This window comes from Callithrix jacchus, chromosome 8 (assembly GCF_049354715.1).
Source record: "Callithrix jacchus isolate 240 chromosome 8, calJac240_pri, whole genome shotgun sequence".
NCBI classification, from domain to species: Eukaryota; Metazoa; Chordata; class Mammalia; order Primates; family Cebidae; genus Callithrix; species Callithrix jacchus.
In genome coordinates this window covers 55,699,448-56,243,184 of record NC_133509.1, presented here as the reverse complement: position 1 = coordinate 56,243,184, position 543,737 = coordinate 55,699,448, and the positions used below count along the sequence as shown (strand labels likewise).

At 41.1% G+C, this 543,737-nt stretch overlaps 13 protein-coding genes, 1 long non-coding RNA gene, 2 other non-coding genes, 4 pseudogenes and 1 gene segment (V, D, J or C); 13 read left to right on the top strand and 8 right to left on the bottom strand.

Moving 5' to 3' along the window:
• Positions 1–36,648: 36,648 nt before the first annotated feature.
• On the bottom strand, positions 36,649–37,617 carry LOC100407226 (large ribosomal subunit protein uL4 pseudogene; annotated as a pseudogene).
• Positions 37,618–38,097: 480 nt separating this feature from the next.
• Positions 38,098–39,040, bottom strand: LOC128928944 (T cell receptor alpha variable 5-like). The segment is given in 2 exon segments: positions 38,098–38,475; positions 38,653–39,040. Coding segments are annotated over 2 exon segments (588 nt in total).
• Positions 39,041–113,585: 74,545 nt separating this feature from the next.
• OR4E1 (olfactory receptor family 4 subfamily E member 1) lies at positions 113,586–116,765 on the top strand. Its single transcript, XM_017976984.4, has one exon. The coding sequence runs from the start codon at positions 113,586–113,588 to the stop codon at positions 114,531–114,533; it is 948 nt and encodes a 315-aa protein (XP_017832473.3). The 3' UTR covers positions 114,534–116,765.
• Positions 116,766–122,504: 5,739 nt separating this feature from the next.
• OR4E2 (olfactory receptor family 4 subfamily E member 2) lies at positions 122,505–125,874 on the bottom strand. The gene is made up of 2 exons (XM_009005724.5): positions 125,544–125,874; positions 122,505–124,070 (listed from the first exon to the last, which is right to left on the bottom strand). Exon 2 carries the CDS (start codon positions 124,060–124,062, stop codon positions 123,136–123,138), a length of 927 nt encoding a protein of 308 aa, XP_009003972.3. The 5' UTR covers positions 124,063–124,070; positions 125,544–125,874; the 3' UTR covers positions 122,505–123,135.
• Positions 125,875–133,497: 7,623 nt separating this feature from the next.
• On the bottom strand, positions 133,498–141,498 carry LOC108593429 (uncharacterized). The gene is made up of 3 exons (XR_001913886.4): positions 141,411–141,498; positions 138,624–138,708; positions 133,498–135,031 (listed from the first exon to the last, which is right to left on the bottom strand). It is a non-coding gene; the product is annotated as an uncharacterized LOC108593429 (long non-coding RNA).
• Positions 141,499–158,591: 17,093 nt separating this feature from the next.
• OR10G2 (olfactory receptor family 10 subfamily G member 2) lies at positions 158,592–159,695 on the top strand. The gene has a single exon (XM_017977469.5). It carries the CDS (start codon positions 158,687–158,689, stop codon positions 159,641–159,643), a length of 957 nt encoding a protein of 318 aa, XP_017832958.5. The 5' UTR covers positions 158,592–158,686; the 3' UTR covers positions 159,644–159,695.
• Positions 159,696–169,207: 9,512 nt separating this feature from the next.
• LOC100410123 (large ribosomal subunit protein eL8 pseudogene) lies at positions 169,208–170,087 on the bottom strand (annotated as a pseudogene).
• Positions 170,088–171,449: 1,362 nt separating this feature from the next.
• On the top strand, positions 171,450–172,934 carry OR10G3 (olfactory receptor family 10 subfamily G member 3). Its single transcript, XM_002753780.6, has one exon. It carries the CDS (start codon positions 171,493–171,495, stop codon positions 172,432–172,434), a length of 942 nt encoding a protein of 313 aa, XP_002753826.3. The 5' UTR covers positions 171,450–171,492; the 3' UTR covers positions 172,435–172,934.
• A 26,177-nt stretch (positions 172,935–199,111) lies between these two features.
• SALL2 (spalt like transcription factor 2) lies at positions 199,112–216,187 on the top strand. Of its 4 annotated transcripts, none has more exons than XM_035260065.3 (4): positions 199,112–199,544; positions 211,614–211,931; positions 212,052–214,441; positions 215,029–216,187. In XM_035260065.3, exons 1-4 carry the CDS (start codon positions 199,472–199,474, stop codon positions 215,263–215,265), a joined length of 3,018 nt encoding a protein of 1,005 aa, XP_035115956.1. In that variant the 5' UTR covers positions 199,112–199,471; the 3' UTR covers positions 215,266–216,187. The 4 variants fall into 4 exon arrangements, with proteins under 4 accessions (XP_035115956.1, XP_035115954.1, XP_078190647.1 ...); XM_078334521.1 differs by lacking the exon at positions 199,112–199,544 and adding an exon at positions 211,039–211,227; XM_035260063.3 differs by having other exon boundaries at positions 211,614–214,441.
• Positions 216,188–229,775: 13,588 nt separating this feature from the next.
• On the top strand, positions 229,776–243,216 carry METTL3 (methyltransferase 3, N6-adenosine-methyltransferase complex catalytic subunit). 2 transcript variants are annotated; one of them, XM_002753777.7, is made up of 11 exons: positions 229,776–229,984; positions 237,116–237,333; positions 237,419–237,823; positions 239,410–239,585; positions 240,185–240,401; positions 240,639–240,826; positions 241,217–241,255; positions 241,418–241,526; positions 241,644–241,709; positions 241,878–241,990; positions 242,987–243,216. In XM_002753777.7, the coding sequence occupies exons 1-11, from the start codon at positions 229,885–229,887 to the stop codon at positions 243,096–243,098; spliced, it is 1,743 nt and encodes a 580-aa protein (XP_002753823.3). In that variant the 5' UTR covers positions 229,776–229,884; the 3' UTR covers positions 243,099–243,216. The 2 variants fall into 2 exon arrangements, with proteins under 2 accessions (XP_002753823.3, XP_009003967.3); XM_009005719.4 differs by having other exon boundaries at positions 241,641–241,709.
• Positions 243,165–262,852, bottom strand: TOX4 (TOX high mobility group box family member 4). The gene is made up of 9 exons (XM_009005720.5): positions 262,774–262,852; positions 262,494–262,562; positions 251,667–251,909; positions 250,484–250,744; positions 249,932–250,162; positions 247,883–247,963; positions 247,013–247,762; positions 245,529–245,692; positions 243,165–244,452 (listed from the first exon to the last, which is right to left on the bottom strand). The coding sequence occupies exons 1-9, from the start codon at positions 262,777–262,779 to the stop codon at positions 244,392–244,394; spliced, it is 1,866 nt and encodes a 621-aa protein (XP_009003968.1). The 5' UTR covers positions 262,780–262,852; the 3' UTR covers positions 243,165–244,391.
• Positions 262,853–263,112: 260 nt separating this feature from the next.
• Positions 263,113–284,113, top strand: RAB2B (RAB2B, member RAS oncogene family). Its single transcript, XM_002753774.7, has 8 exons — positions 263,113–263,230; positions 263,460–263,531; positions 265,783–265,850; positions 273,197–273,279; positions 273,500–273,592; positions 279,816–279,927; positions 281,009–281,077; positions 282,438–284,113. Exons 1-8 carry the CDS (start codon positions 263,185–263,187, stop codon positions 282,543–282,545), a joined length of 651 nt encoding a protein of 216 aa, XP_002753820.1. The 5' UTR covers positions 263,113–263,184; the 3' UTR covers positions 282,546–284,113.
• LOC103795666 (dolichol-phosphate mannosyltransferase subunit 3) lies at positions 275,296–275,714 on the bottom strand. The gene has a single exon (XM_009005721.5). It carries the CDS (start codon positions 275,671–275,673, stop codon positions 275,395–275,397), a length of 279 nt encoding a protein of 92 aa, XP_009003969.5. The 5' UTR covers positions 275,674–275,714; the 3' UTR covers positions 275,296–275,394.
• Positions 284,114–287,071: 2,958 nt separating the features above from the next.
• On the top strand, positions 287,072–356,534 carry CHD8 (chromodomain helicase DNA binding protein 8). Of its 27 annotated transcripts, none has more exons than XM_035260056.3 (39): positions 304,252–304,339; positions 304,568–304,632; positions 309,651–309,698; positions 312,184–312,555; positions 313,261–313,646; positions 314,982–315,096; positions 322,301–322,483; positions 322,565–322,633; positions 323,166–323,221; positions 323,745–323,862; positions 325,172–325,255; positions 328,730–328,867; positions 330,409–330,530; positions 330,684–330,927; positions 333,241–333,417; positions 334,408–334,551; positions 334,798–335,053; positions 336,761–336,971; positions 337,210–337,405; positions 337,905–338,072; positions 338,567–338,746; positions 339,197–339,307; positions 339,645–339,841; positions 340,406–340,605; positions 340,710–340,866; positions 340,945–341,034; positions 341,307–341,410; positions 343,035–343,164; positions 345,331–345,406; positions 345,884–345,938; positions 346,116–346,323; positions 346,742–346,950; positions 347,035–347,754; positions 347,975–348,126; positions 348,402–348,704; positions 349,271–349,384; positions 349,576–349,755; positions 350,154–350,270; positions 355,557–356,534. In XM_035260056.3, the coding sequence occupies exons 3-39, from the start codon at positions 309,693–309,695 to the stop codon at positions 356,124–356,126; spliced, it is 6,918 nt and encodes a 2,305-aa protein (XP_035115947.3). In that variant the 5' UTR covers positions 304,252–304,339; positions 304,568–304,632; positions 309,651–309,692; the 3' UTR covers positions 356,127–356,534. The 27 variants fall into 27 exon arrangements, with proteins under 27 accessions (XP_035115948.3, XP_078190645.1, XP_017832471.3 ...); XM_009005715.5 differs by having other exon boundaries at positions 340,686–340,866; XM_078334513.1 differs by having other exon boundaries at positions 309,651–310,708; positions 347,978–348,126.
• Positions 343,591–343,700, top strand: LOC118145377 (small nucleolar RNA U6-53/MBII-28). Its single transcript, XR_004730493.1, has one exon. It is a non-coding gene; the product is annotated as a small nucleolar RNA U6-53/MBII-28 (small nucleolar RNA).
• On the top strand, positions 348,968–349,070 carry LOC118145378 (small nucleolar RNA U6-53/MBII-28). Its single transcript, XR_004730494.1, has one exon. It is a non-coding gene; the product is annotated as a small nucleolar RNA U6-53/MBII-28 (small nucleolar RNA).
• A 1,148-nt stretch (positions 356,535–357,682) lies between the features above and the next one.
• Positions 357,683–393,376, top strand: SUPT16H (SPT16 homolog, facilitates chromatin remodeling subunit). Its single transcript, XM_002753769.7, has 26 exons — positions 357,683–357,840; positions 370,057–370,149; positions 372,089–372,259; positions 373,613–373,765; positions 374,291–374,437; positions 375,130–375,281; positions 376,028–376,200; positions 377,670–377,760; positions 378,976–379,049; positions 379,180–379,292; positions 380,618–380,683; positions 381,099–381,194; positions 381,280–381,395; positions 381,483–381,636; positions 382,113–382,240; positions 383,844–383,979; positions 384,085–384,211; positions 384,524–384,642; positions 385,142–385,267; positions 386,658–386,770; positions 387,089–387,164; positions 387,985–388,154; positions 390,038–390,167; positions 390,722–390,851; positions 390,987–391,064; positions 392,046–393,376. Exons 1-26 carry the CDS (start codon positions 357,775–357,777, stop codon positions 392,189–392,191), a joined length of 3,144 nt encoding a protein of 1,047 aa, XP_002753815.1. The 5' UTR covers positions 357,683–357,774; the 3' UTR covers positions 392,192–393,376.
• On the bottom strand, positions 392,862–483,766 carry RPGRIP1 (RPGR interacting protein 1). 4 transcript variants are annotated; one of them, XM_035260062.3, is made up of 25 exons: positions 483,697–483,766; positions 477,983–478,105; positions 468,694–468,826; positions 462,974–463,245; positions 460,949–461,048; positions 459,361–459,540; positions 454,283–454,388; positions 441,929–441,952; positions 440,625–440,771; positions 439,480–439,553; positions 433,940–434,085; positions 432,021–432,181; positions 430,149–430,292; positions 429,564–429,714; positions 427,080–427,532; positions 426,767–426,918; positions 425,990–426,332; positions 424,295–424,479; positions 423,767–423,970; positions 421,929–422,067; positions 412,357–412,457; positions 409,198–409,390; positions 405,581–405,665; positions 398,631–398,761; positions 393,512–393,740 (listed from the first exon to the last, which is right to left on the bottom strand). In XM_035260062.3, exons 2-25 carry the CDS (start codon positions 478,065–478,067, stop codon positions 393,628–393,630), a joined length of 3,822 nt encoding a protein of 1,273 aa, XP_035115953.2. In that variant the 5' UTR covers positions 478,068–478,105; positions 483,697–483,766; the 3' UTR covers positions 393,512–393,627. The 4 variants fall into 4 exon arrangements, with proteins under 4 accessions (XP_035115951.1, XP_035115953.2, XP_035115950.1 ...); XM_035260060.2 differs by lacking the exons at positions 425,990–426,332; positions 426,767–426,918; positions 427,080–427,532; ... (8 more) ...; positions 477,983–478,105; positions 483,697–483,766 and having other exon boundaries at positions 392,862–393,740; positions 433,940–434,205; XM_035260059.2 differs by lacking the exons at positions 425,990–426,332; positions 426,767–426,918; positions 427,080–427,532; ... (8 more) ...; positions 477,983–478,105; positions 483,697–483,766 and having other exon boundaries at positions 393,534–393,740; positions 412,357–412,460; positions 433,940–434,205.
• Positions 447,201–447,502, top strand: LOC118144881 (zinc finger protein 738 pseudogene; annotated as a pseudogene).
• LOC108593598 (small ribosomal subunit protein eS26 pseudogene) lies at positions 482,212–482,559 on the top strand (annotated as a pseudogene).
• An 11,282-nt stretch (positions 483,767–495,048) lies between the features above and the next one.
• HNRNPC (heterogeneous nuclear ribonucleoprotein C) lies at positions 495,049–538,896 on the top strand. 50 transcript variants are annotated; one of them, XM_078334492.1, is made up of 11 exons: positions 495,049–495,177; positions 495,805–495,850; positions 501,415–501,440; positions 519,809–520,085; positions 523,133–523,208; positions 523,844–523,891; positions 525,874–525,921; positions 536,460–536,617; positions 537,528–537,641; positions 537,886–538,043; positions 538,143–538,896. In XM_078334492.1, exons 4-11 carry the CDS (start codon positions 519,845–519,847, stop codon positions 538,224–538,226), a joined length of 927 nt encoding a protein of 308 aa, XP_078190618.1. In that variant the 5' UTR covers positions 495,049–495,177; positions 495,805–495,850; positions 501,415–501,440; positions 519,809–519,844; the 3' UTR covers positions 538,227–538,896. The 50 variants fall into 50 exon arrangements, with proteins under 50 accessions (XP_078190618.1, XP_035115922.1, XP_078190632.1 ...); XM_035260031.3 differs by having other exon boundaries at positions 537,883–538,043; XM_078334506.1 differs by lacking the exon at positions 525,874–525,921 and adding an exon at positions 500,920–501,132 and having other exon boundaries at positions 537,883–538,043.
• The last annotated feature ends 4,841 nt before the right edge of the window (positions 538,897–543,737 follow it).

The following is a 543,737-nucleotide window of genomic DNA, read 5'->3' as shown; positions in this document are numbered from 1 at the left end:
TATTCATATCTTCTCATTTATCTAGGCTGAACATACACAATTAAATTAAAATTTTAATTTAACTTAAATTTAAAACATACAACTCTTTCCTTCACACTCTAGATTCTGCTTTGCATCCTTGGTGGAAGAAGCAATGTACAAGGGATCAAAAAGCCTAGATTCTCCTCCTAGCTTTCATTTTACTGTAAGTCATTCTTGAGTAAAAGACGCCATACCTGTGGATCCTAATTCTTTCATTTACAAAATGAAGGGTATTGGCTGGGTCAGTATTTCGTAAAGTGTGATTGCTACAAGAGGTCCTATTAGGCAGTATACAGACAACCTTTCCAATTGTTACATATATGGTGCTATTTCAATTTGTATTCAGAAGAATATAACCAGCACTTTAAATATGATTTATATCATATATATGATTTCACAGATGGCATCTTGTAAAATGAAAATAATTTTTACGTAGTTATTTTTAAAGTCTATTTAACATAAACATCAACTTAATATTAAATTAAGTAAATAATGGTATATATGGTACATAGATACCAAAAACATCATGAATATATGATCAAATGGGTAAAATATTGTTGACGAGGGTACAGCCTGTAGAAAACTTGCTTCATGGACTCAGAGCCTGCACACAAAGGGGTCTGCCCTCTTAAAGAGTAAAGCAATGGAAAGAATCTGTGGGCAAACAATCTGCATTCAGGAATGAAATTTCAATAATAACAAAAAGAAATTTAATTTAATATAAATTCAGATTCATTACATAAGAAAGATGCATTATTATCCTTCACTTCTGTTTGGAGACAGAGGTTATAAAGTAAATTCCTTCTACACATTAAAAAAAAAAAAAACCTTCACTCCCACCTGCAAGACTAGGTCTGCGTCAAGGGTCCCAGCTGCAGGTTGTGGTACCGGCTGCAGGTGCTGGGGAGACACTGTGCTGCAAAGCACAGAAGAGGTGGCTGAATCTCCAGGATGAGAGGCTGGGATATTCCAAACACTGTAAAACTTCTCTTTTCCAAGCAGTTATTTAAAATGTTTGTCTCCCTGCTCTTTCTGGCTTGACTGAATTAAAGCCAAAGACACAAGTCCTTTCCCAGGATCCTGCCAGAACCAGTGGAAGTTGAAGAGTGTTCTCTCCTGAGAAGCACAATTAAGAATGGCATGTGTTCCCTCCTGGATAGTCAGGATTAAAGGTCTCTGCTCTGGCATATGTAGGCTGTTCACCCTGTTTAAACAGAAGCACAGATAGAGGACATTCATTCAGGAACATTCATTCATTTGGAAGATGTACTCTCTTTTCACAGCCGCCACAGGTGAGCATTGAGGCCCTAACCACCCTTCTATAACTTCCAGACTTTTAAAGAAGATACTACAATCTACTCTTTTTAATGATATTTCCAGAGCCCCAAAACTCACGGCACAGCTGCCAGGAGAAAATCAAAAATGAAACTCCCAAGGCCTTCTCCACTTTTATCCCTCAGACTCAAGTGAGGTCTCTGGTTAGGGTCTTGGAGCCCTCAAACACTACCAAGCCAAATCTCTTGTTTCTCTGAGTGACTATTCATAGTTCTTTGTTGCAGGAAGCTGAGAGTCTCCCCATCCAGCCAGGAACAAGATTTACTCCCCCACGCACAGGTTACACGGCTCTTCCTGATCTCTGAAGATGTAACTTGGAAAAGGACCCTGGCAAGACCTGGTGCCGATTGTAAGTCAGCTGCAGCTAGTATTTGTCCCCTAGAGGTTTCTCTTTCCTTTCTTCTTCTATAATACTTCCTGGGCATCTACCATGTATGTACAAGTTATAAATTGAATAATTAAAAAGGATTTCTCCCCCAAGGAAAACCTAGAAAGGTTATTTCTCTCCTTTCCAATGCAGAGCTCTGTTAAATGAGTTCCCAGGTATAGATCTAGTTATTGGCACTGTAGGTCAGTAAAATGGTGTTATATCTGAGTCCTGCTCCATAAAGCTCATGTGGATTCATCATAGAATTTACACTAAGTTATACCAGAGCAAGAAGGCTTTATTTTCTGTACAGAAAACCTATGAGATAAAAAAAGACACAAACAAAAGAGAAAGCCAATTCTGTCAATTCAAATAATTGGATGGAATAAGGCCAATGTGAAATATAGGGTGACTCTTGGCCATAACCATAGTAAAATAACATAATCAACAGAAAGAGAGTTGAAAAGTAAACCTTAATCTATACTTAAATTTTCTTATTGTCTTGTTTTAAATTACCTTTGTTGTATCATTTATGTCCAAGAATAACTACCATCAGCTGAAAAATTATTTTCTACCAATACAATTCAATCATTTAATTAAATTCATTAACTTAATTCAATTCTTATGACCATGTGATGTACGTGTAATTATCATTGATGATATATATGTGCTCTGAGGTTATGTAATTTTGTCCAGAGTAATGTAATTTAGTAAGTGATAGATACAGTGTTTCAATACCTATGCCTTTTAATCACCATATGAAACCTTTGCAAACTAAACTAAAGCAAGCAAGGAAAATGCCTTTATTGAACTACAAACTTCCTAAGATATTCCTGTAAAAGAAAGTGAACACTATACACAAATACAGACTCGAGCAACATGAGGGAAGGTTTTTTGTGTCTGCATTTATCTATTTTATTACCCTACTCCTTCTACCTATGAAAACACCTGTCACTTATTATTTGTTTTTTGTTTTGTTTTGCTTGAGATGGACTCTCATTCTGTCACCCAGGCTAGAATGCAGTTGTGCAGCCTCGGCTCACTGCAACCTCCACTTCCCAGTTTCAAGCTGTTCTCCTGCCTCAGCCTCCCTAGTAGCTGGGATTACAGGCACACACTGCCATGCCTGGATAATTTTTGTGCTTTTTAGTAGAGACAGGGTATCCTCATGTTGGCCAGGCTGGTCTCGAATGCCTGACTTCAAGTGATTCACCCACCTTGTCCTCCAAAAGTACTGGGATTCCAAGTGTGAGCCACCACACCTGGCCCTATTATTTGCTTAATCAACAAATTCAATGTGTGTCTGTCCTTCAAGACCTAACTAAATTTGCTACTCCCCATGATAATTTCTATTATCTTTTCTGTGCCACAGTGATCTCCTCCGAGAATACCTTTAAAACTTAACTTGTCCACATACTTGGAATTTTACCTATTGATTCCTTTTCATGCATTTTATCTTTTTCCTCAATTAATTTATAATTACTTACACCAGTCTGCTGTAGCAGCTATCTGAACTTTAATTTCTTCACTCTAAAGACTTAAAGGAGGTACAGGACAGGAAAAAACATCCGATTACTAAATATAGCTAGGTTTACTTTTTGCTCTAGAATTCAAGGTATTTTGAAGTCTTGACACCTGAGCAATCTTCAGACTAGTTACAAAGAACAGTCCAGGTCCTGGCTTCATTTATTCACAAATTATCAATTCACTAAGCTTGGAAATGAACTTACTTGTAGGGCTTATAAAGATAACAAATTAATCTTATTCAACAATATCCTGGAATGTGTGATCATCTCTAAATATAAATTCCTGTGAGTTGATAATGACAGATCAGGTGCATTCCTTTAAATTTTAAGACATTTGTTATTTTTAATAACCTTTATTTTGATAGAAGAAAAATCCAAGAGCTATAGAAAATTAAAAGTACAGAAGACAAGGAAAGATAAAAAATAAAAATATTATATTCCCACCACCAAGAGATTATCATTTTTAATATCTTGGTATATATTCTTCCATTTTTTACAGTTGATATCTGCCTTTTAAATAAATACTTTTCTCATCTAATTCTCAAATTATGTATACATTTCTCTAATTGTCCCAAAAAGAACGTCACAGCTAAGTTGTACACACCAGAATTCACAATGGCAAGTAGGCATTCTGTCCCTAAATCTCTTTTCTGGAACACTGACAGCTGAAAAGTCTGGCACAGTTGTCGCTGCTTGAGAGTGACTGTGCCTGTCAGGGTCCCCGGGCCTTCCAGTGGCCTCTAAAGGAGCAGTGGTGGAAGGTGATAAAGAGTTGGTGCAGCACCTGGGCAGGTGCCTTGATCTGGAGCACGGCTAAATGGCAGAGCAGATTTCTTCTCACAGGATGCTTTCCGAGAACTTGAATAGCCATGAAATGACAACTGAATGTCTTTCAGGAGAAGGAAACTTCTCAAGATACTGCCATCAGCCACATCACCTTGCTCTTTCATTTAGTCAACATTCTGCTGATAGGTCTGCAGACCACAAACCAAGCTAGTCTCTCCCTTCAAACCAACACTGTCAATAACAGTTACACAGCAGGAGTAACACAGCATGACTGACTGTTTTGACCTTGAGAACAGCAGATATAGCAGTTAGCTTCGTGTGTTGAGTGAGAATGTATTTATCATCACTTGAGGATATATGTATCCTACTTGAGTCTACGCAGAACTTTAGGCTCAAGCTCAACTCAAATCATGTCTAAGAGATAACTATTTGCTCGCTTGTGAAATTATATTCTGCATCAAAAATAATGTTCTACTCCAACTCCTATAACCACCAAGTACAGGTTTGGGTACTGGCTTCAAGTGCCAGGGGAGCACAGTGTTCTCACCACACAGATGTAGGAGGCTGAATCGCTGAGCTGGGAGGCTGTGATGTGCAGAGAGCTTTGCTTGGTGTTTGCATCCAGAGTTGCTGCGTACCTTCCATTTGATTTTGTGTTCTCACTGAAAGTCATGATCATCAGGGTAATAGGACCTTTCCCATTATCTTGCTTATACCACCTTAAGTTGTTGAAGGGGGTCACTGTATAATTGCATTGAAGAGTGCAGTTCTTTCCCTCCAGGATGACCAGGGACTGAGGACTCTGCTCCACTTGGTTTTTGCCACTCCCTCCTATTCAGAAAGCAAAGTGAGATTCAAGATATCCATCATCCAGTATTAATACTGTCTAATTTGCATCCCTTCCTTACTCCTCACAGCGAATCCCAAGTGAAATAGAAAATGATCCTGTTTTCTCCCTTCCTCCTATCCCAGTGGACTATACCTTTACCCCAAATCCTAAGAAAATATTCCCTTGACTTACTATGTTAACCTTGGTAAAACTGTCCACTAACTTACTATAAAAATAAAGCCACAAAATCACCAAGCAGGTCCTCAGATACTTCATTTTTATTCTGCAGAGATCTGCTCCCAGAAGTTGATTTGTGTATTCAAAATCTTCTCTTTTTTTTTAACACTAAACAAAGGATTCCTCAGAGAGTACGCCTAGCCAGTTAGAGACCAGGCTTCGCTATCTTACACATACTACACATTCAGAACTGCAGGTGGGGCGAATGCAAATACTGCCATCTTGGGGTCAGAGCTACAATTGCTCAGAAACTTTGATTCAGCTTTTTTCCTCCTCAACCGTTTGCAACATGATATAGATGATAAGCCCCTTCATGTTTATGTCAGCACAATAGATTAGTAATTAGGACATATGTTTGAAACTCTGCATTCTGGCTCTATGTGATATTACATAGGAGAGTTAAGCCTTAGCTTTCTCATCTGAAACTAGGTATGGTAACACCTAACAATTTTTGAAAGATTGAAAAGAGATGATTCATGTAAAGGCTTATTGTAATGGCGAAAATGAACTTAACCTTCAACTAAAATATAAGGGATTTTTAATCTGTTCTATTCTCTGCTATATTGTCAGTTTCTAGAATATGGCCTGTCAATAAATAGGCATACACTGAATTTTTATTGAGTGAATGAATAAATGGGAGTTTCGTTCTGGTAATGACAGAGGTATTTTTATTATTCATTTTAATTCAACAATTATTTTTTAAATGCCTGACTTTTTAAGTACGATGGTAAGTGCTGAGAATAAGTAAAGTACCTGCACTCGTGGGATTTCATTCTAATGAGAGGAAAGACAGAGTATTTGAGCAGATGGTAAGTGTTGAAGCTTTTGAAAATTCTCTTCTGATTGTTTCTATTTTCTCAGTGAAATAAGAAGCTTATGAACAGTTGAGAGTGTAGATACATGAGGATTTATTTTAAGTTTGAGATTTAAAGCACAGAGAAGTTGAAAAATGGAAACAGATATACCAGAAACAATAAAAAGAAAGTTGGTATATTATACTTGTATAAGGCAAAGTAGGCTTTCAGAAGAGAATTGCTCGAGGTAAAGACAGTGTGATGGTTAATTGCATGCATCCACTGGGATAAGCCCAGTCCCCAGGTATTTGGTCCAACACCAGTCTAGATGTCACTGGGAAGATATTTTTAGACAAGATTAATGTTTGAATCAGTAGACTTTGAGTAAAGCAGTTTCTCTGCATAATGTGGATGGACCTCATTCAATCAGTTGAAGATCTTAAGGGAAAAATACTTAAGTTCTCTCCAAAGAAGAAGAAATTATGCCACCAGACTTGTCTTCAAACTAAAACTGCAAAATCAATGATTCCCAGGTTGTCCAGCCTGACAACCTGCCCTGCAGAAGTTGGACTTCCTAGCCCCTAAAATTATGTGAAACAATTCCTTAAAACAAATCTCTCTAGATAGATATATATCTAATATAGATATATACATATCTATATTAATACAGATAGATATATACAGAGAGTTAGATACAGACACCACATTCTTAAATCTGTGTGAACCTAAATAATATAGATCCACTGTTTGTTTTATATGCTTTTGTGAACAGCTGCTTTATTTTATAATGAGATTACTTTTTTTTTTACTCTAAGATCTGGGAAACGTGTAGAACTTGCAAGTGTGTTACATAGGTATACATGTGCCATGATGGTTTGCTGCACCTATCAACCCATCATCTAGGTTTTAAGTCCCAAATGCATTAGGTATTTGTCCTAATGCTCTCCCTCCCTTTGTCCCTCAACCCCTGACAGGCTCTGGTGTGTAATGTTTCCCTCCCTGTGTACATGTGTTCTCATTGTTCAACTCCCACTTATGAATGAGAACATGTGGTGTTCAGTTTTCTTTTTCTTTCCTTTCTTTCTTTTCTTTTTTTTTTTTTTTTTTTTGAAATGAAGTTTTGCTCTTGTTGCCCAGGCTTCAATGCAATGGCATGATCTCAGCTCACTGCAACCTCTGCCTCCCCACTTCAAATGACTCTCCTGCCTCAGCTTCCCAGGTAGCCGAGATTATAGGCCCCTGCCACCAAGCCTGGCTAATTTTTTGTATTTTTGGTAGAGACGAGATTTCACCATGTTGGCCAGGCTGGTCTCAAACTCCTGACCTCATATTATCCACCCACCTTGGCCTCCCAAAGTGCTGAGATTACAGGAGTGGGCCACTGCAACCAGCCGGTGTTTGGTTTTCTGTTCCTGTGTCAGTTTGCTAATAATGATGGCTTCCAGCTTCATCCATGTCCCTGCAAAGAACATGAACTCATCCTTTTTTACAGCTGCATAGTATTCCATAGTGTATATGTGCCACATATTCTTTTTTTTTTTTTCTTTTTTTTAGGGAGGGAAGGAGGGAGGAAGGCAGGAAGGGAGGGAGGAAGGAAGGGATGAAGGAAGGGAGGCAGGGAGGGAAGGGAAGGAAGGAATTCAAGCAATGAGAGAGACATTGCCGACCTGGATCTAGAGGTTTACAAGTTGATTTCTTTTTTTGAGAGAAGGAAAGAAAAAAAAATGAGTAAAGGAGAGAAAGAAAGAGGGAGAGAGAGAAGGAGGGTGAATGGAAATATTGCTTTATTCTGAAAAAAAGGGTATTAATAATGGCCAATCAATGTTTCATTTAAACCTATGAGTAGGTGTGATGTGGTATTGACAAGAATGTATATTTTATGTATTTGAAGTGGAGAGCTCTATAAATATTTATTAAGTTTACTTGTTCCGGATCTGAGTTCCAGTCCTTTATATCCTTAATTTTCTGTCTCATTGAATCTAAGTCTCTATGTATCTGGGTGTTAGGATCATTAGCTCTTGTTGTTGTATTGATCCTTTTACCACTATATCTTTGTTGCTTTAAAATCTATTTTATCTGCTACGAGAATTGCAACTCCTGCTTTTTATTTATTTATTTATTTATTTATTTATTTATTTTTGCTCTCCATTTGGTTGGTAAATCTTTCTCCATCCCTTTGTTTTGAGTCTTTGTGTATCCTTGCATGTGAAACAGGTCTGGATGTAACATGCCGTTGGGTTTTGGCTGTGTCTTTTGATTGGGGGATTTAGTCGATTTAAATTTAGGGTTACTGCCATTTGATGTTAACTGGCTGTTTGATCCATTCGTTGATGAAAATTCTTCTTTATGTTGGTGCTCTTTACTTTTTGGGATATTTTTAGTAAGGCTAATACTGGTTGTTTCTTTCTATGTGTAATGCCTCTTTCAGAAGCTCTTGTAAAGCAGGCCTGGTGGTAATAAAATCTCTGAGTACTTGCTTGTTCATAAAAGATTTTATTTTTCTTTCAGTTGTGAAGCTTAGTTTGGCTGGATATGAAATTCTGGGCTGAAGGTTCTGTTCTTTGAGGATGTTGAATATTGGCCCCCACTCTCTTCTGGCTTGTAGAGTTTCTGCTGAGAGATCTGTTGTAAGTCTGATAGGCTTGCCTTTGTGGGTAACCTGACCTTTCTCTCTGGCTGCCCTTAGTATTTTCTCCTTTGTTTCAACCCTGGTGAATCTAATGATTATGTGCCTTGGGGTTGCTCTTCTTGAGGAATATCTTTGTATCTTTGTGGTGTTCTCTGTATTACCTGGGGTTGAATATTGACCTGCTTTGCTAGTTCAGGAAAATTTTCCTGCATAATATCCTGAAGAATATTTTCCAGCTTGGATTCATTCTCTCCGTCGCATTCAGGTACACCTATCAAACGTAAATTTGGTCTTTTCACATAGTCCCACATCTCTTGGAGACTTTGCTCATTCCTTTTTATCCTTTTTTCTCTAATCTTTTCTTCACATTTTATTTCATTAAGTTCGACTTTGGCCTCTGATATCCCTTCTTCTGCTTGAACAATTCGAGTGTTTAAACCTGTGCATACTTCTCGGAGTTCCTGTATTGTATTCTTCAGTTCCATTAATTCACTTATAATCCTAAGTTGTCTATTCTCAATAGGATTTCATCAAACCTTTTTTCAAAGTTCCTAGTTTATTTACGTTGGGCTACAACAAGTTCTTTTAACTCACAGAAGTTTCTTATTATCCATTCCTTGAAGAGTGATTCTGTCATCAGGATGCACTCGTTCTCCGTCAAGCCTTGTTCCATTGTTGATGTGGAACTGTGATCATCTTTAGAGGGAGAGGCGTTCTGATTTTGAGTATTCTCAGCCTTTTTACGCTGGTTTCTTCCCATCATTGTAAATTCATCCTCCTGTCGTCTTTGAATTTACCAACTTTCAGATTAGGTCTCTTGATTGGATGTCCAAGTTGTTAGTTCCCAGGGCCAGAACGGAGGCGTTAAGACTGATGGTGCTTTTCTGCCCAGGATTCTCCTGTCTGGCTTCCTTCTTGTGTCCGTAATGGGCGACTGTGCCTTCCTGGGGCTCCAAACCTCGGTCAGAAGGGGAACCAGTCTCGTTTACTGTGCACCAAGAGCTGCCGCGCTGAGGTGCCATCACAGCCGCTGCGCCAGCCTCAGGAGTCATGCTGGGGACCCGTGTGTGTCCTCCAAACCTCAGTCAGAAGGGGAGCGGGCCCTGTTTGCTCTGCTCCAAGAGCTGCCACACCCAGATGCCGGCGAAACCGCTGCGCTGGCCACAAGAGTTGCACTGGCGACCCCTGTGATTCCTCCACTGGGGATCTTCTGCTCCGTGAGGGACAAGAATTTGTCTGAAAGTGTGGCGTCCTCTAGTTCTCTGCGCTTTGACTGAGAGCTGCAATCCCGAGCTGTTATCGATCAGCCATCTTGGATCATTCCATCTGTGCCACATGTTCTTTATCCAGTCAATCATTGATGGGCATTTGGGTTGGTTCCAAGTCTTTTCTATTGTAAATAATGCTCCAATAAACATATGTGTGCATGTGTCTTTATAGTAGAATGATTTCTAATCCTTTGCGTATATACTCCATAATGGGATTGCTGGGTCCCAGTGGTATTTCTGGTTCTAGAACTTTGAGGAATCACCACAGTGTCTTCCACAATGGTTGAACTAATTTACACTCCCACCTACAGTGTAAAAGCCATCTTATTTCTCCACATCCTCGCCAGCATCTGTTGTTTCCTGACTTTTTAATAATTGCCATTCTATGCCGGGCACAGTGGCTCACGCCTGTAATCCCAGCACTTTGGGAGACTGAGGCGGGTGGATCACAAGGTTAGGAGATGCAGACAATCGTGGTCAGCATGATGAAACCCTGTCTCTACCAAAAATACAAAATATTAGCTGGGCATGGTGGCACATGCCTGTAATCCCAGCTACTCAGAAGGCTGAGGTAGGAGAATTGCCTGAACCCAGGAGGCGGAGGTTGCCGTGAGCCGAGATTGCGCCATTGCACTCCAGTCTGGGTAATAAGAGCAAAACTCCGTCTCAAAAAAAAAAAAATTGCCATTCTAATTGGCGTGAAATAATATCTTATAATTAGATTATTTTTAAGTATTGATTGCAATGGCATTGTTGCCCAAATAAGGGTTAATTCCCCCCAGAGATGCTTACTTCAAGAAAGAATCACAGAATCAGTCTATCAAAGTCAAGGAAGAGAAAGAAATAAGGACAGGGGACAGAGAGGAGGAAGAGAGTTAAAGAGAAGCAGAAGTAGGAAGAAAAAACCTCAGCAAAAAAGATTTGCCCATACTCATTCTGCTTAAATTAGGGGTACTATATTTTAAATATAGTCAATTTCAACAGTGTTTTCAGAGAGCTATGATTGTTTCTACAGTGGCTATAACCAAATATCATCAAGGAGCATATGTGGTAACAGAAAAAATTCAAAAATCTTCTTCCAGAACAATGACAGCATCCCAAACTTGAAGTAGCAGCAAATTTCAAGGCATTTCAACTAGCCGAACTTGTCAGAACCCTAAAACCAAGTGTTAACTATTTCATTCCTCCTCTTCAAGAAGAAAAAAGAAGATACCAAGTTGTCATTTTCCAAAGGTGGTTGTCTACTTTTCACTCAGTGAACAATTTATGAGCCCGATTGTCTACTGCTTCATCTGACTCCTCTCAACTCAAAACAACTGACAGATTTGGGATTACAGGCATTTAGTTTACATTGCCTTAGATGACACCTCACTACACACTCTTGTAGTTTATCTCTTTCTCTAGTAGCATCCCTTCCATTCATATCATATCCCCATGCTTATTTTCTAGCATGAGCTCAGTGATGACTGCCTACATATTGCTCTCATATTCAGTAAGCTATTGGTATTATGCATCATTAACAATAAACAATACATTATGGATTTTTTAAATACCTAAGTTGAAAACCTTAGTAGTGAAAAATAAGAAACATGAAAAAATGGACAAATATAACATTTTAAATCAATGAAGAAAAATTAGTCATTCAGAAAAGGATGTTGAGCATGAACGGCAGCCTCAAAATAAACCAAAAAAATTAAGAAAATAAACAGCCTTGGACAGCAACCTCATTTTTGATACACATACTCTTATTAAAATTTAAATATAAAAAATGTGAAAAACTAAAGAAAATATATAAAATCTTACCATATGAAGTAGTGTGGATTTTTAAGCAGGGCTTATAACTCACAATCCAGGAAAAAGGGTTTTCATAAATTTGACTATACAGTATTTTTTTAATTCTGCTAGACAAACAAGATTATAAATAAAACCAAAAGGGTATTTCCCTTCCACCAGGTCAGTTCACCTCTAATAAAAATTCCAACAGGTTAGGTTTTGGTTAACTGGTTTCTTCTGATAGTAGAACTTTGTTAAGAATATATATTCTATATATATTCTATATATCTTTTTTTAAAAGATATATATATACATCAATGGTTATATGACAAGTTTTCTTAATATAGAGAATGTTTTTTTAAATTTATATTAAAAAGATGATAGCAGATGATTTCTAGTTTCTGGTTCTGCATGTAAGGAGCTTTAAAGTTGCCACTCACTCCTAATGAGTAAAAAGCTGAACAGACTGAAAATTAAACAATTCCTCTTGGATCTATAATAAAAGCGAGGACACCAGGCATATCACTGCCCCTGGATTGCACAAACGGGTAAATGCTCGGGGATATGGCTAGTGGAGTGAAGACTCAGAAGCAGAAGCATTTATTGGAACCACTGCTGAGGTAGGAAAACCTGAACTGTATTTGAAAAACTGTTGTGGGCTCAGAAAGGACAAATCTGAGAGTCAAAAACTCCAGGAAGGCTGAGTCATGGGGTGGGGAGGCTGGGCCACACTTTTATAAATTTTATCTTTAGCAACTTGACCGGGTTTCCACAGTAAATATCACAGAAAAATCCCCTTGTGCTTCCAGCAGGGATAGAGGAAAAGGAATAATTCTGAAATGCACTACAGCACTCTGTCCTTAACAAAGTTCTTCCCTCAGAAGAAACCAGTTAACCAAAGAAGACCTGTTGGGATTTTATCAGAGGTTAATTGACCTGGTGGAAGGGAGATACCCAACGTCAGCCCACTCTACAATTCCTTCCCAGCTAAAGGGTGTGTGAGGAGTGAGGGAGACTAAGAAACACTAGAGAAGTTTACAGCCCAGAGGCACAGGCTCACTAAAAGACTGAGAATTAATTGTAGGCCTATAGAACGCTTCCTCTCCCCATACACCTTACCACCACAGCACTAACAGCCTATTTACGGCAGCTCCCTTTACCCAGTACATCGTGTCTGGCTACCAAGAAAAAATTACAGGGCATATTAAAAGGCAACAACAATCTGAAGAGACAGAGCAAGCATCACAGAAACACAGCAGGGGTGTTGGAATTATCAGACCAGGAATAAATATGCTAAGAGCTCTAATAATAAAGTAGACAGTATGCCAGAATAGATGGGCAGTGTAATAGAGATGGAAATCCTAAGAAAGAACAAAAAATTTCTAGAGATCAAAACACTATTTATTAGTAGGCTGGTCACAGCCAAGAAAAGCATTTCTGAGATTAAGGACAGATCAGTAGAAAAATCTAAAACTGAAAAGCAAAGAAAACAAAGACAAAAAAAATGAAAAAAAAAATCCAAAAACTGTGGTTCAACTGCAAAAAGTATAACAAATACATAAGGGTAATATCAGATAGAGAAGAAAGAGAAAAATTAACCAAAAAAAATTTTTTTTTAAACAATGACTGAGAATTCCCCCCAAAATAATGTTAGCCACCCAACCAGAGATCCAGGAAGCTCAGAGAACACACAGCAGGATATATACCAAAACAAAACAAAACAAAACACCTAAATATTTCCTTTTCAATTTGTAGAAAATCTTAGATAGGCTGGGCACAGTGGTTCATGCCTATAACTCTGGCACTTTGGGAGGCCAGGGTGAGTGGATCACTTGAGCTCAGAATTTGGAGACCAGCCTGGGCAACATGGCAATACCTCATCTCTACAAAAAAATACAAAATTAATTGGGCATGGTGATACATGCCTGTGGTCCCAGCTACTCTGGAGGCTGAGGCAGGAGGATCACTTGAGCCCAGGAAGTTGAGGCTGTAGTGAGTCAAGATCACATCACTATACTCCAGCCTGGGCACAGAGTGAGACCCTACCCTTCCCCAAAAAAGAGAAAGAAAAGATGAAAGAAAACATAGATTAAAAGAAAGAATCCTAAAAGAAACCAGAGAAGGAATTATTTTTAAAATGAAAGACAAAAATAAGGACAAGGGCAACAAACAGCAAGGCTGGTACAGATTTGAAACTCATTTAATGTAATTCACCACATAAACAGGCTAAAGAGGAAAAATCACATGATCTTATCAATGATGCAGAAAAAGCATTTAAGAAAATTCAACACCTAATCATAAAAAATAAAACAGGAATAGAGAAGAACTTTTTCAATACAATAAACAGTATCTACAAAAACGTACAACTAACACCATACCTGATCATGGAAAAACTCAAGATTTCCCATTATGATCAGGAAAAAGGCAAGGATGTCCCTTCCCTCCCGTCCTTGTCAGCATCATACCAGAAGTCCTAGCTACTGCAATAAGACAAGACAAGAAAGAAAAGAAAAGAAAAATGAAAAGCTATATAGATTGGGCAGGAAAGAATAAAACATTGTTCCCACATGGCATGATCATCTACATTAAAAAATCCAAAAAAATTGACAAAAAGAAAACTCCTGGAACTAATAAGCAATAGTAGCAAGGTTGCAGGATGCAAGGTTAACATACAAAATATGATATATTTTATATATGCAATTTTTATTATTATATACATCATATACATATTCATTTTCCTATATGCCAGCAACAAACAAGTGGAATTTGAGCTAAAAATGTAAGACAATTATGTTGGCACACAAAAGGTAAAATATATAGGCATAAATCTAGCAAAATATGTACAATATCTACATGAAAAAAACTATAAAACTCTGATGAAAGAAATCAAAGGAAAACTACAGAAATAAAGAATTTCATGTTCCTGAATAAGAAGACCTCAATATTGTCAAAATGTTTATCCTTCCCCAGCTTGATCTACAGGTTCAGTGCAATAACAATCAAAAGCCCAGCAAGATTTTTGGAGGGACATTGATGAACTCTTTTTACAACTCATATGGAAAGGCCAGAATAACCAACACAATTCTGAAAGACATGAACAAATCAAAGGATTGACATAAGCTACATTAATCAAGAAAGTGTGGCATTTATGAAAAAGGGACAAATAGATCAATGGAACAGAACAGAGAGCCTATAAAAATACCTGCACACACAAAGGCAACTTATTTTTGACAAAGGAGCAAAGGAAATACAATGGAGCAAAGATAGTCTTTTTAACAAATGATGCAGGAACAACTGGATATTCACAGGCAAAAAAATACATACATACGAAAATGAATCTAGACACAGACATTACACTCCAAAAATTAACTCAAAATGGATTATAAACCTAAAATGCGAAACTATAAAACTCCAAAGGTAATATAGGAGAAAACTTAGATGACTTTGGGCATGGGAATGAGTCATTAAATGCAACACCAAATTCATGGTACATGAAAGATATCAATAATAAACTGAGCTTAAAATAATCAATAACAAATTTAAATTTTCTACTCTGTAAAATAACAATGTCAAGAAAATGAGAAGCAAAACCAGAGTGGGAGAAAATATTCGAAAAGAAAAGGATTGTTATCCAAAATATACAAAGAAGCCTTAAAATTCAATAATAAGAAACAAACGACCTGATTAAAAAATGGGTCAAAGTCCTTAACAGACACTTCACCAAAGAAGATACACAAATGGCAAATGAACATATGAAAAGATGCTTTATATCATATGCCATTGGGGAAATATAAATTAAAACAATGAGATATCCTGAAATATCTATTCCAATAGCCAAGTTCCAGACCTCTGACAACACCAAATGCTGGTGAGCATACGGAACAACAGGAAATCTCATTTATTCCTGGTGAGAATGCAAAATGGTACAGCCACTTTAAGACAGAGTTTGGCAACTTCTTATAAAACTAAACATACTCTTGCCATACGGTCCAGCAGTTGTGCTCTTTGGTAATTACCCAAAGAAGTTAAGATTTATGTCTACGCCAATACCTGTAAAGAGATATTTATACCAGCTATATTTATCATTGCCAAAACTTGGAAGCAACTAAGATGCCCTTCAGAAAGTAAATGGTTAAATAAAATGTGGTATATTCAGACAACATAATGTTATTCACTACTAAAAAGAAATGAGCTATGAAGACATGAAAAACATTTAGAAACCTTAAATTCATATTAGTAAGTAAAGAAGTTGATACGATAGTCTCACGAGATCTTATGGTTATTATAAGGGGGAGTTTTTCTGCACAAGCTCTCTTTGCCTGCTGTCATCCATGTAAGATATAGCTTGCTCTTCCTTGCCTTCTGCCATGATGGTGAGACTTTCCCAGCTTCATGGAACTGTAAGTCCAATGAAACCTCTTTCCTTTGTAAATTGCCCAGTCTTGGGCATGTCTTTATTAGCAGTGTGAAAACAGACTAATACAGTAAATTGGCACCAGGAGTGGAGTGATGCTTAAAAGATAAACAGAAATGTTTTTTGAGGAAACTAAAACTATCCTCCATAGTAATTGTACTAATTTACATTCTGATCAATAGTGTACGAGGTTTCCCTTCTCCTCACAACATTTGTTATTGCTATGAGGAAAAAGGAACCCTTGTACAGCTGGCATTTGTTATTGCCTGTCTTTTGGATATAAGCCATTTTCACTGGGATGAGATGCTATCTCATTTTAGTTTTGATTTGCATTTCTCTGATGGTCAATGATATCAAGAACCTTTTCATATGCCTGTTTACCATTTGTACATGTTCTTTTGAGAAATATCTATGCAAATCTTTTGCCTATTTTTAATCAGATTATTCCATTTCTTCCTATGGCATTGTTTGAGCTCCTCATATACTCTGGTTATTAATCCTGTCAGATGGGTAGCTTGCAAATATGTTTCACCAGTCTGTGTACTGTCTTTTCACTTTGTTGATTGTATCTTTTTCTGTGTGGAAGTGTTTTAACTTGATGTAATCCCATTTGTCCCTTTTTACTTTGGTTGCCTGTGCTTGTGGGCTATTGCTCAAGAAATTTTTGCCCAGTCCAATGTCCTGGAGATTTTCCCCAGTGTTTTCTTGTAATAGTTTCAGAGTTTGTGATGTTAAATTTAGGTCTTTGATCCATTTTGATTTTATTTTTGTATACGGTGAGAGATAGGGGTCTAGTTTTATCCTTCTGCACATGGATATCCAGCTTTCTCAGCACCATTTATAGAAGAGACTGTCTTTTCCCCAGTGTATGTTCTTGGCACCTTTGTCAAAAACGAGTTCATTTTTAGATGTGTGAATTTGTTTCTAGGTTCTCTATTCTGTTCCATTGGTCTATGTGTCTAATTTTATGCCAGTCCCATCCTGTTTTGGTTACTATAGCTCTGTAGTATAATTTAAAGTCAGGTAATGTAATTCTTCCAGTTTTATTCTTTTTGTTTAGAATAGTTCTGGCTATTCTGGGTCTTTTGTGGTTCCATATATATTTTAGGAATTTTTTTCTATTCCTGTGAAGAATGTCATTGGTATTTTGACAGAGATTGCACTGAATCTGTAGGTTGCTTTGGGTAGTATGGATATTTTATCAATATTGTTTCTTACAATCCATGAACATGGAGTTGTTTTTCTTTTCTTTTCTTTTTTTTTGGTGTCCTCTTCAATTTCTTTCATCAGCATTTTATACTTTTCATTATAGAGATCTTCCACTTCTTTGGTTAAACTAACCCCCAGGTATTAAATTTTATTCATGGCTATTATAAATGGAATTACTTTTTTATTTATTTTTCAGATTGTTTATTGTTGACATATGGAAATGTTACTGGTTTCTGTATGTTGATTTTGTATTCTGCAACTTTACTGAAGTTATAGTCCTAAGGTTTTTTTTGTGGAGTCTTTAGGATTTTCCAAATATAAAATCATATCATCTGCAAAAAAATAAGTAAAATTTGACTTCTTCATATTATAATTTTTTTTTCTTTTCTTTTTTTTTTTTTTAAGATGGAGTCTTACTCTGTCACCCAGGTTGGAGTGCAGTGGCATGATCTTGGCTCACTGCAATCTCCGCCTCCTGGCTTCAAGCAATCTCCTGCCTCAGCCTTCCAAGTAGCAGGGATTACAGATGCCCCCCACCACGCCCAACTAATTTTGGTATTTTTGGTAGAGACAGGATTTCACCATGTTGGCCAGAATGGTCTCTATCTCTTGACCTCATGGTTCACTGTCCTTGGCCTCCCAAAGTGCTGGGATTACAGGCATGTGCCACCACACCCGCCCTATAATTCCTGTTTCCTTTAAGAACCTATCATTTCTTGGGCAGAAGCGTTCCTAAGAAATCATCCCATCTTGCCCCAGCTCATCAGGTATATTGTAAGCATTTGCAACCTCATCTGTCATAACGGTGTCTGTAAACGTACAATTTCCATGGATGACCTGAGACAAAGCCAGGAGGCTAGATTTTTATACAGGAATGAATAGCTAGACCATTTCATTTATCTCAAGGTTTTATACTTTTAAAATCACAAATGTCAAGCAAGGTTGAGGAACTATGGTGACATTCTGTTTTCATTCTTACTGTTAAAGCGTCTGGTGTAAGGCATGTTCTTCTATCATGTTTTAGAGTTTATTTGGATGGCTTTCACACTCAAAGTGCCTCGGGTGAGTGATGAACAACAACAGTAGAGTAGTTCCTGGTCCCTCACCAGAGTGGATCACAGCAGCTGACACTCAGCAGCCAGGCTCCTTGTGCTGCTTAGAGTTTGTGCTCAGCTCCCCCTGCAGTCCCTGTCACTGTGTCACTCAGAGCACAGAAGTACACAGCTGAGTCTGATTCTTGAACTGAGCCTTTCTCCAAGTGGAAAGAAGTGGTTTCTGTACGGTATATGGCTTCAAAATCTTTGTTGCTTCTTCCCTTGTCATTGCCCTTCATGGCTTTCAGGAGGAGCTCTGGACCTTTTCCAGGATATTGGACATACCAGAAAAGGGAAGGGTACCCTGTGGATTCATAGGAGCAGTTCACAGTCAGGGAATCCCCTTCAGAGAGGAGCACTTCACCTTCTGTCTGGACCACTGAATTTCCATTGATTCCCCCTGAAAAAAAAAAAATAAGTTATACCAAGTTACCTTAGACATGATCTGAGCTCTACCCCTCAGAGAAAACTGTGGTTAAAGGTTAAATCAACACAATGGAACAAAAGATTCTAAGTTGTAAGCGCCATTTTACTCACCAAACATTAAGAACAGTGCAAGCGCTGGTCCTGGAAAAGAGTTCATTTTCAGACCCTCTCGTGTCCTTGGGTGTTGACTTCTTAGTGTGAGGAAAGGTTAAGCTCACACTGAAGGGATGAGTGTGAGCAGGAAATGTCAATGTGTTAGGACGATGCACCCCCTTGTGGGCAAGATACTAAATTCAGAGGACTGTTGATCTGTTCTCCCAAAAGTCAATCCTGTATTTTCACTTCTGGCTTTTTTTTTCCTAAGGCACCTATTAGTTGTCTAATGGTTTCTTGTATATCTAAAGAATAGTTGGTCTTTTTTATAACCCTATTTTTTTTACAGCATACTGTCTTACTTGAAACCTCTTTTCATGCCATGACATTTCTGAGAATAATTCATTTTACTTTTTCTTATTTATCTATCTTTGCCCATCCCATGATTCACTAAAATATCGTATAAGGAAGTTTTTAGGATAAAACTAAAGGAATGTCAGTAACACATGTTTAATCATTAGTAGATTAGTTAAGATAGCAGAGCTTTAAGCTTTTTTCACTGCTGTATTCCCATACATAGTACAATATCAGACACTCAGCAGGTGGTTAGAAAACACTTCTTAAACACACAAATGCATAAATAAATGAATGGTCTTTGGTTGAGGAATTGCTACTACTTGAAATATCATATTGCTTCACATTTAAGACATCAATAACAGAAATGCAATCAATAAATTTTTTTCAAAGAAAAAGGGAAACTTTATCATATATATTGATTAAAAAGTAAAGAATATGTGACTCTTAGCAATGAAAAAATGTAGTAATTAAAGTCGTTGAATCCCTATAAAATTATCTGGCATCACTTTCTTCTCCTGTAAGAGAAGAAATGATTCCCAGATAATGTGAGTAGTCTATGTGCATCAGGCAAAATGTTGTGATATTAAACTTTTAATGGAAATTTAGCCTTCATTATATACCCTCTACATAAGTTCATCCACCAATACTATTGACCTATAGTTATTTTTACCACAGGATAAGATACTTAAGTAGTTTGGGTTTGCCCCAAAAGACCAGAGAATAAGCTCAATCTCAGCTTCTAGGATTGGTACAGACACATCTGCTGATGTATAAAATCATAGCAAGAATGTCACTTTTCTGCATGTAAGAGTTAGTCGGTGATCATCTTTAAAATATAGATTTGGAGGTCTCTCCACTTATCGAAATCAAAATGTTCAGAATCAAGGTCCTGGAAGTTAAAAATCTCCTCAGATGTTTGTGATGCAGCCAGTGTTATTAAATTTACAAAATAATCTTTGGGAATACTGACCTAAGCAGACAGACAAGGTATCAGGGAAGCGCTTCTGGGATCCACATGAGAAAAACCTCCAGTCCTCACAGATTCTCCTTTCGTGGTAGTACTGAAGTCACAGTAGCTAAAACAAATGCTGTTTACTCTCATTATTCTTGTTCATTCCATTTGTAATAAAAATCTCTCGATGTTCTTAGGACAAACTTGGTGAGAAGGATGCTGTTTTTCTGTCAGCCCCACTAACACTTATCTTTGGCTGTGGAAGCCTTCCAGTGTGCTTCCTAAAACATTCACTCTCCATGAATTCAGAAACAGCAGCTACATGTCCTGCAGCAAGGTATAAATACTAACAAACTCTAAATTTGGGAAGAAAATTCTGATCTGGACATTATTTGGGTCTATATTAAGGCTCTCCTCCTTTTCCTTCTTACCCTGTGTCAAATCTCTGGGATCAAGCTGTGTCTTCCTCCTTTTCCTGGTTCTTTTGACCCATTCATCTAAATGACTCTACCTGAAGTCTAAGAAGAATTATAGAGTGAGCAGTTTCACTGTTTCTAACTTTCTTTACTTTTTCCAAAGAAGCCTTGTCCTTCGTATTATAACAACCCTCCACTCTTTTGAGGAAATCTATTTTCCACACCATGTGTATTAGTTCATTCTTGTATTGCTCTAAAGAGATACCTGAAACTGGGTAACTTATAAAGAAAAGAGGTTTAATTGGCTCACTGTTCTGCAGGCTATATAGGAAGCATAGAGACTTCTGCTTCTGGGAGCCTCAGGAAGCTTCCAATCATGGTGCAAGGCAAAGCTGAAGCACAGCATCTTACATGGCAGAAGCAGGAGCAATAGAGAGAGGGTGGGAAAGTGCCACATACTTTTAACCTACCAGATCTCACAAGAACTCACTATTTCAAGAACAGTAGCAAGAGAATGATGCTAAACCATTCATGAAAGATCCACCTCAGTGAACCAAGCACCTCCCACCAGGCCCCACCTCCATCACTGGGGATTACAATTGAACATGAGGTTTGGCTGGGGACATGGGCCCAAGTCATATCACCATGATTTCATGAGGAGATGAATGTCATAGAGGAACTGTAGCAGATTTCAGTGAAATACAGTAGAACTGTGTAATCAGTGAAAAAGAAAATGCTTAAGCTATTCCCAACTAATAATAGATTTATTTGAATGGTCTGACTTCAAGCCTCAAAAGCTCTGCCTCAGGTACTTGAATTTATACAGATGTGTTGTCAGTCAAGAGTCAGTCTGGGCGAGGCAGCAACAGCCACAGCAACAGGAAGTGATTGGCTCAAAGCAATAGGAAGAATTTGTCCACAACAGTCTGGGTTTGAAAAGGGAAGTTTTATTCGAAACAATGCTGCAGAGGAGTGCAGTAGGGAGCTTTGGCAAGAGCAGACTGAGCAAGCCAGGGTGGATTTTTCCTTAGGACCGTTTATGAACCTCAAAGCAGGAGTTTAAGCCTAATTTGGACCATATTAGCCACCAGGGTCATGATAAATGGTTACATTTGTAGACATTTTGGTGCCTTGATGTCAGCAAGGGCTGCACAGTAAGTTTCAACATACATGCATTCTAAAGATGTACAGAAATTCTGGTTACTTATACATTTTTGGGAAAGAAACCTGATAGCATATGCCTGCATTGATAATAGGGATGTTGATTAATAATTACTTCTGAGGCTGGGTGTGGTGGCTCACGCCTGTAATCCAAGCACTTTGGAGGCCAAGGCTGGCGGATCACCTGAGGTTGGGAGTTCAAGACCAGCCTGACTAACACGGTGAAACCCCGTCTTAAAAAAATAATAATAATTACTTCTGAATTTGTCAGTTAAGGAGTTTTGCCTCTGGATGGTCTGCTTGATGGCCACCGGGTGATCTTTGCTTTCCTCATAAAACAAATCCAAAAATTTTCAGTAGAAAGATATTTAGAGTTCAGGCAGACAATGTGGTGAGAAGCAGCGCACTGCAGGGCTGGTAAGCTGGGGCCTTGGGAACCTCTTTCCCTCCCCACCTCAGTGATCTGATGGGCAGCAGCCTCTCTGGGCTATGAAGCACTTTAGAATATCTAGATATCCTGCTGACCTCTGCAAAGCCCTCACTGAGCTGTGAAGGACATGTGCCTTTGGGAGGAAATGGACGTTGAAGGGGGAGAAAAATGGCAGCTGCCAGAAGGCGCTGAGGGCTGCAATAGTTTGGAGAACCCAAGAAGGTGAGTCTAGAGAAACAAGCTCAGGAACTTCATTATGCCATGGGGTTGCACAGATGCAGGTCCCAGGCTGACCACTTTCAGTCACTTTGTCCCAGTTAGACAAGACCTTACCTCCTCCCAAAAACACCAGAAATGATGGACAAAGGCCTTAACAGACCTGAATGGTGAGCAGAGCCCCTACAGGGACAGGCGAAGTGGTTAGCAGGCCATTGGGTGGTTGCTCTTTGTTCTACCGACCTTGATATCCAAAGAGAGAAATTGCATGCCACATTTGGTGGATTGGAAATGCCTACCACCCTTTGGGAAGATTTACCAACCTTTATAGAACACCCATGTAAATAATATGACAAAGCTATTCTTGACTTTTCCCTCAATCTTTTAAAAGAAAATTTTTGCTCCACCTAGCCCTTCTAGATTTAAAGAGGTTGCTGATGTGTATTGCAGTTGGAAAATCGCATGTCTTGTAAATGCCAATTAGTTGTTTCAAAAAAATCGTAGAAAAGAAACGCCTTCTTTCTTTTATACTTTCCCAATATTATTCCCAAATGCCTCTCATTTGTAGAATTAAAACTAAATGAATGAAAGGGATTGTGTGAATTGTTGTTTGAGTTTCTTCCCTAGCAAAACAAGGGAGTATTTTAAAGGGCACAAGAAAGGAGCCCAGTTGACAATGTACAACACAGCACTCCGGTGAACTAAGCAGCACACCAGTGACCTTGGCTTTTGGTTTTCTATGCTGGATTACTATATTGCTGATGTGTCTGCATTAGAAAATACAGTGCCCAGAATCCTCTATTTGTGTGTAATTCTGAATACAAAAGTGCATCTGCACAAGATTTGAAAGGCAGATGGGAAGCAGCAGCCATTATCTTCCGAAGATCACCATTGATTAGAGATGGTGAAAGACACAGTGGTCTTGGCTGATTCCATTTTGTTATTGTTCTTCCCTGATGGCACCTGACAATAAATAACCAGCTCCACAGCACATAAAATTACCTTTATCACAGTAGTTCTCAAATGCTAAGTATATTGCATAAGCTACTGCAACAACTTACATAGGAACCCCCTGCCAATTCACCACAAGTAATTAATAATTTTGATGCTATGATCTTTCTGCACTTACCACTACCACATCTACTTGTAATAATGGGATCCTTGTTCCCTTATGGCCATGAATAACTTAATTCCAAAATCTCATTCTATGTATTTGCTCTCTATGTCCACTTCTGTAACAAATCTCTTACACTGGGTTCTTCCAGAAACAAATCTTGAAAAAATGATTATAAGTAGTTTATTTCGGAAATGAGGGAAACGCAGGTAGAGAATGTGGGATATTATATAAGAAATGCAAGTGTTTACAAGGGTGTGAAGAAACAGGAGTTCCTCTACCTCGTTAATGAGAGCAAAAAATGGTAAGAATATTTCAAGAGCAATTTGACAATTGCAAGTAAATTTTTTAAGATGTGAATCACTTCCAGGTGTATAACATAAAACATTCTATATCTATATATAAGGAAACATAATTGTATTCCGTATAGAATTTTATAAGAAAAAATTAGAAACATTCATTGAATAAAGGATTAACAAAATTCTTTCTCTTTCTACATGAAAAAAAGATTAACTTTTTAATCTCTGTTTCTCTGGAAATCCAATAAAAGTAGAATGTCAGCTATATTACCAAGTAAGACTGTTATGGTAAAAATGCTTTTGATTGATAAACTGCATCTGGACTGTGAATGGACTGTGAATACTTTTTAAGATGTCATAGTTTTGGAGCAGTGACTTTTATAATTGTTACAGGAGATACTGGTTTCCATTTGGGATATGGGGTTTCTCAGTCTGGATGGCCTGCTCAGTCTTATTCCCTCACACCTTAGCTCTTGATGTGGGATGAGGGGAGGGAGGCATTGCAAAAAGAATAATCTGTGAACTGTGTAGAGAGCTGAAAGGACTCCTCTTGAAAACACTTAGGGTGTGAAGGAAACCAATACTTATGTGGCCTGTTGAGCTTTGTAAACTTGATTGTCTAACTGAGCCTAAGTCTATCACAACTGATGGCATTGCACAATCCAATATGCATGAAAAGGGACATATAATATATTCATAAATTGGAGTACTGTACATCAGCTAAAAGCAATGAAATACATCTACATGTATAAATTTTTCTATATCTCAAAAATATCTTAGATAAGAAATCAAGTTTCACCATTACACATACAATTGGATTGCATTCATATAATTTTAAAAACACAAAACATGGCACCACACATTGTTTAAAAATATCTATGTATTAGAAATAAAAAAAAATGGACTTGAGAAAATAGTTCACAATGGGTTTGAGAGAGGGATGAAGGTATGAAAACTGAGAAGAAAAATAAGAGCGATGGCAATTTTATTTGTAATGTTTTATTTATTTTTTAAAATTTGAAATTTTACATTTATGTGTAACTGTATTTATATCAAGAGATAGAAATAATATAATATTCTTTTAAAATGTTACAATCTGCTTATATGGCAAATATAATTGCATTAGAAATTAAGTATTTCTGGTTTCTACTTTACATATATATATGTATTATATAAAGTTCTCTACATTTATAAAATCATATAAATAAAACTACTCTGACATCTCAGGCAGGGTTGTTGGTGTGAGAATGGAAAATGCATTTCCAGGTGCTTGAGGTTTTTGGTGCCAGCAGTTACATTTCCTCGGTACCAAGCTTCAGTTTGGAATTGAAAGACATTGCCATTTCTCGCTCTCATATGTAGTGTATAAAGTACCCACTGCAATCATTCTGGAACACAGGACTGCGTTGTGTTTTTAAGTCTTAAAAAGATCATCAGCCTCTCAGAGACAGTAGAGAATATAACCTGAAGAACAAGACATTAAATAAGTATATATTTCTTATAAAGAATTTTATATATCTTACTTCATTTCCAGAAATCCTTCAAATGTATATACCACAAATGGCCATATCGATATAACTTGAAAAAATAATGTTGATCCCTAATGGTATCCCCTTTGGCTTAGGTAAATCATTGGAAATAATCCACTATTATTATCTATATCTTCAAATTCCTATTCCTCTTACTCATGCCAGCATCAGGATGTACACAACAAAAAAGCCCAACCCTGCTCCTCCTCCTCCTTCTCTTTACCTTTCTTCAAGTCATTATTAACCTTGAAGGCTTCAATTAAGAAAATTAAAAAGTGTTTGTATATTTTTTTCTTCCTAGCCAGGGGAAGTCATACATCTATCACATGCCCTTCACCTTTTTATTCCCATTACAATACTTAATTAGAATATCTTCAGGGGCCAGACATTGATAAATTTTGCACATAATTATTGCAATGTTAAACAGGTAAAAATTCATTTCTAATATTCCAGCTGTTAAACCAAAAACTGGAATAAGAGTTAAAAATAAATAAAGTAACAACATCATTTGGCAGAATTGGCAAAAGTTAATATTTCACCAGTTTTGAAGATTTATAATGTGGATTTGCACATTATAAAGAATTTAAGATATCAAAAGAATAAGAACTGGTTTTAAAGTAGAAAAAAAAAAGGGATTTTGGAAAGTAGACCTAGCATTTTCTTCCTCCTTAATAGTCCTTTACAAACTACTGAAGAATTTCAGTTATTCACTCTCCTTTCTTCAGTATTCCTGACAAAGTTACTGGATGCTACGTGAGCACACCATTGTTCTAAGCCATTCAGCATCCTAATAAATCTCCTCCCTCCTAAATGAAGCACTTAAAAGGAAAGAAAATACTCAGCATAGTGTAGAATCAGGAAAAAGTTTCCAGGAAAACTACCTTAAAATTATCAAGTTGAGAGGGTAGTTAAGTATGCAAGAAGATATGCTTACAAAAGGAAGTCCACCTTTTGTTCCAAATATTGAAAGACAAAATGGTGAATGAAAAGCAAAACTCTGTGCCATGTTACAATTTTCATATTCAAAAATTTTAAGTATAACAGCTTCACACTCACCCAGCAAATCCCTGAGCACCTCCATACTGTGGAATAAGAACATCATGGCTTCACAAAAAGAATGCGATTCTATCATTTGTAATATAAAGCAAAAACAAAATTATCAGGTCCCCAACCATCTGAATGGACGTCTCTCAGCCAAGGGCATGCCAATGTTAACCTGAAAAACTAGTTTGGGCCACGATGGGAAGGGGGGACATGCCTCATATACCCTCCTCCCTTTTGGATTTCCCTTTGGGAATTCAAGAAAAGCTAACTGTCATTAACATCAACATGCACTTTAAGTCTGATAAGAAACATTTACTATCTATTCTCTCTGAAGCCTGCTACCTGGAGCTTCATCTGCATGATAAAACTTTGGTCTCCACAACCTCCGATCATAGCCCAGACATTGCTTTCTACTGATAATAAACAACTGCCAATCAGAAAATTTTTAAGTCTACCTATGATCTGAAAGCTCGTCTTCAAGTTATACCGCCCTTCCACATCAAACCACTGTATATCTTACTTGTATTGATTGATGTATTATGTTTCCCTAAACTGTATAAAAGCAAGTTATACCCCAACCACCTTGGGCACATGTTGTAAGGACCTCCTGAGGCTGTGTCATGGGTGCATCTTTAACTTTGGCAAATAAACCTTCTGAATTGATTGAGACTTGTCTCAGATACTCTTAGGGTCACAGCAGCAACTTGAATGGAACTGGAGGTCATGATGCTAAGTGAAATAAGCCAGGCTCAGAAAGACAAACATAACATGTTCATACACTTACTTATCCATGGGATTTAAAAATCAAAGCAATCAAACTCATGGAGATAGAGAATAGAAGATAAGGATAGTTTCTAGAGGCTGGGAACAGTATTGGGAGGGTGGGGGAGAAGAGGGATGTTTAATGGGTACAAAAAATTAGAAAGAATGAATAAGACCTGGTATTTGATAGCACAACAGGGTAACTATAGTCAATAACAATTTAACTGTACATTTTTAAATAACTAAAATAGTATAATTGGATTGTTTGTAACACAAAGGATAAATGCTTCAGGGGATGTGTACCCCATTTTATGTGATATAATTGTTGTGCGTTGCATGCCTGTATCAAAATATCTCATGTACCCCATAAATATATATATCTACTATGTAGCCATAAAAATTAAAAATAATTTTTTTAAAAAAGCAAAATCATTTCTACTGTGTCAGAATCTAAAATCTTTCAGAGGCAGTTATTCCCCCTAGCACCTTACAAAGTTTGTGTTCAGCTCCCTTTGCAGTCCCAGACACTGTGGCTTTCACAGCACAGAAGTACTCAGCCGTGTCACTCCACTGCACAGAGGGTTTCCTCAGGTTAAAGGAAGATCTACTCTTCATAAATTCAGCCTCAAAGCCTTTGATGCCTTTAACCAGTGTGTCCCCTGAATAGTACTTGAGGAGAAGCTGAAGGTCTTGACCAGGGTTCTGGACATACCAGAAGAGAGTAACAGTTCCACCATAGGAATAGTTGCATCTCAACTCCAGTGAGGCCCCTTCAGAAAGAATTACATGGTAGTCAGGCTGGCTCACAGACTGGGCTCTGGCATCTCCTGAAAAAATCAATATTATATCAATGAAAACAGTGCAGACTTGTCTATGAAATGTTTTTCTACTAAGATTTGAATCAGAAAACAGTTACTTCTGTGGAACTAGAGACCATAATAGAAGGTTACTCACTCAGGGCAAAAATTATCCCCAGAACTGGTATGAGCAACAGGAGCATGGCTGAGCTATGGAAACACTGCAGGCATCTCATTGGAAATTCTCCTTGGAGCAAGGAAGAAAGTGGCTGGAACCCAGGTCTTGGGAATAGCGAGTATGAGGAAGGTTGGGCTAGGCAAGTCTCTTGTTTTGGTAAAAATACAAAAAGTGCTGAGATAATCCTGATTGGTTTTCGATCTTTGATTCTCTCCGCTTGCCCCATCTTCAAAGAACTCCAGTGAGGTGCTTCAGTAAGCCAGCTGCAGGAAGAAGGGGTTGATCATCAAGGGAAATAGGCGTCTGTCCCTTGTGCAACATCACCCTCTGGAGGCCAGATGCAGGACGGAGGATACAGAAGCGAACCTGTGCTTTCCTTGTTTGGAAACATGTCGAAAACTTCCAGTGAATGTTTCTTTTTCCCTGATCAGTGCTAAGTTGCCCGCTGTGGTATATTGCATTAATCCCAGCCTCAATGAAAAGTGAGGACTGTAAAAGAGAGGAGGAATTTACAGAGAAAAAGATCACACATTAAATCTAGCAAATTTTGGAGTCCCTCAGTACTTTTGTGTAAAAGCAGTGGAGACATTCTTTAAGCAAACACAGTCTGATCAACCCTTCTGGCTGAGCTTTAAATGGCCTTGTTGCAGTGAGCACCAGATTGAGAGGAGGATGTGGTAGGATATGGAGATATCTGCTTCGGTAAAATTAAAAATAAGATCAGATGTGCAAACTAAAAGCCTAGAACATAAGCCCTCATCTAGGAAAAGAAAGTAGGATTATCTTTGTCTTCTTCAAGCAGAATTACAAAGATACTGTGGCTTTAGATCAACAAAAATTATAGTATGATATTCAGATAAGAAAGTAAAATAACAATGCCAGCTCGGAACATAACCAGAGTATTACACCCAATTCTGGGTACTACATTATCAAGACAATATTCATAGACTTTATTATCTACAGACAAAACTGAGAGGATTGACGAAAGCATTGCAAAATAAAACATAAATAATTCCTGAAGGAACTAAGGACAGAGTAAAACTACATTTGCATTTACCCTGGAATCCAAGAAGGAGTACCACCAACACACCAGAGCTAAGAAAAACATCTAAAAGGAAAACAGACATGAGCTGTTTGATCATGAAATCTGACATAGATAGGCAACCAACAGTTTCACGTAAATGAGTCAGATCTTGTAAAATAAGGTAGTGTTGATTGTGGCAACAGCAAGGCTGTTCTCCTGAAAGAAGCCTTTTCTTCCCACCCACTTCAGCTTGTAGACCCTGGGGCTAAAAGGGTAACTATCATACCAGGAGATCAATTTCAGGGAAAATGAGAAGAGAGAAACAAGCTGCCTTTCCTCAGGGTGATAGGGCCCTTTTTCTACAGTTAGAAAGCCATTTTTCTGGGACTCTGATTTTTTCTAGCAACAGGAAATCAAATCTGTTTTCGGGATCCTCGTTGTCTTGCTTCTTTTTGCCTGTAGATTGTCTCTCACTTATAAGAAGTGCATGAATAATGCTTCTAATTCAGATGGCTATACCTGCTCATTGCCGATCTTTCCAAAATTCTCACTGATAAAAGGATAGAAATGTAAAGGGGATGATGATTTAACTAGAGAAGTGAAAATCACAGAAAACAACACAACTATGAGAGACTATAATGTAAATTGTAATGAGTAACCCTTCAATCTGGCATTGGTGCACTGGTGGAGAGTGGCAAGGAGGTTGAAAACAGCATCAAACCCTTAATCACATATTCTAAATAAACAGTCACAAATTAACATATGGTTGCTAAAACAAATTATCACGAACTTGATGTCTTAACAACACAAAGTTAGCCTGCAGTTCTGCAGGCTAGAAGTTCAACATGAGTCTCATTGGGTTATCAAGAATTCAGCAATATACCTTTCTAATGGCTCTAGGAGTGAATCTGTTTCCAACTTGCAGAGGCTGCGCACACTCCTTAGTTCGCAGCCCCTCCCTGCATCTTCAAAGCCAGCAATGTTTCATCTCTGATCATTCAACTATAGTCACATCTCCCTCTGACCACAGCAGGGAGTGGTTCTCCAATTTTAAAAACCTGTGTGGTTAGATTGAGTCCACCTGGATGGATGATGATCTAGGTTAATATTTCTATCTCAAAGTCCTTAACTAAATCACATCTTCAAGGAAGCCTGTTAGAAAACAGACCCACATAAACAATGACACAGGAAATACCTGTAGCTGTATAGTCCTTTCTTCTTAGAATATAAAGGGAAGATTAGTCCTCAGTATAAAGCAAGAAATATAATCAAGAAAAGAATCAGAAAGCCTGATGCAAAGGAAACAAAATTCTAAGAATAAAAGAGAATGTTCAATAATATCTACTTTAATATATCCTTAAAAAATCAACAACAAAAATTCAACAACCAGAAAGCACTCTTTAAAAACTAAAATGTTGTTGCCAAAACTTTATAAAAATTAGCAGATGGTCTGAAAATCAAAACAGAAAATCTCTCAGGACACAGAAGAAAAAGACAGAGTCAAAAATGCACTGAAATATATTACTACGTAGAAAATCAATCTTGGAGATAAAACAAGCAAATAATATTTATCCTAGAAAAAAAAAACAGAAGAGAGAGATTTACTGAAGAAGTGATAGAACAAATTTTCCCACAACTGAAGGACATCATATATTTAGATGAAAATAGCCCACAAAGTGTGACTGTCACTGAATTTAAAAGACTTACACTCAAACGTATTCTAGCAAAACTCTAATACCAAGGATAAGGGGGAAAATCCTAGATGAGTATGGAGAGAAAAGTAACAGAATCACTAATTGAGGTAAAAAGAGTCACACTGGAATTAGATTTCTAATCAGCATCGACAACTGTTAGAAGATTCTGATGAAAAATTATTTGGAAAACTAGAATTTTAAACTGAATTGAACACGGGAGCTGATGGACTTAACACTAGGAATATAGAATTTCGCTTATTCCCCCCGTTTTCTCTATGGCACCTCACTTCATCCTCAGATGTCTCTAGTATTCTCTAATCCAGAAACTGTCTAGTTCAAAATAACCAGATTCAACCTTTAATCTTCTACCAGATGTGAGGTAACTTGCAGCCTGTAGTTCAGGGTGGCAAAGGACATAGGAGGGTTACACTGGGTTCCATCTGCTCCTTCTTGAGGCTAGTCTTTCAATTAATTCTTATTTCTTTCCCATCTACCCTCTACACCTGATACTTTTTTCCCCATCAAAATTGATGCTTCTAATTCATGAGCATTTCCAGAATGCTGCAGAGCACAAAGGACTGCTTCCTCTCAGCTTTCCCCTCTATAGGCACAGCTTTTCTCTCTCGGTTAAACTAGTTTGTCACATTTCCATTTGATTTCAACACATTCAACATCATCTTGTTCTCTCTTGTGCTGTCACCATCTTTTCAGTTCACTTTGTGCTTGTGTGTTTATACAGGTTTTGAACTTCTTTATTAGCATTTCAGTAGGGCCTCAGGAGGGAGTAGAGAATAAACATGAATATTTAATCAACCATGTTCTACCAAAAATCTGAACTTTTTAAAATTGTACACTGTTTTTCTCTCTTTCAAGTTTTGCATTTACCATGTACATGTGATTTTTTATTACATTTTAGGTTTGGGGGTACATGTGAAGAACATGCAAGATTATTGCATAGGTACATACATGGCAGTGTGGTTTGCTGCCTTCCTCTCCATCACCTATATCTGGCATATCTCCCCATGTTATCCCTCCCCAACTCCCCACCCCCCGCTGTCCCTCCTCTATTTCCCCCTCCAACAGACCCCAGTGTGTGATGCTCCCCTCCCTGTGTTCATATGTTCTCATTGTTCAACACCCGCCTATGAGTGAGAACATGCGGTTTTTCCAAATTATCTCCCTTTCAAATTTGCTGTTCCTATAATTTCCTAATAGGTTTTTAAAAGTTATTTACTTTCACTTTTGTGAATACCAGTACGTTTAAACTTTTCCCATAAGTTTGTGAACCGTGTTGCTTTTCCTTGAATACGTTGTCTCACTGTATCTTCTGTATATTATCTATTTATTACTGTTTTACTTTTTTTTTTTTCTGAGACAGGGTCTGGCTCTATTTCCTAGGCTGGAGTGCAGTGGCCCCATCTTGGCTCACTGCAACCTCCACCTCCTAGGCTCAAGGCATCCTCCCACCTCAGCCTCATGAGTAGCTAAGACTACAGGTACAGCCACCACACCTGGCTAATTTTTGTATTTTTTATAGAAATGGAGTCTTTTTTTTTTTTTAGATGGAGTCTTACTATGTTGCCCAAGCTGGTCTCGAATTCCTGAGCTAAAGCGACGCACCCACCTAGGCCTCCCAAAGTGCTGAGAGTAAAGGTGTGAGCCATTGCACTCTGCCCTGTTTTACTTTTTATGCATATAAATTATTTAGAAAAAGTATTAATCTGTTGTCATATTAGCAGCAAATTTACAACAAGCTGCAGTTTGAATGTAATTTTGGTCATTCTTTTCACAGAATAAATTAGATTTTAATATTTATGCAAACAAACCTTCTAGCCTTTCTCTTGATTTCTTCCATTACTCTAAAGTTTAGAAAGTCTTTCAGTTATTTGTTTAATATACAGTTATATTTTACATTAACTTTGTGATTTCATTAATTTCTTTGAAATTTACTCCATCGTGTGACATATTTCATTTGTTCTTTCAAGCAATATTTATTGATTCCCAGTGATTTTGCAACACTTGTTTTCAAATATTTAACTTTGTACTCCTCAAATTAGAGGACCTGCCCTCAAGACAAAACATGAGATAAATATGATGTATCATCTGGGAACACCATTGTTACTGAAAAATTAGAGGTAAATTATTTAAAAGATTATGTTGGCCAAGTGCAGCGGCTCACACCTGTCATCCCAGCATTTTGGGAGGCCAAGGCAGGCAGATTACCCAAGGTCAGGAGTTCAAGACCAGCCTGGCCAACGTGGTGAAACCTCATCTCTACTAAAAGTACAAAAATTAGGTGGGCATGATGGTGAATACCTGTAATCCCAGCTATTCAGGCAGCTGCGGCAGGAGAATTGCTTGAACCAGGGAGGCAGAGGTTGCAGTCAGCCAAGATCATGCCATTGCACTCCAGCCTGGGCATCACAGTGAGACTCTGTTAAAAAAAAATTTAAAAAAAGATTATGTTGCACTATAATTAATATGAATATATTTTGTAGTAAAATAAAAATTATCAATCAAGTGTTTTTAGAACAAACACAGGATTGTTTGTATTTCCAGCAGACCACAACCACCTGGGACCACCGTGCACCCATCATCCAGATTTCAGGGAGGAAAGGAAAGGGGTCCTGTTCATTCTTCTTGCTCTGTAGGAATGCATCTGCAGAAAGTCTGAGAATCTCTGATTAATTAATACAATTGATACAACACAATTTAAGAAATAATACCATTCTCCATTGATTTAGAAATTCTTTTTTGCCCTATTCAAAATTATTCTTTATTTAAGTCTATTTCTTACTTTTTTCACTCTTTTTACTTGCTGTCATTATTGGTATTGTTTTGGGGTTTTTTTGTTTTTTTTGAGACGGAGTTTCGCTCTTGTTACCCAGGCTGGAGTGCAATGGCGCAATCTCAGCTCACCGCAACCTCCGCCTCCCGGGTTCAGGCAATTCTCCTGCCTCAGCCTCCTTAGTAGCTGGGATTACAGGCACGTGCCACCATGCCCGGCTAATTTTTTGTATTTTTAGTAGAGACGGGGTTTCACCATGTTGACCAGGATGGTCTCGATCTCTTGACCTCATGATCCACCCGCCTCGGCCTCCCAAAGTGCTGGGATTACAGGCTTGAGCCACCGCGCCCAGCCCATTATTGGTATTGTTATTGGCTATCTATACTAGCCCAGTAATATTCTTACAGCAGTAACAAATAAGTTGCCATCCATTGTGACAGCTATCCTTTTCATTGTTCCTCTTTGTCAAAAAAATAATCATCATCATTCATGTATTCAACATTATTCAGTGTCTGGGATGTGGCAGGCACTGTTCAGCATTGGAGATATAACAGTGAAAATAAAACTCACTGGTTTCATGAGGTTTGCATCCTAGAGGAGAGAAAAGATGATTATCATTTAAATAAGATGTCCAGAAAAAGCCTTTGAAGGTAACCTTTTGATACTTTGAAAAGTTATGAGAAAACATGAAAATAATATATGTGAGGCCAAAGGTGCCAATGTACTGTTTTTGGAAATGTACTCAACATTTCAGTCTGACTAAAAGAAATAGCTAAATGAGAAATAAAAACTTATTTTTAAAAAAGACAGATATTGGCCAGGTGCAGTGGCTCACACCTGTAATCCCAACACTTTGGGAAGCGGAGGCAGGTGGATCACTTGAGGTCAGGAGTTTGAGACCAGCCTAGCCAACATGGCAAAACCCCATCTCTACCAAAAACACAAAATTAGCCAGGCATAGTGGCAGGCACCTGTAATGCCAGCTACTCAGGAGGCTGAGGCAGGAGAATCACTTAAACCCAGAAGGTGGAGGTTACAGTGAGCCAAGATCATGCCACTGCACTGCAACCTGGGCAACAGAGTAAAACTCCATCTCAAAATAAATAAGTAAATTAATTAATTAAAATTGAAAAAGACATATTTTAGTTTTGGACATGTTCAATTGAGTGTACCTCATGATACCAGAAAAAGTGGGACACATAACCAGAAATAAGAGGGAGCTACATTCTGTTTGTTTTTATCTAGCTACATTATAGTGAGGATGAACACTACTAATATGTCAGCACCCATTCAGTATTAAATAATGATGAGAACATGCCAGGAATCAGGCTAGGTGCTTCACATCCATTATTTCAAACATATTGATGGATCTGTGTATTCAGTGCATTTTACCTAGCCCCTTTCCTTAAATGCCCATTGACAAAACATTAAAAACGATGAAATATACATAAGTGCTGGATGCAAGGAGCAGCACAAGTCATAGCTCTAAAAACTGAGCAACTTTTTCAAGATATTATAAAGAAGATAGGCTTGAAGGATAATCCAATCAACCCATGTGTTACTGCCTACATGATAAAAGCCCACCTGAGACAGCTCAAAGGACAAATGCGCCATTAGACTTACACTTATAAAGCAGTGGCAGGGGTCCTGGGGAGTAGAAAGAGGTCAAAGAGTAAAATAATGAAGGGTAATTCTGATCATGAATTATTTGAGGAAGAATGGGCTTCCATTTTGATGGTGATTCTGATGATATCGATGATAATGAGCACAAAGTGAAAAAATAAACACCAACTGTCTCTGCAAGGCATCTCAGAGAGTAAACAACTGTTTTTAAACAAAATTTTTAATCTTAGAAACAAAGTATGGTTTGTTCGCATGCCATTAGAAGAATACCAAATAGCTTCATTGTCATTTTTAAGGAAGTAAACCACTGATCTTAGGTCACCAAACTACTCTCCCTGTTAGAATGGTACAATTACACAAAGAGATGGTAATATAGAAGCAATTCAGGCACAGAAGTGGATATGACTATGGAACTCTCCAGCTAGTGCTCCAGCTGGGGTCTCAATCTGGACGATGTACCATTCTTACTAGCAAAAGATATCCTGGCTTCTGGCTTGGCAAAAAATTCCAAATCAACCCTGACCTCCTTATCTGCTCCTGGAAGATTTAATAATTCCAATATCATCAGTGCCAAAAGAGACCTTAACATACAATGTTAGAAACATATAACTTTCCCTTTAAAGTGCTGTGAAAAATAGAAAAAATATGGGACAAATGAAAAGATTCAGCACTTCAAGAAGGAAGAAAAGAAGGAAAAGAATATGATGAGTGATTGAACAAATTATTTCTAGAACAGAAGAAAAAAATAGATTTCTAGAAAACTTAAAACTTTCTACACATAAGAAACTATTTAAAGGGTAATACCTGAGTTCGGAAAAATATTGTCTTTCACCACAATATTTGGGAGGAAATAGGAGAAATAAAATGCTCTGCTGGCTACTTTTCAGCTGCTGGTTCTTGGTAGCTGCTGCCTTTTTTCCCACCAGAGGATTCTTCTGCTTCTTAACATCAACAACAGCCTTCTTTTCCATTTTTTGTTTGTTTGTTTGTTTTTGTTTTGTTTTTTTGAGACAGAGTCTCACTATGTCACCCAGGCTGTAGTGCAGTGGCACGTAATCTCTGCTCACTGAACCTCTGCCTTCCCGGTTCAAGCTATTCTCCTGCCTCAGCCTCCTGAGTAACTGGGATTACAGGCACATAGCACCACACGCAGCTAATTTTTGCATTTTTAGTAGAGACACAGTTTCACCATGTAGGCCAGAGTGGTCTCGATCTCCTAACCTCTTGATCTGCCCATCTCGGCCTCCCAAAGTGCTAGGATTACAGGCGTGAGCCACTGTGCCCAGCCCCTTCTTTTTTTTCTTACCTACCACAGGCTTCTTGCCTGCAACCCCCTTCTCATCTGATTTGGCTTCTAGTGCTGCTGCTGCCACTGCTGCCTTATCCACCTGGAGCTTGTGACTCCTGGCCTAGAAAAGAACGGTGTTCTGGCATGGTCTGTGCATAATACGGGTTTAGCTTCAACATGATTCTCAGATTTTTCAGTGGATTCTTCTTTAGGACTCTGCAATGAATTTTCATGGTGCTCAAAGGGCTCTCTGAATCTCTGGGCTTTTTAAGATTTTGCTAAGTCTGTATTGATCATCTTGTGCATGGGAAGATATAGTGAGTTACCCTTGAGGGAAGCAGCTTTACACCAAGTGCCATCCAATTCATCTAACTTCCTGAAAGCACTTTCAGTCCAAATGCAGAAACGTCTCACATGCCCACCAGGAGCAAGTTTCAAAATGTTCGGTTTGCTTACATTAAGCAGAGTAATTCCAGGGATGTTTCTGAAGGCCTTGACAATACCACTATCCTCATTATTGATGATGCAGAGGCCCTGGCCCTGGATATGCAGCCGTTTCTCGTTTTGCCCTCCCTAGCTCTCATTCACTGGGAGGCATAGACCTTTTCAATATCTTTCCAGGCTTTAAGTTTCTTAAGAAACAGAACCGTTTCCTCAGTCTTCTTGTAGCCTTCAACTTTATCTTCGACTACCACAGGAAGTTCAGGAACTTCCTCAATACGATGACCCTTAGACCTGGCCAGTGCTGGTAAGGCCGCCGCAGCCAGGGAAGAACAGATGGCATATCGTTTGGGGTTGTGTTCACTTTATGATGCCAACGGCTCTGCGTTTTGGTTGGTGCCAACATTTGGCCTCCACGACACATTTCCAAAAGCACCCTGACCAGAAAGGTGAGTCCCACCACCTCGAACTCTGGGAATTCAAGCCACAGCTCTACCAGTAACCCGAGACTCACCACCGGTCGGATGACCTGCTAATTCACTGACACCATAGGGCTGTCTGTTGTCTTTGTGAAAGTTAATGTGAGCAAAATTCACAGTATCTAGTCAAATAGGAGCCTTGAATACAGCAGACAAGTGGCATTTTTGCCAGATGACTCCCGCTTTTTGGAGTAGACTGGTAACAGGGGGCAACCACACACCATGGCAGAGAGAGGAGAGAGCCATGCTCCTCTCATTCCAGCTGCTGCCACAGGAAAAGTAATTCTAATTTTTTTAATGAAGAAGAAATCCTAAATGTTAACTATAAATTATCCGTATGATAGGATTATAAGACATTTTTATTTTCTATTTTATAATTTTCTATTTTTTCCTATACCATGCAGTTAATATATTTATAATTAGAAAAAGTTAATAAATACTAATATTAAAAGATAAGAGACTCCATCAAGAAGAAAATTCTCTGACATTGGCACCAAGATGTCCTTGGTAGGGGAGAAATCATTCAGATGACTTTATGGCACCCATAAAGTCAACCCTAAGACCAGGATATCAACTAAGAAATCGTTAATTCCCAAAAAGTTTAATCAAAATGTTCTGAAACTTCTTAGGTCATCTTGAAACTGACCTTTTAGGATGTTTTATAATGTCCATACATTAAAAATACAATACAGCAAAATCCCTGACTTAAAGGTTAGTGCCAAAGGAAACAGAGTGTGGCTTCGGCCCCAGGCACAGGTTTGGGTACAAGATACAGGTGCCTGAGAAGCAATGTGTACTCTCTGCACAGGAGTAGATAGCTGAGTCCCCAGTCTGTGTTTCTGCAATTTGCAGAGAGAGATGTTTATTCTTCTTATCCAATTGAACAGTGAGTCTTTGGTCTTGTTTCGTGTCCGTATTTGAAAGAATATATGCCAGCAGCTGGAGACTTGCTCCAGGATCTTGCTTATACCAATATAAGTAGCTGGAGGAACTGTCTGTGTAAGTGCAGTTTATAACAACGCTGTCTCCCTCTCGGACACTCAGGAAAAGACTCTGTTTCATGTCCTCTCCGCTACTCATACCTGTGCCAAAGGAAAAGTCAGAGAAGATCATCAGGTCATCGTTCTCTAGAATTTGCTTTTTTATTTTCTTCACTGTAGTAACTTCAGGGATTCTGGAAAAGACCAGATGAGCCTCCTCCTCAGACTTCCAATGAATTACTTACTAAACACTCTGTTCCCCAAAAGCTCTCAACTCACAGTCTAGCTGCAGCCACAGAAACAGAAACGAAGATCCAGTAAGTGTCTTCATTGTTCTCCCCGCTGGGACCTGCAAGCCAAGAAAACGACTTCTATTATCGAGTATCTCTTCCTTTCCTCCAAAGCACTGTGGTTTCTTAAACTGTCCACAGATGCCATCTGCTTCTATCGTTAGCCTACTCACAGAAGTCAACTGAAAGGATCCTTTCATACGGTCTACATGAGCAGAGAAGCTCTGCCATCTTGTGGTCAGATCCCCAAATGCTAAACCAGTTATTCTGTATCCGCGGAAGATTCTGGCACATAAAACAGCAGAAGGCCAAATAAAGTAAATTCGAAGTGTACCTCAGTCAGAAATTATGTGGATTAGCAGAGGGCAAAATGCAAACGTAGGTTTCAGAATCCCTTCTTATCTTCTCGGCACACTACTAAGTCATTTTAAATATATTTGAAGAAGTTAGAGTTTTTTCATGTTTATTAACGACAGTCTATTTGAAATCAAGAAAATGCCATAATTTAGTCTACAAAGCTACTGAGGAGTAAAACCTTTCCTTCTTATCCCTGTACTACTTTTTGAATTGGCCAGAAAATCAATCAGCGAAATTGACCATCCTGGTTCAGCCATCACAGAGGAAACACTTTGTAAAGATAACATTTAAGCACAAAAATCGGAGTAAAACAGGTTCACTGAATATATCAGATACATGCTATTTGAAGCTCTGCTTCTCCAAGCCTGGCATTGCTCCTGTTCTTGCCATTCCCAGGAAATCGACAGTTCCATAGGTCAAAACATGAGTGTTTTCTTCTTTAAAATGACTAAATTATACAGTAAAAGATAAAAGGAGGGAGAAAGTTTTCATGGGTTAATAATATCGGTCTAATGAAAGGGAAGAGTTTAGTCTATAGACTGATGAAAAATCTGACATGCGTTCTGAAACTTTTCCTCTGGAAGAACAGATCATCTGAAATTATAGATATGTGCCTTACTTATTGCAAAGTATTGGCATAAAAGGAAACATTTCAGAAAACAACCGACTACTGATTGAGATAATGTAAACAAGTATACATCTTTTCCAAGTGTATTCTTATTCCTATTGTCAGAATGAGTAGCTTGTCCTCAAATGTGATCACTGAATAATGATCCATAGCAGAATTTCCCGTCCTGTTACCTTGGACACTGCTAACTTAGATTTCAGACGCAAAAACGTTTCCCTTGATTTTATTGCCTATTGCTAAAAATCATTGTTAAGATGTCATCCTGTGATAAAGTCCTTCAGTAATTTAAATTCTCTATCCAAACCATACATCATCTATTTTAATTTCTTCAGTCTTTCTGATTCATTCCTGTAAGAATAAATATAAGTAAGCATAAAACCAATGCCAGTTAGTAGCATAATATATGTAGGAAACTGCCAATGGCAAGTTTACTCTCTGTCCAGGGATTCTTATTCTGACTGGTTTTCACAAGTTGAAGTCCATTCCCTGTGCTTGACTTAGCATATCTCCAAGCAATGTAGAAAATTAATCTAATCTACATGACATAACCGATGTATCTCAAGTGAGATTATGCAGAATCACATTCCTGAAATACAAAAATATGTACATATTACCAAGTGTATGTAGATTTATATACATTAAATGTATTTAAATTTTTCATTTAATTGTTTTATTCTTTCACTCATTCATCATAAAATATAATCCCCAGATCCTTTATCATATTTTTTGGTTGCATTTTTCTTGAACTTTTCTTAACACTTGAGGTCAATATCTGTCCTTCAGGTATACAGCATCCAGAGTTGAAAATACTAGTCTTTAGGTGGTCTGCTTCTGTTCCACATATTAACTATAACACTACTCACAATTATGACCTGGAAAAATTTCTACCTTTATGATTTTTTCATAAAATATTGCCTTATTGTCAAGCACAATGGCATGGAATAGCTTTATTTTCTAATCCTGTCATGGATTTCAACATGCATAAGCAATGCTCATTTTGCTCCCAATGTATCCACTTTTTCTTTTCCCTTGATCATTTTCTTTCAGTCTATATGTGATGCACATTATATTTATAAATACAGGATGATGAGTATAATTTGTTACTAATAATATGAAGTACAAAGTACGCCTGAATGATGAGGCTGGTTATAAACAGTTCTTAGCTTACTCTTACTTATGTTAGAGAGCGAATTACTGATTTCCTTGTAGTATCAGAGTGGCCGACCCTAGGTCTTCTATTCTTTTCAAAATTCTGAACACGTATTGCCTGGTTGGCATAGATCAAGTGGTCATACACATAGTGAGGGGCCACATAGTGTATGTCCATGCTGTGGGACAGTGTCTCCCTGCTGGCACACCAATGTAAGACCATAGTAACTTGGCACACAGTATTCAGTGAATGTCTCTTCAGTTAAATTGAATCTCAGCATTTCAGAGCTATTAGAACCCTTAGGATTCTCTAGTCCATGGTTTTTCAACATTGGCACTATTAACATTTGTACAAAATAATTCTTGTTTGGAAGCTATCCTGTCCATTACAAGATGTTTAGAACATCTCTGACCTCTCTCCACTGAAAGCCAATTTCAACTCTGTACGACAATAAAAAATATCTGCAGATATTCCAAAATATCCCCTGAAGGACAAAATTCATCCCTGATGAGAACCACTGTTCTAGCCCAATCTCACTAACAAATAAAAACATGAATCTAAGGTAAGTTTAGAGTCTCAACAAAATAAAACAATTAGCTAGTTAAAAAAAAAAAAACCTAGAACTTGAACAATCTATTTTCCCCACCTCCCTTCATCATTCTGTTTACTTCAGCACTCCAGGACCACATTGCTAATCAAAAAGGTACAAATTCAGGAACTGTGCTAAAATGCAAATCCTGAATCACCAAGACTGGAGTTTGGCCTAAGACTCTCCATTTCTAACAAATTCCAGAGTAATACTGATGCTGATGATTCAATGTGGATGACTTACAGATGGGACCAGGCTGCTCTCCTTCGATTTTCTGGTTTGTGTTGGGTTAGAATTAATTCTTCATTAACTGTTCTATTCAACTCACCTTTGAAGCTTTCTGAGCCTAGAATTTTTCTGTTAAATTTTATCATTTTTTAGTTTAAAATATCTTCTAACTTTCCTTATAAATTCTTCTTTTATCAGTGAATGACACAGAAGTATATTGCTTAATCTGCAAATATTTGGGGATTTTCTACTGCATACCTTGTTATTGACTTCTAAATTAATTCTGTTGTGGTCAGAAAACTGTGATTCTAATCTTTTCAAATCTATTGAGACTGTTTTACATCTAAAAATATGGTCTATTTGACGAATGTGTGCTTGGAAAGAATATATACGGTGCACTTGGTAGACACAGTTCTCTATAAATGTCAATGATGTCTAGCTGGTTGTTCCAGCCTTGTATAGCTTTACTGACTTTCTGTCTACTTGTTCTATTAATTACTTAGAGAAGAGCATTACATTCTCCAACTCTGATTATAGATTTGCCTGTTTCTCCTTTAATTCTGTTAATTTTGTTTCATATATTTTATAACTCTGCTATCAGTACATAAACGTTTAGAGAATATTATCTCTTCTTGATCAAGTAACCCTCTGTTCATTATTAAATAATCCCTTGATCTCATAACACCCCTCATCCCAAAATATTCTTTAATATTAATAGAGACCCATAGCTTTCTTATGGTTACTAACTGCATGGCATATGGTTGCTATTCAGGTGGCATAGGTTGCCTCTTACTTTCAACTTCTCTTTGTCTTTGAAGTACATTTTTTGTGAATGACATATAATTGCGTCTTTTTATCTAGTTTGACAATATCTCCCTTTTATTTGGAATGTTTATGCTATTTATATTTAATGTAATTATTTTTATTTGGTTTGAATCCACAATCATAATCCATATTCTATGTTTTTCCTTTAGTCTTTGTTAATATGCCCTTTATTCTTCCTTCTTTTATTTGAGAGGTTTCTTTTTTTTTTTTTTTTTTTTGCTTTGTGAAGATTATTCTACCTTTTATTTATTTTATTTTATTTTATTTTTTTGTAGGAAGGGAGGAAGGCAGGAAGGGAGGAAAGGAGGGAGGGAGGGAGGGACAGAGGGAGGAAGAGAAGGGGAGGAAGGAAATCAGGCAATAAGAAAGACATTGCCGACCTGGATCTAGAGGTCTACAACTTGATTTCTTTTTTTTTAATTTATTTATTTTTTTTTTTTTGAGAGAAGGAAAGAAAAAAAGGAGTGAAGAAGAGGAAGAAACAGGAAGAAAAAGAGAGAGAGAGAATGGAAATGTTGCTTTATTCTAAAAAAAAATGGGTATTAATAATAATGGCCAATCAATATTTCATTAAACCTATGAGTAGGTGTGATGTGGTATTGACAAGAATGTATATTTTGTGTATTTAAAGTGGAGAGAGCTCTGTAAATATTTATTAAGTTTACTTGTTCCGGGTCTGAGTTCGAGTCCTTGATATCCTTATTAATTTTCTGTCTCATTGAGTCTAAGTCTCTATGTATCTGGGTGTTAGGATCGTTAGCTCTTATTGTTGCATTGATCCTTTTACCACTATATCTTTGTTGCTTTAAAATCTATTTTATCTGCTACGAGAATTGCATCTCCTGCTTTTTCTTTATTTATTTATTTATTTTTGCTCTCCATTTGGTTGGTAAATCTTCCTCCATCCCTTTGTTTTGAGTCTTTGTGTATCCTTGCATGTGAAATGGGTCTGGATGTAACATGCCGTTGGGTTTTGGCTGTGTCTTTTGATTGGGGGATTTAGTCGATTTAAATTTAGGGTTACTGCCATTTGATGTTACCTGGCTGTTTTATCCATTCGTTGATGAAAATTCTTCTTTATGTTGGTGCTCTTTACTTTTTGGTATATTTTTAGAAAGGCTAATACTGGTTGTTTCTTTCTATGTGTAATGCTTCTTTCAGAAGCTCTTGTAAAGCAGGCCTGGTGGTAATAAAATCTCTGAGTGCCATTCGTCTACACCAATAACAGACTTAAAGAAAGCCAAATCAAGAGCGAACTGCCATTCGCAATTGCTACAAAAAGAATAAAATACCCTGGAATACAACTCACAAGGAACGTAAGGGACCTCTTCAAGGAGAACTACAAACCACTGCTCAACGAAATCAGAGAGGACACAAACAGATGGAGAAACATTCCATGTTCATGGTTAGGAAGAATTAACATCGTGAAAATGGCTATACTGCCCAAAGTAATTTACAGAATCAATGCTATCCCCATCAAGCTACCATTGACTTTCTTCACAGAACTGGAAAAAACCACCATGAACTTCATATGGAACAAAAAAAGAGAGCCCGCATAGCCAAGTCAATTCTAAGCAAAAAGAACACAGCGGGGGGCATCACACTACCAGATTTCAAACTATACTACAAGGCTACAGTAATCAAAACAGCATGGTACTGGTACCAAAACAGAGATATAGACCAATGGAACAAAACAGAGGCACCGGAGGCAACACAACATACATACAACTATACAATCTTTGATAAACCCAACAAAAACAAGCAATGGGGAAAGGATTCCATGTTTAACAAATGGTGTTGGGAAAACTGGCTAGCCATGTGCAGAAAGCAGACACTGGACCCCTTCCTGACACCTTACACTAAAATTAACTCCAGATGGATTAAAGACTTCAACATAAGACCTGGCACCATAAAAACCCTAGAAGGAAATCTAGGCAAAACCATCCAGGACATAGGAGTAGGCAAGGACTTCATGAACAAAACACCAAAAGCATTGGCAACAAAAGCCAAAATAGACAAATGGGACCTAATGAAACTCCACAGCTTCTGCACGGCAAAAGAAACAGTCACTAGAGTGGATCGGCAACCAACAGAATGGGAAAAAATTTTCGCAGTCTACCCATCTGACAAAGGGCTGATATCCAGAATTTACAAAGAACTCAAGCAGATTTACAGGAAAAAAACAAACAAGCCCATTCAAAAGTGGGCAAAGGATATGAACAGATACTTTACGAAAGAAGACATATATGAGGCCAACAATCATATGAAAAAATGCTCATCGTCACTGGTCATCAGAGAGATGCAAATCAAAACCACATTGAGATACCATCTCATGCCAGTTAGAATGGCGATCATTAAAAAATCTGGAGACAACAGATGCTGGAGAGGATGTGGAGAAAAAGGAACACTTTTACACTGTTGGTGGGAGTGTAAATTAGTTCAACCATTGTGGAAGACAGTGTGGCGATTCCTCAAGGCCTTAGAAATAGAAATTCCATTTGACCCAGCAATCCCATTACTGGGTATATATCCAAAAGACTATAAATCGTTCTACTATAAGGACACATGTACACGAATGTTCATTGCAGCACTGTTTACAATAGCAAAGACCTGGAATCAACCCAAATGCCCATTGATAATAGACTGGATTGGAAAAATGTGGCACATATACACCATGGAATATTATGCAGCAATCAGAAATGATGAGTTAGTGTCGTTTGTAGGGACATGGATGAATCTGGAAAACATCATCCTCAGCAAACTGACACAAGAACAGAAAATGAAACACCGCATATTCTCACTCATAGGTGGGTGATGAAAAATGAGAACACATGGACACAGAAAGGGGAGTACTAAACAGTGGGGTCTATTGGGGGGAAAAGGGGAGGGCCAGTGGGAGAGGGAGGTGGGGAGGGATAGCCTGGGGAGAAATGCCAAATGTGGGTGAAGGGGAGAAGAAAAGCAAAGCACACTGCCATGTGTGTACCTACGCAACTGTCTTGCATGCTCTGCTCATGTACCCCAAAACCTATAATCCAATAAAAAATTAAAAAAAAAAATCTCTGAGTGCTTGCTTGTTCATAAAAGATTTTATTTTTCCTACAGTTGTGAAGCTTAGTTTGGCTGGATATGAAATTCTGGGCTGAAAGTTCTGTTCTTTAAGGATGTTCAATATCGGCCCCCACTCTCTTCTGGCTTGTAGAGTTCTGCTGAGAGATCTGTTGTAAGTCTGATAGGCTTGCCTTTGTGGGTAACCTGACCTTTCTTTCTGGCTGCCCTTAGTATTTTCTCCTTCATTTCAACCCTGGTGAATCTAATGATTATGTGCCTTGGGGTTGCTCTTCTTGAGGAATATCTTTGTGGTGTTCTCTGTATTACCTGGGGTTGAATATTGACCTGCTTTGCTAGTTTTGGAAAATTTTCCTAAATAATATCCTGAAGAATATTTTCCAGCTTGGATTCATTCTCTCCGTCGTATTCAGGTACACCTATCAAACGTAAATTTGGTCTTTTCACATAGTACCACATTTCTTGGAGACTTTGGTCATTCCTTTTTATCCTTTTTTCTCTAATCTTGTCTTCTCATTTTATTTCATTAAGTTAGACTTTGACCTCTGATATCCTTTCTTCTGCTTGAACAATTCGAGTGTTTAAACCTGTTCATACTTCTTGGAGTTCCCATATTGTATTCTTCAGTTCCATTAATTCACTTATATTCCTCTCTAAGTTGTCTATTCTCATTAGGATTTCGTCAAACCATTTTTCAAAGTTCTTAGTTTCTTTACATTGGGCTACAACATGTTCTTTTAACTCACAGAAGTTTCTTATTATCCAACTTCTGAAGCCTGATTCTGTTAATGGGATGCGCTCATTCTCCATCAAGCCTTGTTCCCTTGTTGATGAGGAACTGTGATGCTCTTTAGAGGGAGAGACGTTCTGATTTTGAGTATTCTCAGCCTTTTTAAGCTGGTTTCTTCCCATCATTGTAAATTTATCCACCTGTTGTCTTTGTAATTACCAACTTTCAAATTAGGTCTCTGAGTGGGCGTCCAAGTTGTTAATTCCCAAGGCCGAAATATGAGCAACCCACTGCACCAGCCAAAACAGCGGCATTAAGACTGATGGTGCTTTTCTGCCCGGGAATCTCCAGTCTGGCTTCCTTCTTGAGTCCATAATAGGCGACTCTGCCTTCCCAGAGCTCCAAACCTTGGTCAGAAAGGGAATCAGTTTCATTTACTCTGCACCAAGAGCTGCCACACCGAGGTGCCAGCAAAACCGTTGCGCCGGCCACAGGAGTTGTGCTGGCAACCCGTGCGGCTCCTCCACTGGGAATCTTCTGCTCCGTGAGTGACCAAAATTTGTCTGAAAGTGTGGCATCCTCTCGTTCTCTGCACTTTCACTGGGAGCTTGAGGTGGAAAGGATCAATCTTGTATTTAGCACAGGATGCAAGGGCTACTGGCAGATGCTTCCCTGAGACTGGATTGACTCTGCTGTGCGTTTGCTGCTGCCAATGTAGATTTTCAGCTCATTTCTTTCTGCTGCTGCTTCGCGCTTCTCTGGCATGCCTAAATCTATCTCGTCACTGCCAAAGATGCCGGAATCAAGGTGACTTCCACGAGATTCACCAGCGGTTTTGCTCCCGTCCAAGGTAAGTACAATATGCAAAAAAAAAAAAAATCTATTTGAGAGGTTTCTATACTTATTCATTCTATTTCCCCCATTGGCTATAGCTAAACTTTTTTGCTTGGTTTTTTGATTATCTATAGATCATCATATGCATTCTTAGCTTATCAGATTCTCTCTTGAATTAATATTATACTATTTCGAACATAATAGAAGAGTCTTACAGCAGTTTAATCCTATTGCCCCTTCAGGTTTTTTGTTATTGGTGTTGATTTTATTTATATATGTTATTGATTGTATAATATATTGTTATTATTTTTTGCATTTGTCAACTGTATTTTGAAAATTTAGAAAAATTAATCTTTTTTAATGTATCCACAGTTACTATTTTTAAATGTTCTTTATTACTTCCTTGGGTCAGAAATTCCATCTGATATCATTTCCCTTCAGTCAACAAACCACCTAACGAAAATACTTGATGATTTTTGAAGTATGTTTCTGCTGATAAAACACTCTCAGCATTAATTTATTGTTAAATATCTTTGTTCTGGGGTTTAGCCCTAGTTGTAGGGTATACCCTTTAGTCCCAGAGTATTGTCCTTATTTCTAGGATATGGTCCTTCTGAGTTTTCACTAGAAAGCCTAAGATATTTGCCACACCTCTTTCATTTGGCAGCACCTGCATTCCCAATTCCATTTCCCTAGTGCAGGGTAACTGCTAACATCTTTTCCCTCAGCCATCCAACTATTACTGTCTACTTCCTTTCTTAGAGCCTTGTCTTATGCATGCGCAACTCAGGAATCTACCAATGGGTAGCTTTTTTTTTTTTAACTTGTATAAATTCAGGGGATACAAGTGCATTTTTATACATGAATATAAAGTCTAGGCTTTTAGTGTAGCCATCACCTGAATATTGTACATTGTACCTAAAGTAATTTCTCATCTCTCACCCCCTCCCACCCTCTCACTCTTCTTACTCTCCAGTGTCTATTATCCACTCTCTGTGTCCATGTGTACACATTGTTTTGTTTCCACTTATAAGTGAGAACATACAATATTTTCTGTTTCTGAGTTGTTTCGCTTAAGACAATGGCTTCCAGTTCTATCTATGTTGCTGCAAAAGACAGGATTTCATTCTTTTTATGGCTAAATAGTATTCCATTGTGTCTGTATAACAGGTTTATCCCAGTCATCGGTTGATGGACAATTACGTTGATTCCATATCTTTGCTATTGTGAATACTTCTGTGATAAACATATGAGTGTAGGTATCTTTTTGATATGATTTTTTTTCTTTGGGTAACACTCAGTAGTGAGACTGCTGGATCAAATAGTAGTTATATTTTAGTTCTTTGAGATAGCTCAAAGAACTCTTTGAGATATCTGGAAAATAGTATTATGATCCTCATTTTATAGACAAAGTACTAAAGCTCAAACGCCAAAAGTATTTGAGTAACTCGGGTCAAACTCTTACAGCAGGAGATCTCAGATTCAAATCCAGGAATGCCTAGCTTTAGAGCTGATTATTTTTCCAGTATGTTTTGCTGTTCAGAGCATGTAGCAAAAATAAAGTACAACTAGAATTAGAGTTCCCATTCTACCATCCCTCAGTGGCCATTAAACTCTTTCTTCCAAAGTGGCTAACATGCAGATGCCTGTTCATAAAAATATATCTTGAAACAAAAGCTAGTTGTGTGGTTTTCTCATAGTCAGTGCCTCCTTGAAAGAACCTGGACCATTCCCTGGTTCTCCATCTCCAAAGCACAGATCTTTTTCTCTGGGCTACCTCAAAGGCATTATCCAACCAAGATCCCAGGAGCAGGCATGGAATGAACTCTCAGTGGTTAGAAAACATTTTGAAATTTCCCAATCCAATATTCCACCTTTAATTTTTTTGCAGATCAATTATCTACAAAATAGCATGTTATCTTCTTTAGATAATCCCACACAGCCTCTCAGATATGGGTATTGATTTTCATAACTAGGCAGGAACATGACAGAGATGTCCCTCTACTCCACCCTCTCAACTCTCATGACAGGAGTGCAGCTTTGGACAGAGGCTGTCCAGGGACTTTAGAATCACTCTGAGCTTCTCACAAAGATGTAGGTGTCAGAGTCTCCAGCCTTTGGGTCTGTTTTGTGCAAAGAGGTGTATTTATTGTCTTTATTCAAATGAGCTGTAAATATCTCTTCCTCATTTTCTCCATTGAGAATGTGAAAATCAGAAACACTAGGCTTTTTTGAGGATATTTTCTGTACCACATGAATACTGGAAATAGCGGTGTTCTTCAGAGGAGAATTGGTTGCATCTTGGACATTTGGCGACCAGGACTCCACTTTCCACAGGCTCCTCATCCCTGTGTAGAGAAGTCAGCCAAAGGAGATAAGTATATAAGCTGTAATACCCTACAAATGTTTGTTTTCTTTCCACAATACTACTCTCAACAAAACCCTCAGATGGACTAGATGGAAACTGCCTCCCACCACATAACCTGATCCTCTCATTCTCAATAGAAAATATTATCAAATACTGCTTTCCCTATGATCAAAATCAGGGACAACTTCCAACCAAAAATAAACAAAAACATACTCCATGATCCTAATGAAGCCACAGGAACACAAGCAGAACTCAGGAAATTTTCTGTTATTCTTATCTCTTTGGGGCCTTTTTTGAGGCCAACTTTAAAAACTAATAATGACCCGGAACCTCTTTGTTTCTGATTAAGATGTTGCAAAAATAGTCTACAATGCAAATCAGAAACAAATTCTCTCCCCATCCCTCCTCTACCATCATCTCCATCTTCCATTACATACCATGCACGACAGAGAAGTGGGATGAAAGAAAAGAGAAAGACAGGCAACAGAGAGTGAGAGATCTAAACTCGGGACGCATGGAAACCTGCTTGTAGATACTTGGAAAAGGCCACAGAAATGTTCAAATGTGTGCAGCAATAAATAATAACCTGACTTAGGCTAAACGTTTCAAAAGCTAAGAAGCATATTACCCATGTTGAGTGTGTGGTGTGCATATAAAGTATGTGTAGTGTGTGTCTATCTATACACACAAACTAAGGAATACCAGTGAACTTAGCAACAATAGTATAAATACCACAGACACCTCACTTTGGTAACTGAGTACTGAGGGACCATGATGGAAGGAGGACATCATGCTGTATGCTCTTTTATACTTTTTGAATTTTAGATCATGTAAATGAAATACCTATTTAAAAAATAAATAAGATCAATTTTGTAAATAGTAGAAGACTATATACATTTGCTAATATCTTTTGAAAATAAAAATCTCACAAAGCATTTTTTTGGACTTCTTTCTAGGCTGTGACTCCCACTCCACAGAGGAAAACTGTACAGGTGCAGGCCCATCTGTCTCACTGTGTGTCACCCACAACACAGTAGTACACAGCAGTGTCGCTCAGGGCAACCCGGGGCAGGCTCAGAGTGCTGGACTTTCTCTCAGCAGGGATAAACAGCGAGGCCACTTCATTTGCAACGTTTGTCTTATATCCTTGAATAATAAGTCGTGGTCCCTGGTTGGGAAACTGTTGGTACCAGAAGATGTAATCACTTGTGGCAATGTTGTCATGGCTACAGGATATGTTCACTTCTTGTCCTTCATATGAGTCCATGGAGATGGGCTGGGTGGTCTTAGCAAGGCTCCAAGTACCTATGGGAGTAAAACACAATCCTAACTCCTGTCCTGAAACCAAGGTGAGTTAGACGGTCCCACTCGGCACCCCCACGGTTCCCTCTCACAGTCAAATCCACCCCCACACTCTATTTCCCTGCTATGTACGTACACATGCAATTTACTTCTCATTTATGCTTTAATACAAAAATATTATTTTTATTTATCCCAGGGAGGCCCATGAAAACATACACAGAAATGTTAGGTCTACTTTCTCCCTCCAATGGACAGACCTTAGGGATTAGAAACTGAGAAAATCTTTGCTGCCCTGAGACATGTCTCACATAAATGCTCAGGAGCTGCCTGGAGAAAAAATGGGACCCTGAAGCGATCCCTCTATGTCTTGGATAAAGAGCAACTGCTAGCAGGCAGAGTTACAGATTCCTTTCCAGCATCAACAGCCCAGATCCCATTCCTCTCCATCCCAAAATAACTCACTCAGGGTCAGGAACACGATCACTCTCGCCACTTGCCTCATATTCTAGGTGCAAACCAGGACCCAGGTTCTAGGCTCTTCTGCTGCATCTGAGCGGCAGTAAGCCCAGCAGCAACTGCCAGGGCCCACACCAGCAGCTGTCACTCAGGGCTGTCCTAGGAGAGCAGCCAATAGCAGGGCAGCAGCTCCCCAGAGTGGGGCTCCCCTCAAAGTTCAAAAAAACCCCCAAGAAGAGTAGGGAGTAAAAACTGCTGGTACTGAAGCACAACAGCCTGAATTTCGTTTTAGATCTTTGCAGAGGGCTAATCCCTTAAAGATTTGGTCTGAATGAGGCAATGCTATAAGAGGGTAGATTCCACTGGACTCCTATTCCCCCTTACATTACTGTCCACAGCCCCAGCGGGTGGTCATCTACTGTGTTGGTCTGACACTCATGGACTCATTGTCACTCATGTCCTAAGTGTAACCTTCCTGACTTGGTACTTTATGCCCTGCAATGCTCCACTGACCCCTATTTAGCCAAGAAGAAACAGGGACTCCTAATCCGATTCCAAGAAAGAGCACATAAGGCAGTCTGGACTGAACCTACCATCTCCTGATACCCTGGGATCCTTTATAATACCAAGTCCACAACTAATACCTGTTCTCAGACCCTGTGTGACAGGCACTAAACAGGAATAATCCCCTCATTGGTCCCTAATGACCAACTAGGATAGGCCATTTGATGTGGAATCACTCACCTAACCACAGAGGAGGTGAGGTGACTAAGAAGAAAAGGCACAGGCCAACTCAGACAGACCTAAATCTAGATCTAACTCTGCCACCTTGTGACCTGGGGCAGCTCACTCCTCTGAGCCTTGGTTTCTTCATTTGTAAAGTGGGAACAGTAATATGTATTTCAGGGTCAACCTGTAGCATGTAGTCAACAGCAAACTGTAGTGCCTTTCCCTTTCTTCTCATCTGATTCAGAATGCAGAGTACCATGGCTAGTAGAAGGCAGTTGTGTTGGATGATATGTCTAATTTTTTGTAGTTAGCATACACACTTTCTTCAAGAAATACTTAGCATAAATTCTATATCGGAAGCACAAAAACTGAAAAGAAAAAACAGTCATTCAGGAAAAGAGTCATTTGCAAAAAAGACAGTAGTATTCACTGAATTAACCAAATGCTACAAACAAAACATGTTAGATACTCACATTAATATGAAAAAGATAGTGTTGTGTTGTTGAGTTCTTTTCTCCTATAACGTGCGGGGGGGGAATCACACTGGAAAATATTTGGGAGGTGCCTCCTCTAGGTCTAGAATTGCCGAAAGCTGAATCAGCAATTTTTCTATTTTCCCAGGCCAAAAAAAATTAGTGAGTGTTGATGACTTCCAGTAACATTTTGACAGAGGAGCTATCACAAGTCATGAAATAAAAACCAGATTTTCCTCAGTAACAAGTGAAGGAGAAAATGGTTTTTAAGAGGGACCTGAAAACACTAGAACACCTTGTACAGAAATGAAAATAAATGGGTCGTGCTTTACAATGCAACTTGTTGCAACAGCGACCTCTTGTGGTACCTATACTTAGAAAAAATGTTTCACACAAGTCAGTAGGTCTCAGATCGGCAGCTAGCTTGGTTTGTACTATGGAGTTTATTTTCTGTTATGGAAGAAAACATCGAATGAGAAATTAGACACACTGAATTGAAACAATCCTTTGGATTTGATAGCTGTGCTATTTGTTCAAATCATCATTTGAGAGACAAAATGTCTTCATCTCAGCAAGAGAGATTATAAGGATTAATTAAATGAGCATAAGTAAGTTATTTCAAACTAGAGCATTCTGTAAAAATACAAATTATTTTTAATGCAGGAAATATCACCAAGCCAAAATGATCTTCCTTTTTCAGGCCAAAACATGGAACTTGATGTTTCTGTGCTGCCACCTGTTACCTCCCTTAGGAGAATATTACTGGAAACCAGGCACCTAGAGGAAGAAACACTAGAAGATTCTCTATGCCTCAGCCTATGGAATGAAAGTAATTATTGATGATAGTGGTGTGTTGTGGGTTGAATTGTGTCTTCCTCCCACCCATAAAATATATATGCATATTGAAGTCGAAATCCCTAGTACCTCAGAAGGTGACCTTATTTGGAGATAGTTTTTACAGAGATAAGTTAAAATGAGGTGTTTGGGTGGGTTCAAATCCAAATTGCTGAATGACGACTGGTGTTCGTATAAAAAGGGGAACATGGACACAGAGACAGACAAAAATAGAAGGAAATTTTGAAAAGGTACAGGGAGGAGATGGCCATCTACAAGAAAAGAATGGAGGCCTAGGACAGATCCTTCCCTCATAGCTCTCAGAAGGAACCAACCCTGCCAACACCTTGACTTTGAACTTTTGTCCTCCAGAACTGTGAAATGATGCATTTCTCTTGTTTAAGTCACCCAGTTTGTGGCCTCTTGTTACCACAGCCCTAGCAAACTAACATATTGTGCTAATCATTATATTATATATTATGTATGTTGCAATGGTTGACTTTATGTGTCAACCTGGCTAGGCTAAAGGATACTCAGGTAGCTTGTAAAATGTTATTGTGGGGTGTGTCTGTGAGGCTGTTTTCAGAAAAGATATGCATTTCAATTGGTTAACTGAGTAAAGACCACCCTAAATGCAGGTGGGCATCATCCAATTCACTGAGGGCCTGATTAGAACAAAAAGGCAGGGGAAGGACAAATTTTCTCTCTCTGCTTGAGCTGGGACATCCATCTTCTCCTGCCCTCCAACATCAACGCTTCTGATTCTTGGGCCTTTAGACTTGGACTAAGACTTATATATAACCAATGATTACATATATATATATACACACACACACATATATATACATATATATACACATATATATATTCTAATAAGTATTTGTGTATACAAACACACACACACACACACACACACACACACACATATATATATATATATATATCCTATTGGTTTTGTTTCTCTGGAGAACTTTAACTGATATATATATATACTCCTTTGCAAAACATTGTTTGCGCACACACAAATTTGTACATGCTGGAGTTTCTTTCAACTTAGTATTATTTTCCAAACATTTTTTCTTGTCAATACATACACATAAAATTCCAATTTTAATAGCCTCAACATACTTCATGGTAGAAATGTTCTATAATTTATGTACCAATTCCTCTAGTATTAAACATTTGGATTTTAGAAAGAATACCGTGATAAACAGCTTTGTACATAAATCTTTGTCAAAACTTCCAATTGTTTTTTTAGACTAGCTTCTGCAAAGGGGATTTCCTGGATTCAAGTAAGAGCATTTTAAGACTCTTAGAAACTATCCATTTATTCAGCAAAAAATATTTGTGGAGCCCCTATTAGAGTCAGGCACTGGGGTAGACACCAGCCATTCAATGACGAGAAGGACCCAGGGGTCCAGTGAGAAGGAAGAGAATTCTAAAAGCAGTAATAGTCCTCATGATAACTGTCGTGATAGGGAACCCGTAGAGTACTATAGGAGCACACAGAAAGTGAAACTGTTTTGGTTGTAGGGCTACAGGAAGGCTTCCCAGCAGGAGTGACACCCACCTAAACTAAAACCTAAAAGAAGAGGAAGAATGAGCCTGAGGAAGGCTGGGCTGAGTAGAAACAGGCAGTAGGCACAGCATCTGGACAGACTTGGAGCAAGAGAGTGGATGGCACTTGGGTACATGATGGTCCTGTTGTTTGATAAGAAAAACACAAAGGAGCAAATGTATCTTGTTTTGTTTTGTTTCATTTGGTGGAGGTGGGGGAGAAGGAAGAGAAATAAAGAGCTAAGCTTTGCACCATTTGATTTGAGCTGCTTCTGGAAAATTCACATTCACCAAAAACCCAGTTTGATATATTTAACTGAAGCTCAGAACAAATATATGAGCTGAAAATAATCAGAAAATAATAGTTGAAGCATAAGCACAGATAATATTACCCAAAAAGAATTTGTTGACTGAGAAAATAAATAGGGTAAGGGAACCTAATGAACACCAACTGGCAGATCATCTGAGGTCAGGAGTTCAAGACCAGCCTGGCCACCATGGCAAAACCCCGTCTCTACTAAAAGTACAAAACTTACCCTGGCATGGTGTCAGCTGCTTGTAATCCCAGCTACTCAGGAGGCTGAGGCAGGAAAATCACTTGAACCCAGGAGGTGGAAGTTGCAGTGAGCTGAGATGATGCACACCACTGCACTCCAGCCTGGGCGACAAGAGCTAGACTCCATCTCAATAAAAAGAAAAATAGAACACCAACTTTAAAGAATAGGCAGAAGAAAAGCCCACAAAAAAAGGATAGAGCAGGTTCAGTCAAAGACATAAGAACAATAAAAAGAGAGAGGTGGGCTGCTGTTTCGTACATAGCATAGCAGCTCCCTCACTGCAATCTATTGAAAGTCAACTCTCAACTTTTAAAAAAAGAGAGAGTGGTATCCCAGAAACCAAGAGAGGACCAGGTTTCAAAAAGGGAATAATTAGTCATTCTTTGGATATAACCCAAGAAAGTTGTTGCCAACCTTGGCAAGAATAGTTTGGGGTGGAAGTTAAAACCACACTTCAGTGGGTGGAAGAGTGAGTAAAAGGTGAGAAAAGACAGACAGTGAAGATTGCCAGATTGCCTCCCAAAAGCATCATATGAGTTTATGCCATCAATAGTATACTTCAGTACCCACTTACTCTTTGTCCATACTGCTTATACAGTTTACAATAGTTAATTTAATATCTAAATTAAATATCATTTTACTTAATACTTGTTCATTACTGATATTGTGGAAGGAGGCATTTTGCAGGATCTGTGTCATCAGCACCTGGAGTGCTGATGACAGCAAGTGACCACAACTTACCTATGGCCTCTCCTGGAATCCATGTTCTTACACTACAGTGAACCTTCCCCCAACTCTAGCATATCACAGAAGCACAACTTTTGAGAATTAGAAAGGAATTCAATGATTCTTTCAGAGAACCCAGTGAAACTCACTACACAACCAGGGAAAGCTGAGAGGAGGGAGGAGTGAATGTAGCACGAGAAGCCTGTGGGCAGAAGTGTCCTCTTGGATACAGGCAGGGACAGATTCTCACATGGATGAGAAAATGGCTGTCTACATCATGTTCTCAGGAAATCACGACAACTTTTCTTCCCCAAATCGTGTTTCTCTACCTTTACCTTCTCTAAAATGCTTTAAATTATGTATCAAGGACAAAAACTGTGATTCCACAAATAACTTTTTTGAACGTTGGTGCCTAAACACAACTTAACCACATGTACATGTAGCTCCTTTCCTGAAAGCAGATTTTCAGGTATAGAAGATTAAATTAGAATACAGGTCCAACTGATGTAACAAAGATACCATGGTTTCTTGAACGCAAATGTATTTGGGACAATAATGGTACAGAACACTGCCACTCTTGGACCTGAGTAAGTGATGTTCCTGCTCTGAGTTCTGTGCCTCCACCCCAGCCATCATTCAGCTGTTCCTATCCCTTTCCCTATGAGAAAATCACAGAACAAAGGAGACATGGCCCTTTGAAGTCTAAATACTTCTTGACCACACTCTGGGTACCCAGGATTTCAGAATTCCCTGCACAAACATCCCCAAACCCACTTTTAAGATCTGCATAAGCCTCTTTCAAGGTTTATCTTCCCAGAAACAGTTATCCCACCAGTGTGCACAACTCTAGGCCCAGTGGGTGGCCAAAAGATCACTGTTTGCCTGGATTGTAGACATGTGGGCTAAGGTGTCCACATCATTGTGTGTAAGGCTCCTCAAGGTATATGATGGGGTGAGGGATAGGAAAAGAAGCAGGTAAATTATAAGATACACACCAAAAGCTGCAGGGCAAATCTCCCTAAAGAAGCACATTTTAGCACAAAAGTACAAAAATCAAGAGTTCAAAAGCGGATCTGGGTTTATGTAGGAATTTAATGTACTATAAACATGGTATTTCAAATCTATAGGGCAAAAGTGAATTTTTCAGGAGGTGGCATAAGAATTACTGGTTATCCATGCAGGGGAAAAAAAATAAACAAATGTAGATCCCTGTGTAAAAATTAACTTATTTTGGGACACACTCCTCTTAATCATGCAGTTCAAAATGGAGCTGCTAACCTGCAGAATCCTCACTCCTACCACCAGCCACCAAAGTTTGAAGCCAAGCTGGGCTAATCCTAGCAGCCTGCACCCATGGCAACCACTGATTAGTCCAAGGAAGAGCCACCTTACTCACCAGGTCAAACAGAGCCCTTCCCAGGCACTCTAACTTGGGAAAGGATAAAGAGAGAAAAGTGCATCAAGTCCAGTCCCTCTCAAGAGCATACGTGAGATGCGAGCATAGGAACTGTAAGCAGCCATCCTAGTAAGAATTTTGCTTTTACACCATTCCTTGATTCAAAAATCTCCTCCCATTATAGACTGCTTCTATCTTCTTTCATAGCCAAGCTATTCCTATATCTTCATCTCATAGAGCATTTGATGAATCCTCCATCTTGGCACATACCAAACTGTTTAGAGTTGTCAGTTTATTGTTCACTCATACAACCAACACTTTTTTGACAGCACCCCTTTCTGGAGTTCGAGCTACACCATCACAAAAAATCAGTCTCCTGCCTCAAGAAGCCTATAGACTGGCAGAGGGTGGAGTGGTTGGACCATGTGCCCTAGAGACAGACTGCCTGGGTTGCAATTTGCAAGTTATTACTTTTGTGACCTGAGCAAGACACTTAAATTCTCTGTGCCTTTGCTTTTTCATCTATAAAGTGAAGCTGATGATGATACTTGTGAGAATTAATGTGTTCATTAATGTTTGGAATCACACCTGGCACATAGAGATCAAGGATAGCTTCTTTCAATTCTTTTTTAAATTGGCAAATAAAATTGTATGTATATATGGTATACAACATTATGTTTTGAAATATGTGTACATTGTGGAATGGCTAAATCAAGCTAATTAACATATGCATTACCTCCCATACTTACCATTTTTGTGGTAAGAACAGTTAAATCTACTTTCAGCAATTTTCAGAAATTTCTGTTGCAAATACATTGTTATTAGCTATCATCACCATTACAATAGATCTCGAACTTATTCTTCCTATTTAATTTAAACTTTATATCCTTGACCAACATCTCCCCAATCCCCCTTACTTACCCCCACAAGCCTCTGGTAATCACAATTCTGTTTCTATAAATTCAACTTTTTCTATAAATTCAACTTTTTTATATTTCTATAAATTCAACTGTTTCTATAAATTCAACTTTTTTATATTCCACAAATAAGTGAGATTATGTGGGACATGTCTTTCTGTGCCTGGCTTATTTCACTTGACATAATGTCCTTCAGGTTCAACTGTGTTGTCATAAACGGCAGGACTTCCTCCTTTTTTAAGGCTGAATAGTATTCCATTGTGTATGTATGCCACGTTTTCTTTATCCATTCATCTATTGATGGATACTTAAATTGATTCCATATCTTAGTTATTGTGAATAGTGCTGCAATAAACGTGGGAGTGCAGACATCTCTTTGACATACTGATTTCATGTCCTTTGGATATATGCCCAGTGATGAGACTGCTGGATCATATAGCAGTTCTATTTTTGGTGTTTTGAGAAACCTTCCTACTGTTTTCCATAATGGCTGCACATTATGGAATTTACGGTCTCACCAACAGTGAGGAAGAGTTCCCTTCTCTTTACTTTCTCACCAACAGTTGTTATATTTTGCCATTTTGATGATAGCCAACCTAACAGTTTGTAAGGTGATATCTCACTGTGGTCTTAATTTGCATGTTCCTAATGATTAATGATGTTGAGCATTTTTTTATATACCTCTTGGCCATTCATATGTCTTCATTCGAGAAATGTCTATTCAGGTCCTTGGCCTATTTTTTAATCAGGTTATTTGGGTGTTTTTGGCATGTAAGCTTCTTAAACATTTTGAATGTTAACTCCTTAGCAGACGTAGAACTTGCAAATATTTTCTCCCATTCCATAGGTTTTCTCTTCACTCCGTTTATTGTTTCTTTTTGCTGTGCAGAAGCCTTTTAGTTTAATATCATCCCATTTGTCTATTTTTGCTTTTGTTGCCTGTGCTTTTGGGGTCATATTCAAAAATTCCTTGCTCACAGGGGATGAAAAGCTTTCTCCTGGGTACCATGTTCACTCTTTGGGTGGCAGGATCAATAGATGCCCAAATCACAGCATCACACAATACACTTTTGTAACAAATCTGGAATTGTACCCCATGAGTCTAATTTTTTTAATGGTAGCAATAGGGTATGTAATATTGCAAAATTATTATGATGATGATATTCCATGGCATAAAAAGAAATGTCTGTTGAAAATAAAACTGTGCAAGAAAGAAAGAAAGGAAGGAAGGAATGAGGGAGGGAGGGAGGGAGAAAAAGAAGAAAAGGAAAGAAAGAAAGTAGGGAGGGAGGGAGGGAGAGAGTGAAAGAAAGAAAGAGGGAGGGAGGGATGGGGAGAGAAAGAGAGAGAGAAAAAGAGAAAGAAAGAAAGAAAGAAAAGAAAAGGAAGGAAGGAAGGAAGGAAGGAAGGAAGGAAGGAAGGAAGGAAGGAAGGAAGGAAGGAAGGAATCCTAGCCTAGACTAGGGTCATGGTAATTTTTCCCCATGTTTTTTTCTGTTTGTTTTACATTTCTTTCTCCTTTTATGACCGGTGCTTAGCCCAGTACCTGGCACATCAGGCCTCACTAAACATTTGTTGAATGAGAAATTCTATGGTTTTAAATTGTAGTTTAATTATAATAAGTGACACATCCTGGAACCACACCACTCTCATGTAAAGGAACAAAGACTTCAAGAAATGGGTTATACAAGACTCAAGAGTTTGTGCTCTGCTCCCCCTGCAGCCCCCATCACTGTGTCTCTCACAGCACAGAAGTACAAAGCGGAGTCGCTCACCAGGGCAGATGGTTTCTTCAGGTGGAAAGAGGTTTGGCTCTTATTAAAGTCCGCCTCAAAGCCGTAGCTGCCTTTAACCAAGTTGTCCCCTGTGATGTGTTTCAGAAGGAACTGGAGGCCTTGGTTGGGATATTGAACATACCAAAAAAGATAAGGGGTTCCAGAGACTGAATAGGTGCATTTCACAGTCAGAGGATTCCCTTCAGCGACCGTGACCCGATCCTCCGGCTGAGCCACCGACTGAGCTCTCAGTCCACCTGTAAATTAATCCATGCTGCATCAGTGAAGCTGCTGGAGAGCATGTAACTGGATCGCGTGAGTGGAAAACGGGAAGGGGACATTACTCACTCAATGTGAAGAGCATCACAAGCGTCGAGATGCGTGCAGAGGCCATGGCTCTGTTCAGTACACCTCTGCTGCAGATACGGCCCCAGCCCAGAGAGTGGGCTCTTGAAGAGGGACCAGCACCCCTGAAGGCACAGCGCTTTTAGAAATGGCCCTGCCTCAAGGCACTGGTGCGTCCCGGCACCAGTATCTTCTTTCTGTTCAGCACGCTTTTGGTCCAGCTCCTCAAAGCTCTGTGGGGAGCAAGACAGCTTGCTGCTCCTCCCTGTACCCAGGACAGACCTTACGCTGCATCGCCCCCTAGAGCCCACACATAGGAACAGCGACTTACCTGTCTAGCAGCTGGTGCTTCCTGGTCTTATCCCTGGGCCGACCTTCGGAAGGTTACAGGCTCCATAAGGGACATATGGAGCAAACTGGGGATTCAAAGGAGAAGAAACAGAAGTTTGTGAATCAAAGTGGGTAAGATTCAGGCCGAGTGGATCAAGTTGTAAATGATTTCTGCTCTCTTAAGATAATGCAGAGACAGAAACGAGGGAAATAGGATGGGAAAATGCACAGAAAAAGAAAGAAAAATATAGCTTTGCATCAAGAGGGGAGAAAAATAAAAAGAGAGAGATAAGAAAAAGCAAATAGAAGAAAAGAGTAAGGCATGAGAAGATAAATGACAGGAAAAAAAGAGGAGACTTGCTTTTCTCGTTAGAAGTAATTTAGAGCTGGCTTCTGTATAAACCTCTGACCAAACGATAACTCAGACTGATTTTTCTCTAGGTCGGGCCTGTTAGGAGCCCATCCCATAATGATCTTTAGTGTCAAAAGAAACTTGAACTTTCTCTTTAAACATTTTTAGAGAGAGAGAAGAAAAAGGTGTTGTAAATATTTTTTAAACGTTTGTCATGTAAATATTTTTTAAACGTTTGTCCTATTAAACAGTAGATATAACAGAAAACAAAACAATGAGGAGGGTTGCAAAACAGGTACTTCCACACTCAGAGACTACTTAAAACAGATTTCGCATGATGTTCATATTCAGTAAAAAATGTATGCTTAATTAAACCTGAGGCATTATGATGGTGAAAAAGGGCGCTTTGGAAGGGGAGGACAGGCTACAGTTTTGTACTAAAAAAGGCCACAATAGCAGCAGAGTGATTCTTTGATAGATTTTAATTTTAATGTAAAAAGTATGTATCAATATAAGGAAGTTGTTCCTCTGATTTGCCTTCTGTTTCTTTTGAATACTGTCCAAATAATGTTCACTATATATTCTGAGGAAAGGATGAAAAATCTCTGTGCTTTAAGGAGAAAAAAAGTGAAACATAATTCTTTCTGAATGCTTTGCTAAAGATCTCCTACTTTAATAATTGAAACCTTAGCCATGTAATGTCTTTCTTTGAAATTGGTAAGATGTCTTTAAACAATGATCTTCAAGTTCCAGAGAGAGCTGTCATAAATGGAAACAGATAGTGAATTTCTCCTCTTCTCTCTCTTCCTCAAGCCTAAAATGAGTGTTAGTGTTGCCTTTTTGAGGGTCCTGGCAATCAACACAAGAAAATCATTTTTTAAAAAAGCTTAACAAAGAAAATATTTTTAAATGTATATGCAAAATTTAGGGAAGACTACAAGGGAAGGTGAAGCACCTGGGGCTAAATAACAGCTAGAAGATTTCACCACTCCTAGGCCCAAAGGGACAGGAGAAGATGAAATTACCCTAATCTCAGGACACCTGTAACTGAGGGAGCGTACACCCAACAGAAGCTGTGAACTTCAGTAAAGAAAGGATCCGGCCGGGCGCGGTGGCTCACGCCTGTAATCCCAGCACTTTGGGAGGCCGAGGCGCGTGGAACACAAGGTCCAGAGATCGAGACCATTCTGGTCAACACGGTGAAACCCCGTCTCTACTAAAAAAATTAAAAAATGAGCTGGGCATGGTGGCGCGTGCCTGTAATCCCAGCTACTCAGGAGGCTGAGGCAAGAGAATTGCCTGAACCCAGGAGGCGGAGGTTGCGGTGAGCCGAGATCGCGCCATTGCACTCCAGCCTGGGTAACAAGAGCGAAACTCCGTCTCAAAAAAAAAAAAAAAAAAAAGAAAGGATCCTAGAATACAAGTTTCTTGACCACTCTCTCCTGCTAATACCTCCCACTGGGGTAAACCCAACCAGAAGCAAAGGGACATGGGAGACCGGTCCACACAACCTATAGAAGTCAGCCTCCTGGGGTACAGAGCAGGACAGAATAGACCTGAAGAGGAAAACAGAGAATGTCCAGCCCTCTGACGCTGGAGTTTATTGCTGCCCTATGAATGCATGTATGAGCATGGCTATACTGCATTTGACCACCATAAAAAGGCAAAGCAAGTTTAACTAAAGCAATAGTCTGGTATAGACTTTAATGCCTTGATTCCTTTTCTAATCCCTACTTTCTCTGTCCTCTATAGATACAGCACACAAGATTATGCCTAGATCATGCAAGTGGCTCATATTGTTGACTTCATTTTTTTAACGATTAATGTCAAGAGGCACAAGTGAACTAAATCTTTAGGAGAATCATCTTTTTAATTTTTTTCTAGAAATTGTTGACTGTTTAGTGGTTCCTAACCATGTTTATTAATTAAGCATGTTCAGCTATATAAAGAGGAAAGTTTTCCTCTGAATTTGTATCATGGTTACAACTTATGGGCAGCCGTTTTCAATGATAGAAATGTTTCAGAACCTTAATATTATTATTATTATCATTACTCAAAACTAGGAAAGTTATTCTTCCTGTTTGCTTCCATTTAAAGAACTGACTCTTAACTGCTGAGCAGGTAGGGAAGGATTCAGGGACATCCACAGAATGAACTGCACATAGTTACCAGCAGCACCCAAAGAATTCCTAGGGCATAGACTGAAATTTCAAAACTGAACAACATAGCCTCAGTAGCTATTCAGCTTATCTCCTTTGATTTATGAGATTAATGAAGAAATTATTCATCAAATGCCACTGTGAGCATAATATTAAACCCTTTACATTTCTTGTCACATTTATTCTTCTTAAGATGCCCCATTTTAGAGATGAGGACACCGCAGTTCAGGAAAATTGAATAATTTGCTTATCACCCTAAAGGAAAACAAACAAAGATTTTTAACCCATTTTTACTGACTTCAAAGGCATTTTCCGCTAAATCACACAGTGAGAATATCAATTTTGGTCATTTACTTTCTATTAAAGACAATATAATATTGGAAAGTAGCTTCCTTATCATAAAAAAGTTATGCAATCCATCTTGACTAGGTTAAATAGAACTTTAGAGGTCATACTGTCAATTGAATGCATTATACCCAATGCTGATCCCACATGTCTGTGCCACTGGATAGTCAATTCTAAATCACCAGCACTCAAAGACCATCCACCTTCTCCTGCACCTCTTGCTCACTGTTATGCTGGTACAGGTTTATGTACAGAAAGTTTGACCAAAATTTGACTCTATCTTATCAATTTGTTATATGTGCCCCATCTGTACCACATTTTGGCTATTCTGTCCAACTCTTCGATTTCTGTTGAAAGAACCATGACATTCACAGAAAGTTGACATGAACTGTTTCTCCCAACCATAGTAAACTGGATGTAGTGCTGTCCATTTAGAGGTTGGTCAAATGTGAGATGGGTGGGCCAATGGGGAATGTGCCCAAAATGCTGCAGGTAGATGTCTGTGCTCCCCTCAGGATAACTTCCTTTACTCCTTAACTGGACTACCACTGAGACATGCACATCACAACGCAAGGACAATGAGAGTAGCACAGAGCAATGTCACAGAGTATCAATCTGAGACTCCAGGTGCTTCACCAAGGCTGCCTACTGCCTTTCCCAAGAAACTACTTGCAAACATCAGAACTCTAGCGTGGCACCGTGGCACATGCCTATAGTCACAGCTACTTGGGAGGCTTAGATGGGGCGGGGGTGGGGGGTGGGACCCCTTGAGACCAGGAGTTCAAGGTAAGCCTTAGCAACGTAACAAGTACTGTTTCTTTAAAAGAAAAAATCAGAATTCTGTAAATCTCACTGATTACCCAAGACAAGAAATGACTCATGTAACTAATGACAAAGCCCTTTGCAAATATTGGACTCTGAAATGTAGATCGTATTTATTTTAGAAGTATCAAAGAAAAATCAACACAAAATAAAGTTGTTAGAACAGATAGAAATCAGTGCTTTTTTCATGAAGCTGACAAAAAATACAGTTCAACTAAGCCAATCATACTTCACATAAGTTAAGGAACTCTCAAAAGAAAGATGTAGGCAAATCTACAGTTTGAACTTCTGCCCTCCTGCCTCCAAACAAAAGAGATCAAGAATCAGTGGCCATCCATGTCTCAGTGGACTGAAAAGATTTGTGTAGTGTCTCTGGGTTTAATATATTTACCTTGCCTCACCTTGACCCAGTTTCCTCATTCTTTTCTTGTAGTTTAAAATATATCAAGCCACATCTGAAGTGTTTTGTTAAGTTCTAAGAATTCTATATTAAGAGAAATACAAGCCAATTGGAAACTGTTCAAAATGTACAACAAACAAAGAAATCAAAATTGTAGCACATATATATGTATATATTTATCATATATATATATATCATGGTTGGTATAACTTACAAATATTTAATATGGAAAAAACTACTCAGTGGAAATGTTGTATCTGGCTCGAAATACGTAAAGGAGAAATGTGAACTGTTTCAGATTCCCAAAGGTGTAGAAGCCACACAGATGTTTCCTCAACATAAAGAATAATTGCTTTTCAATTCACAGCTGCCAGGTGTTTGAATGGACAGTATGGGAGCAACAAGAACCCTGCTGCAAGAAGCTTTTGTGAAAATACTGGCAATTCCTTTGATGTGATACTGCCAAGAAAATCAAGCATCCCATGGGAAGATGGTCTAGACTGTCTTTTAGAACCTCTGAGAGTCATGCTGTTTTCTTTTTAGTTTGGTGTCTTTCTGTTGGAGAGAAGCTCTGAGGATGAGTGTTTTGTTTTGTTTTAGAGATAGGAATAAAGAAAAAACCATATGATTGGCAAATTATAGTCACCCAATAAATAATTGTCAGATGATTGAAACTTTAAATAAGTACACAGAACTAGCAGAAGTCCACGTAGTAAGAGGTTATCTCATATGCTGGACCCCAAGCAAATGAGTAAGAGCTCTGTTTCCCTTCATTCATCACAAATGGTTGTCCTTTGCAGAGAAAATTTCTCATCCAGGGATTTACTTAAGAACAGCCTTGACATCCTGACAATTCCAGGAGAAAGCCCTATGAGTCAGCTGATCCTCACAAATCACTTTTCAGTACCTGTTAAATGTAAGATACCATTTGCATTGAGAAATAAACAGAGGAACAAGACATAATCCTTGCCCTCAAGAAACTTATCATCCATTTTGGTAAATGAACACTTACTCAGGGGACAGACTATTAAAAATATGAAGTAAAATGTGCAAGAATTTTATCAATGGAAAAATCATTGCAGATATTTCTTGCAAATCAGAAAAGAAAGAGTCTCATGAAGTTTAAGACATTTAGTCAACTAGTTAAAGACCAAGTTAGTCTAGTTAGTTCATCCTGTAGAAGGGACAGGGATGTGCTACACAAGGTGATCCCCCTGCCTGCAAGAAAAAAATCATAAGATTTAGTATTATATTTATCTCAAACTTTCCAAATGTCTGTTTTTGTTTGTTACACACACTATCATAATCTATGAGCATATAAATGCGCATATGTTGGAGGAGTAACATATATTTTACTGATCATAGTTCACAGTCAAACACTTTGGGGATCAGTGTACTACAGTAGCACAGACAAGGGAGAGGGTCCTCAGTTATAGGGGTTGGGCTAGAATCTGAATAAAGGGAGAAAGAGGCCATTTCAAGCAGAGAAAATAATCTGATACAACTCATACAGGAGACAATGCCAATAGGTCTTGAAGGACAGAGAGTAAACTTATTTGGTGACCCAAAGAGATAGAGGATGTGGTAGCAGAGAGTAAAGCAGAAAACTTTCGTTGGGGTCATAATATGGCAGCTTTACTAAGCAGAGGCTACCTCTATTTAGATTTGCTGTTTTTCCTGTTTCTTATGTATAAAATTAAAAAGCATGAAGCATTTTATTTAGGAAATAATAAAATCAGAGATACATTTTGAGATAATCTGGTAAAAGAATGTAGAACAGGAGAGAAAATGGCTGTAGAAGATTATGGAAAAATTAAGTTAAATACTAGAACAATGATTATGCAAAAGATGTTACAGATGAATTTGTGGATGTTGATGTGTATTTTTGAAATCTTCTGTTTTATTGTTCAGATGTTCAAAAATGAGTCCAAAGGGAATACTATTCATCCACGAGAGTTCTATTGAGAGTGTCTTACCCTCATGTGGTTTAAGGCAGTATGATCCCTATCATCATTTCATACATGTCCAAGAATGCAAAGTGTTTATGTAAGGGATATAATTTCAATACACAAAAATAGATGCTCAAGAAGGGTGAAAAAAATAAAAAGCCTTCATTTTTCATAACTATGTTTAACTTCTATTTAAAGCTGTATTCTACCAGCTATCAGAAACCAAATCTCAGTCAAATCCGTTTTCCTACCTTTTCCTGAGATTACATCTAATTTCTACGCGATTTATGTAGTTCCAAGGTATCGCTGGGAAAATAAATGCAAACTGGACCTTGAGATCATTATGTGTCTACACAAGCATCTGCCACGTTTTAATTCACATCTGAATTACAATCTGCCTACACAGTTTATTGCCCGTGTTCTTGTCCTAACTATATCCATGCTCTCTCAAGCTTCTAAAAAACACTATATTTGTTATACTTTAAGTACTGGGGTATATGTGCATATTATTTTTGGTGGACTATGTACGACATTGTTCCATATCACAATTGTTTTTATGTAATGGATTTTTTAAAAATAAGATCACTATGTTAAATTTTTTTTAAATACTACATTTGTTATATTTTCTCCCTGTGCCTCTTCACATTGTCTTCCCTCTATACATGCCTGTCTCTGTGTTCAAATCTCCACTGTTTGTAAGGATGCCAGTCATTACTGGCTTAGGGCCCATCCTAATGACTTCATTTTAATTGTATCACCACTATAAAGATTCTATTTCCAAATAAGTTTACATTCTGAGGTACTCAGGGCTAGGACTTACCCATGTCCCCTACCCCAAAAAACATCCTTTTGGGGGGCGGGTAAAGGGCATGGAATGTAATTCAATTGATAACACTAATCCTTGGAAGAAAATGAAAGTAACACAGTTTTTTTATTGCATTTTAGGTTTTGGGGTACATGTGAAGAACAGGCAAGATAGTTGTATAGGTACACACGTGGCAGTGTGATTTGCTGCCTTCCTCCCCTTCACCTATATCTGGCATTTCTCCCCAGGCTATCTATCCCCAACTCCCCACCCCCCACTGTCCCTCCCCTATTCCCCCCAACAGACACCAATGTGTAGTGCTCCCCTCCCTGTGTCCATGTGTTCTCATTGTTCAACACTCGCCTATGAGTGAGAACATGCGGTGTTTCATTTTCTGTTCTTGTGTCAGTTTGCTGAGAATGATGTTCTCCAGGTTCATCCATGTCCCTACAAACGACACAAACTCATCGTTTTTGATTGCTGCATAATATTCCATGGTGTATATGTGCCACATTTTCCCTGTGCAGTCTATCATCGATGGGCATTTGGGTTGACTCCAGGTCTTTGCTATTGTAAACAGTGCTGCAGTGAACATTTGTGTGCATGTGTCCCTATGTAGAACGGTTTATAATCCTTTGTATATATACCCAGTAATGGGATTGCTGGGTCAAATGGAATTTCTATTTCTAAGGCCTTGAGGAATTGCCACACTGTCTTCCACAATGGTTGAACTAATTTACACTCCCACCAACAGTGTAAAAGTGTTCCTATTTCTCCACATCCTCTCCAGCATCTGTTGTCTCCAGATTTTTTAATGATTGCCATTCTAACTGACGTGAGATGGTATCTCAATGTACTTTTGATTTGCATTTCTCTAATGACCAGTGATAATGAGCATTTTTTCATATGTTTGTTGGCCTCATGTATGTCTTCTTTTGTAAAGTGTCTGTTCATATCCTTTGCCCACTTTTGAATGGGCTTGTTTGTTTTTTTCTTGTAAATCTGTTTTAGTTCTTTGTAGATTCTGGATATCAGCCCTTTGTCAGATGGGTAAACTGCAAAGACTTTTTCCCATTCTGTTGGTTTCCGATTCACTCTAATGACTGTTTCTTTTGCTGTGTAGAAGCTGTGGAGTTTGATTAGGTCCCATTTGTCTATTTTGGCTTTTGTTGCCAGTGCTTTTGGTGTTTTGGTCATGAAGTCCTTGCCAGTAACACAGTCTTACAAATACCACCCATTTTCTGTGGCTCCCTGATTTTTCAGAAGGTACAGGAGGTTACCGTAGGTGGTTTTCATGGCCCCATCAAAGAAAAAAAGTAGCAGTGAAGTCAGAGGACATAGGACACAGTAGCAAGTCATGGCAAGCCCTTCAAATTTCATGGAGCCAGTGGCAGACACAGATACCCTTCGGAGGAGGTCCTCAGACAGTTGAAGAGTTCAGGTAAGCCTAGAAACTGCCCCCAAGAAAACTTACCATCAGTGCAGACAAAGCCAGCAGCTGACAGAACAGACTAATTCAGAGACCTCAGACAGCTCCCCAGCACTCACGTGGGCCTGTTTGGTGGGCTCTCCAGCTCTGCTCTCCATCTACAGTCTCAGGATCCCTACAATAGCTTTTCACCTAGAAATTAGTACTTCCACTTGCATTTGTTTTTAGTTTAAATGTTATGAAGGAGATTCCACTTTACTAATATTTCATATACTCACTGACTGGTACCCTCAATGAGACTGTGTGCTAGATTATAAGCAAAGTATCCTGAGCCAAGGATTGAGGTTCCAAATGCAGGGCTGTTGGGAGCAGCAACTCACTCATTCATTCCCTTTTCACTTCTTATTACATTACTGAGTGTTAACTAAACCATTCTTTACAAAATAGATACATGTTTTGAAAATATCACTGCAAAGAGACTGAAGCTAGCAGATAATATTTAAAAGGTAAGCATAGAGAGCAATAAGAAAATGAAAGAGTCGAATGGGCCTGGTGGCTCACACCTATAATCCCAGTGCTTTGGGAGGTCAAGGCAGAGGATCACTGGAGGCCAGGAGTTAAAGGCCGCAGTGAGCTATGATCACGCCACTGCACTCCAGCCTGTCTGAATTTTTAAAAAAGAAAAGAAGATGGAAGAGTTGACATGCCTCTTACTACTATCACAAGGTCATCATCAGCTATTTTATGAGGGAAAAACAAAAATAATGTAATCAGATCTCATAAAAGTGAGTCAAAAGTGTTTCAAGTATCAAAATGACTATTTGAAATAATCACTCTTTTAAACCATATTTTCTGGGCCAGGTATGTTGGTTCACACCTGTAATCCTGAGGCAGGAGGCTGAGGCAGGAGGATCACTTGAAGCCAAGAGCTTGAAACCAGTCTGGACAACAGAGAGAGAACTCATGACTACAAAAAGGGGGAAATTCACTGGGCATGGTGGCATGTGCCTATAGTCCCAGCTACTCAGGAGGCTGAGTTCCAGCTACCCTTGAATCCAGGAGTTCAAAGCTAAAATGAGCTATGATCATGCCACTGCACTCCAGCTTGGGTAACAGAGCAAAACCCTCTCTCAAGAGAAAATTAATAAAAAATTTGAAAGCATATTTTTATAGACATTCACTGATATACAGTGTGTCTGGACTCAATTTTTTTTCTAATAGCAATACCAAATGAAAAATCTTGGATAACACTGAATTCAGAAGGAAAAAGTTATTGCTCGTCTCTGTTTTGCCTCCTGCAAAAGCCATGATCTCTGTTTCTGTTCAGCTCTTCATGGGTTCCCTGCCTCTGTGTCCTCCACAGCACAGTAGTAAACAGCAGCATCTGCCTCCTGCACCTGGAGGATGAGCAGTGATGAAGAGAACCGTTCATAGGTCATGTTGTATCGTCCCTGCTGAGAAGGCCTTGAGCCCTTAACAAGGAGTCTTGGTTCATGTCCCGGGAAGTGAAGGTACCAGAAGAAATTGTAAGCATTGGACACAGAGTGATTACAGAAGATTTCCACCACAGCTCCCTCCGAAGATGCCACTGTGGAAGGCTGAGACACTTGGTCCCTGCTTTCTGCAACTGCATTAAACAAAGAGGACTGTCACTTGAATGCTGCTATTTGACTTGTTGATTGACCCTTAGGTACAGTGACTAATAGACCTGACTTTTCTGTTTTTCAATTAAAAATAAGTCCAAATTTTAAAACAATTTTATACACTTTTACAAAACCAAATGGTGATGACGCCTACTCACCCTTCCAGAGAGGGTTGAGAAGAAGCCCCAGCCACACTGCCCCCAGAGTGCTCTGCAAAGCCATGGCCATATGCAGCTGGTCTCACCAGAAAGCTTATTTAAGACTACCTGTTTTGCATTTTTATTCTGTGTCAGTGACATCATCATCCAGAATCTACAACCTTTAGAAGGATTGCTAAGCAGTTGTGAGGCTGCTTAGCAATGACTTCACTGTGCTTTGTTCTGAGAAATTAATCTTAAAAGGAATGCACTCTTTATAAGGTCACTGTGGTTGTAAAAATTTAGTATTCAAGGAGCTTCCTTTCTTCTCTAAGGGTATTAGGAGTCACATAATTAATCGGGCACTGCTTTATCATTCAAATTAAAGTGATATATTCACACAAAAAGTAGGCTAAATCCCATCACATATGACATGATGACCTGCTAATGTGTTTAAACAATGAGCATGAAATATTAGTAACCGCAGTAGATAAGAAATGAACTTTTTAAGGTACAAAAGTTACTGTGTAAAAATACTAATCAAAATTTGACTCATTCAAGGTGATCTTTGGAACAAACATGGGGAAAAAATGTCAGTTGTACTTTTCTGTAAACAAAAGAAACAAAAACACATTTGGAGACAATCTCTTTTGGTGTGGTACCCATCCTCATTTTGCAGCCTGACACTGCTACTGTTATTACTATAGGGCTTACTACAGAGTTCTCCCTTCAGCTTTTATTATATTGTATAGGTTCCCTTGGGCTTTTACTTGAAAAAGAAGAGGAAACACAGTTTGTAGCAATTCAGTGTTTACACAGTAGTTTTTATGTAACCTCCACCACCTAGTGGACTACATGGGAACTGATGAAAAATAATTTTCCCCATGCACCCTCTAAGAAAAGTATTCACAGCTTCTCGTATCTTTAAGAGATTTCATGTCCTTTGCTTTTGTTAAAGTTCCTCATCCTTACCCAATGTCCTTAGGTATATGAAGGCTATCCAGAGGAAATAACTGCCTTTTGGGAAAGCCTTCTGATTACTAAAAGATGTTCTTCATTCAGGTGAGTGGCTATTCATCACATGCTTCCATGGAGCAACATACTGTCTCTTCCCATCTTCAGATGGTTGCTTTATGCATCCCCTTTCCTTTCTTTAATAGTCTCCTAGGTCAGAGATTTCCTCTTTTCTTTTATTAATGAGACAGTCCTTAATAATGATAAGATGGGCTGGGAGCAATGGCTCATGCCTGTAATCCCAACACTTTGGGAGGCCAAGATGGGTGGATCACCTGAGGTCAGGAGTTTGAGACCAGCCTGGCCAACATTGCGAAATCCTGTCTCTACTAAAAACATAAAAATTAGCCAGGCATGGTGGCAGGTGCCTGTAATTCCAGCTACTCAGGAGGCTGAGGCAAGAGAACTGCTTGAACCCGGTGGGGGTGGAGGTTGCAGTGAGACAAGATCAAGCCACTTCACTCCAGCCTGGGCAACAGAACAAGACTCTGTCAAAAATAAAATAAAATAGTAAGATGATTGTTTAGGTCAAACAGAAACCTTTTATTTCTATTTATAATCTCAAAATCTTCCAATTAAAATACAGAATTCCAATATGGCTCTAAAATGAGGATAGAACAATCCAAGGGAAGTGGTCACAAAGACATTTAGTGGAAGGACTAAAATAGCTACTATGATTAATTTGAGCTCTGAAATTTCTGACAACCAAAACACAGAGGGGAACACAAAAATGATACAATTTTACAAGTAAGCTGACTAAGCCTTCAAGCAGCTTCTTACTGAAGCCAAGTAATATGGAGCTATAGATAACTTAAAATTCTTTTTAGATACTGGTTATATACTTTTGGTTCAAAGTAACAGCGGCACAGTATTTCAGCATGCACCACACTTACTTAGGCAATCCCCTAGTGATGGAATTATAGGCTACCTCTAACTCCTGCAAACACAGCAATTAACATATTATTTACATTTCACCTATTTACTATGTGAGAATTTCTTTGGCATACGTACACAGCAAGTATTGTTCAGTCATAGTACATACACATACTCGATTTCACTAAGGTCATGACTGAAAGTAGCTATAGCCACTTACACTTCTACCACCAGTGCATGAGCATTCTAGTCTTTCAATAACCTCAACAGCTCTTAGTATTATAAATCTATCTACTTTTATCAATCTACTGAGTATGGAATCTCAACTTGCATTACTCTAATTATTAGTCAAATTGGGCCATTTGTATTTCCCTTTCCCATGTTGTCTATACAAATGATTTTCCACTTTGAAATTAAACCTCTAGTTTTTCTCAGTAAATCATAAGAGTTTCTCATATATTAATTTTTTGATGTATCCCAAATCACAAGTACCTTTTTCTAATATGGTCCTAGTTTATAAGCTTTTTCTGTGGTGTCTTTTTTTAACGGAAATCCTTAATTTTGAAGGAATCAACATTACCATTTCTTTTTACCTTATTGAGTTTTAGGGATCTTGATTTAGAAATCATTCTTTACCCCAAAGCCACAAATACATTTTCTTACAGTGTATTTATTATCTCTGTAGATGTGTCTTTTACATTTAGGTTTTAATTCATCCAAAATTTACATCTGTAGAAGACCCAGCTACTTTATTTTTCTCCATAGAGAAGGACAGTTGTAACAGCACAACATACTAAATAATCCACAATTCCCCACAGATTTGTGACATCATCGCCATATAGATGTTAGAGTTACCTATGAATTTGATTCACAAAGTTACCTACTGAACTTCCTGAGTTTTATGTTTATCTTATTGTTCCATTCAGCCACACTACTATATACTATTTTTACTATCTTGGCTTTAGCAAGATCCCCTTTCTATCAGTCAAATATTCAGATGTAATTTAATAAAATCGACTCACCTGATTTAAGCAAAAAAGGAAGATATTAAGATATATTAAGTAGATCACAGACTCTCCAGCAGAGCTAGGCAATGAGAATTCAATGCTATACAACCAAAAACAATGTTTATGCACAGTACAAGAATTATCTAATCAATCAAATCTCATACTACTCAGCACAACACTACAAATTCACTCAGCCAACAACAAGAACACTCAGTACTGCATATACGAAGTCCTTCTATTGCTGCCCAAAAAGTGCTAGGCATGATCCCTACTATATTAGCCTTTTCTTTTATTGCCATAAAGAAGTACCTGACAGTGGGTAACTTACAAAGAAAAGAGGTTTGATTGACTCACCGTTCTGCAGGCTTTACAGGAAGTATGATGTCATCTGCTCAGCTTCTAGGGAGGCCTCAGGAAACTTACAGTCATGGTAGAAGGCAAAGGAGCAGCAGGTGCATCACATGGCAAAAGCAGGAGCAAATTGGGAATGCGGGGCCACACACTTTTAAATGACCAGACCTCACAAGAACTTATTATCACAAAGAAAACACTAAGCCATTAGGGATCACCCCACTACCCAAGATCCAAACACATCCAAACAGGCCCAACTCCAGCACTGGGGATTACATTTCGACATTTGAGTGGGGACGAATTCCAAATGGTATCATCTAATGTATACACTAAAGGATACATCTGTAAACGTACCACTGGAGGAAAATGAAGAGTAGCACTGATAATGGCTATCCCTGTCTTCCTTCTGACCAAAAGGAAATGCAGCTACAATGTCTCCATTATTGAGGCTTCCTTTATAACCTAATTCAAGCCCAATTTTTTAGAATACCCCATTAGTGCTGGAATAGAGTGTGTATTTTCTGTACACCACACAAGTTCCTTTTGAACATATTTCAATCCACTTCTATCTCTAAACTTCTGCCTCTACAGGGGGCTCAAAATCAGTATAAGGAAAACAGATGGTATGCCTTCCTCCTCGACTATTTTCTTATCTTCACCTTAGCCTCTTTACTCACCCAAATTTTCTCTCCTCTCTACAAGTTACAAAAATATAGGTCTCATTTATGAAAGGAGAAAAACTAATTCAGATGTGGAGAGACGAAGAAATAAAAAGGATGAAGATGTTGGTGATTTCACAAACAGCAGCCAGCCAAAATGTTGTTGTATAGCTTAAAAACACATTGAAATGATCTATAGCCAACTTACCTAGGACTTAAATATAATATATATAACAAAACATAATTCTAATTCATTTGAATTCCTCCAAAGTTCTAAGAGAATTTCATTGGTTTAAGACAGTGATTAGAGAAGAAAATAATACCAAGTAGGATTCAAAGAAAAAAGAATAGGCTTATTAGTACAGGGAGAGGCATCTGGAGATGGGGTAGGAGATAAGTAATGGGAAAAAATGGTAAAACCCCCAAGATGGCAAAAAGTAACATACAAAAAAAAAATGGAACTTTATCTGTCAATTATTCAAATAGACTCAGATAAAGTCTATTAAAATTAATTACTTGCTGTAATTGGATTTTGTGGGAAATGATGAAGAGGCTGTGCTCTAAGATGCAGGTTGACTGAGGCATGACAGAATAGAATGAATGAGGTCAGTGAGAATAGCAGCATAACAATCAAAAACCACCTCTTCGTAAAGGCAAGGACAACACTGGCCAGAAAAATTGTCAAAATAACTTCTTGCCCACAACAGTGGCTCATGCCTATAATCCCTGCATGCACTTTGGGAGGCTGAGGCAGGCAGATCACTTGAAGTCAGGAGTTTGAGACCAGCCTGGCCAATATGGTGAAACTCTGTCTCTACTAAAAATACAAAAATTAGCTGGGTGTGGTGGTGCATGCCTGTAATTCCAGCTACTCAGGAGGCTGAGGCATGAGAATCACTTGAACCTGGAGACAGAGGTTGCAGTGAGCCGAGATTGTGCCACTGCACTCCAGCCTGGGTGACAGAGTAAGACTCTATCTCAAATAAATAAATAACTTTTTCTGAACTCTGGAAATTAACAAAAGACTTCAATAATTCAAGAAGCATTTACTCAAGAAAATTGGCTATATCTAGATAAAAAGAGTGAGCAGCAACTTTGTGGTGTTTTAACTTGCCCTGTTCTCTTCTTCCTCTCCCCAGCTCTCCAATAGTCTTGAAAACCAACAACACTGCCATAATGGTGAGAAACAGCAGCCTTGAAGCCACTAGAATGGGAAAAGCTGGTTTGGAGCTCCCAAAAAACACTATTCTCAGAGAATTGTCATTATTTGACCTATCTGGCACATTCCTGTAACCTCCATTGGCAAGACTTGCCTATCTTTGATCTTATTCAGAACTTGCACATTGTAAACAACATTTCTGGAGAGTAGGGGGTGGCAAACAATAAGCACCAATTATTTAACATTGCCACTGCTCGAGGAGATGACAACAGTGGAACGAACAAGAAACTGACCAAAATACTTAAAAGAAAAGCTGAATAACAAAATGTCCATAGTGGGGCTCTGAAAATCTCCAACATATTCCTGAAACTACAGAAAGCCATGCACAAGCACACAGAAGTCTGTACACAGGCCAAAGCCCATTTGAAGACCTAGGAAAGATCTAAGAAGTACCTAATATCTCACCTAAGACTGACCTTGAAGCTCTGTGAGAGCAAGAAGTGAAGGCTAAGGCAGAGTTGCAAACTGCCCAGCTAAATATTGAAGGACTGATGAAATACACACACAAAGCCCATCTGTGAAGGATAAGAGACTTACTGGTTCCAGACATTTAAGGAAATCTCTGTTTAATCATTAACTGACCATTAAGCTAAACAAGCAGAGACTTTAATGGCCACACATGAAAAAGAACATGGACTTTACAAATGTGTTCAGGAAAGTCAGTAAACAAATTGATAGCAAACACAATAACAAGCAGCAGCAACAAATGCCAAGGGGGTGAGTGAAATTTCCAGACTTGCCACATTATATGACTTAAAATATTACTATTTCCCAAAGGAAGATAAAATTTTAAAGATAAATAAATAAAATGTTTCAATGCAAAAGTAAAATAAAATATCCATATCCAGTTTTCAACAAAGAAAAATAAAACATGCAAAGAACCAAGAAGATATGGTCTACTGAAAAGTCAAACAAAAAAAGGAAAGTTTGAGGAAGTTAGATATTGAAATCACGAGGCAAAGACTTTAAATCAGCTACTGTAAACATGTTCAAAGAACTAAAAGAAATCACAAATAAGAAACTAAGAGAAGTATAAGAATTACATCCCATAACCATGGTATATCAATGAAGAGATAGAAATTATAATAAAAGAACCAAAGAAAAGAATCAATAAATTTAAAAGGATTAAAACCATATAATTTTCTCCTACCATAATGAAATTAAAATAAAAATTAAAAAGGAAATTTGGGGAATTTACAATTATGTGAAAATTAAACAACACATTCCTAAATAATGAATCATGAGGGAAACATGAAAATAATTTGAGATTAAAGGAAACAAAAACACACTCAAAAAATCCATAACAAAACTTATAGGATGCAGCTAAAGCAGTGCTTAAAGGGAAATTTATAAACACCAAATTATAAAAAGAAAAAGATATTAAATTAATAATCTAACTGTTTATCTTAAACTAGAAATAAATGAATAAACAAACTAAACCTAAAGCAAGAAGAAAGAAGAAAATAGTAAAGACTAGAGTGGAAATAAATGAAATAGAGAATATAAAAGCAATAGAGAAAAACAAAATAAACCAAAAACTTATTTGAAAAGATCAAGAAAATTGACAAACTTTTTGCTATGCTAAACTGACCAAGAAATAAAAGGGAAAACACTGAAATGACTAAAATCAGGAATACAAACGTTACTACCAAATTTACAGAAATAGAAATGATTATAAGGGAATGCTATGAACAACAATATATGCCAACAAATTAGATAACCTAGATGAGAAAGACAAATGCCTAGAAAGATGCAAAGTATCAAAACTGACTCAAGAAGAAATAGAAATCTAAACACATCTATAACAAGAGATCAAATAAGTAAACAAAAAATATTCCACAAAGTCAAGTCCAGATCCAGCAGGGTTCACTAGTGAATTGTATCAAATGTTTAAAGAATTAGCCCCAATCCTTCACAAACTCTTCCAAAAAATGAAAGCAGAGACAATACTTCCCATTTTGCAATTATGAGGAAACAATGTTTAAAATTTTCATAATATTGCTTAAGCTTAATTTGCCTAATACTTCCAAGATTACATCTTTTTATACTTTCTTGAATTTTCTCTTTCTTTATAAGAATCCCCTAGGGTTCCATTTTCAGACCTTTACTTTCTGCCCTTTCTCAATCAGTCCTACCTGTATCTTTGGTAGTCATTTTAAAGACAAACTTTAGAAAAGTAGGTGATCCGTTTATTTTTAAATAAATATCTAATCTGACATGGTTTTGCCTATAGTCATGCAGGTGTGCACTGTCCAACCCTAGGAGAACTATTCACATTACAAACTCATAGATTTTAATTTCCATTACAATTTGTAGGCAAATGGCAGTAAAGCAACTTTATCTTATAAAAATCAGTAAATGCAAATGTGCTACAACTAACTGTAATTAACATAAAATGCTATAATGACCCTAACCCTGACATCCCTAGTGAGTTAGGCTGCAAAGGAAACTGACGAACTCCTAAGATAAATTTAGTTTTCTTTACTCTAGAGATCTTATTATTAAGTCAAAATTTAACTTTTCACAAAAACCTGCCTTTCTTTCTGACTTTCACTTTCAGTATTTGTTTCTAACATTCACCTAGAGTTTAAATCAGCTAGCTCACTCCACCCTCTAATATATTCTACACAGTGGAGTAAGATTAATCGGTCTCTGAGCTAACAAGTGTCACATATAAGGGAGTTGGTGATGTTTGCTGACTGCCAATAAGATGTAGTGCCACCAGGTGTGCAAAGGTAGCTTAGTATAGCCTCTTGAGCTAATTCGCTTGCTCTAATGGTAAGGCATTTCTACTTTTGCTCCAGGAATCTATTCTAAAGCAACATGTACAAACTCTACCAAGATCTTCTAATCTTCTGTCATTTCACGTTTAGTAATTCTGAATTCTTTTTTCATCTTCTTCCAGAATTCACCTCTAAATGTTAAACCATTTCCTCCTGAGTATGACTAGACTGTATCAGCCTCTGCCTCCAGATATTCTCTGTGTGCATAGCTTGGATCATTGACCACATTAATTCATTTACATGTTAATCACTTCAAAACCACAACGGTTTTAATAAGGTCCTCTGGGGATCCCAACTCCCTTTGTTAACTACTCTTTTTACCACAGAGAAGCATTTAGAGACCAAAGAGTAATCAGGGAGCATAAGAGTTCTAATGAATCACCAGAGGCATCCCTTGGTCTTATCTATTATAATGGCATGAGCCAGAGAAACACAGGAGATTAATTAAAAAGTTGAATTTTCCTCTAGGTCTTCTTAAGAGGCAGCCTCTATTGACCTGTAACTTCTCAAAAGTAACCAAACACTAGTCTTCTTGTGTCCCAGAACTTGTGTGTGTTTGATTACACTCAACCTCTTGAGTGCCATTTGACCCAGCAGAGCAGAAGCAAATTAGTACCCTGTAATCTTATTCCTCTCTGCACAGCTTCCTTCATCATCAAGAGAAAACACAGTGTGCAAAGAAGACTTTTAACCTGGATTATAGTCACCTTCTTCACCAGGGCCCTGAGTGTGGTAGTTAGTCCATACAATTCACTTATTATTTTCATTTCCAAATGAACTGGTCTGTTGTCTTAGGGCCTACTGGAGATGCAGTTCAAGATAATAAATTATTATCCAAGAAATCTGAAGTCGCAAGAAGTCCTAGAGTTGACCTTTACTGGAGAGGAAGCAAACAGTCCAGAAGGTTACACAACTTATCTAAAATCATGAAGTTTGTGATTAAACAAGATTTACAGCTTGTTTAATCCTAGTCTCCTAGTAAAATATTCTTCCAAGAGAAATTACAAGTCTCCGTCACCTGAAAACAAGCCTGGAAAAAAGTTAAGGGGCTGCTTCAATTAAATTGCAGTTAGAAAAATATGATACCCGATTACTTTTTCCTCTGAAATTTTGAAATCTGTCTGATAGTTTCCCTTTCCTCTCCATTCTCATTGCCCTGTTTGTATTAACTCATGCTCCTAATGCTACCATACCCTCCTTGCTTTAGCATCCATAATTCACTGATTACTATTTCTAGTTCATCCTTCACATCACAGCTAAATAATCTTTCAAAAAGGAGATCATGTCACAATCAATTTAATAAATGTAAACTATATAATCTTAACAATGATTTTTTATTGCATTTTATGTTTTGGGGTACATGTGCAGAACATGCAAGATAGTTGCATAGGTACACACGTGGCAGTGTGTTTTGCTGCCTTCCTCCCCTTCACCCACATTTGGCATTTCTCCCCATGCTATCCCTCCCCAGCTCCCCCACCACTGTCCCTCTCCTATTCCCCTCAATAGATCCCAGTGTGTAGTGCTGCCTTCCCTGTGTCCATGTGTTCTCATTGTTCATCACCCGCCTATGAGTGAGAATATGCAGTATTTCATTTTCTGTCCTTGTGTCAGTTTTGCTGAGAATGATGTTCTCCAGATTCATCCATATCCCTACAAAGGACACTACCTCATCATTTTTTATTGCTGCATAATATTCCATGGTGTATATGTGCCACATTTTCCCAATCCACTCTATCATCAATGGGCATTTGGGTTGGTTCCTGGTCTTTGCTATTGTAAACAGTGCTGCAATGAACATTCATGTGCATGTGTCCTTATAGTAGAATGATTTATAGTCCTTTGGATATATACCCAGTAATGGGACTGCTGGGTCAAATGGAATTTCTATTTCTAAGGCCTTGAGGAATCGCCACACTGTCTTCCACAATGGTTGAACTAATTTACACTCCCACCAACAGTGTAAAAGTGTTCCTTTTTCTCCACATCCTCTCCAGCATCTGTTGTCTCCAGATTTTTTAATGATCGCCATTCTAACTGGCGTGAGATGGTATCTCAATGTGGTTTTGATTTTCATCTCTCTGATGACCAGTGATGATGAGCATTTTTTCATATGCCTGTTGGCCTCATGTATGTCTTCTTTTGTAAAGTGTCTGTTCATATCCTTTGCCCATTTTTGAATGGGCTTGTTTGTTTTTTTCTTGTAAATCTCTTTGAGTTCTCTGCAAATTCTGGATATCAGCCCTTTGTCAGATGGGTAAACTGCAAACATTTTTTCCCATTCTGTTGGTTGCCGATTCACTCTAGTGACTGTTTCTTTTGCCGTGCAGAAGCTGTGGAGTTTGATTAGGTCCCATTTGTCTATTTTGGCTATTGTTCCCAATGCTTTTGGTGTTTTGGTCATGAAATCCTTGCCTACTCCTATGTCCTGAATGGTTTTGCCTAGATTTTCTTCTAGGGTTTTAATGGTGCCGGGTCTTATGTTTAAGTCTTTAATCCATCTGGAGTTAATTTTAGTGTAAGGTGTCAGGAAGGGGGCCAGTTTCTGCTTTCTGCACATGGCTAGCCATTTTTCCCAACACCATTTATTAAATAGGGAGTCCTTTGCCCATTGCTTGTTTTTGTCAGGCTTATCAAAGATTGTATGATTGTAGATACGTTGTGTTGCCTCCGATGCCTCTGTTCTGTTCCATTGGTCTATATCTCTGTTTTGGTACCAGTACCATGCTGTTTTGATTACTGTAGCCTTGTAGTATAGTTCGAAGTCCGGTAGTGTGATGCCTCCTGCTGTGTTCTTTTTGCTTAGAATTGACTTGGCTATGCGGGCTCTCTTTTGGTTCCATATGAAGTTCATGGTGGTTTTTTCCAGTTCTGTGAAGAAAGTCAATGGTAGCTTGATGGGGATAGCATTGATTATGTAAAATACTTTGGGCAGTATGGCCATTTTCACAATATTGATTCTTCCTAACCATGAACATGGAATGTTTCTCCATCTGTTTGTGTCCTCTCTGATTTCGTTGAGCATTGGTTTGTAGTTTTCCTTGAAGAGGTCCCTTACGTTCCTTGTGAGTTGTATTCCAAGGTATTTTATTCTTTTTGTAGCAATTGTGAATGGCAGTTCGTTCTTGATTTGGCTCTCTTTAAGTCTGTTATTCATGTATAGGAATGCTTGTGATTTTTGCACATTGCTTTTATATCCTGAGACTTTGCTGAAGTTGCTTATCAGTTTCAGGAGTTTTGGGGCTGAGACGATGGGGTCTTCTAGATATACCATTATGTCGTCTGCAAATAGAGACAATTTGGCTTCCTCCTTTCCTTTTGAATACCCTTTATTTCTTTTTCTTGCCTGATTGCTCTGGCTAGAATTTCCAGTACTATATTGAATAGGAGTGGTGAGAGAGGGCATCCTTGTCTAGTGCCAGATTTCAAATGGAGTGCTTCCAGTTTTTGCCCATTCAGTATGATATTGGCTGTTGGTTTGTCATAAATAGCTTTTATTATCTTGAGATATATTCCATCAATACCAAGTTTATTGGGGGTTTTTAGCATAAAGGGCTGTTGAATTTTGTCAAAGGCCTTCTCTGCATCAATTGAGATAATCATGTGGTGTGTTTTTTTTTGGTTTTGTTTATGAGGTGAATTACGTTTATAGACTGTTGTATGTTGAAGCAGACTTGCATTCCCAGGATGAATCCTACTTGATCGCGATGGATAAGCTTTTTGATGTGTTGTTGCAATCGGCTTGCCGGTATTTTATTGAAGATTTTTGCATCTATGTTCATCATGGATATTGGCCTGAAGTTTTCTTTTCTTGTTGAGTCTCTGCCGGGTTTTGGTATCAGGATGATGTTGGTCTCATAAAATGATTTGGAAGAATTTCCTCTTTTGGGGTTATTTGGAATAGTTTCAGAAGGAATGGTACCAGCTCCTCTTTATGTGTCTGGTAGAATTCGGCTGTCAACCTATCTGGACCTGGGCTTTTTTTGTGTGGTAGGCTCTTAATTGCTGCCTCAACTTCAGACCTTATTGGTCTGTTCTTAGTTTCTGCTTCCTCCTGGTTTAGGCTTGGGAGGACACAAGTGTCCAGGAATTTATCCATTTCTTCCAGGTTTACTAGTTTATGTGCATAGAGTTGTTTGTAATAGTCTCTAATGATGGTTTGAATTTCTGTGGAATCTGTGGTGATTTCCCCTTTATCGTTTTTTATTGCATCTATTTAGTTATTCTCTCTTTTCATCAGTCTGTCTAGTGGTCTATTTTGTTGATCTTTTCAAAAAACCAGCTCTTGGATTTCTTGATTTTTTTGAAGGGTTTTTCCTCCCTCTGTCTCTTCAGTTCTGCTCTGATCTTAGTTATTTCTTGTCTTCTGCTAGGTTTTGAGTTTTTTGATCTTGCTCCTCTAGCTTTTTCAAATTTGCTGATAGGGTGTCAATTTTGGATCTCTCCACTCTTCTCATGTGGGCACTTATTGCTATACATTTTCCTCTACAGACTACTTTAAATGTGTCCCAGAGATTCTGGTATGTTATGTCTTCATTCGCATTGGTTTCGAAGAACTTCTGTATTTCTACATTCATTTCGTTGTTTATCCAGTCAACATTCAAAAGCCAGTTGTTCAGTTTCCAGGAAGCTGTGTGGTTCTGGGTTAGTTTCTGAATTCTGAGTTCTAACTTCATTGCACTATGTTCTGAGAGACTGTTTGTTATTATGTCAGTTGTTTTGCATTTGCTGAGGAGTGCTTTACTTCCAATTATGTGGTCAATTTTAGAGTAGGTGTGATGTGGTGCTGAGAAGAATGTATATTCTGTGGATTTGGGGTGTAGAGTTCTGTAAATGTATATCAGGTTTGCTTGTTCCAGGTCTGAGTTCAAGTCCTGGATATCCTTGTTAATTTTCTGTCTGGTTGATATGTCTAATATTGACAGTGGAGTGTTAAAATCTCCCACTATTATAGTGTGGGAGTCTAAGTCTCTTTGTAAGTCATTAAGAACTTGCCTTATATATCTGGGTGCTCCTGTATTGGGTCCATATATTTAGGATCGTTAGCTCTTCTTGTTGTATCGATCCTTTTACCGTTATATAATGGCTTTCTTTGTCTCTTTTGATCTTTGTTGCTTTAAAGTCTATATTATCAGAGACAAGAATTGCAATTCCTGCTTTTTTTTGCTCTCCATTTGCTTGGTAAATCTTCCTCCATCCCTTTATTTTGAGCCTTTGTGTATCCTTGCCTGTGAGATGGGTTTCCTGGATACAGCACACCGATGGGTTTTGCTTTTTATCCAATTTGCCAGTCTGTGTCTTTTGGTTGGTGTGTTTAGCCCATTTACATTTAGGGTTAATATTGTTATGTGTGAATTTGATACTGCCATTTTGATGCTAGCTGGCTGTTTTGCCCGTTAGTTGATGCAGATTCTTCATTTCACTGATGCTCTTTAGCATTTGGTATGTGTTTGTAATGGCTCGTACTGGTTGTTCCTTTCTATGTGTAGTGCCTCTTTCAGGAGCTCTTGTAAAGCAGGCCTGGTGGTGACAAAATCTCTGAGTACTTGCTTGTTCACAAAGGATTTTATTTTCCCTTCACTTCTGAAGCTCAGTTTGGCTGGATATGAAATTCTGGGTTGAAAGTTCTTTTCTTTAAGAATGTTGAATATTGGCCCCCACTCTCTTCTGGCTTGTAGTGTTTCTGCCGAGAGATCTGCTGTGAGTCTGATGGGCTTCCCTTTGTGTGTGACCCGACCTTTCTCTCTGGCTGCCCTTAGTATTTTATCCTTCATCTCAACCCTGGTCGGAATATCTTTGTGGTGTTCTCTGTATTTCCTGGACTTGAATATTGGCCTGACTTGCTAGGTTGGGAGAATTTTCCTGGGTAATATCCTGAAGAGTATTTTCCAGCTTGGATTCATTCTCTTTGTCACATTCAGGTACACCTATCAAACGTAGATTAGGTCTCTTCACATAGTCCCACATTTCTTGGAGACTTTGTTCATTCCTTTTTGCGCTTTTTTTTCCTAATCTTGGCTTCTCATTTTATTTCATTAAGTTGATCTTCAACTTCTGATATTCTTTCTTCTGCTTGGTCAATTCAGTTGTTGAAACTTGTGCATGCTTCATGAAGTTCTCGTGTTGTGTTTTTCAGCTCCCTCAATTCACTCATATTCCTCTCTAAGTTGTCCATTCTTGTTGTCATTTCCTCAAATATTTTTTCAAATCTTTTTTTAGGGTTCTTAGTTTCTTTGCATTGATTTAGAACATGTTCTTTCAGTTCATGGAAGTTTCTCATTACCCACCTTCTGAAGTCTGATTCTGTCATTTCATCACACTCATTCTCCATCCAGCTTTGTTCCCTTGCTGATGAGGAGTTTTGGTCCTTTGTAGGAGGTGAGGTGTTCTGGTTTTGGGTGTTTTCCTCATTTTTGCGCTGGTTTCTTCCAATCTTTGTGGATTTATCCACCTGTCGTCTGAGTGGTTGTTGATTTTCTGATTGGGTCACTGAGTGGACGTCCAGATTGTTGATGATAAAGTATTTCTGTTTCTTAGTTTACCTTCTAACAGTCTGGCCCCACTGCTGTAGGACTGCTGAGGTCCACTCCAGGCCTTGCTTGCCTGGGGAACTCCTGTAGCAGCTGTGGAACCATGAGGGTTGCTACCATATTCTTCTTCTGCTATCATTGTCCCTGAATGATGCCCGCCAAATGTCAGTCTGATCAGTCCTTTGTGAGGTGACTCTTTGGAAATATGGGGGTCAGGGAGCTACTTAAGGAGACTGTCTGTACTTTATAGGAGCTCAAGTGCTGAGCTGTGAGCTCCATTGTTCATTCAGGGCTGCTAGGCATGAATGTTTAAGTCTGTTGCAGCAGAACTCATAAAGCCCCTTTTTTTTCCTCAGGTGCTGTGTCCTGGGGAGTTAGGGCTCCATTTATGAGTATCTGTTGCACTGTCCTGCCCAGCAAGGGGGCAGTCTAATCACTGCTATGCTGAGTTGCCGTGGGCTCTGCCCTGTTGCCGTGGGCTCCTCCTTGCTGTCGTGGGCTTCACCCTGTTGCTGTGGGCCCTGCCCTGCTGCCATGTGTAATTCCCTGTAGTCCTGTTTATATGCGTGTGCTTGCCTCTGTAGTGCTGGACTCTCTCTGTTATTGCGGGTTGCCCCGGCAACGGCAGGTTGCCTCGGCAATGGCAGGCTGCATCAGCAATGGCAGTGTAGCTCCATGGGGGTTGAGTGCCTTGGTAATGGCGGATGCCCCTTCCCCTCTGAGCTGCACTGTCCTGGGTTCCACTGTGCTTGCCATGAAACTCTCAACCCCGAGCGTTTCCAATTGCTGTTTTATTTGTTTTTGTGGGGGTGGGACCCACCGAGGCTGATCACCTGGTTCCCTGCCTGAGGGCGCTTTTTTTTTTTTTTAAGTTGAGTGGTTGACTCTCTCCCAGGTGTTCTAGTCACCTGCTCCAAGGGCGCCGGGATCTATATGATTTCCCATGAAGTGACCCACTGCACCGGCTCAAACCACGTTGCTGCCCGGGAATCTCCTGGGCTGGCTTTCTGTTTAAGTCTCGTTTAATCAGATGAATGTGCTAATCTGCCTTCCAAAATCTCCAACTGCCGGTTTAATGGGGCAACCAAACCAGCGTATTTTGTATAGAGTGTCACTGCGCTGCAACCTTGGCCCAAACAGCCGCGCCGGCCCAAACAGCCACGCTGGCCCAAACTGCCGTGTGGCTCATTGGGCTCTTACACCTGGGAATCTCCTAGTCTGTGGACAATAAAGATCCATATGGAAATGCGGCGTCCACTCACCCTCTGCGGATTGACTGGGAGCTGTAATCCTGAGTTGGTCCTACAGCACCATCTTCCTGCAAATGCTCAACAATGATTTTTTGCCTTATTTATCCATTTAATAACTCCAAAATATTTGGTTTAAATTTCCTACTTTATTGATTTATACTCTCCTTTTTAACACCTATTAGATTATTAGGCATAGTGGCTTTTATTTCTGTGCTGTTGTCATTGTTATTCCATGCATCTTTTAGTTAGTTGCCTATGCTTTACTTTGTTTTGACAACCATGTGTTTATAAATTGGAAAAACAAATTGTGATATAGCCATGCAAGGGAATACTACTCAGGAATGAAGATGAGTGAACCATTGATTAAAGAAATTACATAAAAGAATCTCAAAATGATTATACTGATGGGAAAAAAAGACCAAAAAGAGTATATATTGTCCATTTACATAAAATTCTGGAAATTCTGGAAAATTTAAACTAATTTATAGTTACTCAAAGTGCATTCATGGTTGTTGGGAAAAGAAGATGGGGGCAAAAAGGAAAAAGTGGGATCACAAGAGGGCACAGGAAAACTTTTATGATTGATGGTTTTGTTAATGAATATGATTGTGGTGATGGTTGTCATGCACATTGCTCACATAAAGAGACCACCAGACAGGCTTTACATGGGCAAAAAGGCTGTTTATTTCACACTTGGGTGCAAGCGGGCCAAGTCTGAGAAAGGAGTTAGACAAAGGGGGTAGGAGAGGGGATTGGTTATATAGGTGGGAGCAAATAGTCAGGTAAAGATGATTGTCTATCTTGTGGGAGGGGAGGGCATCACAGGATGCATGATCACAAGGAGAGAGGAAAACAGGCATGATCATAAGGGTGGGGAATACCGGGTGCAGTCAGAAAGGAGGGTGTGATAGATTCCATAATTACAGGGGTGGGGGTCTTGAGAAATGCAATGTCCAGGGGAAATTTTTGCAAGGCTGAAAAGAAACAATGGGTACAAGTCTGCAGAGCAATTAGTCGTGGCAGGAATAAGTTGTTTCACTTCTTTCTGTGGCCACCTGGTCATTAGTGATTACTTTAGACTTTCTGGCTCCTGGGGACTCTCTGAAGGTGTACATGTGGGTCACCAAGGCTAAAATGGCCAGGCCTGGACTTGGAGGCCTAACAATGGTGTCATGGGTATATACATATGTAAGTATTTATCAAACTGTGTACTTAAAATATATTCAATTTATTTCGTGACAGCTATACCCTAAAAAGGCTATTATGGGCGGAGAAAAAGGTTTTCTGACATAACCATTATAAGGTCACTGGTGACCTTCAAGGGAACAGGTTCCATAAGATAGTAAGTGTGAAAACCCAATTGCAAGACATAAAATTATGTAATTATTACATAAAATGTTTTTATATAATTGCAATTTTCTTAAATTTATTGACCTGTTTTATGGCCTACCATACAGTCTGTCTTGGAGAATATTCCAAGTGCTGATGAATAGAATGTATATTCTGCAGTTGTTGGGTAGAATATTCTGTAAATTCCTGTCAAGCTCATTTGTTCTAAGATATAGTTTAAATTCATTGTTTCTTTGTTGACTTTCTGTCTTGATGACCTGTCTAGTGCTGTCAGTGAAAGATTAAAGTCCCCTGCTATTACTGTATTGTCTGTCTCATCTCTTAGGTCTTGTAGTAGTTGTTTTATAAATTTGGGACCTCTAGCATTAGGAGCATATATATGTAGGATTGTGATATTTTCCTGCTGGACAATACTTTCATTATAATATATTGTCCCTCTTTGTCTTTTTTAACTGTGGTTAAAGTTTGTTTTGTCTGATATAAGAACAGCTACTCCTGCTTGCTTTTGGCATCCATTTGCATGGAATGTCTTTTTCCACCCCTTTCCCTTAAGTTTATGTGAGTCCTTTGGTATCAAATGAGTCTCTGGAAGATAGCAGATACTTGGTTGGTGAATTTTTTTTTTTAATTTTTTATTGCATTTTAGGTTTTGGAGTACATGTGCAGAACATGCAAGACAGTTGCATAGGTACACACATGGCAGTGTGTTTTGCTTCCTTTCTCCCCTTTACCCACATTTGGCATTTCTCCCCAGGCTATCCCTCCCCAGCTCCCCCCACCCACTGGCCCTCCCCTTTTCCCCCCAGTAGACCCCAGTGTTTAGTACTCCCCTCCCTGTGTCCATGTGTTCTCATTTTTCATCACCCACCTATGAGTGAGAATATGCGAGATTTCATTTTTTGTTCTTGTGTCAGTTTGCTGAGAATGATGTTCTCCAGATTCATCCATGTCCCTACAAACGACACGAACTCATCATTTCTAATTGCTGCATAATATTCCATGGTGTATATATGCCACATTTTCCCAATCCAGTCTATCATCTATGGGCATTTGGGTTGGTTCCAGGTCTTTGCTATTGTAAACAGTGCTGCAATGAACATTCGTGTGCATGTGTCCTTATAGTAGAATGATTTATAGTCCTTTGGATATATACCCAGTAATGGGATTGCTGGGTCAAATGGAATTTCTATTTCTAAGGCCTTGAGGAATTGCCACACTGTCTTCCACAATGGTTGAACTAATTTACACTCCCACCAACAGTGTAAAAGTGTTCCTTTTTCTCCACATCCTCTCCAGCATCTGTTGTCTCCAGATTTTTTAATGATCGCCATTCTAACTGGCATGAGATGGTATCTCAATGTGGTTTTGATTTGCATCTCTCTGATGACCAGTGACGATGAGCATTTTTTCATATGACTGTTGGCCTCATATATGTCTTCTTTTGTAAAGTGTCTGTTCATATCGTTTGCCCATTTTTGAATGGGCTTGTTTGTTTTTTTCCTATAAATCTGTTTGAGTTCTTTGTAAATTCTGGATATCAGCCCTTTGTCAGATGGGTAGACTGCAAAGATTTTTTCCCATTCTGTTGGTTGCCGATTCACTCTAGTGACTATTTCTTTTGCCGTGCAGAAGCTGTGGAGTTTGATTAGGTCCCCTTTGTCTATTTTGGCTTTTGTTGCCAATGCTTTGGTGTTTTGTTCATGAAGTCCTTGCCTACTCCTATGTCCTGGATGGTTTTGCCTAGATTTTCTTCTAGGGTTTTTATGGTGCCAGGTCTTATGTTTAAGTCTTTAATCCATCTGGAGTTAATTTTAGTGTAAGGTGTCAGGAACGGGTCCAGTTTCTGCTTTCTGCACGTGGCTAGCCAGTTTTCCCAACACCATTTATTAAACAGGGAATCCTTTCCCCATTGCTTGTTTTTGTCAGGTTTATCAAAGACTGTATGGTTGTAGATATGTTGTGTTGCCTCCGGTGCCTCTGTTTTGTTCCATTGGTCTATATCTCTGTTTTGGTACCAGTACCATGCTGTTTTGATTACTGTAGCCTTGTAGTATAGTTTGAAATCCGTTTGGTGTGATGCCCCCCACTGTGTTCTTTTTGCTTAGAATAGACTTGGCTATGCGAGTTCTCTTTTGGTTCCATATGAAGTTCATGGTGGTTTTTTCCAGTTCTGTGAAGAAAGTCAATGGTAGCTTGATTCTGTAAATTACTTTGGGCAGTATAGCCATTTACACGATATTAATTCTTTCTAACCATGAACATGGAATATTTCTCCATCTGTTTGTGTCCTCTCTGATTTCGTTGAGCAGTGGTTTGTAGTTCTCCTTGAAGAGGTCCCTTACGTTCCTTGTGAGTTTTATTCCTAGGTATTTTATTCTTTTTGTAGCAATTGTGAACGGCAGTTTGTTCTTGATTTGGCTTTCTTTAAGTCTTTTATTGGTGTAGACGAATGCTTGTGATTTTTGCACATTGATGTTATATCCTGAGACTTTACTGAAGTTGCTTATCAGTTTCAGAAGCTTTTGGGCTGAGGCGATGGGGTCTTCTAGGTATACTATCATGTCGTCCGCAAATAGACAATTTGGCTTCCACCTTTCCTATTTGAATACCCTTTATTTCTTTTTCTTGCCTGATTGCTCTGGCTAGAACTTCCAGTACTATATTGAATAGAAGTGGTGAAAGAGGGCATCCTTGTCTAGTGCCAGATTTCAAAGGGAATGCTTCCAGTTTTTGCCCATTCAGTATGATATTGGCTGTTGGTTTGTCGTAAATAGCTTTTATTACTTTGAGATACGTTCCATCGATACCGAGTTTATTGAGGGTTTTTAGCATAAAGGGCTGTTGAATTTTGTCGAATGCCTTCTCTGCGTCAATTAATTATGTGGTTTTTGTTTTTGGTTCTGTTTATGTTGGGAATTACGTTTATAGACTTGTGTATGTTGAACCAGCCTTGCATCCCCGGGATGAATCCTACTTGATCATGATGGATAAGTTTTTTGATTTGCTATTGCAATCGGCTTGCCAATATTTTATTGAAGATTTTTGCATCTATGTTTATCATGGATATTGGCCTGAAATTTTCATTTCTTGTTGGGGTTGGTGAATTTTTATCCATTCTACCATTCTGCATATTTTAAGTGGAGCACTTAGGTCATTTACATTCAACGTTAGTGTTGAGATATAAGGTGCTATTCTATTCACTGTGCTGTTTGTTGCATGAATACCTTGGTTTTTAATTGTGTTTTTGTTTTATATGTCCTGTGAAATTTATGTTTTAAGGAGATTCTATTTTGGTGTATTTTGAGGATTTGTTTCAAGATTTAGAGGTCCTTTTAGCAGTTCTTGCAGTGCTGGCTTGGTAGTGGTGAATTCTCTCAGCATTTATTGGTCTAAAAATAGACTATATTTGTGAAGCTCAGTTTCACTGGATACAAAATCCTTCACCAATACTTGTTTTGTTTAAGGACCCTGAAGATAGGGCCCCAATCCTTTCTAACTTGTAGGGTTTCTGCTGAGAAATCTGTTATTAATCTGATAGGCTTTTCTTTATAGGTTACCCAGTACTTTTGCCTCACAACTCTTAAGATTCTTTACTTCATCTTGACTTTACATAATTTGATGACTATGTATCTGGGTGATAATCTTTTTGCAATTAATTTCCCAGGTGTCCTTTGAGCTTCTTGTATTTGGATGTCTAGATCTCTAGCAAGGCTGAAGAAGTTTTTCTCAATTATTCATTCAAATATGTTTTCCAAACTTTTGATTCTTCTTCTTCCTCATGAACACCAATTACTCTTAGGTTTGGTCATTTAACATAATCCCAGACTTCTTAGAGGCTTTGTTAATGTTTTTATTCTTTTTTCTTTATCTTTGTTGGATTGTGTTAATTTGAAAGCCTTGTCTTTGAGCTCCAAAGCTTTTTCCTCTGCCTGTTCAACTCTATTGCTGAGACTTTTCAGTGCATTTTGCATTTCTCTAAGTGTGCCATTTCACTTCCAGAAGTTGTGATTGTTCTTTAATTATGCTATTTCACTGAATATTTTTTCTTTCATATCTTTTATCTTTTTTTTTTAATTTCATTATGTTGGGCTTCACCTTTCTCTGGTGCCTCCTTGATTAGCTTAATAATCAACCTTCTGAATTATTTTTCTGACAATTCAGTGATTTCTTCTAGTTTTGGATCCACTGCTAATGATCCAGTGTGATCTTTTGGGGGTGTTAAAGAACTTTGTTTTGTCGTATTACCAGAATTGTTTCTCTGGTTCCTTCTTATTTGGGTAGACTATGTCGAGGGAAGATCTGGGGCTCGAGGGCTGATGTCCTGATTTACTGGTCCCATGGTGTGCTTCCTTGATGTGGTACTCTCTCCATTCCCCTGGGGATGTAGCTTCCTGAGAACCAAACTGCAGTGATCATTATTTCTCTTCTGGATCTAGCCACCCAGTGGAGCTACTGTGTTCTGGGCTGGTACTGGGGGGTGTCTGCAGAGTCTGGTGATGTGAACCATCTTCAGGCATCTCAGCTGTGGATAGCAGCACCTGCTCCAGTGGAGGTAGCCGGGGTTGAAATGGACTCTGTGAGGGTCCTTAGTTATAGTTTTGCTCATTGCACTAGTCTTATATTGGTTGGCCTCCAGCCAGGAGGTGGTGTTTTCAAGAGAGCATCAGCTGTGGTAGTAAAGGGAGGACCAGGCAGTGGGCAGGGTCCTAGATCTTTTAAGAGAATATGTTCTTTGTCTTCAGTTACCAGGACATGTAGAGAAAGAACATCAGGTGGGGACAGAGTTAGGCATGTCTGAACTGACTGTCCTTGGTTGGGGCTTGCTGAGGCTACTGAGATGAGAGCGTGGTTCTGAGGCCAATGAAGTTATGTTCCCAGGGGGATTATGACTGCCTCTGCTAAGTCATACAGGTCACCAGAGAAGTGGGGGAAAGCCAGCAATTACTGGCCTCACCCAGCTCTCACAAAGCCCAAAAGGCTGGTCTCACTCCCAGCCTTTTGGTGTCTGCCCCCCTCAAACAGCACTAAGTGCTTTTGGTGCCCCCATAGCAGCACCAAATTTATTTAGGCAGTGGGTGAGCAGAGCTGAGAACTTACCCCAAGTTACCAGCCTCCTGGTTGAGAAAGCAAACAGGGTTTTCAGGTTTTGCAACTCCCCAACTGCTTCTGCTTCTGTGCTGTATCTGCACTCTCAGTTTTCCCCTCCTCTGAGTTCTGTCCAGGAAACTTTGAGTTCAGTCAAAATTATTGCAAAGTTCAGATGGATGTTTCCTCCTGGCTGTGGTCTTTTCCCAGTTCCTCTGGCAGCCCTCCCCAAGGACCTCTGTGGAACAAAGTTAAAAATGGCTTCCCTAGGGACTGAGATTACCCACAAGGCTCTTCCCGCTGCTTCTTCTACCCCTGTATTTTGGTTGACTCTGTAAATTTGTCTCAGCTCTAGGTAAGGTTAAACATACTATCCTTGCAACAACACTAACTATGAGAAAATCCAATACCTATTCAAATGTCTTTCTCCACTTCTCCTCCTCATCCCTGGTAAACACTAGTCTACTTTCTAACTCTACGAATTTACCTATTCTGGATGTTCAATATAAATACAATCATACAACAGGTGGTATTTTATGTCTGCTTTCTTTAACTTAGCATAAAGCTTTTGAAGGTCAATCAGTATTTGATTTGTTTTATGGATGAATAATATTCTTTTTGTAGCTCTATCACATTTTGTTTATTAATTCACCAACAGACATTGGGGTTGTTTCCATCTTTTAGCTGTTGTGAATAATGCTACTATAAACATTCATATGTAAGAATTTATTAGAATACCTTTTCTCAATTCTTTTGGGTATGTATTTGGGATTGGAATTGTTAGATCATATTATAATTCTATATTTAAATTTTGCAAAACAGCCAAACTGTTTTCCACAATGGCTACACTGTTCTACGTTCCCACCAGCAGTGTATGAGCATTCCAGTCTCTCCACATTCTCACCAACACTTATTTTTCTTTTTTCTAAATTATAGCCATCCTAGTTGAGTGTGAAGTAGAATAATTTGCAATTTCCTGACTAAAAACATTGAGTGTATTTTTATATACTTGTTGGCCATTTGTACATCTTCTTTGCAAAAATGTCTATTTAAGTCTTTTGCCAATTTTTAATCAGGTTGTCTATTTGTGGTTGAGTTGTAAGAGTACTTTCTTCTGGATACTAGACCCTTATCAGATAAATTATTCATATTTTCTCCTATCCTTTAGAGTTTCTACTTACTTTCTTGATATGTCCTTTTACACACAAATGTTACTAATCTTGAAGAAGCGCAATGTATCTACTTTACCTTATATTGCTTGTGGTTTTGGTGTCCTTTCTAAGAATCTAGTGCCAAATCCAAGGTCATAAAGATTTACTCCTATGTTTTCTTCTAAGAGTTTTGTAGTTTAGCTTTTAATTTAGATATTTGATCTACTTTGAGTTAATTTTTTCACATAGTATGAGATAGAGGTCTAACTTCATTCTTTTGCATATGAATATCCACTTGTCCTAGGACAATTTATCAAGTAGATCATTCTTTCCTCCATTGAAATGTCTTGGCACCTTTTTTGAAAATCAATTCACCGTAGGTGTATGGCTTATATCTTAACACTCAATCTATTCTATTGAGTTTATTTCTTGGGCTTATGATTATTGGGCTTATTTCTGGACTCTCAATCTATTTTATTGATCTATATGTCTATCCTTATGCCATTAGCATAACGCCTTTGTTACTATAGCTTTGTAGTAAGTTTTGAAATACAAAAGTATGAGTCTTCCTACCTTATTTTTCTTTTTCAAGATTATTTTAGCCATTCTGGGTCCCTTGCAATTCCATATAAATTTTAAGATCAACTTTTCTATTTCTGTGGGGAAAAAAAAAGATCATTAGGATTTTGATAGAAATTGCACTGAGTCTGTCAACCATTTGGGGTAGTATTACTATTTTAATAACATTAAGTCTTCCAATCCATGAACACAGAATGTCTTTACAGTTACTGAGGTCTTCTTTAATTTCTTTCAGCAATGTTTTATAGTTTGTACTGTACAAGTCTTATATCTCCTGAATTAAATATACTTCTAAGTATTTTATATGCAATGTAAATCAAACTGTTTTCTTATTTCATTTTCAGATGGTAGTGTTTTATACAAATCCTCTGTTGCTTTTTAAGTAATATTTCTTTTTAAATTAAGTAATTTTTTTATGGTTATTTTTAGGAAGATAGTGTGGGTTAGGCTTCAGAAGAATATTCTAGGCCAGTAAGGATACTCCCTGGCTCACAGTGAAGCCCTATATAGTACATCTTTTGTGTCTGTCAGATTGCAAGGTGATTTGACCTTCTCTCCTCATTGGTTAACAAAGGTAAATAGCTGTAGAGTTTCTTTTCATGCACAGATTTGCCTTCATAATTAGTAGTGTTGCTCTAAAGATAACTTAAAGATAGTATGTTTAAAGTTCCCTCATTCAACCTTGCCTCTTCTATTACACTGTAATACCAAGTAGGTTACAGAGACTTACAGCCTTCCATGATTATGTTCCAAAGTACAGCTAACCATTGGCCCCTGTGGAGAAATCTATGCTGTGATGACTCTGTCCAAACTCTATAACCTAGTCATCCTCTCCTGGCATCTTCCTTTACCCTGATCTAATTTCAAATGCACTCATTAGCTGTTCTTTGTGTATTTTCACACTTAAAGTGTTGCTTTTTAATTTAAAAAGATGATGTTTCTCTCTTTCTAATTCATTTGCCTTATTGTCTTCAGTTTATTTTAGAGAGAGGGCAATGGGCAGTTGAGTCTTTATTCTGCATCTTCCATTTCTAGTTTTTCAAACCTAATCCTTGTTGAATGCTTAATATGTGCCATGGCATATTTTATGTGCATTATCTATTTATTATCTATTAATCGTAATTGCCACTCCAATGATATTGGCATTATTATTACATCCAATTTATAGATGAAGAGACTAAAGCTGAAAGGCATTAAGTGATTTGCTTAAAGGGACACTGATAGTAAATGCTGGAATCAGGGCTTAGACCCAAATACATTTGATTCCAAAGCTACTTTCAATTACTATGCTAATTTTTTTTTTAATTTAACGTTAGGTTATAGTGTTCCTCCCAGGTCTGCCTTCTGGAGTTAACATTGGGGAAGTCTAACCCCAAGATAGCAAGCTTTAGGGTCAAGGACCAAATTGAGACTGCAGATATATATTGTCTTCCCCACACAATGAATTTCAAGTGTTTTCAATCAACAATATTTAAAACCTGGGTGCTTTTTTAAGCAACTCAGGATTTCCACCATCTTTCAAAAAAGCAGATTTCGTAGCACTGGGCTAGACAGTTTGCACACAATAGTACTTGGTGTGCCCTAGGTAGTAGCCTTTTATTGGAGAAGATGCATTTACTTGCTGAGTAGCAATAGTCCCTACCCAGTTCTCTTGATTCATTTATATTACCTGCCTGACCCCCGACATATCTGAGTTTGTGACCCTTTATCTAATCCCTCTTTTACAGGAGAAACCTCAAAATGTTTTTGTGCCACTAATTATTTTATTTTTATAGGAAGTATGTCTTCCTGTAATTATTTTCACATTGCCTCATTTCCAGACATTTCATTATCATGGTTTCCCTCTCTAGAATTTCAGAATTTCTGAATGTGGGAGAAGTGAACTGATGGGGATACAGAAGCAGAATTTATGTCTCTCTTTGGACTATGAGACTTTACCTTATGACTATACAAATTGGCTAGGACCATATACATTTTTCACTAGAATTAAGGCAAATGACACCAGAACAGTCTCCAAGAAAAGATTTCCAAAAGCAATGGGAAAATTGATATTCTAATTCTACATTCTAACATTGTTCTAATCCATTGGTTCTTAAAGTGCGGTCCCTAAAACAGCATGAGCTCGGAACTTGTTATAAATACACATTGTCAGGCTCATATTAAACGTACTGAATCAGAACTTTGTGTTTTAACAGGTCCTCCACATGATTCCAATGCATGCTAAAGTCTGAGAACTACTGTCATAGACTATCTTTATTTTCAAAAAGCTGCGACTAACAATCCACAAGATTTAAACCCAGCTCTAGCATGAACCCTGCCTGACTCCAAATATATATCCTCCTTTCCAATGTTTTCTTATTTCCTTGCCAGCAGTCACTGCTTTCTTGGCTAACTATTCACAAACCTTTATCCAATGTATCCATTCTAGAAATACAGGAATGGCTGATGTCAACCTAATTATTTGTGACTTACTGGTTATAACTTCTAACTTTTTTGAATTTTGAGATATTCTTCCAACCCTACTCTTCTCACATCTCTCTTGTTCTGTAGGACTTTTCAAAGATAACCAAAAAACTGTCTCTCTGCAAACAAGTCTACTACTCTGGGGTCCCTTTCATCTGGTCCTGATGACAGAGCCATTTTAAATTGATAGACATGACTAGATTTTTCCTTTAATTTACAACTCTATTAATCATGTTTATTTTGCTATTTTCAGTTTTAGAATGATTATACCTGATTTGGAGCAATGCTTTTCAAACTTTATGTATCATGACACATGTAGAAAATAATAACATTTTAACAGCCCACTGTTGTGAAACAAACAGAATACAACCAGGGACAACTGGTGTAAGGACTTCAGCCACCCTAGACCTGATGAAGGGTCCAGTATCTCTGAATCCTTATAATACAGCAAGATACACTAATGTTGCAGGGCACATCAGGAACCAAGCTTTGATTTAGAAGTGGAAGCTTAGCCAACATTAAGAAAGTATGCCAAAGTCCATCTCCTCTTATTTGTAACAAGTTTTACTTTGGCTCATTCTGTGCTTTAAACTTCTTTATTCCCACAGCTTCAAGAAATAACCCTATTTATACATTATTGATTACCAGTGATAGCCTTCAAGTACACATACACATACTTTTGCCTTTTAAGATTTACTCTTAACTGAGAATCATTTATACAAACATATGATATCTTTAGGTACCTTTGCCTTTTCTTCCTTTACAAGATTGTCAAATTGTCATAATTTCACTTAAAAAGTCCTAGGGGACTGGGCATGGAGGCTCACACCTGTAATCCCATCACTTTGGAAGCAAGGCAGGAGGGTTGATTGAGGCCAGGAGTTCAAGATCAACCTGGGCAATATAGTGAGATCCCCTCTTGGTAAATCTAAAATTTTAAACATTAGCTAGACATGGTGGTGTGCTCATACAGTCCCATCTACTCAGGAGGCTGACGCAGGGCAGTTGCTTAAGCCCGAGAATTTGAGGCTTCAGTGAGATACAACAGGGCCACTGCAGTCCAACCTAGGTGACAGAGACCCTGTTATAAAAAAATAAAATCTATGATAATCTTTATTTATTTTTTAGTGTTTCAGGTCATGAAACTATATCTTTTTTTTTTAGTTTTTTTAGATTAACTTTCCTAATATCCAGGAAACATCTAGCTATGCCCAGCAGTTCCTCCCCCATTTTTGCAAACTCCAAAATTATATTGACACATGTTCTCTCCAAGCTTCTGAGACTTCCAAAATACATTATTTTCCTATTGCTTCCATACAAATTATCACCAATTTAGGTGGTTAAAACAGCACGTAACTATTATCTTATATCTCTGCAGGTCAGAAATCCAAAATGGGTCTCACAAGGCTAAAATCAAAGTGTCAACAGGGCTGCATTTCCTTGACGGCACTAGGGGAGAATCTGTTTTCTTAAATTTCCCAGCTTCTAGATGCTCCTTATATCTCTTGGCTTGTGGCCCCCAGTCAACAACCTCATTTCCCCTACTTCTTCACTCTGCTTCTATTGCCTTCCTCTTTCACTTTTAAGGATACTTGTGATTACACTGGGCCTACCTGGATATTCCAGGATAATCCGGAATATGACAACCTCAACGTCATACCCTAATCATATCTGCAAAGTCCCTTTTGCCATGTAAGGCAGCTATTCAAAGGTTTCCCATATTAGGATATGAACATCTTCGGGGGAGCCTCATTTAACCTACCAGACATGTCATTAAAAAGATCTTTTCCATCAAATAGGATTAAATCCAGAGTAACAGTGTTCTTCATTGTCTCCATTACATTCTTTTCTACAAAATTGTCAGTGAGTCCAAATTTATTAAATGTTTTATCAATCAAGATTGTTTCAATTGTAAGAAACAAACCTTTCAACCAAAGCTGAAGGAGATTTATTGGCTCATGAAACTAGAATACACAGACAGAAAGTAGGGCTTCAGGCAAGGCTTATTTAGGCCCAGAATATTTTTATTTAGGCCCCATATAATGCAATATATCTCACTGACTCTATTGAGATATGGGCTAGAGTTAATCATGTCTATTACTGGAGCTGGGGAATGGGACCAATCAATCAATCCATTCCTCTCAAGCTTCATGATGCAACACAGAGAGAGGAGTGACTGGAAGCTGGGGAGGCAGCCAGTGTTGCCCATGCATATCCATGGGTAGCAGAATAAGACTCTTACTGGATAATTTCATTGTTGCCAAACAAACACTTCATAGTGTCTTATGCCTTACAAAGGCTTTTCACATACATTTTATTACTTTGAATAATTGAAATAAATATGGTTAATTCTCATGTTATGAATAATGAAATAGATAAAATGAAAATACTAGAACTCAAGCACAAGTATTCTAAGACTGGAGTCCATGCCTCCAAAGCAACAAATAGCTTTATGAAATTAATACCACGGCATCATGACCTCCTTCCTCTTTACCAGTTTTGTCATTCTGATTAAGCAATCTGTAGTATTTATTAAGAAAAATATTTATTTTGCTCTAAAGAAATCTCATCCAAATTCACTTCCATACACTTCAACTCTTAGGTTTAGAGTAGTATAAGGTTTATACACTTATATACTTCTTAACATGCAGTTCTAGCCCTCTCCTCCCACACCTTCATTTAGATGTATTTTATGAAGGAGGTAAACTTTCTGTTCTAATCCTGAATCTCATCCTGCCAGGACTTGGTAGAAAATAATGCAGGTTTAATAATAACCATTACTTTTTCAAATTATCTTTCTTTTCTCTTGGTAAACTGTATACTGCTATATAAAAATCGGGAATTAAAAAACATTCTAGCATCTCCCTTTTATTTTACTGGCACCTAGTAAACATGCAATAAATATTAGTTTCCTCTTTTTCTCTTAACCCTAATAAAAAGCTACCAGCCACTTTTGTTCATCTCTTTCTCTTGAGTTTATAACAAAATCATAAATATACATGATTGTCTTTTGAAGCACAGAAAGTGCCCTTCGTTTCAGAATATTCACCTGCACCTTACAACTGGAGCCTTTTGTGCACTCATCTAATGTTCGGGTTTAAATAGCCTGAATAATGTATTCTAGCTGTCCAAATGATATTTAAATTCTTACTGAAGTATTTTAAACAAACGAGAGTCCAGGCTTTGATTTAAATTTTTACTATTCTTCCTTATTTCTAATGAAGAAATGATTCCATCCTTGAATATTTCTAACTAGTAAAAAAAATTATATTATGTTAAAACTTTAGCTTCCAGTCCCATTCTCTTTTCTTATTAGAGATTATCACAGTCTTATTCCTGTTTCACATCAGAGCCTTCTCATAGGAGGCAGCTAATTGGTTCTTCTCCAACTAAAACTGTTCTTTTCTAGTTAAAGGCAGAATATTTTTATTTAGGCCCAAACAGTGGTATTACAACTATCTGCAAAAAAACTTCCTTCCAGTTATCAAAATTCACAAACCCTTTTTTCCCTTCGTTCATGAATGATCTGGATAAGCCTAGGAATACTGATTCAAATACAGGGGAATCCTCAGAAGTCTATTGCTAATTTCAGTCTTTTTTATGGTATAATAGTCAAGACACATCACCTTGCCTAAAACCTGTATCAGCAAAGAAAAGCTTCAGTTAATTTAGTTCTAGAATTTACACTGAACTTAATGATTCCTCACACTTTACAGGCCCTTCAAATGACAAAAATCCCTCAAGCTTCTCAGCTATTAGCCAAACTTATTAGGGATTGTTGTTTCTTTACTTTTACATGTCACTGTCCATTACTTTAACATTTACACATCACTGTCTATTAGTTTAATGTTCTAACCCCGGTCACCTCCTTACCTCACCAAAAGGAGAAGCCCATCACTGCTTACTGAAATTAGAGAACAACTCATACCTTTCACAGACCTAGAGACTGCCTTGTACATTCTTGATTCAATATTACTTAATAGTTCATTATTTTTTAAAAGCTGAAAATTGCAAAGCAGATCATGCTATCTCAAAAGCTTTAATTCAAGAGCTTGAATTTACTCTTGAAATATAAGCTTCTCTCAGAAATTAAATCAGCTTTGATGGTTAAATTCATTGCCCTTGCGTGGACCAGCCAGATGAAAAACAGTAAAGAAACAAATATTTATAATGGTATTAGATATAATTTGAGTTAGTCTATTACTTTAAAATGCTTTGAAAACAAGGAAATTTCCTCTATAAAATGAACAGAGAATTAAGAAACTTTTAGACAGCTTGCTATTACCTAAGAATATAGCCATAATAAAAGCGCATTTAACAAAAATGCTTCACAATATTATCCAAAATAATAAAGATGCAGTGACAAAAATATTTAACCAGCATGGTGGAATAATTTTAGGAATATCGCCAAAGACGTTTCTCACGCGTGTCCTGCCTTCTATGAGATCATCCTGGGAGGATTGCAAAAGTGGAATATTGACAGGAACCAATGGCTCAAGGCCACTTCAACCACCTCCAAACGGATTTTATATAAACACCCCACCAATAGGCTATAAATATGTTCTCGTTATCATTTACTCTCGAGATGAGTTGATGCTTGTCCTTGACAAAGAGCTATGGCCCAGGTGTGACCAAAATGTTTAATTTCTATTTCTCTAATATGGGAAATTTCAACTTATCTTTCTAGAAATAGGGGCATATATTTCACTTACACTGTTACCAAATAACTCTGTAAATTTGTATCTTTTACTTAAGACTTCACTAACTTTACCATCTATAAACATCAAGAAAAGTAAAAAGAACTAATGAAATTCTAAAACTAAAATTAGCATAGCTCTCAAAAATACTAGACTTCTATTAGCCTTGATGACAGTGAGATCTACTTTCTCTGGGACCCACAGGGGATCTCCTTATGAGCTAATAATAGGTTACCCAGTTCATTTGAAAATTTTACTTCTAAACCTGGATTTTGACCTACTACAGGTTAATGTGACTAAATATCATGAGACATATATGATGATTCCAGATTTAACATAAACACGTTCAAGCTACATTTTCTTTTTTTTTCTAGTTCTGCTAGCTTTATTTATTTAACATTGCTGTTAAGTATTTCCTCAGTTGCTACATCTCTTTATAATTAACCCTGCTGTTGGCTGTAAACTATTCCATGGAGTAAAACATATTGTGATGAAAATCCTAATTTTCTTACTGTTGGACATCAAGATTTAGTTTAATAAATAATTCCATAACAAATGCTTTGCATACTTAGTCTTTTTCTCCCCTCATGAATTAGATAGAAAAGTGCTTATAGTTTTTCTTCTAAAAGTTGGCAACATTTTCTAAATTTCCTGCAGGCTGAATACTTATCACCCTTTCTTGGTCCCTCTTTTCTTTACCCTGCCTTATTACTTTACATTTTCAAAAATATCCACTGTCTGATCTGAAATTGGGAGATACAGTCTTCTAGAAAAGACATCAGAGAAAAACTACCCTTGAGCCCCAGTGAAAAGAACCTTGGCAGGTATTATTAACAACTAACACAACAGTAAAACTTCAAGGTGTTGATCCTTGGAGTCATGCTTTCTTTTTCTATTTTTTATTTTCATTTTAGATTCAGGGGTACATGTGCAGGTTTATTACTAGGGTATATTGCATGATCCCGGGGTTTGGCCTTCTATTGACAATCACCATTCAGATAGTAAACATAGTATCCAAGAGGAAGTTTTTTTCAGCCCTTTCCCCCGTTCCTCCCTCCCGACTTTTGGATTCCCCAGTGTTTGCTGTTCTCATCTTTGTGTCGGTGTATACTCAAGGTTTAGCTCCCACTTATAAGTGAGAATGTGCAGTATTTGGTTTTTTGTTTCTGTGTAAATTTGTTTAAAATAATGATTTCAGCGACATGTCCATCTGCATCCTTTGTTGCTGCAAAGGACATGGTTTTATTATTGTTTATGGTTATGTAGTATCCCATGGTATATATGTACCACATTTTCTCTATCAAGTCCACCACTGTTGGACACCTAGGTCAATTCCATGTCTTTGCTATTTTGAATATGCTGTGATAAATATGCAACTGCAGGTGTCCTTTGGTAGAATTATTCCTTTTTCTTTGGGTATGAATATGTCCAGTAATGCAAGTTATGCTTTCTAACTAAAAAGCTACATCCATTTCTTACAAAGCCTGGAAATCCATTCAATTGGAAGACCCTGAATTGAGGATTCTTAAAAATTCTCCAGAAGTTGATGACTGCAGAAGTGGATAGCTTTCACCCAAGACTGCAAAACAAGATTCATTTTCAGACTTCTCAGTCCTTTTTTTCCCCTTTTGATCTGCCGCTAATCTAACCTCCTTTGTTACATAAGTAAAAGACGCATCAAGATAATCTCTCCTATCTGCATCCTGCTGGTTTTGATATCCATTGGTCCTCTACCACTTAGGAAAAAAAAATTCAGGTGTGTTTTTCTTAAACCGTAGCTACTATTCTGTTTCAACTGACTGCCAGATTTGTAATGCCCTCCCTAACCTGCTGATGAAAATGTAATTGTTTTTCCTTTAAATATTCCAGAAAGAAATAAAGGGTATTCAAATAGGAAAGGTGGAAGCCAAATTGTCTCTATTTGCAGATGACATGATAGTATACCTAGAAGACCCCATCGCCTCAGCCCAAAAACTCCTGAAACTGATAAGCAACTTCAGCAAAGTCTCAGGATATAAAATCAATGTGCAAAAATCACAAGCCTTCCTCTACACCAATAACAGACTTAAAGAAAGCCAAATCAAGAACGAACTGCCATTCACAATTGCTACAAAAAGAATAAAATACCTAGGAATACAACTCACAAGGAACGTAAGGGACCTCTTCAAGGAGAACTACAAACCACTGCTCAACGAAATCAGAGAGGACACAAACAGCTGGAGAAATATTCCATGTTCATGGTTAGGAATAATTAATATCGTGAAAATGGCTATACTGCCCAAAGTAATTTACAGAATCAATGCTATCCTCATCAAGCTACCATTGACTTTCTTCACAGAACTGGAAAAAACCACCATGAACTTCATATGGAACCAAAAGAGAGCCCGCATAGCCAAGTCTATTCTAAGCAAAAAGAACACAGCGGGGGGCATCACACTACTGGATTTCAAACTATACTACAAGGCTACAGTAATCACAACAGCATGATACTGGTACCAAAACAGAGATATAGACCAATGGAACAAAACAGAGGCACCGGAGGCAACACAACATATCTACAACTATACAATCTTTGATAAACCTGACAAAAACAAGCAATGGGGAAAGGATTCCCTGTTTAACAAATGGTGTTGGGAAAACTGGCTAGCCATGTGCAGAAAGCAGAAACTGGACCCCTTCCTGACACCTTACACTAAAATTAACTCCAGATGGATTAAAGACTTAAACATAAGACCTGGCACCATAAAAACCCTAGAAGGAAATCTAGGCAAAACTATCCAGGACATAGGAGTAGGCAAGGACCTCATGAACAAAACACCAAAAGCATTGGCAACAAAAGCCAAAATAGACAAATGGGACCTAATCAAACTCTACAGCTTCTGCACGGCAAAAGAAACAGTCACTAGAGTGAATCGGCAACCAACAGAATGGGAAAAAAATTTTGCAGTTTACCCATCTGACAAAGGGCTGATATCCAGAATTTACAAAGAACTCAAACAGATTTACAGGAACAAAACAAACAAGCCCATTCAAAAGTGGGCAAAGAATATGAACAGACACTTTACAAAAGAAGACATATATGAGGCCAACAGTCATATGAAAAAATGCTCATCGTCACTGGTCATCAGAGAGATGCAAATCAAAACCACATTGAGATACCATCTCATGCCAGTTAGAATGGCGATCTTTAAAAAATCTGGAGACAACAGATGCTGGAGAGGATGTGGAGAAAAAGGAACACTTTTACACTGTTGGTGGGAGTGTAAATTAGTTCAACCATTGTGGAAGACAGTGTGGCGATTCCTCAAGGCCTTAGAAATAGAAATTCCATTTGACCCAGCAATCCCATTACTGGGTATATATCCAAAGGACTATAAATTGTTCTACTATAAGGACACATGTACACGAATGTTCATTGCAGCACTGTTTACAATAGCAAAGACCTGTAATCAACCCAAATGCCCATTGATAATAGACTGGATTAGAAAAATGTGGCACATATACACCATGGAATATTATGCAGCAATCAGAAATGATGAGTTTGTGTCGTTTGTAGGGACATGGATGAATCTGGAGAACATCATCCTCAGCAAACTGACACAAGAACAGAAAATGAAACACCGCATATTCTCACTCATAGGCGGGTGATGAAAAATGAGAACACATGGACACAGGGAGGGGAGTACTAAACACTGGGGTCTACTGGGGGGAAAAGGGGAGGGCCAGTGGGAGGGGGAGGTGGGGAGGGATAGCCTGGGGAGAAATGTCAAATGTGGGTAAAGGGGAGAAAGGAAGCAAAACACACTGCCATGTGTGTACCTACGCAACTGTCTTGCATGTTCTGCTCATGTACCCCATAACCTAAAATGCAATTAAAAAATTTAAAAAAAAAGTATCTATATTGAAATAAATAACTGGAAATCAGAAAAAAATATATATATATATTCCAGAAAGTAGATTTCCTTATACATATCTGTTCTGGTACTTACTTTTCTTGCATAATTAATCCAAAATTTCAGTTTTTGAAAAAATTGGATTTTGACACCATATCAACAAAATGCTGCCTCTGAGGTCATAATAATCCTAACAACAAAACCCAACCTGTGAGAAATAGAAACTAATATTGGGGCTATCTTTGCTTCAATTCTCATTCAAGGTAGGTAAATTGGACAATTTTCAAAAGTCAAAACAGTTCATGACCTTAAAGCATTTAGTAACCCTAAAATATCTGACTTGCTTAATTTAGACCAAATGCCTTTATTTTACCAATAATCTTTAAAACTGTTTTTATTTCCCAAAGATTTCTAAAGTTACAAGAACTAAAATACATTAAGGTTTTTATTTTTCTTTCAAGAAGTTTAATAGCTTATTTTTAAGCCAATTAGAGCTCTTTTATATAAACATTACACACATACAACACATACATAATTACACAGACAGATGGAAGAAGATTCAGCAGTTGTTAGATTTTTTATTTGCCAGTTTCTTAATTCTGTCCTCAGTTTGGAGCCCTTCAAGAAACAGGGCTGGGAAAACATGCAGTTTTTACAAAATCTAGAGTCTTCGAAGATAGCTTGAAGAAAGGAAAATTCAAGAAGAGAAGCCAGAAGTTGTTCATGGAGAGGAAGAGAATTAGCAAATGGTAAAGATCACAGAGATATCAACCAGAAAGTATTCATTTCCTAAGCCAGGACTGAATCCAAGCACCACTGAGAACAAACCTTAGCTGCTGAGCTACAGCACTGGGAAGTCTCCATTGCCCTTCCCAGAAGGAGTCTAGAGTAGTTAATTTTGAGCTTGCAAAGGCTTTTAACTACTCAAGGTAATTTTTAGAGCTAACTATGACATGAACCATAAAATTTCTGTTCCCTGGAAGGCAGAGACCAAGAGAAAGTACCACCACATACATGGTCACAAGGTCGAGCTCCCAAGGACATAAAACAAGATTGAGACCTTTATCCCGTTTTTCAGTTTGTTTCAGGATCCTGCAGCAAAGTTTATTATTGACCAGCTTGCTGGGCCATCTTGAGCAGTTGGCTTATGGGGTTTTAAACCCATGTTCTATCTTAAGGTACCCCTTCCTCTTTATGACAGAATGGTACAGGAAGACACATAAAGCATACCAGATTGGCTACAGCTTAAGACTAGCCTCATAAATCCTTTTTTCCATTATCTCCTTTACAGGAGATGACCAGTGATTTTTACCATTCATTTAACCAGTTTGCATAGGGAAAGAGAGGCCAGAAGTCTGACTAGTAAGAAATTCTTACCCTTTTGCCAGCATGTTATGTTCCTGGATTCCCCTTCCCTGAGCCACACTATAGTCCCAGGGGGCCAAGTTGCAACACACAGGAAACGTTATGGAACCACAAGCAAAATTCTTCTCAGTGTTGCAGGATGCCACCCAAGGGGCTGCATGGGATAACCAAATTAACATTTTGCATTCTGGCCAGAGCAAAATACATGTGACAAAACAAAGACATTAGCCACTCTGCATAGCATGCAATATTGAACTGGCAAGTCTCAAACTTGCCCCTGGTTGAGCCCTGTTATCTTTTTTAACCAAGAGGGACTTTACTGAGGGGAGGGCCATCAATCCAATCCCATCCTTTACTAAGGTAAAATGTACCCCATTATTTAACCGAAGTCAGCCGATTGGCGCTCTATTTCCTTTGGATCAGGATAGTAACTAAATTAAAAGGTTAGCATACTTAATTTTGGGGAGCTCTCATTTTTAAATGTACTTCAATGTGTTGCTGTTTATCCAGAATGTTTCACTGTAAGTTATCTTTAGTAAGATTTCACCATTTCTGTAATACTTTGCTGCTTCCCAGGCCTCATGTATAAGCTAGAAAGAACTCAGTTTTTCAGAAATTGAGGATCCCATTTTTACCTAAAATATTAGCTTTGCTCTAAGTTTCATTGATTAACTTAGCCAATAATCTTTCCTACCTAAGTGTGCAAGAAAAATGAAGCAAAGGGGTAGAACACAAAAATCTCCATGAACTTTTTAAAGCAAAATTTTATAACCCCTGCAATATTACCACTTACTACCAGTTTTTTCTGACCCAGTTAGATGTCAGAAACCTCTATCTGAATCCAAGCTAGTTAATTATCAGATCTAATTTGATTCTCAACCCAGTCCAGTTTCTGTCATGACTTTCAAACCCAGTTTGGATCAGAAATTTGCTCATAGAAACTTGGAAAGCTCAAATCATAAATCTATGGAGCTCCAAAATCTGAGAGAGAACTTACCACAATCCCCAGTTACTCTGAGACATCAAAGGATGCAAGTGAATTAATCAGGTACCTTGCTTGTTCACTCATTGATCCTGCAGGTCATCAGAAGGTCTATTTCGGATCCCACTCCTGACACAATTTGTTAAAAGAAAAGCTTCAGCCAAATTAAATTTAAAGAAGTTTAATTGAGTAATGAATGATTCACAAATCAGGTAGCTCCCAGAATCACAGCAGATTCAGAGAGACTCTAGAACAGCCACATGGTGGAAGAATATTTACAGACAAAAAAAAAGCGGGGGAAACAAAGTACAGAAATGAGAAGCGAGGTATATAAACAGCTGGATTGGTGTACCAGGTTGACATTTGCCTTATTTGAACACAGTTTGAACACTTAGTAGTCTATGAGTGGTTGAATTATAGCCACTGGGGTTGGCCAAATCTCAGCTATTGTTACAGGTACATACTCCTAAGTTAGGTTTTCAATCTTGTCTGCCTGTTAAGCTAGGTTACAGGTCATCCACAAGGACTCAAATATAGAAGTACAGAGTTATTCTCAGGCTGTATTTAGTTTGTTTTAACAGAGAATTAGTATGGCCAGCATATCCCTCTTTTTTCTTTTTTTTTTTTTTTTTTTGAGACAGAGTCTCACTTTGTCACCAGGCCAGGCTGGAGTGCAGTGGCATGATCTAGGCTCACTGCAACCTCCACCTCCTGGGTTCAAGCAATTCTCCTGTCTCAGCCTCCTGGGTAGCTGGGACTACAGGCACATGCCACAATGCCCAGTTAATTTTTTTTGTATTTTTAGTAGAGACAGGGTTTCACCATGTTGGCCAGGATGGTCTCAATCTCTTGACCTCGTGATCCGCCCACCTCAGCCTCCCAAAGTGCTGGGATTACAGGCTTGAGCCACCGTGCCCAGCCATCCCCCTTCTTAATGTGTCCCCTGATTTCCAAGGCTATTACAGTGACAACACAAGTCTAACAGTGACCAAGTGGCAATATTTTGTAAAGTTCTCAAAGTTTCACGTTCTTCATTGCAGCCAAGTCTGGCCTCTAATCAATGATAATGAATCAAACAAGAAAACTAGGGAAAAGATGCTCAAGCCGCAAGGCCTTAGGAGTAAGCATTTTCTGTAACTTCTGATATGTTCACTCTTATTACCATCTTCTTTTCTACACACTGTCCCTTGGAGAGTTGGCTATAAGCCTTATTTTATGCTCCATATCCTTTATTTAAGATATTCTAACCATCCCACAAAACTATTCAATCTTAAAATTCAAGCTGAAAGTATAATCTTTCTACCTCTCCTTTGGAGTCTTCTTTCATCAATTTAAACCACCAAGCTCATGTATCTAAAGAGAGAAAGAAAAGGAGAATTGGAACAAGAGGTTCTAAATTTTTACTGTTATCTAAAATAATGAAAAACTGAAGCCAAAAATGTTGGCTGGTAGTTGGTGGTAAGCTGCTTTTTTTCCCCTTGATTTGCATTTAATATAATTATATTCATATAGGTAGCATGCTAAGAGCTACATGCTTTACAAAGATTTCAAGAGTTCTAAAAAGTTTTACTATTATTATTCATGCTTTATGGATGGAAAAACAGAGGACCAGAAAAGCTAAGTAACTTTCTCCAATTAATATATCTAGGACATTGGAATTTGCACCCAATCTCTTCTAGAGTCAAAGCACTTAATCTCTCTGTCATAGAGCTGACTAAACTCTCAACTTCATTACCCTTCTCTCATCTCTGTATTTTTATATGAATCAAATAAGAAAACATGAAAGCCCATCACCTAATACTTAGCACATAGTAGGCAATCACTAAATTGTAGTTAATTTAATCATATATAAATACATCCTAAAGATTTAGATATTTAAGTACTGCTTTCTCATTAAATTATCTCGGTGATGATTGCAAAGTCTGTAACTTCATTTCCCACAGAATTCGCTTTTCCTAATTAGTGAGTAGGGCAAGCTAATGTCATTGCTTAGAAGTCCCCAAGAACATAAAGCCTATATAACACAGGTAGAACAACAGCAACACTACAGCTGCCAGTGGCAGCTGCTTCTTTCTCTACAGATTTTTCTTTAGTACTTGAAGGTAGAATAATCTACCTGAAACTAACAATACAAAACTTGCACCTAAACAGTGTGCTGCAAAGGAAATAGGATGCTTCAGCCACACTGGTTTTCTGAATAATTAGGTCAAGTTTTGTGTTAGGAGTGTCTTAATAAACGTGCAGAGCCGCAAAAGTGGCTGATTGTGATTGTGGCTTCTTTAGTTTTTTTTCTTTTTAGGACAGGGTTATTCTGTTACTCAGGATGGAGTACAGTGGCAAAATCGTGGCTCACTGCAGCCTTGACATCCTGGATTCAAGAAATCCTCCTGCGTCAGCCTCCTGAGCAGCTGGAACCACAAGTGTAAGCCAACATGCCCAGCTAATTTTTTGTATTTTTTGCAGAGATGGGGTTTTGCCATGTTGCCCAGGCTTGATTGCGGCTTTTAATCCACTCTACTCACAACTACAATCTGGAAAAGTGAAAAAAAATTATTTCTATACTACATCTTCTGTTAACTAGAAACCAATCCTAGAAAATCTTGCTGCAGAGTTTCATACTTTGAAATACTGAAAGATATGATAATAATATAGGTACAATGGTGTGATTTTTATAGACCGCCAGTAATAGTACCTTTTACCGGAAAATATTACCAAATACGTCTATTGTGACTTATCACCAAAATTGTGAACAAGACCTAAGGAAGGAACTTCAGGGGCTCTCACCTTATGGAAAAAGCAAGGTAAATGGGGTTATCTGACTTGTCCAACTTCAAATAAGTTGTTATTTCTACTGGAAGATAAAACTCTTGATATTGAAAGTACAGGACTGACACTTCTGTTACTTCTGGAGGTACTAAAAGCATCAGAAACAACCCAGATGACTTTCACAGATATTTTAGTTGGATTTGGATTTTATTTTTCTTCTTAATCATCTTTCCCCATTTCCCTTAAATGCATGCAGTAAACATTAGGTTTTCTTCTTGGGCACCATAATCTTTCTACTGCAGTTGAACACAGCCCCATTTTTCAAAGCATTTTTTCCTGTGGCTCCACAGAAATAGAAAAAAAATGGTAATGATGGAAAAGTTTAGTTTAAAATGCATATTCGTATTCTATGGGAAGAGAATAGACGTCTTCATTTCAAACCTAGTTATTGATCTGCACACCCTTTTCAGTCTGTGCAGGTAAAATTTCCATACTGAATAAAATCCTAGCCCCATTCTTGGCCAGTTCTTCAACTTTGAATTTTGCAACCATGAAAACAGGTGTAAATCAGTAACACTTAAAATCACTTCTTGGAGCAAAAGCTTTAAATAAAAAAAAACTGCTAAGAAAAATTTTCTAAGCAGTAAATTAATCTATAGCTACATTTAGATGCTGCTGTAAATATTAATCCAACAGTGGACACAGTGAGTTTAATTTTTAAGTGTTAACTGAAAGACTTCTCTGCCCCAAATATATCTGCTTTACCACAGAACTGCTTTTCCAGTTCCTTGATTTGACACTACTATTAGTCATTCCTCTGACTTGGACAACAGAAAAGGCTGTTATCTCAGAAGGCCAGCATGATAAGGTATAGGAGATATCTGAGGAGAAAGAGAGAGCTAGGAGCAGATGAAGAGCCTTCTCTAGCCTATTTTCACAAGCAGTGTGGTGTTGATTAATTAGTCTGCCAGGGAGCCTGATCTTGAGGGATGATATAAATCACGGGTACTCACTGGTGATGGGAAGGAAATAACAAGGATCATGGGGACCAAGCAACCAAGAGACACAGCTTCCTTCAGTGGGCAACCTTTGGAAGATTGTGTGCTTCAGTCAGGGCAGCAGCATGAAGGAGGAAAGCTAGAAAAGAGAGGCACCTCATAGTCCTCCCCACAATCTGGCCCACAATCTGGCTCAGGACATCAAAGAGAGGAAGAGAGTCCACTAAGACATATTCTGCTTCACTCCCTGATTCTACCAACCACCACAAAAATTCAGATAAGAGTGGTGGTAGAGCAGAGAAAGCCTGGACCAAGAGTCGGGAGACCTGAGCTCTAGACCTAGTTGTGACTCCAGTTCCATGTAAGCTTGAACCAGTTGATTTGCCTCACTGTGCCTCATTTTCTCTATTTGTAAAATGAAAAAAAAAATACGTCAACTCTCAAGTCCCTTTAAGAGCTAAAATCCCATGACATATACTTGTTATTTTAAAAAAACAGTGGTGCTTAAGTCATAGGCTAATTTAAAAGAAAATAAAACAACTATTTTCGTTTCACTTGTGGGGCGGTAAGTCAGACAACAGAATGGGACTTTGAAAAGAGCCAGAGTAATCTAATCAAGATGGTATAGGCTTGGATCTTGATCTCCAGTTTAAGAATAAGTCTGTCATCAGCTGAGAGGTGGAGGAGAGGTGAACTTCCACATTTTCCAAGGTTTCCAGGGTTTTTATCCTGCCTTCTCTAAATAATTGTTCAAGAATATCACAGCCACATGCCAATTGTCCAGGAGCTTGATGCAAAGCTTCTGCCCTCTAAAAGTTATATTGTGGAAATTACAGTCTCAGAGTCCCATGGTAAAGCCAACAATAGAGCAAGTAGTTTGGGTTAATGAAAAGTGCAGTCTACAGGACGATTAAAAAAAAAAAAAAAAAAAACTATGTTCAGGGGCCAGATTTGTGTAGCCTCAAACAAATTATGTATTTAGGTTAAAGAGAATCTTAACTTCTCATCCTGAAAAAAATCCATAACCTAAATCTAAGCATTGATATCAGGGAGAAATAACATGTTTTCTCTCTCTCTCTCTCTCTCTCTCTCTCTCTCTCTCTCTCTCTCTCTCTCTCTCTCTCTGCAAGATTGTTTTATATCTCTTAATGAATGAAAATTCTCTATTATTCCAAAAGTGTATCTTAAGCACCTACCATGAGTGTATCATGATATAAGATGTTAATGAGGATTTTCAAAAGAAATGTAAGATGGCTGGGCACGGTGGCTCACACCTATAATCCCAGCACTTTGGGAGGCCAAGGTGGCCAGATCACCTGAGGTTGGGAGTTTGAGACCATCCTGACCAAAATGGAGAAACCTGTTCTCTACTAAAAATACAAAATTATCCAGGCACAGTGGCACATGCCTGTAATCCCAGCTACTCAGGAGGCTGAGATAGGAGAATCCCTTGAACCCAGGAGGCGGAGGTTGCAGTGAGCCGAGATCACACCAATGCACTTCAACCTGGGCAACAAGAGTGAAACTCCGTCTCAAAAAAAAAAAAGAAAGAAATCAAGGTATTTTACCATAAATTCTAGAGAGAAAAGACATAAATACACAAGAAATTAAACGACCAAATGATTGATACAGATATTAAATGTTACATTGAATTATTTTTCTAATTCTTTACAGGTTGTCTAACAAACAGAATGGAAGAGGTTGTCTTACTCAATCAAACTTCTTTAGTGACGTATTTTCAGCTTAGAGGTTTATCTGTAAATCAGAAGGCACAGATAGCTGTGTTTTCCATGTTTCTCATTTTCTATGTCTTGACCCTGATTGGGAACATTCTCATTGTCATAACTATTATCTATGACCACCGGCTCCATACCCCCATGTATTTCTTCCTCAGCAACCTGTCTTTTATTGATGTCTGCCACTCCACTGTCACTGTCCCAAAGATGCTGACAGACACCTGGTCAGAGGAAAAGCTCATCTCTTTTGATGCCTGTGTGACCCAGATGTTCTTCCTGCACCTCTTTGCCTGCACAGAGATCTTCCTCCTCACTGTCATGGCCTATGATCGGTATGTGGCTATTTGTAAGCCCCTGCAGTACATGATAGTGATGAACTGGAAGGTATGCGTGCTGCTGACTGTGGCCCTCTGGACTGGAGGAACCATCCATTCCATAGCCCTCACCTCCCTCACCATCAGGCTGCCTTACTGTGGTCCCAATGAGATTGACAACTTCTTCTGTGATGTACCTCAGGTGATCAAGCTGGCCTGCACTGACACTCACATAATTGAGATCCTCATTGTCTCCAACAGTGGACTGATCTCCATGGTCTGTTTTGTGGTCCTGGTGGTGTCCTATACAGTCATCCTGGTGAGTCTGAGGCAGCGGATCTCCAAGGGCAGGCGGAAGCCCCTGTCCACCTGTGCAGCCCACCTCACCGTAGTTACACTATTCCTGGGACACTGCATCTTCATCTATTCCCGTCCATCCACCAGCCTCCCAGAGGACAAGGTGGTATCTGTGTTTTTCACTGTAGTCACCCCCCTACTGAACCCCATTATCTATACCCTTAGGAATGAAGAAATGAAGAATGCCTTGAACAACTTAGTGGGTAGAAAGGAGAAAAAAGAAGAAAAATGAAAATGTTTACATCCTTAGGATGGTTGGTGCTGCAAATCAAAGAAATGCCTTACAAAGAATAAGCTATATACCATATTTATCAGACTATGTGACTTATAAAATTACCCTTGGTCTAATATCTGACAGTCACAGTAATCACTATGGTTATTAATATCTTCTCTGTGCTGGAAACTGTTCTAGTCACTTTGCAGTTACTTACTTCTCACAACTTTGAAAGGTAGGTCTTATTGTGCTTGTTTGCACATGAAGAAATTAAAGCTTGAAGAGAGCAAATAACATGCCCAAAGTCACTCAGCTAGACAACAATGATGGCAGCGTGTAAACCCAAGTGTGTCAAGCTGTTTTCACTACATCATGCTGTGTCTTTCTGCTTTTCTGTTGGAGTGATAACCAAGGTCTAAACAAACCTTCAGATTTCTGAGCAGCCCTTGCCTACATCATTCACTCAGGTGCTTATCAAAACAGCTAAGCAAACACTAGTGAAGCAGATGAAGTGAGTTTCCACAAACTTTGGTGACAGAGAAGGAAGACTGAACAGGTGAAGTTATTGACACTCTCAAGTATCCAGGCAAAATCTGCCATCAGAGCAATGAAATGGGGATATCTTACTATTCATTCATTTGACAAATATTTACTGAGCACCTATTATGTACCAGATACTAGGTTTATACCCATAAAAAAGACATACACACAGTCCTGCTTTCATGGAATTTAAGATCTAGTGAAAATAGAAAACAAAAATATGAACAAATAAATTTTAACTATAGATTTTGATAAATGCTGTAAAACAGCAGGGTGCTATTGGAGAGAAAGGAAGAGACTTGCTTTAGTGGTCAAAGATGGCCTCTCTGAGGAAGTTATATTTCAGCTAAGATGAGAACGATGAAAAGGAGCCAACCATGAGAAAAGAAAGGTGATGAACATTCTAGGCAGGAAAAATGGCCAGTGCAAAGATCTATGCTGGGAAAGACCTTGGCTTGTTCAAGGAAGTAAATGATCAGTGTGATTACAGCTTAGACTATAAGGCAGAGAACGGCAACAGAGTGATATCAGAGAGCTAAAAAGAATCTTTCCATGTTCTCTCAAGAAGTTTGGAGTCTTTTCCAATACAATAAGAAGCCACCAGAATAATTTAAGCACAGGTGTGGCATTAAATAATTTATGTCTCAATAAAATTATTTTAGTTAATATGTAGAGAATTCACTCAACTAAGCAATAGCATCCAATATTGTTCTTAGAGCAATAAAGGATGACTATTAAGTATTTAGTAATAAATACTTAGAAAACAACTTGATAGAAAACACCAAGTTGGGTAAACCATGGTCTATAAACCAATATCTTAAATCTCATTATGGTGGCACAAAGTGTCCCAGAATGGAATGCGGTGAGTGAACTGGAATATGAAGAGGATATCCCAGATAATGGTATCTCATATTCATGCATACAAAAGAGCATGGCACACTAAGGATCATCAGTTCATTCTGACTTCATCACTGAGAAAGGCATACTTAAATGCAGCTTGGATTTCCTAGGCACTAGTGAATATATGATCAATAAGTTTGTGAGCCAAAAGACCTTTATCATGATTTTTAGGAGGAAAATTTTTATTTGCCAGAAAATGTGTTCAGAAGGATATTCAAGTGATACAAGCCATTTCAGTTATAGAGAGGCATTATTATAAAGGTATTCTGTAGGGCTTTCTGGGTATCATAAGTTAACTTCCAACAGACAAATCTAATAATTAATAGAGTAGTTTATTCCACAAAGATAACTCCCTGGAGGGTATAAAATGATATTTATTTGAACATGTTGGTGAAATAATTGAGCTGAATTTAAGAATTACAAAATTTACATAAAATAAATGCCCTTTTATTATTGGCAATGGCAGACAATAAAGAGAAATATATAAATATCTTTCCAATGAGCCCAAATAGAACGACTTATGCAGGAGTCAGTCATACAAAGGAAAACGTGCAAAATTGTCATATTGTCTGTCAACAAGACAATGCTTCAAGGTAGTCGTTAAGATTGTAGCTGGTAAAACTATAACAGAACAATGATGTGATGTTTGCGTACTTTTTTCATAGTAGCAAAATTTCTGACACTACCCATTTTCAATCACACTAATCTTTACAACTCTCTGAGAAGGTAAAAATAAAACATTTAGACTCCATTTTACAGAAAAAAATGTTTTCAGAGTGAGAGACAAGATAAAAATATATTTAATTACTCACTAAAGAGTCTTAAAGAATGAAAATAAAAGATCTTGACTCTTGGCTCTGTGGTTTACTTTAGCAAGGAGAGAATAATCTTTATTTATTTATTTATTTATTTATTTATTTATGTTTTTTGAGACGGAGTTTCGCTCTCGTTACCCAGGCTGGAGTGCAATGGCGTGATCTCGGCTCACCGCAACCTCCGCCTCCTGGGTTCAGGCAATTCTCCTGCCTCAGCCTCCCAAGTAGCTGGGATTACGCTCACGCGCCACCATGCCCAGTTAATTTTCTGTATTTTTATTAGAGATAGGGTTTCACCATGTTGACCACGATGGTCTCGATCTGTTGACCTCGTGATCCACCTGCCTCGGCCTCCCACAGTGCTGGGATTACAGGCTTGTGCAACCACGCCCGGCCCTTTATTTATTAATATACGAACTTGTTCAGCAACTTTGTATTCAACAACTGAATTCTTCATGTTACAACCATGTTCTACACAGTAAAGTGATGAATAGTGCCATAATATAAATAAACAAATAAGACAGTGGGGATTTATTTCTGCATAACAGACACTCACACCTGTAATCTCAGCACTTTGGGAGGCTAAGGCAGGTAGAACACCTGAGGTCAGGAGTTCAAGACCAGTCTGACCAACGTGAAGAAACCCCATCTCTACTAAAAATACAAAAAATTAGCCAAGTGTGGTGGCACATGCCTGTAATCCCAGCTACTTGGGAGGCTGAGACAGGAGAATCACTTGAACCCGGGAGGCAGAGGTTGTGGTGAGCCAAGATTGCGCTACTGCACTCCAGCCTGGGCAACAAGAGCGAAACTCCGTCTCAAAAAAAAAAAAAGATACTGAGTATGAATACCCATGCACATAAAGGTCCAGAAACTAGGGGCATAATTAGAACATTTTTCCAAGTTTTTAATATGTACATAGTAGTAATATCTGGACTTAATTCATCATAGATATATAAAATACCTATTATGACTCAAGTTTTATATGAGAACTGCAGGGGGCTGACAATATTCTACCCTTGTTTGTCAACTTGAAGTAATGATATTTAGATATTTTCATGAACACCTCCCAGTTTAATTAATGGACTGCTTCTGATGCTTTGTCCTTGATTGCTAAAAAGTAATCATGTATTACCCTTTAGTTAGAGTTAGTGGATCACTCACTCTGTTCTGTGTATGTCTGTTGTGTGTGGCTGGCCATGTTGTCTGCTCTCCAGTCCTCCAGAATACTCAAGCATTATTTCTATAAGCTGACAGATCATCCGGAAAAATAGTGACAAAGACCCCAACCAATTCTAAATTATTTTCAGAATAAGCAAAGAAAGCTATTTATACTTAACATTTTTATTACTAACCATATTTCACTTCATTCCATTAGCTCTATTAAAGTTGATATTGTATGGTAGCTCTCTGATCATCTATAAGATCTTCATTTACAGGTAATCCTACTCATGTCAGCCACAGAATATCATCATCATTACCTGAGAAATTTGTCATGGATCCCTCTTCATATGGACATTCCACAATAAACCAATATACTTCAGCCCAATGAGTGATATTAGTTAACTCAGGAAATCAACAGCTATGAAATTACATAAGTTTAGGTACTCCTCTTAACTATTTTCATCTGCTTATTTTTTCAAACTAAATTTTGGAATACTATTGGTAATTTGGCCGGGCATGGTGGTTCATGCCTGTAATCCTAGCACTTTGGGAGGCAGAGGCAGGTGGATCATGAGGTCAGGAGTTCAAGACCAGCCTACCCAACGTAGTGAAACCCCGTGTCTACTTAAAAAAAAAAAAAAAAATTAGCCAGGTGTGGTGGCAGGTGCCTATAATCCCAGCTACTTGGGAGGCTGAGGCAAGGAGAATCACCTGAACCTGGGAGGCATGGTTGCAGTGAGCGAAGATCACGCCACTGTACTCCAGCCCGGACGACAGTATGAGACTCCATCTCAAAATGTGTGTGTGTGTGTGTGTGTGTGTGTGTGTGTGTGTGTGTAGAAAATAATCTTGTGGGATTGTTATGATAAGTACACTAAATATACAAATCAATTAAGAAGGCTAATTTTATTCCTATGCAGGAAAATGTATACATCTCCATCTCCTCAAGTTTTCTCGGCATAGCTTTGTAGTTTTTTTCAGAGGCAATTTTTTCAACTGGGCTTTATTTCAAAAAAAAATTGCATGTAAACAAATCTGTATTAAGTCTCAATTACTACTGTAAAAAATTACCCACAAATGTAGCCGCTTAAAACAACATAAATCTGCTCTTACATTTCTGAATGTTAGAAGTTCAACGTGAATCTCACCGGGCTAAAATCAAGGTGTCAGCAGCAGGGCGGCATTTCTTCTGAAGGTTGTAGGGGAGGATCCATTTCCTTTCTTTTTCCAGCTTCTAGTGGCCCACTTTCTTCATCTTCAAAGCCTGCAACGTTGAATCTCTCTGGCTTCTTCTGTGACCACATCTTCCTCTGATTCTCTTTTTCTGCTTTCCTCTCTTTCTTTAAGAGTCCTTGTGATCACATTGGATCCACCTGGATAATCCAGGCTACTAGCTCTATCTCAAAGTCAGCTGATTAGCAAACTTAATTCCATCTGCAACCTTAATTCCTCTTTGCTGTGCAACCTAACATATTGACAAGTACTGGAGATTAGGATATAGACATTTTCCCAGGACCATTACTCTGCCTACCACACCATCTGCATCTAAGTTTAGTTTTTAATTGCAATAACTAGCTCATCACTATTTATTGATACATGTATTGCTCCAATTCTTTTTTTTTTTTTGGTGTTCAATAACTTTTATTTTAGAAAATTGTAGTCACTCTCATATATTTTAAATTTTTGTTGTTGTTATTGATACATAAGTAGCTGTACATATTTTGGGGGTGCGTGTGGTAATTTAATACAATCATATAATTTGTAAAAATCAAATCAGTGTAATTGAGACATTAATCACCTGGAATATTGGTCTTCCCTTTATGCTAGAAACATCTGAATTATCTTCTTCCAGTGATTTTGAAATGTACAGTCGATTACTGTAAACTATAATCTACTGATCTATCAAACACAAGGTGTTATTTCTTCTATCAAACTATATATTTACATCCATTAATCAACCTCTCTTCATCCCTCCTCCTCCTACCCTTCCTAGCCTCTGATAATCACCAATCCAATTCCCATAAATTCTGATTTCTATTTTATTTAACACTACTATTTTTCTTAAGTTTTGATATGACACAAATCACGTTTTTATAAAATGTCAGGGAATAGTGTATTTTTACTCCCAGTTATTTCATTGACCTTACTAATAGTAAAAACCATCTAGAAACCTCAAAAGCATTATGTACAAGCTTCAGGTATGGGATGATAGGGAGAAGCTGGATGATTATTTCCTAGAAACTTGTACTCCAACTGTGATCTTTGGACCAGCAGCATGAACATCATCTTCTGGAATCCTGTCAGAAATGCAAAATCTCAGGCCTCAATCCAGACCTACTCTATGGAAACTTGTGTTTTAAAAATGCATCACTGTTATTCAACATAGTACTAGAAGTCTAAGCTAGAGCCATCAGACAAGAGGAAGAAATAAAGGACATCCAAATTGGAATGGAAGTTAAATTATCCTTTTTTGCAGATGATATAATCTTATATTTGGAAAAACCTAAAGGCTCTGCAAAAAAACCTGTTAGAACTAGTAAACAAATTCATTAAAATGGCAGGATAAAAAATTGAACCTACAAAAATCACTAGAATTTCTATGTGCCAACAGTGAATAATCTGAAAAAGAAATCAAAAAAGTAACCCCATTTACTCACAATAGCTACAAATAAACTAAGATACATGGCCAAGTACAGTGGCTCACACCTGTAATCCCAGCGCTTTTGGAGGCCAACACCGGTGGATCACCTAAGGTCAGGAGTTCAAGCCCAGCCTGGCCAATATGGTGAAACCTTGTCTCTACTGAAAATACAAAAATTAGCCAGGTGTAGTTGTTGGTGCCTGTAATCCCAGCTACTCAGGAAGCTGAGGCAGGAAAATTGCTTGAACCCAGGAGGTGGAGATTGTAGTGAGCCGAGATTACGCCACTGCACTCCAGCCTGGCGCCTGATGACAGAGCAAGACTCTGTCTCAAAAAAAAAAAATTAATGGGGAAAGAATCATATCAATGGTCCTGGATCAACTAGATAGATTTAAAAAATAGATAAATAAATCTTAACCTTTATCTCACACCATATGTAAAAAGTAAACTCAAAATGGATTATAGATCTAGAATTTAAACTTAAAACTATAAAATTTCTATAGAAAACATGAGAAAATCTTTGAGACTTTGGGACAGACAAAGATTTCTTAGGACACAAAAAGCATCAACCATAAAAATTTAAAATTTAGTTTAATCAAAATTTAAAATTTCTGCTCTTCAAAATATACCTTTAAGAAAATGAAATGGAAGATATGAAGTGAAAATATTAGTAAGACATATCCAGCAAAGGGTTTGTATGCAAAATATATAATGCAGTGACAACAAACCAAATAAATTAATTAATTAACAAAATAGTTGGACAGACACATCACAAGACAAGATATATGAAGATATAATAAGCAAAAAAGATGTTCGACATTATCAGTCATTAGGGAAATGAAAATTAAAACCATATACTCACTAGAATGCCTCAGATTAAAGACTGATAATACCAATTGTTGGATGTGAAACTCTCATACTTCTGATGAGAATATGAACTCATACAACCCATTTGAAAAACTGTCTTGCAGTTTTTTGCAAAGTCAAACATACATTTACCATGTGATCCAATTCTACATAGGTATTTACTCAAGAAAAGTGAAAGTGTGCCCAAAATAACCTGTATATATACATTTATAGCTAATTTATTGATGGCCATCAAGAACTGGAAACACCCAAATATTCATCAATACATGAAAGAATAAACAAATTCTGTTGTGCCAATGCAATGAAATATTGCTCAACAATAAAAAGGAACAAACTACTGATACTCACAAAAACATGGATTAATCTCAAAAACAGCACATAGAGCAAAAAGTAGCCAGACACAGAAAAGTACATGCTATGTCATTCAGTTTATATGAAACTCTAGGAACAATAAATCTTACCTATAGTGACAAAAATCAGATTTTTGGATGCTTGGGTGGAAAAACAGAGATTAGCTGGGAGGGAACCAAGGAAAACTTTTTGGGGTGGTGAAAATGTTTTTATCTTGATTGGAGAAGTGGTTCCATGAGTATATGTGTTCCATGAGTATATGTATACCTTTGTCAACACTTATCAAACTGTACAATTAAAATGAGTACACTCTATGTAAGGTAACTTTGCCTTAAGAAGGTGTATTTTTATATGAATTTATATATCTTTGTCTTGATTTCATCAAAATAAAGTATTACAAGAAGTACAAAATAGGCCAGGCACAGTGGCTCACACCTGTAACCCCAGCACTTTTGGGAGGCTGAGAGGGGCAGGCGGCTTGAGGTCAGGAGTTTGAGACCAGTCTGACCAACGTGGGGAAACCCCTTCTCTGCTCAAAATACGAAAATTAGCCAGGCATGGTAGCATGTGTCTATAGTCCCAGCTATTCAGGAGGCTGAGGCAGGAGAATTGCTTAAAAGGAGATGGAGATTGCAATAAGTTGAGATCGCGCCACTGCACTCCAGCCTGGGCAACAGAGTGATACTTGTCTCAAAAACAAACAAACAAAAATTGGCATTTTCTAACTTTTTAATTTTTACCATTCTGGTGGGTGTATAGCTTTATTTTGTTTTAACTTTTTATTTTGACAATGATTTCAGACTTACAGGAAGTTGCAGGAATAGTACAAAAAAATTTCTGTCTCAAAAAAAGTACAAAATAGATCTAGACATGAGAGAATTACATTCGAACGCAATAAAAGTTTAATTCGATATAAATAAGTAAAGGTTTATTTATACACTTGAAAATATATTGGAAAGCAAGGTTGAAACCACTATAATGTATAAATCACAGGAGTGATGTATAGCTTCCCAGAGGCAATAGCCCACAAAACAGTATAAATCAAGAGAGTCGCTTCTCACTCTACCTGCTCCTGAAACTGAGACTGAACTGAGTTCCCCAAATTGTATTCTTTTACCGGTGTCTTTTTATTTTTCCTTACATCATCCACTATGATTTTTTGTTTTATTTAAATAACAGTTAATAAGTTCTTATCTTCAAAGCAGAAATCTGACCTGCTCCATGCCATTTTACCTGATTTACCAAGTTATAGAAGTTGATTTTGACTCTTTACTTTTGCTCTTTTGTTAAGGATGTGGCTGCATTTATGTTTGCAATCTCAATGCCCATCATGTATATGATTTCATGAAAAAACTTGTCTCTGCCTGAGCTGCTTCATGGCACTTTTTACCTCCTCATTCCTCAAGGTGTAAATGAAAGGATTCAGCAAAGGCGTGACGACTGTGTAGAAGACAGACACCACCTTGTCAATGGCGAAGCTGGTGTCTGGCCGAGTATAGATGAAGATGCATGGCCCAAAGAAGAGGGCAACCACCATGAAATGGGCTGAGCAGGTAGACAGGGCTTTCTGGCGCCCTTCAGCTGAGTATTTTCGAAGAGAAACCAGGATGACTATATAGGAGATGACCACGGCCAAGAAACAGGTGAGGGAGATGGTTCCACTGTTGGACGCAATCAGTATTCCTGTGAGGTATGTATCTGTGCAGGCCAGCTTGATGACAAGAGGCACATCACAAAAGTAGCTATCAATAATGTTGGGGCCACAGTAAGGTAGACGAATAGTCAAGAAGGTCTGCCCTAGAGAGTGAACAGTACCCCCCAACCAGAGAGCAAAGACAAGCTGTACACAAACTCTCATATTCATCACATTGGAGTAGTGGAGTGGAGTACAGATAGCTACATAACGATCATACGCCATAATGATCAGCAGAAAGATCTCAGCACAGGCAAAGAGATGGAGGAAGAAGAGCTGTGTGATGCAATTGTCAAAGGAAATGGTCTTTCTTTCCAAAAGCAAACCTTCCAGCATCTTAGGCACAGTGACAGATGAGTGACAGATGTCAATAAAGGACAGATTGCTCAGGAAGAAATACATGGGGGTATGGAGACGTGGAGTAAAGACTGTGGCAATGATGATGAGAATGTTCCCCACAAGTGTTAGCACATAAATGGCTGAGAATGCCATGAAAAGCAGTATCTCCAGCACCCAGTTATCAGTGAGTCCCAAGAAGACAAATTCAGTCACTCTTGTTTGGTTTAGAGTGTCCATTCAATGAGCTTGGGGGAAGAAAAATGAAAGCTAATTTGGTTTTATTGTTATAGGAATAGAACTAATTGAAATGACTTGTATTCCTATCTGAAGTGCTGATCTATCATCAGAGCACATAGCTTACAAAATCAATTTAACAATAGTTGTTACAATATATCCACCACTTACCAGAAGCCATGCCAGGCACTTCTATTTAAACACAACCACACCATGGCACAGGAATCAATTGTTTCCGCCTTGCAGATGACATCAGTGAGTCTTTACAAGAATAAATAAATTGCCCAAAACCTTTATCCATTAGTTATTTGGCTCTTTTCACTTCAAACTGATGCACTGATACCATTAAGCTAATATTCCAATACAAATCCCAACTAAATAATTTGACCCTTCCTATCAAATTAAATATACATTTAAAGCCTGCAACAGTCTGCTCCCCATTTTCTTTTTTTTTAATGTAAGTGTCCTCTTATGATCCCTATTAATTCTTCTCTCCAGCCAAGCAAGTCACTGTCCTCCACGTATCCTACCTCTGCTTACTTACTTTCCAAAATCTTTGTCTTTACTTATTCTTTTCCCTCTGCTCAGAAAACATACACTCTATTCAAGTGTACTCTCCTCACCTCGTTGCTGACTATTAAAATACAAACAACCCCATTAAAAAGTGGGCAAAGAACAGACACTTCTCAAAAGAAGACATTCATGCAGCCAACAAACATGAAAAAAAAGCTCAACATCACTGATTATTAGAGAAATGCAAATCAAAACTACAACGAGGTACCATTGGCTATTATGAAAAAGTCAAAACACAACAGAACAGGTGCTGGTAAGGCTGTGAGAAAAAAGGGACGCTTTTACACTGTTGGTGGGACTGTAAATTAGTTCAACCATTGTGAAAGACAGTGTGGCAATTTCTCAAAGATTTAGAACCAAAAATACCATTTGACCCATTAATCCCATTACCAGGAATATACTCAAAGGAATATAAATCATTCATTTATAATGATACATGCACATGTATGTTCATTGCAGCACTGTTTACAATAGCAAAGTTATGAAATCAACCTAAATGTCCATCAATTAAAGAAAATGTGGTACATAACACCATAGAATATTATGCAGTCATAAAAAGGAACAAGATCATGTCTTTGCAGGGACATGGATGGACTTAGAAACCATTATCCTCAGCAAACTAATGCAGGAACAGAAAAGCAAACACCACCTGTTCCCACTTATAAAGAAATGAATAATGAGAACATATGGACACACTCTACACCTGTGGAGTTCTGGGCTTAATACCTGAGGATCTGTGCAGTAAACCACCATGCCATACATTTACCTATAAAACAAAACTGCACATCCTGCACACATAACCATGAACTTAAAAGTTGAAGAAAACAATATTATTTATTTTTCATTTCATCTTTGACTATTTCAAAGAGTGCTACCTTTAAGAAAACTTTCCTGATCCAATCAAAGCTTACCTATTCCCTTTCAGGCTTCTTTCATGGTCCTTGACTGTAAAATAAAGTAAAATAAGATTTAATTTTTGCTCTCCATTAAATTAAAAATTTTTAAGAGTAATAACCACACAGGACTTATCCTTTGCAGGACTTAGCAGGTGCCCTGAACATAACGGGTATACAAAAAATTTTTTACTTAAACTGAACCAAACTTCTTAGGCAGCCTGAAAAAGAACTCAAGTTTTCCATCACAGTGGAGCTAAGAAAATACTTTAAAAACTTACTTCTGAGGAGATCCAAGACTGCCAATTAGGAGCAGCTCAGGATTGCAGCTCCCAGCGAAAGTGCAGAGGGTGACTGGATGCTGCATTTCCAGACAGATTTTTATTGCCCACAGACCAGGAGATTCCCAGGTGGAGGAGCCCCATGGGTCACCAGTGCTGCTGTTTTCGCCTGCATGGCTTTTTGGCCAGTGCGGCTATGTTGCTGGCGCCCAGGCATGGTGGTTCTCCATAAAAAATACATGGGTCCAGGCACCATTTTAGCTGGCAATTGGAGCTCCAGGAAGGCAGAGTCACCCATTCATCTGATTAAAAAGGGGACTGAAACAGGGAGCCAGGCCAGGAGATTCCCAGGCAAAAAAGCACCACAAATCTCAGCACCGCTGTTTCAGCTGGTGCAGTGGGTGGCCACACGGAAAATCACACAGATCCCGGCGACCTTTCAACAGGCAACTGGAACACCTGGAGAGAGTCAACCATTCAACTTAAAAAAAAAAAAAAAAAAAAAAAGGGCTCTGAGGCAAGGAACCAGGTGATCAGGCTCAGCTGGTCCCAACTCCACAAAAGAACAGCAATCAGCAATGCTCTGGATTGAGAGTTTCACAGCAAGCACAGCTGAACCCAGGACAATCCAGCTCTGTGGGGGAGGAGCGTCCACCATTACCAAAGCAGTCCACCACTACTGAGGTAGTTTGTCATTGCTGAGAAAGCCTGCCCTTGCCGAGGCAGCCCACCATTACAGAGAGAGTCCGCCATTATAGAGGTGGGCTGCCATTGCCGAGGCAGTCCTAACTACAACCGTATAAACAGGACTGCAGGGAAGTTCACACGGCAGCTGGGTGGAGCCCACAGCAGAAACTCATAAATAAAGCCCTAACTCCCTAGGACAGAGCACCTGGGAAAAAAAAAAAGGCAGGGTGGGGGGGTTTATGAGTTCAGCTGCAGCAGACTTAAATGTACCTGCCCAGCAGCTCTGAATGAATAACGGAGCTCATAATTCAGCACTTGAGCTCCTATAAAGGACAGACTGTCTCCTCAAGCAGCTCCCTAACCCCTGTATATCCAAAGAGTCACCTCATAAAGGAGAGCTCAGACTGACATCTCGCAGATATCCTTCTGGGACAAAGATCACAGAAGAAGAAACTGGCAGCAACCCTTATTGTTCTGCAGCCGCTGCAGGTGATCCCCAGGCAAGCAGTGTCTGTAGTGGACCTCAGTAGTCCTACAGCAGAGGGGCCAGACTGTTAGAAGGAAAACTAAGAAACAGAAAGGAATAACTTCATCATCAACAAACTGGACATCCACTCAGAGACCCAATCTGAAAGTCAACAACTACAAAGACAACAGGTGGATAAATCAACAAAGATGCGAAGAAACCAGTGCAAAAAGGATGAAAACACTTGAAACCAGAATGCATCTCCTACAAGGGATCACAACTCCTCCCCAGCAAGGGAACAAGGCTGGATGGAGAATGTGTGTGATGAATTGACAGAATCAATCTTCAGAAGATGGGTAATAAGAAACTTCTGTGAGCTAAAAGAACATGTTCTAACCCAATGCAAAGAAACTAAGAACCGGCCGGGCACAGTGACTCACGCCTATAATCCCAGCACTCTGGGAGGCCGAGGCGGGTGGATCGCAATGTCAAGAGATCGAGACAATCCTGGTCAACGAGCTGAAACCCCGTCTCTACTAAAAATACAAAAATTAGCTGGGCATGGTGGTGCATGCCTATAATCCCAGCTACTCAGGAGGGTGAAGCAGGAGAATTGCCTGAACCCAGAAGGTGGAGGTTGCGGTGAGCCGAGATCATGCCATTGCACTCCAGTCTGGGTAACAACAGCAAAACTCCATCTCAAAAAAAAAAAAAAAAGAAACTAAGAACCTTGAAAAAAGATTTGACAAAATGCTAACAAGAATAAACAACTTAGAGAGGAATATAAGTGAATTGATGGAGCTGAAAAACACAACACAAGAACTTCGTGAAGCATACACAGGTTTCAACAGCCAAATTGACCAAGCAGAAGAAAGAATATCAGAGGTCAAAGATCAACTCAATGAAATGAAATGAAAAGGCAAGATTAGAGAAAAACAGGTAAAAAGGAATGAACAAAGTCTCCAAGAAATATGGGACTATGTGAAAAGACCTAATCTACGTTTGATAGGTGTACCTGAATGTGATGGAGAGAATGAATCCAAGCTGGGAAATACTCTTCAGGATATTATCCAGGAGAACTTCCCCAACCTTGCAAGCCAGGCCAATATTCAAGACCAGGAAATACAGAGAACACCACAAAGATATTCCACAAGAAAAGCAACCCCAAGGCACATAATCGTCAGATTCACCAGGGTTGAAATGAAGGAGAAAATGCTAAGGGCAGCCAGAGAGAAAGGTCGGGTTACCCACAAAGGGAAGCCCATCAGACTCACAGCAGATCTCTCAGCAGAAACCCTACAAGCCAGAAGAGAGTAGGGGCCAACATTCAACATCCTTAAAGAAAAGAACTTTCAACTCAGAATTTCATATCCAGAAAAACTAAGTTTCATACATGAAGAAAAAATAAAATTCTTTGTGAAAAAGCAAGTACTCAGAGATTTCATCACCACCAGGCTTGCTTTACAAGAGCTCCTGAAAGAAGAACTAAACATAGAAAGGAACAACTGGTACCAGCCACTCCAAAAACATACCAAATAGTAAAGAGCATCAACAAAATGAAGAATCTGCATCAGCTAATGGGCAAAACAGCCAGCTAGCATCAAAATGGCAGGATCAAATTCACACATAGCAATATTAACCCTAAATGTAAATGGGCTAAATGCCCCAATCAAAAGACACAGAATGGCAAATTGGATAAAAAGCCAAAACCCATCGATGTGCTGTATCCAAGAAACCCATCTCACATGCAAGGATACACAAAGGCTCAAAATAAAGTGATGGAGGAAGATTTACCAAGCAAATGCGGAGCAAAAAAAAGCAGGAGTTGCAACTCCCATCTCTGATAAAATAGACTTTAAACCAACAAAGATCAGAAGAGACAAAGAAGGACATTACATAATGGTAAAAGGATCAGTGCAACAAAAAGAACTAATGATCCTAAATATATACGCACCCAATACAGGAGCAGCCAGATACATAAGGCAAGTTCTTAATGACTTACAAAGAGACTTAGACTCCCACACAATAATAGACATTTACAGAACTCTCCACCCCAAATCCACAAAATATACATTCTTCTCAGCGCCACATCACACCTACTCTAAAATTGACCACATGATTGGAAGTAAATCACTCCAGCAAATGCAAAAGAACAGAAATCATAACAAACAGTCTCTCAGACCATGGTGCAATCAAGTTAAAACTCAGAATTCAGAAACTAACCCAGAACCGCACAGCTTCATGGAAACTGAACAACTGGCTCTTGAATGTTGACTGGATAAACAATGAAATGAAGGCAGAAATAAAGATGTCTTTGAAACCAATGAGAACGAAGACACAACATACCAGAATCTCTAGAACACATTTAAATCACTGTCTAGAGGAAAATATATAGCAATAAATGCCCACATGAGAAGCAAGGAGAGATCTAAAATTGACACCCTATCATCAAAATTGAAAGAGTTAAAGGAGTAAGATGAAAAAAAATTAAAACATAGCAGAAGACAAGAAATAACTAAGATAAGAGCAGACCTGAAGGAGATAGAGACACAAAAAAAACCCTTCAAAAAATCAATAAATCCAGGAGTTGACTTTTTGAAAAGATCAACGAAATAGACAGACCACTAGCCATATTAATAAAAAAGAAAAGAGAGAATAATCAAATAGATGTAATAAAAAACGATGAAGAGGATATCACCACAAATTCCACAGAAATACAAACCATCATCAGAGATTATTACAAACAACTCTATGCACATAAACTAGTAAACCTGGAAGAAATGGATAAGTTCCTGGACACTTGCATCCTCTCAAGCCTAAACTAGGAAGAAGTCGAAACCCTGAATAGACCAAAAACAAGGTCTGAAGTGGAGGCAGCAATTAAGAGCCTACCACACAAAAAAAGCCCAGGTCCAGATGGGTACACAGCAGAATTCTAACAGACATACAAAGAGAAGCTGGTACTATTCCTTCTGAAACTATTCCAAACAATCCAAAAAGAGAGAATCCTTCCCAAATCATTTTACAAGACCAACATCATCCTGATACCAAAACCTGGCAGAGACTCAGCAAGAGAAGAAAACTTCAGGACAATATCCATGATGAGCATAGGTGCAAAAATCTTCAATAAAATACAGGCAAATCGATTGCAACCACACATCAAAAAGCTTATCTACCATGATCAAGTAGGATTCATCCCGGGGATGCAAGGCTGGTTCAACATACGCAAATCCATAAACATAATTCACCACATAAACAGAACCAAAAACAAAAACCACATGATTATCTCAATTGATGCAGGGAAGGCCTTTGACAAAATTCAGCAGCCCTTTATGCTAAAAACCCTCAGTAAACTAGGTATTTACAGAACATATCTCAAAATAATAAAAGCTATTTATGACAAACCAACAGCCAATATCATACTGAATGGGCAAAAACTGAAAGCATTCCCTTTGAAATCTGGCATTAGATAAGGATGCCCTCTCTCACCACTCCTATTCAATATAGTACTGGAAGTTCTAGCCAGAGCAATCAGGCAAGAAAAAGAAATAAAGGGTATTCAAATAGGAAAGGAAGAAGCCAAATTGTCTCTATTTGCAGACAACATGATAGTATATCTAGAAGACCCCATCATCTCAGCCCAAAAACTCCTGAAACTGATAAGCAACTTCAGCAAAGTCTCAGGATACAAAATCGATGTGCAAAAATCACAAGCATTCCTATACACCAATAACAGACTTAAAGAGAGCCAAATCAAGAACAAACTGCCATTCACAATTGCTACAAAGAGAATAAAATACCTAGGAATACAACTAACAAGGAACGTAAAGGACCTCTTCAAGGAGAACTACAAAGCACTGCTCAACAAAATAAGAGAGGACACAAACAGATGGAGAAACATTCCATGTTCATGGTTAGGAAGATTCAATGTCGTGAAAATGGCCATACTGCCCAAAGTAATTTACAGATTCAGTGCTGTCCCTATAAAGCTACCCATTGGTAGCTTCTTAACAGAACTGGAAAAAAACACCTTAAACTTCATATGGAACCAAAAGAGAGCCCGCATAGCCAAGTCAATTCTAAGCAAAAAGAACAAAGCTGGAGGCATCACACTACAGGACTTCAAACTATACTACAAGTCTACAGTAATCAAAACAGCATGGTACTGGTACCAAAACAGAGATATAGACCAATGGAACAGAACAGAGGCATCAGAGGCAACACAACATATCTACAACCATACAGTATTTGATAAACCTGACGAAAACAAGCAATGGGGAAAGGATTCCCTGTTTAATAAATGGTGTTGGGAAAACTGGCTAGCCACATGCAGAAAGCAGAAACTGCACCTCTTCCTGACACCTTACACTAAAATTAACTCCAGATGGATTAAAGACTTAAACATAAGACCTAACAACCTAAGAACCCTAGAAGAAAATCTAGGCAAAACCATTCAGGACATAGGCGTAGGCAAGGACTTCATGAACAAAACACCAAAAGCATTGGCAACAAAAGCTAAAATAGACAAATGGGACCTAATCAAACTCCACAGCTTCTTCACAGCAAAAGAAACAGTCATTAGAGTGAATTGGCAACCAACATAATGGGAAACATTTTTGCAATCTACCCATCTGACAAAGGGCTGATATCCAGAATCTACAAAGAACTAAAACAGATTTACAAGAAAAAAACGAACAAGCCCATTCAAAAGTGGGCAAAGGATATGAACAGACACTTTACAAAAGAAGACATACATGAGGCCAACAAACATATGAAAAAATGCTCATCATCACTGGTCATTAGAGAGATGCAAATCAAAACTACATTGAGATACCATCTCACGCCAGTTAGAATGGCGATCATTAAAAAATCTGGAGACAACAGATGCTGGAGAGGATGTGGAGAAATAGGAACACTTTTACACTGTTGGTGGTAGTGTAAATTAGTTCAACCATTGTGGAAGACAGTGTGGCGATTCCTCAAGGCCTTAGAAATAGAAATTCCATTTGACCCAGCAATCTCATTACTGGGTATATATCCAAAGGACTATAAATCGTTCTACTATAAGGACACATGCACATGAATGTTCATTGCAGCACTGTTTACAATAGCAAAGACCTGGAACCAACCCAAATGCCCATAGATGATAGACTGGATTGGGAAATTGTGGCACATATACACCATGGAATATTATGCAGCAATCAAAAATGATGAGTTTTTGTCATTTGTAGGGACATGGATGAATCTGGAGAACATCATTCTCAGCAAACTGACACAAGAACAGAAAATGAAATACTGCATATTCTCACTCATAGGCAGGTGATGAAAAATGAGAACACATGGACACAGGGAAGGGAGTACTAAACACTGGGGTCTATTGGGGGGAATAGGGGAGGGACAGCGGGGCCAGGGAGCTGGGGAGGGATAGCCTGGGGAGAAATGCCAAATGTGGGTGAAGGGGAGGAAGGCAGCAAAACACACTGCCATGTGTGTACCTATGCAACTGTCTTGCATGTTCTGCACATGTACCCCAAAACCTAAAATGCAATTAAAAAAAAAAGAAAAAATACTCATCATCACTGGTCATTAGAGAAATGCAAATCAAAACTACATTGACATACTATCTCACACCCATTAGATTGGCGATCATTAAAAAATCTGGAGACGACAGATGCTGGAGAGGATGTGGAGAAATAGAAACACTTTTACACTGCTGGTGGGAGTGTAAATTCGTTCAACCATTGTGGAAGACAGTGTGGCGATTCCTCAAGGACCTAGAAATAGAAATTTCATTTGACCCAGCAATCCCATTACTGGGTATATATCCAAAGGACTATAAATCATTCTATTATAAGGACACATGCACACAAATGTTCATTGCAGCACTGTTTACAATACCAAAGACCTGGAATCAACCCAAATGCCCATCGATGATAGACTGCACAGGGAAAATGTGGCACATATACACCATGGAATATTATGCAGCCATCAAAAACAATCAGTTCGTGTCCTTTGTAGGGACATGGATAAACCTGGAAACCATCATTCTCAGCAAATTGACACAAGAACAGAAAATCAAACACCGCATGTTCTCACTCATAGGTGGGTGATGAACAGTGAGAACACATGGACACAGGGAGGGGAGCATCACACACTGGGGTCTGTCAGGGGGAAATAGGGAAGGGACAGCAGGGGGTGGGGAGTTGGGGAGAGATAGCATGGGGAGAAATGCCAGATATAGGTGATTGGGAGGAAGGCAGTACACTGCCATGTGTGTACCTAGGCAAAACCTTGCATGTTCTTCACATGTACCCCAAAACCTAAATTGCAATAAAATAAAAAATAAAAATTCTTTAAATTCTGTAATATGATATTATTATATAAATTCCAAAGTTATATTACCCTAACTTTTGATGCTGAGAGCTGGCCAAAAACTGTAACAGTTGGGAGATAATTATTACAAACCACAAAAACAAATTATATTCTTGATCCAAATATTTCACTTGTAGGCATTCAAACTATCAAAAAAGCTAAATCCAAGGAAATGTTAACTATAGTGTTATTTAAAATAACATGAGGCTTACATTAGGGATTTACATTAGGAAAAATAGTTCATAAGGGTTACACTAGAAACAATGTCATGGGGCTTACATTAGAAACAATAGTGACAAAGGATTACCAATATGAAAAAAATACTAAAACATAATGAATAAAAATGAGATAGCATGTTAAACATGTTAAACATTCTCAATAATTTAAACTATATAGTGCAATATAAATTATCAAAAAAAATAGTAAACTTGAAGAAAATATTGTAACATAGATGACCAAAAAAAGAGAATACTCCTGTTATTCAAAGATCTCTTAAAACTTGATAAGAAAAGACAAATGACTCAATTAAAAATGAGCAAAGAATATACTTAAATCACAGAGAAAGAAGTGCAAATAACGAATAAGTATGAATAAAAATATGCTCAATTAGTAACACATTAAAAAGAATGCTTTTAGCCATTCATCAGATTAACAAAGCTATAAGGAATGGAGTACTCTTAACACCGCTACTAGAAGTATGTATTATTATTGAGATCTTTTGAGAAAATAATCTAGCAGTGCCAATTAAAATTTTAAATGCTCATACCTCTAAACCCAGGAACTTCACTTATCAGACCGTATTCTTTAGAAATAAAGGAACCAGTAACTAAAGAACTAAAGCTACATGTTTAAAGACTTTTTAGTAGAGTAGCATACTGGAAACAAACTACATGTTTATCAGTAGAGGACTAGATAAATAACTTTTGGTACAGCCACAATATGGAATACTTTGAGTTATTAATAGTAATAATGATGAGTTGGATCTATATGTATAACCTAAGGCAGTGGTACTGAATGTAGCTGCACATTTGAACCACTTAAGGAAGTTTTACAAATTTTGATACCCAAGCCTCATGGCAAACAATTCAGAATCTCTGAGAATTAGACCTATCAGCACTATTAATGCTCCTTGAAGATTCCAATGTGCAGCCAAGATTACAAACTACTAATTTCACGGAATGTCGATAATATATTGTTAAGCAAAAGAACCCATTATGAGTATATTATGAATCTTGAAGGAAAGAAGGAAGAAAAACAGTAAGGAAGGAAGGGACAAAGGAATAAATGAACTACAGAAGAAAGGAATTGAAAAAGATTTGTGTGTGTATGCATATATATTTATGCATATATGTGTGTGCATATGCTTCAACATATTAATGTTTATACATATTCAAATATATACATATTCATGAATTGTGTCTGTATATATTCATTCCTAGAAGGACACAAGATAGATGTTGAAGAGCACACATCAATTTTAACATTAGTTACCTCTAGAAGTATGGAATTGAAGGAAAAAATAGGATTTTATTAATTTTTTACATGGTAATTCAGAATTGTTTAAGTTTGTATAATAAGCATGGGTTACTTTGTTTAAAAACTGTAGTCCCAAATACTTAGGAGGCTGAGGTGTAGGGAGGATCTATCGCTTAAGTCCAGGAGTTCAAGGCCAGCCTAGGCAGCACAGCGAGATTCTGTCTCTAAAAAACATAAAAGTAGATCAGATCAAATTATTCTACTGATCAAAGACTTTCAATGGCTCCCTGTTCACACATTATAAGTGAAGTCTTTACATTAGCCTGCAAAGCCCTCAATGGCACAGCTTCCCATTTCCTCTCTGACCATGTCTCCTACCACTTTTCCTTTCAGCTCCAATCGTATCGTCCTCCTTGATATTCCTGAAATACTCAAATTTCTCAAATACATAGTTCCACTCTAGGGTCACTGCACTGGCTGCTTCCTCTGTTTGGAAGATATTCCCCAGATATCTCATAATTCTGGGGTTCCCAACCCATGGACCACAGACAGGTACCAGGCTGCACAGCAGAAAGTGAGTGCCTCAGCATTACTGCCTGAGCTCTGCTCCTGTCAGATCAACCTTAGCATGAAATTCTCATGGAAGTGCAGACCCTATTGTGAACTGCGCATGCAAGGGATCTAGGTTGTGCGCTCCTTGTGAGAATCTAACCAAGGTCTGTTGATGTAGGTGAAACAGTTTTATCCTGAAACCAATCCCCAGTCTGTGGAAAAATTTATCTTCCATGAAACTGGTTCCTGGTGCCAAAAAGCTTGGGGACCACTGGCATAATTAACTCCCTCACTCCCTTGATGTCTTTGCTCAAACATCACCTTCTCGACAAGGCTTATGCTGATGAACATATATAAAACTGAAACTCACCCAGAATTCCAGCACTCCTGATTGCCTTTATTGTGATCTACTTTCTTTATTTCTTGAAAGCACTGATCACCTTCTAACATACTATATAATTCACCTATTTAGTTAGTCTATTGTTTATTATTTTCTGTTCCCTGCTACTATAATATAAATTCCAAAAGGACAGGGATCTTTGTTTTGTTCAATGAGTCATCCAAATTATCTAGGAAAGTATATAGAACATAGTAGTGGCTCAATAAATATTTTTAAATGATTATGAATTCTCTAACATATTATTCTGTTAGGAATAAATTACTAGAAATGAGTTTACTAGCTTAAAGATTGTTAATGTTATCAAAATATATTGTTATCAAATTGCTTCCCAAAATGTTTGCAAGATTTTTTTTTTGCAAGATTAAGTAATTCACCCAGGGGCACTCAGCAACTGGCTGAAATGAATTTGAATTTTTCAGAGCCCACATTCTTAACCATGTGCCATTCTGCTTTGGTTCAATAGATTGAACTAAAAGAAAAAAGCATAAAGTGGGCTTTAAATAACAGTAAGATCCAACTATGCACTCCCTGAAGGAAGGGAAATATCTCATTCATTTTTCTATCCATGGAGCAAAGTAACTGGCATAAAGGAAGAACTCACTGCATACTTACAGAATTAATTTTTTTAAGATTTTTAAAGTAGGACAAAGCAATCTTCCTGTCACAGCCTCCCAGCACTTTGGGAGGCTGAGGCAGGAGGATTGCTTGAGGCCAGTTTATGACGAGCCTTGACAACATAGTGACACTGCATCTCTACAAAAATTTTTAAATTAGCTGAGTGTAGTGGCACATGTCTATAGTCCTAGCTATTCTAGAGGCTGAGGCAAGAGAATTGTTTAAGCCTAGGAATTTGAGGCTGCAGTGAGCTATGATCATGGCACTGCACGCCAGCCTGGACAATAGATCAAGTCCCTGTCTAAAAATAAATAATAAATAAAAATTTTAAAGATATTTTTCAAGTAACACTACAAGTAAGAATTATGAAAAATCCCAAAATTTGAGGGGAAGTTGATCTGTGCATCAAAACAATTACCCATTTTTTAAGGCAATCAGCAGAAATCTTACCTACAAAGGGGCAATTGAACTAAAAGCACCAGAATCCCTACTAGACATCAGCATTGTGTATTGTATACTGTGTATATTAGAATTCTTCATTAAAATAAAACTGAAGGTCAATGAAATCTGTCTCCTTCTGCCCTTTGTCTATCTTTTTTGCCTTTCTTCCAAGAGCTCTAGAGTTCCCACAGCAGCTCCACAATGTAGACAGCAACAACTTTCCCCTTTTTGAAATCACTCCTGCGAAGAGTATATCACTGCAGACATCAGTGACCTCTACCCCCGACCCCAGTTTCAGCCTATTCATCTTTGCTTTAGATCAATGATATCTCCTACCCTATCATTCTCTGCCTCACCTCTCTGTTTCTACCTGATCCCTCTTTCGGCACTAAAGGCTCAATCCTTGGCAAGGACACACTCAGAAAAGTGTGACTTTAGAGAAGGCTCCTTTTGCCAAGAGAAACATAATTTTCCATCACAGTAGACCATTGTCGTGTTAGCCTCAAATGGATTTGTAAAATCCAGAGCTTCCAAGGTCTTGCTTAGATAGATCTGATATAAGAGTACTGCCTATATTGATTGTACGCCAGGGCTTAAACCCCAAAGAAGAGACAATGTACAAGTTCAGAGGAGCATGCTCTAACCTTTGACAGCCTCATCTCCCTGATAAAATGGGATGTAGGTAAGCTTCAGAGGTGTTTTGGGCTTTCCCAGCTTTTGCATGGCAAAAGTATAGCCATGTAAATTGGAACTCTGTCCCAATTCTCCTGTTCCTAGGCCTTTCTGTTACTCAATAGCTGGCTGCAGAGAGCTGAGTTAGATTAACTCCTAAATCTCTTTCAGTATACTAAATTTGGTTTCTTTTTTAAAGATTCAATTTTTCGCCATATATGAGGAGACCATCTACTAAGTTACTAAATAAAACTGGGAAAGAAATCTCTGAGAGAAAAAAAAAAAACTGCTGTGAAGTTTTAGAGCTGAAAGTTGTTTAGGATAAGAACAAAATGACGTCCTTGCTTACATACATAGAAATCATTCAACATCACAACTCCATACATTACAATGATGTAGTCATGGTGAGTTATGTCCCAAAGAGTGATCCTGGGTAGGAAATCCCAGAGGGGCAGAGCTACCATGGCTCAAGTGTAGCCCTCCAAATCTGCAGAACAGCCCAAAACTAATCTGTATTCTGACTTTTAGAGCACAGGCTTTTGCTGCATAAGGACGTCTGTGCTCTTACGAAGACTGGATGGCCATCTGCCACTAAAAAGACTCCATCTTTTCAACATTCAACATTCATCTCATAGATGTGTGTGAGTGTCTGCTATATTCCAGGCACTGTGCTAGGTATTCAAATCTAAAAATGCAGAGAGAAGTGATGGTCTTGATCACTTCCAAACTCAAGACTCTGTAACATGGAGGGTTCAATAAATAGGAAAAAGAAACAGGTGTTGTGGCAAAATCTAAAGGTGACAAGTCATACCCCAGGCATCTTGATGAATCCTGGAGGATGTGCATATTTTTGTTTTGTCTGTGTGTGTCTGGGTGTATAGGTGCCTTCATAGACAGCAACATATTTTAAAATGTATTGATTCCTTACACAGAAAAGAGGAATTCTCATAAATTAAATTCTCATAAAAAACTCTCATAAATTAAAAGGCCTTCTATTAATCTTCTAAACACACACTTATGAGACATATCAGACAAGTGACTGAGACAGAGTCTTGTTCAGTACCATGCACGAATGAGCAATCACGTGAAGACCCACAAAAAGCATGAGAAGCAATGCAAGTAGTGGTAAAACTTACCAATTTTCTCCAGTGGTGCAGGTATGCTTTAGCTAATTGTTGTAATGTTACTATAACGTTCTTCCTTTCACTTTTTTAATTGTTTCTAGAAATGAAACAGAAAAAACGAAATACTAAAAAACATGAAATAAAATACACTCTAATTTGGATATTAGTAACAGGCTTTCTGTTTGAACAGTTTTGCCTTTTTAAATTGTATATGAGAGAGAGAGAGTGCATGTATGTGTGTGTGACAGAGAAAGAGAGAGTGTGTGTCTCACTCTGTCCCCTAGGCTGGAGTGCAGTGGCGTGATCACAGCTCATTGCAGCCTCAACTTCCTGGGCTTACACTGATCTGCCATCTCAACCTTCCGAGTAGCTGGACTACAGGCACACACCGACCATGCCTAGCTAATTTTTTGGTTTCTTAGTTTTTTGTTTGTTGGATTTTTGTTGTTGTTGTTGTTGTTTTAGAGAGATGGGGTTTCACCATGTTGCTCTGATTGGTCTCAAATTCCTAGGCTCAAGTGATTCTCTTGCCTCGCCTCCCAAAGTGCTGGGTTTACAGGCATGAACCATCACACCCAGCAGTTTCACCTTTTTAATATTGATCCTTGGATTTTTTTTTAACCCGTTTTCTTTGCTGCAAATTTGCATTTTTCCTTTTCAATACTTTTACTTCTTTCTGGCCAACTAAGTCAGAACTAAGTCTGCTTGCCATTACCACTTTAATCAGTAACTGCCATGGGCACCATTAGAACTGCATTTTAAGACATCCAGAAATCTGTTACCCAAACATCATTCATTCATTCAACAAATTTTTTTATAGAAAGAAAGTATTCATTTTTAGTTAATATGAATAGAAAGCATACACTTCAGGGGATATAACTTGATACTAACATTAAGCTTAAAGTTTTGCATTAAGAAAAATGTTTTTTAAATTTTCTTTGTTGTCAGAAGAAATCACAAATTTATTATCTCTTAAATATATCAATCAGTCATTTACCATCATGGCAAGAAATATATACAGTGTCCCATGGTAAAATGCAATGTTTCAAAATGATAGAAGATAATAAAAGTATAATTCAATTGTGGTGGAGAGAACAAATCACAATTTCCTCACATCTTAGTGAGTAAACTTGATCTACAGTAATCCTTCAACACCGCATGCTAAGTTAAAAGAGTAAAAAAAAACACTCTACACCTATTTTTTTTTTTTTAGGAACAGAGTCTTGTTCTGTCACCCAGGCTTGCAATGCAGTGGTGTAATCCTAATTCCCTGTAGCTTCAAACTCCTGGGCTCAAGCAATCCTCTCGTTTCAGCATTTCCAGTGGCAGGGACTACAAGCACGTGCCACCATACCTGGCTAGTTTTTTGGGTTTTTTCATTTTTTGAGATCTCACTCTGTTTCCCATGTTGGTCTCAAACTCTTGGTGTCAAGCTATCCTACCACCTCAGCCTCCTGGGTAGCCAGGATTATAGGCTCAAGCCACTGTGCCCAGTAAGAAAATATAAAAATTTTTAAGGAGTCTGTATCAAATCAAAGCCAGTTAGTCTTAGGTTCTATTGTTGTGCATCAGAACTAATAAATATGGTCAAATGAAAGCAGATTTTGTGAGTCATTGTATGTAAAAATTTGGATTCTGCTTCTTTTTGCTCTTTAACCAACTCATATATCTCTGAGTATGGGCAAGTCTTTTAACTTTATTTTCATTATGGAATACAGGTCCTAATGTTATCCCTTTAATTTCTATAATAGTTAATTTTATGCATCAACTTGGCTAGGCCATAGTTCTTTGGTCAAACAATGATCTAGCTGTTGCTTTGAAGGTATATTTCAGATGTGATTAATAGTTAAATCAGTAGACTTCAAGTAAAGCAAATTGCCCTCCATAATGTGGGGAGGCTTCATCTAATTAGTAGAAGGCCTTAAGAAAAATGACTGAGGTCTCAAGAAGAAGAAAGAATTGTATCTCCAGACTGCCTTTAGATGTGAGACTGCAACAGTAACTCCTGCTGGACTTTCCAGCCTGCAGACTTGCCATGCAGACTTTAAACTTTCCAAACCCCCACAGTCCACAGTCTCATAATAAATCTCTCTCCCTCTGTCTGTCTGTGTCTGTCTGTCTGTCTGTCTCTCTCTCTCTCTATTATATGTATAATGTATATACACACAGATGACTCTTGAACAACACGAACTGTTTTTTTTTTTTCAACCAAACGCACATTCAAAATACAGCACTCACAGGATGCAAAACCCATGTATGTGGAGGGCCAACTTTTAGTATATGCCAGTTCTGCAGGGATGTCTGCAGGTTGGGCTATTGGTGGGGGCATCTCGGAAACCAATCCCCCTGTGTGTACCAAAGGACTAATTTGTGTGTGTGTGTGTGTGTGTGTGTGTGTGTGTGTGTGTGTGTGTAAATCTTTGGTTCCACTTCCCTGGAGAACTCTAATGTAATTACCTTCTTTGCAGTGATCTTCAAGACGGGATTGTGGTGAATTTAGAAATACATAGAAAGACCACTGAACATTTATCACTCTCGGGAGATAAACTTTTCTTGAAGAGCCTATTATCTCCTCTCTCCCTCCTTCAGCACCCACTTTAAATAAGTAACAATAATCATGATCACATTATAAAGGTAAGCAAAACTCAGTGTCATGAAATCAAATCAATCAAACTTAGGCTCTCTTCTAAAGTCTAAAGCAATATTCTTCAATGTACAATCAGTAACATTTGTTTATAGATAAAAACTACATATCTTATTTGTTTCAAATAAATTTCTTAATATATATCACACACTTACCATCTACTCTGCTTCTCCTTTAATGATTTCATTCTCCTCTGATAGCCTATTATAGAAGCCTAGGATGTAAAATCATGAAACTCAAAATTCTGCACTTTAGGGTAAACTTTAGGCTTGAGAGCTTTGGAATTTTTATCTATCTGACAAAGGACTTCGAAATCACATGACATAATCATCACATGACATAACTGAATTTGCCATCAATGAATACTCAGAGGTGTTATTAAAAGTTTTCCATCCCAATGCATATTTGTTATTAGTCTCACTCACTTAGCCATTTAATAAGTGGACAACAAATCCAGCAGACTTCGAATATGGAAGAGTTCCAAACCTTTGCAATTAGCATGACATCAGTTTATATAGCCACTGTAATACCCACTGCCATACACACCAGGGATGCAAAGTCCATAAACAAGTGAAACCTCACCCATGAACACTAAGTAAATTGGTACCAATCAATGGGTACCCAGGATGCCTGATATACAGCTTAGAACTAACTTAGCTTCCAGAAGTATCTTGCCAAACACTTCTTAATTTGCCTCTTTTGCTGCTTGGGGATATGTTCAAAGCAAATATATATAAATCTATATTCTCCACACTTTACAGATTGTCTGGTAAAGGGTAATCTCTGTAAGTAAGAAAAGAATTTCAAGCTGTTTTATAATCAGTTTTTAAATCCCTTTTTAAATATTTTGACTATGTAAAGCAAAAATATATTGTGAAATTTATAACATGTATAAGTAAAATATATTAAATTAATAACAAAAAGCCCAGGAGGAGAAAAACAGAAGTCTGAAAGTTTCTCATATCATATAGGAAATGATATTACTTGAAGTTATACTGTATTAAAATATATAATTAAATTCTAGAGCAACAGCTACCATAAAGCAGTATAACTAATAAGATTATAGTGAAAATGAAATATAATTAAAATACTAAAATAAAACCCCAAAACAAACAAACAAAAAAACTCAATCTAGACCAAAAAGGAAAGAAAATGAACACAGAACAAATGGAGAGAATAGAAAAAAAAAAAAATCACAAAATGGTAGATTTAAACCCAACCATATCAATAACTACATTAGAATTTTTAAAAAAGGAAAAATAATATACCACCCTAACATTTATCAAAATAAATTCTGGACAGGATATTGCAGAAACCTCCAACCCAGAGCCACCAATGGGCATAAATAACAAAAGCTCCAGGGAAAGTGCTTTCCTTCTAGCCAAAGGACAAGGGAAAAGGTGGTGGCCTAACAACAGAAAATCTTTCTGGCAGTACCCTTGCTGCTCCAGCTAAGCGCCAACAAATAAACCACACCCCCAGGTCTCAGTCAGTGAGCAGGGAAGTTGATCTTCCACCCCACCTTCCTTCCCAATAGAAGCCAACTGTGGGCTCTGGTTTCCTGCTTGGTAGTGTCAGCAGGCCAAACAGGGAGCTGGTCTCCCATTCCCCAGTTGGCAGAAGCAGGGGGTGCTCCAATCTCCCAGCAAGAGAGTGTCAGCAGGGTCCAACAACAAGCTGAGCCTCCATCTCTACCTGGCAACAACGAGGTAGAATTAGGTGCTGTGAGGTGAGGCAGTCAACACTCAGCTTCCCCCACCCCAATGTCGGCAATGCCCAGTGAGGAGCTGAACCTCCACACCCACCCAGCGGCCATGTAACTGAACAAGGCAATGGAAAGCAGGGCTAATTGAAGTTCCTGTTTCCACCCCATTGTCAGCAAGGCCCAGTGATGAGCTAAGCCTCCACTCCTTTCATACCAATCAGGCAAGAAGTCTAGCTGACCCTTTCCTTTCCCCGCTTACAGCTGGCCCAGCAGAAGGCTGAATCTCCATTCAGATGCAACAAGGCAACGTGATTTAGTGGCTCCCTTTTTGCTGGGGTGGTGCCAGTGGCACCCAGCAGGAAACTGAACATATATACCTCCACCAAACTTTACACTACACCTCTACAGGAAAACTACCTTCTAAAAAAAAAATGATTAAACAGGATCCAGAGTTTCATAATTTTAAAAAATAATAATAATGTCCAGGCTACATTCAAAAATTACTTTTCATTCCAAGAATTAGGAAATCAGAACATTAATGAGAAAAGACAATCAACTGATATCAACACCAAGATGAATCAGATGCTCAAATTATTGGAAAAGGACTTTAAAACAACTCTCACAAAAATGCTTCAGTGAGGCTGGGTGTAGTGGCTCACGCCTATAATCCCATCACTTTGAGAGGCTGAGGTGGGAGGATCACTTGAGCCCAGGAGTTTGAGACCAGCCTGGGCAACATGGTAAGATCTCATCTCTACAAAAAAAAAAATTAGGGGATGTTGGTGAGTGCCTTTAGTTCTGGCTACTCAGGAGGCTGAGGCAGGAAGATCTCTTATACCCAGGAATTTGAGGCAGCAGTGAGTCCAGAGAACTGAAAACTACAGTAACTAAAATTTAAAAGCTCTCTGGATAGATTCAATATAAAAGGGAGATACCAGAAGAACAGAACCTGTAAACTTTAAACAGATCAATAGAATTTACCCCATTTGAAAAACAGTTAAAAAATAGACTGAAAAAAAAATGAGCAGTTTCAGAGACCTATAGGATAATAACAAGAGATCTAAATTCATATCATTAGAGTTTTCGAATAAGAGGAAAGCCATGGGACTGAATAACTATTCAAAGAAATAATGCCTGAAAACTCTCCAAATTTGGCAAAACTATAGGGCAGATGTAATTGACTATAATCATGAGGATATAGAGTTGCTACTATATAATGGGGATAGAGAGAAGTATGAATAGAACTCAGAGATTTATTGGAACATGTCTTGTTGTTTCCATGCTTGGTGATAGCACTGAAGAAGTAATTGCATCAACCAAGGTCTGAAAAAGGTACAGTAACCAGGGACTTAGGCCGTTCAGGGATGAAGGTCTGAGTCACCAAAGAGCAAGAAACTGAGACCACCAGAAATGCTGAATGAGGGAGCCTAGAACAAGTGAGAGAAGAGGGAGACAATAGATAACAATAATGGTCTTGGGACCAACTGCAGCACAATGACTATGCTTATCTGACTAACTCTTCTGTTGTAGGTTTTTTTTGTTTTGTGTTGTGTTTTAAGAAACCATAATCAGCCACCACACTGAGGAATAAATGACAGGACAAAGCAAATATAATGTTGGGTAAGAGTGTATCGGAGCAGTGGAAGAGCTGACCAACACTATCAATACCCTCCCCTGCATAACCCAATAACATTTTTCATGTGTTAGCACACTGGCCCAACTTTCAACTGTCAGCACTGACTGGTAGCCAGTCAACAAGGTGACCTCGATGATCTCCAACATCTCTTGTATTCATGCCATGGACAGTCCCCTTATACACTGTATAAGGATGGGTCTGTGTGACCAAGAGAATACAGCAGAAGTGGCTGGAGTCGCCCTGTGGGTCTCAGAAGGAAGGTTGAGTTGGACGGCGGTTGGTGCTTGCTGAGACAGCACCTCAAGGGTGATGGCAGAGGGAGGTAATCACAATTTGCAGGCTGCAGAGACTGCATGTTTAGAGAATAGCTGCAAGAATGGGGAAAAGTGATGTTGATAGTGGATAAGGTCCTATTATGGGAAACAACTTTAAAACCTATTATGGGTTTCACTTGCCATCTTGTACTTGGTTTCTGTGGTGTTTCAATTATCTACTATCTAGATCCATCTATTCTGTCCGCTATTTCCTCTTTTGTTATATTTTGGTGCTTGGCTGAATACCTTGCTCCCATTCTAGCATCTAACATTTTTGGTTCCAATAAATGCACCAGTGACCAACAGCAAAGATTCCATGAAATTTGCAGCAATCTACCAAAAACTCAATGCAAAGCTATGGACTGGTGGAAACATATCTTTACACTGAAGGAAGGAAAGCCTGAAATGCATTTCGTGGCCATGATCGTTTATCTCGCTGCAGTTGCTTGGGTGGGACAGCAAGCCCACAATCTGCTTCTCATCTACCTGATAGTGACTTTCTCACTGTTGCTTCCTCAACTAAACCAATACAGACTCATTTCAAACCACACTGGAAAGGCCAAAGGGAGACAAGCAAGCTTCTTGAACAAAAAGACAATAAAAATGAATAAATCATCTGCTTTATTCAATGTGATTAATGGCATATACATCGTCCCTAGAACAGTTTCTACTATACTATCTGGATACTAAAATGTTAAAGAAGTAGCTCTTTTTTCTCTCTCATTCTGCCTTAATTATTCAATAGTCGAAATCCAATAAAGGTTAAAAAAAAAAAGAAATTCAAACTTGCCAACTAAGTGTCTTAGAGTCAAATATAGTTAAATGCATTCTCATTGGTGGTCTTGCATGGACAACTCATTAGTGAGTATGATTTGTTTTGATTTTTCTCACCCAGGGTTAATGGAATTCTTACATTTAGACAACTTGCTTTAAAATAATATAGTGGTGAACTGTATACTTTAGTACAGTTAAAGTGACTTTGGATAATTGTTTAAGTTGATCCTTGCTTTAGTTTGATATCAGGTAGTTGTCTGTGGCTACAGGTCTGTTCTACTGTCTGCTTCCACTTCCTGCTTAAAAAACTGTCTGGCTTCATGAATATAGAGACCAAGTTTACCACTTCTGATGAAGACACCAATTACGATTCATTCCTCATTCTGTTTTTTTTTATCATGGAAAAAGGATCCTGATGTAACAAAATTAAATTAATTATATGCCCTAGTATATGTAGATTTCTCCCTTGTACAAAACATCGTTTTGTGTGGAACATCGATCCTTTCTCCCAAATGAGGAAGATCTAACAGCATTAGAGCTCTTGTGCCCTTGCACTTGAACTTCAAGTTAGTATATCCTTCAAGGCTTTTTAATAGCAGACTTCCAAAAGATTGTACTTAGGAGTTTTGGCATAGTTTTAATTTTGGATTTTCAGCTGACTTTAGCTATAACAGAGAGTATGTTAAGACTCACATGTATGACCTTTACTCCAAGACCAGCTAGTAAATGACAAGTCTCTTATGTTAATCAAAATTCATTTCAATAGAAAATAATCTTATCTGACTAATTTTTGAGACCATAATAAGCCTTTAAAGATAAACCTCAAGGTTCTCATTTATGATAAAACTGGCTGTTTCAGTCCCAATAGCTTTGGCATAGGAGATAGTAACCACACTGGTGTCTGCCTTTTTCTTTTAGATATTTCTCTGAAAAAGGCAAGGCTATTGGTGAGAGCAGATATGAGTTGATGATAGTTGGCCTCTGGTCTCCACAGATTTTGTAACTCCTTGGTGAGTTTTCAGTGTGTGTGTGTTTCTATATAATCATTATAGTCATGATAATAATCATTCTCTACCTCTCAGTAGCTAGAAATTTAGAGTAGTTGAAATCTGTAGGAATGTACCTCTGAGGGCCAAAACTATGACATATTTGGAACAATTCTTAAATGGATTAACAAGCTGTAATATAGTTTTGTGAATGTATTGCACTGATGCTGTACCTTGTGGTACATCTATCCCTATTAAATGAGTGTTATTTTCTCCCCTTTAATATTGCTGTAAACAGTGGCAGCCATTGTAGCATATGTTTTATTTTTCAAATGTTTTATATGAGAACTATCTTAAATTTACATGTGTTTCTTCATTGTAAATAAGCCTGTGTTCTTACTTCTTATCGGGACTTTTGTGTATGTGTATACATGTTCTATTGATTACTTTTGCAGTTTGAATCCTATATTATATCTTCTACTTTGTTATGTGTAAAAGGAGAAAAATGTTAGAAGCTTGTGGTAAAAAAAAAAGGCAGAAGTGTTGGTATAACACTTCTGAGTCTGGTTATAAAAGACAGTTTCTCTTTCTCTCTCTCTCTCTCTCTCTCTCTCTCTCTCCATATACTATAAAGAAAGCCATGTGATAAAAATCTGGGGCCTCTTGCCAACAGCTATGTGAGCAAGCCATCTTAGAAGTACACCCTCCAATCCTAGTCAAAAGTCTAAAGAGGGAGAGAGAAAAGAAAATCCACCCATACTAAGACTCTAAGTAAGGGAAATGCAGGAAAGGGAGTATTGTAATTCCTTTCCGTGTTTTTTGTATGCCTAAATGTTTTTTTGTTTATTTGTTTGTTTTTGTTTTGTTTTGTTTTGTTTGAGACTGGAGTTTCGCTCTTGTTACCCAGGCTGGAGTGCAATGGCACGATCTTGGCTCACCACAACCTCCGCCTCCTGGGTTCAAGTAATTCTTCTGCCTCAACCTCCTGAGTAGCTGGGATTACAGGCACGCGCCACCATGCCCAGCTAATTTTTTGTATTTTTAGAAGAGACAGGGTTTCACCGTATTAACCAGGATGGTCTCGATCTCTTGACCTCATGATCCACCTGCCTCGGCCTCCCAAAGTGCTGGGATTACAGGTGTGAGCCACCACGCCTGGCTGATTCATTATTGTATCATAAGCAGTTCAGCATTTTTATACAGTCTTAATGAACATCCTTTATTTGCTATGTGGTAGATAAAATTTAAATGAATAGAGCCAAGATTCTCTGCCCTAATCCCCAGAATCTTGAATGTGATGCAATATTACTCTAGTGATTTTGTTGAATTCCATGGCACAGTTGACATTTTGTATTTTAATTTATTTTATTTTATTTTATTTTTTGAGATAGAGTCTTGCTCCCTTGCCCAGGCTGGAGTGCAGTGGCACGGTCTCGGCTTACTACAACCTCAGCCTCCTGGGTTCAAGCAATTCTCCTGCCTCAGCCTCTCTAGTGGCTTGGATTACAGGCACCCATCACCACATCTGGCTAAATTTTTTTGCAGTTTTAATAGAGACAGTGTTTCACTATGTTGGCCAGGCTGGTTTTGAACTCTGACCTTAAGTGATCCACCCAACTCTGCCTCCCAAACAGCTAGGATTACAGGTGTGAATCACAGTGCTCAACCAACAGTTGACTTTTTTAAAGGGAGATATCTATGTGCCTGATGACATGAGACCTTAAAAACACATGAACTTTGTCTGGAAGATGAAGGCAGAAAGATTCCAAGCATGAGAAGAACTTGACATGCGACTGCTGGTTTGAGGATGGTGGGAATCACATAAGAAGGAATGCAGATTGCCTTAAGGAGCTCAGAAATGCCCCCAGCCCAAAAACATTAAGAATATGGAAACTTCAGTCCCACATCTGCATGGACTAGAATTCTGACAATAATAAGAACTGGCTGGGCATGGTGGCTCACACCAGTAATCCCAGTACTGTGGAAGGCCAAGGCTAGCGGATCACTTGAGGTCAGGAGTTTGAGACCAGCCTGGTCAACAAGATGAACCTCGTCTCTACTAAAAATAGAAAAATTAGCCAGGCATGATGGCAGGCACCTGTGATCCCAGCTACTCAGGAGGCTGAGGCACAAGAATTGCTTGAACCCACGAGGCAGAGGTTGCAGTGAGCCAAGATCGTACTACTGCACTCCAGCCTCAGCAACAGAGCAAGACTCCATCTCTCAGAAATAAATAAATAAATAAACCCCTGTAATCCCAACTCAGGGAGCTGAGATCAGAGGATTGCTTGAGCTCAAGAGTTCAAAACCAGCCTGGGCAACATAGCAGAACCCTGTCTCTACAAAAAAAAAGTAGTAATAATTAGTCAGGTATGGTGGTGTGTGCCTATAGCCCTAGCTACTTGGTAGACTGAGGTGAGAGAATTGCCTGAGCCCAGGAGTTTGATCCCACAGTGACCTATGATCATGTCACTTCCCTCTAGCCTGGGCAACAGAGAAACACCTTGTCTCTAAATTTTAAAAAATTTATTAAAAATTTTAATAAATCTAATGAATTAACTTGGAAGAGGACTCTGAACTCCACTTGAGTACGCACCTAGCCAATGCCTTGACTTTACTGCGGTTATGACCTAAGCTTAGAACTTGCTTGGACTTATGACCTACAGAACCGTAAACTAATATATCAGTATTGTGGTGATTTGTTATGCAGCAATAGAAACTAAGACAACTTTAAAATATTCCATTGATCATAGCATTCATAATATCATTTGCATAATATTGTTTTCCCTAATTAATAATGCCACTATGTGAACAATTCATACTCACCAAGTCCAAAGCCCTTAAATCTCATTTCTATGGTTTCTTTGGTTTCCTTCTAAACTGGAAAAAAAACAAAACCTGATTTCTAGTCTATATTTATTTAAATGAGAGTTCAAAAAAAGTGAATCATCAGACAAAAGGAACATGAACATTTTAGAGGCCTGGATTCATATTGTCAAGATTGCTTTCAAACATGACTATGTCTGTTCAAATTCCATCTCAAATGTTCATTTTATAACTTAGAATGAAAAAGCACTCCTACCTCACCTGAAGAGAATTTTGTTTAATCCTTGACTTAAAAATATATGTATATATATGTAACATATGACTGATCATAAACCTATGTTAACTTGGAGCAGCCCTCACTTTTGATGTCCCAATAACCTACCATCTGAGCTTCTGCTCTCTGGTCAACTTTTTCTCACATGGAGGCAGCCGCACAACAATCATGTACTCCCTAAACCCAGCTGACAGCAGGCTGTAGCATTTAACGGATTTCATTAAAAAATTGGAAGAGAACATAAGGAAATTATAAAGTGAGAAAGGAAAATCTTAACATTTACTGTAGATCTGTATTGTGATTAATGCCTATTGACTACCTCTTGCCATAAAAACCCCCTCCTGGCCCTCCTGCCTCACCCAGATTCGCCACCAAATTGCTATGTTCACTCTTCTTTGCCATCTTCTATTGACTCCCCTGATTATGTTCATGCTCCCCAAGTCTAAAGCCCCTAAACTTCACTTCTAACCTGAGTTATAAACCTCCAAAATATGTTAAGATCATATTTATGTATTGAGGATGCACATAATGAAGATAGCCTTACATAATTAATCAAAATACTTAACATCTCTCTCTGAAGCATTTGCATTTGGATTTCCAAAGTTTAGAGTCTCCTTAAAGAAAATGAGTATCACAGGCCGAGCGCGGTGGCTCAAGCCTATAATCCCAGCACTTTGGGAGGCCGAGGCAGGTGGATCACGAGGTCAACAGATCGAGACCAACCTGGTCAACATGGTGAAACCCTATCTCTAATAAAATACAAAAAAATTAGCTGGGCATGGTGGCACGTGCCTGTAGTCCCAGCTACTCAGGAGGCTGAGGCAGGAGAATTGCCTGAACCCAGGAGGCGGAGGTTGCAGTGAGCCAAGATCGTGCCATTGCACTCCAGCCTGGGTAACAAGAGCGAAACCCCATCTCAAAAAAAAAAAAAAGAAAGAAAGAAAATTAGTATCACCGCAGTGATCCCTCCAGGGCAACAATCCACTCCAACGACAAACCCCATCTTACAGCTTTAGATCCACAAGATACAAATAGTGGTCAAGATTTCACCTTCAAAACAAGGGGAGAGAAATTCTGAATTCCAATACCAGAGGCCCTACCACACAAAGCTTAGTGAAAATTCAAGACTAGAGTTGAAATAACTAAACTTGAATAGAGCTTACTATGTGCCACTACTGCTCTCAGTAACACTAGATATAGCTCTAGATATAGATATAGCTAATATAAATAGAGAATCATAACTCACAACGGCCTTGTGACGTAGATACTCTTATTATTCTCACTTTATAGATAAGGAAATAAACAAAAATATAGTGACTAGCTGAAGACCATCCAACTAGAAACTAGCAAACTCAAATCCAGGCAGTCTGGTTCCAAAGTCCCCAGTCTTAACTTACAGCAGGCACACAGGAAATATGAATTTTGGTGCAGCTAAAAGAGCCCTCATAGTCACCGTGTCCCTCACAGCACAGAGGTAAGAGGCAGAGTCTTTCATCTGGAGCTTCTTCACAAGGAGGTAACTGTATCCTTTAGAGCGATTAAGGAATGAAGAAAAATGACCTCTCTCCTCCAAACCATTCAGAACATTGTAAGAAAGAAACGTGGGTGCTTTGCCGTCACGTTGCTGGTACCAGGACAGCCCGTTGAACCCAGTTGTCTGGTATGTGCAATTGATCTGGACAATGGCTCCCTCCATAGCTGTCACCTCCGTGGGCTGGCCAATGTTTTGTCCTGCAGTGCCTATGACAAGACGCATGACTGTTACTAGGGCGGCGCTCCTGGAAGCCCCATCATTATTAAAAATGTTGCCTCCATGTGGTCACAAAAGAACTGCCATTAAGGGGAGTTTCTTAGAAAGAAATGACAGCAAAGTAGCAGCAGCAATAGATATTACTTGATATCCAATAACAATTAGCATCACATAAAGAAAATATCTATCAAGAAAGACTCTTTTGTTACAAATGTCAAAAGTGGCAATCATTTAGCTGAAAGAAAATTGTTTTGAAAACTCCCAGCAGCATTTGCTATTAGAATGAGACTTACTTCCCATCTTCATGGAAACATAAAGAAGGAAACCTCCCCACATCTGCTGCAGAATACCACGAGCCTGGCACTGCATCCCCGGTTCCTGAGCCACTGGAGTCTGCAGAAGGTAAACACTTCATGTGGGTGAGGGAAGGAAGCTCAGTCTGGATGTAAAACCCAGTAGCATCTCAAGGGGAGGGCCCCTTTCTTGAAGGGATGACTTTCAATTTCCTTCTACAGGAGCAGATATAGGTTCTGTTACTACAGAAGTGTCTTCACATGAACATTTCCTACCAAGAAATTCACAGGTTTTAATCTGAGTGATTCTGGTGAAGATTGAAAAAGGATAATGTATAAAGAACAGAGAAGGCAAATAGGAATAACATAAGGTAAAGTATTCAATTTCCCATCATAAGTGTTTCTCTTCTCAAGACAGAAAAAACTGGAAACAAGGGTGTAATTAGAGGTGGGGTGTGTGTGTGTGTGTGTGTGTGTGTGTGTGTGTGTGTTGGTGGTGATAATAGTGGTGGTGTTTGTGACAATAAGTAAGAGACAGAGTTTCAACCATCTAAATTTATCTACCAACAGATGATCAGATATTAAAGTTCAAAAGAAACATGTAGGTCTGTATGTGTATGTATATGTATGAATATACAGGAAGAAATGAGAAAAAAGAAGCTATTAACAGTTACTGCTGGGCGTGGTGGCTCACACCTGTAATCCCAGCACTTTGGGAAGCCAAGGTTGGTGGATCACCTGAGGTCCAGAGTTCAAGATCAGCCTGACCAACATTGTAAAACCTCATCTCTATTAAAAATACAAAGTTAGCTGGCTGTGGTGGTGCATGCCTGTAATCCCAGCTACTTGGGAGGCTGGGGCAGGAGAATCACTTGAACCTGGGCAGCAGAAGTTGCAGTGAGCCAAGATCACACCATTGCACTCCAGCCTGGGTGACAAGAGCAAAACTCCATCTAAAAAAAAAAAAAAAAATTAGTCGCTTCAGAGGATTGAAATTAAAAGAAAATAGCGGAAATGTTAACCTTTTCTGGTATATCTCTGTTTTGTTTGACTTGAAATTTGTTACATAATAAACTGAGAATGTGGAAGAAAGAAAAAGAAGGAACAAAAAAGGAAGGAGGAAGACTAGGTGTAAAACAGAAAGGAAAACAGAAAGGAGGAAGAAACCTATGTTTCAAACTATTTCCCATTTGTTACAAAAGAAAGTTAATTCTTTTTGACACATAATTTTCCCAAACTAATGAATGTCTCACATATATCTTTACCAGAGTAATTTGTAACCCTCATGAACTCTCTGGATTTATTTCTATTTACTCCATACAGCAATTGAACTTTGTTTCAATAAAGATGATACTGACATCTTGTGGTGAAATGTAGCAGTGCAGCCTCACACACGCACAGGCACATGCACGCGCGCACACACACACACACACACACACACACACCCCTAACATTTTCTTACTTTAGAATTAAAAAGAAACTTAAAAATCATCCAGTCTTTGTCCAGCTCCATCATTTTACAGGGGAAGTTCTTGATACTCTTGAAGATTTTATTACACTGCAGGCTTTATATCTTCATTTATAGTCAATTTCCCAATGTTATTTAGATTAACATTAATTTTTTTTGAGAGAGACAGAGAGGGTTTCTCTCAGTTGCCCATGCTGGAGTGCAGTGGCAGGATCATGGCTCACTACAACCTCAACCTGCTGGGCTCAAGCGATCTTTCTGCCTCAGCCTCTCAGAGAGCTAGGATTACAGGCATGCAGCTAAATTTTTGTATTTTATTGTTGAGATGGGGTCTTGCTGTGTTGTACAGGCTGGTCTTGAACTCCTGGCCTCAAGTGATCCTCCGGTCTCAGCCTCCCAAATTGTTGGGATTACAGGCATGAGTCATTATGCCTGGCCCAATATTAAATTTGTGAAATGAATAAATGGATCTCTGAAGCTACTTGCCCCAGTATATGCAGGTCAATAGAGGACCAATTTGATGTCAGATCTACTCCGGGTAATTTTAAATGTTATATTTAAAATTATTTGATTAAAAAGTATTTGAAACTATAGCTTTTTCTTCTGCTCATAGTATTTAATATGTGTGGCACTTTTGACTATTAATATATTCAGAAGTACATATTGAGAATGTATTACATGCCAGGTACTATGCTAGTAGTGCTGGGGATTCTAAGCTAAGCGAAGCCCATATTCTAGTGAAGGGAGACAAACAGTAAACAAACAAGTAAATACAGTGTTTCAGATGGTGCCAAGTGCTAAGAGAAAAATAAAATAGGGAAGGGGAAGGAGAGGGTCAACAGAAACCTCACTGATTAGGTGATGCCTGAACAGAAACCTGAAGATGATTGGAATCCTGATGAATATTTAGGAAGGGAAGGGGATCAGTTGATATCTCATAAAACCTCTAAGAAATTAAAGATCATTTAAATAACATACAAATGAGGTCGTCCCCCCCACCACCACCACGCCACCCACCAGTTTCCTTTCCAGGGATCCTACTAGAAACATTTCCAGCTCTCTCTCAAAACAAAATAATGAGGATTTGGGGAGGAACGACTTCATTAGTGAAATACTTCAGAGCAGGGTTTCCCTCGAGGTTAGAATTTTTCTTCAAATCTCTTGGCAGTGTCTTTTTTTCTTCTAATCCAGAAAAAGCAACAGCTGATGGAAACTGACATAAAATATGACTGAATATATACAGAAGTCACACACGTCTAAGAGCCCCAAAAGCCAGGTGCTCTCCCAGGTTCTGAACACTTATTTGTCGGGCCAAACTCCTAAAGAAACAAAATGCTAAAGCCTTTCCAAAACAGATGTGGGAGCCTTTTATAGTAGGCGAGACTAATCTCTGAAGACCATTTCTCTATCCGCTGGACCGCTGCACTCAAGGACAGCCAGCCTCCTCCACAATTGTGCAGCTCTGTACATGTGAGTCTAAACTAATAGAAAAAGCAGCCCTGACACCAGTTCGGTTCAAAATAGGCTGCAGACTAATTTTGGAACTTTAAGACTTTCTGTTATTTTGTCCAAGTGTTAATTTAATCCATCTCTTTTCTTCGTCTTTTTCCTCAACTCTTTCCCAAACTGCTAGAATTAAGTTCCTTCTTTTCAAACTTGGGAATTTCTTTTTGCGTTGAGAAAACGACTCAAAAAAACCTCACAACACTATTTTCTTTCCATGTTCTCATTTTATTAGGGTGGTGATAAAGGGCAGAGTTGGGCAGTGATGCAGTCATAGGGATCATGGAGAACATGCTTCAGTGGTTGTGCAAACACAAAGAAAGGCTGGATTCATCATCTTTTCCTTCTCAGTGAAGAGCGTACTAAGTACTTTTTCTAAGCAAGGTCGTTTTTGTTTAACCTTTGGTAAAAGGAAAGAATGTGCTCTTGTTAATTCAATAAAATATGTCTAGGCCACCTCAAATTCTATCCATTTCCTCTACTCTGCCCTAGCTCTACCAGGATGTCTAACTCTGAATGAAGGATGACAGAAGGTGAAACTTCTTTTTGAAAGCAGTTGTGGGTTGGGTCTTGTCACAAAGGTAAACAGGAGTCCTTTGATCCTAATATATCCAATACAATGCTGGACCAGCCTTCACTCCTCATCTTCAGGATTTCATGACTGTTGAGTAGTAGTCCAGATCCCAAAGGTCACTTGTAGAAATCTAAACTTTCAAATTGCTGGATAGAGGCTTGCCCTTCTCAGCACCTCTCTAAATGGAAATACATTGCAAGAAATGTGCTCACATCAAACTAGCTTGATTTTGGCCAGGGTACAGGCATAGAAAGCAGCTTATCCTGTGATCCCATAATGCCACAGAGGTCCCTTGAAAGTGTTCTTGCCCCTCCCTTTCCTTATCTTCTCAATGCCACTCTTTCACCCCATTCCCAGAGTCTCTTCCTAGAGTTTCCGGGCTAATTGCTTTGTAAAAATATATTGTTTATTCTCTGATGTCACTGGGCTCTTATTTTCAGATGCTTTCTACATTGGACTTTAACTTTTTGTCATTTTCATGTGCTTTGATTTTTTTAAATTCTGATCTATCCAATTGGAGAATATCCAGTACAGTCTAAAACTTGGGAAATTTTAGAATATTTTGCTTATCTAATTAGCCCGGATAGATGTACTAAAGTTGCATTTAACTTTCTTTATCTTAAATATCCTAAGTTTCAAAAGCTAAAAAAGAGGAACAAACCTAAAATAAAATGACACAAAGCTAGAAGATAAGGGAGGGGGATAGGACGATCCACAAATGTGGCCTCTACATTCGTCATTTTTTTGGGGGGGGAGTGGGACAAGGTCTCAGCCTGCCACCCAGGAAGGAGTACAATGGTACCATCATGGCTCACTGCAGCCTTGACTTTCCAGGCTCCAGTGATCCTCCTGAGTATCTAGGACTGCAGGCGTGCACCACTATACCTGGCTAATTTTTAAAATTTTTTGAACTGACAGGGTCCCAATATGTTGCCCAGGCTGGTCTCAAAACTCCTGTGCTCAAGCGATTCTCCTGCCTCAACCTTCCAAAGTGATGGGATTACAGGCATTAGCCACCATGCTCAGCCTTTTGTCTCCTCTAAGCTGGTCCAAGACTGTTTGCCTCTCTTGCCAAGAAAGCCAATCCATCTGTAAACACAATGTTGCTCCAAAAATCTACCTTCTGGAAGTCTAAGCTATCTTCTTCTGAAGCCTCTGAACACCAAACCCCAAGTTAAAACCATCATTCTTGACCAAGTCTGCCTGGAAAGATAACCTGTCCTCAGACCCACCAGCTATAACACACTTTAGTTTCCTGCCTTCTCCCAGACAGGCACCCAGAACCTAGAAGGGTAAAAAGAGCTTTCTTTCAACAGGGAACCTGGGAGAAATGAAATCAAACTTATGCACAACAAAAGAGGGAAAATCAGACTGACAAAGTAGATAAATTAGGGAGAAACTTTTCACTACACATAAGTATGCATCATGGAAGTCCTTCAAATAATTGCCCCAGTGGTACAGTTCTATCTGATTTGAAATATAAAAATTTGATTTTCATAAAACATTTTATGAATATATAATTTGCCTAAGTAGAAGCACACTAGTTTATATGTCTGAATTGACAAAGAAAATTACTTTAACTCAAAATTAGTACTTTTTTGAACAATTTTAATCTCAATGCTTTCTATCTTTTCTCTATATTCTAACCACAGAAATAAGATTTAGTTTTCCCATCCGTTTTCAAATATATTGAAGTGTCCTCCTGAAACTCAGGCAATAAAAGCCTGATATTTCTTCATTCTTGGTGGGCAAAGGACAAATTTAACATTTTCCACAGATGTCAAAAAGTCAGATATATCCAGTATTATTATTATTACTACTAATAACTCTTGAATGTTAGCATATGAATTGTTACTTCGGAGAATACTTAAGATAAAATCTCTTTGGGGAATTTCTGATAGAGATTAAACAGTTAAACTTATTAATATTCACATGTTATTTATCAATAATCTATTGCCATTTTAATTGATTTCTGAAAATAGTCATTTGCATTACAAAGATACTTTGTGGTTAAATGAAAGATAAAAGCATCTGAAACCATACATAGAGTGAAAGTCTTTATCAAGCAACCTATTCAACAAAGAGTGAAACAAACACATTCCATCCGTCCATCTGATTCAGATACTTGAAAATCAGTAAAGGTCTTTAGAGAGAGTTGTTGTGTAATAGACTGCAATACACAGATATTACACACAAGCACACTAAAGTTCAAGTCCTGCATTAATCAATGATTTTATAACAAACAATAAAATTCCTCTGACTTCATCCCAAAAAATATCCAATCCCAGACCAATAAACCATATAAATCACCAAATAAATCTAAATGATAACAGGCATGAATGTTTCTTGGAGGTTTTTTTTATCATGAACTACACGTATATTACATTATGAATGAGATGGTCCCTTGACCTTAAAGTCCCAGCCAGGTGGGCACAAGGTTCAGACAAACAAGATCAAGCAGAGAAACAATGTATTCAGTCAGGGGGATTTGGCAACATCCATTCAATCTGCCTCAGTCATTCAGAAAACAATTACGTATTTGACACTTTTACCTGCTAGACAGATGACTACTAAGGGAGAAAAAAATAAGTTAGACAATGCAACATAGTGTATGTGCTCTGAAAAGTACATAAACTATTGTCCTCAGGAAGCAGGAAAGCCTTCTTAAAGAGAAGACACCCAAACTCAATCCTGAAAGAAAAGTGGGCACTACCTATGTAAAGGGAGCAGAAGAGGTAATGTGTGCATAAGCCCCAACTGAGAGCACGCTACTGTGAGAACCTTGGGGAGTGTCATGCATCCCAACAGTAAGAAGGAATTACGAGTGGTACAACAGGGACAAGAATACGGGCCAGACAAGGAATATTTTTGCATGCTATGGTGAGGAGATGAGATTTTAGCTGAGAAAAAGGGGACAATGATAGTAGGTGAAGAAAAAGTAGATGCAGTAATGTACGGTGTTTGTTCCACACTGTTCTGAGTCTACCTTAGCCCCTCTTTGGCAAACTCTTTGGAGTTTTCAGTACTTCTCTATCACTCACATGCGTCCTTCTTTCTTCATCTGGCAAATCCTACCTCTCAGTATCTCTCAATGGACAAGAGTTTCCACCCATCAAGAAACTAACCAGCCTCTGGAGGGCTTCTCCTATTAGGCAAACCTAAATAATTAATGGTGACACCACTTCCTCTTCTAAAAAACAATTTAACACTATCTTTTTATCTCATAACTCCTAGGCATCAATCATCCTACAAAAGCATTTCCTTACATCATTGTGCTGTGTTTCTCTTGTCAAACGTCACCATTCATCTTAGCAGACTACAAAAAGACATGGGAAAGACCAAAAACACATCACTGGATGCTGTGGTGACAGATTTCATTCTCCTGGGCTTGTCTCACCCCCCAAATCTAAGAAGCCTTCTCTTCCTGGTCTTCCTCCTCGTTTACATCCTGACTCAGCTGGGGAACCTGCTCATTCTGCTCACCGTGTGGGCTGACCCAAAGCTCCATGCTCGCCCCATGTACATTCTTCTGGGAGTGCTCTCATTCCTGGACATGTGGCTCTCCTCAGTCATTGTTCCTCGGCTTATGTTGGATTTCACTCCTGCCAATAAGACTGTCCCATTTGGCGGCTGTGTGGCTCAGCTGTATTTCTTTCACTTCCTGGGCAGCACCCAGTGCTTTCTCTACACCTTGATGGCCTATGACAGATACCTGGCAATATGTCAGCCCCTGCGCTACCCAGTGCTCATGAATGGGAGGTTATGCACAGTCCTTGTGGCTGGAGCTTGGGTTGCCGGCTCCATCCATGGGTCTATCCAGGCCACCCTGACCTTCCGCCTGCCCTACTGTGGGCCCAATAAGGTGGATTACTTTATCTGTGACATCCCTGCTGTATTGAGACTGGCCTGTGCTGACACAACTGTCAACGAGCTTGTGACCTTTGTGGACATCGGGGTAGTGGCCACCAGTTGCTTCATGTTAATTCTGCTCTCCTACGCCAACATAGTCCATGCCATCCTGAAGATACGCACTGCTGATGGGAGGCACCGGGCCTTCTCCACCTGTGGCTCCCACCTAACCGTGGTCACAGTCTACTATGTCCCCTGTATTTTCATCTACCTTAGGGCTGGCTCCAAGAGTCCCCTGGATGGGGTAGTGGCTGTGTTTTACACTGTTGTCACTCCATTACTGAACCCCCTCATCTACACACTGAGGAACCAGGAAGTGAAGTCTGCTCTGAAGAGGATAGCAGCAAGTCGAGGGACTGTGAATGAAAATAAGTAACTACATCTGCATCATCATCACTGCTACTGTCTTCAGCTACTGCTGCATGTGACAAATGTTCAATAAATAGATGTTAGTTTCAGCTGAAATGAATATAATTCTTTTTTTTTTTGAGACGGAGTCTAGGTCTGTCACCTAGGCTGGAGTGCAGTAGTGTGATCTCCGCTCACTACAACCTCCACCTCCCAGGTTCAAGCAGTTCTCCTGCCTCAGCCTCCTCAGTAGCTGGGATTATAAGCACCCACCACCACACCCAGCTATTTTTTTTTTTTTTTTTTTTTTTTTGGATTTTTCGTAGAGATGCGGTTTCACTGTGTTGGCCAGAGTGGTCTCGAACTCCTGACCTTGTAATCTACCCACATCAGCCTCCCAAAGTGCTGAGATTACAGGCATGAGCCACTGTGCCCAGCCTGAAATGAATACAATTCTACTAGGAAGAAACTTCTGGTACTATATTTAACCCCAAGAAATTATCCATAGCTGTTTTGTTTTACCCTTTTCTGACTCAGCTCTCAAGAGAAAGCACATGTTGACTCTGAGAAATTTATGCTTTCTTCTAAAAGGAGGGGAAATTATTCCAAGCAAATCTGGGGAAAACCAACATAATATGGTCCTACATTTATTTGCTTTGCTCCTAATTTCCCAAGCCTCTAGGCATTCAGAATTGCTTTGCTCACATCAAGGCAAATCCATCCTTCCAAGTACTTAGAATCTCTATGCAGTTCATCTGTGTTTCCTTTCAGCCCCTCACTTTCCTCCATATAGTAAATCACCAAATCCTGTTCACTCTGCCTCAGAAATGTCTCTCTGGCTTCTTAAGGGGTCTCCTTATCACCTCCACTTTCCTCCATACAACTACCAGAGTTTTCTTTCCAAAATGTTCAACTAAATATTTTATTTCCTGTGCTTATAAATATTTACTGGCTATCCACTGCATATAAATAAAGCCATACCTCTTAGCTTATATGGTCCTCAAGGCCAAAAACATTTATTATCTGCCGCTTTAGAGAGAAAATTTGCTTACCTCTTCTCTCGCCACTTTAACACAAATGTGGCTTGGAAGCTATAGAGACCTCCACAAAAGTTTGGTGATAAAAATAACAAAACTATACCACATTCAATGTGTTCTCTTACAACATGGACCATCTCTGGACATTTCAAGAAAGTTTGGGAAAAGATGTGACAACACAAGATGTAAGTCTAGAAGAAAATAAGTTAGACCAAACTCAAAGTATTCAAAGAAACAAGACCAAGAAACACTAAGAAAAATAACAGGCCAGGCATGGTGGCTTGCACCTGTAGTCCCAGCATTTTGGTAGGCAGATGCAGGAGGATCACCTGAGCCCAGGAGTTCAAGACTAGCCTGAGCAATCTAATGAGACCTCACCTCTATAAAAAATTTAAAAATTAGTCAGGTGTGGTAGTGTGTGCTTATAGACCCAACCTCTTGGGAGGCTGTGGTGGGAGAATTGCTTGAGCCTAGGAGGATGAGGCTGCAGTGAGCCGTGATCATGTCACTGCACTCCATCCGGAGCAACAGAGCAAGACCCTGTCTCAAAAAATAAATAAATAAAATTGTAAAATTAAAAAAGAAAAATCAGGCCAGGCATGGTGGCTCACACCTGTAATCCCAGCACTTTGGGAAGCCGAGGCAGGCAGATCGCCTTAGGTCAGGAGTTCAAGACCAGCCTGACCAACATGAAGAAACCCTTTCTCTACTAAAACTACAAAATTAACCAAGTGTAGTGGCACATGCCTGTAATCCCAGCTACTCGGGAGGCTGAGGCAAGAGAATCACTTGAACCCAAGAGGTGGAGGTTATGGTAAGCCAAAATCGTGCCATTGTACTCCAGCCTGGGCAACAAGAGTGAAACTCTGTCTCTAAATAAATAAATGAAAAATTACTGCTCAGGGACCTTGACTTAAAACATTAGAGATGACAGTTGGATCAGATGACCTCTAATGTCTCTCCAACTCTGAAATTCTATGTTTCTTCTAGTCTATGAAGATCTATGTTAGCACCTGGTAATTCAAAGAGTGAATTTCATAAAATGTGAATGCACCAATTAAAAAAAATCTCTTGACAAGTAACAACCATGTTAGCTTTTCTTTTTCTCTTTTTTTCCAAATTTATTTTGGAACAGAAAGAGAACCACAGATCTGAAGATTTCAACAAGATCTGTTAAGCCCCATGGACTTTGTCCCACCTGCTGTTACAAAATTGGAAAAAGCTAGAAACCCAGGGAGTCTCCTAGGAAACAAACTATGGATATTCGTCTTGTCTATCACAGGAGTGCTATTACAATATTCCCCAAGCTAAAAGTCTCACACATAGAAACTGACTCTGAGGGAAATAAAAAGAAGTAGTAGAACACAGGAGAGACCAACCTTAGCAGTTACCTTCAGAAAGAGCCACAGCTCTTTCCCCATTCATAAGGAAGCTGAAAGTGGATATCTACAAATAAGCAAGCAAATAATAAATTAAGTTTCCATAGTTTGACCCTTTTCTTTGATCCAGCCAAAAGTAATTAGTTGGGTCTTCCGCCACAAGCTCTTCACAATAATCTCTGCTGACCTTATGAGATATTCAAGTTTCTTTAGGAATAGATTTTTATCCTTTCTCTCAGATTGCAAGAGGAATTGTTGATGGATGCTGACACCTCCAGGTAAGAGTACTCTCCTCCTCTCCAAATACACCTGTCATTATTCTAATCCCATTTTTCAGAGATAAATGTGAAATCCAAACATTGTTTAAGGGGTTTCTCTATTCTGAGTCACTTCATCTCTCAACGTTCTTCCTTGTTTAGTTACTCAGTATAGTTCTCTTTCTGCTGTCACAAAAATTTTATTTACTGTTCTGCTCATCATATGACTCTGCAACTATCATTTAGCCTTTTTATAAATAGTGGCTAATAGGCCGGGTATGATGGCTCACATCTGTAATCCCACCACTTTGGGACGCCGAGACCGGCAGATTGCCTGAGGTTAGGAGTTCAAGACCAGCCTAATTAATATGGTGAAACCCCGTCTCTACTAAAAATACAAAAATTATCTGGGTGTGGTGCTGCATGCCTGTAATCTCAGCTACTCAGGAGGCTGAGGCAGGAGAATCGCTTGAATCTGAGAGACAGAGGTTGCACTGAGCCGAGATGGCGCCACCGTATTCCAGCCTGAGCAACAGAGCCAGACTCCATCTCAAAAAAAAAAAAAAAACTGGCGAATAGTAGGATAACACTATTTCCCCCAGGCCTTCAATTGGCTACATTTTTCTTCAAAGCTATTCTCCATTAAAGGTTCATTTACTGCCTGGTTCTAATACCAACCAGACTAGGAAGAACATCTTGGAGTTCTGCGGTGGTGCCACCCTTGCTCTGTTCTTTTGGTCCTCTCCAGATTCCTTCTACCACCTATAAGACAAGTTCTCTGCCAAAATTTGAAAAATGAATGTGAGTAAAGCTATAATATGATTTCTTTGTTGGCAAATATTTTAAACAGACAATTCAAACTTGTTGCTAAGAAGAGTTTTACATTTTAATGGAAACTCTTTCTCATGTCTCACAATTTAATAACTCAAACTTTTCTTATATATATATTTGTTCCAATATTATTCATCTTTAGATTTTTTTTTTTTTTAATATAAAGACGGGGTTTCACCATGTTGGTCAGGCTGGTCTTGAACTCCCGACCTCAGGTGATCCACCCGCCTAGACCTCCAAAGTGTTTGGATTACAGGCATGAGCCACTACGCCCAGCCTTATTGTTTATTTTATATGTGTTACTGTGAAATTCATAAAAAAGGCAATCAATTATATTAGCTTTCTACATATTTGAAATGCTTTCTATAAATAAAAAAGTGTGCTTTGAGTTGGCTTTTAGAAAATAATAAAATTTTTAAAGTTTTCTTCATGGCCATTTGAAAGATGAGTTAGGGATACAGTTTGGGACCAGAATTAAGTAATGGGGTTAAGCATGTGCCCTTTGCCTCATTAGAAAAGGTGCCTAATCTTTTTGGTTGATCAAAATTATACAATTATATTTAGTTGTGGTCTCTTAATATTTCTCATATATTTTTCAAACATTCTTGTACCAAATGATCTTTATTTTATTTATTTATTTACTTTTTCTTTTTTTTTTTTTTGAGATGGAGTCTTGCTCTGTTACCCAAGCTGTAGTGCTGTGGCAGAATCTCGGCTCACTGCCTTCTCCGCCTCCCAGGTTCAAGTGATTCTCCTGCCTCAGTCTCCTGAGTAGCTGGGATTACAGGTCCATGCCACTATGCCTAGCTGATTTTTGTGTTTTAGTAGAGAGATGGAGTTTCACCACATTGGTTGGTCTCAAACTCCTGACCTCAGGTGATCCACCCACCTCAGCCTCCCAAAGTGCTCGGATTACAGGTGTGAGCCACTGCGCTTGGCCTTTAGATGGCCTTTAATATTTGATATCAGATGAAAGAGAATTCAAAAACACGTTTCATCAGTACCTTCAAAGACTAAGTATCTGTGAAACAGAAACACTACTAAGCCCTGGGGCTTTTTTTTTTTTTTTTTTTTTTTTTTTTTTCTGAGACAGAGTTTTGTTCTTGTTGCCCAGGCTGGAGTACAATGGTGCTATCTCAGCTCACTGCAACCTCACCTCCCAGCTTCAAGTGATTCTTCTGCGTCAGCTTCCGGAGTAGCCGGGATTACAGGCATGTGCCACCGTGCCTGTCTAATTTTGTATTTTCAATACAGACAGGAGTTTCTCCATATTGGTTAGGCTGGTCTTGAACTCCCAACCTCAGGTGATCCACCAGCCTCGGCCTCCCAAAGTGCTAGGATTACAGGGTAAGCCACCACGCTAGCCTCCGTCAGGCTTTTTTAAGAAACACTCAGTGTGATAGACTGTCAGACATTGAAAGAAGTTGGGCAATTTCATGAATTCATGGTAACAAAATTTCAGTCTAGTTTGATTTTAGAACTTGCTCTTAGTGCTACTGCGTCTCAATTCTGAAGTAGGGTAGTAACACCAGTTTAGAGTCCTTGACAGAATGAGCCGTAAGAGTCTTTAAATTGTTATTCAGTTCACATGATTTACTACATTATTTTGATTTGGTTACTTCTGGGAAGAAATTTTCAGTAAAATGTAGAAAGACTGCTGGACTAGAAACAGTAAGATCTGCTTGGAGTCCTTACGCCAGCATTATACAGCTGTGAGACTCCTCTGTCATTTAACCTTTAAGGATTATAAGAACCCTACATAGGTGCAAAATGCCATCATTATTCTATGACTTTTTGTCACTCTGGTCCACTGAGGTTTCATCGATGCCATGTTTCCTTCTCCTTGGGCTCTCGTTCTCTCTCTCTCTCTCTCTCTCTCTCTCTCTCTCTCTCTCTCTCTCTCTCTCTCTCTCTCTCTCTCTCCTCTCCTCTCCTCTCCTCTCCTTCTCTTTCTCTCTTTCTCTTTTTATTTTTGAAAGCATTTAAGTAAAGTGTCTCGGAGCCACATATGGGATTTTAATGAACCAGAGAGAACACAGAAGGGTGGTTACCTAGCAAATACCAAGCTTTCTCCTTGGAGGTTGATGATAATGGCAGTGACACAGAGAGAAAGGTCATAACAGATTAGAGGTAAAGGGAAGTTTCCTGTTAATATTTCTAATTTAATGAGGAGAAGAAAGTGAAACTAGAGAAACAAAAAGAGGTAACTCGGATGAAATCACACCCAATAAAGATACTCGGTATTACAAATAAAATTGCATTCCTTCCTCTCATTCCTCCCATTAAGATGGTTCTAAAATCTAAGGACAAAGTTGGAAAATACTGTTTTCTCTGGTTGAATAAAACAAGAATTATCATGCTATGGGTGGACTGTCATTCCCTATCAATGGAAAATTTTCGAAAAGAAATAACACCTTTTAGAGAGTAAATCATAGAATATTCTCCAAAGCAAACAAGAAAACAATATGAAAAATAAATTAGGGAAAAATAATTAAGGAACTCCTAAAAGTCAGGAAAGTGTTGAAAAGAGAAAATGGAAACAACTAAGGCAATCTACAAAAGATAGAAAATCAGGAAGAAAATAATAATTAGAATAAAACTTTGTTAATGTATCTTCGTTACTGCCCAAGGGAAAAAGATAACTGTATTTGAAGGGAAAATTGAAGTACTCCCTTAGATAAAGATGCTGTGTGATTTACTAGGTGTAATTCATTGCAACCTAAATTAAGCGTGCTTCATGAAATTCCCTGTGCTGTAATTCAAAACTCAGAAATACACATTCGATTCCTAATTTGATTTCCAGGGACCTTGATAGTATTAATAAGTGGGTGCCCTGGATAGTAGACACACCATTTCAGTCATGGGAGCAAGATCTCCCACTGTAAAGTAATAAATTATTTGTTTGGGTTTTTTTGTTTGTTTGTTTTTGTTTGTTTTTGAGACGGAGTTTCGCTCCTGTTACCCAGGCTGGAGTGCAATGGCGCGATCTTTGCTCACCACAACCTCCGCCTCCTGGGTTCAGGCAATTCTCCTCCCTCGGCCTCCTGAGTAGTTGGGATTACAGGCACACACCACCATGCCCAGCTAATTTTTTGTATTTTTAGTAGAGACGGGGTTTCACCATGTTGACCAGGATGGTCTCGATCTCTTGACCCCATGATCCACCCGCCTCGGCCTCCCAAAGTGCTGGGATTATTGTTTGGTTTTTAAGTCATTCTCTCAGGTACTTGAATAGTGTCAACTGATTTCCCACAGCCTGATTCCCCCGGACAGACCTAACCAAATCAGGCTTCTAAATGGGAACACTTTAACATCAGACCTCACTGACCCCAGAAAACTGTAGCATCCCATGATACCCAGACCAGAGCAGCCTCCTGAACTCCTTCAGCCTAGGACTACCATTGTGAACTGCCATGAATTTCACAAGGATCCTATGTGGGAACTTGAGCCTCTGTACTTTCTGAAATCAAGGAATGTGGGGAGGAGGCCAACATCTGTAGCTCTTGCATCTGGAAGAGGATTGTGGTCAGCTTTTAGAAGTTCAACCATCACTGTGTTCCCGTGACTATAATGTTTAAAACTAAAGAATTTATAAATTGCATTTTATTTGCTTGAAAGAGGATGAAAGGGCATGGGGTGTCAGTATTTACTGCTTCTTTTTTTAAGTTTCATAACAGAGATGGTTAAATGATGGGAGCTAAGCTCTGAAAAGGCTTGGGTACAGCAGTTTTAAAGCTAAGTGTTTAATATAAAGCCTATTGAATATAACTATCCCTGTTTTTTTGTCTTGTTTTGTTTTGTTTTGTTTTTGTTTGTTTGTTTTTGTTTGGCTCTGCCCCCCTCACCTCTATCCCTTGTTTTTCACTATTTGCCAAAATTGGGTCCACAGTCTCATTCCACAACCTCATAGCCCCAGTGAAGAAACTGAAACCCAGAAGAGTTGGCTTTTTTGTGTGTTATATGTGTTTTTATTTTGAGACAGGGTCTCTCACTCTGTCACCCAGGCTAGAGTGCAGTGATGCAATCAGCTCACCTTGACTTTCTGGGCTCAAGTAATCCTTCCTTCCACCTCAGTCTTACAAAATACTAGGATTATAGGTATGAGCCACTGCACCCAGTCCCAGAGGAGCTTTGAGACTCGCTCAGAACCAAGAAGTGAGCTAATGACTACATCCACTATGACGGCAAGCAGACGATGGAGATCCATTATAATGTTTACATCTGTGGCTCTCAGCCAGCAACAGGACCATCTCTCTATGATGACTTACTTCTTCATGAGGGTTGCCAGTTCCCTGCTCTCCACAGTCCCCTGACCCAAGGCAGAATGCTGCCCTGCTCAGGAGTGAAGGTAGAGGGAATCATTAATCAGAAAGCTCCTGACATTCACCATTAATCTTACTCTCCTCCTTCTGAGTGGGTGGAAATCAGTCCAGGGAAAAAAAATCAACCAACCAATTCCATTTCTTTGACATCTCACATCAAGTCATGAGTATTTTTCAGTAAAAATTTTCATTGAGCCTATTTTATTTAAACTTTTATTTTCATAAATAATAACTATACATATTTGTGGTGCACAATGTGATGTTCTAATAGATGTATATACACTGTAGAATGATTATATCAAACTAACATATTCATCACCTCACATACTTGTCATTTTTTGTAGTAAGAACATTTAAAATCTACTTTTAGCAATTTGAGGTATATATTATTGTTAACTATAGTCACTGTGCTGTTCAACAGATCCTGAAAACTTATACTGGAACTTTGTACTTATTTTTTTTTTTTTTTTTTTTTTTTGAGACAGAGTCTCACTCTGTCACTCAGGCTGGAGTGCAGTGCTACAATCTTGGCTCACTGCAACCTCTGCCTCCTGAGCTCAAGCAACTCTCCCACCTTAGCCTCCTGAGCAGCTCGGATTACAGGTGCATGCCACCAGACTGGTCTAATTTTTGTATTTTTAGTAAAGACAGGGTTTTACCATGTTGGCCAGGCTGGTCTCAAACTCATGACCTCAAGTGATCTGCTTGCCTTGGCCTCCCAAAGCACTGGAATTACAGGCATGAACCACTGCAGTCAGCTGAAACTTTGTACCTTTTGATCAACATCTCTGTATTCCCCAACCCCATTCCCATCCCTGGCTTTTAGTAACGAGCACTCTCTTTTCTACTTTTGTAAGTTCAATTTTTTTAGATTCCACATATAACAGAGATCATGCAATATTGTCTTTCCATGCCTGGCTTATTTTGCTTAATATAATCTCCTCCAAGTTCATTTATGTTGTCATAAATGACAGAATTTCCTTCTTTTCTAGGACTGAATAGTATTCTGTTGAATATATATGACATTTTTCAGACAAATGTAGAACTTTCCCCATTTTGTTCTAGTAGTATGTTAATTTCAGGTCTTATGTTTAAGTCTTTAATTCATTTTGAGTTGATTTTTGCTAATGGTATGAGATAAAGGTTCAATTTCATTTTCTGTATATGAATATCCAGTTTGCCCAACAGCATTTATTGAAGAGACTGTCCTTTCCCCATTGTGGAACAAATAACCAAAGCAATCTTGCACACACACACACAAAAAGCTGCAGGCATAATATCATCTTACCTTAAAATATATTATAAAGTTATAGTTATCAAAACAGCATGGCACTGACATAAAAACAAACACAACACATCAACCAATGATAGAATCCAGAGCCCAGAAGTCAGTCTACCCATTTAAGGTCAATTCATTTTCAAAAAAGGTGCCAAGCCATGAGTTTGGATATCTAAAAATTATAGGACTAGAAGGAATTTTAAAAGGTCATTATTCCAACTTTTTGTTTGTTTGTTTTAACTTTTTTTTTTTTGAGACGGAGTTTCACCCTTGTTACCCAGGCTGAAGTGCAATGGCGCGATCTTGGCTCACCACAACCTCCGCCTCCTGGGTTCAGGCAATTCTCCTGCCTCAGTCTCCTAAGTAGCTGGGATTACAGGCACGCACCACCATGCCCAGCTAATTTTTTGTATTTTTAGTAGAGATGGGGTTTCACCATGTTGACCAGGATGGTCTCGATCTCTTGACCTCGTGATCCACCCACCTCAGTCTCCCAAAGTGCTGGGATTACAGGCGTGAGCCACCGTGCCCAGCCCAACTATTTTTATTTACAGAAAACAGTATACATTTAACCCAGTTTTGTGGCAAGTTCTTTAGCCTTTGCCTTTTTGAGCTTGGCGATGTGAACCACAGACTTGGGACCCAGGACATTGCCTCTCCAGTGACGGTGGATCTCATTGTATCTGTCATTGTAATTGGTGCAGATAGCTTCCACCAGCTTAGCCAAAGCACCTTTGTCTTCTGAACTAATGTGTGTGAAGGTGACAGTGGTGCAGGTCTTCCTGTGGACTAGATGTCCCAGTCTTGCCTTCCCCTTGATAATGCAGTAAGGGACTCCCATTTTATGACACAAGGCAGGCAAGAAGACAACGAGCTCAATGGGATTCACATCATGAGCAATCAGCACCAGCTGAGCTTTCTTGTTCTCCACCAAGGTGGTGACGGTTTTGACTCCTGCTTGAAGGACAGGTGGTCTCAATGGGGACGTCCCCTTTGCCAGACGCTTTCTTCTTGGCCCAGGCCAACAACCTCTGCTTTTTGTCTTGCTTCATCACCAGTCTGTACTTGTGGGCCAGCTTAAGCTGCTGAGTAGCTGTTTGGCAGTCCAGGGCCTGGGTGAACTGGTTAATTGCGGGAGGCACTTTAAGCCGCTTACAGAGGATGGCTCTCTGCCGCTGCGACCTGATGTAGTGGGGCCACTTCACAAAGCGGGTGAGGTGTCTTTTGGGCTGGATGTCCTGTCCAATGCCAAAATTTTTAGGCCTTTCCTCGCATAGTGGATTCACCACTTTCTTGGCCTCCTGCTTCTTCACGACAGCAGGGGCCAGAGCCACCTTCTTCCCCTTGGCCTTCTTTCCTTTAGGCATCTTGAGCAGTGGGAAGAGAGAGCCCAACTTTTTTTTTTGACAGAGTCTCACTCTTTTGCCCAGATTGTGATCTCAGCTCAATGAAACCTCCACCCACTGGATTCAAGTGATTCTCCTTACTTAGTCTCTTGAGTAGCTGGGATTATAGGTACCCACCACCACATCTGGCTAATTTTTGTATTTTTAGTAGAAACAGGGTTTCTCCATGTTGACCAGGCTAATCTCGAACTCTTGACCTTAGGTGATCCACCTGCCTCGATCTCCAGAGTGCTAAGAGTACAGGCATGAGCTACCACGCCCGGCCTCCAACCCTTTTCTTTAGGTTAAGATATGCCAATCAAGCCGAATGTGGTGGCTCTTGCCGGTAATCCCAACACTTTGGGAAACCAAGGCAGGTGGAGCACTTGAGGCCAGGAGTTCAAGACCAGACTGGACAACATGAACTTCTGAGAACTTGGAAAATAGATCTGCACAGCATCAAGCATTGTCACACATAAAAATTTTGATTAGCCATTTAATCAAAATTCTATTTCATTCTTTATACAGAAATGGGTTTCTGCATTTCCTTTCTGCATATTCCCCCCCATCCTATATGTTTATGTCCTGGCAGAGATAAGAGTGAGCCATTGGCCTCTGGAAGATTCTGAGCTGGCAGAGAACCTAATGAAACAAATACCTTTTCTCACATAGGCCATGTTTCCAGGAAATCATGGCCTGTACTAATACAACAGTCATTGATTATTTTCCAAAGGTTGTTGGAAAAAGTGCTCTGGGTACGGATCCCTAGATGCAAACTTTTTCATAAATGTTCAGGGAGTAAATCGTTGATGTTTTCCATTCATCTCTGTCACAGTAGCTCCAAAACAGTTGCAGACAGTATGTAGGTAAATGAGCAAGGCTGTGTTCCAATAGCATCTTGTTTACAAAACACCTGTCAGAGAACATTGTTTCTCCCTACTTGTCATCTTTCCACATAAGAAAGAAACTTCTGCTGGGTGCAGTGGCTCACACCTGTAATCCCAGCACTTTGGGAGGCCAAGGTGGGTGGATCGCCTGAGGTCAGGAGTTTGAGACCAGTCTGACCAACATGGAGACACCCCACCTCTACTAAAAATACAAAATTAGCCAGGCATGGTGGCACATGCCTATTCTCCCAGCTACTTAGGAGGCTAAGGCAGGAGAATCACTTGAACCTGGGAGGCAGAGGTTGCAGTGAGCCAAGATTGTGCCATTGCACTCCGGCCTGGGCAACAAGAGCGAAACTTCATCTCAAAAAAGAAAGAAAGAAATCTCTCTGTCCTTTCTCCTAGTTTTTACAGTCTCTTTTTCTAGTTCTCCCTCACTTGCTTCCCACCTCTTTGTTAATTCTTGTTTTGTCCATTCTCCAGGTAAAAGTGTCTGGGAGATGGAAAAGGTCAACAACACACTGTTGACTGCATTTATCCTGACAGGAATTCCTTATCCACTCAGGCTAAGGACATTCTTTTTTGTGTTCTTTTTGCTAATCTACATCCTGACTCAGCTGGGAAACATGCTTATTTTAATCACTATCTGGGCAGACCCAAGGCTCCATGCCCGCCCCATGTACATCTTTCTTGGTGTTCTCTCAGTCATTGATATGGGCATCTCCTCCGTCATCGTCCCTCGCCTCATAATGAACTTCACTTTAGGCATCAAACCCATCCCATTTGGCGGCTGTGTTGCTCAACTCTATTTCTATCACTTCCTGGGCAGCACTCAGTGCTTCCTCTACACGCTGATGGCCTATGACAGGTACCTGGCAATATGTCAGCCTCTGCACTACCTTGTGCTCATGACTGCTAAGCTGAGTGCCTTGCTTGCAGCCGGAGCCTGGGTGGCAGGATCCATCCATGGGGCTCTCCAGGCCATCCTAACCTTCCACCTGCCCTACTGTGGGCCCAATCACGTGGATTACTTCTTCTGTGACATTCCTGCAGTGTTGAGACTGGCCTGTGCTGACACGACAGTCAACGAGCTGGTGACCCTTGTGGACATTGGGGTGGTAGTTGCCAGTTGCTTCTCCCTGATCCTCCTCTCCTACATACAAATCATTCAGGCCATCTTGAGAATCCATACAGCTGAAGGGCGGCGCCGGGCTTTTTCAACCTGTGGAGCCCATGTAACTGTGGTCACTGTGTACTATGTACCCTGTGCCTTCATCTACCTGAGGCCTGAAACCAACAGCCCCCTGGATGGGGCAGCTGCCCTATTCCCCACAGCCATTACTCCTTTCCTCAACCCTCTTATCTACACCCTACGGAACCAAGAGGTGAAGCTGGCCCTGAAAAGAATGCTCAGAGGCCCAAGAACTAAGAGTGAGGTTTGAAAGTGTCTTTCTCCCACTAGGAAAGCTGCCACATTTAGAATTTATTATAATGTTTAGACTTCGGTGACATTTTTTTCTTCTTGCTTTTTCTCTTTTATAGAGCCATATCATATCAATGCAAAATCAAACACAGTTTAAGGTAAAATATTAACTTTCTAACAGTGCCTTAGTATCCTCTCAAGATAGCCCAAGATATGGCTACAAGAGTAGAGAATGAGACCAAATTCTCACAAACTAAACCCCATTAAACAATCCAGAAGAAATACTGCAATATTGTGTTTTCAAATGTCTGGATGATAAATTCCCCCACACCAAAACATAAGTTCAATATGATATTTCCCACTGAAAGAAAAGAGGGCCATTGATCAGGGCACTGGGATAATTTGTTCAAGACAGTATTTCATAGCAATTTAGATTTGTGAGGTTGACAACGTTTCACTGAGTTGGCCAAGGCCTAATAAATATGAACAACTTTGGTGCAAATATCTCTGGTTTCAACTCCTTCACACCTCCAATCTCATTGTTATGCTTCTGCTTTCTAAATTGGATGGTTGCTTTGTCCATGTGATGAAATCATGTGATCTATATGCAAAGTCTCTTGGAGATGGTAGATAGTCAAGTCTGATCACATGAATGTTCAAACTTGGGGCTTAACCTGAAGAACTCACACATTTTCCTAATTTATGTAGGAGACAGAAAATTAACCATTCTCCCTTGGATAAAACCTGATCCACACGATTTCTTGATACTTTGTCCAGAGAACAGACAATACTCTAAGTATCAACTTCCTCAAACTAGAATATTATTTTTTAAATATCTTTTTTTTTTACAGTGAATATGTATTTTATTTAGTCATTTTGCTTACAATTGGAGCTCTGGGAATTCAAAATTAACATCCTTGCCCATGAGCTTCTTATAGACGCCAGAAAAAGTTTCAACCTTGTGTTCCACATTGTTCTGCTGTACTTTGTCCAAATGAACCTTTATGAGCCAGCTGCCATCCAGATTCACACGGATTCTCCTGCCCACAATTTCCCTTGGGAAAACCAAGTCCTCAAGGATTGCATCATGCACATCTGTCAGAGTATGGCTCTTGGGATGCTTTTGCTTTTTTTTTTTTTTTTTACCTGTAAGAAATTCACTTTATTTATTTTTTGTTTTGTTTTTTTGGAGACAGAGTCTCACTCTATCCCCCAGACTAAAGTGCAGTGGTGTAATCTCAGCTCACTGCAACCTTCGCCTCTTGGGTTCAAGCAATTCTCCTGCCTCATCCTCCCAAGTAGCTGAGATTATAGGCATGTACCACCACACCCACCTAATTTTTGTATTTTTAGTAGAGATGGGGTTTCACCATGTTGCCAGGCTGGTCTTGAACTCTGGGATTATAACTGTGAGCCACCGTGCCCAGCTAAAAATTTACTTTAAGTATAACAATACAGGCAGGTTGAAAGTAAAAGGATATCCAGACATGGTAGCTCACACCTATAATCCTAGCACTTTGGGAGGCCAAAGTGGGCAGATCGTGAGCCCAGGAATTTGAGACCAGCCTGGGCAACATAACCAAACCCTCTCTCTACAAAAAAACACAAAAGAATTAGCCATGTGTGGTGGCACAAGCCTGTGAGCCCAGCCGGCTACTTGGAAGGATCACCTGAACCTGGGAGGCAGAAGTTGTAGTGAGCCAAGATTGCACCACTGCACTCCAGCCTGGGCAACAGTGAAACCCAGTTAAAAAAAAAAAAATAGGCCGGACGTGGTAGCTCATGCCTGTAATCCTAGCACTTTGGGAGGCCAAGGTGGGCGGATCACCTGAGGTCAGGAGTTCAAAACCAGCCTGCCCATCTTGGTGAAACCCCATTTTTAAAAAAAAAAAAGAGAGAGAAAGGCAGAAGGAAGGAAGGAAAGAAAAGAAAAGAGGGAGGGAAGGAGGGAAGGAAGGAAGGAGGGAAAGAAAGAAAAGAGGCCGGGCACCGTGGCTCATGCCTATAATCCAAGCACTTTGGGAGGCCGAGGCAGGTGGATCACGAGGTCAAGAGATGGAGACCATCCTGATCAACAAGGTGGAACCCCACCTCTACTAAAAATACAAAAATTAGCTGGGCATGGTGGTGCGCGCCTGTAGTCCCAGCTACTCGGGAGGCTGAGGCAGGAGAATTGCTTGAACGCAGGAGGCAGAGGTGCGGTGAGCTGAGATTGTGCCATTGCACTCCAGTCTGGGTAACAACAGCGAAACTCCGTCTCAAAAAAAAAGAAAAAGAAAAGAAAAGAAGCAGGCAGAAAAATGGGAAACGAAAGACTGGCCTAGCCTCCCAGCCCACATCTTTCTCCTGCACTGGATGCTTCCTGCCATCAAACATAAGACTTCAAGTTCTTCAGTTTTGGAACTCAGACTGGCTCTCCTTGCTCCTCAACCTTCAGGTGACCTTTTGCGGGACCTTGTGATCATGTGAACAGAGAGAGACTCCATCTCAAAAAATAAAATAAAAATAAAAAAGACTTTTTCAAAGCCATAGCCATAAGAATCTCAGGAAAAATTTTCCAAATAGAGGGAAAGCTAACACAAGGCTCTAGAATGGAAAAGAAAAAAATAAAAATTGACATTTTTGAACGGAAAGCTGGTGTTGTTGAAATGTAATATATCAGGGAGAAGTTACGTGACCACGCTACACATGAAGGGTAGATCCTGTAAAGCCGGAGAAACTATGTAGGAAGTTTGGATTTAATCTAAATAATAGGTAATGTGTTAGCAGCACAAATTTAGCACCTTAAACAACATGAGCTTAACATCTGTGAGCTTATTTATTAGGACGCAGATTTATAGGTCAAGAGTCCATGCACAGGGTCTCACGAAGTTAAAATCAATGTGTCCCTGTGTCCCTGAGGTGCATTCTCTTTTATTGTTTTTATATAGACAGGGCTGAGGCAGGAGGGTCGCTTGAGCTTGGGAGGCCAAGGCGCCAATGAGCTGTGACCAGTCTTGGCAACAGAGCCAGACCATGTCAGAAAGAGAGAGAAAGAGAGAAAGAGGGAGAAAGAAAGGAAGAAAAGGAAGGAAGGAAAGGAAAAAAAGAGGGAGGGAGGGAGAAAAAAATTCTAAGAAGCATTTCTTCCTTTTTTTCTTTTTTCTTTTCTTTTCTTTCTTTTTTTTTTTTTTTGAGATGGAATCTCATTCTATTGCCCAGGCTGGAGTGCAGTGGTACAATTCATGCTCCTAATTCATACACCCAACAACCAAATATGTGTGTGTTTGTGTGTGTGTCTATATGAATGCCTATTCCCACACTCTCACCCACACTGAATTTCATCAACTAACTTTTGTCAGTCTAATGGACAGTTCATTTTTGTTTTAATTTCTCCTAATGAATAGAGAGACTAGGTAGCTTTTTTTTTTTTTTTTAAGATGGAGTTTTGTTCCTGTTCTCCAGGCTGGAGTGCAATGGCATGATCTCGGCTCACCGCAAGCTCCACCTCCCTCATTCAAGCGATTCTCCACCTCCCTAGTTCAAGCGATTCTCCTACCTCAGCCTCCCAATTACACGCACAGTAGTTACAGGCACAGGCCACCAAGCCCAGCTAAATTTTCATATTTTTTTAGAGACAGGGTTTTACTATGTTGGCCAGGCTGGTCTCAAACTCCTGACCTGAGGTGAACCACCTGCCTCAGCCTCCCAAAGTGCTGGATTACAGGCTTGAGCCACCATGCTCAGTTGAGACTGGGTAGCTTTTATTCAAGTTATTTACCATTCAGAATTGCTTGCCTGCCTTTTGTCTGTTTATATCATTTACATATTTTTTTCTATTGAGTTGTTGACTTTTTCCTCCAATTCTAGGTTTTTGTATTTTAGAAAATTCATCCATTGATGGTACAGGTATAAATATTTTCTACCAACTGTCTTATGTGTGTTTATGCTGCCTTTTTTCATCCCAAAGATTTTATTTTTATGCAATAATCTTTTCTTATTAGATTCTGGGCTACTATCTCACTTAAGAAGTGCATCCCAGCCAGGCACAGTGGCTCAAACCTGTAATCCCAAAGGCAGGTGGATTACCTGAGGTCAGGAGTTTGAGACCACCCTGGCCATCATGAAACCCTGTCTCTACTAAAAAAAAATTAGGCGGACATGATGGCAGGTGCTTGTAATCCCAGCTACTCAGGAGGCTGAGGCAGGAGACTTGCTTGAACCTGGGAAGCAGAGGTTGCAGTGGAGTGGAGATCACGCCATTGCACTTCAGCCTGGGCAACAAGAGCTCAAAAAAAAAAAAAAAGAAGAAGTGCACCCCATCCCAAGATTTTATAGAGTCCTAAATTTTCTTCTAACTTTTTTTTTTTTTTGAGGCGGAGTTTCGCTCTTGTTACCCAGGCTGGAGTGCAATGGCGCAATCTCGGCTCACCGCAACCTCCGCCTCCTGGGCTCAGGCAATTCTCCTGCCTCAGCCTCCTGAGCAGCTGGGATTACAGGCACCCGCCACCATGCGCAGCTAATTTTTTTTTTTTTTTTTTTTTTTTTTTTTTTTTGTATTTTTAGTAGAGACGGGGTTTCACCATGTTGACCAGGATGGTCTCGATCTTTTGACCTCGTGATCCACCCTAGTGCTGGGATTACAGGCTTGAGCCACTGCGCCCGGCCAACATTTTTATAGTTTAGTTTTGCTCATTTATATCTTCATTCCATCTGAAATTTATTTTCACATGGTATGTAATAAGAATCTAGGTTTATTTATCTTTCCTTTTTTGTTGTTTGTTTGCTTTTGTTGTTTTTTTTGGGGGGGGTGGGGGAGGAAGGCAGGAAGGGAGGGAAGAAGGACGGTAGGGAGGAAGGAAGGAAGAAAGGGAGGAATCGGGGAGGGAGGGAGGGAGGGAGGGAAGGGAAGGAAGGAAATCAAGCAATGGGAGAGCCATTGCCGACCCGGATCTAGAGGTTTACAAGTTGATTTCTTTTTTTTTTTTTTTGAGAGAAGGAAAGAAAAAAGAAATAAGTAAAGGAGAGGAAGAAAGAGGAAGAGAAACAGGGAGAGTAAATGGAAATATTGCTTTATTTTGAAAAAAAATTGGATATTAATAATGGCCAATCAATGTTTCATTTAAACTTATGGGTAGGTGTGATGTGGTATTGACAAGAATGTATATTTTGTGTATTTGAAGTGGAGAGCTCTATAAATATTTATTAAGTTTACTTGTTCTGGATCTGTGTTCAAGTCCTTGATATCCTTATTAATTTTCTGTCTCATTGAATCTAAGTCTCCTATCTGGGTGTTAGGATCGTTAGCTCTTGTTGTTGCATTGATCCTTTTACCACTATATCTTTGTTGCTTTAAAATCTATTTTATCCGATACAAGAATTGCAACTCCTGCTTTTTATTTATTTATTATTTATTTTTGCTCTCCATTTGGTTGGTAAATCTTTCTCCATCCCTTTGTTTTGAGTCTTTGTGTATCCTTGCATGTGAAACAGGTCTGGATGTAACATGCCGTTGAGTTTTGGCTGTGTCTTTTGATTGGGGGATCTAGTCAATTTAAATTTAGGGTTACTGCCATTTGATGTTGACTGGCTGTTTTATCCATTCGTTGGTGTAAATTCTTCTTTATGTTGGTGCTCTTTACTTTTTGGTGTATTTTTAGAAAGGCTAATACTGGTTGTTTCTTTCTGTGTGTAATGCTTCTTTCAGAAGCTCTTGTAAAGCAGGCCTGGTGGTAATAAAATCTCTGAGTGCTTGCTTGTTCATAAAAGATTTTATTTTTCCTTCAGTTGTGAAGCTTAGTTTGGCTGGATATGAAATTCTGGGCTGAAGGTTCTGTTCTTTGAGGATGTTGAATATTGGCCCCCACTCTCTTCTGGCCTGTAGAGTTTCTGCTGAGAGATCTGCTGTAAGTCTGATAGGCTTGCCTTTGTGGGTAACCTGACCTCTCTCTCTGGCTGCCCTTAGTATTTTCTCCTTCATTACAACCCTGGTGAATCTAACAATTATGTGCCTTGGGGTTGCTCTTCTTGAGGAATATCTTTGTGGTGTTCTCTGTATTACCTGGGGTTGAATGTTGACCTGCTTTGCTAGTTTAGGAAAATTTTCCTGAATAATATCCTGAAGGGTATTTTCCAGCTTGGATTCATTCATTCAGGTACACCTATCAAATGTAAATTTGGTCTTTTCACATAGTTCCACATTTCTTGGAGACTTTGCTCATTCCTTTTTATCCTTTTTTCTCTAATCTTTTCTTCACGTTTTATTTCATTAAGTTGGACTTTGACCTCTGATATCCCTTCTTCTGCTTGAACAATTCGAGTGTTTAAACCTGTGCATACTTCTCGGAGTTCCTGTATTGTATTCTTCAGTTCCATTAATTCACTCATACTCCTCTCTAAGTTGTCTATTCTCAATAGGATTTCATCAAACTTTTTTTCAAAGTTCCTAGTTTCTTTACATTGGGCTACAACATGTTCTTTTAACTCACCGAAGTTTGTTATTATCCATTCCTTGAAGAGTGATTCTGTCATCAGGATGCGCTCATTCTCCATCAAGCCTTGTTCCATTGTTGATGTGGAACTGTGATCATCTTTAGAGGGAGAGGCGTTCTGACTTTGAGTATTCTCAGCTTTTTTACGCTGGTTTCTTCCCGTCATTGTAAATTTATCCTCCTGTCGTCTTTGAAATTACCAACTTTCAGATTAGGTCTCTTGAGTGGACGTCCAGGTTGTTAGTTCCCAGGGCCAGAGCAGCAGCATTAAAACTGATGGTGCTTTTCTGCCCAGGATTCTCCTGTCTGGCTTCCTTCTTGTGTCAGTAGTAGGCGACTCTGCCTTCCTGGGGCTCCAAACCTCGGTCAGAAGGGGAACGGGTCCCGTTTACTCTGGGCCGAGCGCTGCTGCGCCGAGGTGCCGTCGCAGCCGCTGCACCGGGCTCTGGTGTCCTGCTGGGGACCCGTGCGGGTCCTCTGAACCTGTTTACTCTGCTCCTAGAGCTGCCGCGCCAAGGTGCCAGCGGAACCGCTGCGCCGGCCACGGGAGTCGCGCTGGCCACCCGTGTGTTTCCTCTACTGGGGGATCTTCTGCTCCATGAGCGACCAGAATTTGTCTGAAAGTGTGGCGTCCTCTAGTTCTCCGCTCCTTCCCTGAGAGCTGCGATCCCGGGATGTTAGCGATCGGCCATCTTAGATCGTTCTCCTGTTGTTTTTGAGACAGGGTCTCGCTTTGTCACCCAGGCTGGAGTGCAGAGGCACAATCACATCTCAGTACAGCCTCAACTTCACTGGCTCAGGTGATTCTCCCACCTCAGCGTCCCAAGTTGCTGGGACTAAACACAAATCTTAGCTAAACAAAATCTCAAAACCTCTGGGGCCAAGAAAAATTCTGCTCTGGTCCAATTTAGAGTAATCATCCTATCCTTTATATTATTTATACATTTCTTCTATTGGAAATCTACTTCATATTGGCACAAGAGAAAAGCCTCACTAGCTTCCCCCTTTTTCTCACATTCATTCCACCCTACTTGTAAGAACTTCACTTATTTCACTTGGCCCCTCCTTCACCCTTATCCTCCCACTCTTCTCCCCAGGGCCACAGTAGGGACATCACAACTATCTCTGTCCCTCCAGTGAAAGAAACACTTCCTGGCCATTGGTGGCTCACACCTGTAATCCCAGCACTTTGAAAGGCCGAGGCAAGCAGATCACCTGAGGTCAGGAGTTCAAGACCAGCATGGCCAGAATGGTGAAACCTCATCTCTCCTAAATATATAAAAAATTAGCCAGGTGTGGTGGCTTGTACCTGTAGTCCCCCTACTCGGGGGCTGAGACAGAAGAATTGCTTAAACCCAGGAGACAGAGGTTGCAGTGAGCTGAGATTGCCCCATTGCACTTCAGCCTAGGTGACAGGGTGAGATGAGAGAGAGAGAGAGAGACTGACTGACTTCCCATACCTACTACCTATCCTGTGTGTGCTCCTTTACTTGACCTGAGGCTGAGGCTCTTGAAGAATTAGGTCCTAAAGATTCTTATGCTAAAGAAGTCTCTGAGCCTGTTTTCTCTTAGGATTGTTGTTATAGTACCCAGCTGTAGGTGGGTACTATATGGGGTGTTCCCACCTACAGACTGTATGGGGTGAGACTGAGTAACTTGGGTACAGATCCCTTATTTTCTGACATGGTGAGATGCTGAAATTTTCTGGCTTGACACCCAAATCAGATCTCATTCCATTCTCCATTTAATGAATCCAAACAGTGACAGCTGAATTTTTCTGGGGATAGACTTCACACAGCCTGAAGTGTGAAATGAGGCAAAGGCAAGGCAGCCTGGACTCCTGGGTCTCCAGGACAGCTTTGTCTCCACTCTCTGGGCCTCTCTTTGCTGCAAATTATATAGGGAAAGGAGCTTATGGTATGGAAGCCCAGGTATTAGTCTGCTAGGGCTGCTGTAACAAAACCTCATAGACAGGGTGACTTAAACAACAGAAACTTATTTTCTCACAGTTCTGCAGGCTGGAAGGCTAAGATCAAAGTTCTGGCAGGGTTGAAAACCAACCTGAGGCCTTTCTTTTTGATTTACAGGTAGCAGCTTCTAATTGTGCCCTCATATGACTTTTCCTTTATGCCCACATATTCTGGCATTTCTTCTCTTCTTATAAAAACACTAATCAGGCCCGGCATGGTGGCTCATGCCAGTAATCCCAGCACTTTGGAAGGCCGTGGCAGGCAGACTACCAGAGGTCAGGAGTTCGGGACCAGCCTGGCCTACATGGAGAAATCCCGTCTCTACTAAAAATATAAAAATTAGGCCAGGCGTGGTGGCTCACGCCTATAATTCCAGCACTTTGGGAGGCCGAGGCGGGTGGATCACGAGGTCAAGAGATGGACACCATCCTGGTCAACGAGGTGAAACCCCATCTCTACTAAAAATACAAAAATTAGCTGGGCATGGTGGTGCGCGCCTGCAGTCCCAGCTGCTTAGGAGGCTGAAGCAGGAGGATTGCTCAAGTCCAATAATCAGATGCTGCAGTAAGCCATCGCTTCGTTACTCCAGCCTGGGTGAGAGTGAGACTGTAAGAAAAAAGAAGAGAAAAGAAAAGAAAGACAAGACAGTGGAGCGAAGCTTCTGCTTTTCCTTTGTAAGCCAGCAAATGCTACCCTATGGAAAGAAAAGGACATAAAGAGAAAAACACTACCCAACTGTGGTATTACACCAAATCTGTAGCAACAGCATGACATTCAGGTAAAAAATATCTAGTATGGAGTTAGGACAGAGAAGATTAAACCTCATGTTCCCTTATTTAGGTTGGATGCAAAAACAAAATTCATCACCATAAAGATATTTAAATGTTGAAAAATATGTATAGGTAAGAAGGAACAAATACTAACCTCATCACAATTAAACACTTCCCTGGGAGTGCTCCTGAATGTTACTTCTTTGTATCTTATTTTTGTATCTGAATGTTACTTCTTTGTATACTTATTGGCCTATATTGCAGGCTCTCACTTGTTAATTTTCTTTCTTCTTAGGTAATTTGGCATTTCTACCACCAGGTGGAGATGTTCCACTGTCTTTCATTTACTCATTGCCGAAAGAGAGGCTCTTAAAGAATTTGGGGTTGGGGGGAGGGGTCAGGTTATTTCCTTCTGCTAGTTATACAAATAAGCACTTGCCTTCAAGCTGAAAAGCGAAAAGAATTTGGAGGGGGAGGGTAAGAGGTCAGGCAGTGGCTGCCTCTTCCTCCTTATTTGTTTTCTTAGTCGTTTGGTTTCCATGGGAATCCATGTTTGAGCAGCAACTCTGAATCCATTTACTGCCCCTCCAGGCTTGGGGCTGAGCCCAGAGACAAGCTGTGAAGAACAGCAGATGGGTAGAAAAAGGGGGAAGATTTATATGGTAAATTTGGATAGCAAAAGAAGCCAACAGGTGCCAGGGGAGGAATAGTGAGGTGGAGTGCATAAAGGAATGTGAAAGACAGACAATGTTTTTTAGTTCAAATAAAATTTGGGAACATTAAAATCGTTTCCAAAACACTTCAGTCAGGGTTACTCTATTCTCTCCCCATAGATCATCTTAGGACACACTCTGCGCCTTGTATATTACCAGGTCCTCTCTGTCTCTTATCCAAAAGAACATCACTAGGCTAGGCACTGTGGCTCACACATGTAATCCCGACACGTTGGGAGGACAAGGCAGGAGGGTCACTTGAACCTAGGAACTCAAAACCAGCTGGGCCAACAGAGGGAGATCCCACCTCTACCAAAAATAATAATAATTAATAAATTAGCTGGGCATGGTGGTTCACACCTATAGTCCCAGCTACTCTGAAGGCTGCAGTGGGAGGACTGCCTTAGCCCAGGACAACAGTCAGCTACTATCTTGTTGCCAGCCTGGACAACAGAGCAAGACCCTGTCTCAACAAAACAAAACAAAAACAAAAATGTCAGTAAACAAATGTCAGAACCTGCCCAAGGTTCTCCTCATGCATACTCCTGTGCCAAAACGCTTTGGAATAAGAGAAGAACTCCAAGGAAAGAACCTCCACTGCTTTCTCCAGGCAAGGCATAGTGCCGCATACGGCAAGCTCTCAGTAAAATACTGAATTTGTGAATGAATGAATGAATGAATGAATGAATGAGCAATAAGAATCAGATGGCCCTGACTAGCCTTACTTAGTTCCAGCTTGAGATAACAGACTCAGCACAAAGAAAAATCATCTATTCTGTCATCAAAATCATGAGGATGTGAATGTTTTCATTCACAGATTGAGTCATTCAAAGATTGATTAGGGTGTTTTGTTGTTGCTCTGCTTAAATCAGATGTTTTTCGTATTTGCATTACTAATACCCCTGTTTCTAAGAGTATTTGCATTTCAGTTTGTTTGTGACAATATTCCAGTATCCATTCACAGATGGCAGTTAATCTACATATGAACAGCTTTTTACCTTGAGGTGCAATCCAGTCTTCCCTCTAATTCCTTACCCACCAACCCCACTCTTCCTTCTCACTTTCTGACCCACTACCCTGTTTATCATTCTGTAGTTATTTATTGGCTTACATTTTTATTGCTTGTCACTCCTACAAATGATAGGTGACAAGCTTCTTTCTTCCTCACTAAGCCTTCTCTAAGTTTCATAGTCTAAATGGTCATCTTATATATGTTTGTGTTTTCAGATGGAGTCTCACTCTGTGGCCAGGCTGGAATGCAGTGGCATGATCTCAGATCTCGGCTCATGCATCCTCCGCCTCCCGGGTTCAAGTGATTCTCCTGCCTCAGCCTCCCGAGTAGCTGGGATTACAGGCATGCACCGCCATACCCAGCTAATTGTTGTATTTTTTGTAGAGATGAGGTTTTACCATGTTCGCCAGGATGGTTTCGATCTTCTGACCTTGTGATCCACCCACCTCAACCTCTCAAAGTGCTGGGATTACAGGTGTGAGCCACAGAGCCCGGCCCTTACCTTCTTTTGAAATCCCCAATTTAAGTGACTTCTTCATGATTCTCATTTAATCTGTCACTCTCCTGCCCTCCAACTGGAAATGGCCTTTCCTTCCTCTGAACTTGTGCACATTTGATCCACATTGCTTATAGCACTCACCTCTGGGCAAAAATTAGCTGGGCATGGTGGCAGGCACCTGTAATGCCAGTTACTCAGGAGGCTGAGGCAAGAGAATTGCTTGAATCCAGGAGGCAGAAGTTGTGGTGGGCTGAGATCATGCCACTGCACTCTAGCCTGGGTGACAGAGTGAGACTCCATCTAAAAAAAACAAAAAAAAAACACTGTTGTAAAATAAATGTGTTAGAACCTTGGTTCCATAATTCAAGGCTGCATAATCTTCAGCAAGTTATTAGCCTCTTTAAGCCTCAATTTCCTAACTGATAAAATGAGAATAATAATATAACTAAGATTACTGTAAAAGAAAATATTACTAAAGAGCCTGAGGTGGGGCTTGTCAAGGAAAAGCAATCCATAAACAGTGGCTCTTAGCATTACCTGCTTACTTATTTTATCTCCTATACCAGATTAGTGCTCCTTCAAGAGTCTGGTCTGCTTTTATTCTCTGCATTTATGACATCCTCCACAGTGCTTTCTATTTAGTAACTAACCATAGATATTTGATAGAGGACAGGATGGATGGATACTTTACTGATGATGGACATGATTCCTCCCCATCCAGATAATCTCTGAAACATTTTCCCTCAAATCCATTACTTCTAGGCCGGGCACGGTGGCTCAAGCCTGTAATTCCAGCACTTTGGGAGGCCGAGGCGGGTGGATCACGAGGTCAAGAGATCGAGACCATCCTGGTCAATATGGTGAAACCCCGTCTCTACTAAAAAAAAAAATACAAAAAAAATTAGCTGGGCATGGTGGCGCGTGCCTGTAATCCCAGCTACTCAAGAGGCTGAGGCGGGAGAATTGCTTGAACCCAGGAGGCAGAGGTTGCGGTGAGCCGAGATCGAGCCATTGCACTCTAGCCTGGGCAACAAGAGGGAAACTCCGTCTCAAAAAAAAAAAAAAAAAAAAAAGTACAAATCCATTTCTTCTTCAGTCAGGCACTCTTCATCTCTTGCCTGGATTTCTGGTGTCTCTTTTGTCCATTCCGTCTCTTTCCAATTTTAAACCATCTTCCACGCCTTCAAAGTAGAAGATGACCTTCTAAAATATAGCTCTAGGCCAGGCGCAGTGACTCATGCCTGTAATCCCAACACCTTGGGAGGCTGAGGTTGGTAAATCACTTGAGCCAGGAGTTTGAGACCAGCCTGGCCAACATGGCAAACTCTGCCTCTACTAAAAATATAAAAATTAGTCAGGCTTGGTGGTGGGCACCTGTAATCCCAGCTATGTGGGAGGCTAAGGCAGTTGAATCACTTGAACTTTGGAGGCAGAGGTTGCAGTGAGCAGAGTCTGCACCACTGTACTCAGCCTGGGTGATGGAGTGAGACACAGTCTCAAAAAATAAAAATAAAATTTTTTAAAATAATAATAAAGTACAGCTCTATTATTTGTTTTAAAACTTCCAGTGTCTTCTCATTGCCTTCAAATTTGTTAATGTAGCATAAATGGTCTTTTACACTTGCCCCAACTTTCTTTTCAAACTTTCCCTATACACGCATTTCTACTCTTTTTTCTTTTCGTTTTCTTTTTCTTTTCTTTTCTTTTTCTTTTTTGAGACAGTCTTGCTCTGTCTCCCAGACTAAAATGCAATGGCCTGATTATAGCTCACTGCAGCCTCAATCACTTGGACTCCAGGAATTCTCCCACCTTAGCCTCCTGAACAGCTGGGACTATAGGCATGTACCATCACATCTAGCTAAGTTTTGTATTTCTTGTAGAGACAGTATCTTGCTATGTTGCCCAGGCTAGTTGCAAACCCATGGGTTCAAGTGATCCTCCCACCTCGGCCTCCCAAAGTGCTAGGATTACAGGTGTGAGCCACTGCACCTGGACTCATTTCTTTATTCATCTAAACCATTTTGTGCAAAACATCCATCTTACATGTGCCCTCCTCTCTGAAAATCTCTTCAGTTCATGCAGGTACTAGTATTGAAGTCTCCCTTCTTCCCAGGGAACTTTATGCATCCCTATACAACAGTTTCTTATACTGTATCATCTTTATCTGTTCAAAATTGCCCCCTTCTCAGGGAGAAGCAGGGCCCATGTCTTATTTGCCTTTGTAACCCCACCATCCCAGTTCTCTCATCTCTCTTCATATGAGCATGAATATGATTCTACGTGAAAAATGTCTACTCTTTTATTCTACTTTCCCCCTAAATGCGGGCAGAGTAAGTGAAATCTCAAATGCATTTGCTAAATGTTTGTTGAAAATGTAACAAATTGGAAGATTTACCTTGGAGCTTATGTCCCAAAAGAAGGAAAGGATTTCTCTGGCCTGGGCTAAATCCTGAGGTGATTCTGCCATCTGGAGATACAGAATCATGAACATTTAAGCTGCTTTGGTTTTTGATTGGACTTTCTTCTGGAGGTCACAGAGGTCAGTAGGCCTGAGGTTTGCTGATGGACTTTCATATTTTAAGTTAAATTTGAATATGCAAGTAAACTATAATTAGGATCCCTAACAACAATGTAAAGAATGCAATGGAATCCCACTCTGGCATTCCATGCAGTGAGCCCAGATTGAGTCTCTCTATTCTCTTGTCCCTCTCTATATAAGCATGAGTGTGATTCTATATTGAGAAGTGCATATTTTAATTCTACCTACCTCATAAATAAAGGCTGGCCACCTATACCTCCAATATTCAGCCTAATAAATGACAAGAACTTGTTCCAATACCAGAGTAAAACCAGTCTCTGTGGCATTCCTTCCTTAGAAATTTTTCAACTTTGACTCTAGACTTTGTCTTTTTTCTTTTTTTTTTTTTTTTCTGTCTTTTGGGTTTTTTTTTTTTTTTTTCCTTTTTGTGGAGAACGGATATTGCCCAGGCAGGTCTCAAACTATTGGGCTCAAGCTATCCTCCCACCTCTGCCTCCCTAAGAGCTGGGATTATAGGCATGAGCCACAGTGCCTGGCTAGACCTTGTCTTAAGTGATGCTTTAGAAATGATCATCAGGGGCCATCTGAGGTGGCTCACATCTGTAATCACATTTTGGGAGGTTGAGGTGGGCAGATCACTTAAGTCCAAGAGTTCAAAACCAGCCTGGCCAATATGGCAAAATGCTGTCCCTATTTAAAAAAAAAAAAAATATATATATATATATATATATATATATATATATATATATATGTATATATATATATATATATATTCACACACAAAAATTATGGTCAGGGATGGTGGTTCACATCTGTAATCCCAGCACTGTGAGAGGCCTAGGCAAGTGGATCACAAGGTCAGGGCTTCAAGACCAGCCTGATCAATATGGTAAAACCCTGTATCTACTAAAAATACAAAACCTAGCCAGGCGTGGTGGTGCACACTTGTAATCCTAGCTACTCAGGAGGCTGAGGCAGGAGAATTGCTTTAACTCAGGAAGCAGAGGTTGCAGTGAGCCGAGATCACACCACTGCACTCCAGCCCAGGCAAGAGTAAGAATCTGTCTCAAAAGAAAAAAAAAAAAACAAAAACAGGTGCCTCAGTTTCACATAAAGAGATATTAAAATAATGCTTGCTGATATAATTTAGCTCTGTGTCTCAATTCAAATCTCATCCTGTAGCTCCCATAATTCCCGTGTGTTGTGGGGAGGGACCCGATGCATTGAGAACAGACCAATACAGTAAATTGGCACCAGGAGTGGGTGCTACTGAAAAGATACCCAAAAATGTGGAAGCAACTTTGGAACTGGGTAACAACAGAGGTTGGAACAGCTTGGAAGGCTCAGAAGAAGATAGGAAAATGTGGGAGTGTTTGGAACTCCCTAGAGGCTTGTTGAATGGCTTTGACAAAAATGCTGATAATGATATGGACAATGAAATCCAAGCTGAGGTGGTCTCAGATGGAGATAAAGAACTTGTTGGGAACTGGAGTAAAGGTGACACTTGCTATGTTTTAGCAAAGAGACTGGTGGCATTTTGCCCCTGCCCTAGAGGTTTATGGAACTTTGACCCTGCAAGAGATGATTTAAGGTATCTGGTGTAAAAAATTTCTAAGCAGCAAAGCATTCATGAGGTGACTTGGGTGCTGTTAAAGGCATTTGGTTTTTTGTTTTTTTTTTTTTTTGAGACAGAGTCTTACTCTGTCGCCAGGCGCCAGGCTGGAGTACAGCAGCACAATCTCAGCTCACTACAACCTCGGCCTCCTGGGTTCAAGCAATTCTCCTCCTGAGTAGCTGGGACTACAGGCGCGCATCACCACGCGCAGCTAATTTTTTGTATTTTTAGTAGAAACAGGGTTTCACCATGTTGGTCGAGATGGTCTTGACCTCTTGACCTCATGATCTACCCACCTCCGCCTCCCAAAGTGCTGAGATTACAGGTTTTGAGCCACTGCGCCCGGCCAAAGGCATTTGGTTTCAAAAGGGAAACAGAGTATAAAAATTTAGATAATTTGCAGCCTGACAATGCAAAAGTAAAGAAAATCCCATTTTCTTTTTTTTTTTTTTAATGGATTGGAGGTTTCAGTGGGACGGGAGAATCACAAGGAATCAGGTGTTCAGAGGAATGTATTGAGGAGAGGTGAGGAACTAGGATGTTGAAAAGTAAAAAAAGGAGAGAAGGAGAGGAAGAAAGAGGAAGAAAAAGAGGGAGAGAGAACAGGAACATTGCTTCATTCTAAAAATGGGTATTAATAATGGCCGATCAATATTTTGTGTATTTAAAATGGAGAACTCTATAAATATTTATTGAGTTTACTTGTTCCGGATCTGAGTTGAAGTCCTGGATATCCTTATTAATTTTCTTTCTCGTTGAGTCTAAATCTTGTTATGGGTCTTATGTATCTGGGTATTAAGATCTCTTATTGTTGCATTGATCCTTTTACCACTGTATCTTTGTTGCTTTGAAATCTATTTTATCAAATGTGAGAATTGCAACTCCTGCTTTTTGTTTATTTATTTATTTTTGCTCTCCATTTGGTTGATAAATTTTTCTCCAACCCTTTGTTTTGAGTCTTTGTGTATCTTTGGATATACTGTTAGGTTTTGGCTGTATCTTTTGATTGGGGGATTTAGTCGATTTAAATTTAGAGTTACTGCCATTTGATGTTAACTGGCTATTTTATCCATTCGTTGATGTAAATTCTTCTTTATGTTGATGCTCTTTACTTTTTGGTATATTTTTAGAAAGGCTCATACTGGTTGTTCCTTTCTATGTATAATGCTTCTTTCAGAAGTTCTTGTCAAGCAGGCCTCGTGGTAATCAAATCTCTGAGTACTTGCTTGTTCATAAAAGATTTTATTTTTCCTTCAGTTGTGAAGTTTAGTTTGGCAGGATATGAGATTCTAGGCTGAAAGTTCTGTTCTTTAAGTATGTTGAATATTGGCCCCCACTCTCTTCTGGCTTGTAGGGTTTCCGCTGAGAGATGTGCTGTAAGTCTAATAGGCTTCCCTTTATGGATAACCTGGCCTTTTTCTCTGGCTGCCCTTAGTATTTTCTCCTTCATTTCAACCCTGGTGAATCTGACAATTATGTGTCTTGGGGTTGCTCTTCTTGAGGAATATCTTTGTGGTGTTCTCTGTATTACCTGGGGTTGAATAGTGTCCTGCTTTGCTAGATTGGGAAAATTTTCCTGGATAATATCCTGAAAAGTATTTTCCAGCTTGGATTCATTCTCTCCATCACATTCAGGTATACCAATCAAACGTAGATTGGGTCTTTTCACATTGTCCCATATTTCTTGGAGAATTTGCTCATTCCTTTTCATCCTTTTTTCTCTATTCTTGTCTTGTCGTTTTATTAAGTTGGTCTTCGACCTCTGATATCCTTTCTTCTGCTTGATTCATTCTGCTATTTAAACTTGTACATATTTTACTAAGTTCTCGTGTTGTGTTTTTCACCTTCGTTAGTTCATTTATATTCCTCTCTATATTGTCTATTCTTTTCAGCATTTCGTCAAACCTTTTTTCAAAGTTCTTAGTTTCTTTACGTTGGGTTAGAACAAGTTCTTTTAATTCCCAGAAGTTTCTTATCATCCACCTTCTGAAGCCTACTTCAGATAATGGAACACAGTCCTTTTCCATCAGGGCTTGTTCCGTTGCTGATGAGGAACTGCAATCCCCTGTAGAGGGAGAGGGGTTCTGATTTTGGGTATGCTCGGCCTTCTTAGGCTGGTTTTTTCCTTTATTATAAATTTATCCATCTGTCGTCTTTACAATTACCGCCTTTCTAATTAGGTTTCTGAGTGGATGTCCAATTTATTGATTCCCAGTGCTGGGATTCAAGCAACCCACTGTGCCAGCCAAAATGGCAGCGATAAGACTGATGGTGCTCTTCTGCCCGGAAATCTCTGGTCTGGCTTCCTTCTTGAGTCCGCAACAAGCGGCTCTGCCTTCCCAGAGCTCCAAACACTGGTCAGTAAGGGAACCAGTCCCGTTTGCTCTGCATGAAGAGCTGCCGCACAAAGGCGCCCGCAAAACCGCTGTGCCGGCCACAAGAGTCGCGCTGGCGACCCCGGGGGCTCCTCCACTAGAAATCTGCTGGTCTGTGAGCGACGAAAATTCATCTGAAAGTGTGGCGTCCTCTCGTTCTCTGAGCTTTCACTGGGAGCTACAATCCTGAGCTGTTAGTGATCAGCCATCTTGGATCTCTCTCGAAAATCCCATTTTCTAAGGAGAAAGTCAAGCCAGCTGTAGAAATTTGCATAAAAATGAGGAGCCAAATTTTTTTTATTTTTTGAGACGGAGTTTTGCTCTTGTTACCCAGGCTGTAGGGCAATGCCGTGATCGGCTCACCGCAACCTCCACCTCCTGGGTTCAGGCAATTTTCCCGCCTCAGCCTCCCGACTACAGGCGCACGCCACCATGCCCAGCTAATTTTTGTATTTTTAGTAGAGACGGGGTTTCACCATGTTGACCATTAATTTTTGTATTTTTAGTAGACACGGGGTTTCACTATGGTGGCCAGGCTGGTCTCAAACTCCTGACCTTAGGCAATCCACCCACCTCATCCTCCCATAGTGCTGGGATTACAGGCCTGAGCCATCACACCCAGCCAAGAATATTTTTTTCTAACCTTAGGATCCCCAGAACTTTAACAAATTATCCTTATAGGTTATCCCTTGAAAGCACTCTCTCTCCCCGCTCTACTCCCTGCCCCTACCCTATCCTTATCCCACTGGTAGGCTCTTGGCACTTCCCCCACCACCTCCCTTTCCTGTCCGACTACCTTGTCCTCTTTACAAACTTCCAATTCCCTTGGATTTAACATGAGGAATAAGAAGTGGAAAAGTGAAGAAAAGCAAAAAGAATAAAGTCTATCCTTCCTCCTCTGAATGTTTAAATTCCTTCCACCTTTTGCAGAATGAACTCTGAAAAGAAACACCAGACAACACTCAGTCTGAATGACACTCCTTGATCTTCACTCCCTCCCTCTTCCCCTAAACACCATGGCCACTGCCACCTGAAGGAGGTTAGGTGGAAATCATCTAATAAGACCAGAGGAAGTTTGCCACAGCTTTCTCATTCAGGAAAGTTTTGTGAAGAGCGCTTTACCCTAACTCTTTATTCCCTCACTTCCTTAATGCTAGCAAGACAGTATATGTAATTATAAGATCCAGAATTTTAGTAAATGTTGACTTTGTAGGTTTCAAATTTTCTTTGGAATTTGTAAATTTAAGTTATACTTCAGGTCTGCAGCCAGAAGGCAAGGCCCATAACAGGCAGATATCAGCAAGATGGCAATAAATTATTAAATTGTGATTAAAAAAAAAATAGGCTGTCCCATCGGGCACTGCTTGCACAAATTTTTTTTTAATGATCAAATATTTATTCAATGGAATACCATGCAATTTTTTAGCAAATGAACTACCAACAAACACAACATTGAAGGGCCGGGCGCGGTGGCTCACGCCTGTAATCCCAGCACTTGGGAGGCCAAGGCGGGTGGATCAGGAGGTCAAGAGATTGAGACCATCCTGGTCAACATGGTGAAACCCCATCTCTACTAACAATACAAAAAATTACCTGGGCACGGTGGTGCATGCTTGTAATCCCAGCTACTCGGGAGGCTGAGGCAGAAGAATTGCCTGAATCCAGGAGGCGGAGGTTGCGGTGAGTCGAGATCGCGCCATTGCACTCCAGCCTGGGTAACAAGAGCGAAACTCTGTCTCAAAAAAGGAAAAAAAAAAAAAAAACATTGAAAACTCTCAAAACATAGGTATGAAAGAGTAGATACTGCATCCATCAATTTTTATGGCCCAAGAAAAAGTAAACATCTATGGTAAGGCTTGCACAAATTTCTTTTTTTTTTTTTCTTTTTTTTTTTTTTGAGACGGAGTTTCGCTCTTGTTACCCAGGCTGGAGTGCAATGGCGTGATCTCAGCTCACCACAACCTCCGCCTCCTGTGTTTAAGCAATTCTCCTGCCTCAGCCTCCCGAGTAGCTGGGACTACAGGCGCGCGCCACCATGCCCAGCTAATTTTTTGTATTTTTAGTAGAGACGGGGTTTCACCATGTTGACCAGAATGGTCTCGATCTCTTGACCTCGTGATCCACCCACCTCGGCCTCCCAAAGTGCTGGGATTATAGGCCTGAGCCACCGTGCCCAGACCTTTTTTTTTTTTTTTTTTCCACAAATTTCTTTTCTTTTTTAAGACAGAGTTTCGCTCTTGTTGCCCAGGCTGGAATGCAATGGCTCAATCTCAGCTCACCGCAACCTTTGCCTCCTGAGTTCAAGTGATTCTCCTGCCTCAGGCTCCTAAGTAACCATGCACTACCACGCCTGGTTAGTTTTGTATTTTTTAGTAGAGATGGGGTTTCTTCATGTTGGTCAGGCTTGTCCTGAACTCCCAACCTCAGGAGATCACATCTTCACCACCACCACCCAAAGTGCTGGGATTACATGCCACCCCCGGCTTGATTGCACAAATTTCAACCCTGCACTTTATTAGCTACAGGACCTTGAGCAACAACACTATTTTGCCTTTCTAAGCCTCAGTTTCTTTATTTGTAAATTGGGGTGTTCTCCATGTGTGAGATAAGGACTATATAATGCTCCCTTTGCAAAATTATTTTAAACATTTAATGAGATTATGTGTTCAAAGGGCAGGGTGCACAGAATGCACCACAGCTATGATTTCTGTTATCAACAGAAACAGTACATGTGTTTCTAGGTTCCTAGTTCAGTTCTCTTGCAATAAAATCAAGGCACAAGATCATAGGATTCTAATGCTTTGGAAGGTAGAGAAAATGCCTCCACAGTACCTGCATTTCTGAAAACAAACAAGAAAAAGAATAAGAGCAGAGTGTTGTCCTGAGAGAAGAAATGGAATGAAATGCCAAAAAGTTTTCTGGACTTCTTGACTGTCATTTCACTTTTAGGGAAAAAACTCCTATAAGCTTAGAAGCTTTTTTTTTTAGAGACAGAGTCTCGCTCTGTTGCCCAGGCTGGATTGCAATGGCAGGATCTCAGCTCACTGCAATCTCTACCTCCTAAGTTTGAGGGATTCCCCTGTCTTGGCCTCCCGAGTAGCTGGGATTACAGGCATGCACCACCACGCCCAGCTAATTTTTGTATTTTTAGTAGAAATGGGGTTTCATCATGTTGGCCAGGCTGGTCTCGAACTCCTCACCTCAGGTGATCCCCACACCTCAGCCTCCCAAAGTGCTAGAATTATAGGAGTGAGCCACCACACCCAGCCAGAAGCTTGCTTGCTTGCTTATTTATTTATTTAGAGGCAGAGTTTTGTTGTTGCCCAGCCTGGAGTGCAATGTCACAATCTCTGCTCACTGCAAACTCCATCTCCCAGATTCAAGCGATTCTCCTGCCTCAGCTTCCTGAGTAGCTGGGATTACAGGCACCCGCCACCATGCCTGGCTAATTTTTAGTATTTTTGGTAGAGATGGAGTTTGGTTACATTGGCCAGACTGGTCTTAAACACCTGACCTCAGGTGATCCACCTGCCTCGACTTCCCAAAGTGCTGGGATTACAGTTGTGAGCCACTGTGCCCAGCCCCGTCTGGCTAGGTTTTTTTTGTTTATTTTGTTTTTGTTTTTGTTTTTTTTTTTAGACAGAGTTTCACTCGTTTTCCCAGGCTGGAGTACAGTGGTGTGATCTCCACTCACTGAACCTCTGCCTCCCAGGTTCAAGCAATTCTGCCTCAGCCTCCCAGGTAGCTGGGATTATAGACATGTGCCACCACGCCTGGCTAATTTTTTGTACTTTGAGTAAAGATGGGGTTTCTCCATGCTGGTCAGGCTGGTCTCAAACTCTCAACCTCAGATTATCTGCCCACCTATGTCTTCCAAAGTGCTGAGATTACAGGCGTGAGCCACCCCACCTGGCCTATATTTTTAGTAGAGACAAGGTTTCTCCATGCTGGTCAGGCTGGTCTGGAACTCCTGACCTCGTCATCTTCCCACCTCAGCCTCCCAAAATGCTGGGATTACAGGCCTGGCAAACGTAATTGTTTCAAATTTAACTCTGCAAAGGAATCATTTAGGTTTAAATATCTTAGGTTCCACCTCCAGAGATTCTGATTAAGTAAATCTGGGGTGGAGACCAGGAATGTGAATTCTCCCTAAATTCCCCATGTGATTATGGTGTTTGGGAGTCATTAGACCAAAAGAGAGTAGAGAGCTCTGGGAATTAGCATTCTTGATTGGCTCCTCACCTTTCTCTTCCTGAGATGTCACTCCAATCACCTTCTCTTTGCTCCTCACAGTTCCTGGCTTCTTTAATAACTGGGGTGTCGTGCTGATATCACAAAACAGCATGTAGGAAACTCAATGGCTTTTTTTTTTTTAACGATTTTATTTTATTTTACTTTCTAAGACAGTCCTCACTCAACCCCAGGCTGGAGTGTACTGGCCTGATTACCGATTATGGCTTATTGCAGCCTTGATCTCCTGGGCTCAGGTAATTCTCCCACCTCAACCATTCAAGTAGCTGGTACTACAGGTATGCATCATTGCCCTCCAGCCTGGGCTACAGAGTGAGACTCTGTCTCAAAAAAAAAAAAAAGAGAGTAAAAAAATAAAAATAAAGCAACAACATATCTTTTATTTTGAAGAATTTAATTTTGGGCTGGGCGCGGTAGCTCACGCCTGTAATCCCAGCACTTTGAGAGGCCGAGGTGGGTGGATCACGAGGTCAAGAGATCGAGACCATCCTGGTCAACAAGGTGAAACCCCGCCTCTACTAAAAATACAAAAATTAGCTGGGCATGGTGGTGCGCGCCTGTAGTCCCAGCTACTAGGGAGGCTGAGGCAGGAGAATTGCTTGAATCCAGGAGGAGGAGGTTGTGGTGAGCCGAGATCGCGCCATTGCACTCCAGCCTGGGTAACAAGAGTGAAACTCCATCTCAAAAAAAAAAAATTTAATTTGGACACCCAAATACCTTAACATTCATTTTAACTAATCCAGAGGCAACCTGTGCACACAAATGAAGGAAACAGATTATGCTCAAGTGGCCTGGCTTGAAAATTGACTCCTTGATGTGTAAACATATCAACAGTGCTGTAAACTATTCCTGAAGATAGATAAATTATTAGACCAACACCCAATAGGAAGCCAAAATAAGAAATGTTGATAAAATTAGAAAGTATCATCAGAATGAACCACAAATCCAGAAGAAAGAGCTCATCTTCACCACCAGTGCCCCCAATCCAGAATATTCCACACCCCTCCCAACTGCCCTAGAGCCTCTCTAGCTCTGGTCCCTGTGTAAGGGAAGGAACTGGGGTAGGATGCCATAATAAGTCCCTTTTTCCTATCTTTTACTATCTCCAATGTTCTCGAGTTCCTCTTCAGTTTCCTGGGAATGTAAGCCCCACATTTACAAGGTCAAAAGACCAAGGAACATTTACCGAAAATTAGATTACAAATCGAAGAAAGAAAAGTGTGATTATTTTTAATATTCTCTTCTAATATTCCGTTTGAGTCTCTCTTTTCCATTTCTCCCTCTCCTTCTTTCATTCTCTTGCTTTTTCTCTCCCTTCCTTCTTTTCCCTCTATCCCTCTCCTTCCCCTCCCCTCTCCACTTCACCACACACAGAAACCCCTTTTCAAAGGGGCTTTTTTCCAACTCAGTGAAGTAAAGTCTTTGCCCCTTTGTGGGGAAGGCTCATTAACATTCCCACAGCAGCATCTCTTCAAGGATTTTACTTTTGTAACTCTGTGGGGAGGTCAAGAGGCCACAGTGGAGAGGTAAAAGGAAAAAAAATGGTAAACTGGGGAGGGCGGAAGAAAGAAGAGGAGGGTAAAGAGTTCTTCCTTTCACAATAAGACCCACAAGAAGGAGGGGGAAAATAGGAAAAGATGAAGACAGCCAAGATTCAGGAAAAAAGACAAATGTGGACCCTGAAATCTGCTCCCTTGGAGATTTCAGAATCCTGAGAAAAGCAGAAAGCTATTTTCCTTCTCCCCTTTCCTTTCCTGGAAGGAAATAAATGATGGAAACAGTGAGGGGAGAGAATGACAGGACCCAGACTATTCCATGAAGGAATTAGAAGCTTTCCTAGGCTCAGTGCCCCCATTTCTCCTACAATGGTCTGGTAATAAATAATGGCACCTGTCTACCCCAGGGAAATTAACAGGATGAATTAGACAATGTCACCAACAAGAGTTCCAAGGGTAGTCTTGAGAAAGCCACCCAGGGCCCTGACACCAAAGGACTGGAAAAATAATGGAGATGCAGTGAATTCCAAAGCAAAGATCACAGCATTTTCCAAAACTCTTCAGATGTAATGTGAATAACTGAGGATACCTGTCTCAGTTATCACCAGCAACCCCCTTGCCATCTACTATCTCCATTTTCCTTTCTTAGTATTGCCAAACTAGCCTGGAATTGTGTAAGGGAAGAAATGCATAAACCTTCAAATTTGTGCCCAAACCTGAGTGAGCTTTATTTTGCTTTTCTCTGAAGATACAGCTATCAGAGATTTATATCAGTAACCTTAAAAGGGGAAAATACTTCCCACTTTTCCAGCTGTTGGTGTTTCAGATGCTATATCAACCAGAAGAGTAAAAAAGAAATAACACTAAAAGAAAGATGCCCAGGCATTATAACCAGAAGATAAGGTATATCCAGAATATTCTATGCCCAGTAGCTCAGTAGTACTCAATTTAGGTAGGAACATCACAGCCAGAAGTTAAAGAAAAATAAATGAATCACCTTCAGTGTGCAGGTCGAGCAGGAGATACCTGGTTGTTTGCCAAACGATGTATTGTGGAGATGGAGGGTTTTTTTATTTTTTAGACAGAATCTCTGTCATCCAGGCTGGAGTGCAGTGGTGCAATATTGGCTCACTGTGAAACCTCTACCTCCTGGGTTCAAGCGATTCTTCTGTTTCAGCCTCCAGAGTAGTTGGAGTTAGGATTACAGGCTCCCACCACACCTAGCTAATTTTTGTATTTTTAGTAAAAATGAGTTTTGCCATGTTGGTCAGGCTGATCGCAAACTCCTGACCTCAGGTGGTCTGCCCACCTGGGCCTCCCAAAGTGCTGGGATTACAGTCGTGAGCCCTTGCACCTGGCCCAAGATGGAGGAATTCTTAAAGGTCCGACCTCATCTCTACAAGGCAATTCTTTACACAAAATTCTTAACAATTATCTTCAGCGTCTGTGTGAGCACATTACAGAGAGCTCAAAAATTCACTAGGAGTCCATCACACTATTAGAAAGCTCCATTATAGTGAGCTGAAAATTCCTCCTTTTAGCATGCAGCCTGAGGTACTACAGGACTCATCTAAGTCATATTCGCAGAGGCATCCCTTCAACCCTGAGAACTGCAGAGGATTGGGAGAGAGAGAAAGGCCCTGGCCTTCTGGGTATTTTATTTTATTTATTTATTTTTGAGACGGAGTCTCATTCTGTTGCCCAGGCTGGAGTGCAGTGGCTCCATCTTGGCTCACTGCAACCTCCACCTCCTGGGTTCAAGTAATCCTCCTTCCTCAGCCTCCCGAAGCAGCTGGGATTATAGGAGCTCACCACCATGCCCAGGTTGTTTTTTTTTTTTTTTTTTTTTTTAGTTGAGACGGGGTTTTATACAATGTTAGCCAGGCTGGTCTTGAACTCCTGACCTCAGGTGATCCACCCGCCTCGGCCTCCCAAAGTCCCGGGATTACAGGTGGGAGCCACCATGCCCAGTCTAATTTTTCTATTTTTAGCAAAGACAGACTTTGACCATGTTGGCCAGAATGGTCTCCATCTCTTGACCTTATGATTTGCCTGCCTTGGCCTCCCAAAGTGCTGGGATTGCATGCATGAGCCATTGAGCCTGGTCCTGGCTTTTTTTTTTTTTTTAAGACGAAGTTTCACTCTTGTTACCAAGGCTGGAGTGCAATGGCATGATCTAGGCTCACCGCAACCTCTGCCTCCTGGGTTTGAGCAATTCTCCTGCCTCAGCCTCCCTAGTAGCTGGGACTACAGGCACATACCACCATGCCCAGCTAATTATTTGTATTTTTAGTAGAGACGGGGTTTCACCCTGTTGACCAGGATGGTCTCGATCTCTTGACATCATGATCCACCTGCCTCGGCCTCCCAAAGTTCTGGGATTACAGGCGTGAGCCACCGCACCCAGCCCAGTCCTAGCTATTTTAAATGAGATTCCTTGAGATCAATCACTTTTTTTCATGATAGCAGTTGGGGAGCATATTGTGTCTTTTCTGCTATAGAGGAAACAATGTTAGACTACTGTCAGATGCATCTGGATTCCAGGCCTGTGTCTGATACATCATAGCTGTGCACCTTTGGAGAGGTTACTTAACTTCACTGGGCTTTTTGATTCATCTTAAAGGGGATCAGCTATAAATAGTAGTAAAGCCTACTGTGCTTATCTCAGAGTTGTAATATTCAAAACACATCACAAATGAAAATATTCTATAAATTATAAAGAGCTATACATATATTACTCATAATTGGGATACATCAGAAAGTTATTTCAGTTTATACCCCAGAAGCAGCCACATTATCAAACAGAAGGGCATAGAAATATGACAGAACCAAAAAGCACGGTGCAGATCTTGGAGAAGAGTTAGAAAAACAAGCCAAGGACAGTCTCTGAACAGACAACATAGGGAGAGGCCCAGGGCCCTTGCAGGGAGGAGAGGGTTAAATCCTTTCCTCTGCAGTACAAAAGAAAAGAGTGTGCGGAAAGATTAGGATTTTTGCTTTTACAATGGGAGCTGCAGAAGCGTAGGGAAGAAGCTGAAGAAAAAAAGGGGGCGTCTCCCCTTTAAAGACTTGCAAAGATTGAGAGAGAAAGAGAGAGAGTCAAGAACAGAGAATCAGAGGAGAGAGAGAGAGAGAGAGAGAGAGAGAGAGAGAGAGAGAGAGAGAGAGAGAGAGTGTGTGTGTGTCTGTCTGTCTCTGGGAAAGGAGAACATCTCTGCTTCACAGTGATTTGCACTGGGGGAGAGGCATCAATTGGCTTCGGACCCAAAGGGGAGACGAGACCAGGTCGCCCCGGTTAAGACTAAGTGAGCGTGCCCCTCCCTCTCCCAACTCTCTCTACCCGGGAATGTCTCGGCGAAAGCAGCGGAAACCCCAACAGTTAATCTCGGACTGCGAAGGTCCCAGCGCGTCTGAGAACGGTGGGTGCCTGGGAAGGGGTGGGGGGCCCCTGAGTCCAAGCCTGTGTAGGTCAGGCCAGGGCAAGGGGAGGGCACTCGGGCCATGGGCGAAACCAGGCGGGGGCGGACTTGGTCTCTGGGGGTTTGAAGGAGTTGAGATGCAGGGAGTAAAAAGATGACCTGCGCTGGGGAGAAGCCCCGCTTGTTACTCGGGATTGATTCTGTTTGTGTTTTCCTTGTTTTTCTCTGGATGAAATGGAGTTTTCAAACTGGCTCTGTCTCCCCACCCAAGAGTTTTCTCCTCAGGTCTCCCTTTGCACACTGGTCTTTGTGCCGTTGCTAAGTAACGTCCTCAGACCTGAAGACCGTCTCTTAGGGGTGGGATTTTCCCCCCTTTTCTTTCTGGAGAGTTGGGTTGCAAGAGAATGAATTGGACAAACGTGAAGGCTCCCCTGAGGGAGACGAAAGAAAAGTTTCTCATTGTTGGGCTGAACTGAGAGCCGATCGGAGCTCCCAGAGGGAGAGAGCTAATGTCGGTCAGAATGCAGCCTGGTTTGGGGTGTGTATGGTGTCACCTGGAGGAGAGCTGAAGGATGGGTCTGGATGAGGGTCTTAGTTTGTGCTTAAAGGAAGGCAAAGCAAAAAAAAAAAAAAAGTGCAAGGGAACACACCTGTTACTACATGCATATCATTTTATGAGAATATCATGTTTTTGAAGCAACAGGTGTCCCTTAGGGGGAAAAAAATTGCCTGGGTGATTTTTTTTTTTTTTTTTTTTTTTAAGACAGAGTTTCACTCTTGTTTCCCAGGCTGGAATGCAATGGCATGATCTCGGCTCACTGCAACCTCCACCTCCCAGGCTCAAGTGATTCTCCTCCTGAGTAGCTGGGATTACAGGCACCCACCACCATTCCCGGCTAATTTTTGTATTTTTAGTAGATGTGGGGTTTCACCATGTTGGCCAGACTGGTCTCGAACTCCTGACCTCAGGTGATCTGCCCACCTCAGCCTCTGAAAGTGCTGAGATTACAGGCATGAGCCATCACGCCCGGCCCCTGAATGTATTCTTATAACATTCCATTAAGTGACAGGCAGACAGTAGAGCAGGCAGGGAATTGAAGAGTAAAATTGTCCAGAGTGTGAGAGACAGAGGCAAAATCAGGGCGAAAACTTAAATTTCGTAATGCTCAAGGCTGGTGGTGCTCACTCCACTAAACCAGGGTTTGAAAAACTTGCTTGACTGAGTATATCTGAGCTAGGATGTGGGAATCTCTATATTTTGCAAGTGTCCAAGTAATTTTTAGGATCAAAGAAGTTTTGGACATACTTGTCAGTCGTATGGCTCCATATGTGCACACTGAAAGTCCTGGCTCGAGAGGCAACTCTTTAGCATACAGTTGATACACCCAACAATATAGGATAGAATTAAGCACAAGCATTCTGAAACCAGACTTTCAGACAAATCCCAGCTCCACCACTTGGTTAGCTGTGTGACCATGGCTAGCTTATTTTGCCTCTCTATGCTTCAGTTTCCTTATCTGAAGTAAAGCAGAGATGTGTATACTAGCTACCTCATTAGGTTGTTGTGAAAATCTAAATGAGTTAATATGTGTAAAACTCTTGGAAAAATACCTAGCATAAAAAGGTGCTTAATATGTGTAGTAAAGCACCTAGCATGCATGGTGTTTAATATGTGTAAATATTGTTATCATTTGTGAATGCAGTGGTACTTCCTGCAAGTGCTGTAATATGACCGAAACTCAGGAACCTCTTGGCAAATGTCAGCATTTCTTTATGAGAAATGTGCCATGAAAAGCTCTAAGGTAGTGTATTGGTGGTAGTTAAAATTAATTCTAGATTAAACTTGCCTTTCCACATGTTAGCAAAAAAAACAAAAGCCTGAGGTCAAATCAGTGCTCCAGGTGCTATGAAATAACCTTAACAGACATACTATGTTTTGGGCAGAACACATCCTCCCCAAATCACTGCTTTTCTGGGATCCTACTGTGCCCATATTTAGAGGTTCTGTGGTGATGGCATCCTTCCCTCCTGAGACACATTAACCCTTCTTAATGCTGCTATAGGCCGGATGTTTCTTACTTGTGCTCTACAGGAGACTTCCCCTAGAGCCTCAACTCTTTTCCAGAGCTGCCTCACAGTTCTGCTCCCCTGCTGGTTTGACTGTGGAAGTTTGCTGAACACCCCTCCAAGCCCCCAAGAAGCACCCTCTCCTCTTCTTCCTACTTCTCCCATCTGCTCACCCATTCCCCATACCAGAGCTGAGGAAAAATATTCTGTTAGGGAGTCAGAAGCTATTTTTAACAGCTGTCCTGAATGGATTTTCAAGCCCTTTAAGATACAGCTCCCACTTGGGGGCATGGTAATGCTGCGACAAAGCCATCCCCATAGAAACAGGAAAGGGCATCAACACATTTTTGATGAAAATTTGCCTTTGAGCGATGAAAGGCAGAAACAAATGTAAGGAGCAGAAAGCAGTAGTACCCTCTGTTAAGATCTACCTTAAGAAAGCCTAAGGGGTGGGGGGAAGAAAGCCTAAGGGTTCTCTCATCAGAATTCCCCTGGAGTGAAAGATCCAAGGCTACTTACGATTAATTTGGATGTCCTGGATGTCATTAGGCCTCGTCTGCAAGATGAGGTGGCTCTATTTGATCATATCTAAAATTCTTTCTTGATCTTACAAGCTTACAATATATAAGTTTCACATTTCCTGCTTTTTTGTTTGTTTGTGTGTTTGTTTGTTTGAGATGGAGTCTCGCTCTATTAGGCTGGAATGCAGTGGCAGGATCTTGGCTCGCTGCAACCTCCACCTCCAAGGTTCAAGCAATTCTCCTGCCTCAGCCTGCTGAGTAGCTGGGAATACAGGTGCCTGCCACCATGCCTGTCTGATTTTTTTGTATTTTTAGTAGAGACGGGGTTTCACTGTGTTAACCAGGATGGTCTCGATCTCCTGACCTTGTGATCTGCCTGGCCTGGCCTCCCAAAGTACTGAGATTACAGGCATGAGCCCCGCACTGGGTGCTTTTTTTCTTTTAAACTAATAAATTTTCTTCTTCATGAATGGAGCAGCATCCATTCTGCAAAATAGAACCAGAGCTCTCCTTTCCCCTAATCTTTTGTAGACAGGGTTTCTATTCACTTATGTGATCTTCAGGCATCAAACTTCCTTCTATCCCAGGGCATGCCCCACAGTTAGGTAGGAAGGGCTCTTATTTAGGAGCACACTCTGTCCTTTGGTGCACCTGTGAAATTATGGATATCATCATGAGTATCAGCAGACATTTATTTAGTAGTCTAGGGTGCCAGTAATGTTTTCAGGAGTCTTTTGCCTTCTTTTAAGCAGTATGTACCATATACAACAAGCAAATGCTGAGCCTTTTTACACATTTTAAAAGCCTCAATTCTGCAGTGACCTAAGACATCGCCAAGAAACAGTCTGAGAAATCAGTTTTCTAGCTGTTTTTGCTCAGATTCCCTGACCAGAACATCAAAACCTAACAGAATAGTTATTGCATGTAAGTGATCGGCAGGAAATACTCTATTTACTTAAAAACTCTGGAGAGGAAAAAAAATTATCTCTCCCCTACAGAGTCTAGAAATCTGGATTACAAAACATAAGGGATGTGACTGGGGAAAATGCAAACCAGTACATCTGGGAAATGAAGGAAACGATCAGAAACCCAGATATTTAGTGAGAAGGAGAAACCAGGACAGCAGCCAAACAGATCTAGAGGGAGAGAGGGGAGTACGTTAGATGGAAGTTGGCAGACAGCAAGAACAGCAAGAGAGGAAAGAAGGCAAAGGTAGAGTTTGGGGGCTCTTTTACTTTTGGAAGTAGAGAGCCTCATCTCTCAGATTATTGACCCCTGGGCCACTCAACCCTAGGTATCCCCAGATCAGAAAAACACATTTTGGAAGAGAGAGTTATCTCAGGCCTGGTGTAACAGAGCACTAGATAAGAAAACAGAAAACTTGGTTTTCAATCCAGTGTGGACCTTGAAGCTATACGACCTTTGGCACATGTGACCTTCCTTTTCCCAGGGCTTCATTCAGCTTTTGACATTCCAGTAATAACTAGCACTCATCGCCAATATTTTTGGAGTAATCAGGTACTAGGCCCTTTTTACATTTCCCCTTTTTCCTCCCAACTCCCTTATTACTACATTAATAATTAAAACAAAAATTTTGGGTTGGGTACAGTGGCTCATGCCTGTAATCCCAGCACTTTGGGAGGCCAAGGTGGGCAGATCACTTGAGGTTAGGAGTTCGAGAACAGCCTGGCCAATATGGTGAACCCCCCGTCTCTACTAAAGATTAAAAAAAAAAAAATTAGCCAGATGTGGTGGCACACCCCTGTAGTCCCAGCTACTTGGGAGGCTGAGGCAGTAGAATCTCTTGAACCTGGAAAGTGGAGGTTGCAGTGAGCCACGATCACACCATTGCACTCCAGCCTGGGTGACAGAGCAAGACTCCATCTTAAAAAATTTTTTTTGTTTTTTGTTAATTTTTTTAATTGTAGTAAAATATATGTAATAAAATTTACCATTTTAAGCTTTTTTTTTGAGACAGAGTCAGCCAGGCTGGAGTGCAGTGGCATGATCTCAGCTCACTGCAACCTCCCCCTCCCAGGTTCAAACAATTCTCCTGCCTCAGTCTCCTGCCTCAGTCTCCCACCACATCCAGCTAATTTTTTATATTTTTAGTAGAACAGGGTTTCACCATGTTAGCTAGGGTGGTCTCCATCTGCTGACCTCGTGATCTGACCACCTGGGCCTGCCAAAGTGCTGGAATTACAGGCATGAGCCACCACGCCGGGCCCATTTTAACCATTTTTAAGTATACAATTCAGTGGCATTAAGTACATTCACTATAACCGTTAACACTATCTGTTTCAAGAAATTTTTCATCATCAAACAGAAACTCTGTAACTGTTTAATAATAAATCCCCATTCTCCCATTCCCTCAGCCCTGTTAGCCTCTATTCTGCTTTCTGTCTCTAGGAACTTACCAATATTCCTTTTTTGGCCGGAAGAGGGGGGGCGGGCAGAGTCTTATTCTGTTACCAGGCCAGAGTGAGTGCCGTGGCGCAACCTTGGCTCACTGCAACCTCCGCCTCTTGGGTTCAAATGATTCTCCTGCCTCAGCCTCCTGAATAGCCGGGACTGCAAAGGTGCACCACCACACCCAGCTAATTTTATGTATTTTTAGTAGAAACAGGGTTTCACCATGTCTCCATCTCTTGGCCTTGTGGTCCACCCACCTCAACTTTCCAAAGTGCTGGGATTACAGGTGTGCACCACCGTGCCCAGCCTAAACTTACTAATTTTCTTATTAATGGATTCATATAATATTTGGGTACCTCATACTAATGGAATCATACAATATTTGCCCTTTTGTGTTTGATTTCTTGCACTTAGTATGTTTTCTTTTTCCCTCTCTCAATTAAAATCAAATTTGTCTGAAAGCATAACATTTTCAAAGTTAATTCATGTTGGAACATGTATCAGAATTTCCTTCCTTTTTATGGCAGTACCTTCATTTTAAATAAATCAGCCCAGTGCAGTAGCTCACACCTGTAATCCCAGCACTTTGGGAGGCTGAGGTGGGCAGATCACTTGAAGTCAGGAGTTCAGGATCAGTCTGGACAACAAGGTAAAACCCCGTCTCTACTAAAAATACAAAAATTAGCTGGGCGTGGTGGTGCATGCCTATAATCCTAGCTACTTGGGAGGCTGAGGCAGGAGAATCACTTGAACCCAGGAGGCACAGGTTGCAGTGAGCTGAGATTGTGCTACTGCACTCCAGCCTGGGCAACAGAGCAAGATTCCAACTCAAAAAACAAAAGAGAGAGAGAGAGAGAGAGAGAGAGAAATGAAACTCTTGGAGAGATTAATGAATTTTCCCCAAATCACAAAGATTAGAATGTTCTAGAGCTGGGACTTTAACTCAGGTATGAATCACTGTGCACAGTGACAATGAGAGGGTCAGATCTCTAAAGTCTCAGCTCCAGAATGATATGAATTCTATGTTAGGTGTTGAGTCCTTTGATGTAAAAGAAATTTTCATTAAAAGAGTTTTCTGGCTGGGCGTGGTGGCTCACGCCTATAATCCCAGAACTTTGGGAGGCCGAGACGGGTGGATCACAAGGTAAAGAGATCGAGAGACCATCCTGGTCAATGAGGTGAAACCCCGTCTCTACTAAAAATAGAAAAATTAGCTGGGCATGGTGGTGTGCGCCTATAGTCCCAGCTACTCAGGAGGCTGAGGCAGGAGAATTGCTTGAACCCAGAAGGCGGAGGTTGTGGTGAGCCTAGATCATGCCATTGCACTCCAGTCTGGGTAACAACAGCGAAACTTGGTCTCAAAAAAAACAAAAAACAAAAGAGTTTTCTTATGTTTGATCTAAGATATTCTGTTCTGGAAACAAATATATTTTTCTCAGCACTAGGTGTACACATTATTATACCTGTTAGTCTACTATGTTACACTGGCCATAGATACATTAGCAGCTTTGGGTGGCAAAGGATTGTTATGTGTCTACATTTAGGAGAAGGAGTAAGGAGGAGAAGATGAGATATTTCTCTAAGAAGTAGTCAGTAGGAATAGTTACAGAATCAATTCATAATTATGGAAGCTACCAATACGCATTGTTCAGTGTTAATAATAAGTAAGTGGGCTAGGTGCAGTGGCTTACATCTGTAATCCCAGCACTTTGTGGGGATAAGGTAGGAGGATCCTTTCAACCCAAGTATTCCAGACAGCCTGGGCAACATGGTGAGACCCTGTCTCTAAAAAAAAATTTTTTTTAATTAGCTGGGCATGATGGTGCATGCCTGTAGTTCCAGCTACTCAAGAGGCTGAGGTGGGAGGATCACCTAAACCTGGGATATCAGGTCTGCAGTGAGCTATGATTGTGCAGTCCAGCCTGAGCAACACAGTGAGACTATCTCCAAAAAAACAAAAAGAGTAAGTTAGTTTAGGCAGGTGCTTACATAGTGTGCTTTGTTTCCTTAATGGGTGGATGATGCTTGAACTCTGTAGAACAAAACCTTTCACCTTACAATTAAAAATATGTTTCAAATATCAATTAAAAAAGAAAAAATATATGCTTCAAGATACCCATATCTGGGAAAGAAATGCAGTCACTTAAAGTAAGGTACTGAGCCCAGTGGCTCATGCCTATAATCCCAGCACTTTGGGAGGCCAAGGCGGGTGCAGAGCACTTGAGGTCAGGAGTTCAAGACCACTCTGGCCAATATGATGAAACCCTGTCTCTACAAAAAAATACAAAAAAAAAAAATCTGGGTGTGGTGGCTCATGCCTGTAGTCCCAGCTACCTGGGAGGCTGAGGCAGGAGAATCACTTTAGCCTGGGAGGTGGAGGTTGCAGTGAGCTGAGATCATGCCACTTCACTCCAGCCTGAGTGACAGAGCAAGACTCTGTCTCAAAAAAAAAATAAAAAACAAACAAACAAAAAAAAACCTTACAGTATGGTATAAATTATATCAAATTCTATTAATGGAAGATTTTTCACTGGAAAGGATACAAGGAAGCTAATGTGTGGTTGTGGGCACTGTAGGGAGGGAAACTGATGGGAGGATTTAGCTTTGAAAGTTCATTTTGTCTGTGTCCCAGTTGTGGCCAAGTTTAGCTCAGGTAAGATTTGTGAGGAGCAGGGTGGAAAGTGTGATGGAAAGGGCCGTCCAGTCCACTGATACTGTGGGTCTCATCATTGTGTCACCATCTTTGTGTTTTTGATGGAATCACCTGAGGAGCTTTATAAAACTAATGTCTTGATCCTGTCCTCAGGGATTTAAGTTTGGTTGGTTTGTTTATTTTGTAGAGATGGGGGTCTCACTATGTTATGCAGGCTGGTCAAACTCCTGGCCTCAAGTGATCCTCCTGCCTTGGCCTCCAGAAATGCTAGGATTACAGGCACAAGCTACCCACTGTGCCTAAATGTTATTTTCTCTCTCTCCTTTTTTTTTTTTTTTTTTTTTTTTTTTTTTTTTTTTTTTTGGTTTTTGAGATGGGGTCTCAAACGCTTGAATTCAAGTGATCCTCCAACCTCAGCCTCCAGAGTAGCTGGGACTACAAGGCACAGGCCACTGCACCTAAACATAAAAATGTAAAACTCTCTCCCAGTAATCCTAATGGGCAGCAAAATTTGAGAAACACTGTTCAAATGTATCACCCTGCTACATACAACCACCTGTTTTTCTCTTTGTTCTCCTCAACAGTTGTCTCTCAAGCCTAAAGCAGCAATTTGATGGGACACTAGGTTTACAGAGGAAACCACCTGGTTTCCTTTTTCTTTGTCATTTCAGCTCTCTGTAAGTTTAAACAAGCTTGTCCAGGTCTTAGTTCCATATCCACCCTGGACTTTGCATGTGCCCGGGGATAGCTTACCTCACCTTATCTGCTATCTAGGGACACCATTACCAGTTTAGTTTATTCCAGCATTTGTGACTTCATTCATGTTTATGTAAGAATCCTGCTCCCCTTTTCAGGATAGGCAGTGACTGCAGAGTGCTGAGAAATGGAGGGTTCCTCTTACAGGTGGCTGTTGATCCAGTCACCTTTCACCAGGGACTAAATTTACCTTAAAGAAGAGTGTAGATCAAATTACGCATCAGAAAGCACATTTCATTAAAGAGCAAGAAAGGGGACAGTGTTTCCCAGGAGAAGATGAAAAGAAAAGGATTTCTTTTCTTGTCAGAAGACTTGACAAAACAGCAACTGGATATCAAATGTTCAATGCTAATTAACAAATGCTCAGTAGAAAGCCTCCATCTGATTCCCTCTTCCTGACTAAGGCCAGGGAGCAAATGGCAGGTAGAAGCCACACAGGGCCCTTTCTTTAGCATTAGGGAAACCATACATTGTTGATGTGCTTGAGAAAGCATTGGACAGGAGTCAAAATTCTGAATGCTTGCTTCACTGAATTACTGTGTGAACTTGGAAAAGTCACTTAACCTCTCCAAGCTTCAATTTCCTTATCTGTAAAAATAAACCGCATTGCACAAAATTGTGACTTGCCATAAACTGAAATAGAACCCCCCTCCCTCATTTGTAAGGTCAGGCCTGGAAGCACAGAACCCATCCATTTCACAGTCATGACTCACAATGCTAAGACCCTTATTATCTGAAGTTTCAAAACACAATTCAGTAAAATGTTTTAAATTTAAAAACACAGACAAAATTTTTGTTGAAAAGTAGAAGTTACTAATATTTTAAATAGGTTGTTTCAGCTCCCACCTCCCACGAAAAGACCTCCTATCTTTGAAATATGCCACTGATATTAACCAATATGTTACCTCAGAAATTAATAAGATTAACAAGCAACATGGAAAACAGATCTAATTTTAGTATATGTGTATTTAAGGTTACCTTGATTATTTTATGACCGACAATGTAAATTGTCTAATTGATAAAATTCAGGACTCCTCAAACTTTTTATTTATTTATTTATTTTATTGCATTTTAGGTTTTGGGGTACATGTGAAGAACATGCAAGCTTGTTGCATAGGTACACATGTGGCAGTGTGATTTGCTGCTTTCCTCCCCTTCACCTATATCTGGCATTTCCCCCCTTGCTATCTCTCCCCAACTTCCCACCCCCAAACTCCCCAAACTTTAAAAGTCTCACATGTGGCTGGGTGCAGTGGCTCACACTTGTAATCCCCACACTTTGGGAGGCTGAGGCAGGCTGATCAGTAGGCAAGCGCCTCAGGAGGCTGAGGCAGGAGAATCGCTTGAACCCAGAAGGTGGAGGTAGCAGTGAGCAGAGACTATGCCATTGCACTCCAGTCTGGGTGACAGAGTGAGACTTTGTCTCAAAAAAAAAAGTCTCACATGTACATTAATTTTTTTAGACTTGTTTTTTAAGAGATGAGGTCCCACTGCATTGCTGAAGCTGGAGGGCAATGGTTATTTACAGGTGTGATCATAGCTCATGCAGCCTCAAACTCCTGGACTGAAGCAATTCTCTTGCCTCAGCCTCCCAAGTAGCTGGACTACAGGTGTGCACCACCATACCTGGTTTACACATTAATATTGTCAAATTTTTCAATCTTTTGTCTCCACAATATTTTTCTGAGTAAGATAGTGCAGCTACAATATTACCACTTTATGAAGAGGGAAATGGTGGTATATCATGGTGTGACTGACCACCGTGTCTCAATTTATCAGCGAGGCAAGAATAGAACTGGGATTAGAACAATTTAGGTTTACTGATGCCCAGGGAAACTACAAAACCAAGGACTTGTGGTCACTTCCTGCATGTAAGAGAAAAAGTATTTTCGGAAGTGGGAAGCACTTTAAGACTCATTTCAAGGTAAAAAGAGAATGCAGAATACCTGGTCCAGGAAGCATTTTATCTTTACTTATCCTCTCTGAATGGGAGGCTGCTTCTGTGATGGTGAGCAGGTGTTAGCTATTTCTAAGCATTCAAACCAGGCTGGAGCTGAAAGGGCTTTAGACACTGAGGGCTGCCTGGAAGCTCCTACCGCATTGTTTCAAGAGGGCTCCCCTCCCCCCAGGTTAGAGCTGGGAGGGCCTCCGTAGGCCTGGGCTTGCTAGCGTCTCCCCAAAACCACTGTCTTTAATAGTGACAGTGTGAGGAATGTTGCAAGAGAATAGAGGAGGAAGAGGGTGGGAAGGAGGGTACCAAATAGGAGATGGTTTATTAAATAAGCATGGACTCTATAAATTAGGTGTTGTGTAGGCCGAGCGATCTGCAGAGTGGCCTGCATTCAGCTATTATTCTGGGGGAGGAGGGGCGGGGAGTGAAGGGGCTTAGTGTTCCGCAGAGTCCTGAAATGACTTCCTTGGAAATTCTACCTTGCAGCCGCCCACCCTGAGAAACTTCTTTTGTGGAGAGGAGTGGGGGTAGGTTGGGAATAGAAGTGAGAAAGACGATAAAACTTGGAGTATTTGGGGGTGTGTGTGTTGGTAAAGAGTGGATGTTCTGAGTTCCCCCTTTTCCTCTGGCCCTCAGACCTCTGAGGAGATCAGACAACCCTCTCTGGAATCCACGTTTTCCAAGCTCAGCGGATCCTTTATCCAAAGAAAAATAAAAGAAGCCTATCGCCTTGCTCTATTGAGCAGGGCTACGTTTCCCACTGTGCCCCTAGAGCTTAGGAGGGGAGGGCGGGGGGAGGAGGGTAGGCCTGGGCAAAGGCATCTGCAGATGGGGGGAGCTGGCCAGGGACGGGGAAAGGTGGACCCCGCAGTGCTTCACCGCACCTGTCTCTGCGCCTCCGGAAACTCTCCCGAGCTCTGGGCTCCCGCCCCTATGCCCCCGCTTGGGCTCCTGTCTCCCGCCTCCTCTAGCTCCCGCCTCCCTCCCCAGCAGCTCCTCCCCATAAACTCGCCTCCTCATCAGCTCCTCCCAGATCTCCCCTCTCCCCGCTTTCTTGCTCCATCTCCTCCCCACCTCCTCGTTCCCCTCCCCCTCCGCCGCTGCTCACTGCCCCCGCCGTCGCCGCGGATCTCCGTCTCCGCAGTCTGGGCCGCTGGGTGCAGACGCTGCCGCAAACCCAGCGGCCACCGCCGCCTCCCTCAATCCCAATATCCATTGTCTCCCACCCCACCTGGCCCTCCACTTCCCCCACAACCATGGCGCACGAATCCGGGAGGAGCTCTCGTCTTGGGGTGCCCTGCGGGGAGCCGGCAGAGCTCGGAGGTGCGGTAGGGCCGGGCTGGGCAGGGGTGGGGGCGGAGGGGATGCACAAGGCGGTGCGGTGAGTGGGCGGGAGAAAATGCATGATTCTTTGCATAGGCCCCTGACCTCACACCTATTCCTTGAACTCGCTGGTGCCCAGGGGAAGGGAGGGTGACTGAGGAGGGGAGTAGCATGTGCGTGCCTCCCTCCTCTGCACCCCCAACCCTGCCCCAGGCCGGGTTGTCTCCTGTCCACACTGATCAGGCCTGAGCTCTAGCCTTCATGGCCTGATGGTGAGCTCATCTCCCCACCCCCAACTAGCAGTTACTAGGCTCCTTGTTAATTAGAGCTCGGCAAAACCAACCCAACTGCGCCACCCACGCTCTCTCTCCTTGTCTTCTCCCCAGGTGATGCTAGCGAGGAGGATCACCCCCAAGTCTGTGCCAAGTGCTGCGCACAATTCACTGACCCAACTGAATTCCTCGCCCACCAGAACGCATGTTCTACTGACCCTCCTGTAATGGTGATAATTGGGGGCCAGGAGAACCCCAACAGCTCTTCGGCCTCCTCTGAACCCCGGCCTGAGGGTCACAATAATCCTCAGGTCATGGACACAGAGCATAGCAACCCCCCCGATTCTGGGTCCTCCGTACCCACGGATCCCACCTGGGGCCCAGAGAGGAGAGGAGAGGAGTCTTCGGGGCATTTCCTGGTCGCTGCCACAGGTACAGCGGCTGGGGGAGGCGGGGGCCTGATCTTGGCCAGTCCAAAGCTGGGAGCAACCCCATTACCTCCAGAATCGACCCCTGCACCCCCTCCTCCTCCACCACCCCCTCCGCCCCCAGGTGTAGGCAGCGGCCACCTGAACATCCCCCTGATTCTGGAAGAGCTACGGGTGCTACAGCAGCGGCAGATCCATCAGATGCAGATGACCGAGCAAATCTGCAGGCAGGTGCTGTTGCTTGGCTCCTTAGGTCAGACGGTGGGTGCCCCTGCCAGTCCCTCAGAGCTACCTGGGACAGGGACTGCCTCTTCCACCAAGCCCCTACTACCCCTCTTCAGCCCCATCAAGCCTGTCCAAACCAGCAAGACACTGGCATCTTCCTCCACCTCCTCCTCCTCCTCTTCCTCTTCGGGAGCAGAAACACCTAAGCAGGCCTTCTTCCACCTTTACCACCCACTGGGGTCACAGCATCCTTTTTCTGCTGGAGGGGTTGGGCGAAGCCACAAACCCACCCCTGCCCCCTCCCCAGCCTTGCCAGGCAGCACAGATCAGTTGATTGCCTCACCTCATCTGGCATTCCCAAGTACCACGGGACTACTGGCAGCACAGTGTCTTGGGGCAGCCCGAGGCCTTGAGGCCACTGCCTCCCCAGGGCTCCTGAAGCCAAAGAATGGAAGTGGTGAGCTGGGCTATGGAGAAGTGATGGGTCCCTTGGAGAAGCCTGGTGGAAGGCACAAATGCCGCTTCTGCGCCAAAGTATTTGGCAGTGACAGTGCCCTGCAGATCCACCTTCGTTCCCACACAGGTGAGAGACCCTATAAGTGCAATGTCTGTGGAAACCGCTTTACCACCCGTGGCAACCTCAAAGTGCATTTCCACCGGCATCGTGAGAAGTACCCACATGTGCAGATGAACCCACACCCAGTACCAGAGCACCTAGACTACGTCATCACCAGCAGTGGCTTGCCTTATGGTATGTCTGTGCCACCAGAGAAGGCTGAGGAGGAGGCAGCCACTCCAGGTGGAGGTGTTGAGCGCAAGCCTCTGGTGGCCTCCACCACAGCACTCAGTGCCACAGAGAGCCTAACTCTGCTCTCCACCAGTGCAGGCACAGCCACTGCCCCAGGACTCCCTGCTTTCAATAAGTTTGTGCTCATGAAAGCAGTGGAACCCAAGAATAAAGCTGATGAAAACACCCCCCCAGGGAGTGAGGGCTCAGCCATCAGTGGCGTGGCAGAAAGTAGCACAGCCACTCGCATGCAGCTAAGTAAGTTGGTGACTTCACTACCAAGCTGGGCACTGCTTACCAACCACTTCAAGTCCACTGGCAGCTTCCCCTTCCCCTATGTGCTAGAGCCCTTAGGGGCCTCACCCTCTGAGACATCAAAGCTGCAGCAACTGGTAGAAAAGATTGACCGACAAGGAGCCGTGGCAGTGACCTCAACTGCCTCAGGAGCCCCTGCCACCTCTGCCCCTGCACCTTCATCCTCAGCCTCTTCTGGACCTAACCAGTGTGTCATCTGTCTCCGGGTGCTTAGCTGTCCTCGGGCCCTACGCCTTCATTATGGCCAACATGGAGGTGAGAGGCCCTTCAAATGCAAAGTGTGTGGCCGAGCCTTCTCCACCAGGGGTAATCTGCGTGCACATTTCGTGGGCCACAAGGCCAGTCCAGCTGCCCGGGCACAGAACTCCTGCCCCATCTGCCAGAAGAAGTTCACCAATGCTGTCACTCTGCAGCAACATGTTCGGATGCACCTGGGAGGCCAGATCCCCAACGGTGGTACTGTACTCCCTGAAGGTGGAGGAGCTGCCCAGGAGAATGGCTCCGAGCAATCTACAGTCTCTGGGGCAGGGAGCTTCCCCCAGCAGCAGTCCCAGCAGCCATCACTGGAAGAGGAGTTGTCTGAGGAGGAGGAAGAGGAGGATGAGGAAGAAGAGGAAGATGTGACTGATGAAGACTCCCTAGCAGGGAGAGGCTCAGAGAGTGGAGGTGAGAAGGCAATATCAGTGAGAGGTGATTCAGAAGAGGCATCTGGGCCAGAGGAGGAGGTGGGGACAGTGTCAGCAGCAGCCACAGCTGGGAAGGAGATGGACAGTAATGAGAAAGCTACTCAACAGTCTTCTCTGCCACCACCACCAGCACCTGACAGCCTGGATCAGCCTCAGCCAATGGAGCAGGGAAGCCGTGATGTTTCAGGAGGCAAGGAAGAGGGGGGCAAACCAGAGAGAAGCTCAAGCCCAGCATCAGCACTCACCCCAGAAGGGGAAGGCACCAGGGTGACCTTGGTGGAGGAGCTAAGTCCGCAGGAGGCAATGAGAAAGGAGCCAGGAGAGAGTAGTGGCAGAAAGGCCTGCGAAGTATGTGGCCAGGCCTTTCCCTCCCAGACAGCTCTGGAGGAGCATCAGAAGACCCACCCCAAGGAGGGGCCGCTCTTCACTTGTGTTTTCTGCAGGCAGGGCTTTCTTGAGCGGGCTACCCTCAAGAAGCATATGCTACTGACACACCACCAGGTACAGCCCTTTGCCCCTCATGGCCCTCAGAATATTGCTGCTCTGTCTTTAGTCCCTGGCTGTTCACCTTCCATCACCTCCCCAGGGCTCTCCCCCTTTTCCCGAAAAGATGACCCCACGATTCCATGAGCCTGTTTTTCTGTACATGCTCCTCTTTGTCCCACAGAGCAGAAACAGCTTCACAGAAGGACCTCCCAAATTTAAGCCCTGATTTTGTCTTTTTCTTTAAGTTCTTAACATGATATGTCCCTAGTGGCTTTTCTCTAGTCCCTGAGCTTGGAAATTGCTGTGCTTACAAGGGGATGTCCCCGCTAAGGAATTTTTCTTCCCTCCTCTTTCTTTGTACCTGAGGAAAATAGATTCCCTGCAGCTTTCTCAAGGGGAACTCTCTTCAGCTTCCCTGGTATGACCCTCTTCCCCCTCCTCTTTCCCTCTCCCTTTCCCTTTGGCAGGTGCACCTGAGCACCTACAGTTGGAATTGCAGCCTTGCCCAACAGGGCTGGCAGCTGTCTCTGGAGGGCCCAGTGCCACTCCTCTGGGGTGACCTTTCTGCTCAGCTGGTGGGTGTGGGTCCCCTATCTTTCTAGAACCAGTACGTGGCACTCCTGTTAAGTGGCCTGCCCATGAAGCCCTGGAATTCCAGCTCCACCTCCACTACCACTCCAAGCCGGGCCCCACCAGTGCTGTTTGGCCTAGGAACTGTGGCTGGGAAGGTGCCTCCAACAATGGGATCCAGGGAGGCCAAGGAGAAGACAGCCCCCCTCCTATTTCAGCCTCCTGCACGCAAGGCAGTGCCTGAGAAGCCCATCGTAGACAAGAAGTAGCAAACTGTACATCCCTTCTCCCTCCCCCTGCTCCAGAAGGTGCCGGTACTGAAGATGCTCCAGTAATTCGTGACATAACCTTAGCAAGTAGGGAGAAATGGAGGGCACAGGACAATTTTCCCAGTAAATCCCTTGATGGTCACATGAAGGCAAAGGTGTTGGGTGTGCCAAGACCTCTCCAGCTTCTCATTCATCATGGCCTTTCAAGGCTGGGGAAAAAAAAAACAATTTTTTGCCAAGAGGTCTTCCAAAAGATATTTGGGAAATGTGAAGTTAATTCATATCTTTAAGGAGCATTGTTGGTCAGCATGGTTGATGAAGTAATGATGAGAGAGTTAAGGAATGTTGCTAAAACAGGGCTTGCTGGCACCTATGTGACTAAGAAAGGTACATGATGGAAAGGGCCTCAAATTCTTGTGAATGTGGGCATTCTGGGTAATATTCTTTTGGGCTAATAGTGGACATAGTGTGCAGAGGTGTACCAGGGATCATGGGGGATTTCCTAGCACTAGTATGCTTCTAGTTTTAGATACCTCCCTCCTTTATTCCCTGGCCCCTTGTATTTTCCTTATCTTCCTCTTTCAAGACCCCTATCCTCCCCATTTTGCCTATCCATAGGCTAGGGCTTGTGTCTTTGCCATTGTCTGGTTCTTAGAGTCCCAGACTTTGGGCGACCAGCTCCAGGTGGTGTTCTCCCTGCCTCTCTGTCTTGTAATGAGATGTAGTATTTACTCTTAACATAGGATCATTTGGAACAGGAGTTCTGAGGAGGAGAGAGCGAGGGTTTTGCAACTGACTGACTTGAACGATGGCTTCTCCTCAAGCTGTAGGCTCCAGAGCTTCCTAACATAGTAAAATGTCAAGAACAGACAGGGGAGATATTAGTGTCTTTCCCTCTATCATTAAAGGTGTTTTAACCAGATATTGATGTGTTTCTCCTTATTTCCTGATTACGCAGCCAGCTGGGGTGTGATATGGGCATTCTCTAACGTTGAGATTCCCTTCCCTCCGATGTCTCCTGCCAACGCTGAACATATGGTGTTGAAATCTTTGCTTTATTCAGCCTTGTCCTAAGACAGCCTTCAGTTAATGTAACTTCCCTGTGGAAATCGTTCCCTGTGGAGTTGCTGTTCCCAAAAGGTAGACATTTGCCCACTGTGTCCAGTCATTGTCTGGATTTTCTCTACTGAGAACCTTCCATCACTAGGCTTTTGTGTGGGTTTTGTTTGGAGGTTGGAAACTTTCTCTTCAGTCTTTCTCAAACCGCAGATCAGCCTTCTGACATCAGTGAATCTGTAGAACCAAGGTGAATTAAACTTTATGATCTTTGAGTTCTGATGTCATAATCAGAAAGAAAAAAAATGTGATTCAACCTTAAAAATTTCTACCAACAAGACAAAGGAGGATTCTTAGCATTAAGAATGCAGAGGAAGCACATAGGGGTGGGGATAAATAAAACATGTATTAATTTGTGTGTGTGTGTGTGTGTGCCAGTCACAGTGGCTCATGCCTGTAATCTCAACATTTTGGGAGGTCTAGGCAGGTAGATGTTTGAGACCAGCCTGGGCAACATGGTAAAACACTGCCTCTACAAAAACAAAAATTAGCTGGGTATGGTGGTGTACACCTATGGTCTCTACTAAATAGGAGTCTGAGGTGGGAGGATCACCTGAGTCCGAGGAGCTTGGTTTGTAAGATTATAATATCATTAACTCTTAGTGCCAAAAGGATGGAACTGGTAAAATGATTTGCCCAAAGTCACTCAGTGGCAAAGTTGGATTAAGAGCCCAAGTATGGCCAGGCACAGTAGTTCACACCTATAATCCTAGCACTTTGGGAAGCCAATCCGGGTGGGATCACTGGAGCCCAAGAGGTCTAGACATGCCTGGACAACAAAGTGAGAGCCTGTCTGTGCAAAAAATAATTAGCTGGGTGGGTGAGGTGGCTAACGCTTGTAATCCCTGCACTTTGGGAGGCCAAGGCAAGCAGAATCACCTGAGGTCAGGAGTTCAAGACCAGCCTGGCCAATGTGATGAAATCCCATCTCTACTAAAAATACAAAAAATTAGCTGGGTGTGGTGGTATGTGCCTGTAATCCGAGTTATTCAGGAGGCTGAGGCAGGAGAATCGCTTGAGCCTGGGAGGTGAAGGTTGCAGTAAGCCAAGATTGTGCCACTGCACTCCAGACTGGGCAAAAAGAATAAAACTGTCTCAAAATAATAATAATAATTAGCTGAGCATGGTGGCAAGCACTTGTAGTCCCAGCTAGTCCACTGTAGTTTCAGCTACTCGAGGGGCTGAGGTGGGAGATGGAGGCTGCAATGACCTATAATAGCATCACTGCACTCCAGCCTGGGTGACAGAGTGAGACCCTGTCTTAAAACAAAACAACAACAACAAAAAAACCCCAGTTAGGCAGAATTCCAGTCATTGCTCTACTTTCACTGATCAGAGATGGCACTTGCTTTCTGCCACATCATTTGAGACTCAAGGCTAGGCACAGTGGCTCATGCCTGTAATCCCAGCACTTTGGGAGGCCAATGCAGGTGGATCACAAGGTCAGGAAATTGAGACCATCCTGGCTAACATGGTGAAACCCCATCTCTACTAAAAATATAAAAAATTAGCCAGGTGTGGTGGCGGGTACCTGTGGTTCCAGCTACTCAAGAGGCTAACACAGGAGAATTGCTTGAACCCAGAAGGCGGAGGTTGCAGTGAGCCAAGATTGTTACACCCCAGCCTGGGTGACAGAGTGAGACTCCACCTCACAAAAAAAAAAAGACTGGATGTGAGGCTGCCAGAAGAGATGAGTAAACCTATTTCTTTTTGGGGACAGGGGGTGGGGGAGGGACAGAGTCTTAGAGTCTTAACTGTCACCAAGGCTGGGGGTACAATGGTGCAATCACAGTTCACTGCAGCTTCAACTTCCCAGGCTCCCATCTCAGCCTTCCAGGGAGCTGGGACTACAGGTGTACCCCACCATGCCCAGCTAATGTTTTGGTATTTTCTGTAGACACAAGGTTTCACCATGTTGGCCAGGCTGGTCTCAAACTCCTGGGCTCAGGTGATCTGCCTGCCTCAGCTTCTCAAAGTTCTGGGATTATAGTCATGAGCCACTGCACCGGCGTAAACCTATTCTTAATTTAAGATAAAGAACCAATGTTTAATTCTAGCTGCCCCCACCAGAGCAGTACAAGCCCCCTTTAAAATGTAACTGGTGAATAGGAGGAACACATGGGAATCTTTAATTTCTGGCAAAGCTTTGTAGATCTGCTTTTTCTCTCAGCCTGTGGAAGGAGGTGGGTCACCAATCCTTCCATCCCCTTAACCTCTCCCACCCCCACTGGACACAGATAATGCCATTTAACTAATTAAACCAGACTTGCCCTCTCTTTAGGTGCCAGTTCCCATTATGGTAACAGCTGTCAGTGAGGCTTCTATTGATGGATACTTCCTCCGGCAGGCCAGCACTAAGCCTGCATCTCCACCCTCCTTTTCACAGCTCTATTTTCTCTCTGCCTTCTTTTCATTCCTTTTCCTCTCCTCTCCTGCTTTTTCTCCTTTCATTGACCTCCTCTTATTTGATAGCTTTGATTTCTATTTCTTTTCTTCCTTCATCCCTAATTTATTCTTTCTCTTCTTAGAGCCCTTAATTTCTTCCTTCTTACAACTGACCGTATCTCTGCATTCAGCCCCATTTCCTACTCTCAGTAACTTTTTGCTGGACAATTTTTTTGGAAGTTGAATTAAGTCTAACCTGCAGGAATGAATATGTAAATAAATACACCTTGTAAAACACTTATTTTACATGACACAGAGGATATAGTTCAAACTGGGTAAGTCATCGCTATTATAAGAAGCAAGAGACAGCTTCTTTGCTCATTCATTTAGTTGACATTTGAGGATTTACTTTGTTTCAGAGACCAAGTGTTTTCAATTCCTAGTCAAAATAATTTTTAGGCCAGGTACAGTGGCTGAGGCCTGTAATCCCAGCACTTTGGGAGGCCGAAGCAGGCAGGAGTTCGAGACAGGAGTCTGAACTGAACCTGAGGTCAGGAGTACGAGACAAGCCTGGCCAACATCTCTACTAAAAATACAAAAATTACGGGTGGTAGTGGCCTGTAATCCCAGCTACTCGGGAAGCTGAGGTAGGAGAATTGCATGAATCCCTTGAACCTGGGAGGCAGAGGTTGCAGTTAGCCAAGATTACGCCACTGCACTCCAGCCTGGGTGATGGAGACTCCGTCTCAAGAAAAAAAATTTTTTTTTTAAAGAGACCAAGTGTTGGTTAGGTATAAAGATAAATATGGGCCGGGCACCGTGGCTCAAGCCTGTAATCCCAGCACTTTGGGAGGACAAGGCGGGTGGATCACGAGGTCAACAGACCGAGACCATCCTGGTCAACATGGTGAAACCCTGTCTTTGCTAAAGATAAAAAAAATTAGCTGGGCATGGTGGCGTGTGCCTGTAATCCCAGCTACTCGGGAGGCGGAGGCAGGAGAATTGCCTGAGCCCAGGAGGTGGAGGTTGAGGTGAGCTGAGATCACGCCATTGCACTCCAGCCTGGGTAACAAGAGCAAAACTTCGTCTCAAAAAAAAAAAAAGATACATATGGCCGGGCGCGGTGGCTCACGCCTATAATCCCAGGGATTACAGGCACGCGCCACCATACCCAGCTTATTTTTTTGTATTTTCAATAGAGATGGGGTTTCACCACGTTGACCAGGAGGGGTTCGATCTCTTGATCTCGTGATCCACCCGCCTCGGCCTCCCAAAGTGCTGGAATTACAGGCATGAGCCACCATGCCCGGCCCCAGATACTTTTTTTCTTTTTTAAGACACAGGGTCTCAGTATTGTATATGCTGGACTCCAACTCCTTGGTTCAACTGATCGTCCCATCTCAGCCTCCTGGAACTACAGGCACACACTATGGTGCTTAGCTTTAAACAAATACTTTTATTTGGGGTTAACAGGCACTATGACAGAAATGTACAATGTTCTGTGGAATCCGAGAGAGGGAATTCAAACTTGTAATTCAAAAATGAAGAAGGGAAAGGGAACATACAATTCTCTTGAATTCTGCTTTCACAATAACCACTCTCAAGTATATTAACTCAGTCTATACAACTTAGGAACCAATGCAGTTGCCATTTAAGAACCTACGTAAGGGCAGGTGCAGTGGCTCATGCCTGTAATCCCAGCACTTTGGGAGGTAGAAGTGGGCGGATCACCTGAGGCTAGGAGTTCCAGACTAGCCTGGCCAACATGGTGAAACCCCGTCTCTACTGAAAAAAAAGAATACAAAAATTAGCCAGGTGTGGTGGCAGGTGCCTGTAATCCCAGCTACTCCAGAGGGTGAGGCAGGAGAATCACTTGAACCCAGGAGGCAGAGGTTGCAGTTAGCGGAGATCGCATCATTGCACTCCAGCCAAGGGGAAAAGAACGAGACTTTGTCTCAAAAATAAATAAATAAACAAATAAAAATACACAAATTAGCTGGGCACAGTGGCAGGTGCCTGTAATCCCAGCGACTCGGGAGGCTGAGGCAAGAGAATTGCTTAAATCCAGAGGCAGAGGTTGCAGTGAGTTGAGATTGTGCCATTGTACTCCAGCCTGGGAAACAGAGCAAGACTCACTCTCAAAAAAAAAAAAAAAAAAAAACCTATATAAGATCCATCATATGCCGGGCACGGTGGCTCAAGCCTGTAATCCCAGCACTTTGGGAGCCCGAGGCGGGTGGATCACGAGGTCAAGAGATCGAGACCATCCTGGTCAACATGGTGAAACCCCGTCTCTACTAAAAAAAAATACAAAAAATTAGCTGGGCATAGTGGCGCGTGCCTGTAATCCCAGCTACTCAGGAGGCTGAGGCAGGAGAATTGCCTGAACCCAGGAGGCGGAGGTTGTGGTGAGCCAAGATCGCGCCATTGCACTCCAGCCTTGATAACAAGAGTGAAACTCCGTCTCAAAAAAAAAGATCCATCATACTTATTTGGCAGACACAGAGATGGACTTCTTTTGAGATATTCCTTCAAGAAAGAACTGACTATCTAGCTATAAGGAGCCTGGTTAGCTGACAACCTCCAGCTGTACTGCTTTTCTCCAATCCTTGGCCCAAAACTGAGCAAGGTACAAGGGCTTAGCCATTGGAACACAGGACTCTAATGAACAATCTTTGCTCTGTTACTTCCCATTGGACTGATAGAGACTTTATCAAGTCTGCATTGCGATTTGACAGCTCTCCCTAATCAATTCCACTTCCCCCTTCCCTCACTGCCTTTCCTTATACCAGTGTTACTCTCCAGTAAAATTTTGTACTCCTAATTGTGTCCCAGCAGCTGTTTCTCAGAGAATTCAACCTGTGTCACCCCTAAACAAGGCCCAGAATTTATTGACACATTTTCATTTCTCAGAAACTCCTGTACCTGTAACTTTGGTTATCATCCCTGCAACTTCTTAGTCAATCAACAAACACCTGTCTGCTGATCCCCAAAACAGATTTCACTAGTCTTATTCTCAATTAGATCCAACTTTGATGACTTTCCTTATCTTTTTTTTTGAGATGGAGTTTCACTCTTTTTGCCCAGGAGTGCAACGGCACAATCTCGGCTCACTGCAACCTCTGCCTCCCGGGTTCAAGTGATTCTCCTGCCTCAGCCTCCTGAGTAGCTGGGATTACAAGTGTGCGCCACCCCACCTAGCTATTCAGTAGAGATGGGGTTTCTCCATGTTGGTCACACTGGTCTCGAACTCCCGACTTCAGGCGATCCGCCCACCTTGGCCTCCCAAAGTGCTGGGATTACAGGCGTGAGCCACTGTGCCCAATTTCCTTATCTATCCTAGCATTTAATAACAGTAGGTTGACTCATCCTAGTAGACATTGCGTTTTTAGTCAGATATGAACAAGACTTGAGGAAAAACCGTTCATCCAAAGAATCAAGTACAAAGTGAAGGACTGGGCACAGTGGCTTTCACCTGTAATCCCAGCACTCTGGGAGGCTGAGGTGGGTGGATTACGAGGTCAGGAGTTCGAGACCAGCCTGGCCAACACAATGAAACGCCATCCTTGGTGGTATGTGCCTGTAATCCCAGCTGCTCAGGAGGCTGAGGCAGGAGAATTGCCTGAACCCAGGAGGCGGAGATTGTGGTGAGCCGAGATCGCGCCATTGCACTCCAGCCTGGGTAACGAGAGCAAAACTCCATCTCAAAAAAAAAAAAGAAAGAAAGAACCCCCATCTTTACTAAAAATACAAAAACTAGCCAGGCATGGTGGCAGGCACCTGTAGTTCCAGCTATTTGAAAGGCTGAGGTAGAAGAATCTCTCGAACCTGGGAAGCAGAGGTTGTAGTGAGCCGAGATCGTGCAACTGCACTCTAGCCTGGGCAACAGAGTGAGACTCCCTCTCAAAACAAACAGACAAAAAACCAGTGAAGTATTAGGTTAGTACTGTGTTTTAGATGGGGTCTCAGTATGTTGTCCAGGTTGGTCTTGAATTCCTAAGTTCAAAGGATTCTCCCACCTCATCCTCCAAAGCATTTGGGATTACAGGCACACACCACAGCACAGAGCCAATTACTGTCTTAATACTTACCTATTTGCTTATGATTCCATGGAGTGCCTGGTAGGATGGCTTGTCTATGTTCCATTTGGTGAGGACTGGGCTCACTCAGGCAGCTTTGATTTGGACTGGAGGAGTCAAGATGGCCTCACTCACTTCTGGCTACTTGGATGGCTGGCTGGAATGCTGAACCCTCACTCCTTACCATCCTTCATCCTCTAGGGTCTCTCTTTGCAAGTGATCTATCAGGGTAACTGGACTTCTGTGAAGTCCCAGGGTTCCAAGAGGGCAGAAACAGAAGCTGTGGCAGCACATCTGGAGGTCCCTCAGATCTGTCTCTTGCTTCAACAGTGTTTAGATGGAACAGACCCAGGGACTCCCTCTCAAAAATAAGAAACAAAACAAAACAACACCCCGGAAGCTGTAATGCCTCTTAAGGTTAGGCTTTGGAACTCAGGGAATATCACTTCTGCCACATTCTTTTGGTGAAAGCTAGTCAGAAGCCTAGCTCAGATTCAAGAGGAGGTGAAATGAGCTTTATCTATTGATTGAAAGAGGGGCAAAATCACAGTGCCTAAAGGCATGAGGATGGGAGGCATTGTTGTAGCCAACTCTGGAAGCAATCTACCATAGCAGATATGAGGAGAAGTTGAGAAGTGTAATGCATGCAGCACCCATCTGCTCAAAATTAGGCTTACACTCTGTTTTGACTAGAAGTCTGCATTTTTCCCTCCTCCTCCTCCTCCTTTGTGTACTGCTGAGGGCTGTGGGATGACAAAAAAGCAATGTCTTTCTTTCGAAGAGCAAACTGGTCAAAAGGAGTCTAAACAGAATCGCTCTGTAAGAAGATCATGCTAAGAGGCCTTCCTCTACTTCTAAAATTTGCCCAATATACCACTGTAGTAATTTACCCAGAGTTAATGTGAAGGCAAAGACTTCTGGGAGCTGCCCTTGATTTGATTGACTTTCAGGAGTACTTGTGCTACTTCTTTGTATTCTGTATGTGAGAGGTGGCAATCCAAATCTTAGGTATCACAAATTCTTTTTTTTTGTTTGTTTTTCTTTTTATGAGATGGAGTCTTGTTCCTGTCGCCCAGGCTGGAGTGCAATGGCGTGATCTCAGCTCACTGCAACCTCCACCTCCCAGGTTGAAGTGATTCTTCTGCCTCAGTCTCCCCAGTAGCTGGGGATTACAGGCATGCAACACAACACCCAGCAAATTTTTTTGTATTTTTAGTAGAGATGGGGTTTCATCACATTAACCAGGCTGGTCTCAAACTCCCAGCCTCAAGTGATCCACTCACCTTGGCCCCCAAAACTGCTTGGATTACAGGTGTAAGCCACCGGGCCCGGCCTGGCAGGTATCACAAATTCTATCAGAGATTGAATCTCTTCCACTAGAAAATCCTTGCTTTCCTAAACAAAAATGCCTACATTTAGAGGCTTGACCTTTGAAATCCTGTCTTTAATATGAATCAATTTCCATCTTCTGTGAGGCCATGTCCACTGCTCTTTCCCCCACCAAGATTATTTAACCTTATTGCTATATAACCTATACATTTCATTTCTGGGTGTTAAGGACTTTTAAAGAATATTTATTTCATTAAGGAAAGAACCACATTTGTGAAAAATTAACTCTAACAGTGCTATACTACTTCAATAAAAGGATTATCTCATTTCAGTAATAATACATATGTCTAAACATAGGGTCACACAGGATACAGCCCAAATGAAAGAAAAAAAGCAAAAAGAGCCTATTGACAACCTTCCTGAGGGCAACTGTGAGACCCAGGTTATTAAAGGAAGCAAAAATCCTTGGGTAGAGCAATACACTTGAGTAATGTTCCATGACTTCACATCAGCCAACTCTCCTAAGTATTTCAGTAGAGGAATTTTTTTTTTTTTTTTTTTTTGAGACAGGATCTCACTCTGTCACCCATGTTGAAATGCAGCGACATGATCATAGCTCACGGCAGCCTCAAACTCTTGGCTCAAGCAATCCTCCCACCTCACCTTCCAAGTACTATAAGTGTGTGCAACCACACTTGGGTAAATTTTTTTTATTTTTGGATTCTTGCTATGTTGCCCAGGAGGGTCTTGAATTCCAGAGCTCAAATGATCCTCCTGTCTTGGCCTCCAAAGGGCTGAGATTACAGGTTTAAGTCACCACATCCAGCTGGAAAATAGTTTTTTGTTTTTTTTTTTTTGAGACAGAGTTTCCCTCTTGTTGCCCAGGCTGGAGGGCAATGGTGCAATCTTGGCTCACTGCAACCTCTGCCTCCCAGGTTCAAGCGATTCTCCTACCTCAGCCTCCTGAGTAGCTGAGATTACAGGCATGCACCACCACACACAGCTAGTTTTTTGTATTTTTAGTAGAGATGGGGTTTCTCCATGTTGGTCCGGCTGGTCTCAAACTCCTGACCTCAGATGATTCACCCACCTCAGCCTCCCAAAGTGCTGGGATTACAGGTGTAAGCACTGCGCCTAGCTGTCTATATCTATTTTGGTGTCCTCTACTTCAGTGCTCATATACAAAGTTACACATCTCAGAGTGGGCATGGTGGCTCACACCTGTAAATCAACACATTGGGAGGCCAAGGTAGGAGAATTGCTTGAGGCCAGGAGTTCAAGACTACCTGGGCAACATCTAGAGACCTGGTCTCTACAAAAGTAAAAATTATATATAATTACATATATTGTATATATAATTTAATAATATATAATATAGTATAATATATAATAAAAATTATATATAAAATATATATTATGGCCGAGACGGGTGAATCACAAGGTCAAGAGATCGAGACCATCCTGGTCAACATGGTGAGACCCTGTCTTTACTAAAAATACAAAAATTAGCTGGGCATGGTGGCACATGCCTGTAGTCCCAGCTATTCAGGAGGCTGAGGCAGGAGAATTGCTTGAAACCAGGAGACGGAGGTTGCGGTGAGCTGAGATCGTGCCATTGCACTCCTGCCTGGGTAACAAGAGTGAAACTCGGTCTCAAAAAAAAAAATATATATATATAATATAAAAATATAAATATATAATATACATTTTACAATGTATATTATATAAATATATATTTATATATAATTTATATATTATATATATATATATATATATATATATATACTGAACTACTTGGCTGATGTGAAGTCATGGAAGATTACTCAAGTGTATTGCTCTACCCAAGGATTTTTGCTTCCTTTAATAACCTGGGTCTCATAGCTGCCCTCAGGAAGGTTGTTAACAGGCTCTTTTTGCTTTTTTTCTTTCATTTGGGCTGCATGTATAATACGGGAAGGATGGTGTGCATCTGTATTCCTAGCAACTCAAGAGGCTAACGTAGGAGGATGGCTTGAGCCCAGGTATTGGAGGTTAGTGAGCCATGATTGTACCACTGCCCTCCAGCAGTGAAACAGTGAGGACTGTCTTAACACAACAAAAACAAAAAAACAAAGTTACACATCCCAAAAGATAGCGTAAATTCCTTAAAAGTAAATTAAGTTCAGAAAATGAGATGGAAATTAGTATTTTGATCACTACTAAATCTCCATAGTATCTAGCACATAGTAGTCACTCAATATCTGTTTACTGAATAAACAGATAAAGTTATATTATAATAGGACTCCATGTTTGGATTCCCTTCCATGAACACTCTCATGGAAGCCATTTTTCTCTATCCTGGATTTTCCCTCTAGAGTCCCCTTCCACACTCTCATGGAAGCCCGTCTTCCCCTCCTAAACTCCATCTCTCTCGCTATTCCTTTCCACTCAGCGTAGAAGCTGCTTTCCTCTACTGGATTCCATCTTTCTGGATTCTCTCACTCAGTTAGAGATGGGGTTTCACCATGTTGGTCAAGCTGGTTTCGAACTCCCAACCTCAGGTGATCCGCCTGCTTCGACCTTCCAAAGTTCTGGGATTACAGGCACGAGCCACCGCGCCCGGCCTAGAGTTAACTGTTTCTTTCTCTCTCCTTCTCCTGTTTCTCTCTAAATAAATCACTTTCTACAAAAAAAGAAGTTATAATATACATACATCTTTCAATAGCTCCCTTCATATTCACCCCTTTCTTTTCATTACTGTTTATAACCAGCTTTTAGTTAAAGTTCTTCTCATCAATTAGTTACAATGGACTATTAACCATCTTCCTCCTCTCCAAAATCTCCTTCCATCTCATCTCAATTTATCTAGAACAGCAGAACAAATCTGAAACGCTATTATCTACAAACTCAAAGTGTTTCCTATGGTATTCTGAATAAATTGCCAAGTCATTATTCAGGAAACATGTACCTTCTGCAATCTGACCTCAAATTTGGAAACCTAGAATTTCTCCCAATATTCCCAAATATAAATTTTTATGTTCTGGTGAACTAATCTGGATTGGCATAACACACATCATGCTTTCCTACCTCTAGTCTAGCTCTTTGCCTTTATCATATTCTAGATCTGGAATCCCCTCCTATATCTTCACCTACTGAAACCTTGTCAGTCACTTCATTCAAGCCTGAACCTTGATGCCAGCTTCTTTCCATTGCCTTCCTGGGTCACTGGACTTGGAGTCCTCCTCTTTTTTGAAATCACGTTTTTTTGTTTTTGTTTTTCTTTTAAGAGTCTATGCTCATGCTATCTCATGTTGTAAAGATGGTTTGATATTAACAAATTGGGTCCTTTACCAGATTATAGACTGTTTGAACACTGCAGCCATGCCAGTCAAATTATTTTTTGGACACAGTGAATGGCATCAGGCAGACATTGGATAAATCAGTGATTCCTGAAATGTTTCCGTTCAGGGAGCTCCAAGAAAGGAAAGAAAGAAAGAAAAGAAAGAAAGAGAGAGAGAGAGAGAGAGAGAGAGAGAGAAAGAAAGGAAGGAAGGAAGGAAGGAAGGAAGGAAGGAAGGAAGGAAGGAAGAAAGAAAGAAAGAAAGAAAGAAAGAAAGAAAGAAAGAAAGAAAGAAAGAAGGCAGGCTGGGATTAGTGGCTGTAATCCCAGCACTTTGGGAGGCTGTAATCCCAGCACTTTGGGAGGCTGAGTCGGGTGGATCATGAAGTCAGGAGTTCCAGACCAGCCTGGCCGAGATATTGAAAACCTGTCTCTACTAAAAATACAAAAATTAGCCAGGCATGGTGGCACGCACCTGTAGTCCCAGTTACTCGGGAGGCTGAGGCCGAAGGGTGGGAGGTTGCAGTGACCTGAGATCAGGCCACTGCACTCCAGCCTGGGCGACAGAGTGAGACTCCGTCTCAAAATAAAAATAAACGGCCACGCACAGTAGCTCACACCTGTAATCCCAGCACTTTGGGGGGTTGAGGCAGGTGGATCATGAAGTCGGGAGTCTGAGACCAGCCTGGCCAATATGGTGAATAAAATCCCATCTCTACTAAAAACACAAAATTAACTGGGTATAGTGGTGGGAGACTGTAATACCTGCCACCGGGCAGGGGGAGGCAGAATAGCTTGCACTTGGGAGGCGGAGGTTGCAGTCAGCTGAAATCACACCACTGCACGCCCGCCTGGGCTACACGAATGAAACTCTGTGTCAAAAAAGAAAAAAAAAAAAAAGGATTGTAGGAAAAAAAAAACAACCCTTGTATTTAAGTTTACTACACATAAAGTGCACATACCAAAATGTTCAGCTCAATTACATTTCACAAACTGAACACACTCATGCAAGTAGCTCTCGTAACAAAAAACACAACGCAACCAGGACCTCAAAGCCCTCTTAGTGTCGGAACTCTATTTTATTTGTTTATTTATTTTGAGACGGAGTTTCGCTGTTGTTACCCAGGCTGGAGTGCAATGGCACGATCTCGGCTCACCGCAACCTCCGCCTTCTGGGTTCAAGCAATTCTCCTGCCTCATCCTCCCGAGTAGCTGGGACTACAGGCGCACAACACCGTGCCCAACTAATTTTTGTATTTTTAGTAGAGACAGGGTTTCACCTTGTTGACCAGGATGGTCTCGATCTCTTGACCTCGTGATCCACCCGCCTCGGCCTCCCAAAGTGCTGGGATTATAGGCGTGAGCCACCGCGCCCGGCCCGGAACTCTATTTTAATCGATTATACGTACTTTGTAAATTCAGCCTAAGAGAGAGATCACGTATTTGAACTCTCGTATTTTTCCTTCAGCCCTCCTCACTTCCCCACGCCTCTCCCGCACACAAAGAAAAATGCGCACACCCTCTACGGCCTCCCACCTCAGATTGGGGACCACCGTTGTTTTTTTGTAAATGAAGCAATAGACACAAACCACGTCTTCAGTGGAAAAGGTATGTTAGCATCCAACTGTCAAAAGGAACAAGTGATCCTTCATCTTAAACTTCTGTACGTCAGAGCGCTTATAGCTCACGCCCGTAATCCCAGCACTTTGGGAGGCCGAGGCGGGCGGATCACCTAAGGTCGGAGTTCGAGACCAGCCTGACCAACACGGAGAAACCCCGGCTCTACTAAAAATACAAAAAAATTAGCCGGGCGTGGTGGTATATGCCTGTAATCCCAACTACTCGGGAGGCTGAGACAGAAGAATCGCTTGAATCCGGGAGGCGGAGGTTGCGGAGAGCCGAGATCGCGCCATTGCACTTCAGTCTGGGCAACAAGAGCAAAACTCCGTCTCAAAAAAAAAAAAAAAAAAAAAAAAAAAAAAAAAAAATCCGTACTACATGGTGATGCTCTCTACGAGTGCTATTTTAACATGGGTCAACTCTCAGAAGTCCTCTCCGAATATTCAACATGGCCGCATGCGCATCTGTAAGCAATATGGCCGCTCTGCCAGTCACCAACATGGCAACCACAGCCTCACTGTGCCCGGAAGCATGAGAGAGCGGGTATAAGGACTATACCGGCCGCTCTGCCAACACCTAACGTGGCTCTCTTTATAGCTTCCAAGAAAGCGCGACACCGGAAATTACTTTTCGGTCTTGCTCATCTCTAGGGGTCATTTTCCGGTTAGCCTTTGGGTGCCCGCGTGAGAATTGGTTATATCCTGGAGCGAGTGCTGGGAGGTGCTAGTCCGGCGCGCCTTATTCGAGAGGCGTCAGGGCTGGGAGACTAGGATGTCGGACACGTGGAGCTCTATCCAGGCCCACAAGAAGCAGCTGGACTCTCTGCGGGAAAGGCTGCAGCGGAGGCGGAAGCAGGACTCGGGGCACTTGGGTGAGGCACGGGGCTGTTGGGGTCGAAGCTCAACCGGGGAGTATGGGAGGGATCCCTAGAGAAAAAGCTCCAGAGTCAATGTCCTTTACCAAGCGGCTATTTCTATAAAGCCGCGTACATGGGGTTACTCCCTCTACCATTCAGCAGCACAGACCCTCGCCCTTCTGCAAGTAGTTCGCGGTTCCTCCTCACCCTGGGCCTCGGTTCTTCCAGCTCACTTTTACCGGACCGACGCTTGAGCCCCACCCTCGTCCGCCTTGCCCACTCCCTCTTCAGACTGCGAGGACGTTGCCTCTTTGAGGCCTCCCAGCCCCCTATCTTGCGAAACAGCAAGACCCCTTTTTTGTTGCCGCTATGGCGCTTTGTTCCCTCAATTAATAACGACTGCTTTGTAGTGGTCATTTCTTTGCAGCTGTGGGCACAGTGAGCAAAGAATGAACCTTCATATCCACAGTGACCAGTTTAGTGGCCTGTACAAAGTGGCACTCCGTGTTTCTGAATGAGTACCCCTACCGACATTGACTTAGCCATTTACATACCTAGCAAAAATCTGAAAACATTTGTGTTTGGTTTCTAAACTTTTTCTCCCCTCCTTTTGCCCCATGTCACGATCATAAAACTTTGAAGGAAATTTAAAAGCTGGTTAAGTTAACTCTTATCCACTCCCTACCCCCACGACAAACTCTGAATTATTTAAGGCAAACTAGTAACAAAGCTCTGCAAAAATAGTGACTCAATATCACCTTTGTGGCAGATTGTTCCAGTATCTTGAACTCCATCTCTCAATCTTGTCTCAATTATGTTAGGTTCATGTGCTCATATTCTGACCCCTAGAACTAGAAAGTGCGCTGCCGGGATCCTCCCATAATTAAGTATCCTTTCTTGAGTACCTACAGTATACATGGGTCTAATTAGACAAAAATAAGTAAGAAATTGCCCCTGTCCTTTAGTTTAAAAGGCATAGGTTTCAAGGGTAGATGCTTTAAAAAGTCAGGAATATGATAGGATATATGTTATATGTGTGTCTATGTATATATATATATATATATATATGTATGAAATTGAATGAATCTACAGTCTTCACAGTGAAAGAGAAGTAACTGAGCTCTGGTGTAGGTAGTGAAACCATCAAAGCCATCATAGTGGAGCTGGCATTTGAATTTGGCCTTTATGGATATGTCGGACATAGATAATTTTTTTTTTTGAGACGGAGTTTCGCTCTTGTTACCCAGGCTGGAGTGCAATGACCCGATCTCGGCTCACCGCAACCTCCGCCTCCTGGGTTCAGGCAATTCTCCTGCCTCAGCCTCCCGAGTAGCCGGGATTACAGGCACGCGCCACCATGCCCAGCTAATTTTTTGTGTTTTTAGTAGAGACGGGGTTTCACCGTGTTGACCAGGATGGTCTCGATCTGTTGACCTCGTGATCCACCCGCCTCAGCCTCCCCAAGTGCTGGGATTACAGGCTTGAGCCACCGTGCCCGGCTGACCTAGATAATTACAGAGGTAAGAGGGAAGGGTAGTAGAGTAGACAGTGCAAGTCATATCATCAGCCAATAATTAGTAGTCAAGCTTTGGCGTAGTTCTTGAATTACCCTAAGAGGGGTAATTTTTTCTTCTTGCTTTATAAACTTCACTGATTTGTTCTATTTTGTTTTTGCCATGGAGTTTTGCTTTTGTTGCCCAGGCTGGAGTTCAGTGGCATGATTTCAGCTCACTGCAGTCTGTCTCCCGGGTTCTAGCAATTTTCCTGCCTTAGCCTCCTGAGTAGCTAGCATACTACTACCACGACACCTGGCTAATTTTATATTTTTAGTAGAGATGGGGTTACTCCATGTTGGTCAGGCTGGACTTGAACTCTTGACTTCAGGTGATCCGCCCAAAGTGCTGGGATTACAGGCGTGAGCCACTGTGCCTGGCCTGATTTCTTTATAGATACAATTTTTTGTTTTGTTTTGTTTTTTCCCTATTCTTTGGTTTCCCGTTTCTAAACTTTTTAAAAATGTGCATAAATTATGCCAGTGACTTTTTTTGTTTTTGAGACAAGGTTTCTCACGGTTGCCCAGGCTGGAGTGTGATGGTAGGAGCCCCTCACTGCAGCCTTTGACTTCTGGGCTCAAGCAGTCTTCCTGCCTCATCCTAAGTAGCTAGGACTATAGGTGCATGCCACCATGCCTGGCTAATTTTTAAATTTTTAATAGAGATGAGGTCTCACTATGTTGCCCAAGCTTGTCTTGAACTCCTGGGCTCAAGCTGTCCTCTTGCCTCAGCGTCCCAAAGTGTTTGAGTTACAAGTGAGAGCCACCATATCCAGCCTATTTAATTTTCCTATGGAATCTTTCCCCTTTGGCAATGGCAATTGGAAAAGGAGATCTGAGGATTCAGTAGTTGTTTGTTTCAGCAAAAGTTATCTGCAAAATTAACTTAGTTATGTATTTAGTTAGAGACGGGGTCTCCCTCTGTCACCCAGGCTGGAGTGCTGTGGCATGATCATGGCCTACTGCAGCCTGGACTTCCCGGGCTCCAGTGATCCTCCCACCTCAGCCTCCCAAGGGGCTGGGACCACAGGTATGTGCTACCATGCCCAGCTAATTTTTGTATTTTTGGTAGAGAGGGTATTTCACCATGTTGCCCAGGCTGGTCTCTTAACTCCTGAGCTCAAGCAATCCACTTGCCTCAGCTTCCCAAAGTCCTGGGATTACAGGCGTGAGCCATCATGCCTGGCCTATAAAATTAACTTTTGAAAAGCCACTATATCAGTGTACTATATCATTGACTACTTTGTGTTCATCTTTCTGTCATTTTGGTGACAGGCTATCCTCTATCCGTGGTGGTATTTGTTGCTTTTTGGTTTTAATTGTTCTTCATTGTACTTTATACTTTTCCATTTCTAAATTCATACTCTTTCAATGGGTGATTCTAATTGCTGTTGGTCATTTTAAGTTTCATTGCATTTTTCCCTAATTCTAACTACATTTTTGTGTTAAGCAAACTTTGTGCTGTATGCAGACCTAATTACTAGAGCCTTGGTACTTTCATCAAGGTCCTTGCTAAACATGTTTAATGTATTTGACCATAAGTCTGTATTCTCCCTGCTTGTATAACTATCTAATATAATATAGCTAAGATACCTTTTTTTTTTTTTGAGACAGTCTCTCACTGGGTTGCCAAGGCTGGAGTGCACTAATGTAATCTTGGCTCACTGCAGCCTCTGCCTCCTGGGTTCAAGCTACTCTCTGCCTCAGCTTCCTGAATAGCTGGGATTACAGGCACCCACCACCACACCTGGCTAATTTTTGTATTTTTAGTAGAGACTGGGTTTCACTGTCTTGGCCAGACTGGTCTTGAACCCCTGATCTCATGATCCACCCACGTTGGCCTTCCAAAGTGCTGGAATTACAGGCGTAAGCAACCACTCTTGATTGTGTGGTGTGTGTGTGTGTGTGTGTGTGTGTGTGTGTGTGTGTAGAATCTTGCTCTGTTACCCAGGCTGGAATTCAGTGGCATGAACACAGCTCACTGCAGTTTTGACCTCAGGGCTCAAGCGATCCTTTGGCCTCAGCCTCCTCCTGAGTAGCTAGCACCACAGGTGTGTGCCACAATGCCCACCTAATTTTTAATTTTTTTTTTTTTTTTTGTAGAAACAAGGTCTTGCCCTGTTGCCCAGGCTGGTCTTGAACTCTTGGGCTCAATCTGTCCTCCCACCTTGGCCTCCCAAAGTACAGGGATTATAGGCGTAATCCAAGCCTAGTTAAGATGCTTATAAAAGTATTTTTGGGGTTGTAATTAAATGTATCTTATCTTCTGACCCAGAGCTTGATCTGACTCATCATTTGGTTCTGTGGTAATAGGTAAAGATGGAAGACACAAATTAAATCAGAATGTCAGTCTTCTTTCTGTGTTACTTTGATTATTTCAAAGAATGTATTTTGTTGAGCTTTAGGATTCTTAGGAAACCCTTGTGAAACATACTGTATTGTAAATTTATTAATCTTGTTGTCATGTAAGATATAACCCAAGGCTTGATAAAAGTTTAAATTATTCCATTTGTTTCTCACCTACCACATCTTATTTTTTATAGCATTACTGAAATCTGGTAATTATTGACTACTGAACTCAATGTCAAAAGACAAGGATATAAAATGAACTAAAAGGTATCCATATCGTTAATAGTGGAAAATACTATGGGCAAAATATTGGGAGACCTCTGTTAGATTGGCATTTTTATTTTTTATATATATTTTGGTTTATTTATTTTTTGAGATGGAGTTTTGCTCTTGTTGCCCAGGCTGGAGTACAGTGGCACGATTTTGGATCACTACAACCTCTACCTCCTGGTTCAAGCGATTCTCTTGCCTCAGCCTCCCAAGTAGCTAGGATTACAGGCATGCACCACCATGCCTGGCTAATTTTTTGTATTTTTAGTAGAGGTGGGGTTTCTCCATGTTGGTCAGTCTGGTCTCGAACTCCCCACCTCAGGTGATTCGTCTGCCTCAGCCTCCCAAAGTGCTGGGATTAAAGGTGTGAGCCCCTGCGCCAGGCTGCAAGGGACTTTAATAATCACCATCTCATGCCTCTAATCCAAGCACTTTGGGAGGCTGAGGTGGGCAGATCACAAGGTCAGGAGTTCAAGACCAGCCTGGCCAACATGGTGAAACCCTGTCTCTACTAAAAACACAAAAATTAGCTGGGCATAGTGGCGGGCACCTGTAATACCAGCTACTCGGGAGGCTGAGGCAGGAGAATCGCTTGAACCCAAGAGGTGGAGGTTGCAGTGAGCTGATATCATCCCACGGCACTCTAACCTGGGCAACAGAGTGAGATTCTCTGTCTCAAAAAAAAAAATAGTCACCATCAGTTCTATCCTGTTCAATGCAGGAATTTTGTTTATAGTCTTATAAGTCAGCTAAATAGTAATCGTCACTTAAAGTTCTTACATATTTTTAGCTTAGTTCAATTACTCTTAAACTTTTTCTCATACAGACCAAAGTGCTTCCATGACCCTTTCATGTGTACAATACCTCTTTGACAAAACAATTATATTCAGCAGGCAAAAGTTAAAATCCAGGATTCAGCCAAACATGATTGTAAGAAGTAAGCAAGGTGAAGAAAGTTCTAACAATGATCTAACATTTCTAGCTAGTATGGAATTATGGAGTTCATTTTCCACAATAACTTACTTTAATAAAATATAACTATTACAAGGTATTTGGTGTAGTTCAGCTCTGTTTTCTTTGGAAACTCTGCGTCTTTTTTTTTTTTTTTTTTTTTTTTGAGACAGAGTCTCACTCTTGCCCAGGCTGGAGTGTAGTGATATGATCTCGAGGCTCACTGCAACCTCCGCCTCCTTAGTTCAAGCGATTCTCCTGCTTCAGCCTTCTGAGTAGCTGGGACTACAGGTGCACGCCACCACGCCCGCCTAATTTTTGTATTTTTAGTAGAGACAGGATTTCACTGTGTTGGCCAGGATAGTCTCAATATGACCTTGTGATCCACCCACCTGGGCCTCCTAAAGTGTTGGGATTACAGGCGTGAGCACTGGGCCTTTTTTTTTTTTTTAAATGGGTCTCACTCTGTCATTCAGGCTGGAGTGCAGTGGCACAATCACAGTTTACTTCAGCCTTGGCCTCCTGGGCTCAGGGAATCCTCTTACCTCAGCCTTCCCAGTAGCTGGGACTACAGGCACAGGCCCTCATGTGAGGATAATTTTTAAAAACTTTACAGTAGAGACACTGAGTTTTGCTATGTTGCCCTGGCTAGTCTGGAACTCCTGGGCTCAAGTGATCCTCCCACCTTGGCCTCCCAGAGTATAAGGCACCAAACCCAGCCCTGAATCAGATTTTAATAAATTCAGTTTCCATTAGAGTGGAAATTTTTCAAATTTATATATATATATAAAATTTTTTTTTTTTTTTTTTTTTTTTTTTTGAGGCAGAGTCTTGCTCTGTTGCTAAGTCTGGAATACAGTGTCATGATCTTGGCTCACTGCAACCTCCACCTCCCGAGTTCAAGCAATTCTCCTGCCTCAGCCTCCCAAGTAGCTGTGGTGGCTTGTGCTACCACACCCAGCTAATTTCTTTTTTTGTATGTTAGTAGAGATGGGGTTTCACCATATTGGTCAGGCTGGTCTCAAACTCCTCACCTCAAGTGCTCCAACCGCCTCAGCCTCCCAAAGTGCTAGAATTACAGGTGTGAGCCACCATGCCTGGCCAGAGTGGAAATATTTAAGTAAACAGAATATTTCTAAATATAAACTAATAGCCTACTTATTTTACTTAGTAATTTCAGTTCAGGTCCTAGAAGCTTAATATTTCATCTATATTTTAGTTAAATAACCACAGATATTAGGCTTTCTCAAAGGTAACATTTTGTCCTAATTTTAGTTTCTCAAATCTTATTAAGGTTATGATGGCTGCCAAGCTTGTGAAATAATAGTTAATAATATAGTCTGGAAACATCATTTGGTAACCAAGTCTTCAGCAAAGTATTAAGAGTTTTGTGTTTGTGAGTGTTATAGGTAACACTTGGCCCCCAACATTGTCATTTTGTATACTTTGTTCATCAATGGGTTGGATTCATTAAAATTCACACAACAGTCTCAAAAAGAATAGTGGATCCCAGCCTAGGTTGTTGAGTGTATTTCTGGCTTTTACTAAAATGTAGGTTGATAGAAAGGTGATAGGGATTATTTAAATCTATCTTGCTGCTAATTTACTTCCTTTGTAGCACACCAAGGATAGGAAATTAGGAAATCATTACCCACCCAATAGAGAAAAGGTAGATAGAAAATCTAGTATTATCGCTGGGCACAGTGGCTCACGCCTGTAATCCTAGCACTTTGGGAGGCCAAGGTGGGTGGATCACCTGAGGTCAGGAGTTCAAGACCAGCCTGGCCAACATGGTGAAACCCCATCTTTAAAAAAAAAAAAGAAAGAAAGAAAATCTAGTATTATCTTGGCAAAGTAGTGAATGCTTAAATACGGTTGAGGATAATCTAGTGCTAAAGTTGGTCAGAGAATTTCTTGCACAAAATAAAAGGTCTGTGTATGGGAATGCTAGAGATTTGACTTCTCAGAAATATACAGACCAGCAGTGGTTGCCTTTTTTCATTTTCACTTCTCTTCATTCTTAGATCTACGGAATCCAGAAGCAGCATTGTCTCCAACCTTCCGTAGTGACAGCCCAGTGCCGACTGCACCCACCTCTGGTGGCCCTAAGCCCAGCACGGCTTCAGCAGTTCCTGAATTAGCTACAGATCCCGAGTTAGAGAAGAGGTTGCTACACCACCTCTCTGATCTGACCTTAACATTGCCTACTGATGCTGTGTCCATCTGTCTAGCCATCTCCACGGTAATGACCTGATAGAGTTAGGATTTACCACTTATTTTCAGTTCATGGTCAGTGTCTTACTGCCCTACTTCCCCTCCTTCTCTAGCCAGATGCTCCTGCAACTCAAGATGGGGTAGAAAGCCTCCTACAAAAGTTTGCAGCTCAGGAGTTGATTGAGGTAAAGCGAGGTCTCCTACAAGATGATGCACATCCTACTCTTGTGACCTATGCTGACCATTCCAAGCTCTCTGCCATGATGGGTGCTGTGGCAGAAAAGAAGGGCCCTGGGGAGGTAGCAGGGACTGTCACAGGGCAGAAGCGGCGTGCAGAACAGGATTCAACTGCAGTAGCTGCCTTTGCCAGTTCATTAGCCTCTGGTCTGAACTCTTCAGCATCAGAACCAGCAAAGGAGCCAGCCAAGAAATCAAGGAAACATGCTGCCTCAGATGTTGATCTGGAGATAGAGAGCCTTCTGAACCAACAGTCCACTAAGGAACAACAGAGCAAGAAGGTAGGGATCATGTGAAAAGACTTTCACAATATGCTCTTAATTCTAGCTTTGTTTGACAGGGATTTACCCTTAGGGTAAGGAACCATTTTTAGAATTGAGTGTTTATAGCAGTTGTTCTCAGCTGGGGAAGATTCCCTACTGCCCAACTCCCAGGGCATCTGGTAATGTCTGGAGACATTTTTATTGTCACACATGGAGAAGTGCTGTTGGCATCTAGTGGATAGAAGCCACAGATATTGTTAAACACCCTACAGTGAATAGTAGGACAAACCCCTACAACAAACAGTTGTCTGCCCAAAGTGTCAATATTGCTAATATTGACAAATTCTGATTTAGATAATCTGTTATTGAATGTTTGAAAGAATCAGATCAAGAGAAGAGGAATCCATGGCCTGGCATGGTGGCTCATGCCTGTAATCCCAGCACTTTGGGAGGCTGAGGCGGGGGGATCACAAGATCAGGAGTTCAAGGCCAGCCTGACCAACTTGGAGAAACCCCATCTCTACTGAAAATACAAAATTAGCCGGGCGTGGTGGCGCATGCCTGTAATCCCAGCTACTCGGGTGCCTGAGGCAGGAGAATCGCTTGAACCTGGCAGGTGGAGGTTGTGGTGAGCCAACATCACACCATTGTACTCTAGCCTGGGCAACAGAGTGAAACTCCATCTCAAAGAAAAAAAAGAGTGAGAAGAAGAATCCAAATATATAGAAATGTAGGGAGATGAATGGAGAGGAATATTAGACCAATTATGGAAACTGACTAAATAATGTGATTTGGTTCTGAGTATAAGTACTGGCCTGACATGAGTTCTCATCTGCTTGGTACTTCTAGCGTGTTAGTTTGAACAAGGTAATTAACTTCTCTTGGGCCTTAGTCTTCTCATCTGTAACATGAAGATAATACCGGCGTATCCTGCCTTACAGAATTGTTGAATAGACTCTGAGCTAAACAGTAAAGTGTTCAGGGCTATAACTTAGTTCAGTACCCAGTAAATATGTTTTTTTGTAGAAGGAATACCTTCCGGGGGAGGGGACACATTTAGCATAATGCTTAGCAGTAGGAACCAGGCCTCTTCCATTTTAATTTCATCCCAAATGCATATTTGTGAGGAAGGACTGAACCCCTAACACATCTCTTATCTGACGACTCCCAATTTTCCAATATTATGTTAGCTAATTTAGGGCTAGGCACAATGGCTCATTCCTGTTATCTCATCACTTTGGGAGGCTGAAGTGGGAGGATCATTTGAAACCAGAAGTTTGAGACCAGCCTGGGCAACATAGTGAGACCATACCTCTACAAAAAGTAATTAAACCATTAGCTGGTATGGTGTCATGAGCCTGTATTCTTATGCTGTGTTGGAGGCTGAGCTGGGAAGATCACTTGAGCCTGGGAGTTCCAAGCTGCAGTGAGCTATGATTACACCACTGTACACTGGCCTGGGTGACAGCAAGAGTCCATCTCTGAAAAAAAAAATGTTAGCTGATTTATCCCTTATAAAACATTAATGTAAGAATTTGCAGAGTTGGTCTAAGAGCCAGTTTGATCTACAAGACGTTTTAAGTCCAAGGCTACTTCTGTCACAGGTCAGTCAGGAGATCCTAGAGCTATTAAATACTACAACAGCCAAGGAACAATCCATTGTTGAAAAATTTCGCTCTCGAGGTCGGGCCCAAGTGCAAGAATTCTGTGACTATGGAACCAAGGAGGAGTGCATGAAAGCCAGTGATGCTGATCGACCCTGTCGCAAGCTGCACTTCAGGTCTTTTGGAAGGGATTGAGGTGGGATGGGTTTGTCAGAAGCAGCCATTCCTTTTCAGCATATCCCTTCCAGTCATTGGGGTTCTGTCTGTAATCTTATTTAGTTTATGGTTTGTGTAAGTCCTCCAGACCCTGAAGGTATACTTTCAGAAGTGCATTGTGTGGGAAGAATACAGGCTGTACTCCCAAATAATTGTTTTTTTTTTTTAAACCTCCCTCCTTCTTACAATAGCAAAGTAATATAGGTATGTCTGCCTCTGAGAGAGTTCTCTGAAAGGAGCATAATCTTAGGAGAAACAAGAACCTGAACTCTTAGGTCAATGTTTTATTCTGTTCTAATCAACTAAGTCTCCTGCATTGCTTGCCTTCTGGTGGTAAAAGAGGAAACCAAGTCTTTACTCAGAGAGGAATTACAATTATTCTGTAATGTGAATTATTTCCATGCTACCTGCCTCCCTTAAAACTCTTGGAGGAAGCTCTAATGATAGAATTAGGAGAGGGTAATAAGATAGGAGATATTTTGGAACCATTTGGAATTTGAACTGTTTGATCTACATCTGGAGCACCGTACTGATTGATTCTCCCTTTTTATTTTCCCAGACGAATTATCAACAAGCACACTGATGAGTCTTTAGGTGACTGCTCTTTCCTTAATACATGTTTCCACATGGATACCTGCAAGTATGTTCACTACGAAATTGATGCTTGCATGGATTCTGAAGCCCCTGGCAGCAAAGACCACACACCAAGTCAGGAGCTTGCTCTTACACAAAGTGTCGGAGGTGATTCTAGTGCAGACCGACTCTTCCCACCTCAGGTACTTCTCTGCTCAGAAAACTTGTCTCAACTTATGGACTTATGTTTGATTAGGGCAGCCATACACGTAGGAAAGCAGGGCATACATAATTCAGCAATTATGTCTGGCCTATTGGGAATGGCGGGGGATACATAAGCTTCTAAGGGAATAGGAAAAATCAAATGGAAAAGGGACTCGGGCTATGTATATGAGAGTTAAAGTAGAGAAGATGACCAAATACCACTCCACTTTACGCAGTGGATCTGTTGTGATATCCGCTACCTGGACGTCAGTATCTTGGGCAAGTTTGCAGTTGTGATGGCTGACCCACCCTGGGATATTCACATGGAGCTGCCCTATGGGACCCTGACAGATGATGAGATGCGCAGGCTCAACATACCCGTACTACAGGATGATGGCTTTCTCTTTCTCTGGGTCACGGGCAGGTAATGCAATTCAAAGTTACATAGGTATGGACAGTACAGTACAGAGTGAATATCGAGTGGGAGATAAAATCCTGGGCTCTCCTCGCCCAGTCTACACTTTTTCAGTAGATAGTCAGTGAACATTGACATGCACAATACCATTAAAGCAGCAAGGTGGATCTAAGAATGAAAAGATAAAACAGTATCCTCAACAACCTTACCTTTCTCAAAGAACAAATGTAGAATTAAATATATGTTCAGGGTATAATTTGCATTATACACAGGCATTAGGACTCAGTAGGAAAAAAAATACTTTTTCTGTTATATACGTTAAAAGTGTTTTAACATATCACATTTTGAAGGGTAAAAAATAAGGGCATACAAGTAGTTGTTTAACTCATTTCTTTCTAGGGCCATGGAGTTGGGCAGAGAATGTCTAAACCTCTGGGGGTAAGTAATGGTTTTGTTGCTTTCTTTTGAGGGTAATACTGTTACAGTGAGATACACGTTCTCTCCCATAGTATTCCATGATTCCTTGCTTTATGGTATTACCCCTTTTAACCGCACTGTAAAAGTTTGGTTAAAACTCTAGTTTTTTCTTATTCCCCACAGGTATGAACGGGTAGATGAAATTATTTGGGTGAAGACAAATCAACTGCAACGCATCATTCGGACAGGCCGTACAGGTCACTGGTTGAACCATGGGAAGGAACACTGCTTGGTGAGCAGCAGTGGGGCCCGATTCAATAGATGGAGCATAAACAATCATTTGATTTCTTATTGAGAAAAAGTTCAAAAGGTGTGGTTTCATAAGGTAATCTGTTATCTGTGGTAGCAGGTTGGTGTCAAAGGAAATCCCCAAGGCTTCAACCAGGGTCTGGATTGTGATGTGATCGTAGCTGAGGTATGTGCTTCCCCAGGCCTCCAAAGCTTCCACATTGTTGTTGGTATCAGTTATTCATGTCAGGTGTATTCTCATCCAGATTTTTTCCATTTAGATCATAAACGTAATTGAAAGGGCTAGGATTGCAATCTTATGTAACTTAAAAAGCAGCTAGTTTTTATCTCCTAGGTTCGTTCCACCAGTCATAAACCAGATGAAATCTATGGCATGATTGAAAGACTATCTCCTGGCACTCGCAAGATTGAGTTATTTGGACGACCACATAATGTGCAACCCAACTGGTAATGTGACCAGAGACCAGACTAGTCTTCAAGGGGCTATTTATGATTAAATTCAGAAATGTGACCAGAGAACAAACTAGTCTTCAAGGGGCTATTTATGATTAAATACAGAACTTAGTAGAACTTCACATTATATTCCATGAGTCTATAAATGAGCATCAGAGGATTCATAAGCCACTTAAGCTTGTATTTAAATTGTTTTATGAGATTTTACAAATATTCATTAAAACTCAACAGGTTCTAGGATCCAAAGCACGGCTCCCTAGGGTTTCTACTCTGATAACCTAAGGATCTTCCTCAGCCATTCTATGTGATGTATTGAATCTGCCCCCTGGTGGTTATGAAGTTATCTATGTAATCAATTATTTTATCTTTCACCCCGTTAATAGAGCTTAAAACACATGCTGCTAGCATTTTGCTTATCCAAAGAATACTCCCTGGTGCAGCAACTCTGTCCTGACTAAGCATTAGTTACTAACCATCCAATAATACAGATCCAGTCTTTTTTTTTTTTGAGAGATGGAGTCTTGCTTTGTTGGCCCAGGCTGGAGTGCAGTGATGAGATCTTGGCTAACTGCAACCTCTTCCTCTGGGTTCAAGTGATTCTCCTGCCTCAGCCACCTGAGTAGCTGGGATTATAGGTGTGCACTACTGTGCCCAGCTAATGTTTTGTATTTTTAGTAGAGACGGGGTTTCACCATGTTGGCCAGGCTGGTCTTGAACTCCTGACTTCAAGTGATAGGCCCACCTCAGCATCCCAGAGTGCTGGGATTATAGGCATGAGCCACCATGCCCAGCTCAGATCCAGTCTATTTTAACACCAGAATCGATGTCAATTCTGAACTACTCATTCTACCATATACTATTGTAATGTTAAGCTCTTTATAGAAGAATTGGTATATTTGATATGATAGGCAGTCTTCATTTGGTATGCATCTTTTAACAATATTAACTAATTCCAGGATTTCTGGTTTGCCCCTCCTTTTCCCATTTCAGGATCACCCTTGGAAACCAACTGGATGGGATCCACCTACTAGACCCAGATGTGGTTGCACGGTTCAAGCAAAGGTACCCAGATGGTATCATCTCTAAACCTAAGAATTTATAGAAGCACTTCCTTATACAGCTAAGAATCCATAGTGATGGCTGTGTAAACCAAACCTCAAGAGTGGTATTTGTACAATAGCTTTCTTCTTTATTTAAATAAACATTTGTATTGTAGATGAGATTTTGAAGTCCATTCTGGCTCTGCCACTCATCAGTGTGTACTCTTGTGCAACTCATCTCTCAGTAGTATTTCTTATATTTAAAATGGGAGTATTACCTCACTGGGTTGCTGTGAGTGTTCAAACAAAACAAGTGCATGGGAAACATTAAAATGATCATAGGCTAGGCGCAGTGGCTCACACGTGTAATCCCAGCACTTTGGGAAGCTGAAGTGGAGGGTCCCTGGAGCCCAGGAGTTCTAAGACCAGCCTGGGCAACATAGTGAGACCCCATCTCTACTCCCAGCCTCTAAAACCATTAAAAACACAGGAATGCACAGGATCAAACTAATTAGTAATAAATATATACATGGTTCGTTGAGGAGGAGGTTCTCTAGGACAGCATTTCTCAAAAGTAAAAATTTGAGTTCCATTTAAGGTTATCACTTACTCTCTCACAAGTAGGTGGCTTCTCTAGTCTGTTTTTCTTTAGATTGTTTCCAATAAATAATGGTAGATCTATGGTTTCTTAAAGATATTTCTTAAGGATGTAGAGTTCTACCTCTTAGATTCATAAACTGTGATAACTCAGGTAAGGATGGTAACTACAGAAATAACATTTGTAAAGAGTAGTAAGAACCTCCTGGGTGATATCATTTTCCATGTAGCCCAATATGCCTGTATTAAAGTTTTGTTCTCAAAGCAGTGTACTGATGTGATAATGGGGAATAACAATTTTTTTTAAGAGGAAACCTTTACTGTAATTTCTTACCCCTTTTAAAATGGATGAACACAGTGGCGTTTTCTCCTAGGCTCAAAGCTGAGTACTCTCCCATCATTTTAATAATATTTTAGGCAAGTCCTATGACAATTATACCAACAAGTTTCTTCAACCCCACCACCACCCCTTACCATCTCTATGTTTTGCTTGCCCATACTCCCTTCACCCATTCCTCTGCTATTACCACTAGTATTTTTGCTTCTAGTTGAAAGCAAAAAGCATCTCCAGATTACAGCAAATTCAGTGGCCCTGCTCCATAGCGTGGCCTCTGCTGAAGGGAGAAAAGTGGAGAAACATGAACAGCCATCATGGGTTGCGATCAGGCACTACTAGAAGCCCAGCTTGTGTTTCAAAAACAGGCTCTTGGACATGTTCCCAGCAGGTAACTCTTCACTGGCTTGGAGAACAGGAAGGACTATTTCACAAACACCACTGTGTTTGAATTCCTAGAGGCTACCCAGGCCAAGAATACATCCCTAAGAGAGAAAAAGACATACACAAACAGAATTATACACAAACAGAATTATAGCCTAGATATATTCTTTTTATCTGTCTTAAACAATTAGGTTCCCAAATAATTTTCTGCAGCATCATAGTGACATAGTGTCACATCAGAAATATAAGAATTGTCAGTAGAGGGAATGCTGATTTACTGTAGAGTTTTTGAAATAGGAAATAGAAATGCCTTGTCCTATAGCTATAGGTAATTCCCAGGAGAATCTGGGGAGAGGGGTAAAATCTTATGAACTTCTCCAATTTCCCTCACAAATAGCAAATTACTGTGTGCTACTATTCCACTTACCATTTCCCCAAATTCTAATTCCCTAAATAGTCTGATTTGCACTAAGGATTCAAAAGCTAGTATTTGTATACACTAACAGATTAATGTATTATCATATTTTGTTTTGTAAAACGGGGTCACCATGTTGGTCAGGCTGGTCTTGAACTCCCAACCTCAGGTGATCCACTTGCCTTGGCCTCCAAAGTGCTTGGATTACAGACGTGAGCCACCACAGCTGGCCTATTATAATGTTTTTTTTTTTTTGAGACGGAGTTTCGCTGTTGTTACCCAGACTGGAGTGCAATGGCACGATCTCAGCTCACAGCAACCTCCGCCTTCTGGGTTCCAGCAATTCTCCTGCCTCAGCCTTCCGAGTAGCTGGGACTACAGGCACGCACCACCATGCCCAGCTAATTTTTGTATTTTTAGCAGAGACAGGGTTTCACCTCGTTGACCAGGATGGTCTCGATCTCTTTACCTCGTGATCCACCCGCCTCGGCCTCCCATAGTGCTGGGATTATAGGCGTGAGCCACCGTGCCCGGCCTATCCTGTTTTTAAAGGGCATACATAGGTATGTGGTAACTGAAAAATGTGAACTGCTGATCATGTCACCTTTGCCTATGTGGCAAATGTAAGGTCTTAAGCAGGGGAGCTTTTCTAGTAGACCAGATAAACAGCAACCTACTCTATTTTATGCTCAAGATTACCATGTTTCCCAATAAAATTAATTTAGCAGTTCTGAATTACAAGAAGGGGAAGGGTAAGCTCACCTGCAGTGCTTCACCACACACTCATTGCTGCAGTATTCATTGTCCCAGTCCTTACTCACAATTGGAGGGTTCTCACAACCAGACCTCACACATCGAGGCTGTGGTGAGAGTGCCACAGGAGACCCACTCACCAATTCAACATCCATCTGAGAAGGAGACTCAACCTACGAGAGGAAGAGAGCATCAAGGTGGATTAGATTGCTCCCTGCCTAGCTAGCTAGTTAAATTATCTGTAGAAACCAATGAAACAACAGGTATTACAAGTCCTCACAGTGGGGGTAAAACTGCAGAAGGTGAGTTTTTGGTCTCCCCCTCAATAGTCCCACTTCAGAACTTTGCCAAGCTGAATGACATGAAGATTCTTCCCATCAGGAGAAAGCTGGGCATATGCTAATGCTTTTTTCTCCCCTTAAGCCTGGCTAATCAAGTGAAGTAGCGGGAGTGGAAAGGTAGTGGTCTTTTAATTTTAATCTAACCTGTCAATGGCTTTATGCCACACATTAATATTCCTGACAGTATCAAATCAAAATTAGAGTGTGAGTAGAGGCTAAGTCACCTCAAGTAAGTTAGATGAAGGCTATGAGAAGTCAAAATGTGGTGCTGTTAGAAACAGGAAAAAGAGGGAGATTCATAAAGTTTCCTGCTGAAAGGTTTTTTTTGTGTGTGTGTTTTTTACTCTGTCACCAGGCTGGAGTGCAGTATTATCTTGGCTCACTGCAACCTCTACCTCCCCAGGTTCAAGTGATTCTCCTGCCTCAGCCTCCCAAGTAGCTGGGACTACAGGTGCATGCCACCACACCCAGCTAATTTTCACATTTTTAGTAGAGTTGGGGTTTCACCATGTTGGCCAGGGTGGTCTCGATCTCTTGACCTCATGGTTTGCCCACCTCTGCCTCCCAAAGTGCTGGGATTACAGATGTGAGCCACCATGCCTGGCCATATTTATGTTTCTCTTAAAAACCAATGGTATGAACCAGTTAAAATTTTTTTGCTATATCCCCTGCCCCACACATTTAAAACATCAAGCTAAGAAGGAACTTAAGATCTAGGAGAAATGAAAAGCTTCGTATTTTTAAAGTTTAGGATCCTTGGGTAAACAACTCTGAAAAGTAACTTGTTTAGGCTATATCCTGTCTAGTTGAACTAGTTTCCTCTGCTTAGTTAAGGAGTGGTCTGGGACAGAAGACTGTCTTAATGTGTCTCACTGAAAACACTATGGGTACCGTGGTAGAGACAAGTCACTGTTGTAAGGAACTCCCATCTGCAGGATGTTTTGTGCTGCTGGTTGCTGGGCATTAAATGCTAGTAGCAACCCCCATTTATCTATTTTTCTTTTCTTTCTCTTTCTTCTCCTCCTTCCCTTCCTCCCTTCCTTCCTCACACCAAGTTTTTGCTGAAGCAACCCCCATTTTGATTGGGTCAACCAAAAATGTTCTTACACATTTTTACTAGACTAGAAGACAGACTTAAAAATAGAGGCTCACCTCAGGAACTACATCTGTGATCATCTCACAGATAGTCTCAGGAGAAGTTGCCTCCACTGTATGGGCCTCAGGGCTGTTGTTCATAGGCCGCTCAGGACTACTTTCCACAGTTGGTGGGACTAAGGTAGTCTGCATTTTCAAAGTGGGTAGAGGTACACTCTTGATCTGCAGAGGAGGTGGCTGTTGCTGTAAATTGATTCGAACTTTCTGAGGTGGAGGCTGTTGCATGGCCTGGAGTGGAGGAGGCTGCTGTAGAATGGTAACTTGCTGCTGAGTCGGGGGCTGTGGCATCTGTTGTAATGGAGGGGGCTGTAGTCGGGGTGGAGGCAGTTGCATAGAAGCAGCAGCAGCAGCTGCTGCTGCTGCCTGCAACACTGATCGAGTGACAATCTGGGCTTGTTGACTGGGCTGGATAGTAGCTGTACTGGTTTGGCCTAGTTGGAGCCCCCGGGAGGTCACCACTGTGGCTGGGATAACAGTAACCATCCCTCCTTGAGACATAGTAATGGAAGAGGGCAACATCTGTTTGGTAATAATCAACTTGGTGATATTGGGCTGACCCCCAGCTCCAGAAGATGCCTGGTTTGCCACATAGGATGAAAGGGTGGAGTTAACAACAATGGATGGGGACAGGGCAGGGGGCTCTATTGTAGCTGGTGCTGGAGATGCTGGGTCAACAGTAGCCATAGGAGGTGGAGAAGGAGTTTGTGATGGTGGTGCTGGATCCAATTCCACTGTTTCCACAGTGGCCTAAAAGAAGACAAAAACAAAACAAAACAAACACCTGGTGGTATGTGGTATTTACTGCTAACAAACAGTTCCCAAAAATGTCTTACTGGTTTAAATATTCACCTACCGTATCCCTCTTACCTGACACTCCTGGTTGTCTTTGTAAGCAGCTAGAGCCTTCAGATACTCTTTCTTGGCAGCCTCAGTTTTCCGCTTATACACCTGCAAGAAACAGACTTTAAAAAAAAAAGACTCCCCATACTCCTAGGAAAGATTGATAGTTCTGTATTATTTATCAATGAATGACAATTCATCTTAGTCTAATCACTGAGCCCCTTTCAGTGAATATAATTCTGAAAGCTAACAACCTCCACAGCAGACTCACTCCATTGAGCATACCTCTGAAAGCCAACCAATCAACAGGAGTCTTGCAAGAAGAGCTACATTTTAAAGCAAACATCAACCCATGGTCACTTCTGTAACAAAAATACAGCCTAACCCCAAAACTGTATATGATCAGTAGTTTGGCTTAGCCTGGGACTCTGTCTAACCAGTTTATTTTCCCATAAGGAATGTGGTAAATTGTTTGCAAAGATGGCCACAAGACTTCCTCCCATCTTGTATGCCCCTTCTCCCATCAACAGCTGAAGCCTATTTCCCCTTCCTTTGAATCTGGGCTAGCTCTAAAAAGTTCTTACACTCTAAATCCAAAAAAAGAAAATGAAAGAAAAAAAAATAGGCCAGTGTAGTGGCTCATGTCTGTATTCCCAGCACCTTGGGAGGCCAAGGTGGGTGGAACACCCAAGGTCAGGAGTTCAACACCAGCCTGATCACCATGGTAAAACCCATCTCTACTAAAAATACAAAATTAGTCGGGTGTTGTGGCACATGCCAATCCCAGCTACTTGGGAGGCTGAGAAAGGACAATCACTTGAACCTGGGAGGCAGAGGTTGCAGTGAACCAAGATTGCATCATTACACTCCAGCCTGGGCAACCAGAGTAAAACTCCATCTCAAAAAATAAAATTAAAAATATGTAAATAAATAATTCTAAATCCAAACTTGGTAGTGGATTTGAGAGTTAGCCACAGCATCAAGCCTATCAAGTAATAGCCTAATTTTGTAAATGGGGAAAAAAAAGAGACTTAGAAAAGTTAAATATCTAAAGTTGAACAGTGTAAGGATGCTAAATATCTAAAAATGGAACAGTAGAAGGATGCTACATGAGGAATTCTAGGACACATTATTACTTGAAAGCACATGGAATTTAAAGAACCTGGATTGTGTCTCAGCTTTACCAATTCAAAGTTATATGACCTTTACTCGGCATTGGGCTCCAGCTTCCACCTTAAAAGCAAGAAATGGTAGCTATTGTACAGAATTATTGTAAAGATTCAGTGCTTTTGTAATAATTATTAATTATTTATTTGAGACAGGGTTGGGTCTTGCTCTGTCACCCAGGCTGGAGTGCAGTGGCACAATCATGGCTCAGTGCAGCCTTTATATCCCGGACTCAAGCAATCCTCCCATCTCAGCCTCCATAGCTGGGACCATAGGCACCTGCCACCATGCACAGATAAGTTTTTGTAGAGACAGGGGTCTCCCTATGTTGCCCAGGTTGGTCTCGAACTCATAGGCTCAAGCAATCCTCCTGCCCTGGCCTCTCAAAATGCTAGGATTAAAGGCATGAGCAACCACACATAGTCTATTAATAATTTTTAAATAGGTTTTCTGGAGTCAGTATATAGCTGCAACTTCTAAGACAAAGGATGATATGTGTCATTAACAAACAGCTGGTACTAGGTAAGAACATGTAAGAAAAAGGAAAACCTCAGTTTTTATCTCTTTAAAAACTTCTGGAACAGGCTGGGCACGGTGGCTCAGTTTGGGAGGCCAAGATGGGCAGATCACGCGGTCAGGAGTTTGAGAACAAGCCTGGCCAACATGGTGAAACCTCGTCGATACTGAAAATACAAAAATTAGCTGGGCGTGATGGCACGTACCTGTAATCCCAGCTACTCGGGAGGCTGAGGGAGAATCGCCTGAACCTGGGAGGTGGAGGTTGCAGTGATCCAAGATCATGCTACTGCACTCCACTCTGGGTGACAGATCGAGACTACATCTCAAAAATAACAAAAAACAACAAAAAATTCTGGAACATTCACTACTAGTTTCTCAATATTTGCTCACCTGTTTTTGTTCCTCTCCAAGACTATCCCACATGGAGGCTACAATTTTTGAAACCTCGCCAAAAGTGGCATTAGGATTCTGTCCCTTGATGGCAGCCTGTGTATCACGAAAGAATAAAGCATACGCTGAAACTGGTTTCTGAGGTTCATTAGGATCTTTCTTTTTTCTCTTCTTTGGGGCCTTCTGCTTTTTCCCTGTCTCCACCACCACTGTCTTCTGGGTGGGAAGTTGCTGTAGGGGAGAAAAGAGAGAGAATTACATAATGGACAATGAGAAGTATTATGTCTGGAAACTAGCTAACGTACAGCATTTTCAGAAATGCTAAAAATTGTGGTAATAGCATTAAAAGACATTAGTCAAGTATGGTGAACCAATAAGAATAGGAATTGAGAGGAGAATTATAAACTGGGAATTGGGAGGTGGAACCCCATACCCAGAAAAGAGCAGAGGAGATGCCAGGGCAGGGGTAAAGAATACTCATTAGGCTCTGTATGTCAAGAGTTTTATCCTAGACTATCACGGCAGAGTTGATTTTGACAGGGAATGCCTCACCCTCCGGAAATCCTCAACACCATCCTCCTGAAGTGAACTAGTAGGTGAAGGGGTGGTTGAAAGACGATCTTCAGGTGACTGGGCAGGTGGCAGGATGGTGCCACCCCCTAAGCTCAAACCCAGTTGGGAACTCAGTTCTGACTGATCAATGGTGGTCAACTGGCTATGCCCCATCAAGCCAGATGTCATGTCTGTCATTGGTACATCAATTGTAACAGGTGGGTTGGCACTATACTGAGTTCCTATAGAATGGTCCAAATCCTGAGAGAAGCAGAAGGACTAATTAAACATTAAATATAAAAAAAACCACTTTCCCCCCTGAATATAGGACATCTTATAAATTTCCTGCCTACCTAGACTGTATCATTTAAACTACAAAACATCAAATAACTTGTCTTCATATAAAACAAATTAAGCAAAAACAAAAATATTTTTAAAAACTAAGCTTTTTTAAAAAGTACAGAAATTAATGAATTTATTTCTCTGCACTCAAAAGAAGAAATAAAAATAATCAGAAGTCATACCGTTGGATAAGTTAAAGAGCAATCAACTTATTCAGTAATCTATAGGTAGTGACAACACACTGAGTAAAGAAAACCTTCCTGTCTGTACCCTCCCAAAAGCTTTTAAAATTGCAATATACAGGCAATCAGCATAAATAAGCCCATTATTACAGAAATTTGGCATCAAATACAGAGTATGAAGATGTTCTACTGCTGAGATGTGCTGGAAGCCCAGCATACTGATTTATATCACATACTAATCCACAATTAATACTCTATTTGGCTCAGACCTTTAAAAAAAAAAAGCACTATTCTTTCTGCTAGCTTCTCAACATGGTTCAGACCATTTCTGAATAAATCCCTCCATGTGTCAGCTATCACACTCAAATTTGAATCCTAGGATTTAAAGGCCATAATAAAAGCAGAAAACATTTTTTTCAAAAACCACAATAATTTTCAAACCAGACATTGTACAATTTTAAATTATTTTTCAAGTAAAATCTACCTACATGGTAAATTTCATTTACTCAAGTGAAATTAAATCTTAGTTGGTGAGCCTTTAGCCACAAGAATGAGAAACAAGTAATACCCAAGTGGAGTACGGAATAAAGAGTAACTTTTGTCTCCTCTAATGCCATGCCCATTAGCTGGGGTAAGCCTGACAATGTCTTGCCCCTTACCATGGTCAAGCCCCCACTCAGGAGCCCCCCGCCCTGCTCCATCAAGCCATGGGTCATGCCCACAGGCATGTCCAATGTCTGGACCCCATACTGGGCTGAAAAACTGCCATCCTGTGAAGAGGAAGGGTCTGCCAGGTCATCAAAGTGGCCAACCACATCTGAGACAGCCAATGAGGGATCAGAGTCCAAGGAGATAGGTGGGATTTCAAATTCTTCATCACCCAAGCTTGGTGTATGGAATGTCTGTAGAAGAAAAAAGGGGGAAGAGAATTCGTGAAAAGAGGAGAAATGGCATACAGCAAGTGAACGTATTAGGGTATTTGAGATTCTCAGGGTACATTTTTTCTGCTTAGGATCCTATTTTGTAATCGATTTCTTAGAACCTATTTAATTTTACAAATCTCTCTTCTTTCTAATACTCTTGGTCATATGATACATTCAAGGCAGCTAACAGCCACAATTTTCAATTCTGTTTTTTTTTTTTTTGAGACGGAATCTCGCTCTATCACCCAGTGGCATGATCTCAACTCATTGCAACCTCCACCTCCCAGGTTCAAGTGATTCTCCTGCCTCAGCCTCCTGAGTAGCTGGGATTATAGGCACGTGCCACCACGCCAGGCTAATTTTTGTATTTTGAGTAGAGATGGGGTTTCACCATGTTGACCAGGCTGGTCTTGAACTCCTGACCTCAAGTGATCCACCTGCCTTGGCCTCCCAAAGTGCTGGGATTATAGGCATGAGCCATTGCGCCTGGCAATTTTCAATTCTTGTATCTCTTTTCTACCATTACCATCTCTGTTGCCCTAAATTATGCCTATTGTTCTAATGAATAATTCTTTCAGTACCATTACTTAGATATAGCCTTTATAACTTGTTTATCTATGATCCTTGACATCTCTCTAAAGATTCTCATAGAGAACAGTTAGTTTCACAATTATTACACCTAAACTGTTAGGCCACAGAAATTCATCGTTAGCCAGCCAATTATACTTTGTTGTTTTAGGTTCCTTTCAAATGGATGCTAAAATGTACTGTCATGGGAACTTTATCCCCCTCTAACGTATTTGCACTTAGAGTTTCCTACCTCTTCTCCACTTTAGAAATTATAATGTTAACAACAGAAATTATAATGTTAACAACAAATAGATTCCCATTTGTATAGGATTTTCAGAAGACCTCAACAATGCCAACAATGCTAGTCTTTCTCTGACCCAGCTTCTCTCTAAGAGAGGAAGAAAAGGATTACTCCAGCTGGCTAAAGACTCAATCCCTTCCTCTGAGTCCAACTAGGTCAATAATACATTTTTCCTCTTCTGAATGAGGCCACCCACCATTCATGGAGGTAACAGACCAATGTCTGATCTAAGATATGTTAACTGCTATGGTTCTGTTTTGACACTAAAATCTAAATGGAGGCATTTATAGCAATAAATAATTATAAATAGTAGCAAGAAACTGCTGTCAGAGAGACCTGGGTACAGGACCTGGAACAAGTTTTCTTCATCTGTAAAATGGGAATTATAATGGTAATCCCCTTATATGGTTATTATGAGGATAAGTGAGATTTAGTGCATAAAAGCTTAGCATACTGCTTAATACATATAATGGCTTAATAACCATGATTAACCATTGTTATGAATGATAATATCCTAATAACAATTACTCCACCTGCCCCAACCAATTATCACAGATAATTTGAATTTTAGAAACTTTAAATTCTATCAATCTAACACTAGCATAGTAAATATAAACTGATTCAGATAACTTTCAATAGGTACCCACATTTTTTTTCCTAACTGAAAATGCATTCTTTTCATAACTGAACAATGCATTCTTTAAATAGAGTTCCTAAAGTTTCTTTTTTTTGAGATGGGGGTCTTGCTCTGTCACCCAGCTCCTGGCTCAAGCAAGCCCCCAGTCCCAGCCTCCCAAGTAGCTGGGACTACAGGCATGTGCTCTACCACACTCAGATAATTTTAAAAACTTTTTGTAGAGATGAGCTCTCTCTGTGTTACCCAGGCTGGTCTTGAACTCCTGGGCTCAAGTGATCCTATGGCCTTGGCCTCCAAAGTGCTAGGCTTACAGACCTCAAGGTTCCTCTAGATCCTGAAAGGTTCTTCTCACATTATGACCATTTCTGTTTTTTGTTTGTTTGAGATAGATTCTCCTTTGTCATCCATGATAAAGTGCAGTGGCACAATCTTACCGCACCCTCTGCCTCCTGGGTTCAAGTGATTCTCCCACCTCAGCATCCCAAGTGGCTGGTATTATAGGTGCATGCCACCACATTAGGCTAATTTCTCAATTTTTTTGTAGAGATTGGGTCTGGCCATATTGCCCAGACTGGTCTTGAACTCCTGGCCTCAAGCCATCACCCTGCCTTGGCCTCCCAAACTGCTGAGATTACAGGCATGAGCCACAGAGCTCGGCCTCCAATTCTGGTTTGATGAAGACATTAGGCTAGGAGCAGTGGCTCATGCCTATAATCCCAGCACTCTGGAATGCCCAGCTGGGCGGATCACATGAGGCCAGGAGCTTGAGACCAGCCTGGCCAACACAGTGAAACCCATCTCTACTAAAAGAACAAAGTTAGTTGGGCATGGTGGAACACACCTATAATCCCAGCTACTCAAGAGGCTGAAGCACAAGGATCACTTTAACTCAGGAGTTGCAGGTTGCAATGAGCCAAGATTGTGCCACTGCACTCCAGCCTGGGTGACAGATTAAAACCATGCCTAAAAAAAAAAAAAAAGAAAAAAGAAGGCTGGATGCAGTGGCTCATGCCTGTAATTCTCAGCCCTTTGGGAGGCTGAGGCGGATAGATCACCTGAGGTCAAGAGTTTGAGACCAGCCTAGCCTACCCATTTATACTAAAAATATAAAAATTAGCCAGGCATGGTGGCGAGTGCCTGTAATGCCAGCTATCTTGGGAGGCTGAGGCAGGAGAATCACTTGAACCTGGGGGGTAGAGGTTGCAGTTGCAGCAAGCCGAGATCGTGCCACTGCACTCCAGCCTGGGCAACAGAGCGAGACTGTCTCCAAAAAATAAAAATAAAATAAAAGACATTGCTAGAGAGAAAATTTCCAGCTAGCAGAAACCAGGGAGAAGAAAGTATGCCTGTGAAATGCCCAATCTCTCTGAATCACATTTGTAAAAGTTTCCTAAGAGACAAAAAGATACGTATACAGTTTCATTTCTGTATTTTCCTTCTCCTTACTATTTTGCTTGGTATGGTAAAAATTTGGTCATTGTCTGAGATATAAGCAGCACATGGAGCATAAGAACAGGCAGTTCTCAGCCAGGCACAATGACTCATACCTGTAATCCCAGCACTTTGGGAAGCCGAGGAGGGCAGATCACTTGAAGTCACGACTTTGGGACCAGCCTGGTCAATATGAAAAACCCCATCTCTACTAATAATATAAAAATTAGCTGGGTGTGGTAGCATGTGCCTGTAATCCCAGCTACTCAAGTGGCTGAGGCATGAGAATTGCTTGAACTCTGGGAGTTGGAGGTTGCAATCAGCCAAGATCATGCCACTGCACTCCAGTCTGGATAACAAGAGTAAGACTATTTCTCTCTCTCTCACACACATACCCCAATACCAACACCAGCACCAAAAATACCAGGACACAAAAACAACAATATTTTTTTTATTATTGTGTGGAAGTTTTAACTTCCAGTCCATGATTCTTCACGATACTTCAGTTTAGGTTTACATGAGCATTTTTTTAGGTAGAGGGTACGAAGATTTTTGCCAAATTTTCGTACAAAGAAAAAAGTTATAGGAACAGAAAGAAGGATCAAAGGAAACATTTACTGTACTAGATTAACAGTAAAATAGTAGTGTCCAAGTTTTTTAAGATACAGATTGCTTAGGCAAAGTAAAGATGCCTATCCTTTTCTGCTTACAAAACAGCAACTTTGTCAGGATATTAAAAAATGATAGTACTTGTTAATGAGGACCCCAAAATGATAAAAATTCATATCCAAAACAAGGGACCAGTGTTCTACAAGTGACTACCCCTCATAAACTATCTGAATACTCTCCTTGTACACTAAAACATTAGACATGGCTACATAAAACGAACAGAACAATGATAAAAAAAATTAGACATGGAGAGATTTCATTATGTATGATCAACAAGGTATTCTTTCTATACACAACCCCTTGGGATGTGGAAAAGCTTTGTTATTTAGTACCTATGGCTTTCATGGTGGTTTTCTAGGTTCTGTTTTATTTCTTCCTTTAATGACTAGTTAGATAACTGCAATTATCAAGAATACAGAGGATTAAAAAAAAATAAGGGTAAACCATATGCTGTCGTAAAAGCAGAGATTCACTAAAAACTTTTGCTACAAATGATCTATAAAATTATGGGTAAAATCCAATAATGAATATCTAAAGTTATTTCATTTTACTGAATCTACTACATAACCAGATCACACTATTCACACTCTAGACTGTTAAATATAAAACAAAGCTAAAGCGGTAGCAAGTATTAGAAAGAAGTGGTTTGGACACAGAAGGAAAACAGGAACATGATATGCAGTTACCTTCTAACTTAGCTTTCCTTTCTTTTCTCTGTCCAATTCCTAGGCCATTTTGAGGGAGGGGCTGGTTTGGGAATTACAGTTTATAAGCAAAGATGCTTAGATATCTAGAGACCCAAAAAATCAAAAATACCATTTCCCTCCCTTTTTTCATTCTCTGATACCAAAACACACAATCTATTATTTCTTTAGCTTATTGTATAGATTATTTATTTTAGATAAATTTATTTTAATCCAACACCTATTTATTCAACAACACGCTGGCCAATATGAAAACACTGGTACTATGGGTCAATGAAATAACTATTCTTAAAAACTGATGTACTGAAAATTTTACCTATTTACCATGAAATAATGAACTAGTTATATGTTATAGGTACTACTTTTCCTAATGAAAGATAGGTACCTTTATGCCTAATTATTTCCCCAGTGTGCTCTAAGCATAACACCACTATATAAGAGCCAGCCTGAAAAAGAGAAACAGAAAGATTAAATTGCCTTCAGATGATATAGAACTTTCCTGTCTCAGGCAATACTATCTCTAGACAGCTACTCTTTTGAAATTATTACTATTTCTTATTTTATTGATATACAACTTATGTAAGGTACAAAAATTTTAAGTATATAGGTCAATGGATTTTTTACGTATGCAAACATCCAAGTAATCACTATCCAGATCAAAGATGCAGAATACTTCCTTGTGCCCCTTTCCAGTGAATAATTCCTTCCCTTCACAACAGGTATCACTATTTTGACAGTTCAGTTCAGTTCAGTTTTGCCTATTACTGACCCTCGTTTAAAAATAGGAATTAATAATAAAAAAAATTAAAAAAATATGAATTAATGCCGGGCACGGTGGCTAGTAATCTCAGCACTTTGGGAGGCGGAGGCAGGTGGATCATGAGGTAAGATGTTCGAGACCAGTCTGACCAACAAGGTGAAACCCCATCTCTACTAAAAATACAAAAATTAGCTGGGCATGCTGGTATGTGCCTGTAATCCCAGCTACTCAGGAAGCTGAGCAGGATAATCACTTGAACCTGGGAGGCGGAGTCTGCAGTGAGATTGCGCACCTGCGATTCCTGCCTGGGGACAGAGTGAGACTCCGTCTCAAAAAAAAAAAAGAGAGAACTAATATAGTGTCTACTCTTTTATGTCTGTCTTCTTTTACTGAATATTTTTTAGATCATCCAATTCCATTTATCATTTCCTTTTTTATTGCTGTGTAGTATTCCTTTTCACAAATACACCTTTCTTTCTGTTGATAGACATTTGGGATATTTTCACGGTTTTGCTATTAAGAATAAAGTTGCTGTGAACATTTTTGGTGAACATATGCAATCATTTCTGTTGTATACATATCATGGAGTGGAATTTACCTGGTCACAGGTTAGGCATGTGTTTACCTTCAGTAGGTACTACTAAAGAACCTGCCAGTACTGCTAGTTTTCCAGTGGCTGAATTAATTTACACTCACTAGCAATAATTAAGTTATCCACATCCACTGGGAGCAATGGCTCACAGCTAAAAATCCCAGCACTTTGGGAGGCAGAGACAGATGGATCACTCGAGGTCAGGAGTTCAAGACCAGCCTGGCGAACATGGTGAAAACCCATCTCTACCAAAAATATAAAAATTAGCTGGATGTGGTGGCGCATGCCTGTAATCTCAGCTACTCAGGAGGCTGAGGCACAAGAGCTGCTTGAACCTGGGAGGTGGAGGTTGCAGTCAGTCAAGATCAGGCCACTGCACTCCCACCTGGGCAACAAAGCGAGACTGCATCTCAAAAAAAAAAAAAAAAGTTATCCACATCTTTGCCACTTTGCCAGCTCTTGAAATGGTCAGTCTTTTTAATTTTAACCATTCTGGTGATTGTGCAATGGTATCTTATAATAATTTTAACTGGCATTTATTTCCCTGATGAGTGATAATGACACTTTTTCATATATTTACTGGCAATTTGGAAATTTTTTTTGTGAAGTAACTGTTCAAATATTTTACCTCCTTTTAAATTGAATTATTTTACTTCGAAGAAGTACTTGATATATTCTGAATATGAGATAGATATATGTATTGTAACTATCTTCTCCCAGTCTGTGGAATGCCTATTTGTTAATCATGTTTTTTGATGAAAATAAGTTCCTAATTTCAGTGAAGCCCAACTATTCAATTTTTTAATGGTTAGTAGTTTTTATGGGTAACTACTTTCTTGGGGGCAGGTTCAACAAAGTCTAAAAATTTCCCCTCTTGTAAAAAAATTTTTTAAAAATATTACCTTTACCTACTTCTAAGATAAAATAAAAGTTATAAAACAACCATTACCACCACTACCAAGGGAAAGAGAAGGCATAGAAGCTGTAATAAGAACGTGGAGGGCCTGGCTCGGTGGCTCAAGCCTGTAAATCCCAGCACTTTGGGAGTCGAGGAGGGCAGATCACGAGGTCAAGTGATCAAGACCATCCTAGCCAACATGGTAAAACCCCATCTCTACTAAAAATACAAAAAATAGCTGGGCATGGTGGCACGCACGTGTAGTCCCAGCTACTCAGGAGGCTGAGGCAGGAGAATTGCTTGAACCCAGGAGGCAGAGGTTGCAGTGAGCCGAGATTGTGCCACTGCACTCCAGCCTGGCGCCTGGTGACAGAGTAAGAGACTGTCTCAAAAAAAAAAAGAACGTGGAGAACTGTTAACAATGACAGGAGCCTTAGGCAAAAGGAAGCTACTGAAATTGAGCCTAAAACTTAGCTATCAGCTTCTTGGCAAATAAAATAAAATGAGATTTCTTAGCCAGACATGGTGGCTCACGCCTATAATCCCAGCACTTTGGGAGGCCAAGGCGGGTGGATCACAAGGTCAAGAGATCGAGACCATCCTGGTCAACACAATGAAACCCCTTCTCTACTAAAAATACAAAAAAATTAGCTGGGTATGGTGGCGCATGCCTGTAGTCCCAGCTACTCGAGAGGCTGAGGCAGGAGAATTGCCTGAACCCAGGAGTGGGAGGTTGCGGTGAGCCGAGATCATGCCATTGCACTCCAGCCTGGGTAACAAGAGCAAAACTCTGTCTCAAAAAAAAAAAAAAAAGATTTCTTAAGTCACAAAAACAAAAACAAAGGACAGATTCAAACCTGGAAGGTCTCTTTCTTTTTTTATTATAATATTACCTATTAACACTTTAAATTTGCTTTTCTTCACTACACACCATGATTCAATAAGTTCCTTTTTTCTTTTTTTTGAGACGGAGTTTCGCTGTTGTTACCCAGACTGGAGTGCAATGGCATGATCTCGGCTCACCACAACCTCCGCCTTCTGGGTTCAAGCAATTCTCCTGCCTCAGCTTCCCAAGTAGCTGGGACTACAGGCATGCACCACCATGTCCAGCTAATTTTTGTACTTTTAGTAGAGACAGGGTTTGTTGACCAGGATGGTCTCAATCTCTTGACCTTGTGATCCACCCGCCTTGGCCTCCCAAAGTGCTGGGATTATAGGCATGAGCCACTGCGCCCGGCCTCAATAAGTTTCTTGATGTAAAAGGGAACCACTTCTGGCCAGGCATGGTAGCTCACAACTATAATTCTAGCATTTTGGGAGGCTGAGGAGGTTGGATCGCTTGAGCCTAGGAATTTGAGACCAGCCTGGCAGCATGGTGAGATCCTGTCTCTATTAAAAATAAGAAGGCCAGGTGTGGTGGCTGACACCTATAATCCCAGCACTTTGGGAGGCTAAGGCAGGTGGATTATGAGGTCAGGAGTTCAAGACCAGCCTGGCCAACATGGTGAAACCCCCGCCTCTACTAAGAATACAAAAAAATTAGCCAGTCCTGGTGGCACAGGCCTGTAATCCTAGCTATTTAGGAGGCTGAGGCAGGAGAATTGCTTGAACATGGGAAGTGGAGGTTGCAGTGAGCTGAGATCGTGTCACTGCACTCCAGCCTGGGTGATAGAGCAAGACTCTGTCTCAGGAAAAAAAAAAAGAAAAGCAAAAAGGAATCACTTTTTATGTGGTTACCTCTTCATAAAAGGGATAGAGAATTAAAAACAGTGGGTAAACTTGAAAGCTACTTGTATAATTTTAAAATGGACTTTCGCATGAATGAGGCCAATGTAAAATTTATGATACCACTCTAAATAACAAAATTTAAACTGTGGAGACCTGATTGAGGAGAAATTGGCATTTTCATGCAGATAAGTCCAATGTGAGATTTCCAACACTCAGATAATGAAATTTAAAAACGGAGATCTCACTCACAAGAAACTGGCAACCGGGAGTGCAAAGCACCAAGCAGATTTTAGCTGTTATTTTAATACTTTAATTAAAATAAGTGTCTGTAACAGCACTTTGGGAAGCTGAGGCAGGTGGATCACTTGAGGCCAGTAGTTCAAGACCAGCCTTGGCAACATGGCGAAACCCCCATCTCTACTAAAATACAATAACAATAATAATAATAATAATAATTAGCTGGGCCTGGTCTCAAACGCCTGCAGTCCCAGCTACTTTGGGAGGTTGAGGCAGGAGAATCACTTAAGCCTGGGAGGCAGAGGCTGTAGTGAGCCAAGACTGTGCCACTGTACTCCAGCCTGGGCTACAGGGAGACTCTGTCTTAAAAAAAAAAAAAAAAAAAAAAAAATTAAACTAGAAACTGCTCCTTATCAACCCAGTTTTCATCCATGAAAATATTAGGATTATAGGATAAGCCCATGAGACAGCCATGACAATTCTTGGTACAAAAAAACTGATGCAAATGGTCCACACCAGTTTTGAAAATATAAAAATCCTCAAAAAATGGCAGATGGTTCAAAGCTTCATTTTCTCAAAGACAGAAATTTTTGTCTGTTCTACCTTTCTCTTTTGTCTCCCCTAAACAAGTGATACATATCTATATTATGACAATATTTCTTTCCTTTTTCTTTTTTTTTTTTGAGATGGAGTCTCGCTCAGCTGCCCAGCCTGGAGTACAATGGTGCAATCTTGGCTCATTGCAACCACCGTCTCCTGGGTTTAAACAATTCTCCCATCTCAGCCTCCCAAGTAGCTGGGATTATAGGCACCCGCCATCATACCCAGCTAATTTTTGTATTTTAGCAGAGACGGGGTTTCACCATGTTGGCCAGGCTGGTCTTGAACTCCTGACCTCATGTGACCCACCTGCCTCGGCCTACCAAAATGCTATACAGGCGTTGAGCCACCAGGCCCGGCTCTATGATAGTATTTCACCAAAATTTTTTCACTAATACTTTAGGGCTTCATCATAACCTTTAATTCTATTTAAAACATCCTAAGAGACTATTATTACAGCTGTTTGACACCTGGGGAAACTGTCACATACAAAGATGAAGTATTCTGCCCAAAGTTAAGTCACTGGCAAACTGAAACACGTGTCGTACTCAACTCGTTTTATGTTCTCTAGCAGCTATTTCCTTTCCTCCTGGCATTAGCAAAACAAGCTGACCTGTGTACGTAAAGGTGTCCATAAAATTTTTATCAAAGTGGAAATTTAGGCCGGGCGCAGTGGCACAGGCCTGTAATCCCATCACTTTTAGGAGACTGAGGCGGGGGAATTACCTGGGGTCAGGAGTTTGAGACCAGTCTGCCAATATGGTGAAACCACATCTCTACTAAATATACAAAAATTAGCCGGTGCGGTGGCACATGCCTGTAATCCCAGCTACTAGGGAGGCTGAGGCAGGAGAATTGCTTGAACCCGGGAGGCGGAAGTTGCAGTGAGCCGAGATCGCGGCACTGCACTCCAGCCTGGCAACAGAGCGAGACTCCCGTCTCAAAAAAAAAAAAAAAAAAAAAGAATAAAGTAGGAAACTTAAATGAAATAAAATTTAAAAGACCCCTTTAACAGAGTTCGTTTCAAGAATGAACACATGTTGTCCACGGTTAACCCTCTGCTAGGTAAGCTCTTCCCCTTACCCCAATGTCTTCAGCTGAAAAATTTTCTTCCTACTGGGACCCCTCAAGATTGTTGTGGCTATTTCCTCCCCAAAGAAAGGAGACAATTCCACTGTCTTCTAATCCAGAATAACTTTCCTCTTAAAGTAAGTTATCTCTTTCCAACACCCTGCTTTTCTGATGACAGCAACTTCCAAGAACTTCCCCAGATAGTCCCCACAGGCGCTAGAAGCAGCTGCCACTTTTCTCTAAACACCAAATGCGGCCCTTGGTTCCCAGCCCATGTCTCTGGAGTCCGTGCTCTCCTCCCCTCCACCCTACCCCACCGCTGCCTCAGGCCCTCTCCCCACGCGGCGTCGGCAGCTCTTGCTCACCTCGGCCCCTGACAGAAAGGGGTGCGAAGGCCCTGTGATCGTCAGGTAATTGTCATTTCCTCCGGGAAACTGGAAACCAAAAGAAAGCCGCGGGGATAAGTTAGGGGGAGCAGGGAGTTAGCCAGGAGTGATAGGTTTCGACCCCGACATTCTGACAACACTCCCCAAACCCCGCTCTCTCTCCTCTCCCGTCAGTCGTCTCTCCGCCCGGCTTCCCATCTCTGCTTCAACCCGGTCGACCGCGTTCTCTCGCTAGCCTTCTAAGCGATCAGGTTCCTACCTCCATCTTCACACAACCGCTACCACCGACTCAGACCCTCATCGCTCCCACTGCCCCCACTGGACACGGAACTGCCGTCACTTCCGCAAGGACGTGCGTTACTCTCTGCTAATTGGAAGGAGCGCCATGGGGCTGCAGCGAGTCAGGCGCTGGGCTGTCGCCCCCTGGAGCTTGGTGGGATAATGGCACGTAGAAGTGCTAGAGGCGTCCCTGGAGGTGGCTTTGGGTACTCCTGAGCTAAGAAGGATTTCTGGAGAGAGCAATAGAGACGTGATCTGGGCTAGAGGAGCCGGAGAGTGGGGGAGGGGAAAAAAAAAAAAAAAAGAAGATCGGTAGATTGAGTAGCTAGAGAGGTCGGAGATAAGTGGCTGTAGATTTCGGACGGACCCGGAACCCATAGGAATCGAGACCATGACTTATGCTTATCTCTTCAAGTACATCATCATCGGAGACACAGGTAACCCGCAGGTGGTCTGCCTTCAAGGCTGGGGCGGGAATCTGAAGCTCTCTAATTGGGTGGCGGGGGCGGGGCTCACTTAGTGGGCTGGGCAATTCGAGACAGGCGGGCGGTTCAGGGCGGCCAGGGGCGGGGCTCAGGGAGCCCCCTTCCCTAGTCTGGGAAGTCCAGACTCTGGAAGGTGTTGCAGGGTTGCGTGACTCCCGGGGCGTGCTTCTTTCACTTTCAGGTGTTGGGAAGTCATGTCTCCTCCTGCAGTTTACAGATAAGCGGTTCCAGCCTGTTCACGACCTCACAATAGGTAAGTGCATCCACTTGTTACAGAACATAAATTGCTAAAGTGGAAAGTTAGGAGCCTTCAATGTTCGAAAAAGTTACCCCTCACTACTTCAGTCCAAAGTTATGTTAATGAAGTGACTAATCAAACGATACGTGGGGAGTAGTGCAAGGGAGAGTGTATAGTTGAAAGGTAACTTTTTAAAGTGTGAGGAATAGACCCATTATCATATAATTTTTTTCAAATACAATTTGTATGTTTATGGAAAGTCCCACGGAAGAGTAACTGCTGTTCATAAATTTATCTGTGCTTTGCAGTAAATTAATACCAACCTTACTTTTAAAAAGTAAACACCAATACATGAACATTTTTCATATTGGTGAAGAAGCAAACTGAATGTTGCGGTCTGGCACGTCTGCCGGGGGGGCTACCGACCTGCGGGAGTCCCCGAGACCGCCAACGTAGATGTCTCGTTCAACCTGAGGGAGAGAGTGCGCGGAAGTGAAAGAATAAAGGAAAGTGGAGTCTGGAGGGCTAGCTTAGGCTATGTCCAAGCAGCCATTTTATTTTTGCAATACGTTTCATTATATATTTTTCTGAAGTCAAAGTTGTTTACGCCAGATCAAGGTACTTAAGTTACAGTAAGCAAGTTACGCCCACTAAGTTACGCCCAGTAAGTAAGTTAAGTCCAGTAAGTAGGTTACCCCCAGTAAGTAAGTAGGTTACTTCCAGTAAGTAGGTTACGCCCAATAGGTCAAGGTAAGTAAGTTACAGTCACGCCCAGTAAGTTATGGTAAGTTACAGTTACACCCAGTAAGTTATGATGTTACCAAGTGTAAATACTTAAGTTAATATTTTACAATGAAGGTGACGAGGGTCCAAAATTAACACAATCAAGCAATAAACCATAAGGAGCCGAAAGTGGACACAATGCCTCCCAAGTCCTCATATCCATAAAGTAATGTCTGTTAATTATTTAGAATAACATAGTCCCTCTCTCAGTTCCTGCTTTCCCTCAGCTCGACTCCCCCAACCAGGGATCTGTGTCTGGCTCAAGCTCACCTATGGTGAGGCCCATTTCCTAGGGGCCTCACACGGGAACGATCCCCACAATTGAAGAGTCATCCTGCTTTAGAATTAAAAGGCAAATAAAACTAAAACCTCTCCTTTTAAGTAGAAGACTGTGTTAGAGTTCCTCAAACGCACTGGTAATCCTGGAAAATACTAACATTTCCCACACATTTGTGATAAGGCTCTCTGTTATCTCCATAACCCCATCCAAATAAACAAAATAGGTAAAACTAGCTGTCTTGCCATGCAAATAATGGCGTTTCTAAATAAAACCCCTACATCCCCACACTTACCATATTGCGACTTCCAAGTCCCACCTGTATGGAAATCTGAAGCTACCACTGTTCCTAACGAATTTATCTAGAGTCAAATAATTGATGGGTCCATAAAAGGATTTAGAGGGCAGTATCAACCAAAAAGTATTTTAAAGAAAGTATGAGTGAATTCTCACTTTGTGATAGGGCGAAGGATACATGTTTAACAAGGCAACAATGCTTAATTATGCCTCTGGCAATTATTAGAGATATAAAATATATTGTTAAAAAAATTAGCTGGGCATTGTGGTGCATGCCTGTAATCCTAGCCATTTGGGAGGCTAAGGCAGGAGAATCACTTGATCCTGGGAGGCAGAGGCTGCAGTGAGCTGAAATTGTGTTACTGCACTCCAGCATGGGTGACAGAGCAAGACTCCATCTCAAAAAAAAAAAAGTATTGTTTTTGAAAACATATTTCGTAGGCTTTCTTTAAAAAACCTGGAATTGCAAAAAAATACATATTGTTTTAAACAGAGACTAGAGAGTGACTGAGAAATTGTCAGGAAATATTTCCAGAATTTTTAGGAGTTCTTTGGAAAAGTCACAAAACTAAATGTTACCTAATCAAATTTAAGCAGTAACTAACCTTGCTAAAAAATTATTCACCGTTTAAAATTTGACTTGACTTCTTAATTCATTTTATTTGCCCATATCTGCTTTTTGGGGTATTCCTGAGGCCATTAGAGTACCATTTTTTAAGTTCTAGAAGGGAAATGAAGAACCTTAAGAAACACAAAATTCTTTGGAGCAAATAGGCAGCAATAATGGGATTAGTGGCACTGAGTTCAGACAAAGGATGGGTTATAACACATTGAGGAAAGGCAGGAACCTCACAATCCACATGACTGCTGTTCATGAGAATCAGATTCTTTCTCTGTCTTTACTAACAGGTGTGGAGTTTGGAGCTCGTATGGTCAACATTGATGGAAAACAAATCAAACTGCAAATCTGGGATACGGTGAGAGTACAAAATAATTTAGTCTCTGACCAACATCCAAGTATAACAAGAAAAGCTGATGCAAAGGAAAGGGCTGTTAAGGGTGGGACTAATGGTGGGGATGAAGTAGGGGAAAGGTGAAATCAAAGAGAAGCTTTTGATTCTATCTGTAACAGTTACAAATTCTGAATGCCGTATCCTTGTGTTGTAAACTATCCAAGTAATATATTAATTTATTCTAGTAAAAATAAAATCAAACCATATAAGTATATAGAATAGAAAGTAAATGTCCCCTTTTTATACATAAACCCTTTCTCCCTCCCAATCTTGGTTGCTACTTTTGCAGGGGAATCATTACTGATGATTCCATGTGTATGCTTTCGGACTTTTTGTATGCATTTAGATACATAAATATAAACACATCGAAATATATGGTAATAGTTTTGTTTTTATTAGTGTTTACATGTATAGAATTATGACAGAGTAAACCTAGTTGTGAGGCTTAGAGGGTATATTAAACAATCTCTATGTTGTGGAGACCTTGCCATATCAATACACATCGATCTACTTCATTCCTTTTAACCACTGCATAGTCATGGAATGTCAGTAGCATAATTTACTTAATCATCCTCCCATTGATGGAAATTTGGGTTGTTACCCAATTTTTCATTATTGTAAAATTTTTATTTTTATTTTTTTGAGATGGAGTCTTGCTCTGCCCTCAGGCTGGAGTACAGTGGCACGATCTAGGCTCACTGCAACCTCCACCTCCCAGGTTCAAACGATTCTCCTGCCTCAGTCTCTCAAGTAGCTGGGATTACAGGCATGTACCATCATGCCCAGCTAATTTTTGTGTCTTTAGTAGGGACGGGGTTTCACCATGTTGGCCAGGGTGGTCTCAATCTCTAGACCTCATGATCTGCCTGCCTCGGCCTCCCAAAGTGCTGGGATTACAGGCGTGAGCCACTGTGCCCAGCTGTAAAATTTCATTGAATATTCTTTTTTTTAAGACAAAATTTTCCTCTTGTCATCCAGGCTGGAACACCATGGCGTGATCTTGGCTCACTGCAACCTCTACCTCCTGGCTTCAAGTGATTCTAGTTTCCTGAGTAGCTGGGATTACAGGCACCCACCACCACACCTGCCTAATTTCTTTTTTATTTTTATTAAAGACGGGGTTTTCTGCCCAGGCGCAGTGGCTCACGCCTGTAATCCCAGCACTTTGGGAGGCCAAGGCAGGTGGATCACGAGGTCAAGAGATCAAGACCATCCTGGTCAACATGGTGAAACCCCGTCTCTACTAAAAATACAAAAAAAATTAGCTGGGTATGGTGGCGCATGCCTGTAATCGCAGCTACTCAGGAGGCTGAGGCAGGAGAATTGCTTAAACCCAGGAGGTGGAGGTTGTGGTGAGCCGAGATCGTGCAATTGCACTCCAGGCTGGGTAACGAGTGAAACTCTGTCTCAAAAAAAAAAAGATGGGGTTTTGACATGTTAGCCAGGCTAGTATCAAACTCCTGACCTCAGGTGATCCACCTACTTCAGTCTCTCAAAGTGCTGTGATTACAGGTGTAAGCCACTGAGCCTGGCCTGAACATTCTTATTTCCTAAAATCTTTATGCAAATGTTTGAGAATGTTTGTGGAATATCTTCCCAGAAGTGAAAATTCTGTCAAAAGCTTGTACATATTTTCAAATTTGATACATGTGGTAATGCCAAAATTTAGCTTGACTTACTGTAATTTTGCCCTATCCAGATAAATTGCTTTCATGTGTATTATCTCACTTGATTTGTACCTTTTCCCCGCTAAGTAAAATAATACCTTAGTCTCCATCCTAAAGGGAGCTAGCAAATAGTTTGTAATATTCAACTAAAATCTCTTAATTTTTTTGCTTACTTCTTACTATGTGATTCTGTTTCTTCTCTGAACTGAGAGTTAAAGCCATTATATCTACCATCAGTGCACAAATTATTTTTTCATTTTCTCTTTCCCCTCTTTCTTCTCTCCCCAACACTCCTCACCACACCCAAGTGTTTGTCTTAAAAGTAGTTGAAGCTTAAGTCTGTCTGTCTGTCTATCTGGCTAGCTAGCTATATCTATAGATATATTCACTCTCCCTACCCCAACTGGGGAATTTTTGTAGCGATGGGGGTTTCAGCATGTTTTCCAGGCTGGTCTTGAACTCCTGGACTCAAGCAATCTACCCTCCTCAGCCTCCCAAAGTGTTGGGATTACAGGAGTGAGCCTTGGCGCCTGGCCAAAATGGAATGTTTTGATGCCAGGAAAAAACCCAGTAAGTGCCATTTCGTAGTATGGTCATGGCAATGGGTTTTTTTCTTTCTTTCTTTTTTAATTGCTCATATGAGACATGGATGGAAAATGAAAGTAAGAAAGTTGAGAGCTTGATTCTGCTGAGAGAGCATGAAAAGAAAAATAAACAATAAAAGAAAGTTCGGAGCCACTACTTTGGACAGAATCCTTAAGTACTACATGGTCATCCAACTGGCCTAGTTTTTTTCTCTTTCCTCTTAAAATTGTTTTGAGATTAATATTTTCTAAATCATAAAAAGGAACCAGTTTTAGAATACTGTGGTTTTCTATTTGTTTTGAAAATTTTAAAAGATTTATACCTACAACGTAATGTCCATCTAGTCTGCCGCCTTTTGGGTAAGCTTGATCATGTCTCCCTTGTCAACCCTGATCTCCTGCCCATTGTTTACCCATATTAGCTTGCCACCGTATTGACCCATTCTCTCACTTATTTCCAAAGCCATCCTATATGAAAATGTTTAGGGATTACCATTTTAGGTATTTTATTTATTTTTTATTTTATTATTATTATTATTTTTTGAGATGGAGTCTTGCTCTGTCACCAGTCTGGAGTGCAGTGGCGCAATCTTGGCTCACTACGACCTCCGCCTCCTGGGTTCAAACGATTCTTCTGCCTCGGCCTCCTGAGTAGCTGGGACCACAGGCGCATGCCACCATGCCTGGCTAATTTTTTTGTATTTTTAACAGAGACGGGGTTTCACCGTGTTGGCCAGAATGGCCTCGATCTCTAGACCTTGTGATCCGCCCGCCTGGGCCTCCCAAAGTGCTGGGATTACAGGCATGAGCCACCGCGCCCGGCCAACATTTCTTTTCTTTTTTTTTTTTTTGAGACGGAGTTTCGCTCTTGTTACCCAGGCTGGAGTGCAATGGCGCAATCTTGGCTCACCGCAACCTCCGCCCCCTGGGTTCAGGCAATTCTCCTGCCTCAGCCTCCTGACAGGCACGCACCACCGTGCCCAGCTAATTTTTTGTAATTTTTAGTAGAGACGGGGTTTCACCATGTTGACCAGGATGGTCTCGATCTGTTGACCTCGTGATCCACCCGCCTCGGCCTCTTTTTTTTTTGAGACGGAGTTTCGCTCTTGTTACCCAGGCTGGAGTGCAATGGCGCAATCTCGGCTCACCGCAACCTCCGCCCCCTGGGTTCAGGCAATTCTCCTGCCTCAGCCTCCTGAGTAGCAGGGATTATAGGCACGCGCCACCGTGCCCAGCTAATTTTTTGTAATTTTTAGTAGAGACGGGGTTTCACCATGTTGACCAGGATGGTCTCGATCTGTTGACCTCGTGATCCACCCGCCTCGGCCTCCCAAAGTGCTGGGATTACAGGCTTGAGCCACCGCGCCCGGCCCCCCTTTTTTTTTTTTTTTTTTTTTTTTTTTTTTTTTTTGAGACGGAGTTTCGCTCTTGTTACCCAGGCTGGAGTGCAATGGCTCGATCTTGGCTCACCGCAACCTCTGCCTCCTGGGTTCAAGCCATTCTCCTGCCTCAGCCTCCCGAGTGGCTGGGACTACAGGCGCACGCCACCATGGCCAGCTAATTTTTGTATTTTTAGTAGAGACGGGGTTTTACCTTGTTGACCAGGATGGTCTCGATTTCTTGACCTCGTGATCCACCCGCCTCGGCCTCCCATAGTGCTGGGATTATAGGCGTGAGCCACCGCGCCCAGCCACTATTTTATTATTTATTTATTTATAAAGACGGGGTTTCACCATGTTGGTCAGGCTGGTCTTGAACTCCCTACCTCAGGTGATCCGCCTGCCTTGGCCTCCAAAGTGCTTGGATTACAGGCATGAGCCACCACGCCCCACCTCATTATAGGTATTTAAAAGAGATCAGGTTGTCCAAAGTTTTTTTTTTGTCTTTATTCTGACATTTATATGGATTTAGAGGAGGATATTTAAAAAAATATTTTATATATGTATGTGTGCATGTATACATATTCCTAAATAATGCTAAAGAAGAGGTAGATATTGTACTGTAATTAGTATAAAATACTGATCAAATCAAATTAATTTTACTTTGGAATGCATTAAAAAAATTTTTTTTCCCCCTGAACAAATCCTTCATTGGAAGGAATGCATTAGGAAAACAATGTATCTGACTTTCTGGGAGTTGATACTTCAGACTGTATGTCTTAAGCAGTATAGTATGATGCTTCCACTTGGGAGAGATTAGAAAGCTATTAATTCTCTCATCAAACCTTCATCTTCCTTCTTTGCTGCTGCATTTTTTTTATTTTTGAGACAGGGTCTCACTCTCCAACCAAGCTGGAATGCAGTGGCACAATCTCCACTCACTGCACGCTCAACCTCCCCAGCTCAAGCAGTCTTCCCACCTCAGCCCCCCGAAGTGACTGGGACTATAGGTATACACCAATCACACCTAGCTAATTTTTTGTATTTTTTGTAGAGACAGGGTTTCACAATATTGCCTAGGCCGGTCTCGAACTCCTGAACTCAAGTGATCTGCCCACCTTGGCCTCCTAGAGTGCTGGGATTGTAGTCATGAGCCACAGTGCCCGGCCGGCTGCTTCAGAGTATTTTACTGGGGATGGACAAGGATACCTGGGACTGATGCAGAGAAGCCCAATTTGAACTGCTCACTCTTTCTAGCTTACTAGTTCAGAAACTTTGGTTCATGAACTAGATTGAGATGAAGTAGAGTGATCTGATTTTAAAAGGTTTTCTCATGACCCACTGATAGCATTTTCAGCTGCTAAAGTTAAATGCTGCCATGTGGTTGAAACATCATGTGGGCCTCCCTCAAACTTTTCCTTTTAGTTCTTGGTAAGCTGTGAGGGAAGTAGAGGGAGGCTTTCAACCATAGCAGGAGAGGAGAAAAAGCGCTAAAAGGAAAACAAGGCCAAATGTAAGACATTAGGGAGTAACACAAAACTTTTAAGTATTTTTTTAATCTTAAAATGTTATTGGTATTATGACAAAGGACTTTAGAATTAATTTTTAGTTTTGGTTCTGATCCTCTAACAGCTATGCAACTCACTGAAATGTTTCTATGATTTTTATTTTATTATTATTATTATTATTTTTTTTGAGATGGAGTTTCACTCTTGTTACCCAGGCTGGAGTGCAATGGCGTGATATCGGCTCACCGTAACCTCCGCCTCCTGGGTTCAGGCAATTCTCCTGCCTCAACCTCCTGAGTAGCTGGGACTACAGGCGCAAGCCACCATGCCCAGCTAATTTTTTGTATTTTTTTAGTAGAGAACATGTATTTTTTTAGTTTTACCATGTTGACCAGGATGGTCTCGATCTCTTGACCTCATGATCCACCCGCCTCAGCCTCCCGAAGTGCTGGGATTACAGGCTTGAGCCACCGCGCCCGGCCTCTATGATTTTTATAGAACGAGATTCTTTTGTTGTTAAAAAAGTAACTTTAGAGTTTGTATACTGAAATTCTCTTCTCACCTACAAACCCCAATTTAGGTTATATGATATAGTGACTAAGAGGACAAGCTTTTGTCCTAGGAAGTACTAAGGATCCTAAGTTTAAATTATGGCTCTAGCACTTAATAAGCTTTATGATTTTGGGCCACTTATTAAACTTGTGTGAGACTCATTTTTCCCATTTTTAAAAGGGAAAAATAGTCTGGGCATGGTGGTTCACCTGTAATTCCAGCACTTTGGGAGGCCAAGGCGAGCAGATCACAAGGTCCAGGAGTTTGAGACCAGCCTGACCAACATAGTGAAACCCCATCTCTACTAAAAATTAGCCAGGCATGGTAGTGGGCACCTATAATTTCAGCATCTTCGGAGGCTGAGGCAAGGAGAATTGCTTGAACCTGGGAGGCAGAGGTTGCAGTGAGCCAAGATTGCACCACTACACTCCAGCCTAGGCAATAGTGCTAGACTCCATCTCAAAAAAAAAATTAAAAAACAAAAAAGGGAGGAATAGTAATATCTGCCCCAGGGTTGCTAAGAGAAGTGAATGAAATAATATATTAATCTAATCATCTCTTGTATTTCTTAACACATTGTATATGCCAAAAAACAATTTATAGTACTATTGCAGTGTTATAATTAGTATTACCACTATTAGTGGTATTATACTATGAGAAAGCTGTTTCTCTTCCCATGTCCTCAATCATGATTCTCCCACTTGTAAGATATAAATCATAGTCTTACCTACTTTTATGTAGGGATATAAGGATAAATTATTTCAAGAATGTGAAAACTTTCTTAATAGGATAGAGTCAATGTCAATGTAAAGGGTATTCACATTATTTAAAAGATGTTTTTGTTTTCCCTAAAGGAAATAAAAGAACTATTCCATCAAGAAATCAAAAGTACCCAGTATTATGGGGTCATAAATCACTCAATTTTAAATAGAACTTAATATCTTTGTCCAACTGGAAATGAGATTAGAGTGTGAACATTTGGATTTTTCTAGGAAAGCTCTGTTCTGGGCCCTGGGCTTCTTCTCTGTTCCTTATTCCTGTTTCCTATGACAGGAGCCCAGAAAGAGACATCTAGGTAGTCTTGCATTGTCAGTGGAACACTAAAGGTCAGTTAGAAGATACTCAGTTTAAGTGCTTTTAATCTAATTTTTACACTGATTCATTGGAATGAAACTTCTATTAGACCAAATACGATGTGTTCAACATCATATTTGGGATTGAAAAAACGACATACACTCAGTTTCCAGTCCTATTTCCAGTTGTTCTTTCATGAGGATACTGGAAAACATACTCAAATATCTTTATCATGCTGACTGTGGGGTGCCACGGGTATTTAGTGATGGCGATCCCGGGATGCTAAACATCCAGTAATCTGATGGACAGTCTCTCAGGAAGAGTAAGTGACTTGCCCAAAATATCAATGCATTCCCACAGAAAAATACTGATTTTCCACCTGGGCTTCTTCTCAGGCAGGCATGTTTTCTTTCCCTAATTCTCTTTTCTTAATAGAAGTTCCTTTTTTAGTTAAGTCCTTTGTATTAGGGTAGCATGTGATCAAGTCAGTTCTGCAGAAATAACCTAGTTTTGTTGGGATTTTTTGTTGCCATGTTGGTGGGAAAGGCTGGGCAAGAATCCTTCCGTTCTATCACACGTTCCTACTACAGGGGAGCAGCTGGAGCACTGCTGGTGTACGACATTACAAGGTGAGCCAGACCTGGTGCATGGGAGGGAGATTCTTCCCTATGTTCTCTAAAGTTTTTTTTTTTTCTCTATCTACTGATTCTGTCAAGGATGTTAACTAGGAATGGCCTCTCTAATATTTTTCTTTACACATATGGCTTCTCCTCTTTTCCTATACACTTGGAGTTGTTTTGGCCTTTTGAAATGTGTGTCTGACCCACATTCTAAATTTTTCTGCTGTAGGCGTGAAACCTTCAACCACCTGACCTCATGGTTAGAGGATGCCCGGCAGCACTCTAGTTCCAACATGGTTATCATGCTCATTGGGAATAAGAGGTAAAATTGTATACATGTGAATAATAGTTAACAGGAATCATCTCGGTACTCTATGGATGTTGATATCCTAGGTCCCAAACTTTCTCAGTTTATGGTGGTCGTAGTGTTTCATTAAAAAATCGTTGGCCGGGCACGGTGGCTCACACCTGTAGTCCCAGCACTTTGGGAGATCAGCCTGACCAACATGGTGAAACCCTGCCTCTGCTAAAAATACAAAAATTAGCTGGACATGGTGGCGGGTGCCTGTAATCCCAGCTACTCAGGAGACTGAGGCAGGAGAATTGCTTGAACCCAGAGGTGGAGGTTGCAGTGAGCCAAGATCATGCCACTGCATTCCGGCCTGGGCAACAGAGCGAGACTCCATCTCAAAAAAAAAAAAAAGTTTTATTGTGATAAAATATATATGACATAAAATTTACCATTTTAACTATTTTTAAGTGTACAGTTCTGTGGTATTAAGAATATTCGTTGTTCTGCAACAATCGCTATCCATCACCAGAACGTTTTCATCTTCTCAAACTCTATACCCATTCAATACTAACCTCCGCATCTTTCCTCTCTCATCCCCCTCATCCCCTAGTCCCTGACAACCATCATTCTACTTTCTTTCTTTCTTTTGAGACAGAAGTTTCACTCTTGTTGCCCACGCTGGAGTGCAATGGCATGATCTGGGCTCACCACAACCTCTGCCTTCCAGGTTCAAGTGATTCTCCTGCCTCAGCCTCCCAAGTAGCTGGGATTACAGACATGCACCACCACACCCAGCTAATTTTGTATTTTTAGTAGAGATGGGGTTTCTCCATGTTGGTTAGGCTGGTCTTGAGCTCCCGACCTCAGGTGATCCACCCACCTCGGCCTCCCAAAATGCTAGGATTAGAGGTGTGAGCCACTGCACCCAGCCTCTTTATCTCTATGAATTTGACTGCTATTGATACCTCATATAAGTGGACTCGTAATATTTGTGCTTTTGTGACTGGCTTATTTCACTTAGCATAATGTCTTTAAGGTTTATCCATATTGTGGCATGTGTCAGAATTTCCTTCATTTTTAAGGATGAGTAATATTCATTGTATGCATATACCATATTTTGTTTATCCATCTGTCTGTCCATGGACACTTGGGTTGCTGACATCCTTTGGCTATCGTGAATAATGCTGCTTTGAAAAGAATTCAGAGAATTCTTTTGGGTATATGCCCAGAAGTGGGATTTCTGGATCATATGGTAATTCTGTCTTTTATTTTTTGAGGAACTGCCATTTTCCATAGCAGCTATTTCATTTTACATTCTTACCAGCAGGGCGCAAGGATTGCAGTTTCTCCCCATCCTTAACAACACTTGTTATTCTCGGTAAATTGTTCTTGACACCCACAGGCCAAAAGAAATACCTAATAGTTTTATTAAATAGTTATACCCAAGCAACATGAGTATTTTTTATAACTACTTAGTAACTATTTGAAAATAAAAAAGGCCAGGTGCAGTGGTGTGTGCCTGTAATCCCAGCACTGGGCGGATTGCTTGAGCCCAGAAGTTCAAGACCAGCCTGGGCAACATAGTGAGACCTTGTTTCTACAAAAAAATTTAAAAGTGAGTTGGGAGGATCACTTGGGCCTGTGAGGTTGAGGCTGCAATGAAGCCATAATTGTATATTTCACTCCTGCCTCAGCAACTGGAGTGAGACCCTGTATAAAAAAAAGAAAAAATATTTGTATTTCATTCTTTTTTTTTTTTTTTTAGAAAATAAACTGGCTCTTTAATGGGGAATGGGAGGAAGGGCTGTCCGGGCAAGAATGGGGTTAGACTGTCAGAAGCGCAGCCCCCGGCGGGCTAAGTCAGCTCGGGCCTCCTGTATCTGGCTCTGCAGCTCGCGTGCGGCATCTTCACAGTCATGAAACGTGGCCACACGATAGCCCACAGTGCCCAGGGCATAGCAGCCGGCGGACACCAGCAAGTAGGCGGGCAGTGGCCACAGGACTTCCTGGAAGGACAAGGACAGCTCCAGGCCCAAGGCTCCCGTGGTCAGGGCCGCCCAGGTGGAGCCCAGGATCGCCAGTCCCCAAAGCCACTGCGCTAATTTCATCATGGTCACTTTTGGCCCAGCGTCTCCCCTTCCCCGGCGGCCCGGCCTGTATTTCATTCTTAAATAGCAACAGTTACCTACTAAAGACCTGTGTGTGTCTGTTGGGCACTGTGTGGCTTCTCAAACCATGGAATCACAATTGCACACTGCTACTCTCATTTCCCATTCCATATTGATTTTTGTGTACTGCTTACTTTTTTATAACAGCAACTGCCAAAAACAGCTTCTCAGAGATATAAAGATATTGAACAGATTTTATCATAATCTGATGTTGACTCTGCAAACTATCTTAAGTTTGTAATTCATGTAGTATCCTTGTGTTGAGTGTTGCTGTGTTTTCCTCAGAAGTTTAAAGTATCCCATGGCACCTTTGTGAGTTTGTAGTAATGCACAGACTACACTATTTGAGAACTGTGGCCACAGGCTAATTTTTGTTTATTTGTTTTTGTTTTCAGATGTAGTCTCGCTCTGTTGCCCAGGCTGGAGTGCAGTGGCACAATCTCGGCTCACTGCAACCTCCACTTCTCCTGGGTTCAAGTGATTCTCCTGCCTCAGCCTCCTGGGTAGCTGGGATTACTGGTGCACACCACCACACCCTAGCTAATTTTTAGTATTTTTAGTAGAGTTAGGATTTCAGCATGTTAGCCAGGATGGTCTCGATCTCCTGACCTTGTGATCTGCCCGCCTTGGCCTCTAAAGTGTTGGGATTATAGGCATAAGTCACCATGCCCAGCCTAGGCTAATTATTTTTATTGGATCAATCAATTTATTGAAAACTACTGTGCCAGACTCTGAGTTTACAAGGTGGGAAAAAGTCATGCCCTTGCTCTCATGGAGCTTACAGTATAATGGGGGCATAGATGTTAAATATAAAATTATTTGTATCAAATTTTAAATTGTGATAAATGCAATGGAGGAAAAGGGGGTGCTATGAAAGAGTAACAGGATCTACTTTTGATTAGGAGTGATATTAAGCTGGGATCTGAAGGATGGGCCAGAACTTGCTGGGCAAAGATTTTTTTAAAGGATATTACTTAGGGGGAACAAACATATGAATGCCTTGAACTTGGAAGAAACTTGACACCGTTATAGAAAGAAACCGAGTAGGGTTGGACTTGATCAAGAGGGAATAGTGCCAGATGAGGTTGGAAAAGTAGGGACCAGACTTCATCATCTTATAGGCTTGAGCAAGCATTTTGGATTTTATTCTAAATACATGGAAATTGAAGTTTGGGAGATGAGGGATTAAAAAATAATAATAAATAAATACACTAGAAGCATTTTAAAGTTGTAAGTAGAGAAGTGGCTTGATCAGATTTTAAAAGATCACTCTGGAGGGGAACAAGGGCTGAAGTAGGATCATAGTTGCAATAGTCCAGGTGAGAAAGAATGGTGGCTTGCTCTAGGAAGTAACCCTGGAAAGATAGTGAAAAGGATGATTTTAAGGTACATTTTGGAAGCACTTCACTTTGGGATGGATTAGATATTTGGAGTAGGGAGGAAAGGGTATCAATAATAACACTTTGGTTTTTGGCTTATGCCATTTACTGAGATACAGAAACCTGGAGCAAACACAGGTTGGGGGAAAAGAAGTTCCATTTTGATGTGCTAAGTTTGAAGTGCATTTTATGTATTTGTGTGGAAATGAAGAATTCACAAATGTATAAATCTGGTGCTTAGTAGAGCATCTGGGCTAGAGGTACAAATTTGGAAGGGTTGGCATTTAGATAGTTCTTCCCTGGTGTTCACACAGCTGATGTATAATAAATTAAAATATTGTTGATATGTTGTTCTTTAATAGTCTTACACTTTTTTTTCAAGGAGTTGGAAAAACTGGAAACTTTCCAAATGAAAATTTTCAAATTGAAAAATAAAAATCACAAACAGCCCAACCTTGCCTTATTCTTCAGGGTTTTTTGTTTGTTTGTTTTTTATTTGTTGTTGTTTTTGAGACAAGGTCTCATGCTGTTGCCCAGGCTGGAGTACAATGACATGCTCAGCTCGCTGCAACCTATGTTTGCAGGGCTCAAGAGATCCTCTCACCTCACCGTCTTAAGTAGCTGGGACTACAGGAATCTGTCACCATGCTCTGCTGATTTTTAAATTTTTTGTAAAGACAGGGTCTCACTGTATTGCGCAGGCTGGTCTTAAACTCCTGGTCTCAAGTGATCCTCCTGCCTCAGCCTCTGACAGTGCTGGGATTATAGGCATGAGCCACCACACCTGACTCTTTAGCCTTTTATCGTGTTTTTCATAAGGTCTTTTGATGCTGTTTTTATTCCCTTTCTCAGTCCTTAGCTCTATCTTTTTCCCCCCATATCACCTAATTTTTTTTTTTTTTTTTTTTTTTTTTTTTTTTTTTTTTGAGATGGAGTCTTACTCTGTTGCCCAGGCTGGAGTGCAGTGGCGTGGTCTTAGATCACTTCAACCTCCACCTCCTGGATTCAAGCGATTCTCCTGCCTCAGCCTCCCAAGTAGCTGGGATTACAGGTGCAGATCACCATGCCTGGCTAATTTTTGTATTTTTAGTAGAGAGCAGATTTCACCATGTTGGCCATGCTGGTCTCAAACTCCTGACCTCCTGATCCGCCTGCCTTGGCCTCCCAAAGTGCTGCGATTACAGGCGTGAGCCACCACACCTGGCCATATCACCTGATTTTATAATGTCACTTTCTCTGAATTCCCTGGTGGCAAGCTTCTTTAATATGCACTAGTAATAAAAACTAGTGAGAATTAAGACAACTGCATTTTCCTTATTCCTGCTTCATTCTTTTCTTGTGGATTGATTCCAGTAAAAAGAAAGATGGGACTGGGCACAGTGGCCCACTGCTACTCTGGAGGCTGAGACAGGAGAATCGCTTGAACCTGGGAGGCAGAGGTGGGAGTGAGCCAAGATCACGCCACTGCACTCTAGCCTGGGCAATAGGAGCGAAACTCTGTCTCAAAAAAAAGGAAGATGCTTATCACTGCTGGATGAGACATCTTATGACTTTTCTACTTTCTAGTACTAGAGTTTTTCTTTTTTTGTTTTTTTTTTGGTTTTTTTTGAGACAGAGTCTTGTTCTGTTACCCAGGCTGGAGTGCGGTGGCATGCTCTCGGGTCACTGCAAACTTTGCCTCCTGGGTTCAAGCAGTTCTCCTGCCTCAGCCTCCCGAGTAGCTGGGATTACAGATGTATGCCACCACACCTGGCTCATGTTTGTATCTTTAGTAGAGACGGGTTTTCACCAAGTTGGTCAGGCTGGTCTTGAACTCCTGATCTTGTGATCTGTCCTGCTTGGCCTCCCAAAACTCTGGGATTTTAATTTTTTTATTTTTTTAAAGTCGGGGTTTCATCATGTTGGCCAGGCTGGTCTTGAACTCCTGACCTCAGGTGAGCCGCCCACCTCGGCCTCCCAAAGTGCTGAGATTACAGGCGTGAGCCACTGCGCTCAGCCCAAAAATCTGGGATTACAGGCTAGAGCTACCGCAACTGGCCGAGTTTTCCTTTCTTTCTTTTTTTTTTTTTTGAGACAGAATCTAGCTCTGTCACCTAGGCTGGAGTGCAGTGGCACAATCTTGGCTCACTGCAACCTTGGGTTCAAGGAATCTCTTGGGTTCAAGACATTCTCCTGCCTCAGCCTCCTGAGTAGCTGGGATTACAGGCATCTGCCATCATACCTGGCTAATGTTTGTGTTTTTAGTAGAGACACGGTTTCACTGTGTTGGCCAGGCTGGTCTCAAACTCCTGACCTCATAATCTTCCCACCTCGGCCTCCCAAAGTGCTTGGATTACAAGCGTGAGCCACTGCGCCTTGCCAAGTTTTCCTTTCATCATCTATACTTTGCTTTCCTTGATCTCAGAAAAACAAACAGTAGGGCATAAGCTTTGTGTAACTATGGGGGCTTGCCTAACCCTTGATAAGCCTTTTTCTCTGTAATAGAGTGAGGTATTATCTTTTAACTATGCAGCAGCTGCCCTAAATACGAAGAATATTTTCCAAGGGCCTACAGAAATCAGTAACTCTATATGAGAGTATCTTGTAGGATCTACATTCTTTATGGAATAACTGGCCATTGAAACCATGATGGGATTCTTTTAGAAACAGAGTTTCCTCTTTCACTTGATCCTTTTTTTAGTTTTCTCCTTAATTAATCTCTTGCAGTGACTTAGAGTCCCGCAGGGATGTGAAGAGAGAAGAAGGAGAGGCCTTTGCTAGGGAGCATGGACTTATATTCATGGAAACTTCAGCCAAAACAGCCTGCAATGTTGAAGAGGTACTATTTGGAAAACAGTGGGGAAAACTCTTTAGAGATTACACAATTATCTTTGTCATTTTATTCAGAATTCTTTTCTCCTATAAGAAATGGGTAAAGAGGGGGAGGTGGGGAGGGATAGCCTGGGGAGAAATGCCAAATGTGGGTGAAGGGGAGAAAGGAAGCAAAACACACTGCCATGTGTGTACCTATGCAACTGTCTTGCATGTTCTGCACAATGTACCCCCAAACCTAAAATGCAATAAAAAGTTAAAAAAAAAAAAAAAAGAAAGAAATGGGTAAAGAAGGGAAGTCTTGTGGTCATAGTGGCCACATCTGTCATTCCTTATAAAGGAATCATCCCATTTTCTTTTACCTTGATTTCCAAGGTTTTACTTTTGCTTTGGGTAATATTATTTGGCAAGATTAGACACCACGTTTGTTACTAGTAAATCGGTCTGGTTGGAATGTCTAATGGATTCTACTGTAGTCATTCCTAGGCCTGGTGTTGATGGTGTCTTCGGTAACTAGTGGAGAATAGAGCATGCTTGTTTTATTTGTAGAAGGTACCAGCCTAGGAACATCTTGGGTCAGAACCAGAATATCACATAATCCCCTCGTTTTTTTTTTTTCTTAACTACTCTTAATGGCTTTTGGGAGACCTTTTTGTTTTTTTGTTTTCTTGAGACTGAGTCTTATTCTGTCACCCAGGCTGGAATATAGTGGCATGACCTCTGCTCACTGCAACCTGCCCCTCCTGGGTTCAAGTGATTTTTGTGCCTCAGCCTCCCAAGTAACTGGGATTACAGGCATGTGCCACCCCGCCTAGCTAATTTTTATATTTTTAATAGAGACAGTGTTTCACCATGTTGGCCAGTCTGGTCTTGAACTCCTGACCTCAAATGGTCTGCCCACCTCGGTTTTCCAAAGTGCTGGGATTATAAGTGTAAGCCACCATGCCCAGCTGACCTGTATTTTTTACTGCTTTCTACTGGTTCCTAATTCACCTTAGAAATTCAAATATGAATAATAATTAATATCCTGTTTCCTTAATTTCTCTACCTGACCTTGAAACTGAAGTTATGATTTATGTCTCTTTCAGGCCTTCATTAACACAGCCAAAGAAATATATAGGAAGATCCAGCAGGGTTTATTTGATGTCCACAATGAGGTAAGAAAGAGTAGAAGTGCTGGCAGTTAACTTTGGTTTGTTCTGAATAGGACTGGAGGTTCCCTAGAATGGAGTGATTATGTTCCCTATCCATCATTATACTATTTAAAAGCTCTGCCAATTCTTTTTTTTTCCTTTTAATTTTTAATCTAGGTACACAGAGACCAGTCATCATTTTATGTTTTCCTCGTCTGACACCCAGGATGCTTAAAGAGACTATTCATGATCTAAAAGACTTAAATAATATGGGAAATTTTCTTCTCAACCTTAGTTTTTTACTATTCCAGAGCATAAGGGAGGTATAATTCATAATTGCTTAGGAGAGTCATTTCTCTAAAGCAACTTCTAGAACAAAATGAAAAGAATCATATTCTTCTTCTGCTTTTTGCCTCCTCCACTCTTACCTAATCACACCCTAATTCTGCACATAGCTATGACATCAAAGTATAATAGTGTACCTTAAAAATGAGCACAGGGGCCAGGCGTGGTGGCTCATGCTTATAATCCCAGCAGTTTGAGAGGCTGAGCTGGGAAGATTGCCCCGAGCTGGGAGTTTTAGACCAGTCTGGGCAACAAAGAGAGACCCCTGTCTCTATAAAAAATTTAAAAAATTAGCCAAGCATGGTGGCTCACACCTGTAATCCCAGCACTTTGGGAGGCTGAAGCAGGCAGATCACAAGGTCAGTAGTTCAAGACCAGCCTGACCAACATGATAAAACCCTGTCTCTACTAAAAATATGAAAATTAGTCAAGCGTGATGGCATGTGCCTGTAATCCCAGCTACTCAAGAGGTTGAGGCAGGAAAGCTGCTTGAACCCATAAGGCAGAGGTTGCAGTGAGCCGAGATCACACCACTGCACTCCAGCCTGGGCAAAAGAGTGAGACTCCATCTCAAAAAATAAAAAATAAAAAATGAGCACGGGGTGCAGTGGCATACCTGTAGTCTCAGCTACTTGGGAGGCTGAGGCAGGATCATTTGAGGCCAGAAGTTTGAGGCAATAGTGCACGACAATCATACCTATGAATAGCCACTGCACTGCAGCCTGGGCCACATAAGGAGACCTCATTTCTTCAAGGAAAAAAAAAGTACAGAAAAGCCACTTCTAGTCAACTACGGTATTTAGACCACAGGTAGTCATCTTATTCTTACTGTTATAGATTATTGTTCCACAGTAGTCTGGCTAGGGCACATGGTTACTTGTCGAGGTCAAACCTGGTTTTAGAAGATATAATTAATGATTTCTCCTTTCTCCCCTTTCTTTTTTCTTTTCTACCCTGGGATACAAGCAGAAATAGCCCCCTCCTCTCTCTCATTTACTTTAACGCTGAGGTGGGAACTATTGCCTCTTTTCTTTTACAGGCCAATGGCATCAAGATTGGGCCCCAACAGTCAATTTCAACATCAGTGGGACCCAGTGCCTCCCAGCGGAACTCTCGTGACATAGGGTCCAACTCTGGCTGCTGCTGAACATCTGGCTTGATCTCTTTTTTTCCTTTCTGGAATAGCTTCAGAATAATAGGCTTAATGAAAGAGATCTTTCTTGCTTTGGCTGAGAGGAACCTCTTTTAAGGTGTGATGTTTTGCCTTTCCTCCTAAAGACCAGGGGAGTATTTGGGCCCTTACTGACCTGTCCTCCTTCTGGGACAGGAGCATTCCCTATAGATTAGGGCTCTTCTTATCCTCCTATACTAATTACTAAAATGTTAGGATCAAAGCTGGTTATAACAGTAGTTAAAAAATAAATACTTTCATAAGCATATACAATCCACTCCCCACTAAGAATTAGGGTCAAGGACATTCTGCTTGAACACTTACAGTTACCAGGATCGGCTGGCCTTTGGATGATAGATCCTCTGCCTAGGAATTTCATTGAGTTTTTTTCTTCCTTGCCTTTGGAGGTCTACTTGCCACTTCCTAAGAATTCTTGTAGAAAGCAGTTCCTTCTACTTGGACAAGAACACTGAGTACTTCTCTGCTATCCTATTGTTAGCTTCTATCTCTTAGTGTAACTTCAAAACTTTTGAAAGCAGTGGAGTTGGTCAGGGACATGTGACCACTTATTACCTAAAGAAAACATTTGTTCCCTGTTCATTTTATTTTAGGGACCAGATCTAACATAATAGTGTCTTTTACAAGACAGACTTCTATTGTTTCATCAAACTCACTTCTTAACTAGACCTAGACTTTCTATTCCAATCAAGCTAATCTACTTACTGAACGTGACATATTTATTCCTAGTTTCATACCTTTGCGCATGCCCTACTCTCCACTAACTATATACTTAAAAGTTCAAAAATTTTTTCTTTTGTAACAGACTTAGGGACTTCTAAGCAATTATTAACACAGTATCCCTTAGTTTTCATATGTTGGTTATTCATATGTATATTTATATGTATATTTATTTTTATGTATGTTACTATGTAAATATGCTTTGCAATTGTTTTTGTATGGAATCCTGTCTTTCCATATAAGTTGTAAACTCCTTCAGAGCAGGATCTGTGTCATTCCTTTATTTTTATAACTCACTCCCTCTGCCATTCCTGTACCTAGTGCTACTCATTATGTGTTCATTGAATTTGACTGACATACTTAAAAATTTAAGGTTTATTTTACACTTTAAAGGAAACAAAAGACTTTAGAGTCATCTCTTTGTAATTCTGACCCTCTTATTTGTTTACCCTGGGGTTCTATACTCTTCTTTTCCCTCTCCTCTCCCACCTCTCCCACCTTCCCTTGTCTCTTTGCCTCCATGCCATGCAGCATACAGTAAGGCTGCCTGCTACAAAGCAGTAAGATAAGTGTGTACTTATCCAGCCATTCTCTTTTCAGAGCACTTAATACTATCTTAGCCAAATTTGCCTTTGCTTCACTTACCATGCAGCCTTCTGGGTCAGTTGCTATATATATCTTTTTTGCTTGATGTCCCATTCTGTTCCACAGGTCTGAGGTCTCATGAATTTTTCTACTTTCTTTTTGCTGTTGATGAATTGTTTCATTATTAAATATATGCATGTATTAAAGCTGTTCATACTCCATGTGTCATTGCTGATTGTATCCCAAACATTAGTAGATACTCTCCTCTTAGGCAGTTGTATCAAAGATAATGAAGAAACCTCCTCTTTGGGATTAATTTTATACTGGATTCTGACCCCAGTAGTAGTAGTAATAGTTAACAGGGCACCACAGGAAGTTGGAAGACATTTGGGGTATTGCTTTCTTTTTTTTTTTTTTTTTTGAGATAGAGTCACTCTGTCAACCAGGCTGCAGTGCAGTGGCACAATCTTGGCTCACTGTAACCTCTGCCTCCCAGGTTCAAGTGATTCTCCTGTCTCAGCCTCCCCAGTAGCTGTGATTACAGGCGCAGGCCACCATGCCCAGCTAATTTTTGTGTTTTAGTAGAGACAGGGTTTCACCATGTTGGCCAGGCTGGTCTTGAACTCCTTACCTCAGATGATTTTCACCCACCTCGGCCTCCCAAAGTGCTGGGATTACAGGCGTGAGCCACTGTGCCCAGCTGTTTTGTTTTTTAAAATCCTACCCGATTCCAGAAAGGATTTGAAGCTGTTGAATTTGGAGTTCGACTGCTCCCTTACATCTGAGACAAAACTAAACTAATAAAAACTGTAGTTTCTGTATGGAATGTTTTCTTTTTTCCACCCAAAAAAAGTCTTTAGCAATTGAGAAGCATGAGAGGATTGATGAAAGACAGCATTCTGCGGGCCGGCGCAGTGGCTCACGCCTGTACTCCCAGCACTTTGGGAGGCCGAGGCAGGTGGATCACAAGGTCAAGAGATGGATAGCATCCTGGCCAACATGGTGAAACCCCATCTCTACTAAAAATACAAAAATTAGCCAGGCGTTTGGCAAGCACCTGTAGTCCCAGCTACTTGGGAAGCTGAGGTGGAAGAATCGCTTGAACCTGGGAGGTGGAAGTTGCAGTGAGCCAAGACTGTGCCACTGTGCTCCAGCCTGGCAACAGAGCAAGACTCCATCTCAAAAAAAAAAAAAAAAGAAAAGAAAGCATTTTGCCTATAGCTACTGCTTTCAGAGACAATAAAGGATATCATCTTGATATTTTGAGCAAATTTTTTGTTTTTTGGTTTTTTTTGAGACAGTCTCACTCCGTCACCAGGCGCCCAGGCTGGAGTGCAGTGGCGCGACCTCTGCTTACTGCAGCCTCCACCTCCCAGGTTCAAGCAGTTCTCCTGCCTCAGCCTCCCGAGTAGCTGGGACTACAGGTGCGCGCCACCACGCCCAGCTAATTTTTTTGTATTTTTAGTAGAGACGGGGTTTCACCATTTTGGTCACGATGGTCTATCTCTTGACCTCGTGATCCGCCCGCCTCGGCCTCCCAAAGTGCTGGAATTACAGGCCTGAGCCACCGTGCCCGGCCGGATAAATCTCAATACTAAAATCCAAATTGATGTAATGGCAGCAGTAGCCAAGTGAGAATTCTGCTGATAGATTTGATACGGAAGGAAACGTATTTGGCCAAGACTTATCACTCATATGATTCCTTAATGTGTCTGAGCTCCCACCATGTAAGACCATGCAATTGTTACTCTTTGAGAAATTCCTTTGATGATCTGGAAGGATTTCCTCACTCATAACTTTAAAAAAAGATTTCTTGGCTGGGAGTGGTGGCTCACGTCTGTAATTGTAGCCCTTTGGGAGGCCAGGATGGGCGGATCACTTGAGGTCGGGAGTTTGAAACTAGGCTGACCAACATGGCAAAACTCCGTCTCTACTAAAAATACAAAAATTAGCCGGGTGTGGTGGCGGATGCCTGTAGTCTAAGCTACTTGGGAGGCTGAGGCACGAGACTCGCTTGAACCTGGGAGGCAGAGATTGCAGTGAGCTGGGATCGCCCCACTGCACTCCAGCCTGGGTGACTGAGGGAGACTATGTCACACACACACAAAAAATTCTTGTAGTAAGTTGTAATAGTAGAGATTTAGACTATGAAGTACAGGAAAACCTTTCTCGTTGAGTGCAAGAGAATTTCACTTACAATGAAATTATTTCCTTTCCAATTTAAATGCGGAAGAAAATTACTCATCCCTAGGGCTGCCCCTAATGGCCTTCCTTCTCCTTAAATATAATTTCTCCTCTAAGGCCTCTATTATTTGCATAGATATATCTGTAGTTTTGATATGTTGATGAAATTTAGGCCTTAAAAAAAAAAAAAAAAAGGAATTCCTCCCTAAGTCCTGTTTTTTATTTCCAACTGATTCAGAGTGCTCCTGCTAGAAAATCTGCAAGTGAATCGTAAAGATTAGAAGCACCTAGAATAGATACATATCCCGATATTTTGAGTAAGGTGTCCATAAAGGATTACCCTAGGAACGTGTAACTTTAACTCTCATTCGAAGAATTAATTTTTGCTTATTCGATTTGTTAAAATTGCTTTACTCCTACAGTTAAGTGAGAGGGTGGTGGTGGTTACCCGTAACCACATACGGCATTATTCCAGGGTTTCACATCGTGACTGAGGAGCACCCTGAGTGCATACAGGAGAGTATGTTCGGGCTGGACCTAGATAGCCGCCGGACCGAACGCCGACAAGGACTTCAGATTCTTTAAGCAGCCTCACCCGTTCCCCGCCTCCAAGGCACCAGTCCGAGCCAAGATGGCTTCCCAGAAGTAGGTAACTAAGTGTTGTTTTAGTTCAGAGCGCCCCCAATGGTGGGGGTTAAAAAAAAGATGTCGAAGGGCCTGGCCGCCTGTGAACTGAGCCGTCAGAGGCGAGCTGCCGCCAGATTTTATTTTCAATCAGGCATATTTGTGGTCGCCTACGTTCCCTTCTCATCCTGCTAGGACCCTCCACCCTCAAGAGACTTCCTGGATGGCGCTCACACTAGCTCGCTGGAAGAGGCCGGGCTTCGGTGCTGCCATTGGCGCATCGGAGTGCAGGGGGCGGAGCCTAGGGAGAATGGACTACTAGCAAGCTAGACTGAGGCGAGGGCTGGCCATGCTCCGCCGGAAGGCGCCTTGTTCTCGGAGAGGGTGAGTTGAAACGCTGCCTGGAAAGGAAGCACCAGGACTTGAACAGGTAGGCTTCCCGCTCACACCCGCTCCTCAGTGCTGGGCCAGGAGTCAGCAAAAGCTGAGGCTCTCAGAGATTTGATTTCAGTAACTCCTTCTCCTTCTCCTCTCTCTTCCACCCTCTGCTCGCCCCCCAGTTGTGAGGGATCAGGTGCGGGGTGATGCTCCGGACTGAACCAGTCTCCTTTGTGAGAGGCCGGGGGAGAGGGCGGCTGTCGGGCCGCGGGATCCTAGCCGGGCCGAGCCGCAAGGGACTGCCTGGGACGCTGTGGAGTTTTTAGGGCTTGTCATTGCATTACTGGGCGTCGTGTAGATTGGAGGCGGCGCCTTGTTCTCCTCTCTTAACAGAAGGGAAAACTCCCCGGCCCCTTTTGGTTATTCCATACTTTGGACTCAGAAATAAGAGATTAGGGTTTTCTACTTCTTTTTATTTTTCTTTTTTCTTCTGTATTTCAATAATAAAGGGGGTAGGAAAGCAAGGGGTAAGCGTATGCCGTTTGTTACTCATTCTCAGGTGTAAGTTCTGTGGGTCTCCTGGGAGTGAAGAGCAGGCCGTTGGAGAATGTTTAGAGATGGTGGGAAGAGAGAGGCTCAAGCCTTGCATCTCCCTTGACAGGTCTGCAGAGCTCACTGGTTTTCTGTTGTATTATGTAAACTCTTCACTGATAGAAGACCCCTCCCCCTGCCTTGGAGCAAATGCAGTTTCTTTATTTACCTGTCTCTAGTGTCGCAGGGAATTTCCCTGCAGCAGCTGTGCAAATGCAGCCGTCTCTTACCTTTTAAGGGACAGTCTTGAAGCGATTAGGGTCTTCACAGAAAAGGTATATAGTGGATCAGTCTCTTTTGTATGGACTGAGCAAAGTGAGCCAGAAGTCAGAGATTTAGAACTCTTTTTCTATTAAAGAATAGACATAGTGGAGCCTCCCAAACACAAGCCAAGGGAGCTGCCTCATCAGTACCTGCAGCATCCCACCATCACACCCATCCACAGATCGTTTCATCTCCATGCCTTTCTGAGTTTGTTGACTCAGTCAAGGATTCTCAGCCTAGGTTATCTTTAGCATCTGCTGAAGTCATCTGGTGTGGGGCACATTGCACATCGAAAGTGAGTTTTTGATTTGGATAGTGTCCTCTGTTAGTTAATTAGATCAGGTCTTGTGCTTAGGAGTTTCTTTTTTATTGGTCACCCAATAGTTTCAGAACAAATCCTAGTCAACTTCGTAGAGTGAGATGTGAGAAACTTATTTCAAGTACTTTGGAATTATCCCAACCCTTAAAAAAAGAGTTATGATTAAAAACATTTTCCATTTAAGAAGGCCTTCTGTTGCAAGAAAGGCGTGCCAGTGGATCTAAAGGCAAGGGAAAGACATTGGCCGAAGAGAGGGTAGGGAAATGTGAAGAGACAGGCTTGGAGGTTTAAAACTGAAGTGGGCCAGTCGTGGTGGCTCACGCTGGTAAGCCCAGCACTTTGGGAGGTGGAGGCAGGCGGATCACTTGAGGTCAGGAGTTTGAGACCAACCTGGCCAACATGGTGAAACCCCATCTCTAAATGATTTACAGTTATGTGTAATTATTAAAAATACAATACAAAAAAAATTAGCCAGGCATGATGGCAGGCACCTGTAATCCCAGCTACTCAGGAGGCAGAGGCAGGAGAATCCCTTTAATCTGGGAGGTGGAAGTTGCTGTGAGCTGAGATCCAGCCATTGCACTCCAGCCTGGTGACAGAGCGAGACTCCGATTCAAAAACAAACGAACAAACAAAAAAACACAACATCGTACATATCTCCTTTGAAAAGGGTGAGGCCTTTCTAAAGCAAAACTACCACTTAAGATTAATTTGTGGGTATCAAAACTGTGTTTACTTACTGAAGAAATGAGATTTGATATTCTCATCTGCACAAGAACTGTAACATTCAGATGAATGTGAAATGCTTTAGTGAACTGTCTACAGCTCTGGAAGAGTTAAGCTATCTTCTGAGCTTACATTGAGCCTAATACTTGGGAGGAAAACAGAAGGCAAACATTTTATTCGAGTCTCCACTTTCACCTCTAGAAGTCACTCCACTTCTGGAGTTGCATTTGAGCAAGTCCTTGATCTGCAGGTCTTTGCATGACCTGCCCTTACATTACTGTGACCATTGTGGTATAATATTTACTACTTTACCTTTAGCATTTGATTCATAGATAGACTATCATTTTTTAAATTTTATTTAACTTTGTATATCCTCTCTTTCATGCTCTTTTATTCTTTTGCCTCACCAAGTTGGTGATCTTTTCATCTTCCTGTTACGATTTTGTGCACTTTGTGTTTTTTTTGTTTTTTTTTTTTTTTTTTTTGCTTAATTCACTGACATTGTACCTTTTTGCTTCTGTTTAGCTGAAACCTTTTAGGGAATGCAAAAGGACCCTAACTTTCAAGATATAGTCTTTCTTTGGTACCTAGTATCCAAGTGAGAGTTATATTTCTCTCTCTCTCTCTCTTTCTTTCTTTTTTAAATTTTAAAAGAGATGGGGGTCTTGCTGTCTGGCCCAGGGTGGTCTGGAACTCCCCACCTTGGCCTCCCAAAGTGCTGGGATTACAGGTGTGAGCCATCACACCCAGCCTGACAGTTGTATTTCTATGTAATAAAGTTGTTATAAGAAGTTTTTCTTTTTTTCTTTTCTTTTTTTTTTTTGAGATGAGTCTCTCTGTCACCCAGGATGGAGTGCAGTGGCATGATCTCGGCTAACTGCAACTTCTGCCTCCTGGGTTCAAGTGATTCTCCTGCCTCAGCCTCCCAAGTAACTGGAATTATAGGTGCACGCCACCATGCCTGGCTAATTTTTGTATTTTTGGTAGAGCTGGGGTTTCACCGTATTAGCCAGGCTGGTCTCAAACTCCAGATTTTAGGTGATGTGGGCACCTTGGCCTCCCAAAATTCTAGGATTACAAGCATGAGACACCACACCCAGCCTGAAGTTTTCTTTTACCTGAAAGTTTATTTAACATTTACTGCATTCTGGCCGGGCGTGGTCGCGCATGCCTGTAATCCCAGCACTTTGGGCAGATTGTGAGGTCAAGAGATCGAGACCATCTGGCCAACATGGTGAAACCCCGCCTCTACTAAAAAAAAAATACAAAAATTAGCTGGGTGTGGTGGCTTGTACCTGTAGTCCCAGCTACTCTGGAGGCTGGGCAGGAGAATCACTTGAATCCAGGAGGCAGAGGTTGCAGTGAACCGAGATGGTACACTGTACTCCAACAGAGTGAGACTCCCTCTTAAAAAAAAAAAAAATTTGCTGCGTTCTAGATAATTTTGTCCCGGATAACTTTTTTCCTTTAACCTCTCAGTTTTGTTTTGTGAGTAAACTTCAAATGAAACTTTAAAGTTTTCATTGTATTTGTATTGTAAAATAAGTCCACCTCTTTTAGTTACTTAATGTTTTACTTTTAAACTACAAAGTATCTTAATCTCTAAGGTTTCTCATTAAGCTGGTCTGTAGGTAACATTTCTTCTGTTATTTTGTTATCAGTTATGTAGTTTCCATCCTTCACTAGGCCCTTCGTTTGTTAATGTCACCTGAAGCAAAATGGTCAACTTCCAAAATACTTATTTGTTGCCTTCAGGTTGCAGCAGGAGACATAAAACACTTAATCTCTACCGATTAATTGTAGGTGTACTGTAATAAAAATTCCAGCAGGCATAGATAGAAATTAGCCTGGCAGAGATACTTTTTTTTTTTTTTGAGACAGCCTCATGTTGTTGCCCAGGTTGTAGTGCAGTGGTGCGATCTCAGCTCACCACAACCTACACCTCCCGGATTCAAGCAGTTCTCCTGCCTCAGCTTCCTGAGTAGCTGGGACTACAGGCACTTAGCACCATGCCAGCTAATTTTTGTATTTTTAGTGGAGACAGGGTTTCACTATGTTGGCCAAGCTGGTCTTGAACTCGTGACCTCATGATCCGCCCACCTCAGCCTCCCAAAGTGCTGCTGGGATTACAGATTACTGGCATGAGCCTCCACACCCGGCCAATAATTAGTTTTACATTAGTCTTTGGGAAGGAAGGATCCAGGAATATATTTCAAGCAGTGGAGCAGTGTAGGGAACTTAAGACAACATTCTAATCTCTTCAAATTCAGATTCTTCTGTAGTTTATTCTCACTAGTTTGTTTGGAAAGAGTTTCTAGAACAATGATTTACAGTTATGTGTAATTATTAAGAAAGGGCTGACCTTGTCGTTTAAAGAGTGAAATAGCCCTGATTTTATTTTCTTTGTATATTAACATTTCCATAGATATTTAACTTATATGACTTCATTTTATTTGTAGTTTATTTCATTTTAAAAAGATAATTAAATGGCATGCTACTGAAATTACCAGATAATTTCCAGGACTGTGCTTCATTGCTCCTTTGTATGTTAGCACCTTAAATGAGATAGTGCCAATCCGTTGGGTAGTGTCTCAATATTCCAGTGGTTGGTAATTTCCTAATAGCACCTTTTTGGTTTTAGAGTCTGTAATTCTTCTAAGACTATGTCAGTAGCTTTCCAATGAAAAATATATAGTAACTGAATTCTTAAGTTTATTTGAGAAGGATACTCAACAGCTGTAAGGTCTTATACTTTTTTTTCCTTTTCTTTTCTTTCTTTTTTTTTTTTTTTTTTTCTGAGACAGGATGTTACTCTGTTACCCAGGGGTGGCGCACAGTGGTGCTATATTCACTGCAACCTCAAACTCCTTGGCGCAAGTAGTCCTCCCATCTCAGCCTCCCAAATAGCTGGAATTATAGGCTGGCCCATATCACAGTGCTCAGCTGAGAGTTTCAAAATCTATAAGGTGTGTCAGATTTTCTCTTGTGTCATTATAGAAATCTTTGAAACTTCCTGTTTTCTTTTTTCTTCCACTACGTACTTTGGGGATGCACTGTATTTTGGGGGATTATTTCTTTGGAACATGGTTATTCAAAAGTACATTGTCATATTAGTTATATGGGAATTTCTTTTTGGTTAGTTCTAGAAGAAACTAATGATTTCTGTAGTTTGGCTGCCTGTTTAGATAGACCCAAATCATAACGGAATTTCGTGTATGGAGCATGATTTTATCAGATATACAACTACCAGAGTAAACAGCATTAATGATAAGATGTTTCTGGATTTTTGAATTTTTTTTTTTTGAGACGGAGTTTCGCTCTTGCTACCCAGGCTGGAGTGCAATGGCGCGATCTCGGCTCACAGCAATCTCCGCCTCCTGGGTTCAGGCAATTCTCCTTCCTCAGCCTCCTGAGTAGCTGGGATTACAGGCACGTGCCACCATGCCCAGCTAATTTTTTGTATCTTTAGTAGAGACGGGGTTTCACCATGTTGACCAGGATGGTCTCTATATCTTGACCTCGTGATCCACCCGCCTCAGCCTCCCAAAGTGCTGGGATTACAGGCTTGAGCCACCGCGCCCAGCCTGAATTTTTTTAATCTTTTTTTTTTTTTTTTCATGTTGTATTGCTGCTGCACAAATTAATGGATTTTTGAATAGGTGCTAGCAAGTTGCATAAACATTGAATTTTTTACTCAGTATTTTATTTTTTATTTCTTCTACTCAGTACCTAGTCATTCTTGTTTTCCCCCCTTTCCTGGGTGTGGGGCACTTTAGTCAGTTCGTCCTCAATTTACATATCAATTCTCCTATAAAATGTAGTGCTTCTGCCTGTTTTTCAAATATACCTCCTGTTGGGACCTTTTTTAAATGAAGTTTTAAATATATAGTATAGGAAATGATTACTTCTTTCACTGGGCTCCGAAAGTCATGGGAGTCACAAGCTAAGTAAGCTGGATCCAGTCATGTGAACTACCAAGGAACAGTCTAGTCAGTTGGAAATTAAAAGTTACCACAAGCAGGTATTGTGAAGTAAATGGAATACATATGAAGTAGACACTGGCATATTCCTACAAACATAAAAATGATTAGTTGAATTACCTGGGATGTTACTCTACATCATAAGTGCTGGTTGAAATCTTTTCCATGGTTATGATGTTAAAGACTTGTACTGCTTTCTCAGCACAGTAGTACTGGAGTCCTTTCATCCTGCCCAGCAGTCCTGCTATTCTAATTGTGAAACTTTTACATCTATTTCGGTATCCCTCCATTCTGCCTAACAGATCAGCTCTGCCAAGTCTCTGAGGAGTAATTTTGCTTTGAGAGAAGCCTTTAGTGGTACTGTTTTAAAATACTGGATGGGGAATAATAAATTCCTTTTTATTTGCCTACTATGTGCTAAGCATTGTATGTTATCTTTTAATATTTGGAATAACCCTGAAATGTATGTGGTGCTAGTTTCATTTTACAAGGAAAATTTAAAAAGACTGTGAGGTTAGGTAATGCAACCAAGAGTAGGAGGAGCTCTGGTCTGACTTCAAAGGCCCAGTTATTATCCAGCCTCCCTCCTTTTAAACGTTCAATGCTGGGCTGGACGCTGTGGCCTACACCTTTAGTCTTAGCACTTTGGGAAGCCAAGTCAGGTGGATCACAAGGTCAGGAGTTTGAGACCAGCCTGACCAATACAGGTTTAGTCTCTACTAAAAAAATAAAAATAACCGGGTGGGGTGGCACATGCTTGTAGTCTAAGCTACTAGGGAGGCTGAGGCAGGAGAACTGCTTGAACCCAGGAAGTGGAGGTTGTAGTGAGTCGAGATTGCACCACTGCACTCCACCCTGGGTGACAGAATGAGACTCTTATCTCAAAAGATATTTTCAGTGCTGACTCCTGTGTGTGAACTGTCTTTGACCACAGCACTAGACAGGTAGGCATTCAGTAGCCTGTTAAAACTGTGCCTTTAACAATTGTAGAACCTTGAGAATGTAACATTTCTTTTTGTCTTTTTATCTCTGTTAAAAGGAAAAAGAATAAATAATTTGTTTCTTTTAACTTAGTTATTTTGAAGATAAGATTATGTGAAATACTTTAAGCTATGCAGGAGAAAATCACTTGGTCAGTCTTGCATGTAACTCACTTTTTTAGCTAATGCAAGTCAATTTAGTTCATTAAAATTTAATGAATCCCATGGGGTCACTGGGGTCAGTTTTTAGGCACAAGTCTGATAATAACACTGCTTTATGATGTTTCTCCTCCCACACATACTTTTTTAGCATAATTGTTGCAATGAAAACAATCCCTTATAGCCTCTAGTTGAATTAAGTAAACATTTGTATTTTTCTATTAGGCTGAATACATTTACATATACTTGGCTCAGTTAAAAGAGGGCATGCAGGAATGTATGTGGGGGAGCATGAAGAGGACAGGAATCTGCTACCTAAGTTAATATATATTGTTACTTATGTTGGATCCCTAAAAGTGGTAGTGTAAGATGAACATTGGCCCAGTTAGAGATTTCTCATCTAGAACACAAGAGTATTATTTTCACCATAGTGACCATGAGCCAGTGAAGAGCAGTTTCTCCAGATGCAGTCCAAACTTGACCTAAGTCTAATGTTTCCTAAAGATTAGGCTCTTATTTTCTGTCTTCAGACTTAGGCCAAAAAAAAAACAACGTGAGGGTTTTACTGGAACAAAAAAATCTACAATGAGGTTGACTTAAAACAAACAAAAATAAACCGTGCTCTGTTTTTGAGTCATAAGGATATAGTGTCATCCGTACAGGCACGGTGGCTCACGCCTGCAATCCTAACACTTTGAAAGGTTGAAGCGAGCAGATCACCTGAGGTTGGGAGTTTGAGACCAGCCTGACCAATATGGTAAAACCCCATCTTTACTAAAAATACAAAAATTAGCCAAGTGTGGTGGCACGGACCTGTAGTCCTAGCTACTCAGGAAGCTGAGGCAGGAGAATCGCTTGAACCCAGGAGAATTGCTTGAAGCTGGGAGGCGAGGTTGCAGTGAGTTGAGATTGTGCTCACTGCAACCAACTGCATTCCAACCTGGGCAACAGAGGGAGAACATGTCCCCGAAAAAAAAGTAAAGGATATACTATCATCCATTCACTTCTTGCCACAGGTTGAATTGGTCACCACTGAGGCATTATCGTCCTAAACTTAAAGGGGTAGCTAACATTTCATTACTGTCAATAGTGATTACGTCACTCTAGAAAACAGTCTTTTATGTATAGTTCCTTACAACTCTTTTTGCTATATGTAAAAGCTGTGACTGCTACAGCTACTAAAAGGTAAAGGTGCTTGTGATTTTATGATACTTTTTCTGAATGTTTCTGGTAGGAAACTCTGCTACTGCCCATTTGCTGTCATGCTGTCTGAATGAGGGAAGCCGTTGCTTTGGCTCAGAAACCTCTCTCCCACACACCTTCAGCTGGAAGTTCAGTGCATTCCTTCAGCAAAAGTACACTGAATGCCCATTACCACCTGAGAAGCAAAAGGAATACTTTAATGTCATTTACAAGCCCTTACCCTTGTGGAACTCGCATTCTAATGGGGGAGAGGACGTAGACATCAAACAATTAATTATATAATCAGTTATTCAATCTCTACAACAAAGGGGAAGTATTGGATGTTATATAAGAGAATTTATAATGGGGCATGTAACCTAGAGCATGGTATAGTAAGGTGGTTAAGAATGTATCTTCTGGAGCTACGTTGCCTAAATTTTAATCTGGTACCACTTTTCACTAGCTGTAGGATGTTGGGCAAGGTATTATCCCTTTGTGCCTCAGTTTCCACATCTGTGAAATAGAGATAGTTATTTTAGTCTTGTTAAGAAAAATAAGAGGCCAGGCACAGTGGTTCACGCCTGTAATCCCAGCACTTTTGGGAGGCTGAGGCAGGCTGGTCACTTGAGGCCAGGAGTTCCAGACCAGCTGGGCAACATGGCAAAACCTCGTCTCCACCAAAAATGCACCAAAAAAAAAAAAAAAAATTAGCCGAGGGCAGTGGAGTGTGCCTGTAATCCCAGCTGCTTGGGAGGCTAAAGCTTGAGCATGGGAGGCAGAGGTTGCAGTGAGCCAAGATCATGCCACTGCACTCCAACTTGGGTGACAGAATGAGACCCTGTCTCAAAAAAAGAAAGAAAAAAGAAAAGAAAGAAAATTAAATATGTTCATACATTTTCATTGCTTAGAAGAGTGCTTGGCATGTAATGTACATTCAGCAATTTTAGTTGTTACTAGTCTGGGAGATCAAGGAAAACTTTTTGTTGAAATGAGCCTTGAAGGATAAGTAAGAATTAAATTGGCAGAATAGAAGAGAACCAGTTAGAAGGTAATTGCAATAGCCCAGGGATATGAAGATGGTAAATTGAGCCATATCTTGAGCCAAAGGATAATAAAGGCAGAAGTAGATGGATTTAAGGGATATTTCGGAGGTAAAGATGGGAATTTAAAATACTGGATGTGGGTAGTAAAGTAGGTTTCTGGTCTGTGTAACCATGACTGGATAGGAGATGCTGGAGAATGATTACCAGTTTGTGTATGTGCACATGTGCTGGTGTGATGAGGATGGGGGAACTGAAGAGTCTACCAAGAAAAGCTATGGAGTAAGCAGAGAGATATACAGATCTAGAGTTCAGAGATGACATCTTGCCCTGAGATGTAAATGAGAGACATAAGCATATAATTTATTGAAGAAAAGAATGAATAATAATTGAAGTGATGTATTGGAGTTAGGCATCCTTGGAAAGAAGGTATAGAATGAAAAGAAAAGAAGGCCTAGGACCAAAGTGAACTTCAATTAAAGCGGTGGTATAGGAAAATAGTAGCAAAGAAGTAGTGAAAAAAAAAGTAGTTATATAGTTGAAGGAAAACTTGAAAAGTGTGGTATCTTGTAAGCCATGGGAATAAAATATGTTTGAGGGTGGTAGTAGTGATTTTGCTATTTTTATGACCCTTCCTTGGATCCTTGTGAGTCTGAAGTCTCACCACACAAAATTGAATACTAGTGACATAGAACATCCAGAGCAGGCTTAGGTTGAGCAAAGCCATTTAGTTGAACATGATCTTCAGACTCTAGAATCTAGAATGTTCTAGATTGGGTGCACATTCTGACTCTAACAGGAATGCTATTCCTGTTCACCTTAAATTACATTTAATATAAAGGGAGAAAGAGTTAGAATGTGCACCCAAGCACATTCTAGTAGATATTATAGATAATATAATAGATATTAGCCAACTAAAACTATTTTGGAGGCCATTAATCTGGGTAGTGATCCTCTCTCAGGCTGATTACTATCCTGATATTGGAAAAAAACCAGTTTTTTCCCCAATCTGTCCAAAAACATTTGTCGAGTACCTGCAAGGACTTAGCCATTATATGTCAAGTATTGTGCCAGTTGTTTCGTGAATCCTCATAAATGTCCCTGAAACTTATTAGTGTTTCAGTTTCCCTTTCTATAGAGGAATGAGCTAGACTCAGAAAGTTTAATTTTCTTGATGGGACAGAAATTTGAACTCAGGTCTCTTGGACTTCAAAACTCATTATATTTCCAGGTTCAAATATAAGTAAAATATAAAGTGAAAGATAATTATCCTAACAGAGGTCTACACAAAACATGGACAGATTACTTCTGGTTTGACAGTGGAAAGTAGGTATCAGAAAGGCTTTCAATTATTACATCCAGTGGACCTCTGGGCATGGTGGTACACGCCTGTAATCCCGGCACTTTGGGAGGCTGAGGCAGGCGGATCACCCGAAGTCAGGAGTTTGATCAGATCACCAGCCTGATCAATATGATGAAACACAGTCATCATTTTGTATTTTGTAAAAATACAAAAAGTTAGCTGGGCATGGTGGTGCACACTTGTAATCCCATTTACTCAGGATGCCGAGGCAGAGAATGGCTTGAACGCGGGAGGTAGAGGTTGCAGTGAGCCGAGATCACGCCATTGCACTCCAGCCTGGGCAACAAAAGCAAAACTCTGTCTCAAAAAATCAAAGTTCTTATGTTGTTGGACATTTTTACTTTGTTTGATATAATTGATCACTCTTTTCCCCTGCAAATCTCTACTCTCTCTCCCTTTGTGACACTGCACTGTCTTGCTTCTCTGTTTCTTCTCTACCTGCTTACAAAGGCATTATTCTGATTCTTAAATTCTGAAGTTCTCCTGGGTTCCTCTTTAGCTTTTCTCACCTCACTAAAAATCTCAGTTGGGTCTCCAGCTAAGTGTTTTCTTTATTTGGCCAGGTGTGGTGGCTCATGCCTATAATCTCAGCACCTTGGGAGGCCGAGGCGGGCAGATTGGATCATGAGGTCAAGAGATAGAGACCATCCTGGCCAACATGGTGAAACCCCATCTCTACTAAAAATACAAAAATTTTCTGGGCGTGGTGGCATGCGCCTGTAGTCCCAGCTACTTGGGAGGCTGAGGCAGGAGAATCACTTGAGCCAGGGAGGCAGAGATTGCAGTGAGCCGAGATCATGCCAGTGCACTTCAGCCTGGTGACAGAGTGAGACTCTGTCTTGGGAAAAAAAAAAAATCTAAAATATTTTTACATAAAACTCTGCATTTCCATCTTTTGAAAAATCTGAAGTTTTTTTTCAACCTTGGGTGTATGTTTCCATTTGACAGCAATTAATTGGAGGTGAATCGCAGCTACATTCTTTGGAATGGATATGGGTTCTCCAGTTCTTCACAGACATTAACATTCTCTTGCCTTTCCCAACAGTATTTATGCAGTTTTTCTCTTTCTTCCATTCTTTCTTTTGTTCCTTTCTTTTCCCTCCCTTCCCCTCCCCTCTCCTTTTTTCCCCTCCCCTCCCCTTCCCTTCCCTCTCCTCTTTCTTTCCCTCCTTCCCTCCCTCCCTCCCTTCCTCCCTTCCTCCTTTCTCCTCCTCCTCCTCCTCCCCTTCTTCCTCTTCCTCCTCCTCTTCTTCTTCTTCTTCTTGTTCTACCTCTTCTTCCTCTTCCTTCTCTTCTCTTTTCTCTTCTCTTCTCTTTCTTGTTTTCTTTTCTGACAGGGTCTCTGTCACCCAGGCTGTAGTGCAGTGGCATGAACAAGGCTCGCTGCAACCTTAAGCAATCCTCCTGCCTTAGCCTCCCAAGTAGCTGAGACCACAGGCCTGCACCCATGCCTGGCTAATTTTTTATTTTATTTTATTTTGAGGCAGGGTCAAACTCTGTTGCCCAGGCTAAAGTGCAGGGGCACAGTCTTGGCTTGTAGCAACCTCAACTTCCTGGGCTCAGAGAATCCTCCTGCCCCTCAGCGCTCAAAGCAGCTGGGTCTAGGCATGTGCCACATGCCTGGCTAATTTTTGTATTTTTGTAGCGACAGGGTTTTGCCATGTTGCATAGGCTAGTCTTGAACTCTTAGGCTCAAGCAATCCGTCTGCCTCTGCCTCCCAGCGCTGGAATTGCAGCCATGAGCCACTGCACCAGCCTAATTTTTAGATTTTTTGTAGAGACAGTTTCCCTTTGTTACCCAGGCTGATCTCAAACTCCTAGGCTCAAGCAGTTCTCCAGCCTTAGCCTCCCAGTCTTGCAGTTTTTCTTATCCTTCGTCTGCTTTTCACATTCCCTGGGTAATCTCCACTTATACTGCTACCACTTAGTTGCTAATAACTCAAAAATCTATCTCCAAGCCAAACTTTTAGACTCATACAGCCAACCTCCTATTGAATGTCACTACTTAATATACTATAGGCAGCTCATTTTCAATATAGCTAAGCTATTCATCTTTCCCTCTGAACTCCAGGTTTTACTGATTTTTATCCCCTAAGTGTGTCTGGCTCTGTCCTTTCCTTCCTGTTACGGTTTTTTAAACTTAGTCTTAGCCAAAAGGCCAAGTAACAATTCCATCACTATCCTTTGAATCATATTGCCCTATTCATTGTGTTAGGATTCTTGGTTGCAGACAACAGGAATCATCCTTTGGCTAACTTAAGCAGAAAGAAAATTTATTGGAAGGATACTGAGTGGCTCAAAAAAGTAATGGAAATGTTAGAGAAACTGGTTTAGAGAATGGTATAAAATCAAAAGGAGGTAAGACCAAAGAGAAGGTCAAGTTCACACCACTGATCAGTCTATAGAGGATGCTACAGTTGGACTCTAGTGTCTGCCATTGCCAGATATTGTCTAACTGTTCGGTCCTGGGTCTTTGCATTACCCCTGCAAAGTCTTGACCTACCCAGCAGGAGTATCCACTTAAACTAGCCTAGGTCATGTGCATACTTCTCTTTGCTAGGAAGGGGAGGAGGTGATTGAGTCCTAATCTCCCCAGGATCCATATGGGGAGATAAGATCTAGCTTTCCATGGAAAATATAGAAAGGGACCTTTTGGTTGCTGAGCAGAAAAAAAAAAAAATCAGCAAATATTCACTATGCAACTCTTTTCTGGTCTTTCACAGCAGCCTCCTAACTGCTTCTGTGTCCTCTGTCCTCTTACGCTCTAAAGCCAGAGTTAGCTAACCAAAATGTACTTCTGATTATGTTATTCCATGTTTCAATGGCTCCTCATCCACCTGTAAGACAATGTCTTAATATGTTATTCAAGGCTCTCCCTGCTCTGGCCCTTACCAGTCCCTTCAGCTTCTTCCCCATCCAATTCCTTCTTTGCAATTTACACTTTAGCAAGGCTAAAATACAGAACTACTTAGAGTTTCCTCTACATGTTTCATGCTGTTTTTCATTGCTATGCTTTGTTTTGCCTTTCCTCTTACTGTCCCTGCTGCCTGAATATCAGTTTCTTACAGCCTTCCCACGTGGTTTCCTTCCCACCTGGTAACTCTTCCTCATTGTTTAAGAAAAGACTTTTGGGTGGGCATGGTGGCTCATACCTATAATCCCAGCACTTTGGGAAGCCAAGGCAGGCGGATCAGGAGGTCAGGAGTTTGAGACCAGCCTGGCCAATACAGTGAAACCCTGTCTGTACTAAAAATACAAAAATTTAGAGCCTGATGTGGTGGCATGCATCTGTAATCCCAGCTACTCAGGAGGCTGAGGCAGGAGAATCTCTTGAACCTGGGAGGCAGAGGTTGCAGTGAGCTGAGACCACACCATTGCACTCCAGCCAGGGTGAGAAAAGGAGACTCCATCTCAAAAAAGAAACTACTTTCTTGGCTGGGCGTGGTGGCTCACACCTGTAATCCCAGCACTTTGGGAGGCCAAGGCAGGCAGATCATTTGAGGTCAGGAATTTGAGACCAGCCTGGCCAACACAGTGATAGCTCATCTCTACTAAAATTACAAAAATTAGCCAGGCATGGTGACTTGAACCTGGTAGGCGGAGGTTGTGGTGAGCTGAGATTGTGCCACTGCACTCCAGCCTGGGCAACAGAGCAAGACTCTGTCTCAAAAAAAAAAAAAGGGGGGGGGGAAACTACTTTCTTGATGTTTTTTCCTCCTAAGCCCCTGCTGGTCTTACTGAATGTATCACCTTGTATTGTAATTGTTTACATTTGTTACTGTTGTCATACTGCCTACTCTACCCTCTTCCCACATATATACACAAATGCGCTCTTACTGTGAGTTGAGGGTAGGGATTATGTCTTATTTGTTTTGGGATCCCTCATACTAGCAAATTACTTGCTATATTATATACTCAATACATATTGAAGTAATAAATTAGGAGGCATTTGATGTTGATCTTAGAGGATAATAAGATTTGGTAATGCAAAGAAAGAAATTAAAGATGTGTATAATTTGAAGGCAGCAATATTAGGCTCAGATTAGAAAAAATATGACAGTCATATTTTTTGGCTAGCAAGTATATGTAGACAAATAGTAGAAACTAAGACTGGAAAGATAAGATGTTGTCTTAAGATTTATGTCTTAAGTAATTGTGAACCTTTGAAAGTTGTCAAGCACAAATCTGATTTGGCCATACTGTATTTCAGGATATTAATCTGGTAGCAGAATGGATTAGTAGGATGAATAGAGAGATCATTTATGAGGCTTCTTTCTCTTACACAAGCAACTACATAAGTAAGGGAGATGGGAGCAGAAATAGGAGTCAGATATATGAATCCTAATTTGCCACTTAGTTTCATAGTCAAACATTCAACTCTTTAAGCCTCAGTTTTCTCATCTGTACAAGAAGGTGGACAGAGTCTTTGGTAGCTCCAAAGTCTTTGTTATATGTTGCAAGAGAATCAATGACACTTGGCAAAAGATTGGATGGTGGCTACAGGAGGAGGTTTTGAGCCACAGTGAATGGGAAAACAGTATTGCTGTTTACAAGAGTAGTAATTAGGTATTTTTAGTGACAGTGGTATTGCTAGGATCTTTAAAAATAGAAGATCTAGGCCAGGCGCGGTGGTTCACACCTGTAATCCCAGCACTTTGGGAGGCCAAGGCGGGTGGATCAAGAGGTCAAGAGGTCAAGACCATCCTGGTCAACAAGGTGAAAACCCGTCTCTACTAAAAGTACAAAAATTAGCCGGGCATGCTGGTGTGCGCCTGTAGTCCCAGCTACTCGGGAGGCTGAGGCAGGAGAATTGCTTGAACCCAGAAGGCAGAGGTTGCGGTGAGCCAAGATCGTGCCATTGCACTCCAGCCTGGGTAACAACAGCGAAACTCCCTCTCAAAAAAAAAAAAAATATATAGAAGATCTAAAGCCAAGTTGATTTTCCTGATTTGTGTCCTTAGAGTATAAGAAAATAGGATTTCAATGTTGAGGATACTTTCAGAGGAAACTAATGGTAAGGAGATAAGCTCTTTTTTTTTTTTTTTTTTTTGGTTTTTGGTTTTTGGTAAAAGTTTCTCACTCTGTTGCCCAGGCTGGAGTTCAGTGGCATGATCTTGGCTCACTGCAAGCTCCACCTGCTGAGTTCAAGTGATTCTCATTCCTCACCCTCCCCAGTAGCTGGGACTACAGGCCACCACTCCTGGCTAGTTTTTGTGTTTTTAGTAGAGATAGGATTTCACCATGTTGGCCAGGCTGTTCTCAAACTCCTGACCTCAAGTGATCCGCCTGCCTTGGACTCCCAAAATGCTGGGATTATAGGGGTGAGCCACTGTGCCTGGCTTTTTTCTTTTCTTTTTTTTCTTTTAAGAGACTAGGTACAAGCAAGCTGCCCACCTTGACCTCCCAAAGTGCTGGCATTGCAGGCATGAGCCACCACCATACCCAGTCTAAACTGCTGTTTTTAATAACAGTGGGCCAGGCGTTCATGCCTGCAATCCCAGCATTTTGGGATGCCAAGGTGGGCAGATCACTTGAGGTCAGGAGTTTGAGACCAGCCTAACCAATATAGTGAAATCCCATCTCTACTTAAAATACAAAAATTAGCTGGGCGTGGTGGTGAGTGCTTGTAATCCCACTACTAGGGAGGCTGAGGCAGGAGAACAGCTTGAACCGGGGAGGCAGATGTTGGAGTGAGCCAAGATTGCACCACTACACTACATCCTGGGTGACAAAGCAAGACTCTGTCTCAGAAAAAAGAAAAAAAAAAGGAAAAAAAAATCTGGTTGATATTTGGTAGATTTCAGCTTGCACACCATCATTCTGGAGTTGACTAGTCTCGCTGGGAATAAGAGTGATCTCAAGTGACACTGCAAAGTGGACAGTGATTAAAAAGTCAAATGGGCTGAGTTTCAAGAGATGGGAGAACAGGAAACTGAGTTTAGAGGGTGAGGAGTGTTTGTTTTGGGCAGATTAAGGGTGGGGAATTGTTAGAGGGCCCCAGGAGTTAGTGTCTAAAAGAGCCATATTCGTATCGAAGGGTCGGAGTGTCAAAAATGCGCGGCAGTCTTATATGTTGTGGCAGAAAGGGTGCTTTAAAAGGCCCCATATTCCAACTGGGCTGACTCCCACGATGGAGGGAAGACTTGGCCCCTTTTATTGGGTAGTGGGATATGGTGTAGTACACTAGAGAGGGGTTGACAGGGCTGCTGGAAGGCCGGGGATCCAGAGGGAGGCGGAGCTGGCCTAATGCGGAACCCTCCCTCCCAAGTTCATACTCTTTAGGGTGGAGAATACAGTGTAGACGGTAGGGAATTTAATCCCCAGTACTGGTTTCGCCCACTATGAGACTGTTCCTCTGGCCAGCCCTCTTTCTTCAAGCAAGCTGCAGGCTTCGCTTCGGCCCTAGAAACCGGATAGGCCTCTCCGTGCGCTCTCAACCTAACCTGCAAGGGGGGGCTGGGGAGGGAGGTCCTTCTAGTCCCACCTTTTGCGCTGTTTTGCGTCTTTTCGTGTCTTGTGAGTGGCAGTATGCTTTAGCCAATGAGGGTGTGGGGCGGGCGGGAGCATTAGGTTAGGTTGCGCAGGAGGAGGGGGAACTGGTGCTGGAGAGACAGGGAGGGGGCGAACCGGCCCTCCCCCCCTCCACAGCCGCTGCAGGTAAAGCCACCTCTCTCCTCCACTGGGGTGAGGTATAGCTCCTTTTCTCCTTCAGGGATCGTCGGGCCTCTCAGCCTACAGCTTCCGCCCTAACATTGCTCCTACCCCGGGCATCCACACCCCCCACCCCCCGCATCTTCCCGTCTTGGCCATCCCCACCCTGGAGGGCACCCCCGCTAGCTCCTTCCCTCAAGTGCATGTACCTCATTTCCATTTTGGGGTCTCCAGTTGCCAGAAATCTCCCGCCTCTGCTGTATGGACCTTACTGGCACCAACCCCGGCAGTATGAGCAGGTAATGTACCCGGGTCCCCCCCCACCTCCAGTCGCGTTTTCCTCTCCATCAACCCCTCACTTCCTCACCTCGCCCTTTCCCTTTTTTTCATATGAGTACAGAATCTCTGTAGTTTCTTCTTTACCCCATGAGAATATATATCTTTAGCTTTCGTAGTTGCCTATTTTGCTTTTCAGATTTATTCATAAGGTCTTACTTTACCAGCCTTATTTTCCCCCAAATGTCCATACCCTTGATTGAGGTGTGAGTGCTTTCTCTTTCAGTAATTGGAAAACAGAAACAGAGTAGCCACACATTTGGCAATGAGAATGGTGAAGATAAAGAAAATGGCCTAGGATCTTGATCTACTTAGGAAATCTGAGTGGCTCCAATTTGATCCTATGTTGTTCCATCCTGATCCTTTGCTGACCCTAAATTGTGATTGCATTCACTTTGGATGTTTATTTTTCATTTCTGATAAGATTTGAGACCCTTTGTGTCTCACAAATGTCTCTATGGTACAGTTTTAAAATAATTCCCTTTTAAAATTATGTTAGTGATTTTCATTTTAGCCCTTTGGATTATTTTATTTTCAAGAGATTTCTCCTTTAAATGAAGCTGCTTCTACCCATCTTGTGTTTCAATAACGTGTTTATGTCTATCTGCAACTGATCTTCTTGAAAGGATGCAGTTTCCAACAACAAGATTTATACTTTGAAGTAAATAAAATAGTTCTTTTCTTTTCTGAACCTCTGAGCAGCTAGAGGTTAAGTGGTCATGAGTGGTACTTTCTAAAAGTACATATTACAGAAAGAGGTCAGCATTGCTCAATATGGCATTCGTTCATTGTCTTCTAAGAGGATGTCACTACAGAGAAATCTGTAAGTGGGCAATAGAAATCTGTAGCTCATTTTACGTAATTTTCTCTGTTAGACAACTGAACTAATCTCTTGCAGTGTTTCTCATCCATCATAAACAGTAAATTATGATAAACTCCTTTTGAGAGACTACAGGAAATCTTATCCCATCCCAAAGATATTGGTAACTCTGCCAAGCCAGGAGTGTTTCTTTCTCTGCCCCTTATTCTTCACATGTGTCTTTTACAGATCTTCACTGGCCAAGAATGTTTTGTCCAGTGTTAATAAATACAAATAATCTAAACAATGAGATGCGTTTTTTTTTTCACTTGATAAATATAAAATTATAATATTGAACATACCTTTAAGAACTACACATTTATGTCCACCCTCAGTTCCCAGAAACCCTTCTTAAGGGCCCTAGTCTCCATACCCTGGTTAAGAATCATGGCTTTCTTGAAAGGTATGGAGAGATTGAGATGGAGAAATATAGGGTAGAATTAAAACAAAATTCTTTATCATAGGACAGGCAGTTTATTATAGAAATGGGCAAGGGTGAGGAATAATGTAAAATAAGAACAAGAGAGTTGGGACTCTAGGTTTCCATAAAAAATCAAGAACTATATTAAAGGTGGTAAAGCTGCAGAAGAACATGAGTTTGTACGTGCCTCAAGGGGAAGCAGTAGTTTCACCTTTAAGAAGTAGATGAAGTGAGGGGCTATACTGACATTTATAATAAAGTATTTTTCTACAGGTAACTGGATTGTTATCTGGAGATTATAGATAGGTGGCCTTTGATTTTAACCTTAACTGACTAGTTTACTACTTTTCCCTTCCACTGCCATCCCCCACCCCACACATGTCCTCCAAGATTCTGTCACTATTCAGGACATTAGTTTGTAATTATGGAAAGTAACTAAGTACAGCCACTAAATTTCGTCTTTTCTTTTGAGCATATACATGTTTCTCTTTTGGGGAATGGTGGGCCAAGACTGGGTTTTCATTCTTACTGTAATAAAAGTTGGTATGACTTCTTTGTCTAGGCAGTTGCTTTGCCTTAAAACCCACTTCTGTTTATTTTTGCTACTAGAGTTTGAATCAAGAAAAGAGAATTCATGAGATGGATGAGCTTGGTAGAATAAATAGGCCATATGTCGATATAGCTGTGATCCACAAGTAGTAGTAGAAAGTGGGTTTAAAAAAAAAGTTAGATGTATGTTGTGAGAAGGTTTAATCTTATAAGAATCAAGGACAGTTTAAAGATGGGAGCTAGAAAAGCAGTAGGAGACTAGGATAAAAATATGAGATAAATTGGGTCAGTATAGGTGAGATGATGAGACTGAGAAGTAATGATACTTGGTGGCAAGGTTTTTGAATTATTAGGCATAGACTGATCCAGGCGAAGCAGAAATTTGGTTCAAAATTTTGGAAGGGAGCAAGAAATGATAATGCATTGACCTTTAAAAGCTTATACTTAAGTTATATAAGGGTAAGGAGATTCATCAGAAACCATTAGCTTTGTTTCTCCTATTTAAAAAAAATATACTATGCCTAATATTGGATCATTATGGGAGGAAAGAAGAGCATTAGAATCAACAAATAGCAAGTAATCATGGAAGGGACAAAATACTCCATGGAAGAAGAGGCAGGCTATAAACTATTTGCAACATAACCTGCTATTTAGTAGAAACTTTGACTGTTGTTTATATATTACTCCTAGCTGTAGATACTTTAACTTCTGATGGTGACTAAAGGATGAAAGATAATTGGTGTCAAAGTAGGTATACTGGAAAAAAATGGATGATAATGGAGAAGGAAATTTATTAATATCAAGTTATTGAGTAGGTTTTCATTAAATCAGGGAACATAACTTTTCTTATTGCCATTTTGAGTAATTTGGAGGCAAATATTTAGATACAAGAGGCTGGAATTAGCTGGTGGAATAGGCTAGCCAGGAATGGGAAATGGTATGGATCTTGGGTTGAGATATGAAAAGTATACAGTTACTAAAACAAGGAAGATCTTGTTTAACATTGTTGGAGATACTATGTATACTTTGTAATTTCGACTCCACGTTTGTTCTGTTTGTGTTGGAGTATCTGAGATATTTACCCATATTACATTGTTTTATAAGGATAAGAGTGAGATGGGTTGGGAAGAAAAAAAACATAGTATGGGCTTATATGGAAAAGTCTCCTTCAGTCAAGTCTTTGCTGTGCCCCTAATGAATTTCTTATCTGATATCTTCGAAAAGTTAGGAGACATGGTCTTACCAAGCAAGACTTTCCGCTATTGTCAAATATTGTCATCATATACAAAGAATGTATTTTTTTTTCATATATTTGGGTTATATGGTGATATAATTCCCTGTCTTTGATAACTTTTCCTTTTTCCACTAGTTTCATGAACTTAAAACCCTAGGTGTATATTTTGTAAACCTACTTTCAGCCATTCATAAGACAGGTTTTCAAGATAGGAAGCTTTCTACCATCTCATGTTAGAATCAAAGAATGCCATCTAGTTTCTGTAAGGATCAAATGGTTTAGTCCAGAAAATGCAAGCAAGTATAATTCATTAACTGTTTTTGTTGTTACTTTGAGATGGGAGTCTCGCTCTGTCACTGAGGCTGGAGTGCATTGGCACGATCTTGGCTCACGGCAACCTCTACCTCCCAGGTTCAAGCCATTCTCCTGCCTCAGCCTCCCAAGTGCTGGGATTACAGGCTCGTGCCACCACACTTGTCTGATTTTGGTATTTTTAGTAGAAATGGGGTTTCAGAATGTTGGTCAGGCTGGTCTCGAACTCCTAACCTCATGGTCCGCCTGCCTCTCAGCTTCCCAAAGTGTTGGGATTATAGGCATGAGCCACTACACCTGGCCTCATTAACTGTTTTTTTGATTAGCTGCTATGTGTGCTATGTCCTACTGGTTCTTGAGGGATCCACAGACAAATAAGACATAGTCCCCACCATCCAAGAACTTTTTCCCAAAAAAAGAGGAGCTGGGCCATGGTATAGGGTTGCATAGGGTATACATTGCATACATTCATAATCAATTTTATATGTTTAGTATGGCAATTTTCCAGCAGATGACAGACAAGCATCTTGAGAAGTAGGCAACTTTTTACAATTTGTACAAAGGAACTATTTGGGCCTTCAGAGGATATAGACAGACTTAGGTAACTATAATAAAATATTAAATATAAGTGCTTTAAATCAGGTATAAACAATGGTGTAGGTCTTTAAAGGAAGTGGAGGGATCAAGCATCACAAGTTGCTCAGTTGTTAAAGGGTCTGAGGTTCAGGGCTCACTTAATGGAGCAGAAGACCTTTCAGGGTTGGTAGGATTTTAGCTGTGAGAGATTATTGTGATTGAGATGGAGAGGAGGTGTTCCAGGCAGAAAGTACAGCATCATAAGCAAAGTCACACAGGTAGGAATCACATTAAGGGAATTGTGTAGTCTAGTGTAGTTGGACTGGAATGTAACATATCTGTAAGAGATAGTAAGAGAGGAAGTTGGGAATATAAATTGGAGATAAAATGTTGAATCCTTTGCAAATGACATTTTTTATCTTAAATATGAGAAAGGTTTCTTGAGAGAAGATTTCAGAACAAAAGTCCTATTATAGATTAATATGTTAACTAGAATAAAGTTTCCTGGGTAAAACTCTATGATCAGCTTGGTGAGATTGTGATGAGCCTTGGTTAAAGGTGGTTATTTTTGCTAATAGTAAAAATATGTAAAATACAAGAAAAATTGGTAAAATAGAATGTATCCAGAAACTCACTGAAATTCTTGTGGCATATTTTTAAGTTCTACTAATTTAAAAACTGAAAATAGAAGGTAAATGAATATTAAATTTTTGATCTTTACCAAAGAATAGTAGTTGTTAAAAGAAATGGACAGAGACAGCCAAATGCTCTTGACAGACAGAATATTTAAAGTTTCTAGGTGTAAGAGCCCAAGAGGGGGTCATTGTTTTCTTTTCTCTTATAGTTTTAGTTTTGAAGCAGAAATATGAGTTTTCTTTCTGCTGTATGTCTGTCCTCAGATTTCCTCACATTTCCTTATTCTCTTATATTCATGCTATTTGATATTAAGAACAGTACCTAAGAAAGAAACATTTCCTCTGAGATCACCAACTTTGCTTATTTTTCATTTGTATTTGTATTCCTACAACAGGAGTTCCACCATCTTCCTCTGAAGACCTAGCCATCTTGCTCCATGAAGGTCAGGACAATCTGACATGCACTTGTTTCTTGCCTCTATACTTGAAGAGTAGTCCTCTTCCATTGTGTACATTTTTTTCATAATAGGGGAGGGGAGGGGAGAGCCAGTACCCCCCCTCCCCTTCCCTCCCTAGACCTTGGAGAAATACCCTCCATTACTTTGCCAAGATGGCAGACCCCATCATGGATCTGTTCGATGACCCAAATTTATTTGGCCTGGACTCTCTGACTGATGACAGCTTTAACCAGGTCACACAAGACCCTATTGAGGAAGCCCTTGGACTGCCAAGCTCTCTGGACTCCTTGGATCAGATGAACCAGGATGGCGGAGGTGGTAATGTGGGGAATTCATCAGCAAGTGACCTGGTGCCCCCACCAGAGGAAACATCTCCCACAGAACTTCCCAAAGAATCCACAACTCCAGCTCCAGAATCCATAACCTTGCATGATTATACCACTCAGCCTGCCAGCCAGGAGCAGCCAGCCCAACCTGTCTTACAGACATCGACGCCAACATCAGGACTTTTGCAGGTCTCCAAGAACCAGGAGATCCTGAGCCAAGGGAATCCTTTTATGGGTGTCTCTGCCACAGCTGTCTCCTCTAGTAGTGCTGGAGGGCAGCCACCTCAATCAGCCCCTAAGATTGTTATCCTTAAGGCCCCACCAAGCTCCTCAGTCACTGGTGCCCATGTGGCACAAATTCAGGCTCAAGGTATCACCAGCACAGCTCAGCCCCTGATGGCAGGCACAGCCAATGGTGGAAAAGTCACTTTTACCAAAGTGCTAACCGGCACGCCCCTTCGACCAGGTGTTTCCATTGTCTCTGGTAATACAGTGTTGGCCGCCAAGGTCCCTGGGAACCAGGCTGCTGTTCAGCGCATTGTCCAGCCCAACCGACCAGTAAAGCAGCTGGTCCTTCAGCCAGTTAAGGGTTCAGCTCCTGCTGGAAACCCTGGGGCCACAGGGCCCCCACTGAAGCCTGCAGTTACACTGACCTCTACACCTACCCAGGTGACTTGAGTGAAAGGGGGAGGTGAATTTTGGTTTCATAGAGGGCCCAGCAACTCTTTGAGAGAGAGTGAGCGCATGAGAGCTGTCTCTGGGAAAGCCTATTTAAATTCCATCTTGGCTTTTTATCAAGTTAGTGTGACAGCCACATACTTAGTACTTGCTGGGTGGAAGCAGTTAATGTTAACATATTTTTTGAGTTAGCTCTTATTATACGTTTACATTGTACCTAGCTGGTACTAATAAGACAAACATAGTCCCTGTCCTTACAGAGCTCACAGTCTGCCAGGAAAGACAGATATTAAGAATTCACAATCTTTGTGTAATATAAAGAGAAATATGGGATGCTATGGGAACAAAGAAACATCTTTGAAGAGTTATCTTTATATTTGCAAGACTTGTAAAAGCTATTTATATCTTTCTTGTATTCTTATTACTAAGATTGTCCACCTCCTACTTTGCTCACTGAAAGGGTTAGTTTCAAGTAAGAAGGTAGAGGCTCTAGCATCTGAATACAGGATGAAAAGAGTTAGTCGGGGTAGGGGGAGCAGCATTGAGAGAAGCAGGACCAGCCAGGCACAGTGTCTCTCACCTGCAATCCCAGCTACTCAGGAGGCTGAGGCAGGAGGATTGCTTGAGGCCAGGAGTTCAAGACCAGCCTGAGCAACATAGTGAAACCCCATCTTTAAAAGAAGTAGGAATAGTGGGAAGAAGCTACAAGGAGGCAGATTTCGATTCAATATAAGGAATTTTGTATTACTAGGTTTCCAGAAATGGACTGCCTGCATTAGAAGATAGCCTTCCATCAGGAGTTTTTAAAACATAGCTTGATACCTACTGAGCAGAAGCATTATAGAAAAGATTCTATCAGGACAGCTGGGTGCGGTGGTGCCTGCTGATAGTCCCAGCACCTTGAGAGGCTGAGGCTGGAGGATCACTTGAGGCCAGGAGTTCGAGACCAGCCTGAGAAACATAGACCTCATCTCTACAAAAAACAAAAATTAGCTGGGCATGGTGGCATGTACCTTTAGTACCAGCTACTCAGGAGGCTGAAGCAGGAGGATCACTTGAGCCCAGGAGTTATGGGCCTGTGGTGTCCTATGCCCATCAGGTGTCTGCACTACGTTTGACATCAGTATGGTGACCTCCCAGGAGCAAGGGACCACCAGGTTGCCTAAGGAGGGATGAATTGGCCCAGGCTGGAAATGGAACAGGGCAGTACTCCCTTGCTGATCAGCAGTGGGGTTGCACCTGTGAATAACCACTGCATTGTAGCCTGGGCAATACAGCGAGACCCTGTCTCTAAAAATAAAAAAGATTCTATCAAGACAGATAGGATGATGAACAAAGTGAATTGTACTATGTCTTCTGACACGCAGTTTTTATGATTCTAGCATGAAGAAAACTGGTGTAAATATTCCAGAGTATACCATTCTTTAATGTTCTACTCCTCTCGCAATTTCCTTTCTTCATTCTAGGGTGAATCAAAACGCATCACCCTGGTCCTCCAGCAGCCACAGTCTGGAGGTCCCCAAGGACATCGGCATGTTGTGCTAGGGAGTCTACCAGGCAAGATAGTATTACAGGGCAACCAGCTGGCAGCCCTGACTCAAGCCAAGAATGCCCAGGGGCAGCCTGCCAAAGTAGTAACTATCCAGCTGCAGGTGCAGCAGCCACAGCAAAAAATCCAGATTGTACCACAACCACCATCATCGCAGCCCCAGCCCCAGCAGCCACCGTCAACCCAGCCAGTGACTCTATCCTCTGTACAGCAGGCTCAGATAATGGGACCAGGACAAAGCCCAGGACAAAGACTTTCAGTACCAGTCAAGGTGGTACTGCAGCCACAGGTGAGAAACATAGTAAGGAAAAGAAGTAAAACAAAAATACTTAGTCCATTGCTGTTGCCCTTAGTAACCACTTACTCTTGAATGTGGGGCCATTCTAGACTTCTATCTCTAAACTAAGATATAGACCTAATTCTTTCGTCCATGGAAACCTTATTTTAATTATATTATTAAAAGATTGGAGAATTATTTTTGGGTTTGGGATATGAAATTATTTAGTATTTGAATTGTTTTATTTACAATCGTTTCCTAATATTATTGTGAAATAAAAATGATTGGTGACATCCTTTAAATGATATTTCAGAAATGATATAAAGAAATAGTCAAGTGATCAGTCTTCCTCACACCCCTGCAGACAGATATAACATAGGCCAAGAGTAGAATTTGAATATTTTTACTGTTAGGTGAATATTGGCTATGTGAGTTGTAATTTTTCTGAAGTAATGGAGATGTGTATTGATATGAAAGCATAGTAAAAAGATACTGAAGTTTATTTTGGCAGAATTCTTGCTTTTTCTCACCCCTTTCCCACCGAAAGAATACATTTTAAAAAGTATGTGTAGGTTCAATAAGATTTAGTCTGAGCTTAGTTCTTGAGGGATTAAAGAACTAGTATCTAGCCCCCTAGTCTCCCTGCTTCAGAACTGGAATTTATTTAGGCCATTTAACTACAAGCAAGTTGAAATTTTAGTGTCTTTATTTCTGTAGGCTGGCTCTTCCCAAGGGGCCTCTTCTGGGCTCTCTGTAGTTAAAGTTTTAAGTGCCAGTGAAGTGGCAGCTTTGTCATCACCAGCAAGCTCTGCTCCTCATTCTGGGGGAAAGACAGGAATGGAGGAAAACCGCAGATTGGAACACCAGAAGAAGCAAGAGAAAGCAAATCGGATTGTGGCAGAGGCCATTGCAAGGGCCCGTGCCCGGGGTGAGCAGAACATACCTCGAGTCTTGAATGAGGATGAGTTGCCCAGTGTTCGGCCAGAGGAGGAAGGTGAGAAGAAACGCAGGAAGAAGAGCGCTGGGGAGAGGCTGAAAGAGGAAAAGCCAAAGAAGAACAAAACATCTGGTACCTCCAAAACAAAAGGCAAGAGTAAGCTAAAGTGAGTACTCCTTGCTATTTTGATGGGATATTTGAGGGCAAAGCACTCATTTCTAAAAAGTGTTGAGGAACTTATATGTATTTAGCAGCTACATAGTTCAAGGTGATCTGTGTAGAAAATAATAAGCCCTTTCTTTTTTCTGTCCTAATGCTTATAGGATTTATTAAATCGAGAGTTGAAATTAGCATATTTTAAGAGGAAAACATGGCCAGGCGTGGTGGCTCAAGCCTGTAATCCCAGCACTTTGGGAGGCCGAGGTGGGTGGATCACAAGGTCAAGAGATCGAGACCATCCTGGTCAACATGGTGAAACCCCGTCTCTACTAAAAATACAAAAAAATTAGCTGGGCATGGTGGCACGTGCCTATAATCCCAGCTACTTAGGAGGCTGAGGCAGGAGAATTGTCTGAACCCAGGAGGCGGAGGTTGTGGTGAGCCGAGGTTGGGCCGTTGCACTCCAGCCTGGGTAACAAGAGTGAAACTCCGTCTCAAAAAAAAAAAAAAAAAAAAAAAGGAAAACATGAAGGGACTGGAAAGATAGTCACTGTGTTGGGAGTTACCTTTAAGAGTTGTGACTCTGCATTCAGATATTTGTCCTGATTTTGTATTACTGTAGTGTGAAAGATTTCTCACTACCCGCTACCACCCACATCAGTAAAAAGAGAACTGCTGGAGACATAGCTGCCCTGTTCTTGCATCTCATCTGTGAATGGAGATTTCAGCATCTACTGTTAGCTTTAAGCAGCATTGACAGAAAAATGATGGCTTGCCACATAATTCTTGTCATAATTGAGTGTTCTCTTTCCATGCCTTGTATCTTCTTCTTTCTCACTAGCTTTTACTCCCTGGGATTCTTCAGGCTTTGCGGTACAATTATAATAATGTTTTATATTTGTATAAGATTTTTCAGCTTTTAAAAGATGGTTTTATATTTTTTATTCGAGCATCAGTAACTGTCAGGACAGTTACTCTAATGTTTACAAATAATGAAATTAATGCCCTTGTAGTAACAGAAGTGGAATTGCAACAAGGTGTTCTAATACTTAATCTAGTATTTATTCTCCTATCTTGTGCTACTTTCCTTTAGGTATTTATGAACACAGTAGTAGCAAGGATTTGTCAAATACGGTATGGTATAAGAGTCAGTCAGTGGTGTATAAATTCTAATACCTTCTTTTTTTCAAACACCCTATTTAATAGCTGTGTATTCCATAGACTGAATATCTAAAAACTTCCCTCTGGAAGTTTTGTATGTGATAGTTTAGATTAATTATGTTTTTTTACCCCTAAATTTTCTTTGCCTTCACTGAAAATTAATTTGATTTTTCCTTTTTAGCACCATCACTCCTGTAGTGGGTAAGAAGAGAAAACGTAATACCTCATCTGATAATTCAGATGTGGAAGTCATGCCTGCACAATCACCTCGGGAAGATGAAGAAAGCAGCATTCAGGTAAAAGGATCCCAAAATAATTTAGTAGAAAAAAATCATGTTCAATTATGGCTAACCAAGCCAAGAAGATACTGAGAGACTGTAAGTCTATACACATTTCTTCGGTGTTTCTAAACTGGATGTAGGCCTAAAATGTGAATGCACCTGGTTAATGACTTCTTTTTTTCCTTTTTTCTTAAGACAGGGTCTCGCTCTGTCGCCTGGTCTGGAGTGTGGTGGCATGATCTCAGCTTACTGCAAACTCTGCCTCCCAGTTTAAAATGATTCTCCTGCCTTAGCCTCCTGAGTAGCTGGGATTATAGGCATGCACCACCACACCCAGCTAATTTTTGTGTTTTTTTTAGTAGAGACCAGGTTTCACCATGTTTACCAAGCTAGTCTCAAACTGCTGACCTCAAGACCTCAAGTGATCCACATACCTCGGCCTCCCACTGGCCAATGTCTTTAAATATTTTGTCTTTTTAGGCAAAAAGCATATTACTATAAAAATAGTGATACCTAGCTGGGTATCATATAATGGCTCATACATATAATTCCAGCACTTTCGGAGGCTGAGATGGGTGGTTCACCTGAGGTCAGGAGATTGAGACCAGCTTGGCCAACGTGGTAAAACCCCATCTCTGCTAAACATACAAAAATTAACTGGGCATGGTAGTGCACGCCTGTAATCCCAGCTACTTGGGAAGCTGAGGCAGGAGAATCTATTGAACCCAGGAGGCAGAGGTTGCAGTGAGCTGAGATTGTACCATTGCACTCCAGCCTGGGTGATAGAGTGAGACTCCATCTCAAAAAATAAATAAAAAAGCAATACTCATTTTCTCAAATTCCAGTGTTTCAAATACTAAGCAAATCATATGAAATCATGCTGCATGATTGCTTTTCTGGCTGTGTCAGAACTTGGCTCTCTCTTAGAACTCCAAGAATCCATTTTGCCTTACCTTGTCCACACTTCAGGATTCTGACTCTGTGAACTAGGGTAGTTAGGCACAAAGTTTCTCCTGCATTTTGAAGTGAGGGATGTTGGAAGAGACCAAAAGAAGCCAGACCAGACTGTGGTCTTCCATCTCTGGTTTGTTGCCTTATGGTATAATCTTTGGCTCTAATTTCTAACCATAGAGAAAACCTGATTCAGGAGACCCATAGTGCTTCTAAGTAGCTCTGTGGTCTGGCCAACTTACTTAACTTACTTGAGTCTCAATTTCTCATCTGTAAATGGAGGTTTGGACTAAATGAACCTAAGTTTTTCTGTATTAATATTTATAAGTGCCTCCCCTCTTTCATAATATACATTTAGTAAATTGCCAAAATGTTACTTGGGTTGTTCTGGGGGAAATTACTTTGTGAGAATAGCCAAGAAAGTTTTAAAAAGGAAAATGAGTCCAAAAAAATTTTTTAGAATATATTATGAAATAATGATTACTAAGACTTTGAAATTGGAGAAGAAAAAACAGATTAATAAAATACAGTAGAGCTTAGAAATCAACTCAAATAGTTGTGGAAATTTACTATATATGATTAAAACACCATTTTAAATCAACAGGGAAAAAGATTATTCAATAAATTAGGACAACTGGCTAACCATTTAAGAAAGCTGGATTTTTTGCTTTCTGAAAAATTCCAACTGAATTAAAGCTGTAAATATAAAAGATGAAATTTATTAACTTTCTAGAGGTATGAATACATTTTAAAGTAATTATCAAGTAATCTTTGTAAAGAGGATATTAAAATTCAGAAGTCATAAAGGAAAATATTGGTATACTTGACAATAAAAAATTATATATGGTATAACAACAAATAAATTCCATGAACAATGTAGTGGTTGAGAGCACAGACTCTGGAACCAGATTTCTTAGGTTCTTTTCTCAAGTCTGCCGTTTACTAGCACTGTCACTCTGAATGAGTTACTTAGCCTCTTGGTGCCTCAATTTCCTCACCTCTAAAATGTAGGTAATAGTACTTATCAAATAGGGTTGTTACAAGGATTACATGTACACATTTATAAAGCACATATAACATTTGTGTTTGGCTCATACTAAGAACACATACTAGGACTTATATGCATATGCTGGTAATTGAATGTACCATCCCAATTCATGAGTTAGCCAGGCATGCTGGCTTATAACTGTAATCCCAGCACTTTGGGAAGCTGAGGCAGAAGGATTCCTTGAGCCCAGGAAGTTGAGGCTGCAGTGAGCTGTGATCATGCCACTACAGTCCAGCCTGGGCAGCAGAATGAGACACTGTCTTCCCACCCTGCCCCCCAAAAAACCCCTCAAAATTCATGGATTGGAAGCTAAATCCCCAGTGCAACAGTGTTGGGAGGGGGGGAACCCTTAAGAGACAATTAGGTCATGAAAGCATTACCCTCATGAATGGATTAATGTCATTGAGAAAGTGTGTTTGATGCTGGGCGTGGTGGCTCACTCCTATAATCCCAGCACTTTGGGAGGCCGAGGCGGGTGGATCACGAGGTCAAGAGATCGAGACCATCCTGGTGAACAAGGTGAAACCCCGTCTCTACTGAAAATACAAAAAAATTAGCTGGGCATGGTGGTGTGCGCCTGTAATCCCAGCTACTCGGGAGGCTGAGGCAGGAAAATTGCTTGAACCCAGAAGGCGGAGGTTGCGGTGAGCTGAGATCGTGCCATTGCACTCCAGTCTGGGTAACAACAGCGAAACTCCGTCTCAAAAAAAAAAAGAGAAAGTGTGTTTGTTATAAATCGGCCCTCTCTTGCTTTCTCTTGCTTGTGCTCTCACCTCTCACCTTCCTGCTGTGGGATGATGCAGCAAGAAGCTCCTCGCCAAATGTGGGCAGCTTCGTATTGGACTTACCAGCCTTCAGAAATGTGATAAATACATTTCTTTTTCTTTCTTTTTTTAATTTTTTGAGATGGAGTCTTGCTGTCTTGGCCTAGCTGGAGTGCAGTGGCCCGATCTCAGCCCACTGTAACCTCTGCCTCCCGATTCAAGTGATTCTCCTGCCTCAGTCTCCTGAGTAGCTGGGATTACAGGTGGCGCCACCACGCCTGGCTAATTTTTACATATTTAGTAGAGCTGGAGTTTCGCCATGTTGGCCTGGCTAGTCTTGAACTCCTGACCTCAGGAGTTGGGAGGCCTACTTTAGCCTCCCAAAATACGTGAGCAACTGTGGCTGGCCTTTTCTTTCTTTTTTTTTTCCTGAGACAGAGTCTTGCTATTTCCCAGGTTGGGGTGCAGTGGTGCAATCTTGGCTCACTGAAACCTCTGCCTCCCAGGTTCAAGTGATGGTCCCACCTCAGCCTCCTGAGAACCTGGGATTACAGGTATGCGCCACCACTCCCAGCTAATTTTTGTATTTTTTAGTAGAGATAGGGTTTTACCATGTTGGCTAGATAGTTGAACTCCTGGCCTCAAGTGGTCCACCCACCTCAGCCTTCCAAAGTGCTGGGATTATAGGCAGGAGCCACTGTGCCTCACTACATTTCTTTTTTTTGGACTGGAGATGGGGGGCACGGAATGGAGTTTCACTCTTATTGCCTAGGCTGGAGTGCAATGGCGCAATCTGGGCTCACTGCAACCTCTGCCTCCCAGGTTCAAGCGGTTCTCCTGCCGCAGCCTCCTGAATAGCTGGGATTACAGGCATGCACCACCATACCCAGCTAATTTTTTATATTTTTAGTAGAGATGGGGTTGCTCCGTGTTGGTCAGGCTGGTCTCAAACTCCTGACCTCAGGTGATCCACCTGCCTCAGCCTCCCAAAGTGCTAGGATTACAGGTGTGAGCCACCATGCCTGACCCTTTTCTTTTCATATCAAAATAAATTACCCAGTCTCTAGTATTCTGTTACAGCAATACAAAATGGACATGTTTTGTTGCAATAACATGTTTTTTAACTAAAGGTTAAATAAGGGTTAAAAGGTTATGCAAATAAAGTATTTGTTAAGCAAAAACATGAAGGAAAATTTTCATAATACAAAACACAGAGATTAGTAAAATTTAGAAAGTGGTCTGTTAGTTTGCTAAGACCAGCATAACACAATACCCCAGACTACATGGCTTAAGCTATGGACATTTATTTTCTTTCTTTTCTTTTCTTTTTTTTGAGACAAGAGTTTTGCTGTTACCCAGGCTGGAGTGCAGTAGTGTGATCTCGGCTCACTGCAACCTCTGCCTCCTGGGTTCAAGTGATTCTCCTGCCTCAGCCTCCTGAGTGTTTGGGATTACAGGCATGTGCCATCACACCTAGCTAATTTTTCTATTTTTAATAAGAGTCAGAGTTTCACCATGTTGACCAGGCTGATCTCGATCTCCTAATGTCAGGTGAATCACCTGCCTTGTCCTCTCAAAGTGCTGGGATTTCAGGTGTGAGACACTGTACCCGGCCTGGACATTTATTTCCTTACAGTTCTGGAGGCCGGAAGTCCAAGATCAAATCGTCTGCAAGTTTTCTCTTGAGGATTTTCTTGGCTTGTAGAAGGCCACTTCTTATTGTGTCCTCACTGGTCTTTCCCCTGGTGGCCTCATTTTAACTTAATGACTGTTTGAAAGCCCTATTTCCAATTTCCAAATACATTCACATTCTGAGGTATTGGGGTTGAGGGTTTAACCTACAAATTTGTTGGAGGGGAGGGATACAGTTCAGCCTGTGACAGGTGAGGATGACAATATTGGCAATGAAGTTAAGGAACAGACACTTATACACGCTTGATGGGAGTGTTGATAGGGACAATCTTTTTGGCAAGTCAGTGTTTCAACATATAGCAGAATTTAGAATGTTAATTTTATTTCACTCAGTGATTCTCCACCTAGGAAATTACCTTATGAGTATGTTCTCAAAAGAATACGGTGATGGTGATGAGCCAGATGCAGTGGCTCATGCCTGTAATCCCAGCATTTTGGGAGGCTGAGTCAGGCAGATCACAAGGTCAAGAGATTGAGACCATCCTGGCCAACATGGTGAAACCCATCTCTACCAAAAACTAGCTGGATATGGTGGCGCACGTCTGTAGTCCTAGGTACTTGGGAGGCTGAGACAGGAGAATCGCTTGAACCCAGGAAGTGAAGGTTGCAGTGAGCCAAGATCATGTGACTGCACTCCAGCCTGACAACAGAGAGAGGCTCTGGCTCCAAAAAAAAAAAAGAAAAAGAATGCAGAGATATATATAGCAATATTTGCAATAGCAAAAATGTCTAAAAATTAGATGTCCATTGGTGGAGAAATAGTTGAGTAAAATTGGCAATACTCATGCAGTAAAATACTAGATGGCAATTAAAAACAATGAAGTAGGTTGGGATGTGCTGTTAAGGAAGACTTACTGTTAATGAAAAAAGGTCTATATAGTATCCTTTATTATGTTTATGTATGTGTGTCTTTGTGTGTACATATATGTATGTGCATCAATTTTTTTCTGGAAGGCTATACAAGAAATGGATAAGAATATGTATCTTTGAAGAGAAGGGTTGGTAAGTGGGTCATGATTATTGTACTTCAGTTTTTTATCCTTTGGCCCTGTGTGAATTTTTTTAACTTGACCATTTGCCATTTTATTTTTTAGTTTAAAAATACACATATGAGAAGAATTACAACAGCGCAATAAAGTAGACAGACATTAAAATGTTTTCTAGACCCCAGCTTCACAGTCTCGCAGTTCTCCCCAGAGGTACCCTCTGTTACCAATTTCTTGTATATCCTTCTAGAAATATTTCTTACGTCCATGAACACTCTACTTCTACTTCCACTAAATATTAGTATTCCATACCTACTCTTCTCTACCGTGTGTTTTCCCTAATGATATGTCTCGAAGGTTGTTCTTTAGTGGAAAAGAGATCTACCCATTTTTCTCATCTATTTTCCTTTTTTATTAGGAAAATTTTAGGCATACATAAAAGTAGATTTTTAATGAAGTCACACATTCCCATTCTCCCACTTTAATATTTATCAGCAGATGGCCCCCTCCCTACTCCCCCCATCCTTACTCCCACTCTAGTCCTGCCACCTTTTATTTTATTTTTCAGACATAGCCCAACTCTTGGCTCTAGGGTGAAAGTGGCTTTTATTTCCTCACTTGTGGAAGGAGGAGGAGGAGAGCTTTCCCAGGCACATCAACCTAAAGAAGGGTTGGCTGTGCCCCTAGAGCACAGAGATAGAAGAGCGGATCATTGGATTATTCAGAAGGAAGGGCTCGTTCTTACCCACTTCCTGGCACTCTGCTGCAGGGTGTGCTGGCAGGGATCACTACCCTTGAGGCAGCAGCTCCCCCATCAGTGGAGGCACTAGGAGATATCTGCTGGTTTTCACAAAGAGGAGGGGGCAGGTGCCCTAAGTAAGGGAGAGAAAGCTGGAGTAGCCAACTTCACACCCCACGCCCACCCAGTGTAATAACTTTCATGAAGCCTGGCTGGTGTAATTTCTCCCAGGAAGGCCCAGAGGGGCCCGTAGGCAATGAGATCTGATGGCTGATCCTTTAAATGCCCATCTCAGATTGTGATTCTTCACCGCTCACCCACTTATCTTTTGAACTATTGCACAAGTGGCTCTGGTTGGATTCCTTTGGGGGCTCATCACTGGCAGGGTTGGTGACCCCAGAAATGTTGTGTAGATCCCTTGGGGGTGCTTTGGTCATGGGTGGGTGCGTTCCATTTTTGGGGATGTTTTGGTCATGGTTGAGTTCCGACACTCCATCAGGAATTTCTGGTTGTAGATGTTCCTGGTACCTCCCAGGGTGGTGCTGAAGAGTGTGCTGCTGGGAGGTCGTGCTGTAGCTGCATGCCTTTGCCCAGCACCACCCACATTTAAGTAAAAAAGTAAGTGGCAGAACAGTACACATAGTATGATTCTGTTTATTAAAAGAAAGAAAACCTTTAGAACTAAGACATAAAAACAAAATTAGAACAAAATATTCTTGCACCTTTGCCCTTCAAGGTTGCTTCTAGTGTGAATTATATTACACCCTGCAGCCTGAGAATCTTGTTTAGATTTCCCAGAGCTTCTTGCCACTAGTGTACAGGTTTTTTTCAGTGGATTCTTGGCCTTTTATAAAGTAGTTAAGCCAATTGATGTATGATCAATTCATACAGTAAATCACATTGTTTGACAAATTATCATTTTTAGTTTGTTTTTCATCAAAATTTTGGAGTAAAATCTAAGTATATGACCATGGGCAGATAATTTTAAAATTCTTTGTGAGAGACCTAATCAGTGACTCTACTACTTTTTGCTCTACAGAAGAGACGCTCAAACCGCCAAGTTAAACGAAAAAAATATACAGAGGACCTGGATATAAAGATCACAGATGATGAAGAAGAAGAAGAGGTGGATGTAACTGGTCCAATAAAACCTGAGCCTATTCTCCCTGAACCAGTGCAAGAACCAGATGGCGAGACTTTGCCTTCCATGCAGTTCTTTGTGGTAAGCTGTGAACTCAAGCAGTTTGAGAGGATTGCCTGCTAGTCACAATCATCTGTTGACTGACTACATCTTTTGCTGCAGGAGAATCCCAGTGAAGAAGATGCAGCCATTGTAGACAAAGTGCTTTCTATGCGGATTGTGAAGAAGGAGGTGAGGACTTTTTAAATTTTTAGAAAATAGGACCTCACTATGTTACGCAGGCTAAAGTGCAGTGGCTATTCATAGGTGTGATTATAGCGCACTATCAACTTCTGGGTTTGAGCTGTCCTTCTGCCTCAGCCTCCTATCTGGGACTACCATTGTGTACCACTGCTCCTAACTTTTCACTATCTTAATATTAGCCTGTAATGCTATGTTTACAGGCTTTATTTAATGAACACCTTTGGATGTCAGATGTATTGCTAGAGTGAAGTTGTGAGAGATGATGGAGGAAAGTTAGCTAGAAAACAGGAACTGCTTTACTGCTGCTTCTTTTACTTATATGTTTATAGAGTGGGTAAAGGCTTATTTCTTTGAGCTATGAGGCCTCTATTATTGGAGTACCAGGCTAGTTCCTTAATCCCTGCGTCATTAATATATTCAGGGATTACTGGTGTGAAGTTCTGCAATGTGTGGTTACAATTAAAAAGTTCTTTCTTTCACAATTAAGGAACTGGTGACTAATTTCTTTCTTTTTTCTCAGCTTCCTTCTGGACAATATACTGAAGCAGAAGAATTCTTTGTCAAGTACAAGAACTAGTACGTGATCTGTGCAAAAAACTTGTCACCCCAAATTCCACAGGGTGGTAAAAAGTTCTTCTGTGTAGAGTATACTGGATGGGAATGTGTCCCTTTTTTATAGTATTCTAGACCAGATTGCTGTTTTTAATTGGGAAAATGGCTATTCAGAGAGAAATTCAGGAATTGGCATGACTTTTACTATTTCCTTGTAGGTAAGTGGGGTGAAGATGGTTCCTGATGAAATTTCTTGTGATTCTCTTTACCTTAGTCTAGCACTAAGATCTTGCTACTCAAAATATGGTCCATGGACCAGCAGAATTAGCATTACTTGGAAGCTTTTTAGAAATGTAGACTTTTAAGCACATTCCATACCAGGTGGTTTGTATACAAATTAGAGTTTCAGAAGTAGTGACCTAAGAGACTGTCTTCCAATTTAAGCATGTATTTGTTATGTCTGCTTCTGGCTAATCCCAGAATTTCAGACAGTAGCCTGCCACCTTCTTTTACTTGTACCATGACTGGTTTTTTCCATCCCTCTTAGTTCCTATCTGCACTGTGAATGGGCTACTATCTCCCAACTAGAGAAGGATAAGAGGATCCATCAAAAATTAAAGCGCTTCAAAACCAAAATGGCTCAGATGAGACATTTCTTCCATGAGGTAATTAGGAATAGGTATTGCCTATTATTTCTTTCATAGAAGCACAAATTACTGGGGTTGTTAGCCTTGGATGATTCTTCAAAATATTTATAGTTGGTTTGTATATATGGGTATAAAGTTTTAATTTTGGGCATTGACTTTTCTTACTTAATTGTTCCATGCTTTCTTTTCTTAGGTTTAAATATGTTCATTTATTAGTTATAGGGTATTTTGAAATTGATTTCCTAAATACACATGAAGTATTTTCAAAACTGTTGATAAACTGACTGCTGGTCCACTTGAGGCATTCTTCTTCCTCTAATGTCTCTTTTTAGCTATTGATGTTCTCTTTAGACATATTAAGAGAGAACATTTATTTTCTCAAATTTCTAATCCAGTATGACTAGAAATAGGGATAAAGCAGCTTGAAATTACAATATCCAGGTTTACTGGTAAACACTGGAGCAAGATGAGTGAAGAAATATGTCTATTTGCAGCATTCATCCTCAATAAGAGTAGTTTTGGTTGTGTGTTGCAAGTAGAAGAAAAAGTGGAATGGATGGACAAGTAAAGGAGATGAAGGAATAAAAATCGCCTGTGTTTAAACCCTTGAAAAAATTTAGGTATGGGGCCAGGCACAGTGGCTCATGCCTGTAACCACAGCACTGCGGGAGGCCAAGGTGGGCAGATTACTTGAGTTCGGGTGTTTGAGACTAGCCTGGTCAACATGGTGTATCCCTGTCTGTACCAAAAATACAAAACTTAGCCAGGTGTGGTGGCGGGCGCCTGTAATCCCAGCTACTTGGGAGGCTGAGGCAGGAGAATCACTTGAACCTAGGAGATAGAGGTTGCAGTGAGCCAAATTTGGCCACTGCACCACTCCAGCTTGGGCAACAGAGTGAGTCTCTTCCTCAAAAAAAAAAAAAAAAAACCTTTAGGTATGAAGCAGAGCAGAAACATAGTTGCAGGGGATGTAGAGTCAAAGGAGGTCTTTTTAAAAAATGTGAAATGTGAAACGTGTGTATTTATGGCAATGACTCAGTACAAGGATTCCTAAGAATGCAAGAAGCAGTGGACACCAGAGCCTTTATGGAGAGAATGACCTCTGTTAGAGAGAAAGAGACACTCACTGGTAGCAGGTGAGAAGTTGTGTGCAGACCCAGGTACATTTATAGGATTTAATGTTATGAAAAAGGAAAACTCCCATCACATAGCTTCTAATTTCTTTAAAAATTTTGAAGTAGGATTCTCTGTTAAAGGTGAGGTAGAGAAATGGGTTTATTGGACAGTGATCTTTTGGTCTTATTGTTTGGTTTCATAACTCATCTAGGATGAAGAGCCCTTTAATCCAGACTACGTAGAGGTGGATAGGATATTGGATGAGTCTCACAGTATTGACAAGGACAATGGGGAGGTGAGTTGTCAAGGCATCAAGTAACATGAACATCCTCTTAGATTTCTGCTGGTTGGTTTGCCAGTCTTTTCTTTTTCAGGTATAGCTGCAAAATCCTTTGGACTGAAAAGATATTTCTGAATTTTTCTGTGGAATCCTTAGATAATGGGAGGTAAGGAAGTAGAGAGATGCTAAAAGGAAAGATTTTGTAAAGTCAAACGTGTAGAAGCTAAGTACTGAAAAGTCATTCATCTGGGTTTCATTTTTCCTCAGATTTTAAATTGGAGTCTGTTGACATACAGTTGCAGGTAGAGTGTGGGGCAGGGAAAAGGGATACTTTATAACAGGACCTCCAAGTCAAATTCTTTCCTCTGTAAAATTCCAAATTCTTAAATTTATGAATATAAAAATACTTCTCCGGGCTACTTCCTATACTCACCATTAGTTAAATGTCTCTTCATTTGTCATTAAAACAGATCTGCTGGCTGGCACAGTGGCTCACACCTGTAATCCCAGCACTTTGGGAGGCCGAGGCAGGTGGAACACAAGGTCAGGAGTTTGAGACCATCCTGGCCAACATAGTGAAACACTGTCTCTACTAAAAATAGAAAAATTAGCCAGGCATGGTGGCATGTGCCTGTAGTTGCAGCTGCTCGGGAGGCCGCGGCAGGAAAATCTTTTGAACCCAGGTGGTACAGGTTGTGATGAGCCGAGATCGCACCACTGCAGCAACATCTCAATTAAAAAAAAAAAAAAAAAAAAAAAACAGTCTGCTACATTTCAATCTGTATTTAATTTTTTTTTTTTTTTTAATTAAAAAATTTTTTTCTTGAGACTATCTCCTCTCTTGTCACACAGGTTGGGGTGCAGTGGTGTGATCTTGGCTCATTGTAACCTCCACCTCCCAGATTCAAGTGATTCTCATGTCTCAGCCTCCTGAGTAGGTGGGACTACAGGTGCATACCATCTTGCCTGGCTAGTTCTTATATTTTTAGTAGAGATAAAGTTTCAGTGTGTTGGCCAGGCTGATCTCAAACTCCTACTTCAAGTGATCTGCTTGCCTCAGTTTCCCAAAGTGCTGGCATTGAAGGCCTGAGCCACCATACTTAGCATAATTTTCATTTTCCAGTGTTCATCTATGTTTAGCCACCAGTGAATTCAACTTTCTTTTAAATTTACTTATAATTTTTTTTACTCTATAAAACATCATTTTCGTAGATTTTGTCACTTTATTTTTACTTCAAGTAACATTTTTTGGTTTACCTTTGCAGGGACATAGAGAACATTTTTATCACATCTGACACTTTTTATACAGTGACCAGTAGAGAACAGCAGAACCTTTTTATGATGTTAGTGCTGGGTGGGTGCGCTGGGCTTATGCATGAGATAAGTGACTTGCTCCTCCCATACATCATTATAACAGGACCTCTGAGTCAAATTCTTTCCTCTATAAAATTCCAAAGTTTATTCTAATTTATAAGCCTTCAGATTCACTCAGATAGTCAGAATCTTAGATATCCAGGACCCAGTATACTTCATTGTCTTTAAATCTTAACAAGCATGCTTCAGATAACATATTTTGCTTCTGAGGTTGAGGATGGTAATATTGTGTGTTCGTTTGTGGGAATTGAGTGGAGCATGGACCAGTTATTAGGGCAGTTTGTTAGCTACTCTTAAATTCTCATCATTTTTCAGGATCTCAATCTTTCCAGCCTTGACAGTCTTATGCTTTTTACCATACTTACCCTTCTAAAAGCAATTGACCTTTGGTTAGGTCCCTTTGGAATGTCTTGCAAATGATATGACAGATGATAATGTTTTCATATTCTAATACTATAATTTATGCTCCCAATATTGACTAATACTATCCTAAAATAAGTTAATTTGTCATCCTTTTTTTTTTTTTTTTTTTTTGAGATGGAGTCTCACACTGTCACCCAGGCTGTAGTGCAGTGGCGCCATCTCAGCTCACTGCAATCTCCACTTCATGGGTTCAATTCTCCTGCCTCAGTCTCCCGAGTAGCTGGGACTACTGGTGTGCGCCACCCGCCCAACAAATTTTTTTTGTATTTTTAGTAGAGACGGGGTTTCACTGTGTTGGCCAGGATGGTCTCAATCTTCTGACCTCGTGATCTGCCTGCCTCAGCCTCCCAAACTGCTGGGATTACAGGTGTGAGCCACCCTGCCCAGCCCAATTTGTCATCCATTTTATATTACCTACCTAATAGTAGAAATAAAAATTACAGTAAATATTGCTGGAAATGTGTGACCTGGACAAATGGTCATTATATAGAGAATGACCTGAGTAACTATGATAAAGAAAAAGATAAAAGAGCAGCTGGATCAATTCTAGAGATTCGACATCTGTGACTATGTTGAGGCACTCTCACACATTTTGTTGGCTACTTTAAGGAGTTTTCTATTTGATAATTAGAGATTCTTGTTAATTACACTAGACCCAATCTAATCCATGCTTTATACTTCATAAGCCAAAAATGGAGATGCAGTAAGTGCCGTGATCATCTTGAATAGTGAAAATAGGAGCCATTTGCTATTGGTCACTGCCCTCTCATTTTCAGTGGCTACCTACCTAGACTAGTACTTACTGTAGTTGAACTTTTTAGCATTTTGTCTTCTTTACTCTTGTCTTTATTGATAACCTCTTATTAGCTCCTAGCTTCCTGGGACTCACAAGGACATTTCTTTACCACCATATAAGTGCTCTTTGAGGTGCATTTGCACTGAGCTCTAGGAGCTCAGAAGCCAGTATATGCTGGTAGTCCTTGTCCTAAAGATAGCCTAGCTGCCTATGTGTCAGATTTGGTGCCAGGAGAATAGTATGGCACAGAAACAGGTCTTTTAGTTTTAACATAGTATAGGAAAAGATTAGTCTTTTTTTTTTCCATCTGGGTAGTTGATGAACATAATGTTTTAGTGCTTAGTGTTCTAGAAACTACTGGGTAGAAATTTTCCTTTTAGAACAGATTCTGATAAATTACTTTGAGGAATGATCAAAGCCACAAATAGTGCATCAGAAGGTGAACCTTTGGTCGGTGTGTTTGGCCTGACTTTTTCAACACCTTTTAGATATTGATACTTTGTGATCTGATTTTACAATCAAATTCTTATTCTTTTTTGTTGTTGTTGAGACAGAATCTCGCTCTATCATCAGGCTGGAGTGCAGCGGTGCGATCTGGGCTCACTGCAACTTCCGTTTTCCAGTTTCAAGCAATTCTTCTGCCTCAGCCTCCTGAGTAGCTGGGACTACAGGCACGCACCACCAGGCCCGGCTAATTTTTTTTGTATTTTTAGTAGAGACAGGCTTTCACCATGTTGGCCAGGATGGTCTCGATCTCTTAACTTTGGGATCTGCCCTCCTCAGCCTCCCAAAGTGCTGGGATTACAGGTGTGGGCCACTGCACCCTACCCAAATTCTTTAACCACAACAGAAAACACAGAGTAAGTTTCTTAAGGCTTTGGTTTCTTCTCTTCTAGCCTGTTATTTACTACCTGGTGAAATGGTGCTCTCTGCCCTATGAAGATAGCACATGGGAGCTAAAAGAGGATGTTGATGAGGGCAAGATTCGCGAATTTAAACGGATTCAGTCAAGGCACCCAGAACTCAAAAGGGTGGTAAGTACATTTGCATTAGAGTATAAAGGCCTACATAAGAAATTACTTAATTTTTTTCCCCTATGGAAGTTTTTGTTGTTTTAGCTTTCTTTTTTTTTTTGAGACAGAGTTTCGCTCTTGTTACCCAGGCTGGAGTGCAATGACGCGATCTCGGCTCACTGCAACCTCCACCTCCTGGGTTCAGGCAATTCTCCTGCCTCAGCCTCCTGAGTTGCTGGGATTACAGGCACGCACCACCATGCCCAGCTAATTTTTTGTATTTTTAGTAGAGACGGGGTTTCACCATGTTGACCAGGATGGTCTCGATCTCTTGACCTCGTGATCCACCCGCCTTGGCCTCCCAAAGTGCTGGAATTACAGGCTTGAGCCACCGCACTCGGCCCTAGCTTTTTATTACAGAAATTTCAAACATATAGAAATTGAAGAGATGGTATAATGTACCCATTATCCACTTAACAATTATCAGTACACATCCAGTCTTTGTCATATATTTTCCTACCTATTAATTCCTGTTACCTGGATTATTTTAAATCAAATCCCAGATTCGTTTATTTCATCTGTAAATATTACAGTGTTTATGTCTAAAAAAAAATTATTACACCTGAAAAATTTAATCATTCTTTAATATCATCAAATCATTGGTACCAATCATTGCATCATCTGTTAATTTTCGCTAAATCATTTAAATTTGGTTCTCAGTAAGGTCCATATATTGCTATCAGTTAATACGTCTCAAGTTTCTTTTAACTTCCCCCTTGATCTCCTCTCCCTGCCTTATAATTTTCTCTTGAAGAAATCGGTTGATTTGTAGACTTTTCCATAGGCCGAAGTTTGCTAATTACATTACCCTTGGTACCTTTTTACATGTTCTCTGTCCCTGATATTTCACATGAATGCTTAGGTTAGAGCAACACTGTCCAATAAAACATTTTAGAGCTGTGCTGTTCAATACAGCAGTCACTAGCCATGTGTTTTTTGTTTTTTGTTTTTTTTTTTTTTAACATTGTAGAATGCTCTGTTAGACATCACTGTTCTATAGGCTTGATCAGATGGGAGAGGGAAGCCAGTAACTCTGCTTCATAGATGGTGGTGTGTACTTACATCAGGTTGTGTTTTGTGATGTTGTCAGTCATTCGTTGTCATTCTGGATCCATACTTTAAGGATTTGAAAGTGGTGATATTTTAATTCTACCATTTCCGCATTTATTAGCCAGATTCTTCTATAAAAAGAAATTTATTTCACTTACTATTTGGTTTCCTTGAGGTAGAGATCATATAGAAAAGATAAGTACTTTATTACTTTCCTCTATTTCCCAGTTCCAAAATAATGACGTAGTTCTCTTAAATTCTCCAAAAGTGACCAGAGTTTTTCCTCTTTTTTTTTTTTTAAGTAACATTGTGAACTCATGAATTTAAACATATTTGACCTGTTTTAATCCAAACTAATGTTGTTTTGAATTGACTTTTAACTATTAGAACTTACCTACTAAGTCTTTTTGTTAATGTCTCCACTACATTTACTCAAATGTCTTGTGTTTTAGAATCGTCCGCAGGCAAGTGCCTGGAAGAAATTGGAGCTGTCGCATGAATATAAAAACAGAAACCAGTTACGGGAATATCAGTTGGAAGGGGTCAATTGGCTGCTCTTTAATTGGTATAACAGGTAAAGAAAAGAATGGGCCTGTAAGATGTAAGCTTAGTTCTGGGATTATTTTTCTTTGTTTTCTGTTGAAACAATTTCTTCCTACATACTCTGTTGTTTTTTAAAGACAGTATCTTTTAACATTTTTTTTTTTTTCCCATGGTAAATCTGCAGGCAGAACTGCATCCTGGCTGATGAGATGGGATTGGGCAAAACTATTCAGTCCATTGCCTTCTTGCAGGAAGTATATAATGTGGGCATCCATGGCCCCTTCTTGGTCATTGCCCCATTGTCAACAATTACTAACTGGGAGCGAGAATTTAATACATGGACAGAAATGAACACTATTGTGTACCATGGCAGCCTGGCCAGCAGGCAGATGATTCAGCAATATGAAATGTACTGCAAAGATTCACGGGTGAGTTGTATGTCTTGGAAATACTATGGCTTAGAGAAAGTCGGCCAAGGTACCTGGTATTTTAGGTGCTGTATACGAATAGAAGACTTTTATTGAAAGTCTTCAGTATGCTTATGCAAAATGTCAATGGCTTAAGGCATTTTTGTATGCAGTATGCATGTCTTTTTTTGACTTTGCTATTTTTTTGCCCAGTAGACATTTGATCCAGTAGAAGTTCTGATTTTATTTATGAACACATAGATTTTAAGTAGAATTTTGCCAGCATCAATGAATTTTAATCACAGTATTTTTCAGAAATGAAATTCTTTTAGCCACTTAATCCACGTGGTGGTGAGCTTCTTTCTTTCTTTTTTTGTTTTTAAAGACAGAATCTTGCTCTGTCACCCAGGCCAGATTACAATGGCATGATCTTGGCTCACTGCAGCATTCACCTCCTAAGGTTAAGCAATTCTCCTGCCTCAGCCTCTCGACTAGCTGAGATTATAGGTGCCTGCCACCATGCCCAGCTAATTTTTTGTATTTTTAGTAGAGATGGGGTTTCATCATATTGGACAGGCTGGTCTCAAACTGCTGACCTCCGGTGATCCACCTGCCTTGGCCTCCCGAAGTGCTGGGATTACAGGCATGAGCCATTGTGCCCAGCCACTGAGGTTATTTCTTTTCCTCTTTTTAGTCTACTGAAATTTTCATCATGATCAGTTTCTTTTTCTAAATGGCCAGGTATAGTGGCTCATGCCTGTAATACCAGCACTTTGGGAGCCCAAGGTGGGCTTATTACCTGAGGTCAGGAGTTCAAGACCAGCCTGGCCAACATGGTGAAACCCCGTCTCTACTAAAGATATAAAAATTAGCTGGGTGCGGTGGTGGGCACCTGTAATCCCAGCTACACAGGAGGTTGAGGCAAGAGAATCGCTTGAACCCAGGAGGTGAAGGCTGCAGTGAACCGTACCTATTTGCAAGTTAATTTTCAGTTAGGTACATATTTTGAGGCTACTGCAAATAAAATATTTTGTTTCTTAATTATAACTTTCATAACTTATATTCTAAAAACAATTGTAGTTATCATGCACTTTTAACTGAATGTAAATTTCTAAAATAGTAAGCCTTGTATCATTGCATTCCAGCCTGCATGACAGAGCAAGACTTTGTCTCAAAAAAAGAAAAGGCCAGGCACGGTGGCTCACACCTGTAATCCCAGCACTTTGGGAGGCTGGGGGAGATCATGATGTCAGGAGTTCGAGAACAGCCTGGCCAACTTTGTAAAACCCCATTTTTACTAAAAATACAAAAATTAGCCGGGCGTGGTGGCACATGCCTATAGTCCCAGCTACTCGGGAGGCTGAGGCAGGAGAATCATTTGAACCGGGAGGTGGAGGTTGTGAGGAGCCGAGATCAGGCCACTGCATTCCAGCCTGGTAACAGAGCAAGACTCCATATCAAAAAAAAAAAAAGAAAAAATCAATTTCTTTTTCTATGTAAATTTGAAAGCAAAATTGGAATTATTCGTCGTGTATTAACATGGATTTTATTGCTTTTCTACTATTAGTTTTCTTCTTTTTATTTCTACCAAATCAAATTTTCCTGTTATATTTTATTTATAGCTCTTTTTTTTTTTTTTTTTTTTTTTTGAGACGGAGTCTTGTTCTGTCACCAAGCTGGAGTGCAATGGCGCGATCTGGGTTCACTGCAACCTCCACCTCCCGGGGTCAAGTAATTCTTCTGCCTCAGCCTCCTGAGTAGCTGGGATTACAGACACGTGCCACCACACCCAGCTAATTTTTGTATTTTCAGTAGAGACAGGGTTTCATCATGTTGGCCTCCCAAAGTGCTGGGATTACAGGCATGAGCACCGTGCCCAGCCTGCAGCTGTTAATTTTGTTAAAATGATTTTATTCTTTTGTTAATTTTTAGACATTAGCCAATATTATATTCTATATTAGCTGTTTTCATTTTTATTGTCTTGTATGTTTCGTTATTGTCCAGCAGTTGTGGATTTCATTGTTACTCAACAAAATATCTAGGGCAGAGATGTATGAGCTAGGCATACAGCAGAGTAACAAATGTCTAGCCTCTCATTCAATGAGGTCTGTCATTTTCCCAAGAAGCTGAATATGTTGAGGAAGCAGTGTATCTTAGATTCAGTGATATGGCACTATTTTTCAGGAAGATAAACCGCAGTGGAGGTGGGTGGTGGTACAGTTTCTATTTCCTATTAAATATGTCTTAATATAGTGGCCAAGTAATTCAGAAGAGCTCCTTGATTAGGTACATTTTAGTTGTTTTTTTTTTTTACTTTGCTGCCTTCATGCTTAGGGACGCCTCATCCCAGGTGCATACAAGTTTGACGCCCTGATCACCACTTTTGAGATGATTTTGTCAGACTGTCCTGAGCTTCGTGAAATTGAATGGCGTTGTGTCATCATTGATGAGGCCCATCGACTGAAAAATCGTAATTGCAAGCTGCTTGATAGTCTTAAGCACATGGACCTGGTGAGTTCCACACTGACTTATTGGCTGAAACACCTGGAATTAACCCTAATTCCCTGTGGAATTAAAATAACCCTAGTTTAGCAGAGAAGAAAAAAAGTCTAAGTCATGATATTGAACAGTGGGGATGGCCTGTGGATATGGTAAACTGAAAGTCATGTAAAAGTCATAAATTTTAGAACTGGGAAGTTTAGTGAATCTCAACCAGAAGAAGAGGTAGGAAACTACATTGGTTACCTATTACTGCATAACAAAATACTCAAAAACTTAGTGTCCTACGGTAACTGTATTTAATTTTCTAGCTCAACCACTTAGGCTGAGCTCAGCTGGTTGGTTCTTATGATGATCTTGCCTAGAGTCAATATTGCTACAACTGGTGGTTGATGCTGGTTTTTATCTGGAGCACCTGGGTTCCACATGGCCTCTCATCCTCCGTAGGCCGGAATGGGTTTCTTTGCATGGTAGTCTCAGGGCAGTATTCCAAGAGGGCAAAAGTAGAAACAGCAACCTTTGAGATAGGCTCTGAAGCTCACACAGTGTCACTTCTGCTATATTCATGTTCTTGCAAGTAACAAGGCAAGCCTAGATTCACAGGGTGAACCTCGATAGGTGGAACAACAAAAAATTAATCACCATATTTAATCCAGCTCTGTTATATTCCCTAGAGGACAGCAGATTTTAGGATATCTGTGGGGAGTTGAATATGGAGAGACATATGTAATTGGAGTAAACATAATCTGAATTATTGTTTTTTAATTTGCTTATTACAATATTATTTCAGTACATTAATGTCAGAGGGATTTCTTGAATGTTTTGTGTTTATCGAAAGAGGGTGTGGAAGAAGTGAATGGACCAGTAACTTGTTCATTCTCATAATTTTATACATAAAGAAATTAAAGGTTATATACTTTAAAAATTATATACTTGATAGAAAACCTCAGAAATCCTTTATATTTTTTAATTTTGTTATTGTTTTGTTTCCTCCATTTCTAGGAACACAAAGTGCTACTCACAGGAACACCATTGCAAAATACTGTAGAAGAACTGTTTAGCTTGCTTCATTTCTTAGAACCGTCACAATTTCCCTCAGAATCAGAGTTTCTCAAGGACTTTGGGGATCTAAAGACAGAGGAACAGGTAGGAAATCTATCTGATGAGGTATTAACTCAGGAAAAAAAAGATGAAGTTTGTTCATGGAAGAATCTGTTGTCATTGGGCTCTCAAGAGCCCGTCTGAACTCCTTATATTCTTTTGCCTACATCATTTGTGGCATCAAAGTGTACATTTCTTAGTGGAAAGCTCTAATTTTCCATGTTTCTACATAATGTGAGAATGTTTGTCCTCATGTTATTGATTTCTTTCTCTCTCTGTAATGGACCACAGGTTCAAAAGCTACAGGCCATTCTTAAGCCAATGATGCTGAGAAGACTCAAAGAGGATGTTGAAAAAAACTTGGCACCCAAACAGGAAACTATTATTGAAGTAGAGCTGACTAACATCCAGAAGAAATATTATCGGGCTATTTTGGAGAAGAATTTCTCCTTCCTTTCGAAAGGAGCAGGTCATACCAACATGCCTAATCTACTTAACACAATGATGGAGTTGCGCAAGTGCTGCAACCACCCATATCTCATCAATGGTGAGGGAATTCTTGGTATATACCTGAACTTCTGTAGTACCTGTGTTTACTTTCCAGATGATACTCCTTGGAGACAGTGGATGCATTGACTGATCCAACCGAATTTGGGGGTGGGGACTGAGGAATGGGAAATGGTTCTCCTTTTACAAAAGAGATTCTAAGCCTGGGCAACAGGTGATGAAACACCACCTCTACAAAAAATACAAAAATTAGCCAGGTATGATGGCATGCACCTGTGGTCCCAGCTACTCAGGAGACTGAGCTGAGAGGATTGCTTGAACGCGGGAGGTAGAGATTGCAGTAAGCTAAGATGGCACCGCTGCACTTCAGCCTGGGTGACAGAGTAAGACCCCGTCTCCAAATAAAGTAAATAAAAATGATGCTTATTTGGAATGTTTTTCTCTAATTCTTTCTACCCCTTTGATCCTACATAATCTCCAAAATTAAGATTTGCTGTTTAGAATTTCATGAATAAGAACTCAGATTAGCCAGGCACAGTGGCATGTACCTGTAGTCCCAGCTACTTAGGAGGCTGAGGCTGGAGGATCATTTGAGCCCATGAGTTTGAAGCTAGCCCTATCTCAAAAAGAAAAAAAAAAATTTTCAGGTTATTCTGTTCCCTGGATAAATGTCCTCATCGATACTCCATTTTGTTGTGTCTGTCTCTTTCTTTGGGTGCTGATAGTGTTCATCTTACTTAGTCCTTGTCCACATATTTACATCTTTTTTTACCCAGTTATCATAGGCCTGCCTTACTTGGAATATTTTGTATGACACAACTGAGGGTGATTTAAGTTTTTTTTTTCTTTGAGACGGCGTTTTGCTTTTGTCACCCAGACTGGAGTGCAGTGGCGCTATCTCAGCTCACTGCAACCTCGACCTCCCAAGTTCAAGTGATTATCCTGCCTCAGCCTCCCGAGTAGCTGGGTTTATAGGTACCCACCACCATGCCCGGTTAATTTTTTGTTTTTTGGAGACAGAGTCTTGCTCTGTTGCCTAGGCTAGAGTGCAGTAGCATGGTCTCAGCTCATTGCAACCTCCACCTCCTGTATTTAAGCACTTCTCCTGCCTCAGCCTCCCAAGTAGCTGGGATTATAGGCACCTGCCACCCAGCCTGGCTAATTTTTGTATTTTTATTAGAGATGGTGTTTCACCATGTTTGGCAGGCTGGTCTCAAACTCCTGACCTCAGGTGATCCAATTGCCTCAGCCTCCCAAAGTGCTGGGATTACAGGCATGAGCCACCATTCCTGGCTGGTTTTTTTTGTTTTTTAAGACAGAGTCTTGCTCCGTCGCCCAGACTGGGGTGCAGTGGCACGATCTTAGCTCGCTGCAATCACCACCTCCTGGGTTCAAGTGATTCTCCTGGCTCAGCCTCCTGAATAGCTGGAACTACAGGCCTGTGCCACCACGCGAGGCTAGTCTTTGTATTTTTAGTAAAGACAGCTTTTCAACATGTTGGCAAGAATGGTATCGAGTCTCTGACCTCAGGTGATCCACCCTTGTGGGCTTCCCAAAGTGCTGGGATTACAGGCATGAGCCACTGTGCCCAGCTGTTTTAAGATTTTTTGGTGCTGAAATTCTGTGTGTATGAAATGTTGGTCTTAAGTAAAATTACATTTTTTTCCCTTTGCTTTCTTAATTAAATAGTCTACAACCCTTATATCTTTCACTGGATCTCAACATAATTGTATTTTTCTTTCGGTAGGTGCCGAAGAAAAAATCCTAACAGAATTCCGCGAAGCTTGCCATATTATACCTCATGACTTCCACCTGCAGGCCATGGTTCGTTCAGCTGGCAAACTGGTTCTTATTGACAAGTTACTTCCAAAGCTTAAAGCTGGTGGCCATAAAGTTCTGATCTTCTCTCAGATGGTACGCTGCCTAGATATCCTAGAGGATTATTTAATCCAGAGGAGGTAAGAAAAGAGTCATCCCAGCCTGTGGTTACTCTATCCTCATAAAGCAGCAAAAAGTAGGAGGGCCTGGGTTTAATTAGAGTTGACCAATTGCAGTAAGAGAAGTTTTTAAGATTCTCACTCTCAACTTGGTTTTTGACCAGCTTTGATATGGAAGTACTGGTATTGATCCTAGCTTGCTTTTTTGGTCTTCACTTCTGCTTGGCCTCTTACATTTTTTTCTGTGACTCCCATACAGGTACTTATATGAACGTATTGATGGGCGAGTTAGAGGGAACCTTCGACAGGCTGCCATTGACCGCTTCAGCAAACCTGACTCAGACCGCTTTGTCTTCTTACTATGTACCCGGGCTGGTGGACTTGGTATTAATCTTACAGCTGCTGATACCTGCATTATCTTTGATTCAGACTGGAATCCACAAAATGACCTGCAGGTAAAGGAATTCATTGTCTTAGGGTCTAACTATCTAACTTGGGAGATTTTTCAGTAAGAATAGGATCTTTTAGAAAGAACTTTCAGAGAATTTGGAATTGTTTCCTTAGTTAAGGGTGGCAGTTAGTTCAGGGAATCAGCAGATGTTTTCTGTAAAGGACAAGATAGTAAATGTTTTAGGCTTTGTGAGCTATCAAGTCTCTGTCTCACCTCCAAGTCCTTCAGCACTAAAGCAGCCATAGATAATATGTAAATGAATGAGTAGTCCTGTGGTCATATTGAACTTTATTTATAAAAAATAGATGTCCATACAGAATTTGGTTTGCTGACCTCTGGTCTACATGATGGGGTGATAATTTCATCTTGAAATTGACTCTTGGTTTTGAGTTTTTCTCATGGCTGCTCTATAGAAGTGAGAGGATCATAAATTGGTATTTTGTATCCTTTCCCCTGCTAATTTTATGTTATCTTTCTCCTTTCATTTTTATTTTTTAAACCAGGCCCAAGCACGATGTCATCGAATTGGGCAGAGCAAAGCTGTGAAGGTGTACCGCCTCATCACTCGTAATTCCTATGAGAGAGAAATGTTTGATAAGGCCAGCCTCAAGTTAGGATTGGATAAGGCTGTGCTTCAGTCCATGAGTGGTCGGGATGGCAACATTACTGGAGTGAGTCTTAGTTTATAGATAAGTTTGTAGTGGGTCATTGTGATAGAGGGAAACAAAAGCTATTTTTTTTTTTTTTTTTTTGAGACGGAGTTTCACTCGTTACCCAGGCTGGAGTGCAATGGCGCAATCTCAGCTCACCGCAACCTCCGCCTCCTGGGTCAGGCAATTCTCCTGCCTCAGCCTCCTCAGTAGCTGGGATTACAGGCATGCGCCACCATGCTCAGCTAATTTTTGTATTTTTAGTAGAGACGGGGTTTCACCTCGTTCACCAGGATGGTCTCGATCTCTTGACCTCGTGATCCACCCGCCTTGGCCTCCCAAAGTGCTGGGATTATGGGCGTGAGCCACCTTGCCAAGCCCAAAAGCTATTTTTACACAGGAATTTGACTACCTTGTTTGGATTCTCAATTATTCTTAAAATATAATAGCTAAAATATTATGGCATAGTTAGATAATATTCTCTTGATAGTCTTTTCATCTATTGATTTTTATAGATCCAACAGTTCTCTAAGAAGGAGATTGAAGATCTTTTAAGAAAAGGAGCATATGCAGCCATCATGGAGGAAGATGATGAAGGTTCCAAGTTCTGTGAAGAGGACATCGACCAGATCTTGTTAAGACGAACTACTACCATCACCATTGAATCTGAAGGAAAAGGTTCTACCTTTGCCAAAGTATGTTCTATCTGTGCCAGAGGCTAGAAAAGCAGAGATAGAGACCTGAGTCTCTAGGATTTAATTATGTTTTTATGCTGGGCACAGTGGCTCATGCTTGTAATCCTGGCACTTTGGGAGACCAAAGTGGGTGGATCACTTGAGGTCAGGAGTTCAAGACTAGCCTGGCCAACATGGTAAAACCCCATCCCTACTAAAAATACGAAAATTAGCCTGGAGTGGTGGCATGCACCTGTGTTCCCAGCTACTCGGGAGGCTGAAGCAGGAGAACCACTTGAACCCGGGAGGTAGAGGTTGCAGTGAGCTGAGATTGTGCCACTGCACTTAAGCCTGGGTAACAGAGTGAGACTCCATCTCAAAAAAAAAAAAAAAAGTTTTAAAAATATAGTTGCTGAATTTTGCCACTTTAAAAAAAAAGTCAGCTTTACCTCTGCATTTGTTTTTTGCTAGGCAAGCTTTGTTGCCTCTGAAAACAGGACAGATATTTCTTTGGATGACCCCAACTTTTGGCAAAAGTGGGCCAAAAAGGCTGACCTAGACATGGATCTTCTCAATAGTAAGGTGAGTTTCTTCTTACTTTAGGGAGGAAGTATCGCAGAAGACCACACTACTTTCAGGAGTCTTTATAGCTACTCTGATTATTTGATGCTTATTGTGGTTTATGATGATGTATTGGATACAAGGGCTTTGTAGATACGTTCTACCTAAGAGGCCCCAGAAAAAGAGTTGGGTATCTCCCACTTAATTTTACTTTTTGTAGATTATTTTACATGTCATTTAAAAAATCTCTGAGTATCTACACATGTTACATCCAAGGCCATTGTATCCATAATTGTCTTACTCTTTTCCCATGAACAAATCAGGAAGAGAATTACTTCTCCTTCTGTTCTCTTCATAGAATAATTTGGTAATTGACACACCTAGAGTACGAAAACAGACACGCCACTTCAGCACTCTGAAAGATGATGATCTGGTGGAATTCTCTGATTTGGAAAGTGAGGATGACGAGCGGCCACGCTCCCGCAGACATGACCGTCATCATGCCTATGGGCGCACTGACTGCTTTCGGGTGGAAAAGCATCTCCTGGTATATGGGTAAGAGCCCAGCTTGCCATGAGAGGTAGTGCATAGTGCATCTCCATCCTGATAGATACGTTTTGCCTTTTAAACTGGGGGCTATGATCAAAGAAGAGATAATGTGAAACGATATTTGCCTTGGAGGGAGTTTGTTCTATTTATTCTGTTGCTATGTTTTGTGTTTTGAGACGGAGTTTCACTCTTGTTACCCAGGCTGGAGTGCAATGGTGCAATCTCAGCTCACTGCAACCTCCGCCTTCTGGGTTCAAGCAGTTCTCCTGCCTCAGCCTCCCATGTAGCTGGGACTACAGGCGCACACCACCATGCCCAGCTAATTTTTGTTTTTAGTAGAGACGGGGTTTGACCTTGTTGACCAGGATGGTCTCGATCTCTTGACCTCGTGATCCACCCGCCTCGGCCTCCCAAAGTGCTGGGATTACAGGCGTGAGCCACCGCGCCCGGCCTTGTTGCTATGTTTTTTTAGATCTCTGTTTCACACCTTTCCAGAGACATGATTCTGAAGGGCAAGAGACCATCATTTCCCAGAAAAATGTTAATATAGTTTCCTTTTCTGTTTTTTAGTTGGGGACGATGGCGAGATATCTTATCCCATGGACGCTTCAAGCGACGTATGACTGAACGAGATGTGGAGACAATTTGCCGGGCCATTCTCGTGTACTGTCTTCTACATTACCGTGGGGATGAAAATATTAAGGGCTTTATCTGGGACTTGATTAGCCCAGCTGAAAATGGCAAGACAAAAGAATTGCAGAATCATTCAGGTAATTATCAACTCTTTCCTTTATGTTTTTCTATAGGTTATCTAATCCTTTTCAGGTCCAAGGGTTTTTCTCAATCCAAGTCTTTGATGTCTCCCCTTTCCCAGGTTTATCTATCCCTGTGCCTCGCGGACGCAAGGGAAAAAAAGTAAAGTCACAAAGTACTTTTGATATCCATAAGGCAGATTGGATCCGGAAATATAACCCTGACACGCTGTTCCAAGATGAAAGTTATAAGAAGCACTTGAAACATCAGTGTAACAAGTAAGGATATAATTTAGCAATGACATTTTTCACCTCAAACTTTCTACACTGTTGCTGAGCTTCCTCTGTCCCTTCTAGGGTACTGTTGCGGGTACGAATGCTATACTACCTGAGGCAGGAGGTTATTGGAGACCAAGCAGAGAAGGTGTTAGGGGGTGCCATTGCCAGGTAAAGTTCTGCTATATTTTTTTTATTTATGCCCTGTCTTATTTGAGGAATGATGGGTTTGCTTATTTCATTTTATGTTATCCTTGGGATATCTAATTTAAATCTATATATCAGGCCTTTAATTCTATCCTTGACACTAGCAGAAGGAAATAGGGTAGATGCATGAGTATTTAAATTGATGGAAACAGGAAGATACCTGTAATAACCCTTGCAAGGATTCTCACTTTAATTTCCTGCATTTCTATGCTAAGTCTGTCTTCTTATACCTTCAGTGAGATTGACATATGGTTCCCAGTAGTGGATCAGCTGGAGGTTCCAACAACATGGTGGGACAGTGAGGCTGACAAGTCACTGCTCATTGGAGTCTTTAAACATGGTATGAACCTTCTCCTATTCTATTCCTTTTCTACTGAAGATTTGTGTTCACAGATGGAACATTTAGCAAAATGCTCATGAGAAATAACTGAGTTATCTGATTGATCTTCAGTAAATTTGAGTAGGAAAGTAGTTCTTAAATATCCAGAGCAGTTAGTACCTATAAATAGATGTTCAAGAAGGACCAGATGGTTATGTAAATCTCAATGTAGGGAGCCTCCCATCTGTTCTCTAATCACTGTCCCACAAATCAGGGCAGGTAATGTACCCCCACTATTGTTAATAATAACCACACTTAATTTGTATGGCTTTCCTCTTGGTCCAGGCTAGCATAACAATTACAGCAGATCATCTTGTTGCAGTTGTATTTCTGGGCGAGTAGGCAGAGGGAAGGCTTAATAATGCTATCTCAGAGGTGAAGCACCACCTGCAAGGTGGACTCTTTCTGGATGTTATACTCTGAAAGAGTGCGGCCATCCTCCAACCATCTGCCCGCAAATATCAGATGCTGTTGGTCAGGTGGGATGCCCTCCTTGTCTTGGATCTTGGCTTTGACATTTTCATTGGTGTCACTGGGCTGGCCCTCAAGGATGATGGTTTTGCCTGTGAGGGTCTTTATAGAGATCTGCATCTCTGTCAGCTTCGGCCACCTCACTGAAGAGAAAGAACTGAAAAATCTTCTATTTGCGGAAATGTCCTGTTTACCTAAATGTTCAGCATTCACTCTGCTGTAGGTATGAGCAGCAGTGTTTGAGTGGAATAAAGCATATAAGAAGGGAGAGTGACTAGCCAAAACAAAAAATGTAGTGAGGGGTAGGAGTATTTCTTTATTCTTTTTACTGTTTTGCCAAATAACCAAATCCCAGGCACTAAAAAGCAGTGAGCATTAACTTTTAGCCAAATGACTTCGTGAATTAGAATCTTTTTTTAAGAATGTCTTTTTTTAAAAAAGAATATTTTTATTTTTATTTTCTATAAAATAAAACTAATGGCACTTAAGCTACATCTTTTTTGACACTTTTAATAGGATAAAAAAAACAGCAGGCAAGCCATGGTGGCTCACACCTGGAATCCCAACAGTTTGGGAGCCTAAGACTATCGATCACTACTTAAAAACTCTTCCTGGCCAGGTGCTGTGGCTCACACCTGTAATCCCAGCACTTTGGGAGGCCGAGGCAGGAGGATGACAAAGTCAGGAGTTCGAGACCAGCCTGACTAACATGGAGAAACCCCGTCTCTACTAAAACAAACAAACAAACAAACAAAAAATTAGCTGGGCATGGTGATGCATGCCTGTAATCTCAGCTACTCGAGAGGCTGAGGCAGGAGAATTGCTTGAACCCAGGAGGCGGAGGTTGCAGTGAGCCAAGAGCTTGTCATTGCACTCCAGCCTGGGCAACAAGAGCGAAACTCCGTCCCCCATCCCCCTCAAAAAAAAAACCTCTCCATAACCCTAAATTGCTATAAAAATATTAAATATAATTAACCCCCCCAAAATACTAATAACCCAGTAGTTGTCCACGGTAACATTGCAACTATGTTTTGCATCATGAGCAATATAGAAAGTAAACATAAAGGCAAAACAAATCTCTCATTTTCTTCAACTATGACCCTTTTTCTTCTAGGCTATGAGAAATATAATACTATGAGGGCAGACCCAGCCTTATGTTTCCTAGAAAAGGCTGGCCGACCAGATGACAAAGCAATTGCAGCAGAACACCGAGTGTTGGATAACTTCTCTGACATAGTAGAAGGGTAAGCATTAGTATTTATTCTTTTAAAGCTCTAACTTGTGCTGTGAGATAACATAACTCTAGCCTTGACTGAACCCAGTGGGATTCTTAATTGTCATTATACTCATAAGTGATAAATCCTTAGCAAAAAATTGGACCAGCAGAAAGGACTCCATAAACTGCCTAAACCACATGTTCATAAGATACAACTGAGGGTGAAAATGAATGTTAACTTGCAAATGGCTTACTTGATATTCTGTTTGGTTTGGTTTACAACACTCTTCTGCACAGCTACAGTAGCAAAGAGGATAACTGGTCTCTTGAAAGATAACAGCCAGCAGCACTCATATGTTGCTTCTGTGGTAGAGCCTTAGGCACTTTCAGCCCTGGTTTATCATCTTCCAATGGTACCTTGTACATAAAGGCATTCATTTTGCCTGAATACATGTCCCAATGATGAGTTGCCATGCTAATACTGAGCCACCAGGTAGGGCAGTATTGCCCTGGTTTGGGTGACAGTGAGTTTAACAAAACTTCTCACATGAATACCTGAGGGGCATGTGAAATAGTTGGCTTAATTAATGAATGCCTACCCATTCCATTATGACTGACAGATTTCTCTTTGATGATCACACACCCTCAGTTTACCTAGTGTAGGACCCTCCAAGGAAATTGGGTTATTTATTCATTGCAAATCCATTATTATGCCACCTGTCCGCTCAGAAGAACAAAGTAATAACAAAAAAGCATGAACTATTAAAATGAAATAATAAAAAGTAAATAGTTGGGGAGGAGGAAGAGTTAAATAATAAGGGCTGTTAAGAAAAAGGAACTGTGTTTATCAAAGTGTTTCAAATTCAAGCAGTTACGAATGGTACATTGTCAATTTCTTGTAATTATTTTTATTCCATTGGACGCTATAACAGACTGACCCAAAGTTTAGCACCTGGCCTGCCATTCCTGTGAACATGAAATTAAAGACTAGGCCAGGCACTGTGGCTCATTCCTGTAATCCCAGCACTTTAGGAGGCCAAGGTGGGTGGATCACTTGAGCCCAGGAGTTTCTGGGAGGTCAAGGTGGGTGGATCACTTGAGCCCAGGGGTTTGAGACCAACTTGAGCAATGTGGTGAAACCCCATCTCTACTATAAATACAAAAATTAGCCTGGTGTGGTGGCAGATACCTGTAAGTCCCACCTACTCACGAGGCTGAGACAGGAGAATTGCTTGAACCCAGAAGGCACAGTTTGCAGTAAGCCGAGATTGTGCCACTGCAATCCAGCCTGGGCTACAGAGCGAGAGTTCATCTCAAAAAAAATAAAAGAAAAAAAACCATATATATGCAAATAAGGCTGGGCATGGTGGTTCATGCCTGTAATCCCAGCACTTTGGGAAGCTGCGGCAGGCAAATCATGAGGTCAGGAGTTCAAGACCAGCCTGATCAATATGGTGAAACCCCATCTCTACTAAAAATATTTTTTAAAAGTAGCCAGGAGTGGTGATGCACGCCTCTACTACCAGCTACTTGGGAGGCTGAGGTTGGAGAATCGCTTGAACCTGGAAGGTGGAGGTTTCAGTGAGCCAAGATCGCGCCGCTGCACTCCAGCCTGGGTGATGGACCAAGACCCCATCTGAAAAAATAAAAATAGGCCAGGCATGGTGGCTCACGCCTATAATCCAAGCACTGTGGAGGCCAAGGCAGGTGGATCACCTGAGGTCGGGAGTTCAAGACCAGCCTGACTAACATGGTGAAACCCCATCTTAAAAGAAATAAATAAAAACTAAGCCAGGCACTATGGCTCACACCTGGAATCCCAGTACTTTGGGAGGCCATGGCGGGTGGATCACTTGAGCCCAGAAGTTTGAGACCAGCGTGGGCAACATGGCAAAACCCCACTTCTACAAAAAATAGAAAAGTTAGCTGGGTGTGGTGGCGCACACCTGTAGTCCCAGCTACTCAGGACGCTGAGGGAGGAGGATCACTTGAGTCCAGGAGGTGGAGGCTGTGGTGAGCCACGATAGGGCCATGACATTTCAGCCTGGGTGACAGAGTAAGACCCTGTCCTGAAAATAATAGTAATAAAGACTATTTCATGCCGGATATATGTGTGGCTAGGTTGTCATCCTAGGTTCTCTTAGTGATAGAAGATATGTTATTAACACTTTCTTGTGCCTCTGGATAATTTTAGGGTTGACTTTGATAAAGATTGTGAAGATCCTGAATATAAACCACTCCAGGGTCCCCCAAAGGACCAAGATGATGAGGTAAGGAATTCTCATTTGAGTCTCACTTTTCTCTATTATTAAATGTTTTTAAGTCTTCTCCCATTCTCTGAATCTTGAAGTATATTGGTTAATTTGTAATACAAATGGAAAATGAATTATACCATTTGAGTATATAAAGTATTAATGGAAAGGACTGTATTGCAGCTGGGGGAGATCAGGGATGACTTTGTGGTGGAGGTGGCACCCTAGCTGGACATTGAAATATATTATTTGACTACTAAATTCCTGAGTTCCATTATTTTCAAGTCATTAATAAGAACTGACCTTTCAGGTTCTACTTTCTTGTTCTTCTTTTAGTTGGTTGTTTCCAAGTTTTTATGAGGGCTCCTTTCTTTAGAAATTTTTCTTGATCCCTTGGTGCCATAGAAGGACACATATAAGAAAGTGATTTCAGAGTGCCAACTTCCCCCCCTTTCCCTCCCCGCTCCATCCTATGGGGTGGATCTCCTTCTCTAGGGTGATCCCTTGATGATGATGGATGAGGAGATCTCAGTGATTGATGGAGATGAAGGTAAACTTCTAGGTCAACTAGTATAATTCTGTGTGGGGTGGTGGGTTGGGGAATTATTCACTGAATTCTGTCCTATCCTGGGATTTCTAAATGCTTTGCCTTTGGGTGGGTTTAAATACTAGTATTATCTCTACTATCCTTGCTATATTTCTATTCATTCTACTTTGTTTTTCACAGCCCAGGTGACCCAACAGCCAGGGCATTTATTCTGGCCTCCAGGCTCTGCCCTAACAGCTAGGCTTCGGCGCCTAGTAACAGCATATCAGCGCAGCTACAAGAGAGAACAGATGAAGATAGAGGCTGCAGAACGTGGGGATCGGCGAAGACGCCGTTGTGAAGCAGCCTTCAAGCTGAAAGAAATTGCACGGCGGGAGAAACAACAACGGTAAATCATAGCTGGAAACCTGTGCTGATCTGTGTCTTTAATTATGGTCCCTATACTGAAAGCCATCTCAGGAAGGATTTATTTGGAATTCTCTACAGAGGGACCATCTTTTCTCCCTTGGGTGGTTAAACCTGTAGAAATTAAAACCTCACTTCTGTGCAATAATCATTAACTCTCAGTAGGTCTCCTGTGTAGACATTCTCATTTATATTTTTGCCTGTCATTTCCCCCTTAGCTCTGTAATTCTTCCTCATTATGGAGAACCTCTCACTACCTCTTCTCGGCCTTATTATTATTATTATTATTTTTTGGCATCTACTTTAAGTTTTTGTGTTTTTAGGTATTCTAAAGCACATTAAAATGTAACCAGTTTTCTTGTGTTCTTCTGATTATTGTTGCCCTACTTTTCCTTTTGTAGATGGACAAGGCGTGAACAAACTGATTTTTATCGAGTGGTATCTACCTTTGGTGTGGAATATGACCCTGACACCATGCAGTTCCATTGGGATCGCTTCCGCACTTTTGCTCGACTAGACAAAAAAACAGATGAAAGCCTTACCAAGTACTTCCATGGCTTTGTGGCCATGTGCCGCCAAGTATGCCGCCTTCCCCCAGCAGCTGGAGATGGTAAGAAAGATTGCAGAGTGGCTGGGGATGGATGCCAAAAGAACCAACTATGTTAATTTCTTCTTCTACTCCTGTCTCTTGCAGAACCCCCAGACCCTAATCTGTTCATTGAGCCCATCACTGAGGAGAGAGCCTCACGGACTCTCTACCGAATCGAATTGCTTCGGCGCTTAAGGGAACAAGTTTTATGCCACCCCCTTTTGGAAGATCGGCTGGCATTGTGTCAGCCTCCAGGTCCTGAATTGCCCAAATGGTGGGAGCCTGTTCGGCATGATGGGGAACTTCTACGAGGCGCAGCCCGCCATGGGGTGAGCCAAACAGACTGCAACATCATGCAGGACCCAGACTTCTCTTTTCTAGCTGCCCGTATGAATTATATGCAGAACCATCAAGCAGGAGCACCAGCTCCATCCTTGTCACGCTGCTCTACTCCACTGCTGCACCAGCAGTATACCTCACGTACTGCCTCACCATTGCCCCTGCGCCCAGATGCTCCTGTAGAAAAGTCACCCGAGGAGACAGCTGCCCAGGTCCCCAGTCTGGAGAGTCTGACTTTAAAGCTAGAGCATGAGGTGGTGGCCAGGAGCCGACCAATCCCACAAGACTATGAGATGCGAATAGCCCCCTCTGATACTACCCCTCTGGTTTCCCGGAGTGTTCCACCAGTCAAACTGGAGGATGAGGATGATTCAGACTCTGAGCTGGACTTGAGCAAGCTGTCACCATCATCCTCTTCTTCCTCATCCTCATCCAGCTCCAGCTCCAGCACTGATGAGAGTGAGGACGAGAAGGAAGAGAAGCTAAGTGAGTGCATGTGACAGGCTGTTGGCCCTCTTTCCTATTTCACCCCTCTCTTCTTTTTCCCTTTTCTAAATGCATCCTCTTGAGAGATCTGGATTTTGATTTGATAAAATGTTAAAAGAGACCTGTTATTCTTTGGGCCTTTATTCAAAGCCCATATAATAGTATTATCATATGACATTATTCTTCCATCTTTTCTCACACATTCTATGGGATCTCTTAGCAGCTGATCAGTCCCACTCAAAACTCTATGATGAAGAGAGTCTCCTGTCCCTCACTATGTCCCAAGATGGATTCCCAAATGAAGACGGAGAACAAATGACCCCTGAGCTTCTGCTACTGCAGGAAAGACAAAGAGCCTCTGAGTGGCCCAAGGTAACAAACAGCCTCATCCCTGGACATGTAGAGTCCAGAAATACAGTGTAACATTATATCCAGGGAACAAGGAACGTATGGTTTTGGTTTTTTTAAATTGTGTTTATTGCTGCATGTTTTTTCAGGAAACTTCCCAGTCGACTTAGGAATCTTAATAGTATTACCTTTCTCCTTTCTGCCTTATGATTTTTACCCATCCTGGTAGTGATGGCACTATTGAGTATCTCAGGATCACAAAGACCCTAAAAATGGTATTTCTTTCTTTCCCCATTCAGGATCGTGTCCTGATAAACCGTATTGACCTCGTCTGCCAGGCTGTACTCTCAGGGAAGTGGCCTTCTAGCCGTAGGAGCCAGGAAATGATAACAGGAGGAATTTTGGGGCCAGGCAACCACTTGCTAGACAGTCCCTCATTGACTCCTGGAGAATATGGTGACTCTCCAGTCCCCACACCACGAAGTAGTAGTGCAGCTTCCATGGCAGAGGAGGAAGCATCTGCAGTCACTACAGCAGCAGCCCAGTTCACCAAACTTCGCCGAGGCATGGATGAAAAGGAGTTTACAGTTCAAATCAAAGATGTAAGTTTGGCATTTGGGCATTGGGTAGTGGGGAAGGAGGCTGTAATCTTGCTGTAACTAATTTTACTAATAGGTTACTAAACTCATTTGGTTAGCTAATTTTAAAAATGAGTAAACTTTTATTGGAGCTTACAGAGATCCATTTAGGAAGAGTCATTTTTCCTGGTTGTTTTCCTTATTGAACCCTATTGATTATTAATTCTATTAATAATCAAAAAAGAGAAGTTTCTTAAATTAGTACACATAACAATAGGAAGATTTTGCCCCTGTGATGAGCTGTCATACTAATACAGAGACACCAGTTAGGGATTTTACCCTGCATTGGGTGTTGTTGAAATAAACTCTTTCTCGTAAATCCCGAGGGGCACTAGGTAAAGAAGTGAAATCCTTTTAAGGAATAATTGTATTTGTTTTCTTGTATTTCTGATTTTACCCTTTAGTCAGATGGCCTTCTTGCTATCATTGGGCAAGAGGATGACCCATAGTCTACATCCCTCAAAGTTTAATCTTTACTTTTAAAAAACATGTGCCATATGATGTCTTGGGTGGGTGGGTTGTCTTCTTAGGAGGAAGGATTGAAGTTAACATTCCAGAAGCACAAGTTGATGGCTAATGGGGTAATGGGAGATGGACATCCACTGTTTCATAAGAAGAAGGGGAACAGAAAGAAGCTAGTAGAGGTGAGTGGTAAAGTAAGTTTTTAATGTGATAATTAAATTGTCTTTTTATTCCTAATAATTGATGAAGGCAGTTGGGATTGAGGGGATAAAAGATACTAGAGCTATTTCATGACTACCATTGGCTCTGCTCCCCCTTCCTTCCTCCCTCAAAGAAGAGTATGTGCTTATGGGGGTGGATTCTGGGTTTGCAGCTGGAGGTGGAGTGCGTGGAAGAGCCTAATCACCTTGATGTGGACCTGGAGACCCGGATCCCTGTCATCAATAAGGTGGATGGTACTTTGCTGGTGGGTGAGGATGCCCCTCGCCGGGCTGAACTGGAGATGTGGTTACAGGGTCATCCAGAGTTTGCTGTCGATCCCCGATTTTTAGCGGTGAGTGGCAGTCCCATCCAGCAAGATTTAAAGTCATTCCATTGGTACTTAAGCTGCATGAGAAAGAGAAAGCATGATATATAATATCATTGTTTCTGTATCTACAAAATAAGGGTAATAATAATGCCCAGTCATCCAACCTTACAATTGTGATGCCCAAAATAAAATAATGTTGAAGTACTTAAACTAAGTGCTAGGCAAATGTTTACTATTGAACTATTATGTAAACCACTTAATATTTTTTGGAGAGATCCCACTTAATGGCAGTTTTCCACTAGGATTAATCGTTTATTTATGCAGCAAGCGTTTATTATCAAACAAAAGACACTAGTACTAATAATTACTCCAGAGAAGATTTCTCTTCCTCTAGGATAACTGATTTTTTTTTCCTATTACAGTATATGGAAGATCGCAGAAAACAGAAGTGGCAAAGATGTAAAAAAAATAATAAGGCAGAATTGAACTGTTTGGGAATGGAAACAGTACAAACAGCTAACTCTAGGAATGGGAAAAAGGTGAGAAACTGAAGCATTACCACTCTGTTCCCACACTAGATGTGACATTACAAGGCTTTCAATGATGATTGTGACTAACGTTATTTATCTTTTTTCCTACGTATGTTTCTGTGAAGAATTATCTTCAGTTCACCAATAAGGAAACCAGAGTTTTTTATTTTTTGAGATGGAGTCTCACTGTGTTGCCCAGTGCAGTGGTACAATCTCGACTCACTGCAACCTCTGCCCTCCCAGGTTCAAGCGATTCTCTTTTGTCAGCCTCCCAAGTAGCAAGGATAACAGGTGCCTGCCACTGTGCCCAGCATTTTTAGTGGAGACGGTTTCACCATCTTGGCCAGGCTGGTCTTGAACTCCTCACTTTGTGATCCACCCACCTTGGGCTCCCAAAGTGCTGGATTACAAGAGGCATAAGCTATTACACCTAGCCCAGAGTATTTTTATCAGTATTTTTGCAGTCCTGTGGTATTGTCATCTCTAGAAAAGCATAAAATTCTAAAAACCCACTTTAGTACTTTATGCATATGAAAATACAAGAATTAGTAAGATGTGTTAGAACATTAAGGGCTAACTCTGTTCTGTTGAATAACTAAGGGATTTTGGACAAATCATTTTACCTTTTCAGTTTTTACTTCCTGAAAATTGTGGGTTTTAAAGCAATTTCTTAAGTTTTCTGTTTTTCTTTCTTTGAGACATGGTCTCATTGTGTCACCAAGGCTGGAGTGCGGTGGCACGATCTCAACTCACTGCAACTTCTGCCTCCCCTGGTTCAAGCCATTCTCCTGCCCAGCCTCTCAAGTAGCTGGGATTGCAGTGTGTGCCACCAGGCTGGACTAATTTTTTGTATTTTTATTAGGGACAAGGTTTCACCATGTTGCTCAGGCTGCTCTGGAACTCCTGGCCTCAAGTGATCCACCCGCCTTGGTCTCCCAAAATGATGGGATTACAGGAGTGAGCCACTGCACCCAGCCTTTAGTTTTCAAATTCTGTATATTTTAGAAGTCTTTGGAGAGGTCTACTAAGGAAAATAGTCATGAGATTTCTCAATATATAAAAAGTTGAGGGCCGGGCGCAGTGGCTCAAACCTGTAATTCCAGCACTTTGGGAAGCCGAGGCGGGTGGATCACGAGGTCAAGAATTCGAGACCATCCTGGTCAACATGGTGAAACCCCATCTCTACTAAAAATACAAAAAATTAGCTGGGCATGGTGGCGTGTGCCTATAATCCCAGCTACTCAGGAGGCTGAGGCAGGAGAATTGGCTGAGGCAGGAGAATTGCCTGAACCCAGGAGGCGCAGGTTGCAGGGAGCTGAGATTGCGCCATTGCACTCCAGCCTGGGTAACAAGAATGAAACTCCGTCTCAAAAAGAAAAAAAATAATAAGTTGAAAATCACTAATAATATGTCAGTAATGGAAAAAGCAGAGGATACTATGTTTTATAATTCATAATAATAAATTTGGCCATTAAGTTATTCTATATTTTCAAATTTACTTACACTTATATGATGGTTGATAGGACATCTGGTGGATTAAGTAACCATAATTTCTTCTTTCCAGCAAATTATAACTGCAAAAGTTTCTCTTGGCTATACTTACCTTACTTTCTGCAATAGTTGTATTTATTTTTTTTTTTTTGAGACAAGAGTCTTGCTCTGTTGCCCAGGCTGGAGTGCAGTGGCACAATCTCACCTCACTGCAACCTCTGCATCCCCAGTTCAATTGATTCTCCTGCTTCAGCCTGCTGAGTAGCTGGGACCTCCAGTGCATTCTACCGTGCCTGGCTAATTTTTGTTTTTTGTTAGTGGGTTTTTTTGAGATGGAGCTTCACTCTTGTTGCACAGGCTGGAGTGCAGTGGTGTGATCTCAGCTCATTGCAACCTCTGCCTCCCAGATTCAAGTGATTCTCCTGCCTCGGCCTCCTGAGTAGCTCGGATTACAGGTGTGTGCCACCACTCCCGGCTAATTTTGTATTTTTAGTAGAGACAGGGTTTCTCCATGTTGGTCAGGCTGGTCTCAAACTCCTGATCTCAGGTGATCCACCTGCCTCAGCCTCCCAAAGTGCCGGGATTACAGGGGTGAGCCACTGCGTCCAGGTGCATTTTTGTATTTTTATTAGAAACAAGGTTTTGCCATGTTGGTCAGACTGGTCTCAAACTCCCAACCTCAGGTGATCTACCTGCCCCAGCCTCCCAAAGTACTGGGCTTATAGGCATGAGCCACCATGCCCAGCCAATAGTTATATTTTTAAACCATACATAAATCATTGTTCAGAAGAGTCATTTAAAATGGATTAGCACTTGTGTATACTTAATTTATCTAATCATTCCTTCATTTAATCTTTCATAGAAATCTTTATACATATATAGTCATCCCTTGGTATCTGTGAGAGATTGGTTCCAAGACCCCTGCAGATACCAAACTCCATGGATGCTCGAGTCCTTTATATATAAAATGGTGTATAGCCAGGTGCTGTGGCTCTTACCTGTAATCCCAGCACTTTGGGAGGCTGAGGCAAGAGGATCACTTGTGCCTAGGAGCTCAAGACCAGCCTGGGCAACACAGTGGGACCTTAGATCTATAAAAAGTAAAAAAAAAAAGGCCGGGTGCAGTGGCTCAAGCCTGTAATCCCAGCACTTTGGGAGGCCGAGGGGGTGGATCACGAGGTCAAGAGATCGAGACCATCCTGGTCAACGTGGTGAAACCCCGTCTCAAAATAAAAAAAATTAGCTGGGCATGGTGGCGCGTGCCTGTAATCCCAGCTACTCAGGAGGCTGAGGCAGGAGAACTGCCTGAACCCAGGAGGCGGAGGTTGCGGTGAGCCGAGATTGCGCCATTGCACTCCAGCCTGGGTAACAAGAGTGAAACTCCGTCTCAAAAAAAAATAAAAATAAAAATAAAAAATAAATTAGCTGGGCATGGTGGTGCAGTCCTATAGTCTCAGTTATGAGGAAGCTGAGGCAGAAAGATCACTTGAGCCCAGAGGCTGAGGCTGTAGTGAGTTGTGATCATGCACTCCAGCCTGGGCAATGGAGTCTGAGACCCTGTCTCAAAGAAACAACAACAAAAAAACAAAGTCATGTAGTATTTCCATGTAACCTACACACTTCCTTTGATATACTTTAATCTCTTGATTACTTACAATACCTAATACAAGGCTGGTTATGGTGGCTCATGCTTGTAATCCCAGCACTTGGGAGGCTGAGGCAGGCGGTTCACAAGGTCAGGAGTTTGAGACCAGTCTGGCCAATGTGGTGAAACCCCGTCTCTACTAAAAATACAAAAATTAGCCGGGTGTAGTAGCAGACACCTATAATCCCAGGTACTTGGGAGGCTAAGGCAGGAGAATTGTTTGAACCCAGGAGGCGGAGGTTGCAGTGAGCCAAGATCACACTATTGTACTCCAGCCTGGGCAACAGGGCGAGACTCTGTGTCAAAAAAAAAAAAAACAACCAAAAACCTAAAATGCTATGCAAATAGTTATGACACCATATTGCTTTAAAATTTGTATTATTTTCTATTGTTGTATTGTTATTTTTTAGTTTTTTGTTTTCAAATATTTTCAATCCACAGATGGTTGAATCCATGGATATGGAAGGCTATGTGTACACATGTATTTATGTGTCTATATAACCACATGGAATATCTTTTAACAAAATTAATTTTTTTCTCCCAATCAATGCATATTTGCAAAATAACAAAATTAATTTTAAACTAGGCATTTAACAAATTTGAAACACATAATACATGTAGATTTATGAGGCTTATTTTTATATTGATGGAAGTGTTACTATGGAAGAATGTTTCAGTTTTTCCTGTTATCGTCAAGGAGAACAAGAGTGCAATAAACAGAATGGTTGATATGGGAAAGGCCGGTGGCTAGAAGGCTAATGCCATCTCTGTCTTGAATTTAACATTACAGAGCAGCCTACTAGAAGGGCATTTCCTTCACTGTTAACTATTTTTATCTCAAGTATTTCTGCTACTCCCTATAGTCAACTGAAACTCTTGAGAAATATCAGAAAAATCACAGAAAAATCCTAATATGACTAGTACAGAATTCTTTTTTCTTTTTCATTTTTTTTTTTTTTGAGATAAAATCTCCCACTGTCACCAAGGCTGGAGTGGAATGGCATGATCTCAGCTCACTGCAACCTCTGCCTCCTGGGTTCAAGCGATTCTCCTGCCTCAGCTGCCTGAATAACTGGGATTGCAGGCTTGCACCATCACAGCCAGCTATTTTTTTATTTGAGATAAAGTTTCCCTCTTGTTACCCAGGCTGGAGTACAATGGCGTGATCTTAGCTCACTGTGACCTCTGCCTCCTGGGTTCAAGCAATTCTCCGGCCTCAGCCTCTTGAGTAGCTGGGATTACAGGCATGTGCCACCACACCTGGCTAATTTTTTGTATCTTTAGTAGAGACAGGGTTTCTCCATGTTGGTCAGACTGGTCTTGAACTCCTGACCTCAAGTGATCCGCCTGCCTCAGTCTCCCAAAGTGCTGGGATTACAGGCATAATATGCCACTGCACCCAGTCCAGAATTCTTAATATAGAATCGATAGTGAATCTAGCACTACATTATTCCTGTGACCCACAGGAATAAATTCTCGCTTCAATGAACGTAATCAGAATTTTTTAGTCAGAACATCTAGAGAAGCCATTTAAAATTCAGATATATGTTTTTTATCAATGTGGAACAAAAATTATTTTATTAAATTTGTTGAGGAGTTTGTTTTTTTTTTGTTTTTTGTTTTGGTGCTCTAGACATCTAGCAGTCTTTTTCTGACCTGTCTTGAATTTACCCTGCTTTGATGTGATAATAGAGGATATTATTATAAATGTCAATATAGTTGTGCTGCACTTCACATAGTAAGAAAAAGTGAACAACCTGACATCAGGAGACACTTAAATGAATTTTTTTATATGCATTTACTAATTCATTCACTGTCTTACCAGAGCCCTTCATAATAAAGGTAAGCATTTGTGAAATGATTGACTGAAGTAAAGATACAATATAGTCATGGGGAATAAAAGCGAAAACTAGCTCATGAGTTTCAGTACCAAATCACTGATCTTAACTTCAATATCAGAATGTTTCAACCAGCTAAACCCAACATTTCCTCCTTCCCATTACCACCAATTAAGCCTAGGATGGCTATACTTGCTTTGCCTGTTCTAAGGTGCATTCAGTAAAAAAGCATTGTAAGCTAGGACTCTCTGTTGGCGTTGGTTTCTTTTCCTTTTTCCCCTTTCTTTCTTTTTATTATCTTCTTCTATTCCCTCCTCCCAGGGTCATCACACTGAAACAGTGTTCAACCGGGTTTTACCAGGGCCTATTGCACCAGAGAGCAGCAAGAAGCGGGCCCGTAGAATGCGACCAGACCTTTCTAAGATGATGGCCCTCATGCAGGGTGGAAGCACTGGGTCTCTATCTCTGCATAACACGTTCCAACACAGCAGTAGTGGCCTACAGTCTGTGTCATCTTTGGGTCACAGCAGTGCCACTTCTGCATCTTTGCCTTTTATGCCATTTGTGATGGGTGGTGCAGCATCATCCCCTCATGTAGACTCCAGCACCATGCTTCATCACCACCACCACCACCCCCACCCCCACCCCCACCATCACCACCATCACCATCCAGGCCTGAGAGCCCCTGGCTACCCCTCTTCACCAGCAACTACCACCTCTGGTACTACCTTGCGGTTGCCATCACTGCAACCTGAGGAAGATGATGATGAGGATGAAGATGATGATGATGATTTATCTCAGGGCTATGATAGCTCAGAAAGGGACTTCTCACTCATTGATGATCCTATGATGCCAGCCAACTCAGACTCCAGTGAAGATGCTGATGACTGAAGCCCCAGCATGGGCCCCATTGCTTGGGTGGCTGCTGTATTTTCATTTACTCTGGCCCTTGGACTATGGAAACGTGGGAGGGACAGGGGAGATGTGGGGAAGTCCAGGACTCCAGGAGGTGAAAAGGAAAAAAATATATACCTGATTGCTCCCACTTATGAGAGGATTGGGTGGGCAGGGGAACTCCTGAAATAATACATGACCACTTCCTCATTTCTGGGGAAGGAAAGGAGACTAGAGCAGCTGGTGCGCTCACCCCTCCCTAGACACCTCCATTAACCACAGACTATGTAGCGCTGGCCCTAGCCTCTGGCAGAGCCTGTTCCTGGCCGAACTGTGGATACAGCTGGAGGGTCAGGAACTGTTACCTTCCTTCCCCTTGGCATTAATAAATTTAAGTTAATCCTTTTCCACTCTTCCTTTGTTCTATATTTGCTCAAACCCAATGTGAGTATTGATTTTGGGAGGTGGGTAATTTTAGCACCACGTTGCTGAAGTTAAGTACTATCCATACTAAATTACCTTGGATAGAGCAGATTAAGTCATTTGTACTTCTCTAAAGGGCATAATGTAAATGTAGACAGTCCAGCTGCCTAAAGGCAAGGGAATTCTTTAAGGTAAAAGGAGGACAAACTTCTGGATTGAAACTCCCAAGTTTTTAGAAGAAACAGGAAGCAAGCATTTCATCAAGAACCATGTACATTTTGTTTCTAATTACCTGAAGTAACGGTTCTTTGGGGGGAAGGCATAGAATAGTGTCACTTTTCATGAACTGCAGCAAGGGGACTGGCTGACTGGAAGGATGCTCAAGGGATTGGGGTTGTGGAAAGGAACTAAAGGTGTGTGAAGCTCCTCAAGTCATTTATTTCCTCTGACTTCTACCATCCCACTGCTCAGACAAAGCCTGGGCATATAATTTTCCTTTCGAAAGCTAGGTTCCTTCCCATAGCTTGGATCGTAGTTTATCGCGAGGCTGGGCTCCATTTCCTAGGTATGAGATCTCTGTCCCGGCGGACCGCTTGACCGAGCATTCTGGCACCAAGGATTCCTCTGGCCCTGGAGCAGTTAAAGACGTGTATCCCCCATCGTTTCCAGGAGGGGCGCGTGCCCAGTTACACTGTTGTATTTCCACTTTTATCCCACGCTGCATCCCGCTCTTTCCGCTCCCCTTCTTTTGCTGATGGGGTGGAGCTATCACGCCCGCGCGCGGCAGCTCTTGTTGGGCTGCGCAGGCACCGCCTTCTTCGCTTCGCCTAGTGGCTGCCGCCTCGGCAAAAAGTCTGAGGTCCTGGAAACCGCGGCTGGGCTGAGAGTTAAGGGCGGAGGCAGACCGTCACGTGACGACGTAGATTCGCGTGCGGCAGTGGCGAAGTCCACAAAACCCCGCGAAAATCGACTCTTTGCATTGCAGGTTTTGTTGATTTTCTTCGTTTTTCTTTCTCTCCGCCCCCTACCCATCCGAGAGAGGATTTAAAAAAAAAAAAAAAAAAATTCCTAACGCTGTCGGGACCCGGAAGCGGAAAGGGCATCTTTGAGGTCGATACTTCCGGGTCACTGGGAGAGTGCGGGATTCCTGGGCCGAAAGCGGGTGGCAGAACCGGGACTTCGCGTGATTCTCGGAACCCGAGGAGAAGCGGTGTCCGGGGCTATGGCTGTGACTCTGGACAAAGACGCTTATTATCGGCGAGTGAAGAGACTGTACAGCAATTGGCGGGTGAGGAAGATCCCGTAATTTTTCTAGGGAGCCCCCTCTGCCATCCCATAATAACCCTGTTTCTCGGCGCCCTTTTTTCTTTTTCGGTCGGGAATTCCTGGGTTCAGGGTCTACCCCTTTTCGTTGCTCCCGAATCGTTCACGGGAGGCGACCACGAACGCTGCCCCGTAACAGGGAATCCCCCGCATTCACCCTGCTGCGGCCATCACCATCCACCCCGCGTGCCAGCCTTGATCATGCATAACACAGCACTTCTCGCAGTCTCTTCCCGCCCTAGAAGAGGCAACATCCTTCCCTCCTACTCCGTGGTAACGTCTTGCTGCCCCCTCCTGCGGTGTTCTTACGCACCCACGCACTCGCTGTGCCCCTCCGGAACCACAATATTCCACCCCTGGTCCCGCCAGAATTATAACCGTCTTCGTAAAGGAGAGATGGAAGGGCAAGGAGGATGCCAATCGGACTCTTAGCCTTTGTCATTTGCGGGGCTTTTGCTGGAGTTAAAAAAAGAAATACTGCTCACGCGCAATCGCCTCCTGTTCTAGGCCCTGGTGTGGGTTAGAGAGAGAGAGAGAGACCTAACGCTGAAAGCCTGCAGACAAAAGTAATACCAAAACAAAACGATGCCTAAAACCTTATTAGTTCCTTGGTTGTGTATCTGTGGGCACGTGTTCAGAAAAAGAGCTGTGGCAGTTCTCAGTTTTTTAAAGATAGGCAGTTTTGCTGCTTTAAAAACGGCCACAGTTTAAACATTTTTATGATACTAACTTGAGCAAACACTGGGTTGCTTTCTGTGATGCAGTCTGAGTTGACTAGCTTGTCTTGCCTCTGAATCCTGTCATCAAGGAAGATACAGCTAATAAAGATTTTTTTAATTAAACCTGAAAAACATTTTGAGAAAAATCAGTTTTCATTTCAGCTTTGTAAGTTATGGTTGAAACTGATCCTCTGCTAAAACCAAGCCATTGAAATTGGTTATTTCCTTGCCATTCCTATTAAAGATGCCTGTGCATGTTTCATCTTTTGAAGCTAAATACATTAGATAATTGAAAATAAAAAGGATTCTCAGTTACATTTTATGAAAAGCAAAAATAAAAACTCAGTGCTAGATGAATGCTGAACGTTTTAATTTTAATTTTTATTTAATTTTTTTTTTTTGAGATGGAGTTTCGCCCTTGTTGCCCAGGCTGGAGTGCAATGGTTTGATCTCGGCTCACTGCAACCTCCACCTCCCAGGTTCAAGAAATTCTCCCTCAGCCTCCGGAGTAGCTGGGACTATAGGCGTGCGCCACCACGCCCAGCTAAATTTTGTGTTTTTAGTAGACACGGGGTTTCACCGTGTTGACTGGGATGGTCTCGGTTTCCTGACCTCGTGATCCGCCTCCTGGGTCTCCCAAAATGCCGGGATTACAGGCGTGAGCCACCACACCCAGCCTGTTTTTTGAACTTTTTAATTAATTTCCACCTAATGATTTTTTACAGCTTGTCTCACTGTCATATTATTATTCAAACATGATCTATGTTAGAAAAACGTTTTAAAACCTTGATACTTTCTAATGATCGGTAAGTACTAAAAATCTGAAACCCTCTTTTCTACCCATAAACTCTGAAACTATACACCTTTGATACAAAATTGTTTCTAGTCCCAGTGATTTAGATTCATCAAATAATTTCATTCTCTCTATACCATTCATAAAAGCTAATGTGTGGCTCTAAATTCTCCTACATGATGATTAACTGTGGCCTGAAGATAGATTGCCAAACCTAATATAAAACGATAGTCTTTAAATCCATGAAAGTTATTCCCCACCCACCATTTTTTTTGTTTTGTTTCTCAAAAATCATTAAAATTTATTTTGGCCCTCTTATTATCTTAGTGACATCATCTTGGGAAAATGTTAGATACTGATAAGACACTCACTGATGGTATAAATAAAGTTATGAGCCAAATCTGTGTTAAAATGTACCATTTAACAAAATCTGTGGCTATTATGAATAAAACTTTCTGCTTTTGTGTTAATAATATGTCCAGAACCCACCTGTAGAAGTTCTTTTTGTATGCAGTATTCAGCATACGTGCTTTCATTCTGATGTACTTAATCAGGGATAGTAGTTTTCTGGGATAAATCTGGTTTCTTATCCGCCTGGATATAGCAGAAACATAGTGGGATATATAGGTGTGTTGTATAACTTTTTTCTCATTTACACCTTTTCCTTTTTTAGTAAGAAAACTGGGATTGAAATAGAATAACTTAAAGTTAATGGTAAAAATTCCAAGCCTGGCTGGGTATGGTGGCTCATGCCTGTAATAATCCCAGCACTTGAGGCCAGGAGTTCAAGACCAGCCTGGGTAAGATGATAAGACCCCCGTCTCTACAAAAAGAGAAAAAGCAAATAAATTAGCCAGGCAGGTGGTCTGCACCTCTAGTCCCAGCTACTCGGGATGCTGAGGCAGAAGGATCCCTTGAGCCCAAGAGTTTGAGGCTGCAGTGAGCTATGACTGCGCCATTGCACTCCAGCCTGGATGAGACCTCGTCTCTTAAAAAACAAACAAACTAACAAAAAACAAAAAAAGAATCCCAAGCCTTGTGCTGTCAGCTTCCATTAAAAAAAAAAATCCATATTATGACTAAAATTAAAGAATGATTTGGGCTCCACACTCACTTTTTAATTTCAGATACTCTTGAATATAAGCCCTTAAAAGCTGTAGTGGTTGTACCTGGTAGTTCCAGCACTCCAAATACAAGTACATAGTGTTGTAGAGAACGGATAAGCTACTAACCTTTTTCTTTCCTTTGTTTAAAATAAGAGTAGGAGCTAACCTTACCTCTCTGCAAGTTAATTTTCAGTTGGGTACATATTTTGAGGCTACTGTAAATAAAATTATTTCTGAATTATAATTTTCATAACTTATGTCCTAAAAACAATTGCAGTTATCATGCACTTTGAATAGAAATTTCTAAAATATTAAGCCTTATATCTGAGTAAATCGTGTCATTTTAGAGATAGGAAAATGGAGTTAGTCAAAAATCAACAGACCTTTTATAGTAAATAGAATATACTACTGTTTTATGACTCTTGGAGGTTTAAGTCTAGATCCAGTCTTGCCTCTTAGTTTTTAAGTTAGAGCTGCTAAGAGCAGAAAGGATTTCTGCACCTTATCAGAATATCCCAAGTGGTACTGGTGGATCGTGGAAGTGGGCTGCATGTTTCTTTATCCTCTTATGCTTACTAGATCATTATTCAGGAATTGCCAGCCTTTTCATGATTATGATTATTTTTAACCAAGTAGTATGATTAGTGCTGCTCATTGGGAGAAACAAAAGAGGTTATCTACCATCCCAGGTTTGCAGCTGCTTTGAGGGCTGAGGGGTACAATATCCAGGCATATTTCTTTATCATTTGAGACCTACCTGTTGGGACATCCTGCTATGAGTGGACCTTGACTTTATTCATCTGCCTTTTATCTCAAAGAATTCCATAAAATGTCATTTGTTTTCAGAAGGAATACTCACATTCATAGACTCATATTCATGTGACTCTATACCAACTGTCTGGATTGGGATGTGGAAGACTGACCCCAAAAGAAACTTTATGCCTTTGAAGAAACTAATGAATTAAGTGTCGGTGCTTCTCTTGAGTGCAGCTTTCTGGCTCTTTGCAGATTTTTATGGTGGCTTTGTTTCTTGTTCTGCGTTATTCTCTAAAGATTGAGCAGCTGTCTTCTGTGGCTCAGGAAATACTTTTACAAATATGTAGTAGCTTATGCCTGTAAAATCCCAACTGAGTACAGAGGCTGAAGTGGAAGGATTGCATCAGGAGTTCAAGACTAATTGGGCAACGTAGAGAAAGAAATCCCATTTGTTAAAAAAAAAATAAAATTTAATTCAGTCTCCCATCAGTATCTGTCGGGAATTGGTTCCAGGACATACCTAGATACCTAAATCAAAGAATGCTCAAGTTCTTGATTAAAAAAATGGCATCAGATTTGCATAGCCTATGTATATCCTCTCATTATTTTTGATCTCTAGATTATTTATAATACCTAACAGTGTAAGTGCTCTGTAAATAATATACTTATTTTTTAGGGGATAATGACATGGAAAAATATTTGGCCATTTTAACTTTGAATACTCAGTTGAATCCAAAGATATGGAAAGCCAGCTGTATAGGCATTTCCTGTTGTTTCATTCAGACAGTGGATTACCTCCACTTGCACTCAGCCCTTAACAGCTCTAGAGTAGGATAGAGAAACTTTTTTTTTTTTTTTTTGAGAGAGAGTTTCACTCTCTTGCTGAGGCTGGATTACAGTGGCACAATCACATCTCACTTGCAGCCTCAAGCTCCCAGACTCCCAAATAACTAGGACCACAGTTGCATGCCACAACACCTGGCCAATTCTTTTTTGTATTTTTTGTGGAGACAGGGTTCCATCATATTGTCTCATGCTGGTCTCAAACTCATGGGCTTAAGCAGTCTGCCCACCTCAGCATCCCAAAGTGGTAAGATTACAGGTGTGAGTCGCTGCACCTGGCCAAGAAACCTTTTAATAATGCTGAGTAGAAAGGGTTAGATGGAAATAAATGCTCAGGTAGATTGAGATTTTTATTTGTAAATGTTGCTTATTCAGCTTTTATACTTTAGTTCTCTACTTTTTTCTTTTTCTTTTTGAGACAAAGTGTCTTGTTCTGTCACCCAGGCTGGAATGCAGTGATGCATTCTCAGCTCACTGCAACCTCTGCCTCCCAGGTTCAAGGAATTCTCGTGTCTTAGCCTCCTGAGTAGCTGACATTACAGGTGTGTGCCACCATGCCTGCTAATTTTGTATTTTTAGTAGAGACAGGGTTTCACCATATTGGCCAGGCTGGTCTCTAACTCCTGGCTTCAAGCAGTACACCCACCTCAGCCTCCCAAAGTGCTGGGGTTACAGGCATGAGCCACGACACCCAGCCCTAGAGCTCTACTTTTTATATTTACTTTTTATCCCTATTATCAACGATAGTGCCGGTGTATAGTACTCACTCAGTGAACAGTGGTAACTGCTTATATGGGTATTTAGCTATAACCAGATTGCAAAAATATTTTCTTTTTTTTAAGCCCGTATCCTTTTGGTTCAAAAGAAGATAGTTCTACTGCAATATTTTTCCAGTTTTTAATCATCCAGATACCACCTTCACAATGTTTGCAGATTCCTTACCACCTGTATTATATTTTATTTAACTCTCACTTTAAAAATTATTTTTAATCAGTAGTAGATATACTTAGTTTTATTTAAACAAAATCATAGTTCTAATAAAACCCTTAACATAAAGTCACCTGTCTCAGAGGCAACCACTTTTTTGAGTTTCTTTCATATTTCTAAATATGAAAGAAAATTTTTTGTTTCTTTCATATTTCTAAATAATATCTATGTATACTGCTTTCTTGATTTGTGAATTTAATAGTTATTAACTGTTATGGCAGATCTGGATTTAACTTTTTTGTATCATCACACTCATTTCAATTTTCCCACCTCCTGATACCTTAACATTTTTCTCTTGATGTGAAGAATTTTAAACACAGAAAAGTAAACCCTATATATCCACCACCTAGATCACACAGTTTACATTTTGTTACACTTGCTTTATCACACATCTATCCTTAATAACTTTTCCCCATAGATTTTAGTAAAATCAGTAGTTACTATTTACATTCTTTTATGTTCATATACATATTTTCACTGATGGATGAAGTGATAAAGTGTGATTAACTCCTTTTTTCTACAGTTTTTTATTTTTCCTGGCATTAATGATTTCCTCAGTTTTTTTCCTTTTTTTAAAACCTGGATTTTATATTTATTTATTTATTTTTAATGGATTGGAGGTTTCAGTGGGACGGAAGAATCACAAGGAATCAGGTGTTCAGAGGAATGTATTGAGGAGAGGTGAGGAACTAGGATGTTGAAAAGTAGAAAAACGAGAGAAGAGGAAGAAAAAGAGGGAGAGAGAACAGGAATATTGCTTCATTCTAAAAATGGGTATTAATAATGGCCGATCAATATTTTGTATATTTAAAATGGAGAACTCTATAAATATTTATTGAGTTTACTTGTTCCGGATCTGAGTTGAAGTCCTGGATCTCCTTATTAATTTTCTGTCTCGTTGAGTCTAAATCTTGTTATGGGTCTTATATATCTGGGTATTAAGATCTCTTATTGTTGCATTGATCTTTTTACCACTGTATCTTTGTTGCTTTGAAATCTATTTTATCAAATGTGAGAATTGCACCTCCTGCTTTTTGTTTATTTATTTATTTTTGCTCTCCATTTGGTTGGTAAATTTTTCTCCAACCCTTTGTTTTGAGTCTTTGTGTATCTTTGGATATACTGTTAGGTTTTGGCAGTATCTTTTGATTAGGGGATTTAGTCGATTTAAATTTAGGGTTACTGCCATTTGATGTTAACTGGCTATTTTATCTATTCGTTGATGTAAATTCTTCTTTATGTTGATGCTCTTTACTTTTTGGTATATTTTTAGAAAGGCTAATAATACTGGTTGTTCCTTTCTATGCATAATGCTTCTTTCAGAAGTTCTTGTCAAGCAGGCCTGGTGGTAATAAAATCTCTGAGTACTTGTTTGTTCATAAAAGATTTTATTTTTCCTTCAGTTGTGAAGCTTAGTTTGGCAGGATATGAGATTCTAGGCTGAAAGTTCTGTTCTTTAAGTATGTTAAATATTGGCCCCCACTCTCTTCTGGCTTGTAGGGTTTCCGCTGAGAGATCTGCTGTAAGTCTAATAGGCTTCCCTTTATGGGTAACCTGGCCTTTCTCCCTGGCTGCCCTTAGTATTTTCTCCTTCGTTTCGATCCTGGTGAATCTAACGATTATGTGCCTTGGGGTTGCTCTTCTTGAGGAATATCTTTGTGGTGTTCTCTGTATTACCTGGGGTTGAATAGTGTCCTGCTTTGCTAGATTGGGAAAATTTTCCTGGATAATATCCTGAAAAGTATTTTCCAGCTTGGATTCATTCTCTCCATCACATTCAGGTACACCAATCAAACATAGATTGGGTCTTTTCACATAGTCCCATATTTCTTGGAGAATTTGCTCATTCCTTTTCATCCTTTTTTCTCTATTCTTGTTGTTTTATTTCATTAAGTTGGTCTTCGACTTCTGATATCCTTTCTTCTGCTTGATCCATTCTGCTATTTAAACTTGTGCATATTTTGCTAAGTTCTCGTGTTGTATTTTTCAACTCCATTAGTTCATTTATATTCCTCTCTATATTGTCTATTCTTTTCAACATTTCGTCAAACCTTTTTTCAAAGTTCTTAGTTTCTTTACATTGGGTTAGAACAAGTTCTTTTAATTCCCAGAAGTTTCTTATCATCCACCTTCTGAAGCCTACTTCAGATAATGGAACACAGTCCTTTTCCATCAGGGCTTGTTCCATTGCTGATGAGTAACTGCAATCCCTTGTAGAGGGAGAGGGGTTCTGATTTTGGGTATGCTCAGCCTTCTTAGGCTTGTTTTTTCCCTTTATTATAAATTTATCCATCTGTCGTCTTTACAATTAACCGCCTTTCTAATTAGGTTTCTGAGTGGATGTCCAATTTATTGATTCTCAGTGCTGGGATTCAAGCAACCCACTGTGCGGGCCAAAACAGCAGCGATAAGACTGATGGTGCTCTTCTGCCCGGAAATCTCTGGTCTGGCTTCCTTCTTGAGTCCGCAACAAGCGGCTCTGCCTTCCCGGAGCTCCAAACACTGGTCAGTAAGGGAACCACTCCCGTTTACTCTGCATGAAGAGCTGCCGCATGAAGGCGCCGGCAAAACCGCTGCGCCGGCCACAAGAGTCGCGCTGTCGACCTGGGGGGCTCCTCCACTAGAAATCTGCTGGTCCGTGAGCGACGAAAATTTGTCTGGAAGTGTGGCGTCCTCTCGTTCTCTGAGCTTTCACTGGGAGCTACAATTCTGAGCTGTTAGTGATCAGCCATCTTGGATCTCTAGTTTTTTTCCTTTAAAGAAAATCTCCCTAGCCTTAATTTTTTTCCAACAGGTTTTTCATAATGTTGTCAATCTTTTACTCTAAATTTCTCACTCATATAATTTTATTCTATTTGTTTTTAGCAACCTCACTCCCCACTTCTACCGCCACATTATCCTGCTCCATATGTACAGATTGTTCTTTAAGCTTGTTGAACCTTGGGACTTTCCAATATTGGGTTCCCTATATGCAAGAGCCTGTGCTTTGTTTTTTCTTTAGTACATTTTCAAGAACTTCCCAAGAAAAGATGGGCCCAGTGCAGTGGTTCATGCCTGTAATGTCAGCACTTTGGGAGGCCGAAGTGGGCACATCACTTGAGACCAGGAGTTCAAGACCAGCCTGGCCAACATGGCGAAACCCCCATCTCTACTAAAAAATGCAGAAATTAACCAGGCATGGTGGTATACTCCTGTAATCCCAGCTACTTAGGAGGCTGAGACATGAAAATTGCTTGAACCCAGGAGGCAGAGGCCATAGTGAGCTGAAATCGTCCCATTGCACTCCAGCCTGGGCAACAGAGTGAGACTGTGTCTCAAAAAAGAATAAAAAAAAACTCACTACTGTCTCCATCGCAACCTCATGCAAAAAAAAAAAAAAAAAGAATATAAATATCTTGAGCCCTTGCATGTCTGCCCTCACTTTTGGTTAAGAATATAGTTGACCAAAGTCAACCCTGTTGCTTTGTTAATGTGGTAGGTATGAAATTCTGTGTTGAGAATCATTTTCTGCTCAGAATTTTGAAGCCATTGTTTGGCTTCACAGCTTTTAATATTACTTTTGAGAAGGCTGATATGATTCTGTTTCCAGTATACATATAAAGTGTGTTCTCTCTGAAATTTGGAATTGTGCTGTCTGTTTTGAAATTGCACAGCAGTGTGCTTTGATAAGCCTCTTTTTGGGGAAATTTTGGTCTCAAGCTCACGTTCTTCAGTCCTGGGTGGTATAGGTGTATTCTTTGATCATTTTGGTCCCTCCATTTCGTTAGTGATGTCTTTTGTTTAGGTTTAGATCTTACCGAACAGGAATTTCAGAAACAAAAGGCATGGGTTAAATCTTTTCATTGTTTATCTTTTAATTTTATTTATCATCTCATTGTCTTCTGATTCAGGGACTGTTTCTTAACTTTATTTTCTCATCTTCTATTTAAATTTTTTTTCTTCAGCTATTATTTTTTATTTCTATGAGTTCTTATCTTCTGTTCTTGAATCATATACTTCTCTTATGTGGATGTTTTTATTTAAGGTTTTGTTTGTTTGTTTGTTTTTCCTGTCTTATGCACCGTCTTTTTCCTTTGGGTTTGCTTTTTCTCTTACATATTGGAGACTTTTCAGAAATCACACTGAGGCTTGGCTACCCATCCATATTAAGAATAAGGTAGTAAGAAACTAGTTGTTCTGCATGAATAGGACCGCTCAACTGGAGGGTGGAGGGTCCAATTATAGAGTGAATGGGCTGGCATATTCCATGCAAGACCCCCAGATAAGTGTATCTAAAAGTGTTTTCTCTGAATTCGATCAGGATGTTTAAAGAAAAATGCATCTAATTCTTGTCTTTAGGGCATTTGTTACCAGTTATTGTAGTTTGTTACCAGTTATGGTAAACTATGCAAGTTCATTTAATTCCCCAGTACTTAGCACTTGCCATCTGCTGGTCCTGGTATCTAAGTCTGGAGCCTTTCTGATCCCATTTCTCCAAAGAGGGTTTTTTAAGATTTAAGTATTTTGTGGCCAGATTAGGCATTGTGTCAGGGTTTATGAAAACAAGGAATCCATCTCTTGATCTTGCTGACCAGACCTTATGTTTTTAGCCTTGAACACACCCACATACATATGTGTACCCTTTCCCTTCCTGATACTTAAGGCCTTCTGAGTTTTTAATCCGTTGGTGCTCTATGAGGTACAGTCGACTCTATCAGGAATGAGGGTCTATATCAGGGGTTTCTTGTCCACAGATTCAACTAATCACAACTGAAAATATTTAGGGGAAAAACCACTAAAACAATACAATAAAAATGCAAATAAAAACTGTAGTGTAACAACTATTTACATAACATTTGTGTTGTATTAGCTATTGTAAAGTAATCTAGAGATGAATTAAAGAATATAGGAGGGTCTGGTGTTGTGGCTCACACCTCTAACCCCAGCACTTTGGGAGGCCAAGGCAGGCAGATCACTTGAGGTCAGGAGTTCAAGACCAGCCTGGCCAACTTGGTGAAACCCCGTCGCTACTAAAATTTTAAAAAAATTAGCCAGGCATGGTGGTGCATTCCTGTAATCTCAGCTACTTGGGAGGCTGAGGCAGGAAAATTGCTTGAACCCAGGAGGCAGAGGTTGCAGTGAGCTGAGATTGTGCCACTGCACCGCAGCCTGGGCGACACAGTGAGACTTTGTCTCAAAATATATTAATAAAATAAAGAATAAAGGAGGATGTATGTAGGTAATATGCAAATACTATACCATGTTATATAGAGCATCCATGGATTTTGGTATCCATGGGGGTCCTGGAACCAAATCCCTTGTGGATACCAAGTAATGACTGTACACTTTATCAGTATCTTCCCATTGAGAGTGCTCATCAGTAACCTAGGGTGACACCACTGCACTTCGGCCTGGGCGATAGAGCAAGACTCTGTCTCAAAAGAAAAAAAAAAACACGGTAAGATACTAATTTACACTCATAAGATGACTATCATCAAAAAGACATAAAAAGTGTTGGTTAACATGTAACGTGGAAAAATTGGAGCCATGATAGATTCTTAGAAATATGAAATAGTGACTAGTGCAGTCACAGTGAGAAACAGTCTGATGATTTCTCAAAAAGTTACCATATGACCCAGCGGTTTGTCTCCCAGGTATATACCCAAAATTAATGTCCATACAAAACATATTCACATGTTCATGGCAACAGTTTTTGTAATAGCCAGAAAACCACCCATGTGCCCTCCAGCTGATGAATGGATAGATAAAATGTGGTATACCTACACAATGAAATATTCAATGGTAAAAAGGAATGAAGTATTGGTACATACCACAACACAGATGAACCTTGAAAACAAGCAAAAGAAGCCAGATACAAAGGCCACATTTTATTTGTTCCCATGTATATGAATTGTCCCGAATAGACAAACCCATAGAGACAGATTAGTGGTATGTCTAGGGCTGGGATGGAGGTAGGAGGAGTTGGGGAATGATTGTGCTCAAGGACACAGAGTTTGTTTTTGGAGAGATTAAAATGTTCCAAAATTGTGCTGGTTGTATAATTCTGCTAAAACTCATTACGTTGTATACTTTTGAATTTTATGTGAATTCTGTCTCAGTCAAGCTTTTTTAAAAAAAAATCCCGTTGCTCCGTCAGCCAGGGAAGGACATTGGTGTTGAGGCTGACAAAACCTATCAAGGACAGAAACTACCATGGCTTCCAGTGCTTTCATGAAACCTCAGATGTGTAGCCTTCTGGCCAGGCATCTGTGATTTCATGTTGTTGGAGTGTTTTACCCCTAGGGTTGCATCTCTATTAAGATTGCTGTGGCTGAACCAAAAAAGAAGGTGTATGTAGAAATTATGACTCCTTGAAAGATTCTGAGATTTAAGAGTGCAAGATGATATTGGAATATAAAAAATTACTTTGGGTTGGGCACAGTGGCTTACCCCTGTAATTCCAGCACTTTGGGTGGCCAAAGCAGGTGGCTCACTTAACATCAGGAATTTGAGACCAGCCTAGCCATTATGGTGAAACCCTGTCTTTAATAAAAATACGAAAAATTAGCCAGGCATGGTGGCAGGTGCCTGTAATCCCAGGTACTCGGGAGGCTGAGGCAGTAGAAATGTTTGAACCCAGGAGGCGGAGGTTGCACTTAGCCGAGATTGTGCCATTGCACTCCAGCCTGGGCAACAAGAGTGAAATGCTGTCTCAGAAATAAATAAATAAATAAAATTTTTTTTACAAATAAAAAATTTCCTTTAATTACATGGGAAGTTTGTCACTGAGCTGTGTTCCTGAACTGTGAAACATAGATCTGGGACTAAAGAATAATTTCTTTAGATATTTATCAACAATTAACAAATACTGTAAAAACAAAAAATAGAACAGCTGTGAGACTGCCAAGTAGGCATGTACCTTAAACTTGAAATTTCTATCAGGAAAATATTATGCATATCTTAGGTAAACATTGAACTCGATTACCCACTCTTTTCAGAAAGGAGAAGATGAGTATGCCAACGTTGATGCCATTGTTGTATCAGTGGGTGTGGATGAAGAAATTGTTTATGCCAAATCAACTGCCTTACAGGTGAGAAATTTACAGCAGTTTTTAGCCCTTGGAGTTGTTGGATTATCTACTGCACTGTTCAGTATGGTAGCCACATTAATAATTTGATTTCTGGCTGGGTGCACTAGCTTATGTATATAATCCCAGTACTTTGGGAGGCTGAGGCAGGTAGATTGCTTGATCCAAGGAGTTGAAGACCAGCCTGGGCAACATGGCAAAACCCTCTTTACAAGAAATACAAATAAATTAGCCAGGTGTGGTAGTGTGCACCTGTAGTCTCAGCTACTCAGGAGGCTGAGATGGGAGGATGGCATGAGCCCAGGAGGTAGAGGTTGCAGTAAGCCAGGGTTGTGCTATTGCGGTCCAGCCTGGGCAACATAGTGAGACCCTGTCTCTGTTTTTAAAATTTGAATTTCTCAGTCCTACCCGCTATGTTTCTGGTACTCAGTAGTGGCTACCATATTGGACAGAGCAGATAAATGGTATTTTCACCATCACATAAAGTTCAATTGAATTTAGCACTGATTTAGGACATAAGGAAAAGGAAGTATTAATATCGGTTAATGTGGGTTTAGCTGCATATAACAAAAACCTAAGTAACAGTGAGTTAAACAGAATATTCTTTTCCTTATGTATAGTCTTCAGGGACCCAGGCTTTTTCCACTTCTCTGTTTTGCCACCCATAGAACGTGGCTCTCTTGCACATGGTGCAAAATGGCTTTAGAACTGCAGGTGTTTCTACATTCCAAGCAAAAAGATACAGGGAAGAAAATGAGAGTTCACCTTTCCTTTTTAAGAAGACTTACACCAGGTGCAGTAGCTCATGCCTGTAGTCCCAGCACTTTCGGAGGCTGAGGCCGGTGGATCGCCTGAGTTCAGGAGTTTGTGACCAGCCTGACCAACATGGAAAAACCCTGTCTCTACTAAAAATACAAAAATTAGCTGGGCGTGGTGGCATATGCCTATGATCTCAGCTATTTAGGAGGCTGAGGCAGGAGAATTGCTTAGACCCAGGAGGCAGAGGTTGCGATGAGCCAGGATCGAGCCATTGCACTCCAGCCTAGGCAACAAGAGTGAAACACTGTCTCAAAAAAAAGAAAAACAAGACTTGCTTGAAGTTTTACACAGTACTTCCATTTATGACTTATTGGCCAAAATTTGATCTTAATGATCATACTTAGCTGTAAGGAAGGATGGGAAATAGATTTTTCATTCTGGGCAGTATATCCACTTAAAAATCTCAGTTCCTGCCAGGCACGGTGGCTCATGCTTGTAATCACAGCACTTTGGAAGGCCAAGGCAGGCAGATCACCTGAGGTCAGGAGTTTGAGACCATTCTGGCCAAGATGGTGAAACCCCGTCTCTACTAAAAATACAAAAAGTAGCCAGGTGCCTGTAATCTCAGCTACTCAGAAGGCTGAGGCAGGAGAATCGCTTGAACCTGGGAGGCAGAGGTTGCCATAAGCAGAGATCACGCCACTGCACTCCAGCCTGGGCGACAGAATAAGACTCCGTCTCAAAAAAAAAAAATCTCGGGTTTTTTTTTTTTTTTTTTGAGGAAAAATGAATAATTGGTAGGCAACTGGTAATCTTTCAGGATGTAGTAACACACAGTTTTGTATTACTCTGTCCCTTGTTTTATGCGTTTCTGTTTTGCTAAGCATTGATACAGTTCCTGTAAACACAAATTGTTCAACTGATTTGATGGTTTTAATTATAGGTAATTAAAGCATATCAAAATAGAGAAAATAATACATTGAACCCCATTGTCCTGTTCTAATATGTTGTCAATTCTTGGTGGATCTTGCTTAATTTGTATCCACTCCAGGCTCCCCATCCTGATTACCTTGGAGTTAATTTCAGACGTCTCATTTTGTCTATAAGTATTTATTTTTATATATATGAGTTCATTCATTTTTTTCTCTGTAAATAGCATTGTCACTGTTGTCTTTTCCCACAGACATGGCTCTTTGGTTACGAACTCACTGATACTATCATGGTCTTCTGTGATGACAAAATCATCTTTATGGCCAGCAAGAAAAAAGTGGAGTTCTTGAAACAGATTGCCAATACTAAGGGCAACGAGAATGCTAATGGAGCCCCTGCCATCACCCTGCTAATACGAGAAAAGGTCAGGATTAATAAAGAAAGTGTCATAAATGTGAAAGAACCTTTAAAAGTGATGAACAGAAATGCCTTGTAGTAGTTTGAAAGAATCCACGGGGGAAATTATACGTGGCTGTGGTTGTAATTACAAAGTTCTGTCTTGTCTTCACTGTTAGGAAGAAAATAATTCAATAATCCTGTCAGTTCTGCAGCAGAACAAATGGGCTGTGAAATTCTGGTGAACACTGACTTTAGGTCTTCATTCTTGGGGACACTGTCAGTCATTTCCAATTTTTATCAAATGTGATCTTTTTTGTCATACTGCCCACCTAACATAGGATGTTTTCTCAGAATATTGTTCACTTACGTATTTGAGTTTCTTAACTGTTCCTGAAGGAAAAGAATAGTTGTGTCGGGTGTGGTGGCAGGCACCTGTAGTTCCAGCTACTCAAGAGGCTGAGGTGGGAGGATTGCTTGAGCCCAGGTGTTTTAGACCAGCTTTGGCAACGTGAGACTCTTTCTCTTTAAAAAAAGGAATAGTCCGGTCAATTTAGGGCAGCACTTTCACCTGAGTATATAAAAATATCCAAAGAAATGTTTTGCTCACTTTTGGTGTGTTATAATCTTCCTTAAAGATGGGAAGGCATCTTACAAGTGGGCCAGGTATGGTGGCTCACACCTGTAATCCCAACACTTTGGGAGGCTGAGTTGGGCAGATCACTTGTGCCCAGGAGTTCCAGATTAGCCTGGCAACATGACAAAATCCCATCTCTATAAAAAATACAAAAATTATCTAGGAAAGCTGGGTGCAGTGGCTGATGCCTGTAATCCCAGCACTTTGGGAGACTGAGGTGCATGGATCACTTGAGGTCAGAAATTCAAGACCAGCCTGGGCAAGGTAGCAGAACCCCATCTTAACCAAAAACATGAAAAATTAGCTGGACATAGTGTCACATGCCTGTAATCCCAGCTACTCGGGAGGCTGAGGCATGAGAATCACTTGAATGTGGGTGGCTAAAGTTGCATGAGTTGCACGACTGCACTCCAGCCTGGCGACAGAGCAATACTCCATCTCAAAAAAAAATTACCCAGGCATGGTGTCATGAACCTGTAGTCCCAGCTACTTGGGAGGCTGAGGCAGGAGGATTACTTGAACCTGGAAGTTCGAGGTTGCAGTGAGCTGTGATCACACCACTGGGCTCTAGCCTGGGTAGTAAAGCAAGACCCTGTCTCTTTAAAAATAAAATAAAATAAAAAGTAGGTGGGGATGGGAGGAGAATTTATGTTTTCCATAATTTAGAATATTCCCCTGCCTGTTACAAGTAAAACATGTCTAATTATAAAGCTAATTAACAGACCCCTTTTATGCCACTGACAGAATGAAAGTAATAAGAGCAGCTTTGACAAAATGATTGAAGCCATTAAAGAAAGCAAGAATGGCAAGAAGATTGGAGTGTTCAGCAAAGACAAATTCCCTGGAGAGTTCATGAAGAGCTGGAATGACAGCCTTAACAAAGAAGGCTTTGACAAAGTAAGAATACTACTGGAAAGTAGCAAATCAAGAGTTGAGAAGACAGAAATATGGGCTTCCATAACAGATAGTGCAGGATGTTTGTTCTGGGAAAACTGTGTTTTTCGCATTTTATCCCCTTTGGCTGAGCAGTGTGCCAGTTTTACTTTTCAGCCAGTAGATGAGACATTCAGGAGATAGTCTGGCCACTTCAGAGTTGGAAACAAAATATCTTTTAAAAAAAAAATTTTCTTTTGTTTCTATGTGTTTCTTCCATCTGCCTTTACAAAAACTTCTAAAGGGGGCAATTTACATTTTAAATGGTACATTAGCTTAACACCTCTTGTAATACACACAATGACCTGGCAGAGAGCTATTCCAAATGTTTATTCAGTTGAAGAAGAGAATATTTGAATATTCTGCAAACTAGTGATGAATAGTTTGTTAAATAACAGAAATATCACTGGTAATATTCAAATTGGAGAGATGCATTACTTTTGTAATTCTGTATTTGCATATTAGAAACTCTTGTCACTTTGACTACAGATAGATATCAGTGCAGTTGTGGCATATACCATCGCTGTAAAGGAGGATGGGGAACTCAACCTAATGAAGAAGGCAGCCAGCATCACTTCTGAAGTCTTCAACAAATTCTTCAAGGAAAGAGTCATGGAAATAGTTGATGCAGATGAGGTAAATGGAGATGGGAGGGTCTTTTTACTGTTTTAATGAAGCAGTGATAAATCTATCTTGCAAATTTGTTGGTGTGTTCTTCAGCTTCCTTTGAAATTAAGAGTTTGACACTTAAGTTGGTGGTAATTATTATCATCTCCCTTTCAAAATAATGGTAAGCCTGCATTGTGTTTTCTTGAGGTGACCCATTGTTTTACTTGAGAATCCTTGGAATAGCTTTCCTACATTTTGTTCTCCAAATTTGCTCTGCCTCCATTATCTGGTGCATAAATCATTTCATAAGACTTTTTTTTTTTTTTTTTACATTGAATGTCACTCTGTCACCTAGGCTGGAGTGAAGTGGTACCATCTCAGCTCACTGCAGCCTCCATCACCCAGGTTCAAGTGATTCTCTGCCTCAGCCTCCTGAGTAGCTGGGATTACAGGTGTGCACCACCACACCTGGCTAATTTTTTGTATTTTTAGTAGAGATGGGGTTTCACCATGTTGATCAGGCTGGTCTTAAACTCCTGACCTTGTGGTTTGCCCGCCTCGGCCTCCCAAAGTGCTGGGATTACAGGCATGAGCCACCATGCCCGGCCAAGATTTTTTTGTATCCTGATAACAGGATACATTTTGTCTTCAAATCATAGTGTCCACACTACCCTCTTTACTACCCTGTAGTGTTACTTTATTTCTGGATGTTCTTATAGAAAGTTCGACACAGCAAACTGGCTGAATCTGTGGAAAAGGCCATTGAAGAGAAAAAATACCTTGCTGGGGCAGACCCTTCTACTGTGGAAATGTGTTACCCTCCTATCATTCAGAGTGGTGGCAACTATAATCTCAAGTTCAGTGTGGTGAGGTAAGTGTGAAGACTTCATAATATAGCATTTTGACTTTAGCTTATTTTTTATTTTTTTAAAATTCGTACGAATTATTTAGGTACATTGAAATTTGGCTACACGTACATAATGTATAGTGTCACCAAGTCATTAGGTGTCCATCACCCAGGTGCAATACATTTTTGTTAAGTATAGTCACGCTACTCTACTGTTAGACATTAAATTTATTCCTGCTATCTTATTTTATCTTTGTACCTCTTAACCCACTTCTCTTCATCCTTGCCTGCCCACGCCCCACACTTACCCTTACCAGTCTCTGTACCTATTTTTTCACTGTCTCCATGTAATCCAATTTTTTAGTTCCCACAGACAAGTGAGAACATTCAGTATTTGTCCTTTTGTGTCTGTTATTTCACTTAAGACTAATTACAACTCACAATTCATAGAGGACCAATAGATAAGTGACTCCTCACAACCATAATGTTAGACTATAATGGATACAATTCAGTGTATCTTTTGCATTTTTAGAATGCAGTACTCACTTTCTCTCTGAATTTTTATCCTAAAAGTTATAGTCACTAACTTTTACTCCAGAGACTTTATAAACTGGTTTATTAAAAAAACACAAAAACGTTTAGATCCTTACTCAGCCACAACTTTGAGATACGGCAGGGAAAAGTAGTGATTACTGATACCGTATGCCATTGATACCAAGGACTTTGCTAGTTTTGGTAATGAAATGTTTTCTTTCTTTGTTGGTCTCTAGTGACAAGAATCATATGCATTTTGGGGCTATCACTTGTGCCATGGGTATTCGTTTCAAGTCTTACTGCTCCAACCTTGTTCGCACTTTGATGGTTGATCCTTCTCAGGAAGTTCAAGAGAATTACAACTTTTTACTCCAGCTTCAAGAGGAGCTGCTAAAGGAATTAAGACATGGTGAGGTGCCTTAGAAAAGGAGGCTTGGAAGTTAGGTAACAAAAATATAATTAGCCAGGAGCTGTGGCTCACACATGTAATCCCAACACTGGGAGGCTGAGGCTGGAGAGTTGCTTGAATCCAGGAGTTTGAGACCAGCCTGAGCAACACAATGAGGCCCCCATCTCTATAACAAATTTAAAATGAAAAAATTAGTTGGGCATGGTGGTGCATGCCTGTGGTCCCAGCTATTGAGGAGGCTGAGGTGGGGGAGGATCACTGGAGCCTGAGGCGTCAAGGCTGCAGTGAGTTGTGATTATACCTTGGCAGTGAGCCATGATTGTGCCACTGCACTCCAGCCTGGGCAATAGAGTTGAGACCCTTTCTCAAACAAAAAAAAATTACATTAGTGTTATGTTTATGTCTCCGAGACTGTCATATTAAAAACAGAGTAAGATTTACAAATGTTGAATCATGCTAGCATGTAGGTCTTGAATCTGCTTTTCCTTCAAGCATGAATGGTCATTGTAGTTTACATTGATGTTTATAGAAACCTCTTTGACTTGTTAGGCCTTTTATGTCCAGATCTTCACAAAATATCTTGGCCTTATTACTATTCTTTAGTTTTAGAAAGTTCTGAAAATTTGTGTCTCTGCCAACAAGATGTGTTATTTTAATCCTACATCAAAATGATATGAAGGATACTTAGTTTCAAGACACCATTCTTCCACAGTGTCTCTAAGTCGGTCTTAAGAAGTCCTTTTGGAAATCATAACCATAGATAGTTTAATGAAGATAAAGATCCCTCTGAGGCCACGATATCTAGACTACTTTTTAGTTTGACATAAACCATTCATAGTCTAGATCCTGAAAAATTAAGGCCACAGCCCTCATAACAGTAATTCACCCATTTAGTGATAAATGGAACGGGCCCACCACAAGGATCTGTTTTTGAAAATGTATAATAACTTTAATGTGATACCATTTATCAACTCTTAAGGTATTTCCTTAAGACCAACTGGTATTCCACTGTCCTGGATAAGTGATTTTTCAAATGGTATGATTAAGAAAGGGTCCAGGTGCAGTGATTCACACCTATATTCCCAGCACTTTGGGAGGCCAAGGTGGGGAGGATTGCCTGAGCCCAGTTTGAGACCAGCCTGGGCAACATGGCAGACCGTGTCTCTACAAAAAATAAAAAATTAGCTGGGCATAGTGGTGTATGCCTATAGTCCCGGTTACTTGGGAGGCTGAAGTGGAAGGATCACTTGAGCCTGGAAGGTCAGGGCTGCAATGAGCTGTGATCATGTCATTGTACTCCAGCCTGGATGACAGAGTGAGACCTTGTCTCGGAAAAAAAAAAAGGGAGTGGACTGTTTAGTTCACACTTTGAGAAACACTGCTTTAGGGGACATAAATTTTGATTTTAAAATGTTACTGAGTTTTTTTCTAAAAGATACTTAAATATCTCCTTTCTGTCTTGTTATTAGGTGTGAAGATATGTGATGTATATAATGCTGTCATGGACGTGGTTAAAAAGCAGAAGCCAGAACTGCTGAACAAAATTACCAAAAACTTAGGGTATGCCGTGATGTGTATTATCACTCTTGAGTCAGTTTTCAATTAGACTGTCAGTGATTCAACCAACATTTACAGACTTGCAAACTTAACTATGTGCCAGGCACATGATGTTATCAGAGAAAGTGAGACAGATTTAAATTCTCCCAAGTAAGAGAGATTTTTCCAGACCAGTGTGGTGTTGCAGCCCATAGGTATTCCAGGATCTAATTACAGGTGTTAGGAAATATTATTAATACATACTATATTTCCTCCATGAACATTTGCAACTTAATACTCTGAGATGTCCTAATATTTTAAGGTTTTATTTATTTATTGAGAGGGTCTCTCTCTGTTTAGGCTGGAGCTCAGTGGCGCAGTCGTGGCTCACTGCAGCCTAGACCTCCCAGGCACCAGCGATCCTCCCATCTCAGCATTCGCTCCCCCACCCCCCCAGCCCCCAGTAACTGGGACCACAGATATGTACCACCACATCCGGCTCATTTTTTTATTTTTTGTAGAAACGGGCTTGCTCTATTGCCCAGGCTGGTCTTGAACTTCTGGGCTCAAGCAGTCCTCCCACCTTGATCTCCCAAAGTGCTGTGATTACAGGTGTGAGTCACCATGCCTCGTTGATTTTTTTTTTTTTTTTAATTCAATCCAGTGTATTTCTCAAATGTATTTTATCACTGAACACTTAGAAATACCTAATAATGTGTTGTGGAACAAAGGACATTTTGGGAAACAAAGCTGTAGGCACCCTCTTTAGATGAAAGCTAGTCTGTGGTATATAGTTTCTGGACTTCTCTCATAGACCAGAGGAAATTTATTGACCTATATACCAAGTCTTAGGAATCTGGTTACCAATGTTCCACTAAAAATTGCCCCTACTGTCTTTGTAATGTAATCTCTGTATTGTTTATTGGAACTCCTCTGACTTGATTTTATGGTAGAAGGTTAAAGTTTAAATGTGGGCAAATTAGCTAAAATTTTAAAAGGCTTGATATAATAAATGTCACACAAGATAATTAGGAAATTATTTTTCACCATGGGATTATACAGCATATTTAGAGGCCAAGACTGTCCTTTAATCCTCTTTTCTAACTGACTAATCAGCAGGGGTAAATCATTTCAAAAATGTTTGCCTGCCTTATCGTGAAAGTTGAAATGAATATGTTATACTTGATCCATGTTAGAGATCTTTTAGGCTTTTGCTGATGTTGATCTGTTTCTTTTCAGATTTGGGATGGGAATTGAATTCCGTGAAGGCTCCCTAGTAATCAATAGTAAAAATCAATACAAACTGAAGAAAGGTAAGTTTCACGTACAATGGGAAAATACTTTTGTGAATTATTTCCTTTAGCTTTATCTTTTGTTTTGTATATGTCTTACACCTCTCCTCCTCATCACCGCCACAGACTGATCCTTGTTTTGTTGTTTTAGGAATGGTTTTCAGCATCAATTTAGGATTCTCAGACCTGACTAATAAGGAGGGGAAAAAGCCGGAAGAGAAAACCTATGCCCTGTTCATTGGTGACACAGTGCTTGTGGATGAGGTGTGTATTGCCTCTTAAACATTTGAGTGTTCATGAAGTAACTTTTGAGGCATGTTTTGTGGACCCTGTGGTTTTTTTTCCCTTGCTTTGTTAAATGCTAGCTAAGGGGAAGAATCCATGTGACAGCCTACCATAATACAGCTAGGAATCGAGACTGTAGTCCAGGTATAGGGAATAATTTAAACCATTAAATCATATTGTCATATTGTGGCTTGAACTTTGATAATGATAATATCAGAACTGATACTAATAATGAAACTGATTACTCTTTTTTTCTTTTTAATAACAGCTTTATTGAGATACAATTTACATACCATACAATTCATCCATTCAACATGTAAAATTTTAGTGATTTTCAGTATATTCACATTTGTGTAACCATCACTACAATCTAATTTGAGAACATTTTCATCACCTCAGGAAAAAACCCTAAACCTATTAGCAGTCACTCCCCATCCCTCTTCCCTTCTCTCACTGATCCTCCAGGCCTAGGCAATGACTAAACTGTGTTCTCTTTCTAAGGATTTGCTAAATCAGGGCAGTATAAATTTAGTCATACCCTATATGGTCTTTTGTGACTGGCTTCTTTCCATCAGCAGGAACTGATTTTTAATAATAATAAGCACAAATACTTCAGTGTTTTTATCATAAGCTAAGCAGTTTACATTAATTCATTGAAACAGTACCTTGTGAAGTAGATACTCTTCTTACCTCCATTTACGGATAAATTGAAGGCACAGACAAGTTTAAGTAATTTGCCAAATGTCACTGAGCTAAAAAGCCACTGAGCCAGGTTTCAAATCAAATCTGTATTAATGATTACCTAGTGTTGCCTCCCATATTGTAGCTCCTGGCCAGGTGCAGTAGCTCATACCTGTAATCCCCGCACTTTTGGAGGCCGAGGTGGGTGGATCACCTAAGATCAGGAGTTTGAGACCAGCCTGACCAACATGGTGAATCCCCAGCTCTACTAAAAATACAAAAATTAGCCAGGTATGGTGGTTGCGCACCTGTAATCCCAGCTGCTCAGGAAGCTGAGGCAGGAGAATTGCTTGAACCTGGGAAGCAGAGGTTGCAGTGAACTGAGATCACACCACTGCATTCCAGCCTGGGTGACAAGAGCAAAACTCTGTCTCAAAACAAAAACAAACAAACAAAAAAGACAAAAAAAATAGCTCCTGACAAGAGGTTAGAAGGATAAAAACTATATTCATTGTCAAACATTTTAGTGTCCAAAAGATTCAAAGCATTGCCCAGCCATATACTAGGTTAGAAAATGAAATTGCCTCTTAAATTATGTGCCTTCATTCTCCTTTTAATTCTAGGATGGCCCTGCTACTGTGCTCACTTCTGTGAAGAAAAAAGTGAAGAATGTGGGGATTTTCCTAAAGGTAGGACGAAGATAGACGAATAGTATAGGATGTTTAGGTTATAAAGAAGTTAAATAACATTGGCTAAAACAATTAAAATTTTAGTTTTTGGCCGTGCGCAGTGGCTCATGCCTGTAATCCCAGCACTTTGGGAGGCCAAGGTGGGCGGATAACCTGAGGTCGAGTTTGAGACCACCCTGGCCAACATGAAGAAACCCTGTCTCTACTAAAAACACAAAAAAATTAGGCAGGCATTGTGGCTGTTGCCTATGATCCCAGCTACTTGGGAGGCTGAGGCAAGACAATTGCTGGAACCTGGGAGTCAGAGATTGCAGTGAGCCAAGATTGCACCATTGCACTCCAGCTTAGGTGACAGAGCAGGACTCTGTCTAAAAAAAAAAAAAATTTCATTCTTTGATTTTGACTTTTTCCATAGAATGAAGATGAGGAAGAAGAAGAGGAGGAGAAAGATGAGGCAGAGGACCTTTTGGGAAGAGGTTCTCGAGCAGCATTACTTACAGAAAGAACAAGAGTAAGTTTACTGTTTTAAATTACATTTATCTTATAGCTATCATATGGCTCACATGTTGTGATAAATTGGATTTTCCATTCACCAGAATGAAATGACTGCAGAAGAGAAGCGAAGAGCACATCAGAAAGAACTAGCAGCTCAACTCAATGAAGAAGCAAAGAGGCGATTGACTGAACAAAAGGGAGAACAGCAGATTCAGAAGTAAGAGTTTGCATTGAGCAGTGAGATTATCTGAAAGTTCTGTGTGACTACAAAAATTTCTCAGTTTTTTTTTTAATCTCACTCCAGAGCTCGCAAATCTAATGTGTCCTATAAAAACCCATCTCTGATGCCTAAGGAACCACATATTCGGGAAATGAAGATCTACATCGATAAGAAATATGAGACTGTAATAATGCCTGTGTTTGGCATTGCAACACCTTTTCACATTGCCACTATCAAGGTACTAACATTGAATGCATCAGGTTTTATCCAAACCATTTCTTAAAATAGGAATTGTATTTGCCATAAATAATCTGCATTGATCACGTCTCCCACAATAGGCTCCTTCAGACTCTGTTCAGTTTACTGACTTTCCTCTTACCCTGTCATTCTCTTTCCTCTTCCAGTTTTTTTCACTTAGTAGAAAGTTGAACTAGTCTAGAAACATGATTTGCCCATCTTTCTTTCAAGTTTACTTAAGCATTATTTAATTTGTAGTTGTTTTCATGGTACAAGGTAGTTTGAGAATTCAGAGATTTTTTTGGGGGGTAAAAAATATTCATTTTTAAAAAGATGAATTATGTAAGTTTATTAGATTGAGATTAAGGTTAAGTGCAGTCAATTTGTAACTCCTAACTTAATTTTAACATCTCTATAACTACTAGTCTCTATTTAGGAAAGAAATCTGTTTACTATTTATGCTTTTCCTTTGAACAGAATATAAGTATGTCCGTGGAAGGAGATTATACTTACTTGCGAATCAACTTTTATTGCCCAGGCAGTGCTCTGGGCAGGAATGAAGGCAACATCTTTCCTAACCCTGAAGCGACTTTTGTCAAGGAAATGTGAGTCCCCACAAAAATAGTTATGCCCAGACCCATCCTGTCTGGAGTGGTACTCAGAAGCATTTCATTCTCTGCTGAATTTTTCCCTACCTAGTAAATGGCAAAGCCTTCCTTATTGATACTTGTTTCACATTGCCTTCTTGACTTTGTACTATTTTCAGATGGTCAATATTTTATTATTTTTTATTTATTTATTTATTTTTGAGACGGAGTTTCACTCTTGTTACCCAGGCTGGAGTGCAATGGCGCGATCTTGGCTCACTGCAACCTCCGCCTCCTGGGTTTAGGAAATTCTCCTGCCTCAGCCTCCTGAGTAGCCGGGATTACAGGCACGCGCCACCATGCCCAGCTAATTATTTGTATTTTTAGTAGAGACGGGGTTTCATCATGTTGACCAGGATGGTCTCGATCTCTTGACCTCGTGATCCACCGGCCTCAGCCTCCCACAGTGCTGGGATTACAGGCTTAAGCCACTGCGCCCGGCCGAATATTTTAAATTTATTAAACATATTTTGAGCCTGGGTAATGTAGTTGAGACCTTGTCTCTACTTAAAAAAAAAAACTTGGCTGGGCACAGTGGTTCATGCCTGTAATCCCAGAACTTTGTGAGGCCAAGGCGGGTGGATCACAAGGTTGGAAGTTTGAGACCAGCCTGGCCAATATGGTGAAACCCCATCTCTACTAAAAATACATAAATTAGCTGGATGTGGTGGCAGGTGTTGGCAATCCCAGCTACTCAGGAGGCTGAGGCAGAAGAATTTCTTGAACCCAGGAGGCAAGGTTGCAGTGAGCCAAGATCACGCCACTGTATTCCAGCCTGGGCAACAGAGCGAGACTCCGTTCCAAAAAAAAAAAAAAAATGATCCAGGTGTGGTAGTGTGCACCCGTCATCCCAGATACTCTGGTGGCTGAGGTGGGATCCCTTGAGCCTGGGAGGTCGAGGCTGCAGTGAGCCGTGATGTTGCCACTGTATTCTAGCCTGAGCAACAGAGCAAGACCTTGTCTCAAAAAAATAGTAATCATGAAAATAAGTGTTAATAAACCTATTTTGCATTAGAAGCCTCAAATAAGAAAATTGGTGCCACATTGGATTCTACAATTTCATGGCGTGAAATGGAATAATTTGGAGATGTTAGGCCAGATTTGAAAAATGAAAATGTGATTTCTCCCACTTCAGTGGACTAGGCGTTTGTAACATTTTTTATTTAAGAAAAAGAAAGGGAATGGGCATGCATGGTGGCTCACACCTGTAATCCTAGCACTTTGGGAGGCAGAGGCAGGCAGATCACATGAGGCCAGGAGTTTGAGACCAACCTGGTCAAGATGGCAAAACTCTGTATTTGCTAAAAATAACAAAAATTAGCTGGGCATGGTGGCATGCACCTGTAATCCTGGCTACTTGGGAGGCTGACATGGGAGGATGGCTTGAACCCAGGAGGCAGAGGTTGCAGTGAGCTGAGATTGGGCGTGGTGACAGAGCCAGACCCTGTCTCCAAAAAAAAAAAAAAAAAATAGAGATTAAGATGCTTATAAGATAAAGTAATCAGTACAGTTTCCCTGGCCTGAAAAAGAAATGTCGATAAATGCTGATGCTTTTCGACAGTACATACCGAGCTTCAAATATTAAGGCACCTGGGGAGCAGACAGTACCAGCCTTGAACCTTCAGAATGCTTTCCGAATTATAAAAGAAGTACAGAAACGTTACAAAACTCGAGAAGCTGAAGAGAAAGAGAAGGAGGTGAGTCTGAACACAGACAAAATATTCTTCTGCAAAGAAGGATATGTATTTTTTGGAGACTTATAAGGATATATGACAATTCACTTTAATTTTCTTCCTGCTTAGGGCATTGTAAAACAAGACTCACTTGTGATCAATCTAAACCGGAGTAATCCCAAACTGAAAGATCTATATATTCGCCCAAATATTGCTCAGAAGAGGATGCAAGGCTCACTAGAGGCCCATGTCAATGGTATGGATAATCTCGTGTGCCTAGGCTTTGTCTTCAGGGGCACATTTGTAGGAATGACAGATCAGATAATAAAGTATGACAAGGAGTCATCGGTCAGTTAGCTGAGTTGAGTAGAGCATGGTGCCAGTAAGGTATGACAAGGAAATGCTGGGAGAAATCTACTTAAACTACTGTATATGGCCAGAAGGAAAGGAAAGCTCTATACAGTTGTTCATGTGTCCTGTGACCCTGTTCAAATCAGCCAGAAGAGTTGCAGTGCCTTCTGGCCTAACCTAACTATACTGCTTGACATTTCTTCATTCTTTTCCCCAGGCTTCCGCTTCACATCTGTTCGAGGAGACAAAGTGGATATATTGTACAATAATATTAAGCATGCTTTGTTCCAGCCCTGTGATGGAGAAATGATTATTGTCCTGCACTTTCACCTCAAGGTATACCTTTCTACTTAACTAGCTATAAGCTCTTGGGCAAGACACTTCATTTCTCTCAGCTTCTTTCCTCCTATAAAATAGTGATGAAAAAATCACCTTTCACATAAGAACCTTAAGATGGTTAAATGAAATAATGCCTCTAATGGCCACAAGGCCTGGCATCTAGACGGTGCTCATAAGCATGTTTGTTCCTTTGATGTGTTGCAATGGCCAGCAAAATATATGAGATCTCCAGATTTCTATTTCTAAAATAAATAGGTTTTGCTTTGGATAAAATTTGTTACCAGCATAATTTCCAAAGTTACTATAATAAGTAAGAGCACTTTTTAAAATGTACACCGTTTTACATTCCCAAGCATCATTATTTGTGATGACACTAGGGATGGTTTAATTATTTCTGCATGCATGCTGTGGAGGCCCATGTTTGGATCACTGCCATTTCCATCACAGATACTTTTGTGTTTCTGACTTTCGTCTTCTTTCTGCTTTATGATGGCAGAATGCCATCATGTTTGGGAAGAAGCGGCACACGGATGTGCAGTTCTACACAGAAGTCGGAGAGATAACCACGGACTTGGGGAAACATCAACATATGCATGACCGAGATGACCTCTATGCTGAGCAGGTCTGTGAAATTTAGTATAGTATTTGCAGGATTGTGAGGGAGGATAAGGACAAATCCAAGTTCAGGGATTGTATTTTCTAAACAACCCTGAGCTGAGCATGGTGACTCACGTATGTAATCCCAGCACTTTGGGAGCCCAACACGGGTGGATCACCTGAGGGTCAGGAGTTCAAGACCAGCCTGGCTAACATGGTGAAACCCCATCTCTACTAAAAAATATAAAAATTAGGCTGGGCGCGGTGGCTCAAGCCTGTAATCCCAGCACTTTGGGAGGCCAAGGCGGGTGGATCACAAGGTCAGGAGATCGAGACCATCCTGGTCAACATGGTGAAACCCCGTCTCTACTAAAAAATATACAAAAAATTAGCTGGGCATGGTGGCGCGTGCCTGTAATCCCAGCTACTCAGGAGGCTGAGGCAGGAGAATTGCCTGAACCCAGAAGGCGGAGGTTGCAGTGAGCCGAGATCGCGCCATTGCACTCCAGCCTGGGTAACAAGCGCGAAACTCCGTCTCAAAAAAAAATTAATTAATTAATTAATTAAAAATAAATAAAAATTAGTTGGGCGTGGTGGTGTGTACCTGTAGTCCCAACTATTTGGGAGGCTGGGGCAGGAGAATCTCTTGAACTCAAGAGTCAGAGGTTGCAGTGAGCCGAGATAGCACGGTGCACTCCAGCCTGGGCGATAGAGCAAGACTCCATCTTAAAAAATAAACAAACAACCCTGGATCTGTTTGTGCAGAGCAACTAAAGTATCTGCTGAGATGGTGTATTACGATAGTTTAGGCTTAGGTTGCAGACTCAGCTTGACAGTTAATGGCATGGTGGTCTTAAATAAGGTATATGTACATGTTAGTTTCATAGTTATGAGAATTAAGTACTATAAAGCACTTCAGGGATGATCTGTGTAGCAAAGCACCATGGCGCATGTTTACCTGTGTAACAAACCTGCATATCCTGTATATGTACCCCTGAACTTAAAAGTTGGATTTTTTTTTTTTTTTTTGAGACAGAGTTTTGCTGTTGTTACCCAGACTGGAGTGCAATGGCACGATCTCAGCTCACCGCAACCTCCGCCTTCTGGGTTCAAGCAATTCTCCTGCCTCAGCCTCCCGAGTAGCTGGGACTACAGGCGCGCGCCACTGTGCCCAGTTAATTTTTGTATTTTTAGTAGAGACGGGGTTTCACGTTGTTGACCAGGATGGTCTCGATCTCTTGACCTCGTGAACCACCCGCCTCAGCCTCCCAAGGTGCTGGGATTATAGGCGTGAGCCACCGCGCCCAGCCTGGAATTTTTTGTTGTTGTTGTTAAAGCATAAAAGCACTTCAGACTTGAGGGGAATTACTATTAACAAATGTGATGGCTATATTTGATATTTTTTTCTTCTACAGATGGAACGAGAAATGAGACACAAACTGAAGACAGCCTTTAAAAATTTCATTGAGAAAGTAGAGGCTCTAACTAAGGAGGAACTGGAATTTGAAGTGCCTTTTAGGGACTTGGGGTAACATACCTTATCTTCTTTTTGGCCTAAAGTTTCACTGGTCTGCCTTTTGGTACAATAAATTCTTCTTCCTTTAATAATAATTTAACATATTATGTCCTTTCTTCCTATGACTAGTAATCTTTGAGACATCCATTTTTTCTTGAAAATGTTTAAGGGTTTAAGTGAGTGGCTAACTCTTAAGAGGCTTCCTCTGGAGATCAGTCTCCAGTGAGTATGCTGGAGCTGTTTGGAAGTGGGAGAGGGAAGAAATTTTTCTGTTGTGGCAGCAGCAGTCTCTCTTGTGATGAGCTCAGTCTTAAAATTTCTCTCTTCCAGATTTAACGGAGCTCCTTATAGGAGTACCTGCCTCCTTCAGCCCACTAGTAGTGCACTGGTAAATGCTACAGAATGGGTGAGTGTTTCTTAACTCATTTTAGTAAGAAATTAAAGGAGGATAGATGTTTTTGATTCTAATTATTGTGATTTTCATTTTCAATATTTACTTAGACTTAAAACTCATTGAACAAATGACACTTATTCCCCCCACCCCCGAGACGGAGTTTTGCTCTTGTTGCCCAGGCTGGAGTGCAATCTAGACTCACTGCAACCTCTGCCTCCCGGGTTCAAGTGAATCTCCTCCCTAAACCTCCAAGTAGCCGGGATTACAGGCATGCACCACTGCCTGGCTAATTTTGTATTTTTAGTAGAGACAGGGTTTCTCCATATTGGTCTCAAACTCCTGACCTCAGGTGATCCACTTGCCTTCACCTCCCAAAATGCTAGGAGTACAGGCTTGGGCCACTGCACCTGGCCAAGTGATACTTATAAAGTCTCTTTAGGGCAGGCATGATGGCTCACACCTGTAATCCCAGCACTTTGAGAGGCCAAGGTAGGAGGAACAGTTGAGGCCAGGAGTTCGAAACCAGTCTGGGCAACAGCAAGAACCTTTCTTTTTTCTTTTTGCTTTTTTTCTTTAAGATAATGTCTTTTTAAATCGTTTCTTTTAAATAATTCACATAGTTTCCTTGAATTTCTTCTCCTTGAAGGATGATTTTGATCTTGTAGATCCTTACACTGTGGCTTCTTAGTATGTTGTACTGCTTCAGTCTTTCAATAAAGCGCATAAAACAGCTTAGTTGTCTTTTGTGTAATGATTTCGATCATGAAAGTTACTTGAAATATTGCTTTGGGGGAAATATTTATATGCTAATGATTCTGTTTCTTTCTGATAGCCACCTTTTGTGGTGACGTTGGATGAAGTGGAGCTGATTCACTTTGAGCGGGTCCAGTTTCACCTGAAGAACTTTGATATGGTAATTGTCTACAAGGACTACAGCAAGAAAGTGACTATGATCAATGCCATTCCTGTAGCCTCTCTTGACCCCATCAAGGAATGGTTGAAGTAAGTAAATCGGCCATCTATCTCCTATTTATCCCATGAACCCTGTATTATAGAATTTAAGTGTCGTATGTTGTTCATTAAAATCACTAATACACTTAGGGTGAGACTGCCTTTTGTTATAGACCAAGACTTGAAAACTTGAGATCTATTAGCTAATGGAGCTGTTCACTTTTTCCTGATTCCCAAAAATAGTTCATGCACCCTTAAAGAAAACAAAAATCTAAGGTTTTTTAAAATTTTCATTGTTACCCAGGCTGGTCTCAAACTCCTGGGTTCAAGTAATCCTTCTACTTCGGCCTCCCAGTGTACTGAGATTACAGGCATGAGCCATTGCACCCAGCCAATATGGAACATATTTACAATAGCTTTTTTTTTTGGAGAAAGAGTCTCACTCTGTCGCCAGGCTGGAGCGCAGTGACGCAGTCTTGGCTCACTACAACCTCTGCAATCTGCAACCTCTCCCTCCTGGGTTCAAGCAAGTTTGTTTCCTTCTTTCAGGAATTATGGTCTTGTGCTGCTTTGTATCCAGTGTTTGAAAACTGCTGTTTCGTATTTTGTTTTGTAGTTGTTTAAGGTGGTAACGTAAACCTAGTTGTTGTTACTCCATCATGACTGGAAGCAGAAGTTTCCGTGTATGTTGTCTACAGTAGATGATCTCAGGCAGTTTTATGGTTGGTTGTTGTTATCCTTACTACTGTCATTTCTTTAGTGACAATAGTGCCACCATGTCAGTTTTTTCTTCTTCTTCACCCACTCTTGATTCACCTCTCCTCAGCAGAAGTGAATTAAGAGAAAGTCATTTGAGCATTTTCTAAATACAGGGCACTTTAGGTACTGGGAAAAATCATTCCTACCTTCATATAGATATTGCATCAAGTAAACAACACAGAGGAAAGTAGTGGAAGGTTGAAGAAGGAAAGCAAGAACCATTGAAAATTGTCCCCCTTTTTTTTTTGAGACGGAGTTTTGCTCTTGTTACCCAGGCTGGAGTGCAATGGCGCGATCTCGGCTCACCGCAACCTCCACCTCCTGGGTTCAGGCAATTCTCCTGCCTCAGCCTCCTGAGTAGCTGGGATTACAGGCACACGCCACCATGCCCAGCTAATTATTTGTATTTTTAGTAGAGACAGGGTTTCACAATGTTGACCAGGATGGTCTCAATCTCTTGACCTTGTGATCCACCTGCCTCAGCCTCCCAAAGTGCTGGGATTACAGGCGTGAGCCACCACACTCAGCTGGAAATTGTCCATATTTCTTAACCATAGTAGTGAAAAATAGAATTGCAGAAGTGGTCATGAGTTAAGACAACTGAGAAATGAGAGGGAAAAGCGTGGGTGAATAGGAGAGAAGACTAAGTGAAGAATAGGGAAATTGGTGTTTAAGGAAGAAAATGGGAGAGGATAAGCTCTGACTTGGGTGAAGGACAAAGCTTGCTTCAGTTGGAATGCTGGTCTGTTGTGAGGGCTAGTGCTCTAGGAGATCAAAGAGCAGCTCTGGTGGCATAGTACAAAGAATATCTGCTCCCAGGCTGGGCACGGTAGCTCATACTTGTAATCCCAGCACTTTGGGAGGCTGAGGCACGTTGGTCACCTGAAGTGAGGCGTTCTAGACTAGCCCCACAAACATGGCAAAACCCTGTCTCTACTAAAAATACAAAAATTAGCCAGGCATGGTGGCATGTACCTGTAATCCCAGGTGCTCGGGAGGTTGAGGCAGGAGAATCACTTGAACCCAGGAGGTAGAGGTTGCAGTGAGCCAAGATTGTACCACTGCACTCCAGCTTAGGTGACAGAGCAAGACACTGTCTCAAAAAAAAAAATCTGCTCCCAGATGTTTGAATACAGAAAATACGGAAGATTGATTTGTTAGGTCATTTCTCTTAGTTCCTGCGACCTGAAGTACACAGAAGGAGTACAGTCCCTCAATTGGACTAAAATCATGAAGACCATTGTTGATGATCCCGAGGGCTTCTTTGAACAAGGTGGCTGGTCTTTCCTGGAGCCTGAGGGTGAGGTGCGTGAGTGTGGGGTTTCTTTTCTGGTACATAGTGTTGCCCACTATCATTTGGTCAGTTAGAATGGCATATAAATAGCACATAAGGGGCTAAGCCATCTGAGAGAAGTTCTGAACACAACTTGATATTGTTTCTTTAGTTTTACAGGTAAATGATAAATTGATTGCACAGTGGTAGCTCCTGACAAGATTTTATTGAAACTACAAGAACTTTTCAATTTCTTAGTATTTAGGGGAAAAGTCCTTCTGGACATTTTGCAAAAATTATTTTCTAAAAAATGGTCCACTTGACGTCTGTGTGATACATTAATACAGAAAGTCTTTGTTGTTAATTTATCTGGGTAAGGAAAGCTAAAGTGAATTTTTCAGAAATAAAATAGTAAAATAATTGTAACTGACCACTGATTTTAAACAAGTCATTTTATCTCTTGATCACACAGTTTTTTGCTCTTGTTTTCTTCATGAAAATGCTGGTATACTGTGTGGGCTGAATTAATTTATCAAGTTAATAAGGTAAATGTAAAAAGTATGTATATTATGCCCTAACTCACCAGGGGAGTGATGCTGAGGAAGGGGATTCAGAGTCTGAAATTGAAGATGAGACTTTTAATCCTTCAGAAGATGATTATGAAGAGGAAGAGGAGGACAGTGATGAAGATTATTCATCAGAAGCAGAAGAGTCAGGTTAGTCTTATGAAGTTCATCCTGGCATCCTAATATATCATTTCTGAAAACTACTTTTATTTAAACTAAGAGAAGAACTCTGTCATTCCATTTCATTCCTGCATGATGACTAGTGCTTAATCAATTTTCTTCCAGACTATTCTAAGGAATCATTGGGTAGTGAAGAAGAGAGTGGAAAGGATTGGGATGAACTGGAGGAGGAAGCCCGAAAAGGTTTTCAAAAATGTTTTTATTCTGTCTACACACAAATTTCTAACACATTTCAGTATTTTGAGGTGTTAGTATTAATGGCCTAATGAGAGTAACAAAAGAACACTATACAACTGATCTCAAGCCACAGATACAACTTTGAAGGAGAAAATGAGGTCTGTTATTTGTCCATCCTCCCCAGTGGGTAGTGCTCTGCCTAACTGCTGTTTTCATCTGCCCAAGCCCCCATCTTGCCAATAGCCTTGATAGCCACATAGTCATGTAAGACTCAAGAATTAGCCTACTCAGTTTACAAACCTAAATCCTTGAATTTCATTTTCTAGGCTTCTTCCAGGTTAGGAATGTCTTTATAATGCTAATCTAGTACTTTGAAACCAAACCCCAAACAAAAGTTTAAAGCTAGAAAGGAAGGCGGGACGCAGTGGCTCACGCCTATAATCCCAGCACTTTGGGAGGCCGAGGCGGGTGGATCACGAGGTCAAGAGATCGAGACCATCCTGGTCAACAACGTGAAACCCCATCTCTACTAAAAATACAAAAATTAGCTGGGCATGGTGGTGCACGCCTATAGTCCCAGCTACTGGGGACGCTGAGGCAGGAGAATTGCTTAAACCCAGGAGGTGGAAGTTGCAGTGAGCCGAGATCGTGCCATTGCACTCCAGCCTGGGTAACAAGAGCAAAACTCCATCTCAAAAAAAAAAAAAAAAAAAAAAAAAAACTATAAAGGAAATAATATCTGCTGTGTTCCAAGTATTGGGAATAGGTACTTCTCATAGGTTTTTATTTAACCCTTAAATAATTCTCCCTTTTGTAAATAAACCAAGGCTCAGAATGTACTTGCCCAAGATCACACAACTAGTGACTTAATAAATATTAAAACTTGGGTCTAATTCCAAAATATATTCTCTACTATCTCATGTTATCCAGTAACATTAGGTACCTAAAGTTTACATATCACTAACTAATAATCCCTCTTCTATTTAGCGGACCGAGAAAGTCGTTACGAGGAAGAAGAAGAACAGAGTCGAAGTATGAGCCGGAAGAGGAAGGCATCTGTGCACAGTTCGGGCCGTGGCTCTAACCGTGGTTCCAGACACAGCTCTGCACCCCCCAAGAAAAAGAGGAAGTAACTTCTGAACTTTGGCCCTGTGCTCCATTCTTCCTCCAGTCAACCCCTGAAAATTTTACATGACATAGAAACTGTATTTTCCTTTTGTTTTCATTTGAAGTTTTGCCATTTGTGTTTATGGGTTTAGGGGGCCATTTGTGTGGACCAATCTACTCGGGCAATTCCAGGCCCACCAGGACACGTGCCAGTGGCCCCATTCAGATGGCAAGGGAGGAGGTGTTCTTGAAAACAGGAGGAGGATCCCGCTGTTAATAAATATTGTTTCATTCTTCTCTTCCTGTCACCTTCTGCCAGGACAGCGATGGCTTTTGACATCTTATTTGGTGTCTCAAAGCTGTACTTCCAAGACAGTGGTACAAGGTGACTCTTAATTGCTTGTATCATGGTTCTTGACCAGCACATTCAATCCTCCATCTTACCTTTCTGCCATGACCTTCCTCACATCTCTAAGTTTTATCTTTGCAATACTCAAGATTCTTGAAAATTTGCTGATGGTTGTGATAGACCATACAACTTGAGCTGGTGAGGCAGATTGGGCTGGTGCCTTCATCTGAGGTTTCCTGCTTTCTTACCTCATGCAGATTGAGGTATTTCTGCTGCCTTGGAAGACATAAGAAAGAAGCAGTGATACTCCCTGGCTTGGTTATTTTCTCCATACAAATGCACGCATGGTACAATGATAGAAGGCAAAATTACCACTGTCTTTTTTTTTTTTTGGTATATCTAAGGAAGAATGGTTGTTCCTGGTGTACTGCTTCTAGTAAAATCTAGAGGAAAGCTCAAAGGAGTCAACATTTAGATCTGGAAGGGGCAAATCCTGCCTTGGGCCTAGAATACTCTGATGAGAAAAAAGAAGAGGAAGGGAGGCCATATCTACAATACAGCCTCTCAGCACTGCTGCTCCTTGTTTTAACTTGTCTTGCATTGTACCATATTTATCACAGTTTCTGTTGAACAGCTTTTCAAGTATTTGGGGAGTTTATCTTGCCATCCTCCCCTTCTGGTTCTCTGCACCCACCTGTCCCACTATAGTTCCTTCCATGCTCTGACTTTAAGAGAAGTGGGGAGGGGTCCCAGATTTTATGTTTGTTTTTTTCTCCTTAGCAGTAGGACTTGATATTTTCAATTTTGGAAGAACTAAAAGATGAATAAACTGGGTTTTTTTGTTGTTGTTTGTTTTTGTAAATTCACCTTTTCTGATCATTCTTTTTCATTTCCTGAAAGCAAGCCTGCTTCTTGCCTGGTAAAGTGCTAAGGCATTAGAGAAAAATGCCTTTAGCTAGCTAGCATCACAAAAGAAACTTTGACCATTCTGAACTTTCATCATTAGGTTGAGAGATACTAGACATCACAGTAAAACAAATTCATGTTGTAGCAAGTTACTTTATAAGAGATTTTACTATGGTTCCTTCAGAGATCTGAATAGCACTTGTTTCTTCATGAAAACAAATCTTCAGTCATCTCCTTGTAAATAGCATGGAGCGCAGCAGCTGCTTGAAGGGAAACCTTCAGCCTTCCTATTGGGGTAGCCAGATCTTCAGGTTTAACAACTGTTGGGGAAGGTGGGGTGGGGGGAATGTCAGGCAGCAGTATCACTCAGTTAAACACTTTAGGGTATTTGTCAGGTTAAGTAAGTACTGGAGATAATGAATGAATAGTGGAGGAAAATGGGGTCATTGCAACAGTGTGTAGGTGCTGTAAATAAATGAAAGCACAAGGTGCACCTGTACCAGAACGAACAAATTGGAAAAGGATTTCTGGAAATAATTCATGAGCTAAGTCTTTAGAAAGTAAAAGATGCTTAAAGTATCAAGATACAAGAATGTGTTTGGAAAACTGCAAGGAGTGACAGGAATGAGCCTGTATGTACAGGCCACATAATGGCCTTGTTTGTCTTGGAATGTGATTTCAACTGAAGATATCAGAAGTGATTGTTCTTATGTGGGGGTCTTGAAAGATGACTACTGTTTGGATAATACAGTCAAAGAGGACACAAGTTAAACTAGGGAGAGTAGTTAGGATATTGTAGTAATTCAGGGGGAGGGGAGTAATGGATGAGGGTCTAAAGTATAATGAGGTGGGGACAGATTCAAAACGTTTAAGAAGTGTAAATTTTTGTGACTGGAGTGAGGAATAGCTTGGAATCAAGGATAGCCATTCTAATTTGGATAACAAGATAGTTGGTGGGTAAGAGGGAATACAAGGTACAAAGTTGTAATCAAGGGATTTTGAGGTACCAAGGGGAAACAAGAAATACAAGCAGTGACATCTAGTCTGGGCTAAGTCTAGATTGTATTTAGAATCTGGTCTAGAAACCTAGATTTGAGATTATTTCTAGACTACGAACTCAGTGGATATAATCAGGAAGAGGGTATATAGAGAGAGAAAAAAAAAGGATTTAATGATGACAATCCAAAATTTGAAGAATGGATAAGAAACCTACAAAAGAAACAGAACACCCAGAGAGTGATAGTCAAAATTTCCAACCAGGTGCAGTGGCTCATGCCTGTAATCCCACCACTTTGGAAGGCTGAGGCAGGCAGATCAACTGACTTCAGAAGTTCAAGACCAGCCTGGCCAACATGGTGAAACTCAGTTTCTAATGAAAAACACAAAAATTAGCTGGGTATGGTGGCACATGCCTGTAATTCCAGATACTAGTGAGGCTGAGGCAGGGAGAATTGCTTGAACTTGGGAGGCAAGGCTGCAGTGAGCCGAGATCAAAAGACTGCACCCCAGCTTGGGAAACATCAAGATGCTCAAAAAAATTAAAAAATTTGAAAAAAGTCATGAGATTTGGCAATTAGGAAAACATAAGAATTCTGTAAAGTAGGCCAGGCATGGTGGCTCACACCTGTAATCCAAGCACTTTGGAGGCCAAGGCAGGCAGATCACCTGAGGTCGGGAATTCAACAGCAGCCTGACCAACATGGTGAAACCCCATCTTAAAAAAAAAAGAATTCCATAAATCAGAATGGAAACAGTCTTAGAGGGAGATGCAGGAGGTAGTAAAATACAGGCAGGGCCGGGCCCAGTGGCTCTCACCTGTAATCCTAGCACTTTGGGAGGCCAAGGCAGGAAGATCACCTGAGGTCAAGAGTTCAAGACCAACCTGACCAAGATGGAGAAACCCCAATCTCTACCAAAAATACAAAATTAGTCAGGGGTGATGGCACATGCCTATGATCCCAACAACTTGAGAAACCAGGAAGAGCATAGCATGTTTAGGAGTGAATTGGAAAATGGCTTACAAAGATATGGCACTTGCCCTATGCCACTTTCTTAATCTTTTTTTTTTTTTTTTTTTGAGATGGAATCTTCCTCTGTTGCCAGGGTGGAGTGCAGTGGCTTGATCTCAGCTTACTGCAACCCTGCTAATTTTTTTTATTTTTAATAGAGATGGATTACACCATGTTAGCCAGGATGGTCTCAATCTCCTGACCTCATGATCCGCCCGCCTTGGCCTCCCAAAGTGCTGAGATTACAGGCATGAACCACCGTGTCCAGCCCCCTTTGTTAATCTTCCCCCTTCATCCTTTATTTAAGTGCTCCCTTAATCTTCACAACTCTATGAGACAGGGACTACTGTTACTCCCACTTTATAGGTGAGGAAACAGGTTAAATACCTTGCTCAAGATCATAGTTGGAAAGATACTAGAGGAATACAATGAAGAATCTTATCTAACATTTGAACTTTGTAACCCTTAGGATCTGAGGAGGAGTATTCCTCAAAAAACGTTTATAATGATCAGTAAGAATAATTTTATATCATGATTTATTAAACATTACATTTTAAAAGTTTCGCAGGCCGGGAGCAGTTGTTCACGCCTGTAATCCCAGCACTTTGGGAGGCCGAGGTCAAGAGATCGAGACCATCCTGGTCAACATGGTGAAACCCCTTCTCTACTAAAAATACAAAAAATTAGCTGGGCATGGTGGCGCGTGCCTGTAATCTCAGCTACTCAGGAGGCTGAGGCAGGAGAATTGCCTGAACCCAGGAGGCGGAGGTCGCGGTGAGCTGAGATCGCGCCATTGCACTCCAGCCTGCGTAACGAGCGAAAGTCCATCTCAAAAAAATAAATAAAAAGTTTCACAAAACAATATGTGCAATGTACTCTTAATTCGTGTTCTCTTTCCCCCAGTTTTGGTTTGCTGTTTTCAAATTCCCATTGTGATTTCCTAATTCAATTTCACATCCACTAATGGGCTGTGATTGGAAATTTGAAAAACATTGGTCTGGTGGAAAATGTTTTTTTTTTTTTTTGAGACAGAGTTTCACTGTTGTTACCCATACTGGAGTGCAATGGCACGATCTCGGCTCACCGGAACCTCCACCTCCTGGGTTCAAGCAATTCTCCTGCCTCAGCCTCCCAAGTAGCTGGGACTACAGGTGCTGGGATTATAGGCGTGAGCCACTGCACCCGGCCAGGTGGAAAATCTTAAGTGTCTAAAGATCCTAGCAGATAGATAGATGACATCCAGGTATGTAAGCTAATGGGAGCAGTGAGGACTGAAAAAAGCAGGTCCAATTAAAAGTATTCAGATACAGATGTTTTTAAAACATGACCTATAGGCTGGGCATGGTGGCTCAAGTCTATAATCCCAGCACTTTGGTAGGCCGAGGTGGGTGGATCACGAGGTCAAGAGATCAAGACTATCCTGGTCAACATGGTGAAACCCCGTCTCTACTAAAAATACAAAAATTAGCTGGGCATGGTGGCGTGTGCCTGTAGTCCCAGCTACTCGGGAGGCTGAGGCAGGAGAATTGCCTGAACCTGGGAGGTGGAGGTTGCGGTGAGCCGAGATCGTGCCATTGCACTCCAGTCTGGGTAACAACAGCGAAACTCTGTCTTAAAAACAAAACAAAACAAAACAAAAAACATGACCTATAGCAGAATGTGAAAGGATTTAAAAAGAAGGCAGTGATTAAATTTATTACGTAGAAACATTTACTATAGTAGATAGAAATGGGTAGAACCCAATCTTCAGGCAAAAATTAAATAAAAAGAAAAAAAAGTAGATGGAAATGGGGTGGGAGAAACCAGTGGTAGGAAGACAATTTAGAAATTATATAAGGGGGCCGGGCACAGTGGCCTCATGCCTGTAACGCCAACACTTTGGGAGGCCAAGGAGGGTGGATTGCTTGGGTCCAGAAGTTTGAGACCAGCATGGGCAACGTCTCTACTAAAAATATAAAAAGTAGCTGGGCATGGAGGCAGGTGCCTGTAGTCCCAGCTACTCAGGAGGTTGAGGCAGGAGAATTGCTTTAACGTGAAAGGCGGATGTTGCAGTGAGCCGAGATCGCACCAGTGTACTCGACCCTGGGCAACAGAGTGAGACTCCATCTCAAAAAAGAAAAAGAAATTATAGACAAAATTATAGTAAGGAGAGCATAGTCAATTCACAAGTAGAATGAATAAAACTTAATGACCGGTAAATGTGAAGAAAGAGGAGAGAGTTGATGTCTTTTTCAAGAGACAGGATAGGTCAGGCACGGTGGCTCACATCTGTAATCCCAGCACTCTGGGAGGCCAAGGCAGGTGGATCACTTGAGGTCAGGAGTTCAGGACCAGACTGGCCAACATGGTGAATCCCCATCTTTACTAAAAATACAGAAATTAGCCAGGCATGGTGGCGCATGCCTGTAATCCCAGCTACACAAGAGACTGAGGCATGAGAATTGCTTGAACCTGGCAGGCAGAGGTTGCAGTGAGCTGAGATTGTGCCACTGCAGTCCAGCCTGAGCAACAGACTCCATCTCAAAAAAAAAAAAGAGACTCAGTGCATGATAACACAAAGAATGGGTGTCAGCTGCCTATATAAACACGTTCAAGAGAGATCCAAAATTCTGATATATAAATTTGAAATGAAAAGAACTTATCCCTTTTTTTCCTGAGATGGAGTTTCACTTTTGTTGCCCAGGCTGGAGTGCAGTGGCACAATCTCAGCTCACTGCAACCTCTGCCTGCCAGGTTCAAGCAAGTCTCCTGCCTCAGCCTCCGGAATAGCTGGGATTACAGGCATATGCCAGCACGCCTGGCTAATTTTGTATTTTTAGTAGAGACAGGGTTTCTCCATGTTGGTCAGGCTGTTCTCAAACTCCCAACCTCAGGTGATCCATCTACCTTGGCCTCCCAAAGTGCTGGGACTACAGGCGTGAGCCACTGTGCCCAGCCAAGAACTTATCTTTTTAAAAATCCCCTTTTTCAACATTGTAGATTCAAAATCAATTCTAGTTGTAATCAGGTATATGGGGGCTAAAACACACATCTGACTACTTTAGTGCTGGATCCAGAAATCCAGTTGTAGGGATAAAATTTCAGTCCAGTTTGTATCTCATCAACTTCATAGTGATAATTATGTATTGAAGATAAAATGTAATTCATTATTAGGATGATTTCCTTAGAAATAATTAGAACTGAAAAAAAAAAGTTACTCACTGTCTAGTTCTTGCTCTAGAATATCTTTTCTTGACTCCAGGATCTGCCACAGTTTAAGATATGCGTATCCTACTTCTTCACATTCCTTGTCTTCTTCATCCAGAGGATCACTTACCACTGTAAACTTTAAACTAAAAAGAAATTGCATTTAACTCAGCACTGTTGATACCCTTTATGCTTTTAAAATAAAGGTAAAAGTAATCAGAAACAATACAATGTCTTCTCTGAATCACTTTTCCCTTGCCTCTATTTTACAAAATGACAATAAACAAAGGGAGAAATTGGTGTAATTTAAGTAACAGTCCTTTTAGAAGAGGAACCCAAGATAATGTAGTCGATTCAAGTTGTCTTAAAACTATCAAGATATAATTTCCAGTAAGATGGTTCATAATTTTTTTTTTTAAGAGATAGTCTCACTCTGTAGCCCAGGCTGGAATGCAGTACCACAATCATAGCTCACTGCCACCTGAAATTCCTGGGCTCAAGCAAAGTTCCCACCTCAGTCTCCTGAGTAGCTAGGACTACAGGTGCGCACCACCATGCCCAGCTAATTTTTATTTCCTTTTATTTTTTGTAGGGATGAGGATCTCATTATGTTGTCCAGGATAGTCTTGAACTCCTGGCCTTGAGCAATCCTCCCACCTCAGCCTCGAGCGTAGCTGGGATTACAGCAGTGAGCCACTGTACCAGACAGCTTATAATTTAGTTGAAAGATATGAAATGGACAGTGAAGATGTTTCACAAAACAGTAACAAAACAATGGTATATTTAAACGAAACAAAACAGGATTATGGGAGTTAGAAGGAGAGGCTTTTTTTTGAGACAGTTTGCTTTTGTTGCCAATGGTGCAATCATGCAATCGTGGCTCACCACAACCTCCAACTCCCAGGTTCAAGCAATTCTCCTTCCCCAGCCTCCCGAGTAGCTGGGACTACAGGCATGAGTCACTACACCTGGCTAATTTTGTATTTTTAGTAGAGACAGGGTTTCTCCATGTTGGTCAGGCTGGTCTCGAACTCCTGACCTCAGGTGATCCACCCGCCTTGGCCTCCCAAAGTTCTGGGATTACAGGTGTGAGCCACTGCACCGGGCCAGAAGAAGAGGCTTTAAATTTAAAGTTGGTTACCATGGCAGAGCAAAGGAAACAGAAGGAATGCATAATTGCAAAATGCGTATAAAAGATATATTTTTTTCCTTTTGGATTTTTTTTCCTTTTGACAGGGAGTCTCATTCTATCGCCCAGGCTGGAGTGTAGTGGTGCAACCTCAGCTCACCGCAACCTCCGCCTCCCAGGTTCAAGCAATTCTCCTGCCCCAGCCTCCTGAGTAGCTGGGATTACAGGTGTGTGCCACCATCCCTGGCTATTTTTTGGTTTTTGTTTGTTTGTTTGTTTGTTTTTGAGATGGAGTTTTGCTCTTGTTACCCAGGCTGGAGTGCAATGGCACGATCTCGGCTCATCGCAACCTCCGCCTCCTGGGTTCAGGCAATTACCCTGCCTCAGCCTCCTGAGTAGCTGGGATTACAGGCACACGCCACCATGCCCAGCTAATTTTTTGTATTTTTTTTAGTAGAGACAGGGTTTCACCATGTTGACCAGGATGGTCTCAATCTCTTGATCTTGTGATCCACCCACCTCGGCCTCCCAAAGTGCTGGGATTACAGGTGTGAGCCACTGCGGCCAGCCTTTTTTTTTTTTTTTTTTTTTTTTGTATTTTCGGTAGAGACAGGGTATCACCATGTTGGCCAAGCTGGTCTCGAACTCCTGACCTTGTGATCCAGCCAACTTGAGACTCCCAAAGTGCTGGGATTATAGGCATGAGCCACCATGCCCAGCCTAAAAAAATGTATATCTTAGAGTTGTAAGTCTTGAAGATTATGCTATAAAGCATGCAGCATAGTATCCTGAAGGCAGTAAGCAATCAGTAACAATTGGTATATGGCCAGGCATGGTGGTTTATCCCTGTAATCCCCAACACTTTGGGAGGTGGAGGCAGGAGGATTGCATAAGACCAGAAGTTCAAGACAAGTCTGGGCAGCACAGTAAAATCCCCCCACCCATCTCTATAAAAATTAAGTAACAATTAGTATTATCCTGACAGCCAGAAAGTAATACTGAATTCTAAAAACTGTTAGAATTTGTAAAAAATCCATTTAAATTTTTAAGAGAAAATTAACTTAACATGGCCAGGTGCAATGGATCAAAGCAGTATGGGGGGCTGAGGCAGACGGATCACCTGAGGTCAGGAGTTTGAGACCAGCCTAGCCAACATGGTGAAACCCCGTTTCTACTAAAAATACAAAAAAACATTAGCTGGGCATGGTATCGGGTAATTCCAGCTAATGGGAGGCTGAGGCAGGAGAATTGCTGGAACCCATGAGGTGAAGGTTGCCGTGAGCCGAGATCATGCCACTGCACTCCAGCCTGGGCAACAGAGCAAGACTCTGTCTCAAATAATAATAATAATAATAATATATAAATAAATGTGTTTAAAAGAATTAACATAAAATTCCCCCACACATTTTTTTTTTGAGACGGAGTCTCGCTCTGTCGCCCAGGCTCGAGTGCAATGGTACAGTCTTGGCTCACTACAACCTCCTTCTCCCGGGATCAAGCAATTCTCCTGCCTCAGCCTCCCAAGTATCTGGGATTGCAGGTGCCCACCACCATGCTGGGCTAATTTTTGTATTTTTAGTAGAGACAGGGTTTCATCATGTTAACCAGGGTGGTCTCGATCTCCTGACCTCATGATCTGCCTGCCTCAAGCCTCCCAAAGTGCTGGGATTACAGGTGTGAGCTGCCCCGCCTGGCCACCCCCGCTCCTTTTTTTTTTTTTTAAGATGGAGTCTTGCTCTGTCACCCAGGCTGGAGTGCAGTGGCACAATCTCAGCTCACTACAACCTCTGCCTCTCTAGTTCAAGCAATTCTCTGCTTCAGCCTCCTGAGTAGTTGGGATTACAGGCACCCACCACTGTACCCAGCTAATTTTTTTGTTGTTGTTTTGTTTTGTTTTTGTTTTTTTAGATGGAGTTTCGCTGTTGTTACCCAGACTGAAGTGCAATGGCACGATCTCAGCTCACCGCAACCTCTGCCTCCTGGGTTCAAGCAATTCTCCTGCCTCAGCTTCCCAAGTAGCTGGGACTACAGGCGCGTACCACCATGCCCAGCTAATTTTTGTATTTTTAGTAGAGACGGGGTTTCACCATGTTGACCAGGATGGTCTCGATCTTTTGACCTCGTGATCCACCCACCTTGGCCTCCCAAAGTGCTGGGATTATAGGCGTGAGCCACTGCACCTGGCCTATTTTAACCACTTTAAAGTTTATACATAATTCAATGTTTCTTAGTGTAATCACAATGTTGTGCCATCATTACCACTATCAAATTTCAGAACATTTCATTGGCCAAGTGCAGTGGCTCACACATGTAATTCCAGCACTTTGGGAGACTGGGGATGTGCCCATGAGTTCAAGACCAGCCTGGGTAACATAGGGAGACCCCATATCTCTACAAAACAAATAAAAATAAAAATAAAAATTAGCCAAGCACGGTGGCACACACCTATAGTCCCAGCTACTTGGAAGGCTGAGGTGAGAGGATCACTTGAGCCCAGGAGGTCGAGGATGCAGTGAGCCGTGATCATGGCACTGCACCCTATCTCTAAAAGAAAAAAAGAAAAGAAAAAGAAACTCTGTACTTATTCACTCCCCACTCTCCTTCCCTAGCTCCTGGGAACCACGAATCTACTCTCTCTCTCTGGATTTGCCTATTCTTGACTTTTCATATTTTTATTAATTTTTAAAAGCAAATATTGGTAGCTAATACAGAGTGCCAGGAATAGGACTAAAAATTCAAGCTCCTTGGCACACAAGTAGTCATGAGGTTTGTCCCAGCCCCCCAAAAAAATTCAAGCTCTTAAAAGCACAGCTAAATATGATTAAACTGAAACAAAGGCATTACGTACATTCTCTTTGTTTACACAGAAAGGAAAAAGGAAAAAAAAGGATACATTCTCTGCCCATTAGGCAATATTCATTTGTGATTATGTTTCTCTGTCATTACTGATAACTTCAACAATGCAAAGGGATAATGCTGACTCCCGCATCCCAATTTTCACAGGAAAGGAATGATATCTAGCATTACGATGTGCCAGGCACAATACCAAGTACTTTATGTTAACTATATTATCTCAATTTTATTCTCACCAGAGCCTTCAAATTAAGTTATATCAAAAAGATCAGGCCAGGCACAGTGGTTCAAGCCTGTAATCCCAGCACTTTGGGAGGCCGGGCAGGATCACCTGAGGTCAGAAGTTCAAGACCAGTCTGACCAACACGATGAAACCCCATCTCTACTAAAAATTCCAAAGTTAGCTGGGCATGGTGGTGCATGCCTGTAATCCCAGCTACTCAGGAGGCTGAGGCAGGAGAATCGCCTGAACCCAGGAGGCAGAAGTTGCAGTGAGCCAAGATCCTGCTATTGTACTCCAGGCTGAGCAACAAAAGCTAAACTCCGTGTGGGGGTGGGGGTTGGGGGGTGGGAAGGAGAAAACAAAAAGATCAAAGAGCTACAAAGTCAAAGAGTCTGGAATAAATAAAAACAAGGTTGGTCTGATTACAAAGCCTGTTCTGTCCACTAGACCATACTGGCAAAAAGAAAGCCAAAGGTATTAACAATCAAAATCTAAAATTGAGTAGAAAATAATTACCACTGTAAGGGAATAAAAAAGAAGAGAGAGTTCTGGAAATGCTGGGGGAAAAAAATTGAAAGCTAAAGTTAACATTGGCACAGAAAGGAAAGGACCAAATCACTTTCCATTTCCAAAAATTCTCCAGTCTGTTTAAGCCCACTGTGATACTGAAGTCAGGTTCACTGTTTATTTCAGCTGGCTTCTTTTTTTTTTTCTTTTTTTGAGATTGGGCTCACTCCGTCACCCAGGCTAGAGTGAAGTGGTTTGATCTCAGCTCACTCCATCTCAAGCAGTTCTCCTGACTCAGCCTCCCTAGTAGGTGGGATTACAGGCCTGAGCCACCGCACCCCACTTCAGCTGGCTTTTCAGTTCTTTCTATGACTAACAAAAGACAAAGTAAAAGCAGATTAAACTAATGTATTGGGCCTTTCAAAAAGTAATTAAAACACTGGGTCGGCCACAGTGGCTCACACTTGTAATCCCAGCACTTTGGGCAGCTGGGGCAGGAAGACTGCTTGAGCCCAGGAGCTGGATACCAGCCTGGGCAACATGGTGAGATCCTGTCTCTAAAACAAAAAAAAATTTTAAAATAAGATAAAACACCAGTGTCATATTATCTTATGGACACACATGCAGAGGAGGTATGGATGCCAGATTTCAAAAACAAAAACCATGTGCCTACTTAAATTTGAATTTCAGCTAAACAACAAATAATTTGTGTGTGTGTATATGGAGGCAGAATCTTGCTTTGTCACCCAGGCTGGAGTGCAGTGGCATGATTTTAACACACTGCAACCTCCTCCTCCCAAGTTCAAATGGTTCTCATGCCTCGGCCTCCTGAGTATCTGGAATTATAGGCATGTGCCACCATGCCCAGCTAATTTTTTTGTACTTTTAGTAGAGATGCGGTTTCATCATGTTGGCCAGGCTGGTCTCAAGTTCCTGGTCTCAAGTGATCTGCCTGCCTCAGCCTCCCATAGTGCTGGGATTACAGGTGTGAGCCACCACACCTGCCAAATAATTTTTTTTTTACTCTAAGTATGTCCCACGTTTTTTCTAGAAACTCTAAAAGAAGCCCTTCTTTAGATTATTGGAATAATAAGGACAATTGGCTTTCCTAAAACTTAAAGGGACATCTAAAATTTACTTATTTACGTCGACATCGAAAAATTCCTGCTCGCCAGACGTCGCAGCTTACGTCTGTAATCCAAGCACTTTGAGAGGCTAAGGCACGGGAGGATCATCTGAGGTTGGGAGTTCAAGACCAGCCTGGCCAACATGGCAAAACCCTGTCTCTACTAAAAATACAAAAATTAGCAGGGCATGGTGGTGCACACCTGAAATCCCAGCTACTCAGGAGACTGAGGCAGGAGAATCACTTGAACTCAGGAGGCTGAGGTTGCAATGAACCAAAATCTCACCATTAAGCTTCAGCCTGGGCAATAAAGCAAGACCCCATATCAAAAAAAAAAAAAAAGTCCTGTACAGAAACCATTTAAAAAATCTAAATACAACATTAATATGACAAAAGCATAATATTTGGGCAAACTAGCAACAGTACTGTGTGTATGAGAAATCAATCAAATCATATTAGAATGTCAACACTTTTTGTTCATTCCATTTGGGCACTGTCAGTGTTCAAGTAAACTACTGCCACAAAAAAAGGGGCCCATGAGGGTGGCATGGATGAGAAATGAACTAAACCTGTACAATTATGTGAGCTGGGCATGGTGGCTCACACCTGTAATCCCAGCATTTTGGGAGGCCAAAGAGAGCAGATCGCTTGAGCTCAGGAGTTCAAGACCACTCATGGGCAACATGGTGAAACCTGTCTCTACTACAAACACAAAAAATTGGCCGGACATTGTGGCCCATGTCCATAATCCCAGCTACTTGGGAGGCAGAGACACAAGAATCGCTTGAGCCTGGGGAGGCTGAGGTTGCAGTGAGCCGCCGAGATCGCACCACTGCACTCCAGCCTGGGCAACAGAGCAAGACCCTGTCTAAAAAATAAATAAATAAATAAATATAAACCTATAAGATTATGTAATCAATTAGGTAGTCACAAACATAAATTACACTCAAGTACATAGGATATTCGTTAAGAGTAAATTAACTCGAAAGAAGTTATTAAAATATTCAGCATCTAGTTCTTGGAAGAAAGAAAAAAAATATTTTCAGCATCACCACAAAACTAAACTTAAACTTTTGAATTCCTGATTCAGTATCTCCTGTCTTTCAAAGTGGAAAGCAGATGCTTACTGTCCCTGCTCAGGATCTTGTTCATTCAGCATGTCGAACAGAAACTGCCTTCGGCCTTGCTGCTCCTGTGGGTCCAGGTCTATTACTGTGTTAGGGGTAAGAGAAAAAAGCAAAGAATCATATACTGTTACAATGTGAGCCCCAAGACTCACAAGCAGTATTCATGGTAGTTTTCATAAAAAGATTAGACTCCATGCCTGGATCTAGAATAACATAGACCAACTGCTTTGAAATTCTTTTTTTTTTCCTGAGTTGGAGTTTCACTCTTGTTGCCCAGGCTGGAGTGCGGTGGCGCGATCTTGGCTCATGGATCACTGCAACCTCAGACTCCTGGGTTCAAGTGATTCTCCTGCCTCAGCTTCCCAAATAGCTGAGATTACAGATGCATGACACCACGAGCAGCTAATTTGTAATTTTTTTTTTTTTTTTTAAGTAGAAATGGGGTTTCTCTATGTTGGCCAGGCTGGTCTCAAACTCCTGACATCAGGTGATCTGCCTGCCTCAGCCACCCAAAGTGCTGGAATTACAAGTGTGAGCCACTGCGCCCCTAACCTGAAATTCTTTTGTGTTTGTGTGACAGTCTTACTCTGTTGCCCAGGCTAGAGTGCAGTGGTGCGATCTTGGTTCACTGCAGTCTTCACCTCTCAAGTTCAAGCAATTCTCTTGCCTCAGCCTCCTGAGTAGTTGGGATTATAGGCGCACATCACCATGCCCAGCTAATTTTTGTTTTTGTTTTTTTTGAGACGGATTTTCACTTTTGTTACCCAGACTGGAGTGCAAAGTCACGATCTTGGTTCACTGCAACCTCTGCCTCCTGGGTTCAAGCAATTCTCCTGCCTCAGCCTCCCAAGTAGCTGGGACTACAGGCATGCAGCACCATGCCCAGCTAATTTTTGTATTTTTAGTAGAGACGGAGTTTCACCTTGTTGACCAGGATGGTCTCGATCTCTTGACCTCGTGATCCGCCCACCTTGGCCTCCCAAAGTGCTGGGATTATAAGCGTGAGCCACTGTGCCCGGCCTAATTTTTGTATTTTAAGTAGAAGCAGGGTTTTGCCGTGTTAGCCAAGCTGATCTCCAACTCCTGACCTCAAATGATCTGCCCACCTTAGCTTCCCAAAGTGCTAGGATTACAAGCATGAGCCACTGTACCCGGCCTGCTTTGAAATTCTGAATAAAAATGTTTTCAACATTGATTTTTTTCCCCCGCTTGCTCTGTCACCAGCTTGGAGTGCTGTGGGGAGATCTCAGCTCACTGCAACCTCCGCCTCCTGGGTTCAAGCCATTCTTCTGCCTCAGCCTCCTGAGTAGCTGGGACTACAGATGCCTGCTACCATGCCCAGCTAATTTTTGTATTTTTAGTAGAGATGGGGTTTCATCATACTGGCCAGGCTGGTCTTGAACTCCTGACCTCATGATCTGCCTGCCTGGGCCTCCCAAAGTGCTAGGATTACAAGTGTGAGCCACCACGCCTAGCTTCAACATAGATTTCTACACTTGAATCAAATATGAGGGTAGGAAAAAAAGATTTCATGCATGACTTTCTCAAATTTTCATTTATGATATACCCTTTCTTTAAAAATACTGGACAAAAAAACAAAAACCAGAAACAAAACAAAAAAGTATAAAAATTAGCTGAGCATGGTGGTACGTGCCTGTAATCCCAGGTACTTAGGAGGCTGAGGCAGAAGAACTGCTTGAAACCAGGAGGCAGAGGTTGCGGTGGGCCTAGATTGTGCCATTGCACTCCAGCCTGGGCAACAAGAGCAAAACTCTGTTGAAAGAGAAAAGAAAGAGAAGAGAAAAGAAAGAACAGAAGAGAAGAGAAAGGGGGAAAGAGGGAGGGAGAGAGAGAGAGAGGGAAGGAGGGAGGGAATGAAGGAATAAAGAAAATAAGTACTGGAAAATATGATCCACTGAAATAAGAAAAATAAGTCAGAGAATGACCCGGAGATAGGAAATCTGGTACAGGAGAGAATTTGATCATACTCTCCAAGAGCAGCAGTAATCACAGAGCAGCGGGCTAGAGCGGAATGAGAGGATAGAGACAGGTCTTCAGGAAAAAAAAATGGATGAGAGATAATTTGACAGGTTTATTTTAAAATTTGGGAAGGCTGTTGGATGACATGAAAATAATTACAATATGTATTAAAAGAATAAAGCAAATGCAAAATTGCTGCAAAAAAAGCGTGCAAAGAAATGTAATCACTGCATACTACTTGGTTCTGCAAGAATATTTACATATTCATAACAACAGAAACAATTTAAATTGATTTAAATAAACATTATGATACAATTATATGGGAAGGAAAGGGACATGAGTGTAGTGCAGAAGAACTAATTTTTAAAAAATCTTTTCGTTTTTTTCCTTTTTGTAGAGAATGGGGTCTCACCATATAAGATAGCTTGAACTCCTGGGCTCAAGCTATCCTCCTGCCTCTGCCTCCCTAAGAGCTGGGATTACAGATGTGAGCCACAGCACCAGGTAGAAGAGCTAAATTTTAAGGCCCAAGATAGGAAGTCTAAAACCAGTGAATCAGGAAATTACAATAGAAATGTTACTCGGGGCCAGGCGTGGTAGCTCATGCCTGTAAATCCCAGCATTTTGGGAGGCCAACGCAGGCAGATCACCAGGTCAGGAGATCAACACCACCCTTGCTAACATGGTGAAACTCTGTCTCTACTAAACATACAAAAAATTAGCCAGGCATGGTAGCAGGCACCTTTAGTCCAAGCTACTCAGGAGGGTGAGGCAGGAGAATGGCTTGAACCTGGGAGGCAGAGGCTGCAGTGAGCCGAGATTGCCCCACTGCACTCCAGCCTGGTGACAGAGCAAGACTCTGTCGCAAAAAAAAAAAAAAAAAATGTTATTCAGAAGCCAGGTGTGGTGGCTCACGCCTGTCATTCTAGCTACTCAGGATGCTGAAGCAGGAGGATCATTTGAATCCAGGAGTTTGAAACCAGCCTGAGCAACATGTTCAGACCCCATTTCAAAAAAACAGGAAAAGAGGAAGAAAAGAAATCAATACTCAGACTATGATGGAGGTAAATAACCAAAGAATGGGCACGGTGGCTCACGCCTGTAATCTCAGCACTTGGGGAGGCTGAGGCAGGCAGATCACTTGAGGTCAAGAGTTTGAAACCAGCCTGGCCAAAATGGTGAGACCCCCATCTCTAATAAAAATACAAATAAATTAGCCAGGCATGGTGGTGCGCACCTGTAATCCCAATTACTTGGGAGACTGAGGCACGAGAATTGCTTGTACCTGGAAGGTGAAGGTAGCAATGAGCTAAGATCACACCACTGCACTCCATCCTGAGCAACAGAGCAAGACTCCATCCCAAAAATTTAAAATAAAAATTGCTGAAATGTAGAATGTGTTGGATTGAGGAAGGATGAGAACAGAGGAAGTGATTTGTGAAGAGGTGGAACAAAGGACTGCTTAATGTAAAATGTTTAGGCCCATTTGGTATTTTTAAACCATACACACATAGCACTTTGATAAAATAATGAAGTGAAATGGTTGGATCCACCCCACAAAAATCCAGAGTAGTTCTGACCCTCAGTCTCAATGTTCATCAGACTCCTCTCCCCAGTAACCACACAGGGTGCCTCACCCTTGCTAAAGTGAAAGTGGATTTCTTCTCCTGCCCTAGGCTTCCTTAGGGATACTGGAGTCTCTGTCTCCGACAAGGGTAGGTCGTAGAATTTGTACTCCACGTACACCTGCTTTACATTCTCATCAGACATCACTTCTGCCTCTGGGTAGAAGGTCAGGGAGACAATTTCAATGCATATCTTCTCTGAATCCTGATAAGGAAAATATGTATTTAGTTCCTAGAGGTTAGTGAGGCTCCAAGTGCCTATACTCCATCCAATTAATACATTACAGTACTCTCTAGAAATCAACCATAGGAGTAATCTATCTACTACATTATTCCCCGAGAATCATTTTATAGGTAAAACTGGCATCAAATGACAATTTGACTGTATTGCCGTAGTTAATCGATAGGAAATTTATAAAGGGAACCCAGCTCTTCTCTCTCCCAGCTCAGGGCATCATTTCTCCAGGCCAGCCTTCCTTGGTCATCTCCACATATAAAATGAATCAAAAAAATGCCTGATTCGGAGGGCTGGGGAGGGTGGATGATGGGAGGTTGCTCAGTGGAGGTTGCTCAGTGAGGACAATGTGCATTGTTCCAGGCTTCACTACAGTGCAATAGATCAATGCACTTGCACCCCATGATTATATACAAATAAATAAATTTCTAAGTAGATAGCTATTTTTCAATTTTTTTTTTTTTTGAGATGGAGTTTCACTCTTGTTACCCAGACTGGAGTGCAATGGCGCATTCTCGGCTCACTGCAACCTCCGCCTCCTGGGTTCAAATGATTCTCCTGTCTCAGTCTCCCAAGTAGCTGGGATTACAGGCATGTGCCACCATGCCCAGCTAATTTTTTTTTTTTTTTATTTAGTAGAGACAGGGGTTTCACCACATTGACCAGGATGGTCTCGATCTCTTGACCTCATGATCCACCCGCCTCAGCCTCCCAAAGTGCTGGGATTATAGGCGTGAGCCACCACGCCCAGCTCAATTTTTTTTTTTTTGAGACGGAGTTTCGCTCTGTCACCAGGCTGGAGTGCAGTGGCATGGTCTCAGCTCATTGCAACCTCCACCTCCTGGATTCAAGTGACTCTCCTGCCTCAGCCTCCTGAGTAGCTGGGATTTCAGGTGCGCACCACCACGTCTGGCTAATTTTTGTATTTTTAGTGGAGTTGAGGTTTTGCCATGTTGCTCAGGCTGGTCTCGTACTCCTGGCCTCAAGTGATCCACCCACCTTGGCCTCCGAAAGTGTTGAGATTAAAGGCACGAGTCACCACGCCCAGCCCCATTAAAATCTATACCAAGTATCTAGCTTGGCACAATGCCTGGGACACAGTATGCCCTTAGTGCAACTGTATTAAATATTAACTTGAGCAAGCCCTTCTCCCTAGACTTCACTGTCTTCCTTTGAAAGGGGGAGGATAATAATATATATGTGACCAAGAGAAACTTTAATTTTCTTCTGATTTCCCATACCTCAGGTAAATGAAACTCTTTCCCACCTCAGGGCCTTTACACTTGCCAATTTCTTTGCCGGAGATGAGTACAGTCTACCCAGTAGATGGATAGCTCTTCTCTTCTCATTCTTTAGATTTCAGTTCAAACATCCCTTCCTCAGAGAAATCTTTCCTTAACACCTATTCTAATGTAACCCCCTCCAGTTGCTATTATATCACCCTATGTATTTCCTTCATAGTACTCAGAATCTCAGGCTGGTCTTGAATTCCTGGCCTCAAGCAATCCTCCTGGCTCAGTCTCCCAAAGTGCTGGGATTACAGGTGTGAGCCACCACACCTGGCCTGAAATTGAACTATGTGTTATATTAAATGTTTAAGTCTACTGACTTTGAGTTGTTTCTCCTCACTTCAATATCCTTCATTTTCCTGCAATTCATCAGCACAAACTCCAGCTTTCAAGGAAGAGTTTTCTAACCTCTACAAAAGCAACCATAATTTCCCTTTTCTAATTTCTTATAACAGAGTTTATATTACATAATCTACCCCTTTGGTTTTAGGTTATTCTACATTCTTTTTTTTTTTTTTTTTTTTTTTTGAGACAGAGTTTTGCTCTTGTTGCCCAGGCTGGTGTGCAATGGCTTGCTCTTGGCTCACTGCAACCTCTGCCTCCTGGGTTCCAGTGATTTTCCTTCCTCAGCCTCCAAGTAGCTGGGATTACAGGCATGTGCCACCACACCTGGCTAAGTTTTGTATTTTTAGTAGAGACGGAGTTTCTCCATGTTGGTCAGGATGGTCTTGAACTCCAGACCTCAGGTCATCTACTGCTTCAGCTCCCAATGTGCTGGGATTACAGACATGAGCCACTGCACTTAGCCCCTACATTCTTATTTAATGTTTCTAATGAAGTTAAAAATCATCAGTTTGCTCTGATTCTTTTATTCAGTCACTCACTCAACAAACATTAATTGAGCACCTACAAATGTGCCAGGAACAGTGGCTTAAGTGTAATTCTTTGGCCAAGCACAGTGGCTCACTCCTGTAATCCCAGCACTTTGGGAGGCTGAGGCGGGTGAAATCACCTGAGGTCAGGACTCAAGACCAAACTGGTCAACATGGTAAAACCCCATCTCTACTAAAAAAAGAACAAAAAAAGAGTGATTGTTTTCTACCTCATTTATAACCCACAGGTGAGAAAACAATGATTATTGAATATATCTGTGGATGTTTATTAATATATGTATGTGTCTGCAATTAGTTCTGAAAGAGCTTTGAGGTTGAACTATTAGTTACAGGTTGAGTGAAAAACTGCAGAAATGGAATGATCTCCATGAGCCCTCCCATGAAGAATCCTGTCTTCTCTTCCAGACTCCATCTCCCAAAGCAAACCTGCTCCCCTTATATGGACTTAATGATAGGGGCACCATTTAGGCTGGGCATGAATCACAGGACACAACGGAATACATGGGAGTAAGAGACAAGGGATCCAGATAGAAGTACTGAAGCAAGTCATCATTTACACCATCTCAAGAAAATGATCCTTTTATCTGACTGTACAAGCTAAGCTTCATTAACACAAAACATAAATTTAACTAAACAATTTGCATTTTCCATCAGGTTCATTAAACTGGATTGACCTTCACGTGTGTGGCCACTAAGCACACTGTCATTGTTTACAGTCTTATCTCATATGCAATGATCACTCCAGTGTACTTACAGCCTTAGGATATTTCTGAGACATGGGTGGCACTATGACTTCATCACTGTCGGTAGTTGGTGCTTCACTGACTTCAGAGCTTTGTTCAAAGCATTCCTTATCTGCTAGAGAAGAAGTTGCAGTTAAAGAATTGTTTCAAAACATTCTAGCCCAATAAAAGACCCAGCACACACATCTCCAATCCACTGTCTGGTCACTAGTTCTGAGTGTCTAGATTTTGGCTTCACTTACTAAGAATGAAACCATCTTTTTCTTTTCTTTTGTTTTTTTATGAGACAGAGTCTCGCTCTGTTACCAGCTGGAGTGCAGTGGTGCAATCTTGGCTCACTGCAACCTCTGCCTCCCTGGTTCAAGCGATTCCCCTGCCTCAGCTCCTGAGTAGCTGGGACTACAGACATGCACCATCACACCCAGCTAATTTTTTTTCTATTTTAGTAGAGACAGGGTTTCACCATGTTGGCCAGGATGGTCTCAATCTCCTGACCATGTGGATCTGCCCTCCTGGGCCTCCCAAAGGGCTGGGATTACAGGCATGAACCACTGCGCCCAGCCCAAACCCTCTTTTTCAAAGACATACTTATTCAGAAGCTTGCTATACAGGATTCACTTCTCAAAAAAAGAAAGAGAAAGGAGGAAAAACAGAAAGGAATGCAGGCAGGCAGGCAGGCAGGCAGGCAGGCAGGAAGGGTGAAAGTAAGGGAGAAAGCAAAGAAGTCCTTTTGTGGGAGCTGAAGAAAATGGCCAAACTGAGGAAAAGCAGACTGTATTTTCCAAAGATGGCCTCAAATGATCTCTCTCATCCCACATGCTCTCTCACAATGTGACTGACTTTGACACTGCTCCTATTGAGTGATGGGGTCTTTGTCCCCTCCCCTTCAACTAAGGTGGATCTCTTGGACTGTCTCAACTGAAAGAGCATGTTAGGAGTGATGCTATGTGACTTCTAAGGCCAGAAGACAAAAATGCCATGCACTTGCAAGTTGCTCTCTTGGAACTCAGCCACCAACCTGCAAGGAAGCCCATGTAACCTGCTGACAGCCAGGATTACCTGATTAGCTATGAGGGTGAGCCATCTTGCAAGTTGAACCCATCAGTCCCCCAGCTGAGCTACCCCATCTAATGCCACACAGAGAGAGGAAAAATGAGCCTTCCTCATGAGACCTCCCTAACTTGCAAAGTAGTGAGCAAAAAAAATGATTGTTAAGTCACTATGCTTTAGAGTAGATTATTACACAGCAATAGATTACCAGATGGCAAGCTCTGCCTCTTCTGTATAATTTCTTTCTTTTCTTTTTTTTTAAAGAGACAGGGTTTCACCATGTTGGTCAGGATAGTCTCAAACTCTTGACCTTGTGATCCACCCGCCTCAGCCTCCCAAGGTGCTGGGATTACAGGCATGAGCCACCTTGCCCAGCCTCTTCTGTAAAATTTCAAAGTCTTGATTGTCTGTTTCACTGAGGTCTCAAAGGGAAAAGGTCTGAGAAAACAGGGGCAGCAAAAGCAAAGGCTGCTAAAGGGCACAAGGCTTTGTCTACATACGTGCAATGGGCCTTAAAATCAGGCCCTTTTCATTTCTTGGTGGCCTTTACCTAGTAACCCTTAGATCTTTGTCTAAAAGAATAACAAGCTTCTTTTTCAACAACAACAGCATCTTGCCGCTGATAGCTCCACTCAGATACCTGAAACCAGGCAGATTTTAGCTTTTTATGCCCTTTTTTTTTTTTTTTTTTTTTGATACAGAGTTTTGCTCTTGTTACCCAGGCTGGAGTGCAATGGTGCGATCTCGGCTCACTGCAACCTCCGCCTCCTGGGTTCAGGCAATTCTCCTGCCTTAGCCTCCTGAGTAGCCGGGATTACAGGCATGTGCCACCATGCCCAGCTAATTTTTTTTTTTTGTATTTTTAGTAAAGACAGGGTTTCACCATGTTGACGAGGATAGTCTCGATCTCCTGACCTCGTGATCCACCCGCCTCAGCCTCCCAAAGTGCTGGGATGACAGGCGTGAGCCACTGCGCCCAGCCGCTTTTTATGCCTTCTAACTGGTGGTTTTGATCTTTTTTTAAATTATTTTTGAGACAGAGTTTCACTCTTGTTACCCAGGCTGGAGTGCAATGTCACTCCACTTTGAGACAGAGTGAGACAGAGTTGGCTCACTGCAATTTCTGTCTCCCAGGTTCAACTGATGCTCCTGCCTCAGCTTCCCAAGCAGATGGGATTACAGGCACCCACCACCATGCCTGTCTAATTTTGTATTTTTAGTAGAGATGGGGTTTCACCATGTTGGTCAGGCTGGTCTCAAACTCCTGACCCCAGATGATCCGCCTGCCTCTGCCTTCCAAACTGCTGGGATTACAGGCATGAGCCACTGCGCTTGGCCAGTCTTGATGTTTTGAAATTCATGGAGAACAGAGATATTAAAACAATAATTAACAATTAGGCTTCCACAGAAACAGTATTCTTATTTATGACTAAAAATAGATGACCATATAGTACCTGAGGTTTAGATTACCTCCTGATCTCATCTTTCACCTTCTGTAAGCAGAAAAAGCTAGTAGATACCAATTACACCCACTCAGTCAAATACCTGAAGAAATATAAATTGGGAGTATGGAGATAACTGGAACCCTGCATTCAGGTCTGGATTCACTGAAGCTATCTAAGCACATCATTACTATTTATGCTACTACTTAATGACTAAGGAATATTCCATTACCTGCAAATCATAAGAATGGAATTACTCTCTAATAACCAGGATTTCTTGCCAGTCATGTAAATTTTGCTCTGGGAAATTGTGCGTTTGGTTATTCTTGTTAATCTTCCTTACACTGAGTAAACTTTGATGGAAAAATGGGATTACACAATGAATAGAAAAATTCTTCTCATGAGAAAAATAATTTACACTCTTTTCATTTAAGAGGTTATATTCAAAGTAGCTGTTTGTCAGAAAAAAAGGGAAAAAAAGATTATGCCAAATACAATCAAAAGTGTAAAAATTATACTTTAGGCCAGGCATGGTAGCTCATGCCTATAATCCCAGCACTTTGGGAGGCTGAGGTGAGTGGATCACTTGAGGTCAGGAGTTTGAAACCAGCCTGGCCAACATGGTGAAACCCCGTCTCTACTAAAAATACAAAAATTAGCTGGGCATGGTGATGCACGCCTGTAGTACCAGCTACTCAGGAGACTGAGGCAGGAGAATTACTTGGACCCGGGAGGCGGAGGTTGCGGTGAGCCAAGATCGCGCCATTGCACTCCAGCCTGGGTAACGAGAGTGAAACTCCATCTCAAAAGAAAAAAAAAAAATACAAAAATTAGCTGGGCATGGTGGAGTACACCTGTAGTTTCCGCTACTCTGGAGGCTGAGGCAGGAGAATTGCTTGAATTTGGGATTTCAGTGAGCTGAGATTGTGCCACTGCAATCTAGCCTGAGTGACAGAGAGAGACTCTATCTCAAATAAATAAATTTATACACACAGATATATACTTTTAGAGATTTAGAAAAAAAGTTTAAGTAGTAAAGACTCCCTTTTCACAGTAATTCTATATCTACCTTTGTATTTTTCCTCTCATTATTAAATTTTTCAAGCACATAGAAAAGCCCATAAAATAGGCTGGGTGCGGTGGTTCACGCCTATAATCCCAGCACTCTGGGAGGCCGAGGTTGGTGGATCAGAGGTCAAGAGATCGAGACCATCCTGGTCAGCATGGTGAAACCCCGTCTCTACTAAAAGTACAAAAATTAGCTGGGCATGGTAGTGCGCGCCTGTAATCCCAGCTACTCAGGAGGCTGAGGCAGGAGAATTGCCTGAACCCGGGAGGCGGAGGTTGAGGTGAGCCGAGATCATGCCTTTGCACTCCAGCCTGGGTAACAAGAGCAAAACTCCGTCTCAAAAAAAAAAAAAGGAAAGCCCATAAAATATAAATGTTCAACTTATTACATTTTTGTAAAATGAATATCTGTATCACCGCTCGGCCAATAAATAGAACATTGATAACACTCCAGATTACCAAAGGGTGCCCTTTCCCAATGACAACCCTCTTTCCCTTCCCCTAGGAGTAACCACTATTCTAACCATGGTCAGAACTAGAGTAAGGCATTTGAGGCACTGACCTTAGGCATAAATTCTGAAGGGTGCTAAAAACTCAGTAATCAAGAAAAACAGTTTTTTGTTTTGTTTTGTTGTTTTTTTTGAGATGGAGTCTTGCTCTCTTGCCCAGGCTGGAGTGCAGTGGTGTGATCTCAGCTCACTACAACCTCTGCCTCCTGGGCTCAAGCAATTCTGCCTCAGACTCCTGAGTAGCTGGGATTACAGTCGCATGCCACCACCTCAGCTATTTTTTGTATTTTTAGTAAAGATGACATTTTGCCATGTTGGCCAGGCTAATATTGAACTCTTGACCTCAGGTAATCTACCTGCCTTGGCCTCCCTAAGTGCTGGGTTTACAAGCGTGAGCGACCGTACCCAGTCCACACACACAGTTTTAATGAGAAAATCAAAACTAGTGCAAAAAGCCATAAAGGAATGAAATGTCCAAGTTTTAAATAAAAACAGGCTAACTTGAAATTCACTACCTTATTTTGCTTCCTATTTTTACTACTGAGCTATGCAATCCCTAAACACTATAATTTAGATTTATCTGTTTTTGAAATCTATATAGTCATACATGATATATTTTGTGTATGTTTGGCTTATTTTATCCACAATTATATATTTATTTTTTGAGATGAAGTTTCGCTCTTGTTGCCCAGGCTGGAGTGCAATGGCTCGTTCTTGGCTCACTACAACCTCTACCTCCCAGGTTCAAGCAATTGTCCTGCCTCAGCCTCCAGAGTAGCTGGAATTACAGGCTTGTGCCACCATGCCCGGCTCATTTTGTATTTTTAGTAGAGACAGGGTTTCACCATCATGACGAGGCTGGTCTCAAACTCCTGACCTCAGGTGATCTGCCCATCTCAGCCTCCCAATGTGCTGGGATTACAGGCATGAGCCACCGTGCCTAGCCCACAATTATATTTTTAAGAAGGATGTATACTGTAGCAAGTAGCTACTATTTTTCCTTCCTGTATAGTATTATATGAATGTACCATAATTTACTTATCTAGTCTATTACTCATGGACATTTGTGTTGTTCACACTGTTTTGCTCTAAGGAACAAATATCATGATATACATATAAGTACATATGCCCAGGAATAAAAGGGCTGGGCCATAGGGAATACATATAATCCATTTGAGTAGCTAACAAAGTTTGCCAAAATGATTATACAGATTTATACTCCCATCAGCAGTGTGAAAGAGTTTTCCTTGTACCACATCCTTATTCACACTTGGTATTATCAGACTTTTTGCCAGTCTGGTGACTCTTTAGTGGTTAATTTCCATTTATTTGATTATTTTAAAATGTTGAACATCTTTAGAGGACACTTGACTTTCCTTTTTGTTGAGTGGCTTTCAAGTCTTTTGCCCACTTCTTTTTTGAGACAGGGTCTTGCTCTGTCATGCAGGCTGGAGTGCAATGGTGCAATCTCAGCTCACTGCAACCTCTGCCCCATGCGCCACCCTGGGCTCAAGCGATCCTCCCACCTCAGCTTCTAAGTAGCTGAAACCACAGGTGTGTACCACCACACTGGCTTTTTTTTCCCTTTTCTTAGAGACGGGGGTCCCACTATGTTACCCAGGTTGATCTCAAACTCATAATCTGCTCTCCTGAGCCTCCCAAAGTGCTGGGATTACAGGCATGAGCCATGGTGCCCAACCTCTTTTGCCCGCTTTTCTGTTGGGTTGTGCTTTTTCATCTGTAAAAATTCTGTATATTTTCTAAATTCAATCCCTTTGATAGTTACATGTGTTGCAAATATCTTTTCTACTCCACAGCTTGCCTGTTTAATCTCCTGATGAACAAAAATTCTGTTAGGTAGCCAACTTTTTTGTGTGTGTGTGATGGAGTCTAGCTCTGTTGCACAGGCTGGAGTGCAATGGCAGGACCTCGGCTCACTGCAATCTCTGTGTCCCTGGTTCAAGCAATTCTCCTGCCCCAGCCTCCCGAGCAGCTGGGATTACAGGCACCTGCCACCATGCCCAGCTAATTTTTATCTATTTTTAGTAAAGACGGGGTTTCATCATGTTGGCCAGGCTGGTCTCAAATGCCTGACCTCGTGATCTACCTGCCTCGGCCTCCCAATGTGCTGGGATTACAGGCCTCAGCCAATGCACCCAGCCAATATTTCTTTATGGTTAATTTTTTTCCCCAACATACTGTACATGTTTAATGCCACAATTTTCTTATTTAATAAATTTTCCTTACATTGAATGATGACTAATGCTGCTATGTATATTTGGATACGAGTCTTTGGGTGGACAAATGGTTTTATCTCCCTCAAGTAGGTACTTAAGAGTAGAATTGATGGGTTAAATATAAAATATGTTTAGGCCAGGTGTGGTGGTTCACACCTATAATCCCAGCACTCTGGGACACCAAGGATCACTTAGCGCAGAAGTTCGAGATCAGCCTAGAAAATGTGGCCATACCCTGCCTCTAGACCGAAAAAAAAAAAAAAAAAATGATACAGAGTCTCACTCAGTCACCCAGGCTGGAGTGTCGTGGCAAGGTCACAGCTCATTGCAGCCTCCCACCTCAGCCTCCCAAAGTGCTGGGATTATAGGCATGAGCCACTACACCCCAACCAGATGTTTTTCAGAGTGGCCGTAAGTCTTACATTTCCATCAGTAATGTAAAAGTTTCCAGTTTTCTCATGTCCTCACTAATCCTTGGTATTAAAAGCCTCTGAAATATAACAATTCTAGTTTTCTATATACTGGTATCTCATTGTACTGTAAATTTGCATTTTCCTAATGACCAATGATATTGAGCGTCTTTGCATATGGTTATTAGCCATAGAGATCTCTTTTTGGTGAAATATCTCTTCAAACTAAGTTGTCTTATTGAGTTGTAAGAGTTCTTGGGCCAGGCGCAGTGGCTCACGCCTATATTCCCAGCACTTCGGGAGGCCAAGGCAGGTGGATCACGAGGTCAAGAGATCGAGACCATCCTGGTCAACAAGGTGAAACCCCGTCTTTACTAAAAATACAAAAATTAGCTGGGCATGGTGGTGCGCACCTGTAGTCCCAGCTACTCGGGAGGCTGAGGCAGGAGAATTGCTTGAACCCAGGAGGCGGAGGTTGTGGTGAGCCGAGATCATGCCATTGCACTCCAGTCTGGGTAACAACACTGAAACTCCATCTCAAAAAAAAAAAAAAAAAAAAAAATAGTTCTTTGGAACAAATCTAAAGCCAAGAATTTTCTCCGGTTTTAGAAATTTTATAATTTTGGTTCTAATATTTAGCTCTACAATAAATTTTGCTCAATTTTTGTGTATGGTGTGAGGTAAGGGCTAAGTTCTTTCCCCACCAGCCCCCTCAAGTGTGAATATACAATTGTCTCAATGCCATTTATCAGAAATATTAGTGTTTCCCTATTGAATTACCTTGGAACTTTTGTAGAAAATCAATTGACTATAAATGTAAGATTTTATTTCTGATTTTCAATTCTGTTTCACCCATCTATGAATCTATCTTTATGCCAATACCACACTACCACACTGTCTGAATTACTATGTCTTTCTTTCTTTTTTTTTTTTGAGATAGTCTCACTCTGTCACCCAGGCTTGAGTGTAGTGGCACAATCTTGGCTCACTGCAACCTCCACCTCCCAAGTTCAAACAATTTTCTTGCGTCAGCCTCCCAAGTAGCTGGAATTACAGGCGTCGGCCACCACATCTAGCTAATTTTCTTATTTTTAATTGAGATGGGGTTTCACTATGTTGGCCAGGCTTGTCTTGAACTCCCGGTCTCAAGTAATCCACCTGCCTCAGCCTCCCAAAGCGCTGGGATTACAGGCGTGAGCTACTGCACACAGCCAGTTCTTTTTATTTCTATATAAATTTTGGGAAGAATTGTCATCTTAAATTGTCCAATCCATAAACATAGCACATTTTCCATTTATTTAAATCTTAATTTCTCTCAAGAACTTCCATAGTTTTCAGTATATAGGTCTTGCATTTCTTTTGTTTATTCCTAAATATTTTATTCTTTCGTATGAAATTGTGAATATAATTGTTTTCTTGATTTTTAGGATTGTTTGTTGCTAGTATATGGAAACAAAATTGACTTTGGTACATAGATCCTGCAGCCTTATTCATTTGTTTTTAGTTCTAGTTTTTTTCTTTTTGTAGATATCTTATGATTTTCTAAATGCAAGATCATGTCAATTGCAAATCAAGACAGCACTACTTCTTTTGTATGACTTTAATTTCTTTCTTTTTTTTTTTTTTAAGAGACAGGGTCTTGCTATGTTTCCTAGGCTAGAGTGTAGTATCCTGCCTCAACCTCTTGAGTAGCTGGGACTACAGGCACGTGCCACTACACTTGGCTCTTTTTATCCCCCCAAGTTGGGGATTTTAATTTCTTTTTCTTGCCTTATTGCACTGACTAAAATCTCCACTACAATGTTCAGCAGGAGTAGGGAAAGCAAACATCCTTTCTTTGTTCTCAATCTTAAGAAAAAAACAGTCCGTTTTTACCATTAAAAATGATGATTTTACTTTATCAGTTTGGGTTTTCTTTTTCTTTTTTCTTTTTTTGTTGACAGAGTCTTGCTCTGTTGCCCAGGCTGGAGTGCAGTGGCGAGATCTCAGCTCACTGAAACCTCTGCTTCCCGGGTTCAAGCAGTTCTCTGCCTCAGCCTTCTGAGTAGCTGGGATTATAGGTACCCATCACAACGCCTGGCTAGTTTTTGTATTTTTACTAGAAACAGGGTTTCACCATCTTGGCCAGGTTGGTCTCAAACACCTGACCTCGTGATCCACCTGCCTCAGCCTCCCAAAGTGCTGGGATTACAGGTGTAAGCCACCATGCCTTGCTTACTTTATCAGTTTGAAGCAAGTTCTTTCTCTTCCTAGTTTTCTGAGAGTTCTTATCACTAATGGAAATTAGAAATTATAAAATCCTTTTTCTCCATTTATTGAGATTGTCTCAAGAAAAAAAAAAGGCCAAATTTAGACAAAGTCTTCCTCTTTCACCCAGGCTGGAGTGCAGTGGCTTGATCTCAACTCACTGCAACTTCCACCTCACAGGATCAAGTGATTCTCTGCCTCAGCCTCCTGAGTAGCTGGGACTACAGGCATGCACCACCACACCAGGCTAAGATAAAGGGGAAAAGTAAATAACTAGGTTGGCAAAAAAATTAAATGATTAAACAGGAAAAAAATAAATTGTTTTTTTTTTTTTTTTTGAGGTAGAGTCTTGCTCTGTCACCCAGGCTGGAGTGCAGTGGCAGAATCTCAGCTCACTGCAACCTCCATCTCCCAGGTTCAAGCGATTCTCCTGCTTTAGCCTCCCAAGTAGTTGGGATTTCAGGTGTGTACCACCATGCTTGGCTAATTTTTGTATTTTTAGTAGAGACAGGGTTTCACCACGTTGGCTAGGCTGGTCTCAAATGCCTGGCCTTGTAATCCATTTGCCCGAACCTCCCAAAGAGCTGGGGGGAAAAAAAATAGATTTTAAAAGACAATACCATTTACAGGATGTAGGGGTTCCTTCCGTTTCAGGGCTGAATGGGATAATGTCACTTCCTTTTCCTCATGCTGATTTTTAAAGCCGTCATCTAGGGAGCTCTTAGCCTCTGAGAATTTCCATTCAGTGTAGTTCACCTGCTTCAGAATAAAACAACAATACTACATAGCTGGTGATATCTTGGTTTTCTTTCTTCCTTCTTTTTAAATATTAGCTCTTTTTATTTTATCATTTAGAGATGGAGTCTTGCTCTGTCATGAGGCTGGAGTGCAGTGGTGCAATTTCAGCCACTGCAACCCTTGCCTCCCAGGTTCAAGTGATTCTCCTGCCTCAGCCTCCCAAGTAGCTGGAACTACAGGTGCCTGCCACCATGCCTGGCTAATTTTTGTATTTTTAGTAGAGTCAAGGTTTCACCATGTTAACCAGGATGGTCTCTATCTCCTGACCTCATGATCCACCCACCTTGGCCTCCCAAAGTGCTGAGATTACAGGCATGAGCCACTACGCTTGGCCAGCTCTTTTTATTTAACTTTTATTGCTTTTTTGAGTCAGAGTCTTGCTGTCGCTCAGGCCATGTGCAGTGGCAACATCTTGGCTCACTGCAACCTCTACCTCCCAGGTTCAAGCGATTCTCCTGCCTCAGCCTCTTGAGTAACTGGGATTACAGGAGCCCGCCACCACACTTCACTAATTTTTCTATTTTTGGTAGAGACAGGGTTTCACCATGTTGGTAAGGCTGGCCTCAAACTCTTGACCTCATACGATCTGCATGTCTTGGCCTCCCAAAGTTCTGGGATTCTAGGCATGAGCCCAGTCAATACTAGCTATTTTTAATTTTTATAAGTTAGTACTTGTTGGCCAGACATGGTGGCTAATGCCTGTAATCCCAGCATTTTGGGAGGCCGAGGCAGGTGGATCACCTGAGGTCAGGAGTTCGAGACCAGCCTGGTCAACATGGTGAAACCCCGTCTCTACTAAAAATACAAAAATCAGCTGGGCACGGTGGCACACACCTGTAATTCCAGCTGCTTGGGAGGCTGAGGCAGGAGAATCACTTGAACCCCGGAGGCAGAGGTTGCAGTGAGCTGAGATGGTGCCATTGCACTCCAGCCTGGGTGGTAGACGAAGACTTGATCTCCAAAAAAAAAAAAAGGTCACTGTGGCGGCTCATGCCTGTAATCCCAGCACTTTGGGAGGCCGAGGTGGGCAGATCATGAGGTCAGAAGATTGAGACTATCCTGGCCAACATAGTGATACCCTCTCTACTAAAATACAAAAAAATTAGCCAGGCGTGGAAGCACATGCCTATAGTCCTAGCTACTTAGGCGGCTAAGGCAGAGGGGTGGCTTGAATCTGGGAGGTGGAGCCTCAGCCTCCTGAGTAGGTGGGACTACAGGCATGTGCTACCATGCCCAGCTAATTTCTTTGTAGTTTTAGAAGAGATGGAGTTTCACCAAGTTGACCACCAAACCTGGCTAATTTTTATATTTTTAGTTGAGATGGGGTTTCACCATTTTGGCTAGGCTTGTCTCAAACTCCTGACCTCGTGATCTGCCCACCTCAGCCTCCCAAAGCACTGGGATTACAGGCATGAGCCACTGCCTGGCTGATGTTGTATTTTTAATAGAGACAGGATTTCACCATGTTGGCCAGGCTGGTCTCCAACTCCTGACCTCAGATGGTCTGCCCACCTCAGCCACCCAAAGTGCTGGGATTACAGGTGTGAGCCACTGTGCCTGGCAGATTATTGCTTGTGTGTCTGCTTCTGCTTCTATCTGTGAGAACATCTGGGGACAGTACAACCCACAATATAGTGCTTCAGAGTTTTTATGCTCTTACTTGAGGTGTATTTCCATTTGAGATGCTAAGGCTAAGATACTCCAATCTGTTCTTTCCTTGAACGCCTATTCTTTTGCCATGTTTTCTTCTTGAGTAGTTCAAAACTTGGTGCTCCTTTTCCTTTCTTTCTCCCCCATGAGGAGTTTTTCTCTTTGCTTGATACCGGCCAGCTTCAATGGGAACCTCAGGAGATGCCATCTGGTCCTGAATAGAAAGATCAGAGACGGCCTTACAAGATGGTAGTTTAACAACCTAGAAATGCAAGAAAGGGATTTAGGAACTAGCATTAGACTTCATGTACCTCCTCATGGAGCTGAGAGATGTTATCTCTCTCTCCTTTCCACAATAAAACCAAGATTTTTGCTCCATCAGTAGATTCATGGAATTATGGGGGATATATATTAAGTTCACAGGACATATGACATTCACAGAAGAAATTTCTTTTACTCCAACTGTAATCCTGTCTCCTTCAAATCTGCTCCATAGGATTGGCAGCAATCTGCTCTCTGTGGAGTCCTGGAGAGTTACCTGGGAAGGAACTGAAGACTTTTCCTCTTCAAATGAGATATTTGAACTGTCCTTGGCATCATTCCCCTTAGTCTCAGCTTCTGGTTTCAGGAAACTCTCAGGGGGTATATAGGGAAACTTCCAATCTAGTTGCACTTGAATAGATCCATTGGGTTTCTCTGCAGGGTCAGTGAGGTTAAAATCACCTGAGACACAAACACATTAATAGGACCTGATCACATGAAGTAAGCAAGTGAGCATTTGCCAGAACCTTACCTATTTCCTTCCCATGTTTAATTTATCACATTTTATCAGCAACTAATTAACATCCATCAATAATCACGATGATGACACACTCAGAAGTAACATCAAATAGCAGCGCAGTTAGAATATTAATTGGGAAAGATGGGTATCTCTAGGATTCAGGAAGAGATAGTGAAAGGTGTATGAAAGGGAGTACAGCTTGCTTGTCATCAGTCATCCAGCCAATAAACAAGATTGCATTATTATTACTATTATCAAATGATTACTGTGCCTTAGGCATACCAAGAAAACTGTCATCTACACCTGAGTGGTCCCAAGAAAACTTAAGCAAAATGGCTTTTTCCAAATGTCAGACATCTGTTTTGTAACACTGATTTTTTTTTTTTTTTTTGAGATGGAGTTTCACTCTTGTTACCCAGGCTGGAGTGCAATGGCGCAATCTCGGCTCACCGCAACCTCCGCCTCCTGGGTTCAGGCAATTCTCCTGCCTCAGCCTCCTGGGTAGCTGGGATTACAGGCACGCGCCACCATGCCCAGCTAATTTTTTGTGTTTTTAGTAGAGACGGGGTTTCACCATGTTGACCAGGATGGTCTCGATCTGTTGACCTCATGATCCACCCGCCTCGGCCTCCCAAAGTGCTGGGATTACAGGCTTGAGACACCGTGCCCGGCTTGTAACACTGATTAATAGATGACTCATACTGCCGCCCGTGTTTGATGACGGAGTTGTGTCCAGATGTGTCAGCCTTTTTTTAAGCAATTATATTCAGGAGAGAGCTGCACACATTTCCTAGAGTATCCAGAACCTTGTTAAATATGGTTGTTTCTGGCTGCAGCTATTCCACTTTCTAACGAGAACACAGATATCCCTGCCTCACTCTCCCAGGACTGTAGTCAAAGAGTTGACCCCTCCTAGGTACATCCCCACAACCCTAGGCATGAAAATTAGGAAAGACAATATGGAGTTCAGCTCCACACTGGGGGAAAAAATCCAAGAAATTTGCCTTTGTCATGGTCTGGTGTGGAAATCTCTCTAACTTGTGTCCAGTGTTTAAAGGAAGTGAGAAAATGATGGGGGAATCTGAAGGTCTCAGTATAATCAGGTATCTAGTCATGCACTAACAACAGGACTTAAGTAAAGACAGATACTAGACAGCATTATGGAGCCTGGAGAAGTTTGTTGAGATTCAGAGGTATAGAATTCAGGTTTCTGGCTCTACACACTTAGGAATGCTCTCTTTGTGGCTGAAAAGAAGCAGAAGCCACCAGTGTTTCCACACGAGCAGTGAGACTCTACGTCTTCTGCTCTGCTGCTCTTGACAATATTTTAAAGTCCTTTCTCTTCATGTTTTAAGAGACTGCTTCAAGCAAGTAATCAACGAAAAGTAGAATCAGGACAGGGAGATAACACTGGGAAGATAACATGAAGATGTAATAACCTCAAACTCCCACCTTTAATAGATTTGTTTTTTGCAAGAGGCAGTAAAGACACTTGCGCTCGGCCAAGATACAAGCCAGGCTCTGAGTCTTCATCATCAAAAACGTGTATAGACAGGGCCTCCTGCCTTAGATATTGGTCCAGCTCAGAGGTCACAAGCACTGGGAATTGAGCCTGATCTCTAAAGTAGGGGTTGTTACTGGCTGGAATGATGGCAGTGTCATGGTCAGAAAAGGTGAAGAAACGGTACACAGCATATGGACTGGGTTGCGTTCCCAGCCATCGACTCCGGAGGCCGCGGCACTTGGTGATTTCAATCCGTAGCTCATTCTGAGGTTCCCGAGACTCCGATCTGAACTGGAAAGATGTAGATCATGGATTGAGGAAAAGTCAGCCCCAGAGTGCTACAGGTGAGGCTTAGGATCTGTGGTGAGGAAGAGCTATGATCTAGAGAACAACTAATCAAGCTGGGTCAGGAAGAAACCTAATGATCTTCACCTGCCTGCAAACTGGCTCTGGCAGTTATCTAAGGGAGATACTACCCCTCACGACTGAGAGAATGGCACAGGGAAGCTACTCTGTTCACAGCAAGGATGTAGCTAGCTTCAAAGGCATAATTTCATTTTAGACTCAAGCCTGACCAAGGGAATAATCCAGACTAGTGGTGGTGTTACAGTTTTCTCTTTCATTCACATTCAACAAATACTTATTGAGAGTGGAAGACAGAACTGTTCTCATGAGCTGCTTGCCTGAGGCTCCTCTGCGATGCCTCAGCACATCCTTTTTCTCACCTCATTCTCCTGGGCCTTCCAGCCTCCAAGCACATTGGTTGACAGGTAGACCTGGGCTTTCTTTCGTTTATTGCATGCCTGTAGGCTGGGTTTTATGGGGAAACGCAGCCTCATCCAGTACTCTAGAACCCCAAACTCTTCTCCACCAGCTCCTGGGCAGCAGCAAGTATGAAATCATGGAGAATACAGATGGTGTGGCAATGATCAAGAACAAAGAAAAAGGAAGAAAATAAGAAACGACCAGAAAAGCAGCTATAGAGTTTGGGAAATTCTGCATTGGTGCTAGGAGCTGCAGGAAGCCAACAACACTTACCAATCAGTGTGGCCAAGCCATGGACTTTCTCCACAGTCTCTAGCACCCTGTCAAAGTAAATCCATCCTGCAGCAAGAGTGTTGTGCTCACTGGCCACGGCCTGGTGGAGATCAAGCCGGGCTGAAGCCCCTTGAAGGTAGTGTATGAAAAGAGAGTCTGTCTCCACCACATACTGGGAGGTGAAGTCATAGAGGGGCTGTGGCCCCACAGACAATGGGGTACAATGGGTTTCAAAGTCATAGAAGGAATAGGTGCAGAAAGTGGTAGGTTGCATGTCTCCAGCCTGAGCCAGGGCGGCAGATGTCAGGAAGGCCTGGTGGATGTGCAGTTCGAAAAGATTCTCACCCTGATGCAGCAGAGAAATGTCCACTTTATCCTCATCTCCATGGGCCGGCAGTGTTTCCAAACATAATGACAACTGTCGGGTGCCATAAGCAACATCTTTGAGCTGTTCTAGAGGGGAAAGAAAACTGCCTATCCATTAAAGCGTAGCGAGTTCTTTCTCAGGGTAGAGGAGGGTAGACAAAAGAAAAATAAAACACATGGTGGAAGTCCAAGTTGTGATTATTTCAAGAAACCACAATTCAAAAGGAAAAGCAACAGAATGACAACCAGGAGCATTGAATTCTGATAGCCAGATAATTCAATGCCAGCTCTGGGGAGAAGGTACAAAAGGAGTGATTGGAAAGTAAACACTAAACTTAGGAAACACTGGGGGCACATTTTATCCTACAGATGACATTGTTTTAGTATACATTGTGGCCCTAAGAATTAGTTGGTAATTCCATAAAAGAAGTACTAGAAATGCAAAAATATGAGCATTTCTACATGTTTGGTATATTGACCATGGAGATAATAGCAAGGTGTAGATACAGTGTCTACGACATTATATTGAGTCCCACCAAGAAATGTTTCTCCTTCTCCAGACAGGTCAATCACAAGATCTTTCATTCTGTTCAGAATTTGGTTTCAACTTAAGAAGGCAAAAAGAACTCTGTAAGTTAAAGAGCAACGGAGTGAAAGGTGGGAAAGGAGACTTACTGAAAGAGGTAAAAAATATTGGCAGTGGGATACAAAGATGGGTAGAGAGTCTAGCAAATCTGGGCATTATCTCCCAAGTCCAACCAATCAGAAACTTTGATATATAGCCTGCTTCTAATTAGAGAATATTTGAGTCATCATACTGTGGGGCTGCTGCTAAAAGTTCTATTCTAAGAGTTAAAGCAGTAAAACAAAATATTCTGGATACATCAGAATGTCTTCATGGCCCACACACACACACACACACACACACACACACACACACACGGAGACTGTTTTCTTAATTAACAAGAGTAATATAAATACACTAAAGAAAACAAAAAACAAAACTTATGTCCCTTTATTCTAGTCCATGCTCACTAAGAAACCTACTTACTGATTTTGCTTCCTGTAAGAGGGCTTCCCTAAACTGTGGTTCCAAATTTTTCATGGCAGCAGTGGAATAACCACTACTGTAAAATAACAAACATTCATGTTTAAATATTGGCTTCTGGTTAACTTGCTTTCTGTGAGTCAGATCTTTCACCACTGGGTATAATAACAAAGCCAAATGTCTTGACAAACAAGGCTGAGACCAGGCTCTGGTCAGCAGTGACTATCCTAAGTATAGGAAGCACCACAATATGAAACTTGCATTCAGTGTCCAGCCAGCTGCCCTGTCACTGTTGACATCTACAAACTGCAACAAAGATTTTAGAGACTTTAAGGGAGAAATCACTGACAAAAATATAGGAGATGAGTGGTGAAGTTCTATTATCTAATTAAAACTCCTTTGAGGAAACAGTGACTAGGAGAGAGGGACAAGAAAGAGAAGCAAGAGAGAAAGAGAGATTGTGTGTTACACCACCAATCTGAGGGCCAACAATGGCCCTTTCATTCTCACAACGGAATTAAGCCCCTGAAAGTAATTTCTAGCCCCTGTTGACACTCTACAGAGAAACCAGAGAAACATTATGGAGGGAAAGAAGCTGCTAACATGCATTAAAACAATAAAGATGGGTCGGGTGCGGGGGCTCATACCTATAATCCCAGCACTTCGGGAGGCCGAGGTGGACGGATCACCTGAGGTCAGGAGTTTGAGACCAGCCTGGCCAACATGGTGAAACCGCATTTCCACTAAAAATACAAAAAATAAGCCAGGCATGGTGGTGGATGCCTGTAATCCCAGCTACTCTGGAGGCTGAGGCAGGAGAATTGCTTGAACCCAGGAAGTGGAGGTTGCAGTGAGCAGAGATTGTGTCGCTGCACTCCAGCCTGGGCAACAAGAGCAAAACTCCATCTCCAAACAAAACAAACAACAAACATAATAGGATAAAGAACAAGAGGGATAAGCTATATGCTAAGGATATGAGAGGCACCCTTCTTGATAAGTACACAGAGGGGAACACAGGTGTTAGCTGTGGAAGGGTCCCAAGGTGAGGAAAACAGGGGACTAGGACTTGCCAGATGTTGGAAGGTCATGGCTTCTTAAAATACCTTCCAGCTGCTTGATACGGTTATTCTTGAGGTCTAGCAGTCGAGTCAACCTCTCCAGCTTTTCTTTGTAATCTCTGTTATCACTGTCAGCTTTTGTCGTCATTGCCTCCAGTTCCTCCTGAAACAAAATAATGTCTGAACTTTTCTGTCTCAGTGCCCTAATACCAAAGAGCATCAAAATGTGGCACTGGCAGGGTCAAGAAGACTGCTATCCTTAGAGGGGCAGGTTCCTTCACTAGAAGGCTTGGTTTCCTCACAGACCCTTCCAATACTAGTTGTGTGCTGTTGGTGCCATAGGGTAGTTCCTAGGATTGGCAAAATTTGAACCCAGAAGCCGTACACTGGCCCCCATCACTGGCTCCTAGTGCCAAGGTGCTGTGGGCATGAAGAACTTGAATCCTCAAGTTCTTCAAAGGACAACCATCCTGTGTTTGCTCGGGATAGTACATCACCTGGCATCAGCCCTGGAAACTTAGGTCTTCATTCCCAGTCCTGTGAGTTGTTCCCATGTTCCCATTATCCATTCCCTTCCTATACCATCTTTCCTTGCACCTGGTAACACACGTTGATTTTGCGCTGCAGAATAAGCATGTCTCTGGTCTTTTCTAGTTCCAATGTGGTCTCTGCATGCGATACTTGCAACTGATTTAGCACCTGGGACAGTTTCTTTTCGTCTTCGTTTTGGGGTTCACTAGGCTGTAGAGGGAAATGCGTTGGTAAAAGGGAGTACACATATGACAAGTAAAGTAATAACTCTTCTCTATCAAACAGTTGTTGGTAGTAATAAAATGCCAGCAGAAGAAATTACTCTGAAATGTAAAAAAGGACCTGCATTACTTCACAGGTGCTCTCTCCCTTAGTCCTCATGTTTCGTAGCAGCAGTGAAGGGAGGTTATACAGCTGCTAATGGCTGTTTGCTCTTTCACAGATAATTTCAAGTCCTCGGCTGGGCACGGTGGCTCAAGCCTGTAATCCCAGCACCCGAGGCAGGTGGATCATGAGGTCAAGAGATAGAGACCATCCTGGTCAACATGGTGAAACCCTGTCTCTACTAAAAATACAAAAAGTTAGCTGGGCATGGTGGCGTGTGCCTGTAATCCCAGCTACTCAGGAGACTGAGGCAAGAGAATTGCCTGAACCCAGGAGGCGGAGGTTGCGGTGAGCCGAGATCGCGCCATTGCACTCCAGCCTGGGTAACAAGAGCAAAACTCCGTCTCAAAAAAAAAAAAAAAAAAATTTGAAGTCCTCATGAAAAAGATTCTAAATGTTATGAGTTGCAAAGAGTGGAAGAAATGCATGGAGCTCATGAAGCTCTCTACTCGCAGCCCTCTCATAGTCTTCCAAAGAGTGTCCTCTGCTAGGTGCAGTTGCTCACACCTGTAATCCCATACCTTTTGGAGGCCAAGGCAGGCAGATCACCTGAGGTCAGGAGTTTGAGACCAGCCTGGCCAAAATGGCAAAACCCTGTCTCTACTAAAAATACAAAAAATTGGCCGGGCGCGGTGGTTTATGCTTGTAATCCCAGAACTTTGGGAGGCCAAGGTGGGTAGATCACGAGGTCAATATATCGAGACCTTCTGGCCAACATGGTCAAACCCTAACTCTACTAGAAATACAAAAAAAAAAAAAAAAAAAAAAAAAAAAAATTAGCCAGTTGTAGTGGTATGCACCTATAGTCCCAGCTACTTGGAAGGCTGAGGCAGGAGAATTGCTTGAACCCAGGAGGCAGAGGTTGCAGTGAGCTGAGATCACACCACTGCACTCCTGCCTGGAGACAAAGCAAGACTCAATCTCAAAGAAAAACATACAAAATTTAGCCAGGTATGGTGGTGGGCACCTGTAATCCCAGCTACTCAAGAAGCTGAGGCAGGTGAATCGCTTGAACCCAGGAGGCAAAGGCTGCAGAGAGCTGAGATCATGCCATTGCACTCTAGCCTGGGCAACAAGAATAAACCTCTAGCTTAAAAAAAAAAAAAAAAAAAGCGTGTCCTTGATCAGGACAAATATTAGTTTTCTTTTCTTTCTTTTTTTTTTTTTTTTAATTGAGTCGGAGTTTCGCTTTTGTTACCCAGGCTGGAGTGCAATGGCACGATCTTGGCTCACCGCAACCTCCGCCTCCTGGGTTCAGGCAATTCTCCTGCCTCTGCCTCCTGAGTAGCTGGGATTACAGACATGCGCCACCATGCCCAGCTAATTTTTTGTATTTTTAGTAGAGATGGGGTTTCACCATGTTGACTAGGATGGTCTCGATTTCTTGACCTCGTGATCCACCTGCCTCGGCCTCCCAAAGTGCTGGGATTACAGGCGTGAGCCACCACGCCCAGCTGGCAAATATTACTTTTCTAATCTCGTCATCTCCCCTAGGGATATTTGCCAGAGACCTTTCTGCAGAGTGGACTATTTTTTTTTTTAAGGGGAACTTACCTCACTCTGAGTATTCTCTTGGAATACAGCTGGGGGAGTGGCTGTTTCAGATCGTCTGTCAGGAGGCTGGGAAACTTCGGCTGCCTTTTGGAGATGCTCTAGTTCCTGTTTCTGCTTCTGAAGTATGTTGATGACTTCAAGCTTCAGATCCTCATTTTGAGCTGGGGAAGAAATAATCCAGAAATTTGAAACTCTGTCGTTATTTATACCATGGTCAGAGTTGGATCAAGAGTGAATTGAATTTTCCCAGTAAGGTTTAATTAATTTTATAAATTTGAGAAGCAATTCTCTATTATTTCTACAGAGGGAGCCTCTAGCTTATTGAGGCAGTAAACTGAAGTGATACTTGTACTGCAAAAATAAAAGGCACCTGCAGAATGGTAGCCTGGAAGGTAGAACACAAAACAGAAAGGGAGTCACTTGACTGACTAGGACAATCTAAACTTTTTGACAATACCACTGAAAGCAGTATCTCTTGATTTGCAGTTAAAAAAAAGAAACCAAAACAAAAGAAAGAAAGAGAAAGAGAGAAAGAAAGAAAGAAAAAGAAAGAAAAAAAAAGAAAAAACCAGTATCTCACCAACTCCACCCCCACTCCATTCTGACTTCTAGGTTATTAGCTCTCTGTGGCACCCATCTTCACACCCACCCTGGCCTGGAGGGAGAATGGGCATCTGTGTTCCAATGTGTGTGTTTTTCCTTTTCTCTTTACATAGATTCTCACTTCATCATCCAGGATGGAGTGCAGTGGTGCAGCCTCAGCTCCCTGCAACCTCTGCCTCCAGGGTCCAATGATTCTTGTGCCTCAGCCTCCCAAAGTAGCTGGTATTACAGGCATGCACTACCATGACTGGCTAATTTTCGTATTTTTAGTAGAGACAGAGTTTCACTATGTTAACCAGGCTGGTCTGGAACTCCTGGCCTCATTTGATCTGCTGGCCTCAGCCTCCCAACGTGCTGGGATTACAGGTGTGAGCCACACCAGTCCATGTGTGTGTTTTTCTGGGAAGAAAGGTAATCGCTGTTTAGTGGGCAGATCATTTCATCATTATGCATTAGAGAACAGATAAAATTAGATTGCCCTGAAGGTCCTTATAAGACTTCACATGTGCTTCATACATACTAAGTTGGTCCTTGGCATGTGCTCCTAAAATTTTATTCTTTTGTGTGATTCTTGCCTTTATTTTTCTTGATATTTGTTTTCCTTTGGTTTCCTATTTGAATACACTAAAACCTGATGAGATATAAATTTGATAAGAATAAAGATTAAGGTTCAGGCTAGGAAAAGTGGTAAGGTCTTTTTGACAGTATTTTAAAATGTTCCTGAGATCCAAGAGTTATGATGGAAGTGAAATGATAGTGGTAACCAAGAGTAGTAATTTGCTTCTCAAGTATTTGGTGGCAAAAAAAAAAAAAAAAGTCTTCCAGTTACCTCTAAAATAATTGATGAGAATAAAAGACAAATTCACTTTTAATACTTTCAGCCAGGTGTGGTGGTTTACACCTGTAATCCCAGCTACTTGGGAGGCTGGTACAGGAGAATGTCTTGAACCTGGGAGCAGAGGTTGCAGTGAGCCAAGATCTCACCACCATACTCCGACCTGGGTGACAGAACAAGACTCTCCCATAAAAAAACAAAAACAGAAAAACTTTCAATAAACTGAATGTTTAAAAAAAAAAAACTGGCATCTTCTCAAATAGAAAGACATTATACAGGAAAAAGTATGCATGAGTGGTAGGTGTCATGCTTTCCTGATTGTAGATCTTATCTATTGATAGTGTTCTCATTTTAGTTACCCACGACCCACAAAGAATAGGATCAAGTGAGGGGATTGAAGAAATGATGGCCCAAGTTCTCTTCTCCAAAACCAGATGTATAGGATGTCACATTTGAGAGAGCTCTCCAACGTCCAACCTACCTTTCTCCCTGGACAGCTCAAGAGAAACTTTTCTCTTCTCCTCCAGCTCAGCATCCAGCTGATCCTGTAGCTCAGAGACTTGCTGCTGTAGCCGTTCCGCTATGAGCTCATTGCTCCAGTCAGGCTGACTACTGCTGTCTAGCATGCTGACAATGGAAAGCAAGCTCTCGGATGGATACTCCAAGGTGTGTGACATGACATCTTTATTACATAGTCTCAGCATCTTCTGGGCCTAGTTCCCCATTCATTCCCCTACACATTTCTCTGCTGTTGCTTTATTTGTAACTGTCATTTACCAACTGCCTTGGAACTTTTGAGTCCTATGGAGTTGTTGCTCAGTACCACTTCTAGTTAGGTCTCAGACATTTCACTGAGCAAACACTCTAAGTCATATCCATTTCCCAAGGAACTTCTCCATCATGATGGCTTTCTTTTGTCAGGGAAAACTATGTATGTACCAAGACATTCATAGGCCTGCCGGATTAGAAATTAGGAACAAAATCTTCCTTTTTTCACATCCCATTCCTCCATCTACTTTCACCAACAGTTAGTTTACAGAATATCTGCCTTTGACCTAGATTATAAATTATTATGCTGAAGGGCAGGAATTAAACTCTTCAACAACTGCATCCTCCACCCTATCATATCCAGCTATCAGAGCAGACCCATTTTGGGTATAAAATACATATATGGCTGGCTGGGCGCTATGGTTCACGCCTGTAATCCTAGCACTTTGGGAGGCCAAAGGCGGCAGAGGTGAGGAGTTTGAGACCAGCCTGACCAACATGGAGAAACCTGTCTTTACTAAAAATAAAAAATTAGCCAGGTGTGGTGGCACATGCCTGTAATCCCAGCTACTCAGGAGGCTGAGGCAGGAGAATCGCTTGAATCTGGGAGGCAGAGGTTGCGGTGAACCAAGATCGTGCCATTGCACTCAGCCTGGGCAACAAGAGTGAAATGCCGTTTAAAAAAAAAAAAAAGGCTGATTTTTTTTTTTTTTTTGAGAGGGAGTCTTGCTGTTGCCAGGCTAGAGTGCAGTGGCACAATCTTGGCTCACCACAACCTCCCCAACCTGGATTCAAGCGAGTCTCCTGCCTCTGCCTCCTGAGTAGCTGGGATTACAGGCATGCATCACCATGCCCAGCTAATTTTTTGTATTTTTAGTAGAAATGAGGTCTCACTATGTTGACCGGGATGACCCTGATCTCCTGACCTTATAATCTGCCCTTCTCAGCCTCCCAAAGTGCTGGGATTACAGCCATGAGCCACTGTGCCTGTACACTTTTTTTTTTTTCTTCTCTGGTCTCTGAGTAGACTAGTTTTTTGTTTTTTGTTTCTGTTTTTTTGAGACAGAGTCTTGCTCTGTCACCCAGGCTGGCGTGAGGAGTGCAATCTTGGCTCACTGCAACCTCTGCCTCCCAGGTTCAAGTGATTCTCCTGCCTCAGGCTCTTGGTAACTGGGATTACAGGTGCCCACCACCACAGCTAATTTTTGTATTTTTAGTAGAGACAAAGTTTCACAATGTTGGCCATGCTGGTCTCAAACTCCCGACCTCAGGTAATCCATCTGCCTCAGTCTCCCAAAGTGCTGGGATTACAGGCAGGCATGAGCCACCATGCCTGACCACATGGTTGGTTCTTGATCATTAATACAAATGAAATGACACTAATAAACAATTATTTTTGTCTTTTTTCTTTATCATTTTAATAAATGTGGTCTAAAAATAACATAGCTGGGTACAGTGGCTCACACCTATAATCCCAGCACTTTGGGAGGCTGAGGCGGGTGGATCATGAGGTCAAGAGATCGAGACCATCCTGGTCAACAAGGTGAAACCCCATCTCTACTAAAAATACAAAAAAAATTAGCTGGGCATGGTGGCGCATGCCTGTAGTCCCAGCTACTTGGGAGGCTGAGGCAGGAGAATTGCTTGAACCCAGGAGGCGGAGGTTGCGGTGAGCTGAGATCATGCCATTGCACTCCAGTCTGGGTAACAAGAGTGAAACGCCATCTCAAAAATAAATAAATAACTTAACATCTTACCCCCACCCCACCCCAAAAAACAAAATAAACAACAGGCCCAGCATCATGGCTCACACCTGTAATCCCAGTACTTTCAGAGGCTGTGGCCAGTGGATCACAAGGTCAGGAGTTTGAGACCAGCCTCACCAACATAGTGAAACCCTGTCTCTACTAAAAATACAAAAAAAAAAAAAATTATCCAGGTGTGAGGGTGGGCGCCCATAATTCTAGATACTCAGGAGGCTGAGGCAGGAGAATGGCTTGAACCTGGGAGGCAGAGGTTGCAGTGAGCTGAGATCACACCACTGCACACCAGCCGGCGACAATGGGGACATTTCGTCTCAAAAAAAATAATAAAAAAGTAACTTACTAGCCAGGCAGGGTGGCTCATACCTGTAATCCCAGCACTTTGGGAAGCCAAGATGGGCAGATTATCTGAGGTCAGGAGTTCAAGACCAGCCTGGCAACCATGGTGAAAACCCATCTCCATTAAAAATATAAAAATTAGCCAGGAGTGGTGCTGCACACCTGTGGTCCCTGCTACCTGGGAGGCTGAGGAAGGAGAATCGCTTCAACCTAGGAGGCAGAGGTTACAGTAAGCCGAAATCGTGCCACTGCATTCCAGCTGGGCAAAAGAGCAAGACTCTGACTCCAATCAATCAATCAATCTTTCTTAGGCTAATATTAAGATTTCTTGGCATTTCCTGACCATATACCATGTAATGACTCAAGAAGTTAGTATTTTGAGAGATAAAGGGGAGAGGTGAATAGTAACATCTATCACAGGGTAATGTCTATCAAAGTGGATAATCCCCACACTGCTTTATTTCATCAAGTCGAAGAACATCGGTTGTTCCCATATGCTCCCATAAGACTTCTTCAATCTAACCCTGCTGCCTTTTACTAGGTCAGAAGGTACTTTTAAGTTTCAAAAACTTTTTTCTTACTTCCAGGTCATTTGAGAGTCTCACTTTCTCATTGTACTGCACTGCACATAGCTCACTGCCCCCTCAACTTCCCCAGCTCAAGCAATCCTCCTGCCTCAGCCTTCTAGGTAGCTGGGATTACAGATGCACCCCACCATGCCCGGCTAATTTTTTTTTTTTTTTTTTGAGATTCTCACTCTGTTGCCCAGGCTGGAGTACAGTGGTGCAATCTCGGCTCACTGCAACCTCTGCCTCCCGGGTTCAAACAATTCTCCTGCCTCAGCCTCCCGAGTAGCTGGGACTACAGGCGCACCACCACACCTGGCTAATTTTTTATATTTTTAGTAGAGACAGGGTTTTGCCATATTGCTCAAGCTGGTGTCAAACTCCTGAGCTTGGGCAATCTGCCCAACTCAGCCTCTCAAAGTGCTGGGATTACAGGTGGGAGGCACTGCACCTGGCCTCCACAAACCTTTAATGGGATAAGAGGATTAGAATAAGGCAAAGGGCACCTTCACTTTAATTTTTATTTATTTTTTTTGAGACGAAGTCTCACTCTGTCGCCCAGGCTAGAGTGCAGTGGCATGACCTCAGCTCACTGCAACCTCTGCCTCCCAGGTTCAAGTGATTCTCCTGCCTCAGCCTCCTGAGTAGCTGGGACTACAGGTGCCCACCACCACACCCAGCTAATTTTTGTATTTTTAATAGAGACAAGGTTTCACCATGCTGGTCAGGCCACTCTCAAACCCCTGACCTCATGATTTGCCTGCCTCGGCCTTCCAAAGTCCTGGGATTACAGGTGTTAGCCACCACGCCCGGCCATCTATCTCATTTTTAACAGTTTCATAGCACTTCATTGTGAGGATGCAGCATGTTTTGTGTAATCAATCTCCTATCAGTGCTTTCTGGTTTTGTTTGTTTTTTACTAATAGGGCAGTAATTAACATTCTTTTTCTAAAAATTTAATTTATTCTTACTAGATTAGGCAAAAGTATCCTTTCTGTAGACAACAGGATCTCACTATATTGCCCAAACAGGTCTGGAACTTCTAGGCTCAAACTATGCTCCCACATCTGCCTCCCTAAGTATTAGGTTTACAGGTGTGAACTACTGCACCCAGCAACATTCTTACTATATACAAGTATTTGCACATACATGAGAATTTTTATTTTTATTCCCCCCCATCCCCAAAAAATTGGGGGCCAGGCATGGTGGCTCATGCCTGTAATCTCAACACTTTGGGAGGCTTAAGTAGACATATCACTTGAGCCCAGGAGTTCAAGACCAGCCTGGGCAACCTGGCAAAACCCTGTCTCTACAAAAAATAGAAAAAAATTAGGCAGGTGTGGGACCACATGCCTGTAGTCCCAGCTACTGGGGAGGCTGAGGTGGGAGAATTGCTGGAGCCTGGGAGACTGGGGCTGCAGTAAGCCGGAACCACCACTGTACTCCAGCCTGGGGGACAGAGAGACTATGTCTTAAAAAAAAAAAAAAATTGCTGGTTAAAAAAAAGATATTCACATTTAACATTTTAATAGTGTCAAATTTCCTTCCAAAAAACTGCCAATTTACCTGTAATCCCAGCACTTTGGGAGGCCGAGGCAGGTGGATCATGAGGTCAAGAGATCGAGACCATTCTGGTCAACATGGTGAAACCCCGTCTCTACTAAAAACACAAAAAATCAGCTGGGCATGGTGGCATGTGCCTGTAATCCCAGCTACTCAGGAGGCTGAGACGGGAGAATTGCTTGAACCCAGGAGGCGGAGGTTGCGGTGAGCCGAGATCACGCCATTGCACTCCAGCCTGGGTAACAAGAGCAAAACTCCATCTCAAAAATAAACAAACAAACAAAAAACTGCCAATTTATATTCTCACTAACAATATTGAGTACTAATTTCCCCATATAGTTATCAATGCTAGGTATTTGGAAGGAACTTTCTAAGAGTCTTGTCTTTTTTTTGGGGGGGGGTGAAATTTTGTTCTTATTGCCCAGGCTGGAGTTCAATGGCACGATCTCAGCTCACCAAAACCTCCACCTCTTGGATTCAAGCAATTCTCCTGCCTCAGCCTCCCTAGTAGCTGGGATTAGAGGCATGCACTACTACACCTGGCTAATTTTGTTTTAGTAGAGACAGGGTTTCTCCATATTGGTCAGGCTCCTCTCAAATTCCCAACCTCAGGTGATCCACCCGCCTCTGCCTCCCAGAGTGCTGGGATTACAGGCCTGAGCCACCTCACCTGGCATTTATTTATTTATGTTTTAAGATGGAGTGTTGCTCTGTTGCCCAGGCTGGAGTGCAGTGGTGTGATCTCAGCTCACTGCAACCTCTGCCTCCCAGCTTCGAGCGATTCTCCTGCCTCAGCCTCCCGAGTAGCTGGGACTACAGGTGTGTGCCATCACGCCCAGATAATTTTTGTATTTTTAGTAGAGAAGGTTCGCCGTGTTAGCCAGGATGTTCTCAATCTCCTGACCTTGTGATCTGCCCGCCTCGACCTCCCAAAGTGCTGGGATTACAGGCGTGAGCCACTGCGCCCAGCCTGTAATGTCTTTTATAGTAACAATGCTCTGGGACCCAAATATGGTACTCACTTTTCTAAGAGTTTGTCATAACTGTCATTCAGCAATTTTCGTTCTTTTTCCAAATCTTCAACTCTCCCCTGAAACTAAGAGTGATAGTAAAGTCCTTGAGATAAAATTTTAAAGGTAAAATCCTCCCTACACAGGATTTCCCTTTTCTGTGGCAGGGAGGGGCGTGGTCACCTCTATCCACATCTCCAGTGTCTATGAGAAGCCATTCAACTAGAAAGACCTGAACCAACTGAAGGTGGGCTAGAAACTTTAATTGGAATTAATGAAGATTTTCCAAAATAAATCTTCATTGTCTCTGGGTTTCTACTGTTATGGAAGCAGGAAAACATTATGAAAGAACAAGGACTTCGAAAAACAGACCTAAGTATAAATCCGAGCTTTCGCCCTAATGGTATAATTTTAAGCAAGTGATTTAACCCCTTGGGGCCTCTTTTTTTTCCCCCCTCATTCAAAAAAAATGCAATACTCAGGTTGGGCACAGTGGCTCATGCATGTAATCCTAGCACTTTGGGAGGCCATGCTAGGTGGATCATTTGAGGTCAGGAGTTTGAGACCAGCCTGGCCAACATGGTGAAACCTTGTCTCTACTAAAAATACAAAATGAGCTGAGCATGGTGGCGGACACCTATAATCACAGCTACTTGAGAGGCTGAGGCAGGAGAGTCACTTGAACTGAGGGAGCAGAGGCTATAGTGAGCCGAGATCGTGCCACTGCACTCCAGCCTGGGCAACAGAGTGAGATTCTGTCTCAAAAAAAAAGCAATACTCATTGTTGCTAAGATACACATTCTAGGCTGGGCACGATGGCTCACGCCTGTAATCCCAGCACTTTGGGAGGCTGAGGAGGGCAGATCACAAGGTCAGGAGATCAAGACCAGTCTGGCCAACATAGTGAAACCCTGGCTCTACTAAAAAATATACAAAAAATTAGCTGGGTGTGGTAGTATACCCCTGTAATCTCAGCTACTCCGGAGGCTGAGGAAGAAGAATTGCATGAACCTGGGAGGTGGAGGTTGCAGTGAGCCAAGATTGCACCACTGCACTCCAGCCCAGGTGACAGTGCTGTCTCAAAAAAAAAAAAGATACACATTCAAACATACCCGAAGTTGGAATGCAGATGTTATCTTTCAACTGTTATTATTTACCTCCTTCAGAGTCATCTGCAAGATAGACACATCTTCTAGTTGGCTCTTCAAGCTCACAGCTTTCTTGCTCTCTTCCTTCAGCTCTGCCCTGAGCTCATTCACTTGGTTGAGGAGGGCCTCATGGGCTGCACTCAGGATTCCCTGATTCTGGGGCAAAAGGAAAGTACCTCTGGGAATGGTCATATCACTCAGCACGAGTGGTCTCCAGACACCAGCAACCCTAGCACTCTCTAGTAGACGTCACAAAGGATTACTTTAATTAATAATGTGTTACCTTTGCACTGTAAATTGACCTTGTTTTTCACCCTAGCATTTCTCTGGAAGTGTAATTTCCCTGGTAGGTATTTTTTTTTTTTTTTCCAAGATGGGGTTTCACCATGATGGCCAGGCTGGTCTTGAACTCCTGACCTCAGGTGATCCACCCGCCTTGGCCTTTCAAAGTGCTAGGATTACAGGCATGAGCCACCGTGCCCAGCCAGTATGGTTTTCCATTCTGGGCAACTGTAATTCATTATTTGAACCTTAATTTTCTTTTTTTTTTTTTAACGTTCTCAGCTATGTGGAACCGATTAATTTTTTTTTAATTAATTTATTTATTGGGACAGAATCTCACTCTGTCACCTAGACTGGAGTGCAATAGTGAGACCTTGGCTCACTGCAACCTCTGCCTCCCAGGTCCAAGCAATTCTCCTGCCTCAGCCTCTCTTGTAGTTGGGACCACAGGCACACACCACCACGCCCGGCTAATTTTTTGTTTTAATAGAGATGGGGTTTCACAGTGTTAGCCAGGATAATTTTGATCTCCTGACCTCGTGATGCACCTGTCTTGGCCTCCCAAAGTGTTGGGATTACAGGCATAAGCCTCTGCGCCCGGCCCTTTGTGGTGATTCTTAAGCATAGACATTCACCCAGCTTCACATGCAGCCTACTCACAGTGGTGAGTGAGTAGGACCAAATATTTAAGACCATCTGAGAATATCTGCAACAACTTTGTTATAACTCATCACCTCACACAAGCTAGAATACTCAAGTTTTGAGCAAATGCAACAATTTGCTCCAACAATAGGCTTAAAAATACAATTCCAAATATTTCTCAACTCAGATCTCATATTTCAGTTTTTATGAAAACAGTGCAATAATTATCTTTTGATATTAGTATCATTTTAAATAGAAACTATGTGACATAACTTTGATTTAGTTAGCTAAATTCTGGTGTTATATGTTACTTGGGAGATGAACACAGATTTCTTTGGGTTTGATTATTCTGGTTACTAAGAAAGTCTCAAAAAATTCTCATTAAGTACCTTCTGGAGCAAGGTTTCATATGCCTGCAAGAAAGAAAGAAATTATTTTACTGATTTATCAATTTCATGGTATATTTATCACTGTAATATAAATCCTTAACATTTTTAAAGACATTATTAAAAATCTTACAAAACAAGTCAATTTGTGTACTTGTTTACTAATTGTTGCTATTTTTCCCCTGCCCTAGCTTGCCAAGTAGACTGTGACTGCAGTCATTCACACCATGTCTTAAAAAAGAATGAAGGAGCTTGACAGGTAGTCTTAGAGAAAAAAAAAAAAGACAAAAAAAAAAGAATGAAGGGTCATTTATTCACATTTGCATTGTACTTGGATTATCCAACAAAAATGTTTAATCTTGAGCTAGGTACTATTACTTAGTGTGCTTCAGAAAGGTCTCTTCAGTTTTAGTAAAATAAAATAATCCTAACAGCTATCATTAGTTGAGTAGTTCCTATGTGTTACGTGTTGCTATGTGTTTCATTGCCTGCTACATGATTATAATCATTTCACATATATTATCTCACTTAATCCTTATAGTAAATATGAGAAGCAAGTTTTTGTTTTTGAGACAGTCTCTCTCTTGTCACCCAGGCTGGAGTGCAGTGGCACAATCTCATCTCACTGCAACCTCTGCCTCCCAGGTTCAAGCAATTCTCCTGCCTCAGGCTCCCAAGTAGCTGAGATTACAGGTGCCCATCACCACATCCAGCTAATTTTTGTATTTTAGTAGAGACATGGTTTCACCCATGTTGGCAGGTTGGTCTCAAACACCCCTCGAGGGATCCACCTGCCTTGGGCTCCCAACTTTTCACTGTTCAAGGTTACTGGGGGCTTTAGTTGGTATAACACTTGGATAGTTAGTTGCATTGTTTACATGTAGGCCTTGTTACATTATATGGTAACATACACTACTGATTATATATATAGTTCACAAAACAAAATCCTTTCAAACAATTGCATGAGACATGCTATATTGGATTTATACACTGGATCCCAGGATGTGACTGGGAAAAAATGTTGCAGTAGGCATGTTCAGTGAAGGAGCCAGGAAGTTATAAAACACACTGTGAACATCCATCTGGCTTAAGGGGCAACTGCAGCATGCCTTCCTTAGTGCTCCTTACATTTTGGAACAGAATGGAATCTCAGACTTTGTGAAGGTGACTAACTCTTGAGGAAGAGGCCTGTTTGAAGAGTGCAGACACACTTTGGGGGATCCAAAAAGAGCTGTAATTTTAGTCTTCTGATGTCATACCACTGCACTATCTGGGCCACAACAGGATTTTAGTGGGAGGTTGTGCATGTTGTCCTTTTTACCTGATCTGTGATTAAAGCAGTAATATTTTTAAGGTGGACTGGGAAAACAATTCCTGAAGTTAGAAATAGGAATGGTTTCTAAAATCCTACAAGCTATATCCTGATGCTGGATGGGACTCATCTTGTGTAGTCCTAACCTGGTTAGTGTGAAATAGTTCTACCACTTCTGAGGTACCACTGCCAGTGCTGACTTTTTTTTTTTTTTAAGACTCAGTCTCTGGTGGCTCACACCTGTAATCCTAGCACTTTGGGAGGCTGAGGCAGGCGGATCACCTGAGGTCAGGAGTTTGAGACCAGTTCTGACCAACATGGTGAAACCCTGTCCAAAAAAAAAAAAAAGAGACTCAGTCTTGCTCTCATCTCCCAGGCTGGAGTGCAATGGCATGATCTTGGCTCATGGCAACCTCCACCTCCTGGGTTCAAGCGATTCTCCTGCCTCAGCCTCCCAAGTAGCTGGGATTATAGGCCACCTGCCACCACGCCCGGCTAATTTTTGTATTTTTAGTAGAGAGAGGTGTAAGGTCTGACCATACCATGAATGGCACGGTAATCTCTGTGACCTGCACATACATCCCAGATGAGTTTCCTGGAAGAAACAATCAACCCCTGTGGTGTCTAACAAACCTGAGACATTTCTATTGTTTTTTGTTCTGGCCTCAATTGACAAAGCCTTTGGACTTCGTAACCAACCTTGGCCAACCTCATGACTCCACACCCTAGGACTCCCCTCCCAGCTCTCAAACCTATGACCTCCTCCCACTTGCAAAAAACTGCCCTAAAGTTACAAAAGTTAACTTTCCACTGCCTTTCCCACCACCCTTCACTAATGCCCTTTTTGGCCTCAGCCTGTCTGCACCCAGAAGAATAAACAGCTATGTTGCTCACACAAAGCCTGTTTAGGGGGGTCACTTCATTTAGAATGCATGTTTTAACATTTGGTGCTGAAACCCAGGACAGGGGGTACTCCTTTGGGGAGACCAGCCCCCATCCCCTCTCTCCCTCTGTGAAGAGACCCACCTGAGACCTCAACACATCACACCAGACCAGCCCAGCAGCTCATGCTTAGCGTGCCAAACGGCTCTCTCGCCACCTTTAGATTGGGTAAGCAGTCTCCCCCCTTTCTTTTTCCCTTTAGAGAACAGGAGACAAGTCACTCCCCCTGCTCTCTCTTTTCCTTCAAATCCCAAGGAGACAAGTCTCTCCCTCTTTCTCTTTCTTTTCCTTTAAATCTTTCTCCTTCTTCTAGCAGAGATGAAGAGAGGGTCTTTATCCATGTGGAGCCAGAGGAGACAAGTCTCTTCCTCTAGCTCAAGAACTCCGACGTTGGTCATGGACTTGGGAAGACAAGACTCTTCCCTTGGTGTCTGCTCAATTGCGGGGATACCTGCCTTGATCACTCACCCACGTTACAGCCCAGGAATCAGTCAGGGATGCCTACTGAAAACACTGGTAGCTGCTCTCTCCTAGTCTCTACTCCTTTCCTTAAAACTTACCTCCTTCGCTATGGGCAACACTCAGCTCTCCATTCCTCAATCCTCACCTCTAGCCTGTGTCCTAAAAAAAAATCTACAACCTCTTCAACTGTTACCCAATCTGAAATCTAAATGTCTCTGTAACACAGCCTGACCTCAATCCAGATGGCCAGAAAATGGCACTTTCAATTTTTCTATTCTGTGAGACCTAAACAATTTTTGTTAACAAATGGGCAAATGGTCTAAGGTACCAGACATCCAGGCATTTTTTTTAATACTCTAATCCCTCCCTAATCTCTGCTCCTTCTCTCCCCTTCCATCTGCCACTCCTGCCTCTGCCGGGAACCCAGAATCCTTCTTGTCCATTGACCTTTCTGACCTTTCTCCTCCCCACCCGTCCAAACCAGACCCCAATTCCAGGCCCAACCCCTGCCCCCAGCCTTCCTCCTCTTCCTCTGCCTATACCCCACACCTCCCTATGCCCCTCCTGTCACCTCCCCACCTCACACCCTGTCCAGCTTACAATTTAGTCCTGCAGCTAACTCCTCCACCCCTGCCCAACAATTCCCCCTTCCAGAGGTGGTTGGAGCCAAAGGCATAGTTAGGGTACACGTTCCTTTCTCTTTATCCAACCTTTTCCAAATTGGCCAAACGTTAGGCTCCTTTTCATCAGATCCTCCAATACCTAACCCAGTCCTATAATCTCACCTGGAGTGATTTAAATGTCATCCTAAGTTCTACTCTCACCTATGAAGAATGCTTAATATGTATTTTATCACACAATTAGCCCCTGACTTTTTTTTTTTTTTTGAGAAAAGAGAAAAAAAAGAGTTTCACTCTTGTTGCTCAGGCTGGAGTGCAATGTCGTGATCTCCGCTCACTGCAACCTCCACCTCCCGGGTTCAAGCAATTCTCCTGCCTCAGCCTCCTGAGTAGCTAGGATTATAGGCATGCACCACTATGCCTGGCTAATTTTATATTTTTGGTAGAGGTGGGTTTCTCCATGTTGGTCAGGTGGGTCTTGAACTCCACACCTCAGGTGATCCGCCCACCTCAGCCTCCCAAAGTGCTGGGATTACAGGCATGAGCCACTGCGCCCGGCCAGCCCAATACTGAAAAGCTACAGAAATTAAAATCTGGCCCTCAAACCCTATAATAGGAATTAATCAACCTCACCTTCAAGGTGTTCAATAATAGGGAAGGGGCTTCCTGGCAGCAGCGCATCCCAGAACTACAGATGCTTGCCTCTGCCGTAAGACAAGCCCTAGCCATACCACTGGCTCCTAAAGATTTCAAAGTGCCCAGACTGCAGCATCCAGCCACCCCTCCTGGACCTTGCTTCAAGTGTTGAAAACGTGGCCAGTGGGCCAAGGAATGCCCTCAACCCAGGATTCCTCCTAAGCTCTGCCCCGCCTGTGAGGGGCCTCCATGGAAAGTTGGACTGTCTGACTCACATCGAAGCTCCCAGAGCTTCTGGAGCTCCAACCCAAAGCTCCCAGACTGAATCGGCTCGGCAGCTGAAGACTGATGTTGCCCAGACGTCTTGGAAGCCCCCTGGACCATCACGGATGCTGAATTTTGGGTAACTCTTATGGTGGAGGGTAAAAGTCCATCCCCTTCTTAATCAACACAGAGGCCACCTACCCTACGCTGCCTTCAAGGACCTGTCTTCTTGACCTCTGTAACTGTTGTGGAAATTGATGGCAAGGCCTCCAGGCTTCTCTAAGCTCCCTAAGTCTGGTGTCAATTAGGCCAGCACTACTTTCCACATTCTTTCCTAATCATCCCCACTTGTCCAGTTCCTCTATTAGGCCGAAATATCCTAGCAAAATTGTCTGCCTCCTTAACTATTCCTGGGCTACAGCCACACCTCATTGCCATCCTCCTCCCTGAACCCATACTGTCCTCGATAGCTCCCCTTATGTTCCCCTACCTTAACCCTAGGGTGTGGGACACCACCTCCCCATCTGTTGCTACAAGTCACTCACCATCATCCCCTTGAACCCTAACCACCCTTACCCAGAGCAGCACCATAACCCCATCCCTTGCAACATGGCCTTTTAATTCCTACAAGCTCTCCTCACAGTTCTCTATCCTACCTGTCTAAAGACCAGACTAATTCTACAGACTAGTCCAAGACCTTCACTTCATCAATCAGATTATACTTCCCATCCACCTGGCTGTACCAAACCTCTAAACCCTCCTATCTTGCATACCTGCTTCCACAACTCACTATTTTGTTCTTGACCTCAAAAATGCCTTTTTCTTTTTTTTTTTTTTTTGAGGCAGAGCCTGTGTTGTCAGGCTAGACTGCAGTGGCTCAATCTCAGCTCACTGAAACCTCCACCTCCACAACTCACTATTTTGTTCTTGACCTCAAAAATGCTTTTTAAAAACTTGAGATGAGGTTGCTTTCGGGATATGGCAGGGCCTTTGTCTTTTCCTGTAGCCTCAGCTCCTGGTCTCGTCTTTACTTCTCTGTGTCCTGTTCTCCTAGTCGCCTACCTTGTGTGGCCCTGTGACCTGCAGGTATTGGAGATCCACAGCTAAGACGCCAGGATCCCCTGGAAGCCTAGAAATGGAACCATTGACATTTAGGGATGTGGCCATAGAATTCTCTCTGGAGGAGTGGCAATGCCTGAACCCTGCTCAGCAGGATTTGTTTAGAAATGTGATGTTAGAGAACTACAGAAACCTGGTCTTCCTGGGTATTGCTGCCTCTAAGCCAGACCTGATCACCTGTCTGGAGAAAGCAAAAGAGCCCTGGAAGATGAAGCAACATGAGATGGTGGATGAACCCCCAGGTGCCTCAACTTTTTATTTCACACAGCAAGTTGTGAAGCCAAGGATATGACTGCAAACAAGGTTTATTAAATGAATAGCCAGGCAAGATGGCTCACACCTGTAATCCCAGCACTTTGGGAGGCCTAAGGGGTTAATTATCTGAGGTCAGGAGTTCCAGACCAGCCTGGCCAATATAGTAAAACCCTATCTCTACTAAAAATACAAAAAATTAGCTGGGTGTGATGGCACATGTCTCTAATTCTAGCTACTTGGAAAGCCAAGGCAGGAGAATCGCTCGAGCCCAGGAGGCAGAGGTTGCAATGAGCTGAGATAGCATCATTGCACTCCAGCCTGGGCAACAGAGCAAGACTACATCTCCCACCCCTCCCCACCAACAACAACAAAAAATTGATTACATAAATAAGCTTTCTTCCCCACGAAAAAAAAAAAAAAAAAGACTTGAGATGAAGTGTTACTCTATTGCTAGGCTGGAGTGCAGTGGCACGATCTTAGCTCACCGAAATCTCGGCCTCCTGGGTTCGAGCGATTCTCCTGCCTCAGTCTCCCAAATAGCTGGGACTACAGGCATGTGCCACCACACCTGGCTAATTTTATTTTTTGTATTTTTAGTAGAGATGGAGTTTCACCATGTTAGCCAGGATGGTCTCGCTCTCCTGACCTCATGATCCACCTACCTCAGCCTCTCAAAGTGCTGGGATTACAGGCATGAGCCATCAGACTCCGCAAAAATGCTTTTTTCTAAAGCCCAAATTTCTTCCCTATCCATTACCTATCTCGGTATAATACTTCGCCAGTATACACGCATTCTCCCTGCCAACTGTATCCAGTTAATTTCCCAAACTCCAACCCCATCCACTGAACAACATCTTCTCTCCCTCCTAGGCATTATAGAATACTTTGGCTTCTGGATACCAGGTTTTACCCTCCTAACCAAACTACTTTATAAACTTACCAAAGAAAATTTACATCCCATAGGCCAAAATTCCTTCCCCCATTCTTCCTTCCATTGTCTAAAAAAGACCTTCAAGACTGCTCCTACATTAGCGTTCCCCAACTCCTCTCAACCCTTCTCTCTCTACACAGCAGAAATAAAAGGTTGTGCCATCAGAATTCATACACAGGAGCCAGGCCCACGGCCTGTACCCTTTTTATCCAAACAACTTAACCTCACTGTCTGGGCTGGCTCTCATGCCTATGCACAGCAGCAGCTGCCACCATGATACTCTTAGAGTCCCTTAAAATTACTGGCTATGCCCCACTTACCCTCCATTACCCTCTATACCTCTCACAGCCTCTAAAGTTTAGTTTCCTCTTCACACCTCACATACTTACTTTCAGCCCCTCACCTTCTCCAGCTTTATGCACTTTTTTTTTTTTTTAAGAGATGGAGTTTCACTCTTGTTACCCAGGCTGGAGTGCAATGGCGTGATCTTGGCTCACTGCAACCTCCAACTCCTGGGTTCAGGCAATTCTCCTGCCTCAGCCTCCTGAGTAGCTGGGATTACAGGCACATGCCACGGTGCCCAGCTAATTTTTTGTATTTTTAGTAGAGACAGGGTTTCACCATGTTGACCAGATGGTCTCGATCTCTTGACCTAGTGATCCACCCGCCTCGGCCTCCCAAAGTGCTGGGATTCCAGGCATGAGCCATCGTGCCCGGCACACTATTTTTTTTTTTTAAGATAGAGTCTCACTCAATCACCCAGTCTAGAGTGCAGTGGCATGATCTCAGCTCACTGCAGCCTCTACCTCCCGGGTTCAAGCAATTCTCCTGCCTTAGTCTCCTGGGTAGCTGGGATTACAGGTGCATGCCACCATGCCCAGCTAATTTTCGTATTATGAGTAGAGACAAGGCGTCACCACATTGGTCAGGCTGGTCTTGAACTCCTGACCTTGTGATCCACCCACCTCAGCCTCTCAAAGTGCCAGAATTACAGGCATGAGCCACCACACCCAGCTACGCTCTCTTAATTGAAAGTCCCAAAATAACCATTGCTCTTGGACCTGACTTCAACCCAGCCTTTCACTTAATAACTAACACAAACCCTGAACCCCATGACTCTATTTCCCACCCTCTTTGTGTTCCTTTACACTTCACCTCAAGAGCCCTACTACCCAAGTTAACCAAAAAATAGGAGCATACAAACTGTACATTACAGAAAAGCCCTCCTTTATTACCAGCAGCCTTAAAAAATGTCAATCGCAGTTTTTGCCTAGGTAGGCATTCACCCTGTCTCTCACTCCATCCTTGGCTGCCCTCCCCTTGCTCCTCAGACTCTCCTCCAGAACCCTCTTCCTGTCTGCTCATACCCAATCTTGAAAGTAAATGGTTACTTATAGATACCACACGCTTTCTCATACACCATGAAAACAAGAGCTCTACCTCCAGTTACCCTACTAAACCCCACTTCAACCTTCCACAGACGCGGCCCTTGCTAGTTCCCTTGGTATCTGGGTACAAACCCCAGCCCCCACCAGAACACTTTCTTGCCTTTTCAATTTACACTTCCAGTTCTGTCTAAGCCAAGACTTTTTTTTTTTGAGACGGAGTCTCGCTCTGTTGCCAGGCACCAGGCTGGAGTGCAGTGGCACGATCTCGGCTCACTGCAACCTCCACCCCCCGAGTTCAAGCAATTCTCCTGCCTCAGCCTCCTGAGTAGCTGGGACTACAGGCATACGCCACCATGCCCAGATAATTTTCGTACCTTTTTTAAAATTTTTTTTATTTTTTAATTTTTTTAGTAGAGACAGGGTTTCACCATGTTGGCCAGGATGGTCTCCATCTCTTGACCTCATGATCTGCCCGCCTCGGCCTCCCAAAGTGCTGGGATTACAGGCATGAGCCACCGCGCCTCTTCAGCCAAGAACTTTTTCCTCTGTGGCTTTTCTTACATCTGCCTTCCTACCAACTGGACAGGTACTTGTACCCTAGGTTTTCCTCATTCCCAAAATTCAGTTTGCCAATGGGGACAAAAGCCTCCCTGTTCCCTTTGTAGTCCCAACACGACATAAGTGGGTCATTCCATTGATCCCCTTCCTTGTAGGGTTAGGAATGACTACCGCACTCAGCACAAGCTTAGCAGGCCTTACCACTTCGATTGTCACCTTCTGTAGCCTCTCTAATGATTTCTCTGCTAGCATTGCAGAATTAACTCAATCACTATCCTTTCTTCAAGCTCAAGTAAATTCCCTAGCCACAGTTTTCCTTCAAAACCGCAGAGGTCTTGATTTACTGACTGCTGAAAAAGAAGGTCTTTGCCTATTCCTAATTGAAGAAAGTTGTTTTTATGTAAATCCGTCTGGTCTCATATATGATGCCATCAATAAGTTAAAAGACAGAGCCCAAAAGCTTGCTCATCAGGCAAATGGTTATTCTGGACCTGGCTGAACACTCTAACTAGAGTCATGGCGTCTTCCAATCCTTAGTCCTCTGATACCTGTATTTTTCCTTCTCTTATTTTCTGATTAATCTCTCAATTCCTACAAAATCGTATACAAGCAATAACCAATCAGTCAATGCGACAAATACTCCTTCTAACTACCCCACAGTATCAATCTTTGCCTCAAGATCTTCCAGCAGTCTAAATTCTTTCCCATTTTTAGGTTTTTGAACCACCCCTAATCCCGCTCAAAGAAGCCCTGAGAAACATTGTCCCATCAACCCTCTGTGCCCACCTTCCTAATATTCCACTGCCTCCGATCTTCATTTCTTTTTCCTTTATATTACCAATATAAAAAGACAATGTGGTTTCACCATGTTGATCAGGCTGGTCTCAAACTCCCGACCTCAGGTGATCCGCCCCTCAAAGTGCTGGGATTACAGGTGTGAGCTACCACACCTGGCCTTTTTTTTTTTTTAAGACCAGTAACCTTTTTGAGAAAAAAATAGATGTCATACTTAAAACTGTTTCATGCAGCTCTCTGCTGTCTGCAGATAGTCTAAATTCCTAGTATGTTCTTTTTTTTTGAGACATAGTCTCACTCACTCACCTAGGCTGGAATGCAGTGGTGCAATCTCAGCTCACTGCAATCTCTACCTCCTGGGTTCAAGTGATTCTCCTGCCTCAGCCTCCTGAGTAGCTGGGAGTACAGGTGCATGCCACCACGCCCGGCTAATTTTTTGTATTTTCAGTAGAGATGGGGTTTCACTGTGTTAGCCAGGGTGGTCTTGATTTCCTGACCTCGTGATCTGCCCACCTCGGCCTCCCAAAGTGCTGGGATTACAGGTGTGAGCCATCGTACCCGGCCTGTTCTGTCTTTAATGACAAGAAGAAGAAAAATGTTTAGTGTATCCTCCATGACCAGGTTCCTGATGTTTCTCACCTCTGCTCTCATGGAAAGCCCCTCCTCTCTTGCACACTTATTAACACATGCAAATCTTTTAGTATTTCAGTATTTAACTCACATGTCTATTCCTTTATGAATTCTTTTCTTCTTTTTTTGAGACAGAGTCTCACTCTGTCACCCAGGCTGGAGCACAGAATCAGGATCTTGGCTCACTGCAACCTCTGCCTCCTGGGCTCAAGCACTCAAGCAAACCTCCTGTCTCAGCCTCCAGAGTAGCTAGGACTGCAGGCACACATCACAATGCCTAATTTTTATATTTTTGGTAGAGATGGGGTTTCTCTGTGTCATCTGGGCTGGTCTGGAATTCCTGAGCTCAATGATCCTTCCTCCTTGGCCTCCCAAAGTGATGGGATTATAGGCACAAGCCACCACACCCAGCCATTAATCCTTTCCTGATCTGGCACTGTTATAGGAGTTACTAAAAAATAATTTTAGGCACAGAGAGAGGACGAAGGGTCCTTGGAAATCTTTCATGTCCTTTAAAGCAGCTCCAAAAATGTTTCTTGTCTAGCAGGAAATCCCAGGCAATATTTGATATGCAAATATAGGCCATTAGGAACTGGGTCCACCCAAACACGGCAATTCCCACCCTCTTCTTCCTGCCCTTGCCCTTGTGTATCTGGCAACATGGTCACCCCCACATATCCCTGTGTGTGTAGAACATCATGGCACCCTTCATTTGCATATTAAAAGGCTAGGGTGGGTAGACCAGTTTTTCTGCAGGCTATGTGAATAACATGCCTGGTCAAACCAATCCCCTGAAACCTATGCAAATAAACCACCACCTCCTCCAGCCTGCTCACAAGCAGCCACTTTTCCTAGCACATGGGGTCTCCTCTCTCAGCTTTGGAGCCTTTCTCCATGTCTCTGTACAGGGGCGCTTCTTCCGTCTTTCTTCTCCCTTCTTTCTTGCATATTGAACTCTCCAATCCTTAAAACCACTCCATGTGTGCCCATGTCATTTTATCTAATTCTTGTGAGACAAGAGCCCTGCTGTTCCTCTACTCATCAAAGCCATATCAGCACCTCACCCAGTGGTGGGTCTGACTACTAGTCTCTCTGTCCTGCCCATACCCTGCATACAGACAGAATTTTTTTTTTTACTCCATACCATTCTTGGAGTAGGACTAGAATTTGTTTACTTGTTCTCGCACTCCTATAAACTCCTTGAAGGTAGATGTTATCTTACTTATCTTTGTAATCTTTGGATCCCAGTGCTTTGCAATTCCTGGTAATCGATAAACATTTTTCAATAAAAGGCTGGTGTGCGAGCGCGTGCACACGCGCGCGCGCACACACACACACACACACACGACAAATACAAGGATGGTGCTGACCTATGTCCACCATTCGGATATTAGTTTCTAATGTGTGACAATGAGAAAAGAGCCTTGGTGCCATTCTAGATTCAAATCCTGCTCTGCTCCTTATTATCGTTTGTGACTTGAACAGGTTACCTAACTTCTCAGAGATGCAGTTTCCTCATCTGCTAAATGTACTTACCTTGAGGGCAGTTGTCAGGCTTAGAAAAGATCATGACGGTAAGTATCTGGGACAGAGTTCAGTTCATAGAAAGTGCCAAATAATAGGCTAGTTTCCTTCCCTTCCCCTGTGACTGCTCTTGGCTTTCTAATTTAATCACATTCTGGTTGTGGTCTTCGTGGGGGACCTTAACCTTCACACAAGTTAACTCTATTTCACCTTAACAGGCAGAGCTTGAGCCTTTTTAATAGAAAAATGATGGAAAATACTGGGAAAGGAATAGACAATTTGTAAGGTTTGGATTTGAATATCACTTATAAATTGTGTGGCTGGGTGGTGTGGCTCATGCCTGTAATCCCAGCACTTTGGGAGGCCAAGATCAAGAGATCAAGGTCAAGAGATCAAGACCATCTTGACCAAAATGGTGAAACACCAACTCTACTTTAAAAAACAAAACAAAACAAAACAAAAACTGTGGTTGGGCAAGGAGGCTCAATCCTGTAATCCCAGCACTTTGGGAGGCCGAGGTGTGTGGATCATGAGGTCAAGAGATGGAGACCATCCTGGTCAACATGGTGAAACCGTCTCTACTAAAAAAAAAAATACAAAAATTAGCTGGGCATTGTGGCGCGTGTCTGTAGTCCCAGCTACTTGGGAGGCTGAGGTAGGAGAATTGGTTGAACCTGGGAGGCGGAGGTTGCAGTGAGCCCAGATTGCACCACTACACTCCAGCCTGGTGCCTGGCAACAGAACCAGAGTCTGTCTCAAAACAAAAACAAAAACAAAACAAAAAAAATTGTGTGACCTTAGACAAGCAATTTAATCTTTCTGAATTGTGATTTCTCATATGTAAAATGAAAAAAATATGAATCTCTTAATTAACTGGTGTTTCCCCCAACCAAGAAAGCGTAGCTGATGATGGCAACTCACCTCTTGAACTTCTGTTAATTGTGCTTTTGTTGTAACCAACGAGGCATTTCTTTCATGTAAGAGCTTCTTCAGTCGAATCAGCTCTACCTTCTCTTTAATGGAACCTCTGCAGAAAGGTGCTGAATTATTGTCTGAACCAGATAGAATTAAAAACCTCTTCTCCTTGACTGCCCAATAAGAATACCTCCCCCTTGTCTCTTCCCTCCCCCTCTTCCCTATAATAGAACAGAAGTATGTGGTGTATGTACACTCTAGTAAATAATCTCCTTTCTCCCATTTCTCCTCACACCAGCCAAAATTTGATAGAGATCACTAACCTCAAACTTGTGTTCTGAGAAAAAGATAACTTTTTTTTAAATGATGGTACTCATAATTTCCCATAAACCTTGCAATGTCAAGCCAGGTCTCAGCCTCGTTTCCTTTGAGAAATGAGTGAGGTTTGAATATCATAATTTTTAAATTTTATTTATCTATTTATTTTTGAGAAGGAGTCTCACATTGTCACCCAGGCTGAAGTGCAGTGGTGCAATCTCAGCTCATTGCAACTTCTGCCTCCCAGATTCAAATGATTCGCCTCCAGAGTAGCTGGGACTACAGGTGCCTGCCACTGTGCCCTGCTAAATTTTTGTATTTTTAGTAGATACAAGGTTTCACCACATTGGCCAGGCTGGTCTCAAACTCCTGACCTTGTAATCCACCTGCCTCAGCCTCCCAAAGTACTGGGATTACAAGCACGAGTCACCGTGCCCAGCCTGAATGTGATGGAGAATTTACCAATAAGATTATGAACCAGGATCCATGGCTCACGCCTGTAATTCCAACACTTTGGGAGGCTGAGGCGGGCAGATGTCCTGAAGTCAGGAGTTGGAGACAAGCCTGGGCCACATGACAGAATCCTGTCTTTACTAAAAATACAAAAATGAGCCGGGCATGGTGGCATAAGCCAGTAATCCCAGCTACTCCAGAGACTGAAGCAAGAGAATCTGCTTGATCCCAGGAGGTGAAGGTTGCAGTCAGCTGAGATCATGCCACTGCACTCCAGCCTGGTGACAGAGCAAGACTCCATCTCAAAGTAAATAAATAAAATAATAATAGTAAAATAGAGTGCCGGGTGCAGTGGCTCATGCCTGTGACCCCAGCATTTTGGGAGGCCGAGGGGGGTGGATCACGAGGTCAAGAGATGGAGACTATCCTGGTCAACATGGTGAAACCCCGTCTCTACTAAAAATACAAAAAATTAGCTGGGCACAGTGGCATGTGCCTGTAATCCCAGCTACTCAGGAGGCTGAGGCAGGAGAATTGCCTGAACCAAGGAGGTGGAGGTTGCAGTGAGCCGAGATGTCGCCATTGCACTCCAGCCTGGGTAACAAGAGTGAAACTCCATCTCAAAAAAAAAAAAAAAAAAGTAAAATAGACCCAGCACAGTGGCTCATGTCTGTAATCCCAGCACTTTGGGAGGCCAAGGCAAATGGATCACTTGAAGTTAAGAGTTCATGACCAGCCTGGCCAACATGGTGAAATACCATCTCTACTAAAAAAAAAATACAAAAATTAGCTGGGCATGGTAGTACACACCTGTAATCCAAGCTACTCAGGAAGCTGAGGCAGGAGAATGGCTTGAATGTGGGAGGTAGAGGTTGCAGTGAGCCAAGATCGTGCCACTGCACTCCAGCCTGGGCCACATAGAGACACTCTGTCTTTTAAAAAAAAATAGACCAGGTGTGGTGGCTCACGCCTGTAATCCCAACACTTTGGGAGGCTGAGGCAGGCAGATCACCTGAGGTCAGGAGTTTGAGACCAGCCCAGCCAACATGGTAAAACCCTGTCTCTATAAAAAAATAAAAGAAAGACTATTACTCCTGAACCTAGGAGCTCATGTTTTCTTTGAAAGAGATACTGGGGAGGATTTGGGCTCACTCCACTCTACCTCCTTGATTCCCAGTCTAGTTGCGCATTAGAATAACCTGGAGAGATCTTAAAATTACACTGCTGAATTCTATCCCCAAATAATTGAAAGCGAATCTGAGATGGGGCCCAGGGATCTGTTGTGTGTGTTTTGTTTTTGAGACATTGTCTCACTCTGTCACCTAAGGCTGAAGTGCAGTGATGCAATCTCAGCTCAATGTAACCTCTGTCTCCTGGTCTTAAGCGATTCTTGTGCCTCAGCCTGAGTAAGTGGGATTACAGGCATAACCCACCACACCCAGCTAATTTTTGTATTTTTAAAGATGGGGATTCACCATGTTAGCCAAGCTGTTCTTGAACTCCTGACCTCAAATGATCCACCCACCTCTGCCTCCCAAAGTGCTTGGATTACAGGTGTAGGCCACCACACCTGGCCCAGATCCATGGTTTTAAAATGTCTCCAAGTTGAAAACTTATATCTATACCAAAAAAAACTACACATTACTAGTAGCTTTATTCATAATTGCCAAAACTTCGAAGCAACCAAGACATCCTTCAGTAGTTGAATGGATAAACTGGTACTTATAGACAAGGGAATGTTATTTGGTGCTTTGAAAAAATGAGCTTTCAAATCATTAAAAGACCAGGAGGAAGCTTAAATGCATATTACTAAGTGAAATAAGCCAATTTTAAAAGGGCATAAGGCCTGGCATGGTGGCTCACACCTGTAATCCCAGAACTTTGGGAGGCTGAGGCAGGCGGGTCACCTGAGGTTAAGTTTGAGACCAGCCTGACCACGTTTCACCATGTATTTTTGTACTAAAAATACAAAATTTAGCCGGGTGCGGTGGCCGGTATCTGTAATCCCAACCACTTGAGAGGCTGAGGCAGGAGAATCACTTAAACCCGAGAGGCAGAGGTTGCAGTGAGCTGAGATTGCACCATTGCATTACAGTCTGGGTGACAGAGTGAGACTGTCTCAAAAAAAAAAAAAAAGAAAAGAAAAAAAAAGTGGCCACATACTCTATAAGCCCACCAGTGACATTCTAGAAGATGCATACTGGAGACAGTAAAAAGATCAGAGGCTGCCAGGGGCTGGAGGTCAAAAATATGACTAGGTAGAACACAGAGGATTTTTAGGTCAGTGAAACTATTCTGTATGACACTATAATGATGGACACATGTCCTTATACATTTGTCAAAACCCATAGAATGTAGAACACCAAGAGTAAACCCTAATGTAAACTATGGCTGTTGAGTGATAATTATGTGTCAATGTATTTTCACTGATTGTAACAAATGCACCCCTCTGGCAAGGGGTATTAATAGTTAGGAAGGCTGTGTGTGTATACAGAGGCAGTGAGTATACATTTCCTGCTTAATTTTGTTATAAAACTAAAACTTGTCTTAAAAATATATTTTTAAGGCTGGGCACAGTGGCTCATGCCTATAAACCCAGCACTCTGGGAGGCCAAGGTGGGTGAATCACAAGGTCAAGATATCGAGACCATCCTGGTCAACGAGGTGAAACCCCGTCTCTACTAAAAATACAAAAATTAGCTGGGCATGGTGGTACACACCTGTAGTCCCAGCTACTCGGGAGGCTGAGGCAGGAGAATTGCTTGAACCCAGAAGGTGGAGGTTACGGTGAGCCAAGATCATGCCATTACACTCCAGTCTCGGTAACAAGAGTGAAACTCCGTCTCAAAAAATAAATAAATAAATAAAATAAAAATATAAAAATATATTTTTATGCCGAGTATGGTGGCTCATGCCTGTAATCCAAGCACTTTGGAGGCCAAGGTGGGTGGATCACCTGAGGCTGTGAGTTCAAGACCAGCCTGACCAACATGGTGAAAATCCATATTTAAATTAAAAAAAAAATATATATATATATATATTTTTAATATATATATATTATTATATATATATAATATATAATATTATAAAATATATAAGATATAATATATATTTTAAAGAAGTTATCCAGCCGGGCGTGGTGGCTCACACCTGTAATCCCAGCACTTTGGGAGGCTGAGGCAGGCGGATCATGAGGTCAGGAGATCTAGACCATTCTGGCCAACATGGTGAACCCCTGTTTCTATTAAAAATACAAAAATTAGTTGGGCATGATGGCACGTGATTGTAATCTCAGCTACTCAAGACGCTGAGGAAGGAGAATGGCTTTAACCAGGGAGTTTGAGGTTCCAGTGAGCCGAGATCGTGCCATTGCACTCCAGCCTAGTGACTGAGTGAGACTCCATCTCAAAAAAAAAAGTTATCTAGAAATTGATGCACAGAGAAGGCTAAGAATCCCATTTAGTCATGAGAATGAGATAGTTTTCCTTCTATATAGTAAAGCAGCAACTTTTTTTTTTTTTTGAGATGGAGTTTCGCTGTTGTTACCCAGACTGGAGTGCAATAGCACTATCTCGGCTCACCGCAACCTCTGCCTCCTGAGTTCAAGCAATTCTCCTGCTTCAGCCTCCCAAGTAGCCACCATGCCCAGCTAATTTTTGTATTTTTAGTAGAGATGGGGTTTCACCTTGTTGACCAGGATGGTCTCGATCTCTTGACCTTGTGATCCACCTGCCTCCAAAGTGCTGGGATTATAGGTGTGAGCCACCGCGCCCGGCCAGCAGCAACTCTTCTATTATACATAAACACCTTTTTAGGTTAATCCATTTTTCTTTTTCTTTTTTTTTTTTTTGAGACAGAATTTCACTCTTGTTGCCCAGGCTGGAATACGATGGTGTGATCTGAGCTCACTGCAACCTCCACTTCCCAGGTTCAAGGGATTCTCCTGCTTCAGCCCCCTGAGTAGCTGGGATTACAGGTGACACCCACCACGTCCAGCTAATTTTTTTGTATTCTTAGTAGAGATGGGGTTTTACCGTGTTGGCCAGGCTGAAACCATGTTGAATTTCCAACCTCAGGTGATCTGCCCACCTCCGTCTCTCAAAGGGCTGGGATAACAGGTGTGAGCCACTGTGCCTGGCAGGTTAATCCATTTCTCAACCTACTAGGGACTCCATATCTATTACTCAGATTGAATTTACTCTCAAACATTCTCTTCCCCACCCCTCCACCCCCAATGGAGGAAAGATGTAAATAACAATCTCTTAGCTTTTTCAGTTCATTATGGTTTGAAGCATGGAGTGCCACACTCTCACCGAAGCTCTGCAGCCTTCTGAGCACACTCCAAAGAGCTTCTGTTTTCAAAATTTTCATCTTTGGACCATATTTTCTCAGAAGACTTGGGTTGCTCTTCCACTTGCATGGTATTGCTGGCCATGATGGGGGCACTGCTAGGCATGCATACACCAATGGGATTAGCCATACTTATGGCATTGCTGAAAGAAATTATACTGTTAGAACCAGAAACACTAAATATAAAAGGGATAATTGGAAACTGTTGTTACAGGTTTAGAATTGGGTTCTCACACATGTAAAAAGAAGTTAAATGAGTCAGTAATCTTGGTACACATCGAGAAAAATCTTATAAAATATAGCTTTCAAATGTCAAACAAAAACAAAGGAATTACAATCTAAGGAACAAAATATGAATGGAAAGAGGGAATACCTTCAATTGAGAAAATGACCTTTATAAGGTCCAGCCCTACAGGGTTCACAGCCCTTCCCTGCTGGTGCGGAGATGAGAAATTGTAGAAATAAAAGATGCAAGACACAGAGATAGAGAAAAGAGTTTGAGCCCGGGGGTCCACTCCCAACCAATCACAGAGTCCTGAAGTGGCCGCGAGTGCCAGGACGCTCTCACTTTCACTGAGTTGCAAATCTAGGGGCAGGTTAGGTAGGGCATGGTTTTGGTCAGAGACAGAGGCAGGGTAGATAGGGTGTGGCAGTGATAGAGTCAAGTATATCACGTGTGATTCAGGGAGGGGCTCAAGAATTTCTGGCACCCGAAGTAAGGTAAGGAACATAATGCATCAGCACTTTTTCCACACTTATCAAAAAAGAACTACAAGATTTCTATTGCTACTACTGATTATCTTTTCTAAGAAAAAAGGAACCAGGTGCAGAAGCAGAACATGAGTAGACATGGAACGTGACCACTGAAGCACAGCATCACAGAGATAGTTAAGCACCCGGATGTCTGTGGGTTTAGCTGACAGCTGTCAGGCCTTACCACAAGAGCTTGGAAAAGCTGAGTTTTCTCCTAACTCCTCTGGGGAAGGAGGAAGTCTCAGCTATTTTGGATGTCTTCTTCCCTAGCTAGCTAAACAGTGGGCGCTTTTCCAGTGCTGGCACTGCTGCACAGCCAAAGCACCCTCCATCAGCCCTTATGGGGGCTCGTGACAGAGGGTTTAGAGCATCTTGCCTTAGTGTCATTCATTTCACAATGTCACCCCAGGTTCACACTTCCTACCTGAGAGGCATTAGTAAAAGAATTAAGATCACCTATGAATAACTAAGATCACATATGAATAACTACTAGGGTTATATTTCTAATTACTTTCTTCTTCATTGTTTATATGGAAATAGGCTGAGGCTTTTTGCTCTTGCCTCGGAGCTTAAGGGATCTCCCCCTTACAGACCTTTATTTTAATTTCCTCAGAGGACAGAGAGAAGTTTTTTTTCCATTTTTAAGCAATGACGTTGGAATTTGACCTAGGGTTGACTTTCATCTTCTCTGATCAGGCTGAAAAGACTCAAATCGCCAACATTCACTTGTTCCCTAAATTATGCCTTTCTAATTAAAGTGGCAGGAATAACAACATGGGATAAATGAGAAGAACTCACAGTTCGCTAGGTTCACAGGCTATTTCACCTCTGGTGTTTTCACTTGTCGCATGCTCCTTAAATGACGGAGGGGCTGTGTAGCTTAGCCTGTCCCTTGGCCCTAAAAGTTTAGACAGAAGATGCAGACTCAGAGGTTCCTTTTCTTCACTTTGGAGCATCCCCACCTTTGTCTCTCTACAGGGGAGCTTCTTTCTTTCTTCCCCCTTCTCTCTTGTCTATTAAACTCCCTGTTCCTTAAAACTAAAAAAAAAAAAAAAAAAGATGTAGACTCCGGCAATACCCTCCAGAACACCAACACCAAATGCTGAAACACAAAGTCTTGAGACCTGGGTGAAATCCTTACATGACATTGGTCCCCGAGGAGCTTTTTTTTTTTTTTAACTCTTGGAAAGAACTGCAACTAAAGTCAGTTGAACCATAGACCCTCAAGTGAACAAGTACAAATAGGAAGAAAAAAAGATGGAAGCTTGTCTAGGGCAGAGACTGTAACCAACTGTAACCATCTTTATCTCTAGTGCCCAGTACATAAGGGGTATCCAGCTATGCTGAACTGTTAAATGGAACTGAAATTTAAATTCTTGCGATTTTTCTACTTTGTTGTTTTTTCTGCAAATGTTTGGTTGTCTGGAGTACAGAACTTGAAATCATAGGACCATTCTACACAAAATAAGTGAGTATTAGTAAGAGTACTTAATTAGCCTGGCGCAGTGGCTCCCAGCACTTTGGGAGGCCGAAGTAGGCGGATCACTAGGTATAGAGATTGAGACCATGCTGGCCAACATGGTGAAACCCATCTCTACTAAAAATACAAAAATAAGTTGGGTGTGGTGGTGTGTACCTACAGTCCCAGCTACTCGGGAGGCTGAGGCAGGAGAATCGCTTGAATCCCGGAGGAGCAAGTTGCAGTGAGCAGAGATTGCGCCACTGCACTCCAGCCTGCTGGAGCAAGACTGTGTCTCAAAAAATTAAATGCTGTGTATAGATTTTTTTTTTTTTTTTTAACTTAGGATACTCATTCCTGATTTAGATCCATGGGAATGGGTGTCTTCTCTAGAGATTCAACGTTGGGTTTGGTTTTTGAGGTTTTTGTTTTGTTTTTTGAGGCGGAGTCTTACTGTCGCCCAGGTTGTAGTACAGTGGTGCCAATGTGGGCTCACTGCAGCCTCCACCTCCCAGGCTCAAGCAGTCCTCCCATGTCAGTGTCCCAGGTAGGTGGGACTGCAGGTATGTGCCACAAGGCTTGGCTAATTTTCATATTTTTTGGTAGAGATGGCATTTCATTGTGTTACCCAGGCTGGTCTCAAACTCCTGGGCTTAAGTGATCCACCTACCTCAGCCTTCCAAAGGGCTGGGATTACAGACATGAGCCGCAGCATCCAGTCATCAACGTTGGGTTTCACAGCAGCCAGAAAAAGTCAGAACTCAGACTATTCCATTTGTAATACAGGAAGAGGAGAAATTGCAACTGATCCTGGTCACTTACAGCTTACTTCTAGATCTTTATTTCAGGAATGGGCTTTGAGAAACTATGGACCCTAAGGAAATTGAATGTGAAGTTTGTCTTTGTGTGCCTATATTTTTGTTGGGAGAAGGGTCTTAGCTTTGACCGTGGTTTCAAAGGAGTCCACTTTCCCAACAGGCTAAGAACCCCAGCTTTAGAAGCACAGGTCTTCTGGAAATCCTGTCTTTCCAACTAAATAGCCCAGTAGTGCAGTGGAGGGAACCCTCGTAAGACCACTTATGTTGGAGATTTGCAATGTTATCTAGGTTTATTTTCTAGACCTGCTCTGGAACTGACCAGCAAAGTTCCCATTTTCTGTTGTCTGATTCTGCCCTCAGCGGTACTCCATGGTGAACTGAGAATTTTAAACCTGATCCCACTCAGGAGAAAAGATCTTAGGCAGAAAGGAGGGAGTGAGAACAAAAGAACAAAATGGGCAGAAGGCGGCAGTGAGGAAAACCTGGCTGGCACATCAGTCGTTCTCGGTGTCTTAGCCCTGTCAGGCATGTGGCCTTAAATCTCACCCCTCTTCAGTTTCTCCGGCACCGATGTACCAGAGGTGTGGAGCTGTCTTTGTCCCACGGGGAAGCGAGGCTGGGCACGGCAGGGGGCAGCGGGGCTGACGTGCTGGAACGGCCCTTGCAGTCGGTGCATCTGGGGGCGCTGGTGTATGTAAAGGCGCTGCCGCCACCCCACGTTTTGCCTGCGCCTTGCGGTCTCCGAAGGCGGCGCAGCCTCCTCCACTACCGGCAGGTCCGGGCCAGCAGTGGTCAACCGGAGCAAGGTCGTTTTCAGCCTGTGGACAAATAAAACACGTGGCTTCTCCTTTCATGACAGTTACTATTTCTACAGTTTATTTGGACAAATAATCATGAATTGATCTGTGATATGTATTCATCTACGGTGGTCTATTAATCACTCTTTATTTAGAGACTGGGTGTTGCTCTGTCACTTAGGCTGGAGTGTAGTGGCAAGATCTCGGCTCATTGCAACCTCCTCCTCCCGGGTTCAAGCAATTCTCCTGCCTCAGCCTCCCTAGTAGCTGGGATTACAGGCGACTGCCACCACACCCAGCTAATTTTTGTATTTTTAGTAGAGAGAGGGGTTTCACCATGTTGGTCAAACTGGTCTCCAACTCCTGACCTCAGGTGATCCGCCTGCCTCCGCCTGCCAGAGTGCTGGGATTACAGACTGAGCCACTGAGCCCGGCCTAATCACACTTTAAAAAGATTAATCTTTTTCTCTGAAAATGAGAAAGAAAAAAAAAAAGATGAATCTTCTGTCCCCAGTATACTATAACTTTTTGATGACAGGGATATTGTGGTGCCTATCTTTATTCTATTGCAGTGATCATGCCTTCACCTTAGTCAAAATAAATAAATAAATAAATAAGGCATTTCCCCAATATATTTGTGTGCAGTTAAAAAAAATTATATATAGATTTCTGTACTAATTATAGTCATTATAAAATATTTTTTAAAGGGATGACAAATAAAAAATGTTAATACTTTTTCTATCCCACTTGTCTGTACACCCTTGTATATGTGCTACAAACTAAGGATAACTCCTTTATTGCTTTTAGTAACATTTATTATCTTGATCTAAAATCATGTTTTGTTTTTTTTTTTTGAGACAGAGTCTCACTCTGTCACCAGGTGCCAGGCTGGAGTGCAGTGGCACAATCTCAGCTCACTGCAACCTTCGCCTCCCAGGTTCAAGTAATTCTCCTGCCCAGCCTCCCGAATAGCTGGGATTACAGGCTCACGCCACCATGCCCAGCTATCTTTTGTATTTTTAGTAGAGACAAGGTTTCACCATGTTGGCCAGGATGGTCTCAATCTCTTGACCTCGTGATCCGCCTGCCTCAGCCTCCCAAAGTGCTGGGATTACAGGTTTGAGCCACTGCGCCCAGCCTAAAATCATGGTTTTTTTTTTGACCATTACTATCTGATTCTATGCTCTCATTGTGCTATGGCCTCAATCGTATCCCCACTCAAAATTCATATGTTGAAGTCTTAACCCTCAAGGTGACTGTATCTGGAGACTGGGTGTTTTGGAGGGTTTTTTTTTTTTTTTTTGAGATGGAGTTTCACTCTCGTTGCCCAGGCTGGAGTGCAATGGCACAATCTCGGCTCAAGGCAACCTCTGCCTCCCAGGTTCAAGCCATTCTCCTGCCTCAGCCTCCTGAGTAGCATGGATTACAGGTATGTGCCACCATGCCCAGATAATTTTGTATTTTTAGTAGAGATGGAGTTGCTCCATGTTGGTCACGCTGGTCTCAAACTCCCAACCTCAGGTGATCCACCCACATGGCCTCCCAAAGTGCTGGGATTACAGGTGTGAGCCACTGCACCCGGCCTTCTGTGGTTATTAAGTTTAAATGAGTTCACAAGGGTGGGGCTGTAATTAGATAAGACTGTAGCCCTATAACAAGAGATTTTTTCTTTCCCACCTCCCAAGACGCAGTGAGAGAGCAAGTCAGCAAGCTAGAAAGATGTGTTCTCCTTTCCATGTTGAAATTAAAACAAAACAAAACAAAAAAAACCAAAAGATGGCCCTCACCAGGATCCATGCTGGCATGCTGATCTCAGACTTCCAGCTTCAGAACTCTAAGAAAACCAATGTCTGTAGCTTAAGCCACCCAGTCTCTTATGGCAGCCTGAGCTGACTAAGACACACTGCCTGCCTGTTCTGACATTCACTAACTGTAGCTTTGGGTACGTCACTTAACCTTTCTGTGCTGTTACCTCATTTGTAAATAAAGATTAAAACAGTATGTACCTCACTAGATTGTTGTGAGGATTAATAAGCTAAAAATATATATATGTAAAGCACTAGAACAGTGAGGGTACTGTGTAAGGGCTTCAGGTGTTAGCTATTATTACATATCCTTATACCCAGATAAAGAAAACCAGGCATAAAATAGCTGAGGAACTTGCCCAAAGCCAGAGGCATAGAATCCAGGTTAGCCATTTAGCATCCATAATCTCAAGTACTCTTTGATTATCAACCAAGCAGCAAGATTTTTTTTGGCCCATACAACCTTCTGACTTCGCTCAAGTTACTAGATTCTCAAGTCCTCCACAATATAAAAAAGAAAAAAAAAAATCACCAACTCTGAAGAATACTGGTCCACAATGGAGGCCTACAATCCTGCAGATTCTAAATGAAGCTCTGAATCACTCCTGGGGGTTACAATGAGAAAGCAAAACGCTGCCCTTAACCTTAGGAAACTGGTCTGACAACTAGTTCTCAGTGTTGTTTGAAGCTGGTCTGTGCTATTCTCCATTTGTTTTTGTTTTGAGACCTAGTCTTACTCTGTCACCCAAGCTGGAATGCAGTGGTACAATCTCCACTCACTGCAACCTCCGCCTCCACCTCATGGATTCAAGTGATTCTCTTGCCTCAGTCTCCGGAATAGCTAGGATTACAGGCACCCACCACCACACCTGGATAATCTTTGTATTTTTAGTAGAGACGGAGTTTCACCATGTTGGCTAGGCTAGTCTTGAACTACTGACCTCAGGTCATCCGCCTGCCTCAGCCTCCCAAAGTGCTGGGACTACAGGCATGAGCCACTGTACCCAGCTGCTATTCTCCTTTCGAACACCTCACAGGACACCAACATGAAACAAATTCACTCCAAAACCATGTTTTACAAAACAAACCATGTTATACAAAATAAGTCCAGTGCCTAATATTTTCTATGTGCAGACAAAATTAGTGTCACTTCCAACCACAAAATACCAAACATCCTTCTCTCCAGGTTAACATGAGTGACTGCAGCTTCTTTACCAACCATGGCTTCAGCCTTGCACTAGTCTACCCTCTCTGTAGATAAGATTTATTGATGCTTGAGTCCAGGAAGTTGAGGCTGCAGTGAGCCAAGATTGCACCACTGCACTCCAGCCTGTGTGCCAGAGTAAGACCCTATCTTAAAAAAGAAAAAGAAAAAGAAAAAAAAATTTATAGAGATACCTAAAGATAAAATTGTGCTTGCTTTCTGACAGGACCAAATCTGGAGCAAACCTGTTTCCTTGGATCCTCCCCCAAATCACCCAACCAACCAAAGCTCAGATGCTGTAAGTTCTAACACATTTACTGAGATGCATTTAGTTCCCCATAGCATGCATTTTCTCTAGCTGTAATGAATAAGCTCAACTACAGTTTATGTTCCTTGTGGTCCTTGGCTGGAAGGCATTGACACCAATATCTTCAAAATGCGTCCAAGAGATATACTCCAGACTTTCACAGCTCCCATTGTTCCCATCTGTTTGCCTTCCCTCACCTCCATCTCAGATTTCTTTCCAGATCCCCATTTTCTAAAGTAAGTAATCTAAGATCACTGTATATAGTATATTTTGAAATTAAGGGTTTTCACTTCTGGGGCAAGCACCGTGGTTCATACCTGTAATCCCAGTACTTTGGGAGGCCGAGGCAGACAGATCACTCAAGGAGAGGAGTTCAAGACCAGCCTGGCCAATGTGGTGAAACCCCATCTCTACTAAAAAATACAAAAATTAGTTGGGCACAGTGGCACCTGCTTGTAATCCCAGCTACTTGAGGGGGCGGTAAGGCAGGAGAATCACTTGAACCTGGGAGGCAGAGGTTGCAGTGAGCCAAGATCAGGCCACTGCCCTCCAGCCTGGGTGATAGAGCAAGACTCTGTCTCCCCAAAAACAAACAAACAAACAAAAACCACTTTTCCACCTCTTCTACTCATTAGGTATCTCAGGCTAGTAATTTAACCTCTTTATGCTTCCTTTTCCTCTTAATTATACCTCCTTCAGACTATTAAATGAATTAATAGTATTAGTAATATCAAATTAAATGGCTGGGCAGGATGGCTAACACCTGTAATCCCAGCACTTTGGGAGGCCGAGGTGGGGGGATCATTTGAGGTTAGGAGTTTGAGACTAGCCTGGCCAACATGGTGAAACTCCCTCTCTGCTAAAAGTACAAATATTAAGGCTGGATGTAGTGGCTCACATCTGTAATCCCAGCACTTTGGGAGGCCTAGGCAGGTGGATCACCTGAGGTCAGGAGTTCAAGGCCACCCTGGCCAACGTGATGAAACCCAATCTCTACTACTAAAAAAAAAAAAAAAAAAAAAAGATTAGCCAGCCCTGGTGGTGCGTGCCTGTAGTCCCAGCTACTTGGGAGACTGAAGCAGGAGGATTGCTTGAACCTGGGAGGTGGAGGTTGCAGTGAGCCGAGATTGTGCCACTGCACTCCAGCCTGGGAAACAGGAGTGAGACCCCATCTCAAAAAAAAAAGAAAATTACCCAGACATGGTGGTGGTAGTGCAAGCCTGTAATCCCAACTATGCAGGAGACTGAAGTAGGAGAATCGCTTGAGCCCAGGAGGCAGAGGTTGCAGTCAGCTGAGATCATGCCACTGCATTCCAGCCTGGGAAACAGTGAGACTCCATCTCAAAATTAAATAAATAAAAATATATAGAGAGAGCACTTACAACATGCCTACATGGATCAATGTGATCTTTAGTTTTGTTTTGTAAATGAAGACCCCTTCTTTTACCTGCCCCTGCCAGCTTCATTCCTCTGAGATTTTGATCATTCCTCCTGTCTCCATCCCCTCTTTTGTGACCAGAGGAGGAACCTGTCCAGTCTCTTATTCTCTGCGCTGAAATAGTATCACCCAGGCTCTTAATGATACTCTGTGGCCTGTGGTAACAGTCTATCGACATGTTTGGCAAAAAATAGACAAAAGCAATATTGCTTCAAAAATTATTTTTGGCCAAACGCAGTGGCTCACATCTATAATCATAGCACCTGGGAGGCTGAGGTGGGCGGATCATCTGAGGTCAGGAGTTCAAGACCAGCTTGGCCAACAGGGTGCATCCCCATCTCTACTAAAAATACAAAATTAGCTGGGCATAGTGGCAGATGCCTGTAATCCCAGCTACTTGAGAGGCTGAGGCAAGAGAATTGCTTGAACCAAGGAGGCGGAGGTTGCAGTGAGCTGAGATCATGCCACTGCACTCAAGCCTGGAGGACAAAGCAAGACTATGTCTAAAAAAGAATTATTATTTTTGGAGCTCAACATCCTTGGCATTTGAATCATTTTCTGGTATAGACATCTTAGTAACACGTATTCCTTTTTGTTTAGTTTGATGTAGGCCTGGTGTAGACACAGCTTTTAAAACTTTAAGAACTTTAAATACCTTTTTTCTTTTTTCTCTTTTTTTCATTGTCCTCAGAGCAAGAAGATCGGAATTAAATACCTTTTGATCTCATCCTGTTGCTTCCAAGAAAGCTCCTTCACCAATATGTGATCTTCGCGAAGTCGAAAGAAACTGTCCTCCAGTTCCTCCCGGTTCATCCTCCTCAAGGGTGGCTGAGTTTTCATATTCTTACCTAAAGCCCCGGAAGAGAGTAAATGGACAGTATTTTTACATGTATTTTTTTTAACCCTTCTGGTCTCTCATCATATCTTGCCCAGAGAGCATAAATCTATTTTGAGTCAAGTATTTATGAGGAAATTCACAAAGTATAAGAAATGACTCCAGCTGGGCACAGTGCTCACGCCTGTAATCCCAGCACTTTGGGAGGCTGAGGCAGGTGGATCACAAGGTCAGGAGTTCAAGACCAACCTGGTCAACATCGTGAAACCCTGTCTCTACTAAGAATACAAAAATTAGTTAAGCATGGTGGCAGGCACCTAGAATCCCAGTTACTCCGAAGTTTGAGGCTGGAAAATTGCTTGAACCCAGGAGGCAGAGGTTGCAGTGAGCTGAGATTGTGCCACTGCACTCCATCCTAGGTGACAGAGCAACACTCCGTCTCAAAAAAAAAAAGGAAATAACTCCTAGTGGAGGCTCTTTTCTGTATTATTACAGCATGAGAGTGTGACTCACCCATCTAAAAAGTACATTCTCTAGATAAAAATATCTGATAAGGCTTTTATTCTACTTATTTCGTTTCTTTTTATTTGAGACAGGGTCCTGCTGTCACCCAGGCTCCAGTGCAGTGGTGCAATCTAGGCTCACGGGTTCAGGAGATTCTCCTGCTTCAGCCTCCAGAGAGGCTAGGATTACAGGCACCTGCCACCAGGCCCAGCTCATTTTTTGTATCTTTAGTAGAGATGGGCTTTCACCATGTTGGCCAGGCTGGTCTCCAACTCCTGACTTCAGGTAATCCACCTGCCTCAGCCTCCTTAAGTGCTGGGATTACAGGCATGAGCCACTGCGACTTGTCTATTTTTATATCCTTATTAGAAAATTTAGACCTAGACAAGGATTGTTCCCATGACTGTCTTCAGAAACCCAGTAAGGAAAAGGATAAAAACTTTTCTTGAGCCTGGGTGTGGTGGCTCACGCCTGTAATCCCAGCACTTTGGGAGGCTGAGGCAGATGGATCATCTTAGGTCAGATGATCAACCTGACCAACATGGAGAAACCCCGTCTCTACTAAAAATACAAAATTAGCAGGGCATGCCTGTAATCCCAGCTACTTGGGAGGCTGAAGCAGGAAAATCGCTTAAACCTGGGAGGCACAGCCTATGGTGAGCCAAGATTGTGCCATTACACTCCAGCCTGGGCAACAAGAGCAAAACTCCATCTCAAAAACAAAACAAAAAACAAAACTTTTGATTACCAAGAACCATCTCGTTTGTTTTTCTGGTCAGGAAAAACTGTCCCCAAAGCTACCTCCTTAGACAGGATCCTTTGCTTGGTCTAAGCAGAGGAAACTAGAGCACACTTTTCAGTGTGAGTGTTCACCGGCCCGGGTCTGCTCTGATGAATGGGAACCATGGTTTTTATTGTTATTATTATTTACACAGTCTGTCACTGTTGCCCAGGCCGAGTGTAGTGGCGCGATCTCAGCTCACTGCAACCTGCGTTTCCCTGTCTCCCGGGTTAAAGAGATTCTTGTGCTTTAGCCTCCCGAGTAGCTGGGATTATAGGCACATGCCACCAAGCCCAACTAGTTTTTATACTTTCAGTTACTGAGTACCAGCTCGACTGTAAAGAATTCCACCCTGGCAGCACTGAAGGAACTGAGAGGCAGACACTCAGAGCAGCAAACTGGGGCCGAGGGGCCAAGCAGCCTTCCAAGCTGAGAGCCTCAGAGACTGACAGCATTCCAGACTGAAGGCCCCCAGAAGACGCTGACCCAGGATTTTATTCTCTCTGATCATTATTAACAAACAGGTGTTTGGTATTTTCTCACAACACAAAACATGCCAGGTAGACAGCTGGTGCCCGCTTACCACTGATCATAGACAACCTAAAAAGTGGGTCAGATAGTGTAAATAATTAACAGGTGTATGATATCTATATATTGTCCTGCCACTTTGGAATGCCCCAAGTAGTTTTCGACTTGGGAGGGGGCAGCTAGGTTTTCCTTGCCATCGTTCTTCCTAGCAAACAATATATTCTATCATACATTCAGCATTCATCAATATTCATAAATTTAACATTTCTCAACATCAATATTCATACACATTACATTTCTCAACATTTAGTAGAGACGAGGCTCCACCATGTTGGCCAGGCTGGTCTCAAACTCCTGACCTCAAGTGATCGATCTACCTCAGCCCCCCAAAGTGTTGGGATTACAGGCGTGAGCCACCACACCCGGCCAGGAACCATCTTAAAATCCCAGAATACAAAAGACAGCTTCTCTCCACACTGGGAAGGAGGGCTCAAACCTTTGGTCTCAGAACCACCTCAGCCATCACCATCACCTCACTGATCTATCGTTTGGAAGATGACATGAAAACTTTCAAAGAACAGCTTTATTGAGGTATAATTGATATGTAAGTCACTGTAGATATTTAAAGTCAAAGTTTGGATTAATTTTGACATTTGTGTATACCTATGAAACTACCACCACAATTAGGGTAATGAGCATATTCTACATTCCTAAGTTTCCTTGTATCCATTTGTAATCCATTCCTTTCCACCCTACCCCAACCTCAACCCCTGCCTTTGTTCCCAGGAATCAACAAATACGTTTTATGTCATTACAGATTAGTTTCCATTTTCTAGAATTTTACTTATTATTTTTAACTTTTTTTTTGAGAAAAAGTCTTGCTCTTGCCCAGCTGGAGTGCAGTGTCACAGTCTTGGCTCACTGCAACGTCTGCCTCCCAGGTTCAAACATTTCTCCTGCCTCAGCCTCCTAACTGACTGGGACTACAGGTGTGCGCCACCACGCCCAGCTAATTTTTGTTTTGTTAGTAGAAATGGGGTTTCACCATGCTGACCAAGCTAGTCTCAAACTCCTGATCTCAAGTGATCCACCTACCTTGGCCTCCCAAAGTGCTGGGATTACAGATGTGAGCCACCCCACCTGGCCACTATATTCTAGAATTTTATATAGATCAATTAATCCACTGTGTACCTTTTTTTTGGTCTGACTTCTTTCACTTATTATAATTATTTTGAGATTGATTCACGGTATTTCATAGGTCAATAGTTCCTTTTTTTTTTTTTGAGATGCAGTTTTACTCTGTCATCCAGGCTGTAGTGCAATGGTGTGATCTTGGTTCATTTCGACTTCCGCCTCCCGGGTTCAAGCAATTCTCCTGCCTCAGCCTCCTGAGTATCTGGGATTACAGGTATGTGCCACCATACCCGGCTAATTTTCTATTTTTAGTAGAGACGGGATTTCTCCATGTTGGTCAGGCTGGTTTTCAACTCCCAATTTCAGGTGATCCGCCCACCTCAGCTGGGATTATAGGCGTGAGCCACTGCACCCAGCTTCAAAAGTTCCTTTTAATTGCTGAGTAATATTCCTTTGTATGAATATACCATATTTATTTATCCATTCACTTTTTTTTCGTTATTCTTCCTAACATATTCTATCACATATCCATTCACTTTTTAAAAAATATTCATTTACTGTTGATGGGCATTGAACTGTTTCCATTTTTGGCTATTACAGTTACAGCTGCTATGAACATCTATGTACAAGAATTTGTGTGGACATGTTTCTGTTTCTTTTGGGTAAATAGAAAATTATAAAACAGTTGAGTCACAAGATAGGTGTAGGTTTAACTTTCTTTTTTTTTTTGAGATGGAGTTTCAATCTTATTGCTCAGGCTGAAGTGCAATGGTGTGATCTTGGCTCACTTCAAGCTCTCAGGCTTAAGTGATTCTCCTACCTCGGCCTCCCAAGTAACTGGGATTACAGGCATGCACCAACACCCCCGGTAATTTTGCATTTTCAGTACAGATGGGGTTGCTCCATGTTGGTCAGGCTGGTCTTAAACTCCTGACCTCAGGTGATCTGCTCACCCGGCCTCTCAAAGTGCTGGAGTTACAGGCATGAGTCACCCGCTCCCCCACCTTTTTTTTTTTTTTCCCTTCTTTTTGAGATGGAGTCTGGCTCTGTTGCCCAGGCTGGAGTTCAATGGTATGATCTCAGCTCATTGCAACCTCTGCCTCCTGGGTTCAAGCGACCCTCCTGCCTCAGCCTCTCAAGTTGCTGGGATTATAGGTATGAGCCACCACGCCCAGTGAATTTTTGTATTTTTAGTAGAGATGGGGTTTTACCATGTTGGTCAGGCTAGTCTCCAACTCCTGACCTAAAGTAATCCACCTGCCTTGGCCTCCCAAAGTGCTGGGATTACAGGCACAACCCACCATGCCCGGCCTAGATTTAACTTTAAAAAAGACTACCAAACTGTTTTACAAAGTGATTATACCATTTGCTATTCCCACCAGCAGTGTATGAGAGTTCCAGTTCCTCCACATCCTTGCCCACACTTGGTCTTTTTAAATTTAGACATCCTAGTGGGTATGTAGTGGTTTTAATTGTATTAATTTTCATTATTATGTTACATTTCTCTAATAACTAATTATATTGAACATTTTAGGTGCTTATTTGCCATTAATATACTTTTTGTTTGTTTGTTTTTTGAGACAGGGTCTTGCTCTCCCAGCACTTTGGGAGGCTAAAGAAGGCAGATCACGAGGTCAGGAGATCAAGACCATCCTGGCCAACATGGTGAAACCCTGTCTCTACTAAAAATACAAAAAAGCTAGCTGGGCATGGTGGCATGTACCTGTAATCCCAGCTACTCGGGAGGCTGAGGCAGGAGAGCATCGCTTGAACTAGGGAGTCAGAGGTTGCAATGAGCTGAGACCGTGCCCCTGCGCTCCAGCCTGGTGACAAAGCAGCAAGATGGTATCAAAAAAAAAAAAAAAATCCTTTAATGTGCCAAGCGTGGTGGCTCATGCCTGCAATCCCAGTACTTTGGGAGGCTGAGGAGGGTGGATCGTATGGTCAGGAGTTCAAGATCAGCCTGGCCAACATAGTGAGACCCCATCTCTACTAAAAACACAAAAATTAGCCAGGCATGGTGGCACGTGCCTGTAATCCCAGGTACTTGGGAGGCTGAGGCAGGAGAATCGCTTGAACCTGGGAGGTGAAATTTGTGGTGAGCTGAGATCGAACCACTGTACTCCAGCCTGGGTGACAGAGCAAGACTCCAACTCAAAAAAAAAAAAAAAAAAAAAAGATTCCTTTAAATTGCCTAATGTAGTCTTATCTATTTGTGACATCAAAAGTTTTTTTTCTCCCAAAACAATGTTTCTGAGATAAATTCCAGATGCTTAGAATGAAAAAAAAAATACAACTTCCAAATCAAAGAACCTGAAAAATAATGTTGCTAGGTAAACTAGGAAAGTAGGGTCACTAGGAAGAAAATTGTAATATGACTGTATGCCTTTATGAAAATCTTTATTATATATATTTTTTTATTTTTATTTTTTGAGACAGAGTTTCGCTCTTGTTACCCAGGCTGGAGTGCAATGGCGCGATCTCGGCTTACCGCAACCTCCGCCTCCTGGGTTCAAGCAATTCTCCTGCCTCAGCCTCCCGAGTAGCTGGGACTACAGGCGCGCACCACCATACCCAGCTAATTTTTGTGTTTTTAGTAGACAAAACACAAAATTTCACCATGTTGACCAGGACAGTCTCGATCTCTTGATCTTGTGATCCACCCGCCTCGGCCTCCCAAAGTGCTGGGATTGTAGGCATGAGCCACTGTGCCCGGCCGAAAATCTTTATTAAGACGAATACTTAGGCCAGGTATGGTGGCTTATTCTTATGATCTCAGCACTTTGAGAGGCCATAGTGGGCAGATAGGTTGAGTTCAGGAGTTTGAGACCAGCCTGGGCAACACAGTGAAACCTCTCTTTACAAAAAAACAGGTGTGGTGGTGTGTTCCTGTAGTCCTAGCTACTTGAGAGGCTGAGGCTAGAGGATTGCTTGAGCCTGGGGAGGCAGAGGTTGCAGTGAGCCAGGATCATACCACTGCACTCCAACCTGTGTGACAGAGCAAGACCCTGTTTCAAAAAAATAAAAAAAGAGAGTACTTCACTTACTTTTAGTTATTCATTAAACAACAGAAGTGAAATTGGACGTTTGTAATGAAATCTAGAAAAGCTTCTTTTACTTTTCCCAAAGTAAACTTGTAAATTTGCCCTTTCTCATCTTCCATTTTTCTTTTATGGTACTGAAGAAAAATATTGAATTCTTTTAGCATTTTTTTTTTTTTTTTTTTTGAGACGGAGTTTCGCTCTTGTTACCCAGGCTGGAGTGCAATGGCGCAATCTCGGCTCACCGCAACCTCCGCCTCCTGGGTTCAGGCAATTCTCCTGCCTCAGCCTCCTGAGTAGCTGGGATTACAGGCATGCGCCACCATGCCCAGCTAATTTTTGTATTTTTAGTAGAGACGGGGTTTCACTATGTTGACCAGGATGGTCTCGATCTCTTGACCTCGTGATCCACCTGCCTTGGCCTCCCAAAGTGCTGGGATTACAGGCTTGAGCCACCACGCCTGGCCTTCTTTTAGCTTTTTGGTTATGTAAGTGGCTTCCAAACTGACTGGAACTCTCCAGGTAGGTCGTTCCTGAACAAAGGCTTCCTGTCTCTAGTTCTATGACCCTTCCAGTTTGAAAAATTACGTCAGTCAATTCATGTTTCATGGACTTTGTCTGTGGAACAGTTAAAGCTTTGAGAAGCACAAAATTCTCAACTGTGTACGAAATATACAAAGAACTCTTACAACCAATAATATAAAGACAAATAATTCAATTAAAAAATTGGCAAAACTGGCCACTGAATTAAAAAGAAAATTGGCAAATCACCTGAATAGTTCCTGAAAAAAGAAAAAAAAAAACACTGCTATGAACATTCTAGTATATGTCTCCTGGTACATATATGCAAGAGTTAATTTATTTTATTTTATTTTATTTATTTATTTTGAGATGGAGTTTCGCTCTTGTTACCCAGGCTGGAGTGCAATGGTGCGATCTTGGCTCACCGCAACCTCCACCTCCTGGGTTCAGGCAATTCACCTGCCTCTGCCTCCTGAGTAGCTGGGATTACAGGCACGTGCCACCATGCCCAGCTAATGTTTTGTATTTTTAGTAGAGATGGGGTTTCACCATGTTAACCAGGATGGTCTTGATCTCTTGACCTCGCGATCCAACTGCCTCGGCCTCCCAAAGTGCTGGGATTACAGGCGTGAGCCACCGCGCCCGCTGCAAGAGTTAATTGCTGCAAGGTTTTGTTTTTTTTTTTGAGGTGGAGTTTTGCTCTTGTTGCCCATGCTGGAGTGCAATGGTGCAATCTCAGCTCACCACAATCTCTGCCTCCCGGGTTTAAGCAATACTCCTGCCTCAGCCTCCTGAGTAGCTGGAATGCTATAGGCATGTGCCACCACGCCCAGCTAATTTTGTATTTTCAGTAGAGACAGGGTTTCTCCATGTTGGTCAGGCTGGTTTTGAACTCCCAATCTCAGGTGATCCAATTGCCTTGGCCTCCCAAAGTGCTGAGATTACAGGTGTGAGCCACTGTGCCCAGCCAATTTCTGCAGATTTTATACACAGAATTAGAATTACGCTAACTTTACTAGATAATGGCAAACGTTTTCCAAAATGGTTGCATCATTTATATACTCATGGGCAGTGCATGAAGTGACCTATCCTCAAATAATAATTTTATAAAAGTGAAGTCAAGTGAAAATAGAATCAACAGTACCTATGATTGGCATTGAAGAATGGGAAAGTGTAACAATATTTCAAAAATAACTTTTTTGGTTGTTTTAGAGATAGGGTACTGCTATGTTGCCCAGGCTGGTCTTGAACTCCTAGCCTCAGGTGATCCTCCTACTTCAGCCTCTTGAGTAGCTAGGCTTACATTACAGGTGTGAGCCCCTACGATTGGCCAAAGTTACGAAGATATCTTAAATCATGTGTGGAAGAAGCTCTGGTAGTACTAAGCCCTTTTATCTTAAATTGCATACTTCTGCTTAGTGGAAGTGGAGAACTAAGGGCTAATCACATGGATAGATGAATGAAACCCACTAGTTTGTTCTTAGCTTTGGTTGTGCTGTTTGTGTCAGTTGTATTTAGCTTTACCTTCTAAACCCACACAATAATAATTTTATTATAAGAATTTGAGAATAAGGCTGGGTGTGGTGGCACACGCCTGTAATCCCAGCACTTTGGGATGCTGAAGCAGGCAGATCACTTGAGGTCAGGAGTTCAAGACTAGCCTGGCCAATATGGTGAAACCCTGTCTCTACTAAAAATACAAAATTGGCAGGCATAGTGACGACTGCCTGTAGTCCCAGCTACTTGGGAGGCTGAGGTAGGAGAATGGCTTGAACCTGGGAGGTGGGTTGCAGTGAGCCGAGATCAGGGCCACCACGCTTCAGCCTGGGTGACAGAGTGACAGTGAAACTCCATCTCAAAGAAAAAAATGAATTTAAGAATAAACTATGAGAAGAGGGCTAGGCACGGTGGCTCACACCTGTAATCCCAGCACTTTGGGAGGCCAAGGCGGGTAGATCACTTGAGATCAGGAGTTCAAGACCAGCCTAGTGGGTGGATCACTTGAGGTCAGGAGTTCGAGACCAGCCTGATCATCATGATGATACCCTGTCTCTACTAAAAATACAAAAACTAGACAGGTGGGGTGGTGCACGCCTGTATCCCATCTACTTGAGAGGCTAAAACAGGAGAATCGCTTGAACCCAGGAGTTGGAGAGTCAGAGGCTGCAGTGAGATCTTACCATTGTGCTCCAACCTGGGTGACAGAGTGAGACTCCATCTCAAAAAAAACAAAATAGTGGCCAGGTGCGGTGGCTCACGCTTGTAATCCCAGCACTTTGGGAGGCCGATGCGGGTGGATCACAAGGTCAAGAGATCGAGACCATCCTGGTCAACATGGTGAAACCCCATCTCTACTAAAAATATAAAAAATTAGCTGGGTATGGTGGCGCGTGCCTGTAATCCCAGCTACTCAGGAGGCTGAGGCAGGTGAATTGCCTGAACCCAGGAGTCGGAGGTTGTGGTGAGCCAAGATCGTGCCATTGCACTCCAGCCTGGGTAACGAGTGAAACTCCACCTCAAAAAAAAAAAAAAAATAGTGAGAAGATTGAAGAAAAGAGCTGAAAGTATATCAGTCTCTGTGAAGACTAGCAAGGTGTCCCACAATGATTGAGAATTCTTTTAATTCTAAAAGGTGTCCATCCTCAGGCATGGGGGTTACCTTTTGAGGTGGGTAGCACCAGAGGTATTGCATCTATGTCTCTAACTGGCAAGTCTCCTGATGTAGGGTCCACTAAATGTGACATGATCTCTGTTCCCAAACTGTAAGAGATCCCAGAGGACACTGAAATAAAGGAAAAATTCAGTCAATTACATGCAACTTTCTGAAAACTGTACCTAACTTTTGGCAGGAATTTCTCAGCACTTTCATGATGGTATATGACATGTCAGAGTCATTCTTGTGGTAGGGTGGACAACTCTATACTAGAGAGTAAGAACATGTATTCAGTAGTAATGACTTTATTTAAAATGAAAATCAGGTTTTATGATTATGGAATTGATGGATATATTTTTGGATCATTTTTTAAGTGTCTGCTCAGCCTGGAAGCAATGACCCTCCCTTTTCTTTGCAAAATAGGCCTCTATCCCTCTCTCCACTCAATTTACAGCGACTGACTCCCCAGGAATTAGTTTATACTCTATAACCCAGTCCCTGAAGTTGTTGCTGATTGGACCAGGGTTAGACAAATGACCCAAGCTGGACCAATCAGATTCTCTCTCATAGAAGGTTGAAAATAAAGCTGAGAGGTTTAAATTAGCTTCTGGGGATGGCTAGAACTATTATGTAAATTTGGGAGCTCTCAAATGACCATATTCAGCTCTGTGGACTGAATACTCAGGAAATTCTATCTACAGAGTCGCCTCATACTCCGGCCAACACTCTTTTTCCTGGATGATAGTATCCATTTTAGCTGGATTACAGGTGCCCACTATTGCATCCAGCTAATTTTGGTATTTTTAGTACAGATGGAGTTTTGCCTTGGCCTCTCAAAGTGTTGGGATTACAGGCATGAGCCACTGCGTCTGATCTCTTTCTCTTTCTCTTTCTTTTCTTATTTTTCTTCTATTTCTTTCTTTTCTTTCCCTCCTTTGTTTCTTTTTCCCTCCCTCCCTCCCTCCCTCCCTTTCTTCCTTCCCAGAAACTACCTTAATTTATTTATACTAGTTTATTGTCTATCCTCTCTCACCAAAACATAATGATTTTTTTTTTTTTTTTGAGACGGAGTTTCACTCTTATTGCCCAGGCAGGAGTACAATGGCACAATCTCGGCTCATTGCAACCTCTGCCTCCCAGGTTCAAGCTATTCTCCTTCCTCAGCCTCCTGGATAACTGGGATTACAGGTATGAGATAACACACCCTGCTAATTTTGTATTTTTAGTAGAGACAGGCTTTCTCTGTGTTGGTCAGGCTGGTCTCGAACTCCTGACCTTAGGTGATCCACCCACCTCAGCCTCCCAATGTGCTGGGATTACAGGTGTTAGCCACTGCTCCTGGCAACATAATGACTTTTTTTCTCTTTTTGAGACAGAGTCTTGCTCTGTCGCCAGGTGCCAGGCTGGAGTGCAGTGGCATGATCTTGGCTCACTGCAACCTCCCCCTCCTGGGTTCAAGTAATTCTCTTGTCTCAGCCTCCTGAGTAGCTGGGACTACAGGCGCGTGCCACCATGCCCAGCTAATTTTTGTATTTTTAGTAGAGACAGGGTTTCACTATGTTGGCCAAGATGGTCTCAATCTCTTGACCTCGTGATCCACCCGCCTCAGCCTCCCAAAGTGCTGGGTTTACAGGCGTGAGCCACCATGCCCGGCTGACTTTTTTTTTGAGATGGGGTTTCACTATGTTGGTCAGGCTGGCCTTGAACTCCTGACCTCAGGTGATCTGCCCACCTCAGCCTCCCAAAGTGCTGGGATTACAGGTATGAGCCACCACACCTGGCCATAATGACTTTTTAAGGCAGAAAAAGGATTTATCTTGTTTACCTCTATAGATGCAGTATCCAAACAGTTATTGGTATATAGCAGGTACTCAATAAATAAATATTCAGTGTATGAAAAGAATAATGAATAAACAAGAGAGAGAATGACACTGAGGGGCTGAAATGAGTCAAAAAGTTCTTAAAGCATTCTGTTCTTGATCCCAGTCTTTTCCAATTTTGTCTCCAAAATTTACATTTCAGCAGAAGCAGTGGCTCATGCCTCTATCCCCGGCATTTTGGGGGCAAGGCAGGTGGATCATCTGAGGTTAAGAGTTCGACAGCCTGGCCATCATAGTGAAACCCCGTCTCTACTAAAAATACAAAAATAAGGCCGGGCACGGTGGCTCAAGCCTGTAATCCCAGCACTTTGGGAGGCCAAGGCGGGTGGATCACGAGGTCAAGAGATCGAGACCATCCTCGTCAACATGGTGAAACCCCGTCTCTACTAAAAATACAAATAATTAGCTGGGCATGGTGGCACGTGCCTGTAATCCCAGCTACTCAGGAGGCTGAGGCAGGAGAATCACTTGAACCTGGGAGGCTGAGGTGGCAGTGAGCCGAGATCACGGCATTGCACTCCAGCCGGGGCAACAAGAGTGAAACTCTGTCTCAAAAAAAAAAAGTCTGGGCAAGGTGGCTCACACCTGTAATCCCAGTACTTTGGGAGGCCAAGGTGGATGGATCACCTGAGGTCAGGTGTTTGAGACCAGCCTGGCTAACATGGTGAAACCCAATCTCTACAAAAAGTACAAAAATTAGCCAGGCATGGTAGCATGTGCCTATAATCCCAGCTACTCAGGAGGCTGAGGCAGGAAAATAGCTTGAAACCAGGAGGTGGAGGTTGCAGTGAGCTGAGATAGCACCATGGCACTCCAGCCTGGGCAACACTCCATCTTGGAAAAGAAAAAATTAGGTCTCTAGACTTAACTTTCATATTTGTACAAATTCCTGTTTTTTAAACATTTCTGCATGGCTACTAGACATCTAAAACTCACAGGAATTGTAATTTATTTTACCAGTCTGATTATTTCCCAGTCTTTCCCTATTTCCATAAATGTCACTATCTGGCTCTGTTCCTACCTTAGGTTCTACAGTAGAGTCCTGTGTCCTATACAACAAATTCTCCCTTTTTGTTGAAGCTAGCTTGACTTATCAACTGTAGAAGGGTGTTCACAAGCTTATTTTGAACAGACAGAAATATAAAGAAGAAAGCAAAAGGTACATTGGAGAAATTCTATCACCTAGAGAAAATATAAACATCGTATTGATTTGCTTTCCAGTCTATTTACCTTGAATTGAATCAGTTATACCCTGTTCTATAATGTTTCATTTTTTAAAATCATAATAAATGGAGAGAATCTTTTTAATGTCACGGGTTTTTGTTTGTTTGTTTGTTTTGTTTTTTGTGAGATGGAGTTTCACTCTCGTTGCCCAGGCTGAAGTGCAATGGTCCGATCTCAGCTCACTGCGACCTCTGCCACCCAGGTTCAAGCGATTCTCTTGCCTCAGCCTCCCTAGTAGCTGGGATTACAGGTATGTGGTACCATGCCCAGGTAATTTTTGTTTGTTTGTTTGTTTTTGAGACAGAGTCTTGCTCTGTCACCAGGCTGGAGCACAGTGGGACAGTCTCGGCTCACAGCAACCCCCGCCTCCCAGGTTCAAGCGATTCTTCCGCCTCAGCCTCCCGAGTAGCTGGGACTACAGGCATGTGCCAAACGCCGGACTAATTTTTGTATTTTTAGTAGAGACAGGGTTTTACCATGTTGGTCAGGCTGATCTCGAACTCCTGACCTCGTGATCCACCTACCTTGGCCTCCCAAAGTGCTAGGATTACAGGTGTGAGACACTGCTCATGGCCTCTTTTTTCTTTTTTACACTCTATATCATTGGGCAAGTAATTAAAATTTTGTAGCCAGTTTCCTTTACTCTGATTATTATTTTTTTGAGACAGGGTCTCTGTCGCCCAGGCTGGAGTGCAGTGTCGTGATCTCAGCTCATTGCAACCTCCGCCTCCAGGGTTCAAGCGATTCTCATATCTCATTCTCCCAAGCAGCTGCAATTATAGGTGCAAGCCACCATGCCCAGCTAATTTTTGTATTTTTAGTAGAGACTGGTTTTCACCATATTGACTAGACTGGTCTCGAACTCCTGATCTCAAGTGATCCACCTGCCTCAGCCTCCCAAAATGCTGGGATTACAGGTATGATGGCCAGAAAGTAGATTTTAAGTGTTCTCATCAAACACAAAAAATTAATGAGTATACGAGGTAATACATATGTTAACTAGCCCAAGGTAGCCATTCTCTGCTATATATACACATTTCAAAGCAACAAATTTTACACAATAAATATACACAATTTCAAATTGTCAATTAGAAATTAATTAATTAGCTTTCTCCGGTGTGTGCCTTCAAGATGACAAAGAAAGGAAGGAACAGCAGTCGTGCCAAAAAGGGCTGTGGCCACATGCAGTCTATTCGGTGCACGAACTGTGCCTGATGCATACCCAAGGACAAGGCCATTAAGAAATTTGTCATTTGAAACATAGTGGAGGCCGCAGCAGTCAAGGACATTTCTGAAGCGAGCATCTTCGATGCGTATGTACTTCCCAAGCTCGATGTGAAGCTGCGTTACTGTGTGAGTTGTGCAATTCACAGCAAAGTGGTCAGGAATCGATCTCATGAAGCCCAAAAGGACAGAACACCCCCACCCTGATTTAGACCGGCAGGTGCTGCCCCACGACCTCCACCAAAATCCATGTAAGGAGCTGAATCCTTAAAAGACTGAAGATGAGTGTTCTCTGGAGAAAAATAAAATGGAAATTGTACTTTAAAAAATTAATTAATTGCCGGGCACGGTGGTTCACGCCTATAATCCCAGCACTTTGGGAAGCCAAGGCGGGTGGATCACGAGGTCAAGAGATTGAGACCATCCTATCAACAAGGTGAAACCCCGTCTCTACTGAAAATACAAAAATTAGCTGGGCATGGTGGCGCGTGCCTGTAGTCCCAGCTACTCGGGAGGCTGAGGCAGAAGAATTGCTTGAACCCAGGAGGCGGAGGTTGCGGTGAGCTGAGATCACGCCATTGCACTCCAGCCTGGGTAAAAAGAGCGAAAATCTGTCTCAAAACAAAACAAAAAAAAAATTAATTGATTGATTTGAAAAGGAATATTATTCATTTGGCAAATAGTGGATACATTTCTCAGCATAAGAGCAAAAGAATTAGAACTTTGGAAGAGCTTTAGGAAGATTCATTTATTATTAGTGATTTAGAAATTGGGGAGAGGACAGTGTTAAGAGGATATTGCTATAATTTAGGCAAGAGGTATGGAACTAGGGAAAGATGGAAGTAGGAGAATAGAAGAATAGGATAGATCATGAACATGCTGAGGAAGGAGAATCAAAAGATTTGACAACTGGTTGGTTGTGGGATAGAGTTAAGGGTGACCAGATTAAAGATGATTTGGTAACGTTGTGCTGGATGCCTAGGAAACTGGTGGTACAATAGAAAATAAATAAACTAGGCCAGGCATGGTGGCTCACGCAGGTAATCCTAGTATTTTGGGAGGTGGGTGGATCACCTGAGGTCAAGAGTTTGAGACAAGCCTGGCCAACATGGTGAAACCCTGTCTCTACTAAAAATACAAAAATTAGCTGGGCATGGTGGTGTGTGCCTGTAGTTCCAGGTACTTGGGAGGCTGAGGCAGAAGAATTGTTTGAACCTGGAATGCAGAGGTTGCAGTGAGCAAAGATAATGCCACTGCATTCTAGCTTGGGTGACAGAGTGAGACTGTCTCAAAAAAAAAAAAAAAAGAAAAAAGAATAAACTTGTTTTGTTCTCAAAAACACCCCTAGGAAAGACATAGGTAACTATAAATATGCGTCAGCTAGAAACTTACAGTTCTTGCTTGCTCCAGATAGCTCTCGCTATTTCTTTTCTCTCAATGTTCTGGTGTCCTTTGGTAATCTAGGTTCCAATCCTCTTGTCCTTCTGGCTTGTTAACAGAGGATTTAATCCAGTTCTGGTTAGCTTTCAAGATGTTAACTCTTTGCAGATCAGAGTGTGAAGCTGTGTTTTTTCTCTATGCATGTTTCACTTGGAGAAAGAGCAGCATAAACGTTACTTAACAGATCCACTTCTCAACTAAAATTAAAGCTGAAAACACATTTGCTTAATTTCAGATTAAAAAAAAATTGGTTGGTGTTGAGAGGTTGATCTTTAAATCTTTACCTGAAGGGCAACAACAGTGGGAGTTGTTCTGGAGCCCTGAGATCCCTTTGAAGAAAACAAACACTGCACTCCTTGGTGGAATCAACGTGCCTTTTCAGTCCACATGTGCAAGAGCCCTTTCAAGTAAGAAAATGTATATCTTCCATTTCACAATGACCACAGTTTCCAAACCAAACTTTGGGATGTAAGTATGAAGCCATAGGACTTGATATAAGAAAATTAATGTTCTTTTTTTTTTTAATTTCAGACCCCACTCCCTCAGAAAAATTAAATGTTCTTAAAAATTCTGCATGGCTAGCCACTGCATTCATATTATATATTAAGTAGAATATGGTCTCAATTGTTACAAAAAATCCTCTCTTTAATGCAATGAGTGTGTGGATTGAGAAAGCTCCATTCTGGTTATTGCCATGAGGTTCAGGGATTTCCAGGAGGATGAACATACAGTTAATGGGCCCCATGTGACTTCCTCTAAATCCCATAAAATAATAAAAATAAAGCTGGGGAGATAATTAGGAAGCAGAGAAAGTATCCAGGACACATACATTTTCCAGTGAAGAGAGGAAAATCCAATATAATATTTTCCCAGGTTTAAGTGACACATTTATAAAATATAAAAGCTGGGCTCAGCCGGGTGAGGTGGCTCACACCTGTAATCCCAGCACTTTGGGAGGCTGAGGAGGGCAGATCACAAGATCAGGAGATTGAGACCATCCTGGCCAACGCAGGGAAACCCCGTCTCTACTAAAATAGAAAAATTAGCTGGGCGTGGTGGCACGCGCCTGTAGTCCCAGCTACTCGGGAGGCTGAGGCAGGAGAATTGCTTGAACCTGGGAGGTGGAGGTTGCAGTGAGTGGAGATTGCGCCACTGCACTCCAGCCTGGTGCCTGGCGACAGAGCAAGACTCTGTCTTAAAAAAAAAAAAAAAAAAAAGGGTTTAAAGAAAATGATGCACATAGGATCCAATACTTGTTTATTAAAATTTTTTTATATTAAAGAAGAAAAAGCTGGGCTCAAATATATATAAAAAAAGAGAAAAACAAATAAAAAGCTGGGCTTTTAGGCACTTAAGGTTGCTTCTTAACTGAGCTATTTCATGATAAATCTTGAATATTCTCTCTTTTTTTAAAATTTTTATTTTTTTGTCTTCTCTCTCTCTCTCTTTTTTTTGAGACAGAGTCTTGCTCTGTCGCCAGGCGCCAGGCTGGAGTGCAGTGGCGCAATCTCGGTTCACTGCAACCTCTGCCTCCCAGGTTCAAGCAATTCTCCTGCGTCAGCCTCCCGAGTAGCTGGGACTACAGGTGCGCGCCGCCATGCCTAGCTGATTTTTGTATTTTTTTTTTTAAGTAGAGACAGGGTTTCACCATGTTGGCCAGGATGGTCTCCATCTCTTGACCTCGTGATCTGCCTGCCTCAGCCTGTCAAAGCGCTGGGATTACAGGTGTGAGCCTCCGCGCCTGGCCCTTCTCTCCTTTTTTAAGATACTCTAGCCAGAGAGAGTGCTGGGCAAAATTTCTAAGTAAGCCAAGTTTATGTTTCATGATCATGTTTTCTCTTTTCTGAACTTCTGACTTTTGGTAATTTTTTAAACATCTCTTCCTACCTCTTTCAGGCAACCAGTTTCCCTTAACATTCTCATTACATCTTAGAGTGAATTTATGTGATATATTTTTCTACTAGGTTTAAAGTACTTCTCAATGTAGACTGTAAGGCCTACATCTATGTTAAAGATATTTCAAGACTGGGCACCGGGGGTCATTCCTATAATCCTAGCACTTTGGGAGGCCCAGGTGGGCGGATCACCTGAGGTCGGGAGTTTGAGACCAGTCTGACCAACATGGAGAAACCCCATCTCTACTAAAAATACACAAATTAACCTGGTGTGATGGGACATGCTTGTAATCCTAGCTATTCAGGAAGCTGAGGCAAGAGAATTGCTTGAACATGGGAGGCAGATGTTGCGGTGAGCTGAGACTGCGCCATTGCACTCCAGCCTGGGCAACAAGAGCAAAACTCCATCTCAAAAAAAAAAAATTCAGTCATTGGCCAGGCACAGTGGCTCATGCCTGTAATCCCAGCACTTGGAAGGCCAAGGTGGGTGGATCACCTAAGGTGAGGAGTTTGAGACCAGCCTGGCCAACATGGTGAAACCCTGTCTTTACTAAAAATACAAAAAAATAAGCTGGGTGTGGTGGCAGGTGTCTGGAATCCAGCTACTCTGGAGGTTGAGGCAGGAGAATCACTTGAACCCTGGAGGTGGAGATTGTAGTGAGCTGAGATGGTGCCACTGCATCCCAGCCTGAGTGACAGAGCAAGACTCCATCTCAAAAATAAATAAATAAATAAAAAGCCCCCTGGGGCCAGGCATGGTGGCTCACAAGTGTAATCCCTGAATTTTGGGAGGGCAAGGCGGCCAACAATTGAGGCCAGGAATTCAAGACCAGCCTGGCCAACATGGTGGAACCTGTCTTACTAAAAATACAAAAAATTAGCTGGACTTGATGGTGGATGCTTGTACTCCCAGCTACCTGGGAGACTGAGGTGGGAAGATCACTACTTGAATCCAAGAGGTGGAGGCTGCCGTAAACTGATATGGCGCCACTGTAATCCAGCCTGGGCCATAGAGTGAGACAGTGTTTAAAAACAACAACAACAACAACAAACCAAGCTGGGTGCAGCGGCTCACTCTTGTAATCCCAACACTTTGGGAGGCAGAGGTGGGTGGATCAGTTGAGGTCAGGAGTTTGAGACCAGCCAGGACAACATGGTGAAACCTTGTTTCTACTAAAAATACAAAAATTAGCCCGGTGTGGTGGAGAGTTCCTGTATTCCCAGCTATCTGGAGGCTGAGGCAGGAGAATCGCTTAAACCAGGGAGGGGGAGGCTGCAGTGAGCCGAGATTGCACCTCTGCACTCCAACCTGGACTACAGAGCGAGACTCCCTCTCAATAAAAGGTCCCTAGATAAATTTTATATTTTAAAAGATGTGGGCCAGATAGTTCACACAGTGTTTTTATACCATTTAGATTTGCTCAAAAGTTCAGTTTCTACCATAATAGTAAAATAAGTACTAACAATGAAATGTGACACTTGTCAACTAAAAAAGCATTTTGTAAGCTGTACAAAGATTAGCTTAATGAAAAATTACCAGAGGATAAAAACTTGTACTTAAGAGCCAGAATGAGAACAGATGGCAAATACGTTAAAGAAGGCTTAACGTATAAGAAGCCAGATTTAGGTCACTGCTGAGATGAAAATTAGAAGAGGAGCACAGAAGACAAAGGAAAAGCAGGAGAAAAACACTAGGTAGAAAGAAAAAAGAGAAATTAAAAAAACAAAAAAATAGGAAGTTTTTTCCTTTTTTCAGAAACAAGGTCTCGTTATGTTGTCTAGGCTGGAGTGCAGTGGCTGCTCACAGCAATCATAGCATACTGCCAGGAACTCCAGGGGTGAAGGGATTCTCTCAGTCTCCTGAGTGGCCGTGACTATAGGCATCTGCTACCATGCCCAGCTTTTTTCATTTAAAAAATATTTTTTTAAGAGACGGAGTCCTACTCTGTTGCCTAAGCTGGAGGATGTTTTTAAAATAAAGTCATTTACTTTCACAGTATCTTCTGAAAGAGCTTAAAGTCTCTATCATATAAGTCTCATAGCACCTTTTACTTATCTTTAGTAACACTCACAATTTACTATAAACAATTAATTATCCATTTAAGATTTCTGTTCTGAAGGGCAGGAGCCACATCTGTTTTGTTTACTTCTAAATTCTTGTGGCATAAGTTAATTACATAGTACATAATAAATACTGTTGAGTGCTTATAATCCCAACATTTTGGGAGGCCGAGGCAGGTGGATCATGAGGTCAGGAGTTCAAGAACAGTCTGATCAACATAGTGAAATCCTGTCTCTATTAAAAGTACAAAAATTAGCTGGGCATGGTGGTGGGTGCCTGTAATCCCAGCTACTTGGGAGGCTGAGACAGGGTAATAGCTTGAACCCGGGAGGTGGAGGTTGCAGTGAGCTGAGATCCTTCCACTGCACTCCAGCCTAGGTGACAGAGCTAGACTCCACCTTGGCACGTCTTATATTATTAATAATAATGTAATGGTTATTTGCATACCCTCTAGAACCAGACCTCCTAACATCAGAATCTTGTTTTTTGAGATACGGTCTCACTGTTGGTAGCTAAATCTTGATCTCAAGGGCTCCTCCTGCCTCAGCCTCCTGAGTAGTTGGGATTAAAGGCCTCTGAGTGTCTAGCTACAGCATTAGAATCTTGGTGCCAACAAAAACTAGTTGTGTGACCTAAGGCAAATTATGTAACCTTTCTGTGCTTTAATTTCCACAACTTTAAAATGGGGATAATAAAATTATCAAATGAGCTAATTCATGTGAAACACTTAGAAAAGTGCTTGACAAACAGTATCTGTTCAATGAATTATGTATTATTTTTACTATTAATATTTAATATAAGGGTAGTAAATAGTACTTAGAAGCAAATACTACTTGATTTCATTTTTAAAAATTTTTGTTACTTTGCAGTTATCATGACTGACATCTACTTGACTTCAAAACCACAAATAGATGTCATAATCCAGACGTTATCTCTCCTTTTTTATTTTTGAAACACAGTCTCACTCTGTTACCCAGGCTGGAGTGCAGCGGTGTGATCCTGGCTCACCGCAACTTCCGCCACCTGGGTTCAAGCGATTTTCCTGCCTTAACCTCCTGAGTAGCTGGGATTACAGGCACCCACCACCACGCCTGGCTAATTTTTTTTTTTTTTTTTTTTAGTAGAGGCAGGGTTTCACCGTGTTGGCCAGGCTGGTCTTGAACTCCTGACCTCAGGTGATCCACCTTCCTCGGCCTCCCAAAGTGCTGGGATTACAAGTGTGAGCCACTGCACCCGGCCATCTCTGCCAGTTTTAAAGTTTTGTGAACCAAGATTTTTTTATTTTCGAGACAGAGTCTCACTCTGTCCCTTAGGCTAGAGTGCAGTGGTGTGATCTCGGCTCACTGCAACCTCCGCCTCCTGGGTTCAATCAAGTCTCCTCCCTCAGCCTTCCACATAGCTGGGATTACTGGTCTTTCCACATGGTACGGGCTACCATGCCCGGCTAATTTTTGTATTTTCAGAAGAGATGGAATTTCACCGTGTTGGACAGGCTGGTCCCAATCTCCTGACCTCAGGTGATCCGCTTGCATTGGCCTCCCAAAGTTCTGGGATTATAGGCGTGAGCCACCACATTTGGTCTGTGATCAAAGATTTTTTTTTTTTGTTGCCTGTTTGTTTATATTATTCATTTATTTGAGACAGACTCTAGTTCTTGTTGCCCAGGCAGGAGTGCGACGGTGTGATCTCTGCTCACTGCAACTTCTCCTGCTAGGTTTAAGTGATTCTTCTGCCTCAGCCTCCCAAGTAGCTAAGATTACAGGTGCCAGCCACCACGCCCAGCTACGGGGTTTTGCCATGTTGGCCAGGCTGGTATCAAACTCCAGACCTCAAGTGATTCACCGGCCTTGCCTCCCAGAGTGCTAGGACTATAGGCAGGTGGATCACTTGAGGCCAGGAGTTCGAGAGTAGGTTGCTCCAGAGGTTGCAGTGAGCCTCAATAGGGCCACGTCACTCCTGCCTGGGCAAAAAAGCAAAATTATGTCCCTGCCCCCCTCAAAAAAATAAAAATAAAATAAAATAAATAAAAGAATTGAGATACGATACTGAAAAACTAGAAACTACTTCAATGTCTTCAACAGGGGATTGGTTTTAAAAAATAATGTTGGCCAGGCACAGTGGTTCAGGCCTGTAATTCCAGCACTTTGGGAGCTAAGGAAGGCAGACTGCTTGAGCCCAGGAGTTCAAGACCAGCCTGGCCAACATGGTGAAATCACATCTCTGCTAAAAATATAAAGCTTACCCAGGCGTGGTGGTGGGTGCCTGTTTCCCAGCTACTCGAGAGGCTGAGACAGGAGAACTGTTTAAACCTAGGAGGCAGAGGCTGCAATGAGCCAAGATTGGGCCACTGCACTCCAGCCTGGGCAACAGATCAAGACTGTCTCAAAAAAAAAAAAAAAAATGTAGGCCGGGCGCAGTGGCTCACGCCTGTAATTCCAGCACTTTGGGAGGCTGAAGCGGGTGGATCACAAGGTCAAGATATAGAGACCATCCTGGTCAACATGGTGAAACCCCGCCTCTACTAAAAATACAAAAAATTAGCTGGGCATGGTGGCGCGTGCCTGTAATCCAAGCTACTCAGGAGGCTGAGGCAGGAGAATTGCCCGATCCCAGGAGGCGGAGGTTGCGGTGAGCTGAGATCACGCCATTACACTCCAGCCTGGGTAACAAGAGCGAAACTCCGTCTCAAAAAAAAAAAAGTATAAAGCAGTGTTGGCTAAAATGAGAGAGCTCTGTAATTTCATTTTTTTTTTTTAGACAGTTTTTGTTTACTTAAGAGGCGATATGTGGGATAGCCTATAATTTCAGCATTTTAGGAGGCCCAGGCTGGTGGATTGCTTGAGCCCAGGAGTTTGTGACCAGCGTGGGCAAAACAGTGAAACCCCATATCTACAAAAAATACAAAACTTAGCGAGTCTGGTGGCACATGCCTGTAGACACAGCTACTCAGGAGGCTGAGGTGGGAGGATCTCTTGAGCCCAAGAGATCCAGGTTGCAGTGAGCCCTGATAGTGCCACTGCACTCCAGCCTGTGCAACAGAGTGAAATTCTATCTCAAATAATAATATAAATTACATGTCAACCAGACCTTACAGACTCCAGATCTCTCTAAGTGCTACATAAAATATACAACAAAGAGCCTGGGTGTGGTAATCCCACTTTGGAAGGCCAAGGTGGGTGGAGGTCAGGAGTTTGAGACCATTCTGGCCAACATAGTGAAACCCTGTCTCTACTAAAAATACAAAAAATTAGCCAGCTGTGGTGGCACACACCTGTAATCCCATCTACTCAGGAGGCTGAGGCAGGAGAACCGCTTGAACCCAGGAGGCAGAGGTTGCAGTGAGTCGAGATCACGCCATTGTACTCTAGCCCAGACAACAGTGCAAGACTCCACCTCAAAAAATAATAAAAATAATGCATTTAAAAAATACATACATATATATATATATGGATATATATATATATATATATAACAAAGAAAGGACAGGGATGGCATGTTGCCTCACACTTGTAATCTCAGTATTTTGAGAGGCCAAGGAGGGAGGACTGCTTAAGCCTAGGAATTCAAAACCAGCCAGGGCAACATGGAAAGACACTGTCTCTACAAAATATTTAAAAAAAATTAGCCAGCGTGGTGGTGCACACCTGTGATATCAGCTACTCCAGAGGCTGAGGTGGGAGGATTGCTTGAGACTGGGAGGTAGAAGCTGTAATGATCTGGGATCGTGCCACTGCACTCCAGCCTAGGCAACAGAATGAGACCTCATCTCCAAAGAAAGAGAATAAAGGACAGTCTATCTGCTTGTCCTGGAAAAATAGCTATTTCCCCTGATAAAAAGTTAATGGTTAATTAATACAAATTTCAAACACTTTCTGTTTAAGGTCCCGCAATTAATAGGCAATAAACAAGGACAATATATTGAAGGGTAAGAATGAAACTCTGCCATCAAAAGAGCTTACCATCCAGGAAGGGAGTAAAGAGGAGTGTAAAACTACCCATGGTGCTATGAGGTAATTTTTTTATTTTTGAGACGGAGTCTCACTCTGTCGCCCAGGCCGGAGTACAATGGCCCATGACGGCTCACCACAACCTCCACCTCCAGGGTTCAAGCAATCCTCCTGGTTCAGCCTCCCTAGTAGCTGGGACTACAGGCGCCCGCCACTATGCCCAGCTAACTTTTCTATTTTTAATAGAGACAGGGTTTCACTATTTTGGCCAGGCTGTTCTTGAACTCCTGACCTTGTGATCCGAGCGCCTCGGCCTCCCACAGTGTTGAGATTAAAGGCATAAGACACAGTGCCTGGCCGAGGGAATTTTATTTTTATTTATTTATTTATTTATTTATTTATTTATTTATTTATTTTTGAGACGGAGTTTCGCTCTTGTTACTCAGGCTGGAGTGTAATGGCGCGATCTCGGCTCACTGCAACCTCCGCCTCCTGGGTTCAGGCAATTCTCCTGCGTCAGCCTCCTGAGTAGCTGGGATTACAGGCACGCGCCTCCATGACCAGCTAATTTTTTGCATTTTAATAGAGATGGGGTTTCACCATGTTGACCAGGATGGTCTCGATCTCTTGACCTAGTGATCCACCCGCCTCAGCCTCCCAAAGTGCTGGGATTACAGGCGTGAGCCACCGCGCCCGGTCTGGGAAGTTTAAATAAATTGCAATGTGGCAATTGAGTCGAGGCTTTACACACTCGTAGGATATTCTCTCTCTGATTACTTGCTCAAAGTAGATGACTTGGAAAATGTAGAAAAGGACAAGAAGGTTTTTTTAAAAAGTCCCACAGGCAATTTTCCTACCAGGAGAAAACCACTACTAACACTTTAGTATATACTTTCTCCCATACCTTTTGTCTTTGCTTTTAAAAATAGTTTAAAGCGTCTGGGCTCGGTGGTTCACGCCTGTAATTTCGGCACTTTGGGACGCCTCCAGCAATTTGGGAGGTCGAGGCACGCGGATCACCTGAGATCAGGAGTTTGACAACAGCCTGGCCAACATGGGAAACCCCCACCTGTATAAAACATACAAAACTTAGCTAGGCATGGTGGCGTGCGCCTGTGATCCCAGCTACTAAGGAGACTGAGACGGAAGAATCGCTTGAACCTGGGAGGCGGAGGTTGCAGTGAATCAAGATGGCGCCACTGCACTCCCGCCTGGGCGACAGAGAGTCCGTCTCCAAAAAAAAAAAAAAAGTTTAAAGCAATACATGCATATGGCAAAAAACATAAAATCAATACAGAAACAGGTATCAATACAAAGATAAAAAGTTCACTCTCCAAAGGTACCAGCTTCCTTTTTTTTTTCTGAGGCGGGAGCCTCACTCTGTCACCCAGTCAGTGACACGATCTTGGCTCACTGCAACCTCCACCTCCTGAGTTCAAGCGATTCTCCTGCCTCAGCCTCCCAAGCAGCTGGGATTACAGGCACCGGCCACCACGCTTGGCTAACGTGTGTGTGTGTGTGTGTGTGTGTGTGTGTGTGTGTGTATTTTCAGTAGACATGGGGTTTCACCATGTTGGCCAGGATGGTCTCGAATTTCTGACCTCAAGTGATCTGCTCACGCGGCCTCCCAAAGTGTTGGGATTACACGCATGAGCCACCAAGCCTGGCCACACAGCTACCTTTCTTGTGAATCTCTCTGGAATTCAAAATTAATTAAAAAGGAATATATAAAGTGCATCCACATATTCATACATCCCTTACAAATGTATACAAATGCAATTACATGATTTAGTGTTTTGTACCTTGCTTTATCCACTTAGTAAGAATAAATGAGTTATTCCCCTGTAATCCCAGCACTTTGGGAGGCCGAGACAGTGGACCACCTGAGGTCAGGAGTTCAAGACCAGTCTGGGTAACATGGTGAAACCCCATCTCTACTCAAAATACAAAAATTAGCCGGGTTGATGGTGCCGCCTGTAATCCCAGCTACTCGGGAGGCTGAGGCAGAGAATCACTCAAACCTGCAAGGCGGAAGTTGCGGTGAGCCAGTATTGTGTCACTGCACCTCTAAAAAAAACAAAAACAAAAACGACATCGCTCACTTAGTAGAGCTGATGCTACTACATTGCGTGCAGTTCCTAAAATGTAATCAGAGGGACTGGCAGGAGATGACAGGGGTAGGTAGGAGACAAACCATTTTAAGTTGAGGGGAATTAAGGGGATCAGATTCGGAGGGATGGGCCAATTTTGCTGGCAAGTAAGATATTAGTGAGATGCCTTAGGGCCAGAGGCCGGGATTTTGCACTTCCTTTACTTTTTTTTTTTTTTGAGACGGAGTTTCGCTCTTGTTACCCAGGCTGGAGTGCAATGGCGCGATCTCGGCTCACCTCAACCTCCGCCTCCTGGGTTCAGGCAATTCTCCTGCCTCAGCCTTCTGAGTAGCTGAGATTACAGGCACGCGCCACCATGTCCAGCTAATTTTTTGTATTTTTAGTAAAGACGAGTTTTCGCCATGTTGACCAGGATGGTCTCAATCTCTTGACCTTGTGATCCACCCGCCTCGGCCTCCCAAGGTGTTGGGATTACAGGCTTGAGCCACCGCGCCCGGCTACTTTTTATACTGGAAAGGAATAAGGAAGTAAGTTGGTTTGGGTGGAACAAGGAAGAAGGGTTTAATAGGCTGAGAAGCACAAGGTAACCGACACTCGGATCTGGAACTGAAAAAGGAAATCTTGGGTTGGAAAAACTACAGGGCTGGTTAATTTTCTACACACTTTAAACGGCCTAGTCATCCTTGCCCCCTCGTCATTTTTTTTTTTTTTTTTTTTGCCCCCTCGTCATTTTAAGAAAAGCCCTTTCTTTATTCACATTGCGCGGCGGAGGCTTCATTTCGCGCTTTTTTTTCCTAGGCCCGGGGCTAGGGCGGATCCTTTGCGCCCGTCACCTAACTACGCCTCTCTCAACCCCTTCCTAGCCCCCGCGCCACCGGAAATCCGAGGTCTGGGAGGACCTGCTACTGGGCACTTTAACGGGCAGTGATAGGACACTGCGGCCGCCAATCAGATATCCCAGATGCCCGGATGTGAGACGGTGCGCGATACAAAGGCGAGTTTCCACCCAGAGGGTTGTCCCGTGCAATGACCAATAAGCATTCCTCAGGCGATAAGTGACAAGAAAATTCACCAATTATAACCTAGTTTCTCTCACGCATGTGGAAATTCTCCGGATTAGTCTAACCCACTGCTAATTGTGATTGGATAGAATTCTGAGGAGCGGTAGAACTGTCTAATTAGCAGCGGGAGCGAAAAAACGCACAGCCAATAGGAAGATTCTCAGGAGTGGGGCGGGGACTGGAGCGGGGACTAGGCCTTCTCCTCGGCGGCAGAGGAGACTCGGGGGCCATTTTGTGAAGAGTCGAAGACTGAGCGGTTGTCTCCGCATTGCCGACCTCCAGCAGCAGTCGGCTTCTGCACGTAGAACCCGGGAGTAGGAGACTCAGAATCGAATCTCTTCTCCCTCCTCCCTCCTGGTAAGTGGAGAGGGCGGACGCAGGGAGGGGGCTGGGTGTCTGTGGAATCAGAGGGGGTGTGGGAGACAAAATGAGGGAACCCTTCCCCCTACTAACTAACCAGGCCCTCATTTATTCTGTTTGCGTTTGGGGATTAGGTTTGAAGCGGGAGGCAGTTTTACAGGCCTCAACCTCGGCGTAAATTTAACCTAGTGTCCTCTAGGCCACGATTGGCAGTGAAAATGTCCTTTTTTCGTTCTTCCTGTGTTAACGGCTGCTTTCCTTTCGTTTTCTACGACCGTCACGACTCCGGGATCATGAAAATGAAGATCGCGATGCTCATTAATATAGTCGAAGTTAACGTAGCGCCGATGTCTTCTATTACCTCCGTTCTTCTTACATGTAAAAATCGAGGGAGGGGGAGGGGGACGGTTACCAAGTAGATGCACCACGAGCCTTTAAATCCTGGATGTTGCCGCGTGGCCTACGAGAAAGGTTTAACAAAAGATTTACCATTATACTGATAACTTTTTATTTTATTTCTCTATGAGCAAATGATGGAGAGCGAAATAGTTATTTTTACTTAGAATTGTAAAAGGAAATGTTGTGATCTGATTATATTAATTACAGCTGACTTTTCATCTGCAGGTTACAAAACACTTGAAATATATAAGTTAGTGGAACTTTGCTTGAGGTAGGTATTAACTCTCTTTCTCAGAAACTGAGGCAGAAAAGTGTTGGTTGTTAGGGGAATATTAAGTCACTAGCAGAACTAGTAAGGAATTTGACCACGAGGTCAGTCGAGTGATTTTTACCTAGTTAATGGATACCGGGTTCTCAAAGTAGTATATTTGAATCTTTGTAAGAACCTGATGACGGAAACCACGAGGTAACTGGAAATTCCCAAATTGCACTTAGGAAAAATACTACGAGACTTGAGAATTTGAGGCCGGGCGTGGTGGCTCACGCCTATAATCCCAGCACTTTGGGAGGCCGAGGCGTGTGGATCACGAGGTCAAGAAATCGAGACCATCCTGGTCAACATGGTGAAACCCCGTCTCTACTATAAATACAAAACTTAGCTGGGCATGGTGGCACAGCCTGTAGTCCCAGCTACTCGGGAGGCTGAGGCAGGAGAATCGCTTGAACCCAGGAGGCGGGGGTTGCGGTGAGCCGAGATCGTGCCATTGCACTCCAGTCTGGGTAACAACAGCGAAACTCCGTCTCAAAAAAAAAAAAGACTCGAATTTCTTATTAATGTAACTTTCTACGTGTAAGATGACAAAATTTGACTTTCAGGATATTCTGGCATTAGTTTTCCCGTCCACCTAAACTTCGGCACAAAATCACAGCTAAGTTATATTAAGCAAATACTACGGTGCTTATTACTTGCTAGGTACTGAAATTTGATAGAAAAATTTAAGTTAAAAAACTATAATCTTCGGTGTCACATTTATCTGGGAAATCGATTTGTATTTCTCACATGAGATTTGGTTAAGCTTATTTTTCACAATCTGTTAATTTCAAACTAAAGCTGTTGAGCACAGTTTAATTTCGCAGAGTAAGAAATTCATCCATAAGGCAACCTGTTTGATGGGAAGTAAAATAAGAATCAAAGACATCGCGACCCTTTATGGCCTAAACATCTGTATTATACGTGGATTTTAAAGTTTATCATTGTGCTGAACTGTTAGAAATGAAATAAGGGCAAAAATTAATTGGGAAATCGTATAGGTAGTAAAAATAATGTTGGCAAAGAGAAATGTCAGAAATTCGTATTTAAGAACAGTTAATAGTAATTGAAATTGATTGAAGGCCACTTTGCCTTTGAGGCATTAGAAATACGGGTTCTTTCCGGTCAATATGTATATCTGGGTACGAACAATTTTTTTGAGTTAATGTCAGGAACTGTTTGCCACTGGATTTATATCACAATTCTAGGTGTGTTCTCAACTAGATACGCATTTAGTAACATTTTCACATTGGCTAGCGGGAAAAGTGTAAGAAGAATGGCCAAGATGCAGGTCTTCTGACCTTTTTTCCCCCCATGCCTGTGCCACTCTTGGGAATACTTTGTGGTTGATAATTCCTTCTGTAGAGAATGTAAACAGCTTACGTTTGTAATTAAATCTCTAGAGGATTTGAGAGGGCATTCGACCTTGTTTTTGTTGGAATGGCTGTGTGAAACAGAATAAATTCCAAAGTAGCTAGTTGCTCTAAAATACTAAGGGGCGAATTGTTAAAGTTTAATATTTAAGTGGTGAATGTGAGAGGTGTTGACTGGGAGTGTGTAACAGTTTGCCTAGGAGTTAGAACTAGATTTTAATCCTTGCTCACATAAGAGGATTTAATACTTTTTAACCTATTTGAATTTTTAGTTTCTAATTCAAGTTTTTTGTGTCCAGAAGACTAAATATTGTACAGATATAGTTTTATTATAAGCAGTAAGCAGTTTTTTTTTTTGAGACTGAGTCTCTTGTCCAGGCTGGCATGCAATCAATGGCACGATCCTCCGCCTCCCGGGTTCAAATGATTCTCCTGCCTCAGCCTCCAGAGTAGCTGAGATTAAGGCGTGCGCCACCACACCTGGCTATTGTTGTATTTTTGGTAGAGGCACGTTTCACCATGTTGGCCAGGCTGGTCTCTTAACTCCTGATCTCAGTGATCCACCCGCCTCAGCTTCCCAAAGTGCTGGGATTATAGGCGTGAGCCACCTCACCCGGCCAGTTTTCTAAGTTAGTAGTTATTGCTACTATTCTAATTACTATTAAAATAGTAATTAGTATTACTACTATTTTAATTAGTATGACTATAATACTAACTAGTATTACTATTTCAGTCTTCAAATAATTTATTGTCTCTGGGGAGCATTATTTGCTCTTACTTAGTACGTATATTCATGTGTTCTCTTTGGAAACAGGAAGAGTTTGGTTTTGTGCATATTAGATTTACTAGAGGATTGACTGGTGAGAACCAGAACATCGAGGTGTAGCATCTGCAGGTGTTCTCAGTATTTGGGTTTATTAACATAACAGGAAAAAAGATTTCTTTGGGACGTTTATTGTGATTGCTTATTTTTTTTGGTTTCATTTATATTGTATCAAAAACATTTAGTGCTCAAACCTGATTCTGTCACATGACACTGGAAGGGCAGGCACTTTGTCTAAAGAATTGATTCTAAACGAGGGAATAACAGGGATTCCCCATTTAAACTCTTCACAGTAGTTCTCAAACATTAGCTGACATCAGAATCAAAATAGTTAAAACAGATAGCTGTGATCTCTGCCACCAGGGTTTCTAATTAAGTAAGTGTGGGGTGGGGCCTGAGAATTTGCACTTCTAGAAAGTTCCAGTTGATGAAGCTCATGTATCAGTCATTCTGAGAGGTACCCTTTGAGAAGAAGGGATGCAAACCTCTGGCAGGTTTGACAAAGAATAACTTAGAGATACTTTTATTAAAAATTGTCTCTTGAGTTTTATCTAAGGATGCCTTTTTTTTTTTTTTTTAAGTATTAATTTTTTTTTTTTTTTTTGAGATCCTCACTTTGTCACCCAGATTAGAGTGCATCTTAGCTCACTGCAACCTCCGCCTCCTAGGCTCAAGGGGTCCTTCCACCTCAGCCTGCTGAGTAGTGCTGCTAATGTTTTGTATTTTTGGTAGAGACGAGGTTTCGCCATGTTGTCCAGGCTGACCTTGAACTCCTGAGGGCTGGTGATCCATTCTCCCCAGCCTTCCAAAGTGCTGGGATCATAGGTGTGAGCCACCCCGCCCAGCCTCTAGGAATACTCTTGATCGAAAATGGTACTGAAGTTGGTCTTTTTATGAGTGATAGCACCAGTTTAACGTAAGTAACATCTTGGGAGATAACTTCTTGACATCAAAAGATAGACATGCTTGCTTTTCACATTTTTCTTTTTTAAGCCTATATTTTGTGGCACATGTACAAAGGATTTGGTGTGGTTGAGCTGTAAAGTTACATATCCTAAAAATTGTGTACCAGGTTTGGGTTCTGGTTCCAAGAAAATGGAATGTTTCACCATAACTATTTCATAAACAAGAGCATTCACATGTACATTTCCTACAATTCTGCACAGACTTTCTACAGTTTGTACATTTGTACAGTTTCACACATCAAATGTAAAAATTAACCTGTCATTCCTACACTGTTCTACTTTAAAACAATTTACGGTTTTAGTTATAGTACCGGTTGCTGCTGTAGTCATTCGTGTATAGTTGGCTCAAGGAACACTTCTGAAAGCTCAGTTAAAAAAACTTTGAGACAGGGTCTCACTTAGTTACCCTGGCAGGAGTGCAGTGGCATGATCATAGCTAACCACAGCCTCAAACTCCTGGGCTCAAGTGATCCTCTTACCTCAGGCTCCTCCTAAGTAGCTGGGACTATGGGCCACCATATCATGCTAATGTTTTATTTTTGATAGAGACAAGGTCTCCCCATGTTTCCCTGGCTCGTGTTAAACTATTGAGCTCAAGCCATGCTCTACCCCACCTCCCAAAGTGTTGGGATTACAGGTGTGAGCCCCCATCCCGGCCTTAAAATATATTAATTTCCTGAAATTTTCAAAGGAGAATAAAGACTTAATGGCTAAATTGAAAAGTGAGTGCAGCTAGTTTGTTTGCCTAAGGAGCTACAGTCTAATTGCAGTTTTTATTTTAGCTGATGAAACAGTTGTGAATTTTTAGTATGGTATTATATACCAGATATTTAGAATCCATAACTTGAAATTAACTATAGATGCTACTTAGTAAAGGGTGGAATACAGAAACGAAGTGTTACACTTATGAACAGGAATTTTTTTGTTTTTTTTTTTTTTTTGCGGCAGGGATTTTGCTCTTGTTTCCCAGGGTGGAGTGGAATGGCACCATCTTGGCTCACTGCAGTGTCCACCTTCCAGGTTCAAGCAATTCTCCTCCTTGGGCCTCTTGAGTAGCTGGAATTACATGCATGTGCCACCACACCTGGCTAATTTTGTAGTTTTAGTAGAGAAAGGGTTTCTCCATGATAGTCAGGTTGGTCTCCAATGCCTGACCTCAGGTGATCTACCCGCCACGGCCTCCCAGAGTGCTGGGATTACGGGTGTGAGCCACCATACCTGGCAGGACAGTAATTTTTTCACTTATTTTATGACATGAAATATTAAGTAGCCATAGGTCTTTTCTCTTCCATCTGTATATTTTTTCGTTTTGTCAGTGAGTAGAATAATGTGCCCTTTATTTAAAACATCTTTTCCCCTAACAGGAGAACCTAATTAGGTCTTGTGGTTTGATCACTCACTGGTTTTGAGAATAGATGAGTCATCTCTAGAGCTTCATGGTAGGCCATTCACCTTCAGTCTGTTACTCATAGTGAAAAAACTCCACTAAGTTTAAAACCCATGAATCTGCTTACTTTTTATGATCTCAAAATTCAACATTTGCTCACTATTTCATCTCTGTTGGCCCGGTTTTCTGTATTTTCTTTGCCCAAACTGCACATTATGAAGATGAATATTTGAATGTGGATTCTTTTTGAGCCCCTTAAGGGCATATTGACATGGATTTAGTTAATTTTAGTCATTGATGTTGAAGAATTGTGAAAACACTCACTGGTAGAGGTGATTCTATGGAGGCCATCCCATCCCAGTGAAATGTTAATGCTTTACCAAAATGTGTTAGATGCAACAGACAGATGTTTCTGTCTTGGGGGTTTAGGGCACAACATTTCTGAGGAACTCTGACTCAATCTGTCCCTTCTCCTTTCACAGGGCAGCAAGGCGAACCCCATCCCTACTCACTGGAGCTCAGCTTTGATTTTTAACCTCCCTTCCCCACCCTTCCAGAACACACACATTCCCATTCCAAAACTGATTTTATAAAGACATTTTAAACATAATGATGCAACTTGGTGTGCACTACGCGGCAAATGTACAGGTGTTTTTTTTTTAATTGTTTCCAAGACCGGGACCTGGATTTAAGATGTAATTTTTAAAATTTCTATTTCTATTTTTTCTGCAGCAGTTGGGTTAGAGGAGGAGGAGCCTTTTAGCCTCTCATAAACTGACCTCTCTACTTCCTCGTGTATTTTTAAGATTGATTGATGATGTGGAAAGGGCTTTGCTTGTCTGCTACTGAGAACTTATCCTTGCGGTTTTTGTGGAAACTGCTTTTGGAAAGAGAAAAGAAATGAACTTTACTGACTTGATATTTTTACACCTCCCGTTTTTCTAATCTGGGCTATTTTTATTTTTGTTTTTTTACAGTGAGATTTTTTTGATCTTCAGCTACAGTAAGTTATTCCAATTTTTTTTTAACATTTTTCCTGACTTTCCGCTGATTTCCTTTTTATTGTTGTTACTAGTTACTATTACTTATTATATTAATACTTATAATGGTGATGATGATGATGATAATGACACTGATGATTTTTAACCGGATTAAAATCGAGTTTTTCTGAATGTTTCTAAGAATTTCTCCGGCCTCCTGATTGACTTTGGAGTTTTGCATCTTGGGAGAGAAAGCGAAGGCATTAGTATTTTTAAGTGGATTGATCACATAAACCTTTTCTCTCCCAACCCCACCCTTGCCCTCATCCCCTTCCCCACACTGAAAGAATTTTACTGGCTGTTAAGTCTATGACCTTATTTTTCCTGATCTTTAACTTAACTGTTTTAGAGCATCTCTGGACGTCTGTATTTTTAATTTTTTTTATTTTTGTTTTTTTATTTTTAATCTTTCATTTGTTAAATTTTTAAACTGTGCTGCAATAAAATGTGTGTGGTACTACTTAACACTATGATCGTGATGGCATTTTCCCTGAAAGCCATCTTCCTCCTGTTTCCCTTGAAATCCCATCCTGCTTTTCCTGTACACTACCCCTCACAAACCACAAGCTGCAGCAACATGGATGCCCAGCCTGGAGCAGCAGCAGCCAGGATGACCTGGAGCCAGGGGGGCCTTCGGAACAGATGCACACCCTTCCTGGGTGATGGTAAGAGGTGTGAGGTCCACTTGGATTCATTACAAAGACTAGGAAATAAACCCGTTTAAGTTTAGTTGATGTGTATAGGTCATAGCCTCTGGAAGTACTTGGACTATGCAAACGTTTTGTGTGTGCATCTTGAGTTGTTTCCCAAGGGGGACCACCTCGGTTATTTGTAAACTAATGGAATGAGTTTCTAATTAACTTGGGCTGATTTGAACATTTTGGATTCTTGGAAATAGCAGCTGAAGTTTAAAATGAAAGTGGCTAGTTTTAGTGATTATCAACAAGACAACATATTAGATTATTTTTATCTCATTAAAATTTCAAGAGTCAAACCATAAGAGATATGACAATATTAAAATGCTGTCTCTGGGCTGGGCGCGGTGGCTGACGCCTGTAATCCCAACACTTTGGGAGGCCAAGGCAGGTGGATCATGAGGTTAAGAGATCGAGACCATCCTGGTCAACATGGTGAAACCCCGTCTCTATTAAAAATACAAAAAAAATTAGCTGGGCATGGTGGCGCGTGCCTGTAGTCCCAGCTACTCAGGAAGCTAAGGCAGGAGAATTGCCTGAATCCAGGAGGCAGAGGTTGCAGTGAGCCGAGATAGCGCCATTGCACTCCAGCCTGGGTAACGAGCAAAACTCCATCTCAAAAAAAAAAAAAAAAAACGCCGTCTCACTGGAGGATAGGCTTTTTGACCTCAGAAAGCAGGGAAATCTGTTTAAACTCTACATCCAATCAGGAACTGTCTAAGACTGTCCCCATTTACAATAGTGACTCAAGTCCCAGCTAGATTTTGGGGACTTCAGTGTGTTCTTGATGGTAAGAAGGGATGAATTCTGTATTATTCACAGGAATGGTGTAGAGGTTAATAAAGATGTGGATAGCTAAAGAGTAAGAATTTTAACAACCCATACTATTTTACTCACTACGGCAAAATGTTTTGATGACCATTTTAGAGTTGCTCTTATTTCAAGCTGGGGGGATAATTTTATTTTAAAATATTTCTATTTTTTGTAGAGACAGGGTCTTGCTATGTTGTCTAGGTTGGTCTTGAACTCCTGGGCTCAAGTGATCCTCCTGCCTTGACACCCCAAAGTGTTGAGATTACAAGTGTGAGGCACTGCATCTAACTTGGAGTAATTTTTTGAAGGCGTATTTGGTGCTGTTGTACTAGGGTAAATTAAAAAACTTGCCCCCTTACCATACTCGGATGAAAAGAGTAAAATCTAGTTAAAGTGAACACCAGAGGTACACTCAAAACAGTGTGGGAGAAAGTTAAAGATTCCTGGATGGTATCTAAAAAAGGAATTGGAATTTTAAAATTTTTTCAAATAGGTGCAAGCTTTATTGATTCCCTCCGTTGTATGAGAAAGTAGAAATAATGTGCTGCTGTCAATGTATGGAAACTGTTCACTATAGGTTTAGTTTGATTTACTCTTGGTTAATTCTACACACATATGGGACATGTTCTGTTTGGGGATATAAAATACAGTTTTTTTTTATTATTTTCTTCAAGATATGTTCAACAGAATATAGTTTATTGTGTTTTAAGGGCTTCACAACTGGAATACTGTCAATATATGATGAAAGGCAAACACAGGTCCTTTTGAAGCATGCAGAAATAAGCTGAGGGTATTGGTACCTGCCTATAAGCCTGTAATCCCAAATAGTTGGGGACTGAGGCAGGAGGGCCCTTTGGCCCAGGAGTTTAGAGGCTGTAGTGTGTGATGTGAATATCCGCTGCACTCTAGGCATGAGACCTGAGACCCCATCACTTTTTTTTTATTTTTTGAGACAGAGTCTTGCTCTGTTGCCCAGCCTGGAGTGCAATGACAGGATCTTGGCTTACTGCAACCTCTGCCTCCCAGGTTCAGGTGATTCTCCTGCCTCAGCCTCGCAAGTAGCTGGAACTACAGGCGTGCACCCCCATGCTTGGCTAATTTTGTATTTTTAGTAGAGATGGTGTTTCACTATGTCGTCCAGGCTGGTCTTGAACTCTTGACCTTGTGATCTGCTTCCTTCCAAAGTGCTGGGATTACAGATGTTAGCCACAGTGCCCGGCCTTAATTTTTGTATTTTTAGTAGAAACCGGGTTTAGTAGACACCATCCATGTTGGCCATGCTGGTCTTGAGTTCCTGAACTCAGGTGATCCACCAGCCTGGGCCTCCCAAAGTGCTGGGATTAAGGGTGTGAGATACCACGCCCAGTGAGACCCTATCCCTTTTATTATTATTTTTTTTTTTAAAGAAAGCATGCAGAAATGGATACAGGTCAGGGGATTCTTTTCTTTCTTATTTTTATTTACAATTTTAAATGTATAAATTTATCTCCTTGACCTTAACCACATAAGGGGATCCTTTTAAGAGAGGTAGGGTACTGGAATGAATATTAAGGCCAGATAATAAAAATTCGAATGCCATGCAAAAGAGTTTATATTTTATCCAGAAACCAATGGTGAGCCATTTTTCTTTCTTTTTTAATGACGGGGTTTCACCATGATGGCCAGGGTGGTCTTGAACTCCTGACCTCAGGTGATCCACCCACCTGGGCCTCCCAAAGTGCTAGGATTACAGGCATGAGCCATCACGCCCGGCCTATGGTGAGCCATTTTAAGAAAGATTCTAAACTGGAAAGTGGCATCAGATTTTCCTTTTTTATTTTTATTTTTTGAGAAAGGGTCTTGGTCTGTCATCCAGGCTGGACTGCAGTGACATTAACAAGGCTCACTGGGAGATATTAAAATCCAAGGAAGAATATTATGTATAAGGGAGATAGTAAAATCCAAGGAAGAATGACCTGGCCTAGACAAAGGTAATGCTGAAGTGATGGAGATTAGGAGGTAAATTTAGGAGCATCTCAGGATGCATTTGGTAAGATGGACAAAAAAACAGATTTGGTATGATTGCTGGTTTCTAGCTTCTGTTTGGGAATGTAAATGAAGGAAGCAGATTGAGAGGGTGGGAAAAAATATTTTAAACATCTTGGAGATGTCAACATTTAAGTATAAGGCACTTATTAAATATTCAAGTATTTATTTAGAAAATCATGGGAAGAAACAAAGTAAACAAATGGCATTTTCACTGTCAGGATCAATGAAGGAAAAGAACAGGATGAATGAGAAGATAGCAAGGGAACCAAAATTAGAACATGAAATTTGGGGGATGCTGCCAGGGAAGGAACCTTAAAGTAGCTAATGAAGCTGAATCTAAGAAAACCGTATGGGAAAGCACAGATAATGAGTAGAAAAAAAACCTGACCACCAAGAAAGAAAGAATACTGGAAAATAATTACCAAGAGTACATAGATGAGGGATGGAGTTGGAGGTAGGCAAGGACCAAACATTCTTAGCACGGGACCTTATAGGGTCTTAAGATCTTTTCTTGGGCACAAGTAGTCTGTTGAAGGATTTTCAAGAAGAGATCTGGTTCATCTGGCTGTTGTGTGGGGAATGTTATAAGAGGGTAAAAGTAGGGCAGGAAGTTAGGAGACCTGTTGGAGTAGGCCACTGCCTCAGTCTCTTGAAAATAATTATCAGAGGCCTTACAATAACTTGTTCTGGTTTTTCAAATGAGTTTTTATTGTTTTATCAATGAGCAAGATAAATCTGAATAAGATTGAGAACTGATCAGCCTCTAGGAAACTATTTATTATTTGTCACACTTTGTTGGGTCATATAATGGCTTTCTGAGTTGAAAGAAAAAAGTAACAGAACTTTAATTTCTCTCTTACAGAATATTCTAAACTTTTGACTATGTGTCTACCACTTTTTTTTTTTTTTTAAGTTGGAGTCTTGCTCTGTCACCCAGGCTGGAGTGTAGTGGTATCTCATTGCAACCTCCGCCTTCCAGGTTCAAGCAATTCTTCTGCCTCAGCCTCCCAAGTAGCTGGGACTACAGGCATGTACCACCACCCCTGGCTAATTTCTGTATTTTTAGTAGAGACAGGGTTTCACCATATTGGCCAGGCTGGTCTCGAACTCTTGACCTCGTGATCCACCCATGTTGGCCTCTCAGAATGCTGGGATTACAGGCATGAGTCACCGCGCCTGGCTGTGTCCACCATGGTTAAAAGTTCTTAGTTTGCGTTTATTTAATCATCATCAAAACCTTGAGTAGGAGTAAATACTATTATTATTCATGCTTTAGAGTTGAGAGTATTGGAGTACAGAATTTAAGTAACTTGCTTAAAGTTAGACTGCTTAAGTGGTTTAGCATGGATTCTACCCAAGGAGTAAGGCTGCAGATTACAACATTTAATCTTAGTAGACTCTTTTGATCACTTTGATATGTTGAACGTTCTAGAAAAACATTTTAGTTCGGTTAAATTTCCAAAGAAAGCTTTGGACTTTTATTTTAAACGTTTTTAAAGTAAATACTATGTTGATACATTTTTGCCCTTGAATTCACAACACCTTCAGTGTCTTGAAGATATGTGCATGTGCAAGATAGTACATTGTTTAGGTAGATGTATCTTGGTGCTAAAATGTTACTGTATCTGGGATTGCTTATTAATAGGGAAGCAAGCACGTAGCAGTTTATGCCTGTAATCCTAGATGCTGAAGTTGGAGGATAGCTTAAGGCCAGGAAAGTCTGGCAACATAGCAAGACCCCTTGTACACAAAGCTCGGTATGGTGGCACACAGCTGTAGTTCTAGCTCCTTGGGAGGCTGAGGCAGTAGAATTGCTTTAATGTAGGAATTTGAGGTCAGAGTAAGTTATGATTGTGCCACTGTACTCCAACCTGGGTGACAGAGGGAGACCCTGTCTCTTAATGTAAAATGAAAGGGAGCTTTCCTTTTTTATTTTTTTAGACTATCATAAAACAGTAAAAAGTGATTTTAGTTGGAAAAAAATTGTTTGGATTTGTTAACTAAGCCCAGGTCCTTTTTCCGTCCTCGTCTCACTTAACCTGTTGGTGCCATTTAACCAGTCAGCGATCCCTTCCTCGAAATCCTTTTTTTTTGCCAGGCGCGGTGGCTCATGCCTGTAATCCCAGTGCTTTGGGAGGTCAAGAGATTGAGACCATCCTGGTCAACATGGTGAAACCACGTCTCTACTAAAAATATAAAAAATTAGCTGGGCATGGTGGTGCATGCTTGTAATCCCAGCTACTCAGGAGGTGAGGCAGGAGAATTGCCTGAACCAGGAGGCGGAGGTTGCCGTGAGCCAAAATTGCGCTATTGCACTCCAGCCTGGGTAACGAGCAAAACTCCGTCTCAAAAAAAAAAATAGAAATGCTTTTTTTTTACTTTGTTTCTAGGTTTTTGTTCCATGTTACTGTTAAATCTCTTTCTGTTGGAGTGCCCCATTGTTCAGTCCTTTTACTGGTCTTTTCTGTCCTCAGCCCCCAAAGTGCTGTGATTACAGGCATGAGCTACCACACTCCAACATGATTTTCTAATAGGCCAAAGGTGAGATGAATAAAAGCCAAGGATGACTAGCCAGAATGTTTGGCCCAAGTGACACAAAAATTGTTGTTTCATTAAACTGGTTTAAGGAAAGAACGGGAGGAGTTTTGCACTTTTAGGTTGATACTCAGTCACGTAGGTAACTGAATTGGTATCATTCAAAAAGAAGTAACTATAGGTTGTTGATCCTAAGTGTGGAAATCAGCTTATAGATGGTATATCATATCATGAATGAAATGAGCCACCACCCCTGGCCTGAGATTTTCCCACCTTAGTGATTTGTCTTTACTCATTTAACACTTTAAGCTCCCTTTCTCCTAAGTACTCTTCAGCACTTACCATCAACTATAGAATTTGTTTTCTGCTATGTAACGACAGAGATATATCTGGAAATATATATGCTAAATAATTAACATTGATTGCCTCTGGGCAAGAAGTGGGATTTAGGAGATTTAAAACTTTTGCTCTGTGTGCTATTATAATGACGAATGTAGTGGTTTCCTTTTAATTAAAAAGCTTATGTATATCAGCTCTTCTAATTCTATGTGGGTATAAATAGGATAGCTAGTCTATAATAGGGGTTTAGTAAGCAATGTTAGTAGTGGAAAACAACTTCCTTAACAGGTTTAGCTGTGATAAAATGAGTCAGGTTAGCATTTGAGCACATCGACTGCTGTGTTGCCTGTAATCAACATTTGGAGGCACTTGACTATTTTTTTTTTTTTTTTTTTTGAGACGGAGTTTCGCTCTTGTTACCCAGGCTGGAGTGCAATGGCGCAATCTCGGCTCACCGCAACCTCCGCCCCCTGGGTTCAGGCAATTCTCCTGCCTCAGCCTCCTGAGTAGCTGGGATTACAGGCACGCGCCACCGTGCCCAGCTAATTTTTTTGTAATTTTTAGTAGAGACGGGGTTTCACCATGTTGACCAGGATGGTCTCGATCTCTTGACCTTGTGATCCACCCGCCTCGGCCTCCCAAAGTGCTGGGATTACAGGCTTGAGCCACCGCGCCCGGCCGACTATTTTAAAAATATTTATTCTCTATTGAGAAAGCATGGCTATTTGTAAGAGATAGCCATAGTGATTTAGAGAACATCTGGTTTTTAAAATTTCTACCTAATCTGATTCTGACTTCACAGTCTGAAATATTCTTCCTGTTTTCTGATCATATTGACCTAAGGCTCCTGAGTTGATCTCAAAACTGAAAAAACTTTGGGAGTTCATTGAACAAGGTTTAGGTTTTTTGGCTAGTCATAACAGGAGTTCGGTAGAGTACAGTTTGAAGAAAATTTTTCCTCTAGCCAATTCATAATGCATTGTAATTCCCTATGTTCATCCATTAAATACTACCATCTTCATATAAGTGGGTTTTCCAGCTTCAGAGCTAGAAGAAAAATTTCTCTTGCTATTTTCCTTAAGTTTGTGGAATTCATCTAGAGTTATACAGCTGTTTATGCTGTTTAAAATGAAGTTTTATTTAGTATAACTGTCTAAAGATAACATTTTGTGTGTGCTTCCAGGCTTTTCGGGGGCACATATAGTGTTCAAAAAGCATCGTCATACGGCACATATATTTAAGTAATATTTTAAAATTTAACGTGTATAAAGCTTATGTTAGAAGATACAGATCTCTGAAAATTTTGTAGTAGCTACTACTAAATAGACTATTTAGTAATACATGGTACATTGCATACTTGCACTATATTTTACCAATACACTGTTGTACCTTTCCTGATTTGTTTCTTTGGTAAAAGCTTTGGACAATCTTAAAACTACACTTACACATATTTTTCTTTCTTTTTTTTTTTAAGGAAAGGGACTATAATTGTTCAAGGGTATGCACATTTTACTTTTTTTTGGTGGGGGTGGGGGGAGTATGCACAGTTCTTCACTTACCAGAAGGCGGTATTAAGTTTAGCAATTCATTGGCAGTGTTAGTGGCCACAAGTACTTAATTTCTGGTTTTGTGAATTACTTTGTATCTTTTGCTTTCAGATTTGACCCTGTCTTAATTCAGTGACTGAAGGGTTTGATAAGTCTTTTAATTGAATAGTAAAATGTTGATGGGAGGTAGAGATTTTGAGTGAAATGTTACTACAGTGTTGACTATATTTCTGTATAGTTTGAGATTCATAGGTAATTTTTTTCGGGTACACATCTTCGGTGGTATCTTTTTTTTCTTTTTTAAGAGATGGAGTTTCATCATGTTGGGCAAAGCTGGTCTAGAACTTCTGGCCTCAACTGACTCGACCCACCTTGGCCTCCCAAACTGCGGGATTACAGGCTTGAGCCACTGCACCTGGCTGGTGATATATTTTAATTGTGAAAAAATTTCACACACACTAAAGAGAATAGTATAATGAACTTCCATGTACTTGGCCCCCTTTAATAATCCTTGGCTAGTCTTTTTGTTTATACATACAGCTACCCATCCACCCTCTTCCCATGTTATTTTGAAGCAAATCCTTGATATATATCATCTGTAGATACTTCAGTGTGTGTGTGTGCATACATATATATGTATATTTTCAATACTAAGGGAAACAAAGCCACTTTAGTATCAGCGTATATTTTTAAAAGGAATAGGACTTAACCACAATTATCCCACCAAAAACATTTAATAATTTAAGTATTTTAATACTAAATGTATATAGAGGCCTGGCGTGGTGGCTCATGCCTTGTAATCCCAGCTCTTAGGGAGGCTGAGGCAGGCATATCACTTGAGGCCAGGAGTTCAAGACCAGTCTGGACAATGGTGAAACTCCACCTCTACTAAGTATACAAAAAATTGGTGGCTCATGTCTGTGATCCCAGCTCTTAGGGAGGCTGAGGCAGGCATATCACTTAAGGCCAGGAGTTCAAGACCAGTTTGGACAACACGGTGAAACTCCAACTGTACTAAGTATACAAAAAAATTACCCAGGTGCGGTGGTGCACCCCTGTGGAAGCCTGAGGCAGAAGGATCACTTGAACTCAGGAGGCAAATGTTGCAGTGAACTAAGATCATGCCACTGCACTCTAGCCTGGGTGACAGAGCAAAACTCTGTCTCAAAAAAAACCCAACAAATCCATTTACTATCAAAATACTACTCTGAAAACTGAGTAAGGCATCCCCCAATGCTGTTTTATTTCTATAGTGGTTTGGTGGGTTTTGTTTTTGTTTTTGTTCTTTTGCTAACATAGTACGTTCTGTCTGAAATTATGGAAGTGTTGTTTACTAAAGGTACATTTTGAACTTTTCTTAAGAGTCGGGGTCTTTGGCTGGGTGCGATGGCTCACCCCTGTAATCCCAGCACTTTGGGAGGCTGAGGCGGGCGGATCACCTGAGGTCAGGAGTTCGAGAGCAACCTGACCAATAAGGTGAAAACCCGTCTTAAAAAAAAAAAACCCAGGCATGGTGGCTCATGCCTGTAATCCCAGCACTTTGGGAGGCCGAGGCGGGTCAGTCAACATGGTGAAACCCCGTCTCTACTAAAAATGCAAAAATTAGCTGGGCATGGTGGTGCACGCCTGTAATCCCAGCTACTCAGGAGGCTGAGGCAGGAGAATTTCCTGAAGAGGTAGCAGTGAGCCGAGATCATGCCATTGCATTCCAGCCTGGGTAACAAGAGCGAAACTCTGTCTCAAAAAAAAGAGAGAGAGAAATTAAAAAGACTGGGGGTCTTACGGTTATCCTCATTGGTGATTATGCATTTTATTCTCAAATTTAGACATAATCTCCTGTTTTAGCTGTTTAAGAGAATGTGTAGTAACTTTAATTCAGATACCCTTATTAGTATGCTCCAGTGGCGCAATCAGTTAGCGCGCAGTACTTATATGACAGATATGCTTACTAAAAGTGATTCTGAACTGCTAAATTATTTTGTTACACCTAAATAATCTTTTATCCATAATTTAGAAATTTTTTAATCTCAAAAATTTTGCATTTGACAGACTCATTTGGCAAGAAAACCCAGTCTCAATTGATGTGAGCTTACTTATGTTCTATATGTGACATTTATTAAACATGTATTTCTGCAGAAATACTTGAGGTGATAGGTGTGTGCTTCTCCAGATGCTACTGGGGTGTTGCTGAGCAATAAGAAAAGCATAGTATGTCTAAAATCTGAGAAAGACTGTTTTTTCTAATACATGTATCTCCAGAGATTCTTTTTTTTAATTTCGAGACGGAGTCTCACTCTCTTGCCCAGGCAGTGGCATGATTTTGGCTCACTGCAATCTCTGCCTCCTGAATTCAAGTGATTCTACTACCTTAGCCTCCTAAGTAGCTGGGATTACAGGCACCCGCCACCTATTCCCGGTTAGTTTTTGTATTTTTAGTAGAGTTTCACTGTATTGGCCAGGCTGGTCTGACCTCAAGTGATCTGCCTACCTCTCCCTTCCAAAGTGTTGGGATTACGGTTGTGAACCACCATGCCCAGCCCCAAGGATTCTCTTAAAAGACCAGAGTACACTTTGGTACAGCTCATGCTCAGTCTGAGGTCACTGATAAAATTGAAACTTTTATTTTAAAATTTATTTTATTTGAAATTTATTTTTAAAATTGACAATAAGGAAATGAAGTCTTTTAAATAAATGTTGGCCTTTCTATTCAGAAAATAGGCTGTGCTCCAGCATAGCATCATCACCATCTGGGAGCTACAAAGGAGTTTCACCCTACTACTATGTGAATGAAAGTAACAGCATAGTATGACTACCTGTATACTTTAGAAATCCACATTTAAATATTTAGAGGTCTTTTGTGGATTTCACTATGTTGGGCCAAGCTGGTAAGCACATTGAAAAGAACAAATCTAGAACACTTTTCACTCCTTTTTTAATACTTTGCTTGTGAATTACAAGGAGTGGTTTTTTTGATATTTAGTGGAGAGTGCTGAAGACCACAGTGTAGCCACATAGAATTTACATTGGAAATAATATAAAAAATGACATTCTATTTGTAAAATTTGAAGTGACTTCTAAATTACAAATAGAATGAACAAGTAATTTCAAAGCTGGCAGGCTGGAAATATATATGCTATCCTGAGATTTGTGCTTTGAATTATCAGAACTCTTAGGCAGATCATACCATATCTTGGCATAATGTAACCATTCTTTAATTCTTGGTTATAAAAGCTAAAAAGATTAACATTCAGAAATACTTCACAAATCCAGGTAGATCTGTCATAGGATCATTTTTTTCCTTCAATGTTTTCAAGAAAATAGAACAGTATAATGAATTCTTAATGTACCTTCCACCAGGATTGCCATGTCTGCTTCTTTTATTTTTGCTGAACCATTTGCAAGGAAATTGCTGACTGAAGACACGATTCCCCTAAATATTTAAATGTGGATTTCTAAAGTATACAGGTAGTCATACTATGTTGTTACTTTCATTCACATAGATAAGTTAATATTAGAAATAACAGGACCTTTGTGTATTATTTTTTTGTATATTGCATGTTTTCTTTATTTCAGTTCTCAGTCAAGATTTATTGACCTTAATGAAGTAATTTTGAACTACTCTATTGTTTCTTACTGGAGTAGTTATTCTGGATATGGATAAAATACTAACTTTTTACTTTATTTGTATATTTTGGTGCCGTGACTTGGATGAAATATTAATTTTTAACGTATAATCTCAACTCACTGCAACCTCTGCCTCCTGTGAATCCCAGGAGTGATTCTCCTGCCTCAGCCTCCTGAGAAGCTGAGATTACAGGTGCCTGCCACCACGCCTGCCTACATTTTTGTGTTTTTAGTAGAGACGGGGTTTCACTTTGTTGGCCAGCCTGGTCTCAAACTCCTGACCTCGCGATCTGCCTGCCTTGGCCTCCCAAAGTGCTGGGATTTACAGTCGTGAGCAACCACGCCGGGCCACATGTTTTTAATGAAATATTAAAACCTTTAAAAAATACTTATCAATACGAATGACAGGATTTCCTGTCTTTTTTTTTTTTTTTTTTTACTTTTGAGACTTACTGCAGTTTTTTTACATGGAAAGTTTGATCCACTTATATTTATGTTAGTATATAGAGTGGAATTGGTTCCAATTTTTGTGCAAGATGGCTGCCTCGTTGTACCATTTATTGAATTACCATTTCCCCCCGTGATTTACAAAGTCTTATGTATTCTTAGTTCTAATATTTAAATGTCTTAGTAATATCATCATGTACTACTACCTTCCTTCCCAGAGATTTCTCTCACAGAGTATTTACCTTGAGATACCTATTTTTTATTAAATGAGCCAGTGATTCTTGGCAGTGGTGTAAATTAAAATGCACATATTTTCCTAGGCATTGCTTGGCCTCTGAAGAGGCCAGAGGGGGTTAGGTGGAAGCAATAAAGATCCATAAGAAGCAGAGTACAAAAATGGTGACCAGAGACAGAGCATAATGTGGGATAGGGTACCTCGACCTAAATAAGCAAAATAGGAGTTGAAGTATTTTAGACAACATAGATCAAATGATGGTAAGCTAAGTATGCAGAAGAATATATCGTATCCAAAAAGAATGTTGAGAAACTTAACAGGAAATTACAGATGACTGAAAACTTTGCAATACAGAAGATTTAGTAAAAATTGATAACTCGTTGCTGCCATCTAGTGCCTCTATTGTCTTTGAAATTTTGCAAAGAAGGGAAATTTTACATATAGCATATTTAGTATATGGAATTGATATTTAAGTTGAATTGAATGCAAGGAGTTGTTTAGGTCTTAAGATAAAGTAATAAAGGAAATTGTAAGGCAGGGTTCTGAATTTCCTAATCTGATGTAATATGTATTTTCCTTTGTCTCTAGTATGATATAATATCTGATAAGTGAAAGTGACAGCATCTTTAAATTTTTTTTTCTCTTGAACCAATGGATAATGTATTTTAAGTATAACGTGATAAGCTTATGTGGAGGGGTGGCCAGGGGTTGGTGAAATAATTTCTCAGAAGCATCTTGTGCTTTGTTTACTTGTGTACTTTTGCAGTAAATAAGCCAAGATACACTGAAAACTGTTGGGTTGAGTGGCACTGAGGGCATGTCCAGTAATCTAATCTCCTATGCCTCAAACTCGTTCCATCAAAGGTGAAATTCTTGTGACCTGATTAAAAAGCAAGGATGCTGGAGGCTGGATTCCGCATTTAAATTCATCTTAGCTTATCTCTCAGGGAATTCCAGGGCTTTTGTAACCTGTTTGTGAACCACTTGAACCTTATTTATGTAAATAATCTCCATCCACATAATGTGAAGTGGCATACGTTTTCCAAGTAGAATTACTTGAGATTTAAAGTCAACTTAATGAAAATGGAGTATTTTAATTTTTTCAAATTTTAGCTAGATTCACAATCCAAGATTGGTTTGCCTCTGTTAAAAGGGTGAAGAGGCATGGTAGCACCTCACACTTAGAATGAACAGTTGGAAATAAAATTGACAAGTTTGCTTCTATCCCAACTAGATAGAGTTTTTACTTATTTTTCGCTTTTAAGCTGTGGCTTAAAACACACTCGTCCATGTGTATAATAGAAATTAGAGTGCTACCACTATGTTACCTCTTTTTTATTCTATTTTTGAGACGGAGTCTCACACTGTTGCCCAGGCTGGAGTGCAGTGGCATGATCTTGGCTTACTGCAACCTCCGCCTCTCGGATTCAAGCAATTCTGCTTCAGCCTCCAAAGTAGCTGGGATAACAGGCAATCACCACCGTACCCAGCTAGTTTTTTTTATCTTAGTAGAGACTGGGATACACTATGTTGTCCAGACTGGTCTCGAACTCCTGGCCTCAAGTGATTTGCTCACCTCAGCCTCCCAAAGTGCTGGGATTATAGGCATGAGCCCACCGTGCCCAGCCTAATTTTAGGATTTTAAAGTCTTATCCTTTTCAGGACAGAGCTTCTGTGTCGTTCAGTATAGTTCAAGAAAGAATTTGACTTAAATAGCACTTAGGGTTCTCATTTGTTGAAGAAATTTTTAAAGGATGTGATTAGGTTATACTTCATTTTTGAAGAATTAGAGTACTTAGCCTGTGCTACAACGTTCTGATTTACAAATAGTGGAAGAAAATGGAGTATTTGGAATTGTGTATTTGTTTGTTTTGAGACAGTCTCACTTTGGCTGGAGTGCACTAGTGTGATCTCGGCTCACTGCAGCCTCTGCCTCCTGGGTTCGAGCGATTCTTCTGCCTCAGACTCCCAAGGAGCTGACATTACAGGCACAGGCCCCCACACCTGGCTGATTTTTTAAATTTTTAGTAGAGATAGGGTTTCACCCTGTTGGCCATGGTGGTCTGGAACTACTGACCTCAAGTGATCTGCCTGCTTCAGTCTTCCAAAGTGATGGAATTATAGGCATAAGCCACTGTGCCTGGCCCCTTCTACTACTTCCTTAAAAAGCTAGGAGAATTTGAATTGTCCTATCCACTCTTCACAGAATTACTCCAAAGTGTAAACCTTTATGTCCAATGACACAGCCTTATAACCAATGAGACAGTGTTAAATATGACCAATGTCATATTTATTTATGTTTATAAAGCCTTAAACTTAAGGTTTCTTCCTCTTTTTTTCCCTAGTTGGTAGGGGAACTTACATACAGAAGCACTTTAAATGCATCACATTTAGTTTTCTGGAAATACTGTAATGTCTATGGTTACACTTTAGGCATTAGAGTTTTGTTGTTGTTTTTTTTTTTTGAGTCCTGCTCTGTCACCAGGCTGGAGTACAGTGGCAGAATGGGCTCACTGCAACCTCCGCCTTCTGGGTTCAGGTGATTCCGCTGCTTCAGCATCCCGAGTAGGTGCGACTACAGGTGTGTGCCACCACACCCAGCTAATTTTTTAACTTTTAGTAGAGATGGAGTTTCACCATGTTGGCCAGGATGGTCTTGGCTCTCTTGACCTCGTGATCCGACCACATTGGCCTCCCAGAGTGCTGGGATTAGAGGCGTGAGCCACTGCACCTGGCCTGCCTTACTTTAAAAGTAAGAAAATAAGTAGTAAAGTCAGACTGGTGGTTAATTTTTGGTGAGAGGAAGAAGAGATTGACAGCAGAATCAGCCCCATAGAGTTTGTTTAGTTAGGAGATTTTCCAGGGATGCGACTGTTCTTGGCACCTTCACATACTTAAATGTGTGTGAGTCCCTTGTGCTCATTCACTATTGGAGCAGGTAAAACTTGGAAAGTTTAAATGCTTTTCTTAAAATTGGTTCCTCTTCCTTTTTAATAAATAACCTGTTGGGTATTGTGGTATTCTGATGTTTCTAACTCATATTCTCCAAGTTCCTTATTTTTTTAATTTCTCCCACCGCAGTTAATGAAACCATATATGCTGGCTATTAGCTTGCCTTTACTTACTGCTTTGCATTTTGGAGTTCTGTTGTAAATGTGTTCTGTAGGATAGCGATTTTGTCATCTTGATGTCTTCTGTTGGAAATGAAAGATTGAAAAACTGCTCTGCTCTTGCTACCTCCTTTCAAGTTCTTTTCCTGTAGATTTTTTTGTGTTAAACAGTATTGGCTAACATCCCTTTATGGAAATTTCATCTAAGGTACCTAGGATGAAGTGTGACTTAACATCATTTGGTTATTTCTAAAACTTCGGGAAATGTACCTCTTACATAAAATTTTAAATAGCAACACTACTAGAATTAAAAGGAAGCTCTGAGGATAGTCCTGGTTACTATTAGTGCTCTGGAGTTGCCCCAAACGTGGTACACAGCACATGGTTATTAAATATTTGACCCTAAAAATGAATTAATTTGTAGTGACTGTTCATATTTTAGTAGGATACGTTACTAAGAGTGGAATTAATCGGTATTTGTGAGTGTATGTCTTTACTGTTGTTGCCTCCATCTTGAATTTAAATTCTCTTAATTAAGTCTGGGTATTTACAGCTATCTTACTAATTTTAGGCAACCATTTGAAGTTGGGATTAGTATATTTCTAAAATAAGCAGTTGATGATTTTGGAGCAAATTAAAAAATACACTGTAAAGAAAATGAGAAATCATATCTTTAAACTGAGAGATGACAACCATTGCTAGCATCCTTTTACTTGTATTCCTGGATGCTTTTCTACCAAACTTTTCATGTGAGAATCTTTGAGAGAATTAAGCCCTGATATACATGAAAAATGCCTTGGGTTGTGAAAGTTGCGAAGACGGTTATTTCAATCCGTTTCTGTTCTGTGTTTCAAAAGGGTATTTCTTTGAGTCACATTTGTATTTTTTGCAAATGTCCATTTGGAATATTGGATATCTGTGGTTTGGTGGGTTTCCTCCTTTATATTTTTAGCATACTTGTAGCTTACAGAGACCCTCAGCCCTGGTAATTTCTTCTCATTAAACCTATGGAGATGATATTTTCTATTGATACACCTATTGCTTGTGAAAAATAATTTCTGAAAACCAGATTATACCTCTAGTTGTAATAATAGCAAATCTTTTCTTTTTTCTCTATTTTTTTTTTTTTTTTTTTTTTGAGACAGTTTCGCTCTTGTTACCCAGGCTGGAGTGCAATGGCGCGATCTCGGCTCGCCATAACCTCCGCCTTCTGGGTTCAAGCAATTCTGCCTCGGCCTCCCAAGTACCTGGGACTATAGGCGTGCACCATCACACTCAGCTGATTTTTTTTTTTTTTTTTTTTTTTTGAGATGGAGTGTCACCATGTTGCCCAGGCTGGTCTTGAACTCCTGACTTCAAGCATCCACCTGCCTCCGCCTCCCAAAGTGCTGGGATTACAGGCATGAGCCACTGGGCCCAGTATCATAGCAAATCTTAGTAAACTGGCAGTAATATCTGAAACCAGTTAGGCCTTTTTGCAGATTTTTGTTTTATTTTTTCTTAGTGTTCTCAGACTTTCAGGCATATTTAATAGCTGAAAGGCTGCTGGTGGTTTTCACTGGCAACTGTTTAATTTTTATTGCTTAATCTTAAAATATTAATAACTTTTTGTAAAGGTATACTTTAGAAACTAACAAAGACAGATATTTAAATTTCAGAAAGGTTTGGAAGGAAGTGAAGTTTGAGCTTTTAAATAGCCTGTTAAATGACTGTATTAAGTATCAGAATGGTAGGAGTTGTGTATAAATGAAATGGTGTTATACTACCTGTTTTTTAATGTACATATATGTATGCATACTAGATGGTTTTATTTTCACATCATCCATGAGAACTAGTTTGTCATGATTCATTTGAGGATTGGAGGATAACATGCTGGAATTTTGAGATTCATCAGTACCTTTCAAAAGGTTGAAGGGGTAGTTAAGAATGTACTTTTAAATCTTGTTAAAGATTGGGGGTTGGATTGGGAAGAGGCAGAAGACAAAATGCTAAAAGAATGTGAAATAAAACATTTTTGCTTATACAGGACCTGAAATGGTATTGTGACTCTCTGCATTATTATTATAGGATTAAGCCTCCATCACATACATAAAGACAGATAATTTTTGGTTTTAAATCTGTGGAAAGTTGTGTATATTTCTTTAGTTCCCCTGATCCTTATTTGATTCATGCCGTGTTCCACTGGCTTGTTTTATCATCATCACCATCCGATATTATTAAATGTCCTGTGTTTTAGGTTATATAAAAAGTAGGCTTGGAGTCATTGCAGTCTGTAAAAAGATGGTATGGATACATACACATCTAAAGCATACTGCAAATTAATTGAAGTACGTGGAAATAGTTATTTCTAGTGGAAAGAAATTGATTTTATTTATTGCCTTTTGAAGAAAATTATACCTGATGGGTAAGTGTAAGCTATCCATACTAATCTAGCTAATGAATGGCTTGGCACAGAATTTGATGTACTGTGTGTATATATACAGAACCGGTAAAACTCACTAAAAGCAGTGCAAATGAAGATAGTGTTATTGATGGCAGGCAATAGCATGACCTGTAATGTGCAAAACAGCAGAAATTGGTATTAGAATGTTGGCAATTCTAATTTCCTTGAGGACTTAGAGGAAGCCACATGGAATTATGTCCAAGGAAATTATATTGCCAATGATCTGCAAGGGAGAATTTTTTTCTCCCGAGACTCTGTAATAGTTTATAGTGATGCTGAAATAGAATGAAGAGGAAGAAGTTGAATTTCCGTAAGAGTATGTTCAAAGGATGGAGGCTCTGAATTTATTAGCAAATACATATTTAATGCTGTGAGTCCCTTTAAGTTACCTGGTACTCTGAGCAGTTACCTGAACAGTGGTTCAGAGAGAGTGTAGAAGTTTTTATCAAGGAATATTATTTTTAGCATCTGTTCACCTGAATCTTTTTTTTTTTTTTTTTTTTAATGCTTTACAGTTTTCGGCTTTGTGACAAACCTTATCATCAAACACAATGGCCAGCAACGTTACCAACAAGACAGATCCTCGCTCCATGAACTCCCGTGTGTTCATTGGGAATCTCAACACTCTCGTGGTCAAGAAATCTGATGTGGAGGCAATCTTTTCGAAGTATGGCAAAATTGTGGGCTGCTCTGTTCATAAGGGCTTTGCCTTCGTTCAATATGTTAATGAGAGAAATGCCCGGGCTGCTGTAGCAGGAGAGGATGGCAGAATGATTGCTGGCCAGGTTTTAGGTAAGGTCTCTGTTGAGTGAATTTTGTCATTGATGATATAATTCAGGCCTGAGTTTTTCCATTCAGGGTTTTTTTTTTCCCTGTCTGTCAAACTGACAACCTGAAATATTCTGGATATTGTGACAATTACTTCAACCTAATAAATACATTAGGCTTTTAGTTATAATTGGCTAAGTAAAGGATATTCTTCATTGCACCATTTTGTGTAGCTGAGATAGAACAACCCTCAGTTGGAAATCTTGAGTAAGGGGAGTTGGGAATGACACTTTACAATGTAAAAATATTGCCTAAATGGTTATGTCCTGCAGACTGGAGGAGTCTTCTAGTGTTGGGCACTGGAATCAGACTTCTTGGTTTCTCATTGGGGTTTCACTCCTCCACCCATTGAGCCTACTGCATAGTTTGGCTGAGTCTTAGATTGTCTTGTTTCTGGGGTTTTTTTTCCCCCCTCTTTTTTTTTTTTTTGGAGACGGAGTCTCATTGCAACCTCTGCTTCCCGGGTTCAAACAATTCTGCTGCCTCAGGCTTCCAACTAGCTGGGACCACAGGCCGGTTCCACCATGCCTGATTAGTTTTTTGTATTTTTAGTAGAGTTGGGGTTTCACCATGTTGGCTGGGATGGTCTAGATCTCCTTACCTTGTCATCTGTCCACCTCGGCCTCCCAAAGTGCTGGGATTACAGTTGTGAGCCACTGCACCCAGCTGTTTTCTTTTAAAATACAATGACAGTTTAGGATGCTTATTACTTATGATTTGGTTTATTCAAACCAGAATACGTTGTTCACATGTGTATTTGATTAGTTGTGCTAGATGTCTTTTTTTTTTTTTTTTTTTTTTGAGACAGTCTTGCTCTGTCACCAGGCTAGAGTGCAGTGGCACCATATCAGCTCACTGCAACCTCTGCCTCCCGGGTTCAAGCAATTCTCCTGCCTCAGCCTCACAAGTAGTTGGGACTACAGGGGGGTGTCACCACACCAAGCTAATTTTTGGAATTTTAGTAGAGAGTGTTTCACCATGATGGCCAGACTAGTCTCAAACTCTGACCTCAGGTGATCCAGCTACCTCAGCCTCCCAAAGTGCTGGGATTATTACAGGCGTGAGCTACCACTTCCGGCCAGATGTCTGTTTTAACTTCTCATTTTATGTGTGCTTTGTGCCTCAGTTTCAAAAGAAACATACCTATGTTTTTACCAAAATTAAGATGATGATTTTTCAATTTTATATTTGTGGTTCTGTTTATTCTTGGTATATATTCTGTAAATATTGACTCAAAGTATGGTGGCTTAGAGTAACATGATAATGTTCTATAACCAAACAGATAACATAATTTGGGTCTGTTTCATTGTTATTACATCCTACGGATTGCTTTTTCAGAAATTCTATCTTTAGTTTTAGAAAACTTTATATGGTTTTGAAGTCAAAATTGTAAATGAGGTTAATGTACCAAAACCTGAAGGTTATCCATGTATTGGTGTTCAGCAAAGAGTGAGTGAGGCTCATTTTAATAAAAGCAGTATTACTGAGTTACTGTTTACTGAGTAGTTTAGACCAGGTCGGTGAAAAACTGAATTATGGAGAGTTTTTCTGATATTTTTTTTGTGTGTGTGTGGAGACAGAGCTTCACTGTTGTCCAGGCTGGAGTGCAGTGGTGTGATCTCAGTTCACTGCAACCTCCGCCTGTCAGGCTCAAGCGATTCTGTTGCCTCAGCCTCCTGAGTAGCTGGGATTACAGGCACCCATCACTGTTCCTGAATAATTTTTTGTATTTATAGTAGAGATAGGGTTTCACCATGTTGACCATGGCTGGTCTTGAACTCCTGACCTGAGGTTATGGGCTCACCTCAGCCTCCAAGAGTGTTGGGATTACAGGTGTGAGCAACCACGCCTGGTCCTGATAATGGCTTTTTAGAACAAAGAAAAGATGAATTCTTGTTTGGTGTAGGCAGTGGTGGCAGGGTAGGTAGCTGGGAATAGGTGTTAAAAATTATATTTGAAAACTAGGATTGTTTCCCTTTTTTTTTCCCTTACTTTGTGTGTGTATGTGTGTAAAGGTTATTTACTTAAGCAATTAATAAATTATTGACAAAGCAATTTTTAACCCAGGATATTTTATGTACAGTATAGCCAATCCTTACCTACAAGGAAAACCCAAATTTGCCTGAGTATGATTTGAGGGTGTCACACTTCAACTATATTAATCATAAATTGCCATATATTTTATTCTAATATATTTCATTTTAATATATCTGTAAGTTAGAATGAACTGAACCTTTTCTGGAAAGGCAATCACTGACAGATTACTCCTGTAATAGAAACTGAGTGTGCAGTCAGTGCCTTGAATGGCGAGTTAAGTGGGATATGAGGGCGGAGAGTACCAAAGACAGACTTAATGTTATGTCTCAGGACACTTCAATGGTATAGAACAGAGCACAAAGGATAGGAAGATGAAGTCCTAGACTTGTAACAATTTGTGAGCCTTCTTAATGTTAAAAGGAAACATGAAGCTGAGCATAGTATAGTACCTCATACCTGTAATTCCAGCACATTAGGAGGCCAGTGCAGATCACTCAACCCCCAAGAGTTTGTCTATGAAAAATACAAAAATTAGCCAGGCGTGGTGGTCCCTGTTATTTTCGAGTCTGAGGTGGGAGAATTACCCAAGCTTCTCAGGTCTAGACTGTAGTGAGCCATTACTGCATCTCTGCTCTCCAGCTTGTGTGACGTTAGACCCTGTCTCAAAAACAAAAAAGGAAAGAGGAGATAAATTGTTCCATATTTTCTGATTTATGTGTCTGTGTACAATTCTAAACGTTGTAGTTTGTATTAGCCAGGCTTGTCTGTAGTCCCCTTACTTGGTAGGCTGAAGCAGGAGAATCACTTAAACTGGTAGATGGAGGTTGCAGTGCTTCAAGACTGCATGGCTGCACTTCAGCCTGGGTGACAAAGCGACACTCTGTCTCAATAATGAAAAATTTAAAAAATAAACTTTGTTGTTTGTTTTACCTGGATACAAAATTGTCATTAAAATTTTTGCTTTTGTTTTTCAGATATTAACCTGGCCGCAGAGCCAAAAGTGAACCGAGGAAAAGCAGGTGTGAAACGATCTGCAGCGGAGATGTACGGGTCAGTAACAGAACACCCTTCTCCGTCCCCTCTACTCAGGTCCGGAACTTTATTATTTATAACTGCATTGTGTCCATCAGTGGGCATCTTCTCTATCTGTTTTCTGGGTGTTGGGAGGGTTAAGTGTACTGTGTTTTATTTGCATATAAATAAGGTTTTATTATTTTTGCATTAATAGTCTCTTTTTTTTGTCCTAGGAAAAATTTCTAGAGAATTAGAAATCCCTGAAGTTTTTGCTATTAATATTTAAGAGTAGTTTGATGTTTATAGCATAACCTGAAATACTTCTATGGAATTGTTGAGCTCATAAGACACTAGAGAGAAGAAAGGGAAAAAGGGAGTGGTATAAAGATGTTTAGTTAACCATTCTGTTTTTCAGGGTACTTACTTTAGCTATGTTGTATGTGAAAATCTTAGTGAATTTTAACCTGAATTACCAGTTTGACTGCTACATGTCTAGTGGTCTAAGGTGACTGGAATTGAGTGATTTATTGTATGAATGTTTGGGAATCATTCAGTGCTAACCTTGTTGATCTATTTGTTAATGGTTTATTTGGCATGGTTCTCCCCTCACCTACTGTTATGAATTAGTAGCAGCATTTCCAAATTAACCCTCTTTGGTATTTATTTTTCAGCTCCTCTTTTGACTTGGACTATGACTTTCAACGGGATTATTATGATAGGTATGTTAAGTGTTTTGTCATTCTACTGAACACCTACTTAGTGAGAATCATTTTGTTTGTCTAGTTTGTGGTGATGAATATCAAGGATGTTTTCAAACATTTTCCTTTACCTCCAAAACAAAAAATACCTCTTTTTAAATGATTACGTAGATTATTAGGTTGGGTGATAGTGATAATGCATGATTTCTTAATGTCAGGAGGTATAGGTTTTCTGGATCACTTGTTTCACCTTCCTTCTTGAGACGAGTCAGTCTTAAAAGTAAGGACTCTCTGGCTTGCCTGATGCTGAAATGGGGCTTACTAGCTGATCCATGTCCTCTAATTTATTTTCCTATTGCTCATGCATCACATAATGTTTCTGTCAATGCCAGATCGCATATACAATGGTGGTGCCATAAGATTGTATTATTTCCAATATTTAGATACACAAGTAGTTGCTATTGTGTTAAAATTGCTTAAAGTATTCAGTATAGTAACATGGTGTACGAGTTTGTAGCCAAGGAGCAGTAGGCTATAACAAGGTTTGTGTAAGTACAATGATATGAATGCCTAGTGATGGATGCATTTCTCAGAACTTAGACCCAATGTTAAGCGACACATGGCTGTAATTGCCACCTCTAACTTGTCATGATAGATCACAGCAAAACCATAAAAAATGATTCCTGCCAGGTGCAGTGGCTCACGCCTTTAATCCCAGCACTTTGGGTGGCTGAGGCGGGCAATCACCTTAGGTTGGGAGTTCACCACCAGCCTGGTTAACATGATGAAACCCTGTTTCTACTAAAAACACAAAAAATTAGTTGGGTATGGTGGTGCACACCTGTAATCCCAACTACTCAGGAAGCTGAAACAGGAGAATCGCTTGAAACCTGGGAGGTGGAGGTTGCAGTGGACCTAGATCAGCTTGGGCAACAAGAGTGAAACTCAAAAAAAAAAAAAAAAAAATTACTAGCCTTAAAAATCCTGTAGTCTCACATGCCATACTATAGGGAACCCCCCCCTCCAAAAAAAATCCTAGTCTTTTTTCAAGCTTCCCAGGTATACAAAATAGGAGCCAATAATACCATGCTAGTTCCTTTAGGAGTTAATATGAAGTTAATGTTGATTTGTACAGTAGATTGTACAACAGTAGTTGTAGAGATATGGAGGTGATAGAATTCTTAAAAAAAAAACAAAAAACAACAGATTGGAGTAATGATGATGTGTGCCTTCGGAACACATTAGTATTTTTTAGAGAGTCATAAGAAATGTATTTGAAAGCTGTGTGGATAGGAACTGGGTTGTGGGTGGCTTTGAATGATAGATTTAAAACTGATAGTAAATACCAGGAAATAGAATGATGTGCTAAAGAGTTACCACACTGACATTCTGATACATCAGTCTCAGGTAACATTGAGAAAAATGTTAGACTTACTTGGATTGTCATTTTTAAACTAATGCAGTATGTGTAAGTGTATGGAGCAAACTGCTGTATGCAATACACTTTTAAAATGCAATATATAAAGCATAGTACTTTATGTATATGATACATAGTACTACTGTTCATCTTAGAATGCCAGTATTCCAGTCATTAGTATTTTAATGTTATTACTGTATATGACAATTCAGTCTGATTTTAAAATAAAAATTATTGATTATTGGAATAAAAATTATTGATTGGGGAATATAACATTTGATCTGAGTTGATCAGTCATGCATGGGAGTTGTGTAAGGGAATCAAGTCAGCTGTGAAATACTGTAAAGTATACACTGAAAGTGTCAGACATGAAAGTATACACTCTGTGTTTGAGAAATACCTTATAGAATATAGTAGCTAGTCATTAAAAGGCTACAAGAGTAAGTCCAGAAAAAGAATTTTGATCTACATTGTAAAGGGCCTTGAATGCCATATTAAGATGGTATGGTTGAGTATCCTTAATGCATCATCAAATGGTTTCTTCATTTGACATTTGTGATTTTCTCAGATTTTTTTTTTTTCCCAGGTTCAAGCGATTCTCCTGCCTCAGCCTCCCGAGTAGCTGGGATTACAGGCATGTGCCACTACGCCCGGCTAATTTTGTGTTTTTAGTAAAGACAGGCTTTCTACTAAAAAAAGTATATAAGCGACTGGAGTATGAAATCCTTTCATTAGAGGTTTCAGAGTGCTGTTACTACTCCATAGCTAAATATGTCACTGTGTCAGTGGATCAGAAATAGATAAATACATCAAGAACTCACAGGGCAAGGACAATACATGAACAAAGATTGAGTTGTGAAGGGCCCTGATGTGTTTGGGGGAGCAGTTAGCTGTAATAGAAAATTGTAAGTGGTCATTGTAAAGGGCTTTGTATGACATGTTCAGGAATTGTGTCCTATAAATGATATTTTTGAAACAGCCCCTTGGTTAGAAAAGGGAAACTGGAGCAAAAAAGATAAGTTAAATGTTTAACATTGTAAATGTTGAAATGGAGAGGAGGTTGGAAGAATTTCTGTGGTGAGAATATAGGTGTGAGCCACTGGTGCCTGGCCGGACCTAAATAATAGTTATTTCTTAGTATTTCTTTTAGACTAGTTTCTTACTGTGTCCTGGACTCGTTCAGTAGGTGGGAGATACTTATTTGTAGGAGAAGCTGAAGCATTTCAGCCTGGATCAGTCTGTTGTATGACTCAGAATTGAGTGGTGGTCTGATTTAATTTTTACCCAAGACTAAGGTATCTACTTGAGCGCATTCTTCAGGTAGATTTCGTCAGCCTCCTCGGCGTTTTTTCTTTTCTTAATTTAGCTTTATTGAGATTTTGTATTCTATACAATTCATCCATTTAAAGTGTTCAGTTCACTTCAGTAAATTCAGAGTTCTGCAGTTAGGACCATGATCTAATTTTAGATCATTCTGTCATGCTAGAAATAAATTCTTTCTTTACAGATTTGCCTATTGGGCATTCATATAAATGGAATTATATAATATGTATTGTGACTGGCTTTGTCCACTTAGAATATTTTCAAGGTTCATCTATGATGTACCGTGTATCAGTGCTTTTTTTCTTTTTATAGATAATACATTTTGTTAGTAGATGTACATTAGAGTTTTTCTACATGTTAAAAAATGATGCTATGAAGATTGGTATGCAAATTTTTGTATGGTCATGTGTTTTCATTTCTTTTGCGTATATATGTAGGAGAATGGCTGGGTTGTATGGTGATTAATATGGTCAACCTTACCAGCAGCCAAACTGTTTACCAAAAGTGGCTGTACTCTTTTTTTTTTTTTTTTTTTTTTGAGATGGAGTTTAGCTCTTATTACACAGGCTGGAGTGCAATGGCGTGATCTCGGCTCACTGCAGCCTCCTCCTGGGTTCAAGCAATTCTCCTGCCTTAGCATCCTGAGTAGCTGGGACTACAGGCCTGCGCCACCATGCTCAGCTAATTCTTGTATTTTTAGTAGAGACGGGGTTTCACTATGTTGGTCAGGATGGTCTCGATCTCTTGACCTCCGATCCACTGCGCCTGGACGGCTGTATCCTTTTATTGCCAACAATCGTGGAAGTTTCCAATTCGTCCACTTAGGTTCATTACCTGTATTTTGCTTTTATCCATTTTAGTCTAGTGAGAGTGTAGCAGGATCTCAGTCAGGTTTTAATTACTTTTTTTTAAAAAATACTGAATATCTTTCCATGAACTTTTCAGCCATTTGTTTACTCTTCCACAAATGTATTCAGATTTTTTGTCCATTTTTATATTAGGTTGTTTTGTTGTAGAATTAAATATATTTTCTGGAAATAATACTGGGTACAACATCTGATAGTGACTTTTTAAAATTTTTAACTGTTTCTTAAAATTTAACCATCCTGGTATATATGAGAGATATATGTAACTATCCATTTGTACTAAGGCTGTTTGGCAGAATTTTTAAGGATTATGGGTTTTTAACAGACTGAGTAAATTAATTGAATACTGGACTCTGGAAATTGTTTATAAGGGTTACATGGATGTCTGTGGTGGCAACAGACTAAACAGTGCTGTTAAATAGAACTGTCTTTCATGTTAAGTGCAGTAGCCATATGTGACTAGTGACATGGATTGGGGATAGTTGCAGATCTAGAATGCTGCAAAAATCAGTTTAGAGTAGAATGAGTCTAGAGTTGCATAATGTATAAGAAATGTAATGACTTAAAGCCTATTTTGCAGGAAAGAAATAACCCAGGCTGCAGTTTTAGAGCGAATCTGAAATGTTGGAAGAGTAAATAGGAGAAAGTTGTCTGTAGAAATACATTTCTGTTTGTGATTTCCTTACAGCAAGCATATGATAACAGCTTCAAATGCACATTCATCATGGACACTGCTGAATTTGTGTGTGTGTGTGTGGTTTTTTTTTTTTTTTTGAGACGGTATCTGTCGCCCAGAGAGGAGTGCAGTGGGATAATATTGACTCATTGCACCCTTTGCCTCCTGGGTTCAAGAGATCCTCCTGCCTCAGCCTCTCCTGAGCAGCTGGCAGTATAGGCAAGCCATCACGCCTGGCTAATTTTCTGTAGAGATGGGGATTCATCATGTTGCCTAGGCTCATCTTGAACTCCTGATCTCAAGTCAAGTGATCAGCCCAAAGTGCTGGGATTACAGGCATTAGCCACTGCGCCTGGCCGATAGTTGAATCTTTCTTGAAAATAGATTTAAGTTTTTGGTAAAGTATGATATTCAACTTTTATCTGATTTTTTTTGGGGGGGGAATCCTTTGCATTCGTGTTTATCAAGCTAGGAAATAAAAACCTCAATCCTCTGGCTTGGCTATTTTATAGATAATTTGGTGTGTTACACATTGTTGATTGTGTGATTTATGGACAAATATTTCCTAGAAGCCAGTTGGGAACATCATTTATTTACTCAACAAATACTGGTTATGATCCTGCTGTGAGGTGTTACACATAGCAGGAATAGTATGATAAGAAATAGAGGCCAAGCGCAGTGGCTCACCCCTCTAATCCCAGCCCTTTAGAAGCCCAAGTTTGAAGCCAGCCTGGCTAACATGGTGAAACCTCGTGTCTATTAAAAATAGAAAAAATTATCTGGTTTCGGTGGCGTGGGCCTGCAATCCCAGGTACTCAGGAGGCTGAGGCGGGAGAATTGCTTGAACCTGGGAGGCAGAAGTTGCAGTGAGCTGAGATAGCATTACTGTATTCCAGCTTGGGCAACAAGAGTGAAACTTCATCTCAAAAAAGAAAAAAAAGTTGGCCTCAGAGAAAAGGGTGGGTTTAAGACATTTTGTGAAGCATAAGGCATAGTCTTTAGCTTTTACTTTGAATGAGAAGGGAAGCTATTCGAAGAGGAATGAGATCACTTACTGAGAGAAGATAATGGGTGACAGATTTATCCAGACAAGCAGTCATTTTTGGTGGGACCAGGGAAATGACAATGGGAGTGATTAGAAGTACCGTACATGGATTTTGAAGTTGATGGTAAGAAATTTGCTTATAATGTGAGGCCTGAGAAGAGGAATCAAAGATGTAGCCAACCTTTTTGTGCTAGACAACTGGAATCATGGAATTTTCACTGATTGGGAGGAGCTAGGGTGAGGATCGAATATCGTAGATCAGTTGTAGACATGTTAAAGTTGATCCACTGGATAGAGGTTAAGCAGTTGTTTATATGGTTCTAAGGGAGTCATCTGCTTTAAAGGTTATAAAAAACCACAATACTGGATGAGTGGAAACAAAATGAGATTTTGGGAGTACTGTGAACTTTAAGGTGTTGAGGAAAAAATGAGCAAAGAACATTGAAAATGCCAAAATGGAAAAAGTAGGACAAAACTCAGAAGCATGAAGTATCCTGGACTGTGTGAATATATATCAAAAGAGTAGAGAGGCAAATGAACGTGTCACATGTCATTAATAGTTAAAGTAATAGAATTTAGAAAATGTTTTTGAATTAGCAGTGTCATTGGTGACCTTTGACAATGGTAAAGTGAGTGGGAAGATAGACAGCATAGAAAACATGCAGTAAAATTCACTCTTGGTGTACATTTCCTATATCAGATTTGATCTACAAAATGCATAGTCATAGAGCCATCACTGTAATCAAGATAGACATAGTTCCGAATGCTCTGAAATGCACCTTTGTCTTCAGCCACTTTTCCTTCACTATTCCCCAGCAGTCATACCTGTTTTTATAGACAACTCCTTAAAAGGAATTTTACTGTAAGTGAAAGGATAGCTTTTTACTCTAGTGATCTAGCTTGATAAAATGAGAATTCTGGAATGTGAATGGGTGTATGTTCTTTAAAACACTGTTAACATAATTTCAGCTTTAAAAAAATTTTCTAAATTCAGAATTTTCTTTTTTAATAGAGACTTGGTCTCACAGGCTGGTCTCAAACTCCTGGGCTCAAGTGATCTACCTGCCTTAACCTTCCAAAGTGTTGGGATTACATCTGAAAGCCACTGTGTGTGGCTTTTTTCAGGTTTTTTTGGAGTCAGTTTTGTTTTGTCTCCCAGGCTGGAATGCAGTGGTGCGATCTTGTCTCACTTCAAACCCCGCCTCCCAGGTTCAAGCAAGTCTTGTGCCTCAGCTCCAAGTAGCTTGTTAATACAGGTGCACACAATCAGTATCCAGCTGATTTTCTTTTTTGTATTTCAGTAGAGACTGGGTTTCACCATGTTGGCCAGGCTGGTGTTTAATTCCCAACATCAGGCAATCCACCACCTTGGCCTTCCAACGTGCTAGGATTACAGGCGTGAGCCACCGTGCCCAGCCTGAATTTCAGTTTTTTAAAACATCAAAATAGCACCACACTGTCAGTTTAAAAGTTTATCTTTGGTAAAGGTTCACACTGACATGGGAGTATGTGTATTGTTGAATATCATGACAAATGAGTAATGTTAAAAGTCTGGAGCTGGGCACGGTGGCTCATCTCTGTAATCACAGCACTTTGGGAGGCTGGGGCTGGTGGATCACTTGAGGTCCAGGAGTTCACAAGAAGCCTGGCTAACATGGTGGAACCCCATCTCTACTAAAATCAGAAAAACTAGCTAGGCTTGGGAGCATGCACCTTTAATCCAAGTTACTTAGGAAGCATAAACAGAAGCGAATCTTGGGATTTTCTCCCGCTTAAAGCAGTCTTGGATCCAGTCAGGTTTCTGAATTGAGAATGGATCTAGAACTCAGGCAACCTGCATATTATAGACTAGATTCCTTTTGGCTCAGTTTTCAGGTGCCTTTTCAAATTGTCTTCCCATGAAATGTCTAGTTTTATATGAAGATAGTTTTTGAATGAAACCATAAAGACACCATTTTTTCCCCTTAATACGCAACTTTTAATATTTTAAAATGTCAAATTTTACTTCTTAAAATAAGCACGTGTATTTAATGTATTTGTTTCCTCTTTCCAAGTAGTCAGTGGAACCATTTTCAATGAGATGTCTTAGAATTTGCAAAAATATTTCTAAATATGAATTTTAACTCTGATAGAATATTACAGAACCAATTATTGATTGCCATTGGCTCAATGTAGGAGCTATAAATAACTATTCTTTTCAGTAGGGATGTATGTCGTGTTAACGCATGTCAGTGACGTTTGGACAAGGTTAACCAACAATGTGGTAATAACCTGTTTCTATTTTTCTCCCCCCCTCAGTTAACCAGAATTACATTTTGTTTATTATGTTAGGGTTTCCTGATGTGGTGAATGACCTTGTATATTATATAGCTCCAGTGGTGAACAAATTTAATCCTTCTATATTTTAAATGAGTGGTGCTTGCAGTTGATAGTATCCAGTTTAACTGGTACTTGACTCGCCAAGACAGCATGTTTGTGGTGAAGTACTTGGCAAATAACATTAGAAATCATCTCTTTCAGTTTAGACATAAAACACAAGCTACAAAAACTTCACTGGTGATCTTTTTTTTTTTGGAGAGAGAGAGTCTTACAGTCCCTCAGGCTGGAGTGCAGTGACGTGATCTCGGCTCACTGCAGCATCTGCCTCCTGGGTTCAAGCAGTTCTTCTGCCTCAGCCTCCTGCATAGCTGGGAATACAAGCACACGCCAACACACCTAAGTTTTGCGTTTTTTAGTAGAGATGGGGTTTCACCAGATTGGTCAGGCTGTTCTCAATCTCTGGACCTCGTGATCAGCCTGCCTCAGCCTCCCAAAGTGCTGGGATTATAGGTTTGAGCCAGCACCCGGCCTAGTTGATACAATTTTAAACAGAAAAGCAAAAATTCCAACTGTGTAATGAACAGGTTTTATTATTTTGGGTCACATTTTGACATACTGTTTAAAAGTGTTTGTTTTTTTTTTTTTTTTGAGACAGTCTCGCTATGTCGCCAGGCGCCGGGCTGGAGTGCAGTGGTGTGATCTCGGCTCACTGCAACACCCTCCTCCTGGGTTCAAGCAATTCTCCTGCCGAATAGCTGGGACTACAGGCATGTGCCACCATGCCCAGCTAATTTTTGTATTTTTTAGTAGAGACAGCGTTTCAACATGATCTCGATCTCTTGACCTTGTGATCCACCCGCCTCAGCCTCCCAAAGTGCTGGGATTACAGGCATGAGCCACTGCGCCCGGCCTTATTTAGTTATTTTTGAGACAGTGTCTCGCTCTGTCACCCAGACTGGACGGCAGTGGCACAATCTTGGCTCACTGCAACTTCCTCCTCTTGAGTTCAAGCTATTCTCCTGCCTCAGCTTCCTGAGTAGCTGGGATTACAGGCGCATGCCACTTTGGCTGGCTAATTTTTGTTTTTAGTGAAGATGGGGTTTCACCGTGTTGATCAGGCTTATCTTGTACTCCTGACCTCGTGATCCTTCTGCCTCAGCCTCCAAAGTGCCGGGATTACAGGTATCAGCCACCATGCCCAGCCTATATTTAAATTTTAATGTAAACTTAAACTTTTTTATATCAATTTTTAAAAACTACATAGTTAAGGGTTTGAGGTAGATGGCTCTCATCAATTGTTAGTTGATTTAGTACTTATTGGAGCTAGAATGGGAAAAACTACTTTGGCCCTCTTAATTTTTGAGATGGAGTCTTACCCTGTTAACCAGGCTGGAGTGCCGTGATGCGATCTTGGCTCATTGTGACCTCTGCCTCTGGGGTTCAAGTGATTCTCGTTCCTCGGCCTCAGTAGCTTGGATTACAGGCATGGGCCACCACACCTGCCTAATCTTTTTTTTTATTTTTAGTAGAGACGGGGTTCACCATGTTGGTTCAGCTGATCTCCAACTCCTAGTCTCAAAGTAGATGCCCAGCTTATCCTCCCAAAGTGCAGGGATTACAGGCGTGAGCCACCCAGTTAGGCAAAACAGATTATTTCAATCTGTTCACATTTTAAAAGACAAGAATCAGATATGGTTTTTTAAGTATGTTCACTTGCCAGATGACAGCTTTATTAATAGGTTGACTTTTTGGTTTTTTTTCTACTCTTGTGTAGTATTGACGTGCATTAGATTTATTGAGACCCAGGAAATGGCACTATGTTAACATCTAATGTCTTACGGTCAGAATATTCGTTTAAGAAGCTTCCTTTGAATACTTGCCTTTATTAAATGTCTTGTAATATTTTTACTTTGGAGATTATGGTAGACATTTTTGTCTTTATTTTTTATTATTTTTGGAGAGACAAAGTTTCTGTCGCTCAGGTTGGAATGCAGTGGTTCGCTGCAACCTCTGCCTCTTGAGTTCAAGCAACTCAACTCCTGTGCCACAGCCTTCTAAGTAGCTGGGATTACAGGCGTATGCCACTACACCCACTAATTTTTGTATTTTTAGTAGAAATGGGGTTTCACCATGTTGGGCACGCTGGTCTCAAACTGCTGACCTCAAATGATGCACCTGCCTCTGCCTCCACACATGCTGGGATAACAGACCTGCTTCTGCATCCAGCTGGCATGTCTGTCTTTTGGGGAGTCGGGTGGAGTCTCTGTCTCCAAGGCTGGGATGCAGTGGCACAATCTTGCCTCACTGCAGTCTCTGCCTCCTGGGTTCAAGCAGTTTCCTGCCTCAGCCTCCTGAGTAGCTGGGATTACCGGTGGGTGCCAGCACACCCAAGCTAGTTTTTGTATTTTTAGTAGAAATTGGCTTTCACCATGTTGATGAGGGTGGTCTCTAACTCAAACTTACAAGCCACCGTGGCTGGCTGGTGTGTTTTGTCTTAATTTGTTCAGGTAATTGATACGTCTAGAATGTTTTATTTCAAGTGGTAATTACTTTTAATATTACCAAATTTTATGCCAACACTTAGAATCCAGTTTGATTTTGGGTGCAGTTACAATTCTCCTAGAGTTTAATCCTTGTTCCTCTGTTAAGCTTAATCAGCAAGGAATTAGCACGTATTGCTGCCTTAGGATTTATTTGTATAGCTTTCTCATACTGAGAATTTCTACTTTTTAGCTGCTGCTTGAAGCAGTCATACTGAGCTTACTATATATCCCTTTTACCTTCAAAGTTTACTACACTTTTTTTTTTTTTTTTCTCACTGTTTTCACACTCCTCCTCTTCAACATTTTTCGAGGCAAGGACTACTTCCTTTGATGTGTGACAGTCCATTTCTGCCTGAGCAGCATTTTGTGTAACTAAAAGTCCTTTGAACCCTACCGGGTGAAATATTTTGAAAATATTTTTCTTCAGAAAAGTCAAGAATTTGATTCCTAACTGTGTTAATGGTTCTGTTATAGATTTAAAACAAAACTATTACTTGCTTCATTTATGTTATGGTCAGATGAAATAATAGGTTTTAAAAGGAAATTTCAGTGACAGTATGGAACTAGCTAGCTAGCTAGCTAGCTCGTTGGTTTAGATATGGGTGCCAGTGAGGCTTAGTGGCTTAGGCATTAGATTAGGTATTTATATCTAATTGGAATGGGGCTTAATCTCAGTTTAGTGCTCATGGATACCAATAAATCATTTTGATTTACCTCCAGAAATTGTCTTTATGTGGTTTGGTTTTGTGCAAGTGTTATCTTGCACTAAAGATGTGGTTTACTGATAATTTATAGTTTCTGTATCATTATATTTTGAAGATTTTGTTCAAAAATACCAAAAGTTTCATGTCAAAATGTGAAGGTAGTGATAATAAAAAGTTACTCAGTATCTTGTTTGCATTTATTCCCATGAATGGATTAAACTAACAGATTAACTATATAGTTAATAATTTACTTTTTTTTTTTTTTTTTTTTTTTTTTTTGGAGACCATGTCACTCTTTCCCAAGGTTCCAGTGCAATGGTGCAGTCATGGTGCTCTCACCTGCGCTCAACCAGTCTTTCCACCTCCACTTTCCTTGCTCCCTGTTAACTTAGGAAAATGTTCCTGTTCATAGGCTCTCCCAAGAGGAGATTAAGTATTACTTTGCTAAAATATATGAAAACACTTTAGGTTGACAGAGGAGAGAATTAGCAATGAGATGTTGTAAATGTTTTCACTACAGGAAGATTGGAGACATTCTATAACTCCAAAAACTCTCCACCGTTATATATAAATGAGAGAATCATAAAATTTTAATGTTCTTGACTATATCACATTTGTTTTTTAAGAAATCTTTGGAGTTAGAGCAGTTGGTAGGTGTATTTTTATAGAGTACCTTGGCCTATGTGTTAAGTTGGTTGCATTTTTGAAAAGCTTGTATGGCTAGAATTAAAAGACCTTATTATACGTTGCCATAGGCTCTTATATAGAAATGACAATGTGGAATGTAGAAAGTCTGGAAGTGATGTCCATGTAGGAACTATTTTGTTGGGTTTTGAATTTTCTCTTTAAAAATGTAAGAGTCTGCGACTTTGGTGTATCTTTATCAATTACTGGGGCAGTAAGTTTATTATTATATTTGAAATTAAGATTATAACAGAAACAAGCATTTAGTTGAGCAACCAGTGTTTGAGTGCTAAGTGTGTATGTAGTGTGTACTGGCCGATGAATTTAGACACTGAATAGTAAACAAGATAGACAGTGGCCTCTGCCCTGTTGTAAATAAGCATAAATTTAGTTAGAAATGATACTGTTTTTTATATGAGATATTTTATGTTAGTGGTATTTATACCTAGCCGACACATCTTGCTATGATTTGCTCAGTTTCCTGAAATTGCCCTGTTTTCATAGGTCAGAAATGATCCATATTCGTAATTTTTACATGGTTTAATTTTATATCACTAGGTGTGATAATTTGTGTGCTTCTGTGGGTGAAAAGATCAGGGATTTGGCTAATGCTAAATACCTCTGTTTATATACCCAGTTAATTGGAATCTTTTTAAGAGTATTCGACCTTATGTGAATTATTTATTGTATATAGGAAAAGAATAACATAAAACAAAGGCTAGTCATTATAAAAAAAAGTGCCCCGTAAATACTGCCACTAACACAGAGGAACTATTTATATCCAGTGCTAAAGGCCAGCCAACCATATAATTTGAGATACGTATTGTTCCTTAAGGAACATTGCTGCAGTATTAAAACTATTTTATCAAGTCATGGAGATTTTGTTGACCTTAATGAAATTTAGTAAAATGAAACAACTGAGAGACAATGGATATTATGTATCATGAGATGTGTTGAATTGTACTGAGTTAATGTTAGTTTGAATGAATTTTATTTTCTTTTTGTCCAATAGGATGTACAGTTACCCAGCACGTGTACCTCCTCCTCCTCCTATTGCTCGGGCTGTAGTGCCCTCGAAACGTCAGCGTGTATCAGGAAACACCTCACGAAGGGGCAAAAGTGGCTTCAATTCTAAGAGTGGACAGCGGGGATCTTCCAAGTCTGGAAAATGTACGTATTTTTTCAGTTTTGTGATTTTGATATCTCATGTGTTTTGAAATAGGGAAGCTAATGCAGTTCTAGTATTTTTGTGCTACATGGCTTTATATATTCAAAATGATGGAAGATGCTGGATATGGTGGCTCAACGCTTGTAATACCAGCACTTTTGGAAGCCAAATAGGGCGGTTCACCTGAGTCAGGAGTTTGAGACCAGCCTGTCTCAACATGGCGACACCCTGTCTCTACTGAAAACACAAAAAATGAGCTGGGTGTGGTGGTGCATGCATATAATCCCAGCTACTTGGGAGACTGAGGCAGGAGAATCGCTTGAACCAGAGAGGCAGAGGTTGCAGTGAGCCAAGATCATGCCATTGCATTCCTGCCCAGGTGACGAGCCAAACTCCCATCTCAGAAAAAAAATTAATCCAAAGCGATGGAAGAGACAGGACTGTGATTCAGTGGCCAAATTCCCTGTAACTGGAAATATGGAAGGCAATAAAACATTACAGAAGGTCTGATGCAGTGGCTCATGTCTGTATCAGATGCTTCGGAGGAGGCTAAGACTGACGAGATCTAGGCTGTGGTGGGAGGATTGCATGAGACCTAATGTTTGAGACTGTAGTGCATCCTCTAGAATGATCATTATCTGTACATGGTCACTGCACTCAGGCCTGGGGAACATAGTGAGAGCCCAGATCTAAAAGACATTAAAAACAAAACAAGAACCATTACAGAAAGTACTTTACAAGGTTTTTGGCAAACTTAAAATCAAGGCCCTTCATTACCAGGAAATCTTCAGTGGCTCTGTCTCTCCCTGGGGAACTTTTGTGAGCTCCTGGTGTAGTCTAGTGTGAATGTATTTGCTAACTCATATCTTCTAGTACATTTGATTTTAATCCAGGATTTTGTTTATATTAAAGTGAAAGGAGATGACCTTCAGGCCATTAAGAAGGAACTGACCCAGATAAAACAAAAAGTGGATTCTCTCCTGGAAAACCTGGAAAAAATTGAAAAGGAACAGAGCAAACAAGCAGGTAAATGGGTTTTTTGCTTGTTGGGTATACAGTTGGGCTAGTTACATAAGGCAGTTGAAAGTATGTGTTTGAATAGTGGAATATAAAGCAATTTAATGTAAAACTTGGGGAGTGTGAATTGGGAAAGGCATTTGTATGGGAGGATTTAGATTTGTGCTGCAGTTCTGTGATCCTTAGTGGGGATTGTCTACATCCTGTGGACATAACTGCCCCTAGACAGACTTGTCCTTCTCATCCCCAGTAGAGATGAAGAATGATAAGTCAGAAGAGGAGCAGAGCAGCAGCTCCGTGAAGAAAGATGAGACTAATGTGAAGATGGAGTCTGAGGGGGGTGCAGATGACTCTGCTGAGGAGGGGGACCTACTGGATGATGATGATAATGAAGATCGGGGGGATGACCAGGTGAAAACCACGGGAAAGGAAAGAAAAAGGTGGTGGAGGGGGGCTCAGGGACACATGGAGTGCCTCTAACTCCATCCTATTTGTGTCTGTTTCTCACAGCTGGAGTTGATCAAGGATGATGAAAAAGAGGCTGAGGAAGGAGAGGATGACAGAGACAGCGCCAATGGCGAGGATGACTCTTAAGCACATAGTGGGGTTTAGAAATCTTATCCCATTATTTCTTTACCTAGGCGCTTGTCTAAGATCAAATTTTTCACCAGATCCTCTCCCCTAGTATCTTCAGCACATGCTCACTGTTCTCCCCATCCTTGTCTTTCCCATGTTCATTAATTCATATTTCCCTGCGCCTAGTCCCATTTTCACTTCCTTTTTGACGCTCCTAGTAGTTTTGTTAAGTCTTACCCTGTAATTTTTGCTTTTAATTTTGATACCTCTTTATGACTTAACAATAAAAAGGATGTATGGTTTTTATCAACTGTCTCCAAAATAATCTCTTGTTATGAAGGGAGTACAGTTCTTTTCATTCATACATATGTTCAGTAGTTGCTTCCCTAACTGCAAAGGCAATCTCATTTAGTTGAGTAGCTCCTGAAAGCAGCTTTGAGTTAGAAGTATGTGTGTTACACCCCAACATTAGTGTGCTCTGTGGGGCAGTTCAACACAAATGTAACGATGTATTTTTGTGAATGAGAGTTGGCATGTCAAATGCATCCTCTAGAAAAATAGTGTTATAGTCTTAAGATTTGTTTTCTAAAGTTGATACTGTGGGTTATTTTTGTGAACAGCCTGATGTTTGGGACCTTTTTTCTTCAAAATAAACAAGTCCTTATTAAACCAGGAATTTGGAGAAAAATCACCCTGGTTTTTATTTTTGTATTGTATTATTGTTTACTTTAAACTCTTTGTTTTACAGCGTCCTCCACAAAACCCCTAGAATGCACTATATTTTTCTTGGAGTCATAATCATTATGCATACCAACATAACACTACTCAAATTGTATTTCATTGAGATGCGAGGAGTCAACTTGACATCAAGTGGAGATTGTTTTCAAAGTGGCTTTTACATCCTAATGAAAGATTGGGAAGTGTATCCTCTGGCTTTTCATTAGTGCTTTGTAGTCCAGCTGGTACCCTTTTTGAGGTTTTTGTTGTGTGCTAAATTGTTTTGTCCTTAAATAGGATAGGCTCAAAAACATTAAGATTTCAGGAAATTTTCAACAGCTGGATAATGGAACCCCTGCTTCTGTTTTGTCCTTGTAATTATTTATAGCCCTAGCTACCTTCTGAATTCTGAAACCTCCATGTTACTGGAAAAACAAAACAACAATTTCCTGATATTCCATAGTCTGCCTTCCCAGGTGACTGAGAACATAGAGAATATAACACATTTATTTTATGCTAAATGATCTTTTACCTGTATTAGCTAATTTTTTTGTTTTCCTTCAACTTTAATTGCAGCGATTGCATCTTTAGCATCCAGTCTTAAGACGAATATAATTAAACAGCTACCAGTGTTGAAACCTTATCCTTGAAAGGCCTAGTTCATATTTATTTTTCAGCTTTTCCAGCACAGCAGAAAATGGCATTTACAATTTTTGTGCACACAAACCTTGGATTCCACTATAAAGTTGCTATTGTTAAATAACATGCAGTACTAGCCTTTTTTCATCCTGTGCATTATAGGCAAAACTTATGTCTTATTTATAAGGATTTTATAGATTATTTTATATAACAGGTGACGAGCAGAATATAAGAGGCTGGACTACCCTTGAGAGCCCAAATACATGATATAAAGGCAATTCCTTTGTATGTTAATTTGGTCAGGAATACTACCCACTTGATGTTTTCTGATCTGAGGTTAGCTCATGTTACACAAACTTAGTAAGTAACCCATGACTAGAAAATAAACTGGATCCTTAGGAGAGAGTGTCAGATAGGTAACATGCTAATAAAACCTGTTTAATATTATGTTGTTAGCTGCAAATTTTTGGAAAATACTAGACAGATTAGTTCAGAATCAAGTGTCTGCTTTTCTCTTCACTGTAGGACCCACACAGAGCAGTCAGTCTGTTAGCTGTGAATACCACAATCTGCAGATGCTCCAGTTAGTCCCTTACATAAAATGGCATAATGGCATAATATTTATATGTAACCTACACATACTCTCCTCTAAACTTTAAATCATCTCTACATGATAAATATAACTGATAAAATGTAAATGCCATGTAAATACCTGTAGCTGTATATTTTTATTTGTATTCTTGTTAACTTTTAGTTTTTCTTAGCATTTTCAATCTGTAGTTGGTTGAATCTGCATGTGCAGAACCCATGAACGTGGAGGGCCAGCTGTACATTTAATTTTGTAGTAAAGCAGGTATTGAAAGAAGCTCTGGAACGTGCTTTTAAATACTAGGTTGATACAAAGGTATTGTAGCTTTTGCTATTACTTTTAATTAGCCGCGGTTACTTTTGCAAATAGCTAGAGAGCATGGTCACAAATCACACAGATATGGTAGGGTTATTGTTGGAATACCAGCATTTCTAGTTTCTCTTGATAGGAAAGTCATTTCACAGTCTTGGTTTAAGGCTAATGTGTGTTTAAGACAACAGTACTCTGTTTTCTATAATTACAGGTATACTCATTTAACAATTTGACATTTAGGTACCTAGACGAAACTAGCAAAATAGAGACCAGGGTTGATAACATCTGGTAAGATGCTTTTTAGAACCTGATGCAATGCAGAGGAGTATAGGCTTTTTCAGAAAGGGGCTAGTGTTTTTAAAGGCCATTTATCAGATGATATGTACAGTGACATTACTTAACCCTGGGCCCTGCAAAGTAAGAAAAGGAGTTGGCTCAAGAGAAATTATAGAGAGTCAGAATAGTAGGTATGACAGTGTAGGTAAAGGGGATAGATATGATGATTTTAGAGTCAGGTAGTAATTGAGGGATTTCAGATTGACAGTCTGATTAAAGGGCCCTACACTATTTAGTGGAAGTAAAATTTGAAACAATTTAAAATAAAATTCAGAACACGTTTCTCATGCTATGGAATCTAAACTGTCCTGTCATATAAGTGCAATTTTTGTTCAGGGTTAGAAAGCAGGAGAGGAAGTGGATGAACAAAAAATACTTAGTAACATATCTTTCTGATGCTGCATAATGTATGATTGGGAAAGTTTGGAGCACTCTGCATTGGGTAGTTACTAGTTTGCTGCTGTCTCAGTGGGATGAGCTAACGGAAAGCTGTAAGGTGGGAATGGAGGCTAAATTTGGGATTCTAGAAAAGAGGGCTCCTCTTAGATTTCACTTCAGGTGTTACTACTACTTAGTTGTGTGGCTTAAAGCCTCTTTTTCAGAAGGAACTAAATGTAATAGAAAAGGAAAAGAAATTGGAACCAAAAGGTGGTAAATTGGAAGGAAATAAACTGGTGTCAAAGTAGGATTGGGAAGAATGTAATAGTACAATTGACGCGAACTAAACCATAAGATAACCGTGAAGTGTCCACACATGAATCTACTATAATTTGGCAGTATGTTTTATTCAAGAGAGTGGGCGGGGGGTGGGGGGAGCAAAGCCCAGTGTATAATACAGAAAGTACAGAAGTAGAACAGTTGATAAACTATATACAAGTACTAGTGTTTTGAGGTAACCTTGATAAAACAAGTGCTTTGTGGAAGTGGTTGTAGAATAAAGAAATGGTGTATGTTTAATGAGATCAGTTGAAAGTTCAGGAACATATGCCTGGCCTGACAAAGCGTTGACTGGGGAGAACCAGAAAACATTCCTTCCTACTGACAGTTGACCTTTTTTTTTATTATGAGAATTCAGCTACACTGATGTCCAAATAGAGTTTCCATTTCTGAACCCTTGTTCAGATCACATTGACCAAGAAAATGCATTTCATTGGAATTTAGAAGCATCCAAGAAAAATACCCTGACCAGAAAACCAGTAGACAGTAGTAAACATGACATAGAAATGATTGACTGGTAAATGAGTTACATATAATGTCTGTACTATGGTCTGAGTATCTTTTAGGAACCTTTCACACTAATAAGGAGCACTCCTGGAGACTTTTAGTGTTTGGAGGGAATTCGGTATAAGGTAAAAATGTAAACTGCAGTGTAAAAGGTGAGCATAGACATACCTGACCAGACAAAAGCTTTCCAAATGTTAGACACAGTTAAAGTAGAAAACAGAATTTGTGTTTGCATTAGTAATTTTCAAGTTAAATCTCAATTTTGGAAAGCAGGAATTTTTTAAAGAGTATTGGAGCTAATGCCCTTTGTGAGTTAGAACTACAAAACAGACGAAGGGGAGAATAGTGTAATGGGGTGAATCTAATTGACAAAGGGACTAGTAGGAAGGAGTTGGAAGAGGAAGCATGTTGGATTGTTTTTTCAAGTTGCGCACAAATGAAAGTTTTGAGAAACATGTCCCTGAAGCGCCAACAAGTTTGCATTTGGGAAAATAACTCATACAGTCCTTTAACAAATCTAGAAAAAATGTAGCTTATAGTTTATTAACCAAATTTTTGGATTTAGTAGGCTTCAACTTTGTGTGTTTCCTGGGAGTGTGGGATGGGCTTATAAATCTGGATATGTGCACTCCAGACCTATTAAATCTCTAGGATTGGGACTCATTGATACTTTAATTTTTAACTTTTGTTCACACAGCCAGATTGGAAAGGTCCTACAGACATGATACATTTTTCAAGTTGCCATAATACCAACTTTTGGCCCAAATTGTGAACCATGGCACCAAAGAGGGAAAAGCAACCCTGTTTGATAAAGAAAGGTGAGGATTAGGAAAGGACAGTGCTTTCAAGAAAGGGTGGCTAGGTGGCTGGCTAATTTAGTAAAAAGATGACCATGTATATGTGAGAATTAAGGGCAGTAAGAGAAAGTGTGACAGGTGTTTTTTCCTCAAAGAACTGAAGGCAGCTGAAAGGGTCAAGGTGTACCTTTAAAGCCTAGGCCCCAGAGTAAAGAAGACACCTAGGGAGTCATCTGGTGGGTACAGAGGAAGGGAAAAAATTCCTTGTTCTTTAACAAAGCCTGTTAAAGTAAGCTGTTAAAGCTATAGTACTGTCAGTAAAATGTCATGATGATGGAAATGTTTTATGATATATTGAGCAATATGAAAGCAACTAGTGACATTGAGCCTTGAGATGTGGCTAGTGTGACTGAAGAGTTGGACTTCAAATTTTTACTTACATGACATGAGACTACTGTATTGGATAGTTAAGTGCTATAGAATATTGAGAAGTTTGCAGACAAATACTGCTAGTGGTTACTAACTCAAATGTACATGAACAAATGTGACTCCCAAGATTTTGTGTGTCTTGAGTTGATGTTTTGTTTCCTAGACTCTAGGCCCAAGGCCTTAATATTGAAGATTTCCTTAGTGAGGGCATCTACAAAGGCAAGATTTTGCAGGCTTGATCCATGTTGCTCACACCTTCATATAGCAGTGCCTCTTACGGGATAAACTGTATTGTTTAATGGGAACCCATCTTGTCAGTTGCTTCATACTGAGGCAATAGAGTATGTTTTACAGGCTTTGTATGCAGCCTGCTAGGCAAGCATTTAATTGACATAGACTCAACAGTTCTATACGTACATATGGTAGTCATTTCTGTGTTTAAAGGAGCTTCAGAGAGATTACCTTGCTCACAGCCCTATGGTGATT

Excerpts from the sequence above, each read along its gene's own strand:
- SUPT16H (XM_002753769.7), top strand. The coding sequence starts at position 357,775 with ATGGCTGTGACTCTGGACAAAGACGCTTATTATCGGCGAGTGAAGAGA. Across the intron at positions 372,260-373,612 it reads CCCTGCTAATACGAGAAAAG|AATGAAAGTAATAAGAGCAG; the intron begins GTCAGGATTAAT and ends TGCCACTGACAG. Across the intron at positions 376,201-377,669 it reads GCTAAAGGAATTAAGACATG|GTGTGAAGATATGTGATGTA; the intron begins GTGAGGTGCCTT and ends TCTTGTTATTAG.
- TOX4 (XM_009005720.5), bottom strand. Across the intron at positions 247,964-249,931 it reads TTGGAGAGGAACAAAAACAG|GTGTATAAGCGGAAAACTGA; the intron begins GTGAGCAAATAT and ends TGTTTCTTGCAG. Across the intron at positions 245,693-247,012 it reads TCACAGATGTAGTTCCTGAG|GTTGAGTCTCCTTCTCAGAT; the intron begins GTGAGCCTCTAT and ends TTCCTCTCGTAG.
- SALL2 (XM_035260063.3), top strand. The coding sequence starts at position 199,472 with ATGTCTCGGCGAAAGCAGCGGAAACCCCAACAGTTAATCTCGGACTGC. Across the intron at positions 199,545-211,613 it reads TCCCAGCGCGTCTGAGAACG|GTGATGCTAGCGAGGAGGAT; the intron begins GTGGGTGCCTGG and ends TCTTCTCCCCAG. Across the intron at positions 214,442-215,028 it reads TGCTACTGACACACCACCAG|AACCAGTACGTGGCACTCCT; the intron begins GTACAGCCCTTT and ends CTATCTTTCTAG.
- RAB2B (XM_002753774.7), top strand. The coding sequence starts at position 263,185 with ATGACTTATGCTTATCTCTTCAAGTACATCATCATCGGAGACACAG. Across the intron at positions 273,593-279,815 it reads ATGCTCATTGGGAATAAGAG|TGACTTAGAGTCCCGCAGGG; the intron begins GTAAAATTGTAT and ends AATCTCTTGCAG. Across the intron at positions 279,928-281,008 it reads CAGCCTGCAATGTTGAAGAG|GCCTTCATTAACACAGCCAA; the intron begins GTACTATTTGGA and ends TGTCTCTTTCAG.
- OR10G3 (XM_002753780.6), top strand. The coding sequence starts at position 171,493 with ATGGAAAAGGTCAACAACACACTGTTGACTGCATTTATCCTGACAGGA.
- HNRNPC (XM_035260022.3), top strand. The coding sequence starts at position 519,845 with ATGGCCAGCAACGTTACCAACAAGACAGATCCTCGCTCCATGAACTCC. Across the intron at positions 523,248-523,843 it reads TCTCCGTCCCCTCTACTCAG|CTCCTCTTTTGACTTGGACT; the intron begins GTCCGGAACTTT and ends TTTATTTTTCAG. Across the intron at positions 525,922-536,459 it reads CCGAGTAGCTGGGATTACAG|GATGTACAGTTACCCAGCAC; the intron begins GCATGTGCCACT and ends TTTGTCCAATAG.
- METTL3 (XM_009005719.4), top strand. The coding sequence starts at position 229,885 with ATGTCGGACACGTGGAGCTCTATCCAGGCCCACAAGAAGCAGCTGGAC. Across the intron at positions 239,586-240,184 it reads TGTCGCAAGCTGCACTTCAG|ACGAATTATCAACAAGCACA; the intron begins GTCTTTTGGAAG and ends TTATTTTCCCAG. Across the intron at positions 241,527-241,640 it reads ATGGGAAGGAACACTGCTTG|CAGGTTGGTGTCAAAGGAAA; the intron begins GTGAGCAGCAGT and ends TATCTGTGGTAG.
- CHD8 (XM_009005711.5), top strand. The coding sequence starts at position 309,866 with ATGGCAGACCCCATCATGGATCTGTTCGATGACCCAAATTTATTTGGC. Across the intron at positions 345,407-345,883 it reads CAAAGGACCAAGATGATGAG|GGTGATCCCTTGATGATGAT; the intron begins GTAAGGAATTCT and ends CTCCTTCTCTAG. Across the intron at positions 346,324-346,741 it reads CGGCGGGAGAAACAACAACG|ATGGACAAGGCGTGAACAAA; the intron begins GTAAATCATAGC and ends TTCCTTTTGTAG.
- OR10G2 (XM_017977469.5), top strand. The coding sequence starts at position 158,687 with ATGGGAAAGACCAAAAACACATCACTGGATGCTGTGGTGACAGATTTC.
- OR4E2 (XM_009005724.5), bottom strand. The coding sequence starts at position 124,062 with ATGGACACTCTAAACCAAACAAGAGTGACTGAATTTGTCTTCTTGGGA.
- OR4E1 (XM_017976984.4), top strand. The coding sequence starts at position 113,586 with ATGGAAGAGGTTGTCTTACTCAATCAAACTTCTTTAGTGACGTATTTT.
- RPGRIP1 (XM_035260062.3), bottom strand. The coding sequence starts at position 478,067 with ATGTCACATTTAGTGGACCCTACATCAGGAGACTTGCCAGTTAGAGAC. Across the intron at positions 430,293-432,020 it reads AAGAGAATACTCAGAGTGAG|CCTAGTGAACCCCAAAACGA; the intron begins GTAAGTTCCCCT and ends TTCCCTCTACAG. Across the intron at positions 423,971-424,294 it reads AGTCTTCAGTTCCTTCCCAG|GACCAGATGGCATCTCCTGA; the intron begins GTAACTCTCCAG and ends CTTTCTATTCAG.
- LOC103795666 (XM_009005721.5), bottom strand. The coding sequence starts at position 275,673 with ATGATGAAATTAGCGCAGTGGCTTTGGGGACTGGCGATCCTGGGCTCC.